General features: G+C 30.5%; 26 protein-coding genes and 1 long non-coding RNA gene across 87 annotated transcripts; 16 read left to right on the forward strand and 11 right to left on the reverse strand.

Annotated features, from left to right (window-relative positions):
• The first annotated feature begins 979 nt into the window (after positions 1-979).
• Axud1 (AXIN1 up-regulated 1) lies at positions 980-13,642 on the forward strand. Of its 10 annotated transcripts, none has more exons than XR_015811110.1 (5): positions 980-1,173; positions 11,180-12,553; positions 12,699-12,860; positions 12,942-13,069; positions 13,214-13,642. XR_015811110.1 is itself a non-coding variant. In XM_088195372.1 (4 exons), the coding sequence occupies exons 2-4, from the start codon at positions 11,194-11,196 to the stop codon at positions 13,453-13,455; spliced, it is 2,037 nt and encodes a 678-aa protein (XP_088051498.1). In that variant the 5' UTR covers positions 980-1,173; positions 11,180-11,193; the 3' UTR covers positions 13,456-13,642. The 10 variants fall into 10 exon arrangements, 8 of the variants coding, with proteins under 8 accessions (XP_088051498.1, XP_088051499.1, XP_088051497.1 ...); XR_015811111.1 differs by having other exon boundaries at positions 11,184-12,553; XM_088195372.1 differs by having other exon boundaries at positions 11,180-12,860.
• Positions 13,643-14,290: 648 nt separating this feature from the next.
• Positions 14,291-24,313, reverse strand: LOC148230391 (protein FAN-like). Its single transcript, XM_088195366.1, has 13 exons — positions 24,227-24,313; positions 23,483-24,098; positions 23,349-23,420; positions 22,523-22,725; positions 22,209-22,452; positions 22,021-22,143; positions 18,195-18,456; positions 17,689-18,127; positions 17,532-17,620; positions 17,325-17,472; positions 16,744-16,942; positions 15,771-15,912; positions 14,291-15,704 (listed from the first exon to the last, which is right to left on the reverse strand). The coding sequence occupies exons 1-13, from the start codon at positions 24,238-24,240 to the stop codon at positions 15,598-15,600; spliced, it is 2,658 nt and encodes an 885-aa protein (XP_088051492.1). The 5' UTR covers positions 24,241-24,313; the 3' UTR covers positions 14,291-15,597.
• A 1,998-nt stretch (positions 24,314-26,311) lies between these two features.
• LOC148230392 (venom serine carboxypeptidase-like) lies at positions 26,312-28,502 on the forward strand. Its single transcript, XM_088195415.1, has 8 exons — positions 26,312-26,482; positions 26,550-26,962; positions 27,024-27,136; positions 27,210-27,380; positions 27,444-27,611; positions 27,674-27,936; positions 28,008-28,136; positions 28,203-28,502. Exons 1-8 carry the CDS (start codon positions 26,427-26,429, stop codon positions 28,372-28,374), a joined length of 1,485 nt encoding a protein of 494 aa, XP_088051541.1. The 5' UTR covers positions 26,312-26,426; the 3' UTR covers positions 28,375-28,502.
• A 1,160-nt stretch (positions 28,503-29,662) lies between these two features.
• On the forward strand, positions 29,663-32,440 carry LOC148230393 (venom serine carboxypeptidase-like). 3 transcript variants are annotated; one of them, XM_088195416.1, is made up of 8 exons: positions 29,663-29,777; positions 29,851-30,221; positions 30,493-30,605; positions 30,670-30,840; positions 30,910-31,077; positions 31,142-31,404; positions 32,057-32,185; positions 32,248-32,440. In XM_088195416.1, the coding sequence occupies exons 1-8, from the start codon at positions 29,722-29,724 to the stop codon at positions 32,375-32,377; spliced, it is 1,401 nt and encodes a 466-aa protein (XP_088051542.1). In that variant the 5' UTR covers positions 29,663-29,721; the 3' UTR covers positions 32,378-32,440. The 3 variants fall into 3 exon arrangements, 2 of the variants coding, with proteins under 2 accessions (XP_088051542.1, XP_088051543.1); XR_015811112.1 differs by lacking the exon at positions 32,248-32,440 and having other exon boundaries at positions 30,938-31,077; positions 32,057-32,200; XM_088195417.1 differs by lacking the exons at positions 29,663-29,777; positions 29,851-30,221; positions 30,493-30,605 and having other exon boundaries at positions 30,708-30,840; positions 30,938-31,077.
• A 322-nt stretch (positions 32,441-32,762) lies between these two features.
• Positions 32,763-57,056, forward strand: CngB (Cyclic nucleotide-gated ion channel subunit B). 36 transcript variants are annotated; one of them, XM_088195378.1, is made up of 14 exons: positions 36,393-36,580; positions 36,651-36,727; positions 40,589-40,710; positions 40,783-40,866; positions 53,972-54,076; positions 54,145-54,248; positions 54,314-54,573; positions 54,643-54,792; positions 54,861-55,166; positions 55,232-55,355; positions 55,506-55,735; positions 55,967-56,082; positions 56,140-56,416; positions 56,514-57,056. In XM_088195378.1, the coding sequence occupies exons 3-14, from the start codon at positions 40,628-40,630 to the stop codon at positions 56,781-56,783; spliced, it is 2,109 nt and encodes a 702-aa protein (XP_088051504.1). In that variant the 5' UTR covers positions 36,393-36,580; positions 36,651-36,727; positions 40,589-40,627; the 3' UTR covers positions 56,784-57,056. The 36 variants fall into 36 exon arrangements, with proteins under 36 accessions (XP_088051510.1, XP_088051502.1, XP_088051506.1 ...); XM_088195384.1 differs by lacking the exons at positions 36,393-36,580; positions 36,651-36,727 and adding an exon at positions 32,763-32,819 and having other exon boundaries at positions 56,497-57,056; XM_088195376.1 differs by lacking the exons at positions 36,393-36,580; positions 36,651-36,727 and adding an exon at positions 32,763-32,819.
• A 3,195-nt stretch (positions 57,057-60,251) lies between these two features.
• LOC148230395 (uncharacterized) lies at positions 60,252-93,159 on the reverse strand. Of its 2 annotated transcripts, XM_088196102.1 has the most exons (5): positions 92,345-93,159; positions 92,110-92,245; positions 60,816-61,185; positions 60,542-60,759; positions 60,252-60,458 (listed from the first exon to the last, which is right to left on the reverse strand). In XM_088196102.1, the coding sequence occupies exons 3-5, from the start codon at positions 61,014-61,016 to the stop codon at positions 60,332-60,334; spliced, it is 546 nt and encodes a 181-aa protein (XP_088052228.1). In that variant the 5' UTR covers positions 61,017-61,185; positions 92,110-92,245; positions 92,345-93,159; the 3' UTR covers positions 60,252-60,331. The 2 variants fall into 2 exon arrangements, with proteins under 2 accessions (XP_088052228.1, XP_088052229.1); XM_088196103.1 differs by lacking the exons at positions 92,110-92,245; positions 92,345-93,159 and having other exon boundaries at positions 60,831-61,034.
• LOC148230396 (larval cuticle protein A3A-like) lies at positions 64,189-64,930 on the forward strand. The gene is made up of 3 exons (XM_088194890.1): positions 64,189-64,327; positions 64,387-64,652; positions 64,718-64,930. Exons 1-3 carry the CDS (start codon positions 64,316-64,318, stop codon positions 64,860-64,862), a joined length of 423 nt encoding a protein of 140 aa, XP_088051016.1. The 5' UTR covers positions 64,189-64,315; the 3' UTR covers positions 64,863-64,930.
• On the forward strand, positions 82,411-88,985 carry LOC148230397 (outer dynein arm-docking complex subunit 4). Its single transcript, XM_088194521.1, has 2 exons — positions 82,411-86,306; positions 87,617-88,985. The coding sequence occupies exons 1-2, from the start codon at positions 85,770-85,772 to the stop codon at positions 88,304-88,306; spliced, it is 1,227 nt and encodes a 408-aa protein (XP_088050647.1). The 5' UTR covers positions 82,411-85,769; the 3' UTR covers positions 88,307-88,985.
• Set2 (SET domain containing 2) lies at positions 92,802-111,771 on the forward strand. 2 transcript variants are annotated; one of them, XM_088196100.1, is made up of 17 exons: positions 92,802-92,923; positions 98,691-100,357; positions 100,441-100,569; positions 106,550-106,849; positions 106,961-107,042; positions 107,384-107,692; positions 107,761-107,981; positions 108,050-108,401; positions 108,478-108,680; positions 109,004-109,208; positions 109,283-109,879; positions 109,952-110,105; positions 110,176-110,313; positions 110,386-110,498; positions 110,563-110,739; positions 110,812-110,976; positions 111,047-111,771. In XM_088196100.1, the coding sequence occupies exons 2-17, from the start codon at positions 98,706-98,708 to the stop codon at positions 111,206-111,208; spliced, it is 4,959 nt and encodes a 1,652-aa protein (XP_088052226.1). In that variant the 5' UTR covers positions 92,802-92,923; positions 98,691-98,705; the 3' UTR covers positions 111,209-111,771. The 2 variants fall into 2 exon arrangements, with proteins under 2 accessions (XP_088052226.1, XP_088052227.1); XM_088196101.1 differs by having other exon boundaries at positions 109,007-109,208.
• A 2,339-nt stretch (positions 111,772-114,110) lies between these two features.
• On the forward strand, positions 114,111-115,804 carry Prosalpha4 (proteasome alpha4 subunit). Its single transcript, XM_088194317.1, has 3 exons — positions 114,111-114,325; positions 115,018-115,488; positions 115,555-115,804. The coding sequence occupies exons 1-3, from the start codon at positions 114,221-114,223 to the stop codon at positions 115,729-115,731; spliced, it is 753 nt and encodes a 250-aa protein (XP_088050443.1). The 5' UTR covers positions 114,111-114,220; the 3' UTR covers positions 115,732-115,804.
• Positions 115,805-117,177: 1,373 nt separating this feature from the next.
• LOC148230400 (uncharacterized) lies at positions 117,178-118,544 on the reverse strand. Of its 3 annotated transcripts, none has more exons than XM_088194406.1 (6): positions 118,434-118,544; positions 118,001-118,362; positions 117,809-117,938; positions 117,679-117,729; positions 117,566-117,617; positions 117,178-117,507 (listed from the first exon to the last, which is right to left on the reverse strand). In XM_088194406.1, coding segments are annotated over exons 1-6 (750 nt in total). In that variant the 5' UTR covers positions 118,435-118,544; the 3' UTR covers positions 117,178-117,353. The 3 variants fall into 3 exon arrangements, with proteins under 3 accessions (XP_088050532.1, XP_088050535.1, XP_088050534.1); XM_088194409.1 differs by having other exon boundaries at positions 118,001-118,338; positions 118,434-118,519; XM_088194408.1 differs by having other exon boundaries at positions 118,001-118,365; positions 118,434-118,519.
• A 992-nt stretch (positions 118,545-119,536) lies between these two features.
• LOC148230401 (zinc finger Y-chromosomal protein 1-like) lies at positions 119,537-121,544 on the forward strand. Of its 4 annotated transcripts, XM_088193958.1 has the most exons (7): positions 119,550-119,810; positions 119,911-120,016; positions 120,082-120,211; positions 120,287-120,457; positions 120,536-120,765; positions 120,840-120,956; positions 121,021-121,544. In XM_088193958.1, the coding sequence occupies exons 3-7, from the start codon at positions 120,083-120,085 to the stop codon at positions 121,226-121,228; spliced, it is 855 nt and encodes a 284-aa protein (XP_088050084.1). In that variant the 5' UTR covers positions 119,550-119,810; positions 119,911-120,016; position 120,082; the 3' UTR covers positions 121,229-121,544. The 4 variants fall into 4 exon arrangements, with proteins under 4 accessions (XP_088050081.1, XP_088050082.1, XP_088050084.1 ...); XM_088193955.1 differs by having other exon boundaries at positions 119,537-120,016; XM_088193956.1 differs by having other exon boundaries at positions 119,544-120,016; positions 120,840-120,937.
• Positions 121,545-123,231: 1,687 nt separating this feature from the next.
• Positions 123,232-124,563, forward strand: LOC148230402 (V-type proton ATPase 21 kDa proteolipid subunit c''-like). The gene has a single exon (XM_088193959.1). The coding sequence runs from the start codon at positions 123,310-123,312 to the stop codon at positions 123,943-123,945; it is 636 nt and encodes a 211-aa protein (XP_088050085.1). The 5' UTR covers positions 123,232-123,309; the 3' UTR covers positions 123,946-124,563.
• A 1,752-nt stretch (positions 124,564-126,315) lies between these two features.
• Plap (phospholipase A2 activator protein) lies at positions 126,316-133,229 on the reverse strand. Its single transcript, XM_088194091.1, has 14 exons — positions 133,026-133,229; positions 130,367-130,600; positions 129,975-130,307; positions 129,712-129,878; positions 129,507-129,648; positions 129,151-129,441; positions 129,001-129,090; positions 128,621-128,821; positions 127,450-127,573; positions 127,329-127,386; positions 127,131-127,259; positions 126,910-127,055; positions 126,726-126,847; positions 126,316-126,648 (listed from the first exon to the last, which is right to left on the reverse strand). Exons 1-14 carry the CDS (start codon positions 133,163-133,165, stop codon positions 126,462-126,464), a joined length of 2,364 nt encoding a protein of 787 aa, XP_088050217.1. The 5' UTR covers positions 133,166-133,229; the 3' UTR covers positions 126,316-126,461.
• Positions 133,230-137,202: 3,973 nt separating this feature from the next.
• MCU (mitochondrial calcium uniporter) lies at positions 137,203-312,539 on the forward strand. Its single transcript, XM_088195422.1, has 7 exons — positions 137,203-137,392; positions 174,194-174,284; positions 302,820-303,094; positions 311,125-311,286; positions 311,359-311,562; positions 311,629-311,736; positions 311,804-312,539. Exons 1-7 carry the CDS (start codon positions 137,315-137,317, stop codon positions 311,984-311,986), a joined length of 1,101 nt encoding a protein of 366 aa, XP_088051548.1. The 5' UTR covers positions 137,203-137,314; the 3' UTR covers positions 311,987-312,539.
• LOC148230405 (uncharacterized) lies at positions 152,329-158,615 on the forward strand. Its single transcript, XR_015811066.1, has 2 exons — positions 152,329-154,668; positions 156,466-158,615. It is a non-coding gene; the product is annotated as an uncharacterized LOC148230405 (long non-coding RNA).
• Positions 180,067-214,084, reverse strand: jv (javelin). 3 transcript variants are annotated; one of them, XM_088195420.1, is made up of 4 exons: positions 213,959-214,084; positions 208,652-208,756; positions 187,267-187,719; positions 180,067-185,416 (listed from the first exon to the last, which is right to left on the reverse strand). In XM_088195420.1, the coding sequence occupies exon 4, from the start codon at positions 182,947-182,949 to the stop codon at positions 180,361-180,363; it is 2,589 nt and encodes an 862-aa protein (XP_088051546.1). In that variant the 5' UTR covers positions 182,950-185,416; positions 187,267-187,719; positions 208,652-208,756; positions 213,959-214,084; the 3' UTR covers positions 180,067-180,360. The 3 variants fall into 3 exon arrangements, with proteins under 3 accessions (XP_088051546.1, XP_088051545.1, XP_088051544.1); XM_088195419.1 differs by lacking the exon at positions 208,652-208,756; XM_088195418.1 differs by lacking the exon at positions 213,959-214,084 and having other exon boundaries at positions 208,652-208,935.
• Positions 312,540-317,049: 4,510 nt separating the features above from the next.
• LOC148230407 (uncharacterized) lies at positions 317,050-328,897 on the reverse strand. Its single transcript, XM_088194565.1, has 8 exons — positions 328,719-328,897; positions 320,066-320,211; positions 319,859-319,996; positions 319,605-319,786; positions 319,332-319,539; positions 319,121-319,222; positions 317,735-319,056; positions 317,050-317,671 (listed from the first exon to the last, which is right to left on the reverse strand). Exons 2-8 carry the CDS (start codon positions 320,209-320,211, stop codon positions 317,160-317,162), a joined length of 2,610 nt encoding a protein of 869 aa, XP_088050691.1. The 5' UTR covers positions 328,719-328,897; the 3' UTR covers positions 317,050-317,159.
• A 25,891-nt stretch (positions 328,898-354,788) lies between these two features.
• Positions 354,789-373,915, reverse strand: Obp73a (Odorant-binding protein 73a). Its single transcript, XM_088194898.1, has 6 exons — positions 373,637-373,915; positions 372,785-372,878; positions 355,875-355,975; positions 355,327-355,362; positions 355,103-355,253; positions 354,789-355,032 (listed from the first exon to the last, which is right to left on the reverse strand). Exons 1-6 carry the CDS (start codon positions 373,730-373,732, stop codon positions 354,944-354,946), a joined length of 567 nt encoding a protein of 188 aa, XP_088051024.1. The 5' UTR covers positions 373,733-373,915; the 3' UTR covers positions 354,789-354,943.
• A 10,151-nt stretch (positions 373,916-384,066) lies between these two features.
• Positions 384,067-403,962, forward strand: LOC148230409 (1-acyl-sn-glycerol-3-phosphate acyltransferase gamma-like). 3 transcript variants are annotated; one of them, XR_015811197.1, is made up of 7 exons: positions 384,067-384,134; positions 398,695-398,931; positions 398,997-399,331; positions 399,397-399,597; positions 399,665-399,802; positions 399,875-402,576; positions 402,789-403,962. XR_015811197.1 is itself a non-coding variant. In XM_088195920.1 (7 exons), the coding sequence occupies exons 2-7, from the start codon at positions 398,730-398,732 to the stop codon at positions 403,009-403,011; spliced, it is 1,179 nt and encodes a 392-aa protein (XP_088052046.1). In that variant the 5' UTR covers positions 384,067-384,134; positions 398,695-398,729; the 3' UTR covers positions 403,012-403,962. The 3 variants fall into 3 exon arrangements, 2 of the variants coding, with proteins under 2 accessions (XP_088052046.1, XP_088052047.1); XM_088195920.1 differs by having other exon boundaries at positions 399,875-400,094; positions 402,929-403,962; XM_088195921.1 differs by lacking the exon at positions 384,067-384,134 and adding an exon at positions 394,966-395,289 and having other exon boundaries at positions 399,875-400,094; positions 402,929-403,962.
• On the reverse strand, positions 402,929-404,956 carry gdl (gonadal protein gdl). 3 transcript variants are annotated; one of them, XM_088195922.1, is made up of 5 exons: positions 404,841-404,956; positions 404,635-404,755; positions 404,408-404,568; positions 404,213-404,346; positions 402,929-404,153 (listed from the first exon to the last, which is right to left on the reverse strand). In XM_088195922.1, exons 2-5 carry the CDS (start codon positions 404,724-404,726, stop codon positions 404,019-404,021), a joined length of 522 nt encoding a protein of 173 aa, XP_088052048.1. In that variant the 5' UTR covers positions 404,727-404,755; positions 404,841-404,956; the 3' UTR covers positions 402,929-404,018. The 3 variants fall into 3 exon arrangements, with proteins under 3 accessions (XP_088052048.1, XP_088052050.1, XP_088052049.1); XM_088195924.1 differs by having other exon boundaries at positions 404,635-404,768; positions 404,841-404,928; XM_088195923.1 differs by having other exon boundaries at positions 404,635-404,771; positions 404,841-404,912.
• A 1,913-nt stretch (positions 404,957-406,869) lies between these two features.
• On the forward strand, positions 406,870-408,862 carry LOC148230411 (osteopetrosis-associated transmembrane protein 1). Its single transcript, XM_088196261.1, has 5 exons — positions 406,870-407,025; positions 407,095-407,396; positions 407,453-407,682; positions 407,763-407,934; positions 408,057-408,862. Exons 1-5 carry the CDS (start codon positions 406,955-406,957, stop codon positions 408,122-408,124), a joined length of 843 nt encoding a protein of 280 aa, XP_088052387.1. The 5' UTR covers positions 406,870-406,954; the 3' UTR covers positions 408,125-408,862.
• Positions 408,858-412,859, reverse strand: Eaf6 (chromatin modification-related protein EAF6/MEAF6). 2 transcript variants are annotated; one of them, XM_088196259.1, is made up of 4 exons: positions 412,561-412,859; positions 412,287-412,490; positions 412,173-412,209; positions 408,858-409,743 (listed from the first exon to the last, which is right to left on the reverse strand). In XM_088196259.1, the coding sequence occupies exons 1-4, from the start codon at positions 412,762-412,764 to the stop codon at positions 409,280-409,282; spliced, it is 909 nt and encodes a 302-aa protein (XP_088052385.1). In that variant the 5' UTR covers positions 412,765-412,859; the 3' UTR covers positions 408,858-409,279. The 2 variants fall into 2 exon arrangements, with proteins under 2 accessions (XP_088052385.1, XP_088052384.1); XM_088196258.1 differs by having other exon boundaries at positions 408,858-409,746.
• Positions 412,860-414,061: 1,202 nt separating this feature from the next.
• Pex2 (peroxisomal biogenesis factor 2) lies at positions 414,062-415,389 on the forward strand. Its single transcript, XM_088194097.1, has 5 exons — positions 414,062-414,210; positions 414,276-414,353; positions 414,422-414,847; positions 414,911-415,138; positions 415,207-415,389. Exons 1-5 carry the CDS (start codon positions 414,160-414,162, stop codon positions 415,288-415,290), a joined length of 867 nt encoding a protein of 288 aa, XP_088050223.1. The 5' UTR covers positions 414,062-414,159; the 3' UTR covers positions 415,291-415,389.
• Positions 415,390-416,949: 1,560 nt separating this feature from the next.
• Positions 416,950-429,023, reverse strand: LOC148230414 (uncharacterized). The gene is made up of 4 exons (XM_088195424.1): positions 428,928-429,023; positions 426,336-427,532; positions 420,719-420,818; positions 416,950-417,810 (listed from the first exon to the last, which is right to left on the reverse strand). Exons 1-4 carry the CDS (start codon positions 428,940-428,942, stop codon positions 417,689-417,691), a joined length of 1,434 nt encoding a protein of 477 aa, XP_088051550.1. The 5' UTR covers positions 428,943-429,023; the 3' UTR covers positions 416,950-417,688.
• A 6,928-nt stretch (positions 429,024-435,951) lies between these two features.
• On the reverse strand, positions 435,952-443,932 carry LOC148230415 (uncharacterized). Its single transcript, XM_088195572.1, has 3 exons — positions 443,848-443,932; positions 440,326-440,537; positions 435,952-436,074 (listed from the first exon to the last, which is right to left on the reverse strand). The coding sequence occupies exons 1-3, from the start codon at positions 443,930-443,932 to the stop codon at positions 435,970-435,972; spliced, it is 402 nt and encodes a 133-aa protein (XP_088051698.1). The 3' UTR covers positions 435,952-435,969.
• A 17,675-nt stretch (positions 443,933-461,607) lies between these two features.
• On the forward strand, positions 461,608-464,331 carry LOC148230416 (uncharacterized). Its single transcript, XM_088195423.1, has 2 exons — positions 461,608-461,866; positions 462,123-464,331. The coding sequence occupies exons 1-2, from the start codon at positions 461,848-461,850 to the stop codon at positions 464,267-464,269; spliced, it is 2,166 nt and encodes a 721-aa protein (XP_088051549.1). The 5' UTR covers positions 461,608-461,847; the 3' UTR covers positions 464,270-464,331.
• The last annotated feature ends 8,079 nt before the right edge of the window (positions 464,332-472,410 follow it).

Below are 472,410 nucleotides of genomic sequence, written 5' to 3' on the forward strand. Positions count from 1 at the left end.
TGTCCGTGGGAGGTCCTCAAAGGTCTTGCAAGTGCCTGCAGTGAAATCGTCTGGAGGCAGTTTCTCTTGCTGCGATAATCAGTAAGGTCGTATCTTCGCGTTTGAAATAAGTATACCCTTTTAGTAAGCTGGTGGACATTGCCCAAGGTCGTATTGTATTGCAACGGGAATCTTGCGAATCCACAACATCCGCAACATCATTTACGCTATTGTCTTGTTTCCTTATCGATGGATTATCAATTTAGTCATAGTAAATTAACGCTAGTTTTGAGACAAATGCCCTTTCAATCGTGGGTATTTGTGTGTGGTCGCCACAAAATTTAGTTCAAAAGGGTCATGAGCTACTTTTATAAATTATTATTTGGTTATTATTGTACTTTGGCTATTATAGTACAAAAAAGATTACGAGTACAAAGGGTTAGGACACAATTCACTGAGTTCTCGCAGAAAGTTGTAAGCAATTCTTTAAACTACTGAATATCTATCTGAAGAACTATTCGATATCAGCTACTAGGAGTTGGTCCGATTCGAATTATTTCATTTTAATATTGTATGTGATTTTTACGTTTCTGACTATGTATTATTTTTTGTGTAATGTATTGTTTTATACCATCATGACGCATTAGGGTAACCTGTTAGGTGACAATGTTATTAATTTAATTAAAATGAATAAATAATAATAAATATTGTCGAGAATTTCTATATTTAAGTTCTGAGTCACGATCGCGTCCTCTTTTGCTGGTCGTTAAAGCCAGGATACTTACGCTAGCCGACTTGGATACGGTTGTTGCTATTCAGCTTCTTATTACTGTAGACGTTTAAATAAATAATGTGGCGAGTTAATGTTTGCTTTCCTCTAAAGTCTAAAACAAAGATGTTTTGGTAATGTTAAGGCGCTCGAAGCGCACGGTTGGTGTCACCTGCGCGCACTAACGCTGCAGAGCGGTCGGTCGCTCGCACTTTTGTTCCGAGCTCGGTCAGTACGGTCCCGTCTTCGGCGGGAGCTTCGCGCGTCCGCCGCTGCTGCTTTTTTCCGACGTCGTCGACTTTGTGCGTTAGCTCAGAATGGCCAGGGGAACTGCGGAGAGAGTGCGACCCGACTCTTCGGCGTCGACATAACCTCGATCGTCTGGGGAAGGCGACTCGGCTCTCCCCGAAAGCGAGACGCGACAGGTACGCGATTTTCACGTTTGAATTTGGCGCGCTCCCCTCCATCGCTCCAGCGGCGGTCGATCTGGGTCGCGGATGCGAGTATTTCCAACGGCCTCCGGGCTATTTACGATCGACGCGAATGGTTTGCTTTTATTTTGGCGCACCCTCCGCTGCCGCTGCCGCTGCCGCTGCCGTTGCCGCTGTCGCTACCGCCCCCGCGATAACAACGACGTTTCGAGTGCAGGGGGCAATAATCGCGTCGGGCGTTCGACGCGGGGCGGTCGCTTCTTATGGTCCGTTATTCTGGCCCATTTCATTTATATATACAATATTTTATTATGGCCAAAACCTTTTAAGCTTTTAATTAATAGCATATAAAATATGCTTCAGAAAAATCCTTTTATGACCAAAAAAATGTTTTATAAAACTAATAACAGGACAATTTCATTTTTTATTTTTAATTCAATATAACACAAATTATTTTTAATTCATTTTTAAATACAATAGTAACAATTAATACAAAATGTAATTAATTACTTCAAATAAGATAATAATATATTATATCATTTGTTTATATTTCATTTATTTATATTATAATAATAAATAACATATAAGAAAATTCTGATATTCTTAATGCAGAGTTCAAAATTCAAATATAAATAACAAAATGTACTAATCAAAATTATTTATTAAAATCAGTCGCTAAATTGCAATAAAAACATATTTTACTATTATAATTTTTATATAGTTATTAAAGAAAATTATCAAAATTAAAAAATAAAATATCTACACTTTAAATAATCGTATAATCCATCATATAAATCAATTTTTTCCAACTTTGTGGCAAATGTTTTATTGCACAGTATGATTATTGATGGGGTAGCTAGGGGAAAAACAGCGATTACTAATTATTATTAAGTTTATGTATACAGTTTTGCACAAATGAGATAAATTAAAATATAGCTTCAGATATTCAAAACATTTACAAAATAAATATGTATTATAAAATTCAAAATTGATTAAAATGTTTATAATATGATACACCCACTGACAAAAATATCTTTTTTAATTTTTGTATGTTGCAAATGAGATAGATTAAAATACAAAAATGTTCAAAATACATACATAAAAAATATATTGTCCACGCCAAAAACGATGACTTTATCAAAAAAACTATGTCGAATGTAGCAAAATCTTGTTGTACGACATTATTTTTATTATTAGCTTGAGAAAGAACTTTGTTAATTAACACCTTACAGTCTGCTATTTTCGCGAGAAATTTTAAATGTTTTGACAAAGTGTGACTTTTATAAATATATATTTATTACCATATCTCGATAATAGTTCAAATCTTTTTTACGTTCGCGCGATATCATTTTTTTTCGTTCGCGCGTTTCATTATTTGTAACTCTCAGCAAAACAGCAAAATTTCACTATCACGCGAAAATACGTGAACGGATCGTAAGTTATTAAACGAAATATACTACGAAAAATTTTAAAAAATCAGGGAGATTTTTTTTTAATTTTACACATACAATTGAGATGAATAAAAAAATTAAAAACCGGTTTTGAAATTTTAAAGACCGGTTATAATCGGTAATAATTGTGTAACTAATTCAATTATAGCTATAAAAAAACTCAGTTTTACGGGAATTGAAGAATTACTTAATCTATGGAAAAAAACAACAGGAATTTTCTTATAAATTTGTAAATATAATAGATATTATGTTAACTGAAAAATAATATTTTGAATTAAAAAACCTTTGTGGGTATAAGCGTATTTAATATATTATATTAGTACTTGATCCAAAAATCGTTTTGGCACAATTACTTCATATTGCTTAACTTTAAAACATTGAGTTAAAACAGACTTAGATTATGAATATATCTGAGAAACTATAAAATAAGCCATAAAATCAAATAAATATGTTTGATTTCATGGCTTATTTTACCTGAAGAAATTTTATTAAATTCAAAGACACAGAAGACTATTATTATTTATCAAAAGATTATCAATATTTGATGCAACCAATAAAATAACATAAGTTATGTAATTGGTTGTAGATACATACATCTGAAAAACTATTTTATTGTTATGTTTTTTAGAAATTGAAAATTGATTTTAATAAAAACTAATTACAACATCGCATAAATAAAACTGTTAATACCATGTTTTTATTAATTGCTGATATAGAATATGTGCAATAAGTATTATAGAAAATGTGCAATCAGTAAAATAATTTTAGCACTACAAATATTCAGATATTTCTAATATAATTAAATGTAAGAACCATTTTTATTTTTAAAAATAAACAGTAATTATGCTGTAAAAGTTTCTTACTGCGATTCAATATATTCGGCCTTGAAACGCGTCGATTCGATTTTATTTTCATGCATTCTATTTCGTGTAAAAGTTTGAGTTGCGAATTAAAAATATTGTTTATATAATGTGTTTTATTATGAAAGACATATTGAAATGTATTTTTGTTAGTGACAAAAAATAATTTAATTTTTGTAGAAGTTGATTTCAGTACAGAATATATTTTTGTAAATAAAAATCTAATATTATAAAAGAGAAAATCTAAAGATTTCTTAGCACGCGACTTCAAAAATATATCTTTGATGATAAAAAAGGAAGTAAATTTCATGTTGAAAAATATAAACAATATCTCACGATCAAAAATATTTAACAGAAGCAATGCTTACAAGTAAATCTCGCATATCAAAAACTTTGAGCAGACACCCTCATCGAAGACGAGTTCATTGGAACTGTTGACCCTTGCAGGCTGGTTTTATTTGATTTAAAGACGTTGGTTTGAAAAGTATAACAAAATCTACCTTCTTTTAAATCTACGTTAGTTTTAAAAATATATAAATTAAATAAGCTTCCATTCCATTATAATGGAAGGGTTTCAATCGCATATTTTTCATACATAAGGGTTATCAACTTCAGCATTCCCTTTGACAAGGATTGGAAGTGATACGCTTACCCGACTTTTTTCATTGGTCTAGAAATTCGTTTCCATTTTGCTTGTTGATCATATCTACATATATCTTGCCATTCAAAAGGAAAACTCAATCGAGTTTTCCTTTTAAATCGCAAATTGTCGAAGAAAACGCAGGCTAGATTTAAGTGCACCACCTGTTAAAATATGCAGTTGTTACGCTGTGAGTCTACAACAATGCACAAGACCGGTTCGATCGGTCTACAACGGCTGCTTCGAGTAGATAGGGAAAAGAGGTTATTTTCGTGTCGGATAAGGTACCATTGTCAGTATCGTCGTTTTCGGAAAATGTGAAAAGTATTAATTTCGATAAGAATACTCACCGCGGCACCGCTCAAAAAAGCATGCCGAATCATTTAAATGTATGTTCATTGAATAGCCTCTTAAAAATTTTATAGTAATAATTTGGTTTAAAGGGTCATTTTATTTTAAAATGTGGTCGTAATATTTGTTGCTGCGTAATATTTGTTGCATTAATATTCGTAGTAATTCAAGTCGTCTCTAGATATTGAGGGTGACAGCTTCACTTGACCAAAACGGGCGATCCTCACTTCGAATGTTATTGTCTGTAGAATATTATTTATTATCTAATAATTTATATGCACTATTCTAGCCGCTGTAGCATGTGCATTAGTAACGATGGAATCGTAGTTTCACTACCTGAACGCTCGGAGACGGTATTTTGGGAGTGCGGATATTTATTTACATACATTTATAGGCCATACCAGCTTTACGCTAATGCAACCGCGCATATAAAAACATTAACAATAATACAATTAATAGCTAGAATCATAATACGTCCACCAACAGCGAGTACCTGGATGAGAAAAAATCAATAGCCGTTTATTTAAAAGCGTATACGTTGACACTATTGATTACGTTTTAGTGTTAATTGCTTTCGACAAAGAGATGCATAACTTTAGTTTTTATTACTAAGTAATCGGAATTTGTTTGTAGACCAACGACGATTATATGTAGTTCTGAATTTTGTTGCTATTGCCATTAAATCATACTGACCATATGATAATAATATTATTGACATTTAAAAATTCCTTACCATTTAATTTGTTATCAAAAGTAATTGCTTAGTTGCAACAAAGAAATTATTGAGAAGAAAAAAGATTTGTTTCGCAGCATTTCACTTAATAAAATAACTCTGACGTTCAATTGGCAACGTATAATTTATTTCATTTATATGTAGGTTGTTCAGTGCAAAGTTTCATGATATTTAAAGACCAAAGCATGAATGTTAATTAACAAAAAGGTGTAGATATTTGCAAATTGACTTGAATTAATATTATGTAACGTATTCTATTAACCCTTTGAACAGTATCGCCGTACATGTACGGTGGTACATCTTTCACTGTTTTGAGGTGCCTTGAATTTTGCAATAGTTGTCTATTTATATAAAACTATTTTGAAAAACAAAATATTTTTGTGAATCAATGTGAGTTCTAATGAAATAATAAGTCGTGCAGATAAATATTTATCATAAATATGTTTTTTCTTTGAGTTGTATCGCCGTACATGTACGGTGATCGATCTTTCACTGTTTTGAGGTGCGCCAGATATAAATTATTTATTATTATTATATTCGCTGTTTGAAATTTTGTTTTGCCAAATAGTAATCGAACTTTTTAACCCTCTACATCGACTGATTTTGACAAACATATAACATTATCATGGAAATTCACACGAGTTTTATTTTATAATTGACGTGTTTGTGGTTTCAGTACTTCTCTTCTTTTGTAAAAATAAACATTTACACTTTTATGAAAGAATATATTTGTATTTTATTCTTTAAAGTATTATCAATTTGAAAAGACAATATAAAATAAAAAAAGTGGTTCCAATCGAGTATCAGATTTGTGGATATTGTGGTTTATTTTCGGCCTAAATGTCAATAGTAACATTGTAGCGACCACACACAGATGACCACGTTTGAAAGGGACATTCTCTCAAACTCGCGTTAATGACTGACCAAAAATAATTATTCATCAACAATTGAGAGAAATAACACAATAGTGTAAAGGATGTGGACCACACAGAAGGCCGTCAGGCAGACAGGCAGTCAGAGTCACGAAGTCACAAGTAACCGACAGACACTCGAAGAAACCAGCAAATGCGTCCCCACCAACAGACGCGAAGAGACCCGGACGACCATCGCCGCAAGAGGAACTGCATCCTGACACTCGCTGCAGACAGCGACAAGAACCTTGAGGATCGTCCACGTACATCATCCCTGCGCCAGCTTCACCACCGCTTGAAGGAGACATCTCTCCATTAATCGTCCGTCACACATATGTAAATATTGTAATAAAAAAACTCTTACTAGACTCCATATTGAGTCTCATTGGCCAAGAGGTCAATCACCTCCATGGTTCCCAAGCCCTAAAACATGTTCTTTATTTTACAGTACTAATAAATTACGTTTTTTTTGAAATTTTGAAATAATATACCCCTCAAAAACAGAAGGCATGTTTATTAAACATTCGATGCGCAGTAAAATCTTGAAAAACACGGGCCTCATTCGACCTGTTAATTTAAACAATTTCAATTTATTTTTAATTAATGGTTGCGCAATTAGGCCAATTTGCTCCTAGGGCCAAATAGGAGTTGTGCAAAAATTAAAAATTTTAAATAGACCGCGAACACAGCCATTGCAATCGTGGTGAATGCAATGCAATCGAGGTTCGCCCGATTTTTATTTTTATCGATAATTTTAAATTACAGCCGCCATGACATAACAAGTTACCCCAATGCGTCATGATGCTATCGAGTATACGAAAAACGGCATGCTTTAAAGTCACAAATTATTATAATATATTTTATTATGAAATCTAATTTTGGATTCATTCAAAAACCTATTTTATAATGTACATATACCGCGTAGCGAGAAAATTTTCGATCATTCGTATAAAATAAATAATTGTCCTTATGCATTACTTCAAAGCTGTTGTACTGAGTTTCAAATATATCCATTGTAAACAGGGTATCATTAGAAACAAATAAAAATATTTATTAATATAATTTTACATTATTACATGGTGTTGAATTAAAAAAAAATCAGAATGCAAATATACATAGTTAATCATATCGCAAAATTACAATCTATAGTGATAACAGTTTTCAGCTGAACTCCGTGTGGTTTGTCTTAACTTGTTTATATGATACATTGCGTATTTCTAAAATCTTTGAAAGCTCTCCCCTACAACAGTTATACAAATTCATACCACGTGCGTGATGTATTTATAAAGCGTTATATTATTTTGGCGCCACGGCCGTCAAAACAGTTCTCTCAGATTAGTCAGGATCTTAGAAATGTCGTGAGCTCACCGAAATGCTTTAGAGACAGTCACTCGCAAGAGATCATTGCCTCTTAGCGTACTCAAAAAGTACGAATAATTACATAAGAAACAATTCCCTGGACACAAACAGATGTGAGACACCGAGAGAACATATTATAGCAGACACTGACATGGCTGTGAACGAAGTGCGATTAACCCCTTGCTGTCACATCTTGTAAATTGCCAACGACGCTCGTTGCCATCTCACACGAGAGTGATTTAAATTTATATGCATACTGTTGTTTATATGTGCTTAGGAATTCAACGAGACAATAAAAACACTGTGTGGCAGTTAAAGGGTTAAACTCCGTCATGAACGAACGTTTTGTCCGAACAAATACTAGTTTGGGTTATTATCTCAAGCGCGACAGCGATTTCGAATTTTTTATCGCGTTATCTAGATAAATATGCGACCTGTACAAATTTAAAGTAATCGTATAGTGTTTATTTATATTACATATAAAAAAGATTGAGAAGCGTCACTGTTAGGGCGAAGGTTCTTTACCTGTTACACCTGGATAGCGTTATTCAGATACGTTGCTCGGTGGTCAGGCGTGGTAACCGGTAAATGAACACACATGTTTGCTTAACCCTCGGGCGACTTGTTAATTGAATTTTGCAATAGTTGCCTGTTTGTATAAAAATATTTTGCAAAACAAAATATTTTTGTGAAGCATCATTCATCTTTATATGAGAGCTCTAATAAAAAAATATTTATCATAAACATATTTTTTTAGCAGTATCGCCGTACATGTACGGTGGTCGGTCTTTCACTGTTTTGAGATATCCCAGATAGTTATATATTTATTTGCAACTGATTAAATTCATAAAATAGAAAATATATTATAGAAAATAATACCAATAAATTAAAGAGTACGAAATAAATGAACAAAATAAAATATATGTTATAGTCATTTTATAAAAAAATATTGAGTGCCTTTGAATTGATATAAAAAAAATATTAAAACATACTATTACAAAGCGCTGAGAATCACTATTTTTTTTATAAATAATTATGGGAAAATACATAAAATTAACTTACTACTCAAAGAGTTAATATTGAACAATATATTTCAATATCTGAGATTATATCTCATTAGAATACGTTACGATATTTTTTTATGTAAGTATATTCCTATCTTACAACTTCATAAAACATAGCAATATTTTATCTCCTCTTGATATAATTTTTTATTTAAAAAACATACAAGTTATGAGTCTAATGTCAAGAATATGTTAATTATTTCGTTTAAAACACTCTTCATAACTAGATAGTTCTATATTTTCTAGCAATTCGAGAGTACTTATTGACCACTTACTTTACTGTATACGTTTTACACATGTGCTCTAATTTCCCCGCGGACGTATATATTCGCGCGGTTGAAAAAATATTCTAATAAAATTCCGCGTTGATGTAATAGCCCGCTAGTCGTAAATTAAGATTTATTATGTTTCCTGCGCTCTAGGATTATATTGGAAACCCACATGACATGGCTTTTAGTCCTCTATATCAACTGATTTTGACAAAAATATAACATTTTTATAGAAATTCACCCTCCAACGAGCTTTATTTTATATTTGACATGTTGTGGTTTCAGTACTTCTCTTTTTTGTAAAAATAAACATTTATAGGTACTTTTCTGAAAGAATATTTTATTAATTAAAATTAAAATACAATAAAAAACGTATCAAAAAAGTCGGTAAGTAAGTGATTTCAAGAGAAGATAAGATTTGTGAATATTGTAATTTATTTTCGACCTAAATGTCAAATATTATGTTCTTAATTTTTTATACTATTTCATTACAATGTTGAAATATTACACCCTAAAAATCCAAAGGCTATTTTATTGAAGAAAAGGGCTTAAAAGATATAGTAAAAATAGAAAATATCCTAGCAACCTAAATAATATTAGTAAGTATATGTAATTCAACAAATTTAAATCACAACAGTTTAAAATATGGCTTAGTTGAACTCTTGTAGTTTCTGGGTGACTGCTCGGCTGACCGTCGAAGTGAAAGTGACTGCTTTTCTCTTGCTTTTAAGAGTCGTTCTCAGTAAATTTGGCGTAGCTGCTCTTCATGAGAGTTCAGCTGAACTCTCGTTGTTCCGAGTCGGATTTTGTAATCAAATTGCGGGTGTCAAGTCTTGACTGAGGTTCTGGTGCAAGTCCTAACATAAATGGCTCATACAGTTGATCCTTTGTCCAATGCCGATTATTCCAGAACAAGAATCTTTGTTTCTGTATATTACAGATAGTATCTGTCTATAACGGGTATATTGGCATATTGATAATCGGTCAATTTTCTAACTTATTTTAACGCAACGATTATTGATAGTCCCGATAGTAATATTATTTAAATAACCTGACCGATAATATAATATACAAAGTTATGATCTGTATATAGCAATGATTATGTGCGTGCGATTGCCACCCACATATATAGTTATTATTTTATTTTAAAAAAGTGGTTATCATATCACAAAGTTTTTATATGAGGAGCATTCGTATATTAAATATTTTACAAGATTCTGAATATTTTTTTATTAATTTGTATTGCGAAATATCCGGTGATGTACACTCAGTGTACATATCAAAATGTATACTAATTAGTGTATTTTTTATTCGACATATTTATCACCATAATAAAAAGAAACATAGACAGTGCACATTACAGAAAGGCACTGGTGTAAAAATAAACCGCTGTTAACGTAGGGGTCACGGTTTCAGTGTGTTTTAATCAGTTATTCTTTAGAAGAATAGTAGTTATTATCATAAACACAAAATTTCTAGCTGTGCAGCTCAAAACATTTACATTCGTTGAATATTTCCTCCCGTGTCTAATATTTTTTAAAGGTTCAAAAAGCAATAAAGTCGACAATAATTTGCAAACAAATTTTAACACAAACGGTGCCGCATCAAAAAACTACAATCTGTCCCTTGGAATGATAATGTTTAATGTGAAAGTACTACCTAGAAAGTGGGTGCTTTTGAAGGCAATGTTCCGCTCCTTTTATTTCTTTCTTGTTTTTTTATAAATATATTCTTGCTATGATTTTTTCCAGAGTTGGGCCCCGGGAATTTTTCTCCTCTCGGCAGGCCGAGTATTAGATAAATGAATATATTATATTTTTCATGTATGATAAATATAGAAAGATTTCTTTTAAAATACATATGCTACTTTTTTTTGATGGAATAATACTATCTTTAAAGTGATATTGTGATGTAAGATAATCCATAATATACTTTATAGTAAACGTTTCAACAAAAAAAAATGCACAAAATATCTCACCACGTGGATTTAATATTTTCTTCTGAGGAAATCTAATCTAGTAATTTATTTAAAACATATTTCTAATAAAAAAATATGGTTAGGAGCAGATGAAAATATTGAAAAAATTAATGTTAAAATACATTTTTATAAAATCACAAATAATTCAGTACTACCCAAAGTTTCACATTAAAACCTTTTTTTAAAAATATAATACGTCCTATAAATTATTAAAATATACTGTGTCCTTTCCACATGGAATTGCGCAAAAAATTGCCCCGATAAGTATCTGACCATGACATACATACATACATATTTGAAGAAACTTCTGAATCAATATGACCTAATATATTATGTTTCTAAAAAAGTTAATGTATTCTAATCACGCCTGTTTTTTCGTTTCAGACAGAACTTCAGCAATGGGGACCAACATGAGTGAAACCCAATCGTCTAAGGATCAATTAGTATCTTCCGCATCTGCTTCCGAGCTGAACATAGAAGACGCGACGCTCTCCGACCCACCATTACCGATGATGGCACAAGCAACCGAAGATCAAAACATATTTATTAAGCATAATTTAAGTGAAAGCAGCAACTCCAAATTACCATACGACCCTGCTGCAAATGTAAATAAAAATGTGAAGTTTGACGACTTCAAATCTGAAATAAAGATCAAATATCATATTACAGACAGTTTGGACAATGTTTCGATCGATGATAATAAAATTGAATCGGATTTAGTGTGTGATTTTGAAGATAATAAAACTGATGTGGCGTCTGCTGATTCTGAAGATTCGGCGCTGGGGAGTCTACCGTGCGAATCGGCTCCTACGCAAGAAGATGAACCGCAAGACAGATCGGATGGCAGCGATTCTGGTTTAGGATCGGAGATAACCGAAGAGTCAACTCGACAGCCCTTCATTGACATTGCACCGATTATCGCGACAGACAGTGTCAATTTTAATATAGAAAGCACGATTAAAAAACCTGAAGAATGTCTGATCAAATACGACGATAGTAAATGTAAAGCTAAAAGCAGTTTGAAAAGAAAGAACACGACTACGTTAATCGAAGAACCTAAAATTAAGAAGAAGAAGAGTATCTCGTTCGATGATGTTACAGTGTTCTATTTCCCGAGAGCCCAAGGCTTTACGTGCATTCCATCGCAAGGCGGATCGACGCTCGGTATGGCAAAGAGACATACGCACATGCAGAAGTTCACCTTAGCTGAGCATACGTCGGAACAAAGGCGACTTCATCGCCAAATCTTACAACAGTTACGGTGTGAAAGGCATTCCATTCAAGGCTCGTCAGTATCGTCTAGCGATTATAGTGATTCTGAAGACGAGCCGAGTGAAATGTCTGAATCGGAATTAGACTTGGATAGTTATTACTTCCTCCAGCCTGTGCCCACGAGGCAGAGGAGAGCTCTTTTGCGAGCCGCCGGAGTTAGAAAGATTGAAGCTGTTGAAAAAGATGAATGTAGAGATATTCGCACGTCGAGAGAGTTCTGCGGATGCGGATGTAAAGGGTATTGCGATCCTGAGACGTGTTCTTGTAGTCAAGCTGGTATCAAATGCCAGGTGGATCGGTTGAATTTTCCTTGCGGTTGTACCAAAGACGGCTGCGGCAACACAACGGGGAGAATAGAATTCAATCCGGTCAGAGTGCGGACTCACTTCATCCACACTTTAATGAGATTAGGCTTAGAGAAGAAATCGGAAGAAAACATGTCCAAGACGGAGATTATCGATCAATCGCAGTGGCCGGATCCAAGTGGTAGATTATCAATATCAAATAACGCTTACAACTGTGGAAGTTCGACTGCAAATATTTTGCATGAAACCAACACGGCAGCATTTAACAATATGCATTATGATAATTCTGTTAGCAATACTAAAACTGGATCAAATTTGCAATGTAGAGAGGATTCGTTGGATTTGTACGCATTCCGGGACGACGCCTACAGCGAAGATAACACCGGACGACTATCGACGGCCGCGTCTTCGCAACAACATCAACACAAACTGATATCGTACCCGGAAGCGAATCACGGGACTTTTCAGAACAATTCCAATATATCAAGGTTTGGATGCGATATAAACTTTTCATATCAAACGCACCACGAATCAAACCATTACACCAACCAACACTTTTCATCTTCCAGCTTCGAAGATTTCACACAATCGTCGCTCGCGTTCAATCATTACAATTCGATGTACATGACGGACTACGGCAACGATAAGTCGAACTCACAGCAGACGGAAGTAAGCGCCGCAACATCAGAGTATCACGGTACGCAAATGAACACCTATGAAGTTTACAGACAGTCTGATACGTCGTGCTATGGACTCTCCGGCGAAGTTAAAGAGCCAAATCAGTACACCAATTTGAACTCTGCAACGTATCCGTTGAGTAATAAATTGGAATCGTTTTCAGAACTGATTCAGGGGAGGTACAATTACGGCGTTTTCGACAGTACCGACAGTAGCGTGCAGCCAGTAGCCCCCACAGCCGAACAAGTGGACTCTCTCGACGCTGCCGAGGCGTCAGGCACGTCTTCCAGCGCCGGGTGCGAGAACGGTTCTTCGGAGTGTCAGCCGCAGTCCAATTCCAACGATAGTGACGAGAACTTTGGTGAAATAATAAAAAAGACAATGGTAGAAACAGTTTCGGCTTAGATAATCGCTTCATCTATCTCTGTATATTCCTTTAAATATATCTTGTAAATAGATTTGTATCAAATACTTATTACAATTTAAGTGTAAATTATTAATTATAATTATAATTTTTACTTTTGTGGTCCTTCATTTTTTGATTGACACATTCGCAATAAAAATGAATTCATAGAAACGCTTGCATATAAAATTTATTTATTTTTTTAAAGTAAAATAACATTTAAGTACCTTAATCGGTTTAAAACGCAATGTAGAATATGGATAATACATAATGTTACATAATACGCATGTATATAAATACTTGTATATAATTAGATAGTATACATATAATAATATAAAATATAATAATTGCGATTCGAAAAAAATATTTATAGTATCAATTTCATTTTTACTTATACAACAGAAAGTTCCGCGACTGGAACAATATTAATATATCAATATAAACTTCAACCAATCCTTTTAACAATCAAGTATTATCGGTAGAAGATAACCATGCATATATTATTCACAAAAAAATATTTAAATAAGTAGACAACATAGAAAAATTATTTCTTTAGAATTTTTTTGTAAACTGAATAGTATCCTAAATCCTAGATTTTCCCAATTATAATTTTTTTATCAAAATTTTAATATAAATATGTTTTTTTAACACATTTAATTATTTGTATTATATAAATTAAAATAGGAATTTTACTACAATTTTTTTTTAAAAGATATACAAAATCAAGGAGATCCAGAGTAACAAAAAAGTTGCAGAAAACTACAACATTAGATATGTGGAGTTCAGAGAAATCATGATTTGTTTATAATTCAAATGCTGTTTTAAATATCATTTAAAAATCAAGTTTAAGTTCATCTATCTCCACAAAAATGTAAGTCCAGTTTTATTTCGAATTAGTTTAACACACTGGTCCAAGTTTTATCAGATACATCGTCTTTTTAAAGTCAGATATATCAAGTTTAATGGAATGTAGGGTATTTACTTTTAGTCCAAATAACATATTTGTTTTTAAATATAAAACATCAATATAGATAGATAGTATGCCTAAAAGATTTATCAGCCAAAAGGTTAAACTGTAAAATCCTGTACCGTATTAGATTAATTTGATAAATATCTCAATGATTTTAGAAACACTTGAATACCTAATGACTTAAAACAAATAATTCAATGACTATTCTGTGCCATTTTGAGTCGCGGTAAATTTGTACTAAAATTCTCAAAATTGATCTATCTTACCACAAACTTCTGAATTGAGTTACTAAATATTTTATAGGAGCGTTATGTAGATATATAGATAGATATTACTTTAAATATAAATTTATAATGACAAGATAATGGACGAAGAAGTTTTTAAATTCATTGAATCGAAGAGGATTGCAACAACGCAAATTAACTCAAGGTTTGTAGCTATATTATGCTGTTGAAGAATTTCGATCCACCAATACTGTAATGGAACACGGTTGGTTAAGAAGATATTAAACAAATACATATTGATGTGATGCGAGAATGTGTTTGTTTCCAAAATCCTATCCTTATGATTTTCCTTTTTTTACTGCAGCTTCGTAAATATATGACAGGAACTGACTTGAAAGACTGATGCTTCAATCATCGTCAATTTAATGTTGCAATATCACGAGCCGAGGGCAGGTAAAAATAATTAAATTAAAAAAAGTCAACCCTTTCGTTGCCAAATTCAGATATATCAACTTTTGCTACTTTACCGAAAATCGCAGAATCTTAAATATTAATAGAAGAAAGAATTAGATACATATTTAATGGACTGTATGTAGTGTATTTGCTTCAGGGGAGAATAACACTTCTGAACTTATCTTTTATTATGTAATACAACAATATTTATACAGTAATCCCCCAAAGCTTGGTAATCAAAGGGTTTAAGGTTATGACAAAACAGGCGAAACCGGGTATGGAAAATAATATATATCATTATAACTCACTTTTCATTTCAATGGTAAAAAATGACTCGAATAACAAAATAATTAAAATCAATCACAATCAATATTAAATCTGAAGAATCGAACTATAAACCATTAACATTTTTTTAGAAAATAAGGATCACAACACATTTTAGTATCACATATGAATTTTGACAAGAAGTATTGAATACAAATCTTAAATTGAGCAAATCAGACTTGTTCTTTCGACTGCTGTTTCCAGACTTTGACATAATGATCTTCGCCACCAGTCACAAAAACGGAATTGTCGAAACCGATTGCAATGCTGTTGATTGAACCTAAAACAAAACAAATAAACTATCCTATTGTGCTACAATATAAAACCAAATTTACGAATGCCTCACCATTATGAGCTTTAACTTCAAATATTTGCGCAACCATCAACAGATCCCAAATGTACATGCATCCCTCGGCTCCGCCCAAACACAAAACATTCTCGTTGCACGCCATAGATGTAATTCCCTCCTTAATATGTTTACTATAAATCTTTAATACAGATAATTAGTGATACATTATGGTAAAATATAACAGCGCAGTGGCAGTTCATTTAAACAGTGAGCTACAGAACTACCAAAATCAATGTAGATAGAATTTCTGCATCTCCAAACAGTCCATCATAAAATTTATTCACTTAAAACAGCGAGAGTGCCACTGTCTAAATGATGCTCAGAAGTTGCAATTAAATGCAGTTCTATATTTATTTTTAATGAAGAAATTGTATTTGCAATTATCAGCAGAAATTATATTAAAATGTATGTGCATTAAATAAATACTTTGTTCCATAAAAGGAATTGTTTGTGCATTACAATAATAAAAAATGATGATTAAATAAATATATTTATGTTCAATAAAAAATATTAGATTGAGCAAACATTTTATTTGTAGTATACATTAAATCAAATGATTTGTGCATTAAATTAATATATCTTCATTCAATAAAAAATATTATATTAAGCAATATTTTATGTTCAAATCTAAACAAATTAATCTAATGGAAGTTCAACAGCTACAGTTAGTTTTAAAGCTTTTATTAACAGCAACTGTTACATTGAAGTTATATTTTCAATAGTATGAACATAATTTTCTAATTAGGTCAGTGAAAATGCATCAAACAATTGATTTATAATTTCGCTGATCAATATCAGTGAAACGCTATTTATTGCATGGATTTTGGAACCACACAACACTAATGCACAGCTTATTTATTTTAATGCACATATATTTTATAAAATGTTTACATTTTATTTTATATATTGCTCATTTAAATTGTCCTCAATATTTTACAACAAACTGCCACTGATGAAGTGTGTATAATACCTGAGTATTAACTCCCAAATCGATAACCCTGAACTCTCCGTTGACACTACTGACAACCAGTCTCTTATCTCCAGATATAAAGCACGTGCCCGTTATTGTGCTGTTGTGCGATGGAATGTTGTTCTTTTTCGTTTTTGTGTTGAGATTCCATAACGTGACTTCGCCATCGTCTGTTCCTGTTACCAGTATACTTTCAGAACTGAAAAATAAGAAATTTCAGCATTTCATAGATCTAAAGACAGGCAAAAAATTCATAATCCATCAAACAAATAGAATATCTTGATTTATATGTAAAATTATACGCTGATCTCAAACCATTTATAAAAATAAAATCGAATCGAATATCTTATATTTGTTATATAATATGTATAATCTTGTTTTACTACTGTTTTAGCCAAACACTACTGTTTTAGCCAAAAAATATTAGATTTAGCGTACATTATGTATGTACTTCTAATTCCACAGACCTGTTATAACACTATCTAATTTGACACCAATTCAATTAAATAAAAATTTGTAAATCAAGTGAGAATATGTTATCTAATTAGTTCAAACGTTCTATATTACAGTACAATACGCACATATTCAGAGCGATACTCGTCACTTTTGAATCATGGTCAAACTCGGCACTTAAATTCTTTAAGGGTCGAAAATTGCCTTTACCAAAACCTTCCAACGAGTTCCACACTCTCACGACGCAATCGCAACCGGCAGAAAGTAACAAGTTTTCTGAAAGCAATCACATTTATAAATAAAAATAAAATTAAAAACTAAATTTGATGCATTACCTTTAGAAGACAAAATCAAAGAGCTGACTGAATCATTGTGAGCCCGAAAACTATCCACAATTCTTCCATATTCCAGATTGTACATTATACTATGAAAGATAATTAAATATATAAAAAGTAATTCATTAGTATATAGAAAATTTATAAGACAACATACATATTATTGTCCCAAGATCCGACTATCACAGTGTTATTGTTTGTTTGAACGCATGAGCTCAACGATAAAGATCCTATACTAACGCTTCTAGTTTGCTTTCCGTCTTTTAACGAATACACTTTCAATAGAGCGTCTTTACCGACTGATATCACTCGTTGATTATCGCCTGAGATGATGACGCAATTTACTCCATCTTTGTGCGAATGAAACGAATACTTCTCAGAAATCGAACCGATTTCTGTTGATGCATCTTTTAGTTCTAAAGAGAGACTGCTAGTTTTAGGCAGTGATCTAATGATACGCCGGACGTGAGGAGTGTTAAACAGTTGCTTTGGAATTTGACCGAACTCCATGATTTGAACTTCGAGTGCATGCTTCTCGTTCATATCGGCTATGTCGTCCAAGTTAACGGCGCCTTCGTAGCAAAGATGAAAGAACACTGCAATTTCATATTAAGCTTGAGAAACTAAAGGATCAAATACCAATATGAATACAGTATAGATTACCATTATCAGACTTTTCTGCCTCTTTCCCTCTTTGTTTATAGCCAAATATCAAATCAATCCAATGATGTAAATTTCTAGACACGTGATCAGATTCTAAAGCTTCCCGCATAGTCTTAATAAAGTGCTCAGGTGATTCGGCCCACTTTGGCAAATGTACATTTTCTACTTTGATGCCGTCGTGTCTATATCCAAATTGAATTCCATATTTATTGACTAAAAAATCTCCATTTGTAGTTGTATCAAAAAATTCTGGTATCAATTCCTATTGAAAATATAAAAAAATATGGTTAAAAAGGCAGTACGACAATCACCAAGTTCACCAAGATCACTAAAAACGGAAAAATCAAAGCACACACACGCTAACAATAATAAATTGCTAATGAGCAGACTTGAGTCAGATTCTTCCATATCCCTTTTATTCTCATCCCCTTCAGCTTCTTACAGTTGTCGTAGTATACTGATCAGTAGAAGGGAGATGGCGGTTTCCTCAATATCCCTTTTGTGACTTATCACGAATGTCATAGGCTACATAGTGGTGTGCTGCTAAAATTTTATTAACGGGCTCACATCTTAGCATACACCCCCCTCGACTTTTTTTAAATAGCATTTCAATTATTATAATTAAAAAAAACAAATAAATTTATTTATATTCCATATATTCGTTCCAAGATATATTTTGATTTTTATTAAATACTACTGTGAAGGAACTCACATGTTTATCATTAGCTGAGTAATGTTGACTTTGGAGCCATGATTAAACAAATGGTGTAGGATCTCATGAAGACAGCCAGGAACGTCATTTCAGATTTTTCCAGAGAGGGGCAAAAGTTCGCCAGTCAGTGTCATTTTTTTAATACTTCCATTTCATTAATATTCATAGTATTTCATTAAATGACATGCATTTTTCTGGCCAAATCATGCTGTCGTGTTATCTAGCATTTATAGACTTCTTACAACAATATTATGACTTACAATAAGTGAGAATCGAATGAAGCACATATATACCGAATTTCGACCAATAAGAGAGTGCAAAAAACAATTATCACTTCTCAGAAGTCAAAACTTCACGTCAAAAGCAATAAAATCGTGTCGGCGCCGTCGCCGAGGAAACGCTCGGTGATGAGCCAAATATTGACCAAAATTCAGTTTGAATATACCACACTCTTAAATAAGAAGTCCATACTAAATCGGTAAGGATAACTATCATATTTTAATATGCAAGTGCAGGCAAAATATGAAGCAATATGCAAGATGCAACGTCTATCTGTACTTCTTCTTCTGCTTATTTTCCCCTGAGAGAAATATTTTGGACTTGACCTAATGAAAGTTCTAAACCTATAATTTGTTTTAGAACTTCAATTGAGTTAAGTTTGGGTTTGAACAGCAAATGAACGTTTCGCAACTGTCAAATTGAGTTCAAAGAAAATATAGAGCAACATATAATATCACTACCGCTTATTAGTTTTATTATTTTTTGCTAGAAGAAATATATATTTACTAGTGAAAATGTATTTGAATATAACTTCACTGAAAAATACACATTCACTGTAACATTAATACATCGCACGTAAATAAATAATGATAAGTATGTAAATATATATATTACTACATATGAAAAAGTCAAAAAAATAAAATATATTTTCACTGGTAAAAATATATTTCGACCGGTGAAAACGTATTCTGATATGATTTCACTGAAATAACATATTTTATAACATACTTTCGGGATAAATTTAAGACTGTTTTTTAGATTTTCTTTGAGGGATAACCAAAGAATTTATTCTTTTTTTGTATTTATAATATTTTTAATATTTTGATAATATTTAATTAAATGACATGAAATTTTCTGGCCAAATTCAAGGGGGAGCAAATGCCCCCACCTGCTCCCCCCTCAAATGACGTGAAGATAGCGGGAAACCTATCAAATTACGGATGATTGGGTTTGATATTCATCTAATACTTAAAGTTGCCCTTTTATCTAAGCAAATATTACTCATAAACGAAAATTCTCGTTTCGCCTTGACAGAGCTTACTGTAATTGTATTGATAATGTTTTTAGCTTCTCTGACTATTTTAGGATGTTTTTTGTTATTATTTCTTATGTTATTATCAACATAATATCTGAAATAATTTATATTGAAATTTAATATTTCACTTCAATTTTTTCTTTGTCAGCTCTTCGTGGATTAAGAATTTCATCAAATTTCCAGGTATTTTTTTCCAATTTATTAAATTGCAATTTAAAAAAATCTAATTGAAAGTTTCTAGAAGAAGACATAACAGATTGGAATATTTTAGATCTTTATATCATGTAAAACAACTTTTAAATACTAAACTCGGAAAAAAACAGTATAAAAAACTATGTATAAATAACGATAAAACTATTCAAACCAAATATTGGAACAATTTACAGATTTCAAGTTTTTAGTTAATGAAAAATATAGAACGGATTGTATAGAAACATTTAATGACATAATTAGATATATCCTTAAAGATGAAGAATATAAAGAATTCAGTTTTATATGATATTTGTGGAACATTTTAAGCATCAAGTGCTGAATGTGATTGTGGTTTAGCTTGATGAATGTGATCAATTCTAAAGCACATGATAAATTACAGATAAAACACTTTTATGAAAATTAAGTCGTATACTATTAGAAAAATGGATTGATTTGGATGGAAGTATACACAGTTTGGTAAATCGTAAAGATCGATGCGAAAACATATATAATTATAAAAACAAATTTATTTTGAGTTGAGTTTTATTTTGAGTTAAACAGTTGAGTTTTGCTCTATTATTATGTCAATGAATGCTTGATCTACTTTTGTGAAAAAAAAACACATTTTGTTTTTAACATAAAACGTTTATGTAAATTTAAAATCTAGAATTTTTTAATAGTAATATTAACCAATGTTTAATATTTATGCGTATAAAATTATATCGTAAATCATTGTATTTTTTATACATACAATAGACCCCTAATAACACGGTAAATTGGGAACGTGCTATTTGAGTGCCCGTTACTTTATGTGTGAGTGAACCAAAGGGAGGATATCTCACCATACGCACCCGATTCGTACGTACAAATTGAAAAAATGTATGAGTATTTTCTAGAACCCCAACTACACGCACCCAAATAACACGTGCTATTGAGGGAGTCTTCTGTATATACCCAAAAATATGAATAATAATAAAAATCGTCTACTCTAAATATATCTTATAAATAAATAATATCATCTGAGATTTGTAGTATTAATAATATTTGATTTTATTAACGATAATATACAATAGATAACAAATTGAAGTTCGTTTAAATGTAAAAATTATTATTATATTGTATCTTAGAGAGAACATTGGTCATCAATCGTTTCAGCAATAGTCATGTATGCCTGCTAATCTGTACATTGCGCCAGACATAAAAAATACAACATCTCGTGATATTTACGTTTCTAGCTCCCTGTTTTAAGAACCTGCTCTATTGAGCCAGTTCAAACATATAGCAACACACCACTGGATAGATCAGTGTATTAAGAACATCAATGCGGTTGTATTATTTAATATTTACTTCTCAATTGTTTTGAAGCATGAAACAAAAAAATATATGATATGGAAAACATTCAATTAGGTAAACATTGCAGTACTTGAAATTTTGATCATCAAAAATGTTTGAAGTATAAGAATCAAGAAGATATTTTGGTCGGAAATGTTGAAAATTGCAATGAAGATCTGACCAAATGAAATCTGCAATCACTTAGTCTAGATGTTGTGTGTCGAGAAAGGTGAAAGGACATCATCAGGATGGTGGAAATATAAAAATAAGCATACCTTAAAGTCGGCCATATTATTTAGACAGTTGCGATAAACGTCCGAAATTGAATTAAACATCCGATCGGGATGATCAAATCTACCATTTTGAAGACACAGCATAAAATGCGGATAAAGACGAACCTAAAAAAAACATATGTTAATAACAAAAATAAGGATTTATCAGAAAAAAATTACCTCTTACTTACAATATAAAACAGTACTAAACCAGGAGCCGAGTAATGTGAGCCATATAAAAATTTTGGCGGTGCCATTTCTGCAAATCTTTGTTTCAGTCGTTCGAGTCGTTCCAAATTTGAAGCGCCGATCGGCTTTCTTAAATCTCTATATATATCACAGTCATTTAAATCAATGGTCGTCGACGTATAATCGTTCAAAACCCAAGGAAAAACTGGGTATTGAGTTAGATCATTTTTGGTTCTGTCGGCTAAACTAAAAGTATCATTGACAATATATTTTATGTTAATAATTAAAATATGTTTTTTACTATTGATTTAGTTACCAATTCAAATATAACAAGTAGTCGAAATTCGATAATACTCCATTTTGCCATTGCATAATCATTTCGGTTTGATCCATGTTGTCTAATTTTAGTTTTGGTAATTCTATGAGTTGATTATAGAGTTCGTCTCTTTCTTCTTTCGTTTTGAATGCTAAGTAGATATGTGATACTTCACTATTTTTATCATTATATATTTCTAAGCCCTTAAGAAACACAAAAAATTACTCATAAGTGAAAATTGTACATTGTAAATATCTTAGCTTATTTTTTGAGCAGGGTCCTAAAGAGAAACTATGCAAAAATTGATTTAGGGCTTTCTGAATAATAAATTGTATAAATGCATAAAAATGCTTTATACAATCTTTCTTTGCGACATTCGCAAATCTCTTCAATGACTTCAAGTATTAAGTCATTTTCGTGTGTGAAATCCGCTGCTTGCAATTCACCACTTGATGGCACATTTTCAACAGCAAGGAATAGGAACACCACGTTATGCTCAAAAAAATTACAAGATATCAACCAGAAAGCATTCTACAGAGATAAGGTTTTCTCAATAAATTCATCTTTCATTTGAGATGCAGTCATAAAGAGTCAAGGTAAATACTTTGGTGATTGAAATTAAGGCAAAAAGCTTTAACACATTCTATACTTATTCATATTCAACGCAAAATGTATTAAAAATGCTAATGGCTATTAATTATTTGCTGATTAATGAGTGAAACAATCATATTTGTCACATTCCACAAAACATAATCAGAGAAAAATTTTCCGATTAGATTAAGTTCTATATATGTACATATAAATTATAATATAAATTTATACTTACTATCTGTCTAAGTAAAAATCTTCGTTTAAACAACCTTTTTATATCGTGTATTTTAATTTTTAAAACCGGATCCTAAAAAGAGCATTTATTTTATAAAACATTTTAAAATATAAATATTAAATTAAAATACTCACTGGTTCGATATTATTGCACGGTTGAAAGAATATTGTATTTTCAGTCAACACAACTTTACCAGGGTTTTGAACCAACGGCGATATGCGATCGGCGTTCGCTTCCAACAGAATCTTATCATATAAGTTTTCTAGCCAATGCAGATCAAACCTCATGCGAGAATAACGCGAATGAGAAATAGTGGCGACCATACTATTTTGCTCGCATGCGTGCAAAGTGGATGCCCTTTTCAATTGGTTCATTTGCTGAATGCAGTCCGCAATAGAAGCATAATTTAATAAAAACAGAAACTCATTCTCTTCAACTCTGAATTTATACGGCGCTATTATATTGGCCTCTAACATTTCTGCGAATTGCTTGCACTTTATTGATATTATGTTGTTGGAATTAACATTCAGTATGTAATTGCACTGAGATAGCTCTATGCATTCCTTGAATTGAATCTTAATCAACGGTTTTATTCTATCTCTGGGTTCGAATACTAAAGATTTGGAACATAATTTCAAACGACCGTCTTGCTTCTCTGTACATTTTTTCTTTCGCGGGTCGAGATGAATCCAAACTGTTGAGTAATCTTCGAAATATATTTCTCCGGGTTCAAGAAGCAGCATAGAAAACCTGTCGAAAAAAATAGCGTGTCACGTGCTTACTAAAATTGTTAATTCATACTATGTGAAATTGTGAATCAAGATTTAATATAAAATATTAACTATATTTAATATTGACAAAAAACATTTTTTCTATACCTTCCTTTGTCCATATTAGCAAAGTCTGTTATAAAAATGTAGCCATTAATTTATCCGCTCTATTTACTTATCTGTCAATGAAATGACAATTGACATTAGCTAGATTTGGCCATGACATAAAAATAATCCGACCATACCAGAAATACAAATAATAATTGTAAAATTTAGTATAAAATATAAATTGCTATTAATATATTTAAAAAATACTAGATAAAACAATTATTCAAAAAAAAAAGTTAATTTATTTTTAAGTCTTTTTTTTTAATTTTCATCATTTTTAGGTTAATATGATAAGCTATTTATATAAATATTACTTGCCTTTTATAATTACTAACCTTAGGAACATCATAAATTAAAGAAGTTAGTTGCTGTATAGGAGGAACAGATACTTTATTAATAATTAAAAGATTGATTGAATCAGCGTACTCACTTACTTGATTCCTAATTCAATTAGGGGTCAAGTAAGTGGAGTCCTTAACTCATTTTTTTTCGAAAAAACCTTATATACAGAGTGAGCCATAATTGTTTGCACTTTTTAAATCGCTTCTAAGCGCGCGAAGAAGGGACGCGCAGGCGATAACAAAGTTTGCTCCTTGGAAATTTAGTCGCGATGGATAGCTTCACGGAGGAATAACGCACGTTCTTCGTAAAACAATGATTCTTATATGATTGTTCGGTACTTGTTTCGCGCTCACTACAGTTTGTATGGTGTGAATCAATGTCCGAGTACTAATTTAATTAAATCATGGCTCAGAAAGTTCAATGAGACCGGCTCAACGCTAAATAAGAGAAAAACCGAGCACCCATTAAGTAAAAAAACAGGAACGTAATTTTAGCTATTTCAAGTGTGGGAGGGGGGGGGGGCAAAAGTTGGCTAGTCAGTGTTTTTTTTTAACATTTCGACTTTAATAAGATTCATAGTATTTCATTAAATGACATACATTTTTCTAGTCTAACTCAATGAGGGGAGAGGGGGACAAACACCTCTATCCATGACGCCCCTGTTTAGAATCCACGTTAAAAGCAATAAAACGCTGCACTACACGGCTAATATTTATTGGTATTCTCGTTAAATAAAATAACAATTGTATGAAAATTAGTACAACCATAATGTATTTATATTATAGCAAATAAATTTATTTTTACGTCCAAAAACACCTCGATGTTTTCTTTAAATTAAAGATAAACTTATGGTTTATTATATTTCAGTATTGTTGGCATAGTGGTTTGACTTTTGCAGCCAGTTGGATGCCACAAGAGCTGATAACAGATTATTTTTCTAGTCTTAATTGTGGTCAACGATGATTCGATTGGTGTTTGCTGTACGTCGAGTGATTTATGATGGGACGTATTGTCGCATTTTTTATAATGTTCCTTATAAAAAGCAGATAAAGCAAATTAATAGCCAAACGCATTAGCTTTAACTCCCCCTCCAATCACCCATATAGTTAAAGCTAGTATCAAAGCTCCACGTTCGGCTACCTTCCGATAATTACAAATAATGGTTAAAATATTGCTTATTGGATGCGAGAACATTGATGGCTTTCGAAAGTTTGAATGGCTATTGTGCAATTCTGGATGTTTATTCGATTTCTAATGATTCGTTAGACAAACCAATGTTGTTTGATGATTTTTAATGCCATTCTTGAAACATTTAAATACCTAAAAATCCGAATCACTTTTTAATATGTAATCCGCTGATTCTAAAGCTATCTAATTTTCAAAAATATATTATAGGTATCAAAAAATCGTTGTAATAACCATATTTATTAATTTTGTCTCAAAAGTTTATCGTTCCTAGACTTTAAATATAAATTATGAATATATACCAAAGTTAAAAAATAATTATTTCTCACAATCTTTGATATTTTACTTACTTTTCTTTTTTTGTGTAAGATTTGATTTACACTTTAATTATCTATAAAATAGCGAAAAAATATGTATTTAACCCATTTAGAAATACCTGTTAATTAGAATCCAATGGTGATATTTACCGTAGAAGTAATAATGTATATATCAATAAAGGAAATCCATGCTGTGTATGTTAATAGTACACATATAGATAACTTCTATACACTTTTGCAGGACGACTTAACGGTATTTTGAACTCGCGAAACAAGTATATCCATGTTTAGAATATATTCCAACTCCTCGTTCAGTTAACCAACGCATCTCAAAGGATTTGCACGTACGAATCAACATGAAGAACTTTGCAAAAGTCTTATTTTTCATATTTTTATACTCCAGTTTAGTCAGGTATAAAGCAGAATTTCATTCGATTATCAGATGTTAATTGCTTATTAATGCATTTTTTTATTTTCAGTTGTATTGAAGATGATTGCAACGAAACATGCGATAAACTTGGCAACGAATGGAAGAATGTTTTAGAGCGCAGGTATTTTAAAACGAAAGCCGGTCCTCTTAGGGGAGATTCCGGAGAAAGACTACTTTTATCGCCATATTTGAAAAATGGAAAAGTGAAAGAAGCAAGGACTCTTTCGATCGTCAATACGGATCATATGATCGATAATATTACTAGTCATGCTGGATTTATCACTGTAGACGAAACCTATAATTCTAATCTTTGGTTTTGGTATTTTCCCGTTGAAGAGACTAGCATAGAGAACGCGCCTTTGGTTATCTGGTTACAAGGAGGCCCTGGAGCATCTTCGCTCTTTGGGTTGTTTGAAGAACTCGGACCATTCAATGTCAATGAAGATGGCTCTGATTTAATAGGTATGTCAATTCATAATATATTATATTTTATTAAATAATAAAACAATAATCTAACTTACAGAAAATCAACATTCTTGGCATAAAAGTCATTCAATGCTCTTCATCGATAATCCCGTTGGAACTGGTTTTAGTTTTACAGATAGCGAAGAAGGATATGCTACGAATCAGACTATGGTATCAAAATTGCTTTGTATATATATGTATTTATATATTTATAAAATAAATTTACATATCATACTAATTTTAGATTGGTAAACAATTATATACATTCATCATACAATTCTTGCAAATATATCATGAATTGAAAGAAGTTCCCTTGTACATAACTGGAGAGTCATATGCTGGAAAGCACATACCATCCTTCGCATATGAAATCCATAATAGGAATCCTACAGCTGATATGAAAGTTAATATGCAGGTAAGATTAATACAAAAAAATGAAAATATTTTATAAGAAATTAAATTAATAACTCAAATCTAGGGACTAGCCATTGGAAATGGTTTCATAGATCCAATCACCATGATGGATTATAGCTCATATCTCTTTCAACTTGGGTTCGTAGATAACAACGTGGCTAAAACTATGCAGTCTTACGAAAGAGAAACTGAGAGATCAATTTTAATTAAAAACTATACAAGAGCTTTCAGGGTATGTACTAAAAAGCCTTCTAAATCTTCGAAAATAAAATATAATTTAAATATTACTTACAGTATTTTGGAGCTACGCTTGGAACGTTCATCTATGAATCTGAGATTTACAATGTATATAACTATGTATACGAATACGAAATTGGTATAGGAGGTCCTTTCAGTCAATTTGTTCAAAGACCTGAAATCAGGAAGGCTTTACACGTAGGAGATGCCGAGTTTTCTTCCATCGGATTAGTTTACGAAAATCTGATCGGAGATTTCATGACCAGTGCCAAACCCTGGTTGGAAGAATTGCTGGAACATTATAAAGTCATGTTGTATAGGTAAATAACAAATTTATAAAAAAAACTTTACATATAGTATCTCTTATTAAATGCGTTACTTAAATTTCTAGTGGTCAGATGGATATAATTGTGGCCTATCCGCTATCCATAAGAACGTATCGCAGCTTAAATTGGAGTGGAACTAAAGAATATCTTAAAGCTCCTAGAAAACCATGGTATTTCGGAGATACTGTTGCTGGGTATGTTTTGTAATAATCATACATTTAAAAAAAAAACAGTTATAATAATTGTGTGATACATTTTAGTTATTCTAAGAGATCGGGTAATTTGTTGGAAGTTCTTGTGAGAAACGCTGGACACATGGTTCCTACAGATCAACCGGAAAGATCGCTTTTACTTTTGAAGTCATTCATTAATGATATACCTTTGAAGGAAGAACCAGAAGATGAGGGAAAGAAAAATAAAAAAAAGCAATAAATAACGATAAGTCTGTATTTAACTATATTTTAATTACGGTTTCTTAAACAATGTATTTCGTAGTGATATTTATGTATTTAATCAATTGCATACTAAAAATAAAATAGGTACCAAGTGCCATAAAACTATATTTAGTTAAATATTTTTAGTTAAATATATACATCTGTATATATTTCGTCAGTTATTATTGTTACTATTCCTTGTCTTTCTTCGTTCATTGAAATATCGGTATTTATTGAAAATACAGATATTTTCATTACATATAAAACATAAGCTGATATACATAATAATCAAATACTACTTAACCAGCAATCAATATTAAGCAGTTTAAGATTTATAGTAATTTAAATTAATTATAAGACAACGCCAAAAAAAGCATCGAAAACAACTGCAAGGTAACCACAGAACAAAGAATATAATGATAGGGATTAAAAATGTACATAGTAGAGAGACGAGGTGCAGAGAATAAAAAATACGGCTACAATAAAACTATCACTATTAAAAACGCTAAAAATTTGATAAGTTCGAATGGGTATAAAAATTAGAAGGCGTGGCTTACACTGCTCTAAAGCAATACGTGCCTTGGCATTCTGTGCTTGTATTAAAATTTAAGGTTGTTTTTATCGTAGTCGCCGATATGCGAGATAAGTGAGCTTTGGCGAGATATTTTTATAATATTTTCTGGTATGAAAATGAGTGTTTGCTGCTATTTGATGCTAATATGCATTTTTTAAAGATTAGTATAAAAAGGTGTATTATTTATTATTTTTATAGCTTCGTTTTGTATGACTTGTAATTCATAAAAAATAGTATTATTGGTGTTACTCTACAGCTCTACACCATACAGGTTATAATTTAATTAATTGTTTATAGATTAAAATGTTATATCTATATATTATTTTAGAAGTTATGATAAACTTTAACAATGAATTCAATTATGCTTCAAGAACATTGAAGTTAATGAGAAAATTAGCAATGAAGCCGTATAATAAAGTTAGCGCGTGTTGATGATCAATTAGCTACCAATAAAATTTGAGACCCCTCCATTTGGACCCAGTGGAATCTGGGCAGACGAAGAGACACATTTGGAATTTATGTATTTTTTATTGCATAATTTATTGCGAATTACAATCGTTATATTCGGAAAGGAACCCAGTAACGTCATGGTTTATTCCTACATACAGTTCGCGTGACAATTTATGTGTCGGGTTAACATTATTTAACCTTATTGAAGCCAATAATTTGAACGTTTTATTAGAAAATCACATATATATGTATGTACATATATATATGTAAGTCGTTTCAATATTTCAACTCAAACGATTCACACTCGTATTATTCAACGCCATGAACAACTTTGGTGTTGTGGCATATTTTTTTTCGTTGCTCCTAACATTTGCATGGTAGTTGATCACTAAATAAATTTTCATTAGATATAATAATCATCTTACATAAAGTGCGTGTGTGTAATTTTAGTGGTTTTCCTGACGTCGACTACGGTGATTTTGAATATGTGTTTAGTTCTGCTACAAACGAAGCATCCGACTGCGAGAAGTTGATCCTAACACCCTACTTAAAAAATGGAAAAATAAAAGAAGCTAAGAAATTGTCTTATGTGAATATGGAATCAATTTTTGAGAACATAACTAGCTACTCTGGATACATCACAATAGACAAAACATTTAACTCGAATACTTGGTTTTGGTATTTTGCTGCTGAAGAAGTGCCTGTAGAAAAAGCTCCTTTGATCATTTGGCTGCAAGGTGGACCAGGCCTATCTTCGTTATTTGGACTATTTGAAGAAATTGGTCCATTTAGCCTGAAAGAAAATGGAACTGAACTCATAAGTACGTAATCATTATTTTATATACTAGTTAATAAAAGTGCATCATTTAAACAATGCTTAAACATTTGTTTTTTAATACATTGATATTCAAAATATTTTTTTAAATACACATTTGTTTGATTGTGATTCATTTGATTGTGACACATGTTTATTTGTTTGAGTTTTGTATTATATAAAAAATGAATATCATATTTAAAAACCTAAGTCAGCATTAGTTTTTATATAAAATACACATTAGCTTATAACTTAAATAATAATGTATATTATTTAAGGAAATGAGTATTCTTGGCATAAGAAGCATTCATTGCTTTTCATTGACAATCCAATTGGCACTGGATTCAGTTTCACGGATCATAATGAAGGCTATGCAAAAAATCAATCAATGGTATTCTCTTCCTTTATTATTAAATACATATACAATTTAAAAAATCAATATATTTATATTTTAGATATCGAAACACTTATATGAGTTCATAATTCAATTTCTACAAATATTCCCAGAATTGAAAGAAGCCCCTGTGTTCCTAGCAGGTGAATCTTACGCTGGAAAACACCTACCGGCTTTTGCTTGTGAAATTCACGATAGAAATCCAACAGCAGATATAAAAATAGATTTAAAAGTGAGTAATGTTCTTATAAAAATACAGTTTTTATAAATTCAACTAATGATTATATATCGATCGAAATAGGGTATAGCTATTGGTAATCCTTTCATAGATTCAGACATCGTATTGGATTTGAACAAATTCTATTACCAACTTGGATTAGTAGACGATAGTTCCGCTGATAACATCAGTGGGTATGAAACTGAATTTAAAGAAGCTGTTAAAATGGGAAATTATTCAGCAGCGTTAGATGTAAGTTTATGTTTATTATTACTATTAAAATTTTAACATTTTGTATTAAAAATGCTACTTTTAGCTTCATATGAATATTTTATATGAATTGAAAGAAAAATCTCAAATTTTGAACATCTACAATTACGTCAATGAAGATGCTTTTAGCTTTGATAGTGCTTATACAGAATATGTTCAACTTCCTGAAATTAGGGCAATTTTACACGTGTGCGATGCTAAATTTTCAGCACCTAACACAGTTTACGACAATCTGTATGAAGATATATTGACTAGTTCGAAAAAATGGTTGGAAAGAGTTTTAGAAAACTACAAAGTTTTATTTTTCAAGTAAGTACCTAAAATTAATTATTTATTAACTAATTATATTAGTTATTTTATTAAAAGCTAAATAATTTTAAATTAAAAGGTTTTCTCTTATAAAGCATTTTTTTTTCTAATTAACTTTAGAGCATGTTATCAAACTTGTTACATCACACAAATTTTTACAATAGTGGCTGTGGGACGACATAGTCGAAAACCACGTTTCTGGTCCACTATAGCCTGTCGACAGTATTATATCAAAGAACTTAACATGTACCGAAAGAACAGTGTGACTTAAATATAATAAAGCATGATTAAATACATGTAAATAAAAATAAAAACTATCGACCACAAAACCAAATAAAGTATCATAGAATAAGTAGTGAATTATTATATCTATAAGATCACTTGAAAGTTTTGGATGTTTACTTCTACTCTCTTTCCTAAAATAAAGGCAAAAAAATAATTAGACTTAAATAAATATACTCCACTAGTTTTTCACTCCACAATATATCATATAAAATAATTAAAAAGATAATTGTCGTTATTACTCTAATGTGTTGATTGCATGTATGAATATACCTCCTTAATATTTCGAAAGCCAATTAAAATCTATAGAACTTTATTGCTTAGTGTAACCATGATTTCCAATAAAAATTGTGTTTTAATAAATTTCAAGTGGCAATCTGGACTTAGTAATTCCATATTACTCTTCAGTGCAAATATACAGAAGTTTGGAATGGAGCGGCGCTGAAGAATACCAGAATGCTACTAGAAGTGTAATGTTCATGCATAATAAAGTTGTTGGGTAACTTTAATTTTATTTATCATTTTTATTAGATCGATTATAATCATATTTTTGCATTTTAGATACGTTAGAAATTCTAAAAACTTCTATGAAGTGATGATTAAAAACGCTGGACACATGGTTGCCAAAGATCAACCAAAAAGAGCGCTGGCTCTTATTAAGAGTTTTATCAAGACGAAGTACAAACTTTGATAAGCTTATTTATGTTGAATTTGTATTATATGATTTGATAGATAATATAAAATTTGTTGTATATTTATGTTTTCTCATTCTTAAGAAATACTATATAAATAGGTATTAATTAAAATTGTTGGCTTCATAGACATATTCATAAAAGCTCTAAAGTCCATCGATCGCGTCTATAGAATCGAACTTATTTATACTTGAAGCATAGTTACCCTAACGACGGTCCCTTCTAAATAAACGCTTTTATCAAACGAAGACACGCATGCGTCTTTCAAAATGAAATGTCGATAATACGTGAAAAGTCGCATTTGTGTACAAACCTAAAGCGATCATGAACTGAATTTCACAGTAAAGAAAGTCGGTTTTCAAGTGATTTACGTTAATCGAGTTTGGACAACGCCAAACGATGGCTAAGAGGCACATTAACAAAGTGACGAACGGGAAAAGGGTAAGTTTTAACTTTTGTTTGTAAAAGTTTTATGTGGATTTGAGAAACGTAAAAGCAAAAATATGTTCTGAAAAAATGTATAAAATAGATAGTTTTAAAAGCTCCTATCTTTATAAAAAAAAACATAAGATCTAGCTTTATTTATAGAACTTCCAAAAACTTGTAATAATAAACTTCTCAAATCCAAAATAAAAAAATATCTTCGTATCTGCGTATATAAATGTTTTTGCATCTTAGTATATTTTTTTTATGTTTTGCGGATTTTAACACAAAACCCTTTAATATACATGTATGTTTATTCAGTATAATAAATCAATGATAAACTTCAATCTATATGGTACCTTTGAATTAACTTAGTACATGACGTATGTAATATCGTTTCCGTTGCAAAATCAACGCTAAAATGATTTTAATCTGTATGGAAAAACCGATGTATCATAGAATATAATTTCTTCATGATAATAAGAAAAATGTTGCATTTTAATAAAACTTACTGTTTTAAATTCACTAACTCAACTGTGAGAAAATTGTTCTATATTATATTATATTAGTGTACAATTTAAAAAGAAAGAGAAAAAATATTGTTGTATTTTATAAAATTTGCCAATATAATTAATAAATAATGTTTCTTATCTTACGTTAATATTTCAGAACTCACTATTTAAGAAAGTAAAATAATATTAAAATATTTTATAAGACTGAAAAAATCTAGTGCTATTATGAAATGTAATATATAGTTTAAAATATCATATTTAAAATAGTTTTTAAACTTTATTATATTATAATTGCTTTATCTATTAAAATTAAACAAATATAATATTAACTATACAACGTTGCTTATTAAAGAACATTTATATTTTGTTAATTCGTTTTCGAAACTGTGATGTTTGACCAAGAAATTGTATTAGGATCGCACGCCACGCAAAGAGTGATCTGAGATAAAAGATTTTATCTATTTCGGCTTAAATCGGTCAAAGGGCGCAAATATTGGAATTGTGAAAATGTTAATACTGCATCTTGTGTAACTATAAGCTCACGATTAAAGGCATATACAGTGCTGAGGCACATTGCAGGGGTGTACTTGACAAAAAATGGCAAATTCATACCTAAAATTATATTGCTCTTTTAATTTTTATTGCTCATTTTTTTTTTTTAATTTAGTTTTAAATATTATAAAAATAGTTATTAGTAAGGTTATGGTCTTGGGAGACCGATAGAGACGCAATTCAAGCCATTTTAAATTTATACAGAACACTATTGCATTATAATATATATAGCACACTTAAATAAATTACTGGTTAAACATATAATAAACGCCACTAAGGACATGCTTTACGAAGCACATTTTCCGGGGGCACATACCTCAGATGACGCGCCATCTTGGGCTTGCGGCTCAGTAGATGAGGTCGTTGTTCTCAAGAGGACGAGGCGGCGCAAACTCCTAGCTAACTCTCTATGGAGGACCATACTCCATAACGGCAGCTCTGTAGACTGCAGTCTCTCAGACAAGGCCGGCAAAAAAGTGTTCAACGCCCTAGGCTAAAAAAACAATGGCAATTTGGATTTTTTCTAAGAGAACTAAAAAAAGATCACCACAGATTTTTTTGTTTGAGTAGATATAAATATGATCATTTAGATAATTTTGTTTAAATACCAAATCCGATTTTTTTTTAAGGAATCAAGGAGATATTGATACCGTGCCAAATAGAATCAAATAACACCCTGGTTCGGAATAAATGGCGTTCCCACTAAGAGTAATTAGCGCCCCGGGCGACAGCCCATATGGTCCGCCCCTCGGGCTAGCCCTGGTCTCGTTAGACTTTGCTGGGGGTCCCTCTCTTAATAATTTAAATGGAGCGCATCTGCGGCAAGGTCCTCAATTGAGAAAGTCGGCCAAGAACATGAACTTGGCAAATAGCAACCCACTGCAGTGTTGGGCAGCTAAGAAGCCCAATAAAACAATGGTTAAAAAAATTCAGCGTCATGCTAAGAATAATGAAATGCACTGTCTCTCTACTAAAATCGATGAGCTATGAACAATTGTGTGGCGTAACCCAAAACTGTTCACAAAACTGATATTCCAGGTGCCTGGCTAAGAGTGAGTTTCTCGTAAGCACTCAGAAACGCATGATAAGAAAACAATTTTAATATTACTGAGAATCTCACCTTTATATTATTTTTATCGAAAATCTTAAATCTCAAATTCCAATAAACGTCGTTATCTTCTTTGCCGAACGGTCGCCATAGAACATTTTGATTACATTTGATTGCAAGTGTTCTTGTACGTTCTACTTTTTTTCTTTGTCGATTCTTTTTAATCAGCGGACTATACGGCTATTTTTTTGCCAACTTATTATTATCTTTATCTGACTCTTATCTATAAATACAAAAACGAATAAAAATAATTTAGTTAGTGAATTACGCTAACAAGAAATACAATATTAAAAAAATTATGTGCACTTTGTGAAGTTTGTTTAAATATGATTTAATATATTATTCATTTTATAAGCGCAAAATGCATGAACATGAGCGTGCACTTGCTATAAGCTATGTATTTTTTATTTGATATTAATTAGTAATTCAATTTAAGTCACTTTAGTTAAGGTTAGTAATTATATTTGTCCTAACACGTAGATCAGGGGCGTTTATTTTTTATTGAAGACAAAGCATAATTGATATTATACAACAATTTGAATGAATGTTTATGTTATGGTATACGTATCCTCTTTCCGTGTCTGCGTTCGAATTATTTAGTCGTTTCCGAAGCGGGATGAACTCTAGTTTCAGGACGTCGAGCTGGATTAGAGTTCGACGCTAGAGAAGTGGTTGTTTCCTCCATCTTCTTCCAAGTGCCGAGGTTATCCAAAATCGCTACCATGCTAGAGAGCTATTGATTAAATTGGTCGAAAATTATACGAAATTGAAGTTATACATTGAAGTGCTGTGTACTAGTTTTTATACACATGTTTCTTACAAATAGATATTTAGAGCTCGCTCGTTGTAACCGTTGCGTTGCTGTTTTTTAAACAGATTATATTGGTATATGTTTGGAACGCTATTGTAATGGATTCTAAGAAACAAAACACATTGGCATTCGTATTCGTTGAGAATCCAAAAGGCAATTGTGATACTTCGTCTATTGTCATGTCATTGTTTCATTAAGCTCTATGAGAAAAGATCTATAGCACTGCCGACGTTTATGTCTTAATAGCGTAAGACTGTGATTACTTAGCTCGGTATGTAAATTTGATTACATGACTATTTTTTTCTTTTTGGGAACATTTGGGATAGGTAGATTTAATCCCTACATTGTATGTAAGTTATGTCTAGTATCTTTATTTTGGGATTTGCTTTGTTAAATCAACTGTTGCCAATGTACGCTGGTGGATTGTAAGTTGGTCTGGTTATTAACTAAATATTTATAATTACTAACTGACTTTCTAATAATAATCTTCTATAATATAATTGTTCTAAGCTGCTTCTGCTTCCGAACGCGTATATTTTAAAATTAAACATTTTCCGTTTAATTTTCTACTCTGAATCGTATCTCTTTGTATGAACGGTGTATATAATAATACACATCAACAAAGGAAATATATCGGTAATGCATTCTGTTGTTTCGACCAACGGAAAATAAACATTCAAATATAAAACAAAATGGCCGACATCAACATGACAACAGTTTCAATAATTTTCATTAATTTGTCATGTGCGTTGTTTGATTTGACTGAATATAAATAATCTAATTGCAAATTAACCAGGTATGTTCTATGAAAATGAAATATATACATAATGTGTGTAAGGATTATAAGAATGCATTGATTAAACTAGATAAACAATCGTAAAACAATCTTCATAATGAAATCTTCAAATTTTTAATTACCGTCGACGGGCTCCGAGGCCAAAAAGTGAGTTTTTCCTTTTACAATACATAAAAATTATCATTGCTTCTAATTTAATGCACATATTCGTTGGAGTATACGAATTGCAAATAAATCAGATATGTTATAAACGTGAACGTGTAATATATCCTTGGTATGTATGAGTATTGAAAGTTAATGTTGATCAAATCGGCGCTGTTGCAGTAGGGACGCCAACGGACAGCTTATAAATGTGTAGTTTCTCGGATGTTATCTAATAAACGACATTTCACAATGATTATAAATATGTGATTGCATACCTAGAATAATCGATAGCTAAAATATCTAAGAGTGGGTTATTTTTAATTCTGATGTAGCAAAATATGTACATTTCTACGTCATGGTTTTTTATCAATTTTTCTTCTGTGCAATCATTTCTCTTTTGGAACAGGCAAGTTCAGAATATTCAGTTACATCAAACTTATGTAGTATGTTCTTTATAAAAAGATAATACTTGCTGACATTGACTTCAACTTTTTGTTTATATATACCAATTCTACGCTGTCGTCATATAGGTCGTCAAATTGTTGTATCATTGCTTCTGAAAAATAATTAAAATAATAATACAGATAAGTTGTATGTCGTATTTTAATTGTTTGCCATAGGTAAATGTTATTAGATCTTTCATTGCTTCTAAAAATGAACTGTAAATGGTACTATATAGTGGGTAAAATGTAATTTTTTGTTTACACTAATATGAGATTTTTCATTATTACTACCATTGTAATATGTTTAATTAACTGTGGCATGTATATCTTTAATTGCCAAATCACTGCTGTTTGTCTCTTAATATTAGATCCTAGAAAGTCTATAGTAATTTTTTAATATTATTCATATAACCACACTTACTGACACACTCATAATTTAAACTTTTGTTTATATTATCTAATTCCAAGTGCTACACCTTTTGAATCATCTTCAACTAACACTGTGATTATAACATATGCTGTGAAAAATGCTGTGATTATAACATATTTCACTGTTTATTTAATCGCACTAAGCTGTATCCCGGCGCGCGCTTGACAGATGTAAGCAAATCTTGACAGATGTAAGCAAATCTGACGGTTAAGGGAAATCCCAAAAATAGCGCGCTTGAAAAAGAACGACGCAATTGATTTTATCGATTCAAATTGTAAAACACATCAAAATATGTAGAAAAGTCATCAAGTTCTAAAAAAAAATATTTTTATAATTTAAAAAAATATATTAAGGTTATACGGGATTTTAAATATAATATAAATAATGTGAATTTGTATTAGTTTCTCCATGAGCAAAAAAGGTGAAATCAAATTTTGGCGAACGTTAGAAATTTAAATTTATATTTTTTATATCATTTTTAAAATTTCGTTCAAAAAAATAACAATTCCAACAAAAAAGGGCACAATGACAGCGCGTAACAACCAACTACAACCAACTACGTATATAATTAACAACCAACTACTATAATAGAAAAAACATACAGTATTGCAAAAATCCATTTACTGACGCATTCAAAAGGTACTAAACTAAAAATAACTACGCAAGATTGTAAAGCACTAATTTAAATATTTTTTTAATTATAAGATTTCATGATATATTCAAAATATTTTTTCAGCCTTGAAAATATTTTTTTTTCTTCTGGATTTCAAATATTTTTAGTTTATTATTGATTTTAAATATGTCTAGTTTATTATACTTTTTAAATACAGTGAAATTTTTTTGCACTTTATGATTATTAAAGTATATAATGCTGCGCATAAAAAAATATAATTTTTTTAATACATATTTTTTAATAAACATAGATAAAGTACTTAAATATATGAAAGTGAATATTGTGCTTACTGTACATTTTTAATCTTAAGCAACAGATTAGGTGGTCGATATTTTCAGTTTATTGTTTTTTTCTAATTAGTAAATTTGAAAAAAAACAGGCTTTTATATTTACACATAAAACATTTTTTTAATTATAAAGTAACTTATGGTGTAACTAAAAAATGTTCTTATTACTGAAATTTAAATTTATGATAAAATTGTGTTATAAGTAAGTTACGTGATATTTGTATCACATAGTAATATAGAAAACTATTTTTTGATATTGATTTAGTTATTTAAACAAAAAAATATTTCAAGAAAACGGGCCATCAAACACCTAAAATACGCTAAAACACAATCAATGACTTATAATCGCTCACATTGCACCAACTATAGGTAATTGATTGTGTCAGTAAGTTGTAACAAAATATTTTTTAATATCATGTAAAAAATAGCATATCCAAATAAACCTTAATAGAGAAATATTTTTAAACATATACAGTGAAATCTCTTTGTAACGAATACCGAAATAACCAAATTCCCAATATAACAAATCTTCAATTTGTCCCCGAAAAACTTTCATTGTAACGAAAACTGAGCTCGGTATAACGAAATATTTTGATCCGAATTTAAGAATGACGTTACGAATTGATACAATATTTCTCCGAATTCAGTTCGTCTTTGACCTGGCATGTGCTGGATGTGCTCACCAGCGGCATTACAGGTTTTCGCCGACCCTCAAACATTTTTTTAACAAATTTTGTTGTGTTCATTACAGTATCCTTAAAAATGGGCAAAAAACGTTTCGTCAATCTTATAAGAAGTTATTTTAATGCTGTAGTAATATAGTAATTAAAAATAAAATAAAAATATATCATCTTAATTTATCATAATCATCTTAACTAATTTTCAGTATAACAATTTTTTTTATATTTATATTTATTATAGTTTAAATTTATTTTTATATAGCTAAGTCTTGAACCTAATCGAAAATGATATACAATATTTAGTTTTATCATTAAAGTTTCAAATCTAACTTTAAATAATATTAATGTTTTCTTCTGGAAACATTTAGCTAAGTTGTAAACCTATTTTCAAATGAATTGAAAATATTAAGTAGTTTTTTATAGATTTAACCATTTTGACTATCATTGAAAATCCTAAATATTAATGTCTAATTTCAACCATTAAATTTAAAAATAGATTCAAAAAAATCTGACAGCTAGTAATAGTAAAATTACACTAAAATATGATTTATAAAATCTGACCAGATCCAAATATTACGGCACGAGAAATAGTATACGTTTTTGTTCAAATACAACTTTAATTTAGCTTATTTTAATCCAAATCTATATCTTAGTTCAATTACAGTTATAAAATCTTAAACCGTTAATTAAATTAATTGATTATATGGTTATATTTTTATATGTGCTACAATTATCATACTTTTTTAGATCATATTCAGAATTTTGGGTGATTTCTGTCATATGTTTCCTGTAGAACTCGACATTTTCATTCGATGGATCAACAACTTTCTAAGGAAACAAACAGATGTCTTTGAGTCATGCACGCCTTCAACTTAATTATGTTCGTGTGCGCAATATAAAGAAGCGATATTAGGGTCGGGTCGACTATATGACATCCATTTAATTAATCACATTTTGCCTGGGGAAGGATGAATGACGATTTTCTTAGCAAAACGGTCACGTATGGTACTTGGCTCGACACGTTGATTAAAAAGTATCCTTAATTTATTTGCAAACATTTTGCAAAATCACTATATCGTGTAGCATAAAGCTTGAATCAACAGGTTATGCTGTATAGTTCAACAGGTTGCCTATTTAGTGACAAACTCTTCGAATGCACGCAAAATCTATCATTTTCATAATACGGAACTAAAATAATTCGTAACGTCCCGGTAGTTGTGCAAGTAAATCGCGCATGTCAAAAGCGAACTACAAAACGCAGTTTTAACCTGCGATTCGCATCGAACGCTCGTTTTGACGACCCGGACCCGCATCCGAAAACTAGCGATAAAGATAAACTTTCTTTTGCAAGAACGTCGTGTATCCAACTGCTAATGATCTGAGGTTCACCATGCAAACGCGAAGACCCTTCAGGGAAACCAGGCTCGTTGATGAATACACAGACGATGATCCAAGCTCACGGGTCAATCGACTGTAAGTAAATTAATCACTATAAAAAATATTTATAGTTTTAAAAACTAATTTGTGTTTTTTTATATTGATTAGTATTAGACTCCTTCGAGCTGACTATCCCATGCCGTTCATTGAAGAAAATCCGATCCAAACCTTCGAAGAACCAATATGTCCACGGTGAGTGTTTTTTTAAAATTTTTAATAAATCATATTCAATTCGTAAAATTATTGCATGAAAAGCACCCAACGCCCAACCCCCTCTTTTTGCCACCCCTTCGACATTAAAATCGATGCAGCTGGAGCCTGCACATTGCGCATTTGCAATTTTCGAATGTCTGGAAATTGCACTAGAGCGCATGCGAAGTAGCGCTCTCCACGTCTATCAAGGTACCTAAGGTCAGTTAGCAATAGGAGTTAAGGGGTACAACACCAAATCGCGCTACAGTGAGTACAATTTATTACTTTTGCGCAGTAAGCTATTTAGATTTATACCAATAACTTTCAGCTAGGATTTAAATTAATCTTACTTAAAAATATCCATTGAAATCGAGTTAAAAATATATGTTAACTATTATTTATTATCACTCTATATTTTACTTTTAATAAACTTAAAGTCTATATATCTAATACAATTAAACACAATTCTTCAAAATAATATATAAGCTTTTCACTGTTTTATTGTTTTTTAATTAAATAAATCAATGGATCTCATTAATTGTTGTAAAGCAATTGTAAATATAATATAATATAATATAACACATTGAAGTTATCTAAAATTTAGCTTGGTATGTATCAAGTACCACCTGTTGATTTTACTCGCAACTCTAGAAAACTTTCCTCTCTCAGTCATATAAATGTACTGCGCTTCGAACTTTACATACACAATTTGGAAAATTATCTAAATTCCTTATATACGTTATTCGCAAATTTCATATCTGTATAAGCCTATAAATCTTAACAAAGCACGAACCAAATCAATACCGTCTACCATCAGTGCATCTGAATGCACCGCGCATGTGCACTCATTCCATCTATTGGAAAATGAAATCAATAGTAGTTCGCAACCAGGGATGCTTCCAGGGTGCAGTTGCAACACGCATGTGCACCTTTTTACCTCATCCCAATATCCAGTACTTAAATATTCAGTATTAATTGTATCGTTTGTGATATTGCTTGTGTGCTGAGCGTCCATCTTTGTAAGTACTCCAGCATTATTTCACTATTCAAACATGAGCTTCTGGATCACTTTTATAAAGTTAATTAACTTCTTTTGTCTTCATTATAATATTATCTACCATTAGTGGCTTATAATATATATTTTTTATACATAAGTACATACATTTTTACTCATTCAATGCCTAGGAACACCATGATTAAGCAATAAAATAACGATTGCTTACCGCAAGCTAAAAATAATAACAATCGAAATATGTGATATCGATTAAGACATTGTCTTTCTGCGCAGCCGCATAATAGATTAATCAACTGCGCAGATGCGTCTGTGCGCATGTCCAAATGTAAAAATCGATATAGAATACGCCCTTTTCTGCGCAACCGTAGTTCTCTCAAAGTTTCTTCTGCGCATAACAACTAGAGTTCAGCTGTACCGTGCATGAACACCTACTGATTGCCACCCAATGCGCAGCCGTGAGATTTGTGTGCACAAAGAACTTCCAATGCGCATGTGCAACCAGAATCCAGAGGCTACGTACTCTGGAAAGTTCCAGGATGCAACTGCAACGCGCATGTGCATGTGACCTTTTTTGATTTCTGACTAATATCCGGTACTTCGTCTGTGGTGATGGTTTTGTGTTGAGCATCTACTTTTGTGAGTATTTTTCAATGTTACTAAAACAAACACATGTTTCTAGATCTTTTATTATTTTCAACTCAGTACGACACTCTTACTTTCGACATCATTTCCGTATTGTCCCGAAATAGAGCTTCATAATATATATTTTTCATAGATATGTACATACAACATTATTGATCCAATTCATATGAATAACATAGCTTAGCAATAAAATAGATTTTAATAAATTAACATTAACAATGGCTTGTTTAACAATGGGAGATCATAAATGATATTTTTTCTAATCAAAGTGGGTGATATCGATCCAGTCGTAGTATATAGCTTAATCAACTGCGCAGATGTGCTTCGTGCGCATGTCTATACGGTAGCTATGGACGCAACGCACATGTGCACCTGTTGACTACAATTCAGTAGTGCTCTTTAAGTAACATCCGTTAGGTTTTGCACATCCCAAATTGTGAGTACTTACATAAAAATTTTAAGTTATCTTTGCCATATCTTTACAATGATCACACTTTTGTTATAATTTCCTAAATGTTTTGTGATATAGTTTAATAATGCTCTTATGTACTACATATTCCAAATAATTAAACTCACTGTTAATTAAACTTTGATATTTTTTTAAATCGTTGTGGATAATATTATTATCTCAAAATTATTTCTGCGCATACCAACTCTAGTTCAATTGTACCGCGCATGTACACGTATTGATTTATCTGCTCAAAGAACTTTCATTGCGCATGTGCATCTAGAATCCAGGGACTACGTATTCTGGAAATATCCAGAATGCAGTTGCAACGCGCATGTGCATGAGCACATTTGGCTTCTAATCAATATCCGGTACTTGTTTATTCAGTTTTAATTTCATCGTCTGTGATGATGGTTTTGTGTTGAACATCTACCACTTTGTGAGTATTCCTTAATGTTACTAAAGCAAACATCAGTTTCAGTGTTTTCCAAAGTGGGTAATAATGATTCAGATATGATATTTCTGCACAACCGTAAAATAGGTTAGAATAGATGTTTCGTGCGCATGTCCACACAGTAGCTAAATATTGCATCGCACATGTGCATTTATTGATCGCCACCCAATGCGCAGCCGTGGGATGTGTGTGCACAAAGAACTTTCATTGCGCATGTGCATCCAGAATCCAAGGGCTACGTGTTCTGGCAATTTCCAGGATGCAGATGTAACGCGCATGTGCGCGTGCACATTTGACTTTTAATCAATATCTGATACCTGTTTATTCAGTTTTAATTTCGTCGTCTGTGGTGTTGGTTTTGTGTTGTGCGCCCATTTTTGTGAGTACTCCTCAGTGTTACTTAAACAAACATGAGTTTCTAAATCACTTTTTATATTTTAATAACTCTGCACGACAACTCTACTTTCGTTGTCATTCCCATATTGTCCCACAATAGAGCTTTATAGTTTCAACTTTTTATACATATATACATGTTTTGTTACACATCCAACGCATAGAAATAACGTGGCTTAGCAACAAAATAGAATTTACTATATAAAAATTATTTAAAAGTTCATAATGTATTAATCGCTTGTCTAGCACTAGAAAACCTACATTTATATTTTTTCAATGTGGATAAAATCGATTCAGACATTACATTTCTCCACAGCCATAGAATAGGTTAAGCAACTGTGCACAAGTGCTTCGTGCGCATGTCCACACAGTAGCTAAAGATTGCATCGCGCATGTGCATTTATTGATCGCCACCCAACGCGCAGCCGTGAGATGTGTGTGCAGAAGAACATTCATTGCGCATGTGCATCCAGAATCCAAGGGCTACGTGTTCTGGAAATTTCCAGGATGCAGTTGTAACGCGCATGTGCGCCTGCACATTTGACTTTTAATCAATATCCGATACCTGTGTATTCAGTTTTAATTTCATCGTCTGTGATGATGGTTTTGTGTTGAACATCTACATATCTTTGTGAGTATTCCTTAATGTTACTAAAGCAAACATAAGTTTCAGTGTTTTCCAAAGTGTGTAATAATGATTCAGACATGACATTTCTGCACAGCCGTAAAATAGGTTAGGCTAGATGTTTCGTGCGCATGTCCACACAATAGCTAAAGTTTGCATCGCTCATGTACACTTATTGATCGCCACCCAACGCGCAGCCGTGAGATGTGTGTGCAAAAGGACTTTCATTGCGCATGTGCATCCAGAATCCAAGGGCTACGTGTTCTGAATATGTCCATAATGGAGTTGTAATGCGCATGTGCGCGTGCACATTTGACCTTTAATCAATATCCGATACCTGTGTATTCAGTTTTAATTTCATCGTCTGTGATGATGGTTTTGTGTTGAACATCTACATATCTTTGTGAGTATTCCTTAATGTTACTAAAGCAAACATGAATTTCGGTGTTTTCCAAAGTGTGTAATAATGATTTAGACATGACATTTCTGCACAGCCGTAAAATAGGTTAGGCTAGATGTTTCGTGCGCATGTCCACACAATAGCTAAAGTTTGCATCGCGCATGTACACTTATTGATCGCCACCCAACGCGCAGCCGTGAGATGTGTGTGCAAAAGGACTTTCATTGCGCATGTGCATCCAGAATCCAAGGGCTACGTGTTCTGAATATGTCCATAATGGAGTTGTAATGCGCATGTGCGCGTCACATTTGACTTTTAATCAATATCCGATACCTGTTTATTCAGTTCTAATTTCATCATCTGTGGTGTTGGTTTTGTGTTGTGCGCCCATTTTTGTGAGTACTACTCAGTGTTACTTAAACAAACATGAGTTTCTAAATCACTTTTCATACTTTATTAACTTTGCACGACAACTCTACTTTCGTCGTCATTACCATATTGTCCCACAATAGTGCTTTATAGTTTATACTTTTTATACATATACACATGTTTTTTTAGATATCCAACGCATATAAATAACGTGGCTTAGCAACAAAATAGAATTTACTATATAAAAATTATTTAAAAGTTCATAATGTATTAATCGCTTGGCTAGAACTAGAAAACCTAAATTTGTAGTTTTTTCAATGTAGGTAAAATCGATTCAGACATTACATTTCTGCACAGCCCTAGAATAGGTTAATCAACTGTGCACACGTGCTTCGTGCGCGTGTCCACACAGTAGCTAAAGGTTTCATCGCGCATGTGCACTAATTGATCGCCATCCAACGCGCAGCTGTGAGATGTGTGTGCAAAAGAACATTCATTGCGCATGTGCATCCAGAATCCAAGGGCTACGTGTTCTGGAAATTTCCAGGATGCAGTTGTAACGCGCATGTGCGCGTGCACATTTGACTCTTAATCAATATCCGATACCTGTGTATTCAGTTTTAATTTCATCGTCCGTGATGATGGTTTTGTGTTGAACATCTACATATCTTTGTGAGTATTCCTTAATGTTACTAAAGCAAACATGAATTTCGGTGTTTTCCAAAGTGTTTAATAATGATTCAGACATGACATTTCTGCACAGCCGTAAAATAGGTTAGGCTAGATGTTTCGTGCGCATGTCCACACAGTAGCTAAAGAGTGCATCACACATGTGAACTTATCGATCGCCACCCAATGCGCAGCCGTGGGATGTGTGTGCACAAAGAACTTTCATTGCGCATGTGCATCCAGAATCCAAGGGCTACGTGTTCTGTCAATTTCCAGGATGCAGATGTAACGCGCATGTGACCTTTAATCAATATCCGATACCTGTTTATTCAGTTCTAATTTCATCGTCTGTGGTGCTGGTTTTGTGTTGTGCGCCCATTTTTGTGAGTATTCCTCAGTGTTACTTAAACAAACATGAGTTTCTAAATCACTTTTTATACTCTATTAACTCTGAACGACTATCATACTTTCGTCATCGTTCCAATATTGTCCCATAATAGGGCTTTATAATTTTGTTACACATCCAACGCATGGAAATATCGTGGTTAAGCAACAAAATAGATTTTGATATACAAAAATAATTTAATAGTTTATAATGTATTAATCGCTTGGCTAGCACTACATAGCCTGAATTCATAAAAAAAAACAATGTGAATAATTTCGACTTAGACATTACATTTCTGCACAGCCATAGAATAGGTATGTTTCGTGCGCATGTCCATACAGTAGCTAAAGATTGCAACATGTACATCTATTGATCGCCATCCAATGCGCAGCCGTGAAATTTGTACGCACAAAGAACTTGTAGTGCGCATGTGCATCCAGTGTCTAGAGAACACCAGATCTAGAAATTCCAGGATTTAGCTACAACGCGCCTGTGCACATTTGACTTTAATTAAATATCGGGTGCTTGATGATTCAGTATTTATTTCATCGTCAGTGCTGTTGGTTTTGTGCTGTATTCATTTTTGTGAGTACTTTTCTTAATTACACTTTGATATTTCTTAAATTGTATTGGGTGATATTGATTTAGACATTGCCTTTCTGCGCAGCCGTAGGATAGGGTAATCACCTACACTGATGATTTCGCGCGCATGTCCAAGTATTAAAAGTCGATATAGAATATAACTCTTTCCGCGCAGCCGTAGTTCTCTTTAAGTTCCTTCTGCACTTACCAATAGCGTTCAGCTGTACCGCACATGTACAATGCGCAGCCGTGAGATTTGTGTACACAAAGAACTTATAATGCGCATGTGTATTTAGAGTCGAAATGATACGTGCCATGGAAATTTGTAAAATACATGTGCAACGCGCATGTGCAAATTTGACATCAGCTTAATATCCGGTGCTTAATAATTTAGTTTTCATTTTATCGTCGGTGATGCTGGTTTTGTGTTAAGCATCCATCTTTGTGAGTATTCCTTAATTTTACTACAGATTTGTGTGCACAAAAAACATCCAATGCACATATTTACTTACTGCTTCTATCTCAATATAAGTGTGAAGGCACACTCATGAACAGGCGCACCTGTTATAACTCATCCAAAACCTGTGCACTGCAAGGGTACGCCCACTTGCACATAAAAATTCTTGAACTCATTGCTCAATTATGTAGTAGTCGTGTGCTTATTTTCAATAGTCGATAAGTAACATTGTATAAAATAACGAATACATACCAATTTACTTATTTCGCATGTGCACTTGTTGCTCTGAACTCAACACTAAAGTAAACTTCAAATTTCCAGTACATATCTACATTCAATACGCATGTGCAAATAATATGTACCCCACCCAACATCAAGGTGACCTTTACATTTCCAGGGGTCACTTATACCCAATGCGCATGTGCGCATGCTGCTCCTATCCTAGCCCCAAGGTGACCTGACAGGATATGCCCACACTCAGTGCGCATGCACACTTATTATGCCACACCCAATACCGATATGAGACGCACATGTGCGCATGTCCAATTGATGAATACCTACTGGAATCCATGAGTTCATAGCTCAGTTTTGCCTCGGTTGTCTTTTGTGGTGGTCGTGTGCTTATCTTTCATACTTAGTAAGTAATATTACACAATATTAAAATTAATTGCCAACCAGTTTGCATGCTTGTATAATAACCGTATAATAACCCATTGGGCATGTTCAATTGTTGATTTGAACTCAACATCAGGGTGACCTGAAAATTTCTAGAATGTCAATATATCCAATGCGCATGTGTACTTATTATGTACCCGACTCAACATCAAGGTGACCTATACATTTCCATGTATTCATCTTTAACTAATGCGCATGTGCACTTGCTACTCTCAACACCAAAGTAAACTGGCGGTATTAGCACATGGCTACACTAAGTGCGCATGTACAATTTTTATACCACACCCACCACCAAAATGACCTGTGCCTTGTCAGGGTACGCACATGTGCGCATGTGCAATTATTGTAAACCCCTCCCCTCCTTATCGAGTCAACGGGTTCACGGTTCAGTTTTGCCTAGGTTGTCTTTTGTGGTGGTCGTGTGCTTTCCTTTAATCTTCGGTAAGTAATATATGCACAATACAACGATCAACTAATTATATTATGTATTAGGTCGTGGCTACGCTCAATGCGCATGTACATTTGTTATACCACACCCAACACAGAGATGACCTATGCATCTCCAGTGTACGCACATGTGCGCATGTGCAATTATTAGAGACTCTCCAAAACCAATAAATTCCTAATTCAGTTTTGCTTTGGATGTCTTTTGTTGTGATTGTGTGCTTGCCTTTCGTGTTTGGTAAGTAATATTGTACAATTTAACGATTAGCTAGTAATTTACCTAACTGCGTATGTGTACTTGTTGCTCCGAAGCATACACCAGAATAACCTCAAAATTTTCAGGATTTATTCACATTCAATGCGCATGTCCACTCACCCAACGCGAAGGTGACCTGCAGATTTCCAGGGTTCACAAATATCCAATGCGCATGTGCACTTGTTCTATCACACCCACCAACAAAATGATCTGTGCATTTTCAGGGTACGCACATGTGCGCATGTGCAATTGATGTAGACCCTCATCCCCCTCTTTGATTCAACGGGCTCAGAGTTCAGTTTTCTCTTGGTTGTCTTTTATGGTGGTAGTGTGCTTGCTTTTTATGTTCGGTAAGTAATATTGTACAATACAACAATCAACTAATGATTTACCCAATTGCGCATGTGTACTTGTTGCGCTGACTTCAACACTAAGATAACCTGAATTTTTAGGATGTTTTCACATCCAATACACAGATGCACCTGTTACGTGCCTACCTAATACCGAGGCGACATGTAGATTTCCAGGGCTCGCAAAAATCCAATGCGCATGTGCTCTTGCTGCTCTCATACTAACATTAAGCTGACGGTATTAGGCCGTGGCTACGCTCAGTGCGCATGTACATTTGTTATACCACACCCAACACAGAGATGACCTATGCATCTCCAGTGTACGCACATATGCACATGTGCAATTATTAGAGACTCTCAAAAATCAACAAATTCATAATTCAGTTTTGCTTTGGTTGTCTTTTGTTCTGGTTGTGTGCTTGCCTTTCATGTTCGGTAAGTAATATTGTACAATTTAACGATTAACTAGTAATTTACCTAACTGCGCATGTGTACTTGTTGTTCCGAAGCAAACTCCAGGATAACTTGAACATTTCCAGGATGCATTCACATCCAATGCGCATGTGCACTCACCCAACGCGAAGGTGACCTGCAGATTTCCAGGGTTCGCAAATATCCAATGCGCATGTGCACTTGTTCTACCACACCCACTAACAAAATGATCTGTGCATTTCCAGGGTACGCACTTGTGCGCATGTGCAATTATTGTAGACCCCCTTCTCCCTCGTCGATGTTACGGGTTCAGAGTTCAGTTTTCTCTTGGTTGTCTTTTGTGGTGGTAGTGTGCTTGCTTTTCATATTCGGTAAGTAATATTGTACAAAACAACAATCAACTAATGATTTACCCAATTGCGCATGTGTACTTGTTGCGCTGACTTCAACACTAAGATAACCTGAGTTTTTACGATGTATTCACATCCAATACAAATTCGCACCTGTTATTTGCTCACCTTATATTGAGGCGACATGTAGATTTCCAGGGTTCGCAAATATCCAATGCGCATGTGCACTTGCTGCTCTCATATTAACATAAAGCCGACGATATTATGACGTGGCTACGCTTAGTGCGCATGTACATTTGTTATACCACACCCAACACAGAGATGACCTATGCATCTCCAGTGTACGCACATGTGCGCATGTGCAATTATTAGAGACTCTCCAAAATCAATAAATTCATAATTCAGTTTTGCTTTGGTTGTCTTTTGTTGTGGTTGTGTGCTTGCCTTTCGTGTTTGGTAAGTAATATTGTACAATTTAACGATTAGCTAGTAATTTACCTAACTGCGTATGTGTACTTGTTGCTCCGAAGCATACACCAGAATAACCTCAAAATTTTCAGGATTTATTCACATCCAATGCGCATGTGCACCCACCCAACGCGAAGGTGACCTGCAGATTTTCAGGGTTCACAAATATCCAATGCGCATGTGCACTTGTTCTACCACACCCACCAACAAAATGATCTGTGCATTTTCAGGGTACGCACATGTGCGCATGTGCAATTATTGTAGACCCTCATCCCCCTCTTCGATTCAACGGGCTCAGAGTTCAGTTTTCTCTTGGTTGTCTTTTATGGTGGTAGTGTGCTTGCTTTTCATGTTCGGTATGTAATATTGTACAATACAACAATCAAAAAATGATTTACCCAATTGCGCATGTGTACTTGTTGCGCTGACTTCAACACTAAGATAACCTGAATTTTTAGGATGTATTCACATCCAATACACCGATGCACCTGTTACGTGCCTACCTAATACCGAGGCGACAAGTAGATTTCCAGGGCTCGCAAAAATCCAATGCGCATGTGCTCTTGCTGCTCTCATACTAACATTAAGCTGACGGTATTAGGCCGTGGCTACGCTCAGTGCGCATGTACATTTGTTATACCACACCCAACACAGAGATGACCTATGCATCTCCAGTGTACGCACATGTGCGCATGTGCAATTATTAGAGACTCTCCAAAATCAATAAATTCATAATTCAGTTTTGCTTTGGTTGTCTTTTGTTCTGGTTGTGTGCTTGCCTTTCATGTTCGGTAAGTAATATTGTACAATTTAACGATTAACTAGTAATTTACCTAACTGCGTATGTGTACTTGTTGCTCCGAAGCATACACCAGAATAACCTCAAAATTTTCAGGATTTATTCACATCCAATGCGCATGTGCACTCACCCAACGCGAAGGTGACCTGCAGATTTCCAGGGTTCACAAATATCCAATGCGCATGTGCACTTGTTCTACCACACCCACCAACAAAATGATCTGTGCATTTTCAGGGTACGCACATGTGCGCATGTGCAATTATTGTAGACCCTCATCCATCTCTTCAATTCAACGGGCTCAGAGTTCAGTTTTCTCTTTGTTGTCTCTTATGGTGGTAGTGTGCTTGCTTTTCATGTTCGGTAAGTAATATTGTACAATACAACAATCAACTAATGATTTACCCAATTGCGCATGTGTACTTGTTGCGCTGACTTCAACACTAAGATAACCTGAGTTTTTACGATGTATTCACATCCAATACAAATTCGCACCTGTTATTTGCTCACCTAATATTGAGGCGACATGTAGATTTCCAGGGTTCGCAAATATCCAATGCGCATGTGCACTTGCTGCTCTCATATTAACATAAAGCCGACGATATTATGACGTGGCTACGCTTAGTTCGCATGTACATTTGTTATACCACACCCAACACAGAGATGACCTATGCATCTCCAGTGTACGCACATGTGCGCATGTGCAATTATTAGAGACTCTCAAAAATCAATAAATTCATAATTCAGTTTCGCTTTGGTTGTCTTTTGTTCTGGTTGTGTGCTTGCCTTTCATGTTCGGTAAGTAATATTGTACAATTTAACGATTAACTAGTAATTTACCTAACTGCGCATGTGTACTTGTTGTTCCGAAGCAAACTCCAGGATAACTTGAACATTTCCAGGATGTATTCACATCCAATGCGCATGTGCACTCACCCAACGCGAAGGTGACCTGCAGATTTCCAGGGTTCGCAAATATCCAATGCGCATGTGCACTTGTTCTACCACACCCACTAACAAAATGATCTGTGCATTTCCAGGGTACGCACTTGTGCGCATGTGCAATTATAGTAGACCCTCTTCCCCCTAGTCGATTTTACGGGTTCAGAATTCAGTTTTCTCTTGGTTGTATTTTGTGGTGGTAGTGTGTTTGCCTTTCATATTCGGTAAGTAATATTGTACAATACAACAATCAACTAATGATTTACCTAATTGCGCATGTGTACTTGTTGCGATAAACTCAACACTAAGATAACCTGAATTTTTAGGATGTATTTACATCGAATAAACAGATGCACCTGTTACGTGCCTACCTAATACCGAGGCGACATGTAGATTTCCAGGGCTCGCAAATATCCAATGCGCATGTGCTCTTGCTGCTCTCATACTAACATTAAGCTGACGGTATTAGGCCGTGGCTACGCTCAGTGCGCATGTACATTTGTTATACCACACCCAACACAGAGATGACCTATGCATCTCCAGTGTACGCACATGTGCGCATGTGCAATTATTAGAGACTCTCCAAAATCAATGAATTCATAATTCAGTTTTGCTTTGGTTGTCTTTTGTTGTGGTTGTGTGCTTGCCTTTCGTGTTCAGTAAGTAATATTGTACAATTTAACGATTAACTAGTAGTTTTCCTAGCTGCGCATGTGACTTGTTGCTCCGAAGCAAACACCAAGATAACCTCAAAATTTCCAGGATGTATTCACATTCAATGCGCATGTGCACTCACCCAACACGAAGGTGACCTGCAGATTTCCAGGGTTCGCAAATATCCAATGCGCATGTGCTCTTGTTCTACCACACCCACTAACAAAATGATCTGTGCATTTCCAGGGTACGCACTTGTGCGCATGTGCAATTATTGTAGACCTCCTTCTCCCTCGTCGATGTTACGGGTTCAGAGTTCAGTTTTCTCTTGGTTGTCTTTTGTGGTGGTAGTGTGTTTGCCTTTCATGTTCGGTAAGTAATATTGTACAATACAACGATCAACTAATGATTTACCCAATTGCGCATGTGTACTTGTTGCGCTAAACTCAACACTAAGATAACCTGAATTTTTAGGATGAATCCACATCCAATACACAGATGCACCTGTTACGTGTCCCCTTTATACCGTGGCGACGTGTTGATTTCCAGGGTTCGCAAATATCCAATGCGCATGTGCACTTGCTGCTCTTATACTAACATTAAGCTGACGGTATTAGGTCGTGGCTACGCTCAGTGCGCATGTACATTTATTATACCACACCCAACACAAAGATGACCTATGCATCTCCAGTGTACGCACATGTGCGCATGTGCAATTATTAGAGACTCTTCAAAAGCAATGAATTCATAATTCAGTTTTGCTTTGGTTGTCTTTACACATTCCACATTCAATGCCCAGGTGCACTTATTATGTACACTTATACTCAATGCGCATGTGCATTTTCTGCACCCATCTTAACATCAAGGTGACCTGTAGCCACACCCAGTGCGCAGGTGCGAGTGTTACATACCACACCCAACACCAAACTGGATATATCTCTAGGGTACAAATGCCTTGAATACCCCTTGGACTTCACGGGCTCATAGTTCATATCCTTTATGTTCGGTAACTGATATTGCGAACTGGTAATTGCAGGTTCAGCGCCCGTGTTCTTTTATTGCTTTAAGAAAATGATCGCGTGGCAATATTAGGGAACCCTCTATATTTACAGATTCTGTGTGCCTCTAAAGTAAATCAGATAATTTAAGATTTACCTTTACTGACTTGGCTTCTTCATTTGAAGCATTAGAATACTTGCAACCAATAAACTAACAATCTAGATCTGTAATGAAATATATTATGCGCTTTATCTATATATAATACCTAACCAGAGAATCGTTTTCTTTTACTATTCTTAGACCTGGCATCAAAGCAAGACTTCGTTCATTAATTCAACGCTTGATCGATAGAGCCGCTCTTGTTACATCACCACCAAGGGTCGATTCAATCGACCTAAATGTTAGGTAAGATTAAAAGAAACAAATATTATTATTTTCGGGAATTAGCTTGCTTATATTTTATTATATTCCAGACCCTCCGATGTAGAGCGCCCACCAGTAACATTAGCGGCATCTAGGAGATCAAATATTTCGAAATGTTCTTATGATGCTGGCGATTGGGTCATTGACCCACATGGTATACTGACTATATTTTTTTTGATACAAGTTTTGATAGTTTATTTAATACGTTATGTTTTACAGGTTATTATTATTTCTTTTGGTTATTTTGCGTTTCTTTATGTTACATTTACAATTTAATTGTCATTCCCCTCCGATCCACGTTCCCATACCAAACTCCCGAGAATTCCTCTTATTGGTTGATGTTTGATTACTTTTGCGACGTTTTTTACGTCATCGACACATTTCTTATCAAGCCGAGGGTTTCGTTTTTGGAAGAGGGAAGCTGGGTTCAAGACTCAAAGAAGACGACTTTTAACTATCGTCAAAAAACCATGTTTAAGGTATTTATTTGTAATATTTATATTATGTATAGAAGATCTAACGTATACGACGACTAATTGTGCTCTTAGTTGGACATGGCATCTCTACTTCCACTGGAAATCCTTTACATCAAGTTCGGTACAAATGCAACACTTCTTCGTTTTCCTCGTATCTTGAAATGGCAAACATTTTCTCAATTCACCACATCGATTGACAAGAGGCTTTCGTCTCCATTAATCGTATGTTTTTTATTGATTTAACTATGTCTTCTAAAGAAATATAGTTAACAAAATATATCCATTTTTAGATCCGCGTCGCTCGAACTCTGATCTATACCTTCTATATGATTCATTTAAATGCATGCGCATATTACAAGGCCAGTGATATAGAAGGTATAGGTTACAACGGATGGACTTACAACGGAGAGGGCAACGCCTACATAAGATGCTTCTATTTTGCAACCAAAACTTCCACTTCCATCGGCAAAAATGCAAAGCCGGAAAACGACTTTGAATACATCTACATGACGTTTGCTTGGCTGACGGGCGTATGCGTTTTCGCACTTCTCGTCGGACAAATCAGATATTTCATCATCATGGCAACCAAAGCCCAGGTACAGGAAGAAGGTAGTATAAAAACCCAGAATATATTTTATGCAAATAAATATTTTGTTTCAAGACTGAGTATAGAATACTTCTGGCCGAAACTTTAAAATGTATGCGCGAATTGAACATACCATGCAATCTTCAGAAGAGAGTGAAGTTGTGGTTTGAGTTTACGTGGAAACAACAACGGACTCTAGGTATAGGAATATGTAATTGACGTTATTGTTGCTACCAAACACATTATAAATTAACACTAATTTGTGTTTGATTTATATATTATAAATAGTGGTCACCAAAAATAACTTTTTAGTTATTTTTGGTGACCCTCAATTTTTTTCATACGACAGACGATTCGCGAGCTCTTAACACCTTGCCAATAAATCTGATGACTGAAGTAGCGATGAACATGCACATCAAAACGCTGAGCAAAGTTAAACTCTTCACGGATTGCGAACCAGCCCTACTCCGAGACTTGGTTCTGAAGCTTAGATCGGTCATCTATCTTCCTGGAGACGTCATTTGCAGGAAAGGAGATGTCGGAAAAGAGATGTACATCGTCAAAAGAGGAGACGTAGAAGTATGATGATTATTCTTCAACAGTCAATAATAAAATATTTACGAGCTTTCGTGTCAGTCATCAATTATTTAAAAATGATGTGCAACATAATAGTTGTGGATAGCTGATAAACTGATTTTGTCTACTTTTTTAGTACCTGTCAAATTTTTTTAATGCATTGCCTTTTTATAAAAATTATCATATTGCTATAGCATTTTTAGTGATAATTATAGTAAGAAAAATTCGTTATAGGTGATTGGTGGACTCAACAATAATGAAATATTAGCTACTCTCTCTGAAGGTTCTGTCTTCGGAGAGATAAGTCTGTTGAACATCAATGGCGTCAATCGTCGTACTGCTGACGTCAGGTAATTTATATTGATACATATTGGTTTGCAATAATACAATACAATATTTCGTTTTAGAGCTCACCTCTTTTCCAACGTTTTCGTCTTGAGTAAATTAGACTTCGATTCGGTTTTGCAATACTATCCAGAAGCACAGAAGCTATTGCTGAAGCGAGCCAGTGATTTAATGAGGGCTAACGCAGCCAGAGAGAAAGTCCACGACGAAGAATATCTAACAACGATAACTGGACCTGACGAAGAATTAGAAGAAGAAGACCCTGCTTTACACAGACCGACCATCATTTACGAAGTGAATGGCAATGAAGTGACCGAACTTCACAGGACAAATGTTCACGTGAGTATTCCGATTTATTTGAAGAGCCGCATTAACTGCATATAAAATGAATTTAAGTAGTTCTCCATCGAATCCTCAAGTGATATTATTATTTCAGGATTTTGACACCCATATTAATAGACAACCGCCACCACTACCAACACGGCTACCACCGGAGCCAGCATTATCAACAGCGATCGAAGAAAATATTGCATCAATATTTAGACGCGACATCGCGAACTGTTGCTCGGCCCGATACAGAACTCGTCGAAGAATATCGATGATCAAAAGAGGGAGGAAGAAATACAATTTGTATCGAACTATAGCCTCGAAAGAAGACCAACCAGAGGTAGGTTGTCATTCGAGAGATCACGAAAAGCTTGAATAACTTTGTCGTGGCGATTTTATTTATTATTTATATTTATATTGTTAATATAAATTTGCTTATTACCGCGACATATATATTATATTTAATAATGTGTACATATATATTATGTATTGCCATGGAATTCATTATAGTCGTCTGTGTTTAATTATAAATATTGAAATCCAACATTAATTTATATAGTGATATAAAAAAATTAGAATTAAAATTAGTGTACAAGAAACTAAAATAATAAAAAAAAAAGAAAAACGGAAAATCTTCTAAAAAAAAGAAAAACGGAAAATCTACTAAAAAGAAAAAAGGAAAATCTTCTAAAAGGGAATCTCAAATTGTTCAACGAAGTCCATAATAAGACGCACTTCACAATGGAATAAGCAGCTGCCTATAAATAAACGAACGAACGATCGATCTATAGTACGGTTGCATTAATATTGATGTCTTGTTCGAAGATTGTTTAAATGTTATTAATTATTATTCATTATAAGTATGTATAACACATGATGATGATTTATTAAAAACAACAACGGTTACGCTTGTAATTTATCCTTCCCCTAAATTTTCGCACTGGAACGAAAATTTAAGGGATTTTTTTTCAGGTGAAACTGGATCAAGTTATACACATATTATTTATTATAAATACTTAATGTAAAATATATTATTTGTAGTATTTTTAATGCAACCGTAATATTTTCTTAAAAAATAATAAAAAAAATGTAACAAAAATATGAGTATTATTATGCTTACAACGAATTCCAGCTCCTAAATCCTTCAATATTATTTGTGGGGGTGATTTATTTGGTTTGCAGCACACTGGCAACACATTCTAAAGTCAACGGCGGCGACGCGACATTCAAAAACATTAATGAAAACGTAACACTACAATAAAATCTACTGTACCAATTTATCTCCCACTGCCACCTGAGACAAAGTTTAATTAAAGTAGCTTTTTTTCGGCGTGATACAAATGATTGAATATTTAAGCGATGTATTAAACACAAAGAAATGTGATGGAATCTGACGCCGGATACCAAGTCAGAATAGCGTAGTCCGTATGGCCATGTCTGGTATCCTGGAGACCGCGGGTTCGAGCCACAGCAGCAGACTCAAATTGTTATTTATAAAAATGCACTAATATTAAAAATCGGCTCAAAATGGAAAGTAGCATTTTTTTATTATAAATTATAAAATACCCAAAAATTTATAATTAATTATATATTTACTTGTAGGTATTCATTAAGTCTGATTGACTTACCCTGTTGTAACGCATTGTGCTTATACCTATCAGGTTACAACAGAATTTAAAAAAAATGTATTTTAGTTACACATTACATAGAAATACCATCATTGGTAGTCTAGCTAGATATACAAAGAAAGTCAATATAAAGTTGGACACTCAGACACGCATTCCATTATTTCCAATTCTACCGATTTTAAAATTATCTCCATTAGACAATATTAGACAATAATAAACATTCTGCTTTCATCATATATCATCATATTGGCCAGATGATCGAAAACTGGAAAAGCACTGGACTTCCCTTAATTCTCAAAAAGTTTGTGAACTCAAACACAGCGTTATGAATTCACTTATGTTAGAACTTGACTCTTCCACCACTTCAAATAAACAAGAGTTCATCTGACTCGCATCAAAGGATGTTCCATTATTGACAGTTATTGGTCGCTAGATTATTTTAGTCGGTGTGTTCTGTTGCTTGTGAGGGCGAAGGGCGTGACTGGTTGTGTCATCATGGCGTTGGCAATGCAAGCGCCATCCTGGCGACATCAGAAGGTTAGTTACTATTTTTGTGCCGTCCTGATCTTGAGAGGCGTGGCTCAAACGAGATTTTTGTGTCCAGATCGCGTCGGTGGGTCACCACTTTAACGCCCGTCCTCCAGGGGGCGCTGTGGTATTAAAAACCAGAACTAAGTGAGGCATAGAAGCTCCAGCAATAATTAGATGGTGTATCGTTGCGACGACTGGTTAATGACCTTTATTTATTTTAATCGCTCCATATTTATATTAAATATTTAATACGATACACTATGATAATTAATTATTAATGATAAAATAATTAATTGCGTACAATATAATTTATTTGTAGCATGTGTATAAAAATAAATTAGTTGTTGCTATGCTAATTTATTTTTAATAAAAATAATATGCAGTTAGCTCGATGGTTTCAACAGATTGAAGTGCAAAATAAATATAAAGCTCTTAAAGTTCGAATGTCTTGAACTCCGGAGTGGAACTTTAAGTGTGAATGGCAATAGAAAAATCTTTTGAGAAAGTCACAGATCAAATGGTTTTTGGTTACTTCGTTCCCGTTTTTATATTCATAGTTTAACCATAAGTGATTTTATTTTTTTGCTATATTGCTCATTTTTGCTATATTTAAACGGAAATTGCAAAATCTTTAAATGAGGTTTTGTTGTCAATTGTTCAATCTTACAGAATTCGCAATTTTTAACTCTCCGTCTAATACACAAATGGAGACACAGCTAAAAACGTAAGTAATTTTTTTTCGCAAAATTAGGATTAAAATTTTTTTTAGGTTAACTCAAAATTTAGACGAGTTAAAAGTTGAAACTTTGTAAATTATTATTTTTTTTCAATAGTCCTTTAACCAGGCTTCCATATGCAAAATAATTGCAATGTTACAAAAATCAGCAATGTTGAAATAAATAGCTGTTGGCCGCTAGAGCAGATTAGGAACGGCCATTTTAGTGGCAAACCCGAATGCACGCGTTATCTTTTCTCAAGTCGATGTATATTTTAATTCTTCTTATTTTATTCCGGATATTTTGCCGTGTTCCATTTTAACAAAGAGACACATTTTTACTTAGACAGTAAAAACGCTTTATCACAAGCTGAACTGGGCATTTTATAATTTAATAGCATGAATAAATAGAAAAGTGGCGGTAATTGACGATAATTGTGAATAAAATTAACAAATTTAATATCATCTAAATAATGCGCATATTTACATAAAATATTTAGATGTAAATATTAATAAAAACATATAAAAAAATAAATACAGCAGAATACATCAAAATTAAATAATAATAAAAATCTAGATCTCAATACTTCAGTATTAAATTTTAATTAAAATGTTTTCAAACGCCTTTTGATATTTTTGAGTAAAATAAGAACATGAACATAAAATAAGTCAACCATATCTAAATAATGACACATTATTAGAAAAATACTAATGATTGTATGATATATTAATATAGTTCGAATTTACTTTTCTTTGTGAGAAAAGATTTATTGTAATGTTATTTATTATTTTTTAGAACTCTTTCTTTTTTATTGCAAAAGAGAGTATGTAAGAATTTTTTTTTTTTAGAAAGTCAATTTTGTAACGAAATGTTTTATATTTATGATATTAGTATTCCATATAATCATATTTTAATGAATTAAAATGTTTAAATAAAACTATTGCTAGCTTTAAACCAACTAAAAAAACTTAATTTTTAATAAAATTATTTATTATAACGCATAATTTTATAGTTTTCTTAATATATACAGCACATCAAGTTCAGTAGTAAATTTATTCCACGTCTTTCTTCTGATAGTCGTCCAAGGTGATTCTGTATTCAGCACCCAAAGAAGACCTCACTATAGCTTCACCTTTCTCATCTATCACTGGTCCATCGCCAATCGGCTCTACCTCTTCCCTAAAATAAAATAAAGATAAATTAAAATCATTTCTATCAATTAAATAATATATTGCATAATAGACATAATGTTAAATTCTTACTTTGTAACCCTGTATCCTTTATCATCGGCTTCATAATTGATAGTCCTCTTGTAGAATCCATCGCTGAAGGAATACATACCAACAACGTTCAAGCCATCCCTGACTTCGGTTCTGGAATGAGCGTGTCCCATGATGCCATCATCGACTGATGTTTCGAAAGCATATTTAGCATTTTCTGCTTGCTCTTTGAACAGTTTAGCTGCTTCTTCTTCTGAAGTCTATAATTTTTTTTAATAAGTTCTTAAAAAAATAAATGTTAAATTAAAGAACTTACTGTCGAAGTCCGTACAGCGTGAGCGACGTTCTTATTTTCTACAACCATATGAGCTTTGACTTCGTCTAGGACTGGAGCTCTAGGGATCGGCACTAATTTCTTCAATGAGATCTTCGGCCGACCGTGCTCTATTTGAGGCATAGCACTGACCAGTGCTGCCAAACAAAGTGAGCTGATCAAGAACATCCTCATAGCAGCCATTTTGGGTTGAAAGTGAATATGATCGAAGAAGCAACTGCCCTTTATATAGTTTTAAATTGGAAGCGAGTTTCAATGTCGGTGTCAAAATATAGTTCAAGCCCTCGGGTGGGTGTGTAGATTCTGGTTTTTGAATCCATGCTTTGAAGTATTCGCTTCTCTTTGTGGAAAACTTGGAGATAAATAATAAAAATGTAACTGATATAAAAAAGTTTTATGGAACCTTCTTGGAGTTGCGACACGCCTTAATCGAACGAAACGAGGTCACTTGTGCATCGTTTGTGACCTTAAAGAGACCATTGTCTCAGCACCGGTTTTTAATTTCTACAAATGAGTCATGAAATCGCTAATTATTTAAATAGCTATCATCAAAAATTTCTATAAGCGTATGTATGTATGTATGTATATACATAATCTAACTTGATTTGATAAGTGTTTATGAAGAAAATAGTATCGCATCCTAATTTATAAAATTATATAAATTAACTATAAATCATTCAATATTCAAAGCACATCATCCATTAAAAGGTATAACTCTTAACTTAAATACTTATAAACTGCTTATATTTTATATAAAAAACAGATTTGACGTATAAGAAGAGTAATGTATATAATATTTTATATATATAATATAATCTTTCATTATTTATTCAGAGATTATAAAGACGTTTACAGCTAAGCATTTTATCTCTTATTTTCATTGCGGTGTTGATTGAACATTAAAGTTACAGCTTCGACGACGCGACGAAGTAACGTATCATACAGATTGTGTATTGTCTCTAAGTTTTCAATCAATATGACGTTAGTATAATATAATACATAATAAGACACAAAGGAAGTAAAAAGCGTGAATCAATTACCCGGTGCCATCATAATAACATTCATCGCGTCTAGTCACCATATAATATACACATCAAGGCGAAAAATCACGCACGCAAAATCAAAAGTTTCCTTTCCATGCATGAAAATCAACAAGTAATGCTATATCTACACAAAAGGGCACGATGCAAATTATCTTTTTATTGTGGGTTCGCGCATCACGCACCGCGTCAAACTTTTCTGATAATTGACATGAACAAAGGTGCCGAAACGACATGTAAACCTTGTAATGATTAAACATTTTTCCTTCTTTTTCTATATATATATATATCAGCTACAAGAATAGCCTTATTCTTAAAATATAATACGTTTATAAGAACATCGGATATAGACATGGAACATCTTACTATAAAAATATACAGCAGTGCCAAATATCAGTCAAAATTTTAAATGATACATTATTTAACACGAGTATGAAAATTTCATCAACAATTCTAGTTTAGAATAAATAATTGATATCAGAAATAGCTGCTCCCGATTTTTTTATTGAAATCTTGTAATCAAGAAGTATACAAATCTATGTACTTTGGACTACATTAACAATGGCAATGAGAAGACCTACGAAATTAGACGATGACGTGTTAAAATCAGCAGTGGAAGCGGATCCCCGAAAAACCATCAAAGAATTGTCAGAGGAGCTTGGCTGCCCTTGGACGACCGTTAAAGATCGTCTCAAGCGCATTAGAAAAAAACACAGGCAAGGAATTTGGGTACCGCACGAACTTTCACAAACGGCCATTGAGCAGCGAATTACCATCTCTTCATCGCTATTGTCTACGCACAAAACGGCATCATTTTTGAGAAGGGTCGTTACAAACGATGAGAAGTAGATCCTATACAACAATCCAAAGAAAAAATCAATGGATTTCTAAAAACGAAGTACCCATATTTACCCCTAAACCCTCATTGACCTTAAAAAAGGTCCTTCTTTGTGTTTGGTGGGACATGATTGGCGTCATCCATTACGAGTTATTAAAACCTGGTCAAACAATTACCGCAGAGGTATACTGTGGTCAATTAGTCAGAATGAAAGCGGAGCTGTTGAAAAAACGTTCAGTTTTGGTCAACAATCAAAGGCGAATTTTGCAGCACGACAATGCCAGACCACACGCGGCACGGATCATGCAGGAAAAAATCAGGGAGTTTGATTTTGAAGTTTTACAGCATCCCCCATATTCCCCCGATATCGCACCCTCTGACTACCATATTTTCAGATCTTTAGAGCCTTAAAAATAAAAAATTTAATTCATTTGCCAGTATTGAAAATCACATAGAATCATTCTTTAACGAAAAACCTGCAGAGTTCTATAAGAAAGGGATTGAAAAGCTGCTTGATCGTTGGAGAAAAGTAATAGAAAACAATGGAAATTATTTTACTGATTAAAATTGTATATATATTTTTTTTTAATTATTTTTTTGTATGTGAAAAAAAAATATCATTACTTTCCGCTTTTCCTAATATATTAGAAGTGATTTGACAGTGCATACTTTGCCTAGGTAATGTATGCATTTTTTAATTTACACTTTGCCTGTAACATATACAAAAATTACTCTTTTCATACATTTTTTGCGAATATAAATACTACTGATATACTCGAACACCTTTTTATAATAATTTGCCATACTTTTTGTATTTAGTTCAGTAAGACATACTCTCAATCATCGTGAGCTCTTGAAAATAAACTTCTTATCTCAAAAAGTAAAGTTTTGATAGTTTTTTTGATTCAACATCCTCATTTCAAATCCTCCCACGAAGCAGCGATATTTTTTTTTTAAGATTTTAGTACATACTTGAATATGTGCAATCGAGTATTTAGGAAAAACATCAACTAGAAAACGTCTCAATTATTGAGAAAATTACATACAAGACACGATTTCAGTATCATTAGACAATACAACAAGAATTAGAGCCGAGTTTTAAAGAACGATTTGTTTAACTATAAGCTTATATTTTATGAACAAAATTTTTTTTAAGTCTACTATGAAAAAAGATGCTAAAATGCTCCCATATAATCTTCAAAAGCAATATATTTTTTTTCATCTTACTTCCAAGTTTTTAAATCATTTATTATGAATTATTACAATTAAATAATACTTATTTTCTCTATATTTATATCAGTCCCAAAGTCTTGAACCATTTAGCCATCGATCGTACTGATAGTAATACTTCTTTGACCTTGCGACGATTTAACAAAAATCGCCACAGGCAAAATGCTCTTAACCCGACAAAGAGCCTTGGGTTCGAGCACCACAACCAGAGTTACCGGTTGCAAAGGTGCATCATATGTTGCAATGCAATGTATAGCACACGCGTCGTCCCCTCTTCAACGCACCCATAAGTATATATAATATCGCCATGACATTCGGATTGGTAGACTGATCTGGTTCATAGTTCCAACGAGTCATACTAGTCAACGCAGAAAATGAAGCAATTCGTAAGTCTCACATACAACCAAGAAACTTTGTATGTTAAATACAAATATAAAATTTACAGGCGCTTGTATTATTATTGGCCACGGCTGCTTTGAGCCGTCCATTAGACGACGATGTCAGAGAACTGACAAAAGATGAGATCGCTGAAGCCGAATCTGCCAAATACCACTTTGCCTCAGACGTCCAAGATGGAATCAGCGACTTATCACAGCAGAGGGAGGAAGTTAGAGATGGACGCAAAGTGACGGGGTTCTATGCTTACAGTGACGGACATTACAAAAGGAAAGTGTCTTATGAAGCTGATGAAAATGGTTACAGAATTGTTGGGTGAGTTAAAGTGTATTTATATAATATTAGTGTATTTTATTTTAATATTTTTACTATTATTATAGAGAGGAAATAGAGCCTTTGGCCGGACCTCAAGTAAATCCTGAAGGATTGGCTTCGGTGCATACTCTTGCTCATGGAAATGAAGTGTCATATTCAGTGGAAGGAGACGATAAAACCAGACATAAGAAAATAATAAACGCCGTCTAAATTGTGTAAATTAATTTATAAATTAGTATATATAAATAATAATAAATATTTTAAATAAAAATAAATAATGCTCTATTTATTATATTTACAATTATAACCATATTCCAGTCAATAGTATAAAGCACAAAAACCATTTTTTTTTCTAATAAAAATGCGAGCAAGTAACTTGTCTCGATCGGTCGAAAGAGGGGCTCGCTGAGAGTTACAGTATATGTTCTCATCTATTTCTTCATTCCCTTACATTATTATTTTTATTTATTTCAAAAGTTTTAATGGTGGCTATTGAGATCATTGACATGTTTAATAGGATGTTAAAACTTAGAAAAACGACATAATAAATATTAAAATTGATGGAAATATATATAAAGATCATCATATAATAGCATAAAAAGTGAATACATATAGAAGAGATTGTGAATTCAATACCTCAGATCAATAAATTAGTACAATACAATAATGAAATATTTAATATAAAATTCAGAGAATTTAAATCAGCATTTTTAAAAGAAATTCACAATATAATTTATAAAGTACTAATAAATTTAATGTAAATTTAATTTAACCCTATGTACTCCAAATGTTTCTTTAAAAGTGTTCCAGAAGCCCTAAGCTATTTTCAGTGAATTTTTCTATAATTATGTAATGTTTATAGTCTAAATTATATTGACTCTTTAATATGAATGTGTAATATGAAGAATATGCTATTATTTTAAACAATCCTTTAGAGAAAAGCCAGATATTTTTTACAAGTAATTGCAATAATATTCATTTTCCTCTGCGGTCCTTACGTTCTCAAATCCTGATCGGGATATGCTATTGAATATAGTCGGATTTTAACCACCTGTATAATCTGTTACAACTTAGTTACCCTAACGACCAAAATCGAACAAATAAAAAGAGAGAGCAACCGATTAAAATTAGTATTTGTTTGAAAAGAACACGCTCTAGACAAAAGATTCTGCCCTGAAAATATTACTATTGTTTTTTGAATTTTTGGCTACCGATCGCCAAAGTGGCCATCTAGACCGTTTCTCTTAAGGCGCGAACATATTTCAGGGGTGTGTCTAAGAAGCGATGCAACTGGCTCGTAAATATCTTCATCTGCAATACGCCAAAGCTGTCTGGTAACAGCATTATAAATTATGTGACACTTAGATACAAAAAGAAGATATGCTATGGAGTCACTATCAAACTAGCTGGATAAAAATTATAGTTGTCCATGTAAAAAACTACAATTGAACGATTTATAGCTTTTAATAACAAAAGTGTACAAAATATACATACATATATGTAAATATCGTGATATCATCTGGAAACTTCTCAAAGACCGAAACTAAAAGACAAACCAATCAATGTGACTTGGGACAAAATCTAGACATACTACATAGCCACTTATTATAAAAGAATACAGAAAAAAGTTCTTTAGAATGATGCTCATTATTTAACGATTTTTTAATATTATTTTATTATACTCTCCATTGATTTTCGAAGTAGTACGATACAAGTAATATAGATACATCTGATTGTGTTCCACGCGTGTGTCGATGCACTCACATTTGCATCGTTCGTTCCGCAATTATGCAACCCTTTGGTGCACTATGCAAATTGTTGCAAATTCCTTCTCAAACGCGACCCACAACTTTTCGAATTTCGCCACATAAATCACAATTTCATAAACGGTTTAAGGCAGTAGTATAACGTACTTGCAGAATCGCGAAATTGTGCATTTTCCATCGCAATACACAATCAAATTTGTAACATAACCTTAAATTTGAATAAATTGGATTTCAGCAAAGATAATTGTATTTTTGATTACGTCCTTGAAAAAATAGAACATATATTTATTACATAAAAAATATAATATATAGATAATACATTATAGCATTCAATTTTAATATCCAAATTATATTATATATAATTAAAATTTAATCTGTATAAATGTATCTATTTTTTCTGTTTTTAATATTTTTTCAAGTAGTTTATAATATGTTTTAACACCTTAGTACAGAATCACTCTTTAAGTGCTTATTTTTAAGTTTCACTTATTCTTATTTTAACCCTTTGAAAGCGTAAATCGACTAAAATCGCGTAATTGATTTTTTATCTCTTTACGCAAAATTCAGTAAAAAAAATTTTTTAGTGAATAAACATAAAATATCATTTTAAATAATTTTTTTTTAAAATCATTTAAACAAGTTGAAATTTGCATTTTTCAAAAAACAATTTAATATTTATTTTTGATTAACGCGTCCAAATGGTTAAGTTGTGTATGTATTATACATATATACATTTATGATTTACATGGCTTAAATATATTTAAAATACATTATAACCTTCTGTTTCACGAAATCTCCCTAATTAAAAAATAATAGGTCCCATAATATTTTAAAGATCGCCAATTAACAGTGTTTTATTATTTTATTTTTTTTATTTTATCTGCTTTATTGTCCTATTTTTATATTTAATATAAGATTTTTATCATAGTTTAATTGATTGTATTAATCGTCTCGAATCGCTTGATTATGTACCAATGTGACAAAGTGTCGGATTTTTTTAACACTAGATGCGAGACGCCTCTGCCGAATCACAGATGCAGAAATTGGTTGGCCAAATGCAAATTCGAACGAAATATATTCACGGTTTGAATAAGTGAAACTGCAAAATAAACACATTTCGAAGGTCGTTCATGATTACAATAGCGTTTTTTATGCTGAATAAATGCATCGTCTATTGTATCATTTACGCACAAAATAGTTGTTTTTATGATACTTAACGAGCGGATGCTGACATGGAAGTGGAATCTCCGATAAAATTATAGTATCAAGTATTCGCTTATTGGTAAGACATTTTGTCAAAACGCGTTACTAATTCCTTTTCATAACTTTAAATAGGCTTTTGGACGGCATTATTGTTAACTATGCAGCTAAGTGGATCTTCCATAATAAATACAAATGAGGAAGAATAATTTTTCCTATAAAATGTAGGTAATTATATATCAATATTAGCATAAGCATACCAAACAATTTTTAAGGAATCAATGAAAAAAGCCTTATAAAGAATTATTTTTCGCATAGTTGAGGTAAAGCATGCATGACTAATGTTTTTTCTTGAAAATACTAAATTACAATTTCTTGTTTCTTGAGAAATTTTAATATTTTTGCAATATTTAATTTATACAAATATATTTAAATTGTTTACAACCGCCGGAATTCCGAAAATGAGCCGTGTAATTAATCTTTAAATTTACAGCTGCATTCAAATCAGGTAGTACGAAAAGGGACAGAGATTTCCGATTAACACTCCAATAACATTGCTCGACAATATAAGTTTTATGACCGGCTTTAGTAATTACGATTAGTGAATATTTTATTTCGACTTCTTTGAACATTAAGAATGCAAGGATCAATGAATTAAAAATGATTATATTAATTTTGGCAAGGATTCGTTCGCCGGCTAAATGAAGAAAAATAAAAAATTGAATTAATAATTTGTGAAGCATTACTGTAATTTATTTAAATATTATTACGATAGTATAGAAAACACTAACAACAGGTCAAAAAATTAGTGGCTTACATCAGAGTTTTAGTTTGTTAATAAGTATAAAAATAATTGTATATAAAGTCTTTGGCAAATTTTATTCTATTTAAATACAGTTTGGTTCACGTCATAAAATTAAGGATTCAGCCAAGCAGACACCTTGAAGCGGTTTAACTCAACTTGAAGGTTTTGCGACGAAACGCCACACATGCCTTTCCTGAGATGGTCAGGTAAAAAGATCTTGCGTAAGATAAACAGACCAAGCGGAAAATGCTACCGTTACCACGAAATGGTGCTAAGAGAATCAGAGTTGAATTATTTATTATAAAAAACATATATTTTTGTTTGATTTAATAATGAATAATAAAATTATCTTTTATAGATCAACACTTGTAAACCACGACGATAATAAAACGAAAGAAAAACATATTTAAAAAGGAACGTCAACGTAGAGGGGGTAATAAAACGTAAATGTTAATTTAATAACAATAAAAAACAAGGGAGCATAAAAGTTATATTGGCTCTCGCGCTGGGTAATTTAATTCCAAATTGATGAATATAAGCTTTTACGACAGAGCTTCGAAGGCAACATCGCGTGATAAGCTTAAATGTCGTATCGTATTTTATGCAGGCTCTATTATGACGGCGGCCATATTGAACTTTTGTCTATGGCTGGGACATCAATTACCCGCGGCTGTTTTCGCAAATTGATTTCAAAAACAAATGTTGCCACCATAAAAATATAAATACAAGCATGCATCGAATCGTTGGTTTCGTCAATTATAAATAAATATATAACATCCTATATTAAAAAAAATCAACGGGTAGTAAATGTAAACCGAAAATATTATATATTTATCAAGAAACTGAAATAAAAAACTTTTTTTTTCTGGGCTAACCGAAAAAAAATCGGTTTATTTCTGCCCTCCTCGAATAAAACTTTCCAAAATAAGCTTTTTTAGCTCCCGAAGCATCCTTCTGAAACAATACGGGAAAAAAAACTCTTTATGTGGAAAGGATGCTCGATAGCCAGCGCGTTTTATTAAACGCAAAATAATATTGCTCTTCTACTCATTTGTTAATGCGTAGTGTATCCAAGAAGCGATACAATTAGTCTGGCAACATCCTTTCGAACCATCAATATAAAACATGTCACACTTGGTCCCAATCTGGAAGACAGAAGCAGACAAAAAAAGACGCTCCATAGACTTGGCGAGAGACACGGTGAAAGACACCCAAGGAGAGACGCCTTTTAACATCACCACAAGAAGACATCACGACATATCATAACCAGGACCGGCCCGAGGGGCAGGTAGTACAGGCAATCGCCTGGGGCACAAGATCAAAGGCACAATATTAACTTTAAATTATCAAGCAATATTGTTAAATAATTTAATCTGATATTATTTTTTTGGTACACCCTACTGTGTACTGTTTAGATTATTTCACGCGTAAAAAATCGCGACGAAAAAATATACAAATTCTTAAGCACCGACAATTGCAAAAATGGTGTCAAATATAATATTAAATTACTTTAATTTGAATTATATTTCTGAGCTCGTGTAATGAGTTATTAAAGTATTAATAGGGAAGGGGGCGCAAATTTATTTTTTTCCTGGGGTGCCAAATAACCTAAATAGCCGACAACAATTCAACTCGACACTCCAGCAATAATGAAATATGCAATAACAAAAATCTATAATATGTGTATGTTCGAATTAGAGTTTTCAAATACTTTATTTTCAACTACTCGAATATCAAATAGTAAACTAATATTAGAATATATCTGTGAAATTATAAAGAATTAAAAACACAATGAAAATAATAAATACAGTTTTATATATAAACATAATTTTATGTTATATTATAAACAATAAGAAGCAGCAAAATATATTTATTTAAATTTAATACGAAGTTTATTTTAAATTATAACTGTTGTCAAAAATACTCCAAAAACTATTACCACAATAAGATAATATAGATAGAGCTAAAATTTAACATTATTCATCTTGATTTAAAAAAGACACAAAAAATGAATACCAACCATCGAAAAATTCAGAAATATGACTCGTCATTAACGACGTGTTTTTTTCTTCATAATCTTGTTAGCGACTACTAGTTGTTATGGTAATGACTGTTATAAATAACATAAAATATAATTTGTTTTCATTTAACTTTTATTATTAAAGAAACATACTCAGTTGAACGACATATAAAGTTAAAAATATTTTATCGACGTGTCTTATGTTTTTTCTAAATCTTGTCTTATTCAAGATAAAGAACAACAGTTTTCCTCTTAATAAAGTAATTTTAGTTAATCATAAAAACAAAGGCAAACAAAATAAACTATAAGCCAAAACACATGTGTGGTAACTATTTAGTTTAATCATATAAAATTGCAATTAATGTGTTATTTACTATATATATGTTTTTGAGTATTACGAGTGAAATGTCACGCAAAATTTAGTCTAGTCTATATTATTACTTATTTTTGGCAAAAATGTCAGTTTACATATTTTTGTCATCTACATATACTTATACATAATTAGTCTAGTTTGGGTCTCACAAAATATTTATATAATAAATATAAATATAGTGGCTGATAAATTCCACAAATAAATAGCAATCTATGTTTCTCTTGCAAAAACTAAAAGAGAAAAGTTTGTCTCGACTTTTTTCCACCTTTTATAATGACTATAGAAAGAGACCGTCTACGGAGCCAGGCAATAAATCGCGAGGCCTGGGTGTATCGTGCTTGATAACCATCCTGTCGTGGTTTCATTAGAATTATTCGGAATCACTGCATGGAATGAAATGAGCCAGAACGTAAACTCTGTAAAGCGGTAAATAAACGGCGTATTTATGCAATGTCGGAAAATTTGATATGTGTCATTGTGGCCGACCATTTGTCAACACGCTACATTCCTGCTGCACGACACTGCAAAAATGTTGCTGCAAAGGGAATAAAATTCGCTTTACACGCATAAATCCACAGAGAAAACAAGGAATTTTATGCAAGTTATATCAGATCCTTGTATGTAAACGAAGGTTAAATGTGCTGTATGAACAAATGTATTTTTCCAGCAATTTAGAAATTTAGTATTTATATGCTTTAAATAAGGTGTGTCAAAACTGGATGCAATTCACAAGACGCTCAAGCGCATCAAAATATTGTTAAAAAAATAATAAGATTTCAATTTTTTTTACATTTTCTCTTAATAAAACTGGTAAAATAAATGACAAAAAAGAGCGATTCATGAAAAAAGACTGACTGCTATATTTCACTGGAAAAATAAAGCATTTTTTTTAATGCAATTTCATCTTCTTTTAAGGCAATGTTTTTAATTTCATACAATTTTTTATATATTCTTTAATGTTTGAGAACCCTAGGGGGTGTGACTTCGTATCCAGTAAGACGCATGTGAATCTAGTTAGATTAGATTATGTTACAATTACGACAAACGATAAATAGCGCGATGTTTTCTCCCAGCGGTGGTGGAGAAACTGGCGCAGGGATGATGTCCGTGCATTGTAAGAAATATTCTTTTAATGCACCGGAGAATCCTTGAGATGCCGAACTCTTAAAAAAATCATAGCGAGAATATATTTATAAAAATAGTAAGAACCGACCTCAAATAATGAATCTGAACTAAACTACAATTGTTTGAGATGATACTGATATATTTCATGTATAAGTTCCTTTAGCCCTGTTATACATATTATACAATAAATATAAAGGAGCGGAACATTTCCTTCTAAAGCACCCACTTTTTAGGTAGTATATTTAATATAAACATTCAAAGGCACAGGTTATAGTTTTTGAAGCGGCTCCGTTTGTGCTAAGATTTATTTTCAAATTATTGTTGACTTTATAGTTTTTTGAAGGTTTAAAAAATATAAGACATGAGAGGAAATATTTAACGAATGTAAGTTAGTAGCAGTAACTTCAGGTATTCGATCTAAATATTCAGATCGAATACCTAAGGAAGAAGCAAAAGTCAACAACAGCACCAGCTTAATTATATATTTAATGTTTTTATAGATTGTATTATCAGAATTTGACAACTAGATTTAATGCAGCAAAATAAATAAATAATACATTAAATTTCATGTGGTTATTTCTAAAATAAAATCTAGTAAAAATAGTCTTGAATCTATTTCAAAAATATTTTTTAAAATATGTTATTTCCGTAAAATTATATTGGAATACATTTTCACCAGTAGATATATATATTTACCGGTACAAATATAAATTATCTGGCAGGTGCTAGTAAAATCAAATAATTTTTATTTTCTATATGCAGTAATATATATATATATAAATGTTACAGTGAATGTGTATTTTTTGGTAAAGTTATATTTTCACTAGTAAAGTCCAAGTACATTTTCACCAGTAGATATATATTTCTACTAGCGAAAATATAATTTAAATGATAAGCGCTAATATGCTGCTCTAAAATGTCTATGAAACCTAATTTGACAGTTGCGAAACGTTCATTTGCTGTTCAAATCCAAACCTAACTTAATGAAAATTTTAAAAATAATTATAGTTCTAGAACTTTCATTAAGTCAAGTACAAAATACAAACTAAACCTACTCATCTCTCAGGGTAAATAAGCGTAAGAATAAGTACAGATAGACATCGCATTTCACATATTGCTTCGATACTACACTATGTTTTAAAAATATGATAGTTATCCTTACCGATATTACTATGGAATTCTAATATAAGAGGGCTGATCAAAATATTTTTAAACCGAATTTTGGTCAATATGAGGGCGCAAAAATAATTATCACTTCACAGAAGTAAAAAATTCACATCAAAAGCAATAAAATTGTGTAGGCGCCGTCACAGTGCCTCATACAAACAATAATAAACTTTTAAAAAATAATAATAAAATCAGTTATATGCCATCGCGATAGTTGCTCAATTTAAGACATGAATGTTTCTCTTGTAGTCATTTTTATGTCGCTATGTCTCGAGTGGAGCATCTGAGGCACTGTCGGATATTATTAGTGCAATAAAAAACATCGCCTATGGTCCAGTATATATGGTATAGCTGGGAAGAAAACACGTGCAATGCCAATTTAGAATAAAAGAAATCTATACGTTGGTATATGGAGTACGAACACCGATTCATTTATCGCATAAAAAATCTAATTTATTGACAAAACATTGAATATTCTAGGGGTTGGTTGCTCGACGTTAGTTGCGACTTTTTCTCGCGGAGAATATGCTTTCAAACTTTTACTAGCAAAAGACCCCTTTAGTCGTAGTCGTCGAGAAAGTTTTCATTTTGGACAAGGCTTCGCTACGCCTAAAAATATATATATTTAAGTGTAATATATATGAGAAAAATATTAAAGCTTATTAATTAACTTTCTTTTAGATATTGTCGAATTTTTACTTTGACTATGTATCAAAAAATATTGATTATACTATATAGGGTTTATCAGGGAGCAACAGCTGTTCCGAACCTCACAATATTAGGGGCTTCATCTTGGTAATTCAAAAAAAAAATAGATCCCATATAAAATTCGATCAAAATTATTTAAATCATCTCACAAAAATTCTCTTACACATAAAGAAAATTATGTTTTATAAAAAAAAATACTTAAAAAAGCTTTAGCTGATAGAGGAATAGAAAATTTGCTTTTAAATGAAAATAATGACACAACAAAAGATTAGACAAGAAGAATCTTTTTTCTCTCTTAAAGAGGGCTACCGTGTTATGGATCAGACGCATGCATTGGAAGTCTACAACGATTTTCATAGATTAGTTGCACTGTTAAGTTAATGTGATGAAGACAATAAGTAGGTTCATTATCTCTCAACGAACATACAATACGAGTTTATACATATTTGAGGTTTGTTTCTTCATAACGCAATCATTGAAGAAGTAAATATATTGCTATTATTACTGATGAAACTCCAGATTCATCTCAAAGGGAACAAACGTAAATAATTATTTGTTACTTCAATTGTAATTTCTTATTGAAAAACGTTTTATATGGTTAAATTTTATAATGAAACGTTTGATTTTGATTAGTTACAGAAAATAAAATTTAATTTTAAAAACTGTATGAGACAAGGCTACAAATAACTGAGCCAACATGGTAGGAAAGTATAATGGAGAACAAGCAGTTCTTTTACGTAAAAATAACAATTGTACATTTTCTGGTTGGGAAAACCATTAAGTACCTTCCTTTGGTACTGTTAAACAAATTTATAATTTATTTAGTGGCAGTTAATAAGATAAGAGATTATAAAACAACATTTAGCACTCAAAATTTCAAAAACAAAATGGTCAGCAAAGCTAGAAGTAGTAGGTCTTTATTAACAATATTACGATAAGTGAAAATCGAATGAAGCATATCTAAAAAAAAAATTGCCCAATAGGAGAGCAGAAAAACAATTATCACTTCTCAGAAGTCAAAAATTTACGTCAAAAGCAATAAAATCGTGTCGATAAATTAAATAAAGAACAAATAAACTAAATTTTGCTTAACAGAAGAGCGCAATAAAACAATTATCACTTCTCAGAAGTCAAAAATCCACGTCAAAAGCAATAAAATCGTGTCGGCGCTGTCGCAGTGGGAACGCTCGGTAATGATTTTGACGTGAATTTTTGACTTCTGAGAAGTGATAATTGTTTTTGCACTCTCCTATTGACCTAAATTCGATTTGAATATACTCTGATCAGCCCTCTTATATTAGAAGTTCATAGTAATATCGGTAAGGATAGCTATCATATTTTTAAAACATAGTTTAATATCGAAATGCAGACAATCTGTGGAGCAATATGTGAAATGTGATGTCTGTCTGTACTTATTCGTCCACTTATTTTCGCCTGAGAGATGAGTTGGCTAAGTTTGTAAGTATTAACTACCAGATTGTCTGAGAATCGTGAGATCTATATAAATAATGTATAATTATTATGTGTAATATATTTTATAGTCAACATTGTAGCAAGTGCGAATTTTTAATATTAGCGCATTTTAATAAATAAAAATTCGAATTGGCTGCCATGGCTCGAACCCTCGGTCTCTGTTTTAGCTGTCTAGACCTTAAGCATTACGCTATTCCGACCTTAAAATTTAAGCTATTTATTTATATTCGGCAAATATTATGGCTGATATAAATAATTGTAAACCGGTAAACTACAGATTATTCTATTATATATTCTAGAACAAAAAACTAGACTAATTATGCTATATAATATAATATAAGCACACTCTCTATATATAAAATATAAACATATCTTTGAATCTATTATTTTAAAAATATATTTAAAATTGATTTGTTTTTAACATATGTATGTTAACAACAAATATGGAACACAAAACAATATATATTTTTTCCTCTTCTCCGTTTAATATGAAGTTTAAATATAGTTTAGTTTAAGGAAAGGTTTTGTATAGTTACAGAAAAGCTTAAGTTAATTAAAAATCATCTTAAATATCAGATAATTCGTAGTTATTTGCAGACATACAGACAAAAATATTTTTTTAAGAAGAGTAATATGGACATCGATTGATGTTCAGACATACAGTAGACAAAATAATTAAGACGCACGATTTTATATAAATTTATTTCTTAATTATAGTAATGAATCAATGGTCTAATCAATAGTAATTGTAAATAATTAAATTTAGTAGTTTATCATTGTCTTTTTAATCAAATTGATAACATGTTGTTTAAATTGAAATTACCACATTATTAAAAAATGTACAGCTACTTAAGATTTTTATTGTGAAATTTGATTGTGTTCGTCAGGCGTAATCTTTCATTAACACGTTATACAGGTAAACAGCTTTGCTTTTATGTGTATTTTCATGGAAACCCTCCCCTGCGACTCGATCCGTAACCATAGAGAACAAGACAGGACCTTCTAACTGGTGGTGGGCAAGTTGCTAACATGCCAGTTATAGTCAAGTTACCGTGCAAACAGGAAGCCGCTCGCGTGGTTCCCCTTTTGGAATTTTGCAAATATAACGACTTTCGTGCGAAAGGTAATTAGCGAGAGGAATCATCAATTTCTCATCGACTATCGGCGCCGTTAATTGAATTGAAAACAGATAAATAAACTCGGAGACTAAAAATAGAGAGAATTAAGCAAAAAGTTAGATTGCGTATTAATTCAAGTGAAAATTCTTTGTATGTGAGTTACTTCGACGTAAAGTGAGTGAATTATTTTTTTATCGTTTATTTGGTAGTAAACGTGAATATGTTGATGAGTCGATAAATACGGCAGAGAAGTTAGGTAATATGTGTATGATTTTTTCACCCTTTTCTAATGGTTTTCCTAATATAAATCATTATTATATTTATTCTCCACTTTTTATTGTTGAAAAAAAATAAACTCAATGTTGAAAAAAATTAAAATAAACTATTTTTAACGATCTGTTAATAAAATTAAAGTGTTAAATTGCATATTGTACCAAATCTTTTTAACAAATTAAATACTTACATGTTTTTTATTTATTAATTTATTAAATTAAACAAAGAGACATTCAAAAATATAAGTATGAATAGAAAAGTGAGATAATGTGTTATGGCTATAACGAAACTAGATAATTTTATAATGTTTTTCCTACAAAATTTTAAATAATACAAGAAAATATGATAAATATGGATTTTACGAAGAAAATTAATTTTTAGTTAACTTGCTTTCTGAAAGACACCAAAATAAGACTTGATAAAAAAATTAACTGATACACTGAATTTAATAATAATATATAATATGAATACGATAGTTAATTTTTTTTACTTAAATATATAGATATTATTTATTAAGCTTATGAAATGTAAAAAATGCTTTAAAAAATATTAATTTTTTATATTCAATTATATAATATCATATTTTTTTTAAATATTTTATGATAAATCAATTCTTACGAATTTTTAATATTTTTATGTAATAATGTAGATTATTACATATTTTTAATATATTTCTCATTATATATATTATTGATAAAACACGAAATTATAAGACATTTAAATACGAAGAAGTAAAAAAGAATCATAAATTCAATAAACACTTGTATATAAACTAATTTATAATATTTTTTCTTAATTTTTATTTCAAGATAATCTTTTAAACATTTTAAAGGTAATCTTAAAAATAGGAAAAGTGTTTCATTTATTAAAAAATCTACATACATATGTGATGTTATAATAAAATAAAATAAATTGTATAATGAAACTCATTAAAAAATCATACTTAGGTGCATTAAAACATTTTGGGATACAAAAATAGTAAAATACCGTGTTATTTCAAAATCGTGTAAAAAAGTGTACTTAGCAATATTGTAATACTGAAAATTAAATAACATAATAAATTTCAGGTACAAAAAGATGAAATCACAAGTAAGATACTATGCGTTAAAACCTAAACATCTTAAAGTAATTAACATTAATTATGTATAATAACATAAAAAACAGAAAACCAATCCATTTTATGTATAAAAATATTATAGCACATAAAAAATGTAATGATTAAAAAATACACACACAAAGGAATAAGTTTTTGTAATTGAGTTTAATGCTACGTGTTGAACTACACGTCACAGCTGACCGTAAAAAAATACAAAAACCAAGTATCAGAAGTGCGAAAAATAATTATGCGGTAAATAATGACTATATGGTTATTATTTGTTGCAATTTTAGAACATAAAATTTTATTTCAGTCTGAAAATTAGATATATATGCCTTCAAATAATACTATATTATATTGCATATTTAATTAAAATAAAAAAAATATGTTGAAAAAAATTTATTGAGAAAATATAAAACGACCACAGAAGAGAGAATAAAAAGACACAATAACAATTTAAATTACCATATAAATCAAATAATTTCTATACGGCAAATTTAAACATAAAATATTTTTTTTCATTAGTAATAAATGTACTAAACATTTATTAATTTAAAAAAAAACAATTAATGCATTGTTATTGTACCCGAAAATAATAAACTAATCTTGAATGCATCTACGATAAAACCATTCATTATTTTGCATCAATAAATAGAAACGGTGATTCAAAAATAACTACACCTCAATAAACATAAATAAGAATCTAAATATACTATTTATTTGCGAATCGTTGCATTAGATTGCCATAAATGACAAATTACAGTCATTTTGAATTCCTTCGAATCCTTTTATTCTAAATTTTAATACAATCCACAAATAGCTCCAAATCACGGGATTTCGTTTGATTTTTGCAATTTTAACGGCCAATTTACGTAATCGTAACAATCAGCCTTTTATTTCAATGCTATTATATATAACAAGTTATTGTTATAATAATATAAAAATTTATTTCCAAATATTAATATGATTTGTCAATTAATTTTCGATGTGAAATTCTATTAATATGTATACATATAGTAACAATATGCGAGTAATATAAATTATATTGTATATTCAACATAGTATTTAAAAAAGCGTAGGCTCTGAACAACATCACGATATCAATTAGAATTTGGCGTTGCGTGACGGGATTTTGTTCCTTTCAGCGCTGAAATTATTAACGGTCTAAATATAATAATAAAATTCAATCAATGAGAGGTATCGTATATTTGGGAAATTTAATATGTTATTCGAATATGTATGTAGTTTATATATTATATTTACTGTTATTAATACATATTAATATATATATTTTATACAATATATAAAACATAAATAAAATTTGTATACTACAATAGAACACATTGAAGAATTTAATGAATTACTAATAAACAGGGAAACATTAGTGACTTGCTTAAATTAAGCTACCTAAATTAAAAAAAATATTATTTCATCATATTTTTATTTATTTGCGGAAATTTATATGTTTAATGAAAACCTTTATTATTTTAATTTATAAAAATTAAATATTACTCTTTAGATTTTCTTCAGTAATGCAAAAACGTAATAAACCTAATATATTTTTATTTTTACGTTTTATCTTTTTAAACGATAATGTTATTAAAGTTTTATTCAGTTCTGCAACTTCGTGTTCCAATACAATTTTTTTCAGAAGCAAGTATTTCTAAAATTATACTTAAAATATTAAGATTAAATTTATTCCATTTTTTTTACTTGACGATATTGAAAATATTTTACAGGATTCAAAACCAATTAAATTTATTTTAAATAGTACCAATTTTATAGTATCAACAGAAATTATTTTCCAAAAATAAATATTATATATGTAATACAATTAAACTTTTCAGACGCATAAATAGACTTATGTATGTATATATATCTGAAAATTTGTCACAATTTCTTCCGTGCTGACTTTTTGTCCTTTTAGCCTAAAGTTATAAATATTATAGCTATGCACAGCAGACATAAAAACACGGAAACGATTAATCAAGACTTTTGAAACAATACATTACACGAAACTTGTCATTTTTTTTCGGAAACGATTTTTCATCGACACGAAACGCATAAATAAATAAAAATGGCTATCAATATATTCATAGCAGTATATGTTTACTTTTCCCATACAAATTTAAAGTCTAGTTATGTTACCCAACATAGTAAAAATATATTATTGTGAAAAATCTCCTCTTGAGTCTAATTCTAAATACAATACTACATTTAACTTTATTTTTCTATTTTAATTATTTCATAAAGATTTTATTTCTCACGCTCAGTGCGTCAATTTCATTAAAAGCTTTTAAAATTGCATTTTTTTTGAGTTGTTCGATGTACGTTATTGATTTTTAGAATGGTCATATTTACAAACCCAATTCTTATAATCAGTTTTTATTTGTAGTCAATAAAAACATCATATTCTAAAATATCTTATTTTTTTATTGATAATAAAAGGATAGAAAACTATATATCTTAATGACACTGTTATTTATAAAATATTAGTTACGACAAACTGTTGCATGGAGCTTTAAAAGAATTGAAACTGTTGACATTTGTCCTTCGTGGATGCTTTGAATGCAATTATGATACATTTAGAGATGCAAATCCTTTGATTAATAATCGCCACTTAAAAACATCAGAACTTGTATTTTTAAAACAATCTGTACAATATGTTATAGCATTCGCCAATTGAGAAAAATACAATTGGCTATAATATGACGCTTTCAGTTTTAATCCGTCTATTGTCACTTACGGTTGGCATCGAGCGAAAATTCCTTGTTTTTCTATAATAGGTAATTTAAATCTCTATCGACAATGGCATGACAAATTCCTACCGACTTAACATGCAAGGGTTTTGTTTCTCGCGCTCAGTGCGTCAATTTCATTAAAAGCTTTTAAAATTGCATTTTTTACGATGGTCATATTTACAAACCCAATAAAAAAATCATATTCTAAACCTACAATATCATATTTTTATTTATAATAAAAGTAGAGAAACCCTATATTTTTAATGAGACTGTTACTAATTAATTATTAGATGAATCATATTTATTTTTTAACATCCTTATAAACAGCACCATATCTGTAAAAAATGGAAATATGTAAATTTTTAAATAACAGCTACAATTTTCGTATTTTATATTTTAATGTGAAAAATATAAAGATATATTTTCATCATTCAGTTTTGAAAATATATACGACATATAACTAATATGCCATATGATATTTATAAAACAATCTGCCTTTCGTAATTCAAACTATCTGACAATGGTTTATCTTTAGGACAGCCTTCTTATTTCAGTATGAAACTTAAAATATGAATATTATCTATAATTAATTTTATTCTAATTTTAATCCAATCGATCATTACATATGTATATGCTTTCCCTAGATTTTCCTTATATCACGGTTGAGTATCGTGACGATTAATTCAAATCGAACTAAGCAGAATATCATACGTGTATAAAAATAATTATATAATTCGATTGTCTTGCCTATATTGATGATATGGACGGAACTAGATTTTTTATTAATATATAATAAAAATCTTATTTGATTGTATACTTTATAACGGTGATTTAAAATCAGTAAAATTTGAGATACGTGCAGACCGAGCGCTTATTAAAGAACTGTTTTGGAACTGTTAATGGATACCGTTCGACAAGAAAAAACTAATATCAATTAATTTTATAATACTATTTTCGGGTTGTCCCAACAGAACTTCGCTTAGGACCTAAAAAAATCTTTAGTAATTCCATCAAACACAAGTTGAGAACCGCAGACATAGAGAAACTTAATATTATGGATTTTGAAATCAAGCTTATCCAAATTATGTACGCATGATATTAAAATCAATCAAATTCACGCGGGCCACGAATCGCCAACCCTATATTTAATCAAATTACACGACCTCAAAGTTTACCCATTTTTCAATCTTATAAAAAAACTCAAGGCAATATTCAAAGCAAAGCCAAGTGAATCTAATTCAGACGATATCTATTTATACAGTTGAATAATGAAAATGTTATACATACATAAAAAATATATGTATAAATTTACGAATAATTAAATTTATGGATTAAAAAGTATTTTCTTTTCGTATAAGAATATCATAAAGTCGTATTGAAACATTTTAAGGTATTTAATATGTAATAGTATATGTGAAAACCTAATTTTATCCAGTCAAGTTTTAAAGACATCTGTTATCATATAAAAATATTTATAAAATAAAACTCTTAGCAAAGTTTCGAACCAAATAAAATATTGTATTAATTTAAATATGATTTTAATATGATCCAATAGATGGCAGGACGTCAGAAAAAAAATCCAAGAGAAGAACGCAGCGACTGCGCCGAAGCGAAAATTCACTGCGACGAAGCGGCGGGATATTTGAAAAATGGGAATTATACCAAAGCTCTCACGTCGTACAAACAGGTTTGTATTGTATTACTAAACTTATACATTTTAACCATATTTTTAAATAAGCGATGGCATGCAACGAAACAATATTTATTCGAACATCATGAACTTGGAGAATCGCCAAAATCGTACGTAGAAAACTGCAAAGTTTTCGCTATTTTCAAGCAAACTCAACACTTCGTGTGTCGATCGATAGTATTCGAAATGGAGCAAACGGCGAGGAGCTTCGCGTGCGTCGTCAAAACTGCGAACAAACGCGAAAGCCATTAAAAACGATCAAACGTGACACGAGACAAGTTTCGCAAAAGTGTTTAGCGACGCTTTGTATCGTCTATTAGTTACTCGTTTCGAACAACAACGACACTCGACACGAAAATCGAAAGTGTATTATTGCTCACTTAATTCCGCAATAGATTAACAATGGCTCAATATGTTTTGTATTTGATTTTTAATATTGATAGTGCGACCCAATTGCAAAATTGTCAGTTTATTTTAATATATTTGGCAATCGTGACGCGCAATAAATGAACAAACGACCGTCGTTTACTAGTTTTGCGACGATTTTATTTTAGATTATGTAGTAATTTATTTCCTTTATTGCCAAATTTTCATTGCTTTGTATAATTTATTAATGCTAAATTGCCAATGAATAATATCTGGGCAAAAATTATATTTGCAGTTAAAATAATCTAATCTCTAAAGCAAATATTTAATTCAAAAATTGTACAATTTCTAAAGCAATCTTAACTAATAAAACACTTATGACTTCATTGAGTCTATAATATTTTCATTCATTGAATTATAACATTGATAAATTTGGATGAATGAAAAAGTTTACTAGAAATAGTGGACTTAAATTTAAGGTAAATAATTCCAAATTTATTACATACGTAACAATTAATAAATAACATTCAAATTGATTTCGATAAACCGCGCAACGCAATTTTTTTTTTTTTACTATCAAACACACAAGCTATGTTTGTTTGCTCATGCTTAATTATATATTATATCTCCTAAATATATATATGTTCTAGCAAGGCACAATAATTTAATACATTTTCACTGAAACTGCTATTATCTCTATATAGTCGGGACCGACCATAATCGCTGCCTCGCCAAAAGAGTCATAAAACTAACATAATTTGTCTCCTTGATTTTCTAAAAAAAAATGGACGTCCATTAAAACGGTATTCATTTGCATCTCTGAATAAGTACACTAAAAGGTCGGTGCCAAATTCGAAGGATTGCGTTACAAACAGGTGCCTAAATCCCGAATTATACATGCTATAGAATAACGTTGACAATTTTAGTTATTTCGAAACTAACGTTACATATACGCACGTAACGAGTCTAATAAGATATGTTCAAGACAATAATAAAGAGTCTGATTCCACCTCGAATCATGACATTGATCAGACGACTACTGATTAAAAAGAACATTAAGGGTATATAAACGAGAACAATGCCGTATTGTGTCAATTCAGCTAGAATTTGACACAGTACTATCCCTCTCAGAATAAATTCGAACCAAGCGGAGCTATGCTGAATTGGCCGAGGCGACTTAGAAGCCCGATTAAATCATCAGTTTTCATTCGATCATCCGATATGGAGCAACTAAAGCAGTCTCGAATTCTTTAGAGTTTGTCTAGATCTTAGATATTTCATGGAGTCTACATGACACAGCCCTACATTGAGAATAATTGAGTATACAATATTCCACAAAGTGTAAGGCCACATTTATTCAAAATATCAAAGATTTTTACTTTTAAAATTTGATATGTTTCGCACAAAGCTAAGGTATTCAAATTAGTATTTTTGTATAATATACGGTTTAACTTAAAATCTGCTTTAACTTCCAGTGTTATATTTTGGTACAAATTTGTATAAATATATTATTTTTAGCTGCTGTTTTATTATATTAAGTCAAATGTTGCATTATAGTAGAATTTCCATTGCGCTATATATAACTCAAATTAAAATGTCATAATCAAATTAAGTTAAAATAAGACCAATAGGTAAAAAAATAAAACCCTGCTTAAAAAAGAACAGGAATGTTGAATGAGCATGGATATTGTTTGTAGGCTCATATTTCTGAGCACATATTTGGAAAAGGATAACCTCAAGAGTTGAATTAAGGATAAAAACATTCTAGTGTATAATTTAAACAAAGCCATAAAAGATCATTCAATAGGCTCCAATCCAAAATACAATTACAATCAAATAATAGTGAAAAAAAAAATTTGTAAATGCCGAAATTTCAGAAATTACGCATATTTCTGAATTAAACAGCTGTAAACTTCCTCAATGGTTGCTGTTAATTTTTATCTCTTTTGAAACAATATAAATAATGTAATAATATTTTTGCCCGATACCGGTAATACCGGTATTGGAGCAAAAATTGTCATTCGGTATTACCGGTACTAAAAATAAAATACTGGTAGTAGCAAAAATATTTTTTTATTTGCTTCATCTAACGGTACCTAGTAGTTCCCAGTAAGTATGTAACAAAGAAATGACCACGTCCTATTTATGATAGGGATGACTGGCGAAGTGATAATAAAAGCAGGTATTGCATATAGGAAAGTTGTTCTATTTCCAAATAGTCCACAGAATATGTTTTACTAAACATATGTCGCAATAAATAAGTCTCAATAATTACATTTAAATTATTTTTTTTAAAAATGCGTGTTATTTTTTAAAAAAAATATATATTTCACCCAATAAGAAACAATAGTTGCCAGGTATTCGAATGCTTTAGTTTAATGCGAGCGGCACTCGGATTATGTTTTCGGTAAATTAATTAAAATAATAATTGACTGCTTTTTCTCTCGGTAATACCAATATTGAAAATTTCGGTATTATTGCAATCCCTAATCAGGATAAATACTAAAATGTCCATTTTTACGTCCTCCAAGTTCCTAGTTTCTTCGTACTACAACAAAATGAGAATCCAAATATACGCTTAGCAAAATAATTTTAGAACATTAAAATATAAAAAGGAGAAATACAGAAAGGGGCAGACTTTGTAAATTTATCACAAACATTTTTTAATTCTTTATTAACCTTTCCATCTGATAATATCACATAAATATAAATGGCATATACAAGGACTATATAAAATAAGAGATTTTAAATGTTTATTTTTGTACTTAAAAGTATTTTTTTTCTCTCCTGTTTTTTTTATTTTATTTCATAATCAAAGCTTTAAAAAAATCAACGACAATGATATTATTATCTTAGTAATGTTTATATATTGATTTTTTAATCAAATGCAAACTGCTTAGTGGATCATTCTGTATTTATACAAATTCCAATCAAAAAAATTGATTTGGAATGGTTCAGTGTTCTTGGCACATCCAACCCCGATACCCACCACTGCGCCTATCGAAATCGATCAATCGGCGTATTATTGCCGGAATGATGTGTGTCAAAGGGTGAGGATTCCCACTCGGATGGAATTGATCAACCAGGTGGGTGGCGGTGTCTCCATGGCAACTTCGGTGGTGCCGAAGGCGCGACGCCCCCGACACCAGCCACACTTAACAAACCCTCCGAGGTGTAAACACGTGATGTAACCGCGATGACCGCTGAGGAGAAAGCCAAAGCTCAAGTGAGTAAGATCTTGGGTCTCAGCAAGGAGACCGAGTTCCTGCAGAGCTTCGTTCGCATCGACCTAGGCACCGAGGATGAAAAGCCTAAGGAGACCAGGTCCGGACACAAGAGGTATGACACCCTCCATCTGCCTAAACAGACATCCTTGGACGGGGCCGATTCGGGATCCAAGGATCAAGGCTCTTCACCGAAGCAAGGGTCGTCGAAAATGCTATCGGGTAAACAGATCTTCAAGCAAATCAAGATCGAGATGAAGAACAAAGTGAACGCCAAGAAGAAGAAATGCAGGAGGCACGAAGAAGAGGTTTACACGGATAAGGACAGGGCTGCTGCTGTCAACATGGGATCTAAGGATATAAAGCTATCGCTCAATCAGAAGATGAAGCAGGATAGGACAAAAGCTCTTTCGCTGCCTGAAGAAGCGGATTCTGGAACTTTGCTCGCTTTGGGGAGAAACGAGATTCGTGCTGGAAACGTCGATACGGCTATCGGATTTGTTAACAAGGTCTACTTTTATTTATAATAATAATCACTATAAGTATCCAGACGTAAATGTATGTGGATAGTTTTTACGCACGCTAATTATTTTTTTAACAAACATATCATCATACATTTTTAGAACAACTTTGGTCAACATATAACAAAACTATTGAAAAATAGGATGAATTTAATAAAATTTTCAATGTATAAATATTTTTCATCTAGAAAAATATTTCCATTCACGGAGTAATTTTACAAGTTCACATTATGTAAAAATTACTGTACTATGTAGTGTTTCTTCTCGAGAATTTCTCGAAAAAAATATCAAATCAAGAATTCATCTTTATCGAGAAATTTGTTAAAACATTTTTTATTATATAAAACTAAATTTTTACGAATATTTTTAAAAGAGGTTTATAACCACTGTTCTTTTTATAACGTTGCATAAGTAAAGGCGGTTCATTTTTTTAATAAGGGTCTAGGAATGACAAAAAAATATTTACGAATTTTTAACACTCGAACTTGCCTTGTTTTTGCTTAAGAAATAAAATAAAACACTCAGATTAGAAAGCCTCCTGAATAAGTTCGTGCCAGATGTTTAAAAATGTGAATCTAAAGTATTTGAATGACCAATATTATTTTGAGATTTTCTATTACTCTAACCGGCCGGCGGTTTTATCTTTGCCTTGATGATCTAAGAACCCGCTCCGATAATAAGAAATTACGCATGGGAATCTGCAGAATGCAAAACGATTAAAGGCTATTTTTCTTTTTTGATAATCCAAAAAAAAATTTTTATTCAGATTTCTTTTATTCAGATCTCAGATTTCTCGAGAATTCTCGAGAAATTTGAGAAGTGAATAAAGTAAACAATGTAACTTTACGATATAATTCATAGTAGGGTGACTTTAGCCATTACTAAGCATATCAATAATTAGTCGATTATTTAAAATCGCCCTGCAATAACACACTGCAGAATAATTTTACTACTTATAAATCTTTAAATATAAAATGTCATCTAAGTTTTTAGCTGTTCATAAATATTTAAAACATTTTTTGCGTATCAATAATTTGAGTTTAACTTTATCCTAATTATGGTTATATTTGTGTAAATATTAGCTAATTGTTCCCTTGAGCGATTGTTTTTATAATGAGTTAGTTTAAGCTATTTAATTTACGAAAGACCCGTTGATAATCAACTGCCAGGAAATTTAGCGTTATATGTAAATTTACAATCTTACGATGCATAAACATGACATTCGATACATACGAGTAGTTTTGCATGTCGTGTTCAAATTTCACAAAGATGACTCATATATCATTTTTATTTTTCAGGCACTGGAGTTGAATCCAAACGAAAAAATCGCCCTGGTAGCGAGGAGCAAATGTTATCTACTTCTGGGTGAACCTAAGCTTGCTTTGGAAGATGCCGAAACTGCCCTCAAAATAGATAAGATTTACATCAAAGCTATATACCAAAAAGCCGAAGCTTTGTACTATCTAGGAGATTTCGAATTGAGTCTCATGTTTTACCATAGAGGGCTTAGGGCGAGACCGGAACTGGAGGGCTTTCGTCTCGGAATTCAGAAGGCTCAGGAAGCTATAGAAAACACCATCGGTGCAAATAAGCCTCTCATGGACGTTAAGGTTATTAACGCTACTTCGGTATCCACGCCTGTCGATTCGAACAAAGATGTCTCTAAGAGTCAGACGCCGACAAAGCCGAGAACTGGAAAGAAAGCTAAGGATCCAGAGAAGAAGCTGTCGAGACAGCTTCTGGGGCAACTGTGCGTCGATAAGGAGTATTTAGAAAATTTGCTGAAAAATCCGGACTTGAATGTGGCTGATAAGAAGACTAATAATATTGCTATACATGCTGAAGAGGCTGTCCAGTTTTTGAACAAGAGGCAAGAGTTTTGGAGACAGCAGAGACCCACTACCACCACAAATGGAAGGAGAAAAACTTCGAAGCATAATAATTTGGGACCGTTTCCGAAATGGTATGACCAAAATAATCCTGTTTAGAATCTGCCATGTTACTTATAAAATACTTCTTTGCAATATTAGTAATAATTTATATTGTTTCCAAGATAACTCCATATATAGATATAATACATACATCTAGATATGTATGTAAATAAATCTAGGGATTCCTCATTTGAGAACCACACACTAGTACAAACTAGGCTATAATTTAAGCTTTATTTTATTAGTAAGTATAGCTTCTCAAACTCAAAACATGATATTTAATTAAAATGTATTGTCGTACTTTAATTGGCCGTGAATCGAGAAATTTATGATAGGCAAAACTAATTAATGTTTAACGAATAATAATATACATATGAATGTATTTATATTAATATATTTATGCAAAGAATTTAGTTACAGTTAAATAAATATGTTATTCACGAGACGCCTCTGTCACTTTTTTAAATCCAAATAAAATAGTATATTATAACATATTTCTTTTGTAAAATACACACAGAATTTATTATTTATTCTTTTGCTGTTTAATGATTAAAGCCACTAATGACAGTATTGTATTTGTTGTATTAACCCTTTGATTGCCGAACTTTTTTTGCTACTTTCCAAATATCCAATTTTAGCAGTGAAGAAAATATCAAAAACATTTTAATGGGCATTTGCTTCAAAAAAAAAATCACATTTTTTATGAACATATTTTGTATTATTTTCTATAATACTTCGAAATTTAGATAATGCGTATCAAAGAGTTAAAACATTTCTTTAATAATATATTGTATTTGTTTCGCTTTTCTTTGAAAGCTTTATTTTTAATTTTTACTTTATTTGTAAGTGTATCTATTTTTTATTGTTTATTATTATAGTTGAAAATATATGTTATATATTGAATTAAAATGTTCGTTTTATTTAATTAACATAATAATCACATTAGAATGCTATATAAATATTGTGATATACTACATATTTTTAGCTCCTGATATTTTTGTTGAGTCTACACAGAAAGTCTAATATTGTACTAATTAAACAAAACAGATTATGTACAGAAAAATAATAAAAATGAGTAGTAATTAGTAAAAATAACATCGACTTATAGTACAAGTTTATTATAATATTTTATATGGATACAATATTAATAATAAAAATCAAAAAATAACTACAATAAATTAAAAATATAAATATAAAAAAGCTAAACCAGCACGATAGATGAGTGGTATAAATCTCAAACTATTGACCTGAAAGACCTGGGTTCGAATCCCATACGTGTGCAATGAAGGCACTAGGATACAAATACGGATATGATCCGAACTCTTTCTTGTTAATGTATCTAAGAAATTCCCTCTGATTCCAGACAATAGTGCCATATTCGAGTATGCTACGATTTAACGTATCACACAGAACGCGAATTGTCAATAAATTGTTTAAGAAGACGTTAACAACAACCGCGTTGCTGGTCTACTAAAGCCTGCTGACAGTGAAGTGCGAAGAATTATATCAAGTCACTTGTCAGGTGCCGACAGAATGGCGACTAGTTTTCTATACATGATGTATCACTTTTTTGTGGATTAAGGTAACTTTTGCACATCTCGTAATTAAGTCACTCGATAGTATTACCGTTGAAAATTAATATTCATATTTTATTTTTATTAAACATGGATTTTTCCGTGATCCGTGTTTCATCACCACTTGCCACACCCCACAATTTTCGGCTTCTAGGCAACCGCCTACTCGTCTGTGACCACGGGACGTCCCTGCCTACTGTGGCCTCATTTCCTGGGGGGAAACGAGGTCTTAATATAGTCGAATTATTGAAGGCAGACTTATTTTCATTGAGCTTGTAAATTACCTCTTAATTATTTTAGACAAAATGTCAGTTGCTCTATGGTCTTCGAATATAAAAAATTGCCAAACGATAATAATCTATTCAGTATACTTAAATAGTTTGATGACATAATTTATTTAAAAATTACATTCTAATCTCCCTAAAAGTATTTTAAGAAAGTGTCGTTTTTATTTGTGTTTAATGGAATGCATTGTATTAACTTTTTTAAATATACAGAAATAACAATTCTGTACAAACTGTGTATTGAAATTCACGGAAAGGTTATGATAATTACGCACGAATACATATGTTTTCAGAAACCAGATTGTTATAAACATCTTTTCCGGCTTTTGGCTCTAACGTCTGCGAAAATGGCCAGCAACGTTTTAAAATTTAAAACTTCGTTTTTTATCGCCGTGTGCGTATTTATTCCCCCAAACATCGATTAAAAATCTCAATTAACCGTTTATCAGTGTCGTCGATAACACCGAATAAGACACGACGACACTGATAAACGGTTAATTGCTAACTAATGTTTAGGGAATAAACACGCGCTTGGCGTTTTAAATTTTAAAACGTATTTATGTAGGCCACTTATGCAGATGTTAGGGCCAAAATCAGAACCAATGTTCATAGCCATTGGTTTCTGAGCGTGTCGCCGGTATTCCTAACCTTTCATTTTCTGTGATGTATAACTATATTATATGTAAACAATACTACACATTGCTTCAAATAATTTAAATATCTATATAAATACAATAAATGCTGGGTTGGGATCTTAAGTAAACCCCCTTTGCTATTATTATGCAGTTTCAAAACGCCCATTTGCTGTCAAACCATAACCTAACTTATATGAATTAACCAAATCCAACTTGAAACTAATTATAGTTTTAGAACTTTCATTAGTTAAATTTCAAAATACAAACTTAGCTAACTAATCGCTAAGTGGAAAATAAGCGGAAGAAAAAGTATAGACAGATATCGCACCTCGCATACTGCTCTATAGTTTATTTACAATTCGATATTACACTATGTTTTAAAAATATTATCGATATTACTACGAACGAGTGTTGGTCAAAATATGTTCAAACTGAATTTCGGTCAATAGGAGGGCGCAAAAACAATTATCACTTCTCAGAAGTCAAAAATTTACGTCAAAAGCAATATAATCGTGTCGGCGCCGTTGCGATCTTTTATTAGTCAAAATTCGGTTTATTTATTGTAGTGTTTATTCATTTATTGTAGGTCGTAATATTGTTATAAAAAGTCTTACTGATTTTAACATGGCGCGATTTTATTGATTTTAACGTGGATTGTATGTAAATAGAGACAGAGCCGGCTCGAGGGGCAGGCAGTACAGGCGAACGCCTGGGGCGCTAGATCTTGTGGGGCGCCGTGATACCAAATAAAGGCGCAATATTCACTTAAAATTATCAAACAATATTGTTAAAGAATATAATCTGATATTTTTTTGTATACACTACTGTGTACTCTTTAGATTATTTCACGCGTAAAAAATCGCAACGAAAATAAAACTACAAATTCTTAAATACCCACACTCGCAAAAAAGAGTATGGTGTCAAATATATGTAATATTAAATTACTTTAATTTGAATTATATTTTTGCGCTCATGTAACGAGTTATTAAAGTATTATTATGGTGGGGGGGGGGGCGCAAATTTAGTTTTTGCCTGGGGCGCTAAATAACCTAAGGCCGGCCCTGAATAGAGACGCCCTCTTGAACTTGGCTAGAAATATGCATGTCATTTAATGAAATAATATAAATTTAAGTGAAATCGAAATATTTAAAAAAAACGACTACTGACTAATCAACTTCAATCGATTCTCATTTATTTTAAATTGTAATATTGTTGAATACAACTGCGAACGCAATGGCGCGATTTTATTGCTTTTGGCGTGAACTAAACAGGACCCTTTGAATTAAGCCAGAAAAATGCATGTCATATAATGAAATACTGTGAATTCAAATGAAATGGAAATATTAAAAAAATGACCACTTACTAACCAACTTTTGCTCCCTTGGAAAAAGCTGAAAGGTCGTCCCTGCAAATATGAAGGAGAAATACTCGTATCCAAGCATGGTTTTGAATGAAGATCATTACCACCATCGTCTTCGAGACATCGGCAGTATAATATTGCTGCTGAAAAAATAAGTAAAAAATAATTAAAAGTAATTTATTGAGTATTTACAGTTACTTGTTATTTATATAAATATATAGTGATCGGTGCGCGGAGCCTACCAGAGTCGACAAGAGAAGAGGTCCGTCACGCCAGTGTTGCCAGAGTGCCGCCACAATAAACCTAAATGAAAATATATATAAAAAGGCCCTTTACAATATGATTTGTAACATCCGGCAATGACCTCGATGACACTCTCGTCACTTAATACGCGAACGAGCGAAATGGGGAATAACTTAAAGCTCAGCAATTAAATTTCAATTATTATTACGTGTTACGTGTTGAACTATAAATAATTAAAGCGATATTTTTGCATGCGTATATACTATACAGCACAGTAACGCGCGGATTTATTTGGCACAGTAAGGGAAGTGTTAAGACGCAAGAATACAGTTACACCGGCACCTTTCGCGTGGTCAGGTTACCGACCGCTGTGCTCGTTTGAAAAATGGCGGCATTCAACGACCCTTTCTAGTGACATCTATCGGCGTATGGCGAAACCGAGCCGATGCCGTCGGTAAGGTAGATCTCTGCAAGCCCGAGATGTGTGTGTCCCGGTGTTGTGGGCGCTGAGGCGGCGCGCGGCCCCCCTCGGCCGCCGACACGCCCCCGCATCGGGGGCCCCAAAGCCAGAGCCTCCGGTAATCACCGTCGATTCGCGCTTTCGTCGCCTTCTACACCGCGCACCGTGGAACCTCTTAACGTCAACCATGGGATCCATTCAAAAAAGTCACATTACTAATTTTGACATGACATCTCGCGTTTCGTCTGAATTACTCGTCCAATATCGCACTTTCGACCTTTACGATCGTACGATCGCCAAAGATGCGACGCCGGAACCCGACTCCGGCTCTGCGCGATTCCTTTCTTTTTGGTTAATTCCATCGAAATCTAACAAACTGACTCAAACACCCAATTATCATTCTCGTCGTATAATCGCTATGTACTCTGAGACGTGAATCTTTAGAGTCCATCAACACGTATATCTCCATCTAACTTTATAGTTATCATCTCATTTATTTGAGGTCTAACGTCACTACAAAAATCATTTTTTTATAATAAAATATATTATTGTCATTTTGCTTGTATATATTTTATTCATAAGAATAAAGAAAGTTGTAAATAAATGCTTTACTTTTATTATATTACAAATATTTTGCTTGATTATAGTGAAAACAATAGCATTGTGACTTTTAATGCAATTATTTATTGTCAGTGGCTTCTAAACCTTATGTTACTACGCCCCATATTTTAACAAAAAAATCTTGATCTCTTAACACACTTTTAAATAGTAAAAATATGTTTACTTATAAGTATGTTTATAAACGAGTTATTTTTTCGCAAAAAAAACGGTTGAAATTTTGATTTAATGACAATAGCCCTTGTATAGTCTCTCAAAAACATTCACTTTAGTTCAACAAAACGTATCGAATAATAATTATATTAGTTGTTCATTTTGGAAACTTGTCATGTTATTCATCGATAAATAGATTCTGTGCACAGTGTGAACTTTGTGAAGGCAAGATTATTAAAATAATATAAGAAGTGCATTGTCAAACCTTGCAAATGCTAAGTAAAAATTTTTTTGGCTACTTTGCTGTTATCATATATTATATATATATATATATACAATTATAAATTACTTTTTCAAGTAGATTCGTTGCAGATAGTTATTCATGGGGTGTTCACTGTTCTGACCAACGCTCAATCGCTGCCGCTTGTCACACTTAACCTGTTTCAAAATTTAAAACGGTTAAGTGCGAACGAGCAGTAGCGAGTGAGCGTCGGTCAGAACATCGAACACAACAAAAAAAATTCTTGCAGGAATTGTACGACTTCTGTTTCGCTACGAGGCAGTTTAAACCTTTAGATGCTAAACAACAATATGTCGTGCATAAAACTAGCGAGAAATACTAACAACCATCGTTATCGGGTCATTGATGATGTCATCATGCTCGAATATGAAAATCTGTGCATCAGTGGTTTAAAACATTTTTTATACAGTTTAATTAATTATTGTGTAAAATAGAATTTCAATTACTGCATTTTATAATTCAGTTAAAAATTTTATATAAAGAATACTTGACTGATTACATACACGAAAAAACACAAATTATATTAAAATAATTTCACTGACTACAAATAAAACAACAAAATTAAAAGCCATACAAATTGCATAACAAAATAAAAAAACTACAAATTACTTGAAAATTACAAAACAAAATTATTTGCAATATTTGAAATGTTCTGTTAACATTTTTAATACCGTGCGAATATTTTGTCGCTCGATGCGGTCACGACGCTAGTGCCGTTTGAGACTTTTCTCTCACAAGAAACTATTATTTACGCTAAGAAAAAATATTACAAGCCATGTTGGGTTTATCGTCATCTATGAAGAACCATTAAAAATTATGATAATTTGAATAACGAGTTTTAAACCACGCACGGCGCGTCAGGGCTGTCACTATGTCATATGCAAATAAAAAATAAAATAAATATCAAACGCTTGACTAAATAATTTACGTCATTGAAGCCTTTTAGGGATGTGAAGAAGGTCAACACGTGCATTCCAAATGTTTATAACATTTTTTAAATCTAAAAATACGCAGCACTGAGCGCATTGATACGTAATACACATTGCGGTACAAAAACGGTTAAACAAATGCCGTGATGACATTTTTCACATATAACACATGTGATATGTGATCTTTAACGGGACCACAATTCTTCCTGCTACAACAACACATATGTTTTCTTTTATTTAAAAAGTAATTATAAACTCACCTAATCTCAGATTTTGAATAAACATCATAGCTTCCAAAGGGTTAAACACTAATTTTCAATGAAAATATAATTGTATATAAATAAATAAAATGTATAAACAAATGAAGAAATATTTTTTACTGTTAAATATAACACTAATATGTGCATTATTTCACTGAGATTAATCTCAATTACATTTCTTAGCCACAAAGATTTAATAATATAATTTAAAATTTCAAAACTGTTCAATCAAACTTGTCATTTTGAAAAATTAACCTATATAAATATCTGTACTAAGTTTGTATTTAGATATCTGTGCCAAGTTTAATAAGATATTTATTATGAATTGAATTTAGATATTCTTGTATTGTATATTCAAAACCTTGCTCGATTTTAATTGATCATCACAATATTCAACCGTGAGATCAGGAAAATCTAGGAAATCCTCATTTGTGATGATGGTTCGAAATTACAATTATACAATAATCACTTATTCCGATTTCGTAGATATGATGGGCTCATATGGGATTCGACTTACAGCGCTGCTACTAAATTTGTGTCTTCATTAGTAAAATTAATATAGAAAAAAATAGTTTATTTAAAAATACTTTTAAACATAAAAATCGACCTGATTCTTTCGGTAAACGGACCATTGCTCACATGACAACTTGCTCAGACGGAAATTGGTCACAAATCGGTCGCTCATATTGCTTATAAAGTTATTTAATTTCAATATACGATCATCACATACAAATTATTGAGACACTCATTCTGATTAATAAATTTTGAAATTTTTATATTTTGCATCAGTTTATTAAAAATATTTGTTCATGTTTACAAATACTTTTAGCCTTTAATTGAATGTATATTATTTTCATTTTGTCGTGTACATATTATTTCTAGAATACAGTAAAACCTCGATATAACTGACTAATGCGGGTGAGGGGGTGTCCTTGTACGTTAAAGCCAAAAGTCTTATTTAAAAGTATATTTTCTGAATGTGTTTTTTTAGTAAGAAAATAAATGGCACAATACAGTGTCGGATAAATTTCCATAAATGGATTGAAAATATTATTATTTATTTCACAGATAGGATTTCTATCAAATTAAAATAAATAAACAAACATTTTTTTGTAAATACACTTTATTTGGATGTAGGTATGAATTGATAATCATGGTCAGAAAATTTACAAACGGTGACATTTGGATTTAACCCTTTCGCCGCAGATGGCTTCTATAGAAGTCGTCAAGAATATCGCCAATACTCATTGGGCACCTAAAGGTGAATAAACCTTTGAGCCTAATAATGTGGTTATTTAATTTATTTAACGCTGTAAATCACTTGATTATATTGAACCATAATATTTAAAAAAATATGGCATGAACAGGTGCCCCCCACATATTGACAAATTTCGAAATCAACCGCGGTGAAAGGGTTAAATATGTATAACGTTAAAAGAATATTTTTAACAATTTTCACATTTGATCAGATATTTTGTCCGTTATATCCAAAGTCCATTTTATCGAGGTTTTACTGTATGCATATGAGGAAATAATAAAATTACTTTAAAAATAGTGTATGAATATTTATTAATTTTTTAATCAATTAAATTTTTTTTCACTGTCCTGTTAATTTTGAAATTAAATTACCTGGGAAACATGATTTTTTACTTTATATTGAATATCTTCTTGAATTTCAATATGTATGATTAAATTAATTCATAATTATAATAACGATAAATAGGATGGTTATATAGTTTTATTTTATAGATATATTTTTTAATGATTAATTTAATAGGTATTTTATTTTAAATTAATTTAATATATCCTTACAAATTTTTTTTCTTCACAATGTCCTAAAACATTTGCTCTGTTGTTTATTTATTTATGAATAAATTTGAGAAAATTATTTATTTACTTACGAATTTGAACATTGAAAATAAAACGATATGTGCGTAATATAGGTATCGCGCTGAAACGCTTTTCAGAGTAGTTGTGAATTATTTATTATGGCGGAAGTTAAAAAAACGTTTCCTACATAATAATAATAATTAAATTCATTGCTTATATTTGCTTTTATTTATTTTTTAAAGGACCAGCTATTAGATAATTATGTTTATATTTATCACCATTCATTGATATATTTAGTTTAACCAATCAGCAGCTTGCATAATTAAAATTATCCATATACTTTCGATTTTTAAATCAAAAATACCTAATTGTTACATTATTATTTAACGTAGAGATTTTTTGTAAAACTAGTTAAAAATAATTTAAAAAATAGTATGAATATTTATTAATATATTATTTCTATATAACTTTCCTTAAGAAATTGACCTTTTTCAAACCGTGAGTAATATTCGTATGAGCAATCTATCTGTGAGTAATGATCACTGAACAGATTCTTACTGCCTGTGCCGCGCAGGAGTAAGCATTTTTATTATTATTGTCGATTCTATCATTTATACGTCCAGTGTGCTCAATTAATAAAATTATTACTAACTAATTAAATCAGGTTATCAGGTTATCTTTGCATTTTTTAAGGTGCGGGTTAAATAAGTTAAAAATTAAAACGTATAATACTTTTACTAAATTATATATTCTCCACATGATATTCAATTTTTTTTTATCTGATTCGAAAAATAATGTATTTTTTGAAGCAATAAATTCTATAATGTCATTTTTTTATATCCGTTTTCGTAAAATATTTTTTTTCACCTTAAAACTGTTTTAAGATCGTTTGGAGCAATGTCTGAAGAATACGGTAGATGAAAAAGGAATTGGGGGTTGATTTTCTTTCAAACACTGCCTTTACGTCACGTGTGCAACTAAAGAATCCACTTCTTATCTTCAGTAACAATTCGACTCAAAAATAATCTGATCTAGAATCATTTATTACTGACATATTGGGATTCGCTGCGCGAGGTTTCTCGTTGTCCTCAGACAAATTATGCAGCCCTAATATACTTACTAATAACCCCTACATAGATATTTAATGTCAAAATTCCCGGAAGAAATGTTTAGAATCACATTTGATACTTTCTGAATTGAATGGCATTCCTGTCCGTTGCATTACAATTGTTTTTAACTGCTATTGTCGCAATGTGACAGTTGAAACTAAAAAAGCATAATGTAGCTTAACTGAGATTATTTTACCTCCACTGCCTTTGTTTATTTAGGGTTGAAACTATCGTAACAAAAATATCGCATTACTTAATTGCATCATTGATACGACTTCTATTAACAAACACCGAAAGAATAGTGAAATTTTCATTAATTTATAAAAAGCTATACATTTTTGCAAATGTAAGAATAAAACGCTAAGACTTATGGGACAATCTGATATATGAACTATAAGAATATTCATAGAATTATAATCAAGTTTTAAATAATGATAAAAACAACTATAACAAAAAACTTACACATAGTAGAAAAACATTATCACTATTGATTATATGCATACATCGCTACAAAAACAAGAAGAATTTTTCACTAGCGTCTTTTTTACAGAAAATTTAATTTTTTTCTATTTAAAAAATATATAATTGTAAACTTGAACCCAAAACTTATGTGGAATCTATTATCATTGTACAGTGTAACTTACATATTATCGTGTATAAATCTGAATAAACGATTAAATTTCAGATCAGTGTAAAAACCATGGCCAGAAGGAGAAAGACGGCGGCATCCTCGGCGCAGCCGCCGAGAACGAGGCGCTCGACTAGAGCGAGCGAAGCGCCTCCCGTCGTTGAGAAACAAATATCCGACGATGCATCAGCTAACCAAGACTGCGAGAACGACTCACAAGACTCAAATCAATTATCCTTCCCGATGATCCTGATGAACCACAAAAATTTCGGCAAGTACAGATGTTTATCTTCGAAGAGCAGCGGACCGAGCGACGAGATCATAAATAACGTCGAAGTCAAAATCGTAGATCCTTGCGCGAGCTCCGAATCGGACTCCAACTCTGTAGAAACGCGCTTAACCGACTCTCCCACAGTTAAATGCTTTTCCAAATACAACAGAAGCGACAGGAGCTCAAATTCGAGTAGTCCAATATCAATCAAATCCAAAATCGAATCAGTAGGACTGACCGAAATACAATCGGACAACTCCAACAATCAAATAACACTATCTAGCGTATTTTATGACACTCAATTACCCGATCCGACACTCGGAATCATATCTTCGATGGACCCGAGAAGAAGCGCGTCTTCGATGGATTCTTTGAACAATATATTAGGTCGTATATCGCCTTATTTAAAATCGGATAAAAATTCTAGTGACGATTATGATTTTTTATCGGATAACTTCGCCTCGGAGGTCACCATAGAAGATGAGAGTCAAGAGGGTGCTGAAAAAATCAACGGAGAAGAAGAAGACATGTATACGATATACGAAATCATCAGCGAAGATCAAAATAACGATACGGAAGCGCCGTGTATATTTTCAAATACAGAACCGGAAGTCGTTTATGAATCGATAAAGACTGAAGAGAAAGACGACTTGAAAGTTCAATTAGATAAATTAAAATTAACGGCCGACGATGATACTGAAACGAAAACAATTAAGCGAAGTCCGAAAACTATCAAGAAAGTCACCAAGAAGAAGCAAGTTAAACTTAATAAAGAATCGAACTCCACGCCTACCATGTCCGAAGAAGAGACTAAAATGGACGTCGAACCAGTCAGTCAAACCAATACAGAAAAGATTGATAATAATTACTCGACAGATTCTTCTTCGTCGTCGAGTACGTGCATTCGAAGATCTAGCCGGATTAAAACGATTTCGATTCAAAAACAACGATCAAAAGGACACGGTTTAGTTAAAGGATCGCAGAAAAACATTTCTAATACTTTGAACAAAGATAATAAAGCGTCCGACGGCGATCCAACTAAATCGCAAGATGCATCACAAACTGTCTCAAACTCACAAAACTCACCAATATTTCCCGTGCCAATTAGCGATAGCGAAATTAGACCCGTCAAAGTCAAATCTAGATGGCGAAGATCGAGCGAGATGGAAATGGGTAGCCGATCTCCAGTCACTCCGCCCTTGAGTAGCCCTAATTCAAATAATAAATTATCGGATAACGCGGGTATAGATCAAAAAACCTCCGTTGACGAAGCCATTCAAGAGAGATTGAATCAGTTTCAGATAATTTTAGAGAACGAATATCACTGTGATAGAGCCGTGAGCAAAGAGGCGAAGAAAATGATCTGCGATTGCTTTCTAACTAAAGAAGAGATAGAAAGAGGTGAGCTGGGCTGCGGAGAAGACTGTCTAAATAGGTTACTTATGATAGAATGGTAAGATTTTTATCTCATAGAGTGGCTTTTATATTTAAGCGAGTAAATTTCATTTGTTTTGTATTTTTTTTTTTATGTAATAGTAATTCACGATGTCCAGTCAAGGAGCGTTGCACAAATAGAAGATTTCAATCAAAAGAGTATTCAACGTTGCGGGTGGTGAAGACTGATAAGAAAGGTCTCGGGATCGAAGCAAATAGCGACATGGCCAGGTAATTTTATATTTTTTTTTTTTTTTCGCTTTTCCGTTATTTGTCAACTCTTTCCTAAAAACACTAAATCAATATTTTTAAAAAGAACTCTTTTTTAAGTTACAATAATTGTCATTATTTTTATTATTATTGATTGACACTGGTAGTCTTTGGTATTGAATGGCGGATAAACGCATCAGCGATATTTTACAAATAACGCTTATTAGTTATCGCTCTGTGAATTGTTAAAATTATTTTTAAAGTGAATTGAAATATATTTTCAAAATAGATTAAAAGTTTTACACAATCTAAATTAATCAGTAATAAAATTGTAATTACAAATACTTTTTGAATATTTTGTCTGCAGTCAAACACCATTAAATAAAATGTGATTGATTCGATTTTGTAAATTCTAGTCCGAAATAATAATTTGAATACAAAATTCTAATTAATAACGGTAAATTCTTAAATCGTGTTTGATTTCGTTCCAGTGCGAAAACTTCTATTGAAAACAGTCATTAACACATTGCATACCGGACATTATTCTTAAAAATGCAGCTGTACTATTTTTTTAAACCATTATAACTGTTAACGTCAAATTTAAAATATAGTTTTGTAATGATTGTGTTTAAATTCAGTAAATGTCGAACTGCGAATCGCATACCAATAAAATAAAAAATAAATTTGTGTTTAGAATCACCATATATTCATATTTTAAAAATATAAACGATACAGATTATGGTGGAATGCTTTTACTCATTACAAAAACAACAAATATCAAACTCTGTGACCTCTACAATAGTTTATTTATTTTTAACACTTGACAACTTTGATACTGTTGACAGCGAAAAATGTTGATACATCGTTACATATTTTGCTCCCAGTTTCTCAGACATCATCAATAACAATGACATACTTCAGTGACTCCCAACTGATGCGTAAGTTCAAGTATTGACAGCAAACCTCAGATTAGGGATTAATGAATATGTTCGAAGGCCATAAATAATAAAAGAGGGACTCAATTCAAAATTTTATAGAAGAACAGAAACTAAAATTTATAAATATATATCCCAAAGAGACATAATAAGACAAATTATAAACAATTTACCTTTCTATGATGTCATTGCTGACCAATAAGGGTATGATGTACTTGCTTAAAACGACTATGAGTGTAGCCAATATTTGGTGTTTTAGGTAAGCCTCATTTATATCTCTCATATTTTAGTTATTTTCTGACCACTACTAGCAAATATTTGGGGTTTTTTTACAATTTTGTGATAATACATGATCTGTATTGAGATTTTTTACCGACTTTAAAATTTTAATTATTCTGTTTTGTGATTTTTACTGTAATTGTTACATGTATGAAAGAGAAGAAGCTTTTGAAGATCATCTTTCACAACCTTCTAACGAAGATGAAAAAGATATCAATGACCACAGTGATTCTGATGAAGTTTTTAGACCAGAAGTCTACATAAGTGCAAGTTCGCGTGTCGCTTTGTCTTCAAAAATTCTTCAAAAGACGGTATCCCTGATGCGATACCCTCAGAATATGACCCTCCAGGAAGTTTGAACAATTTTTAAAGTGTGCAAGTTTATTAGTGATGATTTGTTCTAGACAATATCAAAGGAGAAAAATCACCATAAATACGTAACTTCAGCTCAATCGTCAAAATGAAGAAATGTTATAACCCCGAAATTTAATAAATGATTTAATTTTGGTAGTATTTATTTTTTTTGCGTAATTTCGCATAAGTAAGAAGTAACTTATTCTGCGGTTACAATCTGCTACATTAAAAATATAAATATAATATGTATACATTTAAAATATTTATCATTAAATTTTATAAAACAAATAAGAAAATTAAGAAGCATAGTAAAAAGAAAACAAAAATAACAATTATGTAATAGTATGTATTATTTATTGACATAATTGTATTTGATTAAAGTTGCATAAATTGGTTTAAAAAATATTTTTTAATTTCCTTGCAATTATTCCTAGTTTTTGGTAAATCATTAAAGGTTTTAAATGCAATATGTTTTTGTATAATTTAAGGTTGAAAAACACTTTATTGAATTAATATTTAAATAACTTCTGGCATAAATTGGTGCTCCCCCACATATTAGCAAATTTCGAAATGGTGGGCAAAAATATCAACCGTCGTGAAAGTGTTAAAACATCCCACATAAGATGTTTTTGCATTAGTGAAATCAGTCACCATCAAACTGAATCGTGTACTAATAAAATTAAAATGTATCTAAATCATTTTTAACACTTATGGTCAATATACGTGGTGATATTTGCATGGCACTCAGAGATGCACAATCTTTATCACTTATTATAATATTATTTATTCCAACATTATAAATTTAATATTTATTTTTGTGTGGTGTTTTTCTAAAATACAGAGTTTTAATTCTAGAATTGGTATTCTAGTATCTGAAAATGGTATTTTTTTAAATATATTCATAATCATCTAATATATATGTCTTGTGTTTGGGGATTTACAAGTAAATTTAAATTAAAATCACTTAATCACTCACTTAAGTTATTCAAAGTAGTGCGATAAGTTTTTTAATTTGCTTTTCGATGCTTACATGAAAGACATGTATATGAAAATTAAAATTTTATCTATAACTATTCTACCAAAATATGAACTAATAATGGTAACAAAAAAAATGCTAGAGAAAAAATCGATTATATCAGTCGACCCCCCTATAGCGTAGAGATTGGGACTTCGTTATATGGGGGGACTAGGCACATATTTGAGGTTATGTTCTTTCAACTGTATTTTATGATTTAACAAAAACAGCAAAACACTTTTTTCCTATTTTTATGTATATAATGACCTTGTATTTAGTTTGTAAATAAGAGCAAGTGCCCTATGTACTTATTGCGACATCAGTTTTTTGAGTTATTTTTTTAAATGCGTAAGCCTACAATGAATAAATAATAAAAATAAAATATAAATTATTAAACTTTTTCTGCAGTATGTTTTATTTTAGGATATTAATATAAACCTATTAATTATATTAAAAACAAACAATAATAATAAAAATGAAAAAAGTTAAACATCTTAAATCGTGTAATTATGCATTTAATTACCGTCAGTGTCATCTATTATCACGTACCATCGAAACCTTTTTAATACCTTAATTTCATAACCACTTTTTCTTTATTGTCTTCTGTCCGCATTTCTTCTCGAATTTTATAATATGGTGCTTGACATTTTTCTAATTATCTTTTTAATTCAGCAGATTCAGCGTATTAAATAAATTATTATATTTACATGGGTTTTGCATTTAAATTTTTAAATAAAAAATTAGCTAAGTTTAGAAATATTACGTATTATTTTAAATCCACTAAAATTTTAATGTTGGATATAAAGTGTCTTATATCATATATCTAAATATATTTTATTATTAATTTTTTAGATTTGTAATAGATACCTATTACATAATTAAATAATTTTATTATAAAAAATTTAAATGGTTGAAACCCCCTGAAAAGTGTACACATAATGTATTCAAAAAACGTGTACATTGATTTGCTTGATCATATTTTTGTCCATAGCTATACAAAAATAAATATTTTTTACTGTATTGTGATGAATATCCCTGGAATGTTATAGCGCGGTGGCGTTTCGCCTGTCATAAAAGACAAAAAATACGCTATAGGGGGGATTACTGTATTTGTTTTGATTTCTTCGTGTTTGCTATTAGTTTATTAATATTTATGCTCTACATATATAATTTAATTTTTAATAAGAATTTAACATTTTTAATTTTTTCCGAGTTGACTACAAATCTTATACAAAAACGATTACGAATAAAAAGGGTTAATAGAATATAATCTGTATGTGTATGTAAACACTGCCTTGAAACAATTTTTTTATCCGAGTTTTAAGCCTCTGGAATTTGGGACATCAATTTTTTTAGTTAACAACTTAATGCTGGTTTCTTTTTGAAAAGTGTTCCAAAAAAATCATATATTTTTATTATAAATTAAAATTGTAAATAATTACATATAAATGGGAAAAATAATAAAAAAATTATATTTTTTTAAATTATATATCCAAAAAATTACATGTACAATAAAAAAATAAAAACAGGCTTGAATTTTCAAATCATTTGCGACTTATCAAAAAAACTTATTATTATTCTCATTATTATTAGACCATGGGAAATTTGCTAGCACCGATGTTAAATAATACGTTGCAGTACCCAATCAAAAATATTCTCGTAATAATGAATAATATTTTCAATAAATCCAATAAGTATTATTAATATTTTTTCACATTTTTATACATAAAAAAAATTGAGAAATACTTCAAGGGGAAAAATGTGAATAACACACTGCCTTGTATTTGTCTAATTTATGACTTCCAAAGCTAAAAAAAAGACCCTTTTTTTTACTTGTTAAACTTAAATGCCGGGATTCCCGCATATACTCGGAAGCAGAGTATAACGACAAATACAATCACGATTATATGTGAAACCGCGTTTAAATCCGATTTTCATATTCCCGCATTGGCTCGACACTGCGTGTAATGGTATTTCTAAATTCCCACACCCGTGCGGGATCGCGTGTAAAGTGATTTATATAATAGTAACATCGTTTGCTAAAGCACTAAATAAATACGTTACAGTAAATACGCAGTTTACGTGTGTTTTTGTTAGATGAATTTGCAATGAAGACACGCACAAATCTGTGCACGTGGTATTCAATGTGTTAATCGAAAACACAGAAACATTTGTAGTGTACTTTTATATATTTTTCAATGTAGCTATTTTTTAATTCCGTGTTGCACTTGTAAATTGATTATTTCTATATATTAATAATTTTTTAAACGTCCAACTTGATGGGATATGAGAAAAAAATCGAAACACGTTTTATTCCAGGGCTTCGAACTGGAACGAAAAAAATATCGATTTATTTCTGTTCGGTACATGTTCAAACACGCAGTTACAAAAAGTGCAAAATTTGAAAAATATTTGTAACAAATTACAATTTTTAGAAAAATTAATTTCAATCACAATCATATAGTGAAATGTTTGATGAAAAGGTAGACGATTCAGAAGATTTTTTAATAAGTAAAGAATTGGCAATCGAGACACATAGATTTCGTATTTTGACAGATATTATTATTATTTTATTTATTTATTTATTTTATTAATTTATTTAGCTTAATAGCTAATCTTTACATCTAACAAATTTAGTAAACATATATAAAAATATATAAAAAATACATAACAGAAAGAAAAAATGAAAATATACAATAATAAAGTCTTAATATTATAATTTATTTCTATATGTACGAAGGTGTTTTTTTATTCCATTTATGAAACCCGTTATATTTTTGCTGTTTCGGATTTCTCTTGGAAGACTATTATATAAATCAAAACCTCCGTACATAATTCCCCTAGCCGTACTCGTTATGAACATTGAATTCATATTGAATAACTTTAACCATAAAAATTTAGAAATAAAAATACATATCCTCATTTATACTAAATTGCAATGGTGGTTTTAGGAGTTCCAGCAACACAAGCTTATATTGAAAGAGCCTTTTCTGGAGTAAAGTTTATTCTACGAGACAATAGAAGTAGTTTAAATGAAAATACATTGAAAGATATTTTAATAATTAGAGGTAACTACGAATTTGTTTCGTTTAATAAATTATATTTTTATACCTCTAATTAATTATTAATTGTATTGTATTATTGTATCAATTAATATAATATGCTTATTACAAAAGAAGTAATAAAATGTTCTAACTTATGGTAGAAAATACATTTTTAATATAAATAAACACATTTAAAAATTAAACACTTAGAGCTGACCCGAAAATTTAAATGAAAAAATAACGGCCCGTCTTATTCTCTTGTAAGATTTTAAAATGGAAATCAAAATTCTTATAGAAGTGTTTTTTATTTCTTCATTTATTATAAAAACAAATTCAGCTATTATTATAAATAAATGATTTGTTATGACTTTCAGTGGCGAATTCCTCATGGAGTATGTCGGCGAAGTACTTAACTGGGAACAATTCAACCAGAGAGCGCAAGAGTACTCCTCGGACAAGAACACACACCATTACTTCATGTCGTTGAAGGGCGACGCCGTAATAGACGCAACTCTCAAGGGAAACATATCGCGCTTTATCAATCACTCTTGCGATCCAAACGCCGAAACGCAAAAATGGACTGTCAATGGAGACTTGCGAATTGGATTCTTTAGCAAACGAGACATAAAAGCTGGAGACGAGATAACATTCGACTATCAATTTCAGAGATATGGGTATGAGTCATGTTTGCTTAATTATTATTTGCATATGATACATAATATTTCTATGTATGTTATCTTTTGTAATTCAAAACTTTTGTTTTTCTTTAATTGTTTATCTAACAGGAAGGAGGGGTTGCGTTGCTTCTGTGAGGCCAGTAACTGCCGAGGCTGGATTGGAGAAGAACCTGAGAGCTCAGAGGAAGAGGTAATGCATATTATTAATCTGATTTATACTTTTCGTTTTTTAAATTAAATTATTGCTAACTGTTATATAAGTCGTCCGTGACTCATTTTAACACATTGCGTTCTGTTCACACGTTTTTGCATTATAGCGAAATTTTAGAGGTCAATCTGACCACGCATTTTCGAGGATTTAAAATAATGTAACTCAAGCTTATAAAAATATTGTGCAAACGTAATAAAAATATAGAAAAATATCGTTATTTTTATATTTATGATGATATAATCATTTTCTGGAGCTAATTGATATAATTTGCTTAGAACCGAAGTTCTCTTGAATGATAATTTAATAATGTTTTTTATTAGGAGGAAGAGGAAGAAGAGGAGGAAGAGGATGACGATAAAGTACCAGAAAAACCAGAAAGTCAAACTCCCGCTGCAACAGAGAGTGTGGCAGAGACGCCAGCCGTAACAATAGTTGAAACAATAGTCGAAACCGAAACAGTGGAAGTTTTGACAGAAACTGAACCCTTAAAGTCTGAAGAGACTCCCGCTGAAGAAGTAGTTCAACTTCCTCCGGCTGAAGAACCAGTTAAACTTAAAAAAGTTTTGAAAAGAACGAAGCTCAAGCAATCGAGTACCCGTTGCTTCAACGATCTGCTCGAAGATATGGACGTATGTTCTTCTCGTCAATTATTACAATATTCATTAATATTTATAAATAATTTTTATTTTGTTTTCAGTTAAAACAGGAAATGAACAACTTGACCAGAACCGGTGTCAGGAATCAATGCCATACGTTATCTCTCTGCCGAGCTATGGTTCGAGCAAAGCATATGAACGAGCGAATAGCACTTCTCAAATTGCTGGCGTCGGCGGATCTGCCGTGCAGGCGTTTATTCCTCGATTATCGCGGTCTACGTCTTTTAAATCCGTGGTGTGAGAACTCTGATGCTAGTGCACGGTAAGCTTCGTTTTTATTACATCATGATGAATTGAGAAACTTCGATCTAATTTAAGATCACTTTACAGGCTGGAAATATTGATCGCTTTAGAAAAGTTGCCAATACTGAACAAAACCATTTTGAAAGAGAGCAAAATCATATATAACGTCGAAAATTGGCTAGCGGATACCGAATCAAACCCTACGAACAAAGAAGATTCCAGCGACGAAAGCAATCAAAGCACTCCTATTCTCATCGACGAGAGCACAGGACTGCCAGTTGAAAATGTCAACATTTCCGTCAAAGTAGACGAAGTGTTCCCTAATACGACCGAGAATCTCGATAAGAAAAAGATCCCGATTGTTTACAGTTCACCTATGCAGAAAACAAAGATTCAAAAGTTGGCCAGAAAGCTTATCGATAGATGGTCGGTTCTTCAGGTACTTAAGACAGTTTTATTGAAGTGGAATTGTATCGGTTTTCAGATGACTATGTAGCGTTTTGTGTGCTTTTTAGGAGATTTTCAAGATACCAAAGAAAGAGAGGATACAGTTGATGAAGGAGCATGAACGTCAAGCTAATGAGCCGCAATCGAAAAGCGATAAGGATACTGAACATAATCCTGAAAGTGAGAGATGGGAAGAGCGGTATAATCGTCACGATAGGGATAAGAAAAGAATCCTTTTACCTAGTCCGGAAGTTTCAAGACGGATACCAAGGTTTGTATTTTTATTAATCACTTCCCAGTCAAAATGACTCAACGGGCCCACCCTTTCCTATGCAGCTATTGTGAAACATTTAAAAATATTCGTACACGTTATTTAACAAAAAATGCTATGATAATTGTCTTGAGAAATTTGCTGATTTTTGAAATGAGAATTCACAAAATATAAATTTTCGAGGTAACTCGGGCATGATCGGGAAGGGGTTAACTTGCAGGAGGGAGATAAAGTATCTAGTAGTAGTTGTACACCCATTTTCATTCTGAAAGACTTGAAGCTTAGTAATTTATTTACCAGTCTAATAAATATATTATTTGTAGTAGTAGGTTCGACGAGCGTATACTCACTCCCGTTCCAGCGATGAGCAAAGAAGCACGGAGAAGAGAGTTTGCCGCTCGAGCTGCTCATCAAGAACAAATAAGAAGAGCGCAAACTTTAGGTCAACCGACACACTTTCAACCAATCGGTAGGATATTCCCACCGCTTCCTAAAAACAGCACGTGGACACAACCTACGGATACTCAAGTTAGAATAACTTTTTATTTTATTTGTTTTAAAATACATACTTTATATGACATAAAAATAAAATTCCGCTTTAGGTCGCATATGGAGGAGTCATAAACGGAGTTCCGACTGGCGAATATCCGGCTTCCGAATATGCACAGCCGCAAACAGAGTACATGCAAGTAGACTATCAGCAAAGCGATTATGCGGCCGCTTATCAAATGTCGTACTCGCAACAAATATATCCCATTCCTGCAATTAACACGTCCGTGCCACCGCCAGGGTTCAATTACACCAATTACGCTGGTGCCTCATATCAAACTCACACTTATACCCCGACTCAAACGCTCCCGTCATCTTCCCCTTATGCCACCGGAGCCGTCTTACAAACACCATCGCCGCACTATAACCAACTTCCGACGCAACCCATATCTTCAATTACGTCTCAAACGAACAATATTCCGATCCCTACTGCAGTGGCTACGTTGCCGACTACTCCTATAGATCAATCGGTGTACAACCCTCAACCGATTCAATCTCTCGCATCTTTATCAACGACTCCTTATCAGTATCCTATAAGCGAAACTAAAAATGCGACTGATTATTACCATAAACCGACGATTGAAAACGTCGAGAATAAAGTAGAAAGTGTCATAACAACGCCCAACAGTATTTTATCATCTTTAGATAAGGTAAGTTTTATTCGTTACTTGTCGTTTATTGTGCATATATGATGAGTATATGTTTAATTTAAATTCAAAAAGGACGCTGATGTGGTGAGATGGACTCCTGTGAGATTACCGTCCAGATGGAGATCCATGAAAGACGCTCGCGGTCGGACTTACTACTATCATGTCAAATTTAGAATCTCACAGTGGATTCCGCCACTTTATTCTCCGACTCTCAATTCTAGAGATGGTTCGTTTTAATATAAATTACCCAGTAACGTCGTTGGTATAATTTAATGCTATATTTCGATCGATTGCAGAGGATACTTCCGAAGATGAGCAAGAGAGCGAAACAGAAGTACAAAATGATGATAGCGAGTCTATTGGTATTGTTAAGGATTATCCGGATGTACTCGTAACTGAAAAACTTGTCGAAGGCCTCAACGGAATATATCAAGGTTCATAAATTTTCTTTTAATACCTTAGTTATATGATTATTAAATTAATTATTATCATTTATAATATTTAAGTAACGAAAGAAGAAAAGTCGCCGAAGAAGAACGGTATCATTAAAGGAATTCATGTGCATTCCATTACCGTTAAAAAGAAACGTCCAGCACTCGTCACTGAAAGGATCATAAGCGTAAGAATCACTATTTTAATATCTAAATGTCTTATGTGTATTCATATAATGCTTATTAATTTAGCCGAGACAAGAAGAAGATATTGTCACTGCGAAAATAGATCTCAAACGTTATAGAGAAAATAAAGAAAAGCTCCGGAGGCGCAAAGAGCAGGCTTTAATGGCCGCCGGAATTCCCGACGCTCTCAATAAGTACAAAAAACGTCACAAAAGCATGAAACATAAAAAAGAAATTGCTATCGTAAGTATACTATTTTTATATTGTCAGTTTAAACGATATCGGAGTTGTGTTTTAATTTTGTTTGCGTTTTAGGAAAAGAAACCTATGGTGAATGAAAAAGCGGCTAAAAAAATTAAAGAAATATTCACAGCGCACATGGCTAGAGTAATGGTCCATAATTTGGATCCGTACCGACGAGAAGATTGCCCCGTTGGTCGCATAACAAATACAGCAGATTTCAAGCATCTTGCTAAAAAGGTGAGTCATATATAAATTAATTATTGCAAATATAAAAGGCACATATATATGACGTTTATATATATTTCAGCTCACACATTTCGTGATGCTCAAAGAATTGAAGCATTGCCAAACAGTCAACGAGTTGGAATGCAACGATTCCGTGAAGCAGAAAGCTCGAGAGTTTGTGAAAAAGTACATGGCGAAGTACGGACCTGTATACCAAAGGCCGGCCGAAGAGATAGACTTTTAATTCCTATATTTAGTCGTCGATTTGTTGTATGTATATACATAGGAGATTTGTTGTCAATTTTTCAATTGATATTTTGTTAACATAGATCATTTTTATCATTTGACTGTTGAGTGCATGAATTGTTTCTATCATTTTAGGATTATATATGATTTTATTTTTTTCGCGTAGAACGTATCGTAAATTTTGGAATTATTCCTGTTTTTTTTTCTTTTTGTTTGTATGAATATTTAAATTCATATCAAATTTTATCGTTATTATTATTTTTTTATTATGAAATGTCAGTCTACGATTAAGTGAAAGTGTGCCTGTATTGTAAATAAATAAAATTAGATAAATGGGAACATACAGTGTACGATCGGCCAAAATGTTATATTTTTAAAAAATTAAACTGGGTCGAGTCGCAGTCGAGATCGTATTTTAAAAATGTACAGTGTATATTTGTAAATAAATTAAGGCGAAAAAATCGTTTGTAATTTTTTTTATGTAGTTACCACCATGACTCGAACATGTTTGTGAGATGTAATGAAAAGATCAATAATATAAGCTAAAAAATATTGCCATTCGTTTTTTTTTAAATACGCGCACTAAAAGTTTTGCAATTATCGACTAGTAAAATTTATATTTTAAAAATGAAATAAAATAAAATGATTCATAGACAGGCATGAGATAAAATAATCGTTCAATTTAATTTTATGGACACGTTGGCAACTTATTTTAAAAACAACTTGGCATGTCAGTGATTCGATTAATATTATTTGTCTTTATAGACAAATATGTTTTCATTGACAGTGAACGGCGTGCTTTTTAACTTTAAAAGATTGCAATTTTCGGTGAGACTTGCTTTCGCATTAACCATGGACAATATTTTTTGTTGGGGATAAATTTGGAATCAACTATATGTAACTTGCTCTAGAGCTAGCACTCTTAAAGAATTATATATTTTTAATTCAAACAAGATGTTCTTTACGTTAGTAGTTTACGGTTTGTTCGGATATATTATAAACAATATTTAAAATAATTTAAATCATTTTAGAATTTGTAAATATTATTTTCCAATTGATTAAACAGGCCTGCGATGCAAAAGTTGGCTTGAATGTAAATAGTGATTTATATAGTTTTTCATGTGCTAATTATTAGACACGTTTTTCTTCACAAATCATACTTCTAATTTTGACATTTGGTAGAATGAAAATTACAGTGAAACGGGTTCATTTACAATACATACATAATTATGGTATATCAAATAATTATTTTTGGTGTATTAACACTAATAAAAAGTATAAATCAGAATCAAAAGCTTTTGCCCCTAAAACTAGTTGAAATTAGCATAATTATAACAATAAAACTAATTTTATTGCTATCATTCAAAAGACAATCTGCAACTAATATATTTTTCAAATTTAAAATGCAACTGATCAGAGATTATTTGTACATATTGCACATTTTTCAGTAATGTAATAAATTAGTATCTCCTCGACATTTAAGAAATTGAAATTTTGATTATGTAAAAGAAACATAATATGCACTCACAGACTAGATAATGTCTGTTCTGTGTATGCACGTGATGCGTTTACTCTTGTGTTTTTGTGGCGCTTTTTGTAATATAATCCGCTCAACCCTGTGTAGAAAAAGGATCGCCAAGGGTCGAGTTTCTAGAATCATACATACATATGTATATCGTCATATTTTATTTTTATCTTAATACTACTCTACTATGACCAACAAAATCGATGAATATAAAACTTTTTATATTAAATTATTTATATTTATACTAAATATTAGAAAAGTATTTTATTCATTATTTTGACCACGGGAGGTGTAAGGTGACAATTAAACAGATTGAGCAGCTGCAGTAGTATTTTTATTCAATATTATTACAGTTACGTGTTAAAATTTAAGTGTGTGAGTGGACGTGCGCATAGCCCGCACCGGCCTTGCAAGCCCGCCGAAGTCGCCAAGAGAATATGTGTTCGTCACGCCAGTGTTACCAGAGAGCCGCCAAGTTTTGGCCATTTGGCCAAAAAAATTGAAATGTGAACATTGTCACTTTTATTTCTGTGACCAATTCCCTAGCTTGTCAGAGGCAAAGTTGAAGAAAGGCATTTTTGCTAGATTTGACATCAGAAAGAAATAAAGGATTAAAATTTCGAAACAAAAATGAAAAAAGTTGAAAAGAGGCGTGGAATGCATTTAAACTACAAATATATTATTAAATATATAGGTTGAAAAAAATCAAGATCTTGCACTGTAATATCAGTTTTGGAGTATTTTTACTCTATTCATATCAGGACTACTTTCCTGAAAATTTGAGTGCAGTAAGCAAGGAACAAGGTGAAACATTTCACCAGAACATAAAGAAAATGAAAATGCAATACAAAGAAATGGAATGTGAACATTATCGCGGACAACTGCTGGATATTTAAAATAAATAATCATAAAAGGAAAAGCGGAAAAAGAAGTTTTGAGGGGGAAAAGAAAACGCTGCTTTAAGGACATTTTGCATCGATTGGAAAATTTCTTAATGATTTTTGTTTTCATATTTGTGTACTTCTGATACATGTTAAGTGCCAACATTAAAATGCAAATATCTTAAAATTGCATTTTATGTCACATTTTAATCTTTTATTATCTTTATGTAAAAACCTCTAGTGATAAAAAAATAAATATTATTTTTAGAATCAGTGCTAAAAATTGCGTAAATATCAATTAACAAAACTAAAACAATTTTAAAAAAGAAGTTTTTCCCAAGTCTGTGCTATTGACATATTAATTTGCAGCCATTTGCACGAGAAAAATCGCAGAATTTTGCGTATTTGCAAATAAGTATGCAAACGTGGTATATTTATATTAAATATTAATTTGTGTCATTGCCATTATTTTAAAAGAACGTGGAGTGACATTCGTGTTTAGTAACTGATTTCTATTGTCGTTACTATCGCGTGGCACATCACGCAGTAAGCATTACAAGGCAGAAGTCGGAACCGGCGGCCCAAGTGTTTGTCTGCTGTCAAGATGTCTTCGTCACGATACGATCACGCCATCACTGTATTCTCCCCGGACGGACATCTTCTCCAAGTTGAATATGCTCAAGAAGCCGTCGGCAAGGGATCCACTGCGGTGAGTTTATAACCTAAACTTGACGAGCGCTTCGTCATTGCAACTACTGACTGCTATATAAATGACTTGTAACTTACGAAACTATCCACTTATAACGTATATACGTGATTTTAATTACGCTTACGCGTCTATTAACATAATTAAAGTCAAAATAAAATTTTATATTTATGCTACTGAATTAAAATTTATTACACCCTTATAATACTAAATATGAAATATCTTTAATAATGGCCGTGTGCTTAAAACAATGTTTCTCAAATTTGTTAATTGGGTTAAAAGTAAAAAAGCTAATTTCAATTTTCACCAACCTATTTTTATCAATACTGATAGTGATAGTCAAAGGGATGTTTGCTATCATCCTAAATCAAGGTTTTCAATTTACGTGGTGTCATCATCGCAAAATGGGTTCATGATTCAAGGCAATATTATTATGTTATTTTGATGTCTTACCTTTTTGGTAGATTCACCCTAAGAAACTTTTCTTGCTGTAATCTCTTGTTAAAAAACACACCATCTGCTAAATTTGGAACTGACAATTTAATAATATATTCCATTATGACCTTTAATTTGTAATCATCGGCTTTCAAAGGGTTTCATTGTTTTTGTATATTTTATAAAGTAGTTTGGTAAAATAAAGAATCTCGCCAGTATCATAAAATTACATGTTTTAGCTCACTATGCGCATGTTCTAGGTCGGCGTCCGCGGAGCGGACATAGTCGTATTAGGCGTCGAAAAAAAATCAGTAGCTAAGCTGCAAGAGGAGAGGACCGTGAGGAAAATATGTCTTCTGGACGATCACGTAGTTATGGCGTTCGCCGGTTTAACGGCCGATGCGAGAATATTAATTAGCAGAGCACAAATCGAATGCCAGAGTCACAAGCTAACCTTGGAAGATCCGGTAACGCTCGAGTACATCACGAGATACATAGCCACCCTCAAGCAGAAATACACTCAGAGCAACGGCCGCCGACCCTTCGGCATCTCATGCCTGATCGGAGGTTTCGACTACGACGATAAACCCCATTTGTATCAGACCGAACCGTCTGGTATATTTTACGAGTGGAAAGCGAACGCAACGGGCAGGTCCGCCAAGACTGTGAGAGAATTCTTGGAGAAGCATTACAACGCTGAAACAGTTTCCACCGAAACTGGCGCCATTAAGGTAAGATTTGCTTGAAATCGTGTCTCAGATTATCCTCATTTTTTTTAATGTTGAATAATTTTACAGTTGGCGATTCGAGCTTTGTTAGAAGTCGTCCAGTCTGGACAGAAAAATTTGGAAATAGCCGTCATGAGACGCGGCGTGCCGATGAACATGCTGGACCCTGCTAAAATAGACGAATATGTCAAGGAAATCGAAGCGGAAAAAGAGGCGGAAGCCGAAAAGAAAAAACAGAAAAAGTGATAGTTTTTCCATTTCGTTGCATTAACTTGTACACTTATTTTTAATATTTTTTAATAAATAATTATTCGGTTTACTGAATTGCTTTTTATTAAATGCGATATTGCAACATTGTCATCTAATATCCTGTAAATTTTAAGATCATTAGTAAATTACAAATGGGTGCAATTATGTCACCAAGATCTTAAGGCAAGAATATGCTAACTAATATAAATTGTGAAGAACAAGTTATTTTTCAAGTATTTTTCAGTACGAAGCTCAACCTTAAGCTTTTTATGGTCAATGCAGCTGATTTACCACCACTGAACGAAGAAAAAGTATGCTGAATAATCTCACGCTCTATAAAATTAGCTCAAATATACTCATTTGATTTATTGATTAAAATTAAATATATGTATAAAATTTTAGGGTCAAACGCAAAAGAATGCATCATTACTCAATGTACCGCAGGAAGCAAAAATTGACCAAAATAAAACATGAGTTGCAAAAAACTTTCCAGTATCAAAAATCAGTTAAACACGAGCCGTTGCCGTAAATAGCTGATGGCATAACTAAAATATTTTAATATTTATATAATACATATATTTCACGATAGTCGTGATTACGCATGCTAATTGATAAATTGTTGATCTAATCAATTTTTTCATCATCTAACGAACGGTCTGATCCGAATCGATCATAATTGTGTTAACATGATTGTAACTTCAGTCACATGAATCTATTTCTAATAATTTTTACTCAGATAAACGACATAACAAATATGGAGATTGATGGAAATATATATATATATACCTATATAAAGATCATCATATGATAGCAGAAAAAATGAAAACATACTATATTGAGAGTATAGAAGAGGTTGTGAACTCAATACCTTAGTATTATACAATACAAAAATGAAACATTTAATGTAAAATTTAGTATCTTTAGAAGAAATTCGTAAATTGAAAAAATAAACCGGCACAGATAAATTGGATGTAAATATAATTAAAGAAACATGGAAAATACTAAGAACTAAATTATATTATTTAGCAAATATAGCTGATAACTTGAAAATTGCTACTATTATACCTAAAATAAGAAATAGTAAAAAGGGTGAAGAAATGAGACCAATTAACACATTTTGTAGTATGATTAAAAGATTGGAATGGTTGGATACTCACGAGTATTTTAATAGGTATCTAATAAGAAATAAAAATATACATAGACTTAATACTAGAAATAGGGATAATTTATGGATAGATAGGCATAATGAAACGAGAACTGCTAGGGGAAAATTATACGGAGGTGTGAATTTGTCTAATAATATTCCTAGGACTATCCGCAAAAATTAAAATATAGTGGATTTTCTCAATGGAATAAAGAAATAAAATATACAATAGTATTGAAGTATTTTTTATATTTTTGTATTTGTTTAGTGTAATAACAATAAGCTAAATAAATTATTAATTTATTTTTTCTTGGTATAAAATTATGTGAAAAGTGGCCGCTTCCAATGGCTTTGTTGGCTTCGTGAAAGAATTCGAACCCTTATAATATTATTTTTGAGTGTCGATTAAAACATTCCTGCCTTGAAGTCTTTATGTGAGATAATTATTTATAAATAGTATTTACGATTTATATTGCTATTCAGCTTCCATTGCTTTTTTTTCTATTTCAATGTTGTATTCAAATAGGTCTTCACTTTGATAAATGCTATATTGCATATTTGAAACATCGGCCGATGAAAGATTGCTATTTAAATAAGCAGTAAAATCTTCGATTGAAGCTAACGTACAACTAACAAAGAACAATTGATTAAATCAAAATATATAGAAAGATTATTGAGAGATATTACCAATTGCTTTTAGAATTATCCACTTCATTTAGTATAATTTGCACACTTGAATCTGAAAAAATGACTCATTTATAACCGTAAGTGAATTAATTGAATAGAATAATGAACGATACCTAATTCAGTTTGTTGTACATTGGAGTTGTTAATTTGATCATTAGATAATTCTGAAATTGTATAAGTTAATCGTACACTAATGTAAAAATGCACGGCACAATAAGAATAGTGGAGAATTATGTATAATACCTTCCTTATTTGTATTCTTATTGGGATTGAGCGTTCTTATTGTACTTTCTAAGGTTGATTTTAAAAGCTCGCGTGCTATGGTCAGCATTAATCCTGGTGATTTTTCGTCGATTTTCATTGAAAAATTCGGCTGAAAAGTTTAATTTGTGTTTATGTAATACGATTTATATGCATATTTTTAAAGATAAATACTTTCGGTTGTTCTTTCGGAGTAATAAAATGGAGAAGATCCGGCCGTCCTCTGCGAAAGGCTGGATGAAAGTAGAGATTGCTTGAATATTTACACTTGTAGAAACCGTGCAAATACAACTGACGACTCAGCCAATTAAACGTGAGTTTAGAAAACGGCCATCGGTTCTTTTTCGTCGAATTTATCTCGAGCGATAATAGCCAAAAACCTCCAGGGTTTAAGATTATGCCACGGTCTCTTGGACCCCAACGTACAGCGCTATAGCAATCACTCTCTTCGATCACCTGCCATAGATTTGCCACGAAATCAGATTCTTCGTGCTCTTCCGCCATCTTGCAAACTTTGGAAAAATTTGGCCAAAACACTACTTTTTTTTACTATGGTATAAAATTTTGTATAAATATATAGTTATGAAACCAGCGCAATGATAATTACTTTTGTGGTACTTGTTGAGAATATCGGCACCACGCTCAGAAACCAACGGTTATGAACTCACCGCTGTGCTTAACCCTAACGGCTACAAAAGCGGGCAACAACTTTTGCAACATAACTACATTTCAAAATTGAAAACTTAGTTTTTTATCGCCGTGCGCGTGCTTATTCCCCAAACGTCGGTTGAAATCGTAATTATCAGTGTTCTCGTGTGTTACTCAGTGTTATTTGGTGTACTTGCAACCATAGGAATATTTTTAGCCAGAATTAAATTTTAAGTATTTTATACAGATGAAGCCCGTTTTGATGAATATAGGATAATGACAGGTTATTAATTATTTAATTACTATAAGACAAGTGTACAATAATCTAGCACATGAGATTAATCTGTGAAGATTAAATTTACTACTAATATGCATAGTGATATTTTTTCAAATACATATATTTAAAAAAAATACAGCGGGATTTATGTAATAAATAAGGTAATCTCAGACATTTTTGCTCACTTGCCCAGGCATGAGGTATACAAACAAAAATATTCTTTCGTCGGAAAAACAATGCCAACACGATTCTTCCTCAAAAGTGGATCATAGGCGGTATTTGTCGAGAAACTAAATTTCAGACTGGAATCGTATAAAAATAACAATAGTTGAAGAATACTGTGAGCTGATATCGACAAGTTAGACTTATTAAGTGTACCCTTGACTTTACACAACTAAACAACATATAAAGTATTAGAGCGTTAGAAGATTAATCTGAAGATAAATACTAGATTAATTCAATTGATATAATTTCGTCTGATATTAAACAAACACATACTATACGTGCTTCTGTCATTTATTATTGTGTTCTACGATTACTTTAAAAGGTCATCGAACTTAGTCATATTTTTGTGTAAGATGTTAAATTGTTATTTTCTCATATTTTTAAGACAACAAACAAACTGTAAACAAATCTTCGGAACCTTGTTAAAAATCAACATAAGACAGAAATTTCGGAAAGCTCGACTCGGGGCAAAAACTCTTAGTTTCTATTATGCTCGTTTTTTTAAAAGGGTACTTATATTTTAATATAATTTAAATAAATAAAAAATTGCTCAAATCAACGGTTGTTATGGCCAAATAAGGATTGATTGTTTTCTAACGTCAAACATACCGATGTCCGCCGGTAATGAAAATTTAATTTAAACATAGACGACGCATAAACGACGCTTTGTCGTTTGATGTCGGACATCGAAGATGAAGCATCGTCACAGGATTGTCCAATTTTTATTATGATAGTAAATAAGTATTTTATTTACTCACGCTGAAACTTGGATAAACAAAAATGGACGCATTGAACGTTGAGAAAACGTTCGAAACAGAAGATAAAACGGACGAGGTACAAAACTCGGCAACTGTGATAATAGACGAGACAGATTTTGAAGCCGAAATCGACAAACATGCAAAGTCGTTTAAAAAGAGCCAGCATACAATAAAAGATTTCAGATACGATGGCAGTTCGATTCCTTTCAACGAAGCAATACACAAACAACCCGACGTGATCGATCCTTCCGATTCTAAATACCAACAAACTTTAAGATCTAGGTGAGTTTCCATCAGTGTAAAAATTACTCTTTCTATTTATTATAGGTATTATTTTCATTTTTCAGTATGACCTATATATGTCAGCTTTGCGATAGACATTATAGAAGTCAGTCTAGAGCGCTAATCCACATAAGTACGATACATATGATTACAAATTTAGACGCCATCAAATATTGCACAACTAGTGTACGGAACGTAAGTTGAAATTTGACACTTTTTACAAATAACAATATCCTTATTTTAGTATGTTACAAATAACAATATCGCTAGAGCGGCGTTATCTGGGAACATGTCACGTTAACTGTAGAAGAACAGCTCACGGAATTAGAAGAGAGGCGTTCGGAAGGACATTATAAAAGTAGTCCCTACACGTGTCACTCGTGTGCGATGGCTTTCAATTTTCCCGACACTTATCAGAATCACGTTAAAAAGAATCATAAGGTGTGATTACTTCTTAACAATTATTGTACATTTGTTTTCACTATATTTTAACACTATGTAATTAATAATTTTTTGCAGAATTCCGGCAGTTTTATGTGCGATATTTGCTTTTCACTATTCCAAACTGAGACTGAGTTGATGCGACATGAACGATATCACAAATATCGGTACAAATGTTCAATTTGCGGATACATGCTGAAATGTCACACTTTTATTAGCACCCGTTTCACGCACGAAGCTTCTCATGCTACGTCAAAATTTGGCGACGCGACTGTATTCACGTGTCAATACTGCAACAACAGATACAAGTAAATATCGTATACAATATATTTTTATTTGAAAAATAATAATAATCAACTTAAAATTTGGTTGTTCGTTTTAGTGATCAAAAATCATTGGCATCGCATGTCAAAAGTTCGCACTTTTTTCCCGAAGAGTATCAGTGCTTGATTTGTCAAAAGATCCTCACGTCCAAACCAGGTTATAAGACGCATATGGTGTAAGTGTGATCAACTTTATATAAATATATTTTATAATATTTATTTATCTATTTTATTTTTAAGGACACATTCCAACGACGAGCCTCACGAGTGTAAACAATGCGGTCAGCGTTTTAAAACTCTAGCTAAGAAACGCACGCACGCCTTGGCTCATTATCACCTTAACAACGGTTTCGTTTGCGATTATTGCAATAAAACATTTCCAAAGAAGATTAATCTTGCAAAACATATTATTTCAAAGCATCAACGATATAAAGTGCCAAAACCATGATTCAATCTTTCCCGAGGCACCTATTTCATTTCATAATGTGTATGTAAATAGTTGTAATGTAAACCTGTCGTATATTATGTGATATTATTTAAATGGATAAACAACATAGTTTCAAAGTAATAATAAGTGTGTAGCAGATTTTAAAAAATCTGATCAATTTAATATATATGTATTTTGTATGAGAATTAAAATATGCTGTGTTTAGTGATTTGTTTCAAAGTTATAATAATGCACACGATTTGTAAGTGCAGCAAAATTATTTGTTTTTATTAATGAAAATTTAATCTAAATAAATTAATATTAATTTAGAACCAAATGTTAGAAAAACATTTTTTATTTTACCTGTTTTAGTAATTCTCAACAATTTTGAATAAAAATTTTGCTATTTGTAATATATATTGAAATGAAAATAATCAGGGAAAGCTTATAATCGACTAACTTTTCTACACAAAAAAATTGTAAACAAATTCCACAAGCAGGCAAAAGTTGGTCAGTCGATTTCATTAAGATTTATAAAATGACATGCAAATGTCCTCCTTCCCCAAAATGACGCTCCTGTTTAGAATTCATGCCAAAAGCAAGACTTTTCACAACAATATTACGACTTACAATAAATGAGAATTGAATGAAGCATATCTGAAGCCGTCGCAGTGGGAACGATCGTTACATAGCGTTCCCACTGCAACGTCGCCAATACGATTTTATTGCTTTTGTCGTAAATTTTTGATTTCCGAAAAGCCATTATTGTTTTTGTTAAAATACATTTTAACCAATACTCCCATATAAGAAGTTTGTAACAATATCGGTTAGGATAACTATCATATTTTAAAAAAGTAGTGTAATATAGTAGTGCAGACAAACTATGGAGCAATATGCGAGATCTCTGTCTGTGTGTCTTCCTTCGCCTATTTTCCCCTTGAGATGAGTTGGCTTAGTTTGTATTGTGGACTTGATCTAATGATAACTATAATTAGTTATAGAACTTTCGTTAGATCAAGTTGCGTTTAATTAATTCGTGTAGGTTAGGTTTGGGTTTAAATAGCAAATAAGCGTTTCTCAAATGAAAAATTGAGTTTTATAGACGTTTTAGAGCAGCATATAATTTCACTAGCGCTATTAGTTATCTCTAAAAAAACAAAGATCATTCGGGGCATTTTTGTTTCAGGAGGACAAATTCATGAGAGCTAAAAAAGGGTGATCACAAATGTATTTGTTTAAATCTTTGGCGCCTGGATGGTGACGGGTGGCCAGATTGAGCCGCTGCAGTAATGTTTTATTCGTGATACGAAGTTGTTGCATGTTGTGTACAAGTAGAATACAATATACGGGGCGCGCGTTGAGAGAGAAAACAGTGTTACTCAAATGCCGCCAAGTTTTGGCCACAACAACATCTATATTCAAATATAAATAGGTGTAGGTCTCCTACAAATCTAATATTATATCTAAAAAAGGTCATTTAGAAAATTTTGTGCAAATACCATCTCCGAAAAGTTTTTGATGAAATATCGATACCGTGTTAAATATAAGCAAATGGCGACCTCATTCGGAGTAAACGGCCAGCACGTACAGCCAGCCCTGCAGTTAAATTATATTTTCACTAGTAGAAATATATTTCTACTGGTGAAAATGTATTTGCTAAAAAAAATTGTTGGTGACGGGTGGCAATTAGACACAGATTGAGCTGCTGTAGTAATATTTTATTAAAGTATATAAAAAGTTACATGGTGTTTATACTTTGGAACGCCAGGCGAGAGAAAAACCGTCACGCCAGTGTTACTGGAGTGCCGCCAAGTTTTTACCATAATACATATCTGTATCTAAATATAAATAGATTTATGTTTTATTTTAAGTAATTCGATTTATTTTGTTAATATTATTACTTGTAAAGAAAAAATGTAAAAAACGCTTATTAATTTTTAATTTGAAACTAATTATATATAGGTAGTCGAAAAAGGCAATGTTTGACATAACAAAGGTTGTAAAAAAATTTGTAGCGCGGCAACACTCAAGTGTCAGCTGAGTAGGTCCCGTGACGGCCGTTCAATAGTCGACTAGGCGGATCTCTATCTTGTTGTAACAAGATGATGAGAATGAGCGCTCGGTACTGCGTGGGCGGCAGCCTGGTGGCGGGATTGAGCACGGTGGCCACCCTGGTGGTTCTCTTTCACGTGCTCACGGGGCGCGGCGAGCGCGTATCCCTAGCTTGGTTCCTCGCAGGCGCCTCGCCCTACATGTGGGCCTGCCTGGGCATCGCCCTCGCCGTGGCCCTGTCCGTGGTGGGCGCGGCCGCCGGCATCCACACCACCGGCACCAGCATCATCGGCGGCGGCGTCAAGGCGCCTCGCATTAAGACCAAGAATCTCATCTCGGTCATCTTCTGCGAGGCCGTCGCCATCTACGGCTTGATCACGGCTATCGTGCTCTCAGGCCTGCTCGAAGAGTTCGACATCAACACCGACGACGCAGCTATCCTCCAGTCCAACTTCATGGCCGGCTACTTGATGTTCGCCTCGGGACTGGCCGTCGGATCGGTGAATCTGTTCTGCGGCATGGCCGTCGGAATAGTAGGATCGGGCGCCGCCCTAGCCGACGCCGCCAACTCGGCCCTCTTCGTCAAGATCCTCATAGTGGAGATCTTCGGTTCGGCCATCGGTCTGTTCGGCCTCATCGTCGGCATTTACATCACGTCCAAAGTGAAAATGGGCAACAAAGTTTAATCATTGACGATCGAGATCGTCTAATGTTTCAGTATTGTTTGTTTTCTCGCATCAAAAACGCAAATTTGAAAACATCTCACTTATTTGCTATTGTGATATTATGTTTCGTATGTACGTTTGTATGAATATGAACGACCAGCAAAACCTGTATCATGTATTTATTGACATTGTCATATTTCAGATTACATGTGTAAGATTTAAGCAAATCTTGGCATTTATCTATTGTTTATAGCTTGTTATTATTGTTCTTCCTAGTTTAAAAGTATAACTATTAAACAGATTAATTAAAAGGGGCTAAGATCCAATATACCATAAATATTGTACTATTAAGAAAAGCGTTAGATTTCAAAATCGCTCGAGTCTAAGATATTATATGCATCAATCTATAATAAATCGGTAAATTATTTATCACTTAGTCGTATTTGAAATCTAATGTCACATTATCATATCCTTAATATAATATATTCGAAATTCGGTAGTAAATAATATATCAACTGTATTACGTTTGACATTCCCCTAATTTATTTATATCCATATAATCAATTTAATATATATTATAGTTTGTAGAGTTATATAGCGGTTTCATTGTGAACATTAATAAACAGAAATTCTCATCGATTCGTGTTTTTTTTTTACTAACCTATACATTTCGCTATTTATTTTTTTAAATACATTACTAAATTATGTTTTTCTTAAAAAAAAATTATGTTTTTCTTAAAAAACATCATTAAAAGCAATTTCGCAATTCTTATCAACGAAAATCTTGTTTTTAGTACTCAAGGAAATCTTTATCAATTTATTGTCATTAAATCATTTCCTGACCTTTTTGTCTGAAACGTAAAAAACTAATAATGGAGAACATCAATCGTCAATACATTTTTTGCCAATGATTGTAACTATATCTCTTGTAGTTTTAAATAAGTAGATAAATTAACGAATTGAGCCAAAAATGCAGAAGTAATATATGAAGCTTTTCGATTTTTTTTGAACAATTTTCCAACACAATTTTGCCCTCTTAAAAGATAACATCGAACAAAGGAGCATTGTCAAATAAAAGTGAAGTGGTCATTTCGGAACACCTGAGAATAAAGAGGACAATGCTCATAATAGCCACGCAGACTTTCGAAAGCCATTTTGGTCCTGTAAGAAACGGTTAATAGTAAATCGATCGGGTGTTGTATGTTTGTGTATGTATGAACAAATGTCATCTGAATTTCTGATTTAACTCATTTGTGAACATCTTCCTTTTGTCTTTCTTTGTCATCCTTTAACAAAAATTATGAAGTGCTTTTTTAGCTCTCATAGCAATTTTATCGTTGTCCTCAAAAAAATCCGAAATGGCCTTTATATTTTTAGTGTCCTTTGATATTTCCAAATCTGGTCACCTTAGTTTTTGTACCACGTTCCAGTGATATTCAAGAGTAAGTTATTGTCAGTTTTCTTTGTTAACTATTTTTGGTAATTATACTGGAATATTAAAAAATTCTAATCTAATATTATTTTAATTTTCTTATCTCAAAAAAATATTTTTGATTTCTTAAAACATCCCAAGTTTACTATTAAGACAACAATAAAAAATATTTATATAAGCAATGAATGGTGAGTTACACTTACAAAAAAGTAATTAATAAAAAATATGTGCCCTTTGTGAAATTGTTCATTTAAAAATATATATTATTAATCTTATGTGCAGAAAATATGGAAACGAGTGCGAAGTGTGAAATACCCATTACAATGTTGATCAAAAACAATGACAATCATCTCATTAATATTTTGATGTTTAAATTTTATTTTGGTATTGTTTTAACAGTTTTGTACATATTATATATATATATTTTTATGTGTAAATGTGCTATATTTTTAAATTACTTTATAAAATTTAATAACAAAATTAACAGCATTAAGTATTTCGTTGTCTTTTATTTTAGATAAAAATGTAGCTCGGTTTTTATGAGTTGAGAGTTTCCAGGATTTCGGTTGCGGCCCGCCGCCAAAATTTTTTTTTTTTATATTGATCATAATGTCATATTCAAAATCAATAGAATAATTTGAAATACAGGACAGTGGGGTATTTTTGATGGTTTTTACTAAAGCTGGGACTGAAGTCGATTTTAGAAAATAACCCAATGTTTATTGACTTATGTTTTGATTTCCAGTCATTGTAGAATGTCTATAATTTAACTTAAAATATTTCTTATAGCATTATTTACACTCACCTTATATTTTTAAATGTTGTCATTTAAAAATCTAATGAGAGATCATGCAACAAAAGTTTACCACACCTTTCGATCCGTCTCTGATAATAAACTCTTATAATATACCATGCGTTCGGTTTATAGAGTATTAATTTTAAAATAAATAGACACAATAAATTTATAAATATACATATATTACTTTCATAGAATACACGTTGTATAAAACACATCAAAGCCCCAAATGGTTACTTAACACATAATGCATTGAACTGCAAGAAACCTCAGCGAATTTAAGCGTTTAATGGTTCTTTTGTAAAATATTTATAAAAGTTGCATGATTTGCTTTGCACATTTAATTACTTTTTGTTTGTTAGCGTCGCTGCCGCTTATTGGCATTTCGCTTAATTTTTGTATCTTGTTTGTGAAGAGATGATGCGAGACGATCATGCTGATCATGACTGGTTTAGTCGTTGTCGTTGCGACCAATGTTCCCATAGCCATTAAAGCTCTAAAATAATAAATCATTTAGTTTGTATAAAAAAATTATGCTATTAGTATTTATATTTTGTAAATTTTATTACATACCTGAATTGAGCTTCATTTTCGACAAGAGCAACTGCAAATTCTAAAATACTTTGACACAGGAATGTAGGATTGGAAGGTCCTAATGCAACTGCAAGATTCAGCAATAATGTAGCTAACGCGATCTGAAACATTTTTATACAACATAAATCATGCTGTTAATTTAATTTAAATAAATTTAAATTACCTGTATGTTTTTATTCATGTCTTGATAACAGATTAACGTGTTTAAAATCATTTCATGATTATTCGAAACTGTTTTTTGACCATAAGAATGCGTAAACGAGTTAGTCAAAGCTCTTATGGAACATAATTGATTAGCAATTGGAGAATCTGGAATTTTTATATTTTTATTTATAAATATCATTTCACAAATGAACGACTTGATTCGATTAGAAATCTATTCACCTAATAATAAATTATCTAAAAATATCTTCATTAGTATTGCTTCATAATTTTCATCATTGAAAAATTCTTCATTGACACATTTGCTTCTTATAGCTAATTTTAGAAGATCGAGAACAGGAAACAATAATTCTGAAAATAATACAAAGAGTTCGATTCAATAAATTCAGTATCTTAATTTCATAAAAATAGTCAAACTACCTCTGGGCCATCCTAAAAGAGTCTTGAGCGTTTCTATAGCTCTACGATCTGAAAACGTCTATCAATCTCAAATTATTATAAATATTCAATAATTCAGTAGTAATAAATAAGCGTTTATAACCTGATCTCCAAATTTAATAACATGGAGGAGATCATCTTCTGAAACAACGCAGTTTGTATCTTCCACTTTTTTGTTGAATTCGATTAATTTACTTAAAATGGCCGCAGTGTTTGCTTGGTCGAACCTGAAAATAATTTTATTAGTATACATTCTAATTACATTGAACACAAATTTTGATACAAAGATAAAATAACTTTTATTTATTATTTTGAAAAAAATCTTTTAACAAAATACTGTTTTAAGATCAAACTAAAATATTAACCCTTTGAGGAGTATTGCTGTACATGTATGGTGGTCGATCTTTCAGTGTTTTAAAGTATCCCAGATAGTATATATATTTAAATATATAACTGAAGAAATAATACATAAAAATAAACATTAAAATTATATAATATTTTTTAAAATTTGAATTAATATAAATTATTTATATAGAAAATATTACCAATAAATTAAAAACTATAAAATAAATTAACATAAAAAAAAATTATATTAATTTTATAAAAAATATTAAAGACTTCTGTATTGATATAAAAAAAATCCCACAAAAACCGAATAATATACGTATAAAAAACATATAAAATAGTTCTAACTCTTAGAACCCAATAAATTATGTTTTTTTACGTTCTCGTTTGAATAAAAGCTTTATGGATCAACTTTTGAGAGAAAATGTGTTTGATAAATAGTACGAGAACACCCAGAAATAGAAATCGCCAGACTTTCAAGAACAAAAATTATGCTAAAAAGGATTTTTCAGATAGCAACACTGCTGTTCCTTCAAACAATTTTTTTTAATTGTGTATGGTAATTTAGTTGTTAAAATTTCTATGCTATTATCACACTTAAAATAAAGTCCATTGTCTCCATTCAAATGCGTGGCTTAAGGTTGTTAAGTTTAGCAGATAATAAAATTATATATGATAGGTCACATCGGTAAATACATGGGCAGATGCCGTTGTTTCCTGTACATAGGTCTACCAAAAAAGGGGTATGAATCTCCTTCAATCTAATTGGACATAATAAACCCTTTTACTATTCGTCAAAGCTGTCAGCATAAATAATATAAAAAGGACATACATTATAAGAAAAAAATGAATAGCTGAAAGCTGCATGTTATTTTACATATAAAGCTAGTTATTCTATATTCACGGAAAAATCTTGTAGTGTTATTTACCTCAAATAATTCTTAAGTGGAAAATAATTTCCCGAGATTAAATTTTGCTTTTCCAATTGAGAAGAACTAGATGTTGTGTAACTAGATGATCCTGTGAACGGATCGGCGTTAGCATTGGCGGCAGTCCCGTTTGTGGTGCTTTTGATGCTACTTATTCCTGGGATATAACGTGTACCACCAGTAAACGGATCCATGTAACCACTGTAAAATTGCAACATATTATTTACATGTTTAATAAGGGTTTTTTAAATGAAATTTTGCGAGACAATGGTCTAGTTGTCTAGTACAAAGTTTATTTGGTTTCTAAATTATATCTAACAGGACAATGTTTAATTTAGGTTTGAGAAATAATGAAAGACTGTTTCAATTGTGCAATTTACCTGTTAGTTTGAACTGGAGCATCACCCACTTTCGAATTTTTCACTATAAAATTGGCGACTTGTTCCAAGTAAGTTTGAGGTAGCATATTTCTAAAATCATTCACAAAATTTATAACACGTCTATTAAAAAAATAAAATAAATCACCATACCTATGTATAAACGCTTGAGCAGCCGTCCAAGGGTCTTCATTTTTATTGTACGGCAATTTGAGTGCAGGTTTTCCGTCTTCAACATCGACACTGAACACGAAATCGTATTCCTTTCCTTCATATAAATGTTTTCCTTCGCTCGCCTTAGCCGATCCTAACACTTCTCCGACTTCGTTCCAGCTCTGCGTCTCATTGGTCCAAGAGTAACATTTAACTTTGTCTCCGGATCGCACTAATTTTGTTTGACCGTCTGATTTGCCCGGTTCTAACAGCACTTCCGGACCGGGTAAACTAAAATAATTTCATTATGAGTCTATAAGTTTTTTAGAATATTTTATTTTAATCACAACACGTACTCTGATACTTTATAGCCGCCTATCTCTTGTGTAGTAGCTTGATGATGTTTTTTGACGCAATCTTCAAAATAATGTAAAAGAGTCTCATCCGCTTGCCTTTGAGCGTCTACACTAAATACTCTTATAATACCGTCACTGCTACCTATAATTTTAGTATCAGCATAATGCATAGAGAACGATAAGTATTTTTCTTAAGAATAGTTACCGGCAGCGATATCGCCATTTGGCAAAGCAGTAACACACCATGCAGATTGAGTGGGAAGCGTGATAGTGCATACGTTATCACCGTTCTTTGACCACACTCTTAAAGTTGAATCTTCTCCGCAAGTCACAAAGGTTACATCATGTTTAATGTAAGGATTCATACAAATACTAAAAATTAAAAAAATATATATGTAAATACTCATTTGACTACTAAATATAAAACATTCTGTTTTACAAGACTTTAAAAGAATGACTAGAACTCACTCGTAAATATAATTTGTATGACCGTAAAATGTATTCAAACATTCTCCGGTATTCGTCCATAGACGAATTGTTGCATCGTTTGAGACGCTCAAGAATGTCGCTTCACTTGCAACGCACATAGCCCTAACGCAATCGGTGTGTCCTGTCAAATTTTTAACTTTATTTCCTTTATTATCCCATAGCGTGAGAGTTTTGTCAGCCGATCCTGTGGCTATCAATCCATTTTCGAGCTCTATAATCGCCCAAACGACCGCTAAATGACCTTTAAATACTATGAGTGGTTTATCGGGCGTTTCGACCGACCAAAGGCATCCCGTAGTATCCCAGCTAGCACTGTAAAAGAGAAATACAGTTAGATGATTTTATAATATTTCTCATATAAAGCAAATTACCTTAAAAATGTTCCAGGTTTAATTCCTTTTGTAATATTACAAACTGTGTTTTCATGCCCTTTTATTGTCAAAACAGGAAGTGATTCATTAATTAAGTAGCAGCATATGTTTTTATCGTTACTGCCCGTTACGATGAGCCCTTCTGGAAAACTCTTTGTGGGACCAAGGAAGCATATTGTGGCTACAAAATTGTTGTGACCTTTGTACGTTTGAACGTTGGTGAATTCTCTTATGCTGCAACAATTAAAATAATTTGTAATGCTGATATAAGAAATATAGTACCCAGAACATTTATTAAAAAAATAAACAACATATTTTTGATATAAGTGTGACTTTTACTTGGGAATGTAAGAGTTGATAATAAGGTGGAAGAACTGCTTTCTCGAGTACATTCATCGACGTGACTCAGCTTACTTTGTGGAAAATAAAAATGGAAAATATTTATATTCCCGCATTATCTGAGAAACCTTTTTTAATATAAATCAGTTGCATTATTTAGCAACTAGAATAAAGAAGCATGCTCGAAGATACTGCGCATTATAGAAAGATATGCTGATGTAATCTGTAGTCTGCTTGAAATAGGACACCTAAATCGGTTGCCACATGTGGAATGAAGCACATTGTTTATCCACTTAATGGAAGGGACAAATATAATTTTAGGGAGTGGTAAAATTATATAAATATTTACTACAATAAGTAATGTTTAGAGTTTGAAGAAAGCTGCGCCATTTCGGAGGGACTTGTAAAGTGCCATGTTTACATTTTCGGAAGTCTGTGGCACTATCTGTTTCTGGGTGGGAATGTATAATTTTTTGACTAGTTACAAGAGAAAATGTACTAAAAATAAAGATACTGGAAGAAGAAAACAGAAAACAATAAGCAAGAAAATACGATTTATTGTGACAAATGGCTTGGAAAAAAAATGCGTTGGTTTGTATGAAAATTTTGGCTGGAGATGGTATGAAACTGAGTAAATTAAAACAGCACATTGCAGCTATGCATTCTAAATGCATTGGTAAATTGCTCGTATTTTTGAGGTCAGAATTTTAGTACAGTTGTGGTCAGAATTATATTTATATTACATGTGTCAGAATTTATAACAGAAAAAAACATTTTTATTCTGTTTTTTGTATTAGGTTAGGTTTTCTTGCATTTTTCGTTGCTTCTGTTTTATTTTAAACTATTATTATTTTTAAATTATGTAAACTATTAATATTTAAATTATGTAAATTAAAACATAATAAAAAAACTGATTTTTTTAATTACATTTATGTAAAAAAAAAACCAGAGCATGAAATGGTTTTAAAAGGTTAGAATATAAGCGGCCAGAATAAACATTAGATGTGCAGAATTTATATTGATTGGTCGGAATTAATATAAATTCAGAATTTACATTAAATGCTAAGTACTATTTTTACAGATGGTCAGAATCATATTTTTCAGTTAGTATTTATATTATATGCTCTGTATTTTAGCCTCATAATAATACATGGAAATTATCAAGATGTTTTAGAGCCAACATATGCTCGCAACATTGTCAGATGTCAACACAAGTCAAATGTACTCTCTGTCGTTATTCCTGTTTCGTTCATTACTCTGAATACCTTCGCGTCCTACATACAATTAAATAAATACGTTACGAGTTATTCATGGGGTGTTCAATGTTCTGACTCACAGTTTTGGTGCAGGCGAGATATTTTATAAGATATTTCTAAAATAAATAATTTATATCATGATCGTCCTTATGTTTATTCTGACTGTATGCTATTTTTATTCTAACCATTTGATATTTATTTGAATAATATAATCATGACCATTCATTATTTTAATTCTGATCGTCATATATTTTTATTCTAGCCATTTGATATTTATTCTGAATCAAAGTTAATATAAATTCTGACAATTTAATTTGTTATATAGTATTTTTTTCACAGAAAATTAGAGCAGTTTATTAAACAAAGACGAATGTGAAAAAATAGCTTGTCCCATCATATAAAAGTTTCATACAGAATCGCAAAATGTAAAAAACACAAGCTTGTTTTGCCAGCAGCTATTGATTTGGTTGAAATAATGTTTCGCTTATCATATGTAAAACAGATACTACTTACTGATAATACATTTATACTTAAAAACATTTTAACAAAAATTATAAATTACATATAAAACAGTCATTTAAAAGCAAAGTTAAACGGAGAAATTGCGATTTCAACGATAAATTAAAATTTAATTTAATTTTAACGATAAATAAAACTTACTTATTTAGTTTTTAAAATTGAGTGGTTTAAATTAATCAATGCAAGGACAAGTAAAAGAAATCGTAAAAATTTTAAAGCTATGGAAATGGCAAATTACAAAAAAAAAAAATTGGACGTTTCCAATTTTAAATGACTCTCTCCACCAGCAATTAATTAATGAATTATTTTATTAAATCAAGATTTTTTTCTAGGAATTTATAAAGTTTGGAAATACATAAATCATTTATGTACTTAAACTTAGTAAATAAAATAAATTTTCAATATAGACAAAATTGTAAATAAATATAAATGAAGTTAAAACTTGATTTAGTAATAATTGTATTGGAACGTTTACAGTAATTTATATTATTGCACAAGTCGTGATTAATCGTGACATAAACAAATAAGCAAGTCATCCGTCTAACCCCTGAGGATGCCAAAGGCGCGCAGTCTTGTCCCTGGAGGCTGATAGGATGCATCCTTCGGGCCCGATGGCCAGCGCTCTCACGTCCAAGGAATGAGCTAACAGCTCAGTAGACAAATGATAATCCCATTCCGACGTCATTGCACAATTTGCTCGTTGAACGCTGTCAAGCGATACTCGCCGGCACAAGCTCAGCAGTTTGCTTAGCGAGTGTTGCCCGTGCGTAAAAATATTTATCGGATTAATAAAATTATTAAAACGTTTATTTTTGTGAACAATTTAAATAATATAATTATTTTAAATTCATTATTCGTATATTAAATAACGCAAAATAAAAATATATGAATCTTCAATTAGACTGATGAACAAAATGTGCAAACAACTGTTTTCAAACATATAACTAATTATCTTATTTTCTTTCTGATGATCACTTGATTTTATTTATTCAATATTGAACCTTATTGCTTATAAATCTATTTTTACAATTTTTGTCAAATATAATTATATGTACCACAAATTTTATTTTAATTAACTTAACCATAGTAATTAACATGTTGTATTTTTTGATAATTCGGGGGGATTAGAATTTGTACAAAGTGCAAAGCAATAAAAAATATATATTTTAAAGCAGAAAAACCATTGTATTATATCATACTTTAACGCCGGCGGCTTATTGTTAAATTGTACTGTAAAAGATTATTGTACTAGCAACATTTATCAATGAACCTAGTTTTTTCATATTTTTCTTAAAAAAGAGATTTTGACCTGTGAAGTGAATTAACAGGCTACTTATTAATTAGTCGCTGGTGCTTAAAGGGTTAAAACTAGCAATTTATGAAGAAATATATTTAAATGTTTTGACAATCCTTACTATTTTCATATAGTAAAAAAGCATTTTAAAAGTCTCTCAAATTGTTATTATGTTTATGTTTTCGCTTTTGTATCAATACAATATATTTTCATATAGAGTAAAATACCCTTTTTGCTCCGTGAAGAAAAACATAATACAAAGATGCATTTACAACTTAAGACAGTATAAATTATACGAACATATATTTACATTATTACAAATAAATTATATTGATCTTATGACTGCATTAGACGCTTCGCAAATTGTTTAATTGTGTATGTTTTGTCAAATATTTAAGCAATATGGATTGAATTTAAATTAAGTAAAAATAAGCAAAATTCAAACGCTTTTTTATAGTAAATAAAAAAACTTAAATTTTGCGCTGCGAAGCGATAACTTTATCTTTAATTAACGTTTGACTACATTTCTGACAAAAAACCTTCTAGATGTAAGAGAAAGATCCAATTTCAGTTTCCTAACATTTAAAAAAAATTAAAATATCTTCGGATTTTTTTATTAATCGAACATTTGATGTATTACATTAATTATAAAAATTATTATTATTAAAATTATTATTATTGTATAATAACAATTTTATTAATTATCTTTTGTAGCATTTGACTTTTTCGTAAACTTCGGGCGTTATCTCGGCGGATGTTGGTTTTTGGGTGCTCCAACGTTTCGGGTTTGTCGGTGTAGACTCGGCTCTTAACGTAGCCTCACTAAAACCAACGGCGTTAAATCGCATGATTTTGGCGGCCAGTCACCAAAACGTGAAATAATGCTACATGGAAACTTTTCACGCAAAACATCCTACGTTGCATCCGATGTTTTGCAAGTTGCGCCATCCTGTTGGAACCACATGTCTTCCACGTCAATATCTTAAAAGAATCGGTTATCGTAAGCTTATAGCACTCACTGTAGACTGTTACAGCCCGATCTTCGTCGTTTTCAAAAAAGTAAGTCCCAACGACGCCGTCTTACCACAATGTGCACTAAACAGTCACTTTTTGCAAACTAACATATCGCAATGAACAAGCGTGATTATTGACAGCTGTCTGATTTACAGTGCTGCCAACATAGAAAACTCAAATTGGATCAAGCTGTGTATGTGTAAAAAGGATTTTATATAGAAAAAATCTATATTTTTAAATATAGATTTTTTTAAATATTTACATTTATTTTTTTAGGTTTTAATAATATGATTTATGAAAAAATAAAACTTTCTGTAAAATATGTTTATTTTTTTATATATTTTTAAAGGGCTGAGTTATGCGTAACAACTAGACCGGCCTTGGTGGCGACGCAGGGTCGCAGACTGTTTTACCGTTAATAAAAAGAGCGTGACTACAAAAAGGTTACGAAATAAAAATCTAGGGTTTAAGCACCTCTCTCCGACGAATCCAATTTCTAGTTGAAAACTTCATTGCCAGCTTAGGACCGGCCGTTTCCATTATGGAGTATATATTTAAAGTACATTTTTTTGACGGATCAGCTTGAAATTTAGCTCAAATCTACTCTGGTCATTTAAGACGACTAGTTCTACCCACCTTACGTATGTATATGATATCTACAATACAGCACCGATAAGACAAGGATTACTTAGTTATTATATAATTGATGTTTAAACAGGATTACTAAAAGTCTCAGATTGTTCTATATGTTTTCAATATTGCTAACTTTAAATTTTATCTGATAATATTTATGTTCTAATAATGTATAATATAGTATGTGCAAAAAAAAAGTTTATTTTGTCGTAGAAAAGATTTTTATTTCTTTGTCAAATGAAAATGCACATGCAAAGTAATAAAAATAATGTGCTTGTCGGTCACATCTCAGGGTAAAACTCCGTTAAGGAGTGATTGACGGCGCGTGAGGACCCTTTCTTCCAATTAATTATTGGCGGTCACATATGACCGCCATGGTGCATTGGTAACAATTTCTGGCGGTCACCGATGGTTGACACGGCACGATACGTGTTAATAAGCATCGTTTACTCTGCATTTTTTATATCTCGGCACGTCATGAATGTATTCGGTGATAACAGCTTCAAAATTAATATATTTATGTTTACAGTATTAACACTATCAGGATAGATTCTTTAGAATATATTTTTCGAGAATCTAATTATCTTATTATTATTGATATACTTATCTTAGCGCTCATAAAAAGGGCACTAGGAAACAAATAAAGATGCGACCCGTATTCCTCGATGCTTTAACGTCACTTCAAGTAACAGAGATAAATATTTCTAGTTAAAATACTTCAGTCTAATTATTTGGAAATTCTGCTGAGCAATGAGATGTGAAAAATGTGACATTCGGCAATGCTTAAAAGTTGCCTATTGTCGATCGACTACCACCACAACAACTCCAAGTTTTTTTGTGAGTATACATATTGACGAATTAAACAGTTGATTTGGCAAGTAGAAGTTATGAGGAGCGTGTGAAATGACATAGTAAAGCTGTTCGTATGGCGTTAAATTTTCGTATTTAATTGCGTAAACTTTCAATATGACTCTCTTAACATTTTATACAGAAGGATTTGTTATGATATTTGATATTATTTTCCACTTTGAGGTTGAGTCTGAAAATATATCCCAGTGGTTTCTAATCGTGTGCACGCTTCCGTGTGCAATGAACCGGCTCTGTTTGTCATTTCAAACATACATCAAAATTTGTTATGCATGTAAATAAGGTGATCAGATTTTGAAAATGGAGGACACTAAAATTAAAAAGGCCATATTGGAGATTTTTATTCGAGGAAGATAAATTGCTGCAGTAGCTAAAAAAAGGTTATCACGGAAATTTTTGTTCGAGGAGAATGGGAGCTAAGATTACGGAAGCTATATAAAAACGGTTTTTTGAATAGCTCCCGGAAATTTTTGTTCAAAGGCCATCCCCGAAATTAAAAAAAAAATAACGGTCATTTTGAATTTTTTGTTAAAGAAGGACAAAAAGAGGATACATTATACTATCATACTTAAAGGAGGACATTTGGTCACCTGAATGTAAGAAAAGTTGGTCTAAGAAGTGCGAAAAAACATTAGTAAATTATATGGACTGCAACGACATTTTTATCGCTGTAAAATATCAAGGTACATTTTATCAAAAGAAATACGCTTTTTTAATCTTGTAGTTGAATCGCGAGAGCGAAAGTGGCAATAAATAAAGATGAGCGTGGGATTTTTATAACGCCGTAATAAATGAATTCGGCCAGGTGAAAAAGTTTGCGGTGCATGACAAATTTAAAAAATAAAATATATTCGAAAAGGGGGTAGGTCGGTTCGAGACGTAGGTTTAGCGCGTCGTTCCTCTCGACTCGTGTCAGTCGCAGCGGCGGCTCGGTCGTGTCGGTCGTGTGCGTTGCGTTCCGCGTGTTCCGCGGTCAGCGGGGTCGGGGTCGCGGTCGGCGCCCTCGTCTCAGTGCTCCGCGCTCCGATGGCGTCGTCCGTGTGGCGGTCGCTCTTCGCCGCGGCGAGGCTCTCCACCGGCTCGCGGGTCAAGCCCCCCGCCGCGGTGAGTACAACTGTCAAAAAAACATTTGAACCTGCCGGCCGACCGGCGGCTACGCCCCTGCCCGGAGCCCCCTCTATTCCGTCATCCTGCAATCACATGGCCGCAATTCCGGTTTTGTGTGCGTTTTTTCTCGACCTCGCGTCGTAAGTCGTACGAATTCATTTAGCCTTTTTCTTTTAATTATTGCAACGTATCGACGATAGCTCCGCGCGACGCTAAATTACAATGTTTAGCGCTTTGTTTGTTTTATTCAAAATTCAGTATCGCAACATATTGCAAGGGTCGAGTCGATGCTTTGTTTACAATAGTCTAAGTATGGTTCTAATCATAGTTAATGATATTTATTTTTGGGTTTTTAAATATTACAATTTACACTCTTAAATATTTTTTCTACATTAGCATTTTAGTTCAGAGTGAAACTCGATGTATTGTTAAAAATACTTGTTACCTCTAAAAACATCGTTTAGCTGTTTGTTTTCTACAAATAGCTAAACGTAAGAAGTAACATCGAATTCGAATTTTAATATCTTCCCATGTAACTGGAACCCTATAAAATTTCATACAAGTAAAACTAATAAAATTTGATTGTCGTTTGGTCCATAACTTCAAACATTCGTAAGATTTTTATAGCTATTGTGCAATTTAAATTGAATTTATATTATATGTTTCATTTTCAATCCATTTTATATTTTTTAAGACAAAATGGATTTTACTTTGATTGGAAAAAATATTATATTTTAATACTAAATACATAGCATAATGAATCCGCAAATTCTAAATAATTTTAATTATAAGTGTGATAATTATACATATATGATTTTAAACCAGGGTAACGCACTTTTCGAAAGTTTCTGTCCTGATGTTGTAATTTCTGTAAGTAGAAAAAGTGTTATTGATTTTAAATCTATTGTCACCGGCTCGAATACATGGTGTGTAAAGTTATAAAAAATACGACTTGGATGATGCATATTAAATAAAATAGAAATATTTCTATCTTCCAAAATTAGTATTACAATTTTCTGCGGAACAATCAATACATTTTTCTTCAATCCTGTATTTTTTATTCAGTTTTATTTGGCAAAGATAACAAACCAATGATTCTTGTTAATTCATATATATTCAATTTGAAGCGATAACTTTATTTCAGATGAAATCGAATCATTTTTATCAGCAGTTTGTTTGTGAAAACGGTAGAGTTATATGTTGTAACTATAAGTGAAAACTTAAAAAAATAATATTAAAATAATTTAAAGTTAGATAAAAAACAAAACAGAACAATCTATGCGCATGATACGTGGTTTATTTAATTGGGCTTTGTAAGAGGTAACAAATTATTATCTGATAAATATGTATGGATATTTATACGCCTAATGTTCACTAATAAGATAGTAGTAAAAAATAGTTTAGTTAATTAATGTTAAAATGAGACGCGCGCGGTTATTAGCATAAAGCGCGAAATTATGAGCTCGTAGTGCAATGTTTTGAGTGCAATGCGCGATATCACGAGCGCGTTTTTCGTATTCACAGGCGTTAAGCGCATGCTTATTATTCAACAAGCAATAAACCGAAGGCATTTAACTTATTACGCGTTGTTTAGGATATTTGGTTGAAATTATTATTTTTGCATATCGCATTAATGTAAAAAGTCGAAAAATCGGCTTAATGTGCATACATTATTTAGTAAAAATGTACACGAATTATAACATAGCAACCTTCAACTAAAACTCATAGTTAATGCATACTTTGCCTAGTCATTGTATACCTTATCGAAAATTAAAGATCTCATGGATCGTGTATCGTGTCTGGAAGATTGGAACTAGCGATTATTGTATACTTTTGATTTCGATCGATCATCACAGATTAGGTTTACCTAAATTTTCCTAATCTCACAGATAAATATTTTGATGATTCATCAAAATCAAGCTAGAAATTAAAAATTGGGTTCAGCAAAAAAAATCCAGGTTGGTTCAGAATTGTTTTGACTCGATTTGTTGAGTGTGCTGCGCTACCTCTGTTTGTGTACGGTTATATTTTTATACCGCGTAACAAAGTAATAATAGAGTCAAAGAAAGCGTAAAAACGATAATTAATGTTTTTTCGACAGCTGCAGAAATATTTTTTTCTCTGATAAAAGAGTCAATCAGGCTTTTTACAAATATATTTTGAAAATGGATTTGCTGTGTTCGATTATTCTATATCTCTCACAGATTTTAGTGAATAAAAAGATTTTTAAAATGCAGATTGTATATAAACATGTAATCGATGAACTAAGCAGACTTTATAATATGAGCACGACCAGTGAAAAAACGTCGGAAACATCGTTTGCCTTCCCAAGGGTCGTACTTTGAAGGAGATAACTTGTAATTTCACGTGAGTCTTATATACATTTAAATAAAATATGACTACACTTTTACTTTTGCAATGGATCTCGTATATAATGTTGCTACATAAACACGTTTTTTAACTGTATATTTTTATTTATATCGTTCTTATTATCAGACAAACGTTCTAGCATGAGGTATGTACTATCGCTTTATACAATATATCTTGCATTAAGGAATGACTTGATAAAGCGTATGTATCTTGGCACATTACCTACAACCTTTCTGCAAATATAAATAAAAATATGGGTTTTCGATGAAACATTGTACAAATTGTTTTTAATCTTCCGTTCTGAACTGATTATATTATAATCAATATGGATGGTTCTACCCAATTGAACGAATTCTCGTGTGATTTTTTACGAGTAAACACATGTAGCATCGGCGATCCGAACCGTACTTGCAAGTTAAACATTTAAGATTAAGTTTATTTTTAGATATCCCGAACTATTTTTTTTATCTATAGTCTGTGTGTTGTTGTTATGTCATTTACCTGTGTTTAATGCATGTGCTTTTGTATACTTTTACGTCGATATTGTATTTCTAATATTATTTATATGGAACGGATAGTCCTCGACTTTCGTACATGTACACTTAGACATTAAATTGCTGCTTATACATAAAATTCCCTAAGTTAATTTATCGATTTAAAATAAAATTCTTTGGCTTTCATAAACTAGAACTTCCTTTTGTACGATTTCTAAAACTTTAGTGCGGAAAGTTAACTGAAAAACATTCGACGCTATACAACTCACCGAATCAATAATAGTCGAATCAAATTCAACAAATATGACGCACCTTCTCGTTATTCTATTATACCTACATACACTCTTATCTTTGAGTATGCACTTGAAATAGTGTGAATTAATTTGTAAACTCCATTTTTTTTTATTGTTATAGCGTGTAATCCTACATATTAAAAAACATATGTATTGAAATTTATAAAAAAATATGGCTGTAATGATTAGGATTCGTGTAACATGATATTATTACGAACCGCATATAAATAAAATCTGTGCCTAGAGAAGAGCCACGGTAAAATTTCCCTTTCGCAAACATATTTTTCTTCAAAAATTTCTCTTAGTAACAAGAAGGAAATGGCGCACCATATACGACCACCCTTTTCTTGAGAAAATCGTGTCACATTAATTCCGGTAAGAGACTGAATATACGTAGTAATATTATCTTTGAGTGTACCCCAAATATTATTCAACTGATATTAAATCAGACGAAACAGATAACAAAGCAGCACTGTCATACACTACTTTGGTTTTCAGATGTATCAATCTGAGCTATTAGTTTGGAAGTTAAGCGCGACATTAGCGTGGAGCGTGTCGTTTCGCTTTAATTTTGTCTCCTTGGCAAAGTTCCCTAGAACATTTTCTTTGCTATGTCATACAATGTGAACGGCCGCAGACGTTTATATAACTTTATACATACTTGAATTTTACACAATAGTCAAATTTTAACCGCAGGGCGTTGTCTTTTATATAAATATTCAAAAACCTCATATAGGTGTATGTACTTAGAGTGGACTGAATACTTCTTTAGAGTATCCAACATGGTGATAAAGGTTAAATAAATTCGTCGAATAAGACATGTAAACAATTTATATATAATATAATCAGTCGTTCGATATTAGCAGCGAGTTTAAAACTGCCTCGAATCAAATTATACGCTTAAACTCTCAAATCCATTTATTTCATGATAAGCAATTTTGTGGATATTCGATTATTTCTTCCATCAAAAGTGGTTTTATCGAGTATTTTTCTTTATTCCGCCCATAATCGATAATTTATTATATCGCTGGATTTACTTTTCTCGTTTAGGGGTATACATAAGCAATTGGGCGAATTATTTGGATTAAGCTTAGTCCCGAAAAACCTTCGTTTTAGCGCAAGTGGATTTTGACGGATTTTTCATTTATATAATAAGATTGGTATCTCTGAATGCGTATTATGTATTAATGATCAAAGTTAAATCACACTCTGGCGTCAAATATTGATGTAAATATATAATATATTAATACAACCGAACCGACGAAAACAAAAAGAAAATGTTTCTCTCCGAAAAAAGTAAAAAACTCTTTATGGGAAAAGTAGGCACTTTGTTGAAAACTTCGGCTACCGAATCTAATCAATGAAGGCCCGGACCTTTTCGGTTAACGTTGCGTTAGGTCAACCTACGTGCGGCCTTGTGTTATTTGTCGACTTGAAAATCTATACATTGCGATGTCAACGTTTTGTCCGCTAAATACAGAGTTTAGTTCAATAATTATTGTGTCGTTCGGTGTTGAGCTGTGCGCGAACATGCTCTTGGCTCGTCGCCATACTAGCTTGTATGGTGTCTATTTGCGCTTTATCCTTCAAGGGAGTCGAGGTATATCCTCAACCCCTTCGTTAACACCCTATTTACGGAATCCACGTGTGACCATTAGGCGTGGAGGTGCTCATTACCCTCGTGATCCTCTGTGGGAATTTTCGCACGCGCTCGCAAACGTGTCATTACGAGCTTTGAATGTTTGATATATTAAAAAAAAGAGTGAATGTGATGAAATGTGCAAACGTATGTATATGTTCAGAGGGTAATATGTCCGAAAATTGTTTGCTAAACATTTATTGCGAGGGAACGGTTCGTTTATAAAAGGGAAGCATCGACGTGAGACAAAGGGACTGATGTATTTATAAGCGCAATAAAGAGTCCCATTTTCCGACAAATTGCGGTCATTCTTGTATGCGTAATATATAAAGTAATTTAACGAGAGGGAAATTTCCGCGCGCTAGAGAGAGAAATCATAAAAAGGCAACTCGAGTTATTTTCCTGTGATTATATGTCTATTTTTACAGACGTATGAAGGATAACATTTACATACCGGTAGGTCTAAAAGTAGCCGACCCGACATGAAAGCTTCTCCGTAAAATGTCACACATGAAAAATCTGTTAAAAGTCTAATAAATTTGTGTCTATAGAATTTATTAAGAATTAAAGTTGTTTTCATCTTCCAAAGAAAACAACTAACTAGATCAATAGTCCGACGCAGAGGAATTTACACCATACTTGACTCTCGTTATGACTAGAAAAAATAAGGGTATCTCATAAATAACACGCAAAAATTTTCCGGTGCATTGCATGAATATTTCTTTCTTATGAAACGGTCACGGGAAGACAAATAACGCTAAGGATCTTCCACGGACAACATCCCTGCGCCAGCTTCTCCACCACTATTTAAAAAAAAAAATCTCGCAATATGTAATATAATCTAATAAAATTCTCACTAGTTTCCACATGTATCTTACTGGCTGCGAAGCCACACCCCTCCGGGTTAGAATCTCGAAACTAGAAATTAGTGTGATCATTTTTTTAATCATGTGAAATTAAATTATAAATATGATTCGTTAAGGATATATTTAGTTCTGTATGATGATGTTTTGCTCAGAAAATAATTAGTGAAATGCTTTACCGTTTAGAAAAATATTACATAATATTTGTAGGTTTTTATTAGTAACTTGTTTTGTACAATTATATTATTTATTTAAAAAACATATTATGCTTATCTAAAATAGATGAGCACCATTCCATATATTTTTCCCAGCTCCTCATAGTTATCGCCCAAAACATCTATGTATTTGGCAAGTTCGTTGCGATTGCGACTCTAAGCTCAAATTGATTGATTGTCGAAAGCTCAAATTGACTGTGAAAGGTTGTCGAAACCGTCCTGTAGCAACTTAGTGTTTCATTGAGTAGACGCCACGCCGAAAATGCAATGAATTTTATTCCAACCTCCCCAGCAAAAAGCTTTTTTTAATTCTCTCCAACAAAAAGGAGTACTTTACTTCTCTTCGGATTTCAGTCAATGGAATATAAATTATATTTACACGACAACGATTTATAGTTTAAAAGCCGTTCATACATTGCGTAAGATGACCAAAATATTAGCTGTTACTTGTCGGCTTGTATTTAAAAGGTTAATTCGGTGAAGGTCTATATCGCCTATTGTTGATACTCAAGGATTTCTGCGATAGTTTGAAAGTTTTAGGCGGGTTGTTTCTGTCTCAACAGCTAGAATGATATGATTTTGTACTATTGCGGAATCTCATTATTTTGTTAACGATTTTATTTTTTCATCCCAAATTTTATAGTACAATGTTCCGTGATTTATTGATAATGGGATTTCATTTCCATTTATGCGTGAGAATCTCGGTTCATAGATTTTTTGTCAATGGATATTAAACACAGGAAAGCATTCATTTTTATTCACCCTGTGTTTTGTCACGCATTCTGTTTATCATTTCTCGATGTTTTCCATTTCTAGAGAAATTTGTAGATGTATAAAATCATATAAGTTATATACTGTGTATAGAGTTTTTATTTACCTACTGAAATTAATAATTAACATATAATTGAACGCGAAGATTGGTTAAACATATATCAAAACATCATACATATTTAATAATAATTTTTTTTTAATTCGGTTTTTTTAATTTGAGATTTTATTGTAATTCTGACTAAAACATATAATGCATGCTTCGACGGTCACTTTCTATTACATGACATTTTTTTCTTTCCAGTTCTTTTCAAACAATGAAAACATATTATTTACATTAAAGCATTGACTCTTGTTACATTTATCCGCCAAATGAATCCATGCCAAAGACTTGATAATAAAATCAATTTAAGTCATTAATACTTGCATTCATATTTTTTGTTGAAATCGGTACTCTCTACTGATCGCAATTTCTAAGGTCGATCATAAAAATTATACTGTCAAACAATATTTTCAGTGTTAATCAGAAATATCTATCCCTTTTCTCACTACCTGCTTCGAATGCAGCTGTGAATTTAGCGGATTTTAACCAGTAGTTGTTTTTAAAATTGCATATCAATTATTTTTAATCAAAAAAAATTGATTTAAACGAAGTATTTAATTATTTTTGGAGAACATCTTCAAGATTGTCACTGATATGGTATTTCAACAAAAGTGGTTGTTAATCGTTGGTCCCTAAATAAGGCATTGAGAGCGCTCTCTAATAACTGAATTCAAATTTCTTCACGAATATTGACAAAGCTCTTTCTTTTAATTATATATGCATAAAAATATGAAACTACTGACTCTTAAGAATTACGCAAAATGGACATTACTGGTTCTTTATAGAAATATTTTTCCAGTCCTCGTCGGTCTCTTATCACTGTAAATATGCTTTCTGAGTGAGAACAATGTAGTGTTGATTTTCAAAGTAAAAGCAAGCAAGTTTTTTATAATTTATTTCACACGCTTCTATTCTATGAAACTATTATATTATAAATAAAATAATATTCAAGCTTGAAAAAGTTATTTCCTTTTTAAATGAATTTAGGTCCATTCTGTTATTATTTAGGTATACGAATTATTTTAGTATGCGTTGAAAAGAAGCGATTATATTCATATTAAAAAAATGAAGCATATTTTTTATTATTTCTCATCCCTATCGCACTTTTGAACATACTCGTATGCCCTGAAAAGGCGTACCTATGCTTGTATGCTTTTGTGTACCTTCAACGCGACTAACGAACTCCTTTGTTCAAGAAGGGTTAGACGGTCAGAGGAAGCGCACTTTGTTATCGCAATAAGGGAAGGCTGTAAACACTTTATTATAGCAGGATTCATGAGATTTACATTGCGTATATTATCACCTTTTATAATGGGAAATTGTGATGTAAGGTCGATTTAAAAACTAGAGTCTGTAAACACACGTACTCCTTGGAAGATAACTGATTAATAGCATTGCATCGGTTCGAATGTTAACAGCACTTTATCACTTACAACTGGCCGTGACCCCAATGCCTGAATTCAGATTGAAGATTGCTTCAAATGCACGTTCAACAATTTAAGATGATATGATACAGTTTATGGAAGTTGAATTGAACTGGAATAGTGCAGTGTATAGAATACGAAATGAAACTTTGCGTATAGATATTGCTTATCATCCAGACAAGAAGGTCAAGGATTTTGCCTTTTCATAGAGCTAAAGTCGCTCGCTTGAAAACAGAACGTGAATAGCGTTTCTTTCTAGTTCTTAACTCTGAAGATGTTTATCACACTGAAACGTTAGTTGTTGTGGTTTCCCACTTTTTAATTTGTGATAAAATTAGTATAAAACAGGATATTATACATAGTTTTATTTAATTACTGTAGGTACAAATTTGGTTAAATGGATAACGAACTAGTGTTATCTATGTTATTTATTATTATCCATAAGATTGTAATATTTTTGTTAAATAGAGCTAACTAAACTACGCAAAGTCGCTCTCGCACGAGATTTTTGTTATCACTTATACACTCGGTATAAACAACGTGTTTGATAATAATCAACATATAGTATAAATTATTATATTTATGTATGTACTCGAAACTCGCCGGTTACAGTTTGTTATTTAATGTGAGTTTATACATACATTGTTTAATGTACTATGCAAATTTTAGTTGTGAGGCTTTTTGCTTTAGGTTTTAGGACGTATGGGTTTAAAGTGTTTTTTGCCTGATATTTATAGACTGACACATTTGAGTAGAAATAAATTGGATATCATAATAGCTGCTGACAAAAAATGTTTTAATGATAATACTATATGTTTATAACACTAATTGCTATTTGTTATATACAATTAATTGGATTGATTAAATAATATTCCAATGAAACTGTCGCATATGCATTGATGATTATATTTTCGACTATCGATTGGTTGTACCGCATATGTAAAAAAATACGGTTCATTAAATTTAAATAAATATCTACATAGTAGTACATTCGAATCGAATGCATTATTAACATTTCATACAATTTATGATGCATTATACTATTTTATATCTACTAGCTCGCTAAAATTCTTATTACATGCGTTTTTATTATATTATGAAAATCCTCGTTAAATAAACCCTCTTTTCACGGTTGGCCACCAATGAACTCGTTACTTATTCAAGGTTTTATGTTAGAGTTAACGACGCTAGAATGTAAATGAGTGAAAATCATACAAAACACACAAAAAGCGCCCATTAACTTAATGCATATCCACAAGTTTTCAGTTTAACCTAAACGTAATGAAATTTTCAAATGCAATCTGCAACATCGCAAGTCGTTATTGCTATCAATTATGAAACGTCAGACTATGTAAAATAGATCACATTTTTAATATCCGGTCTTTATGAGTTTATAATGGGCCACACCTGTTTGCGCGGAGTGTTTTTCAGGGAAATTACCCCTTTATGTCGTTAACATCAGGGCGGTGTACTTTGTAGTGTTTGAACTTATTTCCAAGCGGTCAGTCAGTGCGTATTTTTAGATTTGAATTTTGATAATCACGTTTGCATATCAACGTGTTTTTAATAATTGTACCTACACTATTTACCAAGCTTATAATCATAGTAAGAATATATATACATATATAAAAAAGTAAAAAACGATCTCAAATAATGAATCTGAACTAAACTACAGGTAGTTGTTTGAGATGTATGTACTGATGTATTTCAGTTATAAGTTCATTAGTCATTTTTATACATACAAGAAATACAAGAAGTGGAACATTGCCTTCAAAAGCACCCACTTTCTAGGTAGTACTTTCACAATAAACATTATTTTTCAAAGTGACAGATTGTAGTTATTTATTTAACAAATTATATTACGATGCAAAAAAATATATAAAGTGCCATTTTTGTCATGAGGCCCGGAATCATTGTTTTCCCAAGGCCTTGTTTATAATTAATAATAAAATAAGTACATAATTGGGCTTTCTCTGTATCTCATGAATAGAAATCCATTGTTGACAATATTCGGCATACGAATGGTTTCATCCGATTCATTCATTTTGATAGAATGGTTCTAATCATTACTTCCGTCCTGCTAATTTCGATGTGAAAAGCCATTCAAAACCATTCAATTAGCGTTTCAATGCTTTTAATAAGTAAATAGAATAATACATTATATATTAAACAAATCATGTAAGAGCTCGCTACATAATTCGAGTTAAAGTTTCTAAAATAGCACTTGAATCTCGCAGGTCGCACTGTTAAAAATTATTGGCGGGTCTCCACTAAGAAATAAAATAAATGTAAAAGTTGAGAGCGAAAAAAAGGGTTTTTGCCTCTCTTACTAATTTTTAATTAAAGAGAAAACGAGGGCTGCTTTATTTTAGTTTGTGAAAGTAAACCACGTGAAGATTTAATATATTTTACTCATAAAATGTCGAGGATTTATTAGTGTTTAAAAACAATTCATTTAATATAAATAAAAATGTTAGTAGAGATTTTAAATATTATTTTTTAAACTTATTCTACAACGCGAATTTTCGCTGACAGAAGCTGTGCACGAAATCACGCTGCATATTTTGCAAGAGTCCCAATTTCTTAATTAAAAAATTGCTAGGGAGGGATACCAGCGATTTACAATCAAAGTCACAGTAATAGTATATTAGCGACACCCGGAACAAATTGACCTTTCTTCAGATATTCAGAAAATAGCTTCATAATTATAAAATTAAATCTGCGGATGATTTACACATCCCTGTGCAACATTTTCTGTGAAGTACGGCACAAATTATTTTAAATATATTGCATTTAAAACCTTGAATGGTTTACCAAAATCAACTAAAAATATTTGCAAAGAAATTAATGAATTTTTGCAATAATTAATATAAATATATTATAAAATAATATATTTTCTGTGAATGTAAATGTATAAACGCATATAATTGTAACCGCGGAATGAATTAATTATCACTCTGATTACGTAAATAAATAAATAAAAAAATATTATGCTTCTTAAAATAGAATATAAAAATGTATTATTAAAAAATATGACGTTTCCGTAAAAAACCCTTTTACCGCGTTTGACGGCTTTAGCCGTCATGGCAAACAGTCCCATGCATGGATGACGGACTTATCCGTCATCAACTTTTGAACCTTATGTAACAGTTGTTTCATGCATGTTAAAGTTGATAATTGCTTAAACAGAATATAAAAACTTTTAACTAACGACATTTCTTGATATTTGCTTTAAAACATTTGCAGAAATATTAAAATTAAATATTTTTCAGAGAATTATTTGTGTTTCCATTTTACTCCACTGTGGCGTTCATAGAATTGAATGGAGAGCGCGAATAAATACCCGTCTTTTGTGTGCAGAACGTTTTTTATAATTTATACCGAATGTTTGACACATATTCTAACTTTCATGAATTGAAAAATACTTTAGATATATTCTATTTTGTGAAGTAACAGATTTAAGTTTATGTATAAAAAACTCATTTATTAATTCATTAAAAACATCACCGCGGATATTTTTTAAGAGCGACCAAAAGATTAATATAGCACATATAAAGCGTCAAAATCACACAATCTTCAACTGAACTGTCTCCTTGTCGACCGACCTCGATCAGCTGATATCCGTTCTCCACCATGCGATTGCACGCTTGACACTGAAAGCTGACATTCGCTGATCAGATCTGGTCAACTAAGATGTCCACTTATTTACACTATAATTAATTTTACTTAATGAGATTTTTGCGGTTCAATTGGCACTCTATAAAAATATTTTATAGATCCACCTAATATTTTTGTACAGTTTTTTTGAATAAATTCTAAAATATGATAATACTTTGATATCGATAAAATCAATTTATTGACTCCCTGATTCAACAAATTTTACATAGTACAAACTATTTCTCAATGTTAGTAGCTTTATTATGCTGTTTAAAAATTCGAATCCGCAAAAAAAATGTAATGAACAAATCTGACGAGACAAAAATGTTGGCATCTATCAAGTTATCTTTTCAATTAAAAATTCGCTGTGGTTTAGTCATGACAGTAAATTACTGTCATTGGCAGTTGCTGAATGTGTCAGTAATTTATTTGAGAGGTGAATGTTTTTTCAATGAAAAATTTTATGTTTCAAAGAAAAGAGCTTTGGATGATCCGTTGATATCATAATTCAGCAAAATACATCGTCTTTGGACAAATAGGAAGCTGGATATGAAAGCTAGCATACTATATTATACAGAACTATAAGTAATTCAGATGTCTTTGTTATAGTTGTTTACGTTTAAATATAAACTATTGTCTAATAATATATTACAGTGATTATCTTAACACGTCAGTTTCCTGTCGGAAGTTATTAGGTAAACGTCAGCATGTCTCAACTAATGTCGATTTTTTTGTGTTTTTGATTGAAGTGTACTAAGCATGCTGGTAGTTGGCATCTCTCCCGATCGGGCAAGTTGTAATTCATCACTTGAACACTAAAACGGCGCAAGCGTCAATTATACCATCAATTTTAATACTCCAAACTTTGCGAGTGGTGCCCACGATGCGTAAGAACATAAATTTTGCCCAAAAGTCAGGGCCAAGCCAGCTTTCGCGTCCTTCGCCAACATTATTTTTTCCTTCCTCACTACATACTTGATTTATTCTTGGCGCACTTCTGTAGCGATGATATTTTTTTTCGGCTCGCGTTACATGTTTATCTATTACCTGTTTTTTATTCAGACGATTTTTCCTTCCGTGGAGAAACGACGCTAGGTCGTATAGGCACTTTAGAGGGTATTTTATTTCGGCAAATCTGAACCCGCCTCAGTTACGATATGCATATATAACATCTGTGAGGTCCAGGTATCGATCCTTGGAGGACCTTAGGACGACACACGCTCGCTATAAAATATTTTATGAGCCGAAAATATAGCACTAGTATCAAAAACAGCAGCCGAGCATACGTAAGTGAATAAGGAGGATTCTTGAGTTACCATTGCATATTCCAAGACTAGAGTGCTTCATTTGAAATTTCATTTTCAAATGCAGAGTATTCTATATACATATAAGATGTATGTTGTCTAGAATTTAATTCGACTCATATTCATAGACATAATGATATACACTGTATTATATTAATTTTTGTTAACAATGTAGTATGCCAAATTTGATTGACACGTGTCACTTAAAACTTTCGCTTTCTTTTGAGTAATGTATTCCATATCTTGATTGAGTTTTAAACCAGAAGCTGTTAATGAGTCCTCTCAAAAGGGCACGTGCATTCTGGCATATCACGTTTTCTACTACGTGACTTTAGTGCTGTGCCTCTTGAAATACTGGACCTAGCACAATGACCAAACCTACGGTTAAATATCTGTCGCCTCGGTTTAACGCGTACAATGTACATATTTCACATTTTAAGGTTCGAAGCCCACTCAGTGTTGCAATCGGACATTTTTAACAACCGGTTTGTAACACAAATATAAACACATTTCAGTGCTCTCAATTGGGAAATTTGAGTAATGTTTCAGCATTTATTTCTGTATTTTTGCACAGACTTCTAGATATTTGTGTGCCAAAAATATTTTAGTGTTCACTTCGTTTTAAAATAGCTCCTTTGAAAATTTTCCGCGTAATCGCTATGTAGCATAAAATTTACTTTTAACGCTGTTATAGTAGATTAAGATTTACGATCCTGTATTTCAAGATAACGTCAGAATTTAAAATTTCATTAGGAACAACTTTGATAGGTTTATTTATTCTGTATTTTGATTGCTGAAATTGCAATTAGGAACTCAGAATATTTATTTTATGCTAATGATTTGTTTTAGAGTATTCTCATTCTTTGCAAAAATTCAAAAATGCCAGGCGGAACTCTCTTACAGTTAAGGCGGATGTGTTTTAAGCAGAAATACTTCCGTCGATGACTTAGGAGTAGCGATGGTGATTTTGTATGCACTTCACCAAAGTTTGTGGTAAAAAGTCAATGATACATACTTATCAATTTAATGAAGATTCGCGTTCTGTAAGATACGCTAATTAATAGCGCCTACGAATATAGGTCCATTGTCTGAAATCTAAGTACGGGTCATATCCGTTTTTATATCCTAGTGCCAGTTTACTAGGAATGTTGGGATACAATTCATTGCATTCTAGTGTCAACTACCCGTCAATGCTTGGCGATCAAGACACGATCGTGACCCTTATTCTTCACCGTCGTGCCCAAGACGTCAGCGCTCGAACGCTCTTCTTTCCTCATCCAACTACTTAACGATGCCAAACACATATGTAGATGTTTTCGGCTATAGCTATAGGGAGCTGGAAAAAAATATGGAATGGTGCTAATCTATTTTAGGCGTGCACAATATGTTTTTTTATATTTAATGATATAATTTATTATTTCGTGTGAATGTATGTGAAATTTTTAATAAAACTTATCTGTATAATGACCATCATGATGCATTGCGAAACCTGTCATGACAGTATAGTCAGATTTGTAATTTTTACTTTGTTATAAAGAACGCGTTTCACTTTGATAATCCATAAGTGATTTGCGGACTCGATGAAAACTTTAGTCCATAGTAGTCATATAAAATTAGGATCCTTAATTTGGTACTCTACGAGACAAAATCTTCTTCCATGATTGGGAAAGCCCAGAAAAGATTTTTGAGATACCTCTATTTGAAAGAATTCGGTTATTATCTTCACCTGTAACCCAGTCTCTTTTTGAATGTATGACCTCTTATAAAATTATACATTACCAAGAATTTCTTCTAGTTACTGAAGAGAGCTGTTGACGATCTATTGCAGTTGTCATTCAGTTTCTTAATACGCTGGCATTGGACGATGATCTGTTCAATGTCAGCTATAAGGAGCTGGTCCGATTCATATCGTTTTATTTTAGTATTTTTTATGATAACAATGAATAAATAAATTTGTTGTTTACTTTGATTAGTATTTTCTTTGGTGATAAAAAAATCGATAGATTTGGAAATTATATATATTTAAGCGTATACCACTGACTTTTTGATTTTAAGGTATTAGTACCGGTTGTATCTATTGTTCAGACCCTAATGCAAAGCGCTTTCTGATCCGCTCAAATATGCGATCGGCTCGAGCACTTGTATCTTGTATCATGTAGAATCGTAGACAAATAAAAAACTTGTTTTTCGAAAGTTACAAATCAAAGCAATTATTTTATTTGCTTTTTGTAAGTCCTTGATTAACTCAATTATTTATGTTTAAATCATACGTTGTATTTTTTTTATTTTAACCTCTGATTTTCCTAATGTTAATCCAAAGAAAATGGAAAACTACTACCATAATAAGTTTATCATCTGTTGACGTGTGATTATATATGTATGCCACATTATGAACGATAAATTAAAAATAATTGAATGAAATTTTATCTTTTATTGACTACGCCCTAAACGTTGACCCATTTAAAAGCTCTGACCCATACGTTCCAATTAACTATAATTTAAGGTAGTACAGAAATAATTCAATGTGTCATAAAGCTTCGATTATATTGTATAAAACCACTTTTAATTAAATGTATAGTGTATGTATCATATATAAAAAAATATTTTTTTTTTATACAAAAAGAACTACTTATTTTTCGTCACACCAATATCGTTTCTAAATAAAATAAATTCTTACAATACTATAAAATATATCGTAGGCTGTAAAGGAAACACATACATTGTATATATTTTTTGTGCCAGAAAAAGGTTGTGGGTGAAATGGGATCAGAATTAAGTTTTAGATATGTCCGACGTTTTTACTGAATAGGATATCTTTGTGTTGCGTAACGTGCGAATATGGTTATCAAATAGTATTTAGATATTACATTGTAATATATGTGAGAGCTATTTAATTAAATTTTAACCGATGGAGCGCTCCAATTTATAATAATGTAATATATTGTCCGTCGGATGATTAAATTACCCGAGAGGAAATTTTAAGGAACCGCACAGTGTTTTGATTTATTCGCCGCGCTGGTATATAATAAATAAAAAAATATTATACAGCTTATAACACGTATGAAATGTACCACAATTGTAATTTAAGATTTGAGCAATAAATCTGTCTTTCGGTAATGGATCTAGTAGGAAGCACTGAAGGTAAAATTACCTCGCACTATTCAACCTCAACCTTTAAAAAAAGGTTTTATCTCAGAAAGGTGGAGAGTATTGATTAAAGTTAACGGAGGAGATGCGAAAATAACCGATATGGAAGTTTTTTGAGAATAACACAAAAGTTATACCATTATGAATGATTTTATTCCTTTGATAATTGAAATGGAAAATGTATGCTTTATTTGGCATGTACCTAACATTGTGTAGTTTCCTGAGCAATTCCCTGAGAAAGCTCTGCTCTGAATAATAAAACTAAGAAAGCGAAAGCGTATGGTGGGATTGAGTTTCGTAATAAGATCAGCACAGGTTGGCTATAAGTCGTTTAAAAATATTTTAGAAATTTGTTTGTTGTATTTCAAGCGAATTATAGAAGCGTCTCTTAAGCAAATGTGTGTAGTCTGCATATGACAATGCGGGTATGTTGACTTTGTGTAAATATTACGCTGTATACAATGGAGAGAAATTCGCTGAAAATATTTGACATATACAAAAATATCCATTTATATTTAAAAAAAATATTATATGAATGATATTTTAGTTAACTTTCACATATGTACAAACATATATTCGTGACTCACATTTTTTTTTTTGAGATTTTCATACATATCAATTTTGTGTCTTATTATTTTTTTACACAGAATACCAGACTTTTTCAGATTGAATGTCGTTTCGTATCTATGAAGGCCACAGTAAAAAAATATATAATTTATCATGAATATATATATAAATAATAAATGGGGTGATCAATTTTATTATACTTTATTGTGTGTCCTTTTGCGTTTAATATTTAATGCTGAATTTTATTAAATGGAAATTTGGCTATTGTAGCTTAAACGTACTTATAAACCGTTTATCGGCTATTTTAATGAATTTATCTACTATCTATGTATTTTAAATTACACGTATTTGAACAAGTTTTTTTAAATGATAGATAGATAAAAAAAAGTTACATATAATATTTTGTAATGTGTACCTTCGTTTCAAAGTGTACGTTTTTAAGACTACACCCATACCTCGATATACGGCCGCTCTTTATACGGCCTTTCGCTATAACGGTCCTCTTCAATTAAAGCACGTTTATGATTTACGGCCTAAAATGTTTCGCTATAACGGCAAAAAAACTTTTTTTCGATGTCGATTTTAAAAAAAATTGAAAAATAGATTTAATTTGCATAATTTTAAAATGAAAGGTGAAGCAGCTAGCGCCGATGAAGCCGCATCTAAGGAATATCCCAACATTTTAAAGGGAATTATTGAAAGAGGTGGTCATAAACCTGAACAAGTGTTTAACGTAGACGAAACAGGGCTTTATTGGAAGCGAATGCCTGATTGCACGTACATTTCAAAAACCGAAAAATCTGCGCCTGGTTATAAGGTGTCTAAAGAACGATTAACTTTGCTACTTGGTGGAAATGCCGCGGGTGATTTTAAGCTAAAACCACTTTTAATATATTTGTCCGAAAATCTAAGGTCTCTTAAAGGACTAAGTAAAAATCAATTACCCGTCATATGGAGATCCAACAAGAAAGCTTGGATGACTAAAGCTACTTTAGAGGGTTGGTTCAAAAATCACTTTTGCACAGAAGTGAAAAAATATTTGCGAGACAATAACTTAAGCAACAAGGCTTTGCTAATTTTGGATAATGCACCAGGGCATCCTACTAATTTATCCGAACTATCTGAAAATGTCATGATTGAGTACCTTCCGAAAAATACAACAGCTCTGATCCAACAAATGGATCAGGGTGCAATAGCCACTTTTAAGGCATATTACCTACGCCGAACTTTCCGACAACTTATAAGGGAAACCGATGGTAAATCTTCAATTAAAACATTTTGGAAAAACTATAACATCAAGGATGCTGTTGACAGCAACAGTGAATCATGGAAGGAATTAAAATTAACAACAATGAACCATGTTTGGAAAAAAATATGGCCAGAATGTGTAAAAAGTACTGATGCAGAAGTTAATTGCCTTCCTGAAATTAGGCAAAACATTTTGGATCTAGCACATGATCTCGGCTTTGAAGGTTTGAACGAACGTGATGTGCTTGATCTACCTGAAGCTGATAGGGAACCCCTTTCATATAAGGAACTCATTCAGTTGCAAGCAGAACCGGCATTTGATGAAGTGACAGAGCCTGTTGTATTCAAACAGCTAACATCAAAAAAAATGTCAAAAGCTTTTTCCTATTTCGAACAAGGAATAAACATCTTCCTAGAAAACGATCCTGACGTCGAACGTAGCGCTAAAGTTTCTCGAGGAATTAACTCAGCCATTAGCTGTTATAAATCACTGAAGAACGAAATAGACAAGAAGGCAAGACAACGTTGGATAATTTTTTTAAGCCAGGCTCATTCTTACCAGCGAAAAATGATGACGACAGTGATCTGCAGGTTACCATTTCTTCATCTTCAGATTAAAACCATTTTAAAAATATTATGTATGTATACATACACATATTTTATGTAACATGAAGTTGTTTCATTTTTGTTTATGGATTATTGTTGGTTTTTGGAGTCTGTTATTATTTTATGAACAAATGTATGTACTTGTTATGTATGTATTTTTGATTTAAATGAAATAAAAAGATAAAATGCATTTTAAATGATAAACCATGTTACATATTTAACAAATTTGGAACCGATCCCATTGAATTTGTATGAATTTGTATTAGAATAATTGATTCGTTATACGGCTTTTCGCTTTGCGGCCAAGTTTCGTGGAACGTATCTAGGCCGTAAAGCGAGGTATGGGTGTACTTAAAATTCGTGATATACTAGTTAAAGTGTTTTTATTTAAACACGGATAGTTGAAGTTTTAAATCGCATTTTATAATGTCATTATTCATTTAGTAGTGAAAATATTAGTTATTTTGAAAATGCATAATTCAAGCTGCATCGTGTTATTGGATTAAAGTTATTCCAAACTTGTTCGGCAAAGGCGCAAAACGTTATCTCCTGTCATTTTATCATGGAAACATATTCAGGCCACGTATTCATGCGCTGTCACTATGCCTAGATGCAACCATACGAATCTCAAAAGTGAAGTGTTAAGGCATTTTGTAAATATTTCTTATCACGTTCGACAAATAATCTGTTGATTCTCACAAGCTAAACGTACAATAGACTCGTGTTTTCCGACGGTATTAACCGACCGTCGGTTAAATTAAACCGTGGAAAGTCATAAAGTAAGTTTGCATATTTAATGTGTTATAGTCCCTCGGGGCTACATTATGACGATTGTTAGACACAATCTTGTATTTTAACGTTATTACGGTATCACACCACAAGGTGGTTCAACTATTTGAAGCCATTATTAAGATTAAATGTAACTGCTAAGCAAAAACACACCAAAGTCAAAGATAGATCGAAAGCTCTCAAGCATCGCTTACATACTTTTCATCTAAAGCTCCTTGCCCAAGGTTCGCACACAAATTTACCTCACATATCTCACAACCCACATCCATTTTTATTCACCTGCCAGGTCTGTTTCAATGCTGAAATTTAAATTGCAAATCGTCCATTTTCAATTTCGATCCAAACACGTAACCTCATATCGGTGTCATTCGGCACGGATTCTGTCCTTCCTGAGACATTTTTCACGCGAATATTTCAGGAATGTGCAATATTTATGAACATCCTAAAAATATGTGTGTAGTTATTCGCGTCACGCGTTCGCACGGGAGCGTGCCCGGTATTTGGCTTGTACTTTTCCGGTGAGCGACTTTTCTGAATGCTGTTATAAAGCCCGGTTTACCCGAATATTTACATATAATATGTCACAGTTGGATACATATAATGTCACTCACTCGTTGCAATTATTTTGTACGAGATACACTGAATGAGTCGTTTGAAAAGAAGCAGTGTTTTAGCGCCTAGTTAAAAAAAATGTTCAAGATAATAGAACACTATGAATGCACCTCATTGTCGAAATTCATTAACGCAGAACTGGATCGATTGTATAGCCACAAATAACGAAAGAATGTAGGCGCTATTAAATGCAATCAATGACGTGAACACCAGAATCCTTGTCAGACTCACGCAACTCGGAACAAATAAATTAGTCAATAAGATTTAGAGATTCAGAAAATTAAATTTATTGGTTTTATTAATAGAAAAGAGACCTTAAACATTACATATTGGTTTTGCCATAAATTACAAATTTAGAGGCCTCGATTAGACTTTAAACAACGATAGAGGAGATCTGCCATACTATATCTCACGCAGTAGCTTTCAATAATAAAAAATATTCTGACTACAAAATGGTAGTCCAGGTATTCTGGATGTTTCCACCCGCTTTTTATGGTCGAACATAGCCCATTACCCGCCGGCCCTTTAATGACCAGTAGCTTCAACATACTGTAGGCTTCTAGCTTCGCTTCCGTTCTCGATCTAAACCGTCACGATTGACAATTGCAGCCGGGTTTCCGGTCACGATTAAGGTTGATGGTCTCTCGGCATCATTATAAATGTATGTATGTTAGAGACGGAACAAAAGAGCAGTGTCAACAAATGATAGAAATCGTGTATGAAGACCGTGATTGCACAATAGCCACAAACTTCCCAAAGAGGTTGTACCATTATCAATGTAAATAAAAACAACCCCTTGTATGAGATGACACGCGACAGAGACAATACGTTCGACTCTGCGTCAATTATCATTATTCTTCAGAGCCCTTGGTTAACTGTCTCTGGCTTTGTGTGGTCTCTTCTTATACACTATTTTGTTACGTTCATCCTTATTATTACGGATGATCATCTTTAAATTACGGAAAATTAGTGCGTGAGTTTCAAGAAGAAGAACCTCTACACCAATTTAATTTTTTTGCTAGTAGAAATATAAATATACATGCGAAAATGTATTCGGATACGATTTCACTAAAACAGTGAAATTATATTTATACTAGTGAAAATATATCTTAACTGAAAAATACATATAAATCATAATATCATGTTGCACAAATTCTACTAAACAACATTTGTAATTTGTGTTCAAAATATAAGTGTGCCGAGCACCGATAACTCACAACATAGCGCATGGATCCCGATAAATGATATTACACTTTCAGGGTTTGACGTTCATTGCTCTTAATTGGGTCTAAGTTTGAGAATGAAAATTCTTATCGTATATCCACTTGACTCATCTTTCGACCGCGTGTGAACTAGGCTTTATGTACAGATGTGTAGCATCATTAACATTTAATATGTTGACGGCTGTTTTACGGGGTTAACTCTTGCAGCCATTTTACGATCTCGAACGTAAACAACGAGAAATGTAACTCTAAACTTTTACGGTCGTAAAGTAAACTCTTATCTCTGAGAAAAATAGATCATTGATTTGGATCTAAAACCGGACTATATCGACTAATCGGAAAATGAAATGCGTTAGCGATACATTATCGATGTTTAGGTGTCTTCTAATCCGAATAAACATCATTATCTATAGATATAAAATGGTACGTTTTAGGTCCGTATGTTTACTCTAAATATTATCTTACATAATTTTACAGATCTAAATGTAGATTTACAGTTATTATTTAGGATGCAAAACATAGATATCAACCAGGCGCGTATGGTGAGATACTGTCCCTTTCGCTCGCTCGTGTGCTGAGTGACGAGAGTGAGCGAGAGATAAGAGCATGCGCTACATGCGCACGCCTGAAAATCTGCGTAACAGTTAATTTTTTATTTTTACGAAAATATGACGTCATTATTTTTAATTTTATTATTTTTAAGTGTAAAAGTTTAACGCCAAGTTTAAAAATGAAAAAATATTCCGGTTACTTCTTAACCGCTGATCCAACTAAAAAAACTGCGACCGCGCCGACACGATTTTATTGCTTTTGACATGAATTTTTGACTTCTGAGAAGTGATAATTATAATAATAAATCTCTGAAAGCTGTGTTGTCTGTATTATTTCTGAAGAACTGCCTTCTGATATATGTGTGTATTCTAACTATAACAAGAATGTTTTTTTCGGACCAAACATAATTTTAATTGCTTGTAAATTAAAGGTCGTTGATTTGACTTTTACATTTTTTTACGTTCCTAGCATTTTCTAATTTCATATAATTATTAAATAAAATCGAACTAGGTCGTTATTTACATAACACAAAGTTAGTCTATAACGAGTTATGTATATAAAAATATATCTAATTATAAATATTTATATATTATAGATTTGTTACATAAAAAAGGGAAATTAAGGCGATTTGGATCTCAAAATGCGGGTAAAAATCGCGATGTTTGACGTCATATGGTAAAATGCTGTACGAAAATATTTTTTTTAATGAAATGTATATCGATATGCTAAAGATTTTTATTAAGATAAAATAATATCATTTTTAAATACATTTGTATTATAGTATATTTTTATAACGTAATGTAATGTCAATATATGATTTTTCAATGACACTTTAAATGTTAATCTACGTTATTTGAATAAATCGTAAATGATTTTCTAAATTTAAATGTATTATTCGTGTTCTTTGTGAAACATTAGTTCGCAGCATATATTTTTTATAACCAAATACTCCCTCTTTTCTCCAAAAATTTCAGTTTTGGACTTCGGAACGTCCGATAATCACGATCGCGTCCTCTTTTGATGTCCGTTAGAGTCAGAACGTTCGCACTAACCGGCTCGGCTATGGCTGTAGCCATCCGCTAGTTTTGCACATTGATCTTGTTAATGTCAGCTACGCTGGTCCAGTTCGTATCATTTAATTTAAATACCCTATTATTTTTTATTTTTTTTTACTAAGTATAATTTTTTATCTTAGTTGTGTATTTTTTATTTATTATAATAATACTATGTATTGTTTATTGATTTGATATATCCATTAGGTAACAATGTTCTTAATTTAATTTAAATAAATTAATATAACATGTACGATGCACGATATATGTAGTTATTTAACTAAATTCTGCAAGAGAAAGCGCAGATGTTGCGGACCTGTCATACTACTGTGCATAGTTTTATAATAAAAATTTTAATTTAGCATAACACGAGTAACTTCTGTTTCCAAGAGGAATGTATAAAGAGGATTTATAGCGCATATTGAAATTTATTTAAGAAACGCTTTTTCAACCAAGTATTCCATGTCATTTTGCATTAAAATATCCCAGACTATTCATAATTAATATTTTGATATTTTACATTATTTCCCAAATTAATATTCAACATATTTATTCCTTGATAATTGAGTTTGATATACATTTCGCATAAATTCAACATCCATGAAAGAGGCAACAGTTGAAAATCGATATTTTAATTAAAGTACCTACACCTTTTCCTGGTTAATGAAGATCACGTTGAATGTTAATGTTTTACGTTTGTTAGATGTATAACAGTAATTAAAACATTAATATTGTAGTGTTCGATATAGGGTTACATTATTGGTTAACTTTTGTAACATCGTGTTTATTTGAGCGTGTGAGCGATAGGTACAAAAGAATGGCTATTAATCATTTTTTTAGATTTTCCGGAAAATTTTACTCCATCAGAAAGAGCTTTGGTATATATTTGTATATATATGTGTATTTTTATCATATTTCAATTTAGGATATTGTGTTAAATTATATTTTATCCTTGACCTAAGAAAGCACTTTCAGTGCCACCGTAAAACAGATTAATGCTACTATAAAATTTGTACCATCTAAAACAGGTTTCACAAAGAAAACAAATTATCAGACATATTTTTTAATACCGTAATAAAGATGCCTATATGTCATAAATTAAGATTGTACTATGATATGTTATGGCTTATTTAGTGTTGGAGAAAGTTAGGTCTGATTTAAAAAAATATTAATATTTATTGATATTATAGTACAACCCGTATCGAGTGTAAGCGCTTTCCTAATGTCATTAAAAATTCATGAGCTTCATTTGTAGGCATCCTAGGCTCTCGTTACACTTCAACGGAATATCTGAGATAATGTAAAGATCGATAGCTGAATATACTACATAGTTGATGTATGTACAACTTAAAGATTGTACCTTCCCGTTGCATGCAAATGACAAAATCATTTCTTTTCTTTATTTCCTTTTAGGCCATCAACCCTCCCTCCATCCTACCTAATCTCAGCTCGCTGATCGTAATTTCGACAACTTTGCAATGCAAATGCGAATTCTGGCATTATTTCCAATCCAATCCTCCGATCCTACAAGAAATATAGAGCGCTTCTCCGGGTAAATGACTGTGTCTCAGTGATTAAATCGGGCGATGTGAAAATATTCGTATTGGGTTTGTCATTCCCGTGTATTTAATTGCGTGGCCGTCCCTTCCAAAAGCTTTATATCGATCCTGCGACACTTTCTGTTTAATGTGTCATTTCTTGGGCTATTACATCTTTGGTTTATGTCGCAGTAAAGCAAAAAGATCGGGCGAGCGCGAAAATTGTTCTTTCCGGACCCAGAAATATCGCCGCTCTTTATTTTAGAGAAGCAGACATTTTTGGCTCGCGTTTTATTTAATTTCGCTTCGTACAGCCCCGAATGAATAACGCATGATGATTTTCGCTAAAATATGTATGTAATTGTTTTCGCGTCAAGAGACAAACGTCTTTAAAGGCGTACCATAAAGCTCAAAATCGTAAAAGAAAATGAGGGTATGCATAACATGAATATTAATTAATGCGCCTATAGATTTATTTTGAAATTAAATCCTCGATCTATTACCTTAAATATATAATGTAACATAATTGATCGCTTTTATTACAAGAGATAATTAATAAAAAATCCTTCTATATATAATTTCCTTTATACATATCTCATGAACAAATCTGGGTTATAAGGAAATGAAAAATCATTCCATTTAATACATTTCCAACAATAACTTATATGCATTGCTATACTATTTGAGTCACTACTCTCAGTATATATTCGTGTATCATTAGATCATCACTTAAAATAACACTTACTCATTGTTAATTGGCTTATCTACAGGTTCTTAGAACTGTTGATAAATAGCTTGTTATTTTATTTGGATATTCCTATTTATGCTGGTTTGGTATTTTTCTATGTAATTTATATTACATATCACAATTTAATCATTGTTCCAATAATTGTATAAATATAAAGTGACCAGACGTCTCGGATTACGAGGGATATTACCGGACTCAACAGTGCTGTCACACAGTAATAATTGTCCGGATTTGTCCATGTTTCCGTATAAAGCCATTGTTTTATTCTACTTACTTATGCGAGTCTTCGTTCTCCGCTAAAAGTTGATTAATAATAAAATACTTTCATATTGTAAAGTACTTTTGTATATATTCACAATTTAAAATTATTTTGTACATGTATGCTCTTGATATTGAACAAAATGTAATATATTGTTGTTAAAAGTTCGGTCCCTATTAAAGATACATATTCTAATTACAAAAAATGATTAAATAATGTATGTTTTGACTTATTCCATCATTTTATATGAGCGTAACATTTACTGTTTTATCGGGATCGAAGGACCAGTGAAACACTTTGATCAGCTTAAATATTTTTTTTTCGTTGTAATTCATACTTTATATTACGTAGAATCATCCCGCATCTGATCCTGTCAGACGTTAACGGTAAAAGCACGAGTTTAAAGCAAATAACTCGATGTATATTGACGTCAATATTATTGATCATTACTTAATGGACATGTCCCAAATAAATCTGAACAACAATAATATTAACAAGTTTTTAAATTAAAAAAATACTCAACCTTGAAATATTCCATATCCACAAACCATAATAAAAGTTTGATATATACAATAAAATACAAATAAAAATATATCCATACATTTCATGAGAAAACTTGTATAAATTGAAGGCTTGTACTGCATATTTAATTCGTTCCATGAATCAGTTTGTAGTATAAAACGCGACCTAATAATCACGCGTTTATTTTTGTATAGAAGGTAAAGTTATTTATATATTAAATTATGATAATTCGCAATAATTTTTATTCCGTGCAATTTGCATACTTATTTTTATATACATACGTGATAGCATTGTCTGTGTATTTTAGAATCTAGTCGTCACTGATGGTCGGGTTGAATTTTAGACTTCGTATATGGTTGCTGTAAAGTGGGAAGCGGCTGTTTTTCGGTCTTTGCTCGGCGTAACTACGCTTGGTGTCAGTGCAATGAAAGTTCTTGATTATTGTGTTTTATTTATACGCGCTTATATTTGCTGGTTGAAACAGAGAAGGTTTTTTTGCTCTGCCTACTTTTGACGCCTAGATAAAATTCGACAATTTGAGTGTGGAATTATTGCAACCAACCAAACACGAAAAACCATTAACCGAATCCGTCTGAATTTATGATTGTCACGAGCGCCAGCGAAACAAAAATGCACTCGCGGGCAAGATTATCAATTTTGTTTATTACGCTTTTAACACGTATTTTCAAAGTATTTTCTCACGATAGTCGGGAGGTCCTGAAATTAATTAACTGGTATCGTACCATTCACAAAAGGCCACTATTTATTTATATTCAACCGCGTTGAAAGTATATTTTAAAAGAAAAGCATAGTTTTATTACATTTAAAAAACCAGACAAATTTTTCAGCACTTCTACTTTTCCCTACCATATGACACAGTAACTGTCAGTTCTCCTAATAAGGTTCTCATACTACAGTATGATTGTTTTAAATTCAGATTCTTCAGAGCTGGCTCTACATTTTTTTATTGCAAGTCAGCATATATGTGTTTTGATTTATTTGTTGGTCGTATATTCTGCCATATACATTTGGCGGATCTACAGTAACATAATTTTTTTTTATTTAATGATGAAGTTTCTAAAGGTAGTTAATTTGTTCATTTATTTTCAATGGTAACATTATTGATTCTTGTTTTCAGAAATGGTTCTAATGGTGGATTTTTTACTTTTTCTAGCTGTGACTCATAAATGAGTCACCCCTTATCTCGTTGTGAGAATTTATTTTTTCCCTCCTTGTGGCTGTCATAACTCTATATTCAATTGACAGATCAACTAGCATTACTCATTTTTTTTGTTTGGTAATGCTGTTTTTCTTGGTTTCAATTTTTATTTTAAGTACATTTTTTATTAATACTTCCACTCAGGATTTTTTAGATTAAAAATGTAGTCATTTAAAATAGCTATCTTTTTTATTTTTTCAATCGATTTTGACCCTAAACGGCCGTCTTCATAGTAATTAAAAATTTATGCCTAAAAACAGTGACGATGGGGGTAATAACGTAACGGTAATAACATTTTTTTTGTTTAAATTATCAAAAATGCTCGTGTTCCTCAACAAAATATTGTGAATCTTGCATCACAGTTTGAAGCTTTAAAAATCTGGTCACCTCATAATATAACATTAAATATATATACTTATATAAATAATGATAATTGGTATTGATTATAATATATTTTATTGTGTTATATGATCATTAAATAAATGAGGTCGTACTATTCCGCGAGGTTTAAATTGAAATTTCTGAGAAATGTGAATTTAATATTGACCACTGCGGTTCAATGAATTATTCAACGATTGTGTGGAACGTCTCGGGGTTCGTGCTTTAATTGAAAATTTTCCATATTTAGTTGTTAATAATATAATATGTACCTACGTTTGTATGATTATAGCGGTATAGAGATTTTGTTTGAGGATATAATTTACAATATAGCGACGAACACGCCAGTCGTAAAGAAGTTTTGTTGTCAAGTTTAACTTGGTTTCATATGTATCAAACATAACATCACTGCTTTGTGATAATCAAGCAAGTTTGTTGTTGTGTTATACAAATGTCGTATAAAATATATTTGACATTTTCTAGAGGTCTTTAATTAAGCATAATGAACCCTTCGTTTTCTGTCGGTACTTGTAACGTCAAACGATGAGGGATCGATTCCCTAGCGTAAAGAATTGAACGCCAAGATTTGTTAAGCTTTATAAATGATGTTAAGGGCTTTGTTACTTCTCATTTTTAGTAGACTGTCGATTTCCGACATATTTCATGCGATTACATCATAAAGAAATTTTGATGTATTGTCTGGGATGGGCGTATTGTAAATGTTGACCATTTGCTATTACTTTAATAAACTACTTTAACTGCATTGTATTGTGCATGTAATAATGCCCACATTATACGTAAACAAGATAAACGATCCAATTTTCGCTAATCATCGTTGCGAGCTCTGGGATTTGATTGATTGCTGTTTTTAACGCTTACCTTTATTTAATCGTACTTCGTAGTAAATGCTTATATTATCATTGTGATTGATGTTTTTCCTCTGTAGAATTGTATTGATTTATTACCTTTTATGAAGTATATTATATTACAAATACTAGGATAAAATGTTTCATCTACAATAGGGTAGTGCTATCGGTCACAAGTTTCACCCTTAAAGTTTTTGTGTTTGTATTTAAGAATTAATTATTTTTTAATGAAAGAAAATTTTATATTCTAAAGACGCGATACTCAAAAGTAATTACATTGATTGCGAAAAATTATAATTTGAACGAGTTTCGTGCTTTTAAGAGTTAAACTTTTGATGAGTTTAGGGCTTAACGGATTATACGACGAAAACGTCTGATTTTTAGCATATTTTTGTTTTTACTTATTTATAATTATTATATATTTTTAACGAATATCATTAGGCGATTATGGGAGCTAACATTAGGCACGCGTGTCGTGAAAAAAGCTCTCGACAGCTTGACAGGTAATAAATTGCCGAGAGTTTACCACTATTTTTATGCTTAGAACATTTTGCAGATTATTGTAGCGTGTTTTCTGATAAAATTTGAATCGATAGTCGATTCATCTCAAATTGTATGCGGTAGTGTTATGTGGGCTTTATCATTTAATTTGTCTTTGTCGAGACAAGCGAAGCTTTCGTTTCAGAGACGAGCTTTCGAGGTATATCGATGGAAATTTTCTTTGTGCGCCACGGTTGATGGAAACAATACAAAAGGATGAAGGAGAGCTGTATAAATATTTATCTATCGCTTTTTATATATATATTTATACTATATATTTATAAATGATGTAAGATTTTTAAAAGCTCGTCGCTTCGTCGCTCGATTGTTTTTCTTTCGATTGTGTTTTTTCTCCGTGTTAAATTTAAGTATCTGAAATAGTCCATAAAGTATTACTAATTCGGTTCGAAGCCCTAAATAAATGTTGACTCGTTAATACAAGTTTGTGTATATATTTATATATATTAATAACGCGGAGAGGGTTGTAGAAGCATGGCGTAAGTGTGTAATGAAACGTTATTATTTTTTTCCAGGCCTTCGTGTGGAAATTGAAAGTTTTTTTGTAAAGTCAACTTTTCCATTATGCCGCCGTCGACGTTACCTTCACGAGCTTTTAACAGTTTTTTTCTGGTTTGTTTCGGTTTTTCAATTTTCTTTTTGATGGTTGGTTTCATTCTCGACGTTTTAACTGTCACGCTAAAATAATTATAGTGAAGTAATAGAGTTATACATTTATTATTGTTTTATAAATGTACAAAGATAAGTCAACTAAAATATTTAAAATTGCTTCGAACACAAATATGGTTCAGTTCTTTATTGTCTAGCCAATATCGATGATTTGGGGGTGAAAATAGAATATTTTTTTGTTAATAAAACTTGTTAGGCGCAACTATAGTTTAAACATCGTTAAGATCGCCATTGATGTAAATTAAATAACGTGTTTTAAGGTTCGGTACATACATCAGAGTAATGATACGCGTTCCTTTGTATTTGGCACCGACCATTCAGTTTTGTTCAGCACTTTTTTTAAATCATTCAATAGTTATCCGTGTTATTCATTGCGTGCACCACTGCCGTTACCGGTAATAAGGCCCTACGAGTCCAACCCTTATGGGTGGCTACCCAGCTTGTCCCCCACCCCCCGTAGTACTAAGTATGTTATTGGAGATATATCAGTATATCTACCGAGAGCTCAGGAAGACGTGCTCTCGCTGGCTGGCCGGCATTGCATTGCACAGCATGCATTGTGTATCATACTCGTAACAGCACCACCCCCCAGATCTTACGGGGGGTGTTTATACTGCTTCAGTCGCAGCCTTAGCCCTCGGACCCCAGGAGGGACCGTGGCCTTTGGCCCGTTTGCGTTACTCTGCTATGCTTTTTCCGCCAATCAATTGAACCACTGTTCCATACACTGTTTGAGGGATTTAGTTATGCTATTGAATCTGAAGAGCTTACAAATATTAAAATATAGCTATAGCACGTGAATTCAGAATTGTCATTAAATAGAAACAGAAATTTGAAAAAAAACGATAAAAAAACTGGACACCCTTTTTGTAATTTGTCCTACAATCAAAAAAGGGCGGAAAATAAAATCTATTATGGTGGTGGCCATAGATGCATATAAATACGGAAACACGGGAAACTAATAATCACTTTCTCGCAGACAATCTGAGAATTTCTCGGAGACTTTTTCTGATACTTAAACACTCACTTCATCTCTAGGTTATCAGAACCGCCACTTCTCTCTTCGCATTCCCCGGTCCAGCTCGACGGACACTTCCTACGTGTTGTGCAATAAATTAAATAACAAACTTTGTCTTAATAAAACATACATACGTTCAGATACGTGATCGTTTATATAACGTTAATCTAAATAAAGCAGTTTTGTAGGCTTATGGCCATAAACTAGTCCACTCGGTCATGTATAAAGTTTTAATTAAAATTAACTAAAAAACTTGCTGCATATTACGTGTTAAAAGCGCAATAAACAAAAATGCTATTAGTCTTAACGACCCGCTGACAATTGCTATTGTTATTTTGTACAAGACAATCAGAAGTTCTGAGGGATTAGCTAAAAGCATTTCAAACTGCCGTTTAATGCATTTAAAAATGCAAGTAATGCTGTCGCGGCGAGAGTAGGCGAGCAGAAAGGCGAGCACGAAGCATATATATATTATAAATAAGCGCATACATATGGTCAAAATAGCATAGTTTATGGGCTTAGATCTTCGCAGCAGACTCAAATTTATATTTTTAAAAATGCGCTATTATTAAAAAGCTGCAAAGTGACGTATGATATATTAATTATAAATGACAATATACATAATAGTTTGTAAAAAATAAAATATGTCATCGATTCTCAAACTTTTAGTCTGGTGGTTAAAACTTATTTGTAGTCATACTTTACGTCTGATTGACTTATCCAGTTGGTACTAATTTATATACAAAAAAATACATACTTGTTTTTTTCGGAATTCACTTCCTTCAACACTTCCATTTGATATCTTAATTCGAACTCCAGAGAGTAGAGTAGACCGAAGAAGCACTCTAAAAATTGTTGCACATTAATGATACTTTTTAAATTAATAAATTTGGTCAGGACAAACTGTGTCGCAACGATCACGTGTGGTCCCGACGTATAATATGATTTAATTAATATCTATATAATGATATTTTGTTTCTTGATACCTATGTGTATTAGTTTATCGTAGCTTTTACAACGGATATTGAAATATATTTATTTATATAATATTTATCTATTAATTTAGATATATTATTATACAAAATGAAATATTTTTTTTACCTCCTGCCTGAAAAGAATTCGTCAATATTTTTTATCCCATCTGGCCATTAAACCGCCTTGTCAGCCGGTTTATGACATCCAGAAATTGCCATGTGCGCCTATTTCAAGGCATACTCGAGTAAAAATTCAAATCAACCCCAAACTCGAGTGTTTATATTATATTTTAAAAATTGAATATTATATTGAAGTTAATGTCACAAAAATGGTATTGTACTAACTGAGCCAGAGAGACAAACTATTGCATAATTCTCACTTATTTGCGCCCGTGAATCATTAGGACCAAAATGCACCAAACATTCGAGTCCTCTCAATTATAATTGTAAAGCAATTGGTACTTTAATTATCAATTATTACAGCAGTATTAAATGTTTATTTTATTTGTATTTATATAAATGTGAATGAATTTCTATCTTTAACTCGTTACTTTTTTCTTCGCAACTATTTTTCAATTTTGTTTACTTCAACCGCCACATGTTTCAGATGCCACATTAATTACTGGTCGTACTTTCAAATAATTTATTTCATTTGTTTATAAGTGCTTGGTTACATGTATTATTTATATTTTCAATAATATTTAACGAGCATCAGTTAAAAAATCACTACAATATTAAATCAAGAATTCGGTGAGTGTGTAATAAATATTTATTGCGAATCCACCGCTGTAGTATGACAAAGCGTTACAACGGTGTAAACAATCAACACATACGAATAAGTGTAGTAACATACCAGTCTTGGAAACGGTGATATATATTTTATTAATTGTAATATATTGTTTCAAAGCTTTTAATTGCTAGATGTCACCGTGCAGCTTATTATAAATATTATAAATAAAAATTTAATTATAAAGCGGAAATCGAAACCATGGCTCTAAATTTTTAGTTCAATATATTTTAATAAATTATAATATATACCTACAGAAATCTTTTGTTAGATATAAATAATTAAAAAAAAATATTATAAAATATTCACGTATACAGAGATTTTTTAAAGTAATTTAATGGAAATGAAGACCAATTTCGTATTGCGAGAAATTACAGAGAGCCTCGTCTGTTAATTACATGCTTCGCGAGAAATAAATTCTTTAACGTTTCGTCGGCGGTGAAAATTCCGACGTTTTTTTCATTCGAACATTTCAGAAGGAAAACTCTATTTAGGTCTTTATTTTTGGGCTTTGTTCAGAATTTTGCTTCCGAACAAACGCTCGGTTAGGTGGGAATTGTTTTACTGTCGTGGGAAAGTTGGTTTTATTGTCATTTCACACGTGTCTCGGATTTATTATTCCCGTTTTTTATTACCTGATCGTTATGGGTACTTTTGAAAGAAAATAAAACTTTATAGACGTCGACTGCGATTTTGATACATTTTTAAGGCGCCGAGTGACTGACCTGTTCACATTTTATGTTGTAAACAGTTAATTTTTATGTAACCCTATATTTCATTGTATAAATAGCGAGTGACCTGAATAGATACAAATCAGAAGGCGCAATATCCGGATAGCGTGATGGATATCAAGACGTACTATTTAAAAAGTAGCTTAGAAGTATGGTCTGAAGTAAACCAACGCAAATATGTATTATATAGTATATATTTTTTATTGAATGACGTAGTTATAAGTTCAGTGAAATACATTATCTTTGCTTTTGATCTCCGCAGTCTCTGGATCTGACTTTACTTTAATATTTTCTTGTTAAGTTGCTCACGTATGAACTTTACTCGTTTCGCGATTAAGAAACGTATCGCGCTTTTCCGCATACGGGAAACTCGTAAACGTCTCTCTGGAGATTTCGTTATTTATTTTGTAATTTATCATAATTATATATGAAGTTTGTCTTGAAAGTCGTTTAAAAAAGACAATGCGAATAATATATAATATGCGAAAAAATTAAAACCGCTTAAATTTTGATTTGTTTTTAATAATAGCTTACTAGATTAGTTTACTAAAAATTGTATTACATACAATTTGTAGGATATTCATCTCTGTGATAGCACAATTACTGGTAGAATGAGACTAAAATGCGACCGCAATACAACAGCTTTTACATACATAGTAGAGTAGAGTAGTAGCAGCAGACAGTTTTACTTCTAAATTAGCTGATCGCTTATTATATTTATTAGTTTTAATTTAATTAGTTTTAAATGTAAAATATAATAAAAAATATTTACATAAAACAATATTAAAAAGTAACACAGAAAACTAGTATTTATTATACTTCTGTGGATTATCCATGCAATATTATTATATAAATCAACATCCTAGTACAATAATATTTTAAACACATTCTATAATATAATTGAAGTGTACTTGTACTGTAGTTGATTGCTCAAATAGGAGGTGAGTCTGAGGTCGTAGAGGTCCGTGTAGCGATTTTTTTTATTATTTGTATTGTATTAAATATTTTTGGATGTACAAACATATTATAAGCTTCACAAAACATAAGGTAAAAGCTAAGCAATTTTATTTCAAATTATATGCTCTAAATAATTAAAAACATTATGTAAGAGCTCTCGTTTTTCTATTATTTTTTATTTTCTGAATTAATTTTAATAATGAAATTACTTACATATCTGACGTTGTTATATTTGCGTTTTCACCATTAAAAGGCTTTTTATTACAGGGTACGGAAAAATCATCACCCGCAATTTACCACCAGCAATTAATTAATCGCTGCGTCAATTGTTTGCATTATCAATTTATAGCCTACAAATGATATTTTATCGCCAGGTAATACATACCATTTATATACATTTATTGGTTATTTTAAATTGAAAATAAGTTTTTTTTATAAATATTATTTTTACTATTCGCGCAGTGAATAAATGCGGTTTCAATGATATTGACCAGTAGAATTATAAATCAATTGTTTGATACATTTTAAGTGGCCTATTTGGTAGAATTATATTTATTCATCTACTATTGAAAATATATCTTCACCGAAAATAAACCCAAACCTAACGAAAGTTCTAAAACTAATTATAGTTTTTTGCTTCGCATTAAATAAATTCGTTCAGGTTAGATTTGGGTTTGAATAGCAAAAAGCAAGCAAATAAGTTTCATAGACATTTTAGAACTTAAATTATGTTTTGATTTAATAAAACAAATTTTTAGACTAGCCACACCGTCAATCAACCAAGAAATAACCAAAAACACATCTCATTGATTGTAGACGGTAAAATATAGTTGTGATCATTTGTAGACCATAAATTGCTTATGCGAATAATTGCTAGCGGCGAATTGCTGGCAGCGAGTTGCGGGTAATACATTTTTCTAGACTTATTTATTACTTATAAGCATCTGGAAATTCTGCACGTAACAAGTGCAAGTGTATCTAACACAAAATTTGTTCAGAGACCAACTCGATTGACAAAAAATCAATACCGAAATTTTATTAAACTATTTTTTCTAATCCCAGGATTAATAGGTATCATAAATTGTCTGGAATTCCGGGATTGGATTCCCTAAGCAATATTTCAGCACGAATATATTTATTTTACATCTACTCACATTTCCTATTTTATCGTATGTATATTTAAAAAACTTATACTCATACTGTGTATAATATTATATCTGGTATTTCTATGAACTATAAAGCTTTGATAAATACAAGAAGCCGTACATAGCGAAAAAATCTACAATAAAATGTTCGCAATCTATTGGGAGCATTTAACAAAAGCATTTCACTAGTCCGCTCTTGCGGAATGCACTTTTCAACTATTTCATTGTTTTGCAAATACTCTATACGTACGAACTTTTTTTTATAAAAAGGTGCGTTTTAAAATAACGTTTTTTTAACCAATCAATATAAATGTATGTTTTTGAATGAATTAAAAAAAAGATTGACATGCACTAAACATTGTTAAGTACACCCTTATTGTTTGTATGAAACTGGCAATTTTTAACCACTGAGATCTAGAAATAATATGTGTACATAAGTGTATATTTAAGCATAGTAGTTATTGAAAAGTTTTTTTTTAATACTTAGAATAATATTGTTTTTAGTTAGTGGTTTATATTTTTGGTATTTTAATTTTATATTTTATGTATGGTTCTGATAATTATATTTTTAGCATCAGTAAAGAATCACAATGTTTTTACTATATGCATAATTTTTCCCTAAACTTTTTTTTATAAATTAAGAGTAATTAAATTGATTTTAATAACTGATAACATTTACCATATTAACATATAAATTATTTAAATTATTTTAGTATTTATAACGTTGTTCAAAATCTAAAATGGAGTGAAGATGATTATATCGATTGTATATATACATATTCTGATTGTTAGGTTCATTATTAGGGGATAAATAAAATATCACTACCTTTTCCTTATGAATATTGAGAATAGATATATCTTGCCATTGACTGTGTTCCATTAATTAGAAATATAACCAATATAGATCTTAGTATATTACTTTCTTTGAAAATATGTACATAATTTATTTTCATTTTCTGTTGATTGGTTAAAATGCTAAGAGCTTTATTTTAATGGGCAGTATTTTATTTACAAAATTGTAAACACTATCTAAGTGAAACGATCAGTATAAATGAATATTAAATTGACAGTAATTGTATTTTCAAAATAAACATAATTCACATTGATTTAAAAGAGATTATATATAAGCCACTGAGCACACAGGTCCACAGCTGCATAATATAAACTCGGAAATATGAGTAATTTCTGTAATTTCGTAAATTAAATAATGTTTTTCCTATGATATTTTGTGTTCTACTATTTGTTTGTCAGATTTTATTTTGGTCATGGCTGTCGTAAATAACTTAAGGATAAGAAAATAAATTTCGTAAAACAAAAAAGCGCACAATGAGCTATAGATACTGCTGTGGTACATCGGGAAAAAAGTTAACTACCTTACATACGATTTATCTTATTTCGTTATCTTGTTTTTTATTATTTTTGATAGATCGGAATTAAAGTGACACATTTTTGCCCTGATTCTTTGCAACCAATTTTAATAATATATTTTTGTACTTTTTTCAGGAATCGTGGTGCAGAAGGTGGCGGGCCGAATGCATTAGGAGATATTGCACGACCATCGATCAAGGCCCTGTCACCGATGACAACTCACAGGGTGAGCACCAGCCGTCATTGTGTGTGATGGCTTAAATATGGAAATTGGTTTATTCGTTGGTGCCCACCGATTATGTATGCTTTTCACTCAGTATTCTATCGAATTCAAAACTCGATTAAAAACGGATCGTCAGAGACGCCGTTCGGTAATTTTCAAATTTTAATTTATTGCTACGACGGATCTTTCGGAATGTTTATTTGTTCAAAAACATCGAACACCCTGTGAAAACGAGTCTCTAGATGCGCGTTGTTACAGTGTTGCTGCGTACGTTTATTTTTTGTTCCAAATTGGTTTTCGTACTTTGGACGCGGAAAGCTCACGTCCTTGCTATTATGTGCGGCGTATAATGGAAGCGGCTTGATTAACCTGACATGTTCCCGGGGATTATTGGTTTGTTTCGGGGTATAATTTGTTTTCATGCGACACCACGCACGTATGTAGTAAAAAGAATACTACGCACATACGCCCCAGCCCCGGATACCGTAACAAGTTTCGTTTCAAGTCCAATAAAAGAGAAAACAATTAAAGCTGACGTTAGTATCGAAGTGAGTTATTAAACCCTTTTGTAAGGGTGTGAATGCTTTTGTGGTAAAAATACGTATGAGAATTGCTGTTTCATTACGTATTGAGGTAGGATTCGTAGAAATATCGATTGGTGGTGACGCAGGTTAAATGGTAAACATTTAAAGTATATATTATATTTCATATCTATATTGATCTTTTTGTTTTTCTGTCCCACTAAAAACTCGCTAATGAAATATTAAAGGGTGTTCTTATAGAGATATATAACTTTAAACAGATTATTATATCATACTATAATAATTTTGAATCACATAAAATTGACCCTTCGTTTACGCGCGCACCTGCTGAATCATGTCATGACCAAAAAGCTTAGTCTCGCGGTAACACTACAATTACAAATTAATGTGTTCCTGGGACATAAATAAAACAAACTAGCCATTAAAAAAACGTAACATGGATGCAAAATCGTTCACCCACATGTGAGTCGAAATCGTGAGAACACTATGAATTCAGAATTTATACCTGCTTAGGAACTTAAATTGTGAGAAATAGGACGATATTGATGCAATAATATTGACGAGAGTCCAGTATATAAGGGTTAAAATCATTTAATCCAGAGCTCAGTGCGGATTATCTATTCTTTAAATATCGGATTGGGAGCTACACATTTAGATTATCAAGATACACCACTAGTCGGTCGATGAGAGATTAATTTTCTTGTCGACCGACCTCAGACGTAAAATACTGTATAATTGACAAAATATTACTATTGGTCGTAATGTTTTATTTTACCTGCAAAAGTATTTTCGTTTTTGCTGCCATGACTCTTGACTCATCAAAATATTTTCTCAGATTATATCAAATATTTATTAGTATATCTAGTCTTGCTATACGAAATTTTGGATTGACTGTATTTACTATTTTTTTATAATTATTCAGCACCGTACCTATAGATTTTCAACGTGTGCAAAGTACACTCGCTGTTCGCTTTGAGAGAGGAACGATCTAAAGGTTTCCACCGCACTACATATTTATACCCTCAGAATTATTTACACGTTTTTAGTACCAACAGTAGCTTCGCTGTTTAAAAATGCATGTCTCTGGTTATAAAAATTAACATCGCATATTTATATTCGAAAGCTCTTTAAACATGCAATATAAAGTAATTTTAACGTTCTATACCACATAGTTAAATTATTAAATATGCAAACATCATTCAGACGCCGATTTTGTAAGGCATCTCTCACTTGCAAATCAAATTAACACCGCTTCCACAAATTGAACTCGAAATTATATTAATCGTGACCATTACGCGTAGATGAAACGAAACGCAATTGGAAATAAATTGCGTTTTATTAAATTCTGCGCGTTGCGCTCGTCCGAGAATTTGATTAACAATACTAATCTACTGATGCTGCGAAATTAAATTATTCTATCACTCTGTACCGAAATGTGTCTTTTTGGCCTTACGGTAGCGCTAATTAATTCGAGTACTGTATAATTATATTTCAGCTGATATTAATAATTCAAATATGAAATATTGTGACTAATTATTTATGTAAATATTTATATTATTATAAATATATCTGCATAGATGAAACGCTTATGAAGTTAATCACGAGCTAAATACATATATTATTAATTAAATTTATTTATCAATTATTCAGGTATTTTTTCCCTATAAATACAATAGACCTTCGCTAATGTTTCGCAATACGAGCATTTTTTTAAATCAATTTTGATTTGATAAACAAGCGATGTCTTGCAATACGAACAGTACGTATTGCGTTACTTTCTCCCCAACTGAACCGATAATTCTTTTCGACAGTTGATGATTCTTCTTGTAGTGAAGACATACCTTTTAGTTGTGGATAATGCTTCTGCTTATCCTCCAGACCTTGAGGACAACTTACTGGAGAAATTCGAGTTCATTAATATTCTTCAAAATTCTTCCTCCCAACGTCACTCTATTACTCCACCCAATGGATCACTAAGTTTTTTAATAATCCACTTTTATTCATTGAGCTGACTCCTTTTATAGTTGTGTGAAATGCTTCTAAACTTCTTATTGACACTTATTTATTATGGGCTAAAATAATCATAAAGAAAATAGTTGAAAAATAAAAATTATACTGAAAGTGTTTTAAATGACAGTTGTAAATAAGGTAAATAAACATTAACTTTTAAAATTTTAGTTCGAAATTTATGTTCACAATTATATGTTGAAAGAACGTATTTAGCTGAAGGCAGAATATATACTAATACTTTCAATAAATAAAATTAATTTTTTTAGAAGATTTCTTTCCGATTTTTTTAGGAAAAACACGTGCATCGTATTTTTCATTACTCGCCGAAAAATATCGTGAGATTCGGAATATTTACTCTTGCAATTTCTTTCGTGTGATACTCGTACTTTGCAAACAACGTCAAAAGGTATTATTGTTAATACTAAATAATCCATTGCCACAATAAATTATTCTGTTTCTTTCAAAAAATTTTTTGGCGATCGGTAAATCTAAATATGAAAGATTTTTCTTTATTATTGCCGACGCGACGAGTCATCTTTAACTGTCCGTTTGCTAACTGATTGTATTTTAATTTCAATATAAACATTAAATATTCGAAATAATATTTTACAAGTCTTGATTTTTGAGCTACTTTTTTTAAATTCCGTGAATCGAGACAGCGAAAAAGTCTCGGGTGTCTCGACACAGAATCCCTATGTAAAGCACCACACTTCAAATGGGATTAGGGATACCTGTAAAATGTGAGAAACAGTGCAATTTAGTTTGCCTGTAGTCAGGGCCGCCGAGAGCGATCCTAGGCCCTTGGAAAACAATGATTCCGGGCCTCATGACTAAAATGGCATTTTATGTATGTATATTTTAACATGGTAATAGTAATAATAGGTACGAGTGAACCTTTTCTATGCTACAAATAAATATAAAAATTAGCCACCGTTGCGACATATTTTCTGAAACCATATTTTATATGAAATAAAAATAAAAATTATTAAAAAAATCTGCTCCTAATATTTACCTGATAATTAGTCGTGTTTTCTTTGCTGCTCAGTGTTAACATATAGCGAATTTCTAGTCCAAGACAAAAAAAAAATTGTTTTAGCGCGGTGAAAACGCTCGATTTTTTAAGACTTTAAAAACAGTATTACTGGTGAGAATCGAATAAAGCATATCTAAACAAAATTTCGTCCAATAGGATAGCGCAAAAAACAATTATCCCTTCTCAGAAGTCAAAAATCCACGTCAAAAGCAATAAAATCGTGCCGTCGCCGTCGTAGTGGGAACGCTCGTTACCGAGCGTTCCCACTGCGACGGCGCCGACACGATTTTATTGCTTTTGCCGTGAATTTTTGACTTCTGAGAAGGGATAATTGTTTTTGCGCTCTCCTATTGACCAAAATTCACTTTGAAAATACTTTGATCAGCCCTCTTATATTAAAAGACCATAGAAATATCGGTAAGGATAGTTATCCTAATTTTAAACCATAGTGAAATATCCACGTGCAGACAAACTGAAGTAATATGCGAGATGCGACGTTTGCTTGTATTTCTTTTTCTGGTTACTTTACCCTGAGAGATGTGTTGGATTTATTTGTATTTTGCGACCTAATGAAAGTTTTAAAACTAATGTGCTAGATGCGATGTCTGTCTATACTTATTCTTCCGCTTATTTTCCCTGAAAAATGAGTTGGATTAGTTTGTATTTTGGACTTGACCCAATGAAAGTTCTAAAACTATGATTAGTTTTAGAACTTTCGTTAGGTTAGGTTTGGGTTTGAACAGCAAATAGACGTTTCGCAACTGTTTAATTGAGTTTCATAGACATTTTAGAGCAGCATATTAGCGTCTATCAGTTAAATTATATTTTCGTTAGTAGAAATATATATCTACTAATGTATTATTTATTTATTTTGCTGCATTAAATCTGGTTGTCAAATTACCGATAATACAATCTATAAAAACATTAAATTTATGTAATTAAGCTAGTGCTGTTGTTGATTTTTCGTTATTTCTTTGCTTCTTCCTTATTTTTATTTAATTTACTGCTACTAATTTACATTCGTTAAATACTTCCTCTTATGTCTAATATTTTTTAAACGTTCAAAAAGCAATAAAGTCAACAATAATTTGCAAATAAATTTTAACATAAACGGAATCGCGTCAAAAATCTATTTTCTATCTGTTTGAATAATATTGTTTATTGTGAAAGTACTACCTAGAAAGTAGGTGCTTTGAAAGCAACCCCTGTTCTAGACAGTTACTAGGTTCGTAGGTACAGCTCGCGGAGCTTCAGATGCGCGTGTGACGTGTCTTGACTGGGTAAATTTCTTTGATATACGAGTACATTTTCGGAACGTTTTATTGGAACCAGAACAACATTTTTGATATTATTACGAGTAATTTAAACTTATTTATGTTTTGTATTATTCAACGTATATACTAGTTGTAATAAAAATGTTGCCCATGTATGCTTTTATATAATCTCCAATATAGTCTCGCGAAAGTGTAGCTTATCTTTAAGATAGAATATGGTGTCTTTCGATACAATTTCATGACTATAAATTTCCCGATACGCCAGCAACTAATAGCATAAAATTCATAATATTCTGTAACATATTATATGTATATCTCTATAAATATATACCGAGTGCATCTGCTATCGATTTTGTTTCTCATACGTTGTTTAATGAACTTCGCATTGCTGTGAATCATAAATAAAATATATCGCAATTTCGGAGTAGGTAACTGAAATTTATATGCTACATAAACTAATTTTATAGGCTCGCAGGTTTGACTGGCTCACTGTTATGTAGTTTACGCGTATCCGGAAGTGTTTAGGAATTGTTTACCCAATTACGACTTTGGCGAGCATAGTTTCCGTCAGCGTAACTAATTTGATCTGGTTCTGGAGGTTAATTTGGAAGGTATGCGCGAAATTAGATTTGTCTGTTATATATGTTATTATTATTTTATTCTGCCGCCGCAATTTCAGTAAAGCTTTCAGCATTCTCCACTTCAATCTCTTTTAATGGTTTTGATGGATGCTGCATCAGTTTCTGGGACATGCGGCAGGTGTGTGATTAAAATGGAAATGTAAAGCACGAAACAATTAAAGCTTGTTAAAATTTTGTATGTATAAAACTCATCAATATGCATGATTTTTATATTTGTGTTATAAAAATATTTTTTGAATAAATGTTTTATGAAACTTTATGCTTTATTTATTAATAATAAAAGTATTTAACAATCAAAAATATTTATTAAATATCCTTAAGTATACAATAATTATTACAACCAATACATAATACATAATCCCACTGCCTCTATGTATCGATAATATTTTAATAACATATATGTATGTATCTACAATGTGTCTATTTATGGTAAATGCATGGTATAGTGTGATAATATATTTGTTTATTATGGTTTCAAGCGTGATTTATGATAGTTGTGCTACGTATGACTTTATGATCAAAATATGATGGATTTCATAAATAATATGGAAAGTTTATATATTATTGATTCGATGCTCGTTATTTCTTATCGTTATTTTTCGTATTGTCGTATGACGTTTCTAAAACTTGGAACTCTTCGAATACCATTTCGCCGAATTTTCCTCCGTTTTTCTTATCCCCGTTTATCACGTTTACGTCGTTCACGTAGTAAAACTTTTTTTCGTGCGTTATAGGCTCGTTGAAGCACCTTATGGTCTCTGCGACTGTCTTCTGCTCCTCTCTGACTACATCCTCGTTGGACTCATTAGCGCTTTCTTCGCATTTATCCAACTTATTGTGGTTGGATTCGGCGTTTACGTGAGCGTTGACGGCGTACGCCAAATCCGCTCCTTTATTCCTATTCACTTTCAATTTGTCGTTCGACTCTTTGACGCTAGCTAAAGTCCTGTGGTTGTTGACTGTGACGTTCTTAGAGTTAAGCTTGTCTATTCCGTTTTGTGCGGCTCCGTTTCTCACCTTGTCTCCGTCTAGGTTGTGGATTTGGTTATTGATCGTCACGTCGCATTTGTTTGTGCCCGTGAACGGCGAAGGCACCGCGCCCCTCTTGTAGCTTTCTATTCTGCAAATCTTCGTCTTCACCGAATTTTGGCTGTCGTATATCATCGACGGGTCTTCTTCGTCTTTGATCTTCTTCGGTTGAAACTTCCTCTTCCACGTGTGATCGTCCGTGCCGGCCAGCTCTAATCTGCTGCTGCAAGAGTTGGACTTGACGAGCTTGAATTTAAAACCTAAGTAATTGTCGCAGCTGCTCTTCTTCAGCGTCCCGTCTGGATTGTGTCTGTCATTTTTTTCCATTATCTCGCTACAAGCGCAACACTTGCTTATCCTATCGTCGTCTATTAAAGACGCTGTATCGCTCCTGCTGAATGTATCCGTTCCGTATAAGCAATCGCACTTATCGCCCGTGCATTTAGATTGGCACGAATCGCAATCCCTACAGCAGTTTCGCTGCAATCCTCTTATTTCCTCCATTATTTGCTTCGTCATGGGACTCACTGCCGGTCCACTCCTTTCATCCAATACCTTACCTCCGTAATACGTGATAGACGTTCCGCATTCTCTGATCTTTTCTAAAATATCTTGGCTTACATATTGACTTTCGTAACAAAGACTAGGATTGAGCGACTCGCACAAATATTCTTCGCTCGACGAGCAATAAATGTTATCGTTGTTTTCTTTCGTTGCTTGGAACGGACTCAAAGCGTCCGTGTCATAATCGTGTTCGTTGTTAGAGCTCAAATCTCCGCTAGACACTCCGCTCGACAAACTAGCCGAGTCCCATTTCCTATGCCCGTAAGACGTGTCTATAGTTAAGTATCTGGACACCTTCTTACGCACAGAGTGTTTATCTAATTTAGAATCGTCCGTGAGATTTTTATGCGAGCTCGACCTCTTATTTGAGACTGGATCTCTTTCAATGGAAGGTTCGGTGTTTTCGGCGGGTATGCGCATCGTAAGGGTCCTTTCGAAAAGGTTCCGCACGGTTTTTACAGTATCCGGATTAGGCAATTCCTCTTCGATTATCTCTTTGTTTACGCGTATGGGATGATAAAAAAAGTGTCTCTTAATCCCCGACAGTTTTGTCTTCCTCAGTTTTTGTTTTACCCCGTCGTCCTTCGTCTCGATATTTTTTTTCGTCGTCGCTCCCGTTATTCTACAGCTATTTGTTATTTTGGTGGAAGCGTTTAATGTTTGATTCGCTTCCACTTTAGTGCGCACCGGCTCAATTATGACAATGTTGTTGTTAACGAGCAACTCTTGAAAACTGAAATCTTGTAGATATTGCAATAGACCGTCGAATTGAGCCTCTTTTTTGTAATTCGCCATCATCGTTTTCCTGAATAAATCTGGCTTTACAACTTTGTACCTCACGTGATCGAATTCAGCGTTGTCTTTGTTGTAATTTTTGGTTTTGATCAGTGTGGCGTGTGTCACTTCGTCGCTGCGATGCGTTTGATTGCTGGTTTTCAATTCCACGATTTCTATATCGGGAGAGAAGCTCTTATATTCATCTTCTTGGCTCAATAGTATCTTTACGCGTTCAGGTTTGTAGTCGTATTGATTGAATTCATTATCGCCCATTTTTTTAGGGTCGTATACGATTTTTTTGTTGAGCGTGCCGGTTTCTAATTCCGATAAAGCCTTTTCCTTTTCGGGCCCGTCGATCTTTTTCCACACGTCTTTGATTTCGGTTTCTCCTGAATTCTTTTTGATGCTGTCGACTATTTTGACTGTCTCTATGGACTTTATGATGTTTTCTACGGACGCTGCCTTATTGGCGTTCTCCGGTTCGTCGGGCAAACATTCCCTCATGTTTTCGACAATCTCGCAATTTTCCTCCGTTTCGTTTTCGTTTTCGTCGCTGGATTTGTCTATGAGCTTCGACCAGTAATTCTTCACAGAGTGGAGCTTTTCTTGATATTCAAGGTCAGTTTTAACGGCCTTGTCTACCTTTTCGGTTACGTTGTATATGTGACCCTTATGGACGAAGTTTTTCATTCCGTTTTCGTGTACCTCCGATTCGCTAGAGCTGGAGTTGGCTCCGTTGAATTTTTGATTTTCGTGTTTACGCGTGTCTCTGACGTGCAAAACCTGAGGTCGCGACATGCCGAATCGTCTGGGGTTGTTTTTGTTGTCCTTGATTATGAGACGCGGTGGCGGTTTTTCAAATTTGTTTTGCACAGCCGCTATTTTGAAACTTCTATCTTTTTTCACCCGAGGCACCCCTGATTGTTTTGTTACAGTTCGACCTATTTCTCCTTCGCTGTGATAGTGTTCGTCTCTTGTGTTTGCTTTATTTTCATCGCAATGGTCGGATAACTCATCCGAGCTGTTTTTGTAGGTTGTGTTAATTTCGCTGTCGAACGACTTGGAAATCTTCGCTAAATGCTCGTTTTCCTTGAAAGTTTTCACCGCACCCTGCAAAGCGTTGTTGAGGGTTATCGGCGGATCGACTACGATCGTTTGATGTCCGCTCAACGGCAAAATTATTATATTTTCCTCTCGCTTTGTGTTTCTGTTTAAGCTCTCTCTCGATTTGAAACTGTGAATCCGCTGCACTTGTCTGTTTTCTCTGATTATTACCTCGTATATAGCCGACGACCGACTTTGATTTCTAGTGGGTAGTGCCACTTCTTTGGGAAGTTCTATCTCCTCGCTAGGCGGCGCCGGTAATTCGGGAGAATTGCTCGCCTTCGGATCCCTTTGCCTCAAAGAATAATGTTTCGTTATCGACGTCCGGTTTTTATGAGTGGAATTTAATTGACTCTTAGCTACCACTAAATCCTTTTCCGTAAAAGATCTTGTGTTATTTAAACCGTTTTGTTGCTGATTAATCTCTTTCTTGCTAATATCTCTCTTAATCGGTATAGTCGGCAAACCTTTTATAACTTTATTTTTGAAAACGCTATCATCGATATTATCTTGTATTCTCTTACTAGCCTCGTTCGTAATAAATATATTTTTATCCTCCTCTTTTTGCAATAAAGATTCGTTCAAAGCTCCTCTATCAGATTTATTCTCCACTTCGATGATTACCCCGTCTACTGTGATCACCGTCCTAGAATTATCCTCTTGTAATAATGTCGAATTATTAAGCGTCACTTCATATATATGTTCAATTGGCGGTAATATCGGCGGCTCTGGAATATCGTTGGATCTATGAATTTGAAGCTCTTCTTCCTCAACCTTTCTATCGCGTTGCACTAATACGTTTAAGCTGTCGTCAAAAACTTCCTCTCCGTCAACTTCTACGACGCTTACGTCTTTCAAACTCGTTTGCGATTGAATAGAACCGCTCACTTCTTTGTCGTTCGAGTTCGGAATTTCCGATTCACGCAATTTCTCGTCTATTTTTTCCGAACGCCGCAAATTTTTGCTTATGTTTATATCGGGTAGGGAGTAATATTGATTTTCAATTAGAGTAGTGACGAACGGTTCGGTCGTTATGTTCTTCGACGAGCTACCTTGGCGATATAACGATCGAGTCTTTAAGTCTTCTTGGTTCGGCTTGAATTTCTCGTTGTATTGATTATAAAGTTGATTTTCTGCTGGTGAATAGTTCTTTTGGTGTCTTTCGAGCGTGTCCTTGTATACGACCTTCGCCTCGGCCTTGGCGATGTTCGGTTTAACTTTATTCACTTGCGTATATATAGAGTTTAGATCGTCGTATGATTTACTGTTAAAGCTGTTGCCGGCGCTGTGTAATTTTAAGGGTATTTCAACGAAAGCCTCGCTGTATTTCGAGTCGCAGTATTCGTCGATTTTCTCGGCTAGGGAAAATGCTAAGTTTTCTAGACGCCTCGGTGGGTTTTCCGGGGTGGAATTCGGCACGGATACGTACGACGTCACGCTGATATTATCTTTATCGGGGCCTGTCGTGACTCTTTCGATTGATTTAGTGGATTCACTCTCCGAGGTGTCGCAACCCCTCTCGCTTTCTACAGATGTTTTTGCGCTCGCTTGACAGTTAGATTCTTTTTTATTGCCGCTTCGTTCGCACGAACTGTCGGACTCGTGCTCGTTGTACTCGCTGTTTGATTGATCTAGCACGTGGAAGTTGGTCGGCGATTTGGCGACGTTATTGACGGATCTGTCGCTATCAGATTTTATTCCCTCCGAGTAGTCTTGCACGTAGCAGTCGCTGGATTCGGTATTAGTTTGATTCGGTCGAATGAAAAGCAATTTTCCCTTAGAGGCGTGGGTTTCCAATCCTAGTTCGCGGTCTGTGGAGTCAGGGGAGGATTCTTTATATACGCCAGGGTTGTGCGATTCGAAGTTATAGTTTTTGTGTAAGTAGTTGGAGTCTAAACTGTCGATCTCGCTCGGGTTGCGAGAATAGTGCGGCTCGTCCGCGTGGGGCACGTACCCGTTGGTTACGATCCCTTCAGAGTTGACCCAGCCGCAGTCCAAGTTTTCTTCTTTGTATTCTTCGTAGATGCCTTCGCTTGTCAATATTGTGTCTTCTGAAGCGTGGTTTGGGTTATCGGAAACGTCGCCGTAACAAGAGCTGGTTGATTTATTGTATATTCTCTCGAGAGCTTCTTCTTTCGTCTGGAACTTGGATCTGATGAATCTGAAATTTAATTTTAGAAATGTCAATATAAAAATAGAATTGCATTTTTTGTGTATATGATACAAATGTAAAATATTAAGTTTATATCAAATACACGATATATTAAAGACGGAAAAGCGTAGTCGTAATGTCTCAGATTAGTAAATATGAGGTTGCGGGTTCGAGCCCCAGCATCGGCACTCGAATTTTTATTTATAAAAATGCGCTATTATTAAAAAAAACGGTCCCAACCGCAGTTACATCTATTGATTATAAATTGTATAGCGCATAATAATTCACAATTAATAATATGGATGTCACCGATTCACAGACTTTCAGTCTGATAATTAATACTTATTTGTACAGATTTGCCCGTTGTAACGCATTGGGCTTACGCCTGTCAGGTTACAACGGAAGATTTAATAAAAAAAATGTTATATATTTATGGTTGGTACGAAAATATAATTTTACTAAAACCATACACACAGAAAAATAACTAAAAAGACGTAGAGACAATTTTACCGGGCCGTATGATTTTTTAGGATTTTTCCATAAAAAAAATTTAAAGTTATAAATTTGTAACTTTTTTTTTCTTTTTAAATTGTAATTTTATTGCGAAAGCGCAGAGTATACTTAGCATTATTACCCATTAGTTGTTTTATTTTAGTAAAAATTTTAGTATTCCAACTTTAACTGGTTGTTGATATTAATACAGTTGTATTCTCGAGCGTTAAATCATCACGCATTCCAACTTTTTTCGATTGTGTCATATTTCATTTATTTGTCATCTTCATTGCTTCAACATTTGCCGAAACATATGTGCGTTTATATTTATTTAAGTTTTTATATATGTTACAGTGAATGTGTATTACCAGTGAAGTTATATTTTCACTTGCGTGTCAGTGAAATCATAAGCGAATACATTTTCACCGGTAAAAATATGTTCTACAAGCTATAATATAAATTAAAATTATATGCTGCTCTAAAATGTCGATGAAACTCTATTTGACAATTGTGAAACGTACTTTTGCTATTAACCAAACCCAACTTGAGCTAATGAAAGCTACAGTTTTACAACTTTCATTAAGTTAATTTGTTTGTGTTTCATTTATTTTAAATATTGTAGTATTTTGTCGTTTGTGAACAAATATAGTTTTACTGATACTGAGCAGTGAAATTTTATATCTATTTTTTGATACATTTTTACTGTCTGAGTTGAGTTGAAAATATAAATTCGCTGCTAATATACATTCAATGTAACATATATACATATCGAGTGGTCCAATTGTTGGATTCCTGTGACTTTTTAGCTATACCTGGTCTGACATCTGTCGTCTAGGATGATACTGGGCGTAGCGCAGCTTGGATAAAGTGATTTCAGTATACTGTGTTTGATCATATAAATATTTTTAAAATTAAGGGGAATTCTTGCGCCCTTCTTATATTCGATCTTCTGGCCAATGTGATGATTCGGGGCGAAAACATACTATTTGCTATTGTCTAATAAATATTTATTAATGACAAAATCAAGTTTTATTCTGTATGTCGATGATTTAAAATGCTTAGATTCATTCGATCTGCTGCACATGTATTTTTTTATAAATTTAAATAAGTATATTACGAAGCAAAAATAAAATATTATTTAAATTTGCAAACATTCTTCTCAAGGAATTCCAGTTTTGGGTTCCGGAACATTGAGAACGTTGAAAAGAGCACGATTGCGTCCTCTTTTGTTGTTAGGATGTCTTTAAATTTGGTTTATGGTCCTAGTCAGAACTACCTTAGTTATTTTTGTGTAAAAAATGCAATGACATGATTCTACAAAAGAAATGATGAAAAGAAGAATTAATGTTTAAATTGCAAATTGTTACCTGTCTTTGAAGATAGGTTTATCTACGAGTCTTGCTCTCGGAATTAGCGGTCCTGCGCAGCTTTCCTCTCTTATGACGGCCAAAGACCGCGATCTCCTTAATCCTGGAAGCGGATGGGCGACTTGTAAGGCGGCTGGAGCTTGCAGAATTCCCTGGGAGCCGTGCCACCATCTATCTTGTACCCTGGCCGTTAAATGGCGGTAATAATCGTCCTCCGGTCTGGGGCGCGAGGTTTTTGGCGGATGCTGTAAGCGCCTCTGCGCGAATTCCAAATTTTCCGCAGGGTTGTCCAGATACTCCAAGTCGTTGGTTCTTGGTGGCGCTGGGGCGGCTCTGCTGGCCAATTCCAATTCGGAAACGGATCTCCTTTGAGAGTAGCGCGCCTTGTTCGGCCAGCGGATCCTGTCCGCGTGATACTGGCTGCGTAGCGACACCGCCGAGTCCACCGAATGTCTGAAAAGGGATAAAGGGTCGAATTAGTTTTAATTGTTAAACAACGATTTGCGACGAGACGGGCCGCTGAAATGGGCTAATTAAAAATGAAAATTTAATGGACCCACGGCGGAGATGCTTTTCGACGCTCGCGCGAAGCCTTATCAAATATTAAAGGGCCTGGGACCTTAGCGCCGTTTTCGCATTTGGCCGCGAATACAATTTTCGCCAGTGAATAATGACCGATTTTTGAGGCAAAATGGGGCGAAACTTCACAATGGGGGCGCTTCTTTACTCGGTGGCGTGCGCCCACGTGTTGAATACGGCTACATTAAATCCTAATGACTGGGAGAAATATCACGCGACATCGATTTCCCGGAAAATGTGCTGAACCTTTGGGTACAAGTTGAGCTTTGAAAGTTGGGAAATTTCGCGTGTATGTTTCTTGAGGTGCAATCACCTTACACGCGGCAGGCTATTTACTGATACAATCGATGTGTCCTCTTGTTAATTGGGATTAGAATAATTATGATTGAAATATATACATTATTTATATCGCTGACACATCAAAGAATATTATCTTACATATTCGAGCACAATATTGCATTTATATCAGGCGTTGTTTAAGATTAAAACTTAGCTGAAGAGAGCCATTTTGTTATATTTACATACATATATCGAAAGGCGGTTCTTCATAAAGAGTAGACAAATTCACAATAATCAAATATCAAAGCGATATTAAATAAACAAAAATTCTTTTTCATTTTACACTACTATGCTTCTTATTAGAAAATGTTTTCGAAAAGTTGAGATTTCCAAAAAAGTGAAGGAGGATAAATTACGCACGATTCTCATGCGTAATTTATTCTGATTGGAGCGGGTTCTTAAATCATCAAAGCAAAGATAAAGCCGCCGGCCGGTTAGAGGTATAGAAAATCGCAAAAAAATGTTGGTCATTCAAATATTTTCAATCTTCCGAGAAATTATGAATATTTTCAAACATCTTCGGAAAGGTTTCTTATATGAGTGTCTTATTTTATTACTTAAGCAAAAATAAGGCGTTCAAGTGTTCAAATTTTGTAAACATTTTTTTTGCCATTCCTAGACCCCTAAAAACACCTTCCAAGAGGTATGGATATTATACATGAACCCTTTTTATAATTTTCTTAACAGTTGAGTGCGCTAAAGAGAGTTTATTTTCCGCGCTTAAAATAATAAAATCTGATTTAAGAGCTTCCATAAACGCTGACTTATTAGAAGCAATTCTTTTTTTAAGATTTAATTCAGTTTAAATCACGCATGGAAAAGATTTAATTTAGATTTAGTATTATTAAAGATTTAAGATTAGATTTAGTCAAACTGGCAAATTAAAACCAATGAAACAAGCTTTTTCCCTTGCGAGTATGATTATTAAATTTATTTTAATGTATCATTTTATTTTATTTAAATATTTTATTTTACGTATATTAGGTTTATTTTTCGTATTTCCTTATTCAATATATATATTTAAATTATAATAAGTCAATTAAGGTGAATTAGGTAGACATGCCTTTTTTATAATTTAAAAATCGTTGGGATAATTTTCATTACTATCAATTATATGCTAGTAAAAAAATAATCTTATTAAAATTGTTAAAGTCATTGTCGGACCATAATATAAAGTCGTTGTTACTATTGTGCTTTACTAATGCTCATTTTGTCATTGTCACAAATATTTGAATTATACAGTCACATAAATAAACGAGTATATTAATTTATCATATTATAATAAAAAAACATAAGTTATGAAAGCTTAGAGGACCTCGTGATGGTTAAATGATACAAATGAATGCCTTATAAATTATATATTCATAGCATTTCAAACTTTTTTACTGTTTGTGTTCAGTTGTTATTGTATTCATTAGTCTGTGTTCATTTGTCACTGTGTGTAATTGTCTCTATTTTCAACTATCGCGTGTTCAGTTGTCTGGTTACCAGTTAAGACGGCCTAATTTATGTCATGAAGTAGAAAGCAAATCTACCAGTGAATCTAATTTATTTACTGTATGTTTAGAAGCTAATTTACTTATGTAGTATCTGTTATTCAATTAAGTAGAAATATAGTGATAAATATAGATGACAATATAGAAAGAGTTTTAAAAATTCCATTAAAGATTTAAACTATTTATAATCAATATGAAGAAATTCTTAAAGATAATATAATCGTTGAATGTTCTTCTTTATTTTTTTTATACACTTCTACAGATTACAGTGACTTATTACGTACATTTTATATGTAAATTTATCTACTGTTTTTATAGACCATGAAAACATGCTTTATACGTGGGCATATAAATTATTTTTATTGTAATAGTAAAATTATATTTTATTTATTCTACTCGTTCTTTAACGTGTCCTTACATTGTGTATGAGCTTCAATATTTTTTAAACAACTTGGAGGATTAAATTGTCATACGAGTTGAAATTTTAGCATATTCAACAAGGTCGGTACATTAACTTTTAAAAGTCCAAAGACATGTATGTCATGCCTAAAATGGTTTTACCATTTTATGGTCATGCCTTATATATTTTGTGAAGCCATTTAAAATGATTTCATGCTAAATTTTCCAGTATTTTATTTTATTAGTTACTCAGAAATACTTCTATATTACAGTAAAAATATTTAGTAATTCCTAACCATTTTACCTGGAATTGTCAAATTACTAAAATTCGTCCTAAAATCTGTTAATCCATCGATGGATTTAGGAAACAATTTTTTGACAAATCTGTGCCAACCGCTCAAAACCTAAACATGAGATTTGTTATTCATGGTTGTTTCTATAAATAAATTTTAAATTAAACTCAGTATCTAGACAATATGTTTTGAGAGAATTGAATTCCAAATCGTGAAGTTGATATTGATGAATTAATTGTCATACATTTATTATTTTGTGTTAATTATGAATAGTTATATTAATTAAATGGCCGTCTCTGTATTTTTCAGTGAAGTTATATTTTCACTAGTAAAGTTCAAATACATTTTCACCAGTAGATATATATTTCTACTACCGAAAATATAATTTAACTGAAATTCTATGCTGCTCTAAAATATCTATGAAATTATTTAACAGTTGCGAAACGTATATTTTCTTCGCAAGTTCTAAAATTAATTAACTTTTAGTATTTTCATTAGGGATATTACAAAATAAAAACTAAGCCAACTCATTCCTCAGGGGAAAATAAGCGGAAGAAGAAGTAAAGACAGACGTCGCATCTTGCATATTGATTTCATAGTTTGTCTGTACTTTGCTATCATTACTCAATATACTTATCATTACTCGGATTGTAATGATAAGTATATTGAAATATAGTAATGTTTTTAATTTCTATAAATTTGTTCAAAAAATAACAAGGAGTAATGATAAGTATAGCGAACGTATATCCGTATCGTGTGCTTTAGTGCTAATAATAAGAGCTTAAACCTAAACATGCCATCTCTTTTTCAATTTTGAATTATGATGAAATATATAGCTCTCGAACTGACTCTGTAAACGCAAATATAGTCTAATAAAGTCTAGTAGACGACGTTTAAAACATATTGACAATAGCTGAAAAGAGGGTGTGTGGGATCCCAATGAATTGTCTGGTCATTATTTATGTAAGATCAGATCACTGGGAACAAAAATGAGTTCTTTTAAAATTTAAAGGTGACTAAGAAAACCAGTAGCAATCTCACACAGAAAAGGCGATTCAAATCAATAAATTCGGGTTGCATCTTTGTATGGTGAGATTCCAAAGAAATTATATATTTTAAATTGTTAAAACAAAGTTAAAGAGAAGTGTATAGTAAACTATTAATTCAAATTAAATGAAAATATTTAGTGAATAGGCAAAAAAATTGCTCCAACATAACAACACACAGCTAGATTGACTCGGGATAAAATCTGCAACCTTTATTGGAAGTTTTATTGCAGCCCCTATATTCACCGGATTTGTCTCTTCCGACTGCCACTTGTTTCTTTCAGTGAAACATTTGCTTATGGGAAAAATATTGATTTAACTAGAAGCAGTGAAATTGGCTCTTTTTTATTGTTTTAATTCCAAACTAGAAAATCATTGGAAAGGTGGGGAAAGGTTATATAAAACCATAAAAATTATATTATATATAGAAAAAAAAATCGATAATAGTTTTTTTGATAAAAGCGTCATTACTTCTTGATACCCTATATACATATCTGTTTATTTAAATATGATATAATTATATAGAAACTCTGTGTTATATCAATTATTCAATTATATAAACAGTTTCCTAATCTCTATTTTTTACTATCATACCACGTGTTTTCACGTTAAAACTATTTTAACAGGCATGACTTTCTGGCTAGTTAAATGTGTCTAAATAATATTTATTCAAATTTATTATTGGGTTAATAATAGGGTTGTTACACGCTATTTCATTATACCGTCAGCTTCGTCATTTCATATCGTATAATAATACAACATTAACTCGCATAATTTCCATTTATGTTACAACGTTTTCAATGGTGTTTTATTAGTACATGGTTTCCTTTATATTGTTCATTTTAAGATAAAATATAGGAGGGTGATGTTTACGAGGAGAAAATAAATCTCAATGAAGTAAGAATAACTACCCTTACCTACAATATATTTTAGACGTGGAGCAACTTAATGGATTTTTCACTATACTGCCATTTTTACCGACTTGAGAGATTAGGAAAATTATTATGCATTTACACGAAATGTAATGAAATAAAATTATATTTTATAAAAGAACAGGAGTGATTTTTTCGCATGTGCTCATTCATATATTATGCCTTATGCTCCCATAACAATCGATATACGTACAAAGATTGAATGTAATATTCAAGAATCTTCGGCATACACTCATCAATTCACGCGTAGTGAATAATACACGATATATTCACGTGTGCCTTGTTCAAGTGTGTGTGTGTTTACTCAAAATCTCAAGTGTGTCAATATGGGGGTTAGCGCCGTATTTCACGTGTTTGTTCTTTGATTTACCACTTTGTAAAGTTTGAAGCTTTGAACTCTCCTCTGAATAAACACAGCACAACGTCCGAGTAACCGCAAAACTTTTTTTTAAATACCCTCTGGGCAAACTTCTAATTACGACGAGAGCGGTTTTTAGCATTTCTACAAATAGCTGGTTTTTTGAATCTTTGATAAGATATTCCCTTTATTCGCCGGGCGTCTGAACAAAGCCGTGCTGTGCATATCGAACGAAGGCTCTTATCCTCTTTTTCGCTATCCATGCATTCGAATGTTAAGTTTCAAAGTGTGTGGGAGATTTATGTTTAGATTCCCGCGTACGTTTTATTTTTTATTTTGACACTTAGGATCGCCTTGGACGTGTCCGAAATTGATAAGTTGTAGAGCCGTGTAGGTCACGGGACCAGCGTTTTTGACCTCACGGGTGGATAGTGTTTTGATTAGTGTAACACAATCGAATTACCACGCGATCGTGCCGCGGGCGCTGTTTCAATAAATTGTGATAACAAATCGTATTACTGGTCGAGGGCGATACGAGGATTGGTTCAGAAATGGCTCAAGTTGTCGAATTATAGGGAATTATTGTAATATTTATTAACTCCAATTTGGTTTAACAATATTTTTGTTTTTAATAACACGATCTATCGTTTTTGTAATTTAATATTTGTTTAGTTAATTAACATACTTTTATTGCTATTTAACACGCAACTAGTTCTAACTTTAACTTGATTATAAACCATTGATTAAAACTGTATATGAATAAATTTAAAAATACGGCATTCTAAATTATTCAATGAAATGAAACGCAGTTTTATCAACTTTATAAACCATTGTGAATAATTTTAGGAATTTATTATTTAATTTATTAGTCGCGCAACGAGAATTTTTCGTTTTTCATCTATAAACTGTTATTATAATTTAAAAAATGGATATAGCTTTAGCACATATTTAGTATACCGTGAAGTTTCATATGTCACGGCATTTTTTTTTGCTTCCGCCGCTGACAACGTACGTTAGTGACGTAGTGACGTTATTTGTATGAACATCGCCAAAATTTGTTATAAGGCGTTGAGAATGCTCGACTTTGTTATGCGGAGCGCGTGTCACTGTAAATATTCATTGGTGCTTCGCGTTCTGTACGATACGTTAGTTCGTAGCGTCCTAGATAAGCGACGTATTCCTTGTTGATGGAGAGAATTAAAAGATATCTATAAGAAATAGTACGAGTCATATCCGTATTGCTAGGAGCGTTAGGATACAATTCAATGCATTCTCTGCGTGGCGTATACTCAATGAATAACTTTTTGATAAGGTGTGTTTTTGACAATAGGGTGCCTTAGAAAGTCGCGATCGCGTCCCTAATTCTTGCCCCTCATGGCCAGTATGCTAGCCCTTGAGAATGCTCTCCACCGTACGAGTCATTTAGATGCTCAACGAACTTGCCAAACACAAAACTGTTTTCGGCTGTCTACAAGGAGCTGTAAAAATGTATGTGGGCTCCTACTTATTTATTTTATGTATGAACCGTAATTGTTTGTTAAAGATAAATGATAAAGCTGTGTAAAATATATAGCAAACCTAATATGAGGGCTTAAAAAATCTATTGAAAAATTCGAAGACTCATAACATAATGGATATTTTGAATTACGATTACTTTATGCCGGATAAAATATTGAAAATTTTAAGATTACTTAAGTTAATTATAACGTGACATTACATACTCCCCACCAATTAAAAACCCAATTCTAGTGGCGACTGGAATATTTTTTTGTTTAAAATAACCCCACATACGCTCATATTAAATTTTATTCAAAAAGTGCTTAAGAAAGTTGTACATAAACACATAAATATTTCTTAATCGTTGATTAACATCAAGGTCTCACAGTTTTTCTTTACATACAACATTAGTAGACATTTCACACGAAAGTCATGTACTTTCGGGTGAAATATCTGTAATGTATATAACTTTACATTTACACTTTATTGGATTACTATTTGGGTAGCCTGATCTATAATATCTGTTTCATGTATTACTTTGTTCGAAAAGTAAGCTGTAAACTAACTTTTAAGCCATCAATTTTACTTTATAGTACATTTTTTTAAATACAAGGAATCCAGTACCACTATACGTATGCGGGGGGGGGGTAAATGTTATTCTTTCTTTATAAATATCACTAGAAGAATTTAAAAATCGTCAATTCTTATTTAATTTCATTTATTAACAAGCTATATTATTTTTATATAAATATTAAATTTCTAGAAAATATACAAAGGAGCCTTTTAAAGTATTATAAGTTATCCTCCACCTTATAATTGATTAATAATTCGATAACAATAAACGTCTTGAAAATTTATTCTCATTCAAAATTCAAATTCGTGAAACTGAATCGACTTTCAGAAGGGTCAATTTGATTTAACAGTTAAATTTTATCGATGCTCAAGATAATTAGATTTATTCAACTGTGCCAAAAATGAAAGATTTATTCATAATAACATTTTATGTATTTATATAATACGCATGTTATTATATACCCGCATGAAAAATACAATCTCGTTTCAGGGGTAGCCAATCGACGTTCACACCGATTTGGGCGCAAAGGTACGGTGTGACAAAAGGCGTTAATATCATATTTTCAGTATGCAGGACGACACAATACAAGAGCGAAAAGAGATAAGAACAATTTAGTTTTACGACGCGTATTCTGAAATGAAAATCGCGAGGCGCACGTGTAAAAGAACGTTTTTATGCCCCTAGTTCCATATATTTGGACAATACGCAAGTTCCTGCTGAACTGGAGCCGGATTTTTCATTGTGATTTCTCGCATTCGTAAAATCACAGCTTTAGATTAAGCGAGTCATATTTAAAAAAATATTTTTTGTTCATTTAAAACAAATCGCCGAACCCTTTATGTGTTAACATAGCATATTAATTACGGGTTTAACCGTAAAATTGTACAGTCGTAAATTAACGAGGCTTATGTGAAATGACGCAACGCATTGTTTACTGTGGCTCTTGGGGATGATGTCAACTTATTTAGTCAAATACGGTTTAATTTAATATACGGGTGAATTGCGTATGTTAAGAAACTCGTTTAGAGGTAGATAAACATAAACATAAAGGGATCGTGTCAGAATTTGCGATTTACGTTTAAAAAGATGCGTAGAGAGGATTGGAAAATAATATTAGTAAATCGAGTTTAATAATGGGTCGTAAAACAAACAAATTGGAAAGAATGTTTTATGGTGTTGACAATAAAGCGTAGATTGTTAAAGAGTGGGACAGGAAGCGTCTGAAATTAACGGTGTTTTTTTATGTAAATTTTGCACAGTTGCGTTTTTATTCGATTTTTATAGGAAAGAATGGCAGCATTTGTCAAATTTCCATTTATTCGATTTACTGCATAAAAATAATGTAGTCACATTTAAAGCCTTCAATGCTAAATTTATTTTTAAAATTATTTAATAACATATTATATTATATAAAAAGTTTGTAATTAATAATATAAACACATAGATCCGTGTATAACGCATAATTTAATTATCAATATTTAACAATAATTTTAATATTTTTTTTTTAATTTTACAGAAAATGTTTTTGTTCACAAGTGTTTCTTCGAATAATTAGATTTTTTTTATCGGTATTCAATAACAAAATTCATGTTTTTATAAAATTTTACCAAAAAAATTGTTTTCCTAAAAAATATTAAAAAAGTAAAAAAAAAGTTTATACAGCTCGTTACCCAGTGTGAACCGCCATCCTTTTTTCAAAATTGCAGTTATTTATTAAAATATTATAGATTTTTTTAAATAGAAATAAAATATATTTAAAATTAAAAAAAAAAACATTTTTTTTATTATCTGTATGTGGGATTTGTGGGACGAAATTTGAGGACAAGATAACTGTCATAGTTTTAATCATATTGACAAGTAACAATTTCGGTAAAAATAATTTTAGAGAAAAAGTACATCTAAAATATTTAAAAATAAAATATAATTTTTTAAAAATGGTTCATATAAAATTTAAAAAAAAATCAAATAAAGATGATAGCAAAAAAAAATGTTTTTTTTTTAAATGGTATATAAAAAATGAAAAAATAAAGTGCCGGGTTACACTTAAAAAGCGATTTTCGAATTCCAATTTTTTAGAACTCAAATAACTATTAATATTAATTTAACTACAAATATGTAATTAAATAAACAAATCCATTACAGAATTTATGGATATAAAATGTTTTTATTGTTTTCACTTCATAATAAAATCTTTTTGTTCTAATTGGCTCAAATATTAAACATTTAAAATCTAGTGTGTGATTTATTATTATTTCTTCAGTTTCATCAAGAAACGTTTTAATCGATTTTTTAAGCAATTCTTTCAAAATATTCATCACCAGAATCTGTTTCCTTACAATAATTTATTCATTAAAATGTTTTATGTGCCCTACAAATATAGCTAAAGTATTGACGTACTTGTCCGAACACGATTTGGGTATTGAGTTTAAGACTTAAATTTATTTAGTCTTTGTACTGTAAGGATTTTATTATTGGCATTTAGAATGAACGAACGAATGGATATAAATGACAAAAAATTAGCATCAAAGCATTAGTGAAATTATAAATTATGTTTAAACTTATTTCTATAGAAGGTTCGGGATACGTTTAAAAATATACTAATAACCTCGCATAAAATAATTTGTAATTTTTTAACAATTGATCGAACGTGAGGTCACATTCTCAAAAGTATAAACGATTGCTTCTCGATTAGCTTTCGCTGTCATTTGCCAAAGTTTTTTACAATGATCAATTGGTCACATCACCAACCATTCGATGTAACCTCCAGATATATCCTAATAGTATTTCATTAGGTATACCGAAAAGAAATGCCATTTTTTAACAATTAAAAAATGAGCAAAATAATTTCTAAGTAAATTTGCACACTTTTAATTGATATAGATTATTTATTTCAAACCTAATGCCCTAATCAAGGACGAAATAATGTAGACCGCGACTTCTCAAACTAGTAACTCTTAGGTTGCTAGCTCCAGCCCCGAAAGCGGCACTCGAATTTTTGTTATTAAAAAAGTGCTATTATCATAAAAGCGGTGCCAACTGCAGTGACATCTATTGGTTATAAATTATATTATACATAATAATTTATAATTATAAACATAGATGTCACCTTTTCCCAGACTTGGTCTGGTGGTTATTACTTGTAGGGCCGCCGAAAGCGAACCGTGGAAAAACAATGATTCCGGGCCTCATTAAATGCCATTTTATATATTTTTTAACATCGTAATAAAATTGAATAAAATAAAAATAGGTACGGGTTAACCCTTTATATGGTACAAATAAATATAAAAATTATCCACAGTTGCAACATATTTTATGCCAAATATTTTAATTAGGCATTAAAAATTATTCAAAATATTTATTCATATCTACCTAGTGAGGTCAAAAACAATAATTCGACATTTTATAACAAAATTGCGAGTGATTTCTGTCGGTGCTGTCGGCACCGACACGATTTTATTGCTTCTGACGTGAATTTTTGTCTTCCGAGAAGTGATAATTGTTTTTGTGCTCTCCTATTGACCATTCGAACATTCGATTGACAGAAAATTCGGTTTAAAAATACTTTGATCAGCACTCTTATATTAGAAGTCCATAGTAATATCGGTAAGGATAGCTATCATATTTATATAACATAGTGTAATATCAAAATGTAGACAAACTGTGGAGCAATTTGTGAGATGCAATGTCTGTCTGTATTTATTCTTCCGCTTATTTTCCACTGAGAGATGAGTTGGATTAGTTTGTATTTTGGACTTCACCTAATGAAAGTTTTAAAACTATAATTAGTTTTAGAACTTTCATTAGGTTTGGTTTGGGTTTAAACAGCAAATAGACGTTTCGCAACTTTCATAGACATTTTAGAGCTAAATAATATTTTTGCTTATAGAAATATATATATCTACTGGTGAAAATGTATTTGCACTTAACTAGTGAAAATATAATTTCACCAAAAAATACACATTCGCTGTAACATTTATACATCGGATGTAAATAAATAATGATAAGTATGTAAATATTACTACATATAGAAAATACGAAAATATATGATTTTAGTAGCACCTGCCAGATAATTTATATTTTCACTGGTAAAAAGATATATATCTACTGGTGAAAATGTATTCCGATATGATATTACTGAAATGACATATTTTAAAAAAAAAATTCGTGATAGATTCGAGACTGTTTTTTCTAGATTTTCCTTTATGAATAAGCACATGAAACTGAATGTATTATTTATTTATTTTGCCGCATTAAATCTAGTTGTCAAATTACCGATAATACAATCTATTAAAACATTAACTTTATGTGATTCAGCTGGTACTGTTGCTAATTTTTCGTTATCTCTTTGCTTCTTCCTTAGGTATTCGATCTGAAAATTCAGATCGAATACCTAAATTTACTGCAACTAATTATTTACATTCTTGAACATTTTCTCTCATGTCTAATATATTTTAAACGTTCAAAAAGCAATAAAGTCAACAGTAATTTGTAAACAAATTTTAACACAAACGGAACCATGTCAAAAAACTACAACCTGTCCCTTCGAATTATAATGTTTATTGTGAAAGTGGGTGCTTTAGAAGGCAATGTTCCTCTCCTTTTATTTATTGTATTATGTATATAAAAGGGCTAAATGAACTTATACCTGAAATATATCAGTATATAGGCACATATTAAACAACTGTAGTTTAGTTCAGATTCATTATTTGAGGTCGGGTCTTTACTTTTTTTTATAGATATATTCTTGCTATGATTTTTTCCAGAGTTGGGCTTCTCAAGGAGAACGGGCCCCGGGAATTAGTCCCTTCTCCTTCCCCCTCTATGGGTATTCATTATAATATCTGCTTGACTTTCTCAAGTTGGTGCAGATTTACCACGTTTTAACGCATTGGGCTTAAAAATAAAATATATGGCGGATATTCTATAACTTATAACTAAATTTATTTTTTACATATTAATTCTAGTATCTAAAACACTTTTTCTATGTTTATTAAATATTTGAACAGTTCCTTCAAATTTAACTACTATATTCATTTATATAGCTGTTATGTACACTCCGTTGATTTTTCAACGTGTACGTTACTGGCTTATAATGATCTTACAATATACATATATGTATAAGTTGCTCATACTCATTTGCGCGATTTCCTGATTTTTTAATAAAGAGAGATTTTTTAAGCAGTGGTATTGACTGATATAATTTTTAAGATCTTAATTAGTAAATCATAAAATTGACAATTATGTTCTAAAAAATTAACAATAATTACTAGTTAGGTCTTAAAAGCTTGGAAAAAACAAAGCAAAAAGTGCCCCTGAGGGTATTTAAAAGTCGGATGAAAGAAAACTTTTGTAATGCGTACAAAAATAAAACAAAGGCTTTGTAATTATTAATCATCAAAACAATAAGTTTTAATTTGGCGCAATTAACTTTGTAACCATAGTATAGAAACTGTCTGTCAATTGTCACCTCAGTCTCGTAACTGAAAAGATTTTCGCCCGTTTTTAATGCCATGCTAACGCGAATTTGCATATCGTTATATAATAATTTAGAAGCGTGTTTTTCTTGGCCGTTTTGAGCGTTTGTCTCGAAATGAAAAATTGTTTGAATATGCAATCGAGTTAGAGGTGCTGAGCCAGCAGCAGCTTTCAGAAAATATTTCTAAAAGGTTCACGGTTCCTTTGTGTGTAAATCAAAGGCGAGACATGCCACCGGGAAACTTTTCACATTTCACACGATCCGCAGACGATCTTTTATGGCAGCTTTTCAGTGGTTTCAGAACTAGAATTCAATCGGTCTTCGTGCTATTCGAACGAGACGCCAAATTAGTTGAAAATATCTGGCTTAAGCAAAATTTGCGCCAGTTGCTAGTTAATCCGTGTGTGCATGTAGTTTATTAACTGGAATTGCAAACCGAGTTACTGCAGTGTAAATAACTAGTCAGCTCCTAAAAAGTGAGGCACTTTTGTCACGCTGGAGTGTTATTTGCATAATTTTGCCACATCTCGTAACGTTCGTTGTAGCTGGAAATTTATGTGACGTTATATTGTTGTTTAAAGGTGTTTTTGTTGCGTGAGATGCTCGCAGGGTGTGTAAGTTCATACTTAATTCAAACCACTAAAACTATCATGTTCTGACCGAGTGTTGTTAATTATTAAACGGGCTTATAAATAAGTTTGCGGCGACGTATGGTAGTTAAATTTTGAGTTTTAGATTTCAAAGCGTAAATTATTTAATTAAAAAGTTAAAACAGTCAGTTCCGCAATGTAAAATTTTTATGATATTCTCCACGATCATGATGAAATATTAATTTAATCCTCTGCCAGCGATGTTATGATTAAATAAATTTTCGATTCGTTTTCATTATATTACGCGTATTTTTTTTTCGCTGTACATGTTTACTTAATTAATTCATTCAGCCATAAATTGTTAAACAAAGTATGATATATTGTTATAACTAATAAATTAATTTGACAGTCTTCAGATATTAATTTTGTGACTACGTATTATAGAAAAGGTGTTTAATTTATTTTATTCACATATAAATTAAGTTCTTATGCCTGCACTACACTCTCTGGAAGTTGGCCAAGATTGGCCAAGTACGGAGAATATAGCGGGTTACTTCGGTCGAGTTCAGTTCTGCCCGCTATAAAATCTCCCGGAAGTTGTCCGAAGTTACCGAGAAGTAGGGGTAATTCAGTCGACTTGGCCAGCTTCAAGCGCTTCCGAACATTTTCGGCATATTTCCGAGTCAAAGGGACCGAAGTCGGAGCTGATCTTTCGAGCGCGAGCGGTGGGATACTTCCCCTTTCGCTCTTTCGCGTGTTAAGTGACGACAGTGAGAGAGATAATGATATGGTTTTTCGCAAACTGAGATTGAACGAGTAACTCACTTCAATTTCAGTATGCGCGTAGGCGTCCTATGGTCAACACGCATGTCGAGCGCTGCATCGTAGTCACGGGGTCAAGTTATAATACCACATGCTTATCGGGGACTTCAACAGACTCTTACTGACATCTTTGAATATTTTAGGGCATCAAAAGGGATTAATTATATTTTTGATAGTATATTCTTCTAACAGATATCGTTATTATATTTTTTTCATATAAAATTAAATAATTAGTGGTACTTGATTTTGTTAAAAAAAAATCGTTTCGAATATCCTTATATATTTTCCTAGATCGGTTTATATAAATGTCACACCATAACGAATTCTTATTTAGAATCGATGGCGACAAATTCTAGGATAGTCACAGATGTGGTGTTCGTATTCTGAAGTATCATTTTTATGCCTTATGGCATTTTGCAAAAGCCGACAAAGATTTTGCGTAAATTGAATATTTACGACCGAAAAGTTTTCACTGATATTGTATTGCTGAGTGCCCACACAAACTTAGTAAAATGAAAATTTAAAAATTGCGATTATTTTGTACATTTTTTGATCGCGCGCAAATATGCCAGTTGTACGTGACAGAAGCCGCCGCCGGACGGCATATGAAATTTGTGGCAGTGTGGTCGCTTACTCGAAGTCGTAGGTCTCGGCCGACTTCAGTTGTAACTTCAGTTCGGACAACTTCCAGAGAGTGTAGTGCAGGCATTACATATACGTATTATGCAATACTTAATAAAAAAATTGCATGGTTAGCTATATATACAATGTATATGAACCATTTTTTTATGAGTTAATGTTATAAGTTGTAACGCTTACACAATTTGTATATATTCTAACTATACACATTCATATTATGTTTATGCTACATTAAAATTTCGCAGATGTATGGGAGATTATGTATACTAATTAATAGCAAAAAAATATACAAAGTTTAAGTAATTTTATTTTACTGTTGAGTGATGTTAGTCTGTATTAATTGTTAAATGCACATATGCTGCACGTAATTATAAATATTTATATATATAAACATACCATCAAAATTATATACGACATTATTTAATGCACTGCACTTATTATATTTATAGAAACTGCATTTTTTGAGTGCACTCTTCGAACACGCTCAACAATTTTTCTTCACTTTTACGATATCATCTTCTACATCACGGTAATGAATATTCACAGTCACGCCACTTTTCATTATAATAATGTCAGAAACAATAGAGTCACATGAGCCGGATGATGTTAACTGAGTCGTTAAATTACTCGTAGATACTGCACTGTAATACAGTCTCCTTCACGTGAATTATTGCATATTGGATCCGCCATTCTTAGCATTTTATAACGTGACCGTGAAGGTAAGATACTGAATGTTTGATATACTAATCATACATCAATCAAAGTAATTTCGTATGTTTAAGGAACCCATTATCTTTTATTTATATTGACATAACCCAAATTGACGCCTTTCATTACATGTCACGATTACATAATCTTACGTTTGAATCTTTCTATGAATATTCGTCAAAGGTTTTTTAAATTGGTTAATTATGGTGCTCCTAGAATTCATGCGGTGTGATGGATGCGCTGAAAGGGGATCATTATTTACGATTTTCATGCTTTCCACTGAAAAAAGAATGTAGAATGAAAAATATGCGCTCTGAATTGGTTGCTACAGACTAGATTCGTATACCATAGTGTACATTAGTACATACAATATATGTATATAACAATACGAGGCCGATTGCTTATATTTCGAATTAAAACTTAAAAGTTTCTAATTTGTACTGTCGCGTTGGAAAAATAGATATAAGCAGTAGTTTTTATAAATTATTTTTTAATCACAATAATGAATACATTGTATTATGTATACATATGTACACGTGTTTGTTCCTACCAAGTCGTCTCAAAGATCGGGTTGAACTCTAAGGTGATTGTTTAGATGGACAAATATAAATCATAATATTATAATATATAGTAAAATATATTTATACTATATATATATATTCTTTTGTATACGTTTATATAACAGAATAAGTGGATGGAGCATATCAAAGGGGACTGAACATCGATGAAAAGAAAATGAAACTGGAGTAGATTGCCTGTAGATAGTACAGTTGAGAGTGCTTGTGGAAGAGGGCAATAATTCTGAAGCCACTATAATTTTTTTTCACTTTTTGATTCCGTATGAGCTAAATAAAATATGTAGCGTATTATTACAATTAATCATTTGATGGTTGTATATGTCAATCTCATATGATAACATATTGAAAGGAGTAAATTTCTCAGTATTTTTGTGATCGATTATCGTATCGTTATGTCAAATTGATTGAAAGGACTAATACGAATTCGATCCCTGAATGTTTGTACAAATAAATGAGCTTTCCTTTTTCTCTATTGTCTTGTTTTGCGTCATTCCGGTTTCGTCTCGAGTTACGCTAACGATGGTATTACATTGTAAACGACAGATGACTGGTCCAAATTAAATCTAAGGGACGTTTAATTTATGTCTTGTGCTATGTACAATTAAGCGTAGCTTTGTTTATTTAATTATATAAATAGAATAGTGAATACGTCATTGGTGCATATTTTTTTAAAACAGTAAAATGTTAATTGAAATAAACTGCACTTTCCGTTAGTAATCCGTATTTCTAAACAACTTATTCTCGTTTTAGTATGTAGCTACTGCTGATGCATTTTCAGATTAAGAGACTTTGCTAACGCCGTGTGCACGTACAAAGTCCTAAAGCGGATTCGTATCGACATACTCCGCTGGCAAAGGTCATTTTTTATTGTCCTATTGTTTTACTACACGTTCATTATTTTTCCTTGCGAGATTTTTTATCTGTAGATTTTTTCATTACTATCAAAAGAGAGAAGCGTAAGCGCTACTTTTCTGTCGTTTATTTGTAATTGAATTAACCCATTGACGTATCACACATCATAGATATATGGATTTTAAGTAACGTTGATGTGACATATCTGTTATGGATAAAAAATACTATCAATGATTAATACGTTGCGGTTTGACGTGCTTGTCGCTTGCTCAATGGCGCTTAACGGGTTGACGTCGTGCGGTATTTTGTAGGTTATTGGTGCAATTCAAAGAAAATTCATAACCCGTGACGGAGCGTCGTCACCGTGAAGGTCGTCCCTCGTGTTAATGGCTCGTATTGAAAGATGACAGGTAAAATGCCATTTTTTTGCAGTAATGTATAACAAAACTGTAACCGCAATTCTTTTTCTTGTAATAAAATGAGAAATATCGTGCGTGAAATTATTATGGTACATTAATTTGTTTTATTAAAATACATTAAGTTTTTCTTAAATATAGTCTGAAATGGTTTGATAATAAGATACTATTTGATTAGAAGACATTAGAGTAGTAAATACATGCATTTTAAGAGATTAATTATTGTGACAGTACTACCTAGAATAATCAATTAAAAAATAGTTTTTTGAAAAATTTTCATTGTGTGAAATGTACAGCACATTTATAATATGATCCAAAATCAGAAACGTCATTTGTCACCCCTTGAATTTGGGCAGAAAAATGCATGTCATTTAATGAAATACTATGAATTTTAATAAAATCAAAATATTAAATGCAACTATTACTGACTGGCCAACTTTTGTCCCCCTGGAAAAAAGCATAAATAATGTCCCTGATTCAAAACCAGAAATTCTCGGGTTATCTCTCAAAGGAAATCTAACAAAACAGTTTCGAATCTATCCCCAAAATATTTTTAAAAATATTTCATTTTAGTGAAATCATATCGGAATACATTTTCAACGGTAAATATATATTTTTACCAGTAAAATAAAATTTATACATACCCTTTTATCATTATTTATTTAAATCCGATGTATAAATGTGTATTTTTTTGGTAAAATTATATTTTCACTAATTAAATCCAAATACATTTTCACCAGTAGATATATATTTCTACAAGCGAAAATATAATTTAACTGATAGGGGCTAATATGCTGCCTTAAAATATCTATGAAAGTTGTGAAACGTTCATTTGTTGTTGAAGCCCAAACCTAACCTAACATTATTTATCAACATGCGGTGTATAATTGATTGTTTTTTTTTACTGAAGTTATATTCTCACTGGTGAAGTTCAAATACATTTTCATCAGTAGATATAAATTTCTAGTAGCGAAAATATAACTTAAATGATTGGCACTAGTGGAATTATATGCTGATCTAAAATGTCTGAAACTCAATTTGACAGTTGCGAAACGTATTTACAATTTTAGACATTTCATTATGTCAAGTTTAAAATATAAGCTTATCCAATTCAACTCTCAGAGACAATAAGCTAAAGTGGTACAGACAGACGTCGCTTCTCACATACTGCTTCATAGTTTGTCTGCACTTTGATATTTTACTATGTTTTAAAAATATGATAGCTATTTTACCAATATTACAACGGACTTCTGATGTGAAAGTATTGGTCAAAGTATATTTAAACCGAATTTTAGTCAATGAGAGGGTGCAAATACAATGATCACTTCTCAGAAGTCAAGAGTTCACGTCAAAAACAAAAAAACTGTGTCGGCACATTTATACTAACACTGCAAACACTGCAATGGCGTTTATAATAACAATGAAATTTATTTTTGAAAAAAAAATTATGTAGTGAAATTTTACGTATTTTTTTTAAATATAGTAAAGGACTTATCTTATATGTTTTTGACATTTACTAGAATCTATGTATAATATATATGTATATACCATGGTCTAATATCTAGAACCGAATAGTCCCACTACGATGACGACTTGGATTTTTTACTTCTAAAAAAAAGGATTGAATGAAGTTTGCCTGTAATTCACCGCCAGCAATTAATCGCTAGCAGTTGACCGCATAATATAATTTTATATGTTTATCGCCCGATAGTACATATCATTTATATAAATTTATTGTTCATTTTAAATTGAAAATAAGGTGCTACTTTTAATATTAAGTGCATCTAAAAATGGAATGGACTTATTAATTCTAATAAATAAGGATTGATTGAAGTATATTAAAATCGAATTTTGGTCAATAGGAGAACGCTCAGTAACGAGCGTTCCCACTGCGACGACACGATTTTATTGCTTTTGACGTGGATTTTTGACTTCTGAGAAGGGATAATTGTTTTTTTGCGCTCTCTTATTGGTCAAAATTCGATTTAGATGCATTTCATTGTATTCTTACTACTTAAAAGTCGCCACAAAATGTTAAGCAAGCATTTCTACTACGATCGCAATGTCATGATTTTATAGCTTTTGACTTCTGAGAAACGATAATTGTTTTTTGCACTCAGTTTCATTTTGTGTATGTTCAACCATTCAATTTTTAAGCAAAAATTGTTTATTTGATCTAATGATCAAACAAATCTAGCTAATCGTTTTGAGATTGATTAATCAACTTCTACCAATATTTCAATATTTTCTGTAGTCGCTTTTGTTATTGTTTTGAACATTTTTTTAATGGGACTGGCAGTTGAGAAGTAACTGGAATTTATTTCATTTTTAAACTTTAGGTCTCACTTTTACATTTAAAAATAAAGAGAATCCATATAAAAATAAAGAAATAAAATGTTCCGCTGATTGTCAATACCGTAAAAAAGGTGCCGGAACGCCGTTCCACCGCGTTACATGACAAAAAAGCCTTTCATAGGAGTATGTTTAAAATTATTAGAAGATAGTCATCTAATTATCTATATATTAAAATATTCCCTAAAGTTTTTTAAATAAAATCTCAATAAAAAATAATGGATCGCTCATTTTACCTAAATTATTGTACTGAGCAAGCGCCATCCATTAAAACAAACACATTAAAATGGAAAGTTAATTATAAAGCCTTATTCATCAATTAGTATAGAAGCGCACATTACCGATTGGCTATACTGCATAATTTAGATTAAATGATACGACCATAAATCCAAAAAATCCCATTAACTTTTTTTTATGTCGAACCTTAATTGTATCATTAATGGGAAACTTCTATGTATTTCGAACTCCAAAATTTAATATTGAAATTGGATTTTAACATGGTATATGGTATTATAGTATCATGAAATGGAAAATCTAAATTATCATATTGGTATTATTCCGCCCAAAAGAGACAACGACGTATTTTAAAATATACACTACTATATTCAATTCGCACGCGAATCTGACCAAAAACGATTTGATTCTGTTTTGGTTTTTTGGTATTTTACATGAAAATACGATAACAATGGATCGAATCCGGTTCAATATTCAAAAGCCTCATTTATAAAAATAAATCTATTCGTTTTCTGGTACGATTCCATAATGTATGTTTGCTACGTATACACACATGCGTACTGATATACGCTTGTATATATATTTATAAAAAAAAATGTTTGCTTTGTGCCAAGTGTTTGCTAGACACCGGTATACATAGATTTGGTTACGTTTATTTTTGATAGTGAATCAGACTTGTTTGCGGTTTTTCTTCTAATATTTGATATCTTTTGTGCTATTTTTGTGTTTATTTTATTTTCTTATCTAACGTGATTTATTTGCTTTGTAAAGGTCATTTAAATTTAATATTTGCAGTCGATATTAAAAAAGCGTGCTGTATGAATTTGCACGTAGATGTAATAAAAATGTCCATTACGTATCATCTAATGATCCTATCTTCGGTGTTGAAACAAATAATTATAGAGCAGATTAGAAAGCCAATAAAAATATAATCAATTAAGTTGATCTCCTTTTAAGATTAATCTTAATAAAAAATAACTGATTTGGCATTTCCCAATTTATAGCAAATTGCTCATGTACAACTGTAATCGATTAACATAAACATACTAGTGACCTATTAAGGGTTACCGTAATTTCAACCATACTTTCACCTCTCGGTGCCGAAATGCATTTCGGCTCATCCGATTGTGTCAAGTCCATTGTTCAACGCCAAACCATGCAAGAGATTGACAGAAACCGTTAGGAATAGGTGAGCAATGAGTTACCTGTGTTTGACAGGGTGTCCTTCTCTCCTATTGTCCTGTTTCCTGCTTCCACTGTTTCACTGCACACGCGATAACACACGAGTCGCAAAATCACTCATTAAAACACTGGGTTGTGTTCAATATGTAATGTAATAAAATGTATAACGGAATAATCCAACGTGATAATTGATGTCGCCGTTCGTTTTACCACTCATTCGATTTTTACAATACTTCTGCGAATTAGCGTGTTTTCGACACCAAAACACACAATACCGTGCCGAATGCTTAATGCTAACTACGTGTCTGTTAGAATCGGTGTTAATCAAACTAATTTTGCACACAAATTTAATTTTCACTTTGTTTTTATGTATTGTTTCTGACGTATTAAGCGTTGTGCATATGTGTATCTAATGTATTATATTAAATTTGTTAGAGGCCTTTGTGTCTTGTTTTAATTAGATGCCCTTTGTGGTTGGTTAATGAGTTAATCTACCACGAGTTTGATTTAATTTTATTAAACAAAGGGCATTAAGAAGTAGCCAAGATGAGACATAATACATTTTTCTTTTAAAAACTTAATTCACTATTGAATGAGAGATTTTTGCGATTTGAGATTTTTATGCTAATATGAAATTTCTCTGTGTTTATCACTATGAAAATATATTTAATTCGTAATACATAACTTTAAATTAAATTATTAACACGTTATAAGCCGCTGACGCACATGTGCGTCATTTGTATCCCTAATCTTAATCGCTAACTAAAAGGCATATTTTGATTTTTTTATTCATCTAAAGAAGAAAACTATCCAGTCAATGTTTAAAAATCTTATACTTTTACTCATTTATTTATATATATTGTATATATATATATTTATGTTTCGTTGAATTATTTAAATGTTTTACAAAATTAGGATTGATATTCTGAACTATATCTTTCAATAAATTGTCTTAATTAAATAACGCATATATTATTAGTAGTAAATAATAAATGTTTTTGTTAATAATCGATTTCAGGACAGAAAAATTACGTTATTTTATTTTTTATTACAAATCTGACTATCGTGACTTGACAGGTTTTCCCAATGCGTCATGATACAATTAAACATTAATAAAATATGGTGCACACCTAAAATAGTTGAGTATAGCACATCATTTTTATCCAGCTCAATGGCTCGTACAAGAGAAGCGTTCTCAAGCACTGACCGTAAGAAAAGGGGACGCGATCACGACTCTCTAAGAGTCTAAAAGTTGCCAAGCATTGACAGGTTGTCGACACTGTTTATTAGCAACTTCAAAAACTGCTTCACTGAGTAGACGCTACGTTGAGAATGCAATGGATTGCATTACAACGCTCAGCAAAAACTACGAATATGACCCGCATCTCAAAAATTTTAGTTATTTTTGTTAAAATTTTTTATCTCAGAAAGCACTTAGCTTCACTTAAATTCCAGACGTTACGAATTAACGTACCGTACAGAACGCGAATCTCAAAAAAAATATTAAAGTGACACGCGCTCCGCTAAACGAAGCAGAGCAGACTTGAATCATCTGTCTGATAGTATTGATTTTTTCTCATCCAGGTACTCGCAGTTATTGGATGCATTGTGTTCTTGTCATTATTGGTATTATTATTATTAATATTTTTATCGGCGCGATGTATTTAAATAAATAAAAATAGTTTTTGCTCAACGAAATTTTAGTTGATATATAATTTAATATCGGTACAAAATTGTTAAATTTATAGAGATATTTATTTATTTAGCCTAGAGAGCTAGAAACTAATAATTTTAAAATTTAAGCATCTCGAATTACTAACTTATTCACGCTCACCACGGATTAGTAATCAAAATCATATAATTAGTCTTTCTTATATGTTATTAATTTAATGCCTTTTAATATTTCCTAAAGTAAACTCAAGCGTTAATTTTGTTTATCTTATACCGACTGTATAAATATATAGAAATTAGATGTATTATTTCACTCTGTGATTATCTTAATTGTAAACGCGGATTAGAGTGTTTTTTTTACTAATAATTATATTATATTCAAGAGCTATTCTTTAAAAAACTGTATGCATGTTTATTTATTAATAAGTTGAAGATGGTTAAAATTAGAATAACTATAATTCTATGCCATTGATAGAATTGCTATGGAATTATTGTTAATTATTTCTCAAGAACATTTTCTTTGTTATGTTGTTGTCGGTTGGGTGAATCCAATCATGCACAAATCTGACCTTGTATATTGTTTATTATTCACTAAGATCTTAAAAATTAAATGTATTTTTATTCCATAGTTTTTTTGCTGGAAAATACTGAAATTTATTCATTTACGCCTCGATTAATTAACTGAAATATGATGAAAGACACATAGTGTACTCATTATGAAGCAAATATTTAATGTGCGTCATTTTAACACAACTCTGGTTTATTATAACAGCGGAAAGTGATAAGCAGGCGGATGGATCGTATTATATCCATTTCCATTTAATGAGAATACATTAATCTGGGTCATGTATATGGATATTTATATCGCTTGTACTTAACCGCGAAACATAGCCTTTGAGGAGATTATATTAGACGTAAAAAATAAAAAGGCGCACAATTTAAATTTTAAGGTTGATTGTGACACCTGTCAATCAATCGGTCACGTGTTTAAATACCTGAAATGCCGGATGAACTTGTCAATGCTGTTTTACGCTTCAGCGTTCAGGATAAAAAACGGGAAAATTGCGATTTGCAATAGATGGAAGAAATCTATATTTTCGTTGCATATACGTATTTGTTTTTTGGATGTTGTGTACGTCCGCTTGAGCGTGACGAAACCCGAGTTACGTAATAATTTTTCGGGTGTATAGCTCTAGACATGGAACTTGTCCTATTGCAATAGTGTGAGTAAATATGTATACTAATCTGCACTGATTGGACCCTGTAAAATAATTTTTGACGTAAAGACTTTTTAGTGGACGGCGATAACATAGGGATGGTTTAGGATCAAGCGGTAGCGGCGAAATACTTTCCCTCTCGCTCGCTCGCGTGTTAATTGACTAGAGTGAGTGGGAGATAGGGCATTCGGACCGTATCCCCTTATCGCTCACACACTCTCGTCACTTAACACGCGAGCGAGCGAAAGGGAATGTATCTCACCATACGCGCCTGTTGGTGTTAGGTAGAATGGGTGTGAGTCAGTAGGCAATTGGCACAGAGCGAAGCTGTCGTCTGTTGAGTACAAGGTGTTTATCAAGTATTGAGATGTCGGAATACAGCAAATTAGGGCAAGGAAGAGCATTATCGGGACAAACTAAAGAAATGGCTATAAACGTATATACATATTTTAAAAAGATGGACGATACTAGCAAATCGTTAATTATTGATAAAATGACAATAGATTCAGTAAAAAAACTAGTGGAAGAAAAAATAAATATCATAACTGCCAACGAATGGAGTAATGTCTGCCGAAATGCAATAAAAAATGAAAAAAAATTTGAAATCAACGATATTGCCGTGGATGATATTATGAATAATATGAATTTAGTGTTTAGTGTAAACGAAGATTCGGACTCTAGTTCAGAAGATTCCTTTGATGGATAGATTATTTTGTCTGCAATTTTTGTATTAATTATATATGTCATTCACGTATTTAATACATTTTAAAATCTTCATAATTTCTAAAGTATTTAATATAATTTAATAAAATTTTAAATTCTAAATTCACCATATACATACCAAGTTTACAAATTCTAAAGATTCATGGTAAATCCATTGATATAAGTTTAGTAAAACTATCACAATGCGACAAGTAAGACAAAAAAAATCCCTTCCGCCAGCCCCATGTCAATAAACCATCCCTATCCAGGTATAAAAAATAGTTTGAACATAATTGCAACAAAAAAACAGTCCATTGAAAATCTGACATAAATACGATCTGTTTAATTTATTATTTAAAAATAAATGCTACAAAAAAATAATATTAGAAAATAAATTAATAACAAAATGTAAAACATTCATCAAACACCCTGTGACTCACACACACGCAATCGGACAAGTTCTGAGTCTAGAGCTATACGTTTCAGCGTAAATTAAGTATCTTGTATGCGAACGAAGATGATGAATTGTCGGGTGTATGCGTTAAAATAAAAGGATTTCTGTGGGAACTGGCACCTGTTAAGCAGGCAGAGTTAGAGTTCGATCGGATGATTTAATTATGGTGTATTATTATATAAGTTGTAAAATGATTCAAGGTCGAAATGATAATTTTCGCGTACTGGTATTAAACCCAACGAAAGGGTTCGAACCCAGTCTTGTTGAGAAGTTACTAACGCTCGTTTCGAGTTTGGAATTTTGATGGCAATTTTGGCAGCGACGGATCCTGAATAACGCTCTCGATTCGTGACGAGATTATTTCCGTAACGTTAAGGGCGCTCACCCCCGCTTTGTGTTAAAATTATAGATATGGGGGTTACGCGGATGCAGGTGCTTGCCCCTGCTCTATTGTACGCATACTGTGGGGGTTGTGGCGGAAGCGTCACGGTTTGATGATGATGGTGGCACATGTATCGCTCTTTTGTGCATTATGGGAATTGATATGCTAAAAAGCTGCTTTCACCACGAATATATGTATATTTTGGTTCAAATTACAAATGTGGCATGCGTCAGCTTTCGAACGAAATATACTTGTATTCTTAAAATGTGTATGAAACAATTAAATTTTTAATCAAATATTCTCTATATGGACAAAATAAAAAAAGGTTGCGCTGAATTTTATATAAAATGACCATTCTGATCATTAAAAAAATATTAATAAAAGACTCGGGAAACTTCGCGCGTTGGGTGCCGAAAAAACAGCAGAATCGAAACTTCTATAAAAGATATTATAAAATAAGTCAATCCCAAAAATAAAATTTTTAAAATATTTTGTAAACTAAATTTTGATTTAAAATTTACACTGATGTTATTTTTGTCAATAAATATAGTATATTGTTAGAGTCATATACTATTTATACTGAAAACTTAAGCGTTACTTAAAAATACTAGCGCTAAACCTTTTCAATCGACTATGAATTGACATCCTAATAGTTCGATTTATTTACAATATTCTCAAAGTTTTTATTATTATATAAAATCCGTCACGAGTCATAGTGTTTCACTTTCGGCACTGCAGGGTCTCGATAACATTGAGTGCATTTTAGAAATTAGAAATCGATATATCGTTTCTTACAATTTAATAATGCATTGAATCGAAATAATGCTAATCCGAACATCACACGCGTCACGGCGTTTTTTGTCACTCGCGGTTTTCTTCACTGTTTGCCACACACTAGTATTACCTGACGCGGTCGTTTGTCACCAAGCGTCTATGGATCACTGTCACTCGTTTTCGGCGCGTAGATCTCGTGTAGATCTCGCGTAGATCGCGCAGCGCGTGCGCAGGCGGCAGGCTTCAGCGCACGTCTGAGGGTCGAGGCGCTACGGTCAGCCGAACAGCAATCAGCACGACCACATGACATACAAACATCACGGGTCGTGTCTGATGATTCACTATTGGTGGAGCCAGGTGTTGCGAAATTTGCGGTGTGTATGTATGTTTGCAAGAAATTTTGTCAGTCGGTCAGGTAGGGTGTTGAGAAATCGACGAAATGTCGTTGAGTGGGCGCGATTAGGCTACAAGTAGGCATCCAGTGAATAATCGAGGGTCTAAAGTAGAAAGAGCTCTTATTATTAACCATAAGTAAGATCAAGCTAATTAATATAAACCTATTTTTTAAATGTGTACGATTTTCACTAAGAAAATTGTAGACCTTAGTATGATGGTATGTGAAAATATAATATTTTGTTAGGTATAACCAACGATATGATTCCTGATTCCTGATTCTGAACTAGAAATTCTAGTACGCAAAGAAAATCTCAAAAAAAAAGAGTCAAATATAAAAAATAATATCATTTTTGTGAAAATATATCGGAGTATATTTTCACCAGTAGATATGTATTTTTACCAGTAAAAATATAATTTATCTGGCAGGTGCTAGTAAAATTATATAATTTCAATTTTTCGATACGTAGTATTTATCGTTATTTATTTACATACGATGTATAAATGTTACAGGGAATATGTATTTTTCAGTGAAATTATATTTTCACTAGTAAAGTACAAATACATTTTCACCAGTAAATATTTCTTGAGATAGATATAGATTTCTACTAGCAAAAATATAATTTAACTGATGGGGGCTAGTGAAATTTTATGCTGCTCTAAAATGTCTATGAAAATCAATTTGTCATTTGCGAAACGTCCATTTCCTGTTCAAACCTAACCTAACCTAATGAAAGTTCTAAAACAAAATACATTTTTAGAACTTTCATTAGGTCAAGTTCAAAATTCAAACTAAGTCAGTTCATCTCTCAAGTAAAATTAGCTGGAGAAGTAATACAAACAGACGTCGCATTTCGGATATTGCTCCATAGTTTGTCTGCACTTCGATATTACATTGTTTTAAAAATACATAAATGTCACTATTCGTCCGCCAAAGCCATATTTAACACATGCTTAGTGAAGCATATTTTATTGATTATTTGGATAAAAAAATGTCTCAATGAAGATAAAATGTACAAATAGTAAAAATAATTTTGTGTATAAAATAAATGATTTTGTTTTCACTTCGCCAGTCATCCTTATCATAAAAATAAGCTGCAGGGCATGGCGGTGCGGTCGTTTCTCTATTACATAACATACTCACTATTAACTGTTACGAGTCGTCCGACCTTCATCGTTTTCAAAAGAGTAAGGCCCAATGATGCCGTCTGATTACGATGTGCACCGAACAGGCACTTTTTGGATGTGTAATGGTCTCTCGTGAATCACATGAAGATTTTTATTGCCCCAAATGCCGCAATTTTGATTATTAACATACCCAGAAAGGTGAAAATGTGCTACTTATGGATGCCTCCTAAATTTTTATACCAGGGCTAGAGCAACACTCGCCAATTTATTCCAATAAAATATACATAATTCTCATTATTTTTTGTCGGTAACCATTATCCGAAAGAACCTTATAAGAAATAAGTGCGTAGAAAATTTTAAATATGTTTCTTCAAAATGCGACATATTAAAAAAACGGATTTACATAATTGTTGATTGTGATATTATATAGACATTTACTAATTATTTTACAATATTTCAGTAATATTTATTTATTAACTACTACATTGCCGCGGACCATTATAGTGGCTCTAAGCGATTTATTTATATCTACTAATGTCAAAAGTAGTATTAATTAAATTAGAGTTATAAACGTTTATGTAAATAGTATAGAATACAAAATACATAAATACTGCATAACCCTTTTAGTTCTCGACAAATTCGCCTAACATATGTGAATTATTTTTTGAAAAAATCTATGATTACATGTGTTTAAAAAATTAAAAAAAATGTATACTCTTAATTGATGTAAAGTAATAAAAAGCGTTAATATTTAGTTGTTATAACAATAAAAAAAATGATTATATTTTTCTTATTTATAAATATGAAGAATCAATATTTTCGGTAGTACTGAAGGTCAATTTTTGCCCCAATACCGGTATTACTGGTATTGCAATCCCTACTCATAACGGCGTTGCATAATTTCCATCTGTTCAAATTACGACCGTTACGAAATGACATACGATAACTAAATTGTTTTCTTCCCCAAATCATCGTAATGGCCTGAAAAAACAAAATAAAAGTAAAAGCATTTCTAGATAAAAATTTTGATGAACATAACGTACATCAAAATTTTTATCAAGAGCTTCTACCGGATACTTCTCACAAAACGTGGCTACGCCTAGCATCGACTGAGATTCAAAAGACCGAGGAAGCAGCCGCTTTCCATTTCACGTCAACCATGGCCTAAGATAATTTTTTAATAATTTATAATATCACAATATTGGCAGCACAACAGTTAACTTTCTCGATTTGAGAAACAAATGTTTAATAATTTTATATATGCCTATTAAAAAACAGATTACTACGAATATGTACATACATACATATGTATATTATTAATTTAAGTTATTCCTAATTGAAACTCAGTGTTGATAGTTTATGGTTCAGGTTCGACATTGTAAGCCAGTAGTAAATTAATGAAGGGTTACAATTACGGTACTAATGTGACACCTTTACCCATTGAAATCGTGCGGTCGAATGGCCGTAACGGCCGAATAGTGTTCCCCTCTGTTTCCAATAAAAGCTATTGCTAAGAATTTTTCTATAACTTTATTATTCAATTGAAAACATGTAAAAGTAACATATTAAAAATATATATTTACGGTTAACGCCATTTAAGTCATTATTTAAATATTTAATATATTCGCCCGTTTTGTAACTATTCGTTATTCGAATATTTGTCCAACTATTCGTATTTCTCTATATTTGTAAAATAATATTTTGTATTTTTTGCTTTCTTAAAACAATTAAAAACCGACCAACTTTCAAATTATATTTTTAGAACTTTTATTAGGTCAAGTCCAAAATTCAAACTAAGCCAGCTCATCTCTCAGGGAAAAATAAGCGGAAGAATAAAATAAAATAAATTATTGAAATTTAATAATAGAAGTGTTATTAAAATTATATTATTAAAATAATAATTTGATATTTGAGACGACTTGAATAATAATACGTTCTAAACTTAATTCAAAAATAATTGGGAAACCTTTGTAATTTTTACTAAAAAAAAGTATGAAAAAATACTTATTTTCCAATTGTAATAAATACTGAAAATTTAATTTAAACTACTTTTTTACACATTACAGATTTTTCACGAGTATGAAGCTAATACAATAAAATTTAAGAAAATTAACAATAATTGTTTTTAATAATAATATTTTAGTTGTAGATTGATTACACCTAACAATGAAAATCAAGTTTTTAATTTAAATATTACAATCTTAACATATGTGTGTACAAGTGGGCGAATGTGTGTTTTTTAGCAAAATCAAATATGGAAAATTATTCTAGTATGTATGACATATTGATATTAAAATGAAAATTGTTTGTTTTTGCTATTTAAAATGCAGTATAAATTTACTTTTGTTCTAAATTCTTCATAAATTTCAATATCATTAAATATTCAATTAAGCTTTTTGATTATGCTAATGTAATATAAAAAAATGTCAAATAAAAGTAGCACATTGTAATAATATAACGAATCATAAAATTTTGAACCATTACAATTTCAACCTTATTTCCCAACGTTAGTCCACGTAGGTTTATCAACGAGTACATAATCATAATAATAAAAAATATAGGTTAAACTACCAGTTAAGCTTGATCTGCGCGATTAAGATCTTTGCATGTTCGTTTGATATGAAAATCGTGCGAAAAAATTCTTAGAAGCGCACAACACATGAAGTTATTTTAATTTCCATAGCAAGGAACTGCTTATTAATATCAGGCTATTGTGTTATTCTCATGTGTAAATACTTCCGTTGTTATGAAAATGAATGTGAACTCGTTTATTAGTGGCATTGGCGTTTTAAACACGCTTCGCTAAATTTATTGTCATCGATAAATTGTATATTTCTCTTTACGTTGTATTGGAAAACGAAACAACGTAAACGTGTCAGTGTCACAGATTGTCAAGCGTGTAAGATCTATCGTGTATTACTTAACCGAGAAAAATATATCGACAGTTACATAAATGGATTTGTTTTATGAATTTATTATGATTTTTTTCTATTGAAAGTATATTTCTTTGTCACTCCCACGCAATCGATAAAATTATTCCGGGCTTGAATGTTCTACAAGGTCTGAAATAAAAGTTTTTTATGGACCATTGCGAGTCACTCAGCTTTTGTTAGAACTTAGTTGATTTTTGAGCGAAATTCAAAAGGAAAACTTGAAAAGGCGAAGTTGTAAAAACGGTTTAATTGTGCGTTTGATTCTTCGCTTCAACGGTTTCGCTCTTGTATATAAGTCGTTCATAGGTGTGCAATGCTATGAAGAAAATGAATCGGGTATTGGCATTGTCGGGAAATTGTCGTTTTCAAGTCTGTCCTTACTTTATTCTCGGAAAAGCGGTGGTTGTGAACGTTTAATGGCGGGTTGACTTATTGAATGCGCTTTGTCAAAGTAAAATATGCGATTAAACACGCAGAAAATAACAAAAGTATTTCGACCGGTGAAAAATCTGATCCTTTAAAAAGTACAATTTAATCCGCTGTAATTGTTACACGCAGATTTGATTTTGGGTTTGCGAGATGCGAACCGTGAAATTTTAATTAAAATATCTATCATGTATAAAAGGCCCAATTGTATTATTGTTGCCGGAAATATGAAATGCTTGTGTTAAAAATTATAAACGAGAAGATTACTCATCATAATATAAATGACTCCATAAATCAGTATTATAATTATTGTACGAGCTTTTTGTGTACATTAACCTTTTTAACGTTGTGTTAGATATATTGTATATGTTTCAGTAAATGTTTATTTATCAGTAAAGTAATATTTTCATTGGTATCAAACATTTGCTTTCTAATTTCACTGGTCAATATTAGTAAATGAAAGATAAGGGCATGCGGACCGCATGCCCTTATCTCTCACTCACTCTCGTCACTTAACACGCGAGCGATTGAGAGGGAAAGTATCTCACCGCCCGCGCTTGGTACACAGTCATATTTTATTTTAATGAATATTTTCTGTACTAAGCATTTATATTTATTTTTACCATAAAAACATGTATATTAATATGAAAGATATTTTATAATAGTAATAAAAATATTTAAACGTAAAAATTGCAGTAAATTCTGTATTTGCAACTGAAACAATATTTATCTTGTTATTAATATGCTCTTAAATTATATAATTTAAAGTAGCTAGTACAATACTTCATTTTATCTTACAATGGATACGATATCTGAAAAATCCTAAAGACGAATTCATCTTGATTTTTAGATAAGATTTTTTTTATCAAATATAGGTAACTGAAATACGACAAGCTTCTCGAATTTAATAATACAGATAAAATTAAACTTTTATCTCCAAAATATGTATCTGAATCGTGATTACGCATGAATTGGACAGCTAATTAAAAAAATTATAAAAATATATTGTTGTTCAAAAATTTAATAAGCATTATTTTTCTTAATCTAATAAATAGTTTGGTTTTTAATTGGCTACAATTTGATCATTTTAATCACTTTAGTCCATTTTTTTAAATCAATGTTCCTTTTTTATTTATGTATTGAGTAGTTGGATTATATATTATTTATTTATTGGGTAGCTTTGTTTTCTTTTAAAAAAAAAAACCGCATTACAAAAATGTTTCGTCCTTGTCTCCCGCTTTTACTTTTTTTGGTCTGACGCGAAACGAAAGTTCTTATATCACGCATAAAGTATCGGTCAAAATTCCTCATTATCTGTACTTATTATATAAGTATCTGTACATATTATTGCCTCCAGATGCAAAGTGACATTTCTTAATTTCAAACTAATAATTATTTACAATTAATATAATAAATTTCACAGATTTTCAGTCTGGTATCTTTTTTTGATTTAACGTTTATTACAAGGTTAAAAATACATATATTAAATAAATTCAATTACAATTTGCTGGTTTATAACCATTTTTTAGTTAAAAAAAAAAAAAATTAGAATAGTAATAAAAATAGTTTAGTATTTTAATACTTAATTGTAGGTATTGATTGTGTACTGATTGCTAACGCATTGGGCTCATGACTTTCATTCTGGAACAGAATATTAAAAAAATACAATCTATCTGGTATCTAATTTTACTTGAAATGCTAACTTTTTCTTAATCCTGTATATTTCATGCAGCGAGAAGAGATTTATTGATTTGTCAGTTTACAATTATTGAGATTATTTCATTATCTGGGACAATTCTTTTCAAATTTTTGCATTGCTTGAACTATTTTTTTAATATAAATCTTTTCAAAGATTCTATTTTGTACGTCAAGTTCTTGTTTTTATTTGAGTTTAAAAATACAATAAGTCTTCATTTATAAAATCACTCCAATTGTTTTTGATAAGTTGATATTTTCATTAGCAACTTAAAAATTTAGTGGTTGGCTGAGTTGTATGAAAATATTACAAATTTGTAATCTCTTCAACATTTAAATTTGTAATGTTTTCGTAGCGTTTAGTTCATATTTTTCATATTAGGTATGTACATTAGTGTTTTAAGCTAATTAAGTCTTAAGCACTATTCTTGGTATGGAAAATGTAATTTTTAAATAGCATGCCTTAAAGGTGGCAATATTATCTTGGTTGTAACATAATGGTAGTATTTGAAAGTAAATCATGCATTGTCAATAATTAAAAGAATTGTTTTATTATTGAAATATTATTTTAATTAATTAAGTATTTAATTTTAAATTTAATATTTCTCGTTCTCTAAGTTTATATAATCAATGAAATTACTCACATCTCTAAAGATAATATTATTTAATTTTGTGATAATAAAGGTTTTTTTTTACTAACTTCGAGCATTTAACTATCTGGCACGTGACAAGTGCAGGTGTATCGAATGTTTAAAATTTGGTTGCTCTTGACAAAGAAATTAATTTTCGAGATTATGATTATTAATCTTAGGATTAATGTGTATCGTAAATTATGTAGGGTCCAGAAATTTGATTTCTAAACTGCTAGTGTAGTGTATAATTGTAAGAAAAAATAAGTGTTTCAAACACAATATATTTTATATTACATTTTCATCAAATATATATTGGTTCTTGAGACTATTAATCATAGTAAAAAGTTGAGAAAGTATGAAATATTAAAGCACGATACAATTTACAATATCACAAGTTAAGATCTAATCTATAAAATTATATTTACTTATACAGAAAATAATTATATTATTATTTTCATCGTTAATCTAAGTATTGAATGTCTTTGGTGAAATTTGAAATATAATCTTAGCGCTTCTAACCAAAGTGGTAATTTATAAGATTTTCTGCTTTTCGTGTTTTTGCGGTAACATATATTGTAGAACGTGATAAATTTTGCTCCTATATTTTATTTTTAGTTGGCTTGATAAACAATACATAATACATTTAAACTTTAGTATAACTAATTATAATACTCTCTCTTCTCTAGAAAATAACAATATGCGGCATGTTTGGTTTTAATAAATACAATTTACGTTTTTGAATAAAATAAATGGAATATGTTATATAATATACTTTTATAAAAAACACTCGTACAATAATATCTTTAAAAGCAAAACGCAATATATTTTCAATCGACAGTTATAATACTATTTGTGTAATTTGTGGTTTTATTTTCTGTCGTCAAGGCTCGCGTGTGCTTTCGTAATAAATTATTTAATAATAAAACGTGCCATAAAACTTGAATCATATAGAGTGAAAAAATAAGGGCATCGCCAATCCCTTTGGTGTAGTTACGCGGATAGAAACGAAAAGGTTAAAGAAGGTTTGGCAGCAGACGGATGCTGTGTACTTGAAAATAAAACTTCATCGTGGGAGCCATTTATCTTCACAATGGTCGCAAATGGGACTGTTATTATAGAATACATTAGAACACCTCTACAAGGACGGTTTAAATAAAAAATGTACATATATTAAAAACTTTTTAAGGCTTGTTATAATCTATTATGAATTGTCTTCTTTAACATATTCGAAATAGTTTGGGTACACCGTACATTATTATTACAAAAGCTAAACCGATTACGTGCTTGTTGAACTATTCCAAAAGTCGAGGTCGTATGGGGTTCGTCTTTCCCGGTTTTCTCTTCCCAGTTGTTTCGTATTTTCAATTTTACCGATCGGGGTGGTCTTTTAGGCAGGTCCCTCGGGGTACAATTTTCGAGTTTGTCGAAACTTTCTGATTACGTCTCGCACCGAAACGTTGAAGTGTTATTATATATTATATTTTTAGACGTTCGAAGAGCAAATTTAGAAAACGACCGATGACGATTTATATAAGGATAGACTTTCATTTGATCTTACGATATTCCTACGGTTTATCCGATTAAGGTCGGTAACAAAAATAGGAACCTAACGGCGATTTATGTGTCGGATTAAAGTTTTGTCTTCATTTACCCGCGGAGACTCGTGTTTTTGCCTGTCTTTTTTACCCTTAGCACTTACCCGCCTTTGGTTTTGTATTTCATTTTTTTGAAATTTATTTCCGTGAAAGGTGAGTTTGTCTCGGTTTCTCGGGTATTTTTTCACAAGAGCATTGCGAGACAAACTGGCGACTTTTTGTCATTTCTAATTAATGTAATACCATTTCTTTTTCAAATTACGTTTTCCGCGTACTTTTTATTTAATATAATATTTTTTATAAAATATACGAAAGAAATGTTGATTTTATTTATGTTCACATATACGTTCATGTATAAAAACACAATAGAGATCATTTTGGTTTATTTGTTGTACAAATGGAATTATCTTCGTGTGTCAAGTTCAGAACATAAATCAAAGTCATATTTGCTTCGTCCTTTGTATCTATATATATATATATATATATACATATATTGTACATTTAAAATACTGTTGGGCCGAAAATTATTTAATGTATTACTTTCAAAATATTGTAGCAATTTATTATAGTGCTTAAAATTAATTGCCTAAAGAAAATTTGATACGCTTGTTGTTAACCTTAATTTAATTATAATACAATATCAATCTCTTTGGGTCTTGTCACATATATACATCACTCTAATAGTATATTTTTCAATGTACAGGAATATCAAAAATAGTACATTTTTATTTATATATTATTTATTATATAATATTTCTAACCGAATAATAAATTTAATTATTATAATTAATTTTGTGATAATAAAGTGCTATTTATATTCTGTGAGCGTTCGGCTATCCCGCACGTGATAAGTGCAGGTGTATCAGACATTTAAAATTTGCTTGTTTTAGATAAAAAATAAATTTTAGAGATTCTAATACCTATGAATCCTGGGATTCATAGGTATTTTGAATCATCCGGATTCTGGAATTAGATTCCATAATTGATATACGAGAAAGTAAGTGTTTCAAAAACAGATATTAAAAACTATATTTTTATCCCCAGTAATATTAATATTAAAAAGTTAAGAAAAAAAAACATGTCACAGGATCACAATAAAATATTTAATCTCTAAAATTATACTTGCTTTTACTGAAAATCATTACATCATCATAGTAGTTCCAAGTATTGGATGACAGTCTTGTGTAAAATATGAAATATAATCTTAACATTTCGAATCAAAGTAGTACTGTTTTTTATGTTTTCACAGTAACATATAGAAATTAAAAAATATCCTATATATAACAATACATTATACATTTAAACTTTGATATAACTTATTATTTTTTTAAATTACAATATCTGTCATGTCGGGTTTTGATATAAATATAATTTACGTTTTTAAACAAAATAAATGAAATAAGTTATAAACTTTGCCCCTATATTTAACTATTAGGTGGTTTAATAAAACCTTACAGTGCGATACAATTTAAAACAAGCTTGTTTATTGCTAATATTTTTACATGTAATTTAAAAAAAGGCTGGTAGATGACAATACGAATAAATGGCCGTCAACACGTCAACCGCACTTAAAACAAGTTTATAGAAATTAAAATCATTACTAAATTTTTTATATTTATCAATCAATTGGAGTAATGATAAGTATATCGAACGTATAACCGTATCGTGTGCTTCAGAGCTAATAGTAGGAGGGCGTAAACCCAAACTTGCCATCTCTTTCCCAATTATTAATAATGATGAAATGGATAGCTCTCGTACTGACTGTGTTAACGCAAATATAGTATAGCGAGGAGATTAGATAAACGAGGTTCAGTTCCTACGTAATGGTTCAGCAGGCGGTGCACGAGTGACTTTTATTGCCGGTACTAAACGCCATAAAAACTAACTTGACAGTTTTATATCAATAAATTATGGGATCATAATTATTAAACTTAATCTATTACATACTATTGTAAGGTGTTTGAATTATAAATATAGATACCAAAAACAAGAAATGTTTTTTAACAATACAGATCTTCAAATCGACAATAGGTTTATCGTCCATAATGAATTTTACAACGGAAGAAAGATCTTTAAGACGATAATAGCCCATCAATAATAATTTGAGATATCATGCAAACGATATATTTGGCTTTAAATAATAAAAACAAAAGAGATTGGCATCAACAATGCATATAATAATTATGTAAGACACACAGTATTGCACAAAAACCATACACTTTTAAATGCCAAAAATAATCACTCATTACCGCAGCATAAGACGCACACTACATACAATCATTTATCCCTTGCATCTAACACTACCGTTCCTCGTATTTTTCTCATATATTGCTATTTTATATAATGAAAACTTTTTCAGACGTTATTTTAAAAATAGCACAGTGCAGTTTCACTACAGTTATTATTTTTATCATGATCCTATTAGTTAAAGATAATCTTTTTAAAATCAATAATAATTAAGTCATGTCTTGATATATATTAAATTTAAATTGTATTGTTGTAAAATTTATATTATATATATATTTGAGTATCGTGAACTCTTCCACATCATTATAACTTTTCTTCGTTTTATTACATCTTGCCTCAACTAAGTTACAAAGTAAAATGTATAATATTCAGATTCGTGCGACAAAGGTGAAAGGTTAAAAACATATAACTATTAACTACGCTACTTTATATATATGCATATATATATTTTTTTTATAGGCATGTTAATAAAACAATAAATTTCCGATTACTTCTCTCGGTACAGTTACCTCACTATTATATTATAATAATATAAAAACACACTGTTTGATAATATGGCATTATTCACGGGTTCATGTAAAACCCTTGAACCGTGCAGCTCCGCATAATTACTTCCTCTGTACACGCGTGGAAATCAGAGGTTACCGGTACATCTGATCACGTATCCGGGTGTATCCCGGCGGCCTTCGTTCGGTGTCATAACGTGGAATTGGACTAATTTGGAATTGATTATGACCACGTGCGCCCTGTGCCGTTTTAATTGCGAGCGACCTATTTCGACTAAGTGCATTAGATTATGGCGCACGAGGCGACCTAATTGTTTTTTTTATGTTTTATTTGAATGGAATATTAATTCGTGTAATGAGCGTGAATACGAAAAATGTGTATTGTTCTAGTTAAAAGTTGCGTTTTTAACGCCGAAGTAAATCCGAGATAATCTGTGGGTTGATTTTTCCGACTCGCGGAAGCTAGGGTTTTTGCAATTTTAATTTTAACACGAATTATTCCTGTAGTGGATTTTTACTCTGAAATTCCACGGTACGGCGGATAAATTTTTTCAAGTGATTTTTAATAGGATTAAATGAAAAATATACGTTGATATAAATTAGAAGCTATGAGATTTTTTTAACCGAAGAACGAATATATATATTTTATTGTAAAATACTAACTTTCATATTATTAATATTATCATTGGCTTTATGGTTAAATACTATTTCTCTGTAACAGTTTTTTAGTTTATTTATTTTACATCAAAACCTTTCATATTTTTTGAGTACCTTTTCCGATGTTAGTTTAGAAGAATATTGACATTATACTATCAAAGGCTTGAGTGTTGATGCTAAATTCATGTATCTTTTTTTTAATATATCATCGTAGAGTTAATATTTGATCAGCTGTAGAACGATTTGGTTTGAATCAAAACCGGAAGCGTTAAAACTTTTTTTATTTATTCATGCTTGCACATTTTTTATTTGGCTCAAAGAGTTAATTTTTATCAATTGAATTGAAGACGTATGTTTGCATCTAACATCAGATGTAGATAAGATCTCATAAATAAATATATCAATAAATCGACAATATGATTTAGCACATTGATTACGTCATCTCAACTTGATATAAAAAAGAACCAGTTTATACTGTGTATTTATTGTAAACGTGTGTTTTAACCTTTTTGTTAAATATGTCACTTAATCACATTAATTGAAATATAATAATTCAAAAAATTAATATCCTTTTTACCATCATCTTTGTGTCTGTAATAATTCAGGTCCTTATTTTATTGTCACTATCTGCAAACATGTCTACTCACATTCATCAATCCCGAACTTATCTTAAAGTTCTTCGAAAGTTTGCCCATAATGTTTGCCCTTGAAACCTTTTCACACAAACTATTTTTTAAATATTATTAATAAGCGATCCACAGTTTGGCGTTTACACTAATACAAAAAAAGCAATAATTAAATTGCATTCTAACTTTTACTTTTAAATGTAAAAATATGTTAACATAGCTTATACCTTCATCGGAAATTGGCATACATGGCGGAAATTTGAAAGAAAATTTACTTTTTATGCGACGTTTTCTCCCTTATCTGGTGACTGAAAGCATGGCCCACTTCCTTAAAACATCGGCAGGTGTATAACTTTACCACCTTTTTGTGCCACCTTCTAGCGCTTTCGTTTTAATTCCATTTTTCGCCAATTTAACACTCAATTCAAAAGTTGATCCTTCTCCATATCTAGTAAGGAGAAAAACTTTTTGGTGCGTATCTGTTTTGTGATTAAAAATATATAAATAACAAGCTTGTCGGCTCCGTTCGAAACAGCTTAAACTTATTAATAATTCATTATAATTAATTTAATTCATCCTGTTATTAAAAAAATATTTCATTGTACTTTTTGCATTGACATATTGCAGTAGCACGTAATTGGTCGTCAACACGTCCCTGTTCAGTTTCTTCAGCGGCTTCATTGGCACGTATTACTGTTTAATTGAAGCTTATTTAATAAATCAAAAATGAAAGTTGTAAATAATACAGTTGCCTTAGAAATGGCAATTAAAATAATATGTGCAAATGTCATGTCGCTACTAATCACCGTTTGGAGGGAGTTTTTTTGACAGATTTATTTTCTGTTTTATAGTATAGATAGTAAAGAACAGAACGTTTCTACAGTTTCATTTGTTTCGCGTGAAAGAAAACACTTCGTAATGGTCCTTAAAAAGGCATGTTGTAGATAAGCTTTATTTCCATTACAATGCCTGCTTTAGCTAAGTATGTAGGAAGCATTTCCAAGAAGCTTTCGAAGATACTGCTCTAAATATTCGGAACTGTCACTAATAGTGAGAATCTGAGTTGAATAAACGTGCGTATTTAGAGATGGATTATAAAAAATAAGATGTGGATTAAGGATTTACCTGTTCATGGAATATAAATGTAAACACATATGAAGAAAAGAATAATCAATTGTAGTATATTAATCTTTCATTGCAACATCACAGCCATAATCAAATAAAAAACTGTTAACTAAGTAGTAAAACACCAGACTAGTTAAAATGGAACTATTTTTTACATATTTCTACACAGATGCTGGGCATTCTGGGTTTATATATACGTTTTGATAGATTAAAAAATATATATTATTTGTAATATTTGATTAAAACAGAGAACTGGATAATTGTTGAATAAATATACCCAAATTATAAATGCAAAATATCAATAACAGCTGTTGCTACTTTATATTTTTTATATTTCAAACAAGATAAAAATAAAAAAAACCTCTGGATTATTGTGATTTGTATACAGGCAATTTTTATGTAATGACTATTTAACTGTTTGATAAGCCCCCATACATTTTTGAAATCTGCCGATTCCTACGCGGAGCGGTTCATACCTATTTGATTTAATTAAGGTTCTTAAATTAACAAGGTATAGATAATGCCTATTAGAGTAGTTGAGAAAATTGTAAATATTTTTTGCTATTCAAATATTTCCTAGCTATATTAAAAGCTTCTAAGAAAGCATGTATATTTTCAAACATCTGGCACGGATCCATTCTTTTTTATGCAATGGTATAAAACAAGCAGCAGTTGTATTAAAAAATATTCATACAAATTAATTTTTGACCAAGAAAAGGCTCTATTCAAATTTTCAAAAACTAAGAATTCTTAGTTTGGCATTTTTCTAGAAATAATTCTCACAACGAAACACTTCTGGACTCTAAAATATATAACAATACGTTATAATGTATATTTTTGCAGAATAAAGTCATACGCGGTATTTAATAATATAATTCAATTATTTTTTATGCAAAGTACTTATTAACATAGTTCCAGTTTTCCATATATTTTCTATAATAACCATTATAATATATATTAATATTTATCACTGAAATTTGGCAGTTGTGTATTAATCACAATACAAATATGATTATGCTATGAAATAAATTTTACAGAATTTACATATTAAAATATCATGATGCTATATAATGTCATAATAATACCTCGTTTTTTAATATTAATTTTAAGCACTGAGCTGCCCTTCCTCACCCCACGTAAAACTTTTCCTCGACTTTCGTATATTCAACTTTTGTATTCATTTAACTTTTCAGAAACCAGTTACGTACGCAAGTCGAGGACTTGTCTGTAATAAATAGGAAATATGGGTTGAAGGTTGAACCTAAAATACTGTATAATGTAAAATAAATATGTATGTGCAAATATAAATACATATATTTTTGACCAAAAGATGTATAAATAATTTTCGCAGCAAGATTTAATTTTACCATTAAAGCGTTAGGCTTTCAACAAATAATACATTTAACTTTTGAAAACGTTATTTTATTGTTATAAGCAATGTTTAATGTATAAATTATACATATTTCTATTTGCTCATTTATTTTGTTTAATGTTTAAATAAATTGTATGGCATTGTTCAATTTTATTAGAGATAGCTGTCACTGGAAACCAAATTTATGTGTTCAGTGTTGTTCTGAATAAATTAAAATATTTAAACGAAAGCCTATCGCTGAAAAGATCTTTGTGTTTAGTAAATTCATTGAGAAGCTGGATGGCTCATTTAAGAGAAGCGTTCTCAAGCACTAACGTCATGGCCGCAACGGGCAAGAATAACGGACGCGGTCGCGACTCTAGGCCACTTTAAAGCTTGCAGTCAAAAGTCACGCAGATAATACAATGTATTATTTCCCAACACTCCTAGCCAAAAGGCACTGGAATACAAATACGGATACTTCCTCTTGAAGAGATATCTGAGTTTTTTTATTATTTTTCTTAGACAAAAAATAGTATTTTGCTTTACTTGAACTTCAGACAATAAAACCATATTCGAGGACAAACGGGCAATTAATTATTTAAATGACAAGCGCTCCGCATAATGAAGCCGAGCATCCTTATCGCAAAATTTGGCAAGAATCAGAATTTTTTGCATATAATAGCAGCATATAATAAATATTCCGTGTTATTGAGTGTCGCTATTAAAGAGCAAAAAGAGCAGAGGACTCAAATTGGATCCCTGTGGTACTCCAGAATGAGCGAAATACTCATCAGAGCGACTATTGACATACTTAATATGTATTTATATACTTTCCATCATATACGATATTATTTAAATTTAAATAATTGTATCGTATGATATAATAAAAAGCTAAATAATAACGATATTGTTGTAAGTATAAATTAAGTTATGTTGCCATTATAATTGTATAATATATATCATTAATTGAAAGCCAAAAAAATATAGATATGCACAAAAAATATTTTTCCATAATATTTTAAATACAATGACATCTATATTTTTAAGGAAATAGTTTTATAATAATTTCTTAAAGCTACCTCAATTATATTAATAAAGGTGAAATAGTAATTAATTAATTGAAAACATATTTTATTTTTAGATTATCAATATTACCTTAAATTAATGCGAAAATTGTTTGCTGAAAAGCCAAGACCTACATACAAACCTAACCAAACATGCAAAAAAAAAACACGAGATTTATTTACACTCGTTCATTTATTTTATTTGTTCATTATTCACAATTTGCGTTTGACAAACTCTTGTTGATTTTAGCGTTTTGACATTTTGGCATTTGGTATTTTTCATCATTACGCAGCTTTTTGAGCTTAGCGTCACGGCAACTTGCCGAGAAATTTAAATACACGATTAATATCACGTAAATAACACGTGATTTCTAAAAAAAAGTAATACTATAATAACGTTTGATTTAAAATGTCATTTGTGACACGTTCTATTTTTACAAGATTGTATCGCGGTTTTAATGTTGTGTATTAATTCTGATGCTTCTATCAAGATTATCTGTGCTATTCAATCGAATGTAGTATACACACGCGAATTGTATCGACATATATTCACGTGCATATTTTCCATTTGATGATACTTATGTAACATCAGATTAAACGGCATTATTTTATAGGATATCCTTATATTTGCATGTTTGAAATTACATTTTTCTTATCTGATACTATTGATAATTACTTATATGGAAATAATTATGGCGTAGTAAATTAGAATACATTTGTGCAATTAGCAAATGTACGTGATACAATAATTATAATATGTGGAATATGTATTAGCAATAATTCATAAAAGTGTTATTAAATAGTTAATAATTTATTTATTTAAATTTCAATTTAATTTAGACCATCATGACCTAACAGGTTACATCAACGCGATGGTAAAAAACAATTCAGTAGTCCCCCCAATAACACGATACATTGGAGACGTGCTATTTGGGTGCGTGTAGTTGGGGGACTACATACATTTTTTGTAATACGTACTACGTATGAATCAGGCGCGTGTGGTGAGATATCCACCCTTTGGCTTGCTCACACATAATGTAAGGGGCATCCAAATAGCATGTTATTGGTTGGTCTACTGTACATAGTATTATTATAATACAAAAAATACAAGTAAGATAAAAAATAGCACTTAATAAGAAAAAAATCAATAAAAGTAATAATGAAACGAACCGGACATTTTTTTAACAATCACAAGCCTTGTCGAAGGTCTTCTCAAAATCGCATCGAAATATTTTGTTACCGTTTTGTGACATACAAGATTAGTAACAGTAAAACGGACGGGACGAAATCCATCCAATGATAATTATTTCGAACAATTTAACAGGAGCTTATTTATGTACAATTTGTCACGCAGTAATGAATTCTATTGTTTCGACCAATGAAAAATAAGCATTCAAATATAAAACAAGATGGCCGACAGTAACGTGACAACAGTTTTAAATAATTTTGCTACGCGACAATAATTTTCTTTTGTTTTTCATGTGCGTTGTTCCATTTAACTGAATAGAAATATTCGGATTACAAATTAACTATGTGTGTTATAACTATGAAAATTATATATATACATAATGTGTGTGAGGATTAGAAGAATAAACTGTTAAAGTATCTTCAAATTTTGAATTCCGAGGCCGAAAAGTGAGTTTTTATTTTTACAATACATATACATTATCATTGCTTCCTATTTAATGCACATACTTGTTAGATTTGTCTGAGTATAATTACTCGAATTGCAAATATATACTTAGTACGTATAAGGATCGAGGTTAATGTCGATCAAACCATATAAATGCTAATGAAACGTATTTTTTTATTTATTGATATTTGGGGATATCTTTCACAACGATCGTGTGCCAATGATTTGTGATGCAGTCGGTTATTTATTTAACATTTAAATATTTTTTTAACCGTTTAGTTTATAAGTTAAATATAATATAAATAATGTAGATTTGTATTAGCTTTTTCATACAGAAAAAAGGCGTAAATACATTTTGACAAACGCTGTCAATTTAAAACTAATATTACACAAAATTATAAAACACAAATTTAAATATTTTTTTAATTATTAAGTTTCAGAATAAAATTTCAAGATTTAGTCAAAATATTTTTTTAACCTTAAAAATAATTTTTATTTTATAATGGATATCAAATATTTTTAGTTTATTATAGATTTTAAATATGTTCAATTTATTATAAATTTTAAATACAGTGAAAATTTTGTGCATTTATGTGTTATTAAAATATATAATACTGAGCAAAAAACCATTTACTTTAAAAAATATAAATCAAAATATTTTTTTAATAAAAATAGACAAAGGTCACAAAATTATTAATATTTTTAAAGCACATATTGTGCTTACTGACTACTTTTGATCTAAAGCAACAGATTAGGTGGTCGATATTTATAGTTTATTTCCAATTAGTATATGTAATTAAAAACTGGATTTTATATTTTCACATAATTTTTTTTTAATTGTAAAGTAACTAAAAATCGTTCTTTTTACTTAAATTTAAATTTATGATAAAATTGTGTTATATATAAGTTGTATGTTATTTATATTACAAAGTAATATATACAACTATTTTTTTATAATGAACATAAAAACAGTATTTCAAGAAAACCGGCCCTCAAACACCTAAAATACGCTATAACACAATCAATGACTTATAATCGTTCACATTAAACCAACTATATATATAGGTCATCGGTTGTGTTGTAGCGTCAGTAAGGTGTAACAAAATATTTTTTAGTATCAATCATATTTCTGACCCGATTTGTAACTAATGCTATTTATTATTATTATTTATTCAAACTGCAAATCTACTTTTAAATTATACAAAATGTTACGTTTTAATATTATCATGTTGGAACCCTTTTTTGTGATTTTTTTTTTGTTTTATTGATATTTAGTTAAGTTGCAAACCTATTTTAAAACGTAATACAGTATTTAGTTTTATTATTAAATATCCAAGTTTCAAATCTTACTTTTTTGTAAAAATATTTAGCTAAGTTGTAAACCTATTTTAAATGAATTGAAAATGTTAAGTAGTTTTTTATAGATTGAACCATTTTGACTATCATTAATCATAAATATTCGTTTATCTATCTAGTGCGCAAATTTACGCAGTAACAGTAAAAAATGCACTAGGATCAACTGTATATCTTTTGGATGCGCACGTGCGATCTCTTCCTGTTTATATTGTAAATCGCACAGTTACACAATGGTTTTAATGTGTAATTTCAACCATTAAATTTAAAAATAGGTTAAAAAAATCAGAACGAAGTAAAAATAATATTTAAACCCAAAAAGTCCGATCCGGTATTCGTTCACTAGTAATTATAAAATTTGTAAAAGGCAATCAAAAATTACTAAAATACATTTTCTTGTTATTTATGAATATTTATTGTACCCCATTCGATGTTTTTCTTAAAGATACGTGCATCATAATATTTTATTATGTATCGGTCCAATAAATATTTATATGTATATTATTTTGTATAATATTGTACAAATATACATGGTATTTATAAACTTTTCCTCACGATCTACAATAGTTCGTTCGTATAGAAAAGAACGAACAATGCATCTAGATACGTTATTCGGAGACCAGTCCAAACATTTTGATTTACTGTTTTTTTCTACCCGCATTTATTTCGAATCTGTATTTTCACCACGTAGTTTTTAAATTGAGCCACGTAGTTTCATAGAGTTTTTCTACTCGCAATGCCGTAAAACACCATTTCGCAAGGAGTAACCTGCGTAAATATTGTGACGTTGTTAATATATATAAGTAATGTATATTCATATATAAACAAAATTGTTTAAATTCGTAAATAAGTAATTGTTTCGATTCCACGTTAACCGTTTAGAACGAAACGTTTTTCCGATGAAAATTCTATTTGGATACATCAACAGGTTAGCTGGAAAAGGAGCACACGCCAACTGTATTGGCGTGACTGTACGAAATTACTTTGCTCTGTGTTGTGTGTGGCACGACAATGCCTAATTATATTTTGTGTCATATATTAGAGCATCGTCAATTTTGAAAGCGTCTGTAATTAATTTTGCATCAATTGCGAAATGGGATAGGCGAGAAGCGTGCCTAAATATTCATGACTCGCAAATCTACTTTGTTATGCACTATAGATCTGAAATTCGTGAGGTATTGAACTATGTTATTAAGCTGAGATATATAAACTTACTTCGCCATTGTTATTGTATTGTAATGTATCGATCCAATTAGCTTTTTTGGTAAGAAGAAAGGGCTCGTGTGCTTTTGTTGTGATTAGAAGGTAAACACAAAACTTATTCCATAAACACAATATGGATTCGATTTATTGTATTCATTACAATTTTGGCCTTAAGCTATTTTCAGCAAAAGCTTTCTTATGTGCTAAATAATAATTGTGCACCATAAAATACTATAGAACGGAAATTCTTCAAATATCATTAAATATACGTATGTTATATCTACGTCACCATTCTTATTATTTCTGCAAATATTATTTTTGTGAACAAACCGTATTTTGTACATGCGTTAATCATTCACTCACGTTTTCAGAATTATCACATTTGATAATAGTAAAGAGGACTAGCAATATTTGTATATAAGTGATTACATAACTTATAATACTAATATTTAAAAATGTAATAATATGTTTTACATAGTTATTCTATAAAATGATATTGCACATAATGTGTTTTGAATATTGAAGGGTGTTTCCTTTAGCTCGGTATGAATAAAAGAGACGTAGAACTTTTGTTATCGGTTATGCCAGTATTCATAAGTTTGGCTTTCATGAATTTTACATCCGAGGATAATACAATCTTGGACTTACTTCTACTGAAATATATATTTTTAACATTTTCATAACGTTCAATCGCAGTTTTTCACGACGTACGGTTGTTCTATTATTTGATATGTAAAAGGAGCGATGCTTTTTGCTCGTTTTATGGTGCTTTGAAATTTTGCTCTACGTGAATAAAAAGATGTTTTTTTTTCTTCCGAATTACGTAGCACGAAGGGGTTAAAAAGAAGAATTGAGAAAATTCACGTTTTCGTCCTGCGGTTACCGTTAATTTTCGGCGGTTACGCGGTTTTCAATTTGTTTGTTGGCTATATTTTGTGAACTTTTCAAATTGGCTCTTTCGCGGTAATCAAACGCACGTTGTTCGTTTTAAAACGGAATTAATTACATTATATAATCGAGAGATACTTTCGGAAATAACACAACCGAGGCCGGAGAGACTCGTTAAGAAGCTCCCGGCAATGTCTAATTAGTAGTTGAAGATCTTTATTTTCCGGAGTGCTCTCAGAACAAGTGGAATTTTCAGCCATGAAAGTTTAGGTTTTTCGTTTATGTAATTGCGGTTCGGAAACTTATTATTAGTTTTGTGTTTTTAATCTATTTTCATTTGCGTTCGACCGTCGGAATCCCTTAAGTGAATTAACGGGCTCAGTGATAAATGTCGAGTCCAACAGACGGTGGCGAGGGTGGTTGTTTGGGGAGCTTTGTATGTAAATTTGTAAAGGTTTTCGACTCGTCGTAATTTATCGCCTTGTATTCTCCATTCTCAGCGTGCAGCGAACATGTTCTTATTATTGGCCACGTTGCCAGAAATTAGATATACTAATATATGTACATACATTTTGCACATCAATAACTAATTTATTGGATTTAAATCCTTTGAGCCGTTAAAAAAGGTTTAAATCCTTTGAACACATATATAAATTGCCAATTTCAGTTTGCCATTGCTTAAAATTGTCTATCTACTCAAATTCTACTTGAGCATTTCAACTTTTATTATTATTATTTTTAATTTATTAATTTATTTAGTACTAATTAATAAATAGGCCTACATGTAATTAAAAGTTAATTGCTATCACAAATATATTAAAATACACGTGTAAACGAAATGATTATGTTTTTGTATCAAATATAAAGAAGCATATAATATTATACATACATTCATTGAAAAATCAAGAAAATGATCAATAAGTTTTTATCGATCATTTATTAAAATAGATTTTAATATACTGTAATAACCATAAATTGGTACAGAATTTTATTGAGTACGAAAACATTTATATCAAATGTATCATATTATTTTTTATGTTATACATTAAAATTCACGGTTATGCTTTAAATGTTCGCGATATCAAAATGATTAAATTTTAGTGTACTATTTTATTGCTTTCTATGTATTTTAAAGCTATTTATTACTTTTGTTTATATAATATTAAGGGTACCCGGAAGTAATATCGTTTTTATCAATAAAACTCAAATATTTAGAATTTTTTAGAATTGTAGAATTTTTATCTATAAAATATAATTTCCATCATTTTTTTATGTATTAATACTGACCTCTTTGTAATACTTTTCTGGTTTAGAATTAAAACAATCAAAAGGAGAGTTAATTTAATATTTTTTCCTTAAAAAATATTTCATTTAAAGAGTTAATATAGGAGCTGAAGTATAGCTACGTGCGCCACTGCCGTTACCAGTACTAAGACCATACGAGTCCAAACCTTATGGGCGGGCACACAGATTTTGACGGCCAGTATGTTATTGGAGCTGCATTAGTATTTCTTCCGAGCGCTCGGGGCGACTCGTTAGTGCTCTCGTTGGCTAGCCTGCATTGCTTTGCACCGCATGCATTGCGTATCATGCTAGTAACAGCACCACCCCCAAGATCTGAGAGGGGTGTATATGCTGCCTCAGTCGCAGCCTCAGCCCTTGGCCCTGATTGCGTTACTTTGCTATACTTTGTTCGTCATAAGTAGTGCCTCGCGCTGCTACCTCAGACGGCCAGCCCGAGAGGTCACTTCCCCTCAAGAGTTTGGGTTTTAACCCTCGCTCACCCACACCTATAGATGGCGTACTCCAGCGTGTGGTGGAATTTCGCCCAGTATGTAGGGGCTACAATAAAACTTTCAAACCAAGACTGCAGATTTTATGCCGAGTTAATCCTAGCAGTGTGTTGTATGTTAAACAATATTTTTTTTGCGTATTTATTTACATTTACGGCTTCTGGATAAAATCGTTTTAACATTAATAAAAGCGTTTCTTTGTTTAAAATGAAACATAGTGGGAGACCACTTAACGGATTTAGATGCGCACAATAAATTATGTAGCATTAAATATTTTTTTGCCTTGAAAATAGGTAACGCGCGCAACTGTTTCCAATCTGCCTTATCGGCCAACAGAAATTTATTTCGAAGAAATTCCCTATCCTTTTATATTTAGTCGTCCCACCGAAAAGGGGCGACGAAATTGATTATGGAGGGACCATGAATATAAATATTGGCAACTAAGAATCACTTCCACTCAGACATTTCGTCTGAAACTTTCTTTTCAACAGTTCGTCTGGCACTTACTGACGGCACATGAACTTCAAGACACATATTTTTATTACTTTTGACGGGAAAATTTGACTTTTGAGAAGTGATACTTGTTTTTGAGCCCTCCTATTGACCAAAATTCGATTTGAAATTAATTTATAATTTTTAATAATTTTTAAAGTAAATAAATATCCTATATACATTTTGTTAAATTTTTTATGCGCTTCGTGGCATAGGAAAAGCTACTTTAAATTTAATTTAAATGATATTTTTTAGTAAAATGCTTGACAAGAAGTGAGTTCCGGCACCTTTTTTGTTTAAAAACTAACCCTGAGTATATGTATAATATATTACTTTCATTTATAAAGCTATGTACCTTATATGTTAACCCGAAAGAATCCGATATTACAAAATAATCACAACCCCAAAAATGTCATTTGTACTTAGTGTGGTAGTGTGAATAAAATATCCAAAATGTTTATATTGTCCCTTGTCTCTCTTAATGAGCATTATACGCTTGTGCTTCATTGTTAAACATATAACATTATGTTATGTATAATATGTAAACGTGAACTTGAGAATATATTTAACTGTCAATTGGATAACTAGGCGTTAGTTTTATATTAATATTATTATAACTGATATATTGTTACTTAGTATTTAATATTCATTGTTGTAGTCTAACACTTTTAATATTATTTAAATTTATCATTTAAAAAAAGGTGCCGCTTTCCCAATGGGGTTGAGAATCTCAGGTACATTACATACCGTGCGCATGGTTAAGAAACGCTCTCGCGAGCGTGTTTCTCTAATTTTCCTCGTTTTTATCTCGGCACTTTGCGATAAATAGACCGAAACGTTTATCCAGCATCTAGGGAATGCGGATGGACCGCGCTCTCGTACTTTTGAAATCGTACGCTTTTGTTCCACCTGAACTAGTATCGTACGCCCATATATTACGTGGGTTAATTTAATGGTGTTGCGTTTCGGAAATAACTTTCGCTGAAAATGACGAGTGATTTTCGCACGATGAAGTTCAAATCCGAACAAATATTTACAAGTATCTGGAGTTTTGAGAGTTGTCTTTGCTTGTTTTCGGCGAGCCTTGGATTATGTATTACAAATTAAATTTCCGAGGAACCATTTTAACGTCGTTATTATAAGAACAGTGTTTATATTGTATTATTTTGCTTATATTTGTAAGGATGTATATATGCGTATATATAATACAAGTAAAAGTGATACAGTGCCAAGATTTTTTTAATGCTCGCTTTGTCCACTTTATATAATTTGTAATAATTTTTCTAATATTACGCACATATTCGTAAATTATGTTTAGATAAAAATACACTTTTATATTAATCTTCAAGTTAATATATGAGATGAATAAAGATAAATATTAAGTCTTGGATAAGATTAGGAAGTTCTTTAACAACTCGAATAAAACGAAGTTTCCGCTTTTAATTAATGATTTCCGACAATATATTTTGCTATAATGCTAAAGCTGATTATGTTATTATATTATAGCAATTCATCAAGAATTTATATTTAATATGTATACTTTCTTCGTTGATACATTTTTTGTTAATTTACTAAACATTCATCAATTGAATTCTAGCACAAGTTATGACGTGTGATATATGATTCACAATTATTGGAAGGAATGATAAAGTTGATATATCGAATTCGGTCTTTTTATTTACTTAAATGACATACTCATGTATTTAGTATTAAGGTACAAACATAAATTTCCACCTATAATAATAGTGATTCATTTTATTTCCACATTTCCAAGATAAAGCTCTGTTTTAATCGCCCTTACGATTGATCGTTTCGCATTTGCATTTTGAACGAAAGCGCCGCAAGTTCAAATGTACGTAAAATATTAACGTAACACGTGGCAATTTTTTCATCATAAGGAGTGTATAATTAACGAAATAAACATTTTTTGCAACATTTGCCCTTATTCGAATTGAAATATCAACGCTAGTGCGGCGAATTATCGGCCAGCGTGATCTAACTGCGTTCTTATACACACCTTATACTTTTTTCCGTTTTGTTTTGGGGTAAACCTTGTACTTTAAAGATTTTTATCATGCGCCATTATTTTCCTAATGTGCCAGTCATATACGCGTGCGCGTTTATATAATATGAATTGGTTAATGTATGAGCGAGAAAAATATATTTATAACGCGTACGCTAAACGAATGCCATTATGGCATATTATGTGCAAATTTATCTAAAGTTTTTCATCACGTATGGGGTAGGTTACTATATTTTTTATGCGTTACTTATTTCTATTTTTGTATGAAACTATTTTAGTGTAGTGCCATACCCGTTGAAAATATCAAACGTTTATTTTTGGTATAAGTTATAAATTAATTAACTAAAAATCCACAAAAACTATTTTTGACATGAGTATATTTTTGTGTTATTTGGAATGATAATTATGACAGATATCACTTACGATCGATTGAAATTAGTCACAATATAAATATTTATGGCTTCGTGTGAGATACAAACCCAATATTTTAGTCATAACCTAGGATCTTCACTACTGTTCTATGTTTAAAATGCTAAATCGGGAATTTTTATATAAAAAAAATTGTACGAATATTTTAAATGCTTAACAACCGCTGCATAAAAAATATGTATGCATACTTTTTTGGAAGCTCTTAATGGAGGTCGGAAGTATTTGAATAGCAAAAACTTATTTACGATTTTCGATTATTTTTTTAGGTGTGAATTAATTAACACACATTTATGACTAACAAGAAATTTTAACAATTTTATTTTTAAATTGTATGTTTGTTTATTAAGTAATACTATATTCATATGTTTTTTATTTTATTTTCAGGTAAGAAAAGAATCAAGTGACAAGGCATCTGTGTGTGTGTGTCAAGATACGATTGTGTTGGTTGACTTTATGGTAAAAATATTTATATTTATATTTTGTTTTAAAAAAATGTTCAATTACATTTTTATCCGACAGTGATGAAATAAATATAATCACAATGGAAATTATTATTTATTACACTTTACACAAATCCACATTTTTTTGTATTCCTCGCGTGACCTATCGTAATGTGGATAAATGTGCACGTGAAATTCATTGAGTGTTAATAAATAAATTTTTCATCGTCACCTTTTTCACGTTCGCGTTAATTTATGGTCTTAAGAAACAAAAACACTACAAAGCAGCGGTCGTCGTTAAATCTCAATTAATTAACGTATATATATATTATACATAGCAGTTCATTCCTTCTTAGGTACTTTATTTACTCATATTTTTAAAATTGCGCTCACGTTTCTTATCTCTATTTACCGTTTACTAAGTACACAATTTATGTATGTATGTTTTGTGCTATCTCTTCACCTGTTCTTATTCATAGATTTAGTTGGTTATTGTGAAATTTGAGAAACAATTTTTCTTGTAGTTCAGTATCTATACACAACGGAGATCTCGGATTTTGTCTTGTTTATGGGAACCTGAATGTATAAATTCGTATTTATGTGGAATACGGTCAGGATATTGTCTATACTAAAAATGTATATAGTAGTATTTTAATAATACATTTAGACGATTGTATTTATTTATAAAAAAATAATAATAAAATATTAAATCTGTTCAACTTTATCATAATGTAGTTAATTTCGTTATAATTGCTGTACAAGCTAGTATTTTTTTTTAATTTTCAAATGCATGTTGAGATTGTTATTGTTGTGGGATTATATGTTCTATTTACATATTATTTTGCACTTGCTACTAGTTTTAATTCAGTGGATTCTAATATTTTTTGTTTTAGTTTTGCTGTATGGTAATGTGCTAATCGCTGACATTGTAATTTTCGTCTTTGAAACGCCTAAACCAATAATTACGTAATTGTAAGTTTCAGCACGTTTGCCAAAAACTTGTTCGCTGAATTATATCATATGACATTAAAAATACTTTAATGCCAACTATTTTTAAAAGCAAAAAATCCGTTTCACTCATTTAAAAATATTATTTATTAAAAATATACTAAAAATCGTATAAGAGTCATGTTACAAGATTATATTTATCACAATTACACAAATTTTATGCTCATGCACCTTAAATCAAACTTTGCATATGAGGGCGATGTTAAAACTTAGCTCTAATTTCGTAAAATAAATTCTGATGCAAAATTAGCCATAGAATATAATATACAATGATAATGTTTTAGCTTAGGCTTTAAAAAAAGTAACGCATGCAACCATTTTTGGTACTTTTTGCTGCGCAATCAAAGTGTTAATAATTTGAGGTATTATAATAAATGTTATTGACAAATACTAGTAACTTTTTAATATTTATTTCTCTCACAAAAAATATATTTTTGAGTAAGATATGCAAAAATTTTACTTCAACCCATTAGTTGCCAAATCTTTTAGTAGTATTATTAGTTTTTTTGTGAACTCGACATTTTTTCAAGCTGTTTCATAAATAATTTAAATCTATTTTTTTTTTCGGAAACATCAGGCAATGGTTTAAAAAGAGACCAAGTACGTATTTATTCAACATCTGGAATTAATAAAAAATGGTCTGCATAGGATCGCTCAGTAGATGTAGCGGCTGCTTGACGTCTTGTGTATTTCTGCAGTAATTCATTAAAAAACTTGTAAAAAAATATTTAGTTTTCTTTAAAGAGATTGGTTTAAAATGTATCACATTTAATTTAAAAAAATAATTTGCCAAATAAATATTCAATATACACATTGAAGAGTTATCGTAATTTAAAGTTCTTTTAATTATATATACATATATATATTAAAATCTGATTTTTTCCCACGAACCATAATTATTGACAAATTTACTGAAAATGACCCGGAGTTGCTGAAAAACTTTTGAAAATGTCTTTGGAGTGCTAAGGGTTATTTGTTTTTATAATAACAAACCTAAATTTAACTTACTGATAAAAAAATGATATTTACAATGCATTTTTGTCCAAATAAAATCTATTGTGAAGTCTATTTAATATTTTTTTAGATGTACCAAAAATATCTCATAAAAAAATAACTGATTTTATTACCTTGTTTTTTTTTATAGTACAGCGTTGTTAAACGCCAAATAACAATACTTTTCTATATATTCTCAAATAATTGATTTCCTCTACATGAGGAATTACGGGTTGGGTTAAAATTCACTGCATTATTAGCGTAACGTCTACTTAATAAAGCATTTTTTAAGTTGCTAATAGGTGGTGTTGACAACCCTTGTTGATTTTCGGCTATGAGCTTTATAGTGCCCTAGATAGTCGCGATCGCTTCCCTTATTCTTACTGTTGCGACTCAGACACCAGCGCTTGAGAACGCTCCTCTTGTACGAATAATCCAGCTGTCTAATTGTATAATTATTGTTTTTATAGTAGCCACCATGACGTATTGGGCAAACGTGTCAAGTAACGATAGTCAGATTTGTAATAAAAAAATGAAATATATATAATATATAATATTTATCGTAATGTCGTATCGAAAGAATTCAAAACAAATTAAATACTTATACCATAAAAAATTCTAGTTAAAATAAATCTTTCATGATAGGTCTTAGCCAAATATATAATAGAGGCTAGTAATATTTTACTCCTATGGTTGTCGAGTCTTTTTTTTATTACTCTCTAAATATCGATGTAATATGTTTGGAAAAAATGGTATTTTTCCCTAAAGAATATCAAAAATGTATCTGTTTCTTTCTTCAAATATTGCGTTTTGCAATTTTATCAATTCTCGCCAAAGTAAAAAGCCTCAAATTTCTTCAATCGAAAGATTAAAATTTATTATTTATCAAATATAAAAAATCGCATTGTAGCTAATGTTAATTTATGATATTTTCTTTAACGAAAAAGTCAAAATTGTACTGACGATTATTTAATTATTAAGAAAAATTACAGTTTAACCCTTTGGCTGGTAAACAACGGTATATTGTTGTTTATGCTACCGTCAGATAAATGCTAACGAAGATTGTTGTTGACGCTATGTAGCTAGTAAAGGTAAATTAATTTGGGAACTTGTTACTTCGTTAGTGTGTCAATAGTATGAAACAGTTTTTTTTATATATACATAGTATATTCATTAGTATGAACCAGTGAATATGTGACATAGTAATATTTGGAAAAATACATGGCAAAATAAACCTTTTTAATATTACAATTTAATAAAATATGCTGTCCATTAAAAGTGAAAATCTACTGGCATTCGAATGACGTTTTCTATATGAGCATTGAGTTGGAATATAGGTTGATAAAAATATTTTTGACTAAAAGAAAAACGTTTACGAATTGGGGCGGTATTAGAAAGTGAATTGAAACAAATGTGTTACGTGTAGAAAGAAAGAAGTAATAAACTATTATAATGGGCAATTAAGTAACTAAATATTATTACTACGGTTATTAAAAGTCATGCATTGTATTTTTATTATACGTAGTGTCAAGATATATTAATAAAGTTTAACCTTTTATAGTACATACGCATTGCGCATTTTCTTCTTAATACAAAAAATAAATAAAAAACAGTCAAATGTTCACGAAACTTGAACTAGAAAACACAAGTTTAAATAATCGCGTAATCTCTTTTCGCAGCAAGACCGCCGCTTTAATATTTCACCTTGAAAATTTTCGCGTTTCGCGCGTTATTTATTTTATATAAGAGTATTATTGCTTTTTTCCACCCCCTATACATACATATTTAATTCACGCTCGTTTTAAACCTAAAATATTCGGCTGGGTCCGGAGAGATGCAGAGATATGGAATTTGTGAAAGCGAGCCGTTAATTTAAAAAAAAAACCGCCAACTACTTATTTACAAAGGATTATTTCGAAAAGCGTTTAGGGTGTGCAGAAAAACGTAAACCGCCGAAAAGAGCGGATTTTTCGCCGACAAAATTTGGCAGCTGCTTTTATTTCCGAATTGCGCAAAGTTCGTCTCGGTTCGACGCAGCAGTGGTCTGTTTTTATAGTACTACGGGTCGTAGTATACTCGTAGCACGCGAGCTTTTGCAAACTATCAAAGACGCACTCAATTCATTAGGCTTTTATCCTCGCACGTAGTTCGCCTATATATGATCGCATGTGGCATGGCATGCGAGTAATATTTTAAACGCTTTTTTTTTATTACATATGGAAAAATACTTTTAACACAATTTTTTTGGTATTTGATTAATGTTCGTTATTTAGTTTTACTTTGAAAGCTCACGTCGCTGAAATAGATGATTGTCGTTAAGTCTTGTTTTGTTCTTTGACATGTTTTGCCTTTATTTATGTGTTGTTACCCTTCCGTAATTGTTTAAACAAGTTAAGCTAAGGCTGGTTTGAATCAGTTTGTCTCTTTAATTTTGTAGATACGACTTTTCAAAACAAAAGTGAAGCTTTCATCATTCTGAGAAATCTTACTAATGATCTGCATTTAAATGTAAAGTCATATCTTTTATTTAATAAAATTAGTTTCTTTACCTCTATATGTAAGATTTTTTTGGTTGTATTATATACCATATCGATAAGCTCATGCTTAAATTCACTTAAACTTATAATTATAATAATATGGAATAAATATAATAGTAATTAAATAAAAAATTGTTACATATATGTATGTAGAAGCGATGTGGCATTATCAAATATTTTTTACGAAATTGCTCTTTATTTGTTTTAATTGTTCTCTTACTCTGTAGTAGTTTACCCATATATTTTTATTTAACTATTTTTAGTAGTATTATAATTAAAACTTCTTTAAAACTATATCCAGGCCTGACGAGAAGGGGGGGGGGGAGACAAATTCTTAGGTCCAACTTTGGAAAAAATCATAGCAAGAATATATTTATAAAAACAGTAAAAACCGACCTCAAATAGTGTATCTGAACTAAACTACAGTTGTTTGAGATGTACCTATATACTAATGTATTTCAGGTATAGATCCCATAAGCCTTTTTTATACATATTATACAAGAAATGAAAGGACCGGAACATTGCCTTCAAAAGCATTCACTTTCTAGGTAGTACTTTCACAATAAACATTATTATTCAAAGGGACGATTGATTCGAACAATTATTATACATTAAAAGTTATTCACTCTTAAACTTATATTCACTTAAAATAATTTATACAAAAAAATGCTACTGTTTTAACTCTTCAGTGACGGATTACGATGTGCACGCTTTGCCTCGATTATACGAAAGCGAACACTCGAGTTACCAAAAAACAAACGATCGTACATTTATCGCTTATTGTCTAATATGTCATCCCTTAAAATGTGTTTATATATGTAGCCCAAAATTTAATATTACACTTAACTACCCTATAAAAGAGTCGCCATTCTTATTTTTATTTTGTACCTAAAGAATATTTGTCTGTGACAAAACTCTTTATTTGTGTTTATTTTACCGCTAAAAATATCACCAAGTGCAACTGTAAGATGTCCAAAAAACTAAACCAGACCAGTATTCCATAAACCAATAAGTTTTTTTTTATTACTAATCAGTGGCGTAGCTAGGATATGTGCTACCCAGGGCGATCCTTAAAATTGCCGCCCCCCCATACATTTTTTACAGGGTCATAAAATCAGCATTTCTTAAAATATTAAATTGGTTATTATTAAGCTCTTGTTATTCGTGGATTATATATGTTTTAGTGCATTCAGGGTTAAGAACCATACTAGACGATCCCATCGCGAATATGCCGCCCCCAAGCAAGTGCCGCCCGGGGCGGCCCGCCCCCCTAGAGCTACGCCACTGTTACTAATCTGATTTTTTTATCAGTAAATTGGAGCTTGGTCTGATAGACATATGAATCTATTTTACGGAACTCTTCTTTGTAAAATAGGGAATTTAAACAGAATTGTTGGAAAGGTGGATATTTTTGTTTGGAAATTATCCCATTAGTTTGCCCTCGTCAATTTTTATCTTCCATCAGTAAAAGTACGTCGTTAATATAAGTAGTGATTCCTCGAGCGATTTATGATGAGGTTACGACTTGTGCAATCATTGAGTTTCTAAATATTAATTATTTTCAAGTATTCGAATATCGAATAGTAATCCCTAAAATATTCGAATTTATTCAACTTATGAATAATCATAAAATACAATATTTCGAATAATTAATTTATTACAAAGATTAATTTAAATTATATCTGCTACCTAAAAAATACTACAAATCAATACTACAATCATAAATTAATTTAGATAGACTTGAAATAAAACATGATTAATATTGCTTTGAAAGAAGTGAAACAAAATACTATTCATTAAAAAAGTCCAAAATGATAATAAACTGTTGTGTTGTATAACTAATTTATTTAAGAAAGATGCGAGAAGCATTTTTAAACCATTTTTTAAAAATGCGTTTTATTTCATAAATGTCTTATTTGCCTATGTACATTTTTTATTTTTATTTAGATATCATAAGGTGATTTACTCACTTTATTTATACAACTTTATTTTAGTGGCATATTCCCCATATATATTTTAAAAATATTTTTGGTTGCCACAGTTTTAAATTACCTTTTAAATATTCATAAAGTAAACAGTGTCGGTAGAGATTTCAAAAAAATATTATGGCTCTCTAAAGTAGCAAGGAAATGTCCCGTACACAATATTGACTGAGAATTTTGTTAGCATCATAAAAAAATGTCAAAAATTTTTCATCAACCCAGTATGTACTGACTTTTACACCAAAACGGTACGTTACTCACAGATCTTTATAAGTAAGGCAAGTGTTTAATATACATATTATATTTTTAAAATCGCTTCCTCACTGCTGAGAATCGTGATCAATAAATCAATGCTTATTAATATATTATTTGTGACCATGACAACGCGGTCAACTGTGTAAACTGCGTTACAAAATTATACCACAACATATGTGCATTCACCGTAATAATCATCGTAAACGGTAACATTACGGGTATTGCTACTGCGTCAGTATTTGTAAACCTTTGGTGATATCGGATTTATCGGACTATTTTTAATAGGCTGTCATAGCACACAATATCGAACGCTTTTTCAATATCTTATAACAATACGCCCTTCTCTTTTAACTTTAAATTTTGAAACATGTCTTTGCTTAAGCTAAATTAAAATACTACAATGAACTTAAAATATATAAGATATATTTTAAGTTCATTGTAGTATAAATTATCAAGTTATTTTAATAAAAAATACGTGTGTGTATAATATTCATGTATGTATTATACATATGTATATGTATACACATTCATCTTTTAGTAAAATATGTGTTTTTAATATGGGCCAAAGCAGCTAAAATATTCAAAATACACAAATCTCTGATTATACACGGTTCGTGCGCGTTTGACGTGTTGCTTCACTAAAAATCCATTTCATTAAAGTATATACATATATATTATATAAAAATAAAATTCAAAAGCGATCATTAGGGCGTAATTTCAGAAGGTCTTACGGAGACAATGATTCAGCCATTTTTTTTATTCAGCCTCTGAAAATCGCAGGCGAAGCGAAAAGACCGCAGTTTTCCCTAAACAGAAAAATATAAAATAGTTCCGAAAGCGTGACGGACGCGCGGAAAATTTATTCTTGGCAAAAATAAATTGCATCGCCCTAAACTAGCATGATTTACAAGCGAGTACGCATTGCCAAAAAAGTATTAACTTTGTCTGGTCAACGCGGGGCGCGGGAGTAGGATGCTGTATGCGAGACCTCCTATGCCGCAATGCAGACCTCACCCCTATATAGCCTCCCCCGCTCATCCCCGATGCCACCCTCGACGCCTCCCAGGAATCGTGGGGGATTACTCCACCCGCCCAAGTTCGGCGAGAAGGCCTCCTTTATGACTTACATTATCTGGAGCACTACATTAAAATTTTGCATTAATACATACGCGTGTGTGTATCGTCATCGAATTTTTCACGTTACAAATTATGCAAAAAGTTTCTTCTCGCAACGTCCTTATTATGTACTTCCTGTTGGGCGCGGTTTTGAAATTATTTTGTAACCATTCAAAAACTACGTTTAACGCCTTAACATGTTAGTGGAGTTATACGTGACTTTCGACGAAAAGTGCTGGCTGTGTAATTATAGTCTAAAAATGGCATTGCCCGCTTCGAACTATTTATTTCCTTAATGGAAAAGCTGAAAAATAGCTTCCGAGAGAGCGAATCTGGTTTTATATCTACGCAATAGTGAATGTGGAATATAATGGGTATATAAATCGCCCATAAAGTGAAGCTCTTTATTATATCGATTTTGTTTATTTCGCGCTAGAGAATTTAATTGTTAAAATTAACTGAAAAATGCAAGCCTTAACGTTTTAATTAGGCGCCGCTCCTTAGTAATTAATTTTTAAACAGCGCAAAACATTACGCTGAACATTTTCTTTACAGTTTATTTTTATTTTGTGTTTGAATTAAATTTAAATAACTCAAGCGTATTTTATATCATGTTTTGTATAAAATATATTATATGATATATGCATACATAAAAAATTTGATTAAGTAATGTCTTATGGATCATTGCCAATATAGTTAAATATACAATAAGGCTTAAATATTATCCATTGCGTGTCCATGAATTTTAAATATTTACCCTACGTTTAGATGTTATATTAAATGTTTATAAAACAGTAGTATATTATAATAAGGTCCAAATTAGCTACGAAATCATGTCGCCGCTTTATCTATGAACGTGACCGGAATCAGAGGTATTTCAATAAGGAAATGCGCACACCATTTCCAAATAATATTTTCATTTAATATACAAACTAAATAAAAAGCGTATATTAATTTTTTTTTTAAAAGCTCATTAATTTTATTTATCTTAAGACAAAAAGCTCTTTTAACCTCATTACACTCGCTTATATTATGATAACATTATCTACTTTTGATTGTCTTTATTACTTAATAATTCCACGAAACTTCACCCTAACCCCGCAAATTGCCCTATCAATTTAACCCAGATCACTTCCAATCTTGTGTGTATCTTAGAAAAGGCACTTTGAGGTACAACATAAAAATAATTTAATTAGCCTTCAATCGTTACGTGACGTGTTTACGTCTATGGCTATTGCTTCCCTGAATTTGCGAGCATCTTTATATCTAAATCTTACATTTGGGTCAATCTTCTATATATACCGATGCAGTATTTGGCAAGTAATCTACTTTAAGTGCAGCTGGAATAATCTATATTTAGAATATCAGATAACATCGCCAAAACCTGTTGAAATATTCAACACTTTTATTTAGTTCTATTTACAAATGGTATATTTGAGTGCATCTTTCAAAGGTTTACTTTCATGTTCAAAGGTAATGTTCGTGTTCGAATTTATATAACAATGCAACGTTCCGATTCGAAACACCAGAAAGGATATTTTTCATTACTACAGATCTCAATTTTCACTCTCTTCTTTCCTTTATAACCATAAAACAGAGGATAGACTCATCGCGAGAGGCGCCAATGACGAATTCGGCTTTAACGACCTTCTTTCCCTTGCGCCATTATTTCCCATCGGCGTTCTTTCATTCCTTACGATCAGCATAAATTCGCCAATATCGAAAGGATAAGCGTGTATCCGAAGCGATGCAGTCGTATTTCTCTCGCAAGGCTTCGCCTGGTACATAACGGCTGGAACTGGGGGGCGTGGAGTGTTATTTATTCATTCGCCGGATAAGGCCTCTAGGCTTTTCACCGACACGGGTTTCCTTCTTGGCTTGTTGTTTATTTTTTTACTTCCAAGTTTCCGTGTTGTGGAAAAATTGGTGTTGATGAATAGTGCTGCTTATGGCTGAGCACTGATGAGGCATCTGTCTTTTCAGCTGAAGTTCTGGGTGTGTATTTGTTTGTGTGCTGAGAGTTTTATGTCGAGCTCGCGACTTGAATAATTTATGAGCGACGGGAGTTGATGAAGGTATTTTTTTCGAGTTACTAGTTAACATTTACCTTTCAAAAAAATGATCATACAATATTTCACGTTTGATGCCTATGAACACATGTACAATTTTTTTTTAATAAAGTGTCACATTATTTTAATTAATAATATATAAAAAATTAAAATCGTGACATACTGATTTTAACGTAAAATATAAAAAACTGATAAATGAGCATTGTTTGAATTATCCTTTATATTAATCGGACGGTCACCTAACGTGGGGTCTGAAAACAAACTTTCACAAGGGATAATTTGGAGGTGGTGTTAGGCCTTAATGCGATTATCTCTCAATTGCCCTCATCTCTTATTCGTCTTAGCTTTCTGGAAGGACAGATGGCATTAATTAATAACCGACCGAAGCGGACTGCTATATATTTTGTACACATTTTTGGTAAATTACATATTTTTTACAATAAACTGTTATCATCTTTTCTGGCGTCTAACTTACTGCAGAAGTCACACCAAACGGTTACTAATTCAAAAAAAAATTATAATTAATAAGCTTTTATTTTATTTAAGAAACACGCTAGGCGAATTTGTTTTACAAATTGCATTTTTATTTCATAAATGTCGTTTTATTTGGTTATGTAACGAGATTTTTTATTTAGTTAGCGTTTTTTATATGAGATCCAATTATATAATTTAGGCCGGTAATGTGTTAAACATGTTTTTGCGATTCATCATTTCCACTATAAAATACATGTGAATATTAAAAACGTTAAAGCCTGTTAACATATTTGTACACTTGGTTCTTCATAAAAAATACATAGTTTAACCCTTCGGTTGCCAAAATCTGAAATATTAGCTAGTCATCATAAAAAAATAATCGGACACATCTTTAATAATATGTAGGGTATTGGTTTAACGGGCAGATAACAATTTTTCCGATTTAAAAAAAAATATTATATCATACATGTCTAAAATACTCGGCAATTAAAAGGTTAATATTAATTTTAACATCCAAGCTATTTTACTAAATATGTAATACGGTTTTAACAGTAGTGAGATATATCATATATACAATTGTTAATTTGTTTGTATACACCTTGTAGTGGGTTAATTTAACGTATTTTTTTCAAAATTATTATTTCTGTTGTTATATTATATTTAATATTATTTTATATTGCATTTGTTTATACTTATAAACAGTTTGAATAATGTATAATAATATTATACATTATTTAAACTATTTATTTCGATTCTTCATAACTTCACGAATATGCGAATGTTTTATGGTTTACTATTTTATGTGTGAATAATTTAAAATAACGAATATTTGGAAACTCTAGTTGCTGATAAGTACATAAATATAATATTAAACGTATTCATTGTTAAATTATACATTTTTAAACTTAGCTGGCAAAAGTAGGTTATCTACAAAGTCTGTCAAGTCTGTCCATGGTGGAATCTGGATGACCTTATTCAAATAGTATATGTACTCGTACGTGAATGTTCGTAGGTTGTACACTATTTTATATTATATGTAATCTAGTGCAATTGATATTCGATAAATTTACTCTTAATGAATGAAAAGAGTAAAATTAGCAACAAACTTGTATTCAATATTCATACAAAATGATTTCCTTTGTGTACGTATTTAATTCAAGAACTTCCGAGAATTTAAGCTTAAAGTACCCTTGAAAAATATTATAATTAAGCTCTCACTCTCTCGCTCTAAATATACATTAAATTTTAAACATAAAGCATAACCGCACGTACTTCGATAATTTTCAATACCTAAACCATAGATTTTATAATATAATAATGATAACAAGAAGGCTCTGTTATTTTCGTTTAACGCAGTATTCTATATATTTTATTATATACAGGGTCCAAAACAACACTCGACTCTATTGAATTGTTCCCAAAAGAGCCGAGTCTTTGTTGGTGTTTCTATACAAATTCTCGTTATTTCCGGAACAGTTTGTGTAAATTGCCTTAAATTAAAATTAATATTTATCAAAGTATTGTCCGGCGTATCTTTTATCAATATTTATCTATCTATGTGTAATCGGATTTGACCCACTATCCTCTTATGTGTCAGACTGTTGACCCAACAGTGACGGGGTTAATTAGATTACTTAGCCAATGGATCCCTTGTGTTTGATTCAACCGCCTGGCTCTCCATCTTTATTATATGTTTCATTAAATAAATTATACAATGTCAAATTTAACGATAACATCACACGAATTCATCGCCAAGGTAAAAACCTTGACTATGGAAACGATTCTTTTTTTCCGCTCACTAATTGAATTTCATGCAAGATTTTTATTATGCTTTTATATTTCAAACGACGAAAATATACACATGAAAATATTAATGCGAGCTCTTTGCGCATTTATGTCATTATTAAGCTAAAATTTGCGTGCACAATGAATAGGCGATTTTATTAAAGGTTAAATAAAAACATACTTTACAATAATAGATTAGCTTAATTGATTTTATATAACGCTTAACATGAGTGAATTTTACAATATATAATATTACATCATGCTTTTATATATTCATATATGACATAAAGCACCGTGTAACACGAACCTGCTGTCTGAAAAAACTAAATCTTGTTATATAATAACATTGCCCATTGATTGGGAGTTTATTTGGGATAGCTGATACTGTCATTTCTTTCGCTTCGTCTCGCCTTTTTTGTTATAAATACAAATATGATTCAATAAAATAAGCAAGATCGATAAGTCATGTGCGTGTTTCTCCAGTATTGAAATTCTTTATGTTTATTTTCGCTTATATATACATATTTTGCCTCTTTTGTGTTAAAATAAGCAGAGCTCAAATATGCAAAAGGCGTAACAGATTTATCAGTGGACGTGCTTCACTTGTATTTGATGAAATTTTCTCTAAAAGTGAAGAAGAAGTATTAAACTTTCGCTTGTGTGAAAATGTGCAAAAAGAATCGATTTTCTTGTCGTAAATGTGTAACGCGTTTATTTATAACTTACTTGTTGTCAGGCGCTCCTAAAGAAACAAGAATCTAATTTATGGTATATACTCTTACAAAGTAAACAACGGGCTTTTTGATTGAAGTTGAGATACTAATGGATTAGTTTATATGATCAGATATAATTTATGTCTTTAAGTTTGAATGTAAATAATGTGTTTTACTCATTATTATAGGCTATATATGATTATTGTGGTCAATGGCTTGCTGCCATTGCGGTCCTAAAACCGATATTAAATGAAAGAAGCGCATAAACAAAAAAACATATTTTTACTATATATTGTACAGCTAATTAGACCGATAATAACACGCATGCTTGGTATTAAGTAACAATAGTAATTATATTTCTAAATTAGGCGATAAAAATAATGAATTATTATTTAATTGCGTATTTTTTATTGATTTATACAGCAGAAATGTTGAAATTATTTTGTTGTCAAATAGCCGCACCCCTTTCTATACTAATCTTAAAAAACTTAACAGTAGATTTATAATAACAACAATTAAAAAACATTAACTGAGCAATCTGGTGTCTCGATGTTTTTCATTTCTTGAGAATTTCCGAAAAATTTTGATATACATATATAAAATATTATATGTTTATGTGATTATTATAATACTGTATATGTACTGTTTTTATTTTTGCATATTAGTTGGTACATTATTTTAAAAATGACGACTACCATCTTAAATAGAATCAACCATCCTTGTTATTTTTTGTATGCAATTATTTGGCCGTGAAAAAGTTTTTAACGTTCTGTGTCGCGGTTGGTTTAAACGACAACATGGTATTTATACTCGAGAAAATTGTCAATAACAGCTGTTGCCAATTTTTTATATTTTTAACAAGATAAAGATAAAACACCTATTTGGATTATTGATAAAACGAGATTTAAGTTCGTGGACAGGCAAATTTTAAAACTATGGAAACGCCATACATTTTTGCAATCTGTTGATTCCCACATGAAGTGGTTTCTTTTCTTAGTTCCTGACTGTGTCTTTTGAAAACAGATATAAATATGTTTTGATCCAAACAATTCGAATTTAGATTCATCAGACCATAGCACTTTGTATCAATCTTAAATGCTTTATTGCCCAGTCATGCATTTTATTTTTATTTCGCGGTTTTTTATTATTAATGCGTACTCCACGTAATCGGCGTTGCACGGTTGACAACTAAATATTTTCAATACCACCATTTTTAAAAAGAAAATTTCTGCTGCTGTGAATCTTCTATTTCTTTTATTAGATATTATATTATATCTGAACCGCTTTAGTCATGTTTGTCCGCATTTACGACTTTACGTAAAATAATAAATAGCGATTATTTTTTTTATATATAATATTATCGCGGTAAATATAAATAATAGTTTATTCTTTAATTTAGTAATATATATATTTTATTATTTAACAGATTAAAGGGTGAATTCGTGACATGAACATTATTGCATGTTTTGGGTCTTAAACTTTTGTCCGGCAGTATATATATTTATCAAGATCATCAAGAGTCGATACTTATATCCTGTAAGTGCATTTTAAATTTATAATAATTTTTCTGTTTTATAGTGTTTGTAATAGATATCTTTTACATAATTATTTGACAATAATATTGGCTTTTTGGATCATATTTGTACAGAATATGACTCATGAGGATCTTTGTTAACAATTAAAAAATGTGTGAGTACAGACCGCCCTCGACTTTCGCACATAATTGGTTCCTGAAAATGTGTGCGAATGTTGAATGTACGAAAGTCGAGGAAAGTAAAAAAATTGAAATTGTGTGTATTTTAAAATATTTATTTATCAAGTAAATATAAACTGTTTAAGAGGCGTTTAATTGACACGTTTAAGTGGGGTTTGCGGGTGTTTCCTTTGAAAAGCTATCAAGAGCTAACTGTTTTCCACTATTCTTTTTCTTTTCTTCATATAGTATTTTATAGCATGCTATGTTTTTATTGATCGCCTCACGCACTTGAGATATGCGTTCTCCATTGGGATCATAATCTTCCATAATATTTAAAAAATTGTCAAGGTCGTAAAGCCTTCGTTCATGTTTTTCATTGTTAAAGAGTTTTCCAAAATAAACCTGACTCATCTACATTAAATATTTGGCTAGAGAAATATTCTACATCTTCACTAATTTTGGATAATTAGGAAATAAATTCTTTTGCAGCATCTTTATCCGCATCAGCCGATTCTCCAGTAAATTTTATATTATGAAAAGAATACCTCATTTTAAAATTGTAAAACCAACTGTTACTTGCTTAAAAAACCATGTTAAAATATTTTTTTAATCTATCCTTCCAATCTTTGTGCAAACTAAGAGCTTTTGTTTGAATAATTGAAATACTCAGAGGGACATCTTTTTGATGTTGGTCATCGATCTACGATGGCAAAGATTTTCCATTTCATCCATGTTTTTTTTGCTGTGTTTTTTTGCTCTTTTCAAATTAAAAAAAAGCAGCACAACTTCACCAGACGACAAACAACACTAGACTTAACAATATTCCGGTTTTTATTGTTTAGGAGTTATTATTAGACCCTTTTTATGAGTTCATTCATGTTTTGACTCATGTAACAGTAATAAAAACGTCATAATTGTAAAAAACAGTGGCACGATTTTAGTGACCTACCCATAGGACAGTGGGCATATCTGGGTTAAAAATTGTGGAAATATATCTTTATTTTCCACAATGTTGAAAGTATTCTTTAATAAATTTTTCAAAATTGAACAAAATTGAAGCAAAAGATTCACCGCTATCAGAACGTTTTTTAAAAAAAAAATTTAAAAAAAAATGTTTTTTTTAAATGTGCGAAATAGCGAATTGTGCGAAAGTCGAACGTGCGAAAGTCGAGGGCCGCCTGTACTATTTTTTTCTACGCCTAATTCGTCTCACAAGAAATTTTATTTAGATTCTTCATCATAAAAATATATCCAAATGACATATTATGCATTTATTATTGTGGCTTAGTTCCATATCCATGTGTTATGACATTAATAATACAAGTTAGAGGTCGATACATGTAATTAAGGCGGTCAACAGTAGACATGAAAGTATTGAAAAATACTTGTAGTTCTAATGCATCACGGAAAATTCATTCATTCATAATAAACCGTTAGATTGTTTACGTTTGTATGTAAATTTTATTCGTGCGAAAAATGAATTGAGTTTAACCCCTCACATTATTTCTTAAATAATTTACGTGATTCGATCACATTAAATTTTTAAGGGACACATTTTAATTTTGTGTTCAAAAATCTCAGCTATTATACAACAGGTAGCACGCTAGTTTAATCATAGGTTCAAAGAGTCCAATTTCTATGCTCAAGTATTGATCAGTACTGAATACCATTCAACTCAACGCAGATGAGAAAGGGTAACCCTTTTATAATTAAGCTTCTATAATTAATATACTACTTAAATTAAATACTTCTACTTATAGATAATACTACTACTAAAAAACATATATTAATTTGTTTTTGTTAATTTGGATGCTATTATATATTGAGAGTTTTTACGCCATTAAAAAGATTAACCACTCGGTTAACCGACGAAGTCTATCGCTCTCGGCGACACTTTGAACGCATGTTTAAATCAGATACATAAAACATTCAATCCTTTGCAAGCTTTCCTTTTTCACCTTTAGTGTTTTACTGCCTCAAAAGTGTGTGTGCTTTCATAAACGGCTTAATAATTCAGACTCTCGCTTTGCGCATCGTACCCACTTTACGCGCTAATCCTTACTCCGTTATGCCGAATTATCATTCTTTGACCGTTATTCGTACACATACATCAGTTATGTTTTTGTAAATTTTGTCTTAATTGCTTTTTACACTCACACTCGCGCAGTGTTTGCAAAGCAATAATCATCACCACGGAGTCTGGGCATATGTGCCACAATAATTAGTCACAGACCACTTCAGAGAGACCGTACCGTATTTCTGTGTGTTTTGTCGAGATTTTTTTCATCATCATGAAAGATGCGTGTTTATTCCGCATTAGTTGATGTTTTATTTATTGTAATTGCGTGTTTGCATTTCTAAAACTGTTCAGAACCATTCTCTGACATGAAGCACTGACTTTATTTATGCAATTATTTTTGAAAGTCGCAAAAGAATTGCACTATCTTTTTTTCGATATATTCTTTTCGTAAGGGAAAATCGACAGTGAAATGCGGAAAGTGTCGCGATCCGTTACAAAGTTATTCGAGCTCATGTATGTTAATTGATCGATCTTATTTTTTTGTTTATTAATAAAAATAATAATGCGTGCATAGAAACCATTATTTACAGTTAATTAAATAACTCATTAGTCTAGCGAAAAAGTTTGAAGTGGTGATAATGACATCGTTAACGCGTTAAGTTTATGGTATAATCTAACGGAATCTTTAAATTCGTAATAATATTCATATTAATTTATTATAAATATTTTGAAACGTGATAATGACTTTGTATATTCAAACAATATGTAATGTAAAAGTAGAACTTAAAAATTAATGTATTCTATAAAATAACTTTTAATACAAAGTATTCAAGAACATTGTAATGGTAATAGTAAAATTATGGATTACATTTTGTAGTTATTTGAATCTTTGATACTGAATTAGTTTAATAAAATATGTGTACAATATTTAATAGCTGTTAAATATTTTTTTTATTAAACAGTTGTTATTTCAATTAGAGGCTTTTTTAAAATATAGTAAGAACATATAATATAATTATTTATTACTTTCCCATAATTGTGTTTATTTTCTGGTGTAAGTTTTTATAATATTTGTTTAGAAAGTTTCCTTTTATTTTATATTGTAGATCAAAAATGTCGTAAACGTCAGAAATCTATATATTATTAATAAGCTTTCAACTATGCGTAACTACCATAAAACACGGGTTATTAAATCAGTTTTAATATTATTAGCACATTAATGGGTTAGAAATTAAACTTTACAGTTAATTTTATGTGGCATCGTATTACATGTATCAATCATCAGTAGGTTAAATTGAAATGTAGACTTAATTCCAAAAGAGGTATTGAAAAAAGTATGTTATTAAAAAAATATTTAAAACTGTTTTAACCCCAAAATTATTTCCTTTTCAACTATTAATAATGTAATCATAATTTAAACCTGAAAAAATTTAAAGTAGTATTATTTTAACTGTTTATTATTACTCAAATTTGAATAGGGTTACTTATATGGAATATCCCTTTAAGTATCGAAACCATGATCAAAAAAAATGGTGTCAAGACCAGAAATAAAGTGCAAAATTACCTTATTTAAATTTGAGTATTAATGAAGTAAAAGTTAATATAATAATATTAAAAAAATAGTTAAATTAATCGGGATAATATTATTACTTAATAAATGTGTAAAATAACATTAGTTTTGGGGTAAAAACGTACCCCGCTTATTTTTTTTTATTTGATGTAGATTTCAACAATGACATTAGTAAATTATGCAAAACGACGGTTATTTTATTCAATAATAAACATTAGTAATCCGCATAATAACCATAATTTCACAAACCAGTCAAACTTTTAAAAACGTGCAGCATAAAATCCTAACCATTATAAGTTTTATGACACACGCCTAGTAATTATTGTAGTAGCCTAAAAAAAAGGATTCACTAAATAGGTTGACGTTTTGAGGTGTGACTCCTATTTATTCTAGATGTTTCGAAGGATTAGTTAAAAATATGTGGTCATTACAAAAATCACTGGCTAGCACTATTGTGCTTTAATAATTTATTTTAAAATATTTTTAATCAAACTTGATTTCATTATTATTATTTTACATATTTTTTAGCTTTTGGGGATTTTTTTATATCAATTCAGAGGCGGTTATGTTAATTGACGTACTCTTTAATTTATTGGTATTATTTTCTATAAAAATCATTTACATTGAATAAAAAAAATATTATTTAAATACAATATTTTTTATACATTATTTATTTAGTTATATATGTATGTAAATATGTATCAATCTGAGGTGCCTCAAAATAGTGAAAGATCGACCGCCGTACATGTACGGCCATACTTATATAAGGCTTAAGTAATTACAAAAAAAGATTTTAATTTTTAATGGCTACTCGATATTGCGGCAGTGATTTTATTATGATACTATACGATTTATTGTTGCAATTATTTTTTTAATATACATATGCTCAATTTTTTTATCATATCAAACATCCATTCATTTTTTTAATTTTTTTGAAAAAATATTTTAAACAATGATACTGATATTTATTATTTTCGCCCATGCATAGTTATTCTTATTTATATGATTTTTCGGAATAATATAATCATGATTTAGTTCAATAATTAATAAATGTTATTGCAATTCTGATTTTAGAACGACTTAATAAAAAATCAATTACTATGTTTAAAATAAAGTGGGAAGACTAACTAAAACTGTACTAACCATACAAACATTTTATCCCCATTTATTTTATTTTAAATATATTTTTTATTGTACTTTCTACTCTCGATTAATTAAGTAGGTGATAAATTAAATCATGTCTTGAACCATGGACAAGCTTATAAAATAATTTCGCACTGCCTGCATTGTAAGACTTATTAGTAACGATTCAAATTATAAAGTCAAACGAGTTAAATTGAAAGTCAGAAACATAAACACAGTCGGACATTGTGTGGTATATTTCTCTTGATTCTTTTAGTAATAATTTATTTTTACACCCAGCATCTGTTGAAACATGGAACATTCAGATCCGGCGTGTTCATGTGTGTTTTCTATTTTTTGCCCTGATTGAGTTCTAGGGCACGCTGACGTCACTTCTGAGTGATTCTCTCGCGGTCAACAATTACGCATATGCATTAACATATTAACAAAAGGCGTTAACGTTCGCACAATAATAATTGCATCACGGTTTTTGACGCGAAATGCGAAGAACGTGAGAGCGTTTTGGGTATTTGCAGCACGTTCGACACACGTCACGGTCGGTCACAGGAAGAGCATTGGGATTGTATGTAACAGCCTCCGAAAGGACATGCGGTTAAGGTCGAACATACGCGAAGGTCGTACATGCTAATTTACTAGTGTGACAAATTAGTTAATTTGTGTGATTTTTTGGTAACTATTTTTTTTAAACCTATTTTACACGCGCGGAAAAGCGAGAAAATCTGATAGATGCTAGTGTATGCAATAGATAGCATATTGTGAGTGGCTTGGAAAATATTCAATGTGTGCAAAGCATGGAGGATCCCAAAGGACTACGTCAAACATGTACCGTGCCGGGTTATTTGCATAAAGGCTTTGATAGTTCCATTTATGCCAATGATATATACACATATTATATGGACTTGACAATATTATATTTGTATATAAAAAAAATATGAAAAATATTTTAAACACAATAAAGATAAAGTAAATTGCTACAATAAATTTCATGGTTTAATAATAAAATTACACTGCCGCAGCATCGAGTAGCTATTTCGCATTAAAATTGATTTATTATATCAAATATTTGATAAGTTACTTAAAGTATTGTATTCCATATAATATATTCCATATTATTTTGACTACTTTCTTTAATTTATTAAACATTAGTTGAGGAATTGCTAGAAGTTTTAATTTATCTTAAATGTAATTGTTTATATATGTCAAATATGAATAACTAATATACTAATGAGCATAATTATACGTATAGAGGTTTATGACAAATATACTATTATCATTTGACGCCATCCTACTGATTGAAGTTATTTTTTTTATTGAAAATGAGTAGGTTAATTATAAATGCAGCATTTTGCATATAAGCCCCTGAAAATGGCCTTTGATAATCTGATTGCAAACTTTGGTATATAGTATATTAGGTAAACTGCAGCTTTAAAATAGGACATGTTTTTTATTTTGTCCATAGATTTTTTTATTGATTACGTAATTGTTAATTTATCGACTGTGAGACTAGTGATTTTATTAAATAATGTTATGTAAAAATTTTATTCTGAGAAAATATTTAAATGATTTATTAAGGTATTCTAAAGTGCAATATTATGTGAATATAAGAAATGTTGCAAAACTTATAATATTGGCTTAATATACCTACGATAGTCTGTCTGAGTTTTAATAAATTACTTCCAAAATATTTTATTAAAAACAAATAATATTTTAAAGTTTGTTAAAGAGTCGAAAAAGGTACTTTTGTTGAAAAAAGCCAACGTTTTCGCATTTGAATTAAATTATCAGTAACAATCCTTCTCAAAAACGCATCAGTTTCATGTATGAACATATGAATTGTGATTGTTTAGGGGCTGTTAATAAAAGTTTATACGGAACTAATATTTTTTTGCCTATTATTTTTTCGTGCATTACCAGTTATATTTATTATATAGTTCTGACTCTCTTATATTTATTATTTTTGTATTATTTGAACATTATTTGGTATTCAATTTTTCACGTTGACTATCTGATTTAGTCCAGCCGAGCAGTCGCCTCAGATATTCAATATTTTATCTCAATTTGACATCTTTTCAGACATTTTTAATATATTTTAAAGTATATGATTCCATCAGTTAATTTAGAGCATCAATTTTAATTTCCGCATTTTTAACATTTTTATTGTTTTGAGATTTTCCGAAAGTTCAGATTTTGAGGCCTATGGGGTGTGACTTTTCAGCCAAAATTAACGCCGAAAAAGCTGGTAACAGTTTATTCAAGTACAATTTACCACAGTGAAATATTGTCGATTTATATTTCGTAGACCGAATGCTAGTAAAGATGTCCTCTGGACGATCCGCTAGTGTCTCGTGTAGATGTGGGTCTTTGTTTACCTTGGAATTGCTTGATCATTTGATGATATGACAAGTGTCAGAACTTTTATACTTTTGATTTGAGACAACTCTGGCGAATCACAGATGCGAATGTTTGTGGAGCAATTGCATCGCTTGATTATTCAACCAACGAAATATGTTCACTGCAAGATGAACTTTCAAAAATTGATAATGAAAAGGGTAGATGACAATCGCAGTTTTTACACCTGGTATATTGAGCACAAATAATAAATAAAAATATCATATATATTATATTTTGTTTAGACCGTATGTTTTTATCTTTTAACTCGTTACTTTCGTATGTATCTATATATTTTAATATGTAGTAAATCATGCCAATTAATTAATAATAGGGTCATGTTACTAAATAAAACGATAAAAATGTAGTTTTTATGGTGCTCAAAAATAGTAATTAGGTGGTCTGTGAAATTACGCAATATTTGTATTGAGTATTGTCAAAACGAGTTGCTTATTTGCTTCGCCTAATATTTAAAATATTTGTTTTAATCACATCAGAAATAACGGTGCTAATGCGCTATTATTAAAAAAAACCGGCCCTAGCTGCAGTGACATTTATTGATTATAAACGGTTTAGCGCATAATAATTTATAATTAATATCATAGATGTCACCGATTCCCAGACTTTCAGTCTGGTGGTTAATACTTACTTGTAGGTATTCATTATGTTTGATTGAAATACTCAGTTGGTACAGATTTGCCCGTTGTAACGCATTGGACTTACGCCTGTCAGGTTATAAAGGAAGATTTAATAAATAATAAAAAATGCACTTCTAAAAAAAGCATCATTCCATATATTTTTTCAGCTCTATAGCCGAAATTATCATTGTGATAAAAAAAAGCGTTTTATAGCGCTGACGTCTTGCCGCGACGGGCAAGAATACAGGACGCGATCACGACTCTCCAGGGTTTCGAATGTTTTATTTAAATGCAATGATGTAGTTATTTCTAGAATACCATTGATTTAAAGCGATTATCGCTTCAAGCGGCTTCAACTTTAAATTCGTCTTGCCTTCGCCATGACAATAAATGAAATGAGATTTTATGTCGCAATGTTACCGGTGGATCAGCTCTAATTTTATCTCCTCTCTTCAAGCGGCTTTAACCCTAAATTCGTCTTGCCTTCGCCTTGAAAATAAATGATATGAGATTTTATGCCGCAATGTTACTAGTGGATCCAAAATAACTTGTCTCTAGCTGAGTATATAATATACAATATGACTATGAACAAAACACGAGCGAAGCTCGGTAAAAAAAGCTAAATAAAGATAGTAAAATACGTTGGAAGGACCATTCTTAGTGATAATATCAAACGCTTTTTATTAAGTTAAGTTTTGCTTGTAACCAGGTTGGGTGTGACTTACATAGTAAGCTTATTAGGAATAATGTTTTAACGACGTAAATATTTCGTATCTATCTACTTTTCCATTTTTGTTAAATACACTTGAACAGTCATCTTTGCAAATAAAAATTTGTACATGTATTTTTTCATATTTTTATTTCAATATATTCAATCAAAAATCATTTATTGCACATTTAGATACTAATTGCTACACTGTAAAGTGCAGAATTCATGCAAACATCCCATTGGGGTTGTTCTATTCGTAACTGGGGCCAATCAATCCCCAATCTTCCGTCCGTTGCAATTAATCACCCGACCGGGATTTATTTAGTAATTACCGAATTTCCCCGGCGCTAATTAAACCACGAAAACCGTAAAAACCACAAACTGTACCATCGGTTCTTTACTATGTTACTGTGTATTATATATATATATATACTTTTAAATTTACTCTCTCCGGTATTATCAACCGCATTTGAGGGTCGGTTATAAAATTCGGCGTGCGTACGAAACGCGATAAAAGCTCACACACGATATTATTACTATGTATTTATATCGGGCGTGACGACATTTGGCCGCCGGCGGGTTATGAAATTGTTTTCGACGTCCCTCGGAGGGTCGGTCTGCTTGGCAGTAAATATTCTAATATTTTACATTAAAATGTATCGTGCGTGCATGATCTCCGATCTTGTACACTGCGCAATGCTAAATGATAAATTACAGCAAGGTTGGCGTCAGAAATTGGGAAGTTTGACTCCCTGGATGACTATTTATTGTTAAATCTACTGCTGTAACGTAACAGGCGTTAGCATCGTGTATAACAATACTTCAGACAAGTATTGACTTCTGTAACTTAAAAACTGAACGCTAACATTTGAATTATATTCAAAGGTTATCGTTTTAAATTAATTAAAAACAAAATAGCGTAGTCCGTAACGTCTCAGACTAATAAATCTGAGGTTGCGGGTTCGAGTCCCGACAGCGGCACTCGAATTTTTAATTTAAAATAAAATAAAATGCGCTATTATTAAAAAATCAGCCCCCAGATGCAGTAAAATCTATTGGCTATAAATTATATTACACGTAATAATTTATAATTATTAATATAGATGTCACCGATTGCCAGACTTTCAGTCTGGTGTAGGTATTTATTATATCTGGTTGACTTACTCAGTTGGTACAGATTTACCCCGTTGTAACGCTTTGGGCTTACGCCTGTCAGGTTACAACGGAAGATTTAATAAAAATAAAATAAATATATACTTAAAAAAAAAAAAAAAAAAATACAAAAGTGTGTCTTTTGTAATCTATCTTCGTTTCAATTTGAACGTATGTTATTTGGGTTTGTTTAATATTACGAAATACCGTATTAAAGACAGTCATCAATCTTAGTTTACAGACTGCGGATTGATTGATGTCGAGAGGGTTGAAAATGTTATGTTATAGTTAAATTGAGATAATGCTAAATATATACGTATCAATTAGAACGTTAATTACTTATACGAATAATGTGACTGAGGCATATGAAGACGTTAAGAGAAATGGAGTGTAAATCACATTCTCTTAAAGTTAACTGCTATTTATTCTTTGATTTATATATTTTCTCTTGAATCGTACATAAAACCATTTTTTTATTTTTCTTCCGACCTACAACCAATTTAATTGTAAAATAAATACACAATAATATTTTTTTCAGACAATTAATATTATGATCTTTCTTTCTATAAAGTAAATAAAAGAAGGGTTAAAATACTGGACTTTTAAATTCAATTGCCATTAATTATGTGTGTGAATTATAGTTTTAGGGTTTCCTGTATCGAATTATGTTATTACTAATTTAGTCCTTCGAATTTAGAATTAATGGAGTTTAAGCGTTCGCAACTCTCGTGTCTATATGTCAAATGAAAGTACGCGACCAAAAATAGCTGCTATACTTCGTTAATCGAATTTTAAACTTGAACCGGTTAAATTTCGGGCTCAGCAACTTTGCGCAACGTTCATTCGCAACTTGTCCCTCATTCTTGATTAACCACCAGCAAACATTCGCCTTTCCGTTAAAAATAGAAACTCCCCTTACTGAACAGGTGGGCGGACTGTCACTTTTTTTGGGACACCGGGATAAATTCTTCGCCAGGATCCTTTTGTGTCTTTTTGCGGCCTTATCCCGTTTAATATATTTCGTCCTGTGCGGCAGTTTGTGGCTTTCCAGAGATCTTGTCCGGCCGCGCCGGTTTCTAAAGCCTCGTAAACCCGACTGTTGATAAGAATTACGAGGATTATCACGGTTAAGTTACTTAGGGTTGGAACGACGAAATTAAGTTCCGCGTGCGTCTTACGATGCTCGGGATTTACGATGGAAAATACGCTCGGGTTGCCGGTTATTATGATAGCCGATGAAAATTCATTATGAAAAGTAAATCTGTTCCGTTTTTATTTTAAAAGGACTTTTATTAATTAATAATAATATAATAAAATAGATAAATTACAAATAGTCTTCGATATATTTAACAGTCAGTCATGCTTTAGTTGCTGATACCTGAGTACTTTTTTTGTTTAATCTGTATTGTTGCATATCTTGACTCAAGATTTTAATATTTAAAAAAAGGGACTCTAAAGGGGTGTGATTTCGCAGCCATGAAGACGCATGTGGAATCTAGTTAGAGTTGTATTAGATTATTTTTACAACGGACGGACGATACATGGCCAGATGTTTTTTTTTCGAACAGTGGTGGAGACGCTGGCGGAGGGATGATGTCCGTGGAAGATCCTCAGAGATCTTGTAGGTGGCTTGGCAGCGACAGTGTAGCGGAGGATGATCCCTCTCCGGTGGTGCTCGTATGGAGGAGTCCATGATAGTCTCTACCCTCTGCCCTCTCTTAATCGGAGTCCAGGCTGCAAATCTTGCTGACCAATCACATTCATGCAGCGATCATCCAGCCAATAGATGTACTCGTTTCTTAGAACAGCGAAATACGCCTTTAGAAAGTGACATTTGCTTGATGGGCATTGCCCAAAGTCTTATAGTGCAACGAAAATCTAGTGGATCCGGTGATTTATTGTTTCCGTAATCAATTTGCAACAAGTAAATATTCTTTCAATGGCGGAGAATATTTACAGTAAGAACACTTGCGTGTTATTTATGTGATTTTTTTCTGGTCGTAACGAGGGCTATTGTGTGGTCCCAATCCTTTACGCTATTGTCTTGTTTCCTTGTCAATGGATGATCATTTTGGTCACAGTAAATTAACGTGAGTTTTAGGAATAAAACCACAATTGCATGTTATATGAATTTATTAAAAATATCGGCCACTAAAAACATTTGTGGTAGGTTATTTATCAAATACCCGTAAATGTCAATGATGGTTTAAAAAAGTCGAATGGAAAATTACGGTATCAGGAATAGTCACGGAAGCGTGAAACCAAAAAATATAGATGATGATGTTGTGGCTGCATAAATAGAAGCAAATCCTACTGAAATTATCCATCAGCTGGCCGAGCAATTACGGATGGAAAAAATATATAAAAATGCAGACGATGTGAAAAAGGGGCTAGCGGAATATTTTGCATTAAAGCCTCCAGAATTTTATGCTAATTGAAATTAAAAATACTGGGAGGTGGGAAATAATTATATTGAATAATTTAATATAAAAACTGAAAATCTTTGGAAAATCTAGAATTGACGTTCAACAGGGACGTAATTTCAGTTTTATTAGAAGTGAGCAAAAGTTGGCAAGTCAGTGTTCGTTTTTTTTTTTTAATATTTCGATTCCATTAAAATTCGTAGTATTTCATTAAATGACATGCATTTTTCTGACCAAATTCAAGTTTTAGAATCGATATTAAAAGCTATAAAAATCGTGCTGTCGCCGTCATAGTGGAAACGCTCAGTTATCTAGCGTTCATATTAAGAATTTTTTAACAATATTACGGCTTAAAATAAGTGAGAATCGAATTAAACACATCGTTTCGGTGCCGTTGCAGTTACCGAGCGTTTCCACTGCAGCGGCGCCAACACAAGTTAATTGCTTTTGACGTGGATTTTTGGCTTCTGAGAAGTGATACTTGTTTTTGCGCCCTCTTATTGACCAAAATTCGGCTTAAATATACTTTGACCAACGCTCTTATAACAGAAGTGGTTTGAATATACTTTGATAACGCCTATCTGGAATTCTTTTCCGCTAATTTTCCTCTAAAAATGAGTTGATTTATTTTCTATTTTAGACTTGTTCTAAAACTAGAAGTAGTTTTATAATTTTCATTTGGTTAGGTTTTGGTTTGAACATCAAATGAATGTTTCGCAACTTTCAAAGAAGCAGCTTATTATTACTTTGATTGATTCATAAATATAAAAAATATAATAATGATTTTATTTTTTATAAATTTGTTCAAAATATAAGTAGGAGTAATGATAAGTATATCGAACGTATATCCGTATAGTGTGCTTTAGAGCAAATAATAGTAGGGGCGTAAACCCAAATTTGCCATCTCTTTCTCAATCATGAATAATGATAAAATAGATAGCTCTCGAACTGACTGTGTTAACTGAAATATTTTAAATAAAATATTATGGCGCAGTGACTAAAATTAATTATCGCCCTTTTTATTTGAAAAATGATGATAAAATCTTTTAATTTTAAATTTGATGTGATGCTGTCGGTATTATAAAAAGATTTACATATACGCAGAAGGTATCTTTTCATTAAATTAATATTATTTTTTACATTATTTTTACACTTACTGATCGAAATGTAAAAACTATATGTTTGCCACATAATTATGAAATATTATGCAATAAACTTTCAAGGATATTCATCAAAAGTCCTTTGGGCTCTTTGCTTTATAAATTGCTATATGTTTTGTGGAAGATAAATAGACAAATGGCGCAAAATTCATACTCTCGAATGACGCCGGTTGGTAGTTGTTCTCTATATGTAGAAGAATCTACTAATGATGTAAGAAACCCCAAATAAATCACATAAAAGCGATCTTACATAGTTTAAATAAAAAAGCTACAAATATGGATTTTGGGATGATGAAAATTTCACAACAATTCTGTTTTGCGACAAAAGATCTATTGTCTACAATTTTTAGTTAAAAATTAATTAATAAAAATATTTAGTGTCTTTAACTTATCGTATTTATGCTCTTTTTGTGTCACACTACTGTAGGGGATTTTTTTCTAAATATCTGATTTAATAATGGCTTAGAACCTACTTTATTGCCTCGTCTTATCGTTAGTTGTATACAAGACACAAATGCCGATTTATCGTTACGTGCCACACGCCACGTGTATTAAAATATGAAAAACTACACTATAATAATAATAATAATGAATTTTCGGAAAATTCAAATGAACCGTCACGCCTGATATATAAGTTTGTCAATGTTGTCCTCCGAAATCTATTATGAATTTCACAAGCGAACGTAAGGAATTTTAATATTATTGTTCGAAAGTCAACTCGTAGATAAAGAAAAGTTTTCTTTTCGATTCGCGTTACTCTATTAAAACTCGAGTTCAAAGTTCTTTGATAGTTAAAACTTTTCAGGATTGTTCCTTGTCGCGTCGGTCGTTTATTCTTTCAATGAGTAAACTATTGTTTTATTTTTTATATATATATATATATTATATCATGAACAAACCTTATATTAAATTTAATGCTTCCACTTCACTCTCCGAAAGTAGGCGACAGTTGGCCAAGGACGGGAAATATAATGTGAAAATTCGGGCTTACTTCGGTCGAGCTCGGTTGTCCCCGCGCTAAAATCTCTCGCAAGTTCTCCGAGGTCACCGCGAACGGGAGGTAAACTGGGGGTAATTTTGGTCGAGGCGGCCGACTTCGTCGCCTCCAAAAATTCCCTCGCTTTCCGAAAGTAATACCCGAAGACGCTTCGAGCGCGAGCGGCGAGATACTTCCCCTTTCGCTCTCTCGCGTGACGAGAGAGAGAGATAGAGATGGTTTATCGCAAACTGAGATAGAACGATTCAATTTTAATATGGGCGTCTTCACGATCGCGCCACTGTTTGGTATTTTTGCCCGATCTGGACGGCCAAAATTATTTCACCACTTTAGTTGATTCCATAAGTGCTCTTAGTCAAATATATAATATTATAAGTGCTAAAAAATACAATTATTTAAAGTATTTCTTTAATTGTAGGCCCGAGGAATAGGAATTCCGTGTTGAACGGTCGTGCGAATTTCGCCGCGTAGCGTAAAAAAAAAAATTGTATATGTTTTTTATTAAGAAAAAGTATTTGACTAGCATTTTATCATACTCGGTATCGTTTTTTTAAATATGTATATATTTAGTCATTCCAAACAAATTTTTATTTTATTTCATTAGTACGCGATCCACAATTTGACGTTTACTGATTTTACCACGGTAACCATATTATTAAAAAATTACAATCATTACAAAACTGTATTTTAAATTTGACGTTAACATTTCTTTAATTGTAGGCCCGAGGAAGAGGAATTCCGTGTTTAACGGCCGTGCGTAGCGTAATAAAAAAATTTAGCCGCGTAGCGTAAAAAAAAAAAATTGTATATGTCACAAATTTGCTGTTTTATATTAAGAAAAAGTATTTGACTAGCATTTTATCATACCCGGTATCGTTTTTTTTTAAATATGTGTATATTTGGTGATTCTGAACAAATTTTTAGGTCGTAACTTTCGCGACTAAGCCCCGTCCCATTTTTAAGAATAATACATTTTTAAGGTATGCAATGTGTTAAAAACCGCAAAAATCCGCAGTCAATTTTGCATGTATCATAAAGAGAAAGACCTAAGCTATATATTGTATATAAAATCTCAATTCAGCAAATTGACTTTCCATACTTTTCCTTAAAAAATAATAGAAATTATTCATTAGTTGCACACTTGAACGTTTCCTGTTTATTATTTATTAGTGACAGTGAAGCCTCGATTCAACATAAAATGTCTTATTTACTAACATTGATCTATTCCGGTGCATTGCAATCATCCACCATCTCCTTTTTCTCCATTTGGCTTTAATTTTTTTTGTGTTTAAAACACGCACGTAGTTATAATACGCGAGGTTGAGAAGCGTGCACGCGTATGAAATTCCCGGCTGTGCGAACGCTATTCGAAAAACTGCGACCTTGACCGACTTCGGTCGAACTTCCACTAGGACAACTTTCGGAGAGTGAAGTGCGGGTATAACACAACCACACAAAATATTAATAAAAATAAAGACTGAGAAGGGTCGCCTTGTATTCAAGAATTGCTAGGACACTGTCAACCTTTTGTTAACATTTTTGTTAGAATTTTTTTATAACAAGTTCGTGCGAATTTTGAATCATGCTATATGTTTGCTAACCTTAATAAAACAAAATTAAGGTTTGAGCTTTTTATCGAGTCGCCCATCGACTTAAAAGCGCTCTTTTTCATATTATACTTATCACAACATACATAAAATACTGGTAAATTTATTACAACGCTTCTTATAACATAATGTAAAAAATTATACACTACTTCGTTTACATTATAATAGTTAATCGAGTTAACCGCAGTAACCGCACCGCGATTTTATCGCACTCGTGCGTTAACTGTGTGCTTTACCGTCTTTTTCGTTGATAATTATTATGCAAATTTATATAATTGTTTTTGCTCAGATTCAATCTACGTACCTACTTGGAATAATAAAATCAAATACAGCCTGTATTATTTAGTAGCTACTAAGTTTTTAAAATGGTGTTTTTTTTTACTAAAATACCCATAGTTTGTATATCAAATTTTCTGTATAGGTTTTCATGTTTTTGTAATGTGAATTGAATACGTTTAAAAAGCTCTTTTGAGCGACGGATTTATTGTCAATAATGTGCTTTTGAGTGTGAAAATATTTAGTATGTCATGTGTATACAACATAATCATAAAACGCTATTAAATAATAATAATTTACGCATTAAAAACAGTGTAATATTACAATATAATCAATATTATCTTTAGGACTATTTCCAAAAATATTCTTCTTACATTAGAATTGCTTTTACACAACACAAAATAAAATATAAAACTTTCCATTTGTATTGAATGTTTTTTATTCACGTATGATACACTACAATGTGTATTTTAGTTTCAGCACTGAACTTGCGTATTATTTTACTATACGGAATTGTATACCAAATACAGATATTTCAGTAATTATATCAATGCCAATATGTTGGTATGTTTTAATTCAAATAACTTATCCTGCTGGCGTTTTACAACTAAAATAATATATTGATTTTTTTATCTTTTTACATGGAATGCATTTATATAATATTACAAGAACGGAGGATGCAATTAATTAATGGATTAGTATATTATAAAATATTTATTATTTATTTATTTAACAAAATAAATTAAATGAATAATAAGTTCAAAATCGATGCCTGATTAGTAAGCTCTCCAACTCGCTGTATAAAATATAAAGTATTTAATTCTGCAGTCTTCTGTAAAGATTAGTGAATATCATCTACTTTTATTATAGCTGCATAAAAATGTTGTTTTTGTAAATCAACATATAACAAATGATTCAAGGCAGATTATAAATACCGCGACTTTTTTGCGACAATAAACGCACTTCATTAACAATTGGTGATTGAATTTGCAATGAGAACATTTGTAAACGTTGAACTGTAGATCGCATTCCAATAAAATAAGTTTATGAAATAAAAAAGGTTGAGAGCCACTGACCTATATTAAACATGTCGCGACAATTTAGGGCCTAATATTAGCGGTAAAACTCGAGAAAACTTTTCGGATTGATAAATGTGCGTAGAAAAGCCGATATATGCTAACGGGATATGAGTAAAAAATATACTTCATATGATATTTTTAGTAAAATTCGGAATACTTTTTTTTAATGATTGTTTTTTGTATTCACAACGATAAACGTCAAGCTGTAGATAGTATACCAATAAATAAATAAGTAAATTAGTGCTCTAAAAACGGTTAGGGGCCATTAACCACTTCGCGTCATTAGCGGATTTTTTTAAATATAAGTTAGGATTAATGAATGTGCGTAAAAAAGCCGATATTTGGTGACCAGATACGAGTAATATAAAAATAAACTTAGGAACTATAATTTTTTATTAGTAAAATTTAGTATGATGCATTTTTTTATTTGCATTAGTAGAATCAAAAACGCAAACTGTGAATCGCGTACCAATAAAATAATAAGTGAATTAGTGTAAAAACGGTGCGAGTCACTGAATAAAAAAAAATACGGCAAAGTGATTTTAAAGCTTAATATTTGCGGCTAAACTTTAAAAAACCTTAGGGATAAGTTAGAAATTGATAAATGTGCGTAGAAAAGCCGATATATTTGGATGGAATGTGAGTCATAAAAAATAACTTATGAAAGGTATTATGTGTTTTACTTAGAAACTCAAAGGAAAGGAATAGAATTATTAATTTTTAAGAATATTACATATTTTAGTTAATATGATATATTTAGAGCAAAAAAATTGATGTTAGTTTGATGTGTGTTTTTTGCATTGAGTTTAAATGATGACACGCATAAATTTGTGCACATGGTATTCAATGTGTTAATGTACAATTAGAGTTTGCAATAATCTCGATAATACTGGTATAATTGCAATCCTTAGATCCACTTTATGGATTCCTACTGGAAAATATTTTTTACAAGCACATACCACAGCAGGGGTTAGTTTGCGTCAAAGGGTTTGACGCTTTTAGGATGGCCTACACAGTCACTAGAATATAATCTAAAATTAAGCTACGAGAAAAATTGCAGATGGGATGGAGAAAATTTTCTCTGTCCACCCACAAGTCAGTTTTTTTTATATTTTCACTATTTTTTAAGATATAACACATTTATTGGGGTGCCCCTTTATAATGGCCAAGCCTGTAAATGTACATTTATAGTAATTCAAATAAAGATATATTATATGATATGTATATAATATATACATTAGGAATTCACTATCTACTTCGTGTCAAACGCCCTAATTGAAATTAATTTAGAGCTTACCATCCGACATTTCCATTGATGGTCGAGTGCATCTGGTATAATCTAATTTCAGAAATGTCAAATGCACGTATGTATGATATTATACATATGTTTCGAGTACATATTTAAAATGTCGCTTTGGCATAATCTTTCATTCATGACTGCCAATTTTCATATGCTCATATGCCTCATATTACTAACACATGCTTTTATGAAGGCATCATTAGAAAGCTCACTCGAGCGGAAGTTAAGAGGATCAGGGTCGAAGGGTAGACTTGTGAGGTCATATTCAATAGTAGCGCTAATGCCACCTTAAATTACGCGCTTCACTCGTTCGTCGGATAATATCTGCAAATTTAATACGTTTTTACCGACAAATAAGTACTATAAATACTTTCAGGGTTATTCAATCTGGCGCAATGAAACTGTCTGTTGTTAAAGCTCACTTAATTGATTTTAATCTCGCCGAGATAGCGGATTTTCTTTTGCTTATTTTCCGATCTTGCTTCATTACGTTCAAGAAAATTTGCTTTGAATTAATTGGATATTTAATGGATGAATTTTTTATTTAACTTTTTGTTTCGTATAAGCGATTTTCATCAATTAAAAAGTCTGGTAACCAAATATCCTGTTGAAACTCCTAATTGAATTTAACGTAACATAATATATAATGAACCGAATTAATTATTGAGAATAATCAAAATAAAATATATTATATAATAACATCACTCCCTTCCGTTCATCTTATGGCTCTCCTCATTTCAAGTATGTATATGTGTAAAGATTGTGGTTAGATTTAGGTTACGTCTAAATTTCAGACAAGAAAGAGTAAAACTTGGTTCAATTTCATCAATGAAGATATACAAAAGCTTTTATCACAAAGCTTGATCATATTAAACTCTTGCTAACCGTCGATTCTCTAATTAATAAATAATTTACAGTGGTAAATATTTACGATATCAAGAGAGAGTGAAATCGTGATCGGATGCTGCGTTCAAAATGGGGAGCCATTTCGTTAATTAAAAATCGGCGTCGGAAAGTTTGGGAAGCATTGATCCGGAATGAAAACGAATTCGTTTAGTTTATAAAATTAACAATGCCGCTTTGCTATTCCATGAATTATTAATGAAACTTTCGCGTCGATAAATCCGAAAGCATCGGCACTGAGCACTGTGGCAATATTTACAGAGCATACGCACATACCAACAAACATTAACTGAATTATATAATATACACTATGTACATGGTATATAATAATAGACAAACTGTAGACTCACCGGCGCCTTCTAGCTCCTCCATCTCCTAGTTCGCTGCTGTGTCCGGAACCTATCTTGTCGAACTTGCCGGTGGCCTAAGCGAACTATCCGCTCCTTTCCGACCCTCGATATAAGAGTCTTATGATGCTGAATTTTCCCTTCTCAAACGCGAATTTTCATCTTCATTACGTCAGAGTTATCTCCGATTTGAGCCGAATGAACCTGCTTTGAAATGTTTTTTATATAATCGATTTTCTGCGCGTATTCTATATTAAAAAAAATAAATTAGTATCGATTTTCGCCGATTTTTTGCGTTTTCAAGGTTCAATTGTGTGTTGTTTGAGTCATGACTATATATACATATATATACTCTTCATATATATTAAAAAACAGATAAGTAATCAAGGATAAAGCAGCTCTAAGAAGAAATAATGTCAGGAGGAGTGGTTCGAACCCTCGTCAAACATTGATAAAACATTGCTGCCAATGTCATCATTGTCATCCCTTTTGTTAAATAAAGTAAGGGATTCGGATTCATACACAATGTGCGCTTCTTAAGGGCTTAGTAATCTCGTTGCTTACAACGAATCAATAGTTTAGGAGGAAATTGGGTTGTGAATACCATATTCTGTACTTATGGACAAAAAATAAACCTTCCCCAAAACTTATGAATTTGTATCATGAACATATATGTACAAATACATATACCAAACTATGATTTACAGACACTGACACTGTAGTTCTTGCACATAGTAATCAAATTAATAATATGGTAATTGAATAAAATATTTTACAAAATTATAGTAATTTATTTATTATTTAAACGTATATACACCAGAATATTTAGTTGTCAAAGTAATAAGTTTACTTGTATTATAATTTTCAGCCATTTTTGGCCTCTACTATTTTTTAAAATTAAGTTCAACAAGGCTTCAGTTCCACTCATAATTTTGTCTTCGCGACCTTAACTCTTTAAGTAGTGAGTTAATTTATACACATACTTTTTATTGCATTTATAGTAAATTATATAAAAAATAGTGATATTGATCTTACCGTTTTATTGCTTTGTTTAATACTACTACTTTTTTTATTATGTTTTAATAATTGATTTCAACACTTTTTTATTACTATTGTATTTAACATTTTTTTTACATTATTCGGCTCCTGTGAATTGTTTTATATCAATTCAAAGGCTCTCAATATTTTTTTTAAACATAATATAAAATATTTTTGTTAAATTTATTTATTTGGTATTCTTTAAATATTTTCTATAAAAATCAATCAACATTAAATTTAATTTAAAAAAAATATTATTTAAACACAACCTTTTTTATTTAATATTTTTTAGTCATACTGTATGTAAATATGTATATTTAGGGTACCTCAAAACAGTGAAAGATCGACCGCCGTACATGTACGGCAATACCGCTCAAAGAGTTTAATAGATAAATTTATCTTATGCATATGATAAAAAACATCTGCCAGATAAGCCTAGCCATAGATAAAATCAAATTTTAATTTGTTCCAGAAATAAATGAAACTTTTTACTTAAGCACTTCTAGACTTGTCCTCTATAAATCAATCTAATTTTTGACAAAATGTTTAAAAATATAATGATTTAAGGAACCGCTTCAAGTTAATAACTTTAACAGCTGTCAAAGTACCATACAATATTTTTGGCTTGTAAGAATATTTACTGCCAGCGCATTTCTGTGTAAAATTTAACTTGACAAGCTCTTATCTCATTTTAATGCACTATAAGCTTCATATAGTCTTTCTTACCATTCAATTTTTTGTTTGTAATAATCGTTAAATTTTAACGATTAGGTTAAATTTTTAAATCATTGATTGCGGATTACTTAAAATACCCAATGGACCACAGGACAAGAACATCTGCTCTAAATAGTTAAAATATAAACATTCGTAAGATCGTCTATAACTTACAATACTGTCAAAGTTGGCAAAGATCGCGAAAAACCAAAATATGTTGTCGATAAACCTTGTTTTTGTGATCCTGTGTTGTAATGTAAAGATAGGGAGATTCTAAGGATATAATCATTGCAAATGTGGCGATATAAGAATGCCTGGCATTTATTGAAGAAAAAATAGAACCAACGACTCAATTATAGGAGAGTTGGGTATCCAATAATGACTTTTAAAGTAGTAATTTGTCTGTGTGAGGGAATCCTTAAACCATTTGAAACACAACCTAATTGGATTTTAATTAATCATCTTAATATTTATTCGTGAGATTAAGAAAAGCTAGATTTGAATTTAAATTTAAATTTCTTAGACACAATATTAATTTAAGAGCATTAGGATATAATCCAGGTCTTTCAGAAAACATCGATGGAATTAATCGTAAAAAAGTAGATAATCAAGTAGATGTAATCTATACTGATATTGAAAAGATTTTTGATAAAGTTCGTCATGATTTAATTCTTTAAAAAAATTGGATATGTTTGTATTTTCCCATTAAATCAATACGTTTAATTTAAGGCTTCTTTAAAGTTTTAATATCGGTTCATCTATATTTCTTAATAGGATACTAAAGAAGTAATTTGTAATTACAAATTTTTACTTTTCGCTGATGATCTTAGTCTTATTTATAATATACTCGCAGTGGGAACGCTCGTTGCCAAGCGTTCCCACTGCGACGGCGCCGACACGATTTTATTATAATTATAAATTATCATGTGTAATATACTTTATAAGCAATAGATGTCACTGCAGCTAGCGCTGGTTTTTTTTAAATAATAGCGCATTTTTTATAAATAAAAATTTGAGAGGGCCGTTGCCGGGGCTCGAACCCGCAACCTCAGAGTTATTAATCTGAGACGCTGCGGACTACGCTATTCCGTCCTTAATGTAGGGTGCATTAACGTAAAATGCATGTATTTAAATAAATATATAAATCATGAGTCCGTTACTATTAATAACTTTTTAATTATTATGCATCTATTATTAATATATTTTTCCAACAATTAACGATTTACTGACTACGGAAAGATTATTTATTAAATTACTTTTAATTTACTTGAATAACAACCACGCATATTTCACGCAATCAATCCCAAGTAAGCCTCAGCTCCATATTAAAGTTGTGAACTGAGATCTCCCGCAGCATCCTTCCTCCGCGAAAGAGACAATTTAATAGTAAGAGGAAACGTTTAAATCCACTTTGAGCGAAACCTCTCTTGTCCTCGACAAAGAAAACAAGGCGCTTCAGCTTTCCCTCGTACTTCCGCCACCGAGGGTTGCCTCTGCGGAACTTTTGATGAATTTCCCCGATTAGTTTCCCCGTCTATTTGCCTACAATGAAATGGAACAAATCGAACCCTTAAATATTTATTAAAAATCGCGCGGATGTGGAAAAATTAATTATTTAACGTACAATTTATTTTAAGCGATGTTAAAAGCTGATTAATCGTTGTTTGTATGTGAACATACAAAATCGATTATTTTCTTTTTGCGCAACCGCGTATAAATATCATAACTGTATTTTACACAGCAACTTCCTTCGTTTTCTAATTTGCTTCGTTCCAAATAAAGTTGTGTAATTTATGTGATAAAATTTTGCGATTTCGCATAATTTTTACGTATGACTATCGTCATCGCTGCGTGACGATCTATATCAATTTATCGGCGGTGAGATTGCGCTTTTTTCGCAAAATATTTAATGATCCATGACTTTTTAAAAATAATATTATAAACTAGCACGCTAAAACGTTGGCGTTCTTTTAAATATATTTATATATTACTAAATTAAATCGAATTTAAAGATAGGCAGTCGTTGGTGTGAATATAATTTTAAGGTTTGTTCACCATGACAATTATTTGAAATTTATTACTTATTTCTTTGGTAGTAGTACTAATTCAGTATGAATTATTCAAACGTTTAAAGGGAGACACAGTGGCTTTAGAAACACAGACGGTTTTTACCTATCTCGATCTATTGTATAGTTTAATCAGAGGCAGCTTGTAATACAATTTATGGGTTTTGTATATGCTTTAGTCGTAAATATATTTATTATTATTTAATTTTTGATACTTGTATGCCACTATAAATATTTTTTAAATTCACGCTTATGATTTATCTATTTTACAACTTTTGTATGTGGAGTACCGTGCAATATTTCCATTAGCTTTTTAGTTCGACGAGAGCTTTCGCGTTGTTATTTTTACTTTAAAAGCTTCAGAATCAGAGTATCTACATGTACATATGAAAAATTTATTCGACTTCGTCGCGTCGGCGTTAATCTATTTATATTACGTACATCCTACATAGTCGAACACCGCTAACTCGGACGTTATTGAGTTAAGCCGTCGATAAAAGTGTCGTTTCTGGGTTTTACGGCAGGGCTTTGATTCAATTACGAACGTTTCCGAATCTTGAAGAGTCGCGGGCTTTAACCTAAGTTTCATTTGAAAATAAAATTTAACCCACATGTCTATATTTTAATTGTCACATTAAGTACACTGATACGCGTATAATGATTTTTAATTATTGCAATGCGAGAATTTTAATTATCAAGACCGTTATTTGGATGTTCTATATACTCACACGTGGAACTTAAGAATCAATGCGAACGCTCGGAAAAGACAGTATAATATATATTAAATAATTAATTCAGAATTATACTATATTGTTAAATATTATTGTTAAAATCATATTAATTTAAACTATTTTATGACAAATGGATCGATATGTTTCGCTTGTCACAGTTAATCTTAATTTATCATATTTTCTGTTATTATTCTAGTGTCAAAGAAATTTATATTAAAACTGCCAAATTGCAAAAAACATTTGGCGAGAGCTCATAAAAACCCGTAATTTTCATGTATAATACATTAAAAAGCTGTCAAATGTTATTATAAATCATTTTACAGCACAATAATTTTGAGATATATATTTTTACTGCGATAACGTTTTTGATAGGAAAAGCAGCATAACACAAAATATTTCAGTTCATACTAAATCCAATGTGCACACATGACGAAACAACACACAGATGCAATTAGTGCGTAAAATTATACCATCGATTTTAATCAAACTTTCAATTTTTTATATGTACCGCTTTCAATCGAATCAATACTGATTTGCACACAAAATGAACGGCGAAAATCGGCACGATTCTAATATATATTATAAGTTAATCACTTCTACTCATAAATCACTCGCGACGAGACACAATCGACAGCACTTATTCTTCTTCTCTAGCGTGGAAGAAGAAGAGCAGCAAAAGCAACGCGAAAGAAGTGACCGGCTCGACGATTGCTCGCACCTGACTGATTCCTCCACTCTTTGCCGAAGAAAATCTTCACCGCTAAGAGGAGAATAATAATTGTAACACACATACGTATACACAGTTAGGAATGAAAAGCGCGCACGCGAATCAACATTGGCAATGTAACTGAAGAAGGAGAAGTTATTACCCGTGAAAATTTCATAGTCGACTCGGCAATTATGTTGCGGCAAGAGAATACGCCACCGTTATGACTTTGAGTGTTGTTTTGTTGAGAAGGTTTGTCCGAATGTTTGTCTATTGGCTTTACACTGTCGAATTGGAACCCTTGTAATCGCAGATAGGGCGGCAAATTGCTTTTAGAAAAGGACCGAATAAACAAATTAACTGATGCTCAGCGAAAGCACGTTTGGAATGCTTATCTAATCCAATATAATGCTATATTTTTTTATAAATATTTTTAAATTATAAAAGTTTTTGCTATAATTATTAATACATGTCTGTTCTTGCCGTAGCACTGTGTTGTTGTGTTAAAATGGTTAAAATGAAAAGCGGCAGTAGTTCTCGGATATATAAGGTTCGCTTCAGTCAATTCGATGTGAGTAGACTAAATTCTCGTTATTTCAAGTTGAAAGCAGAGTATTAGTTCTATCTGAAGGGGATGAATGAAGTGTGGAGGTTCTTATTCTTAAAACCAATGATGATCATCCGTAATAAGGATGAATTAGAGTCTAACATTACACTATATTGTCTAATTATTAGGATGGGACCACACAGAAACCCTACTAATGTCTAGGAAAAATGGTTTCACCTAAATAACAAACGATTATTCTCCGATGCATTGAAAAAATATTTCTTTGTTGCGATACGGTCACGGGAATCAATATTTTACCGGAAGATAAAAAGCACATTAAAGCCACATTAAGCAAATGTCACTTTTTAGAGGCGTATACATATTTAGTTTGTTGAAGAAACCAGTGCAACAATTGGCTGGATGGTCGCTGCATGTTTGTGATTCTTCAATTTTGCAACCCTTAATAATTAAGGCTGATCTTCGTTGAGGAGCAAGATAAACGGCCCAAGATAAACTCACGGAGACTCACCGCAGCAGATAGAAACTTACCTCTTATACACTGCCATAACTACAAGATATCTGAGGAACTTCCACTGACATTATCCTTCCGCCAGCTTTTCCACCACCGCTCGGAGAATAACAATCTCGTTCTAACGGCGTTTTTCTAGCGACGAAGTCACACCCCTTAGGGTTAGAAAACATTAAAGAAGTTATTACCCAAATATTCGTATTTGGCTGTTGCAGCGAAAAGTAGTCAGGCATGAAATCTTCTTCAGGCAAATTCTCGAATAATGAGATATTTCATCTTAAAGAGAATATCATACACGTCTAAATACATATATATATAAAAAAGTATATATATAAACGGATACTTAGCGCATAAATCTACATTTATACATGAGCTTTCCAAGCTGAATACCCGAAAAAATTGAGAACGCAGCCGCTTCCCTCTTCACGTTAATCCTAATCCAACTACGACCTCAAGAATTCAGAAGTTTATCTGCTTCGGAAACGACTGGATACTTCAGACGCTAAAAATGTTTCGAGGGCTTAACATAGTAATACAAATAACTACACAATTATCAATAATAAATAAAATATGTTAAGAACATTATAATATAAAAATATAATGTATTTGAATAAAAAACTAGTGACGTGATACTTTTATGTTTTTTAAATACAACTTTTTAACCCTCGTGTTTATAAATATGATTTTATGAAAGAAATATTATACAAAGGATTAAAGAATAATCAAGATATATGTATCTTTAGATTTAGAACCATTGAAAGCAATATTTACCACTGGCTTTTTATACTTATATTTGAGTTTCTTTTTATCGTTCTTACTTTGAGGTATTTTTTATTGTGGAAATAAATTTATAAGGATTCGTATAAAAAGTGTACAATAAATTATATTTAAAGTAGCTTACACTATATTAGGGAATTAGATATAATACGAGACGTCCTTCATTCGATCCTTAGCTCAGTATTAGGGATTTGCTGAAAGGATGAGGATTGAGTAGCATATAAATATACGCTCTTTATTAATATAATAATGTAATGAAAAATGTTTTGAAAACGCTTTCTATATATTGGTTTTTGATTTATATCTCTTACTTTTGATAATGTCATGTGAAATATAGATTTCAATATTTATTGTATATTATTTCAAAATGGCTACTTTTATTATTATAATTGTTTTGTGTTTATGGCTATTTTTCTTGGAGCAAATTTTCTTCGGATACTATTATCATAATCTTTCACATAAAAGCTTCCTTTCGAATATTGCTTATGCATTGGGATAACCATTTAACCCAAGGTTTAATTTTATAGTTATATTATACGGCGTATTGTTTATCATCGTATTGAATTACGAATTCGCATAATTTGTACGCAGAGCAGCTTTATTGTTTCGTAAACATTTGGAGAAGCAGTAATATTATAATGGTTAATTAATATACTTAATAGATAACGATGTAGTAAGATCTATTTATTTTATGTATGTATTTCTATAACCCACATATTTATTATCAACCGCTTTACTGCTGTGGTTCAGTTCCATTTCCTCGAATTCCTTAATTAGCTTTGCAGCTTTTTTAATTTCTCAATGAAGTGTTCTTTTAACCTTATTATGAAAAATTAATTTCGCATTACTCTGCACCATACTTTATTATTTAATTAATCTTATGCTTATTCATCCATCGTGAGTTTATTGCTGCAATCCATTTTTATACTCAACCATCTATGGGTTTGTTGACCGTCGCCGACTTACACCACACTTGGCTTAAGCCCATAGAAACGATCTACTATCCGACGCAATCCTACGGGACACCCACCCCATATATCCCATCCCACCCCGATCTCATTCCGACCCATCTCGTTTCATTGCGAAAACGCTACGAATAAGGTTACGTTATTTTTGTCCTTTCGGCATACACGCGCACCATAAAAATAACTCAAATATGCACGTGCATACATAAATACTGAATAAAAAGGAATACACCTCTTCGTGTAGCAAAGGTAAAGCAAAATCTCTAATCGATAGTGTCGTTAGAAATTTTCCTTTTGTGTTCATAATTGATCTTCTTGAATGGCTCATTTTAATCGCTCGCGATTTTTTCGATTTACTAATAACTGGGAACCTTCCGCGTAATTATAACGACATCAGCGATGGAAAGTGGCGTAATTAATATGGAAAATTCATCACAGTCGTTGCGTCAGCCCTGAAACATTTGCATGACAGTAAATTCAGTTGAAAAGCGGGGACACGTGTCTCAGTCAAGTGACATGCGGTTAGGTCAACCCTTGAGCCAAGGGGTTGTTAAGTTTTGACGTTAATCGTAGCGCGGTTGGAGTATTTTTTTAACACGCCAGCTGTCTCACCATAAAATGGGTTAATTCAACTGGATTTAATTTCGACCCAACATTTGTATTTATAAAATATTTTAATATTATATTGACATGTGTATGATAACTTAATGAAAATTTAAGTGCTATGCTAAAACAATGTGGAAGCTTGATAAACTTATGTTTTGTAAATAAAAGCAAATCATGACCTTTAGTTTTTGATCTGATGAATAAATCATTTGATTAATAAATTATTATCCCATATATAATATATTATATAACATATAGAAATTGATTAGAACGTTTTCAGAATAATTTATTTTTGTATGTATGTATATAGATATTGGACAGATTTTATGTATTTTTTTTATTTCAAGTATATTTACACATATATATATATATATATATATATATATATATATATATATATATTATTATAGCTTGAAACTAATTCATACAATATTTCTCCACAATATTACTTATTCTAAACATATATATATATATATATATATATATATATATATATATATATATATATATATATATATATATATATATATATATATATATATATATATATATATATATATATATATATATATATATATATATATATATATATATATATATATATATATATATATATATATATATATATATATATATATATATATATATATATATATATATATATATATATATATATATATATATATATATATATATATATATATATATATATATATATATATATATATATATATATATATATATATATATATATATATATATATATATATATATATATATATATATATATATATATATATATATATATATATATATATATATATATATATATATATATATATATATATATATATATATATATATATATATATATATATATATATATATATATATATATATATATATATATATATATATATATATATATATATATATATATATATATATATATATATATATATATATATATATATATATATATATATATATATATATATATATATATATATATATATATATATATATATATATATATATATATATATATATATATATATATATATATATATATATATATATATATATATATATATATATATATATATATATATATATATATATATATTTTAGTTTGTTTATAAAATTATTTATGTTGAAGTTTTGTCACGTATAATACTCCTATATAAAATTCTTTTCCTGGTCTTTTCTTATCATTCTCGTTCGTAAATTATCTTTGTTTTTGGTGTTGTACCCTTGCTTATCACTATATTGTACATTACGTTTATCAAAATACTTAGTACAGAACCTAACGGTACAAGCATTTATTTTAACAAGTATAAGACAATATTTTTAAAGCACTCGATAATTTTGCAATTTATCGATGCAATTTGTACATTATAAAATATTAAGGATACTTAAAAGTAATAACTTCACCACGTATTTTAAAGTTTTTGTGTTGTGGTCTTAGTTGATCGGGGAATACTGGGAGAATTTTTTCCTTCAAAAAATTTTTTCGGTCGATTTGACGCAGCTCAGCTTGTTTGGCTAAATTCATATTTATTTCAAGGCAGAAGTAAAGTGGTAGTTTTTTATGTCTTTTAAAGAAGTAATTCATTACGGCCGTGTTTTGTTTTATTTACCCCTCAAAATTGGGAGAATTTTGGCCAATTTTGATGTTTAGGGGCGGAACCAGACTCCTTGTTATTGCCTAATAAACATCTAAAAAAGCCTACGAAAATTAATAAGAAAATAAAATGGGTGAGCATCGCCGTTGAGCTTAACATTGAGAATTTCCAATACCTGGGTAGTTGAATAAAAAACAAAATAGACCCCGAAAACGAGGTTAAGGTCCGCATATACATTTATAGAGGCAGTTTTAAAATTTAAAGCTAGTCTCACAAACAAGCTTTAATTAAATTCGCGAAGTGCTACTGTATGGATCTATACTCAACAATTAATACAATTGACAGACTGAAAGCGTATGGGATGTTGCTTTAAAGGCATATGCTAAAAGTTTCATGAACTTAGAGAGTATTTGAAGATTGGATTATTATTATGATGGGACGTGATTGAAAATTTATTTTAACCATAAAACAAAAGAAATAGAAACACTTTGGACACATGATTCGAGGTCCGAAATATGGGATGTATTGATTGCAAAACATACACATAAACGGGGATGTCAGCTTAAGTAGTATTTCTTGCAACCAAGGATCGGTAACGACACTTGGAAATAATTAACAAGATGTTCGCTAACGTCTTGAATCGAACAATCGAGAGAAGAATAATAAAAATCCTGTTAGACTGCAGAGCTACGTAACAGTTAGGTTCGAAATCATTAAAATGGCCACGTCGGTGTTCTATAGAATGTGAATCTGTGGATTTGTACTAATTCTTCGGAGATATGCTCTGTAATCCTTCGCATTTGGCACCGACCTTTGCATTTGTTCAGGTATTTCACGGATTTATTAAAGTGCTTTTGAAATTACGTAATGGATATCTACTCAGATGAGTCGCAACATTTGTTTCAAACAAAGAAAAGACAAATACATTAATTAGTTATTAAATCTTTTGCGTTTAATTTCGTCAATATGTTTACGGATTTATATTTTTTTAACATTCTCCCTATTTTTTTTATTTATTATATTCATAACTACTCTATTTCTATGTGCTGAAACATTTCAATCTTCCTGCATAATCATTATTGGTTATAAATAAAATAATAATTCCATTAAAAAGTAAAGAGGAAATTATATATAATTGTTATATAATCTATACTTATTTCTTAACATATTTTTAAAAATTACTTAAAACTTTATTTATTATCAATAATTAAACTTGAAAATATCTATCAACTGTGTATATCTAAATATAAATATTTCACTTATATATTATTTAATAATAGTTGCTTATAATTCATTACCTTTGTCTTTTGCTCATTTTAATTTAATTTAGTAATTCCTTAATCATTATATAAGAGATGATAAAAGTGTATATTGATTGAATAATAAAACATTAAATAGTATTGCTATCGAAAAAATCGTAAATATTTTCAATTCAATATTAATTTACATTCATAAATAATTCCAATATTCCAGATTGCCAAAAGCGAACAGTTCATCGATTACATACATAAAAGCCGGCCAATCCACATTTAATCGCATAAAATATTCAATACAGACCTTTCGCTATTGTTGTTTGAGTTTTTCGTCGGACAAGTGAACAAATATTTACAAACATTATACTGTATATCTTATACTCAAATTTTTAGATGTCAAAGTTTATTATATCACGGTAATGCTTGGTGAACTTGTCAAGAGTTATGTTTTCAAACTATCTTGGCTAAGTTTTCAGCTGGAAACGACTATCAAATTGCGAAACTAAGTCAATGGTGCAACGCCTTATGTTTATCGCTCGGAGCTATACGTAATTAATTTTTATTTCAGTTAGTCTAATGAGAGTTGTTGTTTAGATACTGGACGCAAGAAACATCGTTATATAATGAAATATTTTGATTATTGAATATGTGTACTTATTATCAATGCGACATTAACTGTGAATGTAATAAAGATTTTTAACGACTCGAAATCGTTAATTTTGGCCGATTGATTGAGTTAACGGCCGTTATAAAACAAAAATCGTTACTCTTTGTTTAAACAAACGCTTTGCGGAAAACGCTATTGAGCGAATCAAACAAAGGGCGATTAAATCTGATGCAAATGACACATCAGTGATTAACAATTTTTTTTCTCCGGCAGTATCATTAGAAAATGCGCAACGGACGCATTGCTATTGTCTTTGATTCGAGTCAATCTTAATCTGTGTGTTTAGTTTACGTTTTCATTTCGTGCGATTAAATAAATATTAACCTGATTTTATAATAAATTTAAACATTATATGATAATATAGTATGTTTATGTTGATTAAGCGGTTTTTCACCTTTGAACCTTACGCGGAAAACTTGATCGACTTAAATGTAAAATCGGGCAAAAAATAAAAATTTTATGCGAACCCTCTGAAAGTTTTCGAATTTGTCGCGGAGGCGAACGGTTTAATGTTGCCGAAAAAGTTTTTTTCTGAAAAATATTTCATATTTTATGTAATACCCACATTCCCAGAATAAAAAGCGTAATACTTTGTGTTGTATAAAATAAAATGCGATATAAAAATATGGCATATAAAATACTGGGCGTATACATATTATACATAATGAATTATCGTTGGCGGCGTTACATGAAAACAAAGAGAAAAAAATTGGCTCACTTCTCTCGGAGATGAAGAAGTAGTAGAAAAAATTGTTAACGCATTAAATGTTTGTATATGTTTTCAAATTCGATGAGTTTTGATGTAATCTTTGAGCATAACACTATGTAATCTACATATATCGAAAAGATTGCATGTTTTAGTACAACATGTATTTATTTCATATTTATAATATTCACTATTACTCATTGCTTTTAATGCTTCTGCAGTATAATAAACAATTATTCTACTTGCGACTAGTTTGTTTCCTTCATGTATTAAGTAACATTCTAATTAAAGTACATCACAATTTTTATTGTGTGTTTATTTTGATATAATATATAATATTTATATTGTCTTTCCGTGTCAGCGTCTTAAGAATCCATTCGCGGGTTGAATTCTGGATTCCGTTCGTCGATCTGGACTTTGATTAACACGAAGAGGGAAGCAGCTGCTTCTTCGATTTTCCTCTCTGTCGTTAGTTGGCGGTTCCTCATGTTTTCGAGTTCGTAAAAAATATATTGTTGGGCTATCTAGGGAGATTATGTTGCCGATCCCATTTTAGTTTTTTTTTCTAAAGCTACGGCTTATACGAAACTTTGCGATTTTTGAGTACCACCTCCTTCATTGTGATAAAATGGATGGCTCCCTGCTTGAAAATATTTCACCCGCCAACTCTGAAGTTATCTTTCAACGGTTTCTAAGGGATTTCCTGGCAGTTCTTATTCGTTTTATTCCATTTCCTTATTTGGGCTTTTGTGTAGCATATTCACTGAGCGATTTAATTTATTTTGGACAGCGTGACGATAACAATTATTTTTTAACTGATTGTATTCGTCCTTAACCTTCATAAGTGAAGGTTAATGACACGATCGTGTTTATTCGGAATTTATGAAACGCGTTTAAAAACGAATGCTAAAATTTTTTAATCAGATTATACACTTGTGATTAGTTATGCAATATAGATAATATGCTTAGCTATCATATTTCGGATTATTTTTTCCTTATCGTGGTATCTTAATTGTCTTTCTTATCGGTTCATTGGATTACCGTTGTATTATTTTTTGTATTATTGCCTAATCTAATATTTGATTTTAGTCTATCGTTTATCTATCATATTTATGCTCATAACACATTGGGATTAATCCGTTAGGCACTGCACTTACATAGAAAAAATAAATAAATTCAATGTTTATTTATGAGATAAAGAATATGAACTTTTACTGCGAATAAATAAAAATTCGTTAAAAATATACAAAGTGTATAGACAACAATTAGATATACACACATTCGGCATGATTGATGTCCCCGAAAAAACATTTTCGCGAATTTTCCAAATAAGTTTTTTTTATTTTGATGCTTCGTACGCTCCAAATGGTAAAATAATACGTTACAATTTTTTATAAATGTATTGCTTACTATACAGATATTTGTGCATATGAGTGGTTCTGGATATTTATCGCTTTATCCTTCGAACACTGTTTTTTATTATTTTATTTACATATATGACTTCATATTTCAAAGAAGCGTTTTGTATTTATATTATTATTGTTTATTATATTGTCTATTTATTTTTATAATATAAAACGCAACCATTAGCCATATCATGTACGTTTTACGCTCTGCAGCGCCCTCCGTTGTAGGTAATTTCTGACAATTACCTCTCGGTAGCGGAGCGGAATCGGTAAACTGTCGGTTATATTTAGTTAGCAATTAATACCTACCTCAACTTATTATGGGATAGGCATTGTGAGTGTATGGTTGGTAACATTTGGAAGATTTTCCGTTTTGCGGTCAGAAAGTTATGTTTTGTAGTATACGTTTTGAAGTCAATTTTATCCACACTGTACTCCTATTTAGAGTTAACAATCAGAATATTTGATGTTAGAGCTTTTATGAAAAGTTCCTACCTTTTTATGTTTATGATTATATTATAAAAAACGAACCTTATTTCCTGCGCTTTGTACGTGACATTTTTTTAGATTTGGCTTATATATTACTTTTATGTGTTCTAATAAATCTTCATACATAGGATAAAAATATGTTCAAAGCGATACAAAAAGTGAATTCAACTATTTTAAGTCCGGAAATTAAGTTAAAATAAATATAGCTATCTCTGGCGGCACGGACTAGTATATTTTTATCTGCAATAAATTGGGGATTTGCTTTCTTTTTACCGGGCTTGTATTTAATTAGTGTTTCATCTCCAAAATTTTTCAACACTCAATTTTTTATAAAGTAATTTTTGTTTAAATTTAATTTGTACGTTTTTTATATCGCTGCATAAAAAGGGCGAGTCCGTGTCAGATGTTTGAAAATATGCATGCTTTCTTTTAAGCTTTTAAGTTTTTAACACTTTAAACGCCAGCAACTAATTAGTGAGTCACCTGTTATTTCTCTTCGCGCGTTAGTATCTCTTTCTAAAAGTAAATATAAAATTTACTGATAAATGAAGCTAGTACAATATTCTTTAATAATTAAAAAAAACGTAAATAATCAATAAACTTGTTTAAAAAAAATAGTCATAAAAGTGACTCACCGGTGAGTCTCTAGCGTTTTTAATATAGTTTTTAAATGGCAAAAAATTGCGTATGATTTCCTCAACTACTCTAATCGACCTTATATTTGCTTTTATCATCTAAGAACTACATTATTAATCAGATAAAAAAAACCCTCCTTGTGGGAATCGGCAGATTGCAAAAATGTATAGGAGCATAAAATTTGCTTGTTGGCGAACTTAAATCTCATTTTTTTAATAATTCAAAGAGGTTAGGTGATCTTTATTTTGTTCGAAATATGAAAAATATAAAATAGGAACACTTATTATTGACAATTTTCTCTACGATTTTGGTATAAAAACTAGAACCCCAAATTCCTTCTAAACCGAAGCTCTGTGATCAATTGAAGTAGATCGATCCGTTCTGGTTTTTCTCATTCGCGTCTATTTAATCATCATCATATTGAAGTTTTTTTTTTAACAATCATTTGTTCTTTGTTTATAAATAATATAAATATATAAACAATATCTCTATTAATATTTAGGGGCGTAGGCCTAGGGGGGGTTGACCTCGCGGCCAATGAGACTCTTCGGTGAATCCTATTAGATTGTTTATTAAGTTATAATTACAATTTTGACTATGGAAGATTACAGCGTGACGTTTCTCGCGAAGAAGGTGTGCAGGTGATGATGTCTCAGGGGTCTGGCTGCGTGCGGCGAGTGTCAGGTGTGATCTTCAGGTCTGTCGGTGAGTGCGCGTGGCTTGGTTCCTCCGGATGGCTGCTGGTAGATCTTGGCTCTCTGGTCGTCTGCGTCGCTGGCTTTGCTGTCTGGGCCGTCTCTTGTCTCGTGCCTCAGCCATCTCGTATCTCGGACCGTCTCTTGACCGTCTGCCCTCTCCTTGTCGGAGTCGGCGCCAGTCGACCACACGCTGGAGTTCGCCGTCAACAGTGTGGGAGAGTGAGGGACCTCTTTTGAGCTTGAAAAACCCTAGGCTCTTAAGAGGACGCATACTCTGTGAACACCCAACCGAGGTAGTGTTCTTTGGACTACCAATGACGAGCAAAGCACTGCATTTCAACACCAGTTGGCTAATAAGGGCTCGGCCCTTAGGGACCGGGAGTTAAAACTGGAACTGAGGCATCACGAAAGTGATGTTTAAGGATGAAGCATAGAAATGCAGAAGCATGCAACGATAATGCTATGCAAAAGCAATGGAACAGATTTGCAGGTTTCCCAATAACGATCGGGATAAACACTACTGAGGCTCTAACAAATAGCGTAGTACTACGGGGGGTGGATCCCGCTCATCTGGCCCTTAAAAGCTAGATGCCGCCCATTGGGTAGGTCTTGTAGGGCCCTATTATCGGTAACGGCAGTGGTTTAAGTAATGGATCATGTAGTAACACTCCTCGTCGGAGTCCGGGCTTATATCCTTTAGGAGGATGCACACTAGCTGGCCAATCGCGATTGTGCATCGATCTCTTAGCCAATCGCTGCAGAGGCTTCTTAGAATTCGAGAAATCGGATGTTGTGTTTCCGAAAGCAAGTTTTTTGCTTGGCTCCAGACTTTCGAATTCTTCGGAAAGGGTTTGTATTGTGGTGATTGATTGCGTCCGTACCGTTTTGTCACAAAAGGGATTCTCTTAACGACCCGTGTTGTGTGTGGTCAAAAGAAATCCCTCTTGTGCCATGATGTTTATCTCATTGTTAATGAATGAACGTTTTTGGTCACGGTCATTAACAATGATACAATCGCCCTTCTAAATGTGCCTATATGTGTGGTCGCCACAAATATAGTTACATACTATATATTTTTTATTTATCGAAATTTCTCCAGAAATTAAGAAGTGAAAATTAATTAATATTTTTTTCAGTTTAAATTTATTAATAATATATTTATCCATAATTATTCGAAAATGCACAAAAAAATATAGACTTTATTAATAAAAAAAAACTACACGTTAATTTTCTTTGCTCTAATATCTAATATGCCTTGCATCTCCAATCGATTAAAAAGTTCATTTAATTTCAATCGACCGTTCAGAGAAAATTTCCTCAGAACCTAGTTTTAATACTAAACATTTAATAAATATATACATACATACATATATCAATGTAACAATACAAATTTATAACCTTGACCGAGATCACCTTGGAACATTCGGTTCTAATCTTCACTGAACCGTTTTTCATCCATTATTGTAAATCTTATTTAACAGCCGCATTAACTAGCTATGTTCGGTTCGTTTGTTACTTACTTTTCCGTGCTATGTTGTACGAGCGTTTATAAACCGTATAATTGTCTCATTCTGCTCATTTCAAAATGAAAACATTCGTTGTTTACTCCCAAGTTTGATTTAACCGTTCGATTGACTTCAAAGTGACTGTGGTCAGTTCCTAGTTAAGTGATGCGTCTCTGTGCGGTTAACCGCATATTTTGTTTTACATTTGATTAATTCAATAATTAATTCTATCGCTTTTACCGAGAACAAAGTTTTAAAGTTATGAATATGATTATGGTAATAAATTACTGAATTCTCTGAATGTGAATAGAGCTTTTGAAAACATACACTATGAATAATCTTATCATATTATATCATTAAAGTAAAAATCTCGTTTTGTATGATACATGTTGTTTGTAAATAAAACTCTTGTGATTATTGTTTTTTTTTTGCTTTTTGAAACTGTATAGCTGAAGTAACTCGAACAATACTTAAGTATACCGACCGCCTTTGGAAACGCTGAATCCCTCGACAATACTCTACGATACCGTCTAACTTTTTCAGTTACGGCAAGAATATCGTTCGTCTAGTTTCTTGTGTGTGTGTATAGCAACATTAGTTCTAATTCATATATGTATATGCTTAAGATTATGACATAATAATTCAATGTGAAAGTTTCGGTCGGCCAAGTTTCACCCCTTTGTTAGTACAGCGCTTTATCGTTCCTCTAGATTCTGTGTCAAGTTTGTAGATGAAATTTGAGTATTATTTAAAAATTTAATTATTAATTCAACGTGGAAATTTACGACTCAAACGGCTGCATCTGAGCATAAGAGATACTATATAAGGGTAACCGCTAGTTTGCCTCCTACTGTATCTTGTGCACCTGTTTGTTAGAACTTACGTGTAAGCTTATTTTATGTTACGTGTACTTGAATGTTCACACGTAAATTTAAATTGACATCAGTCGCAGATGCTTGTGGTATTAAAACACGTTTATTATTTCATGCAACTGTTACACGTATGCTATGTAAAGCACGTGTAAAAAAGTGGTTGATTTTTTAGTGAGATATAAAACACTATTTTTTAGTACAATTTTATTTATCAAAATATGTTCCATTTACAGAAATGTTTTTTTCAACGATTTAACAATGATATTGTGTTGTTGTCATATGCTTTTATACTGAATTTCGTATTTCGATAAAATCAGTTTAAATTATTACAAAGGTGATAATCTGTAGGGAAAGGTCAGGGCAAAATGGGTTAAGGCAAAATTTTCAATCCTAATTCGTTTAATTTCGCAACAGTAATTAATAAAGTATGAGGCTTAACATTATCATGGAGCAATATCGCCGCAAGTTTGTTTACCAACATCGATTTTTTTATGGTTAATTTTGTATGTATGTTTTCAATTTTACTACAATATGCTTTTGCTGTAAAAGTCTTACCTGGTTTACGAAACGATCGATCAATAATTCCGTCACTATATATTTTTCGGGTGCAAAATCTGTTTCGGAGCTTTTTTGCTGTGGTTATCATATAAATTCATATTTTATTGCAGGGTATGATTCTATTGTTTATGTCAGTTAATAAAGAATAGATTCAAAAAGTTGCTGCATTTGCGATACTCATTTGTCTATTTTTTTCACCTTTACTATGTATCTATATTTCGTTAAACAGTTGCGGGAGAATCCTCTGGAACTGCTGATTAAACAGTAGATTAAGGTATTTTTATTTGTCTCTTTTAAAATACTTTTTAAGGTTAATGCAGATTTTTGCCAAACAGTACCTTCACTTAATCCAAAATTATATTTCTCGTAGCCTGCGTTGCATTAAGGTTTAATTTGATCAAAATATTTTATCGACACCATATTGCATAGGAGCAAAAATATCTGACTGCAAATAATAAATAAAATACATAACACAACCCTCATAAAATAAATATTAAATATAGTTATTTATTACAAATGTATTGTTTTTACCACAATTCGTTTCCAACTCAAAATACATCACATGATCTTGTTTATAAATAGCAATTAATTATACTCTATATTTAATAGTTTATATTTTGAACATTATGTTCACTAATCGGCGTCCAAAATATTTATGTTTTACACTAAACAGTCACTAATACTAAATGAGTTTATCTAATGTTAACTAGACCAGTCCGAAGGGCGTACTCCTCTTCAGCTCTTTTCAAGTTGTACACATTGAGGAGTTTGGCTGATTCGATGTTGACGTGCTGTTTGAGCCTCGTTACATGTTTAGCAGCAATCTGGTTTATCTTAATATATACGTACATATCAGTGGCGTGCGGTGACTTTTGAAACAGGGTCAGGGGGGGGGGAAACAAAACCTATATTTTAAAATTTATTTTCTTTATTTGATAAACATACTATTGATTATGAAAATTAATTTTATTTGACGCTCCTTCTTATAAAAGTCATCAATAACCGCATCATCTTATATATAATTGTTCTAATATAATATATTGTCTTTCATTAATTTGTCTAAAAGTTTTTTTTCGATTGATATTAATGCAAGAGCTGACAATCTATTCTCACATTGACTATTTCTAGTGAATGTATTTATTCTTTTCATTGTAGAAAATTATCTTTCTACAGAAGCACTTGTCTCCGATATGGTAAAAAATAATTTTATCAAATTGAATACTTCCGTTAAAATATCTTTTAGTTCATTTTTAATAATCACATTAATAATGCAATTTATAGAATTAAATAAAATAAGTTCACTTTGCGACGTCTTAAAATTAATTGAAGTTCCATACGAGCGTTGAAGTGATATACAAAGTGGTTCTGAATTTTTTTTTCTTATTCCTTAAATTTAGAATACGATTGTCGGGATGTAAATTGTACGAGAAATTTCACATTTGCGCGGCTATTGGTATGGAAATAAGGATTCCCGGGTGCTCCCACCCGCATCCTCAGGTTGTGTATAAGCCCTTACCTATCGGCTCTTTTGCAACCCTAGCACTGAGCACAACCGCTTCCCATCGGCAAGCCGATGATCCGCAAAAGCCGGCAGCTCCCACTGCAGGACATGAAGGCCGAAAAGCCAGAGAAATAGACAGATTCAAAACGTCAGCCGCATGAACAGTTGATGACGGGCGATTTTAAACAGCTGGGCAGCCAGCCCGCCCGCGCTGCAGTCGCCTTTAGCCACTCCCTTGGTGTGGTTGCTTGTAGCCGATTTTCTGAGCGATTACGTTTCAATGAATAAATGATGAAAATATTTAATTTTTAGAATCGTTTTACAATCCCAAGGCATTCGCTGTATCTACCGCATGTATGGACCGCACGCCACTGGTACATATGTATGTAAATAATATGTATGTATGTAAATAATAAATCTTTATTACTGATATATTTTTTTAAATTTAAAATAATAAAAAAATAAACGCGCTTACCGACCAATTACCACACAATAGCCCAATCTGCAAGTGTCCAGTCTAGACGACTCCGAACGTATGCAGCATTTTTTTCCTGCAACTTTAAAGTCTCATTTCCTTGTCTGTGTTATGTTCACGGTTTTTAAACATTTTACCTTATTGAATGAATATGCATAAACAAGTAATTATTTTATTATTGATTCCTTTCAACTCTTGTGAATCCAATACAATTATATCCAGTCATCTTATATTAATCATATTAATAATAAAAAGTCACTTTCTTTAGACTGAATGGTGGGATATTTTTTATGTAACTTGAACTAGTATGTTAAGATACTAAGATGCAGGCCAAACATAAATTAGTCAAATAATGTACTAAAGTTGATTTGATTTAGATATCATAATAATTTTAACTGCGTATTAAATGAACATAGTTAACTACAATATATAATCAGTGTTATTTTCGTTGTTGATAAGACTGTTTAATATGTAACTGTGATAACTAGTTATTTATACAACATATAATAATATAAACATACGCGTAAATTATATTGTTCATTTAGCTACCAAAAACATATAGGTTAATCGTTTGCATTTGATATATCAATCACGTATTGTTTTTTACGTATCTTATTACACTGAACCTCTTAATAGCTACTAGCAAAAACGTTATTTTTATTATACTATCCAGCTTAATTGCGATCGTACATCAATCACATCGATGGCTACATGTTTTTTCATTTCGAATTTCCGCTTTCTTGGCCACGGCGACTCGTGGAAATTAAGTTTTTCCTCGGCGCGGTGCAGAGAGAAGCAATTCGAACGAAGCAGAAAAATGAAAAATGGCGTACTTATGTACAGGGTGTACAAAAACGTACGTATGTTTCAATCTCGCGGTGCAGAGTCACCTTAATTATTTGAGCGCGTGCGCGCGAGACGCTCGCGTTCCCAATTGCAAATATGAAAAGCGTATGTAACATTGCGATTCGTGATCAGAGAGTGAAGTTTGAAAGTTGGTCAAAAGAATATTCGAGACATGACATGACATGACAGGTGTGTGCGGACGGTGGAGAGCATGCGATCGTTACAGTGGAATTTATGTGCTGAAAATCCACGGGGCGGACTGGGGCGAATAGGCGTGATGTGGGATGACATACAAGGTTATAACGTACAATCAAATCTAATGTAACATATAAATCGAAATATCTAGGGTGAGTTTTTTCCCCTAGTTCTTCGACGTTTGAGTTATTTGTAAAAAAAATAGCACTTCCAGCATATTTAAACCCATCCAAGTTTCTTCGGTCTACTACTAATCTTGAAATGTCATCTATGTATAGATGTTACAGTGAATGTATATTACCAGTGAAGTTATATTTTTACGAATACATTTTCACCGGTAGATATACATTTATAATATATTTTTACTAGCAAAAATTCTCTAGTGAAATTATATGCTGCTCTAAATGTCTATGAAACTATTTGCTGTTCAAACCCAATCCTAAGCTAAACGAATCAACCAAACCCATGGGCTTGGTTAATTTGTTTAGGTTAGGCTTGACTAGCATTTTTCAATTTCTATCGGGACTGAGAAATCGAAATAAGTTATTATTATATAAATATGATTCCAATCAATCATTACAGATCAGATTTTTTAATCTCACGGATAAATATCGTGATGGATTAATAAAATATATATTAAAGTTAAGACATGCAAAGTGAAAAGTTTAAGTTAATAAAATGGTTGTTACTGATTTGCAGAATTTGATTTCAATCTGATCTCACTACTTACTTGGTAGTTATTGATTGTGTTTATCCCGTTGTAATGCACTCATCATTTTGTAATAGAATATTTATAGTAAAAAAAGGGTCCCTAGTGTTTTGTTAAATAAACTTTCAATTGCTTTTATAGATACGTATTCTATTTTTTTAGTAAAATACTATTGAAATAATTGAAATTGCTTATAAATTAAATTTTCTTATCATACCCTATCAACAATTTAAATCCAGTGTTGATAGCAGTGAGAAACCACTTTATTCACCTGTTTTCCGAAAGATTATACACTTCAATAATCTAATCTCCTTTTAAAATCTTAAATTCTTTCAAAAGTACATAAATTATTTTGTGTCAGTATTGTGACTTGTTTTCACTCACAAGCTAGCCGTTGTACATAGTTTACCGGTCAAGTGAGACGCCGACCATTACGTCGCCAAAGGAGTAAGACTCCCGCGAAGCTCCAGAGTTGCCAATTGCATTGGCTCCCTACAATCATAATTTAATATTTTGGCTTATATTTTTAAATGAAAGTGTAATTTTATAGTGCTATGTAAATATAATTTAAAAGTTATTTTTAAGCCTATTTTTGGTAATATCGAATTTCATTTTATTACTAACTTAAATTGGGCATATGAATTAAATATATAATATTTTTAGTTAAAAATCAAAATAAAGCAGAAAAACTTCTCATAACCTAAACAATTATTTTAGTGTGTGTATTGCTAAAGAACTTATGTTGCAATTTGGTATAGATGTAATACCGATATTGACATTGTTATTATTGTTTTAATTAATTGACTGCAAAAATAATCCGAGTACTGATTAGAAAAACCAAAGCCTTCGAATTCCCGTCAAATATTTTAATTAAAACACTTCGAAAATACGAGGGCTAAATCTTTCTTCTCTTGGAATAATAAATCTAGAACATCATCGTCTTTGACAAAATATCGTCTTTGATCAACTGCTTCTGGATGCTTCCTAAATTATTATACCAGGGACCAGAGCACGACCACGACAAATAATGAGTATTATATTTTATTCCAATAAAATATAATACTCATTATTTTTTGTCAGTTATGATTATCTGAAAAAACATTATGAGAAAGAAATGCGTTTGTAAATCTGTTCGTTCAAAATGCGACATTTTTTTAAAGACAGATTTATATGATTGTGATATTTATGTGATTTATTTATATTATTTTAATATTTATTTTAGAATATTTCAATTATATCTATTTCCGAAAAAATTATCTTTCGTATAGTTATTTATTTCTACTCATGTTGAGGGTAACATTAATTATATTTGAGTTATACATGTTTATGTAAATATTATAGAATAAAAAATACATAATTATTGCATAACCTTTTAGCCTCAGATAATTTAGCCTTACATACGTGATTTTTTAAAAAAAAAATCAATAATTTGCATTTTTGAATATATTTTGTTAAATGTGTTTTTTTGTGTACTTCAGTAATATAAAGTAATAAAAAGCAATAGTATTTAGTTGTTACAATAATAAATAAAAAAATATTATTAAGATATTAATTTACTTGAAAAAATAAAAAATAAATTGATTGATGTAAAAAAACACCAGTCATCACATTTTAATTATTAATTATTTCACTATATCGTCTAGTACAGGCCTCGGCAACATTTTTTTGCAGCGAATCAAAATAATTAAAATGTGACTATTAAATAGAATATTCGGGTCAGTGAATATTTTTGGTCCTAAAAACCATATATGTGGTCTAGTCGTGACATCTTAACACGTTAAAAAAATGATATTTCTAGAACTGAAATAAGTCAATTCAAATCACCAAACGGGTCACTTAGTGACTAGCGGGTTATAGTTTGCCGAGCCCTGGTCTAGTACAATATTTAGTTAGTAACAGAAAAAATTATCATTACATTATCTTCCAACAAAAAATGTTTCGTTTATAAAAAAACATTTTTTTATTGCAATATAATTATTGCGTCTTATTGCTAATATTTTACACCTATGTTTAATGAAGCATATTCCGTGGATTATATGGAAAAATACATGTCTGAATAGAGATAAAAAGGATTTCGTGTATGCAATACCAGATTTTATTTTTACTTCGCCAGCCATCCCTATCATAAAAAAGGGCAGCGGCGGCGCGATCATTTCTGTTACATAATATAATTACTAGGTACCGTTAGACTTGCCTGAGATAATGCAAATGAATTCTTTTTATGTTAAAATGTCGTGCATATCGTACAAAATATCGAACATGGTAAATTTTAATTTTGCACCGAAATATCGGCTGATTGAATTTTTTGCATAGATAGAGTAAGTCGATATTTCGATCCTTTGGGACTAACAGGGATAAAAATATTCTACTTTGATTTGCTGCTCTGATAAAATTACTCCTCTACAATGAGCATAATTTTATTCTCTGCTTCTGCTTTTAAACAATAAAGCCATGAAAATATTTTCTGTACTAACGGTATGTTTGTAATACTGGTAGTACCGAAATATATTTTTTGTCGCAATACCAGTATTGGTACTACCGCTTTGACTACGAACAACTAATGTTTGGTGTTAGTAATACAACACGTCTAAACCTTGACAAACGGGTACCGCACGAACTGAATTAAAATAAAAAAATCGCCGATACGAAATTTTTGCTTGGACAAAAATATAACACTATAAAATAAAATTATAGCTTGCGTACGGTACAATCCATTACATTTGTTTATCTTGTATAAACCATTACAGTTAAGATTTATTGTTTAGAAATCCTAAATTTCTAATTTACTAGAACGACGATTGCCCCATCAAAAGTTTTAGTTTTTAACTATGAAGCTATTAACTTTACTCACTAGACAATTTTCCAACAGATTTACATTAGTTTAAGCATTTCAACAGCTTTTTAAAGGATCATTCCGAGATTTAAGACTTCAGAATTTTACACTGCCGGAATAAATATGCTTGTAATTAATTGTTAAATAGTATTGCAATCATTTCAATATGAAAATATAACACGAAAATATTTAAAGAAAAAAAATTTACGTCCAAATATCCTTAATGCTAAACTGTAGAACAACATTGTTTTTACCGGGATAAGAAACGATTTTTTATTTCAGCTCTCATGTACTGCGGGCGGTGAAAAAGTTTTCTTTGGAGTTGATAAAGTGTTTGCCTTTGCCCTTAAACGATAATATTGTTATATATTTTTGCGTTTCTAGGAAAGTCCACATATTTAGAAAATGAGAATAAAAACATTTTCTTTTATGTTTCGTTTAATTTTTACGTTGTTTTCTTTTCTTTACATGAATAATTACTTAATCAATCGCGACGAGTAGAAAATTAATCAACATCGATTAGTTAGAAACGAGCGCACGTCATTAATGAAATGACATTCCTCCTTCCGCGATTATTATCAAGGTGCTAAATAAAAATCAAAGAATGTAATCTTATTTTAATTGAACACATACTGTACATTTTAACCAAACAAAACGCGTTTTTATAATATTTAAATTTCGCACACTACTTCGTGCGCTTGCACGAAGATGTTGCATAAATTGTATCTGGAAATGTTAGCAGTAGATTTCACTGTTGTATTTTATTAATCTTATTAGAACCATGATTGAAATTTGCGATCGTATCTGGTTTAACGTATCAGCATATTTTAATTACAATATAAATAATATATCACATCTCGTACGAAAGTTAATTTTCTGATCTATCACGCAGATCGATATATGGAACTAACGTAACGGAAGATTATGCTAATTTTTGCTCGGCGAGCCAAGATAATTAACATCGCCACGTACATAAATGCATTTGAACGCTCTGATTACTTCGTGTGTATAAGTATATATATTTTCATTATACAAAACTATAGTGCTTATGTACGATCCTTGCAATGCAATATATTTAGTGATGAAACGGGAGGATTCTGGCCGTGTACGACAAGGCCGTTTTAAAGATAAAATCTCGGCACGTGTACTACGAAAAGGTTGAAAGCGAGGCAATTTAGAGTTTTAGAAACGCGAGGCGAATTTAAAATGTCAATTAAGTATTTTTTATAAGTGGGGAAAAACAGACTAATTGTTATTTCTCCTAAGAAAAAATATGTAATTAAATCTTGTGTAATAAAGCATTTTTATATGTTAAAAATTATGAAATTAGCAAAAAATACGAAAGCCAGAGTTACAAAGGAAGGTTATTAATATTTTAAGACCTAAATTAAGGTTTTGTTCTTTTAACTGAGAATTTAATATATTTTGAGCGTCTTCATTATCATTTGGAATATATAACAAATCTTTATAATAAGATCTTAATTCAATTTTAGTATGATTAATGCAGCGCTTTCTTCTATTCATGGAGGTAATAATTCTCGGTTTATGGATCTAAATCTTTATTTTTGCGACAGTAGTGCTTTTTATCTCTAACATTGATAAAATAATATTGGCGTGTTCGTTCGTACTTATTCGTACGTATTTTTTGTGTACACTACATCGAATACTTAATTAATGTTTTTTTACTCCTACGGCTAGTTTAGTTACATAATATATAATATAATTATATAATACATTTGAGGTCACCAATTTTGGTTTCGATCGATCAACTCAGTTTTTTTATACATAACATATTTCTATATATAAAATTACTTTATTGTTTGCAGATGTATCTCTGGCTGGAAGCATTTACGGGCGTTAACGTCCTGGCCGCAATGGTCAAGAATAAGGGACGCAATCGCGACTCTTTATGGCACTTTATATACCGCAACTAAAGAACGTTGAGCATTGACAAAAATATACCTTTAATTATATTACTACTATACTAATCAATAATTTTGATAATACAAATTGAAAGATTTTTAAACATATAAATTATTATTATTATCAAAAGTCAAATACTGAGGTTGAGTTGCCATTATTTTTTAGTCAACAACTACGTTACATCGATAAATAATTTTCAAAAACCAATTGCTCGCTTGAACGCAAACTTCCAGCATTAATCTCACAGCTACGCCGAAAATACGTACATATTTTTATTTTTTTCGCAATTTCGTCGCTTTAGCTTGTTTGCTCCGAAACGCGTCGCGCCTAATTGGCGATGAAAGTTTATTCGTTAAAAGTTTTCCCTTAACTTTCTTACAAATTGTTTGCATTCCTCGATAATATATCTGATGATTAATATTCTTATTTTTTCTTTTCAGAAGTCACTGTGGGGTACAGGGGTGGTCTGCCCCAGCTGACCGTGCCGTTGCCTAGCCGCCGCGAGCGATGTCGCTTCACCCTGAGACCATTGGGCCACACTGTAGGTGACTTGCTGGAGATGCTTAGGGCCGAAGACCGCGGCATAGACAGAGCTCAAGTGACGACCGTGAGGGGCGTACGCCTCTCTTCATCAGACACCATCGAGAGCCTGTTCGAGGAAGACTTTCGCCTCATCGTCAACGACAACGAATATTTTGTGAAGACGCCGAAACAGGTAAATAAATATAAAATCCGCATTATTTCTCCAGTTTTGTTATCTATGTTAATGCTATAGGAAAGGTGGAAAATATCCAATTATCGTTCATATGAAAAAATTTGACAGGTCGTGAACGGCAAAAGTTCACGGAACTTCGGTGGCGCATGTAATTGAACGAGCATGTTCACACGAGTACAAAAGCGTATGGACACTCGCTCGTCCAATTATTTGCGTCAACGAAGATCCGTAAAATATATAGCGAGAGGCTTTGACCCGTAAAATATATTAAAAGATATATATAAAATCAGTGTTACTCAAATGAAAAATATAATAATAAATATAGTAATATAAAATATATATTGATAAATAAACAACAAATCCTTTGTTCGATTTTCGTCGGTTTGTTAATTAAAATTATTCGCTACTCTAATTTTAACAATTATTGTATACATTAATGATAGTAGAAAGCGTCGATTGGACAGATGTGCTTTACAAACAAACCCTCAAGAGAAATAATCAAATTAGAACACACAATGACCGCAATGACATTTAAAAACCATAAGATTTTTTAAAAAGTATTCCAATGTTATTTTGATACCAATTACACAGAATCAATTATTTGATTAGGTAATTAATATTTATTATCGATTTAGAAGTAACAAAAAATATTTATTCTACACTTTTGCAAATATGAAAAGAGTATATTCTGCATGTACAATTAAGTGATTTATGAATTGTATTATGCTTTCAAGTTTATGATACGCGAGTTTTGTTAATCCTCTGCATTATAGTAGAAACACATTTTTGTTGTCAAAAATATATTGGGACGGGTGAGCCGTTTCACGTGTTTTTGCGATAAGAAAATTCATATATTTAAATTGTCCGACACTAATGGACAAAAGGCGAAACAATAGTTGTTCTGAAGTATTTGTTTGCTATTTTTTCTATCTTACTTTGATTTCATGACAAAATTTAATCTTGACTGTGAACTTTAAAATTTATATATTATGACTAAAATTATTTTTTTCTTATATACAACTTTATAAAAAATACATTAGTTACATCTGCGGTGTAATATTGTTTATATGTTATTCTACGAATATTTTAAAACTGATAAATTTATCAACCATAATAGTTTTGAAACAAACAATAAATTTAGCCGTCGTTGTTATTAATATTTAAGTACTAATTTTAATCAAAATTTTAATCTGACAGTTGAAGCTTAGGGAACCCTTCCCCTCTTCTTACTTGTATTTATATTGAACCTCCGCTTTTTGTTTCCCAAATGCAATTATAAATTTATCTGTATTTTGTAAATAAAATTCATTTAAATCAAGTATTCATAATACATATTTTCTTTGTTTAATTATTGTAAACAATTCCGTCTGATGAAATTTACAATCTTATAGTAAATTTCAAAGTTTTGCTTAAATAATTTCACACCCATACAGCCTTAATATTTTATTTAAAGATAAAATATTTAATAGGATTTATTTTAAATCATAAAATCATATTTATAAAATTTTCAGTGATGACAGTAATTATTAAATTCATAGAATATATATTAATGTTTTAATGATTAAATCATATGTGTATGTATAATATATACATACATACATTGTTGATAACAATTACACATATAGTTATTTGATTATGAATAAATAGTAATTATTATTTATTATTAATAAAAAATTTTCCATTGATAACAATTTTTCATAAAAAATCGAAGTTCTATAAAATATGAAACACTTGATGCATTGATATTTTTAAATTATCTTTTTAATAAATTTGACTTTGGAACTTAAAAAATCTTTGTATGTAATGCAATATATGTTTTCTATATATATTAATATCCATTGTTTATTTGTACGATATGTGTGTATTTTTCGATTAAATTAAATATTAACAATTATACATCTGCTTTAATTTTCTTTTATAATTTAATACTATTTGAGCATAATACAAAAATCAATTTACAATATAAAATTTAACTTTGTGTCAGTGTGTCAGTCAATAGTGGGCAAAAAGTACCCGGCTAATTTATGGAAAAACACTAAAGAATCGGGTATTTGGATGCCCTACTCTTAAGAATATCGAACAATTGGCTCTCTATTGGGACAGTTTTTTGCCCAGATGTGTACCAAAAAGGGCGTTATTTTCTACTTCGGTCTTATTGATCAATATAAATTTGTCCATCGTTCGTCAAAGCTGCTAGCTATCAAACACATAAAAGTGTTATTAATTCGAACCCTATTGCACTTGAGGCTGACACCTACATGTCATTAATAAATTCCTTTGTACAATAATAAATATGTACAAGTTTCTCATTGGCTGAAAAAAGTATAAGAGCAATTTAAAAAGTCTCGAAATAAAATTTTATAAAACAACATTTTTTTTTTACTCTGTGTAGTATTATTTTATTAACCAAATCGCGTCTGTAGTTGGTATCCTGAAATTAAATTAACCCTATTATATTAACGTTTTACTCTGATAAAAACTATACGAAACGGTCTAATTAGCACTGATGCGAATGCTTGGGTGGAATAAAAATTATATCTTAAATCACAACTCTATACTTGTATGTAATACATATAATTGTTAATTTAGTTTCGTATATAGGTACTATAAAAATATTAATAAATTAGTGATACACACTCCAGAATCTTTATTTGTATATTACGTCCCGGCAAATTTGTTTTAAAACGAGCTTTAATTCGCATATTTACATAATAAATGCAAATTACTTTTCGTTGGATCTGCAAGTTCATGTACTGTTTTATTCTGAGTTTGTTGTTAACAAAGATATTCTTTTGAATTGCCCAGTTTTGAAGCGACCTATATAAGATTGAACATTGACAGATATACATACATACAGCCTTGTTTTTTATGTGTATAATTTAAACCAATGAAAGTAATAATATTTCATAACCTTCAGTCATCGTATTGCTATTCAATCCTCGAATCTCTTATATTATTATTCTTTTCGCGTCTCTCATTCAACGTTTCTCGTGTCTCTTTTCATTTCGACAATTTGGAAAATATTTTCATGTCATATACACCGAATGAAAAATAAAGACACTACAGCAAAAGCTATTGTCACATTAAGTCCGTGATTTCAAAATTTATTCAAACCAAATTAAAACCAAAATATGTACCACACCTCGTATTTAATTTCACAGCCTGATGAGCCACAGGGACACATGTATGTTACTTAACATATTCGTCCCAGGTTGTGAGCCCCTTTTTGCCATTGCGACATATGTACCGTACGTACATGACATCGTCCACCGGTCGTATTAACGTTGACTACGACCCGACATTACCCAGGAAACATATGCTACTATGGGAAAAATACAATGTCGTCTCCTGCGAATTTTCCGCAAGCTCCCCGGTGAGTTTCTACGAACGCTTTTCTTTTGAATTAATTTCGTACCTTGTCCCAGAGCGCCGCGAAACGTCGCTGTCGTACACGTGTACGTAACCGTCTTGTGCTTTTTAAAGGACTTTTCGTGGAAAATATTGAGTTTTCAAAAGAAATTTATTTAATAACGCGTATATATCAATCTAAGCCGATCGTGTGAAATCGTCTGTTTTTCGTGCATAGGGGATATTTTATAAGTAAACAAACGTTATGGTAATCCTGCAGAGTAGGTAGAAACGCGCAAATCGTACCCCGTCATTCTAAGCTCGCGTAATCCTAGGCTTACGGCTTGTTAACAGCAAAGTTCGCAAAGATGCGAAATAAATACGCATCTTATTTGATAAGATGTAAGTTTTACATCGAAAATAATAAACAAAAAATATTGTATGTATTATAATCTGTTCCGAGATTTCCCAGTCTCTCATACTCGGATATTTTTATTTCTTATATTATTTTAAGAAAACTGTTATGCTTCCACTACACTCTCTAGAAGTTGTCCGAATCGAAGCTACAACTAAAGTCGGCCGAGATCTACGACTTCGAGCAAGCGCCCACACTGTCGCAGATTTCATATGTCCGCAAACTTCGCGGCGTGCATGACGTTCGGACGGCGGCTGCTGTCACGTACAGCCGTCATATTTGCGCGCGATCGAAAAAAGTGCCAAATAATCGCAATTTTTAAATTGTCATATTATTAAAATTACGCTACTAATAATTATAAAAGTTTTGTAGGCGCTCACCAATACAATATCAATGAAAACTTTTCGGTCTTAAATATTCAATTTACGCAAAATCTTTGTCGGCTTTTGCAAAATGCCATAAGGCATAAAAATGATACTTCAGAATACGAACACCACATGTGTGACTATCCTAGAATTTGTCGCCGTCGATTCTAAATAAGAATTCGTTATGGTGTGACATTTATATAAACCGATCTAGTAAAATACATTAGGATATTGGAAAAGATTTTTTTTAACAAAATCAAATACCACTAATTATTTTTGAATTATTTAATTGTATATGAAAAAAAAATATAATAACGATATCTGTTAAAAGAATATACTATCAAAAATATAATTAATCCCTTTTGGTGCCCTAAAATATTCAAAGATGTCAGTAGGAGTCTGTTGAATTGCCCGATAAGCATATGGTATTATAAATTGACCACGATGCAGCGCTCGACATGCGTGCTAACCATAGGACGCCTACGCGCATACTGAAATTGAACCGAGTTACTCGTTCTATCTTAGTTTGCGAAAAACCATATCATTATCTCTCTCACTCTCGTCACTTAACACGCTAGAGAGCGAAAGGGGAAGTATCTCACCGCTCGCGCTCGTAAGAGCAGCTCAGACTTCGGTCCGTTTGCCGACAGTGTTCGAAAGCGCTCGAAGCTGGCCAAGTCGACTGTATAAACTTTACCTCCCGTTCTCGGTAACCTCGGACAACTTCCGAGAGATTTTAGAGCAGGCAGAACCGAACTCGACCGAAGTAACCCACTATATTCTCCGTCCTTGGCCAATCTTGGCCAACTTTCAGAGAGTAGTGCAGGCATTAAAAGTTCTTATAAGTTAATAAAAAAAAAAGTTCTGAAAAGTTAATCATCATGTTAAAAAAGCGTAAGTAAAAAACATAGAAATAAAAGTCTTGTAGGGAGTTGATTTTTTCACTATGTAACCTGACAGGAAGTCAAAGTTTCATTTTGCTGCATTTTCCAGCACAATACATCTTATTTTATCAATCTAATTTAGCTAATTAGACACAAATTAGCCGATGCAGTAGTTTTTTATGTAGGTTTAATCTATTTAAATGTTATTGTTACGAATAATATGAAGCTAGCGGATGAGGTGCCATTGGCCGTGGTCAATTAAACAAGTGTCACAGTGATCACACCAATCAAATAAATCGGCCCCCACACTTAATAAATAAATCAGCAAAAGAGAGAACTTTTTTGAATTGACTAATCTCCTCTTAAATCCAGAAAACGTGTTATGACACATTGTAATATATCGAACAAATCTGTGAAGGCGTTTTAAGCACCACTGAACCATGATATATTTTTTTATTTCCAAGTTATCTTCGTAATAAAAAATGTTTGTTGGTTGCTATTTTATCGTTTTTGTGCTCTCCTGTAAAATTTGTTTTTTATGCCGTCTCAGGGTTTGAAATAAAAGACTACAATTTTGGTATTCACGCCGAAAAAAAGACGAACTTTTAGAAAAAGATAGATTTCCCGATATTGGAAACAAATGGGTCACGCACACTGAATATATAGTATATTGCTTGAAAGGGTTTGTCGCACAAATATGTATTTAGATAATAAAAAAACATTAAACTGGAAAAACTTCATCTATATACCCTGTACATAAATACATACACGTATTTATAGAATGCACTTTTTTAAATTAATTCAATAGAGATGTTTATTTAACATTTATTTATATATATATGTATGTATAAAAAAATAAAAACTGTAATAATACTATACAATTTGTAATAATATTTAAGTTTGCGACTCAATGAAATTTTTTAGATTTATCTATGTGAGATAATAAGTATGTATTAACGTGAATACGCGTGCATTAAAACGTATTGCGTCAAAGCCAACGCGTTTGCCATTTTTTAAACTATGTGTACTTGTTGTTATTAGATTAGATTAACTGTCACTATATAACCAATAGTTTATAAAGCAAGGAACATACAATATAATTTGTTTGTAATAGATAATTACATTTAAAAAATATTATTATAAACTCAATATCTGCTCAAAATTATTGTACTTTTTAATGAAAACTCTCCCTACTCTCTCACAAGTATAATTAATAGACTTGTTGAAATCCTTTATTTTTATAGAATATAAAGTTGTTGCTGTTATAAATTATTAATATTCTCGCAACATGTTTGAATAATTAGTATAGATACGTGTTGTTCTCGTAGCTTTGTCTGCGTTTCCTGAGATCGGGTTGAATTCTTGATTTTCGGACCGGATATCATGAAGTGGGAAGCGGCTGCTTCTTCGGTCTTTTATGTTTCGGTAGATATTCGGCGTATATTCGCCTGGTTTAAGTTCGGATAAACTTTCATACCCCAATTTGATAATTAAATACTAGGATAGTCATGTTTTGACTTTGAGAAAATCATAATGGAAGTGTATTCCGAAAAAAGTGTCGTGAGTATATTATCTTCTTGCTTGTATACTCTTTTAGATTAAAGGTGAAGTAACGATCTTAATTTAATATTTAGCAACGCTGTCTACTTGTAATTCTGGTACCCGTTAATCACATTCCTTTCTATTTGTATAAATATCTTTTGTTTTTGTCTATTTAAAAAGTGTATGTGCAAGTCGTCCTAATCTGTCCAAATATGCGAAATGTACCTGTGCTTGTATAAAACAGACCAGAATAATAAACATGCAAGTCGTAAATATTTATAGAAATTAGTTTAAGAGAATTCTTATCTTAAATATGTTTGCACTGCTCTAATATGGTTGTATTTTATAAAAATAAAATACTATTTGGAATTCGACTCATCGGTTAAAATACGTCCTAATAATATTTATTGAAGATCAAGTTGAACTCTTGAAGATTCAACGTGATTGCTTGACTGAACTATGCCAAATCAAATGAAAAATGCCATTCTCTAGCTATTAAGGGTAGTGGCAGGAAATATACTTTTTATTTAATAAATATATTATTAGTATTACTAGCCATTAGAGCAGGTAAATTGAGTTCAGATTATATAAGCTTAGTAACGATGATATTATACATGTTCGTACGGGATATGCGTTTAACGGTTGTCTTTTTAAGTATGTTGGCATGATAAGATTCTGTTTTAGCAATAATGACTTTCGGAAATGAAATATATAGCTTTAGTTTTATTGTCCTGCATTGAACGCCAAAGAGCTCTTCGTTTCGTTGTAAATGCAAGGAATATATACTATAAAATTTATTTGCTTTTATGACCCTTTTAATGTTTTTTATACAAATAATTGTAATGCGGCAACTACCTAATTTAGACAAGCTTAAAACTATTTTTAATAGCGACTAACTTCATGCATTGTACACGGATCTGGCTGTTTTTTATAACTTAGGAAAAAATTTAAGCACTTTTGATTAGATTGTGACAAAATATATTTTGTTATACCCTGATAACGTAAGATCCCAAATCAAATAATAAATAATTGTATTATTTTTAACAATAATAAATAATATAATTGTATTGTAAAAGTAATATATAAAGTATTTTCAATGAAAATTTCATATTAAATAATTCATACCCAAAATTTTTATGATAAAAATTACACGTTGAAAAGTTTTCCTATAAAAATTTGCTAAAAAAAAACAATATGCGTCAAAGTATGCATGAAAAAAATGATAATGCCTCAATAAAAATGTACAATTGCCATTTTAGTCTTTCTTGAGAGGTTCTTGTATAATCAAAAGTAAACTTTTCCATCCCTCTTTTATTAAATTGCATATATAATAGAGCCTCGTTTAAACGGCACATTTTAACTACCATGAATGTATATGTATGTATGTACGTTTGATTTAATACACAAACTTTGCCGATATGCATATTAATGCTTAAATGTACTCAATTTTAATTTATTTCAATTGCTAAACTTCAGGAGCGCCTTTCCAGCGAGGAGCTCGAGCGGTTAAGCGACGTCCGCAATCTAGTAAATCAACTCTACGCTGCCTTGAACGTCGGAGAACACCAACTGAAGCAAGAGAGGGGTCTCAGAATAAAATTAGAAGTTTTGCAGCAAGAGATGATGCCTTTGGAAGAGGTTTGATTATATATTTTAAATACATTTGAATTCTTGGAAAAAAATATATATGTAATAATAATTTATTTATAGAAAAGGGCTGAACTGGAAGTCATGGCGTCAAGGCGCACCAACTCTATGACATGGTTCGGATTGACTTTAATGGGCGTTCAGTTCGGAGTGCTGGCTCGTTTGACTTGGTGGGAGTACTCTTGGGATATTATGGAGCCGGTCACTTATTTCGTCACTTATGGCACGGCGATGGCCACTTATGCCTACTTCGTTCTAACTAAGCAGGCAAGTCGATACTTTATTAAGCTACTATATATTACATATCATCGTTTTATAAAATTATTTTTTTAGGAATACTTTCTTCCTGATGTAAAAGATAGGCAACATTTGCTTATATTACATAAGCAAGCGAAGAAAGTCGGTTTGGACGTTAACAAGTATAATACGTTGAAAGATCAGGTAAATATATAATTTTATTAATTATCTGACTGATGTTTTATTAATGCTTTTAATATACGATTTTCAGATTGTCAAAATAGAAATGGATCTGAAGAAGATTCGCGACCCGTTGAAAATTAACTTGCCGCCGTCTTATACATCAAAGTTGGCCGAGTTAGAAGACGCTATCGACCAAAAGAAATCACCACTAGCAAAATTGAAATCAATCTTAGAAGACACTAGCAAGAAAATCAAGAACTCCACTACATAATATCGGTTTTGGCGTAGGATAAAAAACCGTTAACAATTGACACACAATGGTGTTGTGCAAAAAAAAATAAGCACTAACGATGTTTTATAAGCAGATAACAGAATTTTTAAGATTTGACCATATGTATATTATTGTTTATTTGTAATGATCTGGTAATATATGTGCAATGATATAATGATATTATTATAATAACACATTACATACAATTTTTAGTTCAAAATCGTGTAACTTTATAGCGATTTATTTGATTGTACTTATTTTCGGTATCATTGTTAGATACTCATATACGATACTCTACATTTTAGGCCTTTACATATGAAAACTTAAGTATTATGCACTTAATTTTTATTTTATGACTCGTCTTCCAACTTAAACACATTACAAAAGTTAAATCAAACTGCAATTATATATTGTTATGTTTTTTCACGAAGTACGTGTAGTTATTGTTAATAAATATTTATATTTATCAATACGTACTGCAAAGTGTTCTGCTTAAATTATAATCAAAATGCATTAACATTAAAATAGTATAGTGATATTAAAACAACAAAAATATTACCGACGTAATTTTTTTATACTTGTACAGTTTGCACTTTTTATATAGTATATATACAAATACATTATTAAAAAATATATATATAATATAAAAAGTAAAAATAACAAATCATATATTTGCATATGAGATTATATACACGTTGTGTTTGTTGGATATCGATTTAAATAATACAGTTGAAAATCTGATTTAATTTTTTTATAAATCACATTGTGCCAAAATACTTTTTAACATTTCTGGTCGAATTTTGTATGTGAGATGTTATTGAAAAGAACAATAGGAACTGCTTTTTTATGATTTAGTAATATATAAAACAAATTGGATAATCTTTGCGATATTTTAATAATATTTAATATATATTGAAAGTTGTATTATAATTGTAAAGTTGGCGATAAAGATGTTGTTAATTTTTTTATAATATAGTTTTGATATAATTAAAGTGGTGCTCTAGTTTTACCACCTTAAAGCCGTAAATGTACGTAGGAATTGTTAGAATTACCTTCCAGCTGATGCTGTACGAGTATAAGGTATCCTACACGAGATGAAATAATAATTAAGAGTTGAAATTTATTGTTTTCGAATGACATAACAAATTCTTTTCTTTATTGTTTTGTTAAAACTAACATTTCGTAATTTAAACACATGTTTTATTGACACGTTTTTGTGTGTTAATTCTTTTTATATATACATATTATTATTATATTTAGAACTATAGGAATTATTTCATTACAATAATATTACAAAAAATGAAACGTAACGCACATAATGCATTTTAGCACCCTAGATAACTAATTTCACTATACTATTATATTTAAAAAAAATACATTTAACATTGCATTTATCTATTTCCTCTAAACTTTTTAATCCATAGTTGAACGAAGATAGATTTTTAATCTGACGTAGGTAATAATAAATAAAATTGACAATTGTTCAGACTGCAATCTTCTTTAAGTCTCGAATCTACTCAAATTTTTACAACGGAATCTTTCCAATGTGTTTCTGTATTTTAATCTTTTCTCTCGAACAAAACGCACTCTTGGGCCGCTTATAAACAGGGTTTTATGAACTTGAAGTGAGAAATGTTGTGAAAACTATAATGTAAAATTTATTCTTCATATAAAGTGTTTTTTTGATGTGACTGCTTGATAATGTTCATTTCATAATAGTCTTATTATCGACAAACCGCTCAATTATAGACTATTTAAATGATCATTTATGTTTTTTTGTGTGAATTTTATTCTTCATCCTTCATGAATCTAAATTATATATTACACATTAAAAATAAGTTTATTTACTAATACGTTTTCGTTATCGTTGAAAATTTGCACTAATATTTTAAAATCTTAGGATTTAAATCATAGTTAAGCTCATGTCCGTACTTCCCGTACTCGCTTTAGGTCTTACGAATATTTCACGTAACTGAATTTGTGCATTGAATTCAATGATGTTTGTTGTTCACGACGAAGATGTAGTGTTTGTAAATATTGCATCTATATTGTAGCTAGACTTATTAAATATTAAAAAAATGGAAATATTGACTGCAAGTGCCTGTTTTTGGTTTATCTTTGTGATCGCTTTGTGAGTTTTTTGTGGTTACAATATTTCCTGATCACTTGTTGAAATTGATTGAATGAATATTATATATATATATATATATTAAAAAACAGTTATATAAATTGTATGATAAAAAGGATATTATGAATAAAATACCTCTTTGAATATTTTATAGTGCTTGTATGTTTTCATTACTACCATAAAAATATATAAATTTATTATAAAATTGTGTTATTTCATTTATATCCTTATTTCAAGATGTGGCGATCATTTATAACTCAAAATGATATAAGAACTGTTTCCCAGAAAAAAAATATAAGGATTCAATGGAAATTTTGGTGAGTCAAAGAAACGTCTTTCTTTCGCCAGATAACGGATTTAAGTCATGGTTGCCAGTGACAGTCAATTGTAAAAAAATCTTTAAAAAACACCATAAAACAGTGGCACTGGTTGGCGATAATGTGAGATTTTTACTCTGCCTCCGTGGTATCCGCTTATTGCACATTGCTATCCTAGGGCTAGGCACCATTTGCTCATTTCGAACCCTTACTTTTGTTCGCTGGTAGTCATAATGCACAATATTAAGTTTTGTCAAGCTGACCATACGATGGCGTCTTTTAGCATGAATGGTACCATGCTCTTCAACAATAATTGCTTATCTCCAATAACTTAAAGGATTTGTAAAAATCGTTTGGGCAGCGACGTTGGTGTCATCTCCCTAGGGGTACTTTATTATGTGTGTGTAGGTAAGCACTGAAGAAACTATGTTCTGTAAGTATTCTAGTCAGGTGGTAGTTCATCTCACCGTGTCCCCTCTCTCACTAAGTTTTCAGGTCCACGATGATTTTATGCGTCCACCGATCTTTTCCAGAGGCATCCCATTTGATTATGGTTATCTTTGTAGCTTCTTCCTTGCTTCGCCCTTTATAGTTTGTCTACTTCCTTAAGGCTAAAAGGTTGATGTGTGGAAATTCAAACATATCCAGGGTGATATCCTTCAAAAGCCATGCAATATGCCAAAGTGCATCATCTCTGAACTTTTCACTTTCATAGTGGGAGGCTGTATGTAGGATGATAAAGTGTACCACTTCATTGTAGTCTTATACGAATACTACAGTCTGGCTAAAAATCCATTCGAGACGCGTACCGTGACGTTCCGTCAAAAGTTCTCATACATGCACTGGTAAAACATCACCCTGTCAGAGAAATATATATGTATATAAATAAGTATATTGAGAGCTGAATGGCATCGCGCCGTGCTAAGAGAAATCTGTATTGATATTCTAGTAACTTCTCTTCGTCTTCTAGTTTGCTCTGTGTCGCTGCAGGAGCATCTTTTTAAGCACCTTACCTAGTCGGTCTAGCATGCTTTGGATGAGGACGAGCTTCTACTGCTTCAATGGCACGGCGAAGGTCCTTTAGAATAAGCAGTGGTTAAAGGCCGTAAAAGAAACGCTTGTGCTTGCTCGCTGTGTTTAGGATGCAGTTATCAAGACGCCAAAAAGTGAACACCCCATGAATAACTCTTTGCAACGAAACTCGCACTTAAGCTGTCTGACAGGAAAATAAAAAACTTGCTATAGTAAACTTGTCGCATTATGGCCAACGACACCCGGTGTCTCATTTTTATAAATTTTATTATTTTCATTTTTACATTTCATTATTACAAAGGTTCGCTAAATAAACTTCTATGTATGTCATTTCTTGCAATTTATTTATTTTTTCAATCTTACTAGCAAAAAACATTTTCAAAATATACATTACCTATAAATATACTATTTTATTCTCATGAACTATATTTTAACCCAAACGACTAAAAAATCTATTCTCTAAATTCACCATTGCTGTCTCATATCCAGTGTCTGAATCACTAGAATATATTCAGCAATTGTAAGATGCCATAGATTATGAAACCCACATCGAATTCTTAGAATACAAATTTCATAAAATGAATGACGTTTTTATGAAAACACTTATTTTGACGCTGTAACTAGCTCACGTTGGAGAGTTCACACACTCACTAGTTAAAGCATACACAATGCATGCATTATCTAGTGTACATGAAATGTAGCATTGTAAGCTTTAACTAAAACTCATAGTTAGTGCATACTTTATTTGGACGTATATTTAATCGAAATTTAACTCTTTAATTGTAACATATCATATATATATTTACATACATACACCTGTGCACATGTGCAGCTCTACATTTTTAGACCAAATCGCCCATGGGCAACAAACAAAAAAATGTATAAATATAAATACACAAAACACAAATGTATTAATAATATTCAAAATTGTTTATTTATTTGTTTATTCAAAAATTAATGTGATTTCATATGTTGCAATAAACTTTTAGCTACTTTAGATAAATTTGCTTCCTGGTGCGTTGCGAGTGGTGATGAGTATAAGTGAGATAGGTGAAATAGTGAAGTAAGGGAAGATTTAAGAACAACCGGCAGTGGTGAGTATTCGTCCAAGTAAGTGATTGTTCCAATGTAACTCAAAATTTTGAACACAATTCTAGATGTCGGAAAATATTTGGTAACGATTACGAGTGTTGGGCCGTACATAAAAGCCTGGTGGGGCGCAGGTCTTCGCCGCTGTCCCAATTAGAGACACACTTCATAGAGCTGCATTCACGGGGATTATGCCTACACCAGCAGCTAACGCCATTACGCCATCCAGAGGATCGATGACGTCAGAGCGTGGCTCGCTGATTGCTGCGTCGCTGGCGGGTCTGTGCCTCCGGTTACCCGGTTAGTTGCATGTTTGCTATTTTCCCATTTTTTGTGAAAATATATGTATATATAAGTGTTACTTTTTTTAAATCAATAATTTTTGTGAAATTTCAAATGCTAAATTGCGTTTTATTCGGCGAGCTCTTATCATATAAGATACTGAAAATTTTAATGAAAAACATTGCTTTTTCTATACTTTTTATTTATTTCTTAAATTATATATAAAAATATATTATCTATTTTTTTATTAATACTATAATTATTTACACAGCTAATGTTCAATCGATATTTTTGATGTTACATATTTTTTACAGACTGAAAATGGCTACCGACTCCCGTGCTGTTTAAGTTCATCTTCTACTGCTTCAGCAGGTGATTTACTTTTAGAACCGAATGGCAACAGATCTATTGATTGTACGTGAGCTCTCACTGACGCTCCGGGTGGAAAATTGATTGATTCGTCCCCCAAATTTCTAATTATGGTGCCTCCTCTATGTCTGTCTCCTCTATGTCCTGTGAACGTTATTGTTGAACCACCTCCATCGCCTTTACTTGGACCTGCACCATCTTGTTTATTAGGACCACCTTTGTCTTTATCTGACGGAAACACTCCGCTACCATTATCGTCTATTGAGTCTAAAAAACCACCCGATGAAGAACCACCCGAGCTTGGACCTGAGTCTGTAGGAGGACCTATCGGTTTCTGTGGTTTATAAGAACCGTCATCGGGAGTCGGTAAAATAGGTCTTATAGTAGTAAAGTCGGGAATATCAATAGGACGATTAATATCTATAGATCCAGATGAATCAAATCCTGATGACGTATCTGGTTTTGAACCTACAAAAACACTATTTAATATCAAATCAAAACTAACTTAATAATCAAACAAATATTAATTACTTGGTATCCTATCTGGTGGACCTCCAGGATATCCGGAGCCACTTGAAGACGTAGGTGGTCCAGATGGTGGTCCGAAAAGATCGTCGTCACCTTCGCTTATAAAAGGAATATCGTTATCGCTTGGTTTATTGCTTCCACCGTCACTTATTCCAGGCTTGCTTCCACTTGAATCTTCATCTGGCGAGTAACCGCTGGTCGGACGACTTCCGGGCCTTCCTGGTCTTCCAGGTCTTGATCCAGGCCTCCCTGGTCTATAACCCGGTCTTCCGGGCCTCCCCGGTCGACCAGGTCTGCCACCTCCAGGTCTACTGCTTTCTGGTCTGCTACTTTCAGGCCTCTCTCCATCAGTACTTCCAATATCATTACTTCCACTCTCTCCAAAGATGGATGAATCATCATCGCCATCATCGGGTTTACTTTCTCCATAACCATTACCCGGCCTCCCGTTACCATTACCTGGCCTCCCATTACCATTACCTGGCCTTCCATTACCATTAGTAGGCTTGTTGCCATTAGTAGGCTTGTTACCATTAGTGGGACTGTTACCATTTGTAGGCCTATTTCCATTAGTAGGACGACCCGCTTGCGGTCTTCCATTTCCAGGTCTTGGAGGTCTTCCATACCCTGGTCTCCCACTGGTCGGTCGGCCTCCAGTACTTGGCTTACTTCCAGAACTCGGTTTACTTCCAGATGGTCCGAATAGATCGTCTTCATCTTCTGAATCATCTGGTTTTGGCTTATCAAAACTGCTTCCAGGTCGATTTTGATTACGATCGCCGTCAAGATCCGGTTTACTTCCATCTTTATCTCCTCCTATGGGCGGCCCACCAAATAGATCGTCATCATCTCCACTATTTTCACCATAAATCACTGGCTTTCCTTCACCTTGACTTCCAAAATCTGAATCTATCGTAGTAGGTGGTTTGTTGCTAGGTTTGCCACTAGCGTCTGGCTTTCTATTGCTCTCAAACCCAAACACATCTTCATCTTTATCAAATATGTCGTTCTTATCACTATCGAACTTATTTCCTTGTGAGCCTGGCTTTCTGTTATTCGTGGGTGGTTTTACATGACCTGATGCCGCAGATCCTCCTGGTCCTCCGAAGAGATCGTCGAAATTTTCTTCTTTGTTCGGAAACTTATTACTTGGGAAGGTACTTGGAGGAAATAGATCATCCTCGTCTCTAGACGGAAAAGGCTTGTCTAGACTTGGATCTCGATAATCTGGTATTACTGGAGTGAAGGCAGGAACGAAAGGTTCTCTTGGCGAATTTTTGATAACTCTATATCCGATTCCTGGTCCTGCTATGTAGTGTACAGATCTATAATATAAACTTAGTATTAATAACATGTTAAATTAATTAATTGCATTGCGTTAAAGCATACCTTTGGACTCCTTTATCGTCTAAGAAAGTATAAGAACCTCTCACGTTACCGTTAGCATCGCTGCTCTCAGTCCTGCGTTGATCAGGACCGGCTGATACAAATCTATAAATATATATTAAATTAACTCAAATATTTAGTGTTATATTATAAACATACAAGACCTTGTGAACTGTTCCTTATGTGCAATCAATGAAAGGAAATGCTAAAATACCTATAAGATCCATCAAGACCTCTCTGTATTGCCGTGTGACCTCTTTGCTTTTTTTCAGCTTTCACTAATGGACGATTGTAGTACAAGGGTCCTATAGATCCTGGAGATGAATCGGGATAAGCTGATCTAACATGAAAACCGGTGTTCTTCCCAGCTATGTATTCAACATTGTGTCTTTCTCCGATGTCATCGACGTAAGAATAGCGACCTATATATTTATAGCATTATTAGATACATTCAGTTGCATTATATTATTTATTGTAAAATACTAACCAGTGACATCTCCTAATCTATTAGCAGCTTCTTGTTTCTCATAACTAGGTGTTTTGAATCCGAAGGAGTAGCTGGGATCTTCATTGGGATCAAAGTAAGGATCGTCTTTGTTTCCGATCGGTCCTCTCGGCCTTTGATCCAGATCCATTTTCCTGTGGATGTTCGGTCCTCTAGCTCGGAATCTGTTATGGAAATCAAAATTTAGAGTCTTGTCTCATACGAGCAATGATATAATCTGCCATTTTTGGGTTTACCCTCTGGGTCCGGCTGAGTAAACGGTTTCCTTTGTGATTTTCGTGGCTGGGTCTCTTGATCCGAATCGGCCTCGAACTACGTTCGCACGATTCGCTTGGCTAATGTGGTAAGATCCTCCATCATCGTTGTTGTTGTACCTTTTTAAGTTTTATGATTAAAAAATGCTTGTGATTGTTTTAGTTTTTGCAAATGTGTGATTCTTGTACCCAAATTCGTAACTGCCGTCTCTGTGGAGCGTGTTGTAGTCGCCATCGTTCGCTACTGATTTCGGAGGCACTTGAGCGTCAGATAAGATCATCAAATTTGAGTAAATCAGGACCAAGATGGCGGAGCAGACATTTCTGATCATCATCTGCATAAAAATAAGTACTATTTAAGCTTTTGACACTTTTAAAATTAGCTAGAAAATATTTTAAAAAACGCATTCGCAATTTAAATTCTACTAAAAAATACTGTCAAATTTTAGATATGTTTGCAGGAGTGAATTTAAATACTTCGTAACTTTTTAATATATATTTTTTAAAGCTTATACAATTAAATTAAAATTTAAAAGTACTTTTTTATATTTCAAATAGAAGAGTAAACTTACATAACATTTGATAAACTTTAATATGACTCAAAAAAGTTTAAAATAAAACGATATAAATAACAATATCGAGAAATTCTTAGCAAACGGCAAAAAAATATATATATTCATCAACATTACTACTATTTATTTTAAAATAAAACTGCATCTCTTGCCGACTATCATATCGTATCATCTTTGACGACTTGTCTGTTTTTTTAATGCTGAATATTTACGTACAATTTAAAACATTAAGTAGCCCGTAATAAAAAGGTCTGTAATACCTGGTTAATAAAGCTTAAAATGAATCGATCTGCAAACTTAAGACTAAAAAATGATGAAAGTAAGAATAGATAAATTAGCTTTAAAGTACTTTTACGTGGCCTCTAAATGTATATCTATGGTATTTTATTATTTATGTTTTATACAATAGGATGGTGGAGTGAGTGAAGTAACTACCTCAGAGTCCTAGAGTGCAACTGAGCAAATTTTAGAACAGATTTCCTTAAATATAATACACATTTATGGTGAAAAGAGTGGAAGTGCCTATTTTTGTACAAAGTCCTAAAGAGTATCTATGCAAAATTCGCTTAAGTTTGTTCAAATGCTGTAGGATTTTATAGATTGTATTTAGAGAGACAAATACAAAATTTTAAGTCTGGCAAAAAAGTATAAACAAATAATATATAATTTATACAATATGACTAGACATTGTGGTTTCTCAATGCTTTTAATTTTTTTGAGAAATCAGAATTTTTATTTTCACTTCTTGATTTTCTCGAGAATTTTTATAAATAAAAAAGATATGTTATATATTGTACGTATTTATAATAATACAGCATATTATTGTTTTCGAGATTTAAATTTGCTCTCATACATTTTTTCAATCTGCAGATTTCCACACGAAGCGCTTTCTTCTTAAGGAATCTCCTGTATTTATACACGAATCGTAGAAAATTTTTTAATAACAGCTGTTACTACTATATATATATTTATATTTTAAACAATATAAAGATGAAAAACTTGTCAGGATTATTGAAAAACGAGATTTAAATTTCATGAAAGCCTTCATATATTTTTGCAATCTGTCCACACGAAGCGGTTTTGCTTTATCTGAGTAATAATGTAGCTCTTAGATTATCAAAGCAAATATAAAACCGATTAGAGTGATTGTGAAAATATTTTGTTGTCATGAACATATTTTCGACCTCTATTTTTTATTCGAAATATTATATTATTGCATATTTCTAAGCATCTATAACGGACCCACCCTTTCTTATGCAGTGATATAAATAAAATGAAGCATTTTCAAAAAATTAAAAATAATCGTTCAAAGGTAATTTTTAAATAAAAAAGGCTCTCTAGAATTTTTGAGAAATTAGAAAATTTATCAGCAAATGGGAATTTTTATTTGGAATTTTTTTCAAAAAATTCTAAAAAATTGAAGAAATATTATTTAAGACTGAGCAATAATTTATACTAGCACTTAATATTGTTGTAAAATGCAGAAAGAACATTGCTAGTCTCTCAATACATATTGTATTGAGAGAAATAATATTTAATTTAATTGTTCATGAATTATACTAAGTAATTTTAATGAAATAAAATAATCCTAAGTTTATAAAAAGTAACCTGAAGTTATGCAGCTAAATAATTTATTGGTGAATTTTTGGATGTATTACTATAACATCTAATTAGTGTAAATATAATATCTACAATAAACAATTGATAAAATACATTTTTAAAGTAATTACTTGATGAGCTTAGAAAATAATATTTAAGTGAAAGTCGAACACTAGTTTTTTTTATTAATACATAATTTAATAATTTAAAATAATAGTAATAAATATAAAGTATGTTTATACTTTTAAAAGCTCTATTCTTGCTAATATTATCATAAAAAGCAATGTCGAAATCAATGGAGAACTATAAATGAAATGCAATTGAATCACAGTAGTCAAAATTATTTGTGTAGCAGATTCTGTACCAATTAATTTATAGCTTCACAGATAAATTTAAAACTCGCGTTTTACTCTTTATTAATAGGAAATATGTTATTTAAAATCAATATATACCTATAATTAAATACTGTTTAAACAATAAATAGTGTTGTGGTAAACCATACATTTTATCAAGTATACATGATAAATAGTAAATTCCTTTATAATTTGTTAATTCTTAATAATTATAAGTTTAATTTGCTACATGACAATTAAAGTCGAAGCACAACTTAAAACAATACAACTATAGACGTTTAAGTAATGGTTCAATTTATATATTTTGCAAATGATAACCAATTTGCCTCAACTATGCAACAATGGAAGGATTGTTTCAAACAATCGTCCCTCGCGATTAACTCGCAGCTTTATTGACACTACAAAGTGGCGCTGCGACTTAATTAAGTACCGAATTATACCAGTGTATATTGTCTAATGGGATTTTTCCCATAGAACACTAAAGAAGGTCACCGTATCGAATCCGGGAGTAGCTCGGTATATCAACAATAATATTCGTAAGCAATTAAAACGAATGACCGTTCCACGAATTCAATTGGATATTGACCTCAGTAAAAAAAATGATATTGTGATACGATTCAATAAGAAAATGGTGTTATATTGTTTCATTTTGGGTATGAAATGTTATTTTCATTAATTCCCATAATTTAATCGAGGTGAAATTATTTCCGTTCTCATTTGGTTATTGTTAATTATGCTTGTGGAGTTGTTCCTCGAGAAATATTGGTTTTAATGACATGAGAATTATATAATATGATAACTAGGTATTATATAATAACTAATAGTTATATTAAAATTACATAGATATTCATTTAGAGGCCACGTAAAAGTACATAATGTTTCTATTCTTTATAATATAATATTCTTTATAATTACTTTCATAATGTTTTGGTCTGAAGTTTGCTGATCGATTCATTTTAATGTTTATTCACCAGATTTTACAGACCTTTTTATTATGGCGCTATTAGTGTATGTAAATATTCAGCATTAAAAGAAGTTGTCAAGATGTATCGTGCAATACCCTATTTGTGTTAGCACAGTCAGTCCGAGAGCTATCCATTTTAATATTATTCATAATAATTGTGGAAGAGATGGCATGTTTCGGTTTACGCCCTACGTTCAATGTACAAACTTATTTTTTATATTTATTATATGGGGATGAAATATAAATAATAATATTGAGCTTAATATAATAAATTAAAATATGTTACATTGTAGCTTATTGATGTAGCTATTATGTAGCTCTCTAGCTTGTAACATAAAAATGTATATTAAGTACTTTAATAGAGACTATAAAAACACGATAAAGACAATTATATAATATTATCAATCTATGTTATGATGATTTAAAAAAATAATGTTGGATTTTTATGGTTTGTTGTGTTATCAAATGTTATTATTTATTGCCTTTTTCTATTTCAAAATTACATGTTTTTACATATTTTAAATGCGAGTCAAGTTGTAACAATATTTTTAGATAAACAGTCTTATACATAGTATATTTATTTTAAGCGAATCGCTGATTTATTGGCAAAATATTTCTTGAAGCATAATATTTGCTTAAATAGGGGTGTTAAATTATTGTCAAAATTCTAGAGTTAAAAAATCATATTGACTTTTTTCATGCCCTATTATAGATAGGTGATGAATGTGTGAAAAAGTTAAAAGCAGTGCTTAAGTATATATATTTACACGTAGCATGTTATTTTGCGGTTTTCATTGTGAATTCAACTCCCAATTCCCATTCAATAAAAGCTGAAAAGCCCATTGGAATTTACACGAATCGCCAATTATATGCCTTATCCGACAGCGTGAACTATGAATATTGTGGAATTGAATTCTCATAGTACAGATTAGCATCTCTTCTTTATGGAAGCAAGGCTGTTGACACGGCGCGTGAGGCTAACCTTGCGTTCGGTTCTTTGTTTTAAAATAAGAATATTTCTTACAGCTGGGATGCATCGGCCATTAAGTGGGCCAAACGAAATTATATAATAGGCGTATACGCGGATTTATTACCGGATCGAAAAGATAAATCCACACGAATTTATCACCTTCCTCTGCGCGCGACGGCCTCTAAAGGCGCACAACAATTAAACATTGCACGATGTAATTTGCTGCATTTGATTGTTGGTTTTTTGGTGATGAGACATGGGAAGTTATGCTTCCGATGGCATATTTACGTGAAATTAAATTTCATGATAATTAAATAGACTGGCATGATTATAATAAGATAATATATTAAATACAAAAAGGGGGAGCGATGTATCAAGACAAATCTATCCAAATTTTATTATAAAATGATTGTCTTTAAAACATAAAATAGGACCTAAATTATTTTGCCTTTATTACTTTTAGTAATTAAATTATTTATTAAAAAATATATTGTTTATAAATGCATATAAAATATTTTCTATTAGATGAAGTAGTTAATTATTAGAGAATTTTCACCTAACTCGATATGAATTAATCATGATGATATTCATCCGTAAGATTAGGAAAATCTAGGTAATCCTAATCTGTGATGATCGACCAGAATTATAATTATGGGATTTAAACCCAATTCTCTTAGATCAATAATCAGAGACTTATACTACTTATACTTTACAAGTACTTAGATTATGCAGTCTATGAATGATTTGATTTGTGTGCTGATGTGAAATCGAAGACGTCAGACCTAAAGGTTTTCCCATACTCATTGTATTATATAACTGAATGTGATAATTATAGATAAATAATGTTTTTTTATACTTGTCTTTTCTACCAATAACAGATTTTTAATATTTAAACTATATTTGTTTCGTTTAAAATTACTCTTACTCTCTTTACTCTAGTTTTGATTATATTAAATATAATTTAATTATCTATTTTTGACAGCAAGACAATTTTTCAGAATCTCTACTTTTTTAGCTTTGCAAATTGAAATTGAGATTCTGCACAGATTTGTAATATTCAAATTTAATTGGTTTAGTTTTATTTGTATCTAGTTTAGATTATAAATAAAATTTGAAAATATTTTATTTATAAAAGTTTTGAAATACAGATAAATTTTTAGATTTTTTTCTGTAAAGAACGGAATAGCGTAGTCCCTAACGTCTCAGACTAGTAACTCTGAGGTTGTGGGTTCGAGCCCCGGCAGCAGCACTCGAATTTTTATTTATAAAAATCCCTCCTATTGCCCAAAATTCGATTAGAATATACTTTAATCAGCCCTCTTATAACATAAGTCAATAGTAATATCGGTTGGAATAGCTATCATATTTTTAAAACACAGTGTAACAAGTGCAGACAAACTATGTTGCAATATGCGAGATTCGACATCTGTCTGTACTTCTTTTTCTGATTATTTTCTCCCGAGAGAAATATTTTGTACTTGACCTAATGAAAGTTCTAAGACTATAATTAGTTTTTGAACTTTTTGAACACGAGCGGAGGGTCGGAATAGCGTAGTGCATAGCGCCTCAGACTAGTAACTCCGAAGTTGCAGGTTCGAGCCCTGGCAGCAGCACTCGAATTTATTAATAAAGTTTGTTCAGACGATATAATAAAGCCTAAATTAGTTTACTACTACTTAGTTATGATAACATTTGACATAAAAACTATTTTTTAAGATTTTTTTACCTTTACTATATTTTTAATATTCAAGTTGCTTTCTAAGGTTTGAATTAGTTTTATGATACTCAATTCTGATTTAGCTTAGATTTTCGCAAAAAATTTTAAACAAAGGCATTACTTAAACATTTTTTTTACATAAGATAATTATTTTTATTTTTTAGTTAATATTTTAATGTAACAAATAAATTTTTTACACTAAGTTTAACTAGCTTTAGTTTTAAACTAAATTTAAAAATATTATATTCGCAAAACTTTTAAAACAAGCAATTTTCCTAAATTAAACATTTTTTTATATGTTACTTCACAATTTTTTATATTTAAATAGAGTTTCCTTAATCATCATAACAATGTTTTAAATAATTTATTAAAGTTTAAATAACTAGAAAAATTGAAAATATTTTATTCGTAAGACTTTTTAGATTTTTATGTTTTCTGATGCTTAACTTTATTACATATCACCTATTTTTATCTGTAAGTAGAGTTTGTTAAGTTGATATTTCATGGTTTTGAATAATTTATTTAGACTAAATTTAACTAACTGTAGTTTAGAACAAAATTTAAAAGTATTTTCACTGTAAAATTTTATAATCAAAGGCAATTTTTCATAAATTTATTATTTTTTATGATTTACTTTTTACCTACCACATATTATTAATATTTAAATAGAGCTTGGTTAGATAATGTAATGATATTTTTTGATGCTTTATTTCTTTACCTACTAACTGTGTATAATATTTTTAATTAGGTTATTATTTACAGATTTTTAATATATAAATATAGTTTATTTATTTGATATTTTGATGGTTTAAATAATTTATTAACGTTTAGTTTAACCAAAATTTATAAATATTTTGTTCATAAAACTTATAACAAAGACAATTTTTCAGAATTTTATATTTTTTGCTATTTTTATATTTCAATTGAATTGTACTATGGTTTAATAATTATATACACATTTAAAATATTTTATCAATACATATTTTGAATTCAACTTTTCTATGCTTTACTTTTTTATCTACCACAGATTCTTTATAACAAAATGTATGTTAAATCAATATTATGAGGCTTCATATGATGTATTAACGCTTAAACTCTAGTTGGAAATATTATATGTACAACTATTCTTTATTTATAAAATTATTGTCATAAACGCACGTTTTTTACTGTTTTACTTAAAAAAAGGTTTTTAATATTTAAAGTTAGTTAACAATTGATTTACTTTATCTCAAACAAAATTTTTTGGTATTTAAATTATGCATATTTAGGCAATATAGTGAAAATTAACTGATATTATAAATTTCAGTTTAACTCTAGTGTATAGTATTAAAAACATAATTTAAAAATATTTTTTTCAATATAAAGACATTTTTTCAGGATTTCAACTTAATTTTAAATAGTATGTATATTTATAAATATTTTGCATCGACTTTTCAGATTAAATATCTTTTTAAATAATACTGTAGTATTAAATTAGGTTAATTATGAAAATTTCACAATTATGTATTTTTTAATTTGCCTTCAAATAATACTTTTCATTATAAATAATACTTCAATCTACATTTTTTCTCTCTGGTGCTGAAAATTTTCCATGAATCTGAAACTACAAAACATTTGCAGTTGGTAAATTGAACCTTACATTTTCATTTCATGTAGCGATTAAGTTAAAAATTTCCGCATTAATATAAAGTATATTGGTAACATAATAAATTAGTTAATTAATGCATAAACCCATTTTTGGGGGATTTTTTGTTTTCCATTGAAAATAAATAATTTCATAAATTTACTAACACTAATAAAAAAGGGCAAATGATTTTTTCAACACCAAAACATACAATTTTAAAGTATCAATTGTTAAAGCATTATACGAATTATTTTGTAAAAAATACTATACAAACATCAATGGTAATTTAAAAGTAAATGTTTTGATTTGATTATTTTTAGGTAATTAATTTTTATTTTGCCTGAAAACATGTTTTAAGAACATATTGGTACTATTCTAATATTAATAAAATAATAGTTTTTAAAGATATGTATTACACATCATGATTTCACCAAAATAGATATTTTTCTATTTAAGTTTATTTAATTTCTTGGACATGAAAATGTTGCGATTTAACTATTTATGTTATTAATTAACAATACATTAGATAACGTTGTTAGAAAAATGTCATAGAACTGGTATTAAGAGCGTGTTTATAACAATTCTTTAAGCATTTACAATTATTATAGGCTCATTTAATGGTATACTTATATAAACTAAATAAAAATATTAGCTAAATAAAGTAATATTAATAGCTTTAGTTTTAAACCTGTTCAATTAAAATACAAACATAGATATGTATTATATTTAGTCATTCATTATTTTTTAGTTCATCCAATCTTAATTAAAGTTAAATAAACTACATCTTAATCATAATAGCGCAATGTGTTAAATTCGCGTTATATACTCATCACCTATTCTTACGACATCATCAAATAGTTAATTAAGAAACATAATTGTTCACTTTTAATATAAACCAAATACGCACTTCACAATTATTTTTAAGTCATAAGATAACTCTAAGATCGTATCGTGGTTTTTTACTTGAAATTCAACTAAAAATAGTGTTTTATATATAATAAAGCCGTCACACAAGAAGGCGCACTAGATGAGTAGATACGTACGATTGTTCTAGATTGTCATTCACGTGCACGTTTCCACCTCTGGGTATTTTCCAAGTCTTGTTTGCACAGTTTACCAAATGAAAAGTCCGAGCGGAAAAGCTCACTGAACACACTGTATCGATTATTATTCGTTCGTTTCCGGCGGAAGTGGCACTTTTCACGAAATGCCTCACCGTACTAATCGCCGCGCACTAATCGACTGTTCTCTTGCCTCCATTGTTTAGCTTTTTATACTCGGACCGAGATGGATCCTTCGATCGCCCCAAACCGAAAAACCCCTTCTCTGGTCGGATAACCTTCCGATGATTTGAGGGAAGAGGGAATGATAACAATTGGCGTTTGATTCTCGGACGAAATCGTAACAGATCAATCGGCACTGGTGAGATAATTGCACATTTTTAATACAATTGTATCTAATGTATATTTAATACCTAACAAATATGAAGCTTACTATAGTAACTTAATAAATTTCATTTATTATTTTGATATTCCTGATTTTTTCCAATTGTAAGTTTTTTTATAAAAGTGCCTATTTATTTTATTTGCTATCCTTTTCACAAGTGAATTTATTTTGTATTATGGCTTTCACTCACATTTTTATTTTTTCTTACATTGACAAAGCTTTGATTTAAATGGTGCAGTTTTTTTTAAACCATTTTTTTAACTTTGCTTATAGTGGAAACGGAGTAGTAATGCTTTATTAAAACTTGTTTTTTCAGAAATATCAGATACAGAATGTAAGGCATTTTTAAGTAATTTTCACACAAAAGTTCAGCTAGGCAATATGATTTATATTAAAGTTTTTACACTAATTTTAGTGTTCCAGTCTAATCAGTGGCGTAGCTAGGCTATGTGGCGCCCAGGGCGATCCTTAAAATTGCCCCCCCCCCATACATTTTTTGCAGGGTCATAAAATCAGCATTTCTTAAAATAATAAATTGATTATTATTAAGCTCTTGTTGCTCGTGGATTTATATATGTTTTAGTGCATTCAGAGTACCACACTAGACGATCCCATCGCGAATATGCCGCACCCAAGCAAGTGCCGCCCGGGGCGGCCCGTCCCCTCCGCCCCCCTATAGCTACGCCACAGCTTATAATAAAAGGTACGATTAAAGAATAAACACAGCTACTGAAAATTTCTTTACAATCTTTACTTTACATAAATAAATCTTTGGTTCTTACATAATAGTATATTTATTATTTCTATCATGTTGTGACAACCCTATTGTAATTACTATTTTGTAAATTCTCATACCATTTTCGTTTTTTCCAAACCCTGACATACACATCACATCACGTAAATTCGCATTTTTACCATCGCGTTTTAATTGAGAATTTTTTGTATTATATTTCTCCGACGGCCGTACGAAAATTAATTTCAATCGGAACTACATTAATTTGTTGTTTCACGAATAAAAACCCACAAAGATGGCAGGATGCGATTAGATGTAATGAGATGGTGTTCGTGTCGAGGAAAAAGACTTTATCACCATCGTGTCCATAATTGATATGTCCGATTCGCGAAGCGCTCTAAACAATGGCGGAATCTTAATAGAATCGACATCGATTTTTGGATTTTACGCTAGCAAATTTGATCAAATCTTGATTTAGAGAATAAAAATATATGATATAATACGTTTATCTGACTAAAAGCGCAACCAAACGGAATGAAATTGTTCAGTCGTGTTTGAATGCGATTGTGTATAAATACGCAACGTTTTCCTATTTCAGATAAGCTTGTTTGTTTTTGCTTAGACAAATATATTGTGATTTTGGTAGTATTTCCTGACTGATAACAGCAGTGCTAAGTCGAATATTAATTTATACACATAACAATTTTATAAGATTATCTGAATATAAACGCGATTAGTAATTGTTTAATTTTATATGTAAAAACAATGACAACAAAAAATATTGTTAATTAGCATATTAATATGTTTTTATAATTTTAATCTGTTTTTCATGATTAAAATCTTTATATTAGATGCTATTATTTGCACTTTATATCTTGTATCTAATTTTTATATGGCTAAAAATTTTGATATTAAATTCTACTAGTATAAAAAACACTTTCAAGCATTTTCTCAAAACCAAAATAAGTTATAAAGTAACTTGAAAATATATTTTTTAAAAAACGTATGATACCAATAAAATAAACTAAATATATCTTGAAATTGTAAAGCAAGTGCATTATGACTAAAGTTAAATTTTAATTTAAAAGGTATGCTATTTATTTTTCGTATTCCAAAAAATAAAATAAAAATTTTGCATAGTTTTTTTCTAGTTTAACTCTTTAACCGCAGATGACACATATATAAGTCATCAAGAGAATCGCCAGTATGCATTGGGCACCTAAATGTGCCATTAATCTTCGATCCTTGTAACATGTTTTTTTTGTATAAACACTTTAATTTATTAAAAAAATATATTTTAATAACTTATGGCATAAATAGGCGCTCCCCTTCATATTCACAAATTTCTAAATAGCGCGCTAAAATATCAGCTGCGGTGAAAAGGTTTAGGAAAAAAATAATGAAAATTAATTATTGCAAAATATTTTTATTTATTAGTAAATTTATTTTATTTCAGGTTCTAAATTTGTTATTTAAATTTGAAAGACACGTGTGAATCTTGAAAAAAATATTAAAAATCGATCCTAAATTTAGAAATATTATTGCTGTTTTAAAAAATGTCACGCATAAAAAATATTTTTTTTGACTGCTTGGATTAAATCAAACATCTTCAATACCTAGTAATTTAATATTTATTAAATTTAAATGTAGGAAGAACTCAGTAACGATGAATTATGTCACTATTCTATGAATATTAATTTACTCTATTTAATTAGATTTTTATCAAGGTAGAAATGTATAACTTTATCCAAAAATAACGAATCATTAAAGTACTTTACCACGACTTAACAATCGAACGTTGTTGTACATAAGTAAACCATTGTACACTATGTTTATTATTTAACAATGCTATAAATTTTCGTTTATTATATAAAATTAACAATTTTTGTTACAAGGCTCATCATATATTTTAGTAACTCAAAGTCTGCTAATGAATGACACAAATCTAGAACTCAGTGCTTAACCCTTTGAGTAGTGAGTTAATTTTATGTTCTTTTTCCAATATTTTTTATTATTATTATTATTTTGTATTGTATTTATTCTAAATTATATAAAAAAATCAGCGATTCTCTATATTTAATTGCTTTGATTTATCTTACTATTTTTTTGTTTTAGTATGTTTTAATAATTTATTATTTAATATTTAACTATTATTAAAAATCGTTTATTTATTTTATATATATTGTATATTTTTTTGTCAATTCAGAGGCTTTCAATATTTTTATAAAATTAATCTAAAATATGTTTTGCTATGTATGTTAATTAATTTCGTACTCTACAATTTATTCGTATTATTATGTATAATATTGTACAAATTTATTGTTTTTTATTAATTATTTCTTTAGTTATATATATATAAATATATAACTATCTGGGGTACCTCAAAACAGTAACAGTTCGACCGCCGTACATGTACGGCGATACCGCTCAAAGGGTTTGCAAAGGGCATGCTGAATATGAATTAGAATACAATTTGTTTTTCGTTTCAAATATTGATTTATTTTTTAACTAAAGAAATAAATAAGTCACCTATATTAAAATATGTTTTATTAAATCGATAGTTAACACAGTTACCGGGCAATATTTATTTTTTAATAACTAAAATGAAAATTTTAATACAATCAATATTTTTATTTTTATCAAATAATTGCTGTTTACATATAATAATAACAGTTATAAGTTAATTTAAATATTATATAATACTACATATTCATAACAGTACATTATTTACTTATTTTTTAAGCTATATTCATTTTAACTTTTAAGATTCTGCCTTAAGTTTTCAGTAGTGTAGTTCGACCTTTACTTATAAATATTATTTGTGTTCAGTTAATAACGCTTTATATACATATAAATATAAGTAGTTTTTGTCTAGGGTTTATAATTTAAATACGTCACAAGTCATGCATGTACGTATATCTACTTGGGTTTTTTTGATCCAAAACATCTTAAAATAATAATATTATATGTCTGCAGTTTTGTGACTTTGATTTATAGACTATAAATATTTTATTGTAGATAACAAAAATATCATAACAGTGGTCTGATCTGATTACATAAAAAATATGACCTATATAAAAGCTTGTTTAATATTTTTTCTTATTTCAAATTTCGCCGTGCAACTTTAGCTTTCTTTATACCATACTTCAAAAAATATGCCAAAAAACAGCTATGTATGGCATCAAATTTTGGATGCTGTGCAATTGTAAAAATAGTTATGTAAGAAATATACATGTATATACTGTGTAAGTAGCTGGTAAAGCTCACAATGTATAAGTTGATATTTTTCACATTTTATGAACTTGGTCAAATATTACTTACTAAAAATAATGTCATAATTGGCGCTATACGCAATCTAAAACGGCAATTATAACCATATTACTCGAATAAAAATACAAAGCAGTTTATATATCGACATTGAGATTTAATCAGGATAGTGTAAAATATTCATTAAAAAAAATGTAAAATATTCCTAAAAAATGTAAAATATTCCTATAAAAATGTGTAAAATATTCCTAGAGAAAATCCTAAAAAAATATTTTACACTCTAGATCCCATTTTCTAGTGTAAGATATTCATAAAAAAATGAAAGTAAAAAACCCAAATACTATATTAGATTATAACGCAACACAAAGAGGATTTTATATAATGGACAAAATCATCGCAAATACAGTATTAGAAGAAAATTAAATAAATGGCCGATTACTATTTTTGTATTTATATTAGATGTATTAGTAGTAAATGCATATATTATATTTGAAGTGTTTGCTCAGATTTTCATATTAAAAAAATATTATCGAAGACTTTTCATTAAAAAAATTATTGATAAAAGATCATATGAAAAATCAGATTTATTTGGCACGAGTGGTTAATTTCTTATATATTGCTTTATATTACTATAAAATAATATTTATAGCAATATAAAGGCTTTTAATATTTTTCAAAAAATTAATATAAAAAATATGTTTCGTTATATTAATTTATTTCGTATTCTTGAATTTATTGGTATTTTTTTCAAATTTATAAAAATATTATAAATTTTTACTGTTTTCAGGTATACATGTTAATATATAACTATCTGGGGTACCTCAAAAGAGTAAAAAATCAACCGCCGTACATGTACGGCGATACTCTCGAAAGGACTACAATTTTATAACGTATTTTTATCAACAACAATTATGCAAACATAAACATATTTTGCTTTTTATAATCTTTAAGAAACCACAAAGATCTTTAATTTTCATAAATATTAATAATTAATTAAATGTAATTGTTTGTATTATTTATATTATTTTAGAACAATGAACAGAGTAGTTGCTTTAAAAATTAAAACTATATGGCGAGATACTTTAGACATTTTAACCTTATACATATCGATCATTACAAAGGCAACCTTTGCCACTCACTGATTGCAAATATAGTTAAATTTTAACATTAATTAAATGGTAGTATTTATAAGTTATTTATAATATATGCGTGTTGAAAAATAATATTTGTAGTAACCTTTTTAAAGCATAATTAAACAAGGACGCATTATACAATACATTTATTTTATAGATATGCATATATACTAATTATGGTATGAGAAATCTTTCTTCTCGTATTATATCTATAGAGTTAAGTATTGTTTACTAGTTACACAAAACAGTGATTTATTTCTGATGTGTACGATTTATTGCATCGTTACCATAATTGCATTTTTCGTTACAGCGTCAAAATAAATTAATTTCGAAACAATGTTTACATTTTCTTTTTAACCCAACGCTTTTGGGCAAGTCTTGAGATTGAATGCAAGGTCTTTCAAAAACCAATCACATTTTTTTATATATTTGATTTATCATCAGCCGATTTCCACCTGGGAAAGAGTAATTAACCAACATTGTCCACGATTTGGGTCCTCGTCAAATTAGCTTTGTTAATTAACTCAATGATTCATAAAAAAAAACCATGCCATTGCGATAAAATCTATATGAGACAATTCAGAATTAAATTTAATGTTTTTAACATATATTTTCCGTTAATAAGCGAATCACTGTAATAATTTTATTCGTTGTTAAAAATATTCATCAGATAATGGGGATGTTTTTTGTTCCTGCATAACAATAGATGTTTAATGTGGTTGTAATTGGGTCAAATTATAGATCAGAACCTCTGTTCAAGTACAATATGATCGTTAATTTGGACTTGTTACCTTCGAATTTATATCTGTTTTGGAGATGCATTCTTAATTGAGACGATTCGACTGTGACGGCGCATTATCTTGTAATTAAATTAGTATATGATTATGTGAAATGTAAAATCTAAATTTAGGGTTAAAATTGGGAAAAGTCGTTGATCGGCGCTTAACTCGGTCGAATATTGCTCGCAACGGTTTCTAGATAACATCAAGAAGGTCATCGACACAGGAATCGGACGCAAAGAATGGGATAATTAAGTCAGATCTTTCTAATTACCGATTCAAAGACAGGGTCGTTCTGGCAGATATGAACGCAGCCGAAAGCAAGGTGTTTTACAGCCTATGAACAATGCTCTATGATTTTTTCTTCTTATTCAATTGCGCCATTTGGACACAATTTATATTGATTCTTATGAATGCGATCGGTATTTGAACTAAAAATATGAGAAACAATGAACTATACATAGCTTAATTTAATTATGAAATTTATATAAAAATGTAAAGCTATTAAAAAGTATTAAATAAGTAAATATCAAAGCTAATATTGCTACAGTGAAATGATAATATAATTCCTGGATCATTATTTCCCGTAATTAAACAATTTATTTACCTCCACTTAACTAAATATAGCTCATATTTATTAACTACTTAGCTTTTTGTTTAATTATAAAGTAGAAATATTAATTATTTTTAATATTAAATAACTTTAATCCAATTTTATTTTGTTAAATTCTAATGATTGCACTACACTCTCTGGAAGTTGTCCGAACTGATGTTCAACTGAAGTCGGCCGAGGTCACCGACTTCCGGGAAGCGGCCACACTGCCACAAATTTCATATGCCATCCGGACGGCAGTCGTGAATGACGTCCGCACGGCGGCTGCTGTCACGTACAGCTGGCATATTTGCGCGCGATCGAAAGATCGCAATTTTTAAATTGTCATATTATTAAAATTACGCTACTAGTAATTATAAAAGTTTGTGTGGGCCCTCACCAATACAATATCAGTGAAAACTTTTCGGTCATAAATATTCAATTTACGCAAAATCTTTGTCGGCTTTTGCAAAATGCCATAAGGCATAAAAATATACTTCAGAATACGAACACCACATCTGTGACTATTCTAGAATTAGTCGCTATCGATTCTAAATAGGAATTCGTTATGGTGTGACATTTATATAAACCGATCTAGGAAAATACATAAGGATATTCGAAACGATTTTTCTTAACAAAATCAAGTACCATTAATTATTTTTAATTATTTAATTTTATATGAAAAAAAATATAATAACGATATCTGTTAGAAGAATATACTATCAAAAATATAATTAATCTCTTTTTGTGCCCTAAAATATTCAAAAATGTTAGTAAGAGTCTGTTGAAGTCCCCGATAAGCATGTGGTATCATAACTTGACCACGTGACCACGATGCAGCGCTCGTCATTCGTGTTGACCATAGGACGCCTACGCGCATATTGAAATTGAACCAAGTTACTCGTTCTATCTCAGTTTGCGAAAAACCATACCATTATTTCTCTCACTCTCGTTACTTAGCACGCGAGAGAGCGAAAGGGGAAGTATCTCACCGCTCGCGCTTTAAAGAGCAGCTCCGACTTCGATCTCTTTGACTTCGGTCGTTTTGCCGAGCATGTTCGGAAGCGCCCGAAGCTGGCCAAGTCAACTGAATTACCCCCACTTTACCTCATGTTCTCGGTAACTTCGAACAACTTCCGAGAGATTTTAGAGCGGGCAGAACAAGTCTAATGATTCAATTTATATATAAAACTGAATGCATTATTAAGGTAAATTGTCATAGTCCTATATCCTACATCACTTTTTACAAATTGCTTATTTAAGTAAATAAATTCTTCAGTTGAATTTTTCAAGTACGTGTGAAGCGACTTAAAAAATACTTCCGTAGTTTTAATTTTATCAACATAAATATATTGTTTAAGTTTATTTAACCAGCCTAATCAGTCATTTGATCTGTTTTAAACTGGCAGATTAAAATAAATTGTAGCTTGTTCAGAAAAATCTTAGAGAGAAACGTTTTTTTTATTTTTTTATCTGAAATTTGTCTTTAGCGAGGACAATAAGTAGGCTTTAAGTCGAACTGAACTGTACTTGTAGGGGGAGAAGGAGAAACTAACTAGCTATTTCCCGTAATCAACTAGCTACTAAAGCTAATGTGATACTTTTCAAATTTTCTTGATGGGCATTGTCCAAGGTCGTATACTGCAACGGGAATCTTGTAGATCCGGTGATTTCTATATCCGTTACCGTTTCGCAACAAGGAAATATTCTTTCAATAATGGATAATATTTATATTAAGAACAGAACTCGTGTTATTTATGTGATTTTCTGGTCGTAACGAGAGCTTTTGTGTGTGATCCCATCCTTTACGCTTGTTGATGGATGATAATGTTGGTCACATAAAATTAGCGTGAGTTTTGAGAATAAGACTATGTGTGTGGTCGCCACAGTTCTTTTAATATTTTACTGTAATTAATCTTTTTATTTCGATTTCAATTCTTTTTCTATAATTTTTATGAAAAATCAACTTTTGCAAACCACACTTTTGATAAAAAAAACACCACATCAATTTTGATACAATCAAAACTTGTAACAACATAAACACCTAGCTGTAAAATGTTTTAGAGAAGCAATTGAAGTTGAAATTAACATATAAATAGCACTAAATAAAAGGGACGAAGCGAAAGCAATTTCGGATATTTGGTTAGGGTTTAAATTTTAAGAAAAAATAAACTCATTCAAACAAATCAATTCGAAAATTAATACATTTGTTGTTCTTTTAGTAACAAACAAACGAATACAAATAAAAGAAAACAAGATCGGATCGAGGACGTAAAACAGAAGAGTCTGCGGCGGCTGAGATAAGGTACAAATTGCGCCCTAGATCAGGGATTCCCAACCCCATGCCCGCAGGCCCTATTCGACCGCGACAGGTTTATTATATTTTAATTTTCCTGTTTTCTTATATTTTTACTAGTTTCTATATTCAATGCTGACAATGTTCTAGCGTGTTGTTAGCGTTTTTGTTCGCATCAGTAGGGTGCCAAATGAAGTGATAGCGACAGTGATACTAACGTTGTACATTCTTCCGTATTTCCATCTACTTCGAACGGGTAAAAATTCTTTAATTACAAGCACCTGTCAGACTCACCTGTTCAATCTCCGAAGATTCCATTCACAGGAACACTGGAAATAAAAATGAATATACCGTTTGATTTTTTTACCTTAATATTTGATAATGTCTTACAATATTGGTTAGAACAAACCATGTAATTCATATGCAGTACAAATATTGATTAATTCTGATTCAGATCGAATTTATATCACTAAGAAACAATTAACGATTGATGAGTCGTTAGTTTTGTGGAGGGGAAGACTTATGAACGGTAAAAACTCCGAATGTGGAATAAACACTTCCAGACAATTCATGCCACTTTTGATACGAATTATCCACTTAAATCTAAATTACGAAAGAGAAAAACAAATCAACTAAAATAAAATCTGTCAGACGGTTTTGATTAGATATGTTGAATTCGTGTTTGATTTGAGTTTTCTTAAAGACGTCATGAAAAAACTGAATTCTTTAAGCTTGAAGTTACAAGGAAAAGACAAACATATAACTAACATGATAGGCTCTGTAAACTTACGTAAATCAAAACTGTTTTTTTTTGATTTTACATCTACATATGAAATCTCTCGTGCATTTCACAAATATAAAGGAATTGCCATGTAACAGTAAATTTAACGTGTTATTATTTATCAAGCACATTAAAGTACTTCATGGTTAGTATAAAAAGTAATTTTACCAGTTAAAATTTATAATATTTCATTAAATGACACGCATTTTTATGACCAAATTCAAAGTTGTCATCACAGTGGAAACCCTCGGATATCTAACGTTTATATATTTTTTGTACAATATTAGAACTTGAAATAAGTCAGAATCAAATGAAGCTTATCTAAACCGAATTTTGACCAATAGGAGAGCGCAAAAAACAATTATCCCTTCTCAGAAGTCAAAAATCCACGCCAAAAGCAATAAAATCGTGTCGTCGCCGTCGCAGTGGGAACGCTCGTTACCGAGCGTTCCCACTGCTACGACGCCGACACGATTTTAATGCTTTTGTCGTAGATTTTTGACTTCTGAGAAGGGATAATTGTTTTTTGCGCCCTCCTATTGACCAAAATTCAGTTTGAATATACTTTAACCAATATTCTCATATTAGAAGTGGTTTGAATACACTTTGATAAACACTCCTATATCTATATGCTAAATGTAACGGCTATCTGTACTTCTTCTTCCGCTTATTTCCCCCTGAGAGATGAGTTGGCTTAGTTTGTATGTTAAAATTGACCTAGTAAAAGTTCTAAAACTATAATTAGTTTTTGAATTTTCATTAGATTAGGTTTTGGTTTGAACAGCAATTGGACGTTTCGCAACTAGCAAATTTAATTTCATAGACTTTTAGGAGCCGGATATAATTTCACTAGCTTTCGCCAATAGAAATACATATCTGTGAAAATTGCTATCTTTATGATTGTTTACTAACAGGAATATAATCATACTCTCATAATTCTGAAGCTCTGGTTAATAAACTGCAATGCCAAAAATTACACTCACTTTGAGATTGATCTTAAAATTCTTATTACGTTGACTTTGTATTTATGAGGTAACCATAACACGTATTAATTTTCCAGAATATAAAAAAAATATTTAACTTTTTTGTGTATTAATTATTACATATGTCCAACTATCAATTTGTTTAAAAAAATATATGGTGCCTGTCACCCTACTTATAATTTATAATGTGCTCTAGGATACAAGCAAGTTGGGAACCTCGGCCCTAGATGATGACCCTATACCAGTGGTCGAAACGTCAGCAAACGAAATGCGAGGAAGAAAAGGCGCGATACACAATCCTTCACATCTAAAAAGCTAAGTGACGTGCTAATCATAATTATTTATTAGCTGCTCTAAACCATTAGCCGGTAATATTTTCTTGGACTAGTCTTAGTTGCTTTCTTTTACTCCAAACATGGGTTTTCCAAGAGCATTTTGTCAAAGTGCATCCTTAAATACTTAATTATTGCGTTATTTAAGCAGACAAAAGTAAACGTTTTCTTTTTCATTATAAACGTAACATATATAGACTTTAGCTCGCTTGCTTTTATTCTCCAAATGCGTAGCCATTCCTGTATTTTGTTGAGGTTTTCTCGTAGATTAGCAGTATCCGGGTTCTCATTAAAAGCCATAGTACCTGTGTCATCAGCAAAAGTTGGACAGGTAGCCCTGTTTGTAGTTAGCAATTATGCAGTATATATTTAGAACAGTACTGACCCTAGTACATTGTAAGGTACTCTAGAATTTATTGGACAGAATGAGGTTTTTCCTTATATTTACTATAATAAATATCTATGCATTTTTATGGTGCGTTTTAGATGAGTAAGAAAATAAAACGCGTGATAATTTAATTCAATTATATATTCTCTATATTTTAATACAATTATTCTTCGTGTGTTAATCAATGTATTTTTGGAAGCAACAAATTATTCAATGTCGTTTTTATATCCGTTTTTGTAAAAAGAAAATTTTCCACCTAAAAAATATTGCAGGAATCTACAATAAATAGATAATAGTCCCTTGGAGCGATGTCTGAAGAATACGATGGATGAAAAAAGAGTTTCCAAAATAATCCATTGATTTTTTTTCTATCGTCTTCTTTGATGTATAAAAACGAGTGCTATCTTGATGTAAAATTACCCATCTTTGAATTATAAGGGAAGGCTTTTTTATTGTCAGAGTCGCATTAAATTGAATAAACTGAGTACATTATGTGTCTGTCGTAATTGACTGCACACAATCCAATAAATATTGATGTGAAATTCTGTTTTCAGAATTGGAATAAGGGGTTAATTGCCGTACAGCCTTTTAATTCGCGTGTTAAGGTGTTGATCCACTTTTTTCTTTACTAACAAAACAATTTAAAAATATTTTTTGCGCTCTAGAATCATTAACGATTGGTATATTGAGTGCGAGTTTTTCCTAAGACAATTTATGAGATACCCTTATTCTGCAAATTGACTCTTATTATTTTAAATGTCTGTAAAATTAGATTAGCTTTTATGCTAGCTTCCGTACTGTTATTCTCAGATCAAATATGATGTCAGTCATAATATTTTCATTAACAACCTCTATGGATAAATGACAAAATTACTAAAACGAAATTTTTAGAACCACATATACAGACCACACAGACGCCAGACAGATCCATCTGTGGTTTTTACCACCACACACGATCGGATTTGTCCGCCGGACATCCATCTCGGACAAATCCGGCGGGCAGATCCGTGCGTGTGTGTCCAGCTATTGGCATCTCTGCCCATTGCATTACAGATGTTTTTAACTGCTATTGTCGCATTATGAACGATTTAAAATTGATAAAGCATAATAAAGCTTAACTGAGATCATTTTATCTTCACTGCCATTGTTGATTTAGGGTTGAATATAACGAAACTAAAAAACATGGATTGAATTTTATATGGCTTCCATAACACGAGAAACTGCTTGATCCAAATTTTATTTTCTTTTTAAGAAAAAATATATTCTAGTTAGTGTTTTTTCTTGTATGGATTGTCGGGATTTTGTTAAAACTTGCGTTTTTACAGACAATGATTATTCCGCTTTCAAGTAGGCGCTTGATATTCCTTTTGTCGCACAGAAGTCAAGAATTTTCCTTCTATCCGATAGCCTGTAAGTTGGTTCTCGATATTTCACAATTATATGCATGTCGATATTCTTGCATTAAATTAATTATTCTTAGCATAAAATATCAAAATATATGATCATTTTATTTCTAAGCTATTGCAAAAATCTTGAAATGCTTTTTTTATATATTTTTAAAGCTAAAAATTAATTTATTAGGCATGGTCGCAACTTCTTTGCGTGTATAATATTTAATAATAATTAACACTGAAAAGAAAACTTCTTGAGACTAGCTCTTGTTTTTCCACATTTTTTGCACATGTCATATGAAATACGTGACTCTTTAAGTTTTTTAGTAGCTGTACTTGAATTTGATCATTATCTAAAGAATTAATTTAAAAATGTATTTTTAAGAGTTTAAGGTTTTATTGTATCACCTTCATATGATTCAGAACTTAATTTTTTCCGCCTTTATTCATCGGTATCTGCCTCGGTATCACTACACAGTAAATTAAAATTTTATTATTTTACTCTTATCATATTTTAACAAATCCAATAATGGTTTTAGGCATTAAGATTAAAATGTACACATATTAAATCAGTTCGGATTCGTTCAAACGATTTTTGTGCACATTTTATTAATTTTGAACGTGCCAATTAGTACGCAATTAACAAAAACCATATTATTATTTAATACACTCGGTAAATACATTTAAAATATTTTCTAGTATCCGGGATTCATTCAAGTCTCGGGAGAGAAACCCTAATTGCGACTATAGTGGTCGTTTGGCCGTAAAGCTCAACTTTCACCCGCAAACAATGTTTACGCGTGATATATGCCCGACGTTTATTATTACGCGGAATATCTACAATTAGCACGAATATTATTTAATATTATATCACAACACAAGAGAATACAATGGCTGCGCGCATTGTGCCCTCGTCCTAGCCGAATCATTGTGTCCGTGCGAATTGGCCGCGCAATCGCCACCCAAGATCAAAACAGACGATTAATTTTAGCTAGACAATATTTTTTCTTCTTGTTTTATTCGTATTCGAGCGGGTGTACAGTCTAGCCAAGGCCCGGCGCCATTTTGCGAGAGAGGGTCCGAAATGGCGGACAATTTCAATGCATAATCGTGGGAGCGGCTGAGGTGTGAAAAAAATTCATTCATGACTGTAAACGATAGTATGGGTAGGCTAATTAGCTGCGGGTGCACGCAGAAAATTACACTTCATTGAGAAATACTGTCGAGTGCCAATATTATTTACATATTTATTTTAAACAATGAAAACACTGCACTATATGTAGGAATTGTGTATTCACGTTTTATTAGTTTGGTCTACATTTATAGAAAAATCTGATGTAATTATTTGAAAGACCTTTGATAGTTATAATTGGAATAATTCACAATAGTAAATATGTATCGTTTTCTGTAGTATCACAAGAATATAAACTTGATCCATTACTGTTTATTATGATTACAAAAAAAAATCATAAGACTATGACTTGGCAGTTTTCCCCGATGCGCCATGATGGTCTTTATAAAAAATAGTTCAAACATAATGTACATAAATACATTTACATATGTATATATACTATATATCAGCTCAAACACGCATCTACATACACATATTCCTGTTCATACTACGCACGAAATGTTTTGTAAAATAAAATTAAAATTAAAAAAAGTCAATTGTTTTCGATCATCGTGACGCATTGGGATAACCTGTTAGGTTACGATGGTTTTAACTTAATTTAAATAAATAATGCCGCATATTTTAATAGATATGCATCATTTTCGTTCTGTTTTCGAGGAATATTTTTCGACTTCTGCTCAGTCGCTTCCTACTTCATGTTCTTGGTCTTCAGTACTGACCATCAAAGAAACTGAGCACTCAGATCTTAAATACGGATTTAATAAATTAAAGACAGGGCGTTCTTCTGGACCTGATTTAATTCCCGATTTTATTTTGAAGGGTTGCGAAGTCAATCTCGCTGCTCCTCTAAAATGTATTTATGATCTGATTCTCAAAACATCATCATTTCCTGATCTATGGAAATGCACAAAAGTCACCCCTATTCATAAAAAGGGTGACAAATTATATATAAAGAATTATAGACCAGTAGCAGTGTTGTCAGCTCCTGCTAAATTATTTGAAATAATTATTCATAAATATCTCTACAATCACTTTCAGCAAGTTTTATTAGACCAACAGCACGGGTTTCGTCCTGCCCGTTCCACTGTTACTAATCTTCTGTCGTTCACCAAAACGGTGACAACTTCTCTCGATGCCGGAATTCAAGTAGACGTCGTGTATACAGATTTTGAGAAAGCCTTTGACAAAGTTTGTCATACGTTATTATTAAAAAAATTGTCGAACCTCGGTTGCTCAGATAATTTAACTCGGTTATTTTCGAGTTATTTAAGCAATCGTAGACAGTTTGTAACCTATGGTGGCCGATTGTCAAAAGAATATTTTACCCCTTCGGGGGTTCCTCAAGGATCCAATCTGGGACCTCTGCTTTTTGTGTTATTTATTAATGACATAAATACAGCAATTAAAAATTCAAGTTTTCTTCTGTACGCAGATGATTTAAAATTATATAAATGCATTCGATCTGTTGCGGACTCCTTCTCTCTACAAAGTGATTTAGACTCTCTGTGGAGATGGGCTTCCGTTAACCGTCTGCCCTTTAGTGTCGGAAAGTGCCATACTGTGTCATTTTCTCGATCCCGTTCGCCATCAGCTTATTTCTACCATCTCGGTGGTAACATTTTGACTAGAGAAACTTCCATTAAAGATCTCGGAATCACTTTCGAGAGCAAATGGAGGTTCTCTCTACACATACACGACGTCTGTGATAAATCTTCCAAGATGCTCGGCTTTGTTATGAGGAATGCCTTTCACTTTGACGATCCGTCAGTTATTCGCATCCTCTATGACACCTTAGTTCGTAGCATTCTTGAATCGGGATCTATAATTTGGAATCCCCGAATAGCCAAATATTCCCTTTTAGTAGAAAAAATTCAAAAAAGGTATTTAAGATACCTTTACAAAAGGACATTTGGTTATTATCCGTTCTTATATCCCAGCGCCTTTCTTTTAGGAGCGTTGGGATATGATTCGCTGAATTCTCGCAGAAAGCTGTATGTCGCTAAGCATTTTTTCAAACTACTAAAAGGTGCTGTCGACAATCCAGCTATTCTCGAGGAATTCCAGTTTTGGGTTCCGGAACATTTTCGAGAATCACGATCGAGACCTCTTTTGATGGCAGTTAGGGCTAGGACATCCGCACTTGCCGACTCGCCTATAGCTGTGGCCATACGGCTCCTTAATACGCTGGCATTAAACATTGATTTATTTAATGTTAGCTACGAGGATCTGATCCGGTTTATATCTTTTAATTTTAATATTTTATAATTTTTTTTGTTATGTTTAAGTATTGTTATATTTATTTATATATATACGTTTTTTTATGTTTTATAAATTTATAATTTGCTTTCGACCATCGTGGCGCATTAGGGTAACCTGTTAGGCCACGATGGTCTTAATTTAATCGAAAAAATAAAATAAAAAAAATAAAATAAAATTTCATGTTAATTGTTCTAGCTTTTCGCCACAACTATTGCCAAAAAATTTCTAGCAAACTCGTTGTGAAGCTGGCGTCTTGGCCTAAAGGATTCATAATTATTATTGTAATCTAAGGCTTCCAACCCGGGTACCCGCACGTTTTTAAAAGAACCGAGTAACCTGATATTTTAACAGGTGCTCGGATATTTTAATTACCATTTAATATTCGATTTCTCCATATGAAAAATATATCTTACACAATTTTCCAGGTGTAAAATCCTCCAGCAATTCTTCTATTTCTCAAAACCCATTAAGATATTAAATGCATAATGAGAGCGGTGTATCAAAAAGGAACAGGAAATCCCTATTTAACAGTCCAAAAGTATTGTTTCACAATATAAGTTTCATGAAACATTTCGTTCCGGCATCCCAAAAAAAATGCAAAACTACATCGCATACTCGGGGGACGGTCGTACACAAAAAATAGTATTTAAGTCTATTGATATTATTTACCTTCAGTGATGTATAATCGTTAGTCTTGATCGCTCTGTTAGCAAGAGATGTGAACATTTTTTTTTAATACTCTTTTGGAATTTTGATACCATTTACACAGAATAAATTATTTGATTAGGTTATTAATATTTATTATCGATTTATAAGTAACAAACAATATTTATTCTTCACTTTTGCAAATATGAAAAGAGCAAAATCTGCACGCACAATTAGGTGATTCCAAAATAAAAAATAATAAAATATTCATTCAAGTTTATGACCCGCGAGAGTTGACAATGGTCGGTACTTCATACAGTTTTTGTTAATCCTTTGACTCGTATTTAAAACACATTTTTGCTGTCAACAATATATTGGATGGGTGTGCCGTTTCACGTTTTTTTAATATAAGCGAATTCATATATTAAAATTATCTCACGCTCACGGATAAAAGATGAATCAAGAGTGGTTCTGAAATGTTTCTTTGCCATTTTTTCTATCTTACTTTGGTTTCATGAGAAAATTGAATCTTATCTGTAGACTTTAAAATTTATACATTATGACTAAAATTAAATCTGTTTTTGATACAACTTTATAAAAATTACATTGGTTTTATATGCAGTGTAATATCAGATTGTTTATCCGTTATTCTAGGAATGTTTTAAAACTGACTGTAACAAACAATATTTTTAGACGCCGTTTTAATTAATTTTGAAGTATTAATTGTAATCAAAATTTTAATTTGCCGGCTTAGGATTTTTTATTGAACATCTACTTTTTGTTTCCTATATGAAATCCTAAATCAAGGATCAAGAAATAATATAATATAATTAAACATATTTTTGTTATTTATTAAAATAAAATTATTATAAACAATTCCTTCTGATTTCTATTATAGTAAATTTAAAAGTTTTGCTTCATTAATTATACACCGATACATCTTTAATCGATTAACTTTTAAACAGAAATGATCGTTTCCCAACATATGTACATTCTTCAATTAAACTATATTTTTACTAGTATAAATATATTTCCACTGGTCAATATTAGTGAATCTAGTATATAATGTACTTAGTGCTTCTTCTCATAAATATTTATATCGAGATTTAATAGAAATTGTATAATAAAAAGTTTTATACTTACATAAAATTATATTAATATCAAAACTCTACTTTACTATATTTCTAGTGCATAAATAATGTGTGGTAATAAAAATACATGCATTTTTTAAGCTTGTTGAAAAACAATACATATTTAATACACCAAAATAAATGTTAAACAGACGCTTTGGAAGCAGCCAAAAAAATTTTGAATCTGTATAGAAAAAATATCTTATATAGAAAAAATCTCGCAGATTATTTAAACTCATATATACGTACATATATTATATACTATATATAACAAAAAACTAAATTTGTAATAATTTTCATAAAAATATTAGTCCCTTACTTAAGAGTTTGATATATTCGAAACGACTGATTAAAGGATATTTTAAACTTAAATAAGAATATCTTATCTACGATTACACCTACTCAAAATAAGCGCAAATTCTCAGTAACATGTTATGTTCATTATTCTTTTCAAAACAATTCTTTGAAATTTATATATTTATTTTCTGTATATAATTTAATACATATTTTTTTTATATACATATATTGTATTAGTTGTAATGATATATGTATAACATTTTAATTCTAATAAAATATATATGTATACAGGGTCTATCAGAGAGTTGGCAAAAGGGGCAGCTACCCTGCACATTATCTTAGTAATTCAATTATTTATCTTACGAAAATTCTCTTATACATAAAGAGAATCATTTTTTATAAAAAAATCACATAAAATAACTATAGCTGATAGAGGAACAGAAATTTCGCTTTTAAAATGAAAATTAATCACTAAGTAAGACATTGGAAATAGCTGCTGGAGCGCTATCTTAATTCAATATTTTTTCTAGCGTGGGTTAGCGTGTTTAGGATCTGATGCGTGCATTGGAAGTCCACCAAACAGTAATTTTCAGATTAAGTAAATATGATTCAATATTAGCGGAACATGTTTCAAAAATTTGAGTTGCACAAGTAGACAACAGGAGAATGCAGGTTTATTCATTTTCAACGAGAATAAAATACGTGTTTATTAATATTTGCGGTTCATTTGTTCAAAACGCAATCATTGAAGAAGTTAAGAAAACGAAATATGTTGTAATTATCGCTGATGCAATTTTAAATTTATCTCATAAGGAACACTTGTTACGGCAAATTCAGCGAATTAGAATTTTTTATTGAAGAACTTATTATATGCTTTGATTATTTTTATAATCTTTGTTAGAAAAGTCTACGGAAATAGGAAAGTATAATGGTGTTCAAGCAGTTTTTTGCGTGAAAATTGTACATTTTCTGGTTGTGGAAATCATAATTTGTGTCTCTTGTAAGACTCAGCAGATTTTTCAAAGCAATAACTGTCTTTGGTATTTCCCAGAAAATTTATAATTACTGTAGTTAAAGTCGAAAAAAATTAGAAGTTTTAAAACAACATTAACCAAATTTGTTAATGGAAAAAAAATCTGTGAAATAATTTTAAAATCGAATTATTATTTATTACTATTGATTTTATTTAGTCTTGTCCACATTTTTATTAATTCAGAGGGCTTCTAAAATATTAGTTGCCCCGGGTCTCGCATTTTTCTGAAAGTGTATGTTTCATATATATATTTACATGTTATTTTTTTCCATATATTTATTTTTTAAATTAGCAGTGATTCAAGGAATCTCAAAAAATATTATGTATATATTTTTTTGGGATTTAAAAACATATATTTTTAATAGAAATCAGAAATAATTACAATAATGATAAAATTTATAAATTAACAAATTAAGCAATTAAAAAGATATATACCTATAATCACAATAATTTTCAATGTGTTAAATATCAGAAAATTAACAACCGTAACATTGTATATTATCTTTGTTTATGACGGCGAATTTTCTTTAGATGATAAACTTGTGGAATTTATAAAATCCATATACATATAGAAACGCAAAATTCTCGCATAATTGGTTTAGCCCACATAGTAACCCTATCTTATCAATCTTTTCGCATTCACCTGTGTCATCTAACAATGGCTTGTAGTTTTATTGCAAAAACGCAATTTACTTACTATAAAAAACAACGGCGTTCGCCTGCGTGAATCGATCGACGTGTCTTATTATCGGATTTAAACGAGCTTCTGGCAAAAAAGGAAATGCAACATTACCCAATTTTCTAAACATTGATAGACACAGTAATGTACATCTTTTGTGTACGCTTTTATAGATAAACTGTTAGATAAAAGTGAATAGCTATATAGGGAAATAAAAAAATAAAATATTATACTGTTAGTAAAAATGATTCATCTTCACAGCTGAAAACTACTGGAAAATATTTTATTTATAATTTTTTAAACGATTCTTTAAAATTATAAATAGTTATTAACTTCTGACTAAATTTTCTGTAACTTTAGTTTAAATTATATATAATATTATATAAGTATTAAGAGCATAAATGATAATCCTCATTGTTCATGGTTGCAATTAAAACTTATTATAAATTAATAAATAGACTAGGATTATATAAAGATATTAAAATTCAAGTTTCAGTTTGTATATTTATAATTAAATAATAACATATCATATTCAGGTGTAATATTTAATTTATTACTTTTCTTATGCTCCGTAAGCGAGACAGTAGGAAAATATATGATGATTATAATCATCCGTGAAACGAAAACCTTCCGCCGATTCACCACTAAATCAATCATAGTTTGCCGTTGTTGATGCTTCGTTAATGGTTGTTCTTCTCCGCATACATCTCACTACCGATATGCAAATGTTATTTTAGGCGAAAACATAAAGAGGACAATGAAATGTTTGTCGGCAACAATAGGCGCGATGGTGCAACCGGGCATTGTGGACCGATGAGGAACCTTCACCTGGAAACTGCTGACCGGAAAACTGGCTCGGGGATGGCTTCGTAATTGAATCAAATTTGGGTGTGTTCTTGCTGTTACTACTATACGAAAGCGATTGTTCCGTTTCCGAACCAACGATCGCGAAGATTGCCGCCGCGGAGCCTTCTCTTATCTTCTCCTCGAAGCAGTAATTTTTCGCAATCCAGACTCACCTGGTTTGAGCGGTTCTCGGCCCTTTGAGTTCTGTGTAATTTGTTATTAGTTGTATAATATCGTAGATAGGATCATTGCTATTGTATAATGTTGCGTTTAATGTGTAAAATTGTAATAAATTGAGTCGAAGGAAGTAACGGATTAGAATACATAAAAGTAGGATGATATCGAATTTGAATACAAAATAACTTAAAAACTGATTGCTCTAGAATCTAGATTGTAGCGATGTGACATAGTTTTGTTCCTATGCATATATTACGGCGTTTAAGCGGACCCGCCCGAAATAATTTTAATGTCCAGCGCAATCACTACTCAGACTACCCTTTAAACGCCAGCGACTTTTAGTGAGTCACCTGTTATTTCTCTTCACGCATCTGTAACTCTTTCTTTGAGTAAATATAAAATATCTGGTTTACTGAATGAAGCTAGTACAATAATTTTTAATAATTAATAAAAAATATTTTTATAATAATTTGCAAACTTGGTTTAAAAAATTATCATCAAATAATGCTGATGAATGATGTGGTTAAACAGCACAGTTCTAAAAAAAGGTTTGTCGATAACCAACAGTTTTGTAACAGACAAAAATGTCCTTTCGAGTAACTTATTACTAGTTTCTGCGATAGCTGAAAATCATACCATTGTCGGTTTTACTTAACTTTAGACGCAATACAAATCTAATCACTAAAACATTATTTTAATAAATTATAGGATAAAAACGGAGCTCTTATTACCACCGATCTGTTAAGGATCGTTGATCTCCTCCCATTTCCATGATGATATACAAACTGGAACACATATCTATGAAAATAACTTCCATTTGGTCATTTCAGTGAGCGCCTCAGGCAAAAATTTAACGCCCCTTCCCCTCACATATCAATACGTAACATTTAAAACATGATCTGATATACATTTAAATATCATACACCGATTATACTTAGCAAAAATTATTTCAACAGCTCCTAATTTAATTCCTAACTCATTGTCAAACACTCTGTAATATCAATATCATTGTCTGAATCTACAAGAATTTCGTTCATTGTGCTATCATTTGCAATTACAGTTGAAGGATATAATCTCTTCATCATTGTTTCTCCATATGATATATGTACATTAACCTTAGGTGCAACTTTTGAAATATAATGTATTATTTAATTCAAAATTTGTGTTAAAAATATTTATTTTTAATTTCTTCTTTCTTCAATTTCACATTTTAATTCGTGAAACATTTCTTTTCTCAGAGAAGTATTTATTGCAGAAATCTTTTTGTTGATTTAGCTAAATAATTTTTTTTAATTTTTTACATCACTGAATTTACAAAAACTATTGTTACATATTGTGTGAGCTTGGGTCATAGTTTCAGTCAAAATCACATACAATTTGTCAAAGTAAAACAGAGAAAATGACAGAAAAGAGAGTTGTTATTCTTCTCCCTTTTATCCAGTGATTCATAAATCGGAACGCTACCGCAAAGAAATCAATTCATCACTGGTGTTCGCAACCAGTGAAGTTTGCGTCAAATCGACACAGAGGGCCCTGAGATCTAAGTTTGGAGTTAAGGCAAGGAGCTAACACGATCCTAATGATCACTTTGTAGACTTTGTAGATCATGTATCTATATATTATAATAAATTTATTACATATTTTTTTCATATGACAAGCACAGGCATTGCACAAGATTATGAAAGGCGTTGCCCTAATAAATGGAAATATTTAAAAAAAAATGATACATGTAAAATATTAATAAATATATTAGTAGTGTGAATACATGCAAAAAATATTTATAAAAATAAATATAGACATCTATGGAAAAATATTATAAGTTAATTTATAAATTTAAGAAAATCTGTATTTTTCTTTTAGTAAAATTGGGTATTAAATTATTTTGGATAAAAAAAATTATGGAAGTAAAACTACTATATAATATTTAATATATATAAATTAGCAGGTACTCAAACCATATTTATTAAGCTTGGAATGATTATGTTTTAAAATATTTATGATTTTTACACTATGTTAAACACAATTTAAAATAAAAATATCCAATAAATATTTTCATAATCACCATAAATAATAGGAGTAGAAATTATAAGCTTTGAGGCCTGTCAAAGAGAGGGCAGCACCAAACCCACAATTATTTAGGTTATGTGTAACTGGTATTCCGTGTTTCCGACTTTTGGGGAGTTTTATGAAATAAAGTATGTTTTACCATGTATGCATATGAATTTGAACAAGGAAAAAAAAGCATTAAGTTTTGTTTTAGCAGCAGACGTCATTTAAAGGGGATAGCTGGGCTATTTCTCCCCCCCCCCTCTCGAATTTTCCCATAAAAATGCATGTCATTTAATGGAATAATATGAGTTTTAATGAAATAAAAATATTAAAAAAACGATTAATGAAGAATAACCAAATTTTGCCATTCCCCCCCCCCCCCCGAAAACAGCTTAAATGACGTCCCTGATTCTAAACTAGAAATTCTCTGGTTATTTCTCTCTTTATGAGTCTCGAATCTAACCCGAATATTTTTTTTAAATATGTTATTTCAGTGAAATCATATCCGAATACATATTCACCAGTATTATTTTTACAGTGAAATTATAATGCAGATGCTATTAAAATTACATGATTTCAACTTTTCCATACGTATTAATCATTTTTTATGTTTTAAATATAAATAATACTGCGAATGAGTATTTTTCAGTGAAGTTATATTTTCACTAGTGAATTCCACATTTTCAACAGACAATTTGTACTAACGAATTTAGCTTATAGGCGCTAGTGAAATTATATGGTGCTCTCAAATGTCTATTAAATTAAATTTTCCAGTTGCGAAAAGTACATTTTCTGTTCAAACCCAAACCTAACCTACACGAATTAGCTAAACCTAACTTGACCTAAAGAAAATTCTAAGACTAATTAGAAAAACTATCATCAAATCAAGTCCAAAATACAAACTAAGCCATCTTAACTCTCAAGTGAAAATTCATTCGTCTGCACTTTGATATTATAATATGTCTAAAAAATATGCTAGCCTATTTTATATGAGATTATTGGTCAAAGTGTATTTAAATAGAATTTAGGGAAATATTGAAACATTACAAAAACAATTATGACTTCTGGGAAGGGATAATTGTTTTTTGGTCAAAATTAGGTTTAGATATGCTTCATTTGATTCTCACTTATTATAAGTCGTAATATTTTTATAATGTTTTTTAATGAAGCGAAAAATCTCTTTTAAATGTTTATTTTTATTTTGATGGTGCAAAATAAAATTTTATTTTAGAGATTTTTTTTTCTTTAATTGAGATGTTGAATTCTGCAACATCGTGTTGCAGAATTCGACTTCTGTTGACAAGTGCAGTCTTTTTTCACTTCCTCGTGCACAACGATCCAGCTGATCACAATATAAACTTACTGTTAATATTTAGCCAAGGTAAAGAGTTTTGTAATGAGCAATCCCTTTGCAATCCTACCTTACCTACAAACTAACTTTTTTGGGGCTCATTATTTATTTATTTTTGTGGTTTGGGGCTCAGATGTGAACCAACATATATTATATATAACAAAAAAATTGTATAAATGGCCAAAGCAAGACTGACTGTTAAAATTTTAATTAAAAAAAAACAACTTTCAGAATACCAGTTTTAAAAAATCTTATATAATTTATATTTTTTCTGCTAACAAAATACATAATGAATTTCATTGTTTCCGGATCATTTTTTTTATAGTTTTTTCGAATTGATTTTTTTTTATGAATTTGCTCTTTGTCATTGTTATCAAGGAAATGTCATCTTTTGAAAGGTCTTTATGTTTAAAAAAACGGTACTGAATATTGTGCAATCATATTTTTTATATTGCATTTAAATATTTCATTCTATGTAAATTTGTTTATAAATTATTCATTCCATTATGTGTTGGTTTTATTAGTACAGTATTTTACCTTATACAATAAATTTGTTAAAGGCAAAGTGTGCATTAAACGACAGTTATAAAAACAAGCAGATTTAAAAAAGTTGAAAACTGTTATTTAAATTAGTACTGAAGTGTATTTTTATAAATAATTATTTATAATTTATGATCTCGAGATAAGGTAGTTCAAATTAAACAATTTTTATAACATTAGTAAATTATAAATTATATAAATAGCAGTTTTGTACGTAAAATATATTAAAATACCTTATGACTTAGGTTGAAAAATGTAAATAAAAAATTGTAAGTAAGTTTCAATATTATTCGAAGAGCATAAACAAAACTCTTCTTAAATTTTAAAGATGTTTTTTTTATATATGTCTTCAATTTGCTTAACAAAGCGTTTATTTTTTTCTTTAAAGCAAATAATAAATTATTAATTTATATTTTTTGTTGCTTTTAAAATACTTTTTTTATTTTTTTCTGGGATTTAATACTATTTTTTTGTCTTTCTTAGAAGATAAAGGTCCTTGGTATCAATGATATAAAATGTTTATAATAGATAGCAAAAAATGTATATAAAATGTATTCAAATTGTCAATTATGATTTAGTGTTTCTTTAGCAATAAGATTTAAATGTCTGTTTTTATATTAGTCGAAGTACAATAATAATAAATAACATTGGTGAATCTTGTAAATTATGAAAAAACAATTGTTTTTTTTAATTTATTTATTACTCTTCTTTCCAATTATACACCACTACATTATATACATTGTTATGATCGTTTTATATTAATACAATTCTAAACCTATCGTGACAAAAAAAACAATTAAAACTAATGGTTATATACAATACATCGAAATTAATAAAAAATATAACTATAATTAATTGACAAATCAACACATTTTTTCATTATAAATTACTAACAAATCACAAAATATTTTTTTACTAATTGACTGAAAGCGTTATATTGACACGTTTAAAATTTAATGCACATTAAAGAAAAGCAGGACTTGTAAAGCTTTTTATTTTTGTACATTTATTACAATCCTGAATTTCCGCAATAATCTCCTATTCTGTCAGAGATACATTCGAATACATCGAAAGACACGTCGCAGTTTCTACCATTATCTGTAAATATAATTATGCAATCAATCATGTTTTATATTTATTAATAATAATTATAAACAGTTTTACTAACCAATTGGGATAGTGCGAGAGAACAAGTTATGCGACTTCATTAAGCATTCTCGACTTGCTTCTACTGTAGCCATGAAGTATCCTCTTTCGTTTACTCCTTCAGAATATAATCTGACAAGTCCTTCTAAAGTGGGGAAACCGAAACCATCGACCTTTAAATATATATATAGAAATAGATTATATATTGGAAAAAAGTAAAAGTACATAATTTGATGATATACTCACAGCTTTCACTTTTCTGTACACGCACTGCAAAAGACACTGTAAACAAATTGAAAATAAATCAATTAATACGTCAGATTTTAAAGTACTAAATTTCTCACATGAGTAATGTTTACAAAACGTAATCCTGAGGTGATGTCGTAATGAAAAACGAGAAAAGCGATTCGATTCGAATCACGCAGTTAATTGCACGAATTGAACCTGTTTATGTTTAACCTACTTTTGTGACTGTTATAGGTTGTTACATTTTATTTTCATACCTTTCGGTGCGTTACATCGAGAATGCAGCATTGTGCAATATGAAATTGTCTATTTGCCATTTGGCTCGTATTAAGTGAAATTGCATTAAGATTGCTTTAAACCTTTAGCATTAAAAAAAAAACATTATATAATATACGAGAATTTATCGCTGAAGTGTAATTGGATTAATCAAGCTCAGTAACAGAGATTGGCTCTTATCTAAACGTCATTCGTCGCTGTAGATTTAATTGAATTAATGTGTTGCTTTGGATTTGTTGCTTGTGTTATGAATTATTTATAAAAAAACTTACACCCGCAATTCTCTTCTCGTCGTGAGTGAAAGGTGCATCTCTCTTGTTCCTAGTCCTCTTTTGTGGCATCGCCTGTTCTTCTTTGATTACGTCCAAAGCCTCTGAAATTGTTGAAAGACATTTTTAGCACAAGTGCTCAATTGTGTGCGCAACAAAGCGCCTAACGAATCGCATATAATGGGAAATGTGTCATTGAGAAGCGGTTGCTTCAACTTTTTTAACATATATTATGTGCGTTGAGCAGCAACAAAATGATTTTTAAAGCACGAGTGTTTTCATAATTTGTGTTTTCCTAAGCAAAAATTAACATATTAAAGTGTACATCATTAAATAATTAAAACAGCATCCTGTATGTGTAATGGATAATTTAAAATAATTTATAGTGCAATATATTATATCTATTAATTCTATAATAATTTTTGCCTCTGGGCGTTGAAATATATTTATGTAAATAAACTTGAAATATATTTATGTAAATAAAATCACATTTTGGCGTTCAAGTGTATTATTTAGTATAATATAATAAACCAGTAACCTTTTTGACTTGTAGAGTATGTTTAAATAAATTATTTCCTGTGCCACTTTTATAAATAACCTGAAAAATGTATTTCTTCGAAACTTTATTTTTGACATAACAATTTGTAAATATTATTCTTTTGAAAATAGTGGTTATATGTTTATGTATATTTTTCTATTTATTAGCTATATGATTAATTACTGAATTTTAAAAAGATTATACTTGTTAGATAAAAACTAATGATTTTACGATTTTTTCCGTATATTTATTTGATATAGAATAAAATGTCATTTAATTAAATAATACGATAACCACCATTTATAAATAAAGCAAAACGATACATTATAGCTAAAAAATAATTACAGTAATACTATACAAATCCAGATTTTTTCTTGTTTATTTAGATATTACTTTTGTTATATTGTTATTTCAATTTTATACCTTGAGTGAACAATAGTTTAATATAAAAAAAACAAGCTTTTTGTTATAATTTCAATAATAAACCATTTTTTAAAAAAGTCCATAATTATAATCCAGATGCAATGTTTTTTGTAGCGAAAAAAGTGCAATATTATAGATTAAATAATGTTACAATAATCAATGCTAGTGCTGCAAATACAATTATACATAGTAGAAAAAAGTGTTTTTTTAACAAAACTCTTTTACTAATAAACAATTGGATTTTTTTTTCTATTTTACTTGAATTTTATAGTAAATTTAACCAAAAAAATTATTTAAATTAATAATATATTCTCTATGAAAGTTTGTAGTAAATTACAAAATAATTTTTTTTTATTTTAACATAAGCTATCTTATATATAATTGTTCTAAGCCGTCGTCGCTTCCGGACGCGCATAACTTTAAACGAAACATTCTCCGTTCAATTATCTACTTTGTAAATCGTATCGCTTTGTATTAACAGTGTGTAACAATACACGTAAACAAAGGAAATATATTTAATTATAATAATAAATAATAATAAAAATTAAAATTTAATTTGTTCCGATTGATTTTCGAGCCGCCGGTAATGCGTTCTGTTGTTTCGACCAATCAAAAATAAGCATTCAAATATTCAAATAGCGTCGACCAATGAAAAATAAGCATTCAAATTCACATAGATAGTACCGTGACAACACTTTTAAATAATTATTATTTAATAATAAAATTTTGCTACGCGACAATAATTTTCATTAATTCGTCATTTGACTGAATAAAAATGAAATATATACATAATGTGTTGAGGATTAGAAGAATACATTGATTAAACTAGATAAACAATCATAAAATAATCTTCGTAATGAAATTTTCAAATTTTGAATTCCCGGCGACGGGCTCCGAGGCCTAAAAGTGAGTTTTTGCTTTTATAAATAATCGGATTGCAAATTAACTAGATGTGTTATAACTATGAAAATTAAATATATACATAATGTGTTGAGGATAAGAAGAATACATTGATTAAATTAGATAAACAATCATAAAACAATCTTTGTAATGAAATCTTCAAATTTTGAAATCCCGTCGCCGGGCTCCGAGGCCGAAAAGTGAGTTTTACTTTTATATTACATAAACATTATCATTGCTTTCCGATTTAATACATATATACGTTAGATTTTAAGAATTTTAAATTAACCAGTAATGTTTTAAACATGAACGTGTAATATATCCTTAGTATGTGAGGATTGAAAGTTAACGTCGATCAAATCGGCGCTGTCGGACAGCTTATAAATGTGTAGTTTCTTGGATGTTATCTAATAAACGACATTTTACAATGATTATAAATATGTGATTGCATACCTGGAATAATCGATAGCCAAAATATCTAAGAGTGGGTTATTTTTAATTCCGATGTGGCAAAATAGGTACAATTTTTGTTCTGTGCCATCATTCCTCTTTCTGAATAGCCAAATTTAAGATATTCAGTTACATCAAACTTATGTAGTATGTTCTTTATAAAAAGATATTACTTGCTGACAGTGACTTCAACACGAGAAGATTAACTCTTTGTTTATATATACCAATTCTACGTTGTAGCCATATAGGTCATCAAATTGTTCCATCATTGCTTCTGAAAAATAATTAAGAAACAATAAGACTCTTATCAAGAGTAAACATTGAACACATTATTACTACTAATATAATCCATAAATTAAATTTAAACGACAACCGAAGAACACAATTGATGGATGTACTGTAGAGGATTAAACACGTAGATTGGCATCTTTTCATCTTCTACAAAATTGTCACAATATGTCATATATTTTTTATTATTACTAGCATTGTAATATGTTTAATTAACTTCGGTATGTATACCTTTAATTGCCAAATCACCGCTGTTTGTCTTTTAATATTAGATCCTGGAAAGTCAATAGTAATTTTGTTAGAATAACCGTGTTATATTATTCATTTATAACTAAACACTTACTGGCACACCCGCAATTTATAGTTTTGTCTATAATTTCAAATGCTGCATCACTTGAATCATCTTCAATTGTCACTTTGTAACAAAAATCCCGCGATTATAACATATTTCTTGCCAGATCTGACAGAAGAACTGTCAAAGCAAATTTGGGAAGTCCCGCGCTTGAGAACGAACTAAATTGATTTTAACGAGCGAAATTGATTTTAACGAGCGAAATTTATTTTAACGATTTAAATTGTATAAAATTTATTAAAATATGTATAAAAATCATCAAATACAAAAAAAAATGTTTTTTAAAATATTTTTTTAGTTTATAGATTTAAAATATAATATAAATAATGTGGATATGTATTAGCTTCTCTATACAGAAAAAATATGTACCTAAATTTTGGCGAACGTTGGCAATTTAAAGTTTTAGTTTTTAGAGAATTTTTAAAACTTTGCTTTAAAAAGTATTTTAAACAAAAAGGGGCAAAGTTTCAAAATAAGTACTATTCATTACCAACCAACTACTAAGCGCACAGTATTGCAAAAATCCATCTTACTGACGCCTTTGAAACTAAACTACACAAAAATGTATAACACTAATTTAAATATTTTTTAAATTAAAAGTTTCAGAATAAAATTTCAACATTAATTTTTTTCAACATTAAAAATATTTTTTATTTTATTATGGATTTTAAATATTAATCATTTATTATAGATTTTAAATATCATTAGTTCATTATTAATTTTAAATATAGTGAAAACTTTTTACACTCATTAATTATTAAAATATATAATGCTGCGCAGAAAAACATTTACTTTAAAAAATATGTAAATCAAAATATTTTTTAATCAAAAAAGACAAAGGTTTCAAAATTATTAATATTTTTAAAACGCACAAATGTAATTAAAAACTGACTTTTATATTTACACATAAAACATAGAAATATTTTTTTTAAATTATAAAGTAACTTATGATGTCACCAAAAAACTTTTTTATTACGAAAATTTAAATTTATGATATAATTGTGTTATGCAGCGTTAAAACTGGCACTCAAACACATAAAATACCCTAAAACACAATCAATGACTTATAATCACTCACATTGCACTAACTATATATGATCGATTGTGTTGTAGCGTTAGTAAGGTGTAACAAAATATTTTTTCATATCAGTAATATTTTTGAGCGGATGTGTAACTGATGCTATTTATTATTATTATTATTTATTAAACTGTAAACCTACTTTTAAATGATACAAAATGTTACGTTTTAATATTATTTTTTATGTTGAAAACATTTTGATATTTTTTGTTTCAATAATATTTAGTAAAGTTACAAACCTATTTTAAAAAATATTACAACGAAATCTCTATGTAACGAATACCGAAATAACAAAATTCCCAGTATAACGAATCTTTAATTTGTCCCCGAAAAACTTGCATACAAAATGTTTTCATTATAACGAAGACTGATCTCAGTATAACGAAATATTTTGATCCGAATTTAAGAATGACGTTGCAACTTTACACAATATTTCTCCAAATTCAGTTCATTCTTGACGTGGTGTGTGACAGATGTGTTCAAAAGCGACATTACAGGTGTTTCGCTGACCCTCAAACTTTTTTTATAAAACATTTTTTTCACAAATTTTATTGTTTCATACGGTATCCTTAAAAATGGGCAAAAAACTATCTGTCAACCTTATAAGAGGTTATTTCGATGTTGTAGTAATGTGATAATTAAAAATAAAATATATCATCTTCCTTACGTTCAATATAACGAATTTTCAGTATACCAAAATTTATTCATTGGTTCCGTGAGCTTCGCTGTATTGAAATTTAATAGTACAATTTTTAATTTATTATTATCTAGCCAAGTTTTAAACCTATTCATAAATGATATACAATATTTAGATTTATCATTAAATATCTAAGTTTCAATATAACGATAAAATCTAACGTTGTAAATCTAATAAATAATATAAAATGTTTTCTTCTGGAAATACTTAGTCAAGTTGTAAACCTATTTTCAAATGAATTGAAAATGTTAAGTACTTTTTTATAGATTGAACTATTTTGTCTATCATTGAAAATCCTAAATAGTAATGTCCAATTTGAACCATTAAATTTTAAAAAATGTTTAAAAAAATCAGAACGAAGCAAAAATTATATTTAAAACCCAAAAAGTTGAGGGTCCGGTATTCGCACACTCGCTAGCTATCGGTACCTCACGATAGTGAGGTACCGACAGCTAGTTGACTTTTAATTTCATTATTAAAATTCATATGCAAAATAGCAGTTTTAATTGTTTTATGTAATGTTTTTAAATAAAATTATTTTTTGCATATAAGTATTATTTAATCAAATAATAAGAATAGTTTTAATTAAGATTAATAAAATCTTATTTATTATATAAGTAAAACCACACATGCTAGTAACATATAATATATATATTAAATCTCATTAGATTTTTAGTAAATTTTATGAAAAACATGATTGTAAAAATATAAAATTTTCGTCAATTACATATATTTTTTTGATGTCTAAAAATGCACTTATTAAATATTAAAAAATTTAAATTTAAATAAATAAAAAAGCTTAGCTTTTAATTTTATTATGTGTAGATTATGGCGAAAAATAAAATATTAGAAATATTTGTTAATTAGTATTTTTTTAGGGATTTCTCTCTTTATTTTGATAAGTCAATTTTATTACAATAAAACATTCTAAATTATTATAATAATATTGTGAAAAATAGAATATGCTTTAATTGATTACATTTGTAATGTCTAATAATTAAATTACCTATGGTTAAACAATAACGAATATTAGCATTTAATATAAAAAATTGCTCCTAGTATTTATACAGATTTTTTTTTATAATCATGATTTTGATATATAATATATAAATATAAAATTATTTATAGCACTGAATAAAATAATTGGATAAGCTATAAAAAATCTATTATAGCTAATACTTGCTACCAAAAATTCAATAACAGTAAATATTCGGAGATTTCTTTCTTATTTTTGGTATTTTATTTAATTTTTATTTTATAACACATTAAATTTTATATTGTAAAAATATATAATTTGCTGCAATTAATTATTTTTTCATTGTTTAATGGATCAACCATAGTAAATACGAGCATTTGATAAAATATAATATATATTTTTAATAGTAATTTTTAAAAATAAACTTTTTTTAAAAAAAAAATATTATCATAAAACAGTTGCACAAACTACGCTTTTCATTTTTATATATAATTTATAAAAATATTTTTTTATGACAAAAAAGAAAATATTAGAATAAGCAATAAGACAAATTGTATAATACAGCAATACATATTTATTAGTAAATATTTGGATACTTATAGAACATATAATTGCATATAATAAAACCTTTAAACCTAAAAAGTTTTAGAACTTTCATTAGGGCAGATCCAAAATACAAATTGAGCCAACTTTACTCTCTTAGAGCAAAATAAGCTTAACCTTTTCGACTCTGACCATTTTTTTCAGAACTAATTAGCTACTCTGATTAATTTTTAAATTTATTATGTTAAAAAAAATTAGGTGAGTGAGTGAGTGATAAACCTTCATAGGGTTGAATGATGAACATGATTTAATAGAAAACGCAACTATGTTTTTTTTTATTAAAAATTTAAATTTTGGTTCATTACTTTTGGGGCACTCTATCTGATAATTTGTATGACCATTAGATTTTTGGTACATTTTGTAAAAAATACGCATCTTGCATAGATCGTCTGCACATATTACAATTTGTTAAAGGAATATGATAGCCTTACCAATATTACTACAGACTTTTTATATGAAAGTATTGGTCAAAATGTTTTCAAATCGAATTTTAGGCGCAAAAACAATTATCACTTCTGAAATGTCTCTATAGTAATCCATTTAAAAATTGTTATCTAATAAAATTACATATAAATAGTTTTATCCAATTTTTTTTATTGACTTAAATATTTATAATATACTGATAAAATTATTTTGACGCACAATTCTGAAAATAAATTGTACAAAAAAAATTGGTTTACTATTAATTTAGATTTATTCGTAGTAATAAACTTTTAATGAACGTGTTTTTATACGTTTTATATTCTGCGTATAAATCAATTTGATCAGGATAATTTGATAATTTTATTAAAAAATATGTATGTTAGGCTGATGGTTAAATTTTATTAGGATAATGAAATAAAATGAAGACACCATATTTAGAATAGATTGCAAAATCAATATCAGCATATAGTTAATGCAAATCTTTAACTTGGGTCTGACAATGGAGTATTAACAATAATTATTACCAGAGTTAATTATCTTTGTTTTGAGTGACGCAATTCGTCCTGATTACCTTGTGGATGACTGATTTTCGTGGAGACTTGCAGCCGTGATGCAATTATTGCAGTCGTATCGTTGCTAAACCATAACTTGTAATTATTCACGAAACCATAGCCAATGTCAAAAGGTAATTACATATCAATCTTCGTGCCGCAAGATTAAGATTAAAAATTTAGGTCCCGATAAGGCTATGTAGCAACGATTCTTGGAACCCAAAAAATTAATCCAAAACAAATCTCTGTGTACGTATTATAATAATGTCTGTGTCTTATCTTGAATTTAACGTCGGTAACATAATTGAATAATTAAGTTCAAAAGAAATGCAACCCTAAACTAAATATGGGCACACATTTTAACAGCAATGATACAAAATTTAATTATAAAAAATAACCGTGAAAATCAAATTTATAATAACAGAAAGTTAAACTGATTTACATTCAAAACAAAATGATTCTTGCGTAACAGAATGTAAAAATTAATGAAGCGGTTGTTTACTGACATATGAGCATTAAAATTTCAAGGATTGTTAAAAAAAACTTTGATTACCGTAATGGTAACTATTAAAATATAGATTATGATTTTATTTATACTTATTAAAAGAAATACTTTTGCAAGAATCTAGATTTATATCTAGGCATAGTTAATATATTCACAAGTGAAAGCTTAATATGCATATATTTATCTTGTTTATAATCTCTCAAATCATATTTGTCTACTAGATAAATTTACATCATGTTGGTAAATATTTATTTACATTAAAATCACGATCATTTTTTGCATAAAATGTCTCAATCGAATATTGCGTCGCATTATAAAGATTTTTTTGCCATATAAAGGCGAATTTTAATTGGCAAATTTTATAAGTGGGTACAAATTTCATTCATATTATGGTCGATCTTTGTTCCCGATAGTTTCATGGTTTTGTTGCAACATTACTGATAATGTGGCGTGAGATTTTTTCTCGCGGATCTGTACGCAATTATATTTTGTAATTGATTGTTTGGTGAAATGGCAGCTATTTTTAATAATATATAAATAAATAATAATATATTACTATTATAATATTAAACCTCAATTGTATAATATATATATCTTCATTGTGTAATATTTATTATAAGTAAAAGCAAAAATCTTAAATGATGCTTAAGTGATATTTGATATATTATAAGTAAACCTTAAAAGATTAAATTTTTTTATTATTTACAGACTTTAATTGTTCTTAAAAAAATAAACTTTGCTATTAAAAGGTGTAAATTAATATATATCGATTTTATTATTACAAAAAGCATACTATTTAATTAGTTAAAATAATGAATTAACATCGTTGAAAAGGTTTTTGATATGCTTTATCGATTTTTTACTATATTTTTTGCCAAATATTTGCTTTTACAGATTATTTATAATATTTTTAAATTAATTTGAAGTAGAATTTTGTGATTTATATTTTTATTTTGATTTTTCAAATAAATATTATAAGTAAGATGATTTTTTAAATAAATATTATAATAAATATAAAAAGCTTTTTGGAATAAATGAGAAAACTTACAACAGCTTTTAATATACAGTGTTGCCTTGATTTACGAGCTTAATCTGTTCCTTGATGGAGCTCCTAACTCAAATTATTCCCATGTCAAATAAATTTGGGGAAAATTAAAATGGATTAATAGTTGAAATTGTAAATACATACAACCTAAATTAATAATATTTTTTTTTGTTTAAGCTACACAATGCGATTTTTTCTCGTATTTCAAGACATTGCTTGTATAAAAAAATGCTCGTAAGTCAAGTTACTCGTAATTCAAATTTAAAAAAACGAAAATTATAAAAAATCATATTAAAAATCTAATTTAAAAAAATTTAGGTCAAATTAAAAAAAATGCTTGTAAGTCAAGTTACTCGTAATTCGAGGTTCACGTGTATATACATTTAGCTATTATTCATTAATTTAGTATCTATAGTTTCTTTCTATAAACTTTCTATTAATAATTTTATTTACTATCAGCAAAATTAATAGGTTTTTACCTTTTTTAGCCTGAAAATATATTTTATAAAATTTAAAATACATCAATAATAATTAAGGTTTTAGAAAAAAAAATTAAGCAAGGAAATTTTCGGCAAAATTATAAAAAAATTAATATATATATGATATTTTTTATAAGTAGAAATTTTAAATGTGCAATTATTACGATTTAGCTCAATTATCCGTGAGATTGGAAAAATCTATGAAAATTGATGGGGAAAATAATCACTAATTTTTGTCTCCCAGATACAATATAATTTGAAAGGCACAAAAGTTCATATGGGATTTTACCTAGGCATTTCTGGTATTAGTCGCCAATTATACCACTTATTTATTGTGCTGGATAAAAAAAAATGCAAATATTTTTTTATTCCTTAAAGTGTGTAATAAAATATTTAATTTTCGTTTGTATTAAAAAATTATATTTTTTTATATTTTAGTAAATCTAAAGAGATTTGAGTAATTTTTATTTAAATCTATTACATACTATAATATTTTTAATTATTCTCAAAATAAAAAGAACACAAAATTTAATATATATTGTTGGTTTAAAGTAAATAAATAACATTTTTACATTATAGATTTTAATGATATATATTTAGATGATATTATTAAACATATTAAAAATCGAAAAATATGGGTTTTGCTTCGTTTTAATATAGTATTATTATTTTATAAAAAAAATATTACAGTTTCAGAGTATGTAATGTTTAGATTTTTTTTATCCTTATAATATATGTATTATAAAACATTTTTAATTTTAAATATATTATTAAAAATAAATAAAATATCAATAAACTATTTCAGTATAGATGTTAGAGCAATAATATTTTTAAGACAAAAAATATTAAGTTAATACGTATAGAATTTTACTTCCAAAATTATTGTATTGCTATCTAAGAAGCGGAATATAATTTTTATTTATGAATCAGTGAATTTTTGCATTAAAGTAATTAATCATAGATAAAACAGTTAAATAATATTGATATATATCAAAAATCATTTAGGTATCTGAATTTAAGTATCGATTTTAAATCAGTGTAATTTTCAGCTTAAAAATAACAATAAAAAAAGCGTGAATTTTTTCTGTGAATAAATTAATAACCTTTTTGAATAAAAAAATATTAATTATGATACATAATATATCAAAGTTTCTGATTTTTATATAGACATAAAAAATTACAATAAAAATATGCATAGATTTTTTTATATAATGGTTATAGTAATATAAATTGTATTTATATTGCTTTTAATATTGAGAGTTTCATTATTGTTTGACTGTACTATTTAATGGCTACAAAAATACTAATTAAACGTAATCTTTATTCGATTTCTAGTATGTACATTATTTTGTAATAGCTATTTTTATTATTTTTGAGCTGATTTTATACATTTTATTTTAATATATATATATATATATTAAATATTCGCCATGAGCTAAAAGAGCTCATTATTTTCAATACCTAATACATCATGATTGTCATACGTTAAGAAAATCTTGATAAACCTAATCTTTGATGGGCGGTCGAAATTATTAATAATTTCAATCTCCCACACACGATGAAAAATTAAAAACACTATATGGGATTGAACCCAAGTCTTTTAGGTTAATAGTCAGATAATTATACCACTTGTCTATCCTATTATCAAATCAAATAAAAAAATTGACATATGCAAATTTAGCATAAAGTTTTACATGTAGATTAAATGATTTACATATGTAATATAATGACCCAAAAATAACTTTTTTTACAAATTCATTGAGATACTAATTTATGATAATTTTTAACTGCTTTTGATTTTGATTTTTAATACAATACTTGTCAAATATTACACAAATCATTATTTGTGTAAGATAATTGTATTTATAATTGATTTAAACTTCAGCTTATTTTTATTTGATTTCATAAGTATCGCTGAAAAAAAATTCTTTAAATACAACAGTAGTTATTCAATTATTAAAATCAGCACAATTTAATATAAATTATAGAAGAGAAAAAAAGCTTTTGTAAAATAAATTTATTAAAAATCAGTGTATGAAAATAGGATTACATATTATATAAAATAATAAATTAGTACAAATTTCATTATGTTTTGAGCTACTTCATTTAAAAATCATAATTAAAAAAGCCTGTTGATTAAATTTCATAGATGAGATTTTTTAATTAAAAATGCTGTTTTATGATTATCAACCTTTATTTAGTTGTAAGATGTGTAGTATGTATTTATTTAGTTTCTCGTCTATAAAGAGTTTGCCAATTTTTTTTTCTAAAATTAAATGAATATTTGCCGTTTTGATTTAAAACACCTGTATATGAAAATCTTGTTTATTTTGTGCGAGCGTAAGCACTGCACAGGTCAAAAACAGACAAGACAAGTACAAGAACGAGATTAATGTCGTATATTTTATGTATGAAAATCCGATGTGTATATCCACAGAGAGAAAAAATGTGACATAAACGACAGTAGTGGTTGCGAAATGGAAAGTGATTATGCGAATCGAAGGCGTGCACAACAAACGGCCAAACGACGGAATTCGCAACGTTTCCTCGTTTCTTCATACAACCTGGGCCGGTTGTACTGCGACCCATTTGCGACCCATTGCAAAACATGAAAAGCGCCGCTGCGGGTAAACACTATCTACCTTTTTGCGATAGACCGCTTCGAAAGATGAGGAAAAACTCTCAGTTTTTTGGTCAAAGATGTCGCGATACGACGACAAACGGTACGGTTCTATTGTAAACAGAGCTTAAGAATAGGTTTGGTAAAAAGTAACACATTGAATATACTGTGTTGCACCGTTATGGTAACAAAAAATCGCAGTAAAAAGGTCAATGCGATGTTTAGCTATTGTTTATTGAATAATGAGTGTTGAATGCTATAATCTTTAAAAGTAGCACGAAAACCTTATTTGGATTTAATTTGAGTTTGTACTTCAAACGATTTTAATTCATTTTAATCATTGAGGATATAAACTTTTTAGTAATAGGTGTACCGGAAAAGAATGTCGTTTTTTTTGTTATCACTTTTAAGTGGTCAGTTGTGCTTCATCAGTTGAACTTTTACAACGTTTTCTGTGTTGTTTCTCTGACTACGTATACCTGGAGTGTATTAGGACTTTTAAACAAAAAAAATTACAACCCTATATACAATGGAGAGCTTTGTAACGAATGACAAATTTATTCGAAATTTTATGCTTTTATCATTTCATGAAGAAAAAAAGTGCAACACGTGTTACAAAAAATATTTGTGATTTACTGGGAGATATTTTGAATGTTCGTAAATGCCAGAGGTGGTTTAAACAATTTAAATCCGGCAATTTTGATCTAAAAAATAACCCTGGAAGTGGTCGACCTGTTAAAGTGGATAGCGGTGTTTTAACTGAGCTGATTCACCAAAATCCATCTTCAACGATTCAAGAACTCGCGGAGCAACTCTGATGTTCATGGTCAAGCGAGCAAGAGCATATCAAAAAAATCAGCAAGACGCGGAAACAAGGAAAATGGATACCTCATGAATTAAGTGAAAAATCTAGGTGAGCGTCTAAACGCGTGCACTGAGTTATTGGAATTAAATACCAAAACTCCATTTCTACAACATCTTGTAACTGGTGACGAAAAATGGGTGTTGTATTCAAACCAAGGACGCAAGAAACAATGGCTTTCAAAGGGCCAGGTACCAAAACCCACCCCTAAGCCCGGGCTCTCTGCAAAAAAAGTTATTTTGTCTGTTTTGTCGAACTGCAAGGGAATAATTTATTTTGAAACATTAAAACCCGGACAGACAATTAACGCTCAAATGCATAGTGATCAACTAGAGCGTTTAGATGCAGAAATAAATAAAAAAAGACCTGCACTGGCTAATCGTTAAATGCACAAAATTGTTTTATTAAAAAAACGACATTCTTTTCCGGTACACCTAATATTTCAATAATAAAAATATATAGATTTTATTAACGACCTTGTCACTTTTAATTTTCTATTAAAGTTAAATCGTTTCTTTTATGTTCAGTAACTGGATATACACATTGAGTTTTGTTTAAAGAATAAAATCAAAAATAATTGATTAATGATTAAAATATTAATACTTGAGTTTTTTACTCTGGATTTCTAGTACATATAGTATTAATGTTTAAAGTATAAAAAATGGTTTTACAAAAATATAAAATCATTTATATGTAAGTTACCTGAGATTATCCCATAAATTACAGCTCTACTTTTAAACAATATTTTTGATTTGTTATTTTGCTCTAGAAAAATATTTTTAATTGTATCTGTGTTAGTAATTATGTTATAATATATTTTAAAATACATTTTGAATATACTTTTAAAATTAAAAAATGTGTTTTTATACTAAATTAAAGCCAATAAACAGATCAGTATTTTTTTTACATAATGTGTATTAATGGTATAAGAAAAAACATTGCCAATATTAATAAACATATTAATTACATTTTTAATTAAAATTTAATAAGTAAGTAACGTATTTAAAAGTAGCTATTGATTATACTGACTTGAGCTCTTTTAGTTATAAATAATTTTGATTAAATTGTTAATATTATATTATAATATAATTCATACTATATTTTAAATAAATTTAAAGCTTTTTAGTTTTAGAAATTCATGTTGATTATATGTGTGTATGTTTTAAAAACAAACCCACAAATTTTTGGCATTGAAAAAAATACTTTTTTTTAGAAAATTTAATTTAAAAAATATTTACGTTATATAATAAATATTATTTAAAATCGTAATTAAAATTTAATACATTTAATGACACATTTAAAAGTAGTCCTTGATCCATTAAACGCGCCAAAATTAATCGTTTGCACAAATATTTTTACATTGTTGTTATTTAATAAAATTAAATAATATACATACTACATATTGAATAAATTTAATTGATCATAACATGTATTTAAGTATTTTTTACAATACCAATTATGTTGCTATTGTATTAAACATTGCAATAAAAAATATATTTAAATAAAGTTATTAAACTGCCATATTTATTAAAAACCCCATATTTTGCCATTTAAAATAGCTTGGCCTACTTTTAGACGCCCAAAATTTTTGCTTTGATAAAATACATTAAATAAAATTATTATTAATTTACAATACATTGAATAACAATTAATTTTTAACTCAAATATCTACAAAATTCTTATTGCTGTTATCGTTATATGTTGTGGCATAAAAACGACAATATCAAATTATAAATACACTAAGTTTTATAAGATTACAGCATTCTAAATTAACCCTAAATTACTTTCATGTGCATCAAAATATTTTTGACTAGATTTTAATAGTGAAAGTTGCAAATTAAGTGTTTGAAAATCAGCACGAAAAAATTTAGTACTTTTTTTATAATGATAATTTTTATTATAGCTGTAATTGGTTTTTCTTGTCACAGCTTAAAAAAACACCAATTTGCACTAAAAAAATATTTTAATTCAAGCAACAAAATTGTATGTATTTCATAAATTTAAGATAGTACTTTGCATTAATATATATATTTACTAAAATAAACTTACATTTATTGCTTTATATATTATGGTATTTCGAATGTAAAATAAATTTCTATGATATTTTTTCTTGTTCTTTTACCGATATTTAAGTGACTAGTAAAATAGCTTACATTGTGAAATGCAGATATTTCAATACAACGTACCGTAAAAAACACGTATTTATGTAGAGTTGTAGCACAACTATATGCCGTATTACAATAAAAGAGATTTTGAAAGGTCATATTTTCCAATATAACTAGAACTTTCGCATCATTACAAAAACTTACATAATTATCGTATATTATTTATGTTTCACATAATGCTTAAAGTATTATATCAATTTAAAAAGAAAGTTGTAAATATACATATATTTCAAGAAAAAAAAACTCATGGTATCATATTAATAAGATACCTTGATATTATAGTAACATAACTTGAATTAATGAAATACATTTTGTGTCAATATGAACATGCCTCGATTTGAACCGAACTATATCAATCATTATCGCCAGTTACGTCAATCAGGAATTTACCCTTTTCAATATAAACACGCAGCAATTCAATCACGCTGATTAAAAGCTCATTTGTGTACGTCACCATCGCCTCATTAGTATCGTTTCAGGATCGGACACTAATGGAGACTTTTATGTCAAACCACCATGAGAAACTTTCACGTTGTGAATCCCCATTCTAGCATATATTGAAACTAAAAATTTGTTAATGAAATGAAAACATTGCACATACATTGAAAAGACACAGGCTTTCTAAAATTTCTTATTCCTATAATTGTGAGAGTGATCCAAGCGAGAGCTTAATAATGTCGTAAATGACCAATAATGAACACGATGTAGATTTATTATACATCGATAGGCGATAACGTGTCATTAACTTTAATCTACGAGCTCATCTGGTTTTGCACTTGAAACTAAATACGTCTTGAAATAAAATATTCACTGAGGCCGTAAATAAAGCAACTTCAAGGTCATTATCCATTAGTCAATGGCTGTAGAGAGTTTCTATAGATTTTGTAAAAAAAATATGAATTTTTAACATTGCCTTGAGACATTCGTTCAAAAGTAGTCCACCATAGTCATCCGCGAACACAAGGACCATATGTTTCGTGCAATAAGCGCTATCCGTTCACAAAGATTGTATGAAGCAGATTAGCGTGATGTGGCTTTATTATGATTATGGAACATGCTTACAGAGTGTAGCAAAAATATTAAATAGCAAAAAGATTGTGAAATTAAAGAACTAACTGTTTTTTTAAAAACGAACCTTGTCCTAAAAAAACTCAAATTTTATTTTTTTTTATAGAAAGCACATATTAGTATATAAAAGAATATTTGTCACAAGAATATTTTAAGCTTAAAATAATTATAAAAACATATCTATTCATTATTTACTTATTTTATTTGTGTACTTATTAGTGTATATAATGCCAAATATGCTTAAGCATATAAGTCTACTTAACGTTTTAAAAGTATTGATAATATAATAAAATTAGAAAAAACTTCATCCATATTTGAAATATTTAGGTGTTCTATTTTTAATAAATTGTAGATAAAGTTACTAATTATTTTTACTTCAATATAATATAATTATTAGCTATGCATGATTATTTAAAATTAAATTTATATATAATTTTAAAGCTTATTGTTAGTAGAATCAATGTTAAAAATATTTCAATAAATCAAATATGATTGATTTTTATATCTTCTTAAAAATGCTGTTCCCGAATTATATAGTTAATTAATGTAAATATTTAATAAGCAATTTTTATTATTATTGTATAATAAAGTCATTGCTACTGAAATGATACAATTTAAAATCCTCAAAAAAACTGATGCAATTAAGATTATACATATTTAAAAGATATGATTCTTAAACTTTTTCCTTTTATTAATTTTAAACAATCAATAAAAATATAATTATACTTTTTTTATTCACAAATGTATATAGATATAAACGAGTGATTTCCATATTTTACACCATAGTTGACTTTCTGTTCTATTGTATACTTTTTTATACATATGTTGTATTTAATACACACTAACTTAAATTCATATTATACTAAAAATATTTAAAATTTAATAAAAACCTCTCAATATTGACAGTTTGATTTCTTCTTGACATTGCGTTATAACCCTTTCAATTTTCTGTGGAGCTGTTGGTGGCGATTGACAGCGTTTTTCCTGCGAACAGTAAAACATTATGTTTGATAATCTTAACATTACAATCTATTGTATAAAGTGAAACAATGAGTAAGGTTAAGATTTAATGTTAAACATCTTGCAAATTACATTCCAATATTCATTCAATGAGAACTGGAAACATTTAGGATATAATATGCATATATAAATAATTATAAATTATAACATATTAAAGTGCAGCGAACGTACTGCTATAATTTAGAAGGTCAATCAAGAATTGTCGCAGTAAAAGTAAACCCGAACGCATTCAATTTTATTTATACATTTTTACGCGAGCATTCAGTCCGAACGTTCGACTATTTGTATCAAATCATCACAGTTCGGACAACGTGTTCGGAAAATACCGTAATAGACATCGACGAGCGGTTAACCTTCAAACCTGGTCTGATTTTTTTAATCTAATAAATCACGCTTAGAACTAATGTAACTAATTTTTAATGCATTTTAACAAACTGTACATATACATTTCTAGCGCAAATATAAATATTACTAATCATGGCAAATTTGTAATGATCAAGCGAATAATGCTTGTATGATCATTAAACATATTTGTACAATAGAAAATAAAATAAAATGACTAATATAAATCGCGACTAATGGTCTTGAAAGGAACCCACGCTCTCGCTCGGCCTGATTCATCGATGCCATTTTTAGTAATGTTAGATTGACTTTTAATTTAGAGCTTTACGTAATACTAGTTTTGTAATATAATTATTTATGTATCAATAATATTAACTCACCCCATCTGAAGCCACTGCACTAGACGTTGAACTGATACCAAAGTAGAAACAGAGCAACACTGATAACACAACACTGGCTGAGCTTTTTGGTAGCATTTTCTATATTTTTATTTATTATTATAAAAAAAACACTGTTTATTTGAGGGTATTTTTCAACGTGTTCGACTCAAACTTCGCGAACGCCAGAGGGAAAGTGGCTCTGTCTGTTGACCGACTGTCGTATATATGTATGTAATTCAAAATGCGTCGTGTCAGACCAAAGCCACGGTCTGTAATGACGTCTATCTGATCGGCAGACATCCGACGGTGAAAAGTGGGTGGAAAGTGGGCGAAAAATACAGTAAGAGGTGACAAAAATCTACCTGCAAAATGTTCAGAAAGGACATGACGAATTTAGCATATTTATTTCTAGTTTTGTTCAAATAAATATAAATTTATTTGCCACAAAGATAGCTTGATTTATTTGTTGAATAAAATGCTGTATATATGTTCTCCATATAATGTAGATATTATTAATGTTTTTTCAAATCTTTTTCTTTGATGATTTTTCATTTAATAATTAATATATATAATATAATTTAATACATATTTCATTAAATTTCTAGCTTTAGTTTCTAAAAACTTAAATCCTTTAGTCTAAAATATAAGTGGATTTTTTTTAAATTGACACAAAAAATCTACTATTATAATTATATATAAAATATACTGCTAGCATATATAATATTTACGAGTATTTACGAGTAATTGTAACGCATTAATTAAAATCACTTTTCGTAACAATTTTTTATCTTAATCTTTTTCTTTGTTAAGCTTAATATTTTTTATTTTAATTTAATTTTAAAATATAATGATATTTAAACTGAACTTTAAAAAATAATAGTAAAAAAGACAATATCACATAGACCAAAAATCAGCAATTTAAATAAAACGAGCTAACAAAAACCTCTACTATTCACCATATTCTACTATAATCAGTTTTTTATTTAAATTGTAATATATCTAGAGTAATATGCAAACGCCACTGAAGACACGTGCTACGGAGTACATTATCTGTGGGCACAGGTCTTTAGCGAGGTGCAAAGATAAAGTCGTTAACGTTAAGAAAAAAATAGCGCAGACTCCTCGCCAGTGGCGTAAATAGGGTATATGCCACCCGGGACAATCCTTAAAATTGCTGCCCCCCCCCCCATACATTTTATGCAGGGTCATAAAATCAGCATTTCTTAGAATAATAAATTGGTTATTGTTAAGCTCTTGCTATTCGTAGATTTACATAAATTTTAGTTTATTCAGGGCTAAGAACCACACTAGACGATTCCATCGCGAATATGCCGCCCCCAAGCAAGTGCCGCCCGGGGTGGCCCGCCCCCTCCGCCCCACCATAGTTACGCCACTGCTCCTTGCTGACTCTCTAAAACAGTCCTCGCTCCGTGGAGTCGGCTTTGCATGTTGCAATTCCGGTAGAGGTTTCCATAAATATGAGAGTAGACTCCTCACTGACTCTGTAAAAATGGTTTCGTTCTGTGAATGCAGGTTTGAGAGCTGCAGTCTCAATAGGTCTTAATTGGCTCAATTTAAGGCACGACAGAATAAGGTCAAACGTCGGGCCACCATCTAGCAAATGGTGACCTGTTGAATTGTTGGAATTAAAGAAGGCCCAGCTTCAGGCCAATAAAAAAATTGCGCTCTTCTTTCTGCTCTAGTCAACGACCCAAGATAAGCTGTCTAGCGTGCCTTTAAACTGTTGATATCTCCCACGAATAGTGGGAAATTGAACACTTAGAAACGAGTGACAAGTGAAAAAATTTTATATTTTTTAGAAATATCTTTTCTTTCTGGAAAAATAATTTTAAATATTTTTAAGAAACATTGAATACAATTTGAGAATTTAGTTCCAAGAAACGTCGTTACTCTTAGCGAACGGTTGCCACGCAGTTGTAGAAAAAATATTTTAAAGAAAAATAGTAAAAAAATCCAACAAACAAGATCTTAAAAAATCATATCAAAGTTTCTGGTTTTTACGGTCAACTTGCGTTTATTATTCAACATTAAAAGAAAAAAACACTGTTTTTTTAACTTTATTAAAAAAAATATTCTTAACGAATAGTATTTATCATTCGATTGAAAAAATATACACCGAAACTTCATTGTTGAAAATACAATAAATTAAAATATATTAATATAATTTGATACGCAAAAACAGCGATCAAATTATATTAATATTATTAACAATAAAAACCCAAATACGTCATTTAAAATAATTATTAATGGTTTTAAAGTTAGCTAAATAAATTTATATTATTAGGATATTTTTTACAGATCTATAGAAATATGTAAAATGTTAAATAATAGTATGTTTTAATTTATACTCTATTTCACTAAGAGTCAACTACAATAAAATTTAAATTTCTGCCCAATAATTGGTCGGTCGTTCTGAAGGACAGTGCCGGTATGTGTAAGAACACAAGACGGTATTTTATTTATTTTTTTATATTTTTGATAGCCTCTCACTATTATTATAGTAATATATGTTTATTATTTTTTAACTTGCCTTGCTCTTATGTGTGTTTCATTTTTTATGCATGTTGTAAAAATGAGTAGTTTTATTAAAATATAAAACAAAACTCATTATTAATTAAAATCATTTGTATATAATATAATAGATTGAAATATTACTTATAGCATGAATTATTGACAACATTATCTAAAAATATAAATATTGTATAAATAGTATAAAATAAATTTTAACTATTATTTACAATATTAACTAAGCATATTGCTGTACTGTTTATTGCTTTGATATTTCGATAACATCTTTGACTTTCTCTTGTCATTTTAATTCATTAATAAATTTATGTTTATACATGACCTCGCCAAAGTTGTCTGTTGATGAAACTGCAAAATGCAAAGTTCTCCTCTGTACCATAAACGGTATAAAATACTATTAGATAATTCTTTACATAAAAAATAACGATGTAATTGCTTAACGAGTTTCATAGTTTAATTTAACGGAAAACTGCAGGTGAAAGTCTGATCTGCAACAGCATCCCGTATTGTTTCATAACGTTTTACAGAATAAATGAGCGAATTTACATTTTAAAACACCGTGTATTTTGTGACATTTTGTATAAATGGCACGGTGTTGCAAATTACAGCAAAACTAGCTTTATGAACTTTGTAATCAAATTCGAATTAACTCTCTAATAGATAGTATCGTATTGTTGTGCAAATCTGTAACGACGGGCATTAAACAATGTTCCGCGATATAATTGCATAAAAAAATCGTCAAGGGTATTTGTGAATGGAGTTAATATAAAAAGAAAAGGTTTTTTTGCAAAAATCTAACCTAATAACTTCAATTTGTAGCAGTAATTACGATTATTACTGAATTAATCTCAACAGCTTATATTACGTAGTTTTTTGTGTTTCTTATAGGGATATACATTATCACCGTATTTATTATTATTTAATAAATATAATAATATAATAAAAATAATTTACATAAATACAGAAATGATTTATGATTAAAAATAAATTATTAGGTAAAATTTTGGCATTATTAAAAATTTTTTTTAGACTAAAACGAAAAAAGCATTAGATTTTATTGGAAATCAAATTAGTCCATAGGTTACGCCATATTTTCAGAAATATTTCTAAAGGTTTTATTATATTTTTAAATAATTACTATATAGTTTAATCAATCAATTTAAGTGTTATCTGTTCATTAAATACCTATACCATTAAATTTTTTTTAATAGTTAATAATTAATATAAATTATAGTACAATTAAACATTTTATAATAAAGTTCCCACTAAAAAACATGTTATTATTTTCATTAGCACATTCTATGTATAAGAGTCAATTTCGATTTTTGTTGACAAGTGCAGACTTTGTTGATTCTATATTAGCTTGTTGTTATTGTTTGGCCAGGTTTAAGAGTTTCGTAATGCACAATACTTTTGCAATCCTACCATAAAAACAAAATATATTTTTTAGAACGAGCCTGGATTTTGAGATAGGTGTTGCTATTTAACCTTTCGATAACCACTATCTACTTCAACGAGTGTTATCGTACAATACCCATTTCTCATCTCTGGTTATTAAATGATCGAGAAAATGCGACCAGCTTCAAGATCCAGAAGCTTTTAGGATATACGGATAAACACAGACTTGTTTACTTAGCTCAATTAATATAGAACCCTTACGCCTTGTCTCAAAGTCTTCCCAAACTTCTTAATGTGTTTATGCAATGCTGAATCAGACTGGTTTAGTTTCTCGAATGAATAGTTTGAGTAGGATTTGCTTCTATTTTGCAACCAGGACATCATCGTCTATCTTTGATATCGTATTTTTCCGTTCAAAGTCTATTGAAACAATATTTCACATTTACAGATATCTAATGAATCACGTATAACTTCACAAATGTATTTTTGGTGGCAGTAGTTGCCAATTTTTTTTAAAGAAATACATTTTAACATACATCTTTGTATAAATTTTGCCATCGTTATTTTTCGGCCCAATTTTTAGTCCGGATGTGAACAAATTAAGTACTCAGATATCAACGACCAAAGCACGACTGACTGATGAAACTTTAATATAAAAAAAACTACATTCATTTCATGATGAACTAATCTATATAACATAGGAAACGATAAAACAACAATCTTACCCTATCAACTGGATCAAAGTTTTTTCCATATTACATTTATATTTTTATTCTTTAATTACAAATCTGATAACTATGACTTGATAGGTTTCCCTATTGCATCATGATAGCCATTATATGTTTTTTTGTGCAATTCTTAATAATTTACAACGATTATTACTTTTATAATACGTAAGGCACAGTGACGCATTGAGGTTGCCATTTATATTAATTATATTTTATATAAATTAATATTCACATTTATTTGCAAACTTATGTGTTAATTTAGAAAATATAGATAAAAAAATTGAAAATTATGTACCTTTTTTGATTTTTAGTACTGGTACGGGTGACGTGGCAGACCTTAATAGGCTTAAATCGCTTAAAGTGTATTTAAAATATCAGCGTTAATTTCTTTTAAGAAAAGAGTGTCGTAAATAAAAAGGTTACATATGATCGTGAATTTTAAACAGAAAGAAACATGAGCATAGGCATCTGTAGTCACTGATGAACTCAACAAAAAAATATTGCGTTGAAAGCTTAACAATTTTTAAACCTAAATAAATATACTTTATATTTTAAAATCCCTAAATTTAATTTTAATACTCAAATCATAATTTTAATAATTTTTAATCTGACACCTCAACGAAAAATTTCATTTCAGTTTATGGTATCTACATAAACCTTTCTTAGTGTAGTATGAAAGTGGTATAACAAATATGGGCATGAGAGTTTTCTAAAAAAATGTTGTAGTTCAAGTTGCGTTCTATAATACAATTATTGATCGAAATAATATTTATGAATGTATTTTGTGTTAAAAGAATATTTTATATGTAATAGTACAGTTGTCAGAATTGCCATCTTTGAGTATCTTAATTGTATTCAACGTTTAGCATATCTCATTCAAGCCAAACCATCTTCACACTCTTGACTCCGCAGAAAAAGACTCTAAGCAGTCCCAATAATGAAATATTGTACTTATAGCGGTATCTGCTACACAGTCGGTCATCATCAGAAGTCAAACTAGAAAGTGCTTTACAGCACACCGCTGATTGCAGAAGTGGAACAAGAAGTTGGATGCATCTGATGCCGATTGTATACATCACGGTGGACGAGTTCCTCGTTCTCCGAGAAAGTTGGCTGTTCGTTGTTGCGTTAAGAGTCGTAACAATGATGGACAGTTTGCACCTCTGCCTGTCGATCATGATGAAAATGTGATATGTTTTGCCAGGTGCAGTTTCCCACACTTGTTCGTATCATATACGTTTAGACTATGACCATACAAGATATTTTATTGTTCTTTTTGCTATTTAATTAAAACTTGATGATAGGTATAAAAACTGATTAAATATCTAATGTATTTATATATGTAAAAAATACAATTTATTGTATGTAATACATCTATTTTGAACTAAGTACATGCACTTAAAGAATCTTCGGATACACAATAGAGAATATAAAATTAAAGGATTGACAAAATTGAATATAATAATATGAATTACGTTTTTCTATTTAATATTTTTCGTCCTTTAAATTAAAATGAGCAATGAAAATACTCATTTTACTTTTTTGTACTATTAAAGTGCTATCTATTACTAATGATAATCCAGTGATCTCGCACGTGACAAGTGCAGGTGTACCGAGCATTTAAAACTTTCTGAAGCCCCGGATTTATTTAGGTATCGTAAATCAACTGGAATCGCGGTATAGATTTCTTAGTTGAACTGGGAATTTAACCTAATAAAAAAATAAATATATATATATGCCAGTCAAATCGTTGCCTCAATCACATTATGTAATCAATGCCTTTGTTGTGCATCCAACTACGTTTCATTGCACAGTTTGTTTGATCCAAATTCCTCAGCAGTATAATAAATCATCAAATAATCCACTACCATAAAATAATTTAATGATACGTTTCGATAACTAGAAACTTCTTCTTTATAAATTATCTTGTAAATTGAATATTAATAATTTAATAAAAGATAATTTTATTAAATTATTTATATTCGGGGGATAGGCTCTTTGCTTCTTCCCGTAATTAGCTGTCATCACTAGCAGTTATTAGTTGGTAAATATTGTTGCAAGGTCTATTTGCTTTTTTTCGCATTCTTGTTGATTTTGTTGAGTATAAAGGATGGGACTACACAAAAGCCCTCGTTACGTCCCGAAAAAAAAGGGTTTCACATAAACACGCATGCATTGAAAGAATATTTATTTACGCAGTACACAATAAAAAATATAAATTAAAATTATTGTATTAAGTGTTCTATATTTTTTAACATGACATATTCATCAATTTAAAAATAATGTATTATATAAATTTAAAAAATGATGTGAGAATAATTGTATTAACTGTGCGTGCATAGATAAAAATCCTAAAATAAAAGCTAAAGGAACAGTCTCATTTTTATATGGAAATAATTGTTGTATATAATAGCAATGTCAGTAGAACGAAACAGTAAAAACTGATTTAGTTGTATATTATATTTGTGAATATATTTATAACTACTATCAGACACTTGTGGTAATCTTAAGTTATTGAGCATGCAGTAAATATCGCAAGAATATAAATAAAAAAACATGCATGTTTTATGTTCATGATGATGTGATAACAATAGAAAGGAAACGTACAGTTAATCGTGTGGTTAATTACATTTTTTTATTAACACGAAAAAGTCAATGAAAGCGCAATGTCACTCACTGAGAAAACGAGGAAAACATCTTCATTCATTGTAAGAATTTTCTCAGCGATTGATCGACACGAAGAAGATTATATATACAAAAACTTACTAAATTTACATTGCGATTACTCACATGTATCAGACGCGCTTTCAATGATTATTTTGAAAAATTGGTCAATTTATTGTCGAACAATAAGTTTTTTTTTTCACATGGCGCAATTTTGAAGAGACATAAGCGCAAACAATGCTATGTTTTAATCTTTTAACTCGTAATGCAATTTGTTTTCGGTTTCTTGATATAACAAGTTTTCTAATAAATAGCACTTTCGCTTTGATTGTCTTCGAAATCAGTGAAGATTTTTTATATAAGAAATACCAAAATATGATCAATTTGGAAAACGTAATAAGATCAACAATGCGTAATGAATCGAAATTTTTCTTATAAATAATTTATAATGGAAAAGAAGAAATCTTTAGGTATTCTTATACGATCAGTTCAATTATATAATATACCAAGGTGTGAACAAGAACTTGACCCTTTTTTATTAAAGGTCATTCGCGTGAATTTTCTAAATCGTGTCCACTTTTAACATATTCGACATGTACCCACGCTGATGACGATCGCCAAATGATGGATGGTTTTTGTTCCTCGTATATAACTAAAAATGGCAATATGGTAGGCGTTAAATCCTCCGCCGATCACTTCATTGCATACATTAATAGCGTTCCTCAAACAGTACCACGCGGAAGTCAATCGAACTGTTATAAGAAAATGATTTCGTATCTTAAAGACTATTTTTATTATACTGATTAAAATTAATTAAATATATTATTAATACATAAACGTAGAAAAATAAACACTTATTAATTGTTTTGTGAAAGGAAAATTAATCAACAGTTAAATTTAATCATTATATCTATACAGTAAAATCTGATTAATAATTAAATTAGCTAATCGAAATCCGCAATCAAATTGTAAATTTTATCATTATTAAAGAACCACTGTTTTTATTGAAAATTAAACGGTACATTCATGGTTTATTTATTTTGGAAATATGGTTGGAATAAAAATATATAATAATAGTTGGAATCGTAGATTTTTTGTAGTCCAGTCGATATTATTTTTCTTCTTAAAAATTAAAACAAACTGAAAAGTATTTTGTGGTTTATAAATTTAAAAAATATATCTAGCTGTCTATTTACGTTATAAAGTAAATACTTTATCTATTTTTAACGGTACTTATTTACATATCATTATAAGTATTTTATATTTATAGACAAACACTTTTTATTTGATCATGAACAATAAAATCTCTAAATGAAGTATATTTAAAAATATGAATTTTATTTTATGTAATCTATAAAAATACCATAATGAACTGAACGCAAAAAAATGGTAATTAAATTTTACTTCAATAATAATTAATTTAGTTACTTTGTATCCCATTCCGGCCCTTGATTCCATTTTTGAGATTTTGGTATTTGAAAGTAAAGTAAATTTAATACTACTGAAGTATTGGTTAAATATTTTAACATTACAATCAATGCTTAGTATGTTAGAAATACTCCAGAAAAAAGACATGTGTTTATTTTTTTATTACAAGTTATAATGAAAATGCTAATTATTAGCATTTTCATTATATTATAATATCTACATATCTTTGGATAAGGTGACAACAAATATATCCAGAAATCGCAAAAGTATTAGCAGCTAATAATTTTGCGATTTCTGGATATATTTGTTGTCGCCTTATCCAAAGATATGTTTGGCTCGCTCACACTTAAAGTAACGGGTGCGAATGAGAAAGGAGAGCATGCAGCTGCAAGCTCTCCTTTCTCATTCGCATGTGTGACTAGACATCCGTATTTACGGGATGTCATTTTCTAACTTAACAAATTAAAGTCATCGAGACAATTAAATGTTCCGTATCAAAGTAATTGTCGGTAAAAACCTATATTCATTATATATTTGCGAAAATTTAATGAAATAAAACATGAAGCTAAGTACTTTCGAAGATTTTGTACCAGATGAAAAAAGAAACCATTTATGATAGCTTGTAGAAATATCGTACGCAAAGCTTAATGAGTTACAATTTCATATCTAACATTTATATTTTCGGGATCAAGTACTGGCCACATTTTATTTATAATATATAATAATTTTGTATATATTACAAGAGTTAGGTAATAACCAAAATAAAACACACAAAAAATTGATAAAATAAAGAGGGAGAATTACCATGGGATCGACTTGTTCTGATCCAGAATCAGCTGAAAGATAGCGTTCAAATTTTGATGGACTGAATTCATAATTTAAATATTCCTCAGGAAAAATTATTGTTTCCCTAAAATCAGGATTATTTGGGGCCTCTAATTTTTTAATTCTTCTTCTTTGAATATTTCTGCAAAGACTGTTATGATTTAGAAGTATTCCTTGTACTGCAAAAAAAAACTTTTTCTAGAATTAGAGTTCTAATTTGTGATGGGTTGCTTACTATCGTGTCTGTATTCGTATATCCTGAATCTGGTCACCCCACCCCATCATATCTTTGACTCATTCTCGTTGCTTACGCGAGCGAGCGAGAGACACCGTAAGCATCTGATATAAAAAATGCGTATGTATTAGAAGTGTCGCGTTGCAGGGAAGTTTAACTCAACAACATATGTATTTGTTAAACAGTTATATTTTTAACTGAAATATTTTCGTAAGGATTGTATTTAGATTACCTTTTAGTGCAATAAATAAAAAGTCAATAAATTATTTTTATTTTACTTTTAAACAAAGAGTACGAAGAAAAATATATTTAAATTAGATTTAGAATAATTTATAAAAACATTCTCTTACGCGTAGGGATAATACCGAACAAACAATATTTAAAAATGAATATTAAATTTTCACTGTGGCAACATCTGTACGCCGCGTTTGACGTTTCTACGTCTCAGGCAGTGCGAAAAGTGGTTCGAGTCTCGGCTGAAGGAAGTGATCGGCCAGTCGGCCGGTAGATGTCTCGGCGGTTGCCTTGCAACTGTTTGCGTTTGTTCGACAGTCGCCAAGGACGTCCACCTGCTCGAAATACGTTAAATGTTTGATTTAGTTCTCAGTGCGTGCCGGAACATCGCGCGCGAGGGACGCACACGTCCAGCCCTTGGCAGCAGCCGAAAAAATAGGTACATTTTGCATAACCTCAAACTGAACCCCGGCCCCTATTTTCGGACCAAATCTCTCCTATTCGTTTCGTTATTACGCATGCGATGTTTATCTTTGTCCATCGCAGCGTCAGATTTTCTCCAAAACATCCGATTCATTTAATTGGCGTTAATTGTCCTGTCATCCCGTAAAAAATATCATTTGTGTTTTTTTATATAATTATTTAGACCGCTAATTAAAAAAATATGCTTTTGACATATGATGAAAAAGTAGGAACAATTAAAAACAAACGCATAAGATAAAATTGTACTCTGTTTTATATTTTTATTTACTGTTATTTTATTTAATGTATACATAAAGCACCAAATTTAATTGACTTTTCATTCATACTTTGTATCCGACGAAAAATGTCACCATATCTATTTTTGAATCTACATACATAGTAGAACGGTCTTCAGTCAAGTTATATCTGTCCGTTCCAGTGAAAATAATACAACACACAAAACATGTGTAGTCCCAACTCAATTTAGATTTATAACAATATGATGTAAATACGCATTCTTAGAGCCTATAAAATGTACACACTTTCACTGCCAATAAAAATCGTTTTAAAGCCATTGTGTTGACAATGAAAACTTATATTGACAGTACCAACATACGTATGTACAATATATTTGTATATCAATTGAATGTACTCTTTAATTTATATATGTAAATGAGTATTGGTATATTAATTGCATATACGCACATTTATTTAAAGTACGTATATAATGGATATATTTGCCTAAACTGTTGTGTATGTGGGTGTGAATTTATGCATTCCGTACACGCTGCGTCATCACGTTTGTATACATGATGTATTGTCAGCTGTTAAAAATCTTATTGTCTTTTTTTTCATCGTTTTATTTATCAAGGTCATCTACACTATAGTAAATATTTTATCTCACCTCAGAAACAATCATTCGGCAGAATTTACTTTTTTCTACACATTATAAATGAATATTTCATTCGAATGTCGGGCACGTTAAATAATTTGCTGAATATATTTTATTAATGGAAGCTAGTATGGTTTATCTTATTTATTACACTGCTTTTTCTGTGGCAAAGCGTAGGCACTCCGCTAAATATATTTTTTCTCATCCACTGCGTTCAAAATATATGCCACTCAACACATGGCAGTGAAATCAGCATAGCGTTTGTCGTTTTTTAAATGTTTAATTTAATTTATTCGGTTTCGTATAGATTTTAATTGATTTCATTTAATATATAAAGTTACAAACGTATTGAATAGCCCGTAAAACTTAAAAATATAGATACCGTATAGTTAAACATTTCATAGAGATTCACCACTTTTACAACTGCAAGCATGCCATCACTCTACATCGAACCCGACTTTTGGATCAACCTGGACCCTTTCTCATTCAATTTATATCGGTGAAATTTACATATCAAACAGCCCTTTTGGCGTCTAACTAGCTGAATAAGTCACACCACTCGACACATAATCCCGAACCCACTTTTTTTTATAAAAGTCGGTTTTTGTATAAGGTGACCAGACGCCCTCCTTGAACAAAAATTTCCAAAAGGATCTTTTTCTAGCATTATTTGTAGTAAAATATTTTGTAATTATCAATTTCTAAAAAAAAAACACAAAACGATCAACTCTAAAAACACAGTTATATAATATTCCTTGAATTTTTGTTTATTACAACAACACAAATAGTATTTTATCTGTAATTATGCCCTTTTTATTTTGCAAAATTTATCTATTTTTCTTGTATGTTATTTATAACATCCATGACAATAGCCGACAAACAAAATAATGAAAAAAACACTTTAATTGCTGAAATTACTCATATTTCCGAGTTAATATTGTGCAGCTGTTGATTTTTTGAATGACTATTATTTTTTATCACTTAAATCAATATATAATTTAAATTTATTATGGTAAATTTTTTTTGTGTTCTTTTCTGTAGCATTAATAATTGAAATAAATCTTTTTACTGATTTATAGTTTGCAACAATTAATGCTCTATTATTTTTTAAATTTAAACTAATAGTCTCAATACCTTTAATGTTTCTTATAACATAGAAAACCTATAATTCATTATTTAATTTTCGACTCTTTATAATTAAAATATTGAAAATATACCGAAATTTTCAATACCGGTATTACCAAAAGAAAAACAGTCAATACCGGTATTACTGCAATTTTTTTGAAAAAAATCATTGATTTGTATTCCTTAAATAAATTATGGTTTATGCGTTTTAAAATTTTTAACTTTTTTTTATGTGCTCTCAATCATGTAAGGTAATAAAAAACAATAATATTTATTTGTTATAACAATAAAAAAAAAAAATTTTATATTTATTTACTTATATTTATTATTATTTTTTACATTAAGTTTGATGTAAAAAAAGCACCTGTCAACACATATAAATTATTTTATTTTAAACATTTTATTTAAAACATACATTTCGCACAATTTTTTCAAATACGTTTTTTTATTTAAATATAGCATTGAGATTTATTTATTGCTAATATTTAACACATATTTTTAGTGAAGCATATTATGTGGACTATTTGGGTTAAGATATGTATAAATGGAGATAAAAATGTACAAGTAGTAGAAATAATTTCGTGTATGCAATACCTGCTTTTGTTTTCACTTCGCCAGCCATCCTTATTATAAAAAGGGGCCGGCAGGCCGCGGTAATTTCACTGTTACATAACATAATTACTAGGAACTGCTAGTTACCGATAGATTTGCCTGAGCTAAATCAAATGTATTTCTTTTGCGTTGACACGTCGCGCATATCGTACAAAAATATCGAACATGTTAAATTATTTTTTTTTAATTTGCGCTTAAATATCGGCCGGTAAGATTTTTTGCATATGTAGGTGGGCCGATATTTCGGCCATCAGTAACTAAAATGTATATTATTATTGATATCCTACCCCAATAAAACTGCTTAGGTTTTTCCCCTACAATGAGCATCATTTTATTCTCCGCTTTTGCTTTCAAGCAATATGGGACTCTAGGGATCTAAATCGAATATTTGCCCGAATATTCGTTTGTACTCTCTTGAATGAAATAATTTGTAGCATTGAGAAACACAGACAGTCGTTTTTTCTTTCAAGATAACTGAGTGACAAGTGCCGCTACAAAATATACGGTCATTAATGCGCTTTTATTTTGTTTGTGAGACGCTTCTTCACAACAACAAAAATGCTTTTACGCATTCGTAAAACAGTCGTAAATAAAATGTTTATCGGCGGTATCTACTGTGACCGAAATTTTCAGAATTCGTTAGTTAAACGAAACAATATGTTGGAAAAGCCTATCATTTATTATCGTTTAACGCTTGTCTCAAAAACAGGAGTGCGTCGCAAATTTTGGTGAAGTTCATTTTACGTTTTTGTATTTGTTGTTTCAAGATTCATTCAGTTCAATAATTCGATTGCGATTAATTTATATGCGAATCTGCACAAAACAAACGCCGATACGGATTCGATCTTTATGTGTATACAATTCGTTTCAAACATGATTAGCTATTCTGTATATAATAAATTCGATAAAATTATGTATTTAAAATGCTTCATAGATTTTGCTGAATTGATTCAATCACAGCTGATTTCAATTCTGGTGATTTAAAAAATCAGTAATTTTAATTAAAAAAGTTCAACGATTATGAAAGTAATTATTTTTTAATTAAATAATATTTTACAAGCTATTAATTGATTTTTTTTATTGCACTTATTGGTTAAATAAATTAATATCGCTTAACCCCGCGAAAAAAAATTGCGAATGTATTCGAATATTACATTTTTTTCAATATTCAAATAGTTAAGAACTACGAATAATTGAGAACCCTAGCACCATCGTTTTCGTAGTTCTAAGCCATGGATATATGTCCCGTAGGAATTTGGCCTCCTCGAACAAAAATTCCCGTGATGATTTTTTTAGCTCCCGCAGCAATCTATCCTCTCAAAACAAAAATTTCCGAGATGGCCTTTTTATTTTTAGTGTGCTCCTTTGATATTTTCAAAATTTAGTCATCTATTCATAATGGTCTTTGTAAAGACTTGATAGCTACATTTAGCTTGTATCGCACATATTGTGTGTTGCTAAAGAGAAATCTTCTAATGAGACAAGGCATCGTATTAGTAGTTTGACAGCTATTGTATATATATGTATATGTACGTGTCGGTATCTAATATAATATAAATAACGTTTTTTCTATTGATTTTCACTATACAAGTTAAAGTTTATGTTTGGTTTAGGCTAAAACCGAATCTTTGGCTGGTCTCTAAATTATTTTTCTACGTATATAAAAGTTAATAGGTGACTTACTAGTAAATAATGCATAACAAAACTCACGAATTCACTCATCAATGTCTCAAAGAAACTTACTTTGTTATAAATGATTTCTTGCAGCAAATCAGCTCTATATGTATTATACTTGGATTTGTGAATTTTATTTTTTACTCTAAATAATTGTAATAAAAAATAACGGTTATATTTACAGCAATTTGAACTTTTAGCATATTATAACGAAGTTAGTCAAAGTTTTTTTTATGCTACTTCACAGTTATTCTTCTTGAAGCGAAACATATTACACAAAAAAATCGATTAAAATGATTTTAAAAATCGAGATTATGTACGCTTAAAAAAATATTTTTAAATACATTATGAAAGTTAATCAAGTAACTTTTAAGTTAAATTATTGTAATGTATACAAAGAAAAAACTCGTATAAAAAGCATATAAAAAATCTAGAAACTTGATGATATAATCATAACGATTGAATGGTATATGTTTAGCATGTAAATGGCGATTGTTTGTTTCATGTTCAAGTTTTGTTTTTGCTCACTTTTAATAGTCTACTGAAGGTGCTATCACATGTTACTTTAATTTACTTACTTTTCAACGTTAAAAGTAACACAATCAGCCTTAATGGTATATCGTAGTTATTTATTTGACAGTTATGTATGTTTCATATCACTCGATTAAAAATGTCATCGCTAATGCATTACATGCGCATTTCGAGCTATTTAATTTTATTTTCTTAGTTCTAAGCTAACTGATTATTTCATCCTTTATAATATTTAACTTTAACTGTTTTAAAACAAATAAAGTTATTAGTCTTCAAATTACGTAATCTCTTATGACTGATATGTTATTGTGACGGTAAAAATACAATTTTGATCATCGTGCAGTATCAAAGTGGCGACTTTTGATACATCAATTTGACATTGCTTGCATTTTCATTGTTAATGAATCAAAAACACGTATTCATTATGTAGTTTACTTTCCGCGTTCGAAGTTCACTCTAATCACAATTTCGTGTGCAAACCTTCGAACAACGATCTGTGAGCGATATGTTTTATGATTGATAACCTTGCTGATTGACCGATGATTCTATCTATTTCTTTATATACGCACCGCTTTTGCACTAATCGATAATGAGTGCCCAAGTTCAATTGCATTATATTTATATTTGTGTATCAGATAAAATAATATATGACTATTATATATTGTAAGATTATATCCGAAATTATCTAGATATCTTTGCTAATCGCTAATTTGTATTTTTATTGGTAAATTATTATCGCAAAATAACGATGAAATCACTTTTATAATTAACACAAGTTATTGTTCATCGTATTTCTATTTCATTACTTAGTGATATCTTGGGAATAGTTACTAAAATTATATTCATACATCTATGTGTAATTACATCTGAGGATAATTAGGCTAATATAACGTAATCCATCATACATAAGTTACCTTATCATAATTAATTCGATTCCTCGCAACTAAATCTATTATTTCATATTAATACGATATTAATTATTTATCGATTTAAGCTGTTTTGTAATTACTTGACAATTAAATAAATATTAATATTGTAAAGCATATTTCAACATTATCAATTTACAATATTTAATAATATTTAAAAAAAATCGGTTGAACTCTTGCACTAGTTGATGCAACCACACAAATTGTAGCTACATTAGAGATTGTCCTAAATATCAGAAATTAACCGTTGCTCATCATTATATACAAAATAATAACATTTTTTTATTAACTGATGGTTCAACCTGTGAATTTGTATTCACTCGTAGAATTTTTTGCTTTTAAATATATAAAGAAATAATCATATTAACTGTGAGGCGTTCTTGCAAAAAACTTGTCTTTAGAAGACTGCATTCTTCAGCATCACGCGTTGCCCTTGGTGCGTGCAATTGTCTGGTTATTCTATAGGGGTAATGGTATTTTTTATTAAATGTTATTGTAAATATATTATTTTAAAGCATTGCATCTCATTTATGTTTGTTTGAATTCGCTAAAATAAAAATAGATTGCCTTTTATGCATGTTTAATGTTAATAATATAATATATATACTTGTCTATCCATTTTTTTTTACATATTTGTTGTTCAAATTTTTGTCCAACTTTTATATATGTAATGGAATGTTTTTTAAGGATTTGAACTTTGCGTGTTCATATCACGTCGGGGTCACCAATTTAAGGTTTAGTAACCCTAAGGGGTGTGACTTCACAGCCTGTAACACGCATATGGAAATTAGTAAGAATTTTATTAGTTTACATTACATATTGCGACAGACTATGATAGGCGAGATGTTTTCTCCGAACAGTGGTGGAGAAGCTGGCGCAGGGATGTTGTCGATGGAAGATCCTCAGAGATCTTTTAGGTGGCGTGACAGTATAGTGGAGGTTGATCCCTCTCAGAATGTGAGCCTCCATAACTGTATTTTCGTGACTGTTTCAAATCAATGCGCCGGAAAATCGTTGCGTGTTATTTAAGAGGGAACCCTTTGGTTCTAGTCGTAACGAGAGCCTTTGTGTAATCGCGCTATTGTCTAACGCGAGTTTCACGAATAGAATCCCCCACAAACGTGGCTCTGGGGTGAGCTTATTCTATTCGTTACTTATCTTAGATATTAAAAATTCACCAGTATTACCAATATTTTTTACAGCTTTATAAATATGCAGAATTACATTAACGATTTGTCTCTATGCTCTTAACTGCATGTCTAAATGTGTCCTGTAAGTCCTGATCTGTGTGCCAGGATGCAACAAGACCAACTTATTTAGTTTATAAATGATTATTGTGCAACAATGTTGAGTCAGTCCACTTGTATAATTATTATTATATATACAGTAGACTCCCTAATAACACGGTAAATTTGGGACGTGCTATTATGTGTGTATATCTCACCACACGCGCCTGATAGCCAAAAATAGTATTGACTATTTTATATTCCCCCAACTACACGCACATAAATAGCACGTTCCCAAGTTACCGTGTTATTGGGGGGTGTACTGTACGTGATTTAAAGTTCGTGTGAACTTTCATGCGTTTTAAGTCAGGAGCCCGGGTGCAGCGAGTTCCGAATGGAAGTGTCGTCAAATGGTTACTTAAGGTTTGACTCCGCCCACTTTTTGCTAGAACTGCCAATTACGAAAAATTAGTCTGTGTTCTTTTTATGCCTGCACTACACTCTCTGGAAGTTGGCCAAGGTTGGCCAAGGATGGAGAATATAGTGGGTTAATTCGGTCGAGTTCGGTTCTGCCCGCTCAAAAATTTCTCGGAAGGCTTATCGGGGACTTCAACAGACTCTTACTGACATCTTTGAATATTTTAGGGCACCAAAAGGGATTAATTATATGTTTGATAGTATATTCTTCTGACAAATATCGTTATTATATTTTTTTTCATATAAAATTAAATAATTAAAAAATAATTAGTGGTACTTGATTTTGTTAAAAAAAATCGTTTCGAATATAATGATGTATTTTCCTAGATCTGTTTATATAAACGTCAAACCATAACGAATTCTTATTTAGAATCGATGGCGACAAATTCTAGGATAGTCACAGATGTGGTGTTCGTATTCTGAAGTATCATTTTTATGGCATTTTGCAAAAGCCGACAAAGATTTTGCGTAAATTGAATATCTACGACCGAAAAGTTTTCACTGATATTGTATTGGTGAGTGCCCACACAATAAAAATATAAAAATTGCGATTATTTGGTACATTTTTCGATCGCACGCAAATATGCCAGCTGTGCGTGACAGAAGCCGCCGTCCGGACGGCATATGAAATTTGTGGCAGTGTGGTCGCTTACTCGAAGTCGAAGGTTTCGGCCGACTTCAGTTGTAACTGCGGTTCGGACAACTTTCAGAGAGTGTAGTGCAGGCATTAGACTATTTTTTGTTGCTGCGTGACCAAAGTTTTTATAGATTGGCAACCTGGCAACTTTTCGCTTCGCATTCCAATGTGTTGTCAATACAATCTAATATTTGCAGAAGGTCCGAAACGGCGCTTTTAGCGCATATATTTTTTTTCTACGCTTAATTTCGATAAAACCCTGCCTTGTCAATGGACCCCACAACACAGTGAAAATTTTTTACATGTTTACATTTTAGTCACATGGCGGATGATCTGATATATTATCAAATAACAATAATATATTTAATAATATGATATTATATTTGCAATATGTTTCTACTTCATGCATAAAATTATCAATGCTCCTAAATTATATTTTCATGTAAAAGCTACCAATGTTTAAGAGATATACTTTAATGATCTTGAGTTTTCGCTGTGGTAAATTAAAAGTGGTTTGATTTTGCAATCAATCACAATTAAAAGTGTCACCAGAAACATGGCAAAGATTTTTCTATAGTTGAGGTACGTATTACAGATCTAGAATTTTTTTCTCCCACTCGATTATTTGCTATCCAAGCTGTGTTATCGTGTTATGGACTTTATATACTATTTTATGTAAACACAAAACGTAGCGAAATTTAAAAATTGTTTAATCACATAAATATAAAATTACTTAATTTGAGAATCTTAGCACGTATCAATACATTCACCTGTGTTTCATAAATTTTGTGTAAGTAATACATTAATTTTAATAAACCATATTTTCGCTTAAGTTAGATCTGCCACTAATTTAATTATATTTATTTTACGTCACAAGTTTTTATTTTTAAGTTTAAAAAATCATATACTTGTAAGAAGTTAGATGCATGTAATTATGTTGAAAGTATGTAAATAACATATTGCAAATTTACTTAACGCCTTATCGGAGTCTCTCAAAGTATTGTATTATACTTACAAAAACATCCGTACTATCTATGTATAAGATAATTTTTTCTAATAATATTATCTATATTTTTTAGAAATTGATAATATATCGGTTTTTTATTGTAATAATTTAAGCATACTAGAATTTAATGCCAAGGGTCATGTTGTTGAACGCAAAATATTTTTCTATTATGTAGTTCAAACATAGTTTCGTTGTTTTCTTAGGTAAGAGTTATGTTACAAATTTTTATGATCATGTTCAAAGAGCTTTGTATCGTAAATATTTTGTAAATTATTTCTTTGTTCATCATTGGATTTGGTTCGTTAACCTTTTAAGCACTTTTGTCGTTCGATATCGAACTCGCTTTAAAAAAGTGTAATCACATTGTAATTTAATCGCGTTTGGCTCGTTTCCTATTATATTTACATATGCATATACATATGTGCCGATAGAAAAGGCAAACGTATAGATAGATATATTCGAGAGCAATAATGTAAATGTTTAATGTGAGAGAATAAATTCAAGTTACACAAACCCAAAACGTCACTGTTTGTTTTGTCCGAAAGACGTATTCATATAATTATTGAATATTTTTTTAATTAATAAAAAAATTTTCTTTTGTAAACGTCACACATTGTTTTCCTTGATTCATTTTTTAAACAAAAATAAACGCTTTGTTTTTCTTCATTGTCCTTATCACAACGTGTACATTGTTTCTTAAAGCATTGTCTCGCATTACAAATAATATCACGTTTTAACTTAAATTTCAATAAAATAAATAAAAATATATTTTAAAGGCTTTTCCTGATTTTCGTTATTTCAAATTATTGAATATGTTATTCTAGCAAGATTGTCGCATAGTAACGCCTTTTCACACATCCTAATTATTTTTTATCAATACGCAAGAAGAGACTCAAAGCGATGAATATGATGTTAAGAATTCTTTTCTATCAAAAATAGGTTCAATAATAAGTTATTAATATATATTATATCATAATGTGAACGAAAATACGTAGGTAGTTCTATTTGAGTATAAGCTTATACTTTTATAACGAGTTACGAAATATGCCATTCATATTATTATTATTATAGAAAATTTCGTTTTAATTAATAAACTTTCAAACAAACCAATTTAACTGTCAAAATGTTTACTTCACGTTAATTAATGTCGTAAAACATAATAGGCGATTAGAGCAAAAAGTGTTTCTTTTACTTGATTTATTATCTATAAAAAATTGAATTATTTAGTTCGATAGACTGTGTTAATTTTTATTTATCAACCAGCAAAAAAAATACACTGATAGTAGTGTATTTTATTACATTACGCCTTGCCTTTTATATATATTATTATTTTAATGTCGCATAAGTAGATTGTTTTAAAATTTATTAATTATTACAGTGATTATATGTATAGCCAGACAATATTTTTTTTTTACTAGCACTAAACAGCCTTAGTGAAAAACATTTTCTTTACGTGCGTTAATTAATTCTAACGCTTTCAATCGTTACGTAGTATATGTTATACCTACGCCTTCTTCATTGATAGCACAAGTAGACGTTCAAGGTCTCGCTTTCCGATTTTCACTTTCACATCTCTGTTCTTTTATGCTCTCCTCCAAGCTACAACCGGTTCAAACTCGTTTTGACTGTTCGATAATCATTAGTGACGCGTAATCGATACCGTATTGTATTTTTACTGTTAAATACTAACTGCAATAAATTCGATACGAGTTGACAGCAACCTCCCATGTCAACAGTAGTCGGCTTCTTATCGCGTTTCACAATAAAACAAGATCTTGCCGTATCTTTGGTATGCTTCATTGTTGTGTTTGCGATAGATATGTGTGAACGTATCAGGAAGAAAAGTCGATTTTCCCACTACGTCATAGCGGAGTTTCCTTGGAGGATCGCCAAGTGGTGATATACGTTTTTGAGGGGGGTTTGAACAAATAATTTTCTATAGTCTGTGTGATACGGTCATTATTAGTGTCACAAGCACTGGAATTATATTACTGACTGGATAAAGCAGCAAGAGTTGAACTTACAGGTACATATTATAAAGTATTGTGTATTTTTGTATTCAACATACCAAGAAAATAAAACTAAACCACTTAGATAGATGTATTGCGATGTTTTGATGAAACACTTGACTTATCTCTGGTTCAAGTCGCGCTGTGAATTTTATTTTTATTTTTCTTTGTTCTTCAACATTGTCTAGTATATATACAACATACAATTGAAGGCTTTAGACGAAGTAAAATCTCTCCATCATATACATATGTAGTGTTGATAACATAGTAGCTTATATAGCTATTCAAAATTTGTACGATTTCTTATATCAGCTTTCTAAATCACAGTCGTGTGAGAGATGTTATGATAGATCAGAACATTCAATACATACTAATAAGTATATTTTTAATGTAAATAATAATTGGCACAATTCTTTCCAAATAAAACAATATTTATTTGGAAAGAATTTTAAAATTCATACTTTATATACTATATTTGCGTTAACACAGTCAGTTCGAGAGCTGTCCATTATATAATATATTCTTACTTTTATCATGTTTTGGTCTTAAGTTAACTGATCGATTAATTTTAAGACTTTTTTTAGTGTTTTAAAATTCAGCATTAAAAAATGACAGAAAGAAGTCGCCAATATATGATATGTATCATGACTAAACTCTATTTGCGTTAACACAGTCAGTTCGAGAGCTATTCATTTCATAATTATTCATAATTTAGAAAGAGATGGCAACGCAAATATAGTGTTGTATAAATCGCTACAAATTTTATTATTTTTTTCTGCTATGTATAATTTTTTATCTAGTGCGTCTTTTGACAAGGACAGAGGGGAGGGGACAAAAATTTTTCAGTCAGTGTTTGTTTTTTTAATATTTTGACTCAAGATTCATGATATTTAAGTAAATAACATGCATTTTTCTGTCAAATTTAAAAATCACGTCAAAAGCAATAAAATCGTGCCGTCGCAGAAAAAACGCTTGTTCATCTAGCGTTCATATTTAAGACTTTTTATAACAAAATTACGACTTACAATAAGTGAGAATCGGATGAAGGACATCTAAACCGAACGATCACTCTTCAGAAGTCAAAAATACGCGTCAAAAGCAATAAAATCGTGTCGACAACGTCGCAATGGAAACGATCGGTAAATTAAATATGGAACATATAAACCAAATTTTGACCAATAGAAGAGCACAAAAAAATTATCACCGTTCAGAAGTCAAAAATTCACGTTGCTTTTGACGTGAATTTTTGATTTACAATTGTTTTTGCGCCCTCTTATTGATCAAAATTCGGTTTGAATATACTTTAACCAATATCAGAAGTGATATCGTTAAGAATAGCTTTCATATTTTTTTAAAATAATAAAATTTATTAATGATTTTAAATTAAATTATGAATACTAATGGAATGGATAGCTCTCGAACTGACTGTGTTAACGCAAATATAGTGTAGTTTTAAAATACATGTTTTATGCATAGATATACAAAATTAAATCATTAACTCGCATATTAATATTTAAAAAATAACGATTAATCAAAGGGTTAAAATATATTTTATACACTATAACGTGTTTTTAACTATTTAAATACTGTTGTTTACTTTGAGACTATAAAAAGATTTTATTGTATGATTTTACGAAATTTCCATCGATGAGTCATCTCTTTTCTACTAGAAGCGGCTTGACGTGGCGAATATGGTTCTAAGAATAATATTTAATATGATTGAATTTTGTGATGCCTCACATTTTATAAAAAAATAATATTTGAATCTCCGTAAAATCACTTTAAAACGTTTACTTATAAAATATATATCTTTAAAATTCTTTATTATTTAAAACAAACTAATTTTAGATTCAAAATATTTTTTTTTATTTAGATATTCTTTTATTATTATTATTTTTCTGATTTTTGTTATCATAAATCATAATACGACTAATAATAGTGAAAAGTTATTAATGGCGAAATTATATTTTATATGCAGCTTTTCAGTTTATTTTTTACGCCAAATTGGGGGGAGGGCAGAGGGCAAATTTAATTTTTCTCTAGGGCTCTGATCAAAATATATATAAAAGCCTGGACAGGTATATCATGTGTATTTATTTAAATTGAAGTGGATATAATATTATATATATTTTTTAATATTATTATCACCGTGAATTATTTTTATTTATGTATTCGTCCATTTTAGATCAAAATATATTTGATTTATTTTCAAAATGGATCAGAATGTATCTCTATATCAATGAACCTAAAAATAAACCAACCTCCATTACCTCTCACATGCAAATTAAAAACCTTACATAGGTGTAATTAAGTTAAAAATAACATATGATACAAGCTGATTTTTTTAATTAATTTTATTTCAAAGAAATAAACACCTCTCAATTACTTATTATTAAAGTAGATTTTAATCCATAATATTTATTAAATACATATTAAAGCAATGTAGCTAGAATATTTGCTATAAAATATATTTTTAATTAAAAAAATACTGCAAATATAAGCCTTGTAACAGGAATGTTTTCATTTTTTTAATAAAATTATATTTCTATATAGAAAAAGTGAAATCTGTATTGAGCCATATAAGTATATATATTATAGATATTTGAGGGGTTCCTTTACTGAAATTAATTTTAAATAAACTATGAAGAGTGTCATTAATCTTTATTTTTATTTTAATCAATAAAAACTATTCATACATTCAACAAGTTTTTTATATAACATATCGAAAGTATTTTTGAGTTGTTTACTAATGCTAATTCAATTATTGAATATATTATTTTTTTATGTTTTAGATAAATTTTACTATTAAAAGTCACTGAGTCACTTCATAAAAGTCGTATTTATGATTTAAAAATATATCTTCACTTGTAAGATCCTTCTCATGTTTTTCATCATATGTCAATATGTAAATTGCTGCAAGTAGTCTCAGTCAAGGCTAACAGGCGTGATGTTCTATAATATAATGTTCACAGTCACTGACCGTGATCATCTTCAGTGACTAGTTACACCACCCTTTAGCACGCTCTGTGCTTTCTTGTCGGATCATAGACCCCACTTTAAATTATACAATTTACAAACAGTATTTTCTAGCAAAATGTAATCATTTTTGAGTCATTGTCCTTGGTACTGTTCCACTTGCATGATTATTATGTTAAAACGACTAGGTATTATATAACTGAACACGTGTGAACAAACTGCTATTGTGTTATTTTTTTTGCTAACAAAAAAGGCATTCTTCAACCTTGAACTTCACAATTGACACATTTATGAATTATTAACATATTCACTTTCAATTGCTCATAACACATTTTTTTAAGACTTGAATCAGTGATTTGTTTATGTTGTTGTTGAATAAACTTTGCTTCGTTTTGAAAATAAGTTCAATGCTATTATGATTAACAGTTTATTTATTTTTGTTTCAGAATAACAGTGCAATCTTTATCCTTAATGTGAAGCGATGGAGAACCCCAGCACGATTAAGTCGTTTTTTAAATACTTCCAAAGGTTCACCTTCATACATCTATGTTTCGCCATAACGTTCTTCACTTCGGGAATATTGTTGAACGTTGTGCAAGGAACGTTATATTGGAGTCTTAGATATTATAGCAAATGGCTCTATAGAAAAATAAATTATTATCTTTTGTATACATTTTACTGTCGTAAGTATTGATTTTGTTATTTATTAATCATTTATGTAACTAACAATATTAATGTATATTTTCAGAACTAGTTTTTATGTCAGAATGGTGGGCCGATTCACAGCTTATAATATACATAGATCAAGATGATTTCATTAAAAACTATGGCAAAGAACATGGCCTTTTATTGATGAATCACAGCTTTGAAATCGACTGGTTGATGGGATGGCAGTTTTGCGAGTATATTCAAGTCTTAGGGAATTGCAAAGCTTTTGCTAAGAAATCAATTCAATACATGCCGCCTGTAGGATGGACGTGGAAGTTTGCAGAGTATATATTTTTGGATAGGTCGTTCCAGAAAGACAAGACAACCATTTTGGAGCAAATTAAAGAGTTGGGAGACTATCCCGATCCGGTTTGGGTGAGTTTGAAATTGCTTATTAGTCGTGTCTGTAATTTGACGATAATGTGATTGCTTAATTTCAGTTACTGCTTTTCGCCGAAGGCACTCGCCTCTCGCCCGAGAAATTAGAAGCTTCTCAAACTTTCGCACAAGACAAAGGTCTTCCCGTATTGAAGCATCACCTTACTCCGCGCACGCGGGGCTTCATCGCTAGCTTACAGGGTATGAAAGACAAAATCAACGTAGTGTACGACACTCAGATAGCCTTCAAAAGAGACGCACAAGTATGTACAATGTCGGCGAATAATAAATTAAAAAACATTGTCTCAATCTTAAATTATCGCTTCTAAGGTTTCGCCTACTATGACGAATTTATTATTCGGGAAGCCAGTAGAAGCACATCTTTACATTCAAAGGATAAACGTCAATGATATTCCAGAAGACGAGGAAGGAGCAGCTAAATGGTTATTTAGTCATTATGAAAAGAAGGTTGAAATAATTATTTTATTTATATTATGTGTGATTTTAACAGTAGTTAATTAATAATATTATATATTCTAGGATCGTATGCAAGAGTCCTTCTATGAGACCGGTAGCTTTTTTGAAAATTCTGGCGTGAAACCAATTCCGCCAAGAAATTTACCTCGTCGTATTTGGCCGGTGCTAAACACAGTTTTCTGGAACCTTCTGATTCTGGTTCCGTTATTCTCGTATCTGTTGTATACACTGTTAACTGGACAATTCCTGTACTTCTTCACCGGCGTGACTATCTTGGGAATATGTAAGTAGAATTAATGTAATGCAATTCATTATCTGCTTTACCATTTAAAGTGTATACCTTACATAAAAATAGCTACACATGTGTTGCTATTTTTATGTTAGGAATACATTGATATTTTATTTGGTTAAACATTTCCAACAACAAGGGTTTGTCAATTATTTGGAAAGAACTAGAAACATCTATGTGAAGATAAATACTATTAGATAGTCCTTAGTTCCGGTATTATGTCCATATCGCTGGAACTAAGACTGATTTTCAAGTAGTGATTAATTTTGCCAAGATCAGATTTACTGTGTAAATTAAAAAACAAAATCAAGACTATAATCAGACATGTTAAGATCTGAAGCGCATATTTTTTGAAGGGAAAACGGTGGTCATTTACATATAAGAGATGTTTAAAAGGTTCTAGAAATTTGCTTATAATTTTTGTCATATCGAGCTTTTGTGGAAGAATTTTATAATAGTATAAAGTCTTGCATTATCAAACTGCAGTAAAAGTCGAGTGTGAAGCATTTTTGGTCACTTAATGCTTGAAGTTTACTGTAGTGGTCCACTAACCTAACTAACTAAATTGTCATCTCAGTGAAAGGCTTTGTGTTCACATTGCAAGAGCTATAAAAAAATAGTAGTTTTATAAGTCGTAACTAATTGTTTAAAAAAAATTGCATGTGCCATTTATAGCTTAACGATCAGAAACTTTATTTTTTCCATGTAATCGTGCCGAATCTCATGAACTGATGCTATTAGAAATTCCCAAAATCATGACTGGTTTTAATTTTTATTTATTATCAATGACTGGTTTTATTAAACAACAGCCATATTTTCTTTCGACTGCTGCAGTTTTATCGTCTTTAACGCTAGATTTACAGCACGTGAAATGACATTTCTTAGAGTAATCATAAATATAGGAATTATTTTTGTTACGAATATGGAAGCTTTTTTATTTTAGAATGCATTTGTAGGTAAAATATGTCATTCCCGTAAAGGTTTTTTTTAAATATTCTGGGTATTTTATATAGAATATATAGATATTTAAACAGGGTTCTAATTGTTTTGAAGCATCATCTAAAATATTAATATAATGGTCATTATCTTCACTACATTTAAATACATTTTTGATAGTTTGAAACATCCTTCTGAACTATAAATTAAAAAAAACACTTCAATTTTAATATATAATTAACTAATAAATGATAAAATCATTGAAACATAAGTATAATCCAAATAAGAATGAACTACTGCAGAAATACGCAAGATGTTCACGACACAGACTATTGTATCAAGCACTCGGTGCATCTGCTGAATAATCCAAGGCAAGCTATATTTATTAACACTTTGACCGTGGATGACACTTATAGAAGTCATCGAGAAAATCGCCATTGGGCACCTAAAGGTGCCATGAACATTTGAGCCTTGTAATATATTTTTCTATATACTTTAAGGTTGAAAAACACTTTCATTAATTGAAATAATATTTAAATAACTTATGACATAAATAGTTGCTCCCCCACATATTAGTAAATTTCAAAATGGCACAAAAAATTATTAGCCACGGTGAAAGGGTTAATTGCAGATGATAAATGAATGGATATTTGATCATAGAATGAGAAATTCGTTTCTTTTTAAACCATTATCTGTTTTTGAAAAAAAAATATTAGAATAGATCTAAATTATTTAAAAAACAGCTCGAAAAAAATGTTAAACCCACCTCAACATAAGAGTTGCTGGTAAAAAAAAGATATCGAGTCTACCTCGACATAGGAGTTCAAAGGGTTAAAAAAACGAATACTGACTTGCCAACTTTTGCCACTCTCCCCTGGAAAAAAGCTAAAATGGAGTTCTTGATTCTAAACCAAAAAATTTTGGTTATTCCTAAAAGAAAATTTAAAAAAAAATCACCTCGAATCTATCGCGACATTTTTTTAAATATGTCGTTTCACTGAAATTATATCGGAATACATTTTCACTGATAGATATATATATATTTTTACCAGTGAAAATATAATAGTAAAATGATATAATTTCAACTTTTTCATATGTATATTAATTTATATGTGATATATAAATGATACAGTGAATTGTATATTTTTCGATGTTATATTTTCACTAGTGAATTTCAATAAAATATTCACCAGAATATATATATTTCTACTAGCGAAAATATAATTTAACTGATTGGCGCTGGTGAAATTATATGCTGTTCTATAATGTCTATGAAACTCAATTTGACAGTTGCGAAACGTCCATTTGCTGTTCAAACCCAAACCTAATCAAATGAAAGTTCTAAAACTAATTATAATTTTAGAACTTCATTAAGTCAAGTCAATATAAAATAAGCCAACTCATCTCTCAGGGGAAAATAAATGGAAGATGAAATACGGACAGACGTCTCATATTGTTCCATAGTTTGTCTGCACATCGAAAATACACTGTCTTAAAAATATAATACCTATCCTTACCTATATAACTACGGAGTTCTGATGTAATAGTATTGGTTAAAGTGTATTCAAACCGAATTTTGGTCAATAGGAGATCGCAAAAACAATTATCATTTCTCAGAAGTCAAAAATTCACGTCAAAAGCAATAAAATCGTGTCGGCGCTGTCGCAGTGAGAACGCTCGGCAACAAGCGTTTCCACTGCGACGGCGATAGCATGATTTTATTGCTTTTGACGTGGATTTTTGACTTCTGAGAAGTGATAATTGTTTTTTACGCTCTTCTATTAGTCAAAATTTGGTTTAAATGTGCTTCATTCAATTCTCACATATTGTTATAAAAAGTATTTTATATATTAATTTGATGAAACTAATAATTGAATTTATTTTTATTTCAGTTTACATTATGATGAGGCATCTAATTGGAATGTCCCAAATCAAGAAAGCTTCATCATACGGTACGACAAAAAAGGAGAAGTAAAACATAAATAGAAGAGCGTTTAAAACGATATTAATATATTAATTATTGTTATGATGTACATATATAAAAGAACGTGAATAACGTAAATTTTTATCATTGTGTTAAACTCTTTTGGTAAAATACTAAATCGTAAAGCTCTGCAATATTTTATTATTGTAGGGTATAAAATTGTATAACTTCCAATAACGTTGCCAATGTCGAACATAGTATATCGTATATTGTGGATATTAGAGATTTTAACTAAAACATGTATAAACATGTAATTTTATTTAATTTTTACATGCTTAGATATTTTTGATGTAATATTTTTTAACATTGCGTCGACTCGATCGCAATGATAAAGACAATTTATATAAACTCGTTAGACTCGGCTAACTTTAAGACTAGATTTGTATTTGCAACAATGTCGGGGTCTTCCTTTCCAATTCTGACTTTATGATGGTCTTCCATCGTCACATTTACGATAAATATCAAATCAGTCTGAAAGTTGGCAAAACAGTCAAGCACAGAAGCAAAATAAGCACAACAGTAGCTATGTAGGTAATTGAAAAATAATTATTTATTATTTTAATTGTTTTTATTATTTTGTTTTTTTTATATACAAAATTATTTGTACCGCGTACTATATGATGAAAAAATAAAACATGCATTTACTCTTGTAGAACATATTGCAATACATCGTTTTTTCGGTCAGTTACTTAAAATTTAATTTCAAAAGGATTTGTTAATAATTTGCATTTGAAAAATGCGTTTTTATCTTTTAGAATCAAACAATTGTATTGCTTTATTTTTATATTAGCGCTATCGGGCCAAATTAAAAATTGTATATGTTCTGCAACAATATATACATGTATACGTATTTATACTTAATTAACAAGTTGTCGATTTGCAAATATCGTTTTGCTGATATTGGTATGAATAAATATTCTGGATTCATTCATGTTTTCAATATGCCTTTTTGTTTTATTTATCAATGAATTAAAAAATCATTGAATCGGAGCCTCTTGTCAGGGAATTTGCATATTACTTAACCTCAAAATAAAATTCAGCAAATACATTTGTAATTTAATCTCGATCGGTATATTTGTTACGTAAAAACCGGGCACTCCTGCCTTCTCCAAAGTCACTTGTTGATCGCTAACCTGAAATTAAAGTGACATTAAAATTTTATTTATTAAAAAAAATACAATCCATACAATACCTTTTGATCTAATTGCAAAATTATCTTCATGTCGGTTTGTTTTAACTCTTCTTTATGTTTGCTTTGTAGTATCAATTTTTGTTTAGCCTGTTCGACGGCATCTGGAGTTTTTTGAATCATATCCTGCAGATCGCCTGTAGCGTATGTACACATATGAAAAGATAGTTTCAAATAAAAATTTTAACTTTTACATACTTTTTTGTTTATTCACCACCTGCTGCCGCTGTTGAGATAAGTGCTTCTCCGTCACCTGTTGTATCTCCATGAGCCCTTTCACGATCTCAAACACGGTATCATTTAACAGCGAGTTTGCTAATCCCGAAAGAAGCTCGATTGGCACCCTCATCTGATATTTTCTAATCAAAACAAAAATTCAAATACATATAAATAATAACGTTAACCTCACTAAATAAGTAGCTCACGGTGGTAATTCTTTGGCCATTGTTTGCAATTGGTCTAGTAAAAAGTATAATTTACGCTGAAGAACCTCCGGTGAAGGTTCTTTAAAATCCATGTTTAAAGTATGCTTTAGAGCTCAACGACCTTAAAAAAGAATCTTCTAATAAAGTAAGTAATACATAATCGTGATAAATACATAATCGATCATCTACTTCATATATACCCTTACCCATTAAAGAATATCTGTGCGTTCAAGTGATTTGTCGTATGACATTTGTTTATAGGCAAGTTTTTAAGTCCTAACGTCAAATATGTTTACCATATACCATGTCATTTAATATTATATCATTTAAATTATTTTATATTATTTGATGTAAAATTTAAGTAAGTTTATTTTACTTTGAAGGTTAATGGGGTAATATCGAACATTTCACTAAAAAGCATATTATTAGCAAAATAAAAGTATATCCTGTCTAATACCTAGTTTAATGAGAAACTATTTATAGTTTTCCTTGATTTCATTTAAATACAATAATTGCGGATTTTATTTTATATATTGCTCATTAAAGTTTTACTCTATTTTATTAAAATAAACTTAAATTAGAAATTATTCATTCATTATGAACAAGACTTGGCGACACTCTGGTAGCACTGACATGTCGGCAGCGGAGGGTAGCACATTATTGTGGTTGACTTCAACAAGAAGACAACGGCGGTGGTACGTCGCTCACCGTTCATTCGTATATATTTAAATTACAAGCATGCAATTATTTTATAACTTTTAATAATATACTACTGGCAAACAAATTAATTAATAAATAAGTACTAATTAAAATATTACATCTCCTAAAATAATTCTCTATTAAATTGCATCCTTTCTTATTTTATGAAGTCAATAAAATATTTGTGGGGACCCATTTATACATATTTATTTAGGTATTATTTTGGCCAAAACTTTGGTGGCACTCTGGTAACACTGACGTGACGTAGGTACATTATTTTCTGCTCATACCGAACGACCAAAGCCGAAGAGAAAAAAGCTTCTTAACGAAGTGGTCCATGTGGCAGAATCCATGAGGGTGGAAAGGGCGAGGTTGAAGCTAACTCGAGTACAGTCATCTCAACTTACCGCATCGTCTCCGAGGATGCTACACTGACTGTGACTGGGATCCTGCCCAATGACTAACTCGCCGCCGAAAGAAAAGAAATCTACAATGAGCGGACGAAGGAAAACGCTGGAGTGAGTTAGACGCTAGAGAACCTAGTACCAAAGGGAACACGGTGAGACCAATTACCATCTGACCCAAGTGCTCACAGGACATTGCTATCTCAAAAGTTATCTTCATAAAATAGGCAAAGAAGAAACAGACGAATGTCAGCACTGTGTTGATGCCATCCACGACGCTTACCACCCGTGTTCAGATGCTCAGCATGGATACGTGAAAGGTCCGTAGCAAAAGAAGCACTCGGTGACGAAGAAGAATTGTCACCGGAAAATTTGGTCCATCCGTGTTGTGGGATGAACAGGCGTGGCTAGCGTGGGTGGCATTTACGGCAACCATGATGTCCAAAAATATATAAGAAGAGCGGTGCATAAGCTAACCACCCCGACAACCCTCATCGACGATATGAAGCGTTCTTAGTGGTTTTGCCTTAAAAAGGCATAGACTTTACATCCACCACCTTAAGTGGCTAATGGATTTCCCTCCCTCACAAAAAAGGCACATTCTCTTAGCGACTTTGGCGGGCTCGCATGGCCAGTGCAGCTTCGTGCACTGTTCATCCATTTTTATATATTAAACATGTAACATAATATATACCTTCAATAAAAAACTACTGCAACGGTACAATCTGTGTCTAATTGCCACCCGTCACCATCCATCACCAAACATTTAATTTTATTTATTTTGCGAGATTTTACTTTCAAGCTAAGATAATATTTTACGGACTGGGTATTGTGTCATTGAGTCGCATTATAAATAAAATACATTTTTGCTTTCTTAGTAGCCGCTTATTTAGTTTTAAAAACACTCACTAAAAATGTAGCAATATTCACGTATATTTTATAATTAAACAGCAAAAAAAGCAACACAATTAAATTTATTAGTTAGTTAGTATTTTTAATAGTGAAATGCGATAAAAAAACTAACTAATAAGTTTTCATATGTATTTATGTAACAAAACGTTGAACAAGTACCAATTTATTTTTAAATCTTATACAGTTCATGGTCACAAAATATCGCATTATCGCCAAATTTAGTCGTACAGCTGATAAGCCTTAGTGACGTTTTAGTTGTCATTGTTTCGCCTAGCAATGCTTTACAAATATGTTAAAGCAACAAGATGATTTCTCTATCATTCCTTCATCACAAAAGTGCTATTCTATATTTTATCCTATCCGTCAGTTTTACTGAGTGAGTAATAAATTAATAATAAATTGTAACATGACACCAATTATAAATTAATATATTCCATTGCTCTAGCGGTTTACACTTGAGGGAGGAAGTCAATTTACTGACGTCAGAATGTGACAACTTATTAAAAAATTTTGCTGATAGTTCGTCAAATTACACATTATGCGCCGTTCGTTTTTCGCATCCGATTCATGCATGCCAAAATTGTATCGAATATTATATGAGCGTAATAAATGTCCACAATGAAATATTAAACACGGAAGTCAACGGCACAAAGTGTAAAGATAAGTTGATCAATTTAGATCGACTAGAGATCATCGAGTCGACTTTTAATAATATTCGAGACATTTGGAAGAGAGGATATTGTGATAGTGAGTTCGATTAAAATAGTTTACTCTTAAATGCGTTTAATTAACATCGTTTTTAGAATGCTTCGAGTGGAATGACAGTATCCCGACTTTAAATAACAACACTGTAACTTTTCTCAAACAACATGAAGATACAATTAACTGCATTAAAACTCACAACAACGGTAGTAATGATACTAGCATAATATGCAAAAGTTGTATGACGGAGTACGCTATTTTGAATTCATTTTATGAGTCATTAAAAGAGACTAGCGAAACTGTGGGTATTTGTATGGACATTGTAGATTCGGTGAGTCACTGATAATATGAAATCAAAGTTCAAACGATTAGTGTATGATGAATTATAGATAAAAAAATAACTATTTTCAGATGAATTCCACTAGAACGATATGGAGCGATCAATTAAATTGTTGTAAATTAAGAAGAACGCCTGAATTTATTTTCTTAATCTGTACGGGCATAATAACTGCATTACCGGCATTATTTTATATTTACGCCAGATATTATTGTGAAATTTCATCAGAACCGACACCAATTAGCCGTTAGTATATGTATTTTTTTTAATTTCGTGTCAATAATTTATTTTTATATATGTAAAAGGGATTCTTCTCCTTTTCTAATAGATACCATTTTTAATAAATAATATATTTTTGTTTATTATAGAAAATCAAGCTGCTGAAAATCCAGAATCTCTTGGATGTGATCCAGGTGTGTCGCCTTCTAATACTTGAAGACAATAATCTCATATTGTTAAATTAATTGTGATATACTTAGTACAAGTTGGACTAAGAAAGCCTTTTTTAATATAGTGTACTTCAAATAAATATTTTATAATTAATTGAAAACCCCAAGGCAAGAATATTCTAATTGACATAAACTTAGATTCAAGATTCATATACATTTCTATATAGCATAACAAACAGTTTAAATGCCAAATATATATTGTCAAAAACATAAATTAACAGATACTTGTCATAAACGATACATTTAACTTTGGTAGAAAAGTATTACTTCTACGTCTTTCCATTTTCAAGCAATGAAATTGTGTTCATTTGAGAGAGCACATAAAACTTACTCCAGCTCCAGTATTTATAATAACCAATTTTCAATAAAAATAGTAGTTAAGTAGTTTTAGGATCTTATAATACCTTGTCAGCTTTAAAATGTGTTATCATTAGCTATAAAATATTTCAATGAAATGTATTCTATAAAAATATATACTAACAAAGCACATGATTGAACTAAACTCAACTGTAAATAATAAAAAAAATATTTAAAATTCATATACTAAATTGTGATAAGTCTATTAAAACTACATAAAAATTTATATGTGAATCAACCGAGTTTTCCATAAGTACAAATGTACCAAGACGGTGGTTCTCCAAAGACATAATTTGTATATAAAGGGATATGGCATTTTGATTTTTTGTGTTAAAATACTTTTAAAAATAAAATACTTGTAAGAACGATGTATAGTTTGTATTTAATATTCGATATTATATTAATCACAGTAGATAAGTCCCATGCATAATAATAATATGTTGAATAAACGTTTTTAAAAAAACTTTTTTTTACATTTTACACATCAATGGAATACAATCATAATTTAAGGATTCAAAATGTACAATTATATATATAAAACAATTTGATTAATTATAGTTCAGTAAAAACATTAATTCATTGATAATTTATTTTGAATTTAATAAACATTCCATACCAGATAATATATAACAATCCCCGGTTCTCATGCAACTGTACGAACCATATGATTCATGTATATGATTTGTTAAAACAAAGTTGATAATATAATTTTTTTTCAACTAATCGGTTTGTAACTATGTCTTTCATTACATACATATCATAAAATGAGTAACACTAGACAGAAATTATCTATGTCTAGCCTTTTTATTGTTGTTCTTTTTTGCACTTCCGCTGCTATTTGTCGACAACGCTTTGTGTTTAGTCACCAAAGAAGCGACGTCCGTTTTCGGAATCAATCCCAACCCCATAACGGATTCTTTTTCTTTCGGGGTGCTCGGTCTGTTATCGATGCCGGTAATTATCTTTTCTACGCTCATCGGCTTGGGTAATCCGGGAGTCGTCGGCAGTTTTTGCGACGAATTAAATTTAGTATTCGGAGCACCGCTGGGTGTTTTGTCTAAACTGTTGGTACCGTTGTGCGAGTGATGTTTGCCTACGCTCTTCTGTGCTGATGAATTGTGATTCTCGGTCGAATTGTGATTTGCACTGTGAGCGTTTTGCGCTAACGCATGCGATAGACTCATGCTAGTACCGATTTGAGTGTCTGAGGAGTCGTCGTTTGTTTGCGAATCTGTTTCGCTGTTCCTTTCTGCTGAAAACAACATATATAAAATTAAATTATCGAACCTAGTCGTATATAATGTACATGGACTTGATGTTTAAAATTTTCTGTAACAGTTACTTAGGGCGTTTTATGATATATTGCTGTCTTACAATTGACATTAAATAAAATTAAATAGTTTTTAAGGTATTAAAATTTTTAACTCTTTGATTGCTGAGCTTATGTATCACATAAAAAACTGTTATTTACTCTTGAAGCGAATACCCTACAGCGCATTAAAAATGTAACCAATTTCAGTGATGTCGTTATATTTAACAATTTTCGTCAAATTATCAAAAGCTGATATATCATATTCTGGCAACTTAAAAGGGTTAAACTAGGAGTAAATTTTTAACCTATACTTTTTCGCAGCATTTAGTGCTGGGACTGGAAAAGCAGCTTGAACATCACATCAAGTATTGTACATTAATTTGAATTAAAATCATAAAGTTGGAATAGATTTATATTTTGAAAACAAAAACTTTTTAAATAATAAGAACAATAACTTAATATATGGCTTGTATTTTTCGGGTCAGTTTTGATACAGTTATGGCCAGAATTTATATTACACGGTCAGAATATAAGCAGCCAAAATAAATATTAAATAGTCAGAATTTATATAAATTGGTCGAAATTTGTATTAAATATTATTTTTATCTAGGTGTTTTTTAGGGCCGACTTGATTGGTTGAGCTCGCAACATAACAAGCCAAGTGTGCTCTCCGCCACTCTGTGTTTATTCCTGCTTCGTTCGTCGCTCTGAATAACTTGGCATCCTACATACAATTAAATATATTCGTTGAGTTATTCATGGGGTATTCATTCATTATAACATTTATAACTATAACCCACATTATATTTATAAATGTTATAATTTATTTTTAATTCATATGATCATCCTATATTTTTATTCTGATTGTATGCTATTTTTATTCTAACCATTTGTTATTGATTCTGACCATGAATAATATAATTATGACCGTTTGATGTCTATTCTGATCCTGAATAATATAATTACGACCAGGCTGTTAACCCTTTGTGTAGTGAGTTGAATTATACACATCTGTCATTTGTTAGTGAAACACCTGGGAGTGAGTTAATTGTATGTATTTTTCCCTAATTATTTCTGTTGTCATTTATTAAATATTATTTTATATTGCATTTACAGAAAAAAAATCAGCGATTCTTAGCGTTTTATTGCTTTAATTTATTTTACTACTTTTTTGTATTTGTATGTTTTAATAATTTATTTAAACATTTTTCTATTATCAAATTTTGTTAATTTATTTTACATGTTTATTATATATTAATCGACGTTGGGATTTTTTTATATCAATACGAAGACTTTTTATAAAATATATTTTGTTATGTTTATATATTTCGTACTCTTTAATTTAATGGTATAAATTTCTATAGAATTCATTTAAAATTAAAAAAAATATTTTTATTTATTATTTCTTCAGTTATATATTATATGTATGTATATATGTATGTTAATATTAACTATGTGAGGTACCTCAAAGCAGTGAAAAATCGACCACCGTACATGTACGGCGATACTCCACAAAAGCTTAATAAAATTCTGACCTTTTAATTTGTTGCCTTAATAAATTAGTTTCTAAAATATATTTTCTACAACTTTGCAGGAAAGAATGTTTAAGTTATTAGAACTGACAGATTGAAACGGTAAACAATAATTGTAATTGAACATTTTAAGTTATAAGAAATAAAAGAGCAACTGTATTTTCGACTGCTCAGTGAAACATGTGAAAGCACCCCGAATTGAAGGTGAAAGTTAATTAAAATCATGACCTACAACTTGAGATATTGAAAGAATTCAATGCCATAGATATAAAGCGTAAATAGTTGAAAGAAGCAGATTGAAGATATTCTCTATTAAGACATTGCGACGTTAAGAGCCGCTGACTCACTTTTGCGTTATTTAACATATTGAATATTTTTTATTAGGTGTAAATATATTATATGTATTTGCAGTATAGAATGATTAATATATTGAATCAAATTGTGTTGTATTAAAAGTTTCCTTGTATAACACAGATAAAGATCTCACTGAATGGCATAGTAAACATGTATAGTCATAAAAGTTTTATGTTTCAATCATAAAACAGACAATAAAAGGCATCTTTGGTATTGTATATTTGATAGCAATAAAATACATTATTTTTTCTACAATTCGACATTGAAAAATTACCTAGCATATTCAGTAGTATGTAGTGTTAATAGAAAATATATTAAAGAACTTCCAGGTAAGTACAAGGAAATCATTTGGCATGATAAGAGTAGGAGAACTTACCAAAAGTTAATTATATTATGTAAATAAATGATTGTATACTCTTATAAAGCATACCGTTTGTTAGATATTTCAAATATCACTACTGAATGTATATAAAAATTTACCTTTCGGTTCAGTAGCATCTACTAATCCACTGACGGCCTAAAATTATAATACGATTCTTGTATTTATATATGTTTATATCATAATAAATAATTAGTGAGATGTGAAATTCTTACAGCCATCGACGTGATGGACGACTTTGAGAATAAACGTTCAGCCTCCTTGAATTTTCTGTTTCTTTTATCAGCTTTTGGATTAGTGCTTTTGTTAGTCGCTAAATATCGATCCCATCCTCTGATTATGTTGCCGTATAGCTGAGTATCTTCTAAATATGATCCTTCAAACGCATAAATCTGCCGTTCCAAATTTGCCAACGTTTCCTATAAATATTTTGATCAAGTATTATAATTTGTATACAAGTATTATAAAATTGTGGATTAAAATACGTACTGCTATTTCCGATTTGCGCTTGACCAGTTCGAGGAGGTCCTGACGCGTGTCTACGGGCGAAGGTCTCGCTTGAGGCGCGGTGGCGGCGCCACCGGTGCCTCCGCCCCCAGCTTGGGCGTTACTAGCTTTTGCGGGTCTGCCCGCTGGCCGAGAGCCTTTTCCTTCACCTCCTCCAGCGCTACCTACTCCTGGAGAATGTACCATGTCACGACTGTTTATTTGTAGAAAGTTGATATATGCGACGCGCCAAGCCGAGTGACAACAAGCGTCAGAACTGTCGTCTGGGTAATGTCGGTATTGCCACCCGAAAAAACAATATTCCTACTGATTCATTATAATTCATTTATTTAATTATTATATATTAAATTATTATTTTTTAAATTAAATTAGAGTAAGTAATACAAATAGATATTTTTAATTAGTGATGGACAAAATTTAGTATTTTGAACGGAACGAAAAAACCCGAGTATTTTGGATAATGTGCTTTTTATAAATAACCTAAAAAGTAATTAAACAATATCTTAGTTCAGTAAGGATCAGAAAGCGTAAATTCAATGTATTTAAACATAATTAAAACTTTTACAAAATTATTTGCCTGTTAAAAATTATGTATATAATACAATACAAAATTCTAATACATACAAATTAAAATTACAATATTTAGGCTTACCATACGTCCCGTCCCGGTTTCATAATATTTTTGAAGTGACATTTTTTAGCACTCACCAGCATCCTGCATTCCAACATAGCACATCTCAGCATCCCGGAATGCACAAAAAGTTGTTTGTTCCAGTTCAGAGTTTTATTAATGATTATTAACTGCAGCGGAGAACGTTATTTTTTAACAATAAAATGATTTAAAGATTCTCACTTTAATGAACATTGAATGTGATTTACTCAAAGAAATTGATTTGAATAGTGTTATCTTTAAATTTGCTCATATCAAATCGAGAAAAGTTGCTATTTATTTTCTTTATCAAGAGGCCCGTGTCTCTTGATAATATATTCTACAGGCTCCACGTTAGCTTAATCCGATACTGGACAACAACGTATTTCGTCTAAACTTTGTAACCTAAAGCCCTACTTGACTAAAAACCCAATACAACGATATTGACAGTATTTCCTCTATGTGAAATAATAAATTATATTCAAAAAAGTATTGCAATGTTTGTATTTAAAAATGTATCAATCTGTTTTTTATATTTTTTATAATCTAAAAATTTTCCCATCGAAAATATAAATAATGAGTGAAAAATACACAAAATAGAATATAAAATATTTTTATAATAATTTCTGCCGTAAAATCTTGTGTTTGGGTTATAGAGTATTCAAAACAAAGGGCAATTACGATTTTTAAAGTATTTCTTAACTAGTTTTTAAAAATCGTCGAAGACTAAAAATAAAATAAAAAAATAATTTAAATTACATTATCGATATTTAAATACAATTTAATATTAATTGTAATTATTTAAATACATACATATTTTTATGGAATGTTCATGGACAAAAAAATACGTGTTATAGCAAAATGTGCTTTGACGTTTGTTCGATCAAAGTCTATCTCAGATAGAACTAACCAAAATACACATAAAAAATGTCATGACAATGTCTAAAATGACATCTAATAATTATGTTCCTAGAGTTACGCAGGTAAATATATTATTTTGAAATGAATTATATTATACATTTTTATTTTGTCATTGTTTATCTTGTAGTTGGATGCTTTGCAATTGGACGAAGAAGTGATTGAAATTTTAAAGAATCAATTGCTCGAATCCACAAGATTCTTATCAGTGCGTAAATAGTGTAATATTTTGCATATTTAAACTCGGTAATTGATTATTTATATTGTTATTTTCAGCCTACTATCTTAACACCGATTGGACCAGAATTAGAGTTTTTCCTCAGATCGATCGTTTTTAATTTCTCAATATTTAAAAATGCCAAAACATTTGGTCAGCAAATGCTTTCTTTAAAATATGACGACACATTTTTATCGAAGAGTAAATTATATTGGTTCTTTGGTTATACAATTTTGTTGAAATATGTTAAAGATCGCCTATTTCTTTCGTACACATCAAATAAAATGGCACAAAGTTTAATTTCGAAAGTAGAGAAGTTCCAAGTCATCGGCGAGTTTTTAAACACGATAAGATTTTTACAAACCGGTCGAAATTGCACTCTGGTCGACTATATACTAAATCTTGAAATGTCTAGTGAGAAGGCCTTTAGGAATCAATACACTGATTATGCTTGGACTAGAGAATTGCTATGGAATAGCTTCATTGTATGACTTATATTACTTATAAAATTGCTAATTTTATATGACAGATTAACATATTTGTTTTAGGAAGTCTTCGGTGTTTTAGTACCATTGTTGCACTCGAATACAGTGAAGAGAGTAATTAAAGATAGATTATTATCAAAGTTTATGCGAACCAAAGTTTCAAATCAATCGTCATTTATAAATAATTCACCGACTTTTAATGCGAATACAAAATGTGCAGAATGTGGAGGAAATCCGATCTTACCTCATTATATGGGATGTGATCATATTTTTTGTCAATATTGCTTACAAGTAAGTATACTTTTTATAGTTTAATTTCTAATATATTATTGTATTAATTTTATAATATTTATTTACAGGCACATAAGTTAAATAATCCAAATTATAAGTGTCCAAAGTGTGACTTTTATAGTCCGACCATAAAGCGAGTACCTTCGGGTTAGTTAATTGATGCTTAGAGAAATTTTATATATTTTGAATGCACTTAAAATTATTCTTAATTGTTATTTAGTTAATAAATATTATTTATCAAAGATTAAAAATATTTTTCATTCATAGTTTTATGTTATTCCCAGCTTCGACACTAACAGGGTTATATTTACACCCTTTATTACTTTTGCATCGTTTTATAGATCATTACCGATGCTCTGTATGAAATGATAAACGACGTTAAATACACTGATCCATATCTCTATCACTTATTGTTATTGACTCATCCTCTCCTTCATAATCGATTTTTTTATTTTTTTACTTCTATAAGATGATTTAATTCCGGTATTAGGTCACAAATTCTATCGTAACTTCTTTTCCTATGACAATGTTTTTGCAAATCCTTCGTTTCTATATTTTTTTCTCAAGAATTCATTCAGTTCTTGTAAATGCTTTATAGCTAAATCTATATGAATTTTAGAACTTTATTCTTGTTCTTCTTATTACTTTGATATAATAAACACTTATATATTAATCTATGTATATTACAATTACTAACATATTTATATAATTGATGTTTGTTTATATTTGTACATCGTATGATATCTGTAAATCAGACAGCTGTCAATAATCAAGCGTGTTCAAAATATCAAATGCAGGGACTTTTTTCAACTTTTTATTGGTGGGGGGAGGGGAGGAAACAAAGGTTGTCCTGTAAGTGATTGTTTTTTTAATATTTCTTATTATTTTTCAAGCTCAAGTTCAGTCCCTGTTTAGAATCCAAGTTAAAAGAAATAAAATCGTACCATAGACATTTTATGACAATATTACGACTTACAATAAGTGAGAATCGAATGAAGCATATCTAAACCGAATTTTGACCAATAGGAGAGCGCGAAAACAATCACTTTTTAGAGGTCAAAAATTCACGTCAAAAGCAATAAAATCGTGCCGTCGCAGTGGGATTGCTCGATAGCGAGCGTCGTGCTAATTGTTTTTTCGCTCTCCTATTGGTCAAACTTTAGTTTAGATACGCTTCAATCGATTATCTCCTGTTGTAAGTCGTAATATTGTTTTAAAATGTCTAAATGGGAACGCTAGGTAACCGAGGGTTTTCACTGTAATGACGATGGTACGATTTTATTACTTTTGACGTGGATTCTAAATCCATTGAATTTGACAAGAAAAATTGCATTTAAAGTTTAATGATTATGATATGTTCGCACTTATATACTATTTTACAGTTAGAGGAGATGCTTTGCTCTTCCTACTCTCGATTGCCTGTCCAATATGATTATGTTACTGCCGACTATTATTCAAACAGCTAGAGATTTGTCATTATTGTATCTGGAAACTTGTGATTTTGTTATTTGCCAGGCAAATTCAGCTAACCATGCGACTTTGTATTGGACTGTACTTTGTATTTGTATCGAAAGTATATTATTTGTTTAGGTCTATTTACAAGTCGTCCTAATCCTCCCAAATAGGCGATCGATACGTGGGCTTGTATAATTTCATAAAAATAAACATAAATGTTATCAGCAAGTCGCAAATAACCATAGATATTCACCAACATGAAACGATTTTTATGTTCTATATATTATATTTTTACATTTTATTTAGAGAAATCTTTGATAAATCTGTGGTTTTCAAATATTAAATCAAACATCTGGTTAAGAAAGTAAAACGATTTATTATGTAAAAGTATAAAATATATTTTTATAATGTGCTTTACATAAAATTAAAAATAAGAGATATGACACTCTTTATCACATTTTAAAATTAAAATACATGTAAGGATTTATATACAATTAATGATTATAAAATGATTAAATCTAAAATATATGGTAACCATGCAGTTGTACCGTGTGTCGATAAATCATAATTATAAAATGGAAATGATATAAATAAGGCTATGTTAATATAATTAAATAAGTTTATAAATTAATTTACACGCCAATGATAAAATAATGAAGTACATATAAGCTAGGAGTTTTTTTTGCGCCTTAAACGATTTTTCTATCTGAAACATTGTTACACAACATAGAATGAACATGCTCGATGATATAGCCAGATAGAATTCCATCGATCGTATTATGACAGGTGAAATTGCTACTTCCTTCGCCACTTAATTACATTGACAATCTAAAAGCGCGCTCCTAGCATCTGGTGTGATATGAAATAAAAGCGATTGAGAGAAAAAAAAGCAGTATCATTACTAACATGATCGAAATACCGCAATGTCTAGTGGAAATTGCTAAAGAGGTCGCACAGTGACGAAATGTAGAAGTTCGATCTAGTAGGCGGTACATGTTGAGATAAAAAATATATTACATCTAAAGCTTCTGAGTATGTAAGGTACACGAGTTAAACACCTGTGTTTTTGTGGTGTTGTTTTTTTATTTTATATTATTAATGCTGGGTCACTGAGCCATCTTTGCTGTTGCTGACGGTTGCGTGGAATCCATTTTGCCAGTCAGCTACGTAGTCTACTGTGCGGACTGAACCATCAGGTTCCACCAAAGAGTATTGTCCTGAAATATAAAAGTATAATATAAGAAGCAATTCTTCAAATTTTTCAGACTTATGAACAGAGATTCGTAGAAAGGACGATTTATTGACAAATTTGACTTTGATTATTAAATCAAGAAATGACCATTATAATATTTGCAACTTAGGATAATGATTGTGTTACAATATTTATTTTATAAACTAATTTTATGATTTAAAATAAATATAAACTATGGAAAATTTGGATTTAAAAAATAAATTTATGAGGGAAAAAAAATGGTATAAGTTTAGTTTCTATAACAAAATAGTTTATAATATCAGTTCATATAAGACAATAAATGTTATGCTGGAAAATGTAAAGGTAAACCCAATTTTGACCTCAGAACCAAAACAAAATTTGTGTATTTATGTAGTGGAAACATTATACTTACTTCCCAGGATAACATAACTGATCAAATCCGACTAAAAATATTAAAAAGTACTCATAAAATAGAACAAGCTTAAATTTTTTAAGTAAAAATCAAATTTGTTTATTTCACTATATAGTTTTTTCCTTTAAATGTAGTTAGTAAGAATTCTTGTTTTGGTATAACTTTAATAGTTGAATTAAATATGTTAACAATTAATAGTTTGAGGTGTGTTTCATAAACGAATTCACAATAAAAATCTCTTATTTTAATCAATGCTCGTGATGCGAAGTAAATTATGAATCAAATTGGTCGCGTAGTTTGTGTTTGACAGCCAAGAATGGACGACACATTTTGTCACGCTCGGCGTTTTTTTATTTTAAAAATGACATTATTGAAGGTATGTAAATGTGGAAAAAACTTTTAGCAATGGTGCAATTTAAAAAAATGTTTACGAATTGTAAAAATACTTTTAAGAGTCAAAGAAGCAGTGGCGTGAGGGGGCGAGGGGAGCGGGCAGCCCCGGGCGGCACTTGATTGGGGGCGGCATATTCGCGATGGGATCGTCTAGTGTGGTTTTTAACCCTGAATGCACTCATATTATTATTATTATATATATATATATATATATATATATATATATATATATATATATATATATATATATATATATATATATATATATATATATATATATAAATAGCAGGAGCTTAACAATATCCAATTAATTATTTTAAGAAATGCTGATTTTATGACCCTGCAAAAAATGTATGTGGAGGAAGTCAAATTTAAGGATCTCCCCGGGTGGCACATACTAAGCTACGCCACTGAATGGAAGCGCCTTGAAGTGCCGTGAGCAAAAAGTACGTCAAGTCCAATCGAATTTCAAGGTTTCACTTACTGTTTCTTTTTCGATTATAACGGCTTAGTTACCAACGAAAGTTAACTGCTAGGTTGTAGCACCTTGTATCACCTTGCAGTTTTACACAATAGGGCGTGCTTAAGGAAATACAAATAAAACGACCAGAATTGAAGGCAAACAAGTTTTGAATTATGCAAAACGATCACAATTGTAAATTTTTGGACAAAATTGACATCGTTGGGATGCAGCAGCGATCTTATTCATCAGATATACCTTCTGTGATTTTTTTCGGTTTGTAACCATCACTTATTAAGCTAAAGAACGTATAAAAATTTAAAAAAATATTTTTTATTCATGATATAATAGCACTAAAGATGCTGAAAATTATATAAAAACAGCTAAACACAGTAAAAATTAATTCAGAGATAGATTTATTTTTATTATTATAAAAAAGTATTTAAAGAAATTCAAAGACATAAATAAATTTATTTCAAAGCTTTTGCAAATTATTTTTATTGCTACTATAATTTTTTCTATTCCTATATTATAACACTACTTCTAATTTATCGCATTAAATATATATATACATATATATATATATATATATATATATATATATATATATATATATATATATATATATATATATATATATATATATATATATATATATATATATATATATATATATATATATATATATATATATATATATATATATATAATTCTAATTGATCGAAATATATTTATTACCATTAGAAAATATAATTTATCCATACTACATGATTATTTTCTACAGATATTATTGTAATACTAAGGCATTATAAACTGCTAAAATATTGTTGTATTTTATAAAATGTGTGATTACATTGTTGCAGTATTTGTATTTATCTTTAGCCCTAAATCTGACATTATGTTAATACTTAAATGTATATTTATAATTGTTAAATAAATAAAGCAAGATGGTGATCTTATTCCTAAGATATTTTATATTGAATAATCCACAATTAATTTTATGCGTTACATACGGATATCGACAATTATTAAATTATTATAAAAGTCGGTCCGATTCAATTAAAGTTTTTTATGATTTTATGAAACTGAATAGATTTCGAAACTTACATAAAAATTAATAATTGTAATTTGTCTGTACATTTATAATTTTTTTTTAATATAATGTAAAAAGAAAAAATAATTTAATATCTAAGCAATGTAATAAATTCATAATCAATATAAAATATTTAAAGCACGCGTTTCCAAAAATATTAACCGAGAGTGAAAACGTGATTTATTGACCGACATTTTTATCGTATTAAGGACACTTACATTTAAATATAAACCCTGTCATACCCGTTTGTTATAAATAGCACTTTCTTACCAGTAAGAATTTGCAAAAAAACTCGTTGTTCTGTTTTAATATTATTATCGAATCAGTCAATTACATCAATGATACACAGCAATATTTACAACAAAAAAACTAATAAAAATCAGTGAAAGATTAATAACTATACAAACATTAACCATTGCGTAAAAGCGGTTAGTAAAACTATACGTATTACCAAATATCGCTACGGGCGTTTCGCGAATATTAAATTATTATTGGTATTTGACAGCTGATGTATTTATTGGTTCAGTTAAATTTAACCATAAAAATGAGTTTACCTTTAACGACATCTCCATCTCTTTCTTCTTTTTGATGTTTTTGATCACCAGTGTGTGGATCGTTTACTGAATATTCGAAGGCGTATCTCGGATGTTCGTCCTGAAAACAGCATTTAAAATAAATATATTTATTGGGAGTGTAATGTAATACGTTTTAATGGAAAGTTAATCATGTATATAATTTGTATCACGTATGTGTATAATGATTTCCTTTTAGATCACTCTTGAGTATTACATAACTCGCAGTTAATTGAAACGAATAGTTATGGTAGTAATTTACGAAAATAAATAGAACAAACATTCAATCATTCACTAACACAGTAGTAATGATTTTATATTGAAGAGGAAAAAACCCATTAATTCGTATAAATCAAGATATCTTTTTGCGATGGGTGCAATTAAGAAAATGAAAGTCAAATGCGTTTTGATAATTGAATTTAGCATTACTTTGCAAATTAGAAATTAGAAAAGTGTGTCAAAACATGTCTTAATCTATTAATATTTTATTAGATTTACGTTCCGTCATATTTACATATGTGCATATTAATCATTTTAAGGCGTTACAAAAGAGTAACTACAATCAAGAACTACTAAGTTAGTACTGAGACAAAACAGTAACTATTTTATAAATAATAAACTTTCAAGCAATATATATCACTATAAACGATTCGATTTTTTTGTTACATCACAATTTTCATTCGTGAGATAAGAAACATCAAACTAATTAGTGAGAAACTTGAAAGAATTCAATATATGTAAATCAGTGGCATATGTATATTTTATTATATATTACAGTTTACAATCGATATATGTAACAATGTACGATCAAGTTTGATTTTATTTGTATTATTCATCATGATATTCACACTTGAGATTAGGAAAATCTACGAAAACCTAATCTGTGATAATCGATCGGAATTATGTTTATATAATAATCGCTTATTACAATAGAAATTGTAAAACATTAGGGTGCATATGGGATTTGAACCCAGATCAGGACTATTGTGCTGGTTTGAAAAAGTTTTTTAATCAGAGGAACAATGGCGTTGCTATGGGGGGCGGAGGAGGCGGGCCGCCCCGGGCGGTACTCACTTGGGGGCGGCATATTCGCGATGGAATCATCTAGTGTCACAATAATCAATTTATTATTTTAATAAATGCTGATTTTATGACCCTGCAAAAAAATGTATGGGGGCGGCTGCAATTTTAAGGATTGCCCCGGGCGGCACATACCCTAGCTACGCCACTGTAGAGGAAATATATATATAAATAGTTTAATTTATATTTAAAATATTTTATAATATATCAAAAATATTTATTTAATAATAAAAATATTTTTATATTACAAAATAAAGATATCTTTAGTTAACTTTTATTTTATAGAAAGATAAACTTTAAGATAACTTTCTTATTACAAATATTCACTTGAAATTAATCATGTGTTTTTAATAGCTATTTAATACTATTTTTATTTATAATTCTTATTGACACAATAAATAGAAATACAGAACTAATGCAAAAACATTTTTTTTATATTATTCCTAGCATTTAACACTAAATTTTTTTTTATAATCTATGATAATTAAATAAGAAAGTAATTGAAAAAATCAAGCATGGTCAAATATCATGAATTGAGATTACGAGATACAAATCATATTATTCGATTTTATACTTCACTGCAAATAATTAAAATGACATAACCTATTTTTCCTACTGATGTTTATAATTTTAATTTATGACTATGGAAAATTAAAATATATAAATGCTTGTTTTTTTCACGTTCTTTGGCAAAAATTTTTAGGAAAATACTGGGGTCTTACGTGTTATACATTAAAATTTGTAAACCCATGTAGAAAATAAAAAAGGACTTTATAGAATATTTATGTTCTTTAAAATCACTGTCAATGAAATCGACGGTATATATTCTAGGTTTATTATAATCATATTAAGTTAATAAAAAAATAATACAACCATGTAAGCTCAGTATAACAAATTATTCATTAGCGGAAGGATTCAAAGAAAGTAAGTTAATTTGCTGTATATTTAATAGTATTAATAAGTGCATCTTAATATACTTCTACTATTAAAATTAATACAGTCAACCGAATAAGAGACGTGGTATTTAAAAACTATTTATATATAAATTATTGTAATATATTCGATACTCGCATAAGCAATAGCTTATTTTTTTTTGAGAACGTCAAAATCAAATAAACGTCAATTAAAACACCTGACAATCGCAATTCGTTTCACACTTCGTCACAAGCGGAAACTTTGATGTGAATGCATGTATTTACAATATGTAAAACTCATAATGAATATGAAAGTGAGCAAAAAATCGTTTTCGACAAGTGTAGAGTCGCGTATCGAATCGCTCGAATATTCCGTGTATCACAGATAGGTACGATGTACGTATTCATGTTTTTAATCGATCAATGCAGGAAGTGTCATTTCATGTCTGGGTCAATGTAGAACAAAGTAAGGAAGTGTTTCAAGGTCGACGAGATTCATCATCATCACTTTCCCTCGCAACAATTGCGATCTTTCTTCTACATTCTTGGATTTATAGACTACGAATACGTTCACGGTATACGAACTAATTGCTTCTGCTTATTGTGGATAGAACTCAGTTTTTTTTTTGTTAAAGTTTGTTGTACTCGTACGTTTATTGAATTAAAAGAAGAATGGGTTAATAAAAGAAAACGTACAAGCCAGTTACGCTTCGAATGAGAAAAAGTAAAAGAGTAGAAAATACTGCGAGTAACTTGTCATAATGTTATTGTTTAATTTTGGTTGCATAAGCTTAACTATCGTGAATATGAATGCTAATGTTATCCAAACATTAGGCATCAGAAAATTTAACGCAAATTTTTATTGGGCTATTTATTATTTTTTTGAGTCATTTAAACAGAATAAAACCCTCCAAAAATGTATTTTATAGATCATGAGAATTTTGATTATAATATAATAGACAATAAATATGTATTTTGTCTCTTATTGGCATAAAATTAAATATTTTTTGGTAAGATAAAGATAAAAGGACACCAAGTTTTGACAAAAAAAAGAGCTTGACGCTCACGAAAAACATTAAAAAGTACTCCTTTAATAGCACAAGCTGGAATTTTGTAAGTAAAAAACAAATCTGCTAGTAACTGGGAATAAGTGAGGTACAGACCATATAGTTTTTTTTCTTTTAAAGATAAAGTTCTTATTGTCCTCAAAATATGATGAAGTATTTATTTCATCAAATATATTTATAAATGTCTCTCTGGTATACATTGTGTAATATGTAGTTAAAATGACACTACACGATTTTTTTGTATAGATCGTTATCACAAAATATAAATGCCACAACCGAATATAAATGACAAATTCATTATTAATGTATATTATTAGATATGAATCAGATTAAATAAATCACGCATTACAAGTTGCCATAAAAATTACAAAAAAAGAATAGAAGTCAAATATTTTTGTAGAATAATTTTTTAAAGAATTTTATTTAAATTCATAATTTGTATTTATATATATATATATATATATTTTTATTTATATGTATTTATTTATTTAATAATTAATAGTTTTAAATTTTTATGTAAATATGTTACAATATATGTAGAGAACTATTATATTTTTTTACATGTAAATTAATAGTTTTACTCTGATATTAATTATCATTCAACAAATTACTATATTTTATCAAATCAAAACTGTTGATATATCGAGGAAGCTTAGCAAAAAATTAAATTTAAAATTTGCCCAAAATATTAAATCTTTGTATAGACATAAAATATAGCTTAAAATAAGTATAATATTTTTTTAAATATTAATGCATATAATATATAATTATTTATTTAAATATTTTTTTAAAACTATTTTTCTAAAATATCAATAAAACTTACTATAAATATAATTTAAAGTTATCTAATAATATTAAATTTTATATTTGTGAACATAGTAAAATATGAACTTATATTTCGATATCCATTTTTTTAAATTCAAAAAGTCAGTTTATAATTTTGAATCTTATTTTTTGGGCAAGAATATTTTTAAATTGTGTACTTTTGGTTCTATGTGATTTTACATACATATAAAATTTAAAATAAAAAATATTAGAAAGCTTTAGAAAATAGCTAAAGTTTTTATAACTGACGGCCTAAAGAAAAAAATATAATAATTTTTCAAAACATATATTAAATTCACTAAAAACAATTTACAATATTTTTTTATATATTATGTTTGATTTCTAAATTCAATTTTGTTGTAAAATAATACAAAAATGTATGTCAAAGATAAATTTTCTGTAATTTTATTTGATTTTTATTTTATTATTAATATTGATATTATACTTAGATTTATAGCTATAAATACTAGTTTCACTAGTATTTATAGCAAAAGCTATAAATACTAGTGAAACACTATTTTTATATGTCAATACAAGAAACACAAAAAAGAGAGAAACATATCATATAAATGAGTTTCCAAATACTTTTAAATTTTGCATAGTTATAATTTACTTTTTTACTGCATATGATTTTTTTGGAAATAAACGAAAGACTATATTAAAAACTATGCAATGAAAACAGAAAAAATATTCAATATTACCTTCTTTAAAATATAGTAAAAATAAAAATTAAGTAAAATTTCGGTTTTTTTAGAAAATCGATTTTAGTATTTTTAAAATTAAATTTAAAAAAATTAAATTTCAATCCAATTATTATTGTAAAATCTATAAAATAATTCTTTAACCTCCACTGTTTCATAATTATGTATATATTTTTAAGAAAATCAGTTTATCCTTTCGGGGATATCAAAAATCGTGAGTTCCTTTTGGTGTAACTTTCATTATCTTTTCAGTTAGTAATATATAAAATCAATAAAACCAAGCTACATACAAAACAATTATTGTTATGCTAGAAAATGTGAGGTAAACCCAATTTTAGCCTTAGATCTAAAACAAAATTGGTGTACTTATATAGTGGAAACATTATACTTACTTCCTAGGATAATTGGAGCAAAATAAAAATGGAACATTAAGAACTTAGTAATGAAAACAGAGAGAAACATTAAATATTCCATTTTTTAAATATATCAAATTTATTGTCAAAAATGTTGCTTTAATATAATTTTATAAATGAAAAAAAGCTTATGTATCAATTGTGTTACTGTACTATTTTTAACAGTATTTCTTAGTCAATTAAAACTATGTAATTGGCTCTTCTTACCCCGAATGCTTTTTATAAATATAATCGGAAAACTAGCCAAAACAGAAAGAAACTTTTTTTTAATAAATCAAATATATGGCAAAAAATGATGCTGATGAATTAAAAACTGTAAGTCACAAATTAAGTTGCAGTACTATTTTTAACAGTATTTTTTTGTTAGCTATATGTAAAATACTGTCAGTTATGATACAATTTAAATGAAAATTTAACAGTTTTTAAAACGTTAGTTACTTTTTTTTTCAGATACTATTTGAGCTCAAGATGATAGTATTAGAATAACTAAAAAGTACAAAATCAAATCATAACTATTGTTTAAAAATATTTGTCTTTAGTTTAAAAATATATTTTTTGGAAGCTATAACTAATATATAAAATAAATAATATCTACTTACGTAATAGTCGAGTTGTTTTGTGTGAACGTTCTTGACGATGGTCAGTGGTGCTTTTGCCACTGGAGCAGAAATATATTGAGAGGCCACAGCTGGAGCAGCAGAAACCACCTGTTTTACATAGCTGGGAATTGGAGTGACTAACTGATTAACAACTGGAGCAGGAGATTGGACGTATTGAGTCACGGCCGGAGCAGGAGTATGCACATATTGGGTAACTGGAGCTGGAGCTGGAGCGTATTGTTTATAAACAGGTTGAGCAACAGCAACAGCAACAGCAGGTTGTGAGTAGTGTGATACAGCAGGCTGAGAATAGTGTGATACAGCAGGCTGAGAATAGTGTGCTACAGCGGGTTGAGAATAATGAGCTGCAGCAGGTTGAGAATAGTGAGCTGCAGAAGGTTGAGAGTAATGAGAAACTGCTGGTTGAGAGTAGTGAGCAATAGCAGGTTGAGAATAGTGTGATACAGCTTGTTGAGAGTAATGGGAGACTTCTGGTTGAGAATATGCAATTGCTGGTTTAGCGTATGTGGAATAGATTTGTTGAGCAGCGACTGGTGCTACTACTTTAGCAGGAGATACGGCATAAGAAGCAGCTGCGAAAGTCTGATGAGGAGCAGAATGAACTATGGGTTGAGAATACGATTTAACAGCTTCTACAGAATATGCGTTGGATACAAGAGGAGCTGCGTATTTGGGGATAATTGGAACAGCATAAGTTTTCTGTACTGGTGGAGCCACATATTTAGTCAGTAGAGGAGCTGCGCTAACTTTCGATATGACTGGAGCATGAGCATATGTTACAGTTGGACTTTGTACATATTTTGTTACTGGAGCTTGGTAAGAAGCGTATCCTGCGTTATAGCTTGAAAGACCCGCTGAAGTTGAATATCCATGATGCGAAGGAATCTGTTTTGTGTATGTGGTTGCAGGTTGAGCTACTTGGAACAGCTGCTGAGGCTGTTGCACATACTTGACTCCAGATGCTTCTTTGGCATATGAAGCGTAAGAATTATAATTTGATATTATGGGAGATGCGTATTTGATTCCGCTTGTAGTGAGCTGAACGGAAGGAGGAGGATAGGAATAACCGCCTTGGTTGTTATCCGTACAATCGTGAGGAAGGATTACGTCAGGGTCGTAGTGTGCCATTCCATAGTTCGGAACCAGCAGCATCACCATGAACAATCCCTTCATGATCTGCAATTAAAAAATATTTACATTACAAAGAAATACAGTGAAAGTGTTTCAATTCGCACGAGATGAATACAATCGAACTGCTCTCGTCATTATAATAAATTTACTATGTAACATATTGCGATTTTTATGTATCAAGTGTAACTTTTTTGCATATTCTCACAGAGAGCAATAATTCAGATTTCGCTCGAAGTTCATTATCATCAATCATACGGCAAAATTGATTATAAAAAATAATTAGACACACACACGAGCATTAAGAGATTTCTATTCAGTCAATAATAATATATTATATGTGTAACGATCTGTGTTCACGTAATAAATTTAAGAAACAGATATTAGCGTTTGTGCTACAAGCTATAACTGTTATGTTTAAGTGAGCATATATACATAATTATGCAATGCTTTAAGCAACACACAAAAAATAAATTGTTACTGATAAATTACTTTATCAAAAAAGGTAAATATTAATAAAAAAAACACTAGCCTATTTTTCATAATTATTTTAAATAGTATATTTCTAGGAATATTTGCTGTATTCTAAAAATATCTTTCAAATAATTTATTAACAAATAAAAAACATACAAAACTTTATAATATATTTATGATTTAGCAATTAGTTGCTAAATCATGAATATAATTAGTTACAATAAAACTTCACTGACGAGAAAAGCAAAATTGAAAAATTACTGCGATATAATAAAAAAAGTGGTGTTAAGAGATTAAACCCAAAATGAATAAAATAATTAAGTATGACATATTTTAATTAGTATTAAGCAAAACTTGTAAGTCTAGGATTTATTTATTAAAATCTATGAATTTTCAATGTAAATAGTTAGTCTCAATTTAATTCATATTAATTAATTTAAGGCATATTTTTGAAGCTATTCTTTCAAAAAAAATTGTCAATTGAAAATTTAAAAATCTTAGATAAAACTTGGACTTAAATTAATTAAAATTATCTTATAAAAATGCAGTGAAATATATTTTGAAAAAACATAAAGCTACTAAATCTTATTTGTCTAAGAAAATGTTACTGTAATTTAAATCAATTTTAATGTAATCAAAAATAATTTATGTTTTAATAGAAACATAATTATTTATTATCTTTACTATATTTTATTTTTTTAAGCTCTCTAAACTTTTATCACTATACATAGTTTTAAAAGCGTATTTATTGCGCTTTGATTTAAAGCTCTCTTAAGTGTTTAATTTGACTTTTTAAATACAAATAACACTTATTCACTTAATATGGAAAAATTTGAGTGTTATATGAATATATTCCACAGAGCTTTTTCCTGGCGCCTATGCTCGAACGTCGAGCTTTAAGCTTTTGCCGTAACCTTAACCTTGTCGTCCGCACTGTTTAGTATAACACTTGAAAATCACTAGACTCACCTCGGCAAAAGCCATATCTGCTACTTGTCACTATTGATCGGGTTGTGAACGGTAAAAAAGAGTATGTGGCACGAGTGCTCGACACCGACTGACTCCGATCAAAAAGTTCTCCCTCGTTTATATAGTGGTCCACTTTGTTTGAGCGATGTCATAGCACCGCAGGAGTAACTCTTGTATTATTACGTTGTCCGTACATACTTATTATTTAATATGGACCATTCGATCGGGCCCCTCTCTGGCTCGATAATAGCTCAATCGTTTCAAATGGAATATGGCTGATTTTTTCTATTTTTCTAAAATTGCTGAACAGTGTCTTAATTGGATGTGTGAAAGGATTTAAGTGATACTGAACATATCATATAAAATATAATATATTTTATTTATTATGTAATATTAAATATTATATTCGTATATTGTCATAATTTACTGTAAATTTATTTGCTTTAAATATTATTTTACCTATATTTTTAATATTATAATAATCTTACTTTGTATATACATAAGTTTAAATTACACTAAACTACTTGAGAATGCATTTTTTATATATTTATGCATTATATATTTTTTAAATGAAATAAATTTACGTATTAAAATATTAGAAACATACTTTTTGCATACTAATAATTTTTAGAAAATATTTCGCGTTGAGCTGTTAGTTTTTTTAAGTAAAAATACTTTTCCTGTTAGCAATTACTATATTTTTGATTGACCTCCTAAATTTTATTTTTATTAAAATATTAGCATGATTTATAGTAAAAATCTAGTTAATGTAATACTTAGAAATAGTTTATAATTTATTTTGCTTAATTTACGTATTTACATATTATAAATAAATTAAACTACATTTAATTTTAATATAAGATAACTCAATTAATTTATAATGTATAAACCATAGCATTTTTCAAGATCTTAACTTTAAATATACTACTTTCTATTTTATTGCAATTTATATTTATTTTATTTGAGACTATATTTAAAGCTTACAGAATTAGCATTGTTTTTTAAAGTAGAAAAACAGTATGATCAGTGCTATAAAAAAATATCCATAATATATTAAGTTATGTAGAGTGATTTAGAAATTGCATTGCTTTACCTATGTTTTCTTATTACAAATACATATATATGTATTAAATTATTATATTTTCTTACCAAAGATTCAATAAATAGATTTAAGAAATAAAAACATAAATAATCCAAATATATCATACTAAAAAAAATATTGTTGCAGTTTCATATATCATAAATTTTACATTTTAAAAATTATAACGCAAAAGCTCAAAGCTCAAAGTGCAAATTTAAATTAGTTTTATATGTTACACTTTTTTATTATATATATTATTTGCATATATGTTTATATAATATATAGATATACAGGATCAAAAAAAATAAAAAAACATGTATGTATTTATTTATATTTGGCTTAGAAAAAACGTAATTAAAGCAATGGATCACTTAATTTGTAAACATAATTTATAGTGGATATTTTTTTTAAACCATGTATCATACTGAAATACTATGTTTTTACCTAAAAAGTCTATGCTTATTCTCAGTACTTTAAGTTATAAGTATTAAATTTTATATTTTAATCACTTAAAATCAATAATACAAATGCAATAAAAGATATTAAGTGAAAGTAATTCATATTAATAAATTTTAAAATATTTTGATGATGCTAAAAAAATAATTAAAACAAAATTTACTACTATAAAATATGCTATTTTATAATTAAGGTTCTGATATTAAAAATTGTGAAACGACGAATTTTGCTAATTTAAAAAAAAACATTTACTATACTAATTTTATTTTTTTAGTAAGGACCTAATTTTTATTTTATTTTTTAGCACCTTAAAAAAAAGTTAATTATTTCTCATGATATTTTTCATATTTAAATAAAAGTTGTTTTTAAAAAAATTTAAAAAATTGCTATACATTTATATTTTATCAGTAATTTTAATTTTTTGATTTTTATTAAATTTTTAGTAAATACACAAGGCACTGTCGATAATATTATACAATCGTTTCTTTCCCTTTTTTAATACAAAATAGTATCTGTGAATATGTACTGATAAAGAACTTTGTCCCATTCCTTGCAATTATCATTTAAAACTGGTTTCAAAACATTTTACCTAATTTTTTACTAGTATCTTTACTTCCGCTTACGTGTTTTTAAATTAAATTTTTTGTAATAGTATTAAAAAAAATATTAATATAATATATATCTAAAAATTACAGTTTTTGATTAGAAAAATATTGTTATAAAATTGATTACTTCAATTATTTAATCTAATGCATGTTTATAAGCAAAGTATCGGTGTAAGGTTGGTAACCTATTTACATGCTTTCCGTATTGCTTTCCACGTTTAAGATTGACTTGTCAGCTTATAGATTAAAGATACACAATTAATACGAGTGCTATATGGCGATAAGAAAAGTGAAAGATACAAAGAGAAAATAATACAAATCAAATAAAATATTAAACGAAATAATTTAATTCAATTAAATTGCTCATTCACAAATAAGTATCGAGTAACAGGTGTGTATAGAATTGAACTTTAATCAACTTGCAGCAAAATACCAAATAAGGAAAATAAACTGAATATATTAAATTTAAACTAAGCTATGATTTAAACACCCAATTTGCATGTAAAACGTTTGTTTTGTAATTGAAAGTAAAATGAATAAAGCGAATCATTAAAGAAAGTGTAATGCACGTTATAAACAAATTATATAATATGAATGCGTAAAAGTTAAATTTAAAGCTCATTAACACTACGATCGTTAAACTTATTCGATATGCATGAAAAATATATGTTATTTATACAATTTTTACTATAATTCATAAGTAACTGAAGCAATTCCTAATAAATGCAATCTATGCCAAGATCAATTAATTACTGGGCCAACAACAATTCGTCAAAAGTTACAACATCGTATTTATTCAAATGAGATTTTAGTACATATTTCATAAATCGCTTAGACCTTGAATACGACTTATAAAGTAATATATGTATACACAAATGCGATCGATATAAAAAAATGTATTAATTAGTGCGACGGGTTTTACGCTTGACCGTGCGTTCGAATCTTTTGACGTAATTGCAGTTAAATTTCTACGTTTAAATGCTTCACAACGTTTAATAATTAAACTGAATTATTAAGATTAAATTGCCTTTTTTAAATACTGCAAACGTTAAAATCTTAATTAATTTAGCACCATTGAAATGTCATTCATATTAATTGCATGTTTTTCTTTAAATTATTTTATAAGCAGGAAATACTGTTTTTATAAAAATATTATGTTAGATACAATTTGTGGTTATATGTCATAGTTGATGTGTTAATAAATCATCAATAACTAGACGATGTTAGGTTACACATACGATGTGGTATCAAAGATTTAATTATGCACGTAATGTGTGTGTTTACAACCATTTCGAAATGATTTCATTCAGTTATGAATGATCGATAAGAAAAAATTTTGGTGAAAACTTCTTGATATTGATACACGCATACGTGACTCGTTAAGGAACAAACCGAGCGTGATACTATTAACGTATGATGTTTTATTATGTTACAAAACTGATAGATTGTGAAGAACGAGAGTAAGTGAATTAGTTGCGCAACTCTGGTCGAATTTACATAATGAAATTAAAACGATACTTTCGGACTCGTCATTGATTAATGGACGTTGCGGTTTTTTTGTATGTCAATTGTGTTTTTGGACCGAGTGTCGTTTTGGAAAACTCTTTCCGTTTTGGACGAGAATGATTGCTAATTAAATTATTAAGCTGGTGTTGCTTATCGAATCCGGATGAATGCCAATCATGTGAATTTCGCAGAATTAAAACAATAGGTGATTAAGCAGGCATTAAAATATGTTATTATTAGCTTACCGTTTTATAATTTTATATATACATACATACATATATCTTAATTTGTTAAAAATTTAATTGGATATTGTAATTATACAATATTTTATTTTAATAATAATTTTAATTCTGTTATTGATTTTATTTATATTAAGAAGTTTTCCAAAATGTTTTTAGCAAAAAATTTTTTAATGCTTTTTTCAATATTCACATAAATTTTAATAGCTGATTTTTACAGATTTTCTATAAATAAATACGATATTATTAGTAACCTTAATATATAAAGTTATAGTACAAGTTTGCAAGAAAATCATATAATATTTAAAAAATATTTATTTCAGGCAACTCTAATTGCTTTTGCATTTAAAAAAATCTTTATGACGCGATTTATTTCATAAAAATAGTATTTTATGATATATGGCAGTGAACTCCAGAACTTCCAATTTTTACACACATACATTCGCGCATACTAGAGCCGAGTCACAAGAGGAAAGTTATACACGTCGCACGAAAATACGACTGTGTGTTGTTTTTTTTTTACTTGCGCTGCAATAACGGTTATTATCGGGAAACTGCAGCGTATTTCACACTTATGATATATTATTTAAAAAATGTAATTAAAAACATTATATAGTGATAAAAATTACATACATATAATAGTCACATACAAAATATCAAGCTAAGCATCTTGAACATCCAAGAAATTGCAATATTAACATGGCTAATTTAAAAGAGAAAAAATAAAATAATCCCAAATAATATTAGGTGCATCCTTTGTTGCAATTATTAACATCACTTTTTACTATGGCACTTTTTTTTAAGAAAAACGAGTTCCTTGTTATTTTTTACCGATATCCGGTTATTCAAATTGCAATATAATATTTAATTTTTTTAACCTCACAAAATTTTTTAGGTGCAAAATTCTCCGGCTATTCTATTTCGCAAAACCCATTTAGAGATTAAGTGGGCAGTGAGAGCGGTGCATCGAAAACGGACAAAAGTATTTTTTCAAGTAATGTAAGTTTTATGCAGTGGCGTAGCCAGGGTATGTGTCGCCCAGGGCGATCCTTAAAATTGATGCTCCCCGCCATACATTTTTTTCAGGTTCATAAAATCAGCATTTATTAAAATAATAAATTGCTTATTATATATATTTTAGTGCATTCAGGGTTTAGAACTACACTAGACGATTCCATCGCGAATATGCCGCCCCCAAGCAAGTGCCGCCCGGGGCGGCCCGCCCCTTCCGTCCCCCCACCCCATAGCTACGCCACTGCTTTTTTGACACGTTTCGTGTTTCGGCATCCGCAAATATGAAAAGAGCAAATTCTGCGTGTACAATTAAGTTTACAATCTGCGAGAGTTGACAATGATCTGCACTTTATTGTTAATCCTTTGACTCATAGTATGATAGAAACACATTTTTTCTGGCAATAATGTCGTTTCACGTTTTTCTACGATAAGCAAATTTTTGTGATGGAATTTGATAATAAAGTCTTATTCACTATGTTTTTTTAAATAATTAATCAAATTAGAAATGAGTTATTATCTCTAATCACAATTAATCATTCGAAATTCAAGTGAGATTCCATATTTCTTGTGAACAAAATTAACGAAAACTTTCATCACATCGATATTATTTAACATATAGTTTTCCGGACCGTCTCGTTCGATAAGCATCGGACGATTTATTTTGTTAATTAATACAAGAAACAGCAATTAGCGATGGAATGCGGCGGTACAAAAAAATGAAGCAAAAAAATACGTGCCGTCGTAAAAGTGCGTTAGTTCTCACTTTCATCCGGTGTGTTTATGACTCACAGCGTATACAATTTCGGACACATTGCCAAAACGCGAGTTAAAAATGCAAAACCGGTTAATTAACAAGTTATGACGCCTCGACACAAGTGTCTCGTTTGAAACAATATCACGCTGTTGCGAAGGATTTTATTGCATTACGTTATATTACCTGTGTAAATCTGGGGTGGTTTAATAAATTTTTTAAGTTTATAAAATTAAGAACGGCCGAAGACTTTAAAAATGGTAAATTATAGCGAGAGTTAAAAAAAGGACGGCTAAGTGAGATTATAATAAGCAATGGTTTGCTCAATCAAAAGTGATTTCAGCTTTTAATTGAAGATTGGAATTTATTTAAATTGTGATACATTTTATTTTAAGTTATAATATGATAAAAGTATATTTAAAAATTAAAAATATTTCATCTCTAATTACTTCTAAAATTATGTAGCTCTCCTAGAATACGAATAATCAACCAAAAATTAATCACTACTTATTTTGTCTTTTTTTCCATAAAAAAATCTTTTAGATTAACACTTCAAATTAGCTAGAAAATCAAGTACCAAGAAGTAAAAAGTAGATATTTAAGATCAGAGTAGAGTAGTCCGTACGGTTTTGACTTGTAGCATAAAGGCTACGGGCTCGAGCCACGGAAGCAGACTCAATTTTTATTTATAAAAATGCGCCATTATTAAAAGTGACATCAATTAAAATAAATTATAATACACCTAATAATTTTTGGCGGATTTAATATTTACTTGTAGATTAATTGACTTACTCGCTACAGATTTACCCCGTTAAAACGCATTGGGCTTACGCCTGTCAAGTTACAAAGGAACATTTAAAAAAAGCTAGTTAACTCGTTCTTGTTTTAAACATATTATGGCACTTTACTTAGCCGGTTCAAAATGAGTTTTTAATTATTATAGCTGCTAATCTCATTGCAATGAATCCTTTCAATTTGAGAAATTATTAAAATGATTTTTTTTTTAATTGTAAGAAAGTTATATAAATATTATATATTTATCATTACAATAAAAAGTCATTGTATTTTAGTTATCAATTAAAATACAATGATTTTTTATTTTATATATATATTTAAAATTATCTCTAAAGTACGTTAATGTTAATTAACATAGATATAAATTAAATTTATCTTATTTTACATTAAAAAGCAATTTCCAAATAATTATAGAATTTAAAAAAATATACTCAAGATAGATAATTAAGTTTTTGCTTAATCAAGAAATATACTATAATAAATTTTTACTCATTTTGAGTTTTGAGGCAAAAATTTGCAACCAAAATAGTCGCGGGAAAGCCAGTAACAGTTTATTAAGTAAAGTTGTATAATTTACCACAGCGAAATTCGTAGATTAGATGCTGACGAAGAAGCTGGTAGAGAAGTGATGTCCTCTGGATGATTTGCTGAGGTCTCTTGTGTGTGTTGTTGTTATTTGTTTCGCTCTCGGTCTAGTTCTCTGCAAATGAAATATATTCACGGCCTGAATAAGTTAAATTACAAGGTTGTTAATGCAAGGGGTAGATTACACATTGTCTATTGAATGCTTTACGCACAAAAAACTAATATTTTCTGGTGGTTCACGAGTGGATGTGCCAATAGGGTATTTGTTCAGTCATGCAATTGTGGTATCGAATTTTATTTGTCATTAGACCTTTTGTCAAAACGAGTTGTTACTCTTTTTTATAAGTTAAAATGGTCATTGGAATAATTTTTCATGATGTAATGAGTTCAATTATATGTTGAAACAACCCGGGAATTTTCGGGTATTGTGCCATTAAAATTAAACAGAAGTTTAAAACTTTCTGATTTTCTATTGAAAAATTTGTCTGAAATATCTCAAATTTTATTACTAAAATATTTGCAGCGCTGAAATAAAATGTATACTACTATGACTATCTTGACAATGAAAATAATAATTTATGAAGTTGTTTGCAAAATATATATATGAATAAAATAGGAGAATTATTAGAATGGCTCTTTTATAATTAAGATATTGAAATAATAAATAAAGAGAATAATGATGATGATTTCAGTAATATGACGTTGATAATCGAAGAAGAATTAAATGAAATGAATTAAAAAGTTTAAAACAACCAGAGAACAGACTCAAAATCTAAATATTTTATAAAATAATTTGCTCACAATAAGGTCAACATCAACAGAAAGCAAGCGAGAATTTTTAACGACAGGAATACTGAATATTTTATCTGATTCGTCCCTATATACCTTGGTCTTTCTAAAATCTTATTTTGCCCAGCAAAAAAAGTATGTATTTTTTATGTATTAAATAATATATATTTGAAATTGTTATAAATAAACAAAAAAATGAATATAGGAAAAATAATTAATTTAAATCATTTTTTCATTGAACTTTTGCACATACAAATATTTATTAAAAATATTTTACCGATAAGCTAGCAATAATCTCGATTCTTGGGAAGTCACAGGTTTTTATGTCATGTTTCCAGATTCTTGAGAGTCACTAGTTCACATAACAGTGTTGACTTAAATATGGCCTGTATTTATTTTATCAGTGATTTCATTTGTTATTATTATTTAAAATAATATTTTAAATATAAATACATATAATGGAAAATAAATTAGTTTTAATATTTATTTCAATAATCGGAGTATTATTGACCATTAATCAAAAAATTACTGCGCGTTAATGAAGGAAATATTGATCAATAATAATTATTCATTGATTATATATTTCTCATATTACTGAACGTTTCATTTACGAATAACTAAGCAATTTTTAAAAAAAAACATTTACTGATTATGTATATATTTAAATTGCTGAAAATTTAACCATATCATTTTACTGTAAAATAGTATGTAAAATAGTAATGTAAAACTTTGAAAAACATTAGTATTTTCTTATACAATTTTAATATTTTTAGTCTCTAAAAATGAAGTAGAAAATCAATTTTTAAGTGCATTACGCGTTTTATTACTTGATGTATGAATATAACTTTTTATCGTACATAAATTCAATAATATTTAAATTTGTATAGTATATACTTTAAAACACTTTACGATTTTGTAAAAAAATTACAGAGACTGAATAACATTAAACAGAGACACTTTAAACAACATGCTGTTTTTGTTCGTAAAAGTTTAATAACTACGTAATAAAAAATAATGGATATACGAAATTAATAATTAAAAAAATATTTTTACATATGTACATATATGATTTGTTTGTACCTAATATGTACGACTTATCTCGATATAACAATATTCACCCATTAATCAAAACTGAAAAAATCTTAATTATTTAATTATAATTAATTTCGATCTCTCTGACATGATATAAATAAAAAACATTTATATGGGATCTTTCGGGAATTAGTCATAGACCAATTTTACTGAGCTATCGTATTGATAAAATTAAACAGTTTGATGCTCAATGGGTTAAAGTTGTCTATATGATATTATATGTAAAAAGATTTGCGATTGATAATTAAAAAGAACTGCAAGAAATATTATGGTATGGGAAAGCATTATCAACAAGCATATGTATATAAATATTATGAAATGCATAATGTAATATAGGCTACAAAATACCTATCAACTAAATGGGTTTTTCGACAGGACAGTAACATAGAAAGGAAAAATGTATTTTCAGAATTATACATATTCTTAGATAATTTTTAAGTTATAAAGTTATGTAACATCATATTGTATTAATAGAAAATATATTTTATGACTAATCAAATGTTTAAAATAAATCAAAAATAAAGCCCAGTAATTTATATGATGCCTACGCTTTTCCTTGATCGATAAACCAATTTATTAAGTCTTTAATTGAAAATAAAGAAACGCAGATTAACACACGATTCGCATTCTATACTACACAGCATTTTTTTTATGAACATATCATTAATAAAGCGATAAACGAGTCTCATGCTATGCGATCGATATGAAAATAAATAAATTCGGGCGCCTACTATCTCGTTCGCTATTAATTACCATTGATTTGGTCTTAAACGTTTTCGCAATTGTTTTTTTTATTCTCTCGGATAAGGTGTCGCATTGTGTAATAATTTGCTTTAAGAAATAATAAAGAAAAAAGCTCGTTCAAAGCTTATTTCCGCCTTACCCCCGATTGTTATATCGCCATTGTATTGCGAAAGCTGTGGTGCAATTTTAATTTATTGGAATTCCAGTGCAGCCCCTCCAGATTCGTTGGTCCATAAGTTGTGTCGCAGAAAAATGCGAACGCTAATCTGCCGATGATTTACGAGGTCGTTCGAGTGGGTGGGGTTGGTGCGTTCCGATTTTTAGATCTGATTTATTGCCATTTGGACGCCGATTGTTGTAATTAATATATAAACAATCGCAAAACTCGATAAATAACGCGTTGATTAATATTGAACAAAAAAACGACGGGCTCGTGAATTCTGATCGGATTGTGACACCGAGGCGCGTGTTAAACTATTTTTATTTTTATATGTTAACTGTTAGAATCTGATCTGAGTTATAGTACTATTTTGATATACAAAGTGCTTCAAGGCTACTTTTATTTAAAAAATATATTTAACGTATACAATGTGAATGTAACAAATTAAAGGGTTAGTAACTTTTAATATTAATATAATATATGATTAGGAATTTTTTAAAGCTTGAATTGCAGCAAATTAATTCTAAAACACCAATGATCATTCAGATTTACATGTTACTATTCTCTGTCTAAATAGAAACTTTGGACGGTTCATAAAATATTGTTGACGGCAATATATCCATTCTGTTTTCGATTTTTTTTGCCTTCCACTGAGTCGCTTCTTGTACATGGTCTTCCGTACTAACCACCAAGGTTACTGAAAGCTAAGATCTTAAATAAGGCTTTGAAGACTGGGTTTTTCTGGACCTGATTTAATTCTCGATTTTATTTTGAAGGGTTGCAAAGTCAGTCTCGCTGCTCTTTTAAAAACGTATTTTTAATCATTTCCTGATTTTTGGAAATGCAGAAAATTCACCCTTATTCAAACAAAAAAGCAAAATTTATGATGTCAGCTTCTGATAAATTGCTCGAAATAATTTTTCATATACAATGATAACTCGACTTACGAGTGACTAGACTTACAAGCTATGTCTTAATATACAAATAAATTGACTCGACATATAAGCTATGTCTTTAAAAAAAAACCTCGGCAAGGCCATGGGCCAAGACATCAACAAACTCATCGAAGAGCATCTTGAAGAACTGAAGAAGCTACAGTGGCACATGCAGAAATCATTCCTTTATTTCTTCAATTGAGATTAAAGAAACACAGACTTAATTCAAAATAAACACCCAGAAACAGACCTCATTGGACAGTTTTTTTTATCGAAAACGCAGATAAAAGTGAGTTTTTGTGGACCCAGAACAGATTTAACAACCTTTCAGTACATTTCAATGAAAACATTGATTTGAGTAAATTTAAAACAAAATGGACATATGAGCAATATGCATAGAAAAAATAAAAAAAAAGTTTCTGCTAAATTGCTTTTCTATCAAATATTCCCACTAAATCTAAAAAGTTCAGAAAATGTTCTTGAGATACCTTTATTAGAATATTGTGTTTATAATCATTATCTATTCTTTAATCTCAATGCCATTTTTAAGAGCATATGGATACGATTCATTTTTATTTGAGAACCCTGAGGGTGTGATGATTTAATAGCCAGTGAGTGTATCTAGTTAGAGATTTTTTATATTTACATGTTGCGACAGATGATAAATGGCGAGATGTTTTCTCCGAGCGGTGGTGGAGAAGCTGGCGCAGGGATGATGTCCGCGGGAAGTCCTCGAAGGTCTTGCAGCGAGTGTCTGGAGGCAGTTCCTCTTGCTGTGATGATCGTGTTCAGGATTATCAGTCGGTGGGGACGCGTTTGAATCTGTTGGTCTCTTCAAGTACTGCTGGTGACTGCCTTCTCCTCATCACAATCAAAGAAATAAAACTTTGTATTGTTTTTTGACCATCGTGATGCATTGGAGTAGCCTGTCAGGGTATGATAATCTTAATTAAATATAAAATAAATAAATAGATAAATTAAAAAACTAAAACATTTAAATATTTTTTTTTTGCCAAAATATATATAATTGTTGCCTAATAATGATTAGTTATTTTATTGAGAACAACCTTGACGACATATATTTGTATTTTTATACGTATTCATATTTTATCTCGAGTGATTGACATCCGCCCACTTTTCATCTGAAAGCAAAAATCATTAAAGGAAGGTTGTTATTTAACACTTATAAAATAAAACATTCAAATCGTTTCATTGTGATACATTGTAAATCGTCCACTCAACTAACCAGATCAACGACAGGATATTATGATTAAATTAATTACAATCATCCACTTTTATGAATGTGTAATAATATATAATATGCGTTTGATTCATTGCCGTTTATTTATTTAATTTATTTTTTATGCTTCGTTATCAATATTGAAACGTAATCTGTGTCAGTTTTTTTTCGATCGAATTTTCGCAGTTGACATAAATGCACAAAGCCAGTTTCAATATTCATAATGTGAATAAAAAATGAGATCTTGCAACTGACTCGCACCATATCGGAGTTATTTTTTTCAAAAGTCGCCTCGTAAAAAGTCGCAAAAATATTACTTAATGTATTTTTAATTAACAAAGCGAAATTTATCGAGCTTAAAGATCTGTTTTACACCTATGTGTGATTGTAAATATTTTTATCTCGTTGAGAAACGCATATACAATTATACATAATTGTACACATTTTGTAATGTTTAATTTCAAGGAGTGTACATGTGAGTTTCTAAACATTTTCTAAGGTACACATTGATTTCTATTGCTCAATAGTTATATCCGGTTCTGAACTTATTAACTTAACTAACTAGATCTGATTTACATATACATGACAATAAAACAATCACTGTAATTAAATCATATTGTGTATTTTATTTTTATTATTGTATTGTACAAACCATTTCTTTCAGTCGCTTTATTGCGTCAATTTGGAATTTCAACTCTCGCTTTATTGTGGCAGACTTGTGTGTATGTATTAACAATTTCATCACACATTTGGCGATTGGTATGCAATCGTTATCACTAAAACTTGTTATTGAGAATAAGCTTGCGATCGAGTTTATCCAGAGCACATGATCCATATGATGCAACATCCTTTCTGATGCTCATTATTACATGGCGAAAACATCGATGTGCACTTTCTTCGATTTTCGAGCAGCGTAATATCTTCTCGTTGTTGTTGCTTTAAATAAATGCAATAAAGTAATGTCAAAAAATTATTAATACACCATTATGGTCGTTGACTAATATATAATCAACCTGTTCTCAAATCCCATAATGTTTTTCAATTTCTATCGTATCTTGGAGATGTAAATGATTGATTTTTATATAATTGTATTTCCGATTGATCATACTAAAATTTAATATAATTTTATAATTTGTTTTAGTTGTTGATTGTGCTTACCCCCTTGTAATGCATTGGGCTAACGTATTATCAAGTACAAAATATTATATGTTTGCTAAAAATTACTTTTCAAACGACATTGCGTATATGAGAGAATATACATTGACAGTTTCTAGAGCACTTGCATAAATCCACAGACAAAGAAAAAGGTCGGTGCCAAAATAGCTTTGTTGAACAAATGTATTAAAACAGTTAGCGCACCCCAGATTATACGATTTATAGAACGATGACAATGCCAAATTTTATTAGTTTTAAAACCCGAATAAAATACTTTTATTAGACAATAACTGGATCTTAAATAATCAAAATAGTCGAGACGATCGAGAACTGAAAATGGTGTTGCATTTATTTTAATTCTGAATCAATAACTTAATCTAGAACTACCACTTCGTTTCTGATTTTAAATAATGAGAGTTTAATCGTACAACCACAACTACGTCAAATCTATATCTATATTAATATGTTTAAAATCAAGATAAAATCTAGTATAGTATAGCATCTGAAACTAGCAAGTAGAGTCTCCAATTCGAGTAATCGAGTACTCGATACTCGAGTATTTTTGTCTATTTTTCAAGTACTTGATAATCGAGTATTTTGAAAATTACTCGATTAATACTCGAAATTAAAAAAATTTGAAATATTTCAGAAACAAAAATAACTTTAACTCGGTCCGGTAAAGGTTAACGTCTTGCTTTTATTTGGCGTTTATGCCCGAAGTCCCGAGTTAGAGCGGTTACTATCAGGTATAATTTTTTCATAGTTCCATAGTTGCATAGTTCCGGTCGTCGTTCCGTATGTTAGTGGGTACGACGGAGAAATTTCTTTTGTGTTTTCTGTTCGACAGTCCCGACTTATCTAATTTATGGCGATGAACAATATGAAATATCAACAAAAAAAATTAGGTTTTATGACCATGCAGTTGTAGCGTAAAGTGTTGTTCATTGTTTATACTGATCCCTCAGCTTAAAATATAAATCAAAACAATTGTGTGTTTTAAAGACATTTAAAGTAAAGTCAGTTCTTTGCGAACCGTTTAGCTCTAGAGTGAAAGGGATTCACCCAAATACATCTTCGAAGGATATAGATTTAAATTCTTCGCATTAATCAGAAGGAGTAGAATATTGTATATTGTTAAGAAAAAAAATCTATTCAAGAAGAATTACAAAATGCTAGTTTGTCAATAGTCGAAGGAAATAAGAGAAAACCAGAGAAGGGAATGAAAGAAGAGAACATAAAAAGAGAGTTCAAAAAATTTTATATCTATAAAAAGCGAACAGATATAAATTAGAAGCCTTATCCAACGCGTTAATGACAATAAGACCAACATCAACAGCAACGGAAAGGGTTTTTTCCATAACGGGAATAATAAAACCAAAGGTTAGCAGTAATATTAAATTCGAGACACTTTTTGCATTATTGTTTTTAAAAAGTATGTTCGTGAAGTTAAAATAATTGTAAAAATTAACATACTAAGTATTTTATTTATTTATTTATATGTGCACGAATTTGAATAATAGCTATTTTGGTACATTTGGTAAATACTCGAAAGTACTCGAGTACTCGAGTATTTTAAAATTGTAATATTCGATACTCGAGTAGTTGATGGTTCGAGTAATTAGAGACTCTACTAGCAAGTCTATTAATAATTTAATACTTAAAATAAGATTTATAAGGAACACCATCATCATCGTTTTATTGATTATGTTAGTCGTGTTAAGAAAAAGTAGAACCCATTATAATTAGATTTGTTATTACAATAAAGAACTATACCTGAGTGGCCATTGTGAAATTCGCTCATGGCAAAAATCATAATTGGATTACGGACGCCATTCGGCGAAATGTTGACTTCTTGCATCTGGAACCGGAAACACAACAAAAGGAGATCTTTAGCCAGATAGCGCGAGATTGACACAGGTTTTCAATTCATATCAATCGAATCTCTGATGGACCCTTTCAAGATATACATTTTTTAATTGGCGAACGTGAAGTAATCGCCGCGGATCTGGTCTAATTTTTAACAAAAAATATTACCACACACACAGAACCGATGACAATGTATCGATTTACCAATCAGTTAAATGCGTTTTTATGAAATTATACCCGGAGTCAAGTCACGAGTTGATATTACAATTTGGTCCAACACGAGAATCCACGCGCTTTGCATAAACATGACTTTAAAACAGGTGTATAATACGAAAAAATAATAAAAAAAATCACTCCCTACTAATCAGATAGCTAATCTATTTTGTAATCCAATTTATTATTTTTTGCTCAAACTTGAAAGTGAAGGTATTGACCAAATGATAATTTCGAAAAGATAGAAATAACCAGATATTCCATGAGGCAATAACTTAAAATATACTGACAGACTGCACATGCATATGCAAAATATTTACATACCACGCTTAAAGTATGTGCATTCGAGTACCTTTATATAATCTAGTTCACAGTTAATAAATATAGACTAAACATTGATTAATGCGTCTATTACTATTTTTTTTATATTAAACTGTACGTACACATGTATCAATAATTAATATTTAATAATGGCTCGAATCAGATAAGATTAGCACTCAATCACGTCTATCGATAGATACACATCTGATTCGCTGAAAGTTTATCTTAAAAAAACATCAAGATTGCCTCATTAGCTACAATATCAAAACTGCATTGTCCCACGGTGTGTATTTTTTATTTAGCCTCAAAACTGGATTTGGCGCCAGACCAAAAAAAAACAGACCCACGCGTTTGTAATTGTGTTTGACGTTCATACGTGAAAATTGTTATCTAATATAATAAGTCAGTGAAAGTGTTTTTCATCAATTGAAAATCCATTAAAGACAGGATGCAGTCCGCACACCGTGCGAAATCAATAATGCGGATTTAAAGTCATAATCTAATATCATCTGGATAAACTCAGTTTTTGGTGTTATGCAACTAACATAGTCTACCGTTGAGAATGTGGGTTATAATGTTTGTTAAGCGATTGTTGTTTGTATAGATTGTGCTTAGTCCAAGGGCTTGAGGCGTTTGTTTATATGTAATATGAGAAAAAATGATACAGATAACATAATATGTACTACTACAACAAATTATGTTGTATCGTACATGTCCCATATTTAATTGAATTATAGTATATTATATAATATGTGCCCCAGAATAAGTCATATACAACGTTTGTAATAGATTTAAGCTAATATAGCTCATTTTATATACCTTAGATGTTTAAATCCAACCTTGGAAAAATAGTGTTGCATTTAAAATGAATCATTATCGATTGTTTGAGTCTTCAAATGTAACACAATGGATTGATTTGAATCGTGATTATTCAAAGTGTTTTATGTACATGTTTCTGATACGAAAAATAATACATTGTGTGAAATCAGGTAATTTATGTATATTAAATATTTATAATATCATAATTTAACAAGATTTTAATTGTTTATTATTTAATTTTACAATTAAGTATAAAAAAGTATAGTGTACACTTAAAATATATTAGCACCATACCACATATTTTTTTCCAGCTCTTTAAAGCCAGAATATATGTATAAAAAATTAAGAACTGACCTCAAATAATGAATCTGAACTAAGCTACAGTTGTTTAAGATGTACATATGTACTGATGAATTTCAGGTATAAGTTTTTTTTATAGACCTTTTTATACATATAAGAAATGAAAAGAGCAGAACATTGCCTTCAAAAGCATCCACTTTTTAGGTAGTACTTTCAAAATAAACATTCTTATTCGAAGGGACAGATTGTAGTTTTTTGACGCGGCTCCGTATGTGTTAAAATTTGTTTGCAAATTATTGTTGACTTTATTGCTTTTTGAACGCTTAAGAAATATTAGACATTAAAGGAAATATTAAACTAATGTAAATTAGTAGCAGTAAATTTAGGTATTTGATCTGAATTTTCGGATCCTATGGAAAAAGCAAAGAAATAACGAAAAATCAACAATAGCACCTGCTGAATTATATAAATTTAATATTTTTTTAGATTGTATTATCAGTAATTTGACAACTAGATTTAATGCAGCAAAATAAATAAATAATACATTCAGTTTTATGTGGTTCTTCTTAAAAGAAAATTAAAAAAAAACAGTATCAAATCTATCCCAAAAATATTTTTTTTAAATATGTCATTTTAGTAAAATCATAACGGAATACATTTTCACTAGTAGATATATATTTTTACCAATAAAAATATAAATTATCTTGCAGGTACTAGTATAATTATACGATTTAAGCTTTTGTATATGTAGTAATATATATATTTACATAATTATCATTATTTATTCACATCCGATGTATAAATGTTACAGTGAATGTGTATTTTTTAGTAAAGTTCACTAGTCCAAATACATTTTCATCATTAGATATATATTTCTACTAGCGAAAATGAAATTTAATTGATAGGCGCTAATATGCTGCTCTAAAATGTCTATGGAGCTCAATTTGACAGTTGCGAAACGTCCATTTGCCGTTCAAACGCAAACCTAACCTAATGAAAGTTGTAAAGACTTTTATTATGTCAAGACATACATACATCGCATCTCACATATTGCTCCAGTTTGCAGTTCGATATTACATTATATTTTAAAAATATGATAGCTATCCTTACCGATATTACTATTAACTTATAATATAAAAGGACTAATTAAAGTGTATTCAAACTGAATTTTGGTCAATAGGAGAGCGCAAAAAACAATTATCACTTCTCAGAAGGCAAAAATCCACATCAAAAGCAATAAAATCGTGTCGGCGCCGTCGCAGTGGGAACGCTCGGTAACGAGCGTTCCCACTGCGACGGCGACGGCACGATTTTATTGCTTTTGATGTGGATTTTTGACTTCTGAGAAGGGATAATTGTTTTTTGCGTTCTTCTATTGGGCAAAATTCTGTTTAGATGTACTTTATTCGGTTCACTCGTAATATTGCTATAAAATTAATATAAACGCTTGATAATCGAGCGTTTTCACCACAATAGCACGATTTTATTACTTTTGACCCGGACTTCTAATATGGCAACACTGAGCAGTAAAGAAAACACGATTAATTATCAGGTAAATATTATGAGTAGATATTTTTAATATTTTTTAATGCCTAATTAAAATATTTCGTGGCTAATTTTTATATTTATTTTTAGCATAGAAAGGGTTAACTTGTACCTATTATTACTTATTCAAGAAATTATATCACGAAAAAATACATAAAATACCATTTTTGTTATGAGGTCCGGAATCATTGTTTTCCCAGGCTCTCGGCGGCTCTGCTTGTTGGTATCGCCTATAATATCCTGCTTCACAAGCTCGTTGAGAATCTGGATGGCAACTGATCGTGTTAAAGGAGCGTTCCTTACCTCTGCAACAGAAAAGAATAAAGGACGTGATCGCAACTCACTAGGGCACTCCAAAGCTCGCAGCCAATAGTCGCCTAGCGTTGACAGGCTAATTTCTGTATTTGCTTAACTTGTTTAATCCATGTCTATGTATATATTGAATAGAGTTTACAAATATTCGTTATTTTAAACTATTCTAATATCAAATAGTTTTAATATCCGATTCTTCACAATCATATGATAATTCGTAAGATTATATATATATTTTATATGATAGTAATACAGAATATATATTTATTTTAATTAAAAAAATGAGCATGAAGGCAGATTTAAAAAATCTTAATTTGTATTGATTTAAAGAGAACTATTAAAAAGGTCCACAGCAGCACAATTTTAATTCGGAAACATGAGGAATTTCTGGAATTTTGGCAATAAAAAAGTTTTTTATTTTTTAATATTTTGTTGATTATGCAACAAAATTAATTATGCAGCGGTACATCGAAGAACAAAACGACTACCTGTTGTTGTAACACACAAGTGTTTTTAGAGACAGTCAGCTTTTACCGTTTATACAGAAATATTTTTTAAATATTTCACTACATATATCAACGAATACTCTAATAAGGAATAATCAGAAAACAGGTATTCGAATTATTGAATGGTTGTAAATTGTTGTTTTTGAATTATAAAAATAAAAATTGGAAATACTAAGAGTTTTTCTGAATCTAAAAATAATCAAACTAAAATGATTTAATATTTAAAAAATGCTATTTAATTTATTTTATTTTATAAGACATTTGTACAAATTCACAAATGAGCAAACATGGACAAAAAATCAAATAATGGGTATTATACAAATGCATAAATGCAACTTATGCTTAGTTTTTTATTAAAAAAAAATATAAATTATAATCTTGCTTAGTTTTTATCAATTGTCAATTAACTATTACATTTTTTTAATTTGCTTCTTTGCATATTGAAGCAAAAATAAATAAGATTTTATTATTAAAAATCTTCGCACCTGTCATACTAGTATGGATTTCCAATACACATATAATTGTATTTACCTTTCCGTCAATTAGGTTTAGCTCAGTAACAAATCAGCTATATTTCAAAAGTCGACCGTTTCCCATTCAAATCAGAACATCCATATAAGATCATTGTGCGGTCATTGCGGATTAATTATTTAGATGACCGCGCCCTTTTACTTTCGATCTAGATTCACGGCTGCCATGTGTGCCATTAAATTAGATTAAATGCCACATGCGATATTGGCTACCAATAACTAAGTGCTCTATGGAGACAAATCTAGGTTGGTCAAAAGGTCCATATTCCGTTTACGTAACGCGCGTACGGGCATTCAAAAAAAAAAGAGCGAAAATCATTTTTGCTTTTGAGAGAGTGAATGTTGTTTTCGAATTGTTATTGTTAAGTCAGATTTGAGAGTCCGAGAAACTCATTTCTCGGACCTCTCAGCTGGAGGTCAAGAGAGCTTAACGTAATGAGACAAGGGCGTCGTAGTTGGACAGGTGAATATTATTTTTAACGGTGCTTAACGAAGTTGTTGTGATATAATATGTAGATGTAAATTACGAACATGATTTTGATTTTAAAACTCTTGATATCAATAGTGTATACAAAAATTATTAATCGCTGATTTTCTTTTGTGATTTCAATTGGAATATTTCTGACTAATAAAAATCAAAAATAAAAAAAAAACGCTAATTGCGAAATTGTGAATTCTTTAAAATCGATAATATTATTAAAAACTTTTGGTTGCTCCAGCGAAGAAGATTTAACATTATTTATTGTGAAAGAAGTACTAAATTTAAAAATGAAATAGCCAAATTCACTTTAATCAAAAATGGAATATGTTTTTTAAGAAAAATAAAAATAAAAATATCAGAATCTTTGAAAGAAGAAAATATAATTCTGATTCCACCAAAGACAAAAAGATCTCATGCAGAATAATAATTGTATTTCCAATATCAATGTTGCTATATTGTTTCGCTAAATAATGAACATACAACACCACACAAAATTCCATCTGGAGTTTCGCAGAGTAGTTTACTAGGACCGTTTCTCTTCATTATATATAGTAATGAAATTTGTATATTTTTGAATTAGTAACTTATGAATGTTTAACCAATTGCAATTAAGTTACAAAAATCTTTACAAAAGTTAAATAAATATTTTATATATAATGATACAAAATTAAAATAAATCATAAAAAAGTAAAGCAATATTATTTACAGTCCTATAAAACGTTTAAAAGCCTAAACTTCATCTAAATAAAATATAAAAAAATAGTTTTTTGCTTCAAAACAAGCGATGTATCTGTTCGATCGGACCCCCATACGAGCCATTTTGAGACTTTCAGAGGAGTTAACGCTCTTAACTGCTTGGTTTTAAAGATTAAAAATTTAATTTTTAGTATCGTATAGAACTACTGAGCACCCACTATACGTTTTATATGAAAAAAAAAAAATTTTTTTTTTACAAAATGGCGGCTAATGTAAAAATTAATAATATCATAACTTTGCAAAATGAAATCTTACTGAAAAATTTTGTATGCATAAAGTGTTCAAAGGCTTAATTTGCATTTATAAAAAAATTTAAATTTTTTTTTTTTATTAAAAAACGATTCTTATGGTAAATTGACCGGGCCCCCATGCGAGCTTTTATGCGACTTGGCGCTAGTATTTGGTTCTTTTTAAAGATATAGACTTCAATTTTTCATACAAAATAAAGCTTTCGAATATACTTATGATACTGTTTAAAAAAATTACGATAAAATTAAACAAGGAAACCAGCGTCAAATACATGGCTATACATCTGAACTCTAAGCATCTATTCACTAAACATAATATGGAACTCAGGTCCAAAAGGTTTGATGCCATTGTGGCTCTAAAACCTATATTTAATAATAAAGCGCATTACAAAAAAATGTCTATATAAATAGCTAATTATTCATTTTAATAATTTATTTAGCTTAATATTGCTAATTTTTACACTATTTCTAAATTATTGCTACTACTGGACATGGCAAGTCATATATTAAATCCGATCTCATGACATATTTTAGGCAAATATGGATGTGAGAAACCAGAATAATAAACAGCACTTCATCAATAACAAATAGTCGATTATTCTATAAAATCAATTCCAATCAACTATCTGAAATTCTGAATTATTATTAATTTTAATGTTTGATATACTGACCATTTATATATGTATTATTCTAAGCTGTTTCATTACAGATTAATATTATACAATATAAGAATTTATGGATTGGTCCAATGTATGAATATACTACTTCTCATAGGTTAATTCATAAAACAATTTACATGCATTATATATCATACATTCGCGTTGCATTTTGCCAGGGGCGTGAAACATTTTCGATCACGTAATCCGCTTCAAAATTGCTACCTATGTACATATCGTCGGTTTCTCATAGCGCACGCAATTACAACTTTAATTATAAGGTCCATAATAATCTTGGTAGCACATCAATTAGCCAACATGCATAGGTATGCATATTCACATGCATCTTTCGAGATTGCAAGATTGTCCCTATATATGCATATCAAAAGTGGCATATCCCGGTTTAATAGCCTGAAGGTACGTTGCGCAACGAGACTATCGACCACTCCCTTTATTGGTTTAATAAACAGATCAAGTCGACCAAAGAACACGGAAAACATTTTTCGAACGGTCGCAAAAGGATATGTGTTATCGTAGGTCGGTTGTTTGACATACAAAACGAAAGCCTTTTTAGTAATTTTATCTCTCGCCAATATGTAAAAAGTAATTTTATAGAAAACATCCTATAATCATAGTCGTAATATAATCATATATTATTTTAATACATGTATAATATTACCACACTATCGGTATTACGTTATTATACCTATCTGTAATAAGTACGTAGATATAATGTTCTATTTTTTAATTTATTGTAAGCATACACAAAAAAAGACACAGCTTCCTCTATGTTGATATAATAAGCGCCAGTCGGTTAGTGAGCTTTGTGCCGTAACTATAATCAAAAAAATATATCATTATACTGAAAAAATAATCAATTTAATAGCTATGCTTTAGTTACATTTTTCTTTTAGAGTTTGCTGTATTTATTTTTAATGAATGAAAAATGTTAGATAAGTCAATAAAATACACAAATGATTTTTAATGTTTTAAAAATCATTTTATTAAAAACTTAGTATTAATATTAAGTGAAGAAATGGTAGACATATTTTGTAGTGATATAAGTAATCAATGAACTTATACTTGCGGCCCAAAAAAAATTACTATAATTTGCGTTTATTTTTTATCACAATTTAAAGTTTTTGAACTACTAATTTATATAAATTAGATCTACTTTTAATTGTTCGATTTATAGTTAAAGTCAATAGATCTAGTTGCAATTTTTCTTAATCTTCCCATTACTAAACCCCAAAATTCTTGTTATTCCAGCCATTAGTCAAATATTAAAATTGTCTAGCTAATATTTATTGTCATGTTTAAAAATATTTTAATGTATGTAATTAATGCAATAATACTCAAATTTAAGCTCTTTGTACTTTATACATGTATACATGGTACTTGGATTTACTATAAAAATAAGATTTAAAAGAAGATTGTTAATCATATGCCCTTACTAGAGATTCAGTGTCAAGACATCACGGGAATTTATTCCCTGGAATTTTTGATTATTGTACTGTTTCGTATGCAGGGACCCTAGACTTGTCTGAAATTAATACTACATTACTTTAATTTTTAATCAAAAAAAAAAATAAACAGCATATTGCTTTAAAACATTTTTAAATAAACTATTTTTGAAGTAGCTCCCAAAAAATACATCTGAAAAAAACTAATATTTTCTAATTCAAGTAGTTTGAAATCAGATACTTAAATAATTAATGAAGATAATACTAATTACGATTTAATTATTAGGACATAAATAATCGAAAAATTATTAAACAAACAACTAATAATACTTTGAAGTCGGAATAGCAAGATTAATAACCTAGAGGCTGCTACTTGTGTTGATTAAAAATTAACACATAATAGCTAAGCATAATAATTTATAATTAATTATATAGATGTGACTGTCTACTATAATGGTAATACCGGTATTTGGAAAATATACATTCGACATTACCGGTATCACAAAATGAAATACCGGTATTACCAGATTTTTTTCAAGTCTACATATTATTCACTACATGGCTTAGAACTACAAAAATACCATGTTCATATTGCTTAAAAGTAGAAGCTAAGAATACTATAATGCTTCTTGTAGAGGATTAACTTAAGTAGCGTTATTAGTTATAGAATATTATAATGCAATATTACCGCATTTATAAAAATAATTAATTTATACCATGAATAGAAATAAATAAATATACGAAAGATAAATTTTTCAAAAATAAATATTATGGAGCCCTTCTAAAATAAATATTAAATGTACAATAATTAAAATAAAAATTATCAATAACATAAATCTGTATTTAGAAAAAAATATGTCGCATTTTTGACAAACAGATTTACAATTTTGTACGCACTCCTTTCTCATATGGTTCTTTCAGATAATCGTAACTGACAAAAAATGATGAGTAATATAGGAATATATTTTAATAAAATAAATACTCTTACTGGGTGATCCAGAAGCGGTCAATGAAAGATGATATTTTGTTAAAATGATGTTTTTCTAAACTTATTGTTCCAAAAAAATAAAAAGATTTGCTATCCGCAATTTTAAAATTATTTTTTCGACAATGATATGAGTGAATAAATGTGATTAAATAAATAGGACATTTATTGGTATTAATAGATAACACAATACAGGATCAGCGTATAAAGTATTTTTAGAAGTGCCTGAATGTAAGGAAGATTGTTTAAACGCTTTTTATTGTTTTAAACACGAAATATTCATAAATAGTTAGACGGATAATTGATTCTAAATGTCAACAATAGTTACTACAGCTTTATTTAATATTTTCAATGAAAATGACTCTTGAATCCATGGATTTTCTGCAAAATTCGCAAGCATGTATTAACATTCAATAATAAAGTACAGAATAAACTTAACAATAAAGCATTCAGAGTGACTTTGAACTTTGACCGGTATTTCCGGTATTGGCTGTTATATATTAATATTATTGCAATCTCTAGATGTGACTGATTCGTATACTTTCGGTCTGGTGGATAATACTTATTTGCAGGTATTCATAATATCTGATCGACTTACCCATTTAATACAGATTTACTCCGTTGTAACGCGTTGGGCTCACGTCTATCAGGTTAAAACAAAAGATTAAATTAAAGTAAAGCACCAAAATATTTCTCTAGTAAAAAATAATAAACGTAGTCGAAAAAATGGATTTTAAAAATAATTTGTAGTCAACCGGGGAATGAATTTAAAATATAATTATTTGCTCACAATTAAGTCAACGTCAACGAAAAGCTTGCAAGTATTTTTAACGTCGGAAATGTCGACTAAGAAAATTATAAATAGACTGTTTCTGTTTCGTCCTTAAATGCCTTGGATTTTCATATAACTTAATTTGCACAGAAAAACTATAATAAATATTACAATTTTTGAAAGCAAATGTCGCAATCGCTATTTTATATATATATACTCACATACGTTTTTTGTAGTATAATATATAAATACAACAAAAAATATGCATTTATTATTTTTTAATAAATTCATATGTATGTATTTTTCCATGATTTTTATAGAAAAGCAAATAAAAATAATTAATCATTTTTTCATCGTCCCCGGGAACTTAAAAAAGCAGAGACTTTGTGTCAGATTTAGTGATTCAGAAATCAGAAGAGTTATTTTAATTTATATTTTAGTGTCTTTGAAAAGTTCATACACTTTTAAAATTCAGTAAAAATTAAGCAACGTGCAAATAGCTAATATCTACAACTTAACACATAACTAAATTTTTCTCCTTAAATTTTTACATTGAAGATGGACATTGTATGAAAAGGCTTGCAACTATATGCATTTAAGAAAACAGTAATTTGATTTACAACGTCTCATGAAAAATCGATTAATTAAGATTTAAGGAACAGTATCAAAAGTATATTACGAGTATAATAATGGACTTAAAACATATTAAATTTAAGAACTTTTGGAGGTGGCTATGATGAGAAACTGTTAAATGTTAAAAAATTAAATTGCCCCAAAATAAAAAAAAAATGATTGTGTTCATTTGGTATAATGCATTACATCTTTTTAAATTATAGATAAACAATTACATATAAGAGTTATTGTAAAGAAGTTATAATGCACTAAAAACTGCGACGTCTTGTCTCGCACTGGTCAATCAAAAAGGTCCAATTCTCATGCACGATACTGCGCGACATCACGTCGCACGATTGATCCTTCAAGTTGAATAAGTTAGGCTTTAAAATATTGCTTCATTCACAATACCATGGCCTTCAACAACCAATCGAGAGAGATTTTTACTCTAGATTTTTACATTGAAATAAATTAACCTAAAAAATGTGATTATTTCGATAATAATAAACTAAAAATGTATTTGATTTTAAAGGTCATAAACAGCAATTAACGTCTTATAGATCTAATTAATTGCTAGTTAGATAAAATCAACTGTTAAGTTTGTTACAATTACATACATATCTATTGTCGGTTGGTTAAATTGTATCTAATTTATTTTCAGTAGATTGACAACATATTCGATTATCACAAATATATGTATCATTAATCATGGATATGTTTTTTAGGTATCTATATAAATTGCCAGGAAACACATATAGTGTGAGCCTTATTTCATTTATCGGTAGCGATAACATATTGTCACATAATCATTAGTGCAGCATTGCTTAAAAAAATCACATATACGATTCTAATCAAAGACTGACGCCTTAGGTTATTTAATTATCAAACAATTTATAGTACTGCATCACCATAAACAATATCAATGCAATAGTTTTACATTTACGTGTCGCATACACCGTTTAACTCTTACAAAAATATAATTCTAGTAGAATATCGCTCAAGGCATACTCCTCATAAATATTTTTGTACACAATCCAAGTTAAGAGCGATTAATCGGTCCGTTGCACACATGCTATATGATTTATGTGCAGTTATTAAAGTGATAAACGGACCTTAAGCGATCGCACACCCAAACCAAGGTCGGATCGATCCGATTGTATAATAACAATACAATTCGATTCGTGCCATAGCTATTATCTGGATATCTGGCTACGAACGTGCGCCACGAGCTGACATGTCAATCTTTTTTATCTTTTCAACCCTTCTATGTCACCTTGTCACCTTCGAAAATTCATACGACCTTCGCGTCTCATCGACAAGTGTATTGATATAAAAGAAAATGGTCTGTATTAAGACTAGGACTTTCGCAACTCGCTATATATGGCGCCGACTAGTTCGACGTTGGCACATGTCACGAGATCGGATTTAATATGTGACTCGCCATGTCCAGTAGTAGCAACAATTTAGAAATAGTGTGGAATTTCAATATTAACGATCTAGATCTGACGCTGTGCGGTGTGAACGTACTCGGATTCTAGATGAAGTTAAGATGTTTAAGAAAAAATGCATGGCGTTGTGTTCAAGGACATTTCATAAAAAAATAGAACCTTATACAAATATTCACTAACCTCTTTTATGAAAATATAAAATAGTTAATCACTGTTGAATGGGAAGCACTATTACATTCATGGACACGTTACACATTTTAAACTATTCTATAATACTTGGCTTTAGTGGGCTAAAAAAGCTTTGACTTAATCGATCGAGTTATGAACAGTTGAATCGTGTAAAAAATTATTTTAAAAAAAAAAAACAAAATAAGATAATAAGTTCAAATGTTATTCATGCAGATAATGCAGATAATGCAAGACTTTTCCTAGAAAAAGCGATATGCTTCAAGTAAGGAAATTCTTCTTTAACTTCTATATTAGCCGCCAGTACGATATCTGTGATTTGAAAGACTTGAGTTTGACTCCAAAATAAACCCTACTGTTTTTTAATCGAAATTATTGATTATTATATAACAAATTAGATTTTCCTAATTTAATGAATAATATCGTAATAAAAAATAATAAAATACCAATCTAGGTTATGCATAAAAAACACATAGTTATTGTAAGCTAAAATAATAGTTTTTAACAGGGCTATGGAATCGTTGCAAATTTTTCTCGACTTTTTCTCAAGAATTTAAAAATTTCGAAAAGATCTTAAAATATTAAATTTATTTTTAATTATTTTAATGTAAATAACAACAAAGTAAAAAGAACAAAAAATAATTATATTATTATTTCTTAGGATTAGTGCCACGCCATTATGTGTCCATCTGTGACCACGCCAGCCAGTAGCCGGTCGGCTGTTGTTGGGTATTTGATTAAGTGCATGTTTTATATTACTGACTTAAAACGCATGGCAAACAACTAAAAAAATATTGTTGTAAAGAATAATATTATTAATAAATCTAGCTTCTATTGCGCGCTTTTTCTCATTAAATATGGTTTTTATATTATTAAGATTTTTATTTTATTGGGTGTATGGTATTTCTATTTCTATTTTTCTTTTTGTTGTTCAAGTGGTCGATATGGTGACCACTAAATTTTATATAATGGCCCAAGGGTTAAAAATCTCCACAATGTCATTCTTTTTAATTGCATAAAAATGATACCCACAGTTTTAAATCTTATAATGATTGCATTGCTTCATTAATTTAATGTATTATACTATTTTATGAAATTTAAAATAATCTTATATCAAAATCTTCATTTTTATTCAGAAGCATTAACGGATAAAACTATTATCTTACACTATTCATAATTAGTGTTAATTCTCAATAATTTAAATAAAGCTTTGTCAAATGTTTAAAATAAAAAAAATTAGAAACAGATTAAAAAATATTTTTCTACGTATATATTTAACGGTAAAACTCTCAAACATTCGGATAGAGACAATTTCTCAGCAGGAAATATTAAACAATACTAAATAATAAGAAAATATAGTCTAATCTGTATTGATATGTTTCAATTGTTACATAACGTCATATAAAATAAATTTAATTGATTTAAATGAAAATTTTAAGATTGCTACTATTGTACCTATACCTAAAATAAAAAATAGTAAAAAAGTTGAAGAAATGAGACCAATCAACATGCTACCGTGTATAGAAAAAATAATAGAAGAAGTAGTAATCAAACAATTAAAGGAATTTATTACTTCTCAAAACATAATTTGGAACAACAATCGGGATTCAGAGAAAAGCATTCGACTGAAACTGCATTACAAGTAGTGATAAATGATTGGCTGTTGGCTAAGGATACAAACAAAATCATTGGAGCAGTTTTCTTGGATTTCAAGAGAGCCTTCGAAACAATAGACAGAAAAATAATGTTAAAGAAATTGGAGAGTATAGGTATAAGTGATATAGTTTTAAGATGGTTTAATAATTACTTATATAAAAGAAAACAAAAAGTTAAAATAAATAATGTATATTCTGAAGAGAAATTAGTGTCTTATGGAGTACCACAAGGGTCTAAATTGGGACCATTGTTATTTGTTTTGTATATTAATGATATAGTTAATAACGTGAAAAAATGTAAAATTCATCTATTTGCGGATGACACATTAATGTATTGCATAGGTGATAACATTAAAGAAATTGTAAATAATTTAAATAATGAATTAAGTATATTAGAAATATGGTTAAAGAATAATGTACTTAAATTAAATGAGAATAAAACTAAATGTATGTTTATTAATTATAAAAATGTGTTAGATAATAGTACCAAAATAGTAATAAATAACTCTAGTATAGAAATAGTGGATAATATAAAATATTTAGAAGTAATTGTTGATACAAAATTAAATTTTAAAGAACATTGTAATTACATATTAAAAAAAATTGGTAGAAAAATAGGTTTATTATCTAGACTAAGAAATATATTAAGTATAAATACAAAAAAAAAAATTTACAATAGTATAATATTGCCCCATTTTAATTATTGTTATTAAATATGTTAAATAAATTAGATAAACAAATGTTGCAAAAATTACAAAATAGGGCAATGAGAGTAATCTTAAATAAAAATAGAATAACTAATTGTAAAAGTATGATTGATAGATTAGAATGGTTGAATGTTCAAGAAATATTGAGTATGAATGTTTTAGTATTTATATATAAGTTAGAAAATAATATGTTACCAAAATATTTTAATAAGTATTTATAAGAACTAAAGATGTACATAAATATAATACCAGAAATAAAGAAAATTTAAAGATAATTAAGTATAAGAAAACGAGTACGGCTAGGGGAATTATGTACGGAGGTTTTGATTTATATAATAGTCTTCCAAGAGAAATCCGAAACAGCAAAAATATAACGGGTTTTATAAATGGAATAAAAAACACCTTCGTACATATAGAAATAAATTATAATATTAAGACTTTATTATTGTATATTTTTATTTTTTCTTTCTGTTATGTATTTTTTTATATATTTTTATATATGTTTACTAAATTTGTTAGATGTAAAGATTAGCTATTAAGCTAAATAAATTAATAAAATAAAATAAAATAAATAAATAGTGTTTTTAATTATTTTCAATATTAATCAGATTTAAAAAGATTAGTCTAACCAACACTTCAGCAAAAAAAGAAAAGAATCCATGAAAATGTTGACAATGAGTGTTGATAAAAGATCGGTAAATAGTCTACAAATAAATATTATTTTCAGCTATTCAAATATCGAACAATTAATGATAAGATATTAAAATATTTAAATAGTATTGTGAAGTTGTAATGAATCGAAAAATACAGTTAGTTAGTTAAAAAAAGCAATAAAAAGTATTAAGACTGTATTTTTATTATTAAAAAATAGATAATATAGTGCTTATGATGTTATATTATTCCGATATTTAATGTTATCATTTGTACCGCCAATAATACTACAATTCGGTATGCTCAAAAAATATACAAATCAATACCAACCTTTGAAAAAGTACACAGCTGCACAATATTAACTCGGAACTATAAATATTTTCTGTAATTTCAGCAATTATACATTTTTTTTTTTTAATTTTATTTTGTTATGGACATAGCTCACCTTTACATTTTTATGATTTAGAAGTTATTCTAACGACAATTTTAAACAATGTATTGAAAGTTAGGCCACACACTGTATTTTTATTACAACCGAAAAGAGATTGTGACTAAACAATTGCATTTTTAAGGATCACTGGAGTGACTATTTGGACAGTTTTTTTTTTAAAGTGGGTGTGTCCTAGTATAAGTATACACAATTATTTTAAACCAGCACTATAAAATTTGTGGTATTAGGAAAATGTATCGAGAGACGCTAATGCGTTACAGCGGTGGATCATTCAGCATTATAACAAAATTACATTAATACAGATCCTCACTGCTCCACGAAATTACAGCTGACAATAATTCTACTCGACATTCCAGGCTTCCAAGATCTGTCATTTCAACTTCTGATAGCGGCATTTACGCTTCTCTATACAAGTGGTAATTAATATATGTTTATGAAATGTACTGTTACTAGCTTTTTGTGTCCATTTTCACTGTAGTCTCTCGGCCTAAAGCCCGAAAAAATACTATAAAGATAAGAATATAAATTTCGTAAAACACAAAAGGGTACAATTGGTCTGTAAATAGCGATAAATCGAAGTAGAAATTAGTAACAGGCGTTGTTATAATACACTAATACAAAGAATATCTGACTTCATGATTAAAAAAGGGAAATTATTAGAACAAGTTATTCAATATATAAATATATTTAATTAGAATATTTAAAAATAATAGTTTGCATTAAAATGTAATTTTATTTATATAAATGTTATGAACATTATCACAATTTTTTACAGAAACAAAAATCATTGGTTTTATTATTATTCATAAAAACTTATCTACACCAATTTATACACAAATTGATTTTTGCACAATGTGCTAAAGATCTGTTAAATCGGATTCCAAAGAATCTGGATAGGCATTTTCTACTACTACTTTTTATAGCTTTTTCGAAAAAAGCTATCTAAGTTTACGCCTAAAAAGGTCGTTATCGATTGAAGACTAGTCTAGTGAATGCGTTACATCTTATAAATTCAGTTAAGAAATTTTCCAAACATGTAATAGTAGGTCGTGAAATACAATTATTTTATTTCTTATTAAAAAATATACGATTGCTAAAAATTCAATATTTAAATACTCAGATTTTCTAATGCAATATTTCGACCAGATTGATGTGTTATACATATTTAATCCAACGCTAAGTAGCTGCTGACCTATTTACCTTGCACACGTGAGATTATTCTCAAATCTTTCACATGCAAGTTAATTACTGACCACGCGTTTGACCGTAACAAGAAACATTTCAAAATAACGTAACTCGACAAAAAGCCATTCTGCTGAATGACTGTCTACTATTGACGTTTCCATTCATACGCTCAATTATATTGACTTATCAAAACGGCAAAAGTCGCGACGCAATCATATTTCATTATGTCCATTAGTTTGACGTTTGATTTTATTGACATTATTTTTATATAAGAATATGGTCTCAAACCCAATTTCCTTTTACATATTGTACGTGAGTTAAAAAACCTTGTTATTATTATGAATTGGGAGCAAAGGTGTAAACCTTTGCTCCTAATCTATTTTATAATTTATAATGATTGTATTTATGTTTAAGGTTAGAACATATCAAGTAGGCAGGGCCATCGAGAGCGAGCCCGGGCCCTGGTGATACAATGCTTCCGGGCCTCATGTCAAAAATGGCATTTTATGTATTTATAATTTTTTTAATAAATATTAATATGTATGAATTAACCCTTTCTACGCTACAAATAAATTTGAAACTTAGCTTCCTTTGCGACATATTTTCTGAAATCATATTTTATGCGAAATATTACAATTAATTCTTTACTGCTCAGTGTTGCCATATAGTGAATTAGAAGTCCGAGTCAAATTTAAATTTCAATTTTATAGCAATATAGAACCGAAAAAAGTACATCTAAACAGAATTTTGCCCAATAGGAGAACGCAAAAAACAATTATCCCTTCTCAGAAGTCAAAAATCCACATCAAAAGCAATAAAATCGTGCCGTCGCCGCACATAAGGCCAATTAACTAAATTACGGCGCCAAAAATACGAAAAAGTATTCTCTTCAAATTAATCACAAATATTTTTAAAACGTTCTTTATTAACCAGTCCGCAATGCTCCGTATTTTTTTTTTGTTAGTGCAACACCCACGTGCTGGCACGTGCCTGCAAAGTTAGGTTATCTTCCGCACGGCCAATATCGGTCAGTTGCGCCTGAATTGTCGACGGAGTAACTACGCTCGTCCTATTTTCCTAAATTTGAAATCACAAGGTTTTAAACATGGATATTGAAGCTTCAGGTATATACTTTAATATTAAATTATTGTTAACGTAACAGTTATACGTAGTATAGATATAATATATGTTTTATGAAATACAATTTTTGTTTAAATAAAATATTGAAATGTTAACTTAAGCTAGAGTTATAAAAAAAGTTCCAAAAAGTACACTAATTTTTTTTTACTAGTTCGAAGAAATATCTCATAGTTAATATAAAAAAGTAAAATTCAAGTCCCCCTCCTTCTCCCTTTGTTAAATCGAGCTTATTATTTTCAGGTAGTCGTGGCGATCCTGCTCTTAAGGAAGTGAAGATTAAGAGAAAAGAACTATTTTTAGTGTTAAAAAATGAACAGTTTTACAAATTATCGTCATTAAAGTGTAATGAACAATTATTACGGTATATTTTGGATAAGTTTGGTGCTAGTGAACTTTCTGAAAATTGTACAAAACAAATAAAACTTATAGTCAAAATGTTTATCACAAAGCTTTTGACGAAATGGCGTGGTTGTAATTACATGTACGAGCGTTTTAACAACAAGCACATGAAATGGCTTGATGAAGACTTAAAACTCCCGGAGATACTTGTACAACCATCACAGCTTCCGTCATCAGCATCAAATCGTTCAGAGCAAAAGAGGCGCGGCAGACCAAAAAAATTGTTCGAAGAGAGTTCTCAGCGCAGTAAGCAACGACACGTTGAATTAATTATATCAAATCACAGTTCAGAAAAACTGTGCTTGGCTGCAGGTTCTAGCTTGGTGAAATCAGGCAAGAGAACTGCAGCCCAACTTGTAAAATTAGCTATCCAATCTACGCCCAGAAGACTAAAAAAAATGAAAGTGGTGCATGATACATCATCATCTGCTACTACTATAAGACCGTACAGTCCTGAAGAAGCTTTAGGTCTTATAGTGGATCTTGGGTTGACAAAAGAAGGATATATGACAATGCGATTTGGAGCAAAAGAAAGAGGGGCTGATATTTATCCCTCATATCATGCAATAGTAGAGGCAAAGAAAAAATGTTATCCTTCAAATATTAAGGTTACAGAAAATGAGGCTGTAGTACCACTGCTGGATCTTCTGACGCATACTACACAACGTCTGGCACAAGTACAAGCTGATGTGATTCTGCAGAATATTTCGGAGGACTGTGATACAATCGAAATGTATTATAAATGGGGTCTAGATGGCAGTGGTGGACACAGTATATATAAACAAAATTTCGCAAACAATTCAAAATATGCGGATTCCAACATAATTTTATGTACGATTGTGCCACTACAAATGTGTGAACCTAACAAAAGCAATAAAAAAATATATTGGAAAAACCCGACACCATCATCGACAAGGTATTGCCGTCCAATTAGCTTCAAAATAAAAAGAGAAAATGTCCAAAATGTGAAATATGAATACAACCAAGTACAAACACAAATATTGCAATTAGAACCCACAGTAATTGTTCTAGGGACTAAGGCAATAAAATTCATACATATTCCAATATGTACGATGCTTGATGGAAAAACTGTAAACATATTAACTGATACTTCAAGTTCGCAAGCGTGCAATATTTGTAAGGCTACTCCTAAAGATCTAAATGATCTAGATATACAAAAGAACAGAGTCTGTGATGAAGACACCTTTAAATATGGCATTTCTGTACTACATGCACATCTTAGATGTTATGAATATTTACTGCATATTGCATATAAATTAGAATTACAGCAGTGGCAAGCAAGAGGGGAATTTGCAAAAGAAAAAGTAAGGGATAGAAAAAGTATAATAGTGACTGAATTTTATCAAGAAATGGGCCTCGTTGTTGATCAACCAAAACAAGGTGGAGGCAATAGCAATGACGGTAACACAGCACGAATCTTTTTCAAGAATCCTTTGCTTGTTTCAAAAATAACTGGAATCGACAAAGAATTAATAGAAAGATTCTCAAACATACTTTCCATCATTTCTTGTGGGCACTACGTCAAAGAAGAACTATTTAAAAAGTATTGCTTTGAAACAGCACAAATAGCCATTTCACTTTATGGTTGGTACAAAATGAGTGCTAGTGTTCACAAACTCTTAATACATGGAGCTGATATTATAAAATCTTTACCCTTGCCAATAGGCCAACTGTCAGAAGATGCAATTGAGTCAGCCCATAAAGACTATAAAAAATTAAGACAATATCACTCCAGAAAAACTTCAAGAATCAACACCAATAGTGACATATTTAACTGGATGCTAGTAGCATCGGACCCTATTGTGACAAATAAACGAAAAAAACCTAAAAAACAAAAAACACAATTCAATGAAGTTGTATTAAGTATGCTAAGACTGCCTACTTTCTGTGGTGGTGATGAAGTTGAGAGTAATAGTGATCAGGAGTCTGATGATGATGATAAAGATGATTATGTGGATGTAAAATAATATTTTAATCAAAATTGTAAATTATGTACCTATCTCATTATATCAAAATACAGATATAATTTAATATGAAACTTTTTTTTTTTTAAATTAGAAAACTATAAGTACCTGACCTCAACTAACTATTTTTTTGAAAGATAATTATTAAGTAGTCTCCTCATAAGCACTTCTGATCAGAATATCAAATAAAATCATGTTTTATATTTTTGTCGTCGTAAATTGATGATTCGGCCTTATGTGCGCCGTCGCAGTGGGAACGCTCGTTACCGAGCGTTCCCACTGCGACGGCGCCGACACGATTTTATTGCTTTTGATGTGGATTTTTGCCTTCTGAGAAGTGATAATTGTTTTTGCGCTCTCCTATTGACCAAAATTCAGTTTGAATACACTTTAATTAGTCCTTTTATATTAGAAGTTAATAGTAATATCGGTAAGGATAGCTATCATATTTTTAAAATATAGTGTAATATCGAACTGCAGACTGGAGCAATATGTGAGATGCGATGTATGTATGTCTTGACATAATAAAAGTCTTTACAACTTTCATTAGGTTAGGTTTGCGTTTGAACAGCAAATGAACGTTTCGCAACTGTTAAATTGAGCTCCATAGACATTTTAGAGCAGCATATTAGTTAAATTTTATTTTCGCTAATAGAAATATATATCTAATGATGAAAATGTATTTGGACTAGTGGACTTTACTAAAAAATACACATTCACTGTAACATTTATACATCGGATGTGAATAAATAATGATAATTATGTAAATATATATATTACTACATATATAAAAGTTGAAATCATATAATTGTACTAGTACCTGCCAGATAATTTATATTTTCACTAATAATAATATATATCTACTAGTGAAAATGTATTCCATTATTATTTTACTGAAATGACATATTTAAAAAAAATATTTTCGGGATAGATTTGATACTGTTTTTTCTAAATTTTCTTTTAAGAAGAACCACATGAAACTGAATGTATTATTTATTTATTTTGCTGCATTAAATTTAGTTGTCAAATTACTGATAATACAATCTATAAAAATATTAAATATATATAATTCAGCAGGTGCTATTGTTGATTTTTCGTTATTTCTTTGCTTTTTCCATAGGATCTGAAAATTCAGATCAAATACCTAAATTTACTGCTACTAATTTACATTAGTTTAATATTTCCTCTAATGTCTAATATTTTTTACACGTTCAAAAAGCAATAAAGTCAACAATAATTTGCAAACAAATTTTAACACATACGGAGCCGCGTCAAAAAACTACAATCTGTCCCTTCGAATAAGAATGTTTATTTTGAAAGTACTACCTAAAAAGTGGATGCTTTTGAAGGCAATGTTCTGCTCTTTTCTTTTCTTGTATGTATAAAAAGGACTAAAATAAAAACTTATATCTGAAATTCATCAGTAAATATGTACATCTCAAACAACTGTAGCTTCGTTCAGATTCATTATTTGAGGTCAGTTTTTAATTTTTTATACATATATTCTGACTTTAAGGAGCTGGAAAAAAATTGTTCTCAGTACATTTGCTCTTACGGACAATTGCACTCAAGGACTATTGCTCTCGTGTTGTTCATAAGGAGTATAAATTTAAAATTAAATTTGCGTGTTAGAATTCAAGCAATGACAATCAGGATCTATGGATTTAAAAAATATTTTAAATCGATGTTTTGCGTATTATGTTGTAAAAACCTAGATACATATTTTCAGCCATTAAGTCAACAATAATTTGCAAACCAATTTTAACACAAAAGGTGCCGCATCAAAAAAATACAATCTGTATTTTTTTAAATAATAATATTTATTGTCAAAGTACTTTTGAAGGCAATGTTCCGCTCCTTTTATTTCTTGTATGTATAAAAAAGGGCTAAAGGAACTTACCCCTGAAATACACCAGTACATACATATGAAGTCAATTTTTACTTTTTTTATGAATATATTCTTGCTATGAATTTTTCCAGCATCGATCCTCTAAAGGAGAACGGGCCCGGGAATTTGTCAGGCCTGCATGTATTATAGATAGGTTACTATTTAAACAAGCAAAAATATACAATCAATGTGAAAGCGATTAAAGGTATTCTTTGATTTAATAGATGATACCAGTTGTAAATATACGTACATTTTATACAAAAGACAAAGATGAAGTTATTAATAATCTAATTAAGATCATATATTTTATTTATATAATTAGCTCTTTAGAAGCTTTATAATGTTGCTGAAGAATTTGGTCTTACCAATACTATGAATGTTTATAGTTTCACAAATATTTACGATAAAAATGATCAAAAAATTTATATTATTTCTGGTACAGCATTGAAAGCCCTATTTGCTATTAGTACTGTTTTTTTTAATGAAACTTAATTGTTATTCTTGACCTTGAGTATGTCATGGAATGCAATTCGACGTTGAACATTGTTAATACAATGTCAGGGAAAATCTACTCCAATTTCAAAAGGAGTTCTTCGAAAAAAATGTTATTGCTCTTTTTTCAAGAACAATTTTTTAAGTGTTATTTTTCAGAACAAATTAACAATTTAATCAAAATATCGGCTATAATAAATCATTATAGTTCGTTTCGATTTGGTTGTGTAACTGACTCGACGAGACTCAAGGCTCGCATGGACTCGAGTTAACCCAAATAAACAAGAGCAGACGCCTTAAATGTGTCAAATGTGGCTAAAAGAACGAGGAGTACGAAAAAAACTCGAAGCAATGCGGCAGCAGCGGCGTTCTAGACTTACGCAACTTATGTATTATACGTGTGAGTATAGACATAGCCAGGGGCGGCGTCCGATTTAATCTGCCCGATAGTGCGGATAAGATCAATGCGCGGATTCGATCGACTTTTAATTGAATTTCAGCAAAGATCATTCTTGGATAATCTCTTATGCATTTATATGTTATTATGGTTTAATAACACTTTGATTTGAAATTTTAATTATTATATTTAGGGGCAGTAATAGAAAATAAAGTAAAAAAATGTAATGAAAATAGATATAAGAAGTAAGACGTGTAAAGATCTGTTTGCTAAATAGATTATTGCATACAAATATATAATTTATACTGATATATTTACAATAAAAATGCAGGTGTCAGTATCGGGCGGCGATGTCGAATGCGGAAGTTGTGAAAATAATGTCTTTCAAAGCGGACATTTGTGAACGACCGTCTGATAATTACAAATAATACGTACAGCAATGCTCATTCGAGTGTAGTTTCTTTACAATATAATAATTGATGAAGTTTATGTGGCTATTGTGCAGTCTTTAGGTGCTTCAAGGTGATAATTTTACTTATGTTCTGTTTAGCAAAACTTTTGTTCTTGTAGCTTTCCGAAGCAACACTTGTTATACTAGCCAATAAATTATATTTTGGTTCTTTTTCAAATGAAAATATTCATATTTCTCTGTATTAAATTAAAGTAATTTATACATAATGCTATTTTAGATATGTTTACAATTAAAAGTTGTTTTATAATTTTTTTTTAATTTAATTTTTTTTTTTTAGATTAAATTAAGACGATCGTGGCCTAACAGGTTACCCCAATGCGCCACGATGGTCGAAAACAAATTTTAAATTTATAAAACATAAAAAAACGTATATATATATAAATATAACAATACTTAAACATAACAAAAAAATATAAAATATCAAAATTAAATGATACAAACTGGATCAGATCCTCGTAGCTAACATTAAATAAGTCAATATGTAATGCCAGCGTATTAAGGAGCCGGATGGCCTTAGCTATAGGCGAGTCGGCAAGTGCGGATGTCCTAGCCCTAACGGTTATCAAAAGAGGTCGCGATCATGATTCTCGAAAATGTTCCGGAACCCAAAACTGGAATTCCTCGAGAATAGCTGGATTGTCGACAGCACCTTTTAGTAATTTGAAAAAATGCTTAGCGACATACAGCTTTCTGCGAGAACTCAGCGAATCATATCCTAACGCTCCTAAAAGAAAGGCGCTGGGATATAAGTACGGATAATAACAAAATGTCCTTTTGTAAAGGTATCTTAAATACCTTTTTTGAACTTTTTCCACTAAAAGGGAATATTTGGCTATTCGGGGATTCCAAATTATAGATCCCGATTCAAGAATGCTACGAACTAAGGTGTCATAGAGGATGCGAATAACTGACGGATCGTCAAAGTGAAAGACATTCCTCATAACAAAGCCGAGCATCTTGGAAGATTTATCACAGACGTCGTGTATGTGTAGAGAGAACCTCCATTTGCTCTCGAAAGTGATTCCGAGATCTTTAATGGAAGTTTCTCTAGTCAAAATGTTACCACCGAGATGGTAGAAATAAGCTGATGGCGAACGGGATCGAGAAAATGACACAGTATGGCACTTTCCGACACTAAAGGGCAGACGGTTAACGGAAGCCCATCTCCACAGAGAGTCTAAATCACTTTGTAGAGAGAAGGAGTCCGCAGCAGATCGAATGCATTTATATAATTTTAAATCATCTGCGTACAGAAGAAAACTTGAATTTTTAATTGCTGTATTTATGTCATTAATAAATAACACAAAAAGCAGAGGTCCCAGATTGGATCCTTGAGGAACCCCCGAAGGGGTAAAATATTCTTTTGACAATCGGCCACCATAGGTTACAAACTGTCTACGATTGCTTAAATAACTCGAGAATAACCGAGTTAAATTATCTGAACAACCGAGGTTCGACGATTTTTTTAATAATAACCTATGACAAACTTTGTCAAAGGCTTTCTCAAAATCTGTATACACGACGTCTAATATAAAAAAAAATGTATCTTACATACTATATAAACTACAACATTATATTTCTCATGGGTCATAAATTCAAATAATTGACCAGTTCATAAATGTTTTAAATTAGATCAATATTTTTTTAAATTTAATTATGAATTAAAAATATTTTACATGTGTCACTTTTCATCATTCTATTAAAAAATATAGAAATTCTCCACAATGATAAATAAGGTATTTACTTTAAAAACTCAAGTTTGATTTAAGAAATTAGTCAATGTGATTAAAAAACTTGACCCTAATTATAACCGAACCGTTTTACTGATGCGAATGTAGTTAGAAAACAGAACTCTGAAATATTTCTGGAAAACGATAGCCTGAAGTTTGCGAAAGAGACCTTAACACTACTAGGAAAAAGTTTTGCCCATTCTTATTCACTCTAAACTTACACACGACTCTAAAAATGTTGCAACATTATAAGTGGTCGCTCTTGATATATAACTTGCTTTGGAGAATGATACTGAATATGTCACGAAGTTGTTGAACTCACATAACAAATAACTCATACTAAATTATATTATAGAATATCATACTGAAGAATCTGAACCATTAAGGATTATAACATTTAAAGTAAATTAAGATCGAATAGTGAATAGTAACAGATAAATATCGAGCTTTAATCAGAAGCTTACTAGTTTTTTAGAAATTTTAATACTGTATTGTATTACAATTTGATTTGAACTAACCGTACCTTTGAAATAACATGAAAATCTAAAATGGAATCTAGAAAACTACAATAATAATATTTGTAGTAAAATATTTATGGTTTTAATTTATTATTTACACACTACATATATCTCAATAATATATATATTACCAATTATAATGAAACGACAGGATGTTGTGATCAGATACACTATATTATGTTGTCACAGGATAGAAAATATTATATACGTAATATTTTATATATTACATAAGTTTTAAAATAATGAAGAATTTTCATCTGATCTAATAGACGACATAAACATGTAAAGTAAAATTGATTGGATCATATTTTATTGCATGTTATGTACTATTGACATCATTACAATCGATATTGCTTAAATACAATATTTGCAACATCAAATATTGAAAGTAATTTTAATATTAGAAAAAACTGAATGATTCATATACCTTTCTCCAACGAGTGGCATATTAGGACAGTAAATTATGTATATTATGTAAAAATTAATATTTCCATTGTATAAATTATGGATTATTATTGTTTCAGAATTTTAAACGCTCACTCATTTTGAGACATGACACAAACATGCATGTTAAATTGTTTATATATTATTAACGGACAATCACAAGACATTTTCGGGTATCAGTGACAGTCGAAATTCCGGTCTGTTTCGTTGGTTATTCTCACAAAAAGCGTCAATTAACGAACGGCAGTCTACCATTTTACCGGATATGTTTTAACTGCCGCAACGAATTGGATCAGAGCGCACTTTTCCTGAACGCCCGGTAGCACCTGTCACGGCGAAGACAATTAATATTAACGAAAATCCTATTACGATCAAAGGTAATCTTTACCTTTCACTTATTTTAAAACAATAATTAAGTTAAATAATTTACATTACATTTTAGCAAAGTACTTTATCATATTCATAGAATCATTAAAATTACTTAAATCATAAGGAAAAGTATATCCAAGAAAATATTTTATATTTCGTATGCAAGAGTTAAAATTTAATAGCAAACATTATTTTATGAGTCATCAAATACAATTTCCACCTAATACGATTTGCTTTGCCCGAGGCTTATATAGTCGCAGTTACCAGGTAAGGCTTAGGTAAGGTTTAGATTACACTTTGGATATAATTAAACTTACATGGCTAAAAGCTGTAATAAATAACGTAAAAACAATCATCGTTATTATACATAGAAGTTTAATACGCTACAACTTCCATTAACCTCGACGCCCTGAAGCTACATTTTTTATATTTAATAAATTTTGTTATATTTAATACGAAAATACGACCTTAATTTTATATGATAAAGTATAGTTCAGATTTTTTGATAATATACCGACAATCTTTTTTACAGTCATCGCCATTCTTATTATACCATTCACTATCAGATATAATATAATTATTTCAGCGCTTCTTTTAATCCAGAAAACATTTATGGAATGCACTATTTGATATACTTTATATCACCCGATGATCTCCTTTATGATATCAAAACGCTATTCTTTCAATATACTCATAAAGGAAAGATGAAATTACAAAAATATAAATAATATAAAAATAAAAAATATTAATCAAAAACTACAATTAATTTCTGTAATTTCGGCAATTACAAAGTTTTTGCTTGTTATCGGTTTTTAGTTTGGGCGTGGCTGTAATTAATAACTCAAAGATAAAAATATAAATTTCGCAAAAAGCAAACACACAATGATCTGTAAATATTACTGTAATATAATTATTGTAATAATAATAAGAAAATTATTGCGAATAATTAAAAACGGCCAAATTTATTTGGTATGTGAATTTTTCAGTATCTAACCTAAACCTTTATTACAAGATCATCTTAATAAATTATTTAAGACAGCTTTAAAATCTTATTGATTTAAAAGAGAAAGAAAAGATAACACATATCATTGAGAAAGTCCACAACTGCATTATATTAACTTGGAAAAATAAGGCATTTCTGAAATTTTAGCGATTACAAATAGTTTTTTTATTATCCACGTTTATTAAAAATATCGTGAACGTACATCGCAGTCTATAAAAGTTTGACTTTATGTTTTGGATGCTATTTTAATAAATATTTATGTAACAAATTGATGTAATTTTTAATTAATGTTTATGTTAAGAAGATACAAAAAATTTTTAGCGATTGAGAAAGTCCATAGCTGCATAATAATAATTCGAAATTATTAGCAATTTCTAGAAATTACAGAATCTTTCACCTAAATTTAGAAAGAAATATTTAATATTTTAAGGATTTTTATTTATGTTTGACAGCCTATAGCTTATTATTATGGTATTATTTACAAGAGCGTGTCTTGCATATTTCGGCAGTTCAAGGATAAATTAATTTCTTCAAAACAAATTATAATTTTGCACAGTTAATAAATTAGAACACACGAGTGTATAAATGTGGCATATGCAAACATGTTATTAAACATTTATCGTTTAAAGCGTACGCCAGTGTTGCCACATTCGACCGCTAGACGCCACACTGGCAACCCCCTCATTTGGGCACATTAAAGCACTATTTTGCGGTGTAAAAAAATGGCATTGCTTAGAATCGATTTGATACGAAATTGTTTTGGCGTAATGTTTGTTTAAATTATACCAACAATCGACTGACGCAATGTGTGCAATTTGCGTTGCAAAAATT

This window comes from Plectrocnemia conspersa, unplaced genomic scaffold (assembly GCF_051122295.1).
Source record: "Plectrocnemia conspersa isolate PC_06_02 unplaced genomic scaffold, ASM5112229v1 ptg000010l, whole genome shotgun sequence".
Classification (NCBI taxonomy): domain Eukaryota; kingdom Metazoa; phylum Arthropoda; class Insecta; order Trichoptera; family Polycentropodidae; genus Plectrocnemia; species Plectrocnemia conspersa.

Excerpts from the sequence above, each read along its gene's own strand:
- Axud1 (XM_088195367.1), top strand. The coding sequence starts at position 11,194 with ATGGGGACCAACATGAGTGAAACCCAATCGTCTAAGGATCAATTAGTA.
- LOC148230391 (XM_088195366.1), bottom strand. Across the intron at positions 15,913-16,743 it reads ATTTGGGAGTTAATACTCAG|ATTTATAGTAAACATATTAA; the intron begins GTATTATACACA and ends TCTGTATTAAAG. Across the intron at positions 15,705-15,770 it reads TGAAGTTAAAGCTCATAATG|GTTCAATCAACAGCATTGCA; the intron begins GTGAGGCATTCG and ends GTTTTGTTTTAG.
- LOC148230392 (XM_088195415.1), top strand. The coding sequence starts at position 26,427 with ATGAAGAACTTTGCAAAAGTCTTATTTTTCATATTTTTATACTCCAGT. Across the intron at positions 27,937-28,007 it reads TATAAAGTCATGTTGTATAG|TGGTCAGATGGATATAATTG; the intron begins GTAAATAACAAA and ends TTAAATTTCTAG. Across the intron at positions 28,137-28,202 it reads TTCGGAGATACTGTTGCTGG|TTATTCTAAGAGATCGGGTA; the intron begins GTATGTTTTGTA and ends GATACATTTTAG.
- LOC148230393 (XM_088195416.1), top strand. The coding sequence starts at position 29,722 with ATGAACAACTTTGGTGTTGTGGCATATTTTTTTTCGTTGCTCCTAACA. Across the intron at positions 30,606-30,669 it reads ATGCAAAAAATCAATCAATG|ATATCGAAACACTTATATGA; the intron begins GTATTCTCTTCC and ends TTTATATTTTAG. Across the intron at positions 30,841-30,909 it reads ATATAAAAATAGATTTAAAA|GGTATAGCTATTGGTAATCC; the intron begins GTGAGTAATGTT and ends CGATCGAAATAG.
- CngB (XM_088195376.1), top strand. The coding sequence starts at position 32,778 with ATGGCTAAGAGGCACATTAACAAAGTGACGAACGGGAAAAGG. Across the intron at positions 54,574-54,642 it reads GTCAAAAAACCATGTTTAAG|TTGGACATGGCATCTCTACT; the intron begins GTATTTATTTGT and ends TTGTGCTCTTAG. Across the intron at positions 54,793-54,860 it reads GGCTTTCGTCTCCATTAATC|ATCCGCGTCGCTCGAACTCT; the intron begins GTATGTTTTTTA and ends ATCCATTTTTAG.
- LOC148230395 (XM_088196102.1), bottom strand. The coding sequence starts at position 61,016 with ATGGCTGCTATGAGGATGTTCTTGATCAGCTCACTTTGTTTGGCAGCA. Across the intron at positions 60,760-60,815 it reads ACGCTGTACGGACTTCGACA|ACTTCAGAAGAAGAAGCAGC; the intron begins GTAAGTTCTTTA and ends AAAAAATTATAG. Across the intron at positions 60,459-60,541 it reads AAAGGATACAGGGTTACAAA|GGAAGAGGTAGAGCCGATTG; the intron begins GTAAGAATTTAA and ends ATTTTATTTTAG.
- LOC148230396 (XM_088194890.1), top strand. Across the intron at positions 64,653-64,717 it reads AATGGTTACAGAATTGTTGG|AGAGGAAATAGAGCCTTTGG; the intron begins GTGAGTTAAAGT and ends CTATTATTATAG.
- LOC148230397 (XM_088194521.1), top strand. The coding sequence starts at position 85,770 with ATGACCGCTGAGGAGAAAGCCAAAGCTCAAGTGAGTAAGATCTTGGGT. Across the intron at positions 86,307-87,616 it reads CTATCGGATTTGTTAACAAG|GCACTGGAGTTGAATCCAAA; the intron begins GTCTACTTTTAT and ends TTTATTTTTCAG.
- Set2 (XM_088196100.1), top strand. The coding sequence starts at position 98,706 with ATGGCCAGAAGGAGAAAGACGGCGGCATCCTCGGCGCAGCCGCCGAGA. Across the intron at positions 100,358-100,440 it reads AGGTTACTTATGATAGAATG|TAATTCACGATGTCCAGTCA; the intron begins GTAAGATTTTTA and ends TTTATGTAATAG. Across the intron at positions 106,850-106,960 it reads TATCAATTTCAGAGATATGG|GAAGGAGGGGTTGCGTTGCT; the intron begins GTATGAGTCATG and ends TTTATCTAACAG.
- Prosalpha4 (XM_088194317.1), top strand. The coding sequence starts at position 114,221 with ATGTCTTCGTCACGATACGATCACGCCATCACTGTATTCTCCCCGGAC. Across the intron at positions 114,326-115,017 it reads TCGGCAAGGGATCCACTGCG|GTCGGCGTCCGCGGAGCGGA; the intron begins GTGAGTTTATAA and ends CGCATGTTCTAG. Across the intron at positions 115,489-115,554 it reads CCGAAACTGGCGCCATTAAG|TTGGCGATTCGAGCTTTGTT; the intron begins GTAAGATTTGCT and ends ATAATTTTACAG.
- LOC148230400 (XM_088194406.1), bottom strand. Across the intron at positions 117,730-117,808 it reads TAAGAATACAAATAAGGAAG|AATTATCTAATGATCAAATT; the intron begins GTATTATACATA and ends ATACAATTTCAG. Across the intron at positions 117,618-117,678 it reads TGTACAACAAACTGAATTAG|ATTCAAGTGTGCAAATTATA; the intron begins GTATCGTTCATT and ends TCATTTTTTCAG.
- LOC148230401 (XM_088193955.1), top strand. The coding sequence starts at position 119,757 with ATGGACGCATTGAACGTTGAGAAAACGTTCGAAACAGAAGATAAAACG. Across the intron at positions 120,458-120,535 it reads ACGTTAAAAAGAATCATAAG|AATTCCGGCAGTTTTATGTG; the intron begins GTGTGATTACTT and ends AATTTTTTGCAG. Across the intron at positions 120,957-121,020 it reads GGTTATAAGACGCATATGGT|GACACATTCCAACGACGAGC; the intron begins GTAAGTGTGATC and ends TTTATTTTTAAG.
- LOC148230402 (XM_088193959.1), top strand. The coding sequence starts at position 123,310 with ATGATGAGAATGAGCGCTCGGTACTGCGTGGGCGGCAGCCTGGTGGCG.
- Plap (XM_088194091.1), bottom strand. The coding sequence starts at position 133,165 with ATGACGTCGGAATGGGATTATCATTTGTCTACTGAGCTGTTAGCTCAT. Across the intron at positions 129,649-129,711 it reads AAATGGCGATATCGCTGCCG|GTAGCAGTGACGGTATTATA; the intron begins GTAACTATTCTT and ends CTAAAATTATAG. Across the intron at positions 126,649-126,725 it reads GAAAATGAAGCTCAATTCAG|AGCTTTAATGGCTATGGGAA; the intron begins GTATGTAATAAA and ends TTATTATTTTAG.
- MCU (XM_088195422.1), top strand. The coding sequence starts at position 137,315 with ATGGCGTCGTCCGTGTGGCGGTCGCTCTTCGCCGCGGCGAGGCTCTCC. Across the intron at positions 137,393-174,193 it reads GGGTCAAGCCCCCCGCCGCG|GAATCGTGGTGCAGAAGGTG; the intron begins GTGAGTACAACT and ends TACTTTTTTCAG. Across the intron at positions 311,737-311,803 it reads ATAATACGTTGAAAGATCAG|ATTGTCAAAATAGAAATGGA; the intron begins GTAAATATATAA and ends TACGATTTTCAG.
- jv (XM_088195419.1), bottom strand. The coding sequence starts at position 182,949 with ATGTCGCGACCTCAGGTTTTGCACGTCAGAGACACGCGTAAACACGAA.
- LOC148230407 (XM_088194565.1), bottom strand. The coding sequence starts at position 320,211 with ATGATGATCAGAAATGTCTGCTCCGCCATCTTGGTCCTGATTTACTCA. Across the intron at positions 319,787-319,858 it reads TACTCAGCCGGACCCAGAGG|ATTCCGAGCTAGAGGACCGA; the intron begins GTAAACCCAAAA and ends TTTCCATAACAG. Across the intron at positions 319,223-319,331 it reads GGTCTTGATGGATCTTATAG|ATTTGTATCAGCCGGTCCTG; the intron begins GTATTTTAGCAT and ends ATATATTTATAG.
- Obp73a (XM_088194898.1), bottom strand. The coding sequence starts at position 373,732 with ATGCTACCAAAAAGCTCAGCCAGTGTTGTGTTATCAGTGTTGCTCTGT. Across the intron at positions 355,363-355,874 it reads ACGAGAAGAGAATTGCGGGT|TGTCTTTTGCAGTGCGTGTA; the intron begins GTAAGTTTTTTT and ends ATTTGTTTACAG. Across the intron at positions 355,254-355,326 it reads TGTACAGAAAAGTGAAAGCT|GTCGATGGTTTCGGTTTCCC; the intron begins GTGAGTATATCA and ends ATATATTTAAAG.
- LOC148230409 (XM_088195920.1), top strand. The coding sequence starts at position 398,730 with ATGGAGAACCCCAGCACGATTAAGTCGTTTTTTAAATACTTCCAAAGG. Across the intron at positions 399,332-399,396 it reads ACTATCCCGATCCGGTTTGG|TTACTGCTTTTCGCCGAAGG; the intron begins GTGAGTTTGAAA and ends GCTTAATTTCAG. Across the intron at positions 400,095-402,928 it reads CGTGACTATCTTGGGAATAT|TTTACATTATGATGAGGCAT; the intron begins GTAAGTAGAATT and ends TTTTTATTTCAG.
- gdl (XM_088195922.1), bottom strand. The coding sequence starts at position 404,726 with ATGGATTTTAAAGAACCTTCACCGGAGGTTCTTCAGCGTAAATTATAC. Across the intron at positions 404,569-404,634 it reads ATGGCCAAAGAATTACCACC|AAAATATCAGATGAGGGTGC; the intron begins GTGAGCTACTTA and ends TGTTTTGATTAG. Across the intron at positions 404,347-404,407 it reads GGTGGTGAATAAACAAAAAA|GCGATCTGCAGGATATGATT; the intron begins GTATGTAAAAGT and ends CATACGCTACAG.
- LOC148230411 (XM_088196261.1), top strand. The coding sequence starts at position 406,955 with ATGATTTCTCTATCATTCCTTCATCACAAAAGTGCTATTCTATATTTT. Across the intron at positions 407,026-407,094 it reads CTATCCGTCAGTTTTACTGA|CGGTTTACACTTGAGGGAGG; the intron begins GTGAGTAATAAA and ends CCATTGCTCTAG. Across the intron at positions 407,397-407,452 it reads GAAGAGAGGATATTGTGATA|AATGCTTCGAGTGGAATGAC; the intron begins GTGAGTTCGATT and ends CATCGTTTTTAG.
- Eaf6 (XM_088196258.1), bottom strand. The coding sequence starts at position 412,764 with ATGGTACATTCTCCAGGAGTAGGTAGCGCTGGAGGAGGTGAAGGAAAA. Across the intron at positions 412,491-412,560 it reads AGCGCAAATCGGAAATAGCA|GAAACGTTGGCAAATTTGGA; the intron begins GTACGTATTTTA and ends AAATATTTATAG. Across the intron at positions 412,210-412,286 it reads CGTCCATCACGTCGATGGCT|GCCGTCAGTGGATTAGTAGA; the intron begins GTAAGAATTTCA and ends TTATAATTTTAG.
- Pex2 (XM_088194097.1), top strand. The coding sequence starts at position 414,160 with ATGACAATGTCTAAAATGACATCTAATAATTATGTTCCTAGAGTTACG. Across the intron at positions 414,354-414,421 it reads AATCCACAAGATTCTTATCA|CCTACTATCTTAACACCGAT; the intron begins GTGCGTAAATAG and ends TGTTATTTTCAG. Across the intron at positions 414,848-414,910 it reads TGCTATGGAATAGCTTCATT|GAAGTCTTCGGTGTTTTAGT; the intron begins GTATGACTTATA and ends TATTTGTTTTAG.
- LOC148230414 (XM_088195424.1), bottom strand. Across the intron at positions 420,819-426,335 it reads CAAAACAACTCGACTATTAC|GACGAACATCCGAGATACGC; the intron begins GTAAGTAGATAT and ends TGCTGTTTTCAG. Across the intron at positions 417,811-420,718 it reads AGATGGAGATGTCGTTAAAG|GACAATACTCTTTGGTGGAA; the intron begins GTAAACTCATTT and ends TTTATATTTCAG.
- LOC148230415 (XM_088195572.1), bottom strand. The coding sequence starts at position 443,932 with ATGCAAGAAGTCAACATTTCGCCGAATGGCGTCCGTAATCCAATTATG. Across the intron at positions 440,538-443,847 it reads ATTTCACAATGGCCACTCAG|AAGGCAGTCACCAGCAGTAC; the intron begins GTATAGTTCTTT and ends TGTGATGAGGAG. Across the intron at positions 436,075-440,325 it reads TTTATCATCTGTCGCAACAT|AGAACTAGACCGAGAGCGAA; the intron begins GTAAATATAAAA and ends TTTCATTTGCAG.